Source organism: Brienomyrus brachyistius, chromosome 17, assembly GCF_023856365.1.
Source record: "Brienomyrus brachyistius isolate T26 chromosome 17, BBRACH_0.4, whole genome shotgun sequence".
In the NCBI taxonomy this organism is placed as follows: Eukaryota; Metazoa; Chordata; class Actinopteri; order Osteoglossiformes; family Mormyridae; genus Brienomyrus; species Brienomyrus brachyistius.
Genome location: NC_064549.1, coordinates 6,011,916 through 6,473,557, shown reverse-complemented (window position 1 = coordinate 6,473,557; position 461,642 = coordinate 6,011,916). Strand labels below are relative to the sequence as shown.

The 461,642-nt window shown below is 48.6% G+C and overlaps 8 protein-coding genes and 1 long non-coding RNA gene across 22 annotated transcripts; 5 read left to right on the top strand and 4 right to left on the bottom strand.

Moving 5' to 3' along the window:
• The first annotated feature begins 227 nt into the window (after positions 1-227).
• tenm4 (teneurin transmembrane protein 4) lies at positions 228-135,909 on the top strand. 7 transcript variants are annotated; one of them, XM_048982003.1, is made up of 33 exons: positions 228-565; positions 43,145-43,422; positions 45,051-45,323; positions 60,103-60,327; positions 72,353-72,593; positions 74,562-74,636; positions 74,896-74,994; positions 75,945-76,180; positions 82,205-82,369; positions 83,814-84,004; positions 85,009-85,219; positions 86,736-86,837; positions 87,312-87,506; positions 89,002-89,202; positions 92,033-92,218; positions 93,202-93,228; positions 94,784-94,930; positions 95,757-95,973; positions 99,072-99,191; positions 101,815-102,076; positions 103,335-103,602; positions 103,694-103,837; positions 104,489-104,738; positions 104,919-104,939; positions 108,849-109,081; positions 110,237-110,391; positions 114,500-115,377; positions 116,793-116,965; positions 119,787-120,022; positions 123,325-123,621; positions 125,476-127,090; positions 129,841-129,983; positions 134,127-135,909. In XM_048982003.1, exons 2-33 carry the CDS (start codon positions 43,200-43,202, stop codon positions 134,883-134,885), a joined length of 8,568 nt encoding a protein of 2,855 aa, XP_048837960.1. In that variant the 5' UTR covers positions 228-565; positions 43,145-43,199; the 3' UTR covers positions 134,886-135,909. The 7 variants fall into 7 exon arrangements, with proteins under 7 accessions (XP_048837960.1, XP_048837966.1, XP_048837965.1 ...); XM_048982004.1 differs by lacking the exon at positions 228-565 and adding an exon at positions 1,241-1,275; XM_048982009.1 differs by lacking the exon at positions 60,103-60,327.
• LOC125712222 (uncharacterized) lies at positions 64,117-64,744 on the top strand. 2 transcript variants are annotated; one of them, XR_007383215.1, is made up of 3 exons: positions 64,117-64,187; positions 64,223-64,292; positions 64,573-64,744. It is a non-coding gene; the product is annotated as an uncharacterized LOC125712222 (long non-coding RNA). The 2 variants fall into 2 exon arrangements; XR_007383216.1 differs by lacking the exon at positions 64,573-64,744 and adding an exon at positions 64,503-64,560.
• Positions 135,910-153,036: 17,127 nt separating the features above from the next.
• Positions 153,037-178,293, top strand: gab2 (GRB2-associated binding protein 2). Its single transcript, XM_048982012.1, is given in 11 exon segments — positions 153,037-153,802; positions 166,602-166,902; positions 171,299-171,539; positions 172,046-172,466; positions 172,468-172,600; positions 172,809-172,909; positions 173,317-173,605; positions 173,927-174,017; positions 174,092-174,182; positions 174,260-174,382; positions 174,832-178,293. Coding segments are annotated over 11 exon segments (2,007 nt in total). The 5' UTR covers positions 153,037-153,730; the 3' UTR covers positions 174,976-178,293.
• A 2,772-nt stretch (positions 178,294-181,065) lies between these two features.
• zmp:0000001236 (mastermind-like protein 2) lies at positions 181,066-201,982 on the top strand. Of its 2 annotated transcripts, none has more exons than XM_048982010.1 (4): positions 181,066-182,240; positions 193,014-194,141; positions 200,862-200,973; positions 201,081-201,982. In XM_048982010.1, exons 1-4 carry the CDS (start codon positions 181,902-181,904, stop codon positions 201,740-201,742), a joined length of 2,241 nt encoding a protein of 746 aa, XP_048837967.1. In that variant the 5' UTR covers positions 181,066-181,901; the 3' UTR covers positions 201,743-201,982. The 2 variants fall into 2 exon arrangements, with proteins under 2 accessions (XP_048837967.1, XP_048837968.1); XM_048982011.1 differs by lacking the exon at positions 181,066-182,240 and adding an exon at positions 190,012-190,442.
• Positions 201,983-202,589: 607 nt separating this feature from the next.
• yap1 (Yes1 associated transcriptional regulator) lies at positions 202,590-222,478 on the bottom strand. Of its 2 annotated transcripts, XM_048982014.1 has the most exons (8): positions 221,773-222,478; positions 220,546-220,781; positions 211,041-211,156; positions 209,944-210,057; positions 207,415-207,590; positions 206,339-206,469; positions 205,006-205,118; positions 202,590-204,909 (listed from the first exon to the last, which is right to left on the bottom strand). In XM_048982014.1, the coding sequence occupies exons 1-8, from the start codon at positions 221,971-221,973 to the stop codon at positions 204,671-204,673; spliced, it is 1,326 nt and encodes a 441-aa protein (XP_048837971.1). In that variant the 5' UTR covers positions 221,974-222,478; the 3' UTR covers positions 202,590-204,670. The 2 variants fall into 2 exon arrangements, with proteins under 2 accessions (XP_048837971.1, XP_048837972.1); XM_048982015.1 differs by lacking the exon at positions 209,944-210,057.
• A 13,194-nt stretch (positions 222,479-235,672) lies between these two features.
• On the top strand, positions 235,673-243,020 carry pgr (progesterone receptor). Its single transcript, XM_048980654.1, is given in 9 exon segments — positions 235,673-237,307; positions 238,165-238,274; positions 238,926-239,042; positions 239,637-239,942; positions 240,047-240,191; positions 240,294-240,424; positions 240,665-240,759; positions 240,762-240,824; positions 241,562-243,020. Coding segments are annotated over 9 exon segments (2,094 nt in total). The 5' UTR covers positions 235,673-236,336; the 3' UTR covers positions 241,718-243,020.
• Positions 243,021-244,086: 1,066 nt separating this feature from the next.
• LOC125711587 (rho GTPase-activating protein 42-like) lies at positions 244,087-267,837 on the bottom strand. Of its 2 annotated transcripts, none has more exons than XM_048980653.1 (21): positions 267,428-267,837; positions 263,321-263,416; positions 260,910-260,971; positions 257,784-257,855; positions 253,612-253,713; positions 253,386-253,496; positions 252,302-252,406; positions 251,510-251,639; positions 250,918-251,030; positions 250,355-250,464; positions 249,840-249,918; positions 249,115-249,154; positions 248,920-248,982; positions 248,499-248,573; positions 248,288-248,372; positions 247,528-247,586; positions 247,259-247,364; positions 246,984-247,143; positions 246,287-246,434; positions 245,838-246,134; positions 244,087-245,316 (listed from the first exon to the last, which is right to left on the bottom strand). In XM_048980653.1, the coding sequence occupies exons 1-21, from the start codon at positions 267,579-267,581 to the stop codon at positions 245,186-245,188; spliced, it is 2,298 nt and encodes a 765-aa protein (XP_048836610.1). In that variant the 5' UTR covers positions 267,582-267,837; the 3' UTR covers positions 244,087-245,185. The 2 variants fall into 2 exon arrangements, with proteins under 2 accessions (XP_048836610.1, XP_048836609.1); XM_048980652.1 differs by having other exon boundaries at positions 249,831-249,918; positions 267,428-267,836.
• Positions 267,838-286,628: 18,791 nt separating this feature from the next.
• On the bottom strand, positions 286,629-288,028 carry LOC125711742 (uncharacterized). 2 transcript variants are annotated; one of them, XM_048980974.1, is made up of 4 exons: positions 287,833-288,028; positions 287,377-287,775; positions 287,263-287,319; positions 286,629-287,034 (listed from the first exon to the last, which is right to left on the bottom strand). In XM_048980974.1, the coding sequence occupies exons 1-4, from the start codon at positions 287,986-287,988 to the stop codon at positions 286,684-286,686; spliced, it is 963 nt and encodes a 320-aa protein (XP_048836931.1). In that variant the 5' UTR covers positions 287,989-288,028; the 3' UTR covers positions 286,629-286,683. The 2 variants fall into 2 exon arrangements, with proteins under 2 accessions (XP_048836931.1, XP_048836933.1); XM_048980976.1 differs by lacking the exon at positions 287,263-287,319.
• Positions 288,029-288,349: 321 nt separating this feature from the next.
• On the bottom strand, positions 288,350-417,601 carry cntn5 (contactin 5). 3 transcript variants are annotated; one of them, XM_048980971.1, is made up of 24 exons: positions 417,450-417,601; positions 369,836-369,962; positions 354,932-355,138; positions 348,054-348,177; positions 346,571-346,746; positions 335,846-335,941; positions 331,234-331,437; positions 328,757-328,859; positions 323,820-324,001; positions 317,894-318,030; positions 317,249-317,378; positions 312,179-312,323; positions 306,538-306,665; positions 306,208-306,383; positions 304,450-304,570; positions 302,742-302,900; positions 301,295-301,444; positions 298,391-298,461; positions 292,408-292,642; positions 291,486-291,595; positions 291,120-291,309; positions 290,397-290,509; positions 289,814-289,982; positions 288,350-289,167 (listed from the first exon to the last, which is right to left on the bottom strand). In XM_048980971.1, the coding sequence occupies exons 2-24, from the start codon at positions 369,888-369,890 to the stop codon at positions 289,067-289,069; spliced, it is 3,282 nt and encodes a 1,093-aa protein (XP_048836928.1). In that variant the 5' UTR covers positions 369,891-369,962; positions 417,450-417,601; the 3' UTR covers positions 288,350-289,066. The 3 variants fall into 3 exon arrangements, with proteins under 3 accessions (XP_048836928.1, XP_048836927.1, XP_048836929.1); XM_048980970.1 differs by lacking the exon at positions 417,450-417,601 and adding an exon at positions 410,741-411,020; XM_048980972.1 differs by lacking the exon at positions 417,450-417,601 and adding an exon at positions 410,741-411,020 and having other exon boundaries at positions 291,537-291,595.
• Between the last annotated feature and the right edge of the window lie 44,041 nt (positions 417,602-461,642).

Here is a 461,642-nt window from a genome sequence, read left to right as displayed (position 1 = left end):
GTAATCCCATCAAGCGGCCCCTAACGCTGGCATTAAGGTCCCGCCCGCCTCCGCACGCCGTATCGGGTCGCTCCGGCAGCCCGTGTGTGATGTGCATGCTGTTTTCAGCCTCTCACACCCCCGCGGCCCGGTGGTACAGCCGGTGTGGGACGTAGCTGTCAGTCTAACCCATTCTCCGCCGCCCAGCACCGCCTCTCCGCCTCCCATCCTCATTTCATCCGTGTGCGGCTTGTGCGGCTCGTCGGATTCTCACGGCTTGGATGCTGCGCGCCGCATCGAGCTGATTATTAATATTACTATTATCGCTGTTAGCCTATTACAATCAGCATCATCATCATTATTATTATTACGGCGGACTGCGGCGTTTTGAAGACCCAGTACTAGTTGGGTTTTAAAGACATCTCTAAGGTCCGATTGCGTGCGAATGCTTCTCCTTTTTCCTGATGATACGGCGTTTCTTAACGGCTCTACGGCACAACACGGGAAAGAAAGTGAAAAGGCTGCCCGCGTTTTGCGTGCAAACGGAGGGGACCGACGGACAGGCGCTGGATGTGTCTGCAGAATGGTAAGACCGTATTCCTGTAGGGTGGGGGGGAATGCAATAGTTTGCAAAACGACCGCCAAGCCCCATGCAGGGGAGAGGGAAGGTTATACTCCGGCTGGGGCTGGGATGCATCCCCGCTTCTGCAGCTCTGAGCCGCGGGGCTGAAGTGGAGAAACGCGGCCAACTGCACCTCGGCTTCGGCTCGTTCAGGCGGACTGCGCCGAAATCCGGGGATGGGGAGTGTAATCGGAGTGTTAAAGGCTCGATGCACAACCTGTGGTTCCCACGGCATGTACTTTAGGTGCAGGCGCTTCTATCTCTCAGGGTAGGGAAACGGAGGTTAAGGATGGAGTCCGGTCCGTTAAATTATAGTAAAGGCAGCATCATGCTAAGGGATGGCTGCTTATTATGTGCAAGGGTGCTTTACACCGCTCGTAGGGCTAATTTACTACCATGTGTGGGGCTGCTTTGTTGCCGTGTGTAGGACCGCCTGATCACTGTACCCTAATTAAGTATGAACCAGGCAATGCGTCTCAGCCCTTTTTATTCGTAATCACTATTTATATTTTGCAAAAGAAACATTTGGGAAATGTTGCGATTAACACCTAGATTGTTTATTCTTGTCGTCGTTACTGCTTAGGCTGAGTTCTTAGGGAATGTATCCGGTTAGTTGCCGGGTCACTGCGTACTAGTAAAGGTGTTGTTTTCTCGCAGATTGGCAGTAGAGCGGGGTGAGTATGTTTCAGACGGGACCATTCACATATCCCTTCACTCGCGCATTTCAGCAGATCTATAAGCGTGCTTCCCCATAGATGCAGTCGCGTTGCAGTAAACAAGCGCATCAGTCAATAACTTCGCAGTTCGGGGCGAAAAATCTGCCTGAAAGCCGCGATAAGCCTTCGAGAAAGACAGAAATCACGACGCGCTGACTGTTTTGGAGCGCAGCTTCATCGTGCTGCCATCCGATGCCAAGATCGACCCATTAATCGCGCTGGGTTATGCTGCGCTCCTCAGCCCGATGGTCCGCCGTAGACGCACACGCATCGCGGTTACTGCTCTACAAGAAATAAAGACAGTGGCTAAAAGGCGGTGTTTACCAGCAAATATCGCTGACGTTCTAATAATAATAATAATAATAATAATAATAATAATAATAATAATAATAATGAGTGATTTGTAACACATGCACGGGGGGGGGGACACACCCACCACGGTGTGGGTACAGCGCAGCGCAAATGTAAACGTTGTGATTTGTCAAAATCCTGCTCCATTATAACATTTAATTTGCCTTCTGATTGCATAATGTCCTCGAAATGTTTCACCGTATTTAATGCTTTGTGTAGCAGGCTTTCGTAGCAGGCCCTAATAGCGCCCAAGCATGACTGGCTTCGGCTCTGCGTGTGTATTGTTATTCAGCATATTCACAGGCAGCCTGGCACAATGTAAATCGCACTTTGTCCTGTTATCCTGATAAAATGTTGTCGTACTTTTTAAATGCAAAGCGGCACCTCCCTGGGCTTTCATTGGCTGCGGCGTGGGGCACAGAGTCTGGATGAAATCCAAAGCAAAGCCCCCCCTGTCAGTGCAGAGGGCTGTGAAGTAGTTGGGGATTTGCCTGTCCTCATTGTGGGCGATCCTGCTGGGCGGTGTGGCACATTCAGAAACCAGTCGCAGGCAAAGTTCAGTTACCCACACAGTGTTTTTGTGGCTATGGGCGGCACATCGACTGTCTTGGGAGATTTGGGTGAGTCGTTTTAACTTGCATTGTGTTTGTTTAGCGGACCCTTTTATCTAAAGCAACGTACATTTTTGAGAGGAAGCAGGGTTAGACAATCCCTGGAGCAATTGCTGGTGGTTAAAGGCCTTGTTCAAGGGGCCCAACTGTGAAATTACTCTTCAGAGTTGGGGATTTGAACCGGTGACCTTTTGATCACAGGCATAGTGTCTTAACCTGCTCAGCCTCATGCTGCTTTTGTTTATAATAACTTTGTTAGAATGCCTTTGTCCTGTTACATACACAGTTGAGAGCAAAGCTTGGCTCAGGGTCAGCCGTTTATCCAGAGCCCCATGTAGCAGTTGGGGTTAAGGCCCTTGACCGGCGGAAATATGCTCACTGTGCCAGTCGGGGCATTTGAACTGGCAACCTTCTGATGATGGGCACAGAGTCCTCACCTGCAGGGCCGGACCCCACCTTATGAAAAGTACATTTATCAGGTGCCACTGAAGCGATATGATGAATTTACAGACAACAATAACTAGATAATTGTGTATGATGTTCCTTCTGTTACAATCTTTTTTTTTAGCTGATTGTATTGTTTTGTATTAGTGACTTGAGGCTAATACTTCACAAACAATAGTATTCATTGCATTTACTTTTTAAACTGGAGAAGTAAGTGGAGTGAATTTAAGTTAATGCAAAAATCGGACCTGGATGCCTCACTGGGGAGGTGTTCCGGGCATGTGTTCCTGGGAGGAGGCCCCAGGGAAGACCCAGGACATGCTGGAGGGACTATGTCTCTCGACTGGCCTGGGAACGCCTCGGGATTCCCCTGGAGGAGCTGGATGAAGTGGCCGGGGAGAGGGAAGTCTGGGTTTTCCTGTTGAGACTACTGCCCCCGCGACCCGACCTCGGATCTAGCGGGAGATGATGGGTGGGTGGATGGATGGATGGATGCAAAAATCGAAATGGTGAATTTGCTGCTATTCACTTTCAGACGAATGAATTGGTCAGTGTTATGTTTTGTATAGCTATGAAAATAAAAATCAAAGTATTGGTTAAATATAGACTTATAATGACCTGAGCTAAGGGTATCTAATTATCGGCAGCCTTTAAGAGTTATCTGCAGCCTCTCTCCCAGGACAATCGCTAAAGGAAGATAGAAGTCAAGTAGTACCTGACTTACCTTAAAAACCTTAAAAAGGCCTGGGAGATTAGCAGTGGCTAGGAAAATATCTGGGAATGAAAGGTAGGCGACCGGCCAATTTGTGGATGGTTAGAATGAGGATGGCCGGTGTAGGTGATGACATGGTCAGGATGGAAACGGAGGAGACCTCATAGGGGTATGAACAGGTGACTTCCGAGGCGCTTCTTGTTAAATAGGAGGGATTATGCAGTCTTGCGGGAAGGCCGAGGATGTATGTGAGAGCCTAGGCTGAAAACAGGCAAGATGTTGATTTCCCATCGGACCCCGGGGTAATCATGCGTCCCACAGCGGGGAACCGGCGTGAACTTGCTGGCTTTGCGAGCCTGGTGAGGCTTTAGCTCACATGGTGTGACTGACTGCAGTGTGAAATAATGCACCATTCCCCATTCCTCTTTCTAGTGCTGTAGTTTTACCACCAGTCTTCCATGGAAGGTCAACAGATATCTCTAGAGCCATCTGATTGTGAGAATACCTGGGTGACTAATCATGGCATAAATGCCAACAGCAGGAAGAATAACAACCGTTAAGGGCCTACGATGAGTGGGCTCAAGGCTGCGTCATCCCAGCTCAACGCCCGGATCCTGCTGGCTCACTCCTAGTCTTGAACAGGATTTTAACTGGAGTAAAGGCCCAACTGTGAAACCACTCTGCCAGCCACAGGATTTGAACCAGCAACCTTCCGGTTACAGACTCCTAACCTGCTGAGGACATATTGCCTCCAAAAAATGGATTCCAGTCAACCAGGACTCAAACCTGGAAACTTCTGATGCGTAGTCAGATTATCCGTTTTGCCACCAGAATTTAATGTACCTTATGGTACAAACGTTTCAGTCCTGTTCCACTTAGGATGCTGAAACGCAGGACCAGGAGAGAGCTAGATTCCTGATTCTCCAGCCTGCCCATGTGGTCCAGGTATATTCTGTAGAGCAGGGGATAGGCGACCCTGATCCTGAAGTGCCGGTATCCAGCAGGTTTTCCATCCTACCTGGTTTCTGATTAACCACACCTGATCTCAGGCAAATAGTAACTCATGAGGTAGGATGGAAAACCTGTTGGATTCTGGCACTCCGGGATCAGGGTCGCCGATCATTGCTGTAGAACAGTGGGTGCTTAAAGTGTTTAGGTGGAAAGGAAACCCACAGAAAGACTGATCAGGCAGAAGCCGTGTGTAACAGCAGCACACGGCCGCCGGCGCCTTTCGTCAGCTCACATTTCAAAGCAAACATCATTATCCAGCGAAATTCACAGAGACGCCGTGTGTATCGTGTTTGACTCGCAGGGGCTGCTGTGCTCTGAAACGCAAGATTATTAAAATTCCGGCTGCTTATTTCACGTTTGGTGTTCTGTTCTCGGTTGAAGTTAAAGAACCGAAGGGCTCGTCTGACAGAGAGCTGACACCTGCAAGCATGCACACACGTGCAGCGAAGGCGAGGGGCATCACACGCGTGTTAGAAACACGTAGCGTGATGGAGCGCGCACTGGCGTCTGTGGTGAAACGGCACTGTAAACGCATACGTCCCCATTCCCCTTTCAGCACCGTGCCGATACTGACGCAGCTCTGTCTGCGGTGACCCGGAATTCCTGGTTACGTTCTGTGTCCGTGTTTGTCTTGCAGCTCTGGGGACTGTTGGAGCGTTTACAGATTTTCAGAGACAAGTCTGGTCGGCCGTGACGTTTTGAATGAAGCCTGTCCGTTAACCCTTTCAATCTGCCCCTTTACGATGCAGTTTGTTTTCATTAGGTCTTTAAATGATGATTAATAAAATAATAATCAAATGTGAACAAATGATCAGTTAGTTAAATTTAAAAGTCTCCCTGTTTTTACTGTTATGAGAACATAGTTTGCCTCATTTTCCATTAATAAAGCACTAGTTGGTTTTGTCAGTTATAAACGGTGATTCAAATATAATGAAATAACTTCTGGCTTATCTTTCAATTATACATTTTAAGTCGTGCTTTTTCCCGTTTTCGTATAAAAAATGAGCAGTGATAGAATAAATGTATAATATATTATTGAAGTTATAACAAAAGTACTTCTGTCTATAAATGACATTAAAATGTATTAAACCTATTCTGTTAAAATGCTTTAATCATTGCACCATTCTGAATGTGTCGCAATGAAAGTAAAGGAGGTGGTTTCATCTATGATTGACTTTCCAAGCCATTCCAAATGCTGTTATTTCTCTATACTTTTCTGGGAATGATTTAAAGATTATCTGGCATGTATGCTTAAAAAATCTAAATAACTGAGCCAGTTGTTGCATAATTAAAGTGCAGGATTCTGTTTATTAGTATTTCTGGAATAATGCTGTTGAATGTAATGATTTTCTCACCACACCTGTCCACGTGAGATGTGATTTAATAATGCAGAACAGAATGGTACTTTTTTTAAATAGTGATCTGTATTCCACCTGATTGCTTTTGCCTGATTATTGGGAGGGGGGAAAAAACACTCAATAAATTGTCTTTGAATTGCTCGTCCTTAGGCTGAGATGCTGTGCGGCCAACGATCAATGCAAATACAAAGCAGGTCGGATGGTATATATACCGTCAGCTAAGAGCCAATGGGATGGATTCGGTCCATCAGAGACTAGAGTTTCTGAGCTGTCCATCGCAATTATAGACTTGTCATTGAATATATCTGGAGATAGGCCTCTGGCACCTGGCAACATGAGCAAGCGGTAAGATAGTAACACCAGCTACTCATAGGGTCCATCTGTTGTACCTTTGAGTACAGGCATTCAACCACTAGTCCACTAAAATATGCAAGTGGCTATGAATCTATATAAACAGCAATAAATTTGTCATTTTTCTGGTTCTACGTTATCACTTCTTTGTGGAATTTGGGTCTGTGTTTGTGCCTGCATATTATTTATGATATAGCTCTTGGGTACACAGTGCAAGGCATTTTCTCTTTTAAATTCCTAGGTACAGTTTTGCATATGTTTTCACCCTGAGAATGTGGCAGATATCATATTCAAATGTTTGCTTGGATTTTGATCTCGATGCTGATTATTAATCTCCTGACTGAATCTGTCTCTGGGTTCACGCCGTAAAAACAAACTTAAAAAGGGGTGGAGGATGGACGGTTTAGAATACTGCAGTAAACAAACATGAAACAGAGTTACCTCTCTCGCTTGGCCTCCGGCGTCTCCATGGAAACTTTGGGTGGCACCTGCCTTCCCGTGTGCCCAGATAAAGTGACATATTGGCCCTGACTCCAGACTGTTAGCGCATGAACCTACACCCCTACCGTGATGGTTCATGTGGGGGATGGTTCCCGACCGCAAAGCGTTTTGCCCTGTCAGAACCGCAGTGTGTCACTCGCAGATTCATCATGTGTCACCTGTGGGCTGTAACGCAGAGGCACATCAGACCTGCACGGAGATTCTGCTCCCTGTAATTTTCCCTCTGACCGCACATCGTCACGCCCATCGTCACATATTGATCCACGAGCGCGGCTGCTCTCGCCGATAACCCGTGGACCCAAAGGACCCATAGCTTTCGAACGTGATTGGAACTTCCTGCGCTTCCCTACATTTTCGAAACAATCCAAGTCGCAAAAACATAGATTCCCACTTGAGGAGTTGGGGGGGGAAGTGAGAAGCGCAGACGACTGACGTCAGGAGCACCGAGAGAGTGCCAGGCTGACCCTGCTGGTCTTCTGGTACTGCGCAGCGCTTAGCATGACCTGCTCCAGGTGCTGAGGGACGTGCTCCTGTTCAGCTCGGAGCTGAGACCAGCTGCATGAGTAGGACTGGCATTTGCACTTTTAATTATTGCTTTTTGACCCAGTTCCTTTGCTTCACCCAAACTCTAACAGGAGTTTCCCCCGAACCTAACAAAGGTTCTCCGTAACCATGACTAGGGTTTATCACAACTCTAACTAGAGTTCACCCTTATGCTAACTACAGTTTATCCTAACCCTAAGAATTCACTCTAACCATGACTAGAATGCACCCTAACCCTAAATAGAATTTACTATGACCTGAATAAGGATTCACCCTAAGCCTTAGGAGGGTTTACCCTAACCCTGACCCTAACCCTAACCCTGACCCTAACCCTGACCCTAACCCTGACCCTAACCCTGACCTTGTCCCTTCTCACGCTCTCGCCCCCGGGGAATGTGGCATTCCTCCCTCCAGCCCCCTCCCCATCTTGCTCCTGATCATCATGTTTCCTGCCTTGTCCCTGTGACCTCATAATCATCTCTGGATCATAGCCCAGTGCTGTCAGTAAAACAGACCATGTTAAGATTAGGCCGAAGGAAAAACAGCACAATGGAAACGGTGGCTGTTCTAGCAGGCCGAGCGGACGGAGAGCGATGGCGGTATGCGTGCCCTGCAGATCTGCGTCGTTAGACCTGTTATATGGTTCTGCTGTGCGGGCCCAGCGCACATTAAGGTCAGTAATGGAGCATCCGCGGTCACTCCGTCTTACTCTTTGGTAGTCGGAGGATTTGTGGAGGTGCTCCTTCCCTGCCTGTCCCTGGAAATGAATTCCTCCCACACCCTATATCACTTTCTGTGCTTGTTTTGTTTATCCTGCCCTCAGAATCATAGGCTGTTCTTCATATTTGACAGTTTGTATTATGCGGGGCTGAAATCTATTAACCCCCCCCCCCCCCCCCCCCCCCCAAAAAAAAAAATAAAAAAATTGCACAAGATTATATGGTGCTAGCTGGTTTATCTCTATGGTTTTGGTTTTGTGTACCAGTGATGCTCTTCTCCTTTTAGGGATGTAAGTAAACAGGAATACATATGTGATTATGTGTTTGAATGTATGTCTCTTTAAGTTTTATCTGTCGAATGCAGTTCAGTAACCATCACAAATACATGCAAAGCCTGAGACGGTAAGTGTCGGGCCTCCAGTTCACCTACAAACTGTCTGTCCGGCTGGGTTACCTTCTCATGACCAGCACAGGTCAGCCTGGGAACTTAATCTCTTCAGAGCAGAGTATAGGAAGAGCAGAATTCAAGCGAATGGCAGGAAGATAACGAGTTACCCTTAAGGCCTTACTATGCGTGACTGCGGGACGCCTCTCGTACATTAGTGCCTACAAAAGGCCTCGTGTTTTTTTTCCCCTGGAGATTGAGCCCCCTGCATGATCTCGTTCCCCCTGTGGCATTTCGTCATGCATTGGATGGTCTTATGCAAGACAATGAAATGGCAGTTAATTTGTAGGTAATTAGGACCCATGTGATTTAACGTTATTGAAGGGGACAGTGCGGAGTGCAGCCAGGTTTTAATGTCACGATGCACCGGGAGAATTAAGAAGAATCACCTCGAGAAGGATCTTTTGTCTGTCTCAGTCCAGACTCTGGGTACTGAAGGCTGTACAGCTGGTAACTGCGAGCGCAGTACTGAGTGCTCAGGTTTCAGTTTTAATGAGCACAAATCATCTCCTGGGCAGGGATAAATAAACAAATGCTTACAGGAGTTTATATAATTCCCCTAAATGTATTGGATTTGGTGATTTTTTTTTTTTAAACCCTGGAATCTGGCGTCTTTCAGCAGGTTACAATACCAAAATGCCTGCACGAGCTTGGGAACTAAGATTGGTTCCTGTTGTCGTGGTGACAGATGTGTACATAATTCCCATCAGATTTTTTTATTTTTTATTTTGGTAATTTGGCGACAGCTGTCACCCCCCCCCCCTTTTTTTTTTTAAAGGTTTATTATGTTATAGCTGTTCCTTGCAGACTCTGACACATGGTCTTTGTACTGCAGCCCGGTTCCCCAAACGCTGCTGTATGCAGAACCTCAGCAGCCGAAGATTCAGTCTGGTTCGCTTGATGTCAGCATGTAGAGGCTCCTATCAGCGGATCTGAGGTCTGGGGAAAATGCTCAGTAATTCAGCTCCGCGTTAAGTGATATGGATTTAAGCAATGACATTTCCTACAGCTGTCCCCAAGCAAATTAATAACATGGAGGACTGGCTGATCCGACAAAGTGGCCACATCTGACATTTATTTTAACAGCGGGAAGCAGCCGCGGGGCCTGGTCGGGGGCCTGCCGCATGCCGCCCCCCAGTTCCGGGGGTATGGGCTCGGCGCAAATCCGGTTCATTTGATTGAATTATAAATAGTAAGATTCCTTGTGTTACGTATGAGGTGTGATTCAGTTAGTAATAAGACTGGAAGCTGAAAGACTGCAATCGGCAGTAAGGAGCGGCCCGGTTCTGAGCTGGACCTGCCAGATAAACGCCAGGTGCCCATCAGCCCACGGATTAGCGCTGATGAGTTCACAGGAAGAGTCGTTTGCAGGATGTAGGCGTGTCTGTCCTGCCCGTGCCGGCTGGCTCTGCTCGATTCTGCCGTCCGACACTCCTTGGAGAGCTACTGCGAGGTAGCAGGTCCTCACTGCAGGCTCATTCGCTTCGTCTGCTCTGTCGGATTCCGCCTCGTTTGATGCCCATGAGCTAAGCAGGCGGTGGAAATGGTGTCAGTAGTTTCGGTTTGCATCCAGCGAACGATGCGGCCCGGGGGAGGGGGCTGCTGTGAGACTCGGAGCAGGAGAGCTGCTGGGTGTCTCCCCCCTCAGTTGTTTTTTTTTGACATTTTAGGGTGTAAACAAGCGTGATCTCTGCATAAAAATGCTTTCTCCTCATGAAAATTTTCTTAGAGATTTTATCTGTGGCTTTCATCCTCTTATTGGGGGAGGGATATCGTCCAAGGGAAGGCCCTCACTATGTGACAGGGAGGAATAGATATGCAGGTGCGACCTCAGTAACATCGAGGTACAAAACGTCCCGAGGGCAGAGGCGTATACAGGGGCGGGGTCACAGGGACACTGATTGGCCCCCAGAGTGGCCCCTTCTCTGTCATTCACTGATTCAAAGCATATTATTGGCTAGCGATGAGGTTGACCCCTCTGTATGGTCACGTCTTCTGAGGAAGCAGGGATAGGAGGTTTGTCTGATCCAGGTCTGCTCTGTGCCAGAGCCCTTCCCTGATCTGTGCTCGGGTTCTGTGGAAAGATTTCCCAAATAGACTTGAGTCACTAGTTACCTCTTTATCACCGGCTGCTCATCGACATCACTCTGACTTTCTAAAAGTGGCCTCCTTATCAAATTATGTACGATGTTCAGCTGAAGCGGAAAAGAGGTTAGCAATGATGGATGGATGGATGAAAGAGTGAACTGTGTTGGTTCATGGAGAAGACCTGCCAGCTTCTCACCTTCTCCAGGACCTGATATTCTCCGTAGTGATGATGTCATACGGGTGATGCTGGTATCACGTTGGTATTCACCATCTCCTCTCATATGTTGGTTTATAATTTCAGCTACTGGCTAAACCTGACAGCTGCCCACAGCCTAAAGGATAGCTCTTGTTGTACCTGCACCCCGTTCAAAACCAACATAAGCAACTGGATTGACATACGTCTTTTTTGTGAATAGCTTACCAGGGTAATAACAGCAATTCAAAGTGAAATTCGCTTGTAGCATCATGACTTTGCTGTGAGTTTGGGGGGGGGGGGGGGGTGGTAAACAGGAGAGCAGTGGTCATCTTGCCTTCAGCTAGTCCTGTGTATTATATGTTGTTCTGTCTGCTTCTACTGTGTGCATACACACACACACACACACACACACACACACACACACACACACAGACCTGTACTCATATCATTCATTTCTACGGGCATAAGCCAAATCCCAGCAATGACAATCATAACCTCTACCCAGCCATAACCTTGACCACAAGAAACCAAACAAAATACTTTTGGCATTTTTAGTTTTTTGATTACAGTCACAGATTTTAATAAAATGAAATCTCCCTAAAACCACAACGTCAAAATAACAAGCTTTATGACATTGGGGGGATCAGATATCCCCACAATGTATTGTATATCTGGACACACACACACACACACACACACACACACATCCTCATCTTGAAAAAAAATATCACTTTGATTTTCTGTCATATATCATATCATATCATATCATATCATATCATATAACCTTGCTCTTTGAACATACATATCATTATTAGAAACCTATTCATTGCTAGTTATGAAAATGCTGAATATGGCACTTAAGTTTATAATCCTTAAATCCAAGAGGTTGTTGCGTTTCATGGTGAATTTCCGACACTCAGAGGAGTTATTTGAGAGATCATTCACTTCACACACCTTCTCACAAAAGGCAGCTCTTTCTACTCGCTGATGGAAGAGAAGACATGGGCTTGTGAGCTGAGATGTGAGGATGGGGACGGCTCTGTCCCCGAGCAGGCGTGCAAGGCTTTCGCTCCAGGATCCACTGTTCACTCCAGATTCACAAAGGATGTGTGATTTTTTTTTTATGCAGGTTTCGGTTCTGAAACTAAAAAAAAAGACCAACACTTAAAAAGACCACAGATACAGAGTCATGCTGCAGCATTTAGCCATACCCATTACTCTGATTACACAGCACAGACACACAAACAATTACCCCAAGTCAATTGAACAATGTGTAAACACAGAATGCAATTAATGACACAAGCTGCAGCATTACATACGCTAACAGTAAATAGAATTAGACGTGCAGTGTGCCTGAACAGAGCTTAGAAATTTGTATTCTGCTGCTGTTGCTTTTCCATTCTGATGGCATTTATGTATTTATGATGACCCGTAAATTTCCTAATAAAATGGCATTCGTGTTTATGTTGTATCTGCACTTGTGAAGTAAAAGAATAGAATGAGGTGTAGCAACTAGCAGGAGCACGTGCCCCCAATATTTATCTTGGCTTCATTTCCTCCCCAAATAAATAGACGTTTGTATTATATTTTAATATTAATAAGTTGTGCCCCCCCCATAACAAATTGTCTCCTACACCACTGGAAACAATAATTATGGTACAATAGATTTTCTGTATTTGCATGTGCTCAATCATTTAGGACTTTGTACCTGTGAGCAAAGGGTTGCTGGTTCCAATCCCATGGTTGGTAGAGTGCTGTTGGGCCTTGATCAAGACCCTCAATCCCCGGTTCTTCTAGGGACTGACCACCACTGTTTCCTGAGCAGTGTATCTGAAAAATAAATAACTGTAAATATCAGAGACAGGTAAACATAGTTGAGCGCCAAGCTGTTTTTCATGCTTCCTATTATGCTGTCCATGGGATTCGAACCAGCATCCTAGCCCACGGAGCTACACACACGCTGCTGTGTGTTGCCCAAATGTGTGTATCCATAGCTAGTGTTGCTCTAAGAGCTCTCCGAGTGAAGGAGCTGTCCTGGGCCCTAGGACTGAATGGTGCAAAAGGTCAGACTCTGCTGCTGAATAGAATGTTCTTCACGGAATGAGGTAGGAAATGGTAAGAGGCTGACCCAAAAGCCGGGTGACATTTAAGTCATGGGCTTTGTCATCTTCGAGGATGCTAATTCTCTGCGGTTTTTAGCCCAGAGGGCTGAGAAATACAGACCCTTCTGTTTTTTAAGGTGTGAAAAAGTTGATTGTTAACGGCCAAGCCGGCGTTTTGACCTCATTTCTGTCGGGTGACTGTTTGCACATTGACGTACAGCCTCTGCGTATTATTTAATCAAACAATATCAGCTTCTGCCGTTCTGTAACCGAATAGTGTGGCATTGTAATGACTGACCTCTTTTGCTCACAGTGACAGCTCAATTCATGGTTGTTCTGGCCTGGTGATGATTGTGTGTAGGCATGATGTGTTTGGATAGGAGAGCCCACGCCGCACAGTGGTCGTGTGTAATAACAGCCCAGTGTCCTCGTACCTTAATGCAGCCAGAGCACAAATTATAGCTAATCAGTGGGTTTTTGATTAAGGATGTTGAAAAACAGATAGAATGCACATTGTGAGGTCATTGAGACCAAACAGCCATGCTGCTGTGTAATTTACTCGGCCTTGTTCACGTGTCTGAGCAAAGCATCTCTGGGTAGTTCATGTTATGTCTTGCATGAAATGGACAGTGTTCCAGATGGGGGGGCAGCGGTGCAGGGTGGGGTGCAGGGTATCATATATCAGGGCCTGAGGGCGTTTGCTGGGGTCAGGATGAAGCAAAACTCTTGATTACCTGGAAGATGGATGGAACAGGTGAACTGGTAAATGTAATGTCGTCGTCCCCCCACCCCCAGTTCGCAACACTCATGACCCACCCCACTCCTCAAAGGAAGCTGCCAGTGGCATGGGAGGGAGTTTGATATTGGGGGGGGGCACAACTTAATCGTGTAACGGCAGAGGTCTGCTTTTAAAGGGATACGAATCAAGCCAAATTAAATATCGGGGTGGGGGGGGGGGGTCTATCCCAGTTTCCACACCACAGTATACTGTCGGCTTATCTCGTTTATGCTCTGCATTTGTTTATCGTTAATTCTGTTGCTCGAAAATACATTTTAATGGACATAAATGCAGTTACAAATAATATTATTTAACTGAGAGTAAAAACTCTTCTTACTTCTTAAGAGGAATGAGAAAGGAGGAGCCAGTGAAAGGGGATTGAGTGATCTTTAGCTGCGGAATCGGGTATGATATAGGGGGTGGCTGTGTGCCTGCAGCTCACAAGGGCTTTTAGGGGCAGGGATGTTCTGAAAGGGGCTTTTTGGTAACTTTTAGAGAGTGCTGGTCGACAGGGTGAGCTGGTAGCGCTCCTCGGCTGGCCAAATGTAGGCTTCCAATGAGTGTGTATGGGAACCACGGTCCTGCTTGGAAGCTAGCTAATGAGAAGCGCTGTGTGCTGGCAGGACTCGAGTGCTGCGTGTTGTGAAGGGGATGGAAGCGGCCATCCTTCCTGCTTGTGTGCGTTTATTGAACCTGCCCCTGGAGCGGACCTGTAATTCTCCAGGTGGTCTGACAAGCGCATATGAAAAGTTTGCGGCCAAAGACATGAATATCGTCACTAGTTGGAGGCCATTGCTGGTGTACCAACAGATGTCGCTTCAAGTCTGGAGTTGGTCGAATCAGTTGTTGGGGTTTGTAACCCCGATTGCTCCAGGAAGTGTTTGGCCTTGCCCTCTGAACTGTATGTTGCTTTTGATAGAATTGTTTTTAATTAATAATGGTTTGACATGCACCTTCGACATCCGATGACCTGTTCCTTTTACCCTCTGTTTGATACAGCTGTCTTGTTGCTTTCTATGAGTGTTGAGCATGTTGAGTTTTTTAGTGTTTACCCAGCCTGGAGTGTTGAGCGTGTTGAGCTTTTTGGCGTCTGCTTGACCCGGAGTGTTTAGTGTGTTGAGCTTTTTGCCATTGGCCTGGCCTGGTATGATTTTCTGAGTTAGCTGTCCGTCACGTACAGGCTGTTCACGGTATTGCTTATTGGAGGTCGTCTCTCTTGAAAGGGTGCAGTTTTGCATTTCCGTGTGGTCCTCTTTTGCTAAATTAGGATTATTCTCTTAGTGAGCTTATTGATTACCTGACGAAGCTGGTGTGAATGCGATGATGCCAAACTCACGCTGGGTGTGTGTGAAAGCAGGCTATTTTAAGCACTTTATTGTTAATGCATAGAGTTCATATTTATGGGATGATGAAGCCTGGATTTAGAAGTAGGTCATTTCTCAATCTGCTGAATGATTTCTGAGGTGTACTTGGAAAAGATTAGAGTTTGGCTTAGGGTTAGGGTTTGGGATTGGGTTAAGGATGGGTGGGGTTAGGGTTAAGGTTTGGGATTGGGTTAAGGATAGGTGGGGTTAGGGTTTAGGATTGGGTTAAGGATAGGTGGGGTTAGGGTTTGGGATTGGATTAAGGATGGGTGGGGTTAGGGTTTGGGATTGGGTTAAGGATAGGTGGGGTTAGGGTTTGGGATTGGGTTAAGGATGGGTGGGGTTAGGGTTTGGGATTGGGTTAAGGATAGGTGGGGTTAGGGTTTGGGATTGGGTTAAGGATAGGTGGGGTTAGGGTTTGGGATTGGGTTAAGGATGGGTGGGGTTAGGGTTTGGGATTGGGTTAAGGATGGGTGGGGTTAGGGTTTGGGATTGGGTTAAGGATGGGTGGGGTTAGGGTTTGGGATTGGGTTAAGGATGGGTGGGGTTAGGGTTTGGGATTGGGTTAAGGATGGGTGGGGTTAGGGTTTGGGATTGGGTTAAGGATGGGTGGGGTTAGGGTTTGGGATTGGGTTAGGGATAGGTGGGGTTAGGGTTAGGGTTTGGGATAGACCTGCACACAGGATTCGCAGGGTACAGATGGTGGGAGGCCAAGACACAGCAGGAGGCAAACGTAATGCCGAGAGAACTCACCATAAACACGGAAGTATAACAGTGATACCAGAACCCCATGAACACAAGTGTGGTGTGACCTCATGACTCTGCTGCATGAACACAGGGAGATTGTGACCTCTTCATTCTGCGCCATATTTTAGTCCCCGCAATGTAATATAAATCTAATTCATAGACACACACACACACACACACACACACACACACACACACACACACACACACACACTATAGCCAAATTAAAGATGCTGTTTTATCTAGCTACATGTCTTTGGGCTACAGGAGTAAAGCGGAGCGCAAACTCAACACTGTGCCGCCTTTAATGTTTAAAGCCTAAATGTTGTCGTGTTCAGGCATGTCTTTGTGGTGCACAGCTCAGCAGATCGGCGCTCTGTGCCTGTCTCCAGAAGGTCGTGGGTTCAAATCCTGTGGCCAGCAGAGTAATTATATCGCCCTGCCCTTGAGTGAGACCCTTAAACCCCAGCTGCTCCGGGAACGCAGGCTGACCCTGTGCTCTGACCGCAAGCTTTCTTCACTTGTATGACAAAAGCATTGTTGTACAAAAGCATCTGCTAAACGAGAATAAACAATTTGCATTTTCCTTAAAGAATATAATGAAAACATTTATCCAAACATAGATCTGGTATAAATTATGCATGACAAGGTGTTCTGGCACCTTGGAATTTCGAGGACACTTCATGCTGAGGCAGATTGTGCAATTAAAGACGCTGCACCTACGGTCGTGTGAAAAAATTAGGACACCCCATTAAATATTTAGTTCTTTATTAAGAAATATCAACATATTCATTTAAGTTATCTGTAGATAATGGTGACGTGATTGCATAACATATGCAAAAACAAGAAACAAATTTCATTATTTAACAAAAGAAATGAGCTAAGATACCAGTTCCTACTGAGGAGAACGTTAGGACACCCTGTGCCCTAATAGCTAGTATTTCCCCATTGACTGAAATAACCTCAGTGATACGTTTCCTGTAACCATCTGTCAGTCTCTGACATCGACTGGCAGAAAGTTATCACCTGAACCTGATTCTAGGTATTGTAATTAGTAATGAATGTGGGGTGTCCTAACTTTCTCCTCAGTGGACATTTTCATCTTGGTTAATTTCTTTTGTTAAGTGAATTTGTTTCTTAGTTTTGCACCGGTGATGCAAGTACATCACCTTTATCTGCAGATATTATTTGTAAGAAATTTTTATATCGTTATGTAGATATTTCTTAATAAAGAACTGAATATTTAATGGGGTATCCTATTTTTTTCACATGACTGTACCTTCAGCAAATGACTCCATGTGTCAGGTGATGTATGAATGCCGCGACACACAGCAGGATCTGGATCTCACCGATTTAAAAACATGGCAGCCGACCATAACCGGTTCCTTTGGTTAGCTGCATGGTTCCATGTCTGTTCACTGAGCTGTCATTGCATCATGAACTGTGGATGCAGGGGGGATGGGTGCACTTGGGCCCATGACCCGGTGACGTTTGGATCATCATTGAGAAGACAGTGAACAGTGATGCGGTGAGCAGTAACGCAGTGAGCAGTAACGAAAAAATTACCGACAGAAAATTTCATCCAAACCGATAAAACTTTATTAACAAAAGCCTGAATTATATCCTTGTTTTCTTACACACAAGATGCCATGTAAATGGTATAGATTACTGACAGAGTGTTGCGATTTGATATCTACCAAGGGATTGTATCTGTAGGCTCTGTATTTAATGTTATGTCATCGACAGCGTTAGCTAAACCTCAACGTGCATCGTGAAGCAAAATGTGTATCGACACAAACATAATGAAGAGGCCGAAGTTTTTCAGGAGCACACGCCCAGGTGGACACGACTTAAAGTCCTGCCCTTATGGTAACCCTCTTGCTCAGATGCATTGCGTGGTCCATGCATTCTATGATTGCTGGCTGGGGAGTCGACCCTATGATCCCAGGTCCCCCGCATTGGCATCTTCTCACAGTCACCATCCCACTTCATCAAGAGCATCACTCTTTTTGCTGCCCTGGTCTTTCCAGCCATTTCTGTACTGGTTTGCTTCTCCTCGGACTGGTGCAGCTGGTTAGGTCATAAATCCGATATACGGAAGCACTGACTTCTTCACAGCTTCACGCAGCATGGAAATGAGGCATTATTTGCTGTTAAAAGTCTCACTTCGGGGCTAACAAGGTTGCCGGCGCTCTCTGCTTTAATAGACCATGTGCAAATGTGAGTGCTTGTGTAAAGACATAAAGGCATGGGCTCTGTGTGTGGTCCAGAGTCGCCTGCTGTCCTTTGACACTTTCCTCCCCATCTGCCAGGTCGGCCGTGGGCGTGTTTGTCTACATGGATGCGAATGTTTCGCTTAGAGGTTGTTTACGACAGGAGCTTTGCTCCACAGTCGGTGTCCTCGCCGCTGCTCTCCGGACTCAAAGTGCTGCATTAATCGGCACGTGGTCGAGGATGGGAGGCAGTGGGGGATAAGCTCCACTGGATGGTCTATAGCCAAGTACTTTTGGTTTAGTAATAATTACAGATAGAAAGAGGTGGAAAGTTCAGGTCCAGAAAGTAAAAATCCAGACCAAGATTTTGTTTCAACCAACCAGCTGAGTACTCTGTGACTGTGACTCTTTATGCTGAGCTGGTGGGTTGAAACAAAATCTTGGTCTGGATTTTTACTTTCTGGACCTGAACTTTACAGCTCTGCAAATAGTAGCCCAAGATCAAAATGTATTTATAGTGGACCAAACAGAGGTGGACCAAAGTGCTGCACAAACATGCAGTAAATGAAAACACAACAAACAAACAAACAAGATATATTGGAATTAGAAACAAAAACCGTAAAAGCTGAGAAAAAAAAACTGTTTTGTATTCTAGCAATCACCGTGTGCATGTAACAGTGAATCTCTGGTAAACAGCCCCTGTAAGATATATTTTATACCTGTGTGTGTTTGGGAATTAAGCTGGTGATGAAAGTCCGGTTGAGCTGGAAAGATAGATAACCTGCAAATCCCTGAACTGCACCAGTAATCAGACAGTCACAATGGGCTTTCTGCAAAACTTACAGCCGCATTGCTGTTAAGTGGTAACGGTAAATGAGCCTGTTATGGAATGTTTAATTACGAATCATATTTAATTAACTGATTTTATCATTAAAGTGCTTTTTATGTATTTCTTCCGGTGTGTTTATTCGGCTGTTCCCTGAAACCAAATTATGCCACGTGAGAATAATCTGTCTATATACACGGTGAAACAGGTAATTAGCGTTTTCCTTTCGTTTACCAAAAATAAGCATTGTTCTTGAAATATTCAAATGGTCTTACAGTAATGCTGAATCACGTATAAAATAAAAACCATCCGTGTGCGAGTAAGCAGGCGTGCGTAGGTGTGAAAATGCTCAATGAGGGAAAGTCGGAGGAAGGAGGGCGGCCATTTGCGGAGCAGCTCCTGTTCCTGGGCCTTCAGATTAATGCTGAGCCGGGAACCCCAGCCAAGGGATAAATATATATTATAAGGGATTTTAATAGATTAGAAGATTTGGGGGGGGGGCTTTTCTGTTTAGCTGGGGATGCCGGTGGTGGTGGGGGTTTAAGCCTTTTTTCCTTTGTGCATTTCAAGGCCCCCAGCCGACTGCAGCTGCAGTTATGTGGTAGTAGGAGGTGAGTTCATGGGGGGGGAGTGCAAGGGTTTGAATGGGTGATGGGGGCCGCCGCTGAGCACCAGTACCCCAGTGGCGGAGGTAAGACTTGGGTAGGTCAGTGAAGCTCATGTGCATGAAGACTAAAGGGGAGTGAATTTGGTCTGTGTTCCCGAAGGTGCCCTGTCATCCACGACCCAGCAGGCAGGACTCAGGCCCCCCTCCTTTTCCTCAGTTCATGAGCTGGAGCATTATGTACCACGAATCGGAGAGACCCGGAATCTCTCCAGCCCAGTCTGCCGGCTGTAAGGCGGTGAATTCCGCCCAGAAAGCGCTCCTGTGATGTGGCCGCCTTGACGGTTGCACAGTGCCGCCCGAAAAATTAGGTCCCCGCAAGAGGAACAGACATCACCAGTCGCTGTACGAGTACACTGATGAGCACCTCAAAGGTGACCGGCCAATCACATCTGCGGTGGGACGCAGATTCCTATCGTTTGATATGTCTGAGGCAATACAAGATTTTCCTTCAAGAACTGAAACCAAATGAAAAGTGCGTTTGATTCATAAGGAGTCACATAAGGCAGAGGCCAGGAATCCTGCTGCTGCTGCTGTTTTGAAGAGAGCATCTTAAATCCAGCTTATGGTTGCTTAACTCATGTGCCACTGGCTCACAGAGTCCTTATCAGTGGCCGCAGTCAGAGTCAGTGCACAGAGTCACTTCCGCAGTGTTCATAGCTAACACGCGATTTCATGGACACGATTAAAGCCAGAGAATTTTTTTAGATTGTATTTTTTATCAAAAACTAATCTTACGAATCTTATTTAGATTGTTTTAACTGTTCGTGACATTTTATAGTTATTTATTAAGCTTTTACCTTTTTGGTGATTCATTCTGTGTAATTATCTGTATACTCTTTCCATGAATATAGCCATAGCTGCTGGCATAGCAGTAAAAGTTAACATGACAGACTAACATCATCAAATCATCAGGCATGTTTAGAGTACAGCGTTCAGGCACAGGTTGATTGTGGTCTTTCGGAATTAATTTAGAAGGAGCTTTAAGAATCTGTTCTCGTGGTGAAAATCCTGCTCCTTTATACTTGGTTATGAAGTGCAACAGAGTACGAGGACTGAAAATCAGCTTGTGCATTAACCTGTGCTGAGTTTAACGAAGGCCACTGAAAATGCAGAGGTGTAGGAGGTGATCAGTAAGTTATGAGAAAATGGAGGAGTTGATGCTGACAGTGGCTTGATGAAGAAGTCTGTGCGATGCTGAAGGCTTAAGTTAAGCAGAAAGAAAGGGTCGGTAATGACCCTATTTGATGTGAATTTTGATGAATTCTTTTCGAGTATAATGTTGTTTCCCCTAATATCAGGGACAGCTGTACGGTTGCTGGTTTTAAAAAAATTCTGGTCATCTGTTGGCTGCTAGGGACCGGTGGGATTCGTCTCCGAGCCGATTTGGAAATGCAAAATTAATGAATGTTCAGATATGTCCTAAAATCAGACAGGTCCTATTAAGCAGTTTGAAATATCTGTCACATCTTTTAATAGACAAATTCACCAACGGAACTCGGCACGACAACAGCTTGTGGGCTGCAGGAGAAGCTCCGAGGATGGATTGAGACGGAGAAATGAGGAGATTAATGACGTGTCGTCTGTGGTGGGTGTCAGCGCTTTGAGAGTCCGGCGGATCATCCGCACCGTTATAAGTGATATCGCAGTGTGTAATTACAGTAACCATTAACTGGTAATGACCTTTACGTATTCTGCTGCCCGTGAGCTTTCTGAGGGGTAACGTACGTCTCTGATAGCTGCAGGAAATTGATTTAAACAATAATAGAAGGAAATCCATCTGTATTGCTGGCTTGGATTAACCACAGCCTGATTTATGGGCACTGGGCCTGAAGTGAATACAGGGCTTCGAGCCCCTTCCTCTTGCATTCTACCCAGATTCTACCCAATGCAAGTGCAGTTACCCGCTTCTCATTGGTTGGTTCATTGGTACAGTTGCCTGGTAAATTATTGGTTCAGTGGTGCAGTTGCATGCTTCTCATTGGTTGGTTTATTGGTGCCGTTAGTTGCTTCTCATTGGTTGGTTCATGGGTGCAGCTACCTGCTTCTTGTTGGTTGGTTCCCATCAGCTTAAACTGGACAGTGATTGACAGCTCACAGTAAATTCAACCTGGCGTGGGTTTTGAATTCTCATTTCTCCCATCGCTGGGCAGACTTGTGCAGGAATGACATGGAGGTAATATGTGCAAATCATCTCCTTTGCGCCTCACTGCCGGCGCTGGTATCACATATTTGTGGCATTAGATCCTGGCCTGAATTAACCTGCTACGTAATGTGGGAGTTGGGTAGCAGGACAGTGTGAAATAATTTGCCACACAGTGCAGCTTCTTCATTTGTGGAATGGCGTTCAGCTCGACTGTGAATATTCACAGCCTTTGTCTGGTTGTTGGCTTCGGGCTTTGTCGGTAATGCTGAGTAAAGGCCCCCTTCCCATCCGGAAGCGCCCTGCTCTCGCGGCCACTCTTTCCACGTGGGCGCAGGCGACGGACGAGGAAGCACAGGGCTTCCCCCTCTCTAAGATCCTCCTTGACCTCTGTTCATTCTCACCGAGGAAATTCGCTTTCATGCTCCAGTGGTAAGTGAAACAAAAGGGGGGCTGTATGTGTGAGGGAAGAAAGGGATTCTGGGCCGGGGCTGCTTGCGGGATCGTCATGTGAGCTCCGGTGCGGATCCAGTCACAGGTGACACTGTCACATTAATAATCCTGACTGAGGCCTGAGCTCCAGCTTTGTTTTCAGTGTTATTGTCTTTTGTTTTACATACGGAAGACGCGACCTTGTAGGTCCGGTCCATAGAGCACTTTCAGCAGTGTGAATTCACCACGAAACATTTACACACTCAGGGTAAATGTCATACGAGATATCAGTTATTAAGCTGGACTTCATCATTTTGGTATCGTAACTATTGCCGGGCAGAAATTTGGCTGCAGACTGTTTCCTGTTTGGTCTCTAACAGGGGTGTAATACAAGGGTGAAGTCACAGACGCGCTGGACCCAGCTGAAAGCTGATTGGTCCCAAGAATACCCCCTCCCCTGTCATTCACAGGTTCAAAATGTATTATTGGCCAATCGCATGGTTGGCCCCTCTGTATGAATTTTGGCCCCTCTTGTTCCCCTCCGCCTTAAAAAAGAATAGCCTTGACTGGGACACCATAGACAGTGTACCTGTGTTTTTATTACCGCCCAGCACTGAGGGTGAAGCAGGCACCATTTTGGAAAAGCCAGCACTCATCCCTATCGCTCATATTCCCTCCTCCGTTAGTCGGCCGTCAGCTCGCTGAGTCAGAGACACGCTGGCCCCCTGAGCGGCTCCCCCAGACGCACGCAGCGAGCCGTGTCGGGCGGATATGTGCACGGGGGCTATGCTGAGAACTGCATGCAGTTCACCGTGTACCCAGAGCGCGTGACACGCCGGCGTGCACCACGCAGACAGCGATTATAACAATGGGCTGCCCTCCATCAGGCTGGGAGCCGCTGTCCAAAGGATGCTGGGATATGCAGGTTGCTGTGGGACGGACGTCGAAGTGCCTGTCACATGACACTCGCGTGACCGCGTGATTGACGCCTGGGGGGGTGCAATGGAGGGAGGGAGCGCTTGGCGTGCGATGTTGTCCCCGTTTAATTATGCGTCTTCTCTAATTAATTAGTCATTGAAACTCCGCACGTGCACGAAGCAGCACGCTTTCCGCACCGGTGAACTTTCATATGCAGACCTTATCAGGCTGCCTCAAACCCACCCCCCCCCCCCAGACACCGCATTGAAATTCGCTGGAATCAGGCAGCGTGTTTCCTGTCTAGCTGAAGTTCTGAACCATGCATACGCGAAGCAACCTTCTGGATATAATATAGGTATTCCAGGTACGCGGAGTCCTGCTTTTGACATAATGACAGAAGCTACATTTTCTTCCCGTACAGCGACTGCACTGTTCTTTCACATCATTGCGCGGACGGCCTTGTGTTAATTAGCAGAGCTGTCCCGTGATTCAGCTTCTGTGTCGGTGTTTAGCACAGCTTACCTCGAGCTAAAATGACAGAAGGACTGATTTAGAAATACTTGCGCCCGGCCTGTACTGCATGTACATCTCGAAGTTCAGCAGCCAGTCTCGCCGTCTGGAAAACATCCTGCTTAAGCTTTAGCTATCAAAATATTTTTAAGATACCAAGTGACGTGTTAATGACCAGACTGATTGAATGTTGCATTCAGTTTTTGCAACGAGGAGAGTGTGGATTTAGTAAATTAAAGGAGAAGATTTCTGTCATAGCTGTTGTGATCACGTGTCAGTAGACTTCTTGCAGAGATCATTGTAGGGTGTGTCTGCTCTTTCCGGTGTTAGAGGTAGGTGGCGCAACCCGTATTGACAGAGTAGTGGCAATTCCCCGGGTCATACATACTTCGCTGTGCAGCCATGACACCATATGATGCTGAAAGCTGTAATGGTCCGGTGTGCTTAGTGCTGGATTTTAAACATCCATCCGGAATGAAATAGCTTGTTTTTGTTTGGATCATGTTTTTCCTGTTTACCTCTTACACCTGACATCTTCAAACATTTGTTTTGTGTTTGTAACCTGAGATCCTGACCTCTTTGTGCACGGTGTTGCTTGTATTAAGAGGCCTGGCCGTAACCTTTGAACCCCAGTTCTGGGCTCGCCGATTAGCAGGAGGGCTCCTCTGCTGTGCCGTGATCTCTCGGCAGAACTCTGCCTTCCCACATGCGTCCTGTGGGCTGTCCTGCCCCACCTTCGCCTCTCGGTCATTGTCGAGTCATCGAAGCTGTGTTTATGTCATGATATAATCCCACGTTCTGTGCTTAAATGACAAATGATTTTGATAGTCTGAATAGTTAGGGGGTGAACCGGCAGATGGTACCGAACATTACCGCTTTTCGAACCCTGTGAACCTCTCAGGCCGAAACAGGCAGCCACCAGCAGCCCAGTCATCAGAAAAGAAAACAACTGGATCAGCTAAAGGTAGCTAAATGGAGGGAAGCTCTAACTCTGTGCCACCGTTCTGCTGTTCAGCCACGTAATACAGAACCTCCCCAACGTCAGCGGGTTGGACAGATCCTGGATCAGCAGCTGTTGGCACCTGACCTGTATAACTTGTTTTGTGTAGAAGCCAAATGGAGGTCTACGTCTTGGGCAGCTCCAGATTAGGAGGAGAAACTTTAAATAAACAATGTTTCAGAAGATCAAGAAGGGGTACAATTTACCCGAGAAGATTACAGACTGAATACAGGTTTGCTGCTTGAGACCAAACAAACTGGTATAGTGGTAATTAATGGTTGGACGGCCATTTGCATTAGAGCAGTGCTGATTATGCCAGGCAGATCTGTGCGGAACCTTTCCCAAGCACACGGCCTTAACGTTCTTGCCGTCTCCAGGTCCTGGAGATTCAGGAGACAGAGGTGCTGTGTACCAACCGGTGTTCAGTCAGTCAAATTATAATGAAATGAAGCAGTTTTGGGGCACCATGGTGGCCTCACACCTCCAGGACCCGGGTTCGAGTCTCCGCCATGGCTGCGTGTGCATGGAGTTTGCATGTCCTCCCCATGTCTTCATGGGGTTTCCTTTGGGTATTCCAAATCCCCCCCCCCCCACAGTCCAAAAACACGCTGAGGTTAATTACTGTAGAGTTACTAAGTTGCCCATTGGTGTACCTGTGTGTGTGAATGGTGTGTGAGCCCTGTGAGGGGTTGGGGGCCCATCCTGGGTTGTTCCCTGCCTTGCACCCATAGCCTCTGGGATAGGCTCCAGACCCCCCATGATCCTGAACAGGACAAGTGTTATAGAAAACTGGTGAAATAGCTGTTTTTTCCCCAACACATTGTCACAATGTGCAGGTAATTTAAGATGGATTTATAAAACTACTGCCTGTTGCCAGAAGATTTGTCTTAACCTTTTCATGAATGTGATTGTCGCAGACATGGAATTCATGACATACTCCGGTGCGAAAATGCAACGGTGGGAGATGACGGAGGCAGGGGGGATCGATATTAATGGGCCGCTCCCAGAATGTGAAATGGGAGCCCCCCCAGGTTCTGTTCAAGGCAGAATTTTCTGTGTTCCCCTCGGTGTCAACATGTTAAACACGGTGTGAGCATTTAGCCCCACCTCCTCGGTAATGGCGCCTCCCTGGCCCTCCCCATGGCCGGGCTGGTGCATTGAGGATCAGATGGCAGGACCTTGTACACACATGCCCACCCCCCAGGATGCTCGGGTTACCTGCGCTGTGTCTCACTGCATTAAGAGGCCGCAGTGAAATAAAAGGCCGTCATCTGGATCTGCTCACACCGCCTTAGGTCTGCCTCCGCTGGCTGCCTCCGCTGGCTGCCTCCGCTGGCTGCCTCCGCTCGCTGCCTCTCCTGGCTGCCTCTCCTGGCTGCCTCTGCTCGCTGCCTCTGCTCGCTGCCTCCGCTCGCTGCCTCCGCTCGCTGCCTCCGCTCGCTGCCTCCGCTCGCTGCCTCTTCTCGCTGCCTCTGCTCGCTTATGTGCCTTTTTCTCAGGAATATTGGTCCTGCTTTCAGCTGCTGTTGGAGCCACCCTACTAATGCACGTCTTCAGCAAACTTATTTTGTCTCAGTGCATGTTTCATACTAAGTGTTCTTGACCAGACACTTGTTCTCATGTACCCATTTTATGTCAATTTCCATTGCTGAAGACCAGTTCCAACACTCAAGAACAGAAGTATGGAAGATGGTCAAAATCCCCCAGTGTTGATCTTGCCCTGCTCCAAATATCCAGGATACATCAGCATCCTCACCGAACAAGATCAATCACATGATTCATTGCACCCTAAGTTTGTTTTTCGGGAGGCAACTTAGCAAGACCACGAATACGATCTTTGCGTTCTTGGTATTGAGAATCATTCCCTGTTTTTTTCTGCTGTATGTCTGCCTCTACAGTCAGTTAGCATATGACATTAGCTTTGTAAATAATGGGTGTTTTTTCTAATTTTCTTTACTCTCTGTTTGATAGATGCTCTGCTAGGCCCTTATATGACAGTGAGGTCATGCTGATGTGGATCGCTACAGCATGGTAGCCCACCGATGCCTCATTGATTGCCCGTCGATCGTGCATTGACCTCATTGACCACAGGCAGTATGAGCTGCACCGGCTTCGGTCCTCATTTTTGCTGACCAGTGCAGAAACATTCCACCTTGGAGTCTCACTGCGCGTTTGCTGCATATTGAACAGCATGGGGAGCTGCACCAGACCTGTGTACCCAACAGCTCCACGCTGGGTACACTTACCGAAAGGTCACTACACATTTCAAGCTAAACTGAAGGGGAATCAACGTCGTTTTAGCAATACGATGTCATCTCAATGGTCATTATTGCAGTAATCACCGTTTCAGCGCACTACCTATGCAGGAGGTAAAACCTTTTCGTTTATTCTGACTCCATCCACTGTCTAAGATTGGCTACACGAGACATCCTGCATATTTCGTCACCAATGCCCTGCAATGTTCTGGAAGTAATAACAAAAGGCTTTACGATCATGAATGTCTTTGAAGGAAGACTCACCGTACCTGTGCAAAGTTATCCACATTTATGTGACAGGTCAGGTTGAGATTTTTAAGATTAAAGATTTAAAGATGAAAGATTTTAAAGACGTGCAGACGACCTCTCCCTCAGTTGTGTGTCCTTCACCAGTGCTGTGTTTGTTGATGGCTGACATGCATTTATTTCCGCTCTGTATGTGGGTCTGCTGTGTTGAAAACATTCTGCACCCTCTAGTTTTGTGGCACAAACAGGGCAGCATCGTATTAAGTATGCGACAGATTGTTTTCACCGACGTGTTCCATTTCTTTTTGTCTGGGCATTGTTTCAAGTGTGTGGCCACCTTAACACGGTGCAGAGAGACCCCAGGTAGAACATCCTGATTCTGCCGAGTTTGATTTGTCCCTGGAACGACAAGGGAGGAGCTCGCATTTCACTCCATCAACAATCATGGTTTTCATCACATGACATTGGTCTGTTTTTTTTTCTTTCTCATTTTCAAACTCAAGGCTTCCAGCCATCCAGCTAGCAGCAGTGTGTGGCTCGGTGGGCTAAACCCCTGTGCTTGTGATCAGAAGGTTGTTGGTTCGCACCTTGTTATTAACAAAAGCATACACAATAAAGCAGGCACTTTGCAAATCTGTGCACCTTGCTGCTTAACAGAAAACACCGCTTTTAATTAATCGCGGTGATGTCATATGATGAAGACTGTGATTGGTTAAAGAAGTGAAACACAAGCCCCTCCGTCAGTGATCCAGGCAGTGAAATTGGGACGTGCCCCTAGGCTCCTTTGCTCTCAGCAAGTGTATGTAGCAGGGACAAGGATGTCCAGTTGACTGCTCAATTCCTCTTCAGCATACATGTTGCGGGGTCATAATACAAGCATTCTGAGCCAGGGGGTATTAAAGACTAGTTTTTATCAAACAGGAATTCTGAAAGCCCCCCTCCCCCATGGTGCATGGTATAGCCTTTCCTGCTTTCCTTAATGAAATGGTATAAGCATTTGGACAATCTGCACCCAAGCCATGATGGACGGATCTCCACCTCTGAGGTCATGTGGGCGATCTGCACCCAAGCCATGATGGACGGATCTCCACCTCTGAGGTCATGTGGGCGATCTGCACCCAAGCCATGATGGACGGATCTCCACCTCTGAGGTCATGTGGGCGATCTGCACCCAAGCCATGATGGACGGATCTCCACGTCTGAGGTCATGTGGGCGATCTGCACCCAAGCCATGATGGACGGATCTCCACCTCTGAGGTCATGTGGGCGATCTGCACCCAAGCCATGATGGACGGATCTCCACGTCTGAGGTCATGTGGGCGATCTGCACCCAAGCCATGATGGACGGATCTCCACGTTTGGGGTAATGTGCATGACCTGCACCCAAGCCATGATAGATGGATCTCCACGTCTGAGGTCATGTGCATGATCTGCACCCAAGCAATGATGGACGGATCTCCACGTCTGAGGTCATGTGCATGATCTGCACCCAAGCCACGATGGACGGATCTCCACCTCTGAGGTCATGTGGGCGATCTGCACCCAAGCCATGATGGACGGATCTCCACCTCTGAGGTCATGTGGGCGATCTGCACCCAAGCCATGATGGACGGATCTCCACCTCTGAGGTCATGTGGGCGATCTGCACCCAAGCCATGATGGACGGATCTCCACCTCTGAGGTCATGTGGGCGATCTGCACCCAAGCCATGATGGACGGATCTCCACGTTTGGGGTCATGTGCATGACCTGCACCCAAGCCATGATGGACGGATCTCCACGTCTGAGGTCATGTGGGCGATCTGCACCCAAGCCATGATGGACGGATCTCCAGAACCTTATGAGTCAAACGTGACTAACACGAGTCTCAATGTATTTCTGATTTTTAGTTTCTTCAGTTTTCTTTCACATTCCCTAGTTTTCAGATGTTCTTTTTTCCAGGATAATTGTTACTTTTTGTTCCAGGGTATTTTTAGACATGATTCATTTTCCAGGTGTTTTAAACAGTGTGAAAAAGTCTTAGGTGTCAGGGATTAGATTTGATGATTTTTGGGAAGTGACAGAAATGTGTTTTAACAGCCCAGGGTTGTGTTAATTGAAGGGTGATTAAGGGGCTTCATCGATTGCCGGTATATCTGTGTAACTGATGTATTGTTTTTGCGTCATGTCTTGCATTTTTACAATTGCCACTTAGGTTACTTGTTTGCTTAGCATTAGGAAGTAAGCATGTGTGCCATTCACTGATAGAATGAGCTTGGATGAAAGGAATCCTGCCATTTGCTGAGAAGGTTAGGTTGGATCACTCAATGGAGGCGCTCAAGGAGCATTGTTTAGGAAGCACAGGTTTATCATGAAGGTGCCCGCTGGTCCTTTTGGGGGGGTGGGCATTCAGGGTCTGTGAGGATGCCCTCGCACCTCCTCTGAGGTACTGTGATGCACATTTATTAGCCTGGTTGAGGTCATTATTCAGAGTGACCTACAGACTTTACCCATTTAAACTGCTTTGTATTTTTACGGGAGCGATTCAGGTTAAGCACCCTGTTCTCGGGTTCCTCGTTCGTGTCCCTCCTGGGATGTCAGCTGCCAGCCGGTCCCGCTTGTGCGTCCTCGCCACCTCCTTGCCTGCTGCCTTACTCCCGGTTCATCGCTGGGACAGACCTCTGTGGAAACGGCACACATTTGGGGAGCTGCTTCCTGACCGTATAGACCAAGAGGCTGCCGAGGCTGTCCCTAATCCCCCAGAGCTGTCGAAGACAATGCTGCTTGCTTGACCTTCGCTCCCGATGGCTTATGGGCATTTTTATTTGCATGGCAAGGCACTGCACTGCTGATTCAACTGACTGTCAGCTGCTGGTTTCAGGTATATTCAGTAGGAAAAGTCCCTGCTGTCCAGCGTGGGTCACCCCGCTTTCTGACACTTGCACCTACCCTGACCACTTTGATTATATATTTGAGCCGCTGCTGTACTGTTTTCCGGCACGGGATGCAAACCGACAGACGCGAGGTCCTTTCCATTTCCTTTAAGCCGCAAGCTTTCTCCTCGCCCCCTTGCATGTGGCTGTTTGATCTGTCACACACAGCAGTAAGAGAGTGCAGCCGCTGCCTCATGTCTGGCCGCTTTAATGGCTGGATCAGGGAGCGTCTAAAAAGATTCGGTCTCCGGAGAGTGGGGAAGCACTCTCCCATGGGGCACCGTGTGGAATCGCTGGGCATGTGCTGACGCCACAACCCTGTAAACACGGATCATGGCTGCTGATGCAAGCGTGATGTAAACAAAAAAAAAACAGGGGGACCAAATCATATGGTTTATGCCTGAGTGCATGCCTCTTTCTGTTTGTGCAGCCTCTGTCAGCCTCTGTCCATGCAGCCTGTGTTAACATCTCCCTGTGCAGCCTGTGTCAGTCTCAGTCCTCGCAGCCTATGTCAACATCTCTCCGTGCAGCCGGTGTCACCCTCTGTCCATGTAGCTTCTATCTGTGCAGCCTGTGTCAGCCTTTGTCTGTGCAGCCTGTTTCAGTCTCTGTCGTCACAGCCTGTCACTCTCTGTCCACACAGCTTCTGTTAGCCACTGTCTTTGCAGCTTCTGTCAACCTCTGTCCGCACAGCCTGTGTCAACCTCTGTCCACGCAGCCTGTGTCAGCCTCTGTTTTCGCAACCTGTGTCAGCCTCTGTCCTCGCAGCCTGTGTCAGCCTCTGTCTACTCAACCTCTGTCCACGTAGCCTGTGTCAGCCTCTGTCCTCGCAGCCTGTGTCAGCCTCTGTCTACTCAACCTCTGTCCACGCAGCCTCTGTCGGTCTCTGTCCACGCAGCCTGTGTCAGCCTCTGTCCGCGCAGCCTGTGGAGGTGGAGAGCATCATCTCTCAATTACAGCATGCCAGTGCTCATATCTTTAAATATATATTTATGGAGGTAACCCTCCAACTGCTGTCTCAGTCCGATTAGATCCTGGAAGGCGCTTGTGGTTCAGGCCGGCGGTGATCAATCCTAATTTACCGAGGAAATTAGATTTATGTATAAAAGATGCAGGGAGCTGACCTGGGAGCTGGGAGGAATCTCCCCCGCTGCGCCGTCACTCTGGAGAGGAGCGAAAGGGCCGACAGGTTCGTTTATAAGCCCTGCGGCCCTGGCGGGACCCTCTGCCTGGCCCCCAATCCCCACTTTCCTGATTGATTGCGGGTCGCCTGAAAGGCAGCCTCAGTGCCTGTCTGTCCATTCGTTTGCGTGATGTCTTCCCTCAAGCCGAGGGACTCCTGCCAGGAGATTGCATGCATGTATCTGCACTGATCTGGGCACGGTGGGTCAAAAAAAACAAACACACCTTCACTTCAACAGGAAGTAAACTCATCTGAGTCAAAACCTTATTGAGATTATAGCGCAGCCTTTTGTGGGAATCCTTTCAAAATGCGAATAGGTAGACGAATTCGGGCGGGCAGCGAGTCGTCCAGGAAGCAGTTTCATTTCCGTCTTCATGATGGAACAGCGGAGCGCCGTGTCATGCCTGGGGATTCGCGGGGGTGGTACTGACACGAGCTCATGGCCGGGGGACGGTTCTGCTCAGCTTTGCTAACTCCCCTCCCCCCCCCACTGCCTCTGAACCTTCTGCCTCTGAAAGGCCTATTATGTTGACTGGAGTGTCTTTGACCTGTGGGGGCCCAGGGTAACTTTGGGGTTTTGGTTGCAGGTTGGTCTTTTTACTGTGTGTTTCATAGTATGGGCAGATGGCCTCGTCCATCTCGCTGGCCTCTTCCTGGCAAATAAAAGTTCAGGCTGAGAAATATGTGCTCTCTGCCTGATAGGCTGTCTGGACACAGGTTGGTTATGTGATGTGGCCCCTTTTTTAACCCATTACTGTCTGTACGCACATCGTGTAGCATCGTATGACTGAATAGGGCAGCTATAAACCCGCAGAGCATATGAAACGTTTCCCAAGCAGGAATGAGTGATACTGACATACAGTTAAGAATAACTAACCTGGAAATTATAATAAATGACAAATTTGGTACATTGTCATTTATTTTTAAAAAATGCACTTTTAGTGTAGTGTCTGCCAACTGCCAGTGTTTCTTCTGAGATGTCTTGATGTTTATTTTCAGACAAGGCACCGGTTATCCAAGCCTGGCTCTCCAGCGTGATTCATCAGTCTTGCCAGGGCTACTTCCAGCGCTAGTGTGGTAAAGGATTCCTGAAGCAAACAGATAACAATTAAAGATCATCAGAGCCTGTCCTCCTCCCTGGAATACCCTCAACCTCAGTTCGGTCCCGTGGACTCTCTCCTCGTTAATGTCATCGTTAATGAGAATCCTGCTCGAGCTGACAGTCTGGCGAGAGCGCAGAGCCGTCATGGTGACGCCGGGCTGCCCGCGCTGTGCGTTTGAACCGCTGTTGTGTCTGCCCAGAAGGATGCTAGGGTCAAAACCCTGCAGGGATGCAACCATTTTGTCTACTTTCAGCTGCGTTTGCCCAGAACAGAATTTGATGCTCTTTCCTAAAAGTCTAGAATCGTGGTTTGGAGTATTTCAGTCGCATCTTTTCATACTCGATTCATTTTTATTTTGGAATAAAATAATTAATGCTCCTCCCTTCTGCAAAATTTCTGTTTGGTGAAATAATTAGCAGAGTTCTGCTTTTTCCGGTTATGTGCTTACAAGCATCCAGGCGTTTCCGTAAATGTGTCGCCCTCAGCTATGGTTGGTTTAGATACATACTGTACTCTGGATGTTTATACAGCGGCTCTGAAACTGTTAATTGCCCTCAGCGTCATCTGGCTATAAAAAAGAATTTTGGATAATTGTGTTTTTATTTTGCATGTCAAGAGAATTCTGTTATTTATTCTGTCTAATCCAAGGTGCTCTCGTTTCCCATGAAACAGCTGTTTACACCAGAACTCCTGGTCCTTGGGTTTTGATCCTGCAGTATCTGAATGCTGTTAGTTTATTTCAGATTATTCCTCAGCTCAGGATCTGTTTTTGTCATTTTTTTTAAAGGGGCAGCTTTGATTTGCTGCATTCATGAGCAGAATCTTTTTTTAAGATGCACCGGAGCATGAAGCCTTTGTTCTGCCACAGCGAAGTGTCGCTTTTAACTAATGTTGTTGGAATGTCAGAATTTGGCATTGAAAGTGGGACGTCTTCAAGGATGGTGTTGCGCGGTCACTGGGGTCACGCTCACCACATTGGCGCAGCTAAATAAACCGCCGGCTAACAAGGACAGCAGGAAGGCGACAGGGCACTGGGTGGCATCCCTGCATGATTTACAAGAGTCTGTGTAATCTGCGGGGTCTTCATTAGCACCGGGAAGCACCCTGATGAAACTGTCTGAAAACGATTGCATATGCGACGCACGCCGCTCGTTAAAAACACATGATGCCACAGGGCTAACGAACAAACAGACCCGGGCTGGGGAATCGGCGGGCGGAGACGACGGCGGCATGGTGGACGGAACGGCAGCCGCAGCTCTTTCGGGTTCTGACTGGACTAGTGGGGCCTGCAAACGGAGTCCGGTCAAGTAAAAAGAAAAAAAGCTTCTTATCTCAGGCGTGTGGAAGTACAGAGTGAAACGAAAATATGTTCCTGTTGAAGCCTTGGTGCAGCACTGATGACAGGACAGACAGTGCAATGCTAAAGACTTATTTACATAGTGCAAACAATTCCTGTATAACAATATTTCCCAACTTGGTCCTTGGGGGTCCTCAGACAGCCCAGGTTTTTGCTCCCTCTTAGCTCCTGGTAAAAACGTGGACGGTCTGTGGATCTCCCTGAGGACCGGATTGGGAAACACTGCTGTACAATTATCAGTAATTTAAGGGAAGGGGAGACAGGGGCAGAGACAAACTCCTACCTGCATTTACTACCTGACACAAACGTAACAAACACCCCACATTTAGACAAATGATAAACATACACTGGGAAATTAGTGCATGGAAGTGGATGTCTCTGCTTAAAGTGGCAGTGCTGTCTCTGCTTGAAGAGGCTGTGCTGTCTCTGCTTAAAGGGACGGTGCTGTCTGCTTGTAGGGATGGTGCTGTCTCTGTTTTGGGGGGCAGTACTGTCTCTGCTTAAAGGGGCTGTGCTGTCTCTGCTTAAAGGGACGGTGCTGTCTGCTTGTAGGGATGGTGCTGTCTCTGTTTTGGGGGGCAGTACTGTCTCTGCTTAAAGGGACGGTGCTGTCTCTGCTTGAAGGGGCTGTGCTGTCTCTGCTTAAAGGGACGGTGCTACCTACTTGTAGGGATGGTGCTGTCTCTGTTTTGGGGGGCAGTACTGTCTCTGCTTAAAGGGGCTGTGCTGTCTCTGCTTAAAGGGACGGTGCTGTCTGCTTGTAGGGATGGTGCTGTCTCTGTTTTGGGGGGCAGTACTGTCTCTGCTTAAAGGGGCTGTGCTGTCTCTGCTTAAAGGGACGGTGCTGTCTGCTTGTAGGGATGGTGCTGTCTCTGTTTTGGGGGGCAGTACTGTCTCTGCTTAAAGGGGCTGTGCTGTCTCTGCTTAAAGGGACGGTGCTGTCTGCTTGTAGGGATGGTGCTGTCTATTTCGGGGGGCAGTACTGTCTCTGCTTAAAGGGGCGGTGCTGTCTCTGCTTAAAGGGACGGTGCTACAGATGTAAACAATATTTTGCAGTAATTTTGCAGATGTGGGCAGTACGAGCCTGACAGCCTGTGAGAAAGTGGAGTGTTTATCAGAGGGGGCCCTGCGTCGGTTTTGGGGGAGGGGGTAATCCTTCCCAGCAGAGCAGGTAGTGTCGGAAGTGAGTGACACTGCTCCAGACCACACAGCCGCTGCCGCCGGCGGGGTTACTGCCGCTTGATTACTCCTTAGCCGGTATTAGGGCCGGTTTGATCAGAGTCCGCCGTTTAAATCGCACGCGGCTTTGGCGGCGGGGTAATGACGCCGGAAGACGGCCTGATAGGGGTGTGTGGGGCCGCTCCCCGTCTGCTGGGGGCTTATGTGGGGGGAAACGTCTCCTCCAGCCCAGAGTATTTCTGAGGCATTAGAGCAATTTAATATAAATAATATAAGATTATAATATGAATATGGAGGTGGTGTGTGGCTCAGCGGGTTAGGCCTCTGTGTTTATGATCAGCAGGTTGTTGGTTTGAATCCTGTCCTAAACAGAATAATCCTGTGAGGGTTGGGTACTTGAGTGAGGCCCTTAGCTTTCTGAAATGGTCCAGGGGCCCCACAGAAGCAACTGACCCTGCGCTCACACCCTAGGCTTCGCTCTCATATGTGTGTGTGTGTATATATATAAATATATATATATATATATATATATATATATATATTTTTTTTTTTAATGCACACACACACACACACACACACACTCACCGTGAACGCCGACCTAAGGTAACTTGTCCGCGCTGGGAGATGAGTCACGCCGCACGTCTCTCAGCGGAAACAAAGGGTAACACTCCAGTCTCAGACTCGCATTCGCTGTGATGGCATCGTTTGTTGGTGATAGTGCTTTTTGTTTTTGAAAATACTGTATTCGGTAATACTGTACATCATTTTGGTAAACTGAAAAGTTCACTTTGCTCACTGAAAAGGTACACAATAATTGTGTACATTTTATTTTTACTTTACACATTGTTTGGATGCATTTATTTTCTTACTTTACAAATTACTGTTCTGATAAATGTGCTGAGATGTGTTTAGTATATGCTCTTCCTGTTTTATCCTGTTCATTTTGTGTTTAAATGCTAAAAAAACATATTTAAGTGTAATTTTTTGGGGGCCGGGAACCAATTTATTGCTTTTTCATTATTTCTTATGTGGAAAATTTGATCAGAACTCGAGTTCTGAACGGAGTTTGAGTTCTGAGGTACCACTGTGTGTGTTTTTGTGTGTATATATATATATATGTATGTATGTATGTGTGTGTGTATATGTATAAATGTGTGTGTGTGTGTGTGTGTGTGTAAGTAAGTTACAAATACATTTACATTGTTGGGACTAAATGACCCCACAATGTGATTACAAACCTGTTATTTTGACTTTGTGGGGACCATTTTTCAGTTCAATTTCATAAAAATCTGTGACTGCAATCAAAAAACTAAAAATGCCAAAAAATGCAATGTCTTATATTTTATTTGGTTACTGGGCTGGGTTAGGGGTTCATAGAAATAGTGAGTGTGTGTGTGTAAAAATGTGTGTATTTGTCTGAAAGGTGAGCATGATGTGATATTCCAATGTACCTGGACCTGGACACAAACCAGCCGGGGTGATGGAGGAGGATGCCTGTGACCCATTGCCGCCTTTTCTTCTGTTCTCTTTATCTGCAGCTCGGCTTCTAAGAGCCGCATTTAAAGCATGTTCCGGTATGTCCTTTATAAACCCGGATAGGGCCAGCTGTTCATGCCCCCCTCCCCTTCAGAGGCTGGGCAGACGGGCCATTCAGACAGCAGCCATTTGGCATCACCCTTTAGAGAAAACACCTTTCTTCTGGCCTCGCGGTCTGTCCTGGGGGGCAGGGAGTGATTTCGTTAAGGGGCGAGCGACTTTCAGTGGTGCTCAAAGATCCGTGCGGACACCATTCCGGCCAGTCGGGATTCCTTTATGTCCGTGTGTCTCAGATCCTTTGTGGGTCTCTGGGAGGGGGCAGGGGGGCGTGTCTGAGGAGGGCGGTACCCGGCAGCTCCAGCGAGCTGTGCCCGGGATTCAAGACAGGACCCCCCCCCTGCCGAGAACAGAGCTCTGCCGGCCTTTGTTCTGATGAAAAACTCATTCACCTTTAATTTGTGAAGTTTGCCGCTCCCCATATCCGGAGGCCGTCCGACTCCTGGAAAAAGGCGCCGTCGGCTGTGGGAAGGAGCCTTTGAGGGGAACGCAAAGAAAACGCAGAATTAAAGGGGAGCCGGCAGAGCAATGAGCAGAAGAGAATCACATCCCGGCTCTCTGGTGCCACAGCAGGCAGGATTTCTTCCCAATCCCACGACACGTTTTCCCAGGTGGAGAACTTCTCTGGATGCGGGGGCGTGATGAAGAGTTGCCGCAATCCCCAGAAGGTCTAGGCCTCCCCCTCCCCCGCCCAGAAATCGGCTCCATGTTACGCACCTCTGTCCTGTGCAGGAGCTTTTTCTGAACGTGTGAGGAAGCCACTTCTGACGTGGGATTTTGCTTGCTTAGTAGATTCTACCTGAAGCTGTGGACCCAGGAATTTTTTGGGGGAATACCTTATCTTTTGGGGGGCTTCCTCCAACGTGGTCCTGGAACGGTATATCCTGCTCTTCATATCTTCCTTTCAGAGCCAGGGGGGATGATCATCTGTGGAGCACAACCAGGTCCTGTATCCCGGGGATCTGCTCTGTGCCGGCATCTGATATGAGTCTTTAACTCTGCCATGGCAGCTCCAGTCAGCTTATCCCTGAGTTGCTTGTTTATTTTCAGTTCGTGTCCATGGAGAATGTTTTCCGCTGAGTGTACATGTACAGGTTGTCTGTCAGCTCTGCTGTCAGCTCATACTGGTTCTTTTACCGGCAGAGTGACTCCAGCCACCTTTGGGTTTTGTGTCTCTGGCGGTCAGCTTAATCCCCCACCGGTCCCAGAGGTACCATACTGGTGGAGCTGGCTTGTCCACGTCAGTCATTCTGCTAAATCTTTTGCTAATTGGTGAGTTAACACCCGTGCCACTGCTGCAGCGAGACGCGAGGGGAACCATCTGTCTCCAGCGCCTTGGATCAGTTCCGTAAAGTGGATCTCGGCGTATCCGGCTTGCGGGCCGGGGTGTTGGCTCTGCGGTGAATGTATGCGGCGGATGAACACCCCAGGCAAAGGGCAAAAGTACGAGGGCATAGTCGCAGGAAGCCGATGTAGGGCAGGACAAAACTGGGGAGGAGTCTCTGTGTTGAAATAGCTCCTTCCCTCAACAGCCACATGGTGGCGCTGAGCACAATTCGTTGATTTGCACTGAACTGGACCAAAGCGATTTACATATACATGGCTCCTTTCAGCCTGCTCTGGGAACCCTGTTCTTCAGAAATGGGCCGAGCTGCAGAGAACCAGTTCCATCCCCTACTGAGCCCCCCCCCACAGGGGCCCGTACAGTCTGTATCAAGTAAGCTAGGACCCCCAACAGGAACTCGAGCACTGTGACCTTTGTGGAGGGGAACTGTGTTGAGTGATCTCTATGGTGTGAGCTGTGTGGGGTGAGCTGTGTGGAGTGATCTCTATGGTATGAGCTGTGTGGGACGAGCTCTATGGTGTGTGCTGTCTGAGGTGAGCTGTGTGGGGTGAGCTCTATGGTGTGTGCTCTCTGGAGTGAGCTGTCTGGGGTGAGCTCTATGGTTTGTGCTGTGTGGGGTGAGCGGTGTGGAGTGATCTCTATGGTATGAGCTGTGTGGGATGAGCTCTATGGTGTGTGCTGTCTGAGGTGAGCTGTGTGGAGTGATCTCTATGGTGTGAGCTGTGTGGGGTGAGCTCTATGGTGTGTGCTGTGTGGGGTGAGCTGTGTGAAGTGGTCTCTATGTTGTGTGCTGTTTGGGGTGAGCTGTGTGGAGTGATCTCTATGGTGTGAGCTGTGTGGGGGTGAGCTCTCTGGTGTGTGGGGTGAGCTGTGTGGAGTGATCTCTATGGTGTGAGCTGTGTGGTGTGAGCTCTATGGTGTGTGCTGTTTGGGGTGAGCTGTGTGGAGTGATCTCTATGGTGTGAGCTGTGTGGTGTGAGCTCTATGGTGTGTGCTGTCTGAGGTGAGCTGTGTGGAGTGATCTCTATGGTGTGAGCTGTGTGGGGTGAGCTCTATGGTGTGTGCTGTGTGGGGTGAGCTGTGTGAAGTGGTCTCTATGTTGTGTGCTGTTTGGGGTGAGCTGTGTGGAGTGATCTCTATGGTGTGAGCTGTGTGGGGGTGAGCTCTCTGGTGTGTGGGGTGAGCTGTGTGGAGTGATCTCTATGGTGTGAGCTGTGTGGTGTGAGCTCTATGGTGTGTGCTGTTTGGGGTGAGCTGTGTGGAGTGATCTCTATGGTGTGAGCTGTGTGGGGGTGAGCTCTCTGGTGTGTGGGGTGAGCTGTGTGGAGTGATCTCTATGGTGTGAGCTGTGTGGAGTGATCTCTATGGTGTGAGCTTTGTGCAGTTTGTGTGTGGGGTGACCTGTGTGTGGTTTGCTGTGTGGGTGAGTTTTATGATGGGGTGATCTCTGTTTGCTCCGGTCTTTGACATTTATCCCAGTAATCAGCCTATAGCTGAACTGACTGCAAATCCCAAACTGAAGAAGGTAATTAATTTATCAGCACATTCTCTCTGATTCAATAGTCCCAGTTATTTTTTACTGGCTGCTGACAGCATATTACTTACATCACATGTTCGATTGTACAGGAGCGCCGGTGCAGAAATGATCAATGCCGAAGCGCCGCATATCTCCCTGTGACCTGCGATGTCTGTTTACATATTCTGCACTTTTAATAAACGGGAGCCAGGATTTGTGACTGAGTGGCGGGATTCATGCCGCGGTATCCAGAAGGTGTCACTGGGGTGGGAGTGTCACACCCTCCCAGCACTGCGTGTCACCTCACATCAGAATCTTGGTGCTTAACGATCCTGTGAATCTTCAGGAATAACCTGCTCCTGCTCAGGATCCTGATTTCAGGGGCACATCATTACTTCAGACCCCAGGAGGAAGAGAACCTTGGCAGGCAATGAACAGATAGCATGATCCCAAAGAAGAGAAGCACTTTGGCTTTTCACATCCGACGTTCTGCGGTGCCTCCGCACGCGATTATCCGTGCGCCGGGCCTGTCGCCCGTTTCTTTGCTGAAAACCTCGTCTGCAGTCCCCTCCGAGTCCCATGGCCCCTAGGGTGCAGCTCGTGGCGGGCTTGTCATTTAGAGCTGTTTGCAGTGTCTCTCTCACCAACTGCATTTTTTTAATGAAATACAATGCGGGTAAATCTTGGAGGGCTCTCCGATCAGACTAGCGAGGGACCCTGGGCAAGAGGTAGGGCAAGGTGGCGTGGAAGTGATCGGCCTCGATTCAGCTCAGGAGAAAGGCTCCTTTTGACGACGGCGAGCGTTCCCCCCTTTTGGGGTCCGCAAGTCATTAATCACTAGCATCTTTTCAGCCGTCAGCACCAACAAAGGATGACCCCGACGCCAACAAAGCCTTCAGCGATAATGAAGACCTTGTTTCGATACAAAGGAGCCAGATATACTTTTCAGAAGCCTGGCGAATTATACAGTATTATAAAACAAATTAATCTGAGGAAGGAGACGAAAGGATGGTAGCTAAGCGCCCCTTCATTCTGGAAACTTCCTATTCAGCTTCATTCAGTCTAGATATTACAATGAGGGTCAGTCTGTCTCTACTCCCAGAAATGTCGACCCATCTGCGTCGTTTACTCCTGGTAAGTTCAGCACTGCTGAAAGGATGTTGAAAGCCTGTTTTTTTTTTTTTTTTTTTTTTTTGAGAACGGCTTGTGATTTTTTTTCCTCCCCTTCTGAATGAAATGCCCGGGTGCCAGTCCAGGGTCCACTCCAGCCAATCCGGGCCCCCCATCCACAAGCCTCTGAGTCACATGTCACAGGCTTTTCCAAAGCCTGGGGTTTGAACTGCATCCCACGGAAACGCACTCGAGTCTGGAGAAAGACTCTCGTGTTTGTGAGCCTTGTCGAAAATGGGACCCCCCCCCGACCCACCCACCCACCCACCCCCTAAGCCTGCCTGAGGGTGTCCAAACAGTGGTCCAGCAGGCAGGCTGTATCTCCTGCTTCGGTGTCAACGGTACACAAGGAAACAGAGGAGCGGAACTCATTAGTATCCAGTTACACATGCATTTAAAGTCATTAGTGCAGTGGGGCGGGGGGAGGGGGCAGGGGAAGGTTGATTGTCGTTACAATAAGCTGGAGATTAAACTGGAAATGAGCCCTTTTCATTCGGCATTCGCCAGGTGTGATTAGACTTTGAGAACTGGCTGCATTTCTCTCTGGGTATGAGATGCTAAAGTGGATGGAAAATGGAAGGATTTGCAGCTGCGTACAAGACGGCGGCTCCTGCACACCCCCGGCGGCCAGGGCTGCAGTGAATCGCGCTAATCATCGGCCGTTACTGGGTTTTTAAACACGGGCATGATGGGAGGGTCACATGGTGCGGACTTCTCCCAAAGACCTTTGTGTGATTAATGGGGCATTTGCAGAACGCTTAAAGCTGAACAGGTTAATTTAGGTCTGGGTTATAATAATGATTCATACCACGGGCACCTGGCTGAAGTTTTAATGCGAAAGTTATTTCAGGATAGCAGCCGGTGGTGAATCATGAAATGATTAAAACGTGTCTGTAATTGAATAGCCAAAAATGTCTTCTTTATTTCACGGAAAAACGCCATCTATATTAGGTAAGACGGTGTAATCGCTGTTTGTGTCATGTTGTCCTGCTTTGTTAGGAATCCTCACCCCTGCTGCCCTTAAAAGGGCACTTAGCACCATGCAAATTCACGTTTGGATGGTTTAATTGGGGGCGGGACCACAGCCTAGTGTCATTCCTTGTCTGGCAAGACAAACTTGTGTGTGACCTTATACTGGAGGTTGCGGGATTAATCCTGATTGATCCTCGCATTTCCCAGATCCTTCCCGCTGAATATCTGCCTCTTTAACTGGGAATTAAGTAGGAGGAGAAATTATCGTTTGAAAATCACATTCAGATCCACTGTGTAACCGAGTGCGTAACATTATTACTGGACCAGATTCCGCATCCTTGCACATCCAGGGGAAAACGGGACCACGTGTGGTGGATTTTCAGTCAGGCTCGATACATATGCATCCCGTCCACTCGAGGCTTTCCATATGTGTGACAGGAAATTCCTTGTCTCCCCAGCTTGTCCGTCATTTTATCTTGCTGTACATTTCATTTAAAAAACGCGGCCAAGTGTAAATCGCCCGTGACACAGTGAGGCCTTGCCAACGCCTCTTCTGTAGCAGCAGAGCTCTTAAGCTCTCTGGAAGGTCTCGTCTGAACGGAGAGCCAGTGAAGGACAGTGGTTCTCTTTTGGATTCCCAGTCTTGATCTTCTTTGATCGACCCCCCTGTCCTTTCAGAATGGTTATTTTTATTCATGAGGGCTTAGTTCCAGACTCTCCCGCTTGGCTCTTGCCAGGCCATCTTCCCTCACGCTTTCTGGCTTATTTTGAGGTGTTATGTTGACTTGAGATGCATCTGCGTAGGATTGCTGGCTTCCTGTCCGTCACGTGACGGAGAGGAATGATCAGACATAAGTATAAGATATGGACGGCGTGAGCTGAATTTCTCTGTGCAATTAGCGGTGGCATGCATGTCATGCAGGGGGAAGGTTTCTGCGAGTGAGTATCTAGCTCAGGCTGAGTACGGATATCTCTGTGAGTGAGTATCCAGCACAGGCTGAGTACGTATATCTCTGTGTGTGAGTATCCAGCACAGTCTGCGTACGGATATCTCTGCGAGTGAGTATCCAGTACAGTCCGAGTACGGATATCTCTGCGAGTGAGTATCCAGTACAGGCCGAGTACGGATATCTCTGCGAGTGAGTATCCAGCTCAGGCTGAGTACGGATATCTCTTCGAGTGACTATCCAGTACAGGCTGAGTATGCATATCTCTGCGAGTGAGTATCTAGCTCAGGCTCAGTACGGATATCTCTGCGAGTGAGTATCTAGCTCAGGCTCAGTACGGATATCTCTGCGAGTGACTATCCAGTACAGGCTGAGTATGGATATCTCTGCGAGTGAGTATCCAGCTCAGGCTGAATATGAATATCTCTGCGAGTGAGTATCCAGCTCAGGGTGAGTACGGATATCTCTGCGAGTGAGTATCCAGTACAGGCCGAGTATGGATATCTCTGCGAGTGAGTATCCAGCTCAGGCTGAATATGAATATCTCTGCGAGTGAGTATCCAGCTCAGGCTGAGTACGGATATCTCTGCGAGTGAGTATCCAGTACAGGCCGAGTATGGATATCTCTGCGAGTGAGTATCCAGTACAGGCTGAGTACGGATATCTCTGAAGGGAACAGACAGGGTCAGCTGTACAATGGCTTCTCCCATTTAAATGGCCACATTCATAGATTGTTGAACAAACAGCAAAGAGGCATGTGCTTGTTTAGTCCCAAGAAGGCTGGATCCTGACTGCCTGCCATAATTCTCTCTCTCCTAGACTCAGACTGGTTGCTGTGACTCCCTCTTTCCTACACCCAGACTGGTTGCTGTGATTCCCTCTCTTCTAGACTCTGGTTGCTGTGACTCCCTCTCTCTTAGACTCTGGCTGCTGTGATTTTTTTTCTCTCATAGGCTCAAACTGGTCTCTGTGACTCCCTCTCTCCTAGACTGTGACTGGTTCCTGTAATTCCCTCTCTTCTAGACTTGCTGGGACTGATTCGCCAACCTTGGACGCTGAAGCGTGTGACGAGGAAACGATGGACCCAAACGAGCACAAACTCTTCCGCTCCCTGACGGCGCGCCGGGACCAGGAGCGCCGCTACGGTGACCCCCCGACCGATGGCGAGGGCTGCAGGCCGCAGCCCAAGTCCTATAGCTCCAGCGAGACGCTGAAGGCCTTTGACCAAGATGCCAGGCTGGCCTACGGGGGCCTCGTCAAAGACCTGGTGCACCGGGAGGCAGACGAATTCAGGAGACAGGGTGAGGCCCTTCGCTCTCCTTCTCGTTTAAGCGATATGGTGCCGGGACAATGAGAGCAAATGTCATTGTGGGTTATTATCCCCATCACTGTGGTTTTCAGTGTTATGACCTTTAACAAGCATGGAGGAGGGAGCGGAATCATTAACGTCCATCAGACACAGGTTCGATTCAGACTCCCCTGGCGAGAGGGTCTCCATTACCGCCCCCATTGCCTGTAGATCATGCTGTCCAGCCCACGAGAAAACAAACACGGAACTTTCCGGAAAAGTGGTACTAAAGGCTCTGCAGTTCCAAAGATGGGGCTTTAGGCCGCAGAATTTAATTAGCAGTAAATAAGAGGAACACAGTGTTTTTGCGGGAGTTAAATCCTGTTTAGACATTTAGTGCGGCTGAAGCCGAGCTTTATAAATCCACGGGGGGTGGTGAATGAGAGTTAGAGGGCGGGGACAGTGACGTCCATCAGCACCGGGATGGTCTGCGCCGGCGTGGACAGGGAAGGCAGGGCGAACAGAGCCCGGTGCCGCTGAAGCAGTCCAGTCCATCGAGGAGTTTTCTGGAAATATCAGGAAAATCAGGAAGTTATCCCCTGATTTCATACCTTAGAGGATGGAGCTTAAGGCAAATTTATCCGCTATCCATCTGTATATACCGTTAAAAACGGTTCACGGTGAGTATCCTTGCTGGTATTTGCGAAAGTATTCACCCTGTGTGAATTGTGAAGATGGTCCTCCTGCCACGTCTGAGAGTGAGCTAAGCTAGACACGCGGGCGGCCATGTCACTGCCTCAGCGGTGCATGTCTTCATCCTCCCTGCTCACTGAGGCGTTGCACACACCCTGCGCCACCCGGGCTGTTACCCATTACGTCTGAGCGGCCTCCCTGACCGCCGGTACCGTCGCGGAGAAGGATCTCCGTAAACGTGACCGCACCGGTCGTATGCCGTTCGCGATTTCGCACGTTGTTGGCGCCTGTTGCTTCAGTGGCCGGGTTTCACGGAACAGCTGTGCCATGAGAATTAGCATGGGGGGGGGGGGGGGCGTCCCGGTCTCTCTCTCTTTCGCTAGGGTACGGACCACGCGGAATGATGGAGGTCCAGCAGGTTATAAAACGTCTGCTGGCTCTGCGTTGAGAGCTCCTCTGCTCATCCCTCCCTTTGGCTGTTTCCCATGGTTACCCGGAGCATTCGCCGGGAATCATGGGCTGTCAGGCTGGGCAGGGGGTGGGGGAAGGGGGCCATTTCACCATACACACATCCTTCACGCTGTCACACACGGAGGCGGGAGGAGCCACCTGCACCACGTTCATGATCCTGCTCCCCTGGGGGTCTAGCCCCTGCCCCCCACCCCCACACCAATCTGAGACACTCCCTGGTCATACACATTTCAGTGCTTTCAGGCAAAATTCAGCATCTTTTTAGGGAGGGGGCAGCATACTCCCCTACATGAGCCCCAGGATCACTAGGCCTACAGCTTGATCAGGAACCAAGGTAAGGTTATATGTAAATACTGGTGCCAAAGACAGGGGGCGCTAGAGAGTAGAGCAGCTGCGCGGGGCTGTTTAATTAAAGAGCACCGATTGGGGCGTGACAGGAAGGCGGCGACTGAGCATGTCCCCGCTCTGTGCTCCTAGGGACGGACTTCTCCCTGCGGGACCTGGGCTTCACAGACGCCATGCCCCCCCGCGTGATGGCCTACCGGACGGAGGTGGGCCTGTCTCACCGCGGCTACGCGTTGGGCGCCGGGTCTGACGTCGACACGGAGACAGAGGGCATGGTGTCACCCGAGCACGCCGTGCGTCTCTGGGGAGGGAGGGGCTCCAAATCGGGCCGGAGCTCCTGCCTGTCCAGCCGGGCCAACTCCAACCTGACGCTGACGGACACGGAGCATGAGAACACGGAGAACGGTAAGCAGGCGCCTCACGCAGGTCATTCCTCAGTTTACATCTTCAGGACTCTGCTCCTGCTGCCTTGTTTGAGTTTGGGTGTGCCGGGTGCTGGGGGGCAGCTTTCTGTTTTGGTTTCATGGTATCGACCCCAGGACAGCACCCCCGCCAAGCCATCGCCCTTAAGGCATCCGCAAAGTGTGTGTGTGCGGGGGGGCATTCAGTCCTGTGAGAGATAACGGGCCTTTGTGAGTTCACATCCCCGGGCCACTATTTCTGACCGAGACTGCAGAGGGTCAGATCCCCACGGTCTTGAGTACAAACAGCCCCCCTCCATCTCAGTAAATTTTTTTACACAGTGCCTTTCACAACAAAGTGAGGTATTCCACCGCTAAGTCGTTTGTACAGGATGGTTCATGAAGCGGTGAAAGGGGGAAGAGGGAAAGAAAGGAACTGCAAGACAACGGAGGAGAGGAACCAAAAATCAGAGAGTTGGGATGGGGGAAAAAAGGCGAATTCAAAAAAAAAATCTGCCGTTGTATCAGCAGAGGGAGTGTGCCGTCACATGGCATTATCACGCACGTGTGTGTGTGTGTGTGTGTGTGTTTGTGTGTGTGTGTGGGCAGCCAGTCACACCTCACAGCAGCGCTGCCCTCCAGTACAGACAGGACCGTTCACACGTGGTCTGGGCAGAACCGCAGGACCCCACACTGGCCATCGTCTCCTGAGTCGAGACGCACATTTCAATCTGCTTATTACAAGTTAATTAAAAGTCTCTCAGAAGCTTAGCCTTCCAGGTCGAACCCGTTTTCCCCGACACGTCGTCTCTTCCTCACTGATGTGCTTTGCTTTGAGACGTTTTCTCTCTTTCTTTCTGCTTGTGTGACTTTTTTAATCAGCAGTGTAAAAGACATAATGAAAACTGACCATAAGACAATTACGGAGTCCCAGACTCTCGCCTAAAATCATTTAAAACGATGTTATGACTTAGTGGGCAGCAGTGTTTTAATTAACCAACCAATTAACAAACACTGTATTTTAATCTTTGGATTCATTGGCCATAGCGGCATTATATTGTAATGCTTAAGCTTTATTTGGCTTTAGATGTAACGCCTACTTAATGAATCTCGCGTCAGTAGTTGTGATACAGACACTGTTGCGTATCCTCGAGGGTGATGACATCACCACAATGGGCAGAACTTCTTGTGCTCTGTTCAGCCATCTCACAGACCTTCCTCATTACGGGGAGCACTACCATGATTGTACCCTTTGTACCCACAATGCACTTAAGGTTTTTTTTAAACTAACTTTGCACATTCATTGATTAAGTTCCCAGCCCTGGAAATTAACCCTGTGCGGTCATTCTAATGGAGCGTGGAGCAGAGGTCACTGGCCAGACCGCTCGTTATCACACAGAGACGGTTCTGACCCATATTAACCCAAAACGACGGCCTGGGTCACCAGTCCATTTAGATGGGACGTGCTGCTGGATATGACAGAAACAGCCGTCACTGGAAATGTCACTGAGCAAGCAGAAACCAGCGAAACAACAGCAGGGGCTGGTCTCAGATCAGATCATCCATCCCTTCTTTCTGTTATGCTTCATGGTAAACATTTTGCTCCAGTTCGGATCTATCCGTAAACGTCGCGGTCGTCAGCACTGTTTTGATGGGAAGGGAAAATCTGGCTGATTTTTAAACGACACCCTTTCACCCCAGCAAAGCGGAGCTGCAAATTAATTGCGAACGAGCCATCCAGTCCGTAGCGGATTTATTAAAGGCAGGTTTTCGTTTAGTGGTTCCCTTCTCCCGTACGATAATGCGGGGCCTCGCTCCTCTATCTGTGCGTCTGACACTGTCTGCAAGCAGCAATGCAAATTAAGCAATTTGTCTCGCGCAGACGAAAGGCATGCGGGGCGGTGGCTTGATGAGCCGCTCGGTATGGAGAGCGCGCGGACCGCGGCCAGACCGGATAATCAGCATGCGGCATGAGCGCCCGCCACGCTAAACTGTAAACAGTCATTACCAGGCACTAAGTGGGGGTGGGTTATTATAAACACCCTCCGCGGCGCGGCGCCCCCCATCTGACGCCCGCCCTGACGGGGCCTTCAAAGCCATGTCATGCAGCGTATCTGTCGAGGTGCCCGGGTCCCTCAGTTACAGTGACCTGTGACCTGGCCCAGTATCTGTCGACTGCGAGGAGGATCTATGTGACTTCTCATTAGCACTGCTGGACCTGGGCTCGTGTTTTCATGGGACTGACATAGAGGCCACCCCCTTTGGACCCCCCTGCCTCACCATGCCCCTAAATTGTTCTGCATAATTATCAATTGTCATTCACAGAAAGGTACACATACTGACCATATCTGGGGTACTGAACTGGGGGATTCTGGTCCCAAACACATTTTAATCTAAGCCACACGATCCCCACCTCCTCTCCCACTCGGCAGATTTTATCATCAGCAATCTGCTCAGCCAATTTTATAATCGGGAACCCCCCTACTACCCCCCTTGTAATATTTTTACTGCTCTGTCGCTGGCTGCGGTACCGGCTGGTGAGGCCCGAGCGTGACTCTCATCTTGTGGTTCTGCAGGCCTGCCTTAATCAGAGCTCATCTGGGACGTCGCCGTCCCGCTGCGGTTTGGCAGACCTGCCAACGGCCTGCGGAATATTTTCCTTTCTTTTAATTTCATTTGCTTTGCTAATGCGTGACCCATAGCGTAACCTGTGCTTCCTCTGAGTCCCAGTGATGGAATGGCTGTGTTTGTCTTGTCACTTTATCCTTAAGCCAACATCTGTCAGTGTTTACAGAGAGGACTCAGAGGGCTGACGACAAAGCAGGCCCATTTTTAAGCGGCCCAGACCTTTCTTCACAGTGCGTTCGATACTCATTGCAGCGTATTAATTAGATCTCCCGAAACGTGCCGTCATTTCGTGCTGAAAGTTATCATTGACGTTTTCTTTCACTCCTGGGCGGTGTGGGGGTCCTTAACTGGAGGCCCGTGTCTCACCCGGGTTTGAGCCTGGGAACCTGAGAGCCTGAGACTGTATCTGTAAAAATATGATTCAGTTCGAAGGGGAATACGTAAGTCACCTGAACACCTTTAGATAACATGACAATAGATGGCTGCACTGCCCATCGCTCAAGGGAGTATACAGGGGTGGGGCTACGGGGCACAGGCCTTAGCTGAATGCTGATTGGCCCCCGGAATGCCACCACCCTTGTCATGCACCATTTTGAAACATTTCATTGGTTAATGATGACTTTGGCCCCTCTGTATGAATTATGGCCCCTCTTATGCCCTGACCTGACCGTTAATACTCCAGGAATCGCCCCTGCTATGACTGATCTTCCGTCATGTCCGTTAAGCATTTCCCTGTTCCTGCATGTATCCTGAAGTCACCTAAAGTGTGAGTTTGGAAGTGATACATAACAGCTTGCGTGTAAGTTTGCTTCAGTTTAGCCACTTAATTTGCAGCCTTTTCACTTCATTAGTGTTTTTTTCTGCTCCTCCTGGGTTTTTGACGTACAGGATCCACTTGGCAGCCGTAAGGAGCCGTTTACATTGGTAGGAAATGGAGGGAAATGGAGGGTGGATAAATTCCCATGAAAATGGAATGGGGGGGGATCACAAATGATGGAAGGAGGCCTGAGCCCCCAGAGAGTCCTTGCGAGAGCCAATAGCGCGCTGTCAGTGTGTTAAGGGGGGGTACTGGGCAGGCAAAGAGTCCCTACGAGAGCCAATAGCGCGCTGTTAGTGTGTTAAGGGGGGGTACTGGGCAGGTGTGGAGTCCCTGCGAGAGCCAATAGCGTGCTGTCATTGTGTCATTGGGGGGTACTGGGCAGACAGAGAGTCCCTACGAGAGCCAATAGCGCGCTGTTAGTGTGTTAAGGGGGGGTACTGGGTAGGCGAAGTTTTATGGCCTGCATGTGATCTCCATTAGTGACCCTCATTCACGCTCTATGTTATCTGCAAGGCCTCAAGCACAATAAAACCACCCCTTTCACAAATACAAATGGGCATATTCTGCTCTTCTGGAAGAGAACTTCGCGTCCTGTGTCTGTAATTCTCCTTTTAGGTTCCCAGTGAGCCTCATGCGGTGACACTTGCAGCCCATCAGTCACCGTCAGTCAGCGATCAGCTGTGCCTGGTCACATGGGTTTATTTAGCTCTTTTGAGATCTGCTCATAGCTACACAGGGACAGGCCACACTGCACAGGGACGGACCGCACTGCACAGGAAGGGACCGTACTGCACAAAGACGGACCACACTGCAGAGGGATAGACCGCACTGCACAAGGACAAGCGAACATCTGCAAAAAATTCTGCTAAATCTAATCCATTGCCTCGCAGGCCTTGATAACCTGATAACTAGTTAATCCAGTTACCGCTGCTCAGATGGAGCACCGTACATGTGCGTGAGGCATGAACTAGCTGCCGGAGCAAGAATGGCAGGATCTCGGCGAGAGAGCCGGCCGACGGACGGCTGACAAATAGCTGACAGACGGCGGGTGGTGTGCCGCTGTAGCTGGGATGTGGTCCGGGAGACGACGCTGTGACATCACATCGCTCTCCAATCCGGTGCTTTCTCATATGCATTCCCTGCCTGTCGCGTTAAAACTCCCAATAAGAAACTTCTAGAAGAATTTGCCTGTCTTCATAATGGCTTATTTTACAGCCTTGTGGAGCCATAAATTTTGATTTCTCCACATTACCCAGTCCCCGGTAGATTGTGGACTATAGCATTACTGGAGAGCTAGGGAATCCTGCGGAATGGACTGTGCGCCCTGCTTCTGGTACTCCGCAGTGCATTTAGATGAAATACACCCCAGATCTCAGTGAGAGCTGTAATGAAGTGTGCCCCCTTCTTGCCTGGTTGAGCATCCCAGGGATGCCGTGAAGTGTTGCGTAATGTGTGTTTCACGTCGCCCCAGGCCATCCTTCACAGGGCTTGTGGTCTTACTCGTTTACATGTAAAATAAAACCGAAATTCAGTTAAGCAAATGTGCTGTCTGAGAAAATGAACTCTTAAATTGAGAGTTTTTAACAAAGTGGAAAATGCACATTTTGTCCAGGATATTAGGTAACAATCATTGTCTCTGTTAAACGCTTGTAAGTAATGTGGCACAATATTTGTCATTTGATCCTCTAGGTCTGTCTTTATTAATTAATGTGTTGGAATCGGATATTCCATGCAATATCTGTGTTCTTAATGTTAAGGGCTCACGTTGTTTGTTGGGGTCAAATTATCAAACGTTCTTGCAGTAAATTATCATATTTCTTTTTTATTTGTTATAGCATTTCTCCCTCTCTTCCCTGAAGCTAAATACAAATAAGTTTGCCAGAAACCTCCTCATGAGGATTAAAACAAAACCCAGTCAGATTATAAAATACCACTGGTGGAAGAGAGAGGGTCCTATAGCTGCATTTCCCATCTCTGAGGATCCCACGACAGTCCATGTTTTTGCTCCCTCCCAGTGGACTGTCGGCGGGTGGGTCTTGCAAACTAGGTTGGGAGACACTGCAATAGAGAAGCTCGGTACCAAAGGAGGGTGGTGAGGATTGTCAGGAGGACTGTCTGTATCGTCAGGGGATCCTGCAGTATTTGTCAGCAGAGCTCAGAGATCAGGAAATAGCATTAGCGCCTACAGATCTTCATGTTCCTTACTTTATTAGCCGTGTGATTGTAAAAAAATCAGGCAGAGTACTGCTGTATCTCTGCTGTCGTTCCATGTGGCTGGAAACGGATGGGACTGAAGACATCACAGTGGTCCCATTGGGTCACATTTGTTTTCCTCCAGTATGGAAACAGCTCTGGGTTTGAGCTGACAGTCAGACCAGTCTTAATTGCACTGGCTCGTTAAATACTGTTTTATTACCTGTGGGCGTCATTTGCATCCCCTCCCCCTCCCCGTTCCTGAAAAACCACTCCTGCCTTGGTAATTTGTGCCTAACCCTAACGTATATTACGCCCCCCGCTGATATTACTGTATCGATCCTTCACAGTTTATGGCTGTTGTCAGAGACAATTTATTCGTTTTCCGATGGAGATCCATTCCCAGGCTGCATTTCCAGCGTCTCCCCTGGATGCAGTTTCCGGCCCATATGCCGGCTCTGTGATATTGTCCCGGCCCGTATCCCAGCTCTGTCAGAGCGTCCTGGCCTGTATCCCACCTCCGTCAGAGTGTCCCGGCCTGTATCCCAGCTCCGTCAGAGTGTCCCGGCCCGTATCCCAGCTCCGTCAGAGCGTCCCGGTCCGTATCCCACCTCCGTCAGAGTGTCCCGGCCCGTATCCCACCTCCGTCAGAGTGTCCCGGCCCGTATCCCAGCTCCATCAGAGTGTCCCGGCCTGTATCCCACCTCCGTCAGAGTGTCCCGGCCCGTATCCCACCTCCGTCAGAGTGTCCCGGCCCGTATCCCAGCTCCGTCAGAGTGTCCCGGCCCGTATCCCAGCTCCGTCAGAGTGTCCCGGCCTGTATCCCACCTCCGTCAGAGTGTCCCGGCCCGTATCCCACCTCCGTCAGAGCGTCCCGGTCCGTATCCCACCTCCGTCAGAGTGTCCCGGCCCGTATCCCACCTCCGTCAGAGTGTCCCGGCCCGTATCCCAGCTCCATCAGAGTGTCCCGGCCTGTATCCCACCTCCGTCAGAGTGTCCCGGCCCGTATCCCACCTCCGTCAGAGTGTCCCGGCCCGTATCCCAGCTCCGTCAGAGTGTCCCGGCCCGTATCCCAGCTCCGTCAGAGTGTCCCGGCCTGTATCCCACCTCCGTCAGAGTGTCCCGGCCCGTATCCCACCTCCGTCAGAGTGTCCCGGCCCGTATCCCAGCTCCGTCAGAGTGTCCCGGCCCGTATCCCAGCTCCGTCAGAGCGTCCCGGCCCGTATCCCAGCTCCGTCAGAGCGTCCCGGTCCGTATCCCACCTCCGTCAGAGTGTCCCGGCCCGTATCCCACCTCCGTCAGAGTGTCCCGGCCCGTATCCCAGCTCCGTCAGAGTGTCCCGGCCCGTATCCCAGCTCCGTCAGAGTGTCCCGGCCCGTATCCCACCTCCGTCAGAGTGTCCCGGCCCGTATCCCAGCTCCGTCAGAGCGTCCCGGCCCGTATCCCAGCTCCGTCAGAGCGTCCCGGCCCGTATCCCAGCTCCGTCAGAGCGTCCCGGCCCGTCAGAGCTTCCCAGCTCCGTCAGAGCGTCCCGGCCCGTATCCCAGCTCCGTCAGAGCGTCCCGGCCCGTATCCCAGCTCCGTCAGAGCGTCCCGGTCCGTATCCTAGCTCCGTCAGAGCGTCCCGGCCCGTATCCTAGCTCCGTCAGAGCGTCCCGGCCTGTATCCCACCTCCGTCAAAGTGTCCCGGCCTGTATCCCAGCTCCGTCAGAGCATCCCGGCCCGTACCCCGGACCCGTCAGAGAGTCCCGGCCTGTATCCCGGCCCCTGAGCAAGGCCCTTTACCCCCAACTACATCTTAAAAAATGTGCATAACTTTGGATAAAAGGTTCTGCTAAATAAGTGAAACGAAACAAAGTGGCAGGAGATGTGTTATTTATGCAGCATGATAGTATCTCGAAAAGTGAGCCTTTGCAAAGTTGTCAGTGAACCTGTGAGCATTGCTGTGCTAAGAAAACTCCTATAATGCTGCTCTGAATCTGTAGTGATGAGAATGTCGGCATAGTTAATGTTTATTTATTTATTTGATTAGAGAAAGCAATTTTCCACTCGAATACTTTTCGGTAGAAACATCTATCAGATAAGTCCCACTTGATGAGGAATTGATTAATGGAAACCTTGGGAGATGAGGGGAGAGCTTAGCTAATTTCCATGAGGTTTGTTGAGTGCACAGTAAACATCTCATGGAGACGTTCGGAACAAGAAGGTTTAATATCAATTAAAGCTCATTGGAGTAAATTACAGCTTTCGGATGCAGGTCTTCGGTGACAGTATAACGACCCATTGATATGATGCAGGCTCAGCAGAATTGCACACAAAGCAGTGTGATTTTTATTGAGCCCATTCAAACCGAAGACGTAGACACAGATGCTCTCCATAGGGGGTGCCGACATAAAGGAGAGAGAGAATACTGTGATTTTGTGGGTTTCCACCCAGACCACTCAGCCAGGGCAGACATGCTGGTGTCTCTGATCTCCTGCTGACTTCTGGGTGATGCTGTAACAGACTCAGCCCATGACTGCCTGGCCAAACCTGTGGTGTCTAGTTGGATTTATGGGTGTGTCCAGGCCTGCCATGATTAGAAAGCAGGGAGTCGAATGGCTGGACAGCAAGACAGATGCCGATGTGTCCGCCTGTCACTGTCCTCAGGTGCAGGCAAGGTGTGTCGGAGTCACACTACAGGAGGCCAGGCTCTGTTTGTGTTGCAGTGTGGCCTAAATTGTTATAATCGTCATATCACCGTAAAATGCTTCCACATTCCCAATAAGGTATCTCAGTGTCAGCATCTTGTACAGTGTTTGCCATCTTCACAGATTCTGGGCACAGTGATGCTTGTGATTAGTAGGAACATGCAGTGCAGTGTGGTTAGTAGGAACACACGGTGCAGTGAGGTTAGTAGGAACATGTGGTGCATTGTGGTTAGTAGGAACACATGGTGCATTGTGGTTAGTAGGAACACATGGTGTAGTGAGGTTAATAGGAACACACGGTGCAGTGAGGTTAGTAGGGACATGGTGCAGTGAGGTTAGTAGGAACACCTGGTGCAATGAGGTTAGTAGGGACACACGGTGCAGTGAGGTTAGTAGGAACACACGTGCAGTGAGGTTAATAGGAACACATGGTGCAGTGAGGTTAGTAGGGACACGGTGCAGTGAGGTTAGTAGGAACACCTGGTGCAGTGAGGTTAGTAGGGACACACGGTGCAGTGAGGTTAGTAGGAACACACGTGCAGTGAGGTTAATAGGAACACATGGTGCAATGAGGTTAGTAGGAACACCTGGTGCAATGAGGTTAGTAGGAACACCTGGTGCAATGAAGTTAGTAGGAACACAGTGTGCAGTGAGGTTAGTGGGAACACTCGGTGCAGTGAGGTTAGTGGGAACACTTGGTGCAGTGAGGTTAGTAGGAACACTCGATGCAGTGGGACTGACCGAAGCTCTCCGGTAGGTCAGTGAGCAGATCTCAGTGGAAGGGAAGCACATGGCTATTGACATTTGAGGGCTGGCAGGTCCTGTCAAACAGAACAGAACAGCAGTGTATGCATACACCTTGGAGTGAGGGAGGGGGGCAACGAATTAACTCCCTCCTCACAGGTTCCAGCACAATTAACTGGAATGTATCACTGATAATTTTTTTTTACATTTCCCTTTGAAACATCTCTGTCAGTGTCAGCCTCACTGTCTCTGACGCTGGGGCACACGCACTTCAGTCTGTTCGAGAAGCTTTGGAGCAACGCCAAGCTGTTTAATAGGCAGACAGGTGGTTGGTGATGGTTTTGCCCCACCCCCAACCCCAACCCCCACATTAAGATATGCGCCCACTGCACTGCCAGGTGGGGGGCAGCGCACAGGGTGAGGGCTGATTGCTCGGCGAGCTCCCTCACTCTCTGCTAGTGGGGCTGCAGGACACAGGGAATAGCCACGGGAAAAAGATGGCCTGTGTTTTACTGTGACCTTCTCATGTCTGCGGACGGCCCTGGATAGACAGGGTTCCTGATCAGGCCGCGCAGTGGGGGGCGAGATTCACTCCTTCTGCATCTCTAAATGAACTCTGCTGATAGATCATAATCTTGGGGTTAATCTCCCCAACCTCCACTCCCCCCCCCCCATTGTCTATGAACCCGAGATATCCCTTTTTGAATAAGGAAGATGGCATTCCGTGCCGGATGCGTTCCTGCAGCCCCCCAGCTGGTGCCCCTTGTCCAAAGTGATGCCACTCGCAGTTTCAGCATCCTGTGTTTGTACGGCTGCACATTCTGTCGCGTCTTTGCGGGCCGAGTCACAGTGGCGACGCACTGCGTTTATTCTCGGGCCGGCTCGTGTTTACACTGCGTAACAATCGCCCATGAGGTCAGAGCAAACAGTGGCAGAGAGCATGTCAGCACAGGCAGACCAGTAAGTGCAGGGACCCTTAAGCTGAGATGAATGCTTTAAATGCTTTTTTACAAAAGCAGTAAATCATCCATCCATCTTTCTTAACCATATACCCAGTCATGTGGCGAGCCTTTCGCAGGCAGAATAGCGCATGAACCCTGGAGCTGTCCGGCCAGTATGTAGCCGAAATACTTTGTTGGATTCTTCCATTAGCAGGGTGGTGCTGATGCTTTCGGATTTACGCTAAAACCTTGCATCCCTTTGCTATAAATAAATGATGACGCTCCTCTTTCGACATGTCTGTTGCCTGACGGCGCGTTAATAGCGTAACGCGCATCTTGGGCGAGGCGGAGTGTTGGCTATATGACACCCAGCTAGTTCACACGGTACGACACACATCCGCTGATTTGCAGTGTGACTCAGTGGCGACGTTGGTGGCACCTGCTCGCTCACCCCCTGCCCCACCCCCCCAAATCCCCGCCCCCGTTGGCCTGGGGGTTAAAAAGCAGTACAGGACTTGTAATCTGTCAGGATGGCTGGAGCTGCGTCTGGCGGGAGAATTAAATGTGCCTGAGTTTTCCAGGTGAGGTATGACGGTCGGGTGGGTGGCTGTTATTGAGTCTTCATCGTCCTCAGATTACTGTTCAGTCCGGTGTTCCCTGTGTCTGTGGGGCTGGTTTGCATCCCCAAAGCTATGCTGGAACCGCATTCATGCCTTCTCCCTTTTGGCCATATCCAAAATCACGGGTTGTATATAATCTGTCTGACTTTCAGCATTTCCTCCAATAGCGAAGCTTCTTCTCTGGAAATTGCTGAATTGTATTTGCATTAAAATACACATTTTCAGCAGATACTTTTATCCAGAACAACATGCTTTGTGAGGAAGCAGCTCAGACGGAACCCAGAGCCGTGGATTAAGGGCCTAATGGTAATTGCACTGACCCTGGGATTCAAACCAGCAGCCTTCTGTTCTCAGGCACAGCATCTTAACCTGCAGAGCCACTTGCCTCCTGCTCGTCTCATTTCTGTCTCTGATGCACCTGAGCGAAAGCGACGCCAAGGAGGCAGTTTGACAAATGATCCTTATGTAAAAGCAGGTATCACATCTGATCTGACTGTGTGTCTGTATCCGGCCGGCCGTTCAGCTTAGATCTCAAGTGTCTTGCAGCCCCCATTGCCACATCCTGATCCAAAAGGTGTGCCCCCCCAGCAGAACATCCAGAGCGCTGGCTGGGCCTCACTGGCACTGTGTTCCGGCCACTTGACCCGCCTAAATCAAACTGGTTTATGAATCGCCGTCTAAAACTGGATGCAAAGGGAAGATCACTCAGGGTGATGGTCTTCCGGGACTCGTGTTTAACCCACAATGCCTCTGTTGTCTGCCAGCTGAATATATTTACATATATAAACGGCTTTCTGTGCTCCGGAGTATTCTTGCACCTATATAACAGTTTGAAAGTGGCTCCTTTGAGCACTGCCCACACAAAGGCTGAGCCATTACTCAGAGAGTAGCGCAGTTCTGCCGATGCAGGCCATGTCTCCATATTGAAAGCCATATTGCTACCATCATTGTTTATAATATTAGGAAATGATTCTGCACTGGCAGAGCGGCCATGTCCGCATGCTTGCCACGTCACTGATTAACTTTCACACAAATCTAGCCTTGCAGCTCATGCACCGTAGCCGACAGACATCTGCACCCCCCCCCCCTCCCGGGGGACTGGTCCACGGATAACCATGGAGACCACGCTCCTTGTTCCCCTCTATCTGCTAATCATGGCCGGGCCGCTCTGCCGGTAATTAGCTGTCTCCCAGGCGGATAGAGATGTGCGCTTCTGGCTGAGGGCTTCAGCTGGCCGCTCCTGGCTAGGTGTCCCTCACAGCGGCCTTAGGGGGGCGCCGCACATGCTCCGCTGACCCGGAACTGGGTGCCCATTGGTCGCTGTAACGTGAGGGAATGGAGGAAGAGGATCATAGCAGCTGGTAGGCTTTCTTCCAGCAGCCCTGCTGCTCTTTGGAATGTTATAAATCCATAGCAGTTCTGCAGGGTGAACACACTGGGTCACGTGGCAGTTCTGGGTGTACAACACACTCAGTGCTGCACGTAAAACACACTCAGTGCTGCGCGTAAAACACACTCAGTGCTGGGCGTAAAACACACTCAGTGCTGGGTGTAGAACACACTCACTGCTGGGTGTAAAACACACTCACTGCTGGGTGTAAAACACACTCACTGCTGGGTGTAGAACACACTCACTGCTGGGCGTAGAACACACTCACTGCTGGGCGTAAAACATATTCAGTGCTGGTATGTAAAACACATTCAGTGCTGGGTGTAACACACACTCACTACTGGACGTAAAACACAGTCTGTGCTGGGTGTAACACACACTGATTGCTGAGCGTAACACACAATCTGTGCTGAGCACAACACACACTCGATGATGACTGTAGCACTGATTGTAGCATTCACTTGATGCTGAGCGTAACACACACTCACTGCTGAGCATAACATGCAGGCTGTGCTGAGCGTAACATACTCAATGCTGAACATATCACAGCCTGTGCTGAGTGTGCCATACTCAATGTTGAACATATCACGGCCTGTGCTGAGCGTAACATACTCAATACTGAGCGTAACACACTCAATACTGAGCGTAACATACTCAATACTGAGCGTAACATACTCAATACCAAGCGTAACACACACTCAGTGCTGAGCATAACGTACTCAGTGCTAAGTGTTACCCTTGGCTGCTGCCTGCCGATCTCCCCTGTCATCTCCACCCCAACTAATGAGCCTCTCGATTGGCTGCACTGGACCGTGTTTCTCTGTTAAGTGTCCACTGGCTCCTGCGAAGTGACTCTCCACAGGCCCCCAGCTCTTTCTCGCTCACTCTCTCTCTCGCTCTCATGCTGCTCCTTCATCTCTGGCTCCTGTTGTCCTCGTGAGGAGAGAGGGCGTCGTTCAAACCGGCCAATCAGCAGGAGATCCAGCGCTGCACTGGCGATGACAGCTTGCGGCAGAAATCGCTAGAACTAGATAAGAACACTCTTGGCCTTTTCGAAGCCCGTGTATTCTGTCCAAGTCACAGGATGAGAAGAAACCTGAAATGCCAATTAACAGGGAAAGGCGATTAATGGAGGCAGAGCTCAGTGACGTGGACAGAGAGTCAAGAGAGCCTGTACTTCGCACTACAACACAGGAAGTTGTACTAAGCATGACTTTATATGCCAATTGATGTCACTTGTGAGCAGTTAGAACATTATCTGTATAACTCTGAGAGAACGCTGGCAAATGTACCTTAATGTCAAGGGCGACCTCATCAACTGAGGGAGGAGTGCTATCCGTGGGGCTGGGGGTGTCCTACTCTTTTGACAAACTGTGGCATTTCATGCTCATCGACTGTACACTCAGGCTACTGAATTTGGATCTGGTGGGACTCCATTTTGGAGTCCCCCGATAGAAATAGCTTGCTGAGGCACGCTGTCCAGCCGCTGGTTTTTATGAAGAGAAGCTATGGGCTGCTGTCACCTCCAGGGCAGCAAACACCCCTAACCCTCTTAAAAAGCGACGTACGTAGCACTTATGCTAATTTTGCTAATTGCGCACGCTCTGTATCTCCTTCAGAGTGACGTGACGAATGCTAATTCTGAATCTGTCGTCGTTTAATCTGGCCCGCTCATCTGCACAGCCCGCGCAGCAGGGGGCGACGTGGTGTCAGGAGCCAGGAGCTCCATGGCGTGTGTCGGTGTTTCCGGAGTGAGTCACGCTGCTGCGTGGATGGGATTATAGCAGGCCGTGTTTATGCGTGAGACAAGCGCAGCTGTGAGTTTTTATTTTTATTTCTTGGACCCGTGAGCAGCACAGACTGTGTGATGCGGTCTGGACTGCAAGACGCAACGCCAGTAATCTACAGATATGCTGTATGGCGCCCATGCAGCTCATGGAGTTGACTAATGCAGTGATAAGGAAGATGAACGAGGTCTTCCCCATGCACAGTGTACTTTCAGGGGTCCTTCCAGTCAGGGGGGTGGGGGGGGGAGAGAATGTTTTAATTTGTGAGAGGACCTAAATAGAAAAAAAAACATGAGCAGAGTGAATGGTGCCACACGACAACCACGCTGGCCACCAGCTATACTGTGTGACGCTGTAGCGCCTGTTCCCAGCGTAGAGTGCCGGCAGCAAGTGCGCCCCCTCCAGGCGTGGCCCAGCTTTGCGTCTAACCTAATGAATTACCCTCCGACGTCTACAGACGGCCGGGAGGGACGTGTGATAGCAGGTAGAAGGTTCCTCTGATTAGCTGTGTAATGCAGATACGCTGACCTCCCCACGCCCAGTACGTTTCTCCTCAAACGTAAATTAATCACGGCGATATTGCCATCTAAACGTATAGCGGAACCTTTAAAATCGAGGATGATTAATGGTTTCCCCTTGGATGATTAATTCTCTTAAGTAGCTCTCTCCGTGGTGTGCTTTCTGTTTATTTTATGCGCATGCCTGAATTGTATTTATATTCCCCGTGCGTGGCACATCTTCCAGCAAACAAATCTGTCTTTATTCCGAACTTGAGACAAACACGCCCAAGTCTTTGAAAACACTGGCGAACTTGGCCGGCGCCCCAGCGATCCCAGTCCAGCCACCAGCCCGATCTGTCTATTCTGTGATGCATGACTTCGTCCATCGTCTGAATGTCTGCTATGCTGTCGTCCTTCTTGTGTGACTCTGTGCCCCCCCTCCCCGTTTTGTCTTTATTTGTGGTCCACAGGTCCTCCTCTGCCTTGCTCATCCGCCTCGTCCTCCTCCCCAGTCGAACAGTTCCCCTCTCTCCCTCTCCCCCTCCCAGCCAATGAGAGCCAGAGAAGGTTGCTAGGTAGCCGTGTGGCTCAGCCAAGCCGGGACACTGACTCCGAAGATGAGTTTGGCCCCGATTCGTTCTTAGTTAAAGCGGGCTCAGGAAAGCGGGGCCCTCCTTCCACTGCCTCGGCTGACGGTGAGTTTGCGTTCAGACTCTTTGCCTGCTGGCGCCTCGTGGAGTTCCCCGTCGGTACTAATCCCACATCGCTCTTGATTCTGGCCAGGGGTGGACTCGCTCGCCGCTTCTTAGCGATGCAGATGGAAGTTAGAATGTCAGCTCTAAGTTTCACCCGGGGTAATCTGGCGGGGGGCTTCTGTGGGGGAGATGAAAGGCAGGGGAAACTTCAGCCAGAAATGTGATGTTTCTTCTTGAAGCGATTGGCTCCACACAGTGTCTGCGTGCCACCCGGGGCCAGACATGGACGTTGGGGGCATTACGCACCTCCCTGCTCCCTGTGAGCCGTGACCTTTTCAGTTCGGGGGGGTTGGATTTGCCCTTGCGGCCGTCTGTGGTGCCTCTGGCTTTCCGGTTCCTTTATGCCCGTCCAAATAGTCACGACAAGCTCGCCAGATGCAGGGCACGTTTTCCTCGTGTCGTGCCTTCGAGACGAGAGGAGCGGACTTGGCGGAACAAACAGAACGGCTGACGCTGTAGTCAGCGAATCAGCGTCCTTATGTTCTCTGGCTCTACGCTTGTTTTCTTACAGAGCTCTGCTCTTTGGTTTGGAAAAAAAAATCAATAAGTAATCTACCCCCCTTGTGTGCGCGAGCGATATTTTAATGAAATTAAAGCCTCCTCGGTTTCGTCGACTGTTTTACGGCTGGCGTTTTCGTCTGGCCATCTGGCTGCAGGGTTACCGCCGTGGCAACTTTTTCCATCCTGCCAGAATTTATTTGCTTTTTTACGTGTGTGTGTGTGAGGGGGGGGGGGGGGGGGTATTTGCTCTGTAGTTTGGGGCGGAAAGCGATTGTGGCTCCTAAATTTCTGTCTCGGTTTCTGTTTGGTCCGAGGTGGTTCTGTTATTTTTGCCTCAGGATAAATATGTAAAATCGTGTGTGAGGCATGAGTGAGGGATGAAGCCAGTGCTTCGAATCGGAGCTTTATGTACGAGCGTGTGCCTCGTTTCAGGTTCTGCTGCAGACAGGCTCCATTAATGACACGCTGATATTACTTCAAATAAGGAGATTCTCTCCCAGTAATTTGTGAATCACGGAAGCCTAGCACGAGCTGAAGGTTAGCCGTGAATTGCTTCTGTTTGTTTTCTGACATTCAGCTAAATCCTTTCAGCACCGGCTGAAGGTGCTGATCGGCTGATCGGCCCGTTTAAGGGTGAGTGGAACAGCAGCCGTTTGCCGTGCGGAACCTGCGGCGAGCTCTCGCCCCCCCTCCATCTGTGATGGGGGGGGGGTGGGGGGTGGACTTGGGGGTGCTACTGTGCTGTAATTCCAGACTACTGCCTGTGGGCCCACAGCCCAGTATCGTTAATGGGATCCTTGGACGATTATGATGCTGCAGAGGTCACTGGAAGCGTAAGAGGATGCCTGACTAGAGTGCCAAGCACACGTGTGTGTGTGTGTGTGTGTGTGTGTGTGTGTGTGTGTGTGTGTGAGTGTTTGTGCGTGTTTGTGCGTGCTTGCGCGTCTGTGTGCCTTTGTGGGTTATGTATATATTACCAAATGTCCCCACAATGTGATGAAAACCTGTTGTTTTGACATTGTGACCAAATCCGTGACTGAAATCAAAGAAACTAAAAATGCTAAATAGATTTTGCTTGGTTACTTATGGGTAATGTTAGGGTTGGGTAGGGGTTATGGTTGTCATAGTTGGGATTAGGGTTTAGTTTGTCAAAATGAATGGACGGTCCTCACAAATATAAGTACTGGTCTTTGTTTGTGTGTGTGTGTGTGTGTGTGTGTGTGTGTGTGGGGGGGGGGGGGCTGCAGTCATTACTCACTGAGCTTGGAGATGGGGGTCTTCTCACCCCCCACCCCCTCCAGAGTAATTGGAATCTGCACAGACTGCCTTTTGTCCTGAGTGCGTCTTACAGAGTGAGCGAGGTACGTAAATAATTCAGCGGCCTTGGCGGTCGAGCAAAGCGATTGCTGAAATCGGATCGAACTCTGGGGGGGGGGGGGGGGGCTATGGTCACGTGATCCCCAGCCATGCGGCGAGGGCGGGGGGCAGGACTAAGTGGATAGTGATTTGTTTTTGAAACAGTTGACGGCCACACGAGTGACGCGTGAGGATACGCCTGGAGCACCCTTCCAGAAAGTGGGGGGGGGGGGGTGCACTTCGAGCGGCCCGCCATGAGAACACCTCTTAAGCATGCACCCCCACTTCTGATTATATGTAAATAAGCAGGATTTATGCTAATAGCTGGTTCTGTGAGCCGCTGCTGTGTCACTCTGCGTTATTCCCCTACTTAACGGCATGACACCACCGTGTCCCTTTTTAAATAATAAAGAGACCTTGGTATTTATTCACATACGCACACAGATTACTTATTTTAATGAATTATGCCGCCTTGAAACGTGCTCTGTGACCCTGCTGCTCGCCCATGCATCTCCGTATTACCTCCACTTGTATAAATGACACGTTAAGTGCGGCTCTCTTCATTGGACGCCGTCGGAGGCGTGGCAGCGGGCCGACACTTCGCTTACGCCTGGCAAAATAACGACTCTGTCTGAGGAGATGAGGGCCCCTTTGTGGGCAGGAGGCGGTGCCCGCTCGCTCTTTCTCATCTCGGCTACCTGCCCGCCACGTCGCTCACATTAGAGGCTCCCGTGTGCAGAGGCCTGAGCTGTATGTCTGTGTCCATCCATCCATACAGCCATCTGTTATCTGTCAAAAGGTCACTGCGTTGCCTGAGCTTTACAGGACACACCGTATTATTATTAGGGATCTATGCACCAGCAGTGATGGATCCCTTTTGTTATTATTATTATTATTATTATTATTATTATTATTATTATTAGGCCTGTCACAATTATTACATATTTGCCCGATTGTGATTATTTGAGCGACTGCGATTATTTTGCATACTGTAATCACTAGAATCGTCATATTTTCACATTTTCCATCATTATTTCCATGTCTATCATGTAAGGTTTGACTGGCATTATTATTATTATTATTATTATTATTATTATTATTATTCAGAGTCCTCTACTGTGTGTTGGTGGCCTCTCTGTCCACAGAGCTGTTGCGAGATTAGATCGGGGTGATGGCTTAGCGGACGCTTTGATGAGTGCATGTCTCTGGCTGTCTGATAAGGGGCTTAGTGTGCCGGCCTTTTAAGAAGGGCTTGTTAACACACCCAGTCATCCCTTACACTCTGTGTGTGTGCGTTTCTATCTGTGTGTGTGTGTTTTTTGCCCCTCAGTTTTACAGGCTGTGTAGTAGAGAACCACATGTGCACCTAAGATTGGAGGAGTCTGAAACTAATGCAAATTACAGTTAGAAAATCCAGATACAATAATGCGGAATACAGGATGACACAGTACAGGTACGCAATGTAGGGTACAGGATGACACAGTACAGGTACGCAATGTAGGGTACAGGATGACACAGTACAGGTATACACTGCGGAGTACAGGATGACACAGTACAGGTACCCACTGCAGAGCACAGGATGACACAGTACACATACACACTGCAGAGTACAGGATGACACAGTACACGTACACACTGCAGAGTACAGGATGACACAGTACACGTACACACTGCGGAGTACAGGATGACACCGTACAGGTACACACTGCGGAGCACAGGATGACACAGTACAGGTACACACTGCAGAGTACAGGATGACACAGTACAGGTACCCACTGCAGAGCACAGGATGACACAGTACAGGTACACACTGCAGAGTACAGGATGACACAGTACAGGTACACACTGCAGAGTACAGGATGACGCAGTACAGGTACACACTGCAGAGTACAGGATGACGCAGTACAGGTACACACTGCAGAGTACAGGATGACGCAGTACAGGTACACACTGCAGAGTACAGGATGACACAGTACAGGTACACACTGCAGAGTACAGGATGACGCAGTACAGGTACACACTGCAGAGTACAGGATGACGCAGTACAGGTACACACTGCAGAATACAGGATGACACAGTACAGGTACGCAATGTAGGGTACAGGATGACACAGTACAGGTACCCACTGCAGAGCACGGGATGACGCAGTACAGGTACACACTGTAGATTACGGGATGACGCAGTACAGGTACACACTGCAGAGTACGGGATGACACAGTACAGGTACACACTGCGGAGTACAGGATGACACAGTACAGGTACACACTGCAGAGTACAGGATGACGCAGTACAGGTACACACTGCAGAGTACAGGATGACACAGTACAGGTACACACTGCAGAGTACAGGATGACGCAGTACAGGTACACACTGCAGAGTACAGGATGACGCAGTACAGGTACAAGTACATACTGCAAAGCGGAGCATTTTCCCTTTAAGCCTGCCCCCTAGATCATCCCCTTACTGTAGCCAGGGGCCCAGCAGGTGCCTCCCTGACACAGTGTGCCTTTAAGAGTATGAACACTGATGACAGCACGGGCCCCGCGCCTCCGGACGCCCCAGCACCGTGTGGTGGTGCTGGCTATCGCTCGCCACACGCTGTGTCCTCCCCGCTCTACTTTCCTCCGTTTTTCCATGGTGCAGAGATGCGGATCTCGAGTTATTCAAGCAAATTTCCAGATAATGTCGAATGAGGGCCTCCATCCATAGCGACAGTTACTGAGGAGCGTCCCGAATATTAAACGGATTCATGGAGGCAGTGTAAGCCACAGGTGCATTCTGGAAGGACAGCGCTGGGCCAGTGAGACAGAGACCTGCCAGTAACCAACCGCAGGCATCTCGTTGCATCAGAAATAATCGCTTTCTCTTTGTTTGAAGGGAATATCCATATATTAGTATGAGGAGAAGGAACATTTATTTAAAGTTATATCAGGAAAGACTCATTGGTTCAATGTGCAGGCCAGGACAAGATTTTGGAATTTATTTTAATATTTTATTTTTCTAAAGACAATTGTAAGGTAATTTTCTTCCCTAATATTGGTGGAGTATTTATGAATTTATTAACAAGTCACAATTATTTAAATTACTTTTTCATGAGCTAACTTCCTTGTGAATTACACTGCATTTTTGCAGTTGAAATTACACTGCATTTTTGTATTTAATGTTTCTGATTCCTCTGAACACTTTTGTTTTGCTGAAATTCATCCAGTCAGGACAGAGTGATCCTGGACGCTCTATACTGCCGTTCAGTTACTTAGGTCTTCGGGGACTTACCTATGTAGTCATGAACTCTTCAGTATTTCAGTAACAGTTTATAGTATAGCACTGTGCTATTAATTATGTATTAATTAACCACAAACTACGTCTTAGTTACATACTGGTCTCATGTTAATTCATCATTAATGAATCGTGACGCATGATTTATCTCAAGCAGATACTATACTTGTTACTATATCTGTTAATTCTGTAAGACTTCGTGAACTGCTAAGGAACTACTGAAGGAACAAGTCAAGAATAACAGAATTTAAATTCTGATCTCATGTGTGTTGATTAATGAACACTGACGCATGGCAAGCAGCAGCTATATTTGTACATGACTTGTAGTACATTTGTTTCATCAAGTAAATCACCAAGTAAAGTGTCAGTATTTCTTAACTGATTTAATATTTTGTTGTATTCTTCAATAGAGAAAGAGAAATATATATATATTTTTATATGCAGAGATCAGATCTGACTCTATCTGTCGCTGGTAGCGTTTGTGCTCACTCCAAATATGGAAAGCTGTTATATAGTATTTCATATCTCATTCCTATCGGATCGAATTGAATTGTTAGCTTGTGAATCGGAATCAAATCGAATCTGGGTATCTGTGCCAATACTCATCCCCAGCCTGTAAAGCACTTAACGCCAATCAGCTGGGTAGGCGGAATGGCCCTCCTACCTTCCTATTGCGTGCCGCCAAATGTTTTATCACTTGTGTGAAAGTCCTTTTTATGGAGTCTGTGAAAAGGCAGTGGCTGTTTTTCTCCCCTTTGCCCCGAGAGGGACGCTGACACAGTGCTGCTGGACACAGATAACAGGCGTATGTCTCGCCCCCGGCGAGTGAGACCAGACGGGCAGTAATGCAGCGCTGCTTCGCGGGGAATCTGTCACTTAAGTAGCGAGAGGATGCCGGAGGCTCACCTACCACGTGTGGTTTTCTGCAGATCTGCATCCTGAAATGGATGCTGTGAAGACAGCTTGAATTCCCACATGGAGCCTCTAATGGGGGTGAAGCATAAACACCCCGGTCAGCAGAACAGCTGGGCGTGGCCTGTGCCCCCCCCCCCCGTGCACAGAAAGCTCTTCACTCTCGCAGAGAAAACGGCGCCGGCGTTTCCGGCCGTTGGCCACCGGATGGGAGACTTAACGGTGCATTAATCCCTCCTCCGTGAGGGACGCTTAACAATGTATTAATGTATCATCATCAGCGTGGAACAATTAGTGATGCATGACCCCAGTAAGATCTTGACGAGTGCTTTGATCGTTTGTCTGCCGTGCGGCTTTAATCGCTTCCCTGCCCAGGCAGGCTAATTGACCAGTGATTCTGTGACCATGTGATCATGCTCCAGTTAGTGGGTAAATGCTGTTTTCCAGGTGCCCGTGTTACCGCGGTATTCCTATGACCATCCATCATCTCTTACGCGCACCATCTGTGTTGTGCGGTACGCTCGGGATGCGGAAGCGTGTCGTTATCGCAGAATAGCCATGGCCGCTAACGCCCCCCTCCGGACGTGTCTCGAGGAGAGCAGGCCAGCCGCCTGTGAAGTTTGATGGCGTGTCTAATCCGCCGAGCCCGATTGGCTCGCCTGCGTGACACCGTAACTCTGCTGAAGGACATTCGCGGCCGGCCGCGGGCACTGGCCTGAGTTAGTGACTTTTTTTATAGGGCTCATTAGATTGGGACGTGTTTGTCTCCCTGGAGCCCTCCTGTCCCTAGGGCGCCCCGACTGAAGAACGGGGTCAGGAGGTGGCTTTGGGGTCCGACGTTCGCTCTCTTCTCGAGGTCAGAGAGGAAGTCTTATCTCGCTTGCCATTTCTATGTCGCGAGATGACACTGGGGGGGGTTCAGTCAGCAGTGCCCGTGCGGAAGCTACTGCAAGGTGCCAGTGCTGGATCATTGAGCCTCTTCTTATGGGTTGAATATTTGCTTCAAGGACCTGCCTGGTACCATGACTGTTATGCCATCCAATAAAAATAAACCCTCGACCTTGAACTACATTTTACTGTGTCTATGAAGCTGCCTGGGAGAAAATGACTGAAGCCGTAAACCCAAGTGGCCGGGAAACGTGATTAGTGTCATTACTGAGGTTTCAGGCATGCAGCTTTTCTGAGTTTTAATTTTACAGAACCATAGATCTTTTAGTGAATTAGTCAGTGAATCAGCAAATACTCTCAGTCTATCAAAAACCAGGCTTGGTTTAATTATTAATCTGTTTTTAATTTCCCACTTATACACAAATAGAGTACTATAATAATGATTCAATAAGAGGCTTGACTGAACTAAATGCTGTATTGTGGCTGTGTGTATATCCTGTTTATGAAAAGACCCCAAGAATCCTTTCAGCTGTCTTGTAATCCCGTTAATTTATTTTGTGTCATCGCTTTTGAAAACAGCAGTTAATTAAGACACTCCTTTAATTTTAAATTCACAACATAAACAACAGTTACAGTGACACCAGGCAAGGTGTAATGGCCCACTGTGACTCCTTCCGGGCTGCAGGTTCGAATGTGTGCATCCACGGCATTTCCCCCTGAGGCTCTTCATGCTTCCACACCCTACATGCCTGGGGAATCGCTAGCGGGCCGACGGGAATGTGAGCGTTGTGCGCTGTTTAAAAGCATGTGCCATACCAGTCAACGGTCGGGAGACACCTACTGAAGATACTGTGTTTTTCAAAAGGATAAAACAACCCTAAGCACAGCTCGGGGTTACGTAGTATTATCCTGTGAAATAGGACAGAGGTGAAGGGCTGTGACAGATGACCCGGCCCCCACGATCCCCCCTGACCTAAACCCTATAGAGCTGGTTTGGGATGAGCTGGATTGAGCAGTAAGAGCACGGAAGTCAACTTGTGCCCAGAACTTGTGGAAACTCCTTCAGGACTGTTGGAGAAGCATTCCAGGTGGCTACATCTGGAAGCTGGTTGAAAGAATGCCAAGAGTCTGTATTGCTGGCATCAAAGAGCCTAAAATTTGATTACTGAGATGTTGAACTGTGGTCTTGGTCATTGCAATATTTGAGATGTATCACTCGCCTTGAGGTCTGTGACGATAAAGTTAATAGCATAGTCCAGACTTTTGACTGGTATTGTGTCATTTAGCTAATGGTGGACACACCCCTGGGTCTCGGCTTCCTGAAGGTTATCTGCAAATAAAGACTGTAAACACTGTCTCTTGTTCTGGGGTCATGAAGTAAGTTTTCTATGATCTCTAGGAGATCCACTGCAAAGGATCTGTTTCCCTGAACAGTATGTAAATTTGATTGATGCTTGGTAGCGACACAGTGCATTTGTATGTGTGTGGATTTAATACGGATCGCCTACCGGGGACCGAACAGCATAATCAAGTGCAATCATGGATAATTATCCAAGCCAGCACTTATTAGTGTCGCCTGTCTGTCTGCGGCGGTTTGTAAAATGTAAGCTTTGCCACCAGTAACACATTTGTGTTCCCTCTTCCTGCCTCTGTCTCTGAGAAGCTGTAATTCACAAACTGACTTTGATGTCCAGACTACCCAAAACTGCCAAACCAGGGATACAGTCTCTTCTGACAGACTGATCTATGGCCGGAACGAGCCAAAGGGCACTTCATGTAAATGAAATGTTTTAAACCCATTATTCATGTTTTTCCAGATCGCTGCCGATTACTTTATTTAAAATTGGTCTCCTTCCCTTTCAGTCTGACTTCTGTCATGCTTACTAGTCAGGCTGCTTCTCCTGATGCGTGTCCCTATTCCTCAGCTCGTCAGTCTCCTTTTGGAAGTGAGGAGCTAGTGATTGGTGTAATAAGAAAGCCTTCATTAGTGAAGGAGCTCATGGTGGGAGCTCAGGGTGGTCTAGCTACTCGTACGACACCTTTTTCTGGTAACGCCTTCTTCCAGTAGCAAATTTGTAGCTGGCGACTTGATTTCCCATCGTGCTTTTGCGAGCCAAAGTTTTCAACTGAAACTGTTTGGCCATTTTTTGTTTTTACAAAGCCTTAAGTTGCATATGATTGTAAACTGATCATTTAAATAGTTATTTTAACAATTGTAATGCCAATGGGGCGGGATGATGGTCAGCACTGTTGCCTCACACCTCTGGGACCCGGGTTCGAGTCTCCGCCTGGGTCACATGTGTGTGGAGTTTGCATATTCTCCTCATGTCGTCGTGGGGTGTCCTCCGGGAACTCCGGTTTCCCCCCACAGTCCAAAGACATGCTGAGGCTAATTGGAGTTGCTAAATTGCCCGTAGGTGTGCATGTGAGAGTGAATGGTGTGTGAGTGTGCCCTGCGATGGGCTGGCCCCCCATCCTGGGTTGTTCCCCGCCTCGTGTCCGTAGCTTCTGGGATAGGCTCCGGACCCCCCGCGACCCAGAAGGATAAGTGGGCTGGAAAATGGGTGGATGGATGTGATGGATTATCTGACAGTAGAGAGACAGTTTTTAATGTAGATCAGGGGTCTCCAACTCCGGTCCTGGAGAGCTGCCTTCCAGTCGGTTTTCAATCCTACCCGGCTTCTGATGAGTCACACCTGTTCTCAGGTACGTACCAGGGCCAGGTGAGGCTCATCGGAAGCCGGCTAGGATAGAAAACCTACTGGATAGTAGCTCTCCAGGTACCGGAGTCTGATGTAGATGTTCTCCCAGGGATTTGAACCCTCAACCATTGCATTGGCTTTATTTGTGAAGCTACTTTACCACCTGCTTCTGTTATTCTTACTGTTCAATCCTGCCTAACAGTTATCTTGTCACTACAGCCATCATTTTATTATGATTTGTTACATTTTCAGACGATACATGAGATTTATTTATTTTTTACTTTTATAGATTCATTAAAGAGTGATCCAGTACTAATGTACTGGATTTCAGGTGCTTTAGGATAATCCTGGTTGCTTATAACAGATAAAAGGAATGATGATACCTTCTGCATAGTGAAGATACAGCGGCCCATGCCGGTGAGGCACACACCTATGTGTGACCGTGAGGCCTAGGAAGACCTGAAGCTGAGTCACACCTCTGCGAGTTCCTGTGCATATTAAGAGCAGTGTACTGAATGTGTACCCCCCCCCCCCCCCGTGTTCAGTAGGTGCCTGGATCAGTTTGCGCTGGTGCCTGTGTGCACTCTTAGGGGCATTTCGTCTTGTGTGCCCATGCTAGCTGCCTCGCATGCTGATGTCTCTCTTCTGGTAGGGCTGTGCTGAAGCAGGCGGGGAAGGAGCCGACTCCATTAACGGGTGAAAGTGGTGTGAATTCCAATCTTCTTTAACGTTATCGTAGAGGAGTGCACCAAGGAATCTTGGGAGCCCCATCTTCTGATGCTCTCCTTAGCGTGCTGAGAGTGACCTTGAGTTATGTTTGGGGCTGACCTCGCTGGGGGGCATTTTGGGGCTGACCTCACTGGGGGGCATTTTGGGGCTGACCTCACTGGGGGGCATTTTGGGGCTGACCTCACTGGGGGGCATTTTGGGTCTGACCTCACTGGGGGGCATTTTGGGGCTGACCTCGCTGGGGGAATTTTGGGGCTGACCTCGCTGGGGGGCATTTTGGGGCTGACCTCACTGGGGGGCATTTTGGGTCTGACCTTGATTATGATTCTTTCTCTCTTCTGTTCCTTGGTTTGCTTCTGACAATCTCATAGTAGTGGTGAGTTCAGCTCTGAACACTGTGAACCAATCCCTAAACACGGAGAGGCCAACTCTGAACATTGTCAAGTCATGCAAGGATGTCACTCCTGAGTAGGTCGCAAAAAGAAAATAAAACTGTGCACTAGTGCCTGGTGAGCTGAAGCAGATATTATTAACTGGTTTGTCGTTCCGAAGCGAGTAAATCTTTTAAACCAGTATCCATCAAGTTAAAAATGTCAAAAACATGGACATTTTCTACTCACGACAAATCAGATGGGCATGAGATCAAATGGAATGGGGCAAGAAACATATAGGCATTTGCACAAAGCGATGTTCTCGTCCTGACCGTGCATGATTGCCTTAGGCGTTGACGTGGCCATCAATGGCCCTCATGGCCTGCAGGGGGTGAGCTAACGGTTCACAGGCAAAAGTGAGGTGGCGTTCAGCCCTGTGCTAGAGGACATAGACTCAAGGCCAGAGGAGCTCTGATGTACCATAAAGAATCCTAAGCTTTTTCAGGCCGATTTTGTTTATCTACATGATGGGGGCGTGGCCTGGGGGGGCGGTCTTCCTGATGCCTTGTGGTGAACAGCTTGTGGGGGGGGGGGGGGGGGGGGGGTTTGGTGCTAACATACCTCGAGCTCAGGGCTGCCATTAACCCCCCGCAACGCCCAGCACACCTGCTGCCTGAGCAGACCGAATCACGCAGAGAAGCGGCCAGCATGAGTCATGGTGCTGCGCGCTGGCGGTCGGGCCTGCTGCTCGCTAACGGCAAGCCCGCCGGGTCTCACCCTGATCCCGCTACTTCTGAACCATAGACGCCACGGATCTCTTAACATCCAAATGGACAGAAGTTAAATATATTGCATTGAGTATGAACTCAGTCATCCATTGGTGTGGATAAAAAAATGTGATTGCTAAGAGTTGATTGTAGTTTTGTCGCCACGCCCCCTGCAGTCCCGGAGGTGTTATGAACCCCAAGGAGAGCGGAGGAGGATTTCCCGTATACTCATTGTTTGAAAGACAGCAGGAGTTGTGAATAATAGGAAAGAAACCCTTTTCGTGTTTAACCATGGACATGTTTGGCAGTTTTTTTTAAATAATAGAAAACATTTTATTCTTTCATTTAAATATCTTATGCATACACAGTGAATTTAAATGGGGATATTCAGCATAGATTTAGGTAACATGAAGTGCAAAGGATAAAATGTGTTGTCCCCCCGCTCCCCTCCCCTATGTTCTAGATGGTACATTCCAGAGCCATCCACGACTCCGGAGCCCACCGCCCTCCCACTCCCACACGCCCAGTCAGCACCACGCAGCCTCTGCCAACTCCCTCAACAGGGGGAACTACACTCCACGGAGCAACCCCAGCCCTACCCCGACGGATGGCTCTGTTCCTGCCGAGGGCTCAGCCAGTGTCCAGGAGTCCGGCAGCACCCAGGACAACTGGCTGCTCAACAGCAACATACCCCTGGAGACTAGGTACCAAGGAAGACCCCCTCAATGAACTGTGTTAATCCTATGGTTTCAGAAGGTCTCTCCTGGAGACCAAACCTCTGTGTCCAAGTCATGGTTTCAGAAGGTCACCCCTGGAGACCAAAGCTCTGTGTCCATGTCATGGTTTCAGAAGGTCGCTCCTGGAGACCAAACCTCTGTGTCCATGTCATGATTTCAGAAGGTCACTCCTGGAGACCAAACCTCTGTGTCCATGTCATGGTTTCAGAAGGTCACTCCTGGAGACCAAACTTCTGTGTCCATGTCATGGTCTCAGAAGGTCACACCTGCTGACCAATTCTGTCGTTTTTTTCCTGTCTGATATGTGGATTTTCCTTTTCATTGTGATGCCACTTAAGAGGATGTTTTCCCAATATTGCAGAGGGCCTTCCTCCAGTCTGGGCACCATCCAGCCTGGTTTGCCATGCAACAGAAAAACACTGTTTTTCTTTCCTTTGGAAAGTTAGCACGCTAACAGCCTGGAAGGCAGTGAATTCCTTCAGCTGTGTAATTACAATCATGTTGCCGGCGAGGCTGCACCTCCCCCCCCCCTCATCAGGCATCTGGCTTTTATTTATTTGATATCAATCGACTTTCAGTTCCCCCACCATATTTCTCAACAGGAGGCTGTCATGTGAAGTAGATCAGTCGAGTGTTGTTCTAAGTGGAAAGGCGTCTGTACGATTAATTTGATTCTGAGGGGCTGTTCCCGAGTAAGAGGATGAGAATTTGGTGACGCAGGGCAAAGGTAAAAGGCTGCCCGCCCGCCCCACGAGAAGCAGGCTGGGTTTAGAGGGCATTTTCGCAGTCTAATTCAGACCCACACGGCTCGTTGGCACACTGTAGCCAAGCAGAGCAAATTAGACTCCTGTTGCCTGTCAGCACCAAAGTAGCAGGATGAGGCCACTTACGGATGAGCGATGGGGAGAAACCGCTGAGATCTTCACTGCGACCAGGCCATGGGATCCCGCTCACTCCCTTTCTCACGCTCGCCACCGTACAATAACTATTGGCCTCCAAAGAGACTTAAATTGACAAGAGAATTACGGAGTTAATTTAGCGGACGATTAATCCGGCCACAGGATTTCAGACTGTTCCCCTCACGCCAGCGGATATCTGAGATGGTCCAGTCAACAGGAAAATGAACATTAATGCTGGTTTTGGAGGGACAGTCAGTGGTGTAATGAACGATTAACTTGGAATAATATACAAGGCACAGGTATACCCAAAGGAGCAGAAGAAACAGATGCTGAGAGAGGAGTAGGGCGTCGCTGGGAAAAAATGCGTCTGAGTGATGTGAATTAACCGTTTTCACAGAATATCATCAATTATTAGGAGACCTCTGGAAAAAATGGGAGCCATTAGCAATGTCCACATGGACCCTGAAACATCTTCTGTCATTTCGGTGTCGTTAATGGCGTTATAATGACTCTGCTCTGCCGTTTTATAAAGGGAACAGACTGGTGCTGATAAATTCTGCGCTTCTGTGGCTAAACCTGGCCACCGGAGAAAGGCCCGGCACTAGACTCTCTCTACCCCCTGCCAAGATCCTTTCCTTCATTTAAGATCCGAATTCTCCCACCTCGGCCCGCAACAGAGGTAGCAGCCATCGCTCAAGCAGAGAACGGGGACAGGCGGAATGCAAACAAGCCTGAACCTGAAGAGTCTGTTCGCTGGTGTGACAGGAGCTCATTTCTGCAGCGTCATGGAGCGTGATTTCCCAGAAGGCACTGCATGACACGTGTGGCTCGCCTTGCCTCCTTTCTCCTGTGCTGTATGCCTGCTCCTGTCAGAAGCGTCACATGTGTGTCGTTTATAGCGTTTTGTATGCTTTGTGAAACCTGTGTTACACGCTCTGCTTTGTGCTGTTGAACTGTATGTGGGACAGAGAGCCCGTGACCCCTGACGCCTAATTGAAAGCGATGCCTTTTTTTCCTTCTGACCTCGACCACAAAGGAGCCAGAATACTCTATTGTTTATCAGAGAAGAGCAAGAGGCATTCAGAAAGGGGCAGGGATCGTTCAACGCAAGGTATGGGGCTTTACGGTGGGCTCGTGACCCCGCCCTTCGAGGCCGGCAACGCGGGGGCTCCATGTTAACCGTGCTAGTGACACACCGCCGCCGGCACAGCTGTCCACGCCGCGACGTCCTTCTCCATTTCACCGTCTTGTCTTGTGTGTCGACTAAGCAAGTGCTTCCTCTCGGTGGTCGTTTCCCATACCTGTGTGTCTCGTGCTTCCTGCATGCTTGTCTCATCCCAGCACCTTCCATCTTTCTCATCTCTGCATAGAAATATAGCAAAGCAGACATTGATAGAAACGTTGGCGGCCAGCGTTGTTGAGATGGACAGTCTGGCGGTCGGCCGCCGTGGCGTCGAGCGCAGCGATGGGTACGTGGCACAGCGCGCCCCCCCGGACCCGCCCCTGTGTGTGCTGTCCGCACGCTGCTCTAGTCTGCCCCCTGGTGATGTGGTTCCACATAAACATCACAAGCTGCTCTCGCCACACCTGCCTGTAATATCGTATCTGTGCCTTTATTTTTTTTTTTGCCATGGGTTGGTAACGGGATTGAAAAGCTCTTTATTAATGCCAGTGTATGAATTATTAAATACGATTCGTGTACCAAAGCTAATTGGATCTATTATCACAGTTACGGAAGAATTGGTGCTGTGAGTGGCTAATGCATGAAAAGCTCATCTTTTCATTTAGAATACATTTCAAATTAATTTATATTTGCAACACACTTTCCAAATTGCTGATTAGTGATTCTGTCTGTCAGACACAGACAGACAGACACACACACACAGACAGGCAGGCAGACAGACACTGTTAGATGGACAGACAGACAGTGTCAGACAGACAGACCGACAGGCATTACAGTCTCAGCTCGTTACGTAAAGCACCTTACATAAGTGACCTGTTTCGTAAACAGCAGTGCCATTCTGCTTTCTGGGGCCTCCTAATGTATCTTACAGGGACTGTCATCAGACCATGCCTGATAATCCACTCAATTCCAGCCCCCCCCACCCCCACCCCCCACAGCTGTCTGTGGGGTACCTGTGCTCCCTGTCAGCAAATATGCCTCCACGTGAAGCCCTGTGTCATACGCCCTGTATCTTTCAGAAGGAATGGGGTTGGTGACACTTTCCTTAGCATCCATATCCAGTCCATTAAAACAGTCTGTAAATGTCAGACGCAAGTGGGTTTGGGACCCCGGACCCTGTCGCTCTGGGCCAGGGGGCTGGAGGCAGGATTTCTGACACGGATTGTGCGGTGTGCCCCCCCCTCAATAGATCAGCTATCAGCCCTTAAGTTCAGCAGCGCTGTGTTCCGTTTGCAGACATTTCCTGTTCAAACCTGGGGGCGCCTCGCCCATGTACTGCACCACCAGCCCCGGCTACCCGCTGACCTCCAGCACGGTGTACTCCCCCCCGCCCCGCCCGCTGCCCCGCAGCACCTTCTCGCGGCCCACCTTCAGCCTGAAAAAGCCTTATCAGTACTGCACCTGGAAGTGTGCTGCTTTGGGCGCCATCCTCATCTCCGCCATGCTGGTGTTCCTGCTGGCCTACTTCATCGGTGAGTGTTTTTCCGCTCCCCCCTCGCTTCCCCCGAGGGCAGAGGCCCGGCCTGCCCCCCTCCCGTCCGCAGGGCTCAGCAAAACAGCCGCTCCTCGGCACAAACATGCGTCCGCCGCATGCTTCCAGAGCAGCCCGCAGTGACTCGGCTCCTACGTCTCGTTCCAGAGGTGCCGTGCCGCTACCCAGGTCTTAAAAAACGATGGTCAACGCCAAGACGATATGGAGTGAAACCAAATGAATCTGGGGGATATTGTATAGTTTTACTTTTCGCAGAAAAGTAGGAAATGTGCTTTGGGCTTCTACATGGACAGATTGTTGCAGGTATGCTTTGGGGCTCAAAGATAAGGAACCATCGAAAGTCCTCGTTATTCAGTCAGGATGCTATTACTGAAAGAAAGTAACATTAAACCGCGAAAGCCAAATGGAAACGCGTAGTTTATCCAACATGTGAGCACGACCTAATATCCTACTGGCTCTCCCACTGCGGCCCAGCTGACTCTTAAGCATAAACACAGCAGGTCCTCCAGTCTGGGTCGAACAGGCTTTGCTTCCTGAGGTTCTTGCAGATGCAGGATGCCCCAAATCCAGCTGCTACACTGCCTGTTGCCGTATGTGATGTGAGACGGACGGGCCGTCCCTGGAGAGTTAGCATACATTTTAAATACACTGTGCTCTATTCAGACTGGGGCGAGGGGGGGGGGGGGGGAGTTGAAATCCCAGGCATGCGTGGGGAGATTGAGCACACCTCCAGTTAGACGTTGAGCCCGCTCTGACCTGGCAGGGAGCCAGGGAAGCACAGTAGGTTAATGCAGCTATATTACGCAGTGTAATTACCCCCAAAAAGATGGAAATCTGAGACCGTCTCCCCCGTGCACCACAAGTAAACACTTTGGAAACCTGAAATCTGGGTTTAAAATCAGGAATAAGGAGCGTGTTTAATTAAACGGTGATGAGAAAAATATATTTAACTTCAAGTGCAATTAATTATCGAACCCCGTAATTGGTGACTCAGGCTGGGCTGCCTAATGAAGCCGCGTACTAAGGCTGTGACGGATGTTTTGACTAGGACTCTCCTGTGTTGCTCTGCGACTCGGCTTCTTGTTGTTGACTGCAGATGTAGACGCTTGCCATTTTGCACCATTAACTCCCGTCTTGGGATTCTGGGTAATAAGGACAGCTGGGTCTCGCTGGGGTCCGTCCATCTCATTGTTGCTGAGGGCTTGACAGAGGGTCAGAAGGATCTAACCGCTTCTTTTAAAAAAGACAAATAAATCTGAATTGGCTGGGTGTTCCCCATTAGTATGGGTGGGGGCTGATGACGTTAGGGCATCTTGGGGCTCGTTAATAAAAGGTTGCTGGTGTTTCTTTTTAATTGCCCCTGACTAATGAATGAACTGGTCAGCTCCCCTGCTCTTTGCTTCACAAATGGACCAGAAATTCAGTAGGTGGATCTGACGTAAAGGCGAAGGCGTCTGTCTTTCCCTGGACAGCTGGATGAATCCTTTATAAGCTGTCAATAGATTCATAATGAGTCAGATGAGGATGTCATGACAGGGCAGCTTGAGACAGCAACACTAAGGCTTACATTTTCAACTCGAGAGATCTTCACCAGCATTAGAGAAAGGCAGATTAATGCTGCAGATTCGCTGGCATGCTTTCCTGCTGAGAGTCTGCTTTTCTCTCATGTTTTTCAGATGTCAACCGTCAATAGTGCCCCTGCGAGATGAGGGTCTTTTTGGGTTTGCCCCAGTGAGTCTTGTTAGACAGACACACGTGATCTCGGAAGGTCTGAATTTCGAAAGGCTCCTGTTAATGGTTAATGACCCTAAAACCCGCGTTAAACTTGTTCATGTGATGCGGGGTCTGTAAATGCAGAACCGCCGCGGATGTTTACTTAAAGAGTATCACTGATAAATTGAAGAGCAAATTTCTAAATCTCGCTCAAGCCGTTTTTTTTTGTGTTTTTTTGTTTTTGTTCAGACTTCCAGTGACCTAAAGTCAGGCTTCTTCATCGTATGTTACAGAATTGGGAACCAAAACCCAGTCAGTCATCATTTAATCTAATAAAGAACGGAGATTTTCTCAAAAATGTATCCTGTAGACTGAGTGAGTGCTGTGAATTTGCTCTTCGGCTGGGTGGTGCTGTAGAGCCCATTGATACTCAGGAAAGAAGCCCGATTTGTTGTGGACTGCGACTACATCAATTTTCCATCTACTGCTGGGAAGTTTAAGGGGTCCGTAAGTCATTATCCCCACAGTGACATGTGCCCGGGTACATCAGTGTGTCGGAATGATGTTGGAGGTGGCTCTCTTTCAGGGATCTGATGAGTTTGCTTGCTTGCTCTTGCTGCTGTGAGTTACCGCGGTAGCCGTGCTCATCGCCGCTGTGCATGCTGATGACCCTGCTGGCGTGCCGGGCGGTCTGGGTATCAGAGCGTGGGCTGCCGTTCCCGGCTCCGTGCGACGGGAGCAGTTGGGCGCGCTGTCAGAGATGCAGCAGCCACTCATGCGAGGAAGTCAGATGAATTAATTAGCCATATGCTTGGATAACATGCGCAGTCCACGTTTGGGCCGATATCAGCAGGGCAAGGTGAAGGCCCATTTCGGCCGCTCTCCTGCCCCTTCCAGCAGCGAATGCGCCCACGGTTAATGGATGCTGGACTGTGACCAGCTTCAGAGCAGACAACTTGCAGGGGGTGTTTGATGTGCCCCCCGGCAAACAGGCTGTAGCAGTGTGTCGCATTCACGCCGGTCACCAGCCTCTGCATTTCACAGGCACTGTGTGTGCCGGCAGGGGTGCCCTGGGGGCCAGTGTGTGGTAAAATACGGTGTTTATGGTGGCACTGCATGTAATAAGGATCCCTGTGTGGCAAAATATGGTGTTTATGATGGCACTGCTTGTAATAAGGATCCCTGTGTGGTAAAACGCGGTGTTTATGGTGGTACTGCTTGTAATAAGGTTTGCCGTGTGGTAAAACGCGGTGTTTATGGTGGTACTGCTTGTAATAAGGTTTGCCGTGTGGTAAAACGCGGTGTTTATGGTGGTACTGCTTGTAATAAGGTTTGCCGTGTGGTAAAACGCGGTGTTTATGGTGGTACTGCTTGTAATAAGGTTTGCCGTGTGGTAAAACGCGGTGTTTATGGTGGTATTGCTTGTAATAAGGTTTGCCGTGTGGTAAAACGTGGTGTTTATGGTGGTACTGCTTGTAATAAGGATCCCTGTGTGGTAAAACGCGGTTTTTATGGTGGTACTCCTTGTAATAAGGATTGCCGTGTGGTAAAACGCGGTGTTTATGGTGGTACTGCTTGTAATAAGGTTTGCCGTGTGGTAAAACCCGGTGTTTATGGTGGTACTGCTTGTAATAAGGTTTGCCGTGTGGTAAAACGCGGTGTTTATGGTGGTACTGCTTGTAATAAGGTTTGCCGTGTGGTAAAACGCGGTGTTTATGGTGGTACTGCTGTGACAGCGTCCACAGAAACCTGGAGATGAAATCAAGAGACAAATGAATGGAGTGAGGTGTCGCAGAGGAGTGTGTAAATAGCATGACGGCAGAAATTTCTTTGGAGCCACTCATTTCACAGAAGAGTTGCTTCGTTTCCTATTTCCATTGGCAGAACAGACACTGGGGTGCGAGGCGTGTGGGGCTGATGTTTGGGATGCTGGACAGCTGGTACCATCTGCAGGACTCCACTTGAAGTGTGTGGTGAAGTTATGCTTCCGGGTAATGTGCGGTGGAGCAGATGGCAGGCTCCATAATGGCCCTCCAGAATAGCGGTTACCTGGACACCAGCTGGCAGCTGGCCTAGGGGAGGGGTGCCCCCCCGTAACCGTGGGTGATGTGAAGCCCCAAACCACCACCAAAGTCAAGGGAACAGGATGGTGCAGCAGGCCATCTGTCTCTCAGCAGGGTGTGTCAGGCTGACCTCTGCAGCTGACTCCAGAGTAACCGTTGGGGGCGGGGCCTTGCCTTACGATCACTCCCCCTTACCCATAATTCCCGGCTTTGCTTCCGTTTAGTTCGAGGCTGCAATTCCGCTCGTTAGGAAGATGCGAAACTTCTGAGTTTGAAATCTGATCAGGGAGCGGTTTGTAGCAGTCTGCAGAATGACTATTGATTTAGCCGACCTGAGGAAATTGCTTTTATCCTTTATTGCGGCGTTTATGACCGACCTAATAATTTCGGTCGGATTTTGAGCCGTGCGTAAACGAGGAGTGTAGCTTCCTGGCCTTTAATGGGGGGGGGGGAGATCTGTGCCTCCCTCCGAACCAGCGGCCTCCCCGCGTCTCTCCGGTTTCCGTCTCCTGGTTTGATCAGCGGCAGCGCAATCAAGGTCAAAATACTCGTATCGCTCACAGTTAAGAAAGGGAGGCCGCAGAGGGGTGCGTGTGCAGACTGGGCTAGCCAGTGTGAGAGGCTCCAGTGCAGCCATCAGCAGTAACCAGTGCACAGTGCCGACCGTCCAGAGGGATCATGAAGGTCCTGATCAGTGGCCATTATTTGGAGTCAAATCCCAGCGTCACCAAGTCAGCGGGGGCCATTTTTAATCACTCTTTAAGTCCCATGAAAGCTACAATAAGATATGTTAGATTTTACATTCCCCTCTTTTGCAAATACATTTGCAAATATAACCATTTTCCCACACGTGATGTGACTTACACTGTATATGTAATTTTAATTCAAAGAAACATTTGTGGCAGAAATGTGCTCATCTTTACGGAGTACATTTTTTAAATTAATTTTAATGATGGTATGAAGCAGTAAAAAAAAATATCAGTCTGTCTTTTGCCCAGTTCTGCATTAGACATATGGCTCCGTCTCCACATTAACAGCTTAAAATGCTGCTCAGTGGTTAATTACCCCGCTGCGGCCTGTCTCCTGTGTCGTTTCACACTCAAAAACACGTAATCGGGGAGGAGGGAGGGTGGGTCATATTCCACTACCAGCTGCTCTCCTCAGAGACAGAGTAAAGTTAAGGTAAACCAAGGTAAAACGCATAGTTAAGCAGTAAATCCGGGTTAGCGGCTGAATGGAGTTTATTCAGGGTATGCCTGATTAAAGCCAAGCGAAGGAATGAAACTATTTCAAAAGACAGTTTAATTAAATTCGGTCGCATTCATGTAAATCGTGACTCTTCAAGGTATGATTTCGGTCACAGCACTGAATGTACGGTATGCCTTTCTGCATTTTGATAAAAAAAAATAATAAAAAACCACTTCAGTTTTGACGAAGTAATTAGTGAAGATGTGGCTGGAAACGTTTGGGCGGCGCTAAGCAACGACGCAAACGGCAGCCCCTCTGCTTCCCCCACTCTTTTAAAGCGACTTCTTATTTTACCCGTAGCTCATTTGCCTGCCTGTCAGTTCAAGACCCCGAGACAATGAATGAAACATCAGCCCCCCACCCCCACCTCTCCCATCCTCACCCGCAGCTGTGTAGTGAGCCTCTGTTCACCCCTGCTTCACACGCTCGCTCTCTCTGGGGCAGCCCTCCCCGTCCGGGCCGCACTCCATCACCATGCCCCCAAAGAGTCCAGTGTAACGCCCTGCGCCGCCCCTCGCAGATCCGCCTTTGTTTCCTCCTGCTGACTTCACCGTTTCCTTGTACTCCTGCATTCAGGATGGGCCGGTGACTGCGCAGCATTTTGGCCGAATCAGCGAAACGCAGACACTGAACGCCTTAGGTCATTTATTACTTTGTCACTCCTCTCCAGTTCCCTTTCTTCTCTTGTTTGTCACTGGATCGTCAGCCCCCCCCTTCAAAGCTCTCTGCCCCGAATGTTTCCATCCGCCGTCTGTGTTTTTGCTCGGCACTCTGCGTTGTCTGCGGCGATTTTATGACGCTAATGTGGTTTTTAATCGTCCTCTTGTACAATTACGGGTTTTGAATAATGCAGAAGTTGTCTGCAAACATTTCACCGGCGTCTGAATTTGAGTTTGGGCATGGTCACCCTGGCGCGTGAGCAGGGCCTTTCAGACCCTCCCCCTGGATTCTGATTGGATGACTGTGGTCACCTGTTGCAGCCATGCACCTGTTCGGGCTGAACTGGCACCTGCAGCCTGTGCAAAGGCAGGTATTCCAGCTGGTGGAAGACGGCACAAGGGGCGCTTCTGCACCCACGGACCTGGGCCTGCCGCCTCTGGGGAACACCGCCCTGGAGCTGCCAGACCGGGGAGACAGAGAGGAGGGTATGTAGCTCCGTCATGTCTGCTCCATGTAGTTCCATCATGTCTGCTTTGCATCAGCTGACATATCCATGGGTCAAAGGGTACAGGTCACAGGGGTGCCCGTGGGGTCAAAGGGTAAAGGTCACCGGGCATAACAGTGCACTGGTGTGGGAGATCCATTCAGTCAGATGGGGTATTTCCTGTTACGTACTACCCTGTGCCTCAGTGTAAAACCTCGCACATAACATTTGCCAGGTCCTGAGCTTATAAAGTAGCATGGAGTCACATGTTTAAATATCTCCCAAAAGGCTCTTTTGTTTTTTATCTTTTAAAAATCCCAGTTGCATCCATAGAATAATCCAGAAAGCCGACGCGGGCGGAATATCGCTGTTTATTTTTGCTGGCAAATGAGGTGGCTCCGGTGACAGTGCGTCCAGGAGATGGAGCGCCGTTAGAAGTGCCGTTACCCTGAAGGGATGCGCTCCTTTCATCTCTTAAATTGGGCGCGTCTTCTGGCAGCAGAAGAAAGCGGCTAACGAACAAACGGCGTGGAATGATTTACGCTCGGAGAGCGAGCTCTACCCCGCAGCCTGACAAATGGGCCCCGTTTATGTAATTAATAAGCGACGCGCAACGGCGGGACGTCAGGCTGGTGCCGCTACGGACAACGCGGAAAGGTAGAAAAGTTTGAGTAAATAATGCTGAGGGCAGATTAAGGTCGCAGCGTGACTCCCAGCCGAAGAGGTAAGTAATCAATAGCCGTTTTATTCATTGTGATTCTTAAGTATTAGTCCGAGGGCTTTTAATCCTGCCTCGTGCTGTACGAGCGCCAGGGAAGGTGTGACAGTTCAGTTAGGGTTGCGTCGCTTTGCTAATCAATCCTTTCGTTCGACTGCCTTTGATCTCCGGAGCAAATGTCACGGATATTTTGCTTTTCCCCGAGCCCAGGTTTTGAGTACTTTAAGCTGTGAGGACGAAGGTCCGTAGGCAGACGGGGACCTGTGCATCACAGCCCGAGTGGCGAGATCGAGAGCGCCATCTGCCACCGTACGCAGGCGCGCGACCGCCGTCTGTAGCCGGGGCCCCGCTCGTTCTGTTACGAGCATGTCTGCTTTAATGGATATCACTGCTGCAACGAAGCCCTCTACATATGTAAGCAGATGGTCGACTCTCCATCAGGTCTTGTGAGGAAGGTGCCTCACGAAGAAGATGCAAGTTTCCACCTGGCCATATGCTTGCTTACACTTGTGGGAAACCCTTCCCATTTCCTACGGAATACGAAATTGCGTTTATGACTCACTGGGTCTTTGGGAGCCTTTCCTTCTCTGCATGGCTAATGAGATTAATTAGCAGGGTGGTCAGGCTGATTGCCTTCCCCGTAGACCCCTCGCTTTTGTATTTAGCCGTTACTCTTGTGGTCGATGGACCGAATGGGCTCACGGCCGATACGGCGCCTTGCTTGCAGATGACAGCTTCATTGACTCGGGCGAGATCGACGTGGGCCGCAGGATCACGCACAGCATCCCTCCCGGCGTCTTCTGGAGGTGCCAGATCTTCGTGGACCATCCCATGTACCTTAAGTTCAACGTGTCTCTGAGCAAAAACGCCCTGGTGGGGATCTACGGGCGGAGGGGTGTGGCCCCCTCCCACACACAGGTGAGGCGATACATGTGCTGGAGGTTGTTGGTTCGAATCCCAACCGACCCCCCTGCTGTAGTTGCTTTGAATGGGCTACATAACTGACCTGCTCCAGCTGCGTAGATGGGGCCACTGTCTGAGTGCAGCACAGCATCGTAAGACAGACAAGCAAAAAGCTAAAAGCTGCCTACCCCACATGGGTTCCCAGTCCAGGGAAATGTTATTTGGGTAATCTGTACTGAATTAATGAATTACTAATAATCTCATTATGTATGGTTAGTTAATTAATTGAACGATGAAGAATGGCTCGTCTGCTCTCCCCACCAAGCTCAGGCGTCTGTGAGTCACACCGATGATTTATGGTGTGTCGCGTCTGCTTCTCCATGGGTGTTTCGTGCCCCCTCCCCCGCCGTCAGCTCTCCTCGTGGGCTCCTCACGCCCTCCACGGCTGCACACTGCCCGCCCATGTCTCAGCAGGAATCATCCGTGCCGCGCGTTAACCTCATCGATCGTCTGGGAGCCAGGCACGGGTGCTCGTTATCACCGCGGATTTGGGACAATCTCTCAATTTCACGTATTCCGAACGGCCACGATCTACATTTATTCGGATGGAGGTGATCGATTACCTACGGTGTATGTGCGGGGACTGGCAGAGAGACGGGACCATTTTTCTGAAATAAATGCTCATGATGATCAGCAGCAAGCAGCGTTGGTTGATGCTAGGTAGCAATTAGCAGACCTTCCTGCTGATCTGGGATCTGTGGCATCTGTGGTCGGTCCTCTTACTGTGTGATAAATGTGATTTCTGCCACTGCCGGTTCTGCCCCAGAGGAGCTGCGTTCTCCTTCAGTAAACACCTTGTCTTATAACGCTGAGCAATTCTGCGTTTAATTCTTGGGGAGGCAGTCTCACCTTGGTACGATTAGCGCTGGCTGTGATTTAGCGCTGGCTGCGATTAGCGCTTGGCGTGATCCCCCCGGTCCAGTGCGTGAGCCTGTCTCCCTCGCTCTGCCTCTCCCCAGTTTGACTTTGTGGAGCTGCTGGACGGCCGCCGTCTCCTCGGGCAGGAGGCGCGCGCCCTGGAGGCCCCCCACACACAGCCTGCCAGCCTGACCCCCTGGGGGAGCCACGACACGGGATTCATCCAGTACATGGACTCAGGCATCTGGCACCTGGCCGTCTACAACGATGGCAAGGAGGCCGAGCAGGTCTCCTTCATCGCTACGCCTGTAGGTAAGCTCTTTGCGGGGCGGGGGGCCAGGATGATGCACGAGTTGGGGGGAGGGGAAGGGGCAGTTTGGGCCATGGGAGGGGTGGGGGCATTCAAAGCAGAAAAGGAGCAAGCAAATTTAGACGTCAGAGAAAGCAGAGAAAATGACAGACACACAGATAGATGATTGCAATAATTGACAAAATTGTTTAGAACTGAGGATTTTCACAAAAGCTTAAAAGCTGCTTTCACAGACTGTTCTGTGAAGGAAAAAAACTCTGATTTTGAATTTTCTTGTAGAAAGATGTGTAATATCATGTAGCATTTTATGCTATAATGCAAAACGGGTATGGGCTGCCACGCTATATATATATATATATATATATATATATACACAAGCAATGTTAATGAAGAGTGTATCTACATTGACCAGCACAGTAAATACACCAGTGTCGGCAAACTGACGATACATAAATACTTATGAAAGTTCCGGTGGTTTGAAAGCCTGACACCCGTCTTTCTGCTTGGGTAGGAGTTTGTCTGGGAGGACTATCGGGCCCCGGGAATATCACACGGGGCCCCACCTTGCCCCTGCCCCCGCTTCCTCTGCTCTCCCTCCCTTAAAGACTCTGCAGATTTGAGGAGCGATATGTTGCCTAGTTGCCCACACCTACAGGCTGCATCACTCCTGCCTCAGCTCAAAGCTAAATGCTGTTTCCGAAAAGCAGGCATCTCTGCAAATGGCCTCTAAATGCATGTAAATGCACATACTAATCGCTGTGGCTTCATCTGTAGCTCTCCTGCTTAAGTTTCTACTCAGTCATACTGATCGGATTGTGTCACGAAGTCAGTTGGCGTCACTCAGGATTTTAAGGTGGGGGAAATAAGAGGAGCCAGAATTCACACAGCGGCGCCAATCATTAGCCAATGATTTGTTTTGAATCTGTGAGTGACAGGTGAGGGGCACTCTAGGGACCAATCAGCTTTCAGCTGGGTCCTATGGCCCCGCCCCTGTACATGGGCACTGGCACTGCTCAGCGTTACAGCAGGTTTGCTTGTCCATGACACTGGTGCTGTTACCTCCATTTCCGCCATAATCAGCTAGCCTGCCCATTAAGCTGAAGCTTTCCGTTTCCTGCCTTCAGGAGCAGCTCAGGATAGCACCGGCGGGGCTTGGCTTTGCACTGCAGAGAGATAGTCAGTGATTAAAACACTCTTTGTGTGTGAGGCACGGTCTCCTGCGGAGGGCGCCTTAGCAGTCTAAGTGGAGTGACCTGCTGCTCTCGGGCTGTGTGGCTCGTGTCAGACCATGCCCCCCCCCCCCGCCTCGGCACTGTGCCTGAGGAGCTGTAAAGCCAGACACTCACTCAGACCTCGTGAGATCACGCCCACTTGCAAACTGCTACAATATTCTCTGTAACTGGAATGGGTCTTTTGGGGCTTTCGGCGATGTTTATGTCGAGGTGGAGCGGGAATCTGCCTTCCCGCCGCACGCCGTCTGCTTATAACGGCCCAGCATGCTTTGCTGTGTCCTTTCAGACTCTATAGACGACTGTCCCAATAACTGCTTCGGTAACGGGGACTGCGTGTCTGGGACCTGCCATTGTTTCTCCGGCTTCCGGGGCCCCGATTGCGGCCGAGGTGAGACTGATCTTCTGCCCCCCCCCACATACACACACAAACATGGCTCCCCCCTTAGGGGTATGTCTTTGTTACTGTTCATCCTCCCCCCGACATTGCCATCTTAGGTGGCCACCCATATCGCCCGGTGCCTCTGGCACTGTTCTCTGTATATGTCCATACTGTAATGTCTTTAGGCTGCCATCTTTAATCCAAAGCTGTGCTTAGACACCCCAGACCCCCCCCATCAGAGCCAATCAGGGACATCAGCGTGTTTTTCCTGCTGCCTTTTACAGCCCTGGTGGTCTTGTCTGTTGCCCGGGGCCCCTTTGGCTCTGCGCTCGCCGGCAGCCGTCGATAGAAAATGCAGGATCGCCGCACCTCATCGTCTGTTCTGCGTTAATCTGACTCTAAAGATGACGATGAAGATCAATGCCATTCCTTGTGTAACCATCTGCCCCCGTCTCTCTGCTGCTCCCGCTGTTCCCGCCTCAGCCTCCTGCCCGGTGCTCTGCAGTGGTAACGGACAGTACCTGAAAGGCCGCTGCGTGTGTCACAGCGGCTGGAAGTCGGCCGAGTGCGACGTGCCCACCAGTCAGTGCATCGACCTCTCCTGCAGTCACCATGGCACCTGCATCGCCGGAACCTGCATCTGTAACCCTGGTTACAAGGGCGAGAACTGCGAGCAAGGTAACCGCCTTCACACCGGAGTCTGGCGCGCCGGCTCCCAGGGGCCCGACGCCCTGCCAGCGATTTTAAGGCGTTTCTTCTCATATGTGAGCATGAATGTGTTTTGGTCATGGATAAATATGCAAAAAAAGATCCTATTCAACACAAGCGCTGAGCAGATACCTGAACTGTCACCCAGGCTGTTAGGGTGAGGCCACATAGCAGTGTGTCTAAATTACTTACCGTCTGTCGTGGGACAGAAGAAGGATTTCTTTCCCTTAAACGCGATGAGAAACGCGTCTTTTTCCCGAAGGTGGCCTCCTGTGCCTGTTGTGTGTTTAGCTTTTCTTGGACGAGCACGTCTGTTTTCTCAGGGCCTCCGTTAGTAATGCAAACGCCTCCTTTGTATACCGCGGAATCCCCTCAGCGCAGCCAGAGTCTGCCGCTAATCCCGTCACACGTCGGCTGCTGCTCGCTCGCTCCGGCCCGGAGATGGCGGTCATGTTGCTGTCGCCTTTGGCAGCTCCCCTTTCAACATGAAAAATGGGCCCTGGGATTATGATAAATAGGGGCCCCTGACATCGATGGCCCCCACTCCTTTTTGATGCTAAAGTTAGGCGTGGAGGGGGGTGGTGGTATGGATGGGATTCTCCTCTGGTATTCCTACCTTTCTTGTGCGCGACCTTCATCCGGAGTGATTAATGGCCAGTGAGGAGCCTTTTGTCAGTCAGCCTATGATCTCTGTGCCGTGAGCTCAGACCATCTGCCGTGGGATGGGCGTATTCCTGCTTTCTCGCGCCTCCTTCGCTCCCGTCCTTGTCGTCGCAGTGACGTGGTTTCCGGAACCCAACCGGAGTTAGCCCCAGCGAGACCTCTCCGTTGGGGGGGCTATGAGGCTGTCAGCCCTATTTCACAGAAAAACAGACACATGCACAAGTTTGTTCTTACTCGTGTTGTCGACTTCCTTCGGGACATCTATCTATCTATCTATCTATCTATCTATCTATCTATCTATCTATCTCTCTGTCTGGCTATCCGTCTATCCATCTATCTGTCTGACTGTCTCTCTGTCTGTCTATCTATCCATCTATCTGTCTGTCTGTCTCTCTGTCTGTCTGTCTATCCATCTATCTATCTATCTGTCTGTCTTTCTCTCTGTCTGTCGATCTGTCTACCTATATCTATCTATCTGTCTATCTCTATCTCTCTGTATATCTATCTGTCTGTCTATCCATCTATCTGTCTGTCTGTCTCTCTGTCTGTCGATCTGTCTACCTACAGTATATCAATATATCTATCTATCTATCTATCTATCTATCTATCTATCTATCTGTTCTAATTAGCACTGGGTATCATGAACATCTACCATGCTACACTGAGATGCTACTCTGACACTGTGATGGAGTTACGCCGTCACTCTCTCTCCTGGCCCAAGCTCGTCTCCCACCATGGCCCGTCCCCTCTGCAGACCACTTACAGGCAGCACCTGCCTCTCTCTCTTTCTCCCCCCCCCTAGTGGATTGCCTGGACCCGACATGCTCCGGGAGGGGGGTGTGCGTCAGGGGGCAGTGTCACTGCCTGGCGGGCTGGGGGGGCCCCGGCTGTGAGAGCGCCCGCACCTCCTGCTTGGACCAGTGCTCGGGACACGGCACGTTCCTGCCAGATACAGGCACCTGCAGCTGCCACCCGCACTGGACCGGCCAGGACTGCTCTACCGGTGAGAGGCGTCCTTGGGGGTCGCTGGAAACAGCATTCGCGTCCGTCATGGTGTCCGTCACGCCGTCCGTAGCCCATGTGTCTGTCTGTCGGTCTGTGTATCTGAGTGCCTGTGTGTTTTTGTGTCTGTCTGTGAGCCCATGTGTCTGTGAATCTTTGTCTGTGGTTCTTTGAGTCCATGTGTCTCTCCGTCCATCTGTCAAAATGTCTGAGCATCTTAGTGTCAGTTTGTCTGTCTGTGAGCCTGTGCGTCTCTCTGTCTGTCTGTCAGCCTGTGTGCCAGGCCATCAATCTGTGTTCCTGTGTCTTTATCTCTCTGTCTGTCTGTCAGTCTGTGTGTCTTTATATGTGTGTGTGAGCTCATGTGTCTCTGAGCTTGTATGTAAGTGTGTCCTCGTGTCCGTCTCTTGTCTGTTGTGATGTGGGCTGTTCTCCTATCCTGGCCCTGCCCCTGTGCTTTGTTTTATCGCCTCATTTCTGGTGTGAAACGTAAACAGGTTCTGTTCCTGAATACCCCGGTGCTCCGCGCCTGCTCTGTTAGTGTTAAATGCTTTTAAGTCATTATGTCTCGGAGACTTTTGAAGCGATTCTCAGCTTGATATCAGCAGGTCGGCAGTGTGTGGGAAAGTACCCTGGGAAAGGAGCGTGGAGAGGGGGGCGGTGAGGCCCGTCTTAAAGCGACGCCGAGCCCACAGGGCTGAACTCTCCCTGGGTCTGGTTCTCTCGCACGCCACGTCGGATCTCCCACTCCTGGCTCTCTGCATACTTGTGATGACGTCACACCGCAGATGTGCAGACGTGCCCTGTGAATTTGATGCGGGTCTTGTTCCTTGTTCACGGCCTTGTCCGACTGGAACCGGAGAAGAAAATGAAAAACAAGCTTTTTACCCATCCTCAGGACGGAGGAGAGAGAATCATGGCTTGTCCTGGTGTCCTGCTATAAATCCCTGCTGATGTCACAGTCTGACAGGGGACTCAAATGACAAAAGTGACTTATTTTCGGAGTTGCGACATGTGCTTTAATTTAATATCGTGCCGCTGCTGGATCTCGGTGCCTCCGCTGCTCCGTAACCACGGTGCAGCACCAACAAGCAGGGTTTGCTTTTCCAGGGACGTGCTCTCTGGAACTTTCCGGAAAGCAGCGGGAGCTTTCGGCCTCCCGCGGTGACGAGGGCCAGCCCTTGCCGTTTCACACTTACACGTCTCAGGGCATCTGCTATGTTGCATCATGCGCTTCTACTGCGAAGATTAAAACGCCTCCACGGCGGAGTCTCTGCTCTTCAGTACCTGTGTGGCTCTGCAGCTTAGGACTGTGCCTGTGATCAGAAGGTCATTGGTTCTAATCCTTGGGTCAGCAGAGTGCTCCTTGAGCATGACCCTTAACCGCAGCTGCTCCCAGGAATGTCTGAGCCTTGATTCCTCAATTGTCTGACGTTTTAGATAAAAGCATCTGTTGAATAAGTAAATGTAAATGTCTCCACCTGGGTCCGGCCACCGCAGTCAATTCCGTGCAGCAAGGCCCCAGCAGGCGGGCGCGTCCAGTGCTCACTGCAGGGGTGCCTTCGGTCATTCTCAGCCGCCCCGGAGTCCACGTCGTGACAGGGGCAGATCGAAGTTAATTTTGCAAAAAACGAGCGCCACATTTCACAGCTGCCTCGTGGCTTAAGGCTGCCATCAGCCAGCCCGCCTTTGCATTGCCGCAGTTTCATCATTGTTGAATAACCCCTTTTTTGAAACGGATCAGATTTCCGTCTCCGTTTTAATATAAAAATGCAGGCAGGAGACATGACATCCGTGGAGAAATCCCAGGCCGGCAGATAAAGGCAGCGGCTGCTCTGTGCCTCTTTAGCTCCGGCCGAGCCCCCGCTCCCTCTCACGTGGTAAATAATACAACGAGCACGGCCGCCGATTCTCCGTGGGTGCAGGCAGAGGCGTGCCCCCTGCCGCGTCCCCCGCTGACCCGCTTGCGGCTCATCCAGGCCGGCTTCTTCGAAAATGTTCCGGGACAGCTCGGCCTGAGTATCGGAGCTCGCGGTCCTGGTGCTTGCTTAGAAGTCAGGTCCGCCAGGGTTCGAGGGAGGGGTCAGCAACTCTACGAAGATCAGGAGGAATTGGAACATCAGTGCTGGGACAGGCCTGTCTTCTGGTCCATCTCCAAAGTACATTTGGAATTTCCGAATTACTAGTCAGAGATTTCAACTGGAACGCCGGCTGAAGTCGGCTGAACTTCAGAATTCAAGATGGCTGCACCCTTTATCAGCAGAAGTTAATGCTGTAGTTTTGTACTGTCTGTTAGCACTTACGACTTATTCGTGTCTCATTAAGTTGGTTGTACACACAGTCCTGTCCAACTGCTATCTGTGGACATCGTAATGGACAAAAGTGTTTTTATGGACAAAATATCACGCGACGTGTTATCAACTGATATTGCTAACATAGCTAACAGTTAACCGGGCTACAACTGGGGCCTGTGTCATAATGTATGATTTCTCACTTTGCCAGATAACTTGTCGGATTTAAAGGTAGTCTGGGCCTTCATGTAAGTGAATGAAGACAAAGGCATTTTTAAATGGGGTGTGTTAAATCTGGCTAAGCAAGGAATCATGCTTTTTAAACAGGTCTCTGGTATTGCTAAATAGCTGACATGGGGGGGGGGGGGTGAGAAAAAAGTGTGAACAGTGTGACACCCTCCATTTAGTGGGCCTGGATGTTGAGGAACCTCACAGAATTCTCCCCCAGGACCTCCTCCTCCTTTCAGACCTCCGGGGTGTGACTGCACCCCCTAAATAATCACTCCCGCCTTCCCTCCCACCCCCTCCATTCTTTCCCAGAGATCTGTGCAGCAGACTGCGGCGGTCATGGCGTCTGCGTGTCGGGGGCCTGCCGCTGCGATGACGGCTGGGCGGGTGCCTCCTGCGACCAGAGGGCATGCCACCCCCGCTGCGACGAGCACGGCACCTGCAAGGAGGGCCGCTGCGAGTGCAGCCCCGGCTGGAACGGCGAGCACTGCACCATCGGTAGGGGGTGGGGCCCGGGGGCGGGGCTTGGTGTGGGGGCGTGGCCAATGGCTGCATGCTCGGTGTGTGGCTCTGTGCGTGTGAGTCCTGCGCCGGTGCATGAGCGGCTTGGCTGAGCGCGTGCGGGACGCGGGGAATGCCTCCGGAAGCCTTGCCCTTGGTGTCCGTCCGCCCCACTCGGCCGCGGAGATGTTTCTGGAAGTCCTGTGAGGTGTCGTCTCACCTGCTGTGTTAATTCGTCTCTCCTCGGCGAGTCGGTTCGCCGAAACGCTTCCGCTGATGATCTCGTCCACCTGAACACACGGCGATGATGGCAGCTTTACCCAGAGCTGAAGGAGCGTGTGAGCACCCTCACACTGCGCAAAGGGGAGCTGCTTCCCTGAGCCGCTTGTATCCATCCTTCATCTGGGATTGCCAAGAGAGTTTTGATGGAGAGACAAGGCCGTCATGGGCGTTCATGCTGAAACTGTTCTCCTTTTTTTTTCAAGCTTACATTTAGTTTGCTCCAAAGCTGCATAACCAAACCAAATCCCCAAATCTGTTCGTAAGGGAGTCTCTGGAAATCTCCGCCCTCATGTCACCCCCTTCCCCACCCTCCAATCCCGTTCCTGGGTATCTCCCGGAGACACATTTTCAATCACTACCTGTTTACCAGAGACTGTGGCTCCGCCCCCCTTACACGGGAATGAGGTTAATATACCATTCTGGTACCCTGTGACATGGACAGATGCGTCAGATGCCAAGAACGTCACCCAGGAGACCAGAAACCAGATGTTTGCAGCTGCAGTTGCCGTGGCGAAACATTCCGTGTATGGTGGTTCTGGTGAACAGGCTCTGGTTGGCTAGCCCTCCCTCTGTGCCCCGCCCCTGGTGTCCGCATGGCCTCTGGCATGTGGAGCATGTGCTGTGTTTCTGTGTGTTGATCTCAGCCCTCGTTCCGGGTTCCAGCCTCCCTTATATGTCCTTGTCTTTTATCCCCTAAGCTCACTATCTGGATAAGGTAGTGAAAGGTATGGCATTCCTACTTCCTCTGTGTTTCGTTTGCTTGTCTGTCCGTTTCCTGCCGCAAATCATTGAGCTCACGGGCCGCAGTCCGAGCTCCTCGACCGAGCTTCTCCTGCACACACGCGCCACACGCGCCCCTCTTCCATCCGACACCTGCATCATGCTGCTGCGCTCCCGCTGTCTGGATGCCCTCCTCCGTTCCTGACAGAGCAGGACGTTATCGTCCTGCTACCACACCCTTGGGGCCCTTTGAGGGGTGGGTCCTTGCAGAGGAGCATGCGTTTTCCACGTCTTCATACTACCGCAGAGGCAGATAAATTGCAGTGACCCCTTCAGCCACTAGGGCGGCTGTGTTGGTTGGTTTGAATTCAGTCCTCCAGGGGCCTGCAATGTGTCTGTGTGTCTCCACTGTGGGCCGTTCGCATCCAGGGGGTGCTGATAGGGGGGTGAAGTAAAGCGACCATTCCAGGGGTATGTTCTTCAGCGCCAGTGTTTTGTCTGGCTCCCAGGGGGACATCGCTGTTGTAGTAACACACGCTTATCTGCTAGTGCAGTCAGGGCCTCTGAAAGCCACTACTGTGCGCCCCCCCCCCGAACAGGAGCTTAAGCTCTGAAATATCTCTGCGTCTAACCCTCATGCTTGCTTGCCTGGTGAACTTGAAAATGCGACATATTCCTGTCAGAGAAATAATCTGGCCGGCTGATGTGACAAGGCCACAGTGCCCAGCAGGGTAACCCCCCCGTCCTCGTCCCCCCCCCCCCCCCCCCATTGTGCGTGTTGCGTGTGAGTTTGTTCCTCAGAGAGGGCCGATCGCAAGTCCGCACCCCGTGCTCCAGTTTCGCCCTCATGGGGCTGGTCCTCCTCAGCAGCGTGTGATGTACACACCACGAGATCGCCGCTCCGAAGTAGGTCAGGAGACGCATCCATGCTATTCTAATGTGTACCGTGTCAGGGCTCTGTATTTCAAAGGCTGCTCTCTGCCCGCATTTACTGTGGGGGGTTGGGGGCGGGGGCTGGATCAAACGGGATCCGATGAGTGCCGTGGGTAGACGAAAGAGAATGAGTGATCACCCAGCAGTCCTGTTGTCACGGCGACGCAGGCTGGCCCGGGGCCTTCTGACGCCGAGCCTGGATTGGTCTCTGTGTGACTTTAAAGCGGTGCTTCTCAAGCCGGTCCTCGCGGACCTCAAGCCGGTCCACGTTTTTTCTCCCTCCCATCTCCTATCCAATCAAGAACACAGAATACCTGTCACAGGTGGGCTGGGACCTGGGAGGGACCAAAAGCGTGGACTGTCTGGGAGTCCCTGAGGACTGGGTCGGGAAACCCTGCCTTAAAGAATCCCGTCCCTTTGTCCCGTGAGGAGGGGCTCCCCTCCAGGCGGTCCCCCTGAGACATTGCACAGGGTCCGTGAAGAGGCAGCCGCCCCGCATCACCCCCATCAGGGCCATTGCGAGTGCAGCTAGTTGTCAGGGTGGAGGGGCTCCAGCAGAATGCAGCAACCTGCAGGCATCCCTCACCTCTCTCGTGGTGACACTTCCTCTTCTCCCTGTGTCTGCAGAGGGCTGTCCCGGCTTGTGTAACGGCAATGGCAGGTGCACTCTGGGTAACAGCGGCTGGTACTGTGTCTGCCAGCTGGGATGGAGGGGAACCGGCTGTGACATGTCCATGGAGACGGCCTGTAGCGACGGCAAGGATAACGATGGAGGTAGAGTCTGCTCAGCGCACTGCTTTACATGCATGCATACACACCTGGGGGCACACAATCTAAGTCCTACCGTCTGAGTCCTGAATCTCACAGTTTTGAGTCCTGTAGTCTGAGCTCTACAGTTTGAATCCTGCAATCTAAGTCCTACCGCCTGAGTCCCACAGTCAATGTCCTAGTATCTGATTCCCACAATCTGACTCCTACTATGTGAGTCCCAAAGTCTGTGTCCTTCTGTCTGAGTCATACCTTCTGTGTCCCACAGTTTCAATCCTACCATCTGAATCCCACAATCTGACTCCCACCATCTGAGTCCTGCAGTCTCAGTCCTGCCGTGCTCATCACAGTTCAGATCTGGTCTCTATCTCTGGATGCCTCCCTTGTTAGAGCATATTGGAGGAAGCATGCAGAGTCATCCCTCCTCCCATCCCACCTGTCATCCCTCCTCCCCTATCTCCTGTCATCCCTCCTTTCCTCTCTCCTGTCATCCCTCCTTCCCTCTCTCCTGTCATCCCTCCTCCCATCCCCCCTGTCATCCCTCCTTCCCTCTCTCCTGTCAATCCCTCCTTCCATCCCTCCTGTCATCCCTCTTTCCCTCTCTCCTATCATCCCTCCTTTCCTCTCTCCTGTCATCCCTCCTCCCCTATCTCCTGTCATCCCTCCTTCCCTCTCTCCTGTCAATCCCTCCTTCCATCCCTCCTGTCATCTCTCCTTCCCTCTCTCCTGTCATTCCTCCTCCCATCCCTCCTGTTGTCCCTCTTCCTGCTCTGAGCAGCTGCTCTGTCTGCAGCAGGTGTGTCTGACACACTGGCTTCGCTTTGCCGTGCAGATGGCCTGGCGGACTGCATGGATCCGGACTGCTGCCTCCAGACATCCTGCCACAGCACTTCCCTGTGTGTGGGCTCCCCCGACCCGCTGGACATCATCCAGGAGATTCAGGTCCACACCGCCCAGAGCCGCCTGCGTTCCTTCTACGACCGGGTCCAGTTCTTGGTGGGCAGGGACAGCACGCACGTCATCCCTGGGGCGAACCCCTTCAAGGGCAGGTCAGTGTGTCTGCCTGCCCACCTCTGCTCTGCTTTGTGGCACTGGTGGATTAGCAGATGACTTTGCTCATTTGATCACATAAGGCTAGATCTTCCTGTTGGGCTCCCTCTGCTCCCACGGCGCCTGGATAGTGCTGCTTCTCCCAGCTCCGATATGTTAAGCCAGTGTTTCCCAATCCGGTGCTCGGGGGACCCACAGACAGCCCACCTATGGGTCTCTGAGGACCGGACTGGTAAACACTACATTAAGCTTTACAGGACCACCTCTGTTTCTGAGCGTCTTCGTTGAGCTTCATTTAGCTTAGGCTTGCAGCTCTCACTAAGGTAGCCTGACAAGGACAAACAGAGATGGATGTCCTATCTGGGCAATAGCAGAGGGAGTCCTGGAAATTCACAGCAGGTTAAGATGGTTAAGAAGGTTAAGTACTGTCCTATGTTTTGCAGTTTTGTGAAACATTCCCCTTCTCACTTGCTGTGTGTAAGTTCACTGTGGTCCTGGGGAATGTTATTTCATGCCAATGTATACCTGCGTACGGATGGCACTGCATACCTGCGTACGGATGGCACTACATACCTGCGTACGGATGGCACTACATACCTGCGTACGGATGGCACTGTATACCTGCTTATGGATGGCACTGTATACCTGCTTATGGATGGCACTGTATACCTGCTTATGGATGGCACTGTATACCTGCGTATGGATGGCACTGTATACCTGCGTATGGATGGCACTGTATACCTGCTTATGGATGGCACTGTATACCTGCGTATGGATGGCACTGTATACCTGCGTACGGATGGCACTTCATACCTGCGTACGGATGGCACTGTATACCTGCGTACGGATGGCACTGTATACCTGCGTACGGATGGCACTGTATACCTGCTTATGGATGGCACTGTATACCTGCTTATGGATGGCACTGTATACCTGCTTATGGATGGCACTGGATACCTGCGTATGGATGGCACTGTATACCTGCTTATGGATGCACTGTATACCTGCATATGGATGCACTGTATACCTGCATATGGATGCACTGTATACCTGCTTATGGATGGCACTGTATACCTGCGTATGGATGGCACTGTATACCTGCGTATGGATGCACTGTATACCTGCTTATGGATGGCACAACAGAGAAGCCTAGTTGACCTGGCTTGAGTTGACTTGAGTTGATATGACTGGACTTGAAATGCACCTCATGACAGCTGGCAAAGGGGCCACCCTTTGTGATTAGCTCTCTCTAAACACTGATGAAAAGGGGCTGGTCATAGGAGGAGAAGGCAGACATACCCCTCTGGTGACAGATAGCTGTTGTGTCTTCATGCATTTCAAAGGTTTCTATAGTCCTGCATCATAAATGCCCAAGCACCTTCTCCTTTTGGCCGAAGGACAGAAGTGCAGTCACCATTTCATGAGCTTCCCCTTTTCGATCTCCGACAGTCACGGTCGAGCACCCGCCCTTGAAAAAGGCTCAGTCCCGGTTCCCAGCATCCCCAGTGCCTCGATCTGTCAGGTACTGGTTTGTTCGATTCAGAGCTTTATAACCGCAGCCGTAGTCAAGCCCCTCCTGAGTAGTGAGTGAAGACTGTCTGATGTGGACTCCAAGCTCCACCCACATTCCCGAGGACAGTCCCCAGTCGCAGTCCGTCACCGGCTGCGCTTTAGGTGAAGTCTGTTCCTCTCAGAGCAGCATCTGAGGTGACAGTGCATCCTGTCACCTGATCAGTCTGTCATCGATCTGTGACTGCTGGGCCCTTGCTGTAAAGCATGTCACCTCTGTCTGCCACCACAAGCACATGTGACTAGGTGTACAGTGTCAGCCCAACATCCTCCAGCGTGCGGCTGAGCCCCCCCCGTGGGCGTCAGGGACGTTCAGCCTATCTGACATATGTGTGGTGGTACCATCTCAATAGCGCTGTGACACCTGTGGGGATGTTAGTGCTGACAACTGTTGGGGGGGGGGGGGCGAATTACACAAGGTCATAAAGAACCCACCCCCTGCAACCCCCCCCCCCCAAATACCCTTTCATATGAGCAGACTCCCAGAATCAAATGGGCAATGTGGGTAATTAAAATTAAAAGCCAAAACGATGTTCGCTCTGGATGGAGGGGGCTCTCTGCCAACAGGCATGGCCGGCCCAGAGAAAGCGCCTCTCTGCTTGTTTACGGAGTACAAGGTTCCTGGATGGAGAGACAGCAAACTGAATTAGCATCGAGCCCCATTCTCGGTGGCCGCCACATCACTTCTAAATGTTATTGCCGTGAGAAAGGACAAGTGGAGAACACAAGGAGGATGTAGCCGAAAAGGAGTACAGAGGCGTGCAACCTAACACAGGCTAACACAGCTTAACACAGGCTAACACAGCTTAACACAGGCTAACACAGCTTAACACAGGCTAACACAGCTTAACACAACCTAAAATTATCGTGCCCAGCCCAACACAACCCTAATACAGGTTACCCCAACCTAACATACCGTTACACAACCTAACTAAGCGCAACACAACCTAACATAGCCCTTCACAATCTAATACAGCCCAGCGTAGACTGACACAGCCTCACTCGATCCAAGAGAACCAGCTCAGCATAGCTGTGTGGCATATAGCTGCTGTATGTCTGTGGTGTATTCCTGTTTACGCTGGACTTGCCAGGTTACGGTAAAGTTAGGTGACCGATGACTAACTGCATCTCATTGGCTCAGTTGTCAACCTTCAATTGAAATTTTTCTCTATGAATTTGACAGTTTTCCCTCAAATGATGTATTTTAAATGACATAGAGTTCACCCTAAGGCCCTTGCCCCATCCTCTGCAGGCTGGTTGCCCCCCCCCCCAATTTGTCCTCAGCAGGCTGCTACATTCCCCCCCCCAGCCCATTTTCTGCAGGCTGCTACAGCCCCACTGTTCCCACTGCGGCTGTAGGGCTGCTCTCTTCCAGTGCTTATCTCTTTGCTTTTGACCTTGGAGGGAGCAGTGAAAGATGATCCAGGACAGGACGCTTGCAATTGAAATCGCACTTTCTGTCCATCATGGGGTGTTTGGGGACGTGGCCCACCCTAACCTCTGACCCCTGTCTCCTTCTCCCTTCCAGCCATGTCTGCGTGATCCGAGGGCAGGTGCTGACCAGCGACGGCACGCCCCTGGTGGGTGTAAACATCAGCTTTGTTGGGTACCCAGCTTTCGGATACACTGTCACCAGGCAGGATGGCAGGTGAGCACCCCCCCGGCTTCCTCCTCTTCCTCCCCCCTCCTCCGTCTCCCTCCCATGCCAGCGGTCGCTCTCTGGAGCCCGAGCGCTAATGAGGCCCTGCGGCTCTCTCTGTGCCCGGCGCCGTCTGTGCCTGTGCCGGACGGGCTCCGCCGCCACCGACTTCACAGGCAGCACCCAGAAGCCTCCTGCTTTGATTCCACCTCTCTCTACTGCTGTCTGCTCTCCTCTGACTTCATTACGCCCGTCCTCTCCTCATCTCCTCATCTCCCATCTCTCCTCTCTCCTCTCTCCCGCCTCCTCGTCTCCCTCTTCCTCTATTGCGGCTCCCCGGTCCTGTTTTGCTGTTTCGCTGCCCCTTCTCCGTCATCCGCCTCTCCCTCCCAGCATACCTGTAAACACAGCTCCCCCTCCCCATAAATCCGCCACCCCCCCCCCCCCCCCCCCAATCACGGTAAACAGAATCAGCGCAGCATGAAATCAGGTCCGCACCTGCTCATCCAAGCAGAAGCCGGAAAGCACTCCTGCATTCTCCTGCTATTATGCAGCCCCCCCCTCCTTTGTAATTGTCCGGGGGGCTTAGCTCTGACTTAGACTGTCTCCCCATCAGCCGAAAGCCTTGCACGGGATCTTCTGACACAGCCTGGATTTTCTCCCAGTCTTTAGTGGGGTGAATGGGAAGCAGATTCATGGCTTTTTACTCTCCCTTGTGAGAGAGCGAACATGCTATCCGGCTGTCAGCGGGGGCGTCGCCACTGAGCCCCACTGCGGACTGATCTCGGGTTCGAGCCCCTGACCCTCTTTCCGGTGACAAGGACCGCTCTCTGGTAGAGATGGGGTGGTGCTGACAGTGAAATACAGACGGTGAAATGCAGAACGTGACTCATAGAATGTTACTTTTAGTCAGGGAACATCATGTATGATCAGCACACGTTACATATGGTCAGTGAACATGATATACAGTTAATGATCGTCACGCACGCTTATTGATTCGCTGTGTACATTCAGCAAACGTTACATATGTACATTGAAAGATGCGTAATGTCAGTGATTGATGGACACAGTCAATGAAAGATACTGTCAGTGAATCATACTTACAGTCAGTGTCCAGTCCTCACGCTCACTGAGCAGTCCTTACGGTCACTGAGCAGTCCTTACGGTCACTGAGCGTTCCTCTTGTTCAGTGAGCGGTCCTCTTGTTCAGTGAGCGTCCTCATGGTTAGTGAGTGGTTCTTATGATCAGTGAGCGGTCCTCGCGGTCAGTGAGTGGTTCTTATGGTCAGTGAACAGTCCTCATAGTCAGTTAATGGTCCTTGCGGTCAGTGAGTGGCCCTTGATCAGTCAGCAGTCCTCACGGTCAGGGAGCAGTTCTTACGGTCAGTGAACAGTCCTCATAGTCAGTTAATGGTCCTTGCGGTCAGTGAGTGGCCCTTGATCAGTCAGCAGTCCTCACGGTCAGGGAGCGCTCCTCACGGTCAGGGAGCGATCCTCACGGTCAGTGAGCGGCCCTTGGTCAGTGAGCAGTCCTCACGGTCAGTGAGCGATCCTCACAGTCAATCAGTGGTCCTTATGGTCAGTGAGTGGGCCTTGGTCAGTCAGCAGTCCTTATGGTCAGGGAGCGGTGATCAAGGTCAGTGAGCGGCCCTTGGTCAGTCAGCGGTCCTCGCAGTCAGTCCACCATCCTCACAGTCAGTCAGTGGTCCTTATGGTCAGTGAGTGGGCCTTGGTCAGTCAGCAGTCCTTATGGTCAGGGAGCGGTCATCACGGTCAGTCAGTGGTCCTTACGGTCAGTGAGCGGGTCGCCCTGCCAGTGAAGCACGTACAAGTGCAGCTGAGCTGAACGTCAGCATATACTGTAAGGCATGTGTGACGCTGACCCCCAAACACGAGGAGCCCCATGTTTACGCCGCCAGCCAATGAGGTGCCTTTTATTACCGCTGCATCTGGGAATCCCTCACAATTTGCACTGCCGGGCCCCCAGATTGGCTACTGCCGCGCCCCCTTTCTTCCCAGGCGTGGGTCTTCGTCGGGAGACCCGGCCGCTCCCCAGGGTGGCGTGGATATCCCGGCACTAATTGCCTCTTGAAAAGCAGCAGCATGCAAAGCAGGTGTGGCCTCCCAGTTATTAAATCGGCAGCGGAGCAGGTAAATGAATCACGCGGAAGGCTGGCTGCCGTGGGGGGGCTGGGGGAGGGGGGGGCTTCTTCAGCCGCCTCTCAGCAGAGCGGTTTAATTACATCATGGAGCTCTCACACTAATTGGAGGCCTGTCAGTGGTCGGCACCGGATGGATAACTGTCACTGCCTGCCCTTTGCCCTGCTCGGTACAGCTCTTCCCTGCTTTGGGAGCCAGCAGAGCTGTTACTAGACAAACCGTCTCCTTTCCTTGTTGTTTCTTGGTGCCGCCCTGGTGTTGAAAATGTGTTAACACAACAGCATCCTACAAACGGATCTATCACCACCCGTAAGTTTGTACACCAGTGAAAATGTTACATGGTATTTAAAAGCTGTGTGTTTATGCCGTGGAACTGGAATAGTTGATCTAAATGACAGTTACCCGGAAGTGGACTGGGAAAGTCCACACCCACATTTGAACTAAAGCATTATGGGTATTTTTTTTTTCCCAGCTTTGACTTGGTGACCAACGGCGGCATCGCCCTCACGCTGCGGTTTGAACGTGCCCCCTTCATCACACTGGAGCACACACTGTGGTTGCCATGGGGACGCTTTTTCGTCATGGACACCGTGGTAATGAGGCACGAGGAGAATGACATCCCCAGCTGCGACGTGAGCGGCTTCACGCGGCCCAGCCCCGTGGTGTCGCCTGCGCCACTCACTGCCTTCGCCGGCTCCTGCTCCGAGAGGGGCCCCACGGCCCCCGAGATCCAGGCGAGTGTCACATCACATGTGTTTCCCTCTGGTCTATCTTTGTCACCTGAGGGGCAGTGTGTCGCTTAGGCCTCTGCGCCTGTAATCAGAATGGCTTGGGTTCGAATCCCAATCTCTCCAGTATGGTCACGTTTCTTATGGATCTGTGGGTTAGACCTTTGTGTCTCTGACCAGAAGATCACTGGTTTAAATCCTGACCTCTTCAGAATAGTCACATCTCCTTTGGGCCCTTGAGCAAAGCCCTTAACCTCCAAAATGCTCCAGGGGCCCAAGATATATGGCCTGACCCTGTGCTCAGACTCTGCACTGTGTGTGTCTGTCTCAAAGGAGGGCATGATGGGATATGTGAAAAGAAGCATTCCAGATGAAACTCATTCTACAGCGGGACTCTGCTCACGCCTGGGCTGCTGAAAACAAGGGTCTCTCAGATCCATACCTGCAATTGGCCTGCAAATCGTAATTCAATTCTGCATCGTAGCAGACGCCGTATTGTATCTCCTAAAAGTAATTGACCCAAGCTGTACAGTCCAATTCACGATGAGGCTCCTTCTGGCGGGGCGCTGATTAGATTCCTCACAGGAAGAGAGTAGGAGCTGCAGGCGAGTGGAGTTCTCAGCACGCAGGAGCGCGAGTTAGCGGCCAGGCTGGGGCCCGGTCTTCAGGCGAGTCACATATGTCTCTTTGTCTGGCCGCTAAAGACGCGTCTCGCCTTGTTTTCGCGAGATTAATGACTCGCCGAGCGCCCGGAGTGTGGGGCGGCTCTCTTTCCTGGGAGGCTCCTTCAGATGAGGGTGGCGACTCAAACAGCCCGCACGCTTGAATCGCCTCCGGCTAATTGGTCCGTGCTGAATAGCCGCGAGGCGCTCCACCGGCATCCGTTAATGAACGCGGGCTCAGCCCGAGGAGCTGGCTGGCACCCATCCGGTAAAAGGTGCCTGCGCTGAGCTCTAAGTTCGACTCGTCTTCCTGCAGGAGTAAAACAATATCGCCCTTTTTTCAGGCTTCAAAGGCGGTGAGAATTAATCGCTATCGATTTGGGGTGGGGGGGTGGTGGAGAATGCAGCCGCAGTCACTCGCGCGATGTCATTCCATCCCCAAGAGGGGGTCGGCTGCTCCCCCGGCATGCTGGGAAACTTGACCCTCATGCCTACACCGGTGTTCTTAAATTCAGCCTGTTGTGGCTTGGAGCCGCGTGCGGTGGTGTAGAGCATGTCCCTGATGGTCCCCTGACGCCCCCCCCGCCCGCCGCCCCCCACAGGCCATCCAGGAAGAGATCCGTATCCCTGGCACAGACGTGAAGCTGAACTACCTCAGCAGCCGCACGTCAGGGTATAAGTCGGTCCTGCGCATCACGCTGAGTCACGCCATCATCCCCTTCAACCTGATGAAAGTGCACCTCACTGTGGCCGTAGAGGGCAGGCTGCTCCGCAAGTGGTTCCCCGCCTCGCCCGACCTCACCTACAGCTTCGTGTGGGATAAGGCCGACGTCTACAACCAGAAGGTGTACGGCTTGAGCGAAGCTTTTGGTGAGCTATCCACCATGCCTGGGGGGGGGGGGGGGGGTCACTCTCTGCCCCCTCCCCCCCCAGTTAATGTCCCGTTTGTTTCCCCCTGCAGTGTCGGTAGGTTATGAGTACGAGTCGTGCCCCGACCTGATCCTGTGGGAGAAGCGGACCGCCGTCTTGCAAGGCTATGAGAGCGATGCTTCTAACCTCGGCGGCTGGGCGCTGGACAAACATCAAGCCCTCAACATCCAGAGTGGTGAGCCTCCACCTCGCTGTCTCTCAAAGCAGCGCTTGCTGTGTTCAACTCAATCCATCTGTGTCTGAATGTTTGATACAGCGCCCCCTTCTGAACACAGTTGTAGTTACGGGATATTTCTTAGGCCCTGCCGGAATTATCCGTTGTTCTCTGAGCCTAAAGCTCCTTCACCTATCTACATTTTTATCTTTGTGCCAATTTGTCCGTCTGTCGAAAACCGACATAATTCCGGCAACTTCCGAAATAGTCTTCCGCCTAGCTAATTATGGTGTCATTTTCCATCCATGCTAGGTGAGAGGGCCCAATTTTATTATTGCTGGGGAATTGCACCTCAATGCTGGGGAGAGTCAGAGCTCTCTGCGCTCCTGTCAAGCGGAAGGGCCGGCCGCTGACTGTCAGCCGGCTCTTATCAGAAGAAATGAGCCGTAGTTGCATGAAATGCGCGCAGGCGATGCAGTCTGTCATCGGCGGCCCTGGCAGGGCAGGGAGGCCTCTTCCTCATCCTACATGGCCGCCAAATTTCCATCCAGGTGTCTACTAGCGCCTGTTTTTAAAATCCGTCTACAGCAGCATTAGCTCAGAGATCCACGTCTTCCGTGGGACAGTCCAGGGCTTTTGGGAACGCGCTGACTCACCTCTCACTCCCCGCAGGCGTCCTGCACAAGGGCAACGGTGAGAACGTCTTCATCTCCCAGCAGCCCCCGGTCATCGGCAGCATCATGGGCAACGGCCGTCGCCGCAGCATTTCCTGCCCCAGCTGCAACGGCCTTGCCGACGGCAACAAACTACTAGCCCCGGTTGCCCTGGCCTTTGGTTCTGATGGCAGCCTCTACGTGGGCGACTATAACTATGTGCGTCGCATCTTCCCCACGGGGAACGTCAGCAGCGTGCTGGAGCTAAGGTAGCAGCTTTGAGAGGCCCCGCCCCCTGGGTGGAGGCTCCGCCCCCTGCCCAGAGGCCCCGCCCTCGGTCAAAGGCCATTCGTGCAAAAGCAACTGTGCTGCCTCTCCTTCCGTTTCAACAACTTTTTCTCTCTCTGTCTCTCTCTCCTTTGTTTCCTGCTGCATCTGGCTTCTGTCAGAAATAAAGAATACAGGCATAGGTAAGGAGCTACGGATGTTCTTCCTCAAACACGAAACGGTGCAGCTCCCTGTACTGTGTATGTAAACATGTTCACGTGCTTTATAAGCCCCGTAAGAATTCCTGCCGTTTCTTTCCTCTAACAAGCGACTCGTCCCCATTTTGTTAAATCGAGCCCCAACGGAATACGTCTGAATTAATGTACTAGGGATGTTTACAGGTGCATTAATGCAACGAAAATTTGATCTTATTCTCCACTATAGCTAGAATTATTTACAGACTGTTGTTGGCTGTTGTTTGAAGCCGTTCTGTTCTTAATGGGCCTCGTTACTGCCTCATCAGGTATTTCCAAAATAACTGAACCTTCTTTGCCAAAACAGCATCCAGCTCTGCATTTGTCTGAGCCTTTGTCATATCGAATAATAACTGCATCTTAAAGTCCGATTCGATGAGAAAAATGTTAAAAGCCCCTGCGGCAGAATGACCGAGTGGAAGATAGAGAGTAAAGCAAATAGGATCATTTTAGGCTACTGCAGATGACAACACATTCAGGTCATGGGTCTGAGATGTGAGACAGACTCCCATTTCAAACCCTTTGGGTGAGACGGCCGCATTCAGACCCAGATTCTGTTAAACTGCTAGATGCTCGGTCTCCTCATCCGAGGTTTGCTTGTCTGACACGTGCACAGTGGCAGCTCTCATTCCTGATACGGCCCTCAGCTCAATGGGCGGTGTTCACTGGGAGCGGATCCGGGACATAACCTCGCATATTCTTCTTTAAATTTGGAAACATGCTTTTTTTTCATAAGAAGGCCAACAGCTGAAATCACAGGCAGCCCACAAGGAGAACAGTTTAAGATAATAATCTGGCTGGTAATAGACGGAGAGATCGAGATAATGGTGTTTTCACTTTGCATGTGTGTGTGTTTCTGCTTCTGTGTGTGTTCCACTGTCCTTTGTGTAAAAGTGGGCTATAGTGTTGATATAAGTGATATTGTGGGTTGAGCCGAAATGGGTGTTAAATACAGATCCTACCGGGGGATTAGATCCTTTTAAGAGGAAGATTGTGATCTCACAAAACGGTCGGGCTGTTCAAACTGAAGCTGCAGATAGTGGAAATGCATAGTCAAGTGCGTGCGAAGCAGGAGCAAGTGGAGAGATAACAGGAAGTCATCCCAGCCAGATGAATCATGCCAGAGGCTCCACGTGGGACCTGCCGGGGTTCGTAACATGAGACGGGGATGCGGAACACGAGTTCCTCTGATAAAGTGGGCGAGTCGTCCTGCCGAGGGGATCAGTCTGGCTGCTCGCAGCCCCCAGGGGGTCTCGCTGCTGCAGGGGAAAATGCGCCCTTCCCATGCAACTCGCATTTCATCCCAGTCGCTGCAGGTGTGGGTTCGTGAAGGTCAGCCTCAATCCACGGCTTTTTAATTTACCGTTTCGTTACTGGACATCAAGAAGTGTGTCACTTTGATGCCTTATTCTTTGATGTCTATGTATAAAATCACAAAGCGATGCCATGAGCTTTTGGGGGGTGTGGCTCAGCGGGCGAGGATGCTGTACTCATGATCGGAAGGTCATCAGTTCAAATCCCAGGGTCGGCAGAGTGATTTCACTGTAGAATGCCAGAGCAAGGCCTTTAATCCCCAATTGCTGCAGACCAGTCGAACCCAGCAGTGATTATAGGATGTGACCCTTTGGGTCCACTCCCCCAGTTGGGTTTCCACTTTCGAACTGAAAAAATACAGGACGCTGAGTGGGGATGGGTGATTCCCCAGCTATCAAAAATACAAGAGAAATCATTCGAAGATTTTTGGCAAAATTAATATTTCAGGTGGGTCAAGACATAATAATGAAGTGGTTGAAGCCCCGCTAAATAAGTCATGAAGCGCCTGCATGTCATTTGGATAAAAGTGTCTAAAATGTAATCGTCAGGTTTTCCTTCCTAGACAGTCGAAGGCACTGGAAGGTGAAGGCAGCACGCATTAAAGCACATTCTGCCCTCTACCTCACTGTCACGTGCAGTGAAGCACAGAGGCTCTGTGGGCAGTCCCACTGTACCCAGGCCCTTACCATACTCGGCAGCACAGCACACTCCATTGTGCAGTTAACATTCAATCACCCTCCGTGAGTCAGATTTTGCCAGTGCAGAGAATACAGATGGACCACAGCTTTCTTGATGAAGGTCACTGCACTCTTTCCTCACTCTTGTGCGTGCTGCTGCCCAATGCCCAGACGAGTGCCGAAACGTGCACGGGAGCGTGTCTGAGTCATTCCTTGGGTCCGGATCGTCCGCATCCACGCCATAACAACATGAATAACAATAGGAAATTGAAAAGAACTTTTACCGTACTTTACTTTTGCAACTTTTCTTTTGTTGGAAATGTTAACAGAGCTGCTGTGTGGAAAAGAGTGGTGCATGGCTAATTGGGTTTGGACACTGCGCCCGTGATCAGCAGGTCATTGGTTCAAATCCCAGGGTTGGCGGAATGATTTTGCCATTGGGCTTTTGAGCAAGACCTTTAGTCCCCAATTGCTCCAGGGACTGGGTGACCCTGCTCTCTGAAAAATGTGTGTCATTTTGGATAAAAGCATTTGCTAAATAAAGACTTTCACGCACACACAGACTCTCATTACCTAGCAGTGGAGCACCCAGCCCCTAAATGACACACTTTAAGCTTGTAAACCTAATGCAAAGGATGGTGTCCAGCGTGTTACGCCTTTCTTTCTTGTCTTTGTTGCTGGACTGAGATCGCCTAGAGAGGCACGGCCCAGACCTACTGTAGAAGGTCAGCTGAGGGGCGGTGCAGCGTCTGGCTGGCCCCCTGCTTGCTCTTCTGGAAGGTTCCGTCAGGTTATGGAGGCTGACACTGAGCAGCCCGGGGGCAAACGTCCAGAGAACTTGACAGAAATCTCCCGTTCTTATCCGGTTTGAATCACCGGCCGTCACTTGTCAAGACTTTTTATAATGATAATTGCATCTGGCAGGACTGTGTCAGAGTGATGTCTCAGATTCTAACAATGCAGATCGCTTTAAAGGTTGAACGGATCGCACATCCCATCTGTCACATCCACATTTCCTCCACATTTCTTTACTGTTTTAAGAATAATTGTGACTGAAGTTTTTTTCTAAATGTTCTCAAAGCCTAATACATTAACTTCTGCATAGATGATCAAGTTAATTAATCGAGATGATGATGTAGAACTGGTAGCTAAATTTGGTGCTTCGGTGGTTTGGAAGTTTTAAAGAGCAGACGTGTGCTTTTTAACCACCAGCAGACAGCAGATTGCCAGATTGTCTGCTTGAAGTACAGTGTTTACTGGTGAACACAAATGTGTTTCTGTGAGAGTGCCCCCTAGGGGAGATTCAGATTAACTACCGACATGGACATTTTTCAGTATGCTCACCTTGAGGCGAGATCAACAAAATCAAGAGGCAAAGAATGGGGAAAATGGCCTTCAAATCAGTATTTAAATACAGGCATCATTTATAGTTTCCTTGGCAAAAGTGAAAATTTCAGTTCCAGAAAGTAAAAATCCAGACCGAGATTTTGTTTCAAAACCAGTTTAGTATTAATTGACTGTGCTCAGTTGATTGGTTGAAACAAAATCTTGGTTTGGACCTGAACGATCCACCTCTGTTCCTTGGTAGAGAATTTGTACCATACTGTGATGTACGGAAACCTTGTGGTGACTGTTAACCATCTTCATCTTTATTTTGTATTTTCATTGTTGGTTTTTTTGTTTATATTTAACAGTATTTATAGGTATTCAATATCAGTAGAGTGAGCTTTTTGTCCTGAACCTGTTTGTGAGACCCAGGTGAAGTGTGCATAGCTGGCTAAACTGTATCCTGACCTGAAATCCACTTCTTTCATGATTTGCTCACAATTTTTGTCTGACTGACGGGCTGATTTGTCTTTTGTTTTAGCAACACTCCTGCACACAAGTATTACCTGGCCACCTGCCCCATGTTGGGCACTCTGTACCTCTCGGACACAAACAGTAGAAAGGTCTTCAAGATCAAGTCCTTGACTGCAGCGAAGGATGTGGCTAAAAACCTGGAGCTGGTTGCAGGAACTGGGGACCAGTGTCTCCCCTTCGATGAGACACGCTGTGGGGATGGGGGCAAGGCCGTGGAGGCCACACTCACCAACCCGAGAGGTAGGAAGAGCAGCCTCAATATGGAGACACAACTTGTTCTCAGAAGGTTGTTGGTTTGAATCCCATCTGGGAGCCACATTGACCCATTAAAAGTTTGGAATGTAAATCCAAGTTCCGCTGAACCATCCAAGTGAAGGCTTACACATGACTGCTCCCGTAACTGTCCATGGCTGAGAGTGACATATCTGAAGCAAGTGTGCTGTAGAATGTAATTATGGGATGTCAGGGGGTGTCAGCTGGGGCGAGTGACGGTGATGCGAGCCCCCGTGTGGAGAGTCCCTGAGGTGGCGTTCTCTGCTAACCTCGAACATCGTTTCCTGGCCTGCGGGCAAAATGATGTGAATCAAAAATGCATTAAAAATATTGTCTCTGTCCATGGCCGTCATTTTGGAGATATTTAGAGCAGCTCAGTTCCTCTGGGACGCTAAATCTCATTTGCTGTGGCCAGCGGGGGGGACTGGGCCAGGGTGGCCGGCCGGCCAGACAGACAAGGGTAGCTATTTGAGAGCTGTCATCGGAGAGATGTTGGCCTAGACACTCACCTGCATCAAGAGAATCGGTGTGGAAATAGCTGTACAAGAGAGCAGGCCTCTTCTTCATAACACGATCATCCGGAGCTTTCGTGCCCTTAAGAAGATAAATTAAGAAGGGAATTCAGCAGCTTCTGTTTCTGATTGTCGCCTGCAAATTAACACGGCGAAAGGCTTTCTGGGAGGGAGGTGACCACATGGCTTTCTTATTGGACAGGCAGTGGGCGTGTGGTGGCGAAGACTCCAGAGTATGACATCAGTGCATTTTGCCATATCCACTCTCTTTGGCCTCTGAAATGCTACTTCTCTGATTTCAGAGCAATAATGAAATGAAGATTCTCAGTTAAAGGATTGTCATCGTTGTTTTTGTTCAGCATTGTTAGGGTTATCGCTGTGTTTGGGATAAAATGATTATATTAGCTGATGTTAAATGCCCAGCATTAACTTGCACTGTAAGTGGTATGTGTCACTTCCTGGGAATATGAGAACAAAGCATGCGATGGTGCCAGTCTCTAAATGCAGTATTTAGCAGGGCGACCTTATTTAGAGGGTGACAGTGAGGGAAGCACCTGAACATCAGCTTCTGGCTTTCACCGTGGCCATCCTCTCCACCTCCCCACCACAGGCATCTCCGTAGACAAGTTCGGCTTGGTCTACTTCGTGGATGGCACCATGATCCGCCGGATTGACCAGAACGGGATCATCTCCACGTTCCTGGGTTCCAACGACCTGACCTCGGCCAGGCCCCTTAGCTGTGACTCTGTGATGGACATCTCCCAGGTACCCCTGAAGCACCTCTGGGTTTTATATTTGTCGTAGAGCTGGAACCAGCTTCAGCCTGGTTTTCGTGGTCTGTCCGTTCAATGGTTTCTCCTGTATATACAGATGAGCCCCAGGTTACCATGGGCCTGTGTTTCGACTTTATGATGGATATTCCAATTCCATTCTGTTTTTTTTGCACTTTCAGTACATTATTCAATAAAATACATGAGATATTCAACACTTTATTATAAAATAGCGTTTGTGTTAATGACTTTGATGTAGGCTATCGGACTGGCTCTTTTACGATACAGTAAGTGTTCTAAGCATGTTTAAGGTAGACTAGGCTATGATATTTGTTAGGTTAGGTGGACTGTATTAAAATGCATTACGATATTTTCACTTCACGATAGCTTTATCGGAACGCAACTCCATTGTAACCCAGGGAGCGTCTGAATTTAGATAAAAATCTTTATTTGTAGCTAATGATCCCTCGTTTGGTAGCTAACAATCACTAGATTGACAAGAGGCGGTCTGCATTCGATTGAATTTGACAGAGTCGTACAGAAACGTGCGGACAGAAACGTGCGGACAGAAACGTGCAGACAGGCCCGGCGGTCGGAATGGTTCTCCTCGAACCCGACTTCTGCAGCCGAGTCTCGAGGGCTGCCTTCCACCTCCCCTCTGTCCTGCTACAGAAGCGGCTTTTCTGCTTCACAAGGTTGTTTGTGGCCCCTGGCAAGTCGGTCCACAGGACCCCAGATGCTGCTTGAAAGCGGTTTTATTTTTGTGCAAATCTGCAGTGCGACACAGAGCGGGGGATTGCCTCCGGCTGCCTGCCCTGAATTCCCTCTAAAGGTCCCTCTGGGATCCTGTCAGGCGGCCCCCCTACGCCAAACCTTGGCCCGCAAGTGCAAGGTGCTGCAGTGGGTTTGCCATGGGTCTCCTTAAGGACGCATCACCCCAAAAGAGCTCTCCAATACCCCATCCTACTCCCACACACTGTCCTTAAACGGTTAATCACCATGAAGCCTCTTAAAAGTGACACTGTTGGGACAGAAGTGTGTTTGTCTTGATGAACTTGAAGTTTCACCAGTGGGTTTGGGATATTTGTGACCTCCTAGTGAGCTTGCAGTCAGAGATGAAAACCACACCATGAAACATGATTACTTGAAGCCCATCTTCACCCCAAGGACGCTCTGAGCTCCTCGAAGGCATGTTGAAGATGCTGTGAAGAGCGTCCAGTCTGAACCAGAGGGGAGCTCGATAAGCAAAGGCGCTTAAACCACGTCTCATGGACGATTCACCAGGCGTTTTGTGGCTGGTTAAATATGAGATTATTCTTTCCTTGTTTGCTTTTATAAATACCATCTCCTTTCTCGCTTCCTCTCAAAGTCTAAAAATCATCTGTACAGCACGAGCAGGACATGACACTTTCACCCTCATCAAATATTAAACTACCAGCATTGACAAGTAATGGATCTGAAAAAAAAAACTCGGATTCCTCTGTTATTCTGAGCGAATTCTTCTGCTTCGTTTCCTTTCTCGCCGACTGAGAAAGCAATTTTCGAACCAAGCTGCCACCAAAAATCAGCCCCCTTGACCACTGTGTCACTGTCACACTCCATACATGGACCCTGAACTTGGACGTCTTCGTGTCACATGAAGCTTGTCACGTAAGCGGTGACGATGACCCTTTGACATTCATGACCTTGTCGATTATAACAGGAGTGTGAGAGTAATGTGTAAAGTTAAGCATTAGCCATTGCACAGTGTGCTGAGTGCACACGAATGCTGCTGTTTTTCAGTAAGATTCTCCCGCAGTTGCTAATGGCACAGTGACATAATCAATGCCAAAAAGCAACAAAAAATAAAACAAAATTGCATGAAATTCCTCCTAGAATATTCAGAAAGTATGGAGATGGGAGGTGCTGATCCGGCTGGTGATGGAGTACACCAGGCTTGTGGTTGGAGTACACCCAGCTGGTGTTGGAGTACACCCGGCTGGTGATGGAGTACACCAGGCTTGTGGTTGGAGTACACCCAGCTGGTGTTGGAGTACACCGAGATTCCTGACAATGCCATGTTGAGAGGCAGGTGAGCCCTGGTGAGAGCTGAGAGGAGCTGGAATAGAACAGACACAGACGGCAAACCCTCGACCCCTTCGATGTTGGGACAGGGTCAGCCCTACCTCGCCCCTTTCCACTTGACGGAGAGGCCTACTTTCCATGGCAATGGGGGGCTCCTTCTGGGCTTTTTAAAAGGCTGATCTCCCCAATGCAGATCTTGGCAGGACCACAGGGCCACTATATATGAGGCACACCCATGTAAAGCACCTTGGAGTGACTCTGTTATTGAAGGCGCTATATAAAAATAAATTGAATTGAACTTGACATCCACACATACAAATGGGCCAGGTCTCTCTGCTCTTTACCTCCTGGAAGGTAGAGCTGGGGACCCCCCGCATTACTGTATTCCTGAATCAGTGTGTGAAGCTTGGATGTTCTTCAGATGTTCCTCTAGCTTCATCTGGCTGCCCTGGTTCCCTTTGGTGGCCCAGAGACGTGTCGTCCAGGTTTATTGATGAGTGTCACTCTTCCCTGTAGTGTGCACGTGTGATGGTGTGAAGGATCTATCGTGCTGGAGAAGCGTACCTCCACTATAAACTCGCTGCCTCAATGTCCGTGTAATAAACCACGAGTAACAGAAAAATGTTTCAGCCCCCAGTCTTTGGCTCGGAGGAGAAATTTAATTTTGTAACCTCACCTCTTTTTTATTCAGCATAGAGGCAGTTTCTGAGCCCTTTTTATTTCATAAGTCATGAATTTCATTTTATGCGGCTCTTCGCCAACACGCTGCTTAAGGGACGTGCTGAAGGCTGGTCCTTCTCGCTGGTCGCCCCCTTCCCCACGCGTTTTACCATCAAAGGTCAAATGTGCATTGCAACATTCAACCCGAAATGGATTCTTTAAATTGAAACAGTCAGTATTTTATCGTGAAACACAAAACTAGGCTTTTTCCTCGGGCTGCTGGCTCTTCATAAATAAATCTTCACCTCGTTAAGATGTCCCACTGAAACGCTCCAGTTCAGCCCTGTTAATGTGGCTTGACTCGTGTTCTGGTCTTGCGGCATTAATTGTAGTAATTATTCTTACTTGTTGTTTCTCTGTTCAGGCATTAGAATCTCCATGGACTGTGTTCCTTGGGCTTTGTGACTGTGTCCGAGGTTTTTCATGACTGCTCTCTTTTACCGTCCCAATTTTATGATAATGTGACACCTCCCACTTCCCCTGTTTCTCATAAATGAAGCAGAGCAGATGTTTGCTTCTTAAAGAATAACCAAATCTCACTGCAGCTTCCATACTCGGGTGTCGATAGTATTTTTCTATTAAGCAGAGGTGTGTTTTTAGTGATACATTCTCGTCTTGGATGCTGCTCGTTTTCACTGCGGAGTCGGGCTTGTCTCCGGTGTGGGATGAGGTCACGCCACAGAGCTGAAATCCGGGCTCAGTGTTCAGACGCTGGTAGGGCCTTAATGGAAAAAAGACGATGTAGAGAAGGAGGTTCACAGTTTAGCTGGAGTCCCAGTAACTGACAGCTGCTTTGCCTGTAACACCAGTTCAATGTAATGTGATTTTTGCGAATAGCTGAAGAAGGAGATGCTTTGTACTAATAAGCATTATCGTCTTCTGCATGAGGGCTCTGCTCACTCTGGATAAGAAAGGAATTACTCAAGAAAAACTAAAAAAGAACAGGCGGCCTCTGTGGGCTGATAAGGGTTGGCTTTCTTGGTTGCACAGGTTGTGTATGATCTATGGTGTGGTCCAGTTGGCTTCATCTGATACTGTGACTTGGCACTTTTCTCTTGACGTTATGGTGTTATCTACTATGATCTGGGTTCTTCAGGCATACTGCCATTATTCCACAGTTATCAGAAGCTCAGAACTTCCATAAGTTTCTCAAAGTCACAGGAAAATAACTGTTTCTACTTTTTACCCGCTGTAAAGTCAGTCTTGTGCAAATAGAGGAGCGTTTTCAGTTGCTCCTACACCTCCAAGAGTTTGTCTCTTTGATTTTGAGATTAGATAAGCATGAGAGATGGTGAAACACTGGTGCCTCTCGTTCTCAGGTTCGCCTGGAATGGCCCACCGACCTGGCCGTCAGCCCTATGGAAAATTCGCTCTACGTCCTCGATAATAACGTGGTCCTCCAGATAGCCGAGAATCATCAGGTGCGCATCGTAGCTGGCCGCCCCATGCACTGCCAGGTCCCAGGCATCGACCACTTCCTGCTCAGCAAGGTAGCCATCCACGCCACCCTGGAGTCCGCCACCGCGCTGGCCGTGTCCCACAGCGGCGTCCTCTACATCGCCGAATCGGACGAGAAGAAGATCAACCGCGTGCGACAGGTGTCCACAAGCGGCGAGATCTCATTGGTCGCCGGGGCACCCAGCGGCTGCGACTGCAAGAACGACGCCAACTGCGACTGCTATTCAGGCAGTGAGGCCTATGCCAAGGATGCCAAGCTCAACGTGCCCTCCTCGCTGGCCGTATCCCCTGACGGGCAGCTCTTCATCGCCGACCTGGCCAACGTGCGGATCCGCTACGTCCGCATCAACAAGCCCTACCTGAGCCCCTTGAACCTGTACGAAGTCGCCTCTCCCATCGACGACGAGCTCTACCTGTTCGACGCCAACGGCAGCCACATCTACACGCAGAGTCTGACCACGGGAGACTACCTGTACAACATCACCTACACCGGAGAGGGTCAGATCAGCAGCATCACTGACAAGAACAAGAATGTCGTGAACATCCGGAGAGACTCGGCAGGAATGCCGCTCTGGATACAGGCCTCCAACAGCCAGACCTTCTGGGTGACCCTCGGGACTAACAGTGCCCTCAAAAGCATAGCAGCCCAAGGCCAGGAGTTGGCTTCCATGACGTACCACGGAAGCTCGGGGCTGCTGGCCACAAAGACAGATGAAAACGGATGGACCACCTTCTACGAGTAAGTGCAGGGAACATCTTTGTCGTGTTTACTTTTAAGCTATTGGCAGTGTTGTCGCAGGACTCATGACACTTTATTTACTGAAAGTTTACCAGAATGCCCCTTATTCCCAGCCATTCATCATGCACATACCTCCGCCGCCCTCTAGAGGGCGTGGGCTGCCAAAAAGCTTTAGATGATCGACAGCAGCCTGCTGCTGAGCGCTTAAACGGCAAGAGGCTCCTAGTGAAGTGTTTCCCCCTCGGTATTAATGCTAAACTCTCTTCAGCTGTGTTATTATTTAATACTCGAGTGAGCCTGGTAGGAGATGTTATATTTTCGGAGAACTCGACAGCTTTCCATTATCCTCCGCGTAAAAAGTACCGTGAGCGGCCGTAATTAAAATTCTGTCCGTACTTCATTTAGTTCACACGTAGACTGACTTTTTCCGAACCGGATAACAGCTTTCAATAAGTAATGAAAATAAATCTTTACTTTCCTTTAATGGGTTTTCCTAATCGGGCCGCCCGTGTGCGACGCAGAGCTGCTAATCAAAAACGAAGCTGAATGATGTAGACTGGCCTGGGAAGAGCCCCTCCCTCACTCACTCTCTCTCTCTCTCTCTCTCACCTGTAATCCACTGTAAGACTTAGACTGTTTACTCAGAGAGTAAGAGACTTAAGCATGATATTTCCCTACAGCCAGGACTTAGACTTTCATGTATAATTTAACCCCAATAAGGACTTTACCTTGTTTTACCGTAATTAGCTCGGAAGGTCACATTGCCACCTGAGGGTCGGACCTGTAATTTCCTTGCTTCGGAGCTGTATGGGCCCCTCCATTAATCTCCAGATAATCAAGTGTTTAACAGTGTTTCCACTCAGTCAGACGTTTTATCATGCTCTCAGCCCAAAATTAATTAAGTCCTGTACCAGTCATTTAGCTTTTAGATACAATTTAATTTAGCAATTCTGTAGGGCCACTTCAAAAAGGGACGGGCAGACCTGCCATCACAGACATGTTTTTTTTTTGTCATGACCCCAGCTAGACTGGGGGGTGGTGCTTTTAGATTAGGTCAGCACTGGTGCCGGTAAATAACTTTGTTAATTCCTGTTGGGTGTCCCCGTCTGTCATTAAGGGGATCCTCTGTAACGTGGGTATGTAGGTACTGTCTGTAATGTGGGTGTGTAGGTGCGGTCTATAAGGTGGGTGTGTAGGTACAGTCTGTAATGTGAATATGTAGTTATGGTCTATAACATGGGTGTGGGGGTACGGTCTGTAACGCGAGTGTGTAGGTATAGTCTGTAAAGTGGGGGTGTGTAGGTGCGGTCTGTAATGCAGGTGCGTTGGTACGGTCTGTAACGTGGGTCTATGTGGAAGGGACCTGTCTTCCTCCATCATTTCCCCTGACCGCTTTTTCCATCTCGCCTGCTCAGGTATGACAGCTATGGTCGGCTCACCAACATCACCTACCCCACCGGGCAGGTCAGCAGCTTCCACACCCACCTGGACAACTCGGTCAGGGTGCAGACCGAGGGCTCCAGCAAGGAGGACATCGTCATCACCACCAACCTGTCTGCTTCCGGCACTTTCTACACCTTGACCCAGGGTAAGTAGCTGTCGCGCTTGACGGCAATGCTGTGGCACGAACGGAGCTAAACTTACGGCCATGATCTGCTTGAAATACCAGTCGGCCAGCTTGGGCCCGTCCTGTTTTCTGAAGGAAACAGATAGAAAACGAGGCCTTTCGTGCTTCATGGGAGGTCGTTTGCTGGCGCCAGGCCCACGAATTTCCTATATAGCATGAATTTTTGATACCCTGCTCCTGAGCCCCCACCATATTGATTAACTATTGAACCCTCCCGTCTCACTTTGTTGGAGGCCGTAAAGGTTTTTCCATGGTAACACTTTAATTTGATGAATGCCACCTCTCGGGCATCGATCCCCTCCCCCCCGATGGGGACCCGTCTGAAAGGCGAGATGATAACCCGTGGGGCTGGCGGTAATAGGCAGGCTGGCCCGGTGGCCTCGTAGCGGTGACCTTGCAGCGGGACACTCGTCTGGCGGGGAGCCCCCCCGTTAATTAATTCGCCATTGTCCGGTTCGCTCGCTGACACCTCAGTAATCACGCGGTGACAGGGGTCACCTTGTCCCTGCACGCCACTTCCGTGCCCGTGCATGCGGGTCCTTTCCTCTCGCCGGTGAGGGGACAGGGGAGGAGTCAGCAACTCGGACGTTATAATCTGAAAATAATTGCGTGTATTTTCAGCACGTAATCAATACGTGTAAGTGTAGCCAGGAGTTTAAACTTCAGTCGTGCTTGGCAGTTTCCCTACATTAAGATGGGCAACTCAAAACAGACATCAGTTACCCATAATAACTAATGATATTACTAAGTTATTTCTGAGAAACGTCCAAGAGCATTTTGACAGCTAAAAGTCCCAGATGAAAGAGCTCATATTCACTAAAAACAAGTGAGGGTGTTTTTTGGTTCAGCTGCATATTTCTGCTTCTGCGTCATTCTCTTACCGGACGTTAAGTAGGTCCTCTCCACGCTCAGAAAGCACCTTTTAAAAAGTTGCATCCGCACAGAAACCCACTTTGAGCAGATTCACTCTCCATCAAGCTTCTGTGTCTTGCAAATGTTTAGCAATCCAAGCATTCGCACAACGGAATGCAACTTGAGGTTTAAAATTCCGTCCTGCGTGTGTATATATCTAAAAGTGTATATATTTTTTTTTTTATATGTGCCGTGGTCTAATTAGTCTCTTCTCTGGCAATGAATGAAATCACAGCGGTCCTTAATGAACGAGGAATTCATCAAGGCTGCGCCGTCCTTCCGACGCGAGGCCAAGTGGGTCCCGGCGATGAATGTTGAAGGGGTTTTTAAAAGGCTACATTTTTCACCCATATCTACCTTGGGGGCTCAGTTCGCCCACCTGGGGACGGTGACGGCCAGTGACAGAATTATGCGCCGTCTCCCGTCTCCCGCTAATTGAGCCTTCGTAATTTCCTACTCATTTCTTGAGCTTCTGACACTTTCGTGGGGCGATGGAAGCAATTAAACTGACAAATTGCACTTTGTTGGCGTAGACTGGGTGGCCAGACGAGGATTGCTACCTTATCGGAGTTATGCTAATTCTGAGGATGGAAAAGGCTTCTTGTCAAATTAAACAGTCTTGAATCAAAACCAGCTTCTGCTGGGTCTTAAGTGGAGTTTATTTCTTCAGTCTCTGCGATTAAATGTCGTGGCAGCGATGTGTTGGTCCCTCATTCGCTCGTTCGGGACGTCGTACTAAATTGAGGGCCGCGTGCGTTTCTAAGCAGAATCGCTCCTGCCAAGCGTTAATGGATTTCCTCGGAGCTTTACGGTTTTTCGCGATGACAAACCTCACTAGGGTGAAATTTGCTCGCTCTCGCGGTTTGAAATCCTCCCTAAAACTCACCGTCCAGCCGCGTCTGTCGCTTTACCCAACGTCCCCTTGTTTGGCACGCTGTTACCACGCTGGCCGGAGAATTTGGTCACTTTACTAATCTCAAGGTTTCTTTATTTGTGTCCCCGTGATCCACTTGGGGGTTCGCTGGTATATAGAACAGCGTAAAATGATCAAGTACAGCACAATCGGCACGTAGCCTGCAGCCATGTTGGGGTCGTTAAGTGGGTTTTCTATAAATAAACTCCACCAGTCCTCTTTAGCTCTGCGGGAGACTGGGGTAAATGAAAAGACCCACGTGGTGCTTCTCATCATTTTCGAGTTTTTACATGTAAGCAAAGAGAAACAGGTACCTGAACTGTTGAGGCTGCACCAGGAACCTGCCACAGGAACCCTCCACAGGAACATCTCCACAGAGCACAGAGGAACTCTATCTTCCGCTTCATACCTACCCACGCAGGTCTTCAGTTCAACAGCTGACATGATTCTGCTGTCGCGAGCTACTCTGATGTGACGGAAGTCGCAGCAAGGGCATGATCGGGGGTCTTTGTGAGATACACATGTAGGACATTGATTGGGGGTGGGGGGATAGGTCCATGTCAGGGTTAACCCGAGTTAGTCGCAGTTTAGGTGAAGGTGGTGATTGAGAAGACAGGGAGCAGAATAGGTCAAGATGAGCGTGTTTGATATGGAAAGGAGTACCATAGACGACGGCAAATGTGCTCCAGGTGGGAGAAGCCCATGATTGGAGCAGTTACCTGAAGGAACCTTTGATGTTTCACTCATCATGAAGTTCTTGTCAAATGTCCTGTGCTTTGTGATTACTGCCCAGTGGTTCAGAGAGTGACTGATGATCTGACCCGTGGTACTGACACATTTATTCATTTACTCTTCGAACTGCCTGTTCCATTCTGGCTATGAGCTGAAAGGTCTGCATTAAGTACAATTCTGGGCTGCCTGGTGTAACCAGTAGGTCTTTGATTCACATCCTTCCAGACCAGGTACGGAACAGCTATTCTGTGGGTCTGGATGGCTCGCTGCAGCTGGTGTTGGCCAATGGCATGGAGGTGACCCTGCACACGGAGCCCCACCTGCTGGCGGGAACCGTCATCCCTACCGTCAGCCGCAGGAACGTCACCCTGCCCATCGACAACGGCCTCAACCTGGTGGAGTGGCGGCAGCGCAAGGAGCAGTCGCACGGTCAGGTGACCGTGTATGGGCGGAGACTGCGGGTGAGTATGCGGGAGCGGCGGAGGGCATGAAGCTCAGCGTGTTAGGCCTCTGTGCCTGGGATCAGAAGGTCACCGGTTCAAATCCCATCTTTGGCAAAATAGTCACATGTCCGTTGACCCTTCAGACCCCCCCCCCCCGAAAAAAAATGCTCTAGGGGTACCACATATATATTATTGTAGTATGTTTCAAAGCAGAGCATGATGGGATATGCAAAACAAAACATTTCAGTTTACCTGCAAATGGCAAAAAAAGCATAATTTTATACACATGCACAGAGAAGTGAGAAGGGTGGAATCTGTTGGGACTGAACATCTGTCGCTATGATGACCTTTTCCTCACATTGAGGCTGAGCTCTTTCTGATGGTCCTCCCTGTAGAGGAGTAAAGGTGGAGCCCAGATAAGAGGAGAAGCAAAAACACATATCTTAGTCCCCAGGACGCCGCCTGTGTAAAAAGGTCCTCTGCAAGGTCACATGGTCCTCTGTAAGCTTCAGGGTTTGCTGTCAGAAGCACATGTGACTCCAGGGGCAGTTCTGGGACTCATTAAAATGGGGGGGTGGGCTTAGAAAAGCTGTAATTCATACAGAGGGACCAGCATTTTTATTAGCCGATGTCATGTTTTGAATAAGTGAGTGACAGGGGCGGGGCATTCTGGGAGCCAATCAGCTTCCCGCCTGAGCCAATGCCCCTGTGGCGCGCACCCTTCTTCATGACTGGGACGTCAACATAGCTGTGAGTCAGCGAGAAAGGGATGGCGCTTGAATTTTCACAGGATAATCACTGGCTACCCCGGACGGGCTACAGACGGCCACGAAGCGCACAATCCGCGGGAGCCAGCTGACACACGGGCGATGGCTAACGATGACACACCGGAGCGCTACAGGCATGACGCGGTCTGCGAGACATACAGCTGCGATTTCCCCATCAGGGCACAGGGCCCCGGGTGGTGCTGGGCGACCATGTCCTCGCATGTGAGACAAACAGGTCAGCTCTGCGGCTGAGGGGCGAGACTTCTGCTATGCCAGCGAATTTGGCCTGCAGAAGGAACCGCCAACACACAGAAATCCGAGAGCGTGACAGATGAGTCGAGAGTTTTCTCCTCATGTCACTTTACGGGTCTCATTACGATGACACTCAGTGCCTCACATCCTGGCAGCAGGTTTTGCTCTGGCCGGTTGTGAAAATCCTTCCCAGACGCCCGTGTTTGTGATAAGATGCTCCTTGGGTGGTGTGTCTCAAACTGCAGGGTTCTAGTTGTGATCCGTACAGTAAAGTGAGACACATTATCCTTCTTGACTGTTCCCATCTTGGCTCCAGGGCCCTGCATCCTGCTCTCCTTCAGAATATCCTATTTAAGGAATTGTCCAAGTTAGAGAAGTTCCCACGAGACGGGATGTGCTCTCCAGGGCCCGGGCCCTGCAAGCCCAAGGAGCTTTTTCCGTCTTTGGCCCGAGCCTGACTCCTGGAAGCGTTTTGTCTCTCTCACCGCTGTGTCCTGGAAAATCTCACTCACCATTTATGGGGGAGGAAGGCAGCCGTTCGATGGTGATCTGTGCCGCATGACGGGGGCGTCTGAGGACATCTGTGCACATCAGAGTTTGAGGGTGACTAGCAACATTATCTGCCTTAGTGATGTTCATTCCTCTCTGTTATTGTAGCTGATGATTAACGATGAGTACAGACCAGCTGATCCTAGTCCTTGTTATAAGACCCCCTCCCCCCCAATTTCCGTTTACCTGACCTCTTAATTAATTTGTCTGAGCTTTTCAAAAGAGATGCAGATCTGGGTCTGCCTGCTAGTTAACAGCTAGTTCACCTTCGTGATAAATCTTGTGCAGGTGCGTCTGTGCTAATTAAAAAATCAAAGTTTTTTTTACAACAAATGAGAAGCATAAATCAGTGCTTAACGACGTGGGTGAGGCCACACTAGATATGGGCTTAATTACGTTATGGTAAACAATGCAGCCAGGCTGCAGACCTCACCACTGACGAAGGCGCCCCCCCCCTTCCCCGGCCCCCTCCTGCACACAACCTCTTCTCGCCTGACGGCGTAATTAGCTGTTTCTACCTCCAACTTCCTGTGCAAGCGTTTTCTCAGCCATGCTCTTCAGCTGAGTGTATGAACTCGATGCTAACAATCATTAGCGTGTGTGAGGCTCTCCGTGTCCCACCAGCACTTTGAAGGGTAAATGACTAACCCACCCTCCCCCCCATTTTTTCTGGCACACACCTTTAACACCCCCCGCTGGCTCTCTCCTTCTCGCTTCTGTCATCTCAAACCTTCACATCTCTTTGTGGTTCTTAGGCTGTCAGATCTGTCTCCATTCCTGCTTCAGGGCAAGCTTTTAAAAGAGTAAACAGACTAAGCACAGCTATGCTGGCAGCCAGGGCTTCCGTCTGGAGCATGTGACCCGCGCCATGACACATAGAGGATCATTGGAAGGGGGCTGTAGGTGTCACAACCCCTAGGTCTGTATCTCGAATCACGAGTGAACATGCCAACAGGGTTTTGCCCTAGTATAAAATAATGCCCTCAGTTGCCTATTAGTGACATATTTTCCGTGCTTGACACACATGTAAATTCGGTGTGGCCATCTAGCCGGGGCTGAGTACGCCGCTTTCCACCTCCAACTGTGCCAAATTCCCCATGGGTTCCTCTTACCTACATCAACTTGAAACATTGACCAAAGCAGGGCACCTGCTTCAGGAGTTCTTGGGCTCTTCTTGCATTGCCGGTGAAGTGTGAACAGGGGCCACCTGGCCATTTGAGTGACTCTCGGACAGGCTGACTGCCGACTGACCTGTCGGCGCCCTCCTCGAATTACCGCTCACGAAGAACGGCTCTCTATTCCAATCACAGCTGGGATGAAGGCCACGATACCGCATGCATTAAAAAGGAGCGAAACCGGAGTGATTCTCGGCAAAGTGTCATTCACACATCGTTCGGATTTGGGTCCCGCTCCACAGCGTGAGGAATGTCGTCTCCTCGTGATAATGCTTATCTGAAAGCTCAGCAAGGTTCAGTGGTCGCCGAGCTTTGGGTAGATTGGGCTACCGGCGTTTCGCTGAATAAACCGAGACACACGCTCATTCTTCTAATCACAGTGACGTTGCTTGAAGTTGAAGCTCTTGACACCTCTGTACCGTGCTTAGCTATGATGGCCGCGTATTACAGGCAGAAAGATCTCGCAAACAGCGACTCTGATGATGTATGAGTGTGTGGATTCCTTAAAAATGCCCCGAGACGTGAGCCGTTTGTTGACAAGCCGCCTTCGTCACAGAACCTTCTCTCTTTTCCACAGGTGCATAACAGGAACCTGCTCTCGTTGGACTTTGACCGCATCACCAGGACGGAGAAGGTGTATGACGACCACAGGAAGTTCATGCTGCGCATCCACTACGACCAGGCGGGCCGGCCGACTCTCTGGGCCCCCAGCAGCCGCCTCAATGGTGTCAACGTCACCTACTCCCCTGGGGGGCAGGTGGCGGGGATCCAGCGGGGCACCATGTCTGTGCGCATGGAGTACGACCGCAACGGACGCATCGTGTCGCAGACATTTGCCGATGGAAAGTCCTGGAGCTACACTTACCTGGAGAAGGTAGAGATCATTCTGCATTAAAGTAGTACATTGGGGTCACGTTCTCCAAAGAGACTTTAATAAAAGTAAGAACAAGCAAGACCTTCAACAAAGATCAGAAACTGGTTAAATATACCATGGGGCTGCCAAATGCTCCAATCTGATTGGTCAGAAGTCTGACCTATTCAGGGTCAGAGGGGGTCCAGAGCCTATATGAACTAGGCAGGGAACAACCCAAGGCAGAGCACCAACCCAGAGTACCAACGGGCCATTTGGTGACTCCAATTAGCCTCAGTGTGTATTTGAACTGCGGGGGGAAACCGGAGTACCCAGAGGAATCTCCATGACAACACGGGGAGAACATGGAAACTCCACACAGGGAATTCTGGTGGAGACTCAAACCTACATCCCAGAGGTGTGAGGCCACTGTGCTAACCACTGTGCTAACCACTGTGCTAACCACTGCGCCACCATGCCGTCCCTTGGTCGGAAGTGAGTCGATTAATTTTCTGTAACCGTACACATACAGCCAACAAGCCGAATCAGTAAAAAGTAAATCAATGTGCGATTATAATCCCTAATCCCGAGTACAGTCAAACCTCGGATTGCGAGTAACTAAGCTTGCGAGTGTTTTGCAAGATGAGCAAAAATTTTTTATAAATTTTAACTTGATAAACAAGCGAGGTCTTGCAATACGAGTATTACGTATATGCTTTGTCTGCCGAGCATCACGTGATCACAAACGAGGCAATGGTTCTTCTCTCTCTCTCTCTCTCGCTGCGGGATTGTGGGTAATCAGGGCATAGCAGTGCGAGCGATGAATCTGTTTAACGACAACGCAATGTCCACATTTCCGTGAAATCGAAAAGGAGGCAAAGGCAGCTGTCATCGGATAGGTTCCTTGTTAAAGTCGCACAAAAAGAAAAAGATTCCAGTGAGCCAACAGACAGCAGTGTTTCTGTTAGTTATAATGAAAGTCGTCCTACAAAATAACCCTCCTCTTCTCCTCTCTCTCGTCTCCCTCACACCATCCCCGATTCTTTTCAAAGGTAAAGTGCAGGTTAATTTGTTTTATTTATTTTTACTTTATATTTTGTATTGATAATTTTTTTTATGTATATTATTGGGTTGTGGAACGAATCGTCTGAGTTTCCATTATTTCTAATGGGAAAATTCGCTTTGACATACGAGTGCTTTGGATTATGAGCACGTTTCCGGAACAAATTATGCTCGGAGTCCGAGGTTTTACTGTAATGTCATGTAAAATTGCCAAACACAATATAAAAGTAACAAACTACATGAACCGTTATTTGGAAGTAGCTAGTAGTGGGGGCAACTGTCACTTGCTACTGGTTTATGAGGCTAAAGACTTTTTAGGAAAGAGGGGAGATTTGCACACAGATTTACCACAGTGAAGGCCCTTCCACATCTTAAACATGCCATTTACTTCCCAACAAGATGTTTTCATCACACTGCTACCAAACTGATGTGGCGTAACGCTGAGGGATTCTGGACTCAGATGAGTATCCCAAAATTTCACATCAAAAGAAATGGAGTCTCTCATTTGACACAGAAAATTACTTCAGATGATATTTTTCTAAATGTTCCTTCTGATCCATATAAATATTTTTCATCTGAAAATAGTTTTTTTAAGTGATAAATGGCCTTAGGTTGTGCGACATTTGAAAGTCATGAGACTAGCAGGAATTTTTGACATTCAGTGGGTTTGTGGGATTTAGGAAAGGAAAAAAGGACAGAAATATTTAATAAGAATTACTAATGAAGCAGTAATTCAAGCCTGCACTGTTGTCACAGAGGGCCTACACAACAGGCTGTTGATTTCCTTCACATGCCTCTTTCGTTCCTCCCCTACAGTCCATGGTTCTCCTGCTCTACAGCCAGAGACAGTACATCTTTGAGTTTGATAAGAATGACCGACTCTCTTCTGTGACCATGCCCAACGTTGCCCGCCAGACTCTGGAGACCACCCGCTCCATCGGTTACTATAGAAACACCTACCGAGCCCCCGAAGGTAACAGCTCAGTGCTGCAGGACTTCAGCGAGGATGGGGAGTTGCTGCAGACCACTTACCTGGCTACTGGGAGGCGCATCATCTACAAGTACGGCAAGCTGTCCAAGCTGCTCGAAGTTCTCTATGACACGTCGCGCGTGGCCTTCACGTACGATGAGGCCTCGGGCATGCTGAAGACCGTCAACTTGCAGAGTGAAGGCTTTACCTGCACCATACGCTACAGGCAGATGGGCCCACTTATCGACCGGCAGATCTTCCGCTTCAGCGAGGAAGGCATGGTCAATGCTCGCTTCGACTACAACTACGACAACAGCTTCCGGGTAACGAGCATGCAGGCCGTCATCAACGAGACACCGCTGCCCATCGACCTGTACCGTTATGACGACGTGTCCGGCAAGACCGAGCAGTTCGGCAAGTTCGGGGTCATCTACTATGACATCAACCAGATCATTACCACGGCCGTCATGACACACACCAAGCACTTCGACGCCTACGGGCGTGTGAAGGAGGTGCAGTATGAAATCTTTCGCTCACTCATGTTCTGGATGATGGTGCAGTACGATAACATGGGCCGGGTGGTTGGCAAGGAACTCAAGGTGGGACCATATGCCAACACCACCCGCTACACCTACGAGTACGACGCCGACGGCCAACTACAGGTGGTGTCCATCAACGACAAACCCCTCTGGAGATACAGCTATGACTTAAATGGGAACCTGCACCTGCTTAGCCCTGGCAACAGCGCTCGGCTCATCCCGCTCCGCTACGACCTGAGGGACCGCATAACCAGGCTGGGGGACATCCAGTACAGAATGGATGAAGATGGCTTCCTCCGGCAAAGGGGAAGCGAGTACTTCGAGTACAACTCTGCCGGACTGCTGGTGAAGGTTTACAGCAATGTGAACAGCTGGAGCATCCGGTATCGCTACGATGGCCTTGCCCGCAGGGTGTCCAGCAAGAGCAGCAATGGGCAGCACCTGCAGTTCTTCTACGCCGACCTCTCCAGCCCCACCAGGGTCACACACATGTACAACCACTCCAGCTCGGAGATCACCTCCCTCTACTATGACCTGCAAGGGCACCTCTTTGCTATGGAGCTGAGCAGCGGCGACGAGTTCTACGTGGCGTGTGACAACATCGGCACGCCGCTGGCCGTCTTCAGCGGCACAGGCCAGATGATCAAGCAGATCCTGCATACGGCCTACGGCGAGGTCTACATGGACTCCAACCCCAGCCTGCAGCTCATCGTCGGCTACCAGGGAGGTCTCTACGACCCCCTCACCAAGCTGGTCCACCTGGGCCGCAGGGATTACGACGTGCTGGCCGGCCGCTGGACCACGCCGGACCACGACGTGTGGAGGCGTCTCAACAGCGAGAACATCGCCCCTTTCAACCTGTACATGTTCAAGAACAACAACCCCATCAGCAACAGCCATGAGATCAGGTGCTACATGACAGGTGAGAGGCTGGCACGCCGCACAAAGCCGCACACGTGTCCGCCTCCCAAGGTGAGGGTTACCGTACAGGAGGTGCTGATGCTTTGTATTCTTTGCATCATTATCCTCCCCTGACTTATCGCTGAATGATTTTCATTTTCCAAACAGTCAGGAGGAACAGTGTGGCGCAGCACCCTCCCGTCCCTGAGAGATGACATTATTCCGCAGCGTCCGGGTGGGGGGGCCGGCAAGAAGACAGGTGGACACAATGGGGAACAGCAGAACAAAGGGAAACAAAGGAACACGCTTTGTAATGCAGAGCCCGTGACAGCTGGGAGGGGGATATCGGGCCGCCCTCCCCGGGGAATACTTCGCGGTGCACATTCAGGAAGCCGGCAAAAGCGTGATTATAGTTTCCGTAGCAACACCCTGAGATGGTCGGTTTGGATCATCTCTCTAAAATGCTGCCACAGGACGAGACAGAGGTCTGGTTAAGTCCGATTAGAGAAGTTGTGGCCCCCCTGTCTCCTTACCCACCTCCCTTGTACAGAGAATTTTATATGCAGTACTGTGCAAAAGTCTTAGGCAGCCAGGGAAAATGTTTTATTTCATGTTGATATGAAACTATGATATTATACCTGCTAAAGTGCGCTAGCTTCAATTTCAAAACCTCTGCTAAAATCACCCCAGAAACTGCAGCGACCATCCAATGCACCCAGGTGTTTTTTTTAAGTTGACCACTAACGCACCTCGTATAGCTAATCAGTATCTCATTGACTTTTCTAATTAAATTAATTAATTAAATGTGCTGGTGTTTAGATTTAATGGATGCAGGGAATGGCTGGGGTGCCCCTGAGGAGAGGTTTAGGAGCTGAAGCACTGTTCATCTAGCCATCCGACAAGATGTCAGGAACTTCTCAATGAATGGAAGACGTCTTTACTAGTCTTTGTTGCGTATTTCTTCTGCTCTAATGTTCTAATGCCAAATTGTGTTTTCTGTTCTGAGGAAAAGTGCACTTAATGCACCGACGAATGGCTTTAAACGTTTATCTTGACTGCCTAAGACTTTTGCACGATCCTGTATTTAGGGCTCTCTGTGAAACGCTGCCTCCCTGCGACTTTCAGGTTATCCATGGGGGCCCCTGCCGTAGGGTGACATAGCTGGCTTCTCCTTCGGCTCCGGCACACGGACACGCTGCGTGTGTCCTCCCGCGTACGGCCATGCCATCAAACACCCAGCTTAAGAGCGAGCAGCTCTGCCTTCGCCGTTAAGCTCTGCGCTGGAGGCTGAATGTTAAACAGTCTCCCGCATTTGGATATACGCAAGGCCCTCTCTCTGGTGACTAATAGTTCAGACATTTCTGTTCTATCTCTGCGGATTAAGGGGGTCTTTTTATTGTACTTAAACAAATCTCCAGTATAGGGAGCTTTGTCAGCCTCTGTGATACAGGGACAACAAAAAGCTTGTTTCGGGTTGATGGTGATCTCTTAACGTCAGCAAAAAGCGCGCTAAATGGAGAAAAAAATCCCCTTCATGTAATGGTGTTTAGGTCAAGTCGTTGCTCATTACAGAAACGTCATTTTTAAACTACTGACCTTTTCATGAAGGAAAAAAAAACGGGTTAGGAATTAAGGTACGAAGTCGTCCAAATTAACGACCTGTTGGAGTCTCTTTCGGAAATGGCCTTCGCCTCCGAAACATAGGAGTGAGGATCGTCGGTCCAGTACCTGCCCATAAAAAGCAGACTCTAAAGGTTATTGAGGCTGCGTCTATAGCGTGAATTATGTGGCGATGGTGAAGGCAGCTGGCCTTTGGCGTAGCAGTTACCTGAATGTGAGGCGATGTCCGTGCAGGGAATGGCGAAAGGGCACCGACACAGAGCTGGTAAAAGGCAGTGTGGCGTTCATGACATGGCCCCCTGCGGCTGTCTTCAGGCGGGAGGAGAAGCATAGTAAGAGAGGATTCCTAAGATCCGGGGGTTTGTGCTCTTTCATCTGTCTGTCACAGCAGATGGACTCAGTAACCTGGTGGCGGTTTTTCAGTGTCTTTGAATAGAATAACTTGGGCCGGTTTTACCATAAGGGTGCTGAATTGCCTTCAGCATAGTCTGATATCCACTAAAACCCGACTTAAGCAGTGTTCCCCAAAGCCAGTCCACGGGGACCCCCAGCCAGCCCATACTTTTGTTCCATCCCACCTCCCAGCCAATCAGGAACACCGATCACCTGGTACAGACGTGTTGGGAGCTGGGAAAGCAAATATGTGGACTGTCTGGGAGTCCCGCAAGGACTGGGATGGGAAATATTGATTTAAAGGAACCATTCAGCATGTTCACACATGATGTCGTCCTGCTGTCAGTCCGTTTTTTATTCCATCTTTGTTGTGAGGGTGTGGAACCTGCGGAGGCTGATCCTGGATCTCACCTTCTTAGGATTCAGTCTCCTTGTTACCGTAACAGTGCAGTTTACAATCTGCACGTAGATGTGTGTGTCCGTTGTACGGCATCTTAAAATCATATTGAATCAGTTGGGTGAGAACCATACAGACTGATGTCGTATTGGAAATGCTGCATGTCTTGCCGTGACCTAAGAAGATGGACGAGTCCATTCCCCAGAAAACCTGTAGGATCTGTTCAGCCCACGCTTTGCTGTGCTGGCCTTCACGCGTGTGCTGGCCTTCACGCGTGTGCTCGCCTTCACGCGCGTGCTCGCCTTCACGCGTGTGATCGCCTCCTCGTCCCCTCATTCGCTCTGTGTCTCGTCCTGCCGCAGATGTCAACAGCTGGCTGCTGACCTTTGGCTTCCAGCTGTACAACGTCATTCCTGGATACGCGAAGCCCAACACGGAGACCATGGAGCCCTCGTATGAGCTCGTCCGGACACAAATAAAAACCCAGGAGTGGGACAGCACTCGGGTAAGTTCCTCTAGAAGAGTCCACAACAGTCGCCTGCTTTCAGTAATATTCGTCAGGGCTTTAGCTCTTTAATTAGGGGGTGGGCGGGGGGCCTGTGTCGATTCTCCTGCCCTGAAAGGAGTTCCCTCCTCCCGTCCTCTACCCCAGACATCGATTTGAGACTCGCCTCTCAATTTCACACTCTACCAAATAGGAACCAGACGCCCTGAAATGCCGCATTTATCAGGCTCCTCAATCGCCTTCGAGTCCCTTGAATAATTGAGGAGTTTGCCGCTGTCTTCCTGGGCCTCCTTCCAGATGGACGGCTTGCAGACGCTGCACGCCCCGTGTGCTTTCAGCCGGTTTTACGATGCCGGCAAATGCAGGTGATCCTTTCTGCTGAGAAATGGAGCCCTGTAGGTTCTCCACAGATCCCCACGACCTCGCCGTTTCCATGCCGATGATTCTGAACACGATAAGGCCTGTTTCAGATCACTTCCGTACCTTATGTTACTCAGACCATGCTATCTATGAGCCAGGATGGTATCCGTCACACCAGCAGTGGGACTGAGACCTCAATATGGCTTTTGAAATGGATACACGGTATCATTAGGGTTATTTTTGAAGACGTGTGGTAGCACTGCAGCATTTTCGGCTTGGAGGTTGCCCAGAAGGTCTTCTCACAAGAAGGACTTCCTCACTGACACAATGAAATATCTGAAGAGGGTATTTGGAAGGCATTAGTCCATATGAAGTTAATATATAGCCGTGGAAAAAATGAAGGGACCACAGCACAGTTTTTTGTTTCACTCATTTCTCAATTTATGGCTCTGCGTCTGTGAAATACATATATATATATATATATATATATATATATATATATATATATATATATATATATATAATTTTTTTTTTCAAGCCGCAGCCTGGCTCTTCTCCGTTTCTCATTGACAAAGGGCTTCTTCCTTGCTTTATGGGACTTCAGTGCTGCTTCGTAGAGCCTGATACGAACTGTCCTAGCAGTGCACCTCACACCTGCACTTAATGTTTCCCATTCCTTTTGAAGGTCACTTGATGTCATTGTCTGATTCATGAGACGCTGTCAGATAAGTTGACGGTCATCTCTGGCATTAGAAAGTCACTTCTGCCCTTTACCTGGCTGGTTTCTCGTCGTTCCCAGTGTCTCCTGCTTCACCATATTCTTGTGTGCCGCTGTCTTCGAAATTTTGAACCTGGAAGTGCCCTGCTGCTCAACGTAGCCTTCTGCCCCCAGAACCACAATTAAATCAGAATTTTAAAATGCAGATTTGTTTAAAAATATAGAGTGGTCTCCTAATTTTTTCCACGGCTGTATATTCCTCAGTGGTGTGGACAGAAGCCAGGACATCTGTGATCTAGAAAGAAGTTTGTGTTGCAAATACCTTTCTGTTATTCACTCTGTTGTGAAAGGCCAACCCAGCTGTTAGCTACTGTTCTACCTTTGTATGACTGTGTCTTGCATCTTTTTCCTAATCTTCCCAGCTGCTGTGGTGACGTGACCTGGTTCAAATGATCAGGGTTCATTTGCGACACTGTGACATTCTACTTGTTGATAATCCTCCAAATACCGAACGATCAGTGAATATGGATGGAGGTGATGCGTTCCTTTCCATCTCTAAATCCCAAGTGTAGATACTAACGAGTTGGTCTGGCCTATGATGGCCTGGTCCAGAGGTACGATTTCAGCCGCTATTTACTGATGAACAAAGACAAGCGTAGACCAGCTGTGAATGATCAGCAGACATTGCTGAGGAAAAGATTAACGGCCGTGTGTAAGACAGACCAGATCTGGGCCGTGAATGATGATTTATGGCTGGTCCTGTCCTCTGTGAGGTCTCATCAGGACCTCCTGGAGACATCAATATGGCGTGAAAGACAGAAACACAAAAAAGGAAAATTCTCTCAGGAAGTGCGAGACCCTCCTACATTTGGGCTTCAGCCGTCGACCTTTCCAATAGCGTGCGCCTGTGAGCCCGTGCAGGACAATTGATTTTGAAAGTAATTCGGTATTTCCACATTGTCTGAGAGGCTACAGAAATTGAATGGAAACGATCCGTCATCCATTGAGAGAGACCATCAGAGGTGTCACCCGCATTGAGGAGCCGGGATTAAATCAACACTGCCAGCCTCCCCGCATCTGTCCCCGCAACACGACCGGCCTCCTCTATTAGGAGGACGGCGGCTTTATCTCGCCCATGTCAGATTGAGGTCACCCGCTGGCTCCCAAGGAGAAAGCAGGAAAAATCTGCTAATTTTGTGTTTAGCCTGAAGTAAAATTTTGTTGTCACCATTGGACCGAGCTTCGGATGAGTAATTTGAAAGGCTGGGGTGCGATCTGCGGGTTTGCTTTATTAGAGAGGCCATTTTCGGTAACTTCACAGCCACTAAGGCGATCAATTGGCCTCTCCTTTTTTCAAGAGTCTGGCTGGCTCTTATGTTTTGATGCTTGTTTATCTTGCCGAATGCCAGCGCTGGAAGGGAAAGACGCGTCCTTATCGAATCCAATTATGCATGCGCCGCTGGGCGCGGTGTCACGTAGATGGGCTGCGCGACGCAGCCGCCGCAGAGCCAGATCCTCGTCTGTGGTCAGTGATTCAGTCAGCCATTGCGGGCAGTGCTCTGGGCATGTCCTGCACCTATCAGCAGAGAGCTGAAGGTGAACCTTGGTCACTGAGGACTAAATTGGTGTTAAGGCAGGATGGACGGCCGGATGAAGAGGCACCACCCCCCCCACCCTGCTCCTAAACCCACTTCTCTCGCTTTTTCTCTTTTGGGACGGGTGCCTCAGATACCATGACTGCCCACTGCCTGCTGGGCCAACAGCGGGCATGCCAGCGTTGTTGGAAAGACAGATTTAGTAACAGTAGCTGCTATACCTTGACAGCTCGGGAACATCGCCCCCTGGAGGGCTGGAGGAGCAATGCGGCTCAGTTTGTTCCGCCACAGGCTGTGACTCCAGCTCACTACTTAAAGGACATTAGGGACGCCGATACGGCCAGTCTGTTTCTGTAGGCTGGGACTTGGCAGACACTTCATAAGGAACTGATTTTATGATTTTGGCTATAAACAGGTAGGGGGGTGCCTGTCAGGCAGCGGCACGTGGCGGGGGGTCACACGGCCACTGGCTTTACGCATCTCCGGAGAGCAAGTTGAGGGTTTCTGTCGAGTTCCAGCTCTAGTGTGCTTTAAAAGGTAATGTTTAGGGCCACAAATACAACTTTGGTCTTCGTTGTATATAATACAGGCATTTTGCCTGCCGACTTTAAAGGCTAACGTGAGATAGCGTTCCTCAGCCGCTCAGTGGGTCGCTGACAAGCAACGTGACCCTGATATGTCTGCATTTAACTGGGCCCAGCTAATGGCCTCTGCTGGCTGTATTTATATATGCTGGCTGCAGAGGGCACCCGTTTGACACGTCCCTAGGACATTTATTTGGATGGCTGGACCCAGAAGCCCCCCCGGCCTGCTTCTCTCCTGCTTCGCTGGGGTTTGGTGAGCCGCCAAACAAATGTTTGCTCAGCTTCTGCTTGGATTCTCGCGTCCGGTGGAGGAGGTGTGTAAATTCGCGATGGAAGGAGAGCGAGGGTCCGTATTAAGCACGTACGCGGCAGCTGTGTTCACGATGCAGGCCTTCTTCACTGCGGGCCTCCTTCACTGCGGGCCTCCTCATCGTGCCATGAGGGCCCCACGTGCCGTCAGCAGAGTCTCTGGGCCCCTGCCATCTTTTCTGATGAGAACGAGTTAGAATAATTCCCATTCCCATTGGGAGTCATTCCCGTTGGGGTTTGCCAACATGACACCAGTATGTGTAAGAGCCAGTGTGAAAAGACCCAGTGCGCCTCGCTGCTTTATCCGCACATGCCCATGGAAGGGTGTCACGCTCAGGATGGAACTAGTGAGCTGTCCAATGTGGGGGCCCCATGTTAAAAACAGGTTTCCTGTTTCCTCAACCAAAAAAAAATTGTCAAGTAGGTAGAATATTCAGGGGATGAGGTAAGACGTTTGGAAAGAGGGTGGAGATGACCAGAGCAGTGACGGATGCACTGGGGTGGAGGCATGGAAGGGATCTGCCCTGTGACTGTGCAGGCTTGATCTGGCATTGATTGAGACTGTCTTGTTTTGCAGTCGGTGCTGGGCGTGCAGTGCGAGGTTCAGAGGCAGCTGAAGGACTTCGTCAAGTTGGAGCAATTCGGAGCAGTCTACGGTATGAGCAGCGCTGGCTGCCCCGCCCCCCAGGGGTCGGTCTTCTTCGCCTCAACGGCTTCCATATTCGGCAAGGGCGTGAAGTTCGCCATCCGTGACGGCCAGGTGGCCACTGACATTATCAGCGTGGCCAGCGAGGATGGCCGTAGACTGGCAACCATCCTGAACAAAGCCCTGTACCTGCGAGAGCTGCACTTCACCATCGACGGCGTCGACACGCACTACTTCATCAAGCCGGGCTCCGTGGAGGCGGACCTGGCCCTGCTGGGCATGACGTCCGGACGGCGCACGCTGGAGACGGGCGTCAACGCCACCGTGTCGCAGGTCAATGCCGTGGTGGGCGGCCGGACTCGACGAACCACCGACATCCAGCTGCAGCACGGCGCGCTCTGCCTTAACGTGCGCTACGGCAGCAGCCTGGAAGAGGAGAGGGCCCGTGTGCTGGAGCTGGCCCGCCAGAGGGCCGTGGCCCAGGCCTGGGCCCAGGAGCGCCAGCGGCTGCAGGATGGCGAGGACAGTTCTCGCCCTTGGGCTGATGCAGAGCGGCAGCAGCTGCTCAGTTCCGGCCGGGTGCCGGGATACGACGGCTACCACGTGGTGTCAGTGGAGCAGTACCCAGAGCTGGCAGATAGCATCAGTAACATCCACTTCCTGAGACAGAGCGAGATGGGCCGCAGGTGACATGACCGCCCCCCATAGGCCGAGCGTTTGGGACTACTTGCCAAAGACAGCTGCACACGTTCCATTCCCGTTCACGGCCCGGTTCCTTTGACTGTGGTCGAAGTTCGTGCATTTTGAAGGCTACACGGGCGATTCCGCCCTATCTTGATCCCCCCAGGCTAAGATTCCTTTCTCTCTTTGTCCTCCTTGGGGGGGGGATCACCATTGTTGAAGGAATGTGGCGCCACCTGGAGGTGACCTGTGACTCGCTATTCGCTTCCCCGTACCCAGCCAAATCCCTTCTAAACCTCTGCTTTTTTATTGACGGTGTGACCAGCCGGAGCCTTAGTCTGCACCAATCAGACATGGCCCCACCCCTTCCCCCCCCACCAATCAGACATGGCCCCACCCCTTCCCCCCCAACGTCATCCAAAGCTTTGCTATGTCGCAATTCCACATGATCTTTCAAAAAAAAAAAAACAAAAAGACAGATGATCTGAACTGTGGCCTCTCTGCTCGCCAGCAGTGCGGAGAGGTTGACCATTAACCAATTTAGATGGCTGTCTTTGACCGGCTGTCTTTGACTGGCTGTCTTTGACCGGCTGTCTTTGACCGGCTGTCTTTAGGTTGCCATGTGATTGGGAGAGACCTCAACCTCCAGTCCTGTATCATTCTAAACAAAAGCATCCTGTTTTTCTTCTGAATTAAATGCAGTGTCGGATTTGCAAGGAAAGACTGTATCTTAGACGAGAGACAGTCAGAAGAGATTCCCGTGTTTCTCAAACTCCCTCAGTCAGTAGAGAGGTTGCGATGATTCCAGCAAGTCCTGTCAGTTTCGTGGGACATGCAATTCTGTGCGATACATCAGAAGGTATTTTCCCTGAATGTTTTTTTAATTTCGTTATTGAGTTTTTTATATATATACACATATATATAAAGATACAGTATAACAAATGTGACTTCAGAAATGTGAACTCTCGTCTCTTTTATTGCTATCTGTTGTACTTGAACAATTAAAAGGGTGTTTACACACTTAAAGTATGAACATGTTTGGGGAACTTTTTTGTTTACAAATATTTATTTGTAAAAGACATTCTCTCATTTTGCATCCATAAACAACATGATAAAAGGGATTTTGAGCATTATTAATACTTATAAGTGCTTTTATCGATATAATTTAACGAGCTGTATAATGTGTGAAAACGTTTAGTTTTGTACTGAAATGAGTACTCAGAGTGAAATGAGTACTCAGAGTGAAATGAGTACTCAGTACTCAGAGTCTCATGGCGCTTTTCCACTGTAATACAGGAACCGACCAGTAGTTCCAGCGGTTCCAGGTCAGTTCAGTAAAGGCGCTGCCGGGTTTGGAGACCGACCGTAACGTAAAACAGAAGAGACGCTCATTAGCTCATTAGCGGTTCACACTGTGTACATCATGATTTACTATGTGCAATTGTTATTATTTTCTTTTTACTTTGTGCTAATTTCTGCCAGCATGTCTGTGAGAACCGTCTTGTTTTGCAAATGTCAAGCGCTAGCGGTATTAGCATTCACTTGTGTAAATTTGCGTTACGTATCCATTGCGTTCATCTGTTCTGTAGTATTTTTTGGGGTAGGAAGTTGGAAATGGTCAAGGTTTGAGTTTTCGGGAATACATCTCAATGTGCGACATTACTAATAATGAATAATATGTAGAATATACCCTTTTCTTCATTCGGATAATCCATGAATATCGATGCAGATCAACCGGTATCTCCGCGCATTTCGACCAATCTGGTGATGCAAGCTCACTTTGGTCAGTCTTTCGGCCCTGCTAGTACGCAGGGCCATTTCAGCGAGGTTACGGCTTGGGTACATGTTGGACACGGCTTGCATACTTTGCAATGGAAAGCCGCCAGGTCACAGCGCAGGTTGGGCTCGGTTCTTGGTGCCTGTGGAAAAGCACTCTTTTAACTTGGAGAATGTGCTGTTGTATTTAAATTCTCCCCCTGTTTACATTGTAAAGGTTGTAATTCTTCCATATCCGTGTTGATGCTCAAAGAGTCTTTCTGTGGGACTTTGTTATGGATGATCTGCAGGGATCTTTGTCGCGTGTTTTCCAGCTCATCAGATGATGGGTTTCTCATGAGGAAACAGCACATCACTACCACATCTTCACAGACATCAGACCAGAGTTTCTGAGAGCTCGTGTGCAGAGCAGGCCTGGGAATCTCCCTTCATAGGCCTCCCCGGTGGGGCTCTCTGGGGGAGGGGGGAGGGGATGTCAGCATATGGGAGCTCTCATCCTGGAAAACCAGGCTCTACAGTGCCCCTTGTGGCCACAGCTGGGACAACATGCCCCACTGTTCATTGGACAGATTTGCCTTCCTGTGACGTAGTCGATGAGCGGACTGCCCCCCACTGACCCCGGGCTTGGGGGTGGAGGTGTTCCGGATTTACAAACGGGACAGTCAGCCTCATGTAGCTTCCTATAAGACCTTTTTATTTCGTTAGTATGATTTTACTTATTGATTCATTTGAATTCTTTTCCTTTAATTTCTGTTGTATTACTGTTGCCTTTTATGGGTGAAAGCTCAGTGTACCCCCCCCCCCCCCCCCCAAAGCCCTTCCTTGTAGTGAATTTGGTTTTTTTTGTTTGTTTGTTTTGCTTTTTGTTCTCAGTGTGACGTTCCGAGCGCCGTCCCCCCCCCCCCCCCCATGCCTGAAACGGCGGATATCTGTCAGTAACCTGTCAGTGTGTAAACTTCAGCTTCTCTGTGTAGTGTGCAGGTCCAAATAAAAGAAAAATATTTTTTTTACATCTGTTTTTCTTTTGTTTTGTGGTGCCAAGAGAGCGCAACGCGCGAGGGTGAAAGCCACCTCCCTCTGTCCGACGTTGGCCCCATAACTGAGTGACTGATGACTGACATGTCCTGTGGTCCAGAGAGAGGTTCGGGTTCAAGGGGAGGTAGAGCTGAAAGTGCTGTTGGGTTCTGTTGTCACATATGCTTCTGTGCAAGCCATCAGCTGTCATTGTGCGCTGAGCTGTGTGTTGTGCTGAGCCGCATGCTGTGCTGAGCTGTTCTGTGTGCTGTGCTGTGCTGAGCTGTGCTGAGCTGAACCACGCGCTGTGCTGAGCTGTGCTGAGCTGTGCTGAGCTGTGCTGTGCTGTGCTGAGCTGTGTACTGTGCTGAGACGCATGCTGTGCTGAGCTGTGTGCTGAGCTGAGCTGTGCTGTGCTGAGCTGTACTGTGTGCTGTGCTGAGCTCTGTGCTGTGCTGAGCCACGTGCTGTGCTGAGCTGTACTGTGTGCTGTGCTGAGCTCTGTGCAGTACTGAGACACGTGCTGTGCTGAGCTGTGTACTGTGCTGAGATGCATGCTGTGCTGAGCTGTGTGCTGAGCTGAGTTGTGCTGTGCTGAGCTGTACTGTGTGCTGTGCTGAGCCACGTGCTGTGCTGAGCTGTACTGTGTGCTGTGCTGAGCCACGTGCTGTGCTGAGCTGTGTACTGTGCTGAGACGCATGCTGTGCTGAGCTGTGTGCTGAGCTGAGCTGTGCTGTGCTGAGCTGTACTGTGTGCTGAGCTGTGCTGTCTTACAGCATCCATCATGTATAATTTGCAGGCATGACCTCATGAGGCAAGCACACATACCGCGTACGTGCTTAAGACCTTGGTATTATGTGTGTGCGTGTGTGTGTGTGTGTTGTGTCGGTTTGCATTGATCACATTTGAGGACCAAAATGTCCCCAAAGTGCGGTAAAACCTGAAACTTCCTTTCTTTTGGGGACACTTCTTCAGGTCCCCATTTGGATAACCTCAGTTTTATAAAAATCTGTGAATGTAACCAAAAAAGTAAAAGTGCCGAAAGTCTTGTGTTTTGGTTGGTTACTTATGGTTAAGGCTGGGTAGGGGTTGAGGGTGTCATGACTGGGATTAGGGTTTTTCCCAAAGAAATGAATGGATGTCCCCCATTTAGATAGGAAGACCAACTTGTGTGTGTGTGTGTGTGTGTGTGTGTGTGTGTGTGTGTGTGTGTGTGTGTGTGTGTGTGTGTATGTGACCAAGCCTGCGTGCCCCTGCCTTCTGCCCTGTCCTGCCCGGTCCCACGGCGGCAACACGAGTACAGAGCAAAGGTTACACTCTCTTTCCAGGTGAATATCTCCACACATTTCTTTACTCCCCGTATTTCTGCAAATGCTGATGTCAGGGAAGAACAAGTGAATCTGTGGGCTTTTTATGAACAGCAGGTGGCGCGGTGATTAAGGTGCCGCACTTCAAACAAAATGACTGCACTGCGGAGCGCGAGGAAAGCGTCTACATGCGAATTACTCCAAGAAATATCCTACTGTGAATCACTTGAGCTGGGTAATAGTGTTTAATAAGCAAATAAATGAAAATGAAGAATGTGTCTAATTAGTGGGGTTCTACAAGCTGCTGTAGCGTGGAGATTATCCTAGTGAGATTTGTGTAGACATAATGGATGGAGGTATGGGGTCTTGGGTATTACAGACAGCTCAGGGCGCTGTGGGCTGAACGGCTGTAGATGGACGCTTCACTGTGAGGAATCTCGCCATGCCAGACTTTTCATATTCCCCTTTTTTGCAGCGTGGTTGACAGGTGGTGCCGGCGACGCTGGTGAGCGTGTTCAAGTCCCTGCCACGTCTCTGGCATGGCTCGCACGCACCTCCTAATTAAAACTTGGCAATCGCCGTAATCCGAGTAGATTAATTTTAGCAAATGTCTGCCTGCTTGAGAACTCACCAGAGAGAGTTTCTTCGGGAAAGTTTCATTAGAAGTAATCCAATAGTTTAAACGTAAATGAGATCAGCGTTTTGCAGGCAGGAGGCTGAGGCCGCAGGACGCTCGTGGAAATTATATTCCCATCTTTGCGGACACATTTCTATAAACGATACGAATTGTGGTGATTGTTAATGAAATATGTAAGTATAATCGTGTGCGGTGTGCCTGAATCTCTTTGAGGAAGCTGGACTAAGGCTATAGCCGGAATGGCAGGCGCTCTAAAACAGGAAGGATGGCTTACCTCACCTCTACGAGAAGCTTCTGCGCTCAGTGCCAAGGATTCAGTTCCTTAACTACTAATTACTGTCTCTGTTTAGTAAGCGTTTGCTGTGACCCGCGTACAGCTCTGACCCGATTCTAGGCGATGCGTCTGACTCATTATGGCCGCTTGAGAGAGTCCCGCTTCGCTCCGCAGCTGCTCTTTGGAAACTTTCCGGAAAGTGCCACGGGTTACGGGGTGGCAGCGTCTTCCAAGGGGCGTCACACGGCGACCGGCTCAGCCTCTGCTCCCAATTATGCAAATCCACTGCTGGGCCATAGGGCATCTCCTTATTTTCAGCCAAGTGACTCCACACCGTGCCTCCGCTGCGTTTCCAGAAGGATGAATAGAGGACGTGAGTCCATTAACTGGCTGCGGCCCTGGACATCATCTGCACCGCTCCCTCTATCACATCAGTTCGATTTGAGTTCATTTAAGGGTGATTTCTGAAGGCTCTGCCGTCACAATAATCAAAATAATGACCCTCTTTTCCCCCATGACTCGTATGTTGTGTTGCTTTCAGTAATTCTTGGGCGAGGACATTTAAAGTGCTCCCTTCGAGCACGAATAACACGATTTCATGCCCCTGTTTTTGCTGGTTTTATCAAAAGCACCATTGATTTGGTTATTATGCTAGGATGTCTGCGAGTTACTAGGGCTGCAAGATAGGACATTAGCGGACGTCATGTAAGATTTATGTGCGAATATAAAGGTAAAGAGCATAACAGACATTTCATTATCATAACAGCATTTTAGGTAATAATATAAAATAATTATTTTTGCCAGAGCTGATATTTATTGGACGCCAACCCATAGCATAATCTGTTGAAGAAGGACTAGGTTTTCTCAGACCATTCATGTGGTAGGTGGCCAAACATAAACCATATTCCGAGGTTCCCTACACACTCGCTGCTCCAGAAAATCGTGACGGCAGCCTGTTGGTCTTTGGTTAGGGATCATTCCGGAAGATTCCATCTGCTTCCTCTTACACCGAGCGGCGTTGGGGCGGGGGAGAGCGTGTGCCAGGGATACACTAACCGGGGTGGGCTCGGAGACTTCTGACGTCTGCTTTTAATCTCACGGAGCAGCTGTGCCGGTCCGAAGAACTGCGAGCCGCCTGCTCCGTGACAGTCACGCACCGACAAAATTTAACGACAAACGCTCAGCCACTGAAGCCTGTTTAAATATTTACAGAGCCCTTCTGCTTGTCGTCCCGCTTATTCTTGCGTCCTTGGTTAGTTAAGCGTGGTTAGGTAGTAGCACTGAATATTTATCTTCCCTAGTCCTCGTCAGAGCCCTGCTGTTAGTGGTTGCTGAGCACCAAGAACAATATGACTACATTTCTCCGGCAGACACTCGTCCAGAATCATCATATGTCTTCCGAATGTGTCAGGGACTGTTCTGCTTGATCTACGTTCAGCTCTGCAGAAGGTCTCTCTCAGATCTGGAGCTCCGGTGCAAACAATGTTCTCCAGACAAATAGGGCCTGTAGGTGCCCATGGAGCAGAGAGTTACGGTGACAGGATTCCACTCGTTCTTGTCCTCTTGTCACGCTCTGACACAAAGCCGATGGGCACAGCCCTGCATTAACTAGGCCTTCTATCAGCATTAACGGCTCCCTGTTTGCTAGATGCCCAAGGTTGTCAGGGCGATGGCACTATATGCCCCCTGCTGGTGACCGGCCAACTAATCAGATTTTGGATGAGGTAGGCCCAACCAATCAGGTGTCGCCTCTAGTTGCTTGGACCCACCTAATCTACAATCTGATTTTCCCTTTGAATCAATCATTTTTATTTCTCCCCTCTGAACTTTTATGTGTAAGTAAAACTCCTACCAGCACCTTTTTTATTGACACACCACGGTAGTCCTCTATGTCATCTCACAGCAAGCTGCTCGCTGTCGTGTATAAACATGGCCACTTTCCCTGAGTCCTGTCTTCCTGCGCCCGCCCCATCGTCCTTTGGTCTCTGCCTCCTCCTTAGTGTTCAGGGGCACAGCTGCCGAGCCGCCAGTTCCAATTCGGCGAATCGCAGTGCCCGGATCCTGGGAGGAGCCAGCGATTGGTTGGGTAAGCGGCTCCGCCCTCAGCACGGCATGCAGCATTTCAAAGATGAAACAAATGACCTTCAGCACCCATTCCAAGTACACCAATGAGAGTGGGACAGTGTGCAGCTCAATGGGTCACAAGTTCGAATCCCATCCTTGGCAGAATCATTACAAGGTCCTGTGGAGGTTCTACGGTCACGCCATCGTGGTGGGGAGTGGCTCAGTGCCTTAGGCCTCTGTGATTGGAGGGTTGTTGGTTTGAATCCCATCCTTGGCAGAATCATTACAAGGTCCTGTGGAGGTTCTATGGTCACTCCATCGTTAGTTTGTAGAGGTGGGGAGTGGCTCAGTGCCTTAGGCCTCTGTGATTGGAGGGTTGTTGGTTTGAATCCTGTCATTGGCTGAATAGTCACCTCTCTGTCTCTTATCCCCCCACCCCCCCTAAATTCCCCAGAGGTGCTGGATAAGTTGCCTGACCCTGTGCTTTGAGCCCAAGTTTTATTCTCAGTTATGTGTCTAAATATATGCGTCTCACAGCTGAGCATGATGGGCCCTCCAGTGTATCAGTACTTGTACAAATGGTAAATAAAGCGTAATTTCCAACCTGCTGCTGTCATTCCATTTTCTGTTCAAGCACAGATTCATGCCAGATCCTTTATATAGCCCGACCTGAATGGCTCGATACTGTCTGAAAATGTCTCGCTTATCTTACGCCATGAGAACCGGAGCCCCTAACAAAGCTGGATGAGAAAGCAAGAGACGTGATAACCAGTGGCTCCCCATCCCCAGGATAAGAATGGAGAGAGGGGCAAGGTCATCTGAGCTAAATATGGGGGCCGTAGCCCAGATGCCCCCCCCCCAGGACACATCAGCACCCCGCCATGCCTGTGAGATCTGACAGGTGTGAACGGAGGAGGCGCTCTGCGGATGTGCCGGCATGACCCCAGGCGTGGCTCTGCGCGTGGTCGCATGCAGAGAGGACATCTTTATTAAGCCAATTATCCTTCATGTCAAGATATGTCAGTTCCAGAAGTGCGTGGGGTCCGCCGTGACCCCGGCAGGATGCGGGTTCGGAGCTGGTGGGCTGCTATTATGATGCCTAATATTCAGAATCATACGGAAACAGGAGCAGGTGATTTTTCGTCTAATGATATTAAGGATGAACACAACGTGACCCATTTTCCATCACTTCAGGTCTGGAGTGTTATTGTTTTTAATGGATTCTTAATAGTCCCCCCACCCCCCAGTTTGAGTAGGGAGGGGGGGTGCAGCCTATTCACGGCTCCCAGCTGTCTGCAGACATCTAGCCTCCCCACTAAGCAAGAAGGTTAATTCAGCCAATTAGGGGAATAATTAGTGTGATTGATTACTTAGATGCTCAGGAGGAATGAACCTGCAGGAAGCCCCCCCCCCCTCCCCCCCACAGGGAGCCACACTCACATGTCCCAGGAGGAGTCGCCAAAAACAACGCTCCCACAACAGCGGAAGAGTCCGGAACACCTCGGATTCAGGAGACGCCTGCGCCGGCCGAAGTGGGTCTTTCCAGATGTACAGAAGAGGCAGCAAAAAATCTGGGTCCTGCTTGACCTGATGGAGTGCTAACCTTCCCCTCCCTGCCCTGTCCTGTCCCACCGGGCCCCTCCGGCACCTTCTCCAGATGGCCTGGCCCCCACTCCATCCCAGGGTACACAGCAGCATCTGAAGACCCTTAATCATGTTTCCTAAGCTCATCCAGCAGCTCTGTGACTTCATACCTTGAGTGCGTGTGGTATAACGCAGTTCTCCATGAGTGCCTGCAGGGGGCGTGCGGCGTACTGCGTCCTCCTCAAAGGCTGTCACTAAAAACCAAAGCAGCAGGCGCCGTCCTTTCTTACCTGATTTGGTGTTCATTAGCCAAACCCGCAGACTGTGGTAATAACGCTACCTCCACAAACCCTCCAGCGAATCGTAACCGTCAGCCAATCAGATAGCCTGCTTTCTCAGCTGTGGTTTGAACACGGTGATCTGATGGAGATATCAGCTGTCTCCTGCACCCACAGCTGCCCGTGGCCTGATTATTCACATCCGTCTTCCTTAACAAGTGGAACGTCGGCGTGAAAATCCACAGCCAGCCGATATGGTGATGATTCCTTAACCTGCATTTTTTTTTTCTGCAGGTTCTTACTCTGTAAATCTCCCAATTAAAATAAAAAAGGTAGCCAAGCTGGTTCAGGTAAGCTGCTCATTAAAATCTCCCGAGGGGTTATTTCTGTTGGACCTTTAGGTGGGAATTTAAATGGATCGCTTGTGTAAATGTACAGTTCTGTAAATGAGGAACCGGGAAAATGTGAAGGCTTATGTAAGTCACTGTGCAGGAGGACCTCTGGATTAGATCATTATGCACTGCTGAAGGTTGCCTCCCTGACTCCATGTGGCCAAAAACATCCTGAATTGTACAAATAAACGTTTGCGGTTCATAATGACTTTGGCAGAAGAAGTTCAGTCTCCCGCTGAGAATACACCTTCAGCACCAGGAAGCTGCCAGAGACTCTGTGTTTCGTACATGTTTTTTCAGTCGGTCGGTGGATGAATTTCCAGTGGAGTCAAGCCTCAGAGATCGCAATCAGCTAATGAAGGTCAAATTGGTCTCTCGCGTAGCTGCTTGGCGGCTGGGCGAAAAGGTGCATTACGTCACCCGGGGGCAACCGCAGAGGACTGGGCGGCGAGCCAGGCCAGAACAGCACCCGGGCACCGCGGTACGCTTTAGTGCTTGAATTAATATTCACATTCATTATTCTGACTTTTCCTTTCAGGGACGCAGGTTTCACCTGCATTTTTCATGCCATCCAAGAGCAGATTATTCGGCGAGACCGGGCCGTGTAGGGTACACTGCGGTCCACAGCGGAGCTGAAGGTGGGCGAGTCACTGCGAAAAGCTGCATAGTATGAACGTCCACTGCAATGGTGTCTGAGCACAGTATCTGACACAGTGATAATTAATGGCAGGCCTAATTAAAGAGGAACCGATAAACTGAAACGCCATGATTGTTCAGGAAGTCAGCTGAGATGGCGGCAGATAGCAAACGTTTATCACAAAATACCTTCCTGTACGGATTACGGAGAAGCACGTCGGTTGGTCGCTGTGCAGAGGGGAGATGTTGCTTTAGCGAGACCTTTAGTAAGCGACACAGCAGCAGTGTGAAGTGTGCACAACGCGTCGCGCGTCATGTCTCGCACGCACCAAATCGAGGCACTGAGTGGTCCGTGACTCCTTCAGTGAGAGAAGGTCAGTGTTTTATAAATCATGGAGCCGCGACGGAGATCCTCAGTCTGAGCGTCACCTTAAAGCCAAAATGTCAGAATCGGGGAGTTTGTGTCTCTTTCTCTGTAATAATCCACCTGGAGACGTCGCACTTCTTCTATACACTTTCAAGTTGCCTTTTCATTTAATATTTTCCGTGTATCTGCCATCTCCAGTGTAAGTAATGATTGGATCCTTTAGTTCTACGAGTGAACTGGACAGCATCTTTTCACATATTCCATAATGCTCTCCTTTAAGAGCAAAGCTTGGTCTTCATCCATAGGCCCCCGGTCATTTTTTTAGCAGCTCTGGAGCATTTTGCTGGCTTAAGGGCCTCACTGAAGGGCTCAGCCCGAATGTGAGCATTCGGACAAGACTTGAACCGACAACCTCCCAGTCACAGGCACAAAGATATAACCCACTGACCCTCTCTGTAATTAGTTAATCAAACGCATGTTCAAAATCAGCTCTTCAAAGCCCCACCTTTTGGGGTTGAGTCACTACTGAATGCCGAAAAACATACAAAATAGATTTAACAGAAAAGAAGCATTTCCAATATATACAATCTTGGGGGGGTGACCATGTGGTTCAGGGGACTAACCCTCTATGTCTGTGATAAGCAGGTTGCTGCTTGAAGCTCAGCCTCTCCAGAATAGCCATGTGTCTGTGGGCCCTTGAGCTTGGCCCTTAAACCCCCCCCCCCCCCAGCTCCATGGGCACCACTGCAGGTGGCTGCCCTTCACTGCCAAGCTTGCTTTCACCTGTCTGTCTGTCATGGTGAGCAAGATGGGGGCAGGCAAAAAGAGAATTTATCCACAAGAAATCAATGAAGTGTTATTATTAAGAAATTATTGAATTTAAATTAGATAAAGTAACAACAAATGGCAGTGAATTACATCATTTAGCAATTCCCATTCCCTCTATAATTACATTCATCATCCTACATTCCTCGTGGAAGTCAGGTGTTCTGCCTTCGCTTGCCTGTATTAATTCTCTCTCGTTTTTATTCTCTGTTTATGGACAAAGGTGGGTGTTAGTCTGCGGCATTTACAGCATTATTTTAGTTGTGCTGCCGGCTATTTACATACATCTGACAGCTGCTGAGCGGGGTGGCTCTCGCACACACGGACAGTGAATTACGCACTTGTGATCTGGTGTGTAACGATAGACGGCGTGACGCTGGCGTGTCATGGCGCCCCACATATGATCAGCGCAGCCCCCCTTCCTTAAGAGCCTGACATGGGCTCGCTTTCTGCTTCGGTTCCGCGGCACGCAGAGAATGTGCATTGAAATTCACATCACACAATATGGACCTTGGGGGGGGGGGGGGGGGTGGCGGAGAGGTTCAGTAGAAGCACCAGCTGTCCTCTGCTGCTCCCCCTCGCTGCCTTCCTGCAGTTTTTATGTTTCGCAAGATTTTTCAGAGACGCAAAGCTCAAAGGAGCAGTTCTCTGGTTATTTCTTGAGTCAAAGTTTAATGTGTCGACACTGCAAGGGAAAAACTTTTCCACAAACAATTTAAGCAAGCAAAGTGCATTTTACAGCAGGTGGATTTTCCATGCACTTGCAATTAAGGCATCTTATTGTGACAGAAATGAAGTGTTAATATTTTCATCATACAATTACATCAGCGATCTGTAGATTGAATAAAAGGTGAAAATGATTTTCACATTCACATAAAATTCATCAGTGTGTGTGAAGTTTGCATCTCCCTGTTACCTGGGTTCCTCTGGGTTCTCTGGTTTCCTTCTGTGGTGCAGAGAGATACAGTTAGTCTCATGGGTGTCAGTAAATTGTTTGTCGAGTGTGAGGGTGGGTGTCTTGTAATAGACTGGCATCCCGTCCAGGGTGCCCCCCAGCCCCGTGCCCTGTGATGGACTGGCATCCCGTCCAGGGTGCCCCCCAGCCCCGTGCCCTGTGATGGACTGGCATCCCGTCCAGGGTGCCCCCCAGCCCCGTGCCCTGTGATGGACTGGCATCCCGTCCAGGGTGCCCCCCAGCCCCGTGCCCTGTGATGGACTGGCATCCCGTCCAGGGTGCCCCCCAGCCCCGTGCCCTGTGATGGACTGGCATCCCGTCCAGGGTGCCCCCCAGCCCCGTGCCCTGTGATGGACTGGCATCCCGTCCAGGGTGCCCCCCAGCCCCGTGCCCTGTGATGGACTGGCATCCCGTCCAGGGTGCCCCCCAGCCCCGTGCCCTGTGATGCTGCAGGTTCATCCCACCCCCCACCCCCCCCCTCGCAAACCTAAAGATGAATGGAGGACAGAAACCTGCCTCAGTTTTGAAAAGGCTGCTCCTCATCAGATTTGCACAAACCCTAGCATTCAGGAGGTATCTGTATCTGAGGAGGCCTTGCCCTCATGAAGCTCATGAAACATTAAGCAATGACGAGGATCAATATGGAGAACCCGGCCTGGGCCGCTTGCTGACCGCACCACCTCACGTGGGAGCGGAAGACCATGCAGTTCCCTTTAAAAATGTCCATTGTCCTTAATTCGTTTGGAGCTTTCAAGACATTCGCGATGGGGGACAAAGACAATAATGACACCGGCTGATGCTACAGAAGTGAGCTTTGAGTGTCAGAATGTGAAACAGTGAGATGGTCCAGTCGAGCCCGGGACACACGATGCCAAGCCAGGCTGCGCACCTGGCCCGCTACGAGCTTCTGGATGATGCAGTGGCGATTTCAGAACATTTCAGCTTGGGGGGGGCAGACTGGGGCCAGTTGTTCTCTTATGGAGGTGCAGATGCATTTGACCTGAATGTCCTACAAGTATTACTTACACAAGATTGCCAGCATTAAGAAGCAAAAGACGATTTTGTTATTTATGCAATGCTTTGCAGTTGCACTTTACAATTTTCACAAATATGTAACTCGCTCTGATTTCCTTAGACTGTCTTGTAATTTAATAATTATAATAATACATTATTTCCAGACCCAAGTAGCATACGTATTTAGTGGGGGCCATGATCCCGGGGGAAGTTCCAGGGGCAGGCCGAGGGGGGCAGTGTCCCTGTGGCAACATGCATGCAACCCCCCCCCCATCTCTAGAACCGCCCCTGGCATTATGCCATCTTCCACACTCTGATTCACCTTCCGCTACCCTTCTGTGCCCAGGAGCCTCTCTCTGTTCACATGCGACGAGCCACACCCAAGCAATCACATGACCCCAAGCAGACCACGCCCCTTAGAAAGCCGTCAATAGCCTTTCTTGTGAGGGATGTAAATATCCTGCCAGGCCAACCGTGGCTTAGAAAGGGGGGTGTCGATATGAGAAGAGGCACAGGCTAAAAGGCCCGATTAATCCCAAATAAGTGGCTGCAGCCTGAGTGGAACCTTAATGCCCTGCCCCTCCACTGAGCCCCAGGCTTTCGCAACAAGAACCTTTGCGCTTTGGAGCTAATCACATATCGACCCACCGAACAATGGCGGCAATGAGCGCGACCCACGCCCCACCAGGCTCAGCATTTGTGTGCTCGACATTGATCTTGCAGCACTGGAAGATTCACAGTGATGACTTTCTTAGAAAGAGATGCCCTGACCACATAGCAAGAATTACTGTAAAATAACACCAGCGGGATCCTGGATCGGGGCTGTAAGGAACACTCACTATACACTCAAAATAAACTGAGATGTCTTTAGTTTAGCAAAAGATAGGGCCAGCAATCATCTGTGCCAGCAATTTCAGTGCTTTTAACCTCCATATTGAAGGGCATTTCATTGCAGGTCGTTCGTTAATTCATGACAGGACGAAATAAAATATATATTTTTAAATGTCAATATGATATGTAGACTTACAGTTGTGTAATATTAAACAGAAAAACTAAATAACGACTGATTCACCGGAGAGAAACTGTGCACTCTATGTATATAAGTAATATCCATATGCAATTAGCCTTCCACGGTAGGTAATGTAGCTAGATCAGCAACGCAGCTCGATGCAATGCAATATGCAAAGGGTCCACGCTGAAGTTAGCGCTCCATCTGCTGGCCAAACCTGGCGTTGCATGATGACCTTGGATGCTTGAGGCATACGAATGATTCAGCTCATTGGCGTCGTATTTTCATCAGCTCATCAGTCGCAACAGGAGGAGATAAAACATGTAATGTCACTGAATGTGCATAATTACAGAAGAGTTCATTACAAAGCAAAGCAAGCAAAACCAACACAGGTCATTAATGAAATGGCATAAAATTAACGCCTATGCGCTCACCATCTGAGGTCCTTATTGTTGTTTATTTCTGTATGTTTATACCTAGGATATTTCCGTTTTACACATATATGGTCATAGTTACACTCGATCAGATGGCTTTAATTACAGTAGGGTTACTTGATGTTTGGATGTAAATACAAGTAGGTTGATAAATGGTGCTCTCGGGGGTGCAATCTTATTTACCGAACTCCTCCATGCATACACTCCCAAATGTCCCATATGGCTTGTCACGTCTCCGCGTGATGCTAAGTAGTAACTTCTATCCAGTGAGAAATTGGCCGAGTGTTTGCAGCGTACGCCGTAGGCGGTGGACAGGTCGCGTCACCGCGTGTGGTTGCCCCGGCCTGTAGGGGGCGTGGCTCCTGGAAAGACATGCGTGAGCGGTCCGTGCTCTTGCCAGAGGCGCCCAGTGGCATTTCCGCGGCGTGCACAGCTCGGTTTTTCATCCTCCTGCTGGCGGGGTACCACTGTTCTACCTGTGCGGACTGCGGAGGCGGACGCGGCTGACTGCCTTTCACACGTAGCCGAGGCCCCGGCTAACGACCCTGGCGGCTGGCTGCGTGGTGGAAACCATCCATCTAGTCATCAGCAAATGGATGGTCGTCAAAACACGCCTGTCAGCCCCCGCGGGTCTCACTAAAGCACTAAGGTCTTGCCGATGGTGTCTAATTCCAAGAAATTCATAGGTGAGGGTGGGCTCTGCTGTTTGCGCTCCTGTTCGGCTAATTGCACAATTCTATTCCCGTTTTTATCTGCAACACAGTTTAACTAACAGTTCCGCATAGCAGTATCGAAATGCCGTGGACTAAGCTTATGGAAAGGGAGACTTGCCGCGTCTGTTTGGCGAGCGCGTTTTCTGCAGTCTTATCCTATTATCTTTCTTACGTAACCGCTGCATACCAGCTTTACCAACCGCCACGGTTGTGTTTTTACATACCGATTGAAATGCAAATATTTATTTGCGAAAGTTGGGTCATTTTCCTTGCTGCCCCTTCTCATATTGAGCTGGATCACCTACACTCCGCCGGATTCATTTGCATGCATTTGCATGGTGGGTGAAACTGTCTGCAGAATCATTACGAGGGAGAGGCGGCTATATTAAGGCCGACATGACTGACTTGACCTATTAATTTAAAGTGTCAAAATGATGTATGGAAGCCGGTCTTACTCTGATTAATTATCCAGTTGGCTTTGTGGTGCTGCCAGAGCTCAGTGAGCTGCTGGAGCTGCGCTGCTGTGTTTGCTGTAAATGGCGCCCTTGCCTGCAGTTATTATGCTGTTAGGTACCAGGGTGTTTAAGTATTTAGAAGCTTAACTATTAACTATTCTTTGGCACACTAAGTATTAGCCATCCATCCAGTTTCTGAAACCGCTTAATCCCAACTGGGGTCGCAGGGGGGACCGGAGCTAAATAATAATAATAATAATATTATTATGGTGTGCATGTGTGAGTGAATGGTGTGTGAGTGTGCCCTGCGATGGGCTGGCCACCCATCCTGGGTTGTTCCTTGCCTCGTGCCCATTGCTTCCGGGATAGGCTCCGGACCCCCCGCGACCCAATAGGATAAGTTTGGAAAATGGATGGATGGATGGATATTATTATTATTATTATTATTGTTGTTATTATTATTATTATTATTATTAGGCATGGGGCAGCATGGTGGTTCAGTAGTTAGCACTGTTGCCTCACACCTCTGGGACCCGGGTTCGAGTCTCCGCCTGGGTCACATGTGTGTGGAGTTTGCATGTTCTCCTCATGTCGTCGTGGGGTTTCCTCCGGGTACTCCGGTTTCCCCCCACAGTCCAAAAACATGCAGAGGCTAATTGGAGTTGCTAAATTGCCCGTAGGTGTGCATGTGTGAGTGAATGGTGTGTGAGTGTGCCCTGCGATGGGCTGGCCCCCCATCCTGGGTTGTTCCCTGCCTCGTGCCCATTACTTCTGGGATAGGCTCCGGAGCCCCCGCAACCCAGTAGGATAAGCGGTTTGGAAAATGGATGGATGGATTATTAGGCATAATTCTAATTTATTGTTCTTTGTGTGTTTGTGTAAAGTCTCACAGCCGTGAGAGGCAAACGTCTCGGTGGTCGGCCAGTTGCACTTAGGTGAGGACCGCCCACCTTTTTTGTGGCAAATGTCATGTCATTTTTTATCATATATGTTATTGTTATAGCATATCTTCAAGAGAGAGATGCAGACCAAATTATCACAGATGAGGTTGCTGACCACGATAACTAAGATACTGATGGCTATTTCTCTAAAGGGTCTTAATAAGAAGATGTGGTAAATCTAATTAAACTCAGTATGTTCACGATGACACGGGGAGAACATGCAAACTCCACACACATGGAACCATGGCAGACACTTAGAAATGTGACACAAAAGTCTTGACCACTGCACCACCGCCCCCCCATACAAATTGTCCGGAGGAATCCCCCATATCAAAGCCTTTAAGTTGGCGAACTCAGTGCTGGGGTCTGGCTACAGGTAGAGGGCAGTTTGTACCGTTTTAATGCACGAAGTAGCTATACGTATTATTCCTGGCAAAAATCTAAGGAAGGTTGCGCTGTGAGGTGCTTTTCTGGGCGGGAGGCTTTTGTAATTGAATGTCGCTCCTGATCTTCCACCTGTGTCACCTTCAGAACCTGCTGCTCGCCGCAGCCAAACACAGATCCAAGGATTGCAGCAAATACCTCCATCAGAGGAAGGAGCTTATCGGTGAGCCACTACACGGCACGAAGCCCCCCCCCGACACGCAAATGCCGACAGCGTAGGACGGACCGCACGGGGGCGATGGCGGACCCTATTTTAACTTTACCAACACAAAGACGTGCTTTTTCCCATTCATCACTGTCACAGTTTACATATAGTTAATTCAAATTTAGTATTACAGAAAAAAGCGCCAAGTTTTTCCTGCGCTTGGAGTAGCATCGTTAATAGATATTTAGGTCTAGATTAGATTTATTTGTTTAGCAGTCGCTTTTGTTTTAAACGACATACAAGCGAGGTACCTAAGAATAGCCTAGACAAGCACAAATAAAAGGAAGCAGTTATTACTGTCTGTAAGCAACAATTACCGATACTTGATCTGATAAACATATTCGGTCTTGCAATATATAAATAACTAATAAATAAATATAACTATTTTCCTAAAAAAAAATTATGAACGTATGATACCGTATCAGTACATAAGTCATACAGCATTGCATTTCTAAAAGCTACATTTCCATATTGTTGAAAAAATAAAGGGCGAGCTCACACATTATGAAACTATATTATTAATTATGTTATTCCCGCTATTCCTTACTGGTTAAACAGTTGGGCGGATTATTGTCGTGTCTTCCACAAACATCTTTTTATCTTGATTTAGTTAATAGCTTGATATAAAATGTGACCTTTTTTTGGCCACAAGATGGCGTACTTCAACGCCTGACAGCGACTGTCTACTCTAAATGTGTAGATTGTATCATTCGGTTAGTTAATGCTAAACCAGCTATAAACTAACCGTGTTGTTACTGGTCTGTATTCAGTAATATTTAAATACTGAAGTTCTTAGGAAAGACAGAGCTGAAAACAAGCAGAACGTCTAGGCTGGTGTGAATGAGTGCAAACTGGGTTGCACGACTAACCAGCAGATGTAGCTGCTGGTCCAGTTGCAGCTTCTACCCCAGAGAGGAAAGTGAAGCTGTAGAATCCCATAGGGGGAGGCGTGCGGGATGCGCTTGGCTCGACTCGGCTCGGCTCGGCTCCGGCGCATCATCCGGCACTTTCGCTTTCTGCTCAGTTACGTGAAACCTGCGCGCTTCTACGCTGAGATGATCCCTCACGCCGGGCTGCTTTTGCACTTAAGCCAGTAAACACAGCGCCCGTCCCCAGGGCTCCGGAGGAAGCGTCCCGTTTACTGGCTTTTTCTTTGTGGGCGGTCTTTGATATTTTTTAACAAATCAAACATCCTTTGTGGAACTTTCATGGGGCAGAACTGTAGCCGCAGAGCAGTTTTTGCCCGTCGGCACCCGAACCTTTAGCTGGAGCGGCCGGACACCGTGGGCGGGGTCCGAACTGCGAAGCCAGCGGTCGGAATCCACCGCTACATCGCCTCCCGGCGGGAGGTAGGGAAAGGACGGGCGCGGTGAATGGCTGCCTGGATCGCAGCGGAGCGCGTCCGGCGGGGATCGAGCCGCCGGTTCCCGGTGTGAAGTCGCCGGGATTCGGCAGTGAGGCATTGGGCTATTCGAGCGTAGATCGCCGCTGTGGTTTTATTGCGGGGCTGCCGAGAAGCTCAGCCTCGTCATGAGCGGAGGAGAGATCGTCTGCCAAGGCTGGCTGAGGAAGTCACCGCCGGAGAAGAAACTCCGCAGATACGTGAGTATTTTGTTATAAAAGAAGCGCTCCGCTTTGCGCCCCTTTTCCATTCTTTGCCACTTTCTTGGGGTTGGCCACAGGAACCGGACCGGTGCGCACAGACGGCGTGGTGCGTTTGCGTTCAGGCTGACAAAGCGCGCGTTTGGGCAGGTGCTCGCTGGTTTGACCACAATAAAAACACCGGACACACAGGTAAAGTCTCACGCCGGACGCAGACATGGCCCGGTGTTTACCTTTGGGTGCATTCACACCAAACCTTATAAAGTAAATTACGGGAAATTAAATACGGGGGAAATCATGATAATTTTAGGATGCTGAGAATAGACGAAGTTGGTGCATTTAATGAGGATTTTGAAAGGGTGTGGTATGGGCTGATTGCAGACCTTAAATGACCAGTGATCAGCCAGTGCTTTTCTAGACGGTCAATCTATGGCCCCAGAGGAGGAGTTGAAGGAGGGGGTCAGGATTGCCGTGCGTAGGGTTCACACCAGCCTCCCTGCGTGCTGAGTTTATGACCAGGTGTGAAAAATCCTTCCCTACATCAATTATGAGGTATGACTCATTTAGGGGGCAAAATTGCGGCGCGTTGCTCTGTTTTCCTTTAGACTAACACGGGGGGGGCTTTATTCTCTCGGACTCCCACGGAAGCTGTATATCGACGTGTGAGAAAGTCCGGATCCGCCATGGCTGTGGCATCATTTCGCGAAACAGCTGCGCATAAAAACACGTCTAACTTTTGCATGATATCATTTCTATTCCTGTCCATGAAGCGATTAAAACAGTTTGTTTAACGAAATAGCATATGTCCCGGTTGGGCGAAAGGCCGGCATGTTAGCCTTATTTAAACCGGCTTTTTCCCGGCTGACATCTTAATTAACCCTGATATAAATGTTAATTTAAAGCGTCTCACGGTTTAAATCACGTGGCCAGGCTTCCTACATTGACTTTGGCTGTAAACGGTAATGGTTATTTTAAAATTAATGTTGTACTCTTTGAAGAGGCTGAACTAAATATTTGGAAACATCCATTTCGTTACAAGTATTTGTAGCAACATCTGCTATTCTCTCTGACATTTTTAAATGTTACTTTTTAGCAATTAAATGCGAACAACTCTTAAATACACCGGAATATCGATTATATAAATTTTAACTTTGCACACTTGACGGCATTTTTTTTCTTACTCATCATAGGAAATCAGCACAGACACGGCATCTCGTGATTGTACCGGGTAATAGATTATTATTTTTCTGCAGAATAAAGAAGTTGGGTTTCTATAGTCGGCATCGGGGAGAGCCTGTGTGGTGTGGGATGTAGACGTGTTGCAGGCCCTTGCTTTTGTAACCGAGGCCTTGTTATAGGAGAGAATCTGTGCTGCTGTCACGGCCCATTGCTGCTTAAACACATCAGGTTTCTCTGCTCTCTTGGCAGCGATCGCCCTGAAATGGCCGCCGGGGGCCGCATGCGGAAAGTCCCGCATGTGTTTGATTGTAATCAGAAGGCTGCCCTTTGATAAGTCACCTGCCCCCCCATTTGGCATTGAACGCTGCATGAACGGCTGCCTTTTCGTCCTCGTTTGCTCTTAAAAATCCTCCCTACCTATAGAGCAGCACATCTTGGAGTCATTCCCAGATTGGCCTGTGTTCGTGTCCACCGAGAATCCTGGAAAATGTAACGATAGTTTAACTATTGTAGCATAGTAGGGCGGGGATTGTTAAAATGGACAGTTTATGAAAATTTGCTTTCTGGAAAAATTTACAGAATCATCTCAATGTCTTGAATACCAATTTGATACCGTTCGATCAAAGCAAACAAACACTAAATAGACAAAATAAAATGTTAGTGAACATATGTTAACTGCAAGGTTTAACTCCCATTTTGCCAGGTGACCATTTTAACAATGTGTTTGAAGGTATTTATATCTACAGTCATTTGTTTTGTTGAATCATCTGAACAATGTTTCAACTAAATTGTCTCATTCTCACATCTGCCATCCATTCATCCATTAAAAAAAACCTCTTTCTCGAATTCTGTGCTCCCACACCAGTCTATGACCTAGACTGAATGTGCCAGCTGTGCACTGTGTAATCCTGTAGGTGGCGCCATTTTTTGGCAGGACGGTCATACATAGTGGCGTGGTTGCCATGCGGTGAGCAGGGCGAGCCGGGAATCGCACCCGCGGCCGGTGCCCTGCGAGGCGACGGTGCTACCAGCCAAGTGACCACGGCACCCATATGTCACGTCTAGCTGCTGCCAGGTTCTGCACGGTCCCGCCGGTCCCTGTCGTCGGAGCTCTGTGCTGGCTGTGCTGGAGACAGCTGGCCTGTATATTGTGTGAGCCGGTCGGTGCCAGGCACTGAGGTGTTAATGTCGGCTGATTTAGTCGGCGTGCACCTTCGTGTTCTGCTACCGGCGTATCCAGATGAGGGAGCAGGGGTTACTGACCCTGTGGGGGGGGCTGGAATGGCCCCCCTCTGTGAACGTGCCTGCTCCCCCAGGAGGCGTCCCATCATGTCCCACACGCTCTTCCTGCTGGGCTTCCTTGCGGCTAGCAGGACACCAGGGTGGCTGTCGTCTCTGAGGCGTGTGTGTGTGTGTGTGTGTGTGTGTGTGTATGTGTGTGTGTGTGTTTTGTCCTCGTTTTCATGTTCTCAGTTTTTGTCGTGACATTTTCTTGACCTGCTAAACAACGTTTAAAATGTGAGAAGATGAAAAGCAAGTTTAAAAAAAAGTGTTATGTCTGGCGTCAGCTAAATAAAAGTCGGGGTCAGCAGTCCATGCTGCCCCTGGTCCCCCCCCCCCCCCCCCCCCCCCCCGACTGCTTCTGTCGTTTCCTTTTCCGAGGCAGTCGCTGATCTGTCAGCCCAGCCTACGTCTCTCACGCCCGGCCACAGTTTTTGCCGCACCCCCGCCAGAATGCTGTCACGAAAGTCAAAAACAGAGTAATCCGACCTGCCTGGATTTCCCACCAGGGACTGAAACTACTAAGTGAAGCGAGGCTTGGGCGGTATTACAGTATACCGCGGTATTTTGGCTATGCCAAGGTATTTTGAAATCTTGGCGAATTTTATTTTGGAAACCCCATCTTCGAACTTCATCACATGTTTGTCACGAGGAATTCAAAATTCCGCAATGCTGTTGTTTTTGAAAACAGTCAAAATACCGTATACTATGGTATAATATCTGTACAGTATGACTGTATGATAAATAAGATACCGGCAAAACCCAAATGTGGCTAACAGAGGAATTCTTTTGTGGGGGGTGTCACCCCTGAGTCCCTTGCTCCCATCCTGATGTTAGATCCTCGGACAGACAGGAAGTCTTGCTATCCAGCCTCTTCACATGGCTAGTGGGGCTGTAGCGGAAGCCTTTATATTGGGGGTGGGCCGGCGGTGTTGTTTCCTCGGGGATCTTCGGGAAGGTCTTGCCCTGGGATGTGTCTGGCCTCCTAGTTCCTGCAGCACTTGTTCCGCCCCGCCCCCGGCTGGAAACGCACGGGGGGGGGGGTGCCGCCATATGTGGCCCCCAGGAGCTGGATGGGTTTCCCGTCAAAGGCAAGGCCGTGAATGAAAATTCCCGCAAAGCTAAAGGGCGGATCTCATTTAAATCATTAAAAATTTAAGCAATCAGAACTGTATCCATCTTTCGATCAACACAAGCACACGTGCTTTTTCTGGCCTCGTGGCGTCATCTGTGTCACGAAAGCATGACTTTAACATGAGCAGAACGTCATTAACGTGGCAGAACATGGTCCCTCTCGTCTCAAAGCCCCCTGCTGTGTTCTGCTACCTTCAGGGATCGATCTGGCCGCCCTGTAAGCTGTTCGGTGGTACCCTACGTCTCCACCAAATCTTTTCTATGAAGTACGAAGGAAGCTGCCGTCATGAACAGAACAGGGGGCTGATATCCCTGTCAGCCAGAGGAGGAGTGTAATCGGAATAAAGGTGTGTGGAGTCCCCCAGGCCGGTGACGTCACACGAACTCTGCGTTGTTTAAGTGCCGGTTTGGGTCTCGCTGGGATTTCGCTGCCACTTAAAAAGCCTCGCATGCTCTTAATCTTCCCACGTCATGGCAAACACATCGCAGTTCAATGTTTGCTGATGTTCTGAGTGTGTGTTCTCTCCACAGTGTGATGTCAGCGTCCCCTCCCGCCCCCACCCGTTTATCCTGTCATCCACTGACCGTGTTCTGTCGCTCTGTGCTGTGATCATGGATGTTATGTGACACACGCTTGACCACCCCCCCCCCCCACCTTAGTGAGCTCTCTCCTCTTTAATACGGGCACATCTGTGTCTTCTCCCCCACATGTGTCGAGTACCCTCGGGGGGGCTCTTAGAGCCAATCACCCAAATGGGCGTTATTACTGAGTAGTGTTAAGACTGGGGGGGAGGAGGAGTGGGGGGAGCGCAGTGTGATTTATGCTCAGATGGCTGACCGCACTCTTACTGATGATGTCATACATCTGGAACCAGCCTCCTCTGTCTTTGGCTTCCTGCTTCTTTCTGTTGGGAATATTTTAGTTGGGCTTCTACAGCGTTACCTGATGTAATGGTAACACGCCACCCGTCCAGCTGACATGCTTGGATAACAAGGCATTTAGCTTGGTGGTTCCTGTTATGCATGTAAAGGGACAGTTTCCCCGTCATAGTCGTTGAAATCTTAATGGTTGAAAATCAAGAGCGACTAACGTGTTTGATGAATTTTTGTGCATCTCCCTTGTTTGCATTTATTCAAAGCAGCCCGGCCTCCTGCCTTAAGCTAGCGTGCTGTTTACTGCGAACACTTTCGCCCCCAGGAAGCAATCGGCACGCAGAGGCGTCGAGCGGGAGGCCCGGCGGCACTCTGTAAGCCGCAGACCTCAGACCCTGACCCACTTCCCTTTTTCCATCGTCTCCAGAGCGTGAAGCCCATGACGGGTCTGAATGTTCTGTTCTGTGGAGGCCCGGTCACTGGCTCTCCAGGGAGAGGTCAAGGGTCACTGAAAATACCTCAGGTGCTGATTGAACCCGAATAGTGGCACATCTCTGCTGATCCCTTCAGGAAGCCTTTGAACTGCCAAAACACTCCAGCAGCACCAGATGGATGGTCTAACTCTGCAATCAGACCTCAAGCTTTGCTCTCAGCTGTATGCATATACGTGTCTGTCTGTCTCAAAGCAGAGCATGATGGGATATGCAAAAAGAACTATTCCAGTGTACCAGTACTTGTGCAAATGGCCAATAAACATTTTTTCCCGTTTCATTCCAGTAAAATATCCACATAAACATAAAGTGGTTAAACAATGCAGGTTATGTCTCTCATGTATACGGGTGGGGTGGGTCCAAGCATTTGCAGCCTGCTCCAGGCGGCGGACGGCCCCCTAGATGGGGCGACAGTGTGCGAGTCACTTATTTTGGCTAATTAAGTAAATGGTGGCGGGGCGGGACTATGGGGCCCTTTATGCTGTCTGTGAGATAGGAAATTACGAGCTCTTCAGGGAGCTTTAAATAGCCCGCAGAGCTGCATGTTAAGTAGCTGGTGCGATTCTCGTGGTGCTTGCACATCGGTATGCCCGCCGTCCTCAGACGCAGCCCGTCGACGTGGGGTTTGGATTCCCCGCGATCTCATCTGCGACCCTCCCGCAGAGTCACGGGAGGCCGGATCGTGCGTCAGAAAGCTTAAACCCTGGAGCAGCTGGAGTCCGGGGAAGTGTAAATGTCAGGACTGGGACATGTGATGCTGTCCCATTCATACGGCCGTCTGTGTCCCATTCAGGGTACTTTGTTTCTCCCCCCACAGAGCATCTATTCAGCTTCACACCCCCCTCATCGACAGGAGCGCTGGCGTGACGCGGAAGTGAACTCATGGCTTTGTGTGTGTGTCTGTGACACCAAACCAGATTAGTTTTTAAAAAAAAAAAAAGGGAGTGAGGAACACATACAGGTCATACACACAGCAGCTCCTGCCGTACGCACAAGCACAGCAGCCGCATGGCCATGTTGATTAACGCTTCTCTCGTGGAAGTGTTGACGTGTCCCTACAGGATGTGTGGCTTTCCAGTACCTGTTTACTATGCCACAGTCGATGATTGGTCGGATTGCCCGGTGGGTGTGGCCACTGCGGTACTACCCACGCAAATGCGGGACCCGCAGCGTTTTTGTACAGAGTGACGCCACTTGGGATTTGACGTGGAGTGGAAGAAAGCACGAGTCCCAGATCTCGTCTGTCTCCGTGTCCCTGGTGAATGTTTGGCACCGATGACGCTCCAGGTGTTTAAACATCCTCGTTTCTTACTGGGGGATGGTGGCTCAGTGGTTTAGAACACTGTGTGTGTGATCAGAAGGTTGCTGGTTCTGATCCCAGCGTCAGTTTTAGCCCTGCCTCCAAAAACTCTAGGGAATGTCTAACCCTGATTTCTCAAAAATATACTTTGCTTTAAATAAAGTTTATTTCTTACTGAAATCGTAACATGTGCTGCCCAGGTGTCCTGCCATAGGAGCACGAACCACGGGGTGAGGTGAACGCCGCAAATTCTTCCGATTATAGAAGCATTTTCTGCTTGTCCCATCGTTTGCTGGGGCGTTGAATTCATATGCCTGTGGGGGGAGAAGGTTAGGGATGATTCTGTTTTGTGAAAGGGTTCAGTCGAACTCGTATGTCTATCGCAGCCAATCACGTTGCACTCGATGTTCTGCTTGCGATTTTACCCTGAATAGGGGAATGAATTGGAAGGAAATGAATGGGCCTTGATTGTCACTTCCCCGGGTCCCTCGCGCCATCTCCCGCCCGCGCCTCTCTCAGCTCATTTGTTGCCGTTTTTTCTGAATGATCCTGCGAATGCGGGCCGTGATCTGACACATCTGCGTTTGAAATAGATGCAGATGTCTTTGATGCAGCACGGGCAAGAGCTGCTTCATGATTGCAGCTTGTCTGCGCGGTTTAGCTCTCTCTTACCGAAGTTCAGAATGGCATCAGCTGGTCTGCCTCGCCGGCGAAGCCCTATTGCCCTTCAGTGTCCTCATCGTGGAGCGTCTTGTGGCCCAGGTATTCATGACAAAAGGAGTGGGAGAGTTTCCATTGGTGCTCCATGACTTTCTCCCATCTGCTGGAGGCTTTCTGAAGTCTGTCTGAACAATTCAGAGACCCTAGATCTGTTTCGTTGGCATGACAGCAGGTGAGGGGGCGTCTTCCACAGAACTCCTTGGCCCTATCTTTTACTCCCTCCCTGTCCATGACTGACTCTGATGTAAGTTCAGTCTGTGCGACTACATTCAGGAATAGCCGGATTTGGCGATCATGTGGTCTTGTTTGTTTTTGGGAATATTTCTTCGAAGTTCCCAGCTACCTGCATGAAAGGCCTCAAGACCCATTGGTTTCAGGGATACCTCTGCAACTATTCGTCATGTTCCCCGAATGTTCATCATTCTGGTCATGAAATAGTAGTCTTATTCGGTTCCAGCTTTGTTGGAAGATGTAAATAGAATGTTTGGACGTGGATTGCATGTTTCGTGTGCTTGACGTTAACGAGCAGCTGTCCATCTCAAGTTGCGCAGCGGAATGGGATTCCCATATGCGGGCAGTCTCGGGATTATTTATAGGACGGGTGACTGACGGCAGCATCGCGGGCCCTTTGGCCGGCCCATGTGCGGAGACAGATGAGATGGCGGCCATGTCTTTACAGCCTGTTCCAAACCTGGGAGCCTCGATTGACCCCAGGCGGCTCCTGACCTTCTGTCCCCGAGCTGCTCCCTTCCAGGATGTCAGCCATCGCGCTGGGATTCATCAGAGCCGCGTTTCTCTGGTTACAGCAGCCGATTGTCATCCGATGCTGCCAGCCCCCCCCCCCGATTCTGGGAACGGGTGGTCAGTGTTACACGCTGCTGCACCTATCCAGAGTCACCTTGGAAATGAAAGAAAAATGTGGGTCCTTTGTATGCTCTATAAATACTGTTTATGGGAAATGAATCCACCTCTGTGTGTATCGCCAGACTGCTGTGGCATGTAGCGTGTGTGTTTGGAGATGGCTGGTTGGCAATAGCAGCAGAAACATTCTCAAGGAAGCGCGGCATTTAGCATGTCCCTAAGAAACCTGCTTATTTACCTTATGTTTAATTGGTTCTCGGACTGCATTGGCCCAAACGGTGGTTCGTTAACACTTGTTTTGATTGATATTCTACTCTTTGCCCATCTTAGCTTCCACCCCGGTGTGGCTTCCACATCCTTTCAAAATGCGTTTGAGATGTAGATGAAATTGGATAAGGGACCTTCCATTTGCATGCTAGATTGATGGAGGCTTAAAGCTACAGCGTCTTGTTTTCTTCCCGTGGCCCCCAGCGTGCATTAGCAAGCCACGCTATCTACAGGTGCTTTGGGAGACACTCCATCGTTCTTCAAATATTTACTCTGGCCTTGTTTTGAGCTGTAGGTCTCAGGAGGCTCAGCTTATTGTCAGACCCTGCACACGTGTCAGGGAATCCTGTACGTCAGGGCACCCCTTTGCTGACTTTCTGCAGTAATCCACATGAGTCATTACATCGTCATCACAAGATATGCAGTGTCAACGTGAGTAATTGCGAAACGGTGTCATTGTTTTGTTGTTGCTGTTAACGGCTACTATAATAGTAGTAATAATAATAATAATAATTTCTATTATATCAATCTGAAGGTTTGGCATGGTGGTGCTGTGGTTAGCACTGTTGCCTCACACCTCTGGGACCCGGGTTCGAGTCGCCGCTTGGGTCATATCTGGATGGATGGATGGATGGATATAAATCACCCATAATAAATCACCTATAATATTTGCATGCTATCTAGGGATGTCCCAATCTACTTTTTTGGTATCCCGATCTAATCTTGTAATAAACATGTAAACATATATACTCAGACAGCAGGCATCAGTGCATTCCTCACCTCAAGTTGCAGAATTACGCGGTATTCTTCCTTGTTTTCGCAAGTGCCTAATTAGATTGATTTCATTAAATGACACTGTTGCAGCCTCTTCTCGGAAAGATGCCATTGCAGATGTTTTAGGTAGCTGTTAAGTGACTGAGTTTCCAGTTTAAGGAATTTCCACACGACTGACGTCTGTAGTTTCAAGCCGCGTGTTTCAGGTTTACTGCCGCGTGTAACAGAACTGTACGATCTTCGCGACTGATGTAAAGTGGGTGGATGTGGGACATGAATGAGACGGAGCTTTGGACTGGGCCGTGGTAGCCAATAATGATTGATTTAAAAATAAATAAATAAATAAATGCTTGGATAGACCCCAGTCGGACTCTTTGGTATGGGCTTGGTCCTTTTTATTTGTAGTAAACAGGCTGTGCGTTTTGAGGCGTTTAACGGTACATTGCTGCACCATGTGTGCATCCATCCCTGCTGAGCCAAGCTGTAACTGAAGACGTCTCCATCGGCCGACCGTTCACACCGCGGCAAGCTGGCAGGGAGGGAGGGCGTAGCCATGAGGCTGGAGATGAGCCTATTGGCTCATGGACCATGTGTGTACATCCAATTGTAGCTCTTTGTGCTCAGCTTGCTGGAGTTCTCCATGCGGTAATGGGCTCTAATTCTGCCGCCCGCCCCCCCCTTTTCCCAGAGTGAACATTTTGCACGGGAAATACTAGTGAAGAAGATCCGTGTTTGAACCACTGAATGGAGGTCGGGCTGCATCTGGCAGGCAGGCAGGCAGATGGACAGGCCCTGCAGGACAGGCACCGTCCGGATGTCCCTGCGGAAAGTGGGCGGCCCCTGTTTGCGTAGCGTGTTTGCTCACCTGTATGTAAACACACCCTTCTGCGGGGGGGGTGTCTCTTACTGACAGTGTGCCCTGCTATGCTCTGTCTATGTGGCTGATGGGGGGGTGTCCCATCCTAGAGCAGAACCTGAGCATTTCACGAGAGGTGGGACCATTCTAAGGGCCTCAAAGTGACAGGAGCCCTAAAAAATTTGGAACGTAATTGGATTAGCCCGGGTTGGGGGTCCGATATGAGATACTTCCAGGGCCCCAGAATCTGTAGCGGTGCCCTTAACTATGGGTACATCACAGTGTCTGTGCTCCCTACCCCCGCCTCATTTTTTCATCAAGTAAGTAAGGCGTCTCATCTCATGCCTCCATTCACTCCGGAGTCCCTGGCTCAGAGGAGGTTGACCCCCCTGCCCCCCCCACCCCCCCCAGCTTGTTATTCTCGCTGCTCCTGGCTCTTGTTTACTCACTTGACAGTCTTTGGTTTTTGCCTCAGAGAACAAGTTTGTTGGAGGGCTGTGTTGACTCGTCGGCGTCTTGTGTCGCTTTCACAGGAAAAGCTGTTCAGATGCTGCCTGGCCGGGCCCCCGGCCCTCACAGGCGCCCCCCCCCCCCCCCCTTCAGCGACGAGACGTGGGCTGCTGTTATGGCAACAGCCCTGCACCTGTGCTTCTGTTGTGCCCGACGCCCATGCCCCCGCGCTCAGCCCTTATCGGTGCTATCTGCGTGTGACGCTCACCACAGAGTTTGTGCACGCCGGCTCCTGACTTCGCAGGAATTTTCAGCGTCCTGCGCGTGTGGGGGCAGCGGACGTGCTGCAGAGAACGTGGACGCCGGTGCAGTCTGAGCTCGCCTGATTCCGAGTGTGTGGTGTCTGAGTGGCTAAATGCGCGGTAATAGGGGTGGGAGACCCCGAGAGGCGGACACCACCTGCGCTTTTGTTACGACTCGCGACGGCTAACGCCAGGCCACTGTCACGGTGTGTGTTTTGGTCACAGGTGCCTCGTTATGTAACCTCAGCCGGCATTAGCCGGGGGGCTCCGTTTCGCTTCCCCCAACTGGCTCAGCAGTGGGTGAAACTGAAGCGCAGTGGAGCGGGCAGGGGGTGGCAGCTGTGCAGTTCTGCCGCCGCACCTGCAGGCCGCTGCTGGGGTCACTGGGCCAAAAACAGAGTGGGAGGTGGCCAAGGCCCCAGGGCTGGTCCGGCAGCCCCCCAACCCTCAATTCTGTAGTATTTTTTTCCCTCTCTTGCTCTTTACCCCACCTGACATTTCAGCCGTGACGTCACTCTGCAGCACAGATCACATAAACAAACTGCTTCCCAGCCGCGGAGTTTTGAGATGGCAGATACCTCCCCCCTCTCTCACAAACAGCTGTTCCATCGCCAGTCCTGCTCGGTCTGTGTCGCCCTTATCTGCCTGTCACTGCTGCAAAAATGAGCCCTGCATGTTATCAGATGGCTCTCCTTTTATACTCTTGTTGTTATCCTGTGTAATTTCCTCTCGGTGTCTCTCTGGTATGATGAAATATCAGCCCCCCCGTCCAGCAGGATGACGGCACGAATCCTTGGGTTTTTCCCCAGAGCCAACGCTGACACAGGGTCTGCTGTGTGAAGCCGGCCGTGACCCACAACCCCATGGCGGTGTGCAGCCCCCGCCTCCATCTATCCCACAATGCGTACTGCTGTCAGTACCACCCCCATCAAGCTGGCCGAGTGCTTAATTTGGGAGCGCCGTCCCGTTGTCGAGCAGACCTCCGAAACTTCCGAGCCTCTTCACCGTCCTGCTTGATCGTTCTATCAAAGTCAGTCGTCTGCATCATGATTTACCGGCCAGTCTGTCCCACCACACGGCGGCCTACCCTGCGGATATGCAGCACAGCGCCCCCTAGCTCCACCTGCCATGATTCTTGCATGTGCTGCAGACGGTCCAGCTAACCTGAAAGAAAAACCCTGGCTTGTGTTCAGAGGAGAGTTCGGTTTGGGTCTCGTTTAAAAATGACTGTGAGGGGAGGGTAAGCAGAAGCCGCCCTACAGTGTCACTCGAAACGTCACCGTGCTTCTATTGATGACGACCTACATAGCAACTGCTTGTTTATTATTACTGAGGCCAGCAAAGGTCGCGTCACCTACCCCTAACCAACTCCAGTGGTACGACCGATCCCGAGGCAGCTGACCAATCGGAGCTAGGGGCCAGCATCAGGATTACTAATCGGGTGCGTCGTCTGTTCCTTTGCCAGTGGAGACAGAATGAACGGGTTAATAAATGAGGAGGAACATCTCTGCTAAGCTTAGACTGGGGGCAGAAGGATGTGGGCCAGCCGGCCAGCTGGGTGGCATGTGGCCGCTGGCTTCCTGCCGCCTAGTCACCCCCCACCTCGATGCATGCACAAAGGGCGCCGGCCACTCAGCCGCCGCGAGGCCGGAAGAGTTTAGCTGGCCACGTTCCAGAGCCCCCCCCCCCCGCGGCCGTGTGTATCTGCTGGGAAGACCTGGATCCTGCTCAGCCCCCCCAGGGTGTGTGGGGCCGCCTTCAAAACAGCCCCTTGCTTTATGCTGAGTTTGACTCCTGTGACAAAGCCTCCCAGCTCCCGAAATGGGGGGCTTTGTCACATGATCCCCCCTCCCAGCTGATTGCTGGGGTGCTGCTGCCTGTCTGGAGTATAGCATGGGCTGACTGCTGCATTTGCCTGTTATTTTCAGCTCTGCCCTCCTCAGTAGGGGGCGTCGTTCTCCGCTCAGGCGGGAGGTTGGGTGTTTGTGTCTGTGCTGCTCGGCTTCAGTCTCCCGCCAAAGGCAGGGGTGTTGTGGCCCCACGCACCTGCCTCAACTGATCTCTTTAACTTCCTGCTCCAGTTCCTGCCCCCCCCCCCCCCCCCCCCCTCGCTCTGCCATACATGACGCAATGGCGAGGTAATGAGTGACAGTCTGGCACGGTCTACCCACCCGTCCTGCCCTTGGGGCTCCCACTTTGCATCCTCTTGCTCACGCTTTGACTACGGTTAACGCCAGTATGATGGCGCCGTGCGTCTGTCCACATCCCGGCCTCACCTCTCTCTCCCTCTCTCTCCGTCCTTCACGCTCAGGCCTGGAAGAAGCGCTGGTTCGTCCTGCGCAGCGGCCGCATGAGCGGCGACCTGAATGCCCTGGAGTATTACAAGAACGACCACTCGAAGAAGCCCATCCGCGTCATCGACCTGGACTGCTGCGAGCAGGTGGACGCCGGGCTCACCTTCAAGCGCAAGGACTTCCAGGACAGCTTCGTCTTCGACATCAGGACCTCGGACCGCACCTTCTACCTGGTGGCTGAGTCTGAGGAGGAGATGAACAAGTGGGTTAAGGCCATCTGCCAGCTCTGTGGCTTCAACCAAGCCGAGGAGAACTATGGTACGGGTCGACCCCCCCCGTCCGTGAGTGACGGACGTGCTTGTTTACTGTGCTGTGTGTGACGCCCTATGGACGCCCTCTGTCTGCCCCGGATATTGGAGTCACACGCAACTCTTAACAAACATTATCTGTCTCTGCTGTTTATCGTACTGGGGGCCTCCTGTCTTAAAAATGTCCGTGACATGCAGGATAAGATGAGGTTTGATTGAGATTTGGGCCCCCCGCCCTCTGTTTAGCCTTTGCTCTGGGGGTGTCACCGCTGCGTATTTCACCTAGGAGGGGCAATACAGTGAGCCCTGCCTGCCGCCCCCCCCATGGGTATGGAGGGTGAATTCTCTAGCCCTATCTTGCCTCTTCTCGCATGAGCCCTGAGGAGTCTGAGCAGGGGGGGTGGGGGAGGCACTTGGCGTCAGTTGGGTCCGAGGGAGTGTAGAAACTCTTTATTTATACAGATTCCTGGAAAAGAAAGCATTCTCCCTGCCAACGTAAACATACACAAGTACGGCCTCTCCATGGCTGGGTGGTGTACTGAGGAGTGACGCGCTCTGTTTGATAAAACTCTCCTGTTTGTTTTGGAAGTTAAAAATCATGTATAAAAGATGCCAGTGAGGGCCTCAGTTCAGCACTTCAGACAACAAGCGTTAAATCCTCCATAACTTCATTTCATTCTTCCTCCAGTGTCTTTGAATGGAAAAATTAGTGTGGCAACCCCCCCCCCCCCCCCCCCCCACAAACCCCCTCGCCTCAGACACTGCAATAAAGAAGCTCATCGCAAGATGCAAAAGGGCAGGCCGTGTCAGCCATGTCTGTGCCAGTCCACTTCGGCCCGAAGTAACTGGAAATAGTAAGCGGTCCAGTTGCATCCCCCTTCGGCGCCCATGTCCCGTCACATCTGGGCCCATCCTGTGTGCGGTGAAACAGCGCTTCAGGTTCCCGCTCACGCCGGCGCTGGCCACAACCCGCCCCCAGCTCTCAGCGGCGTGTCTGGAGGGGTCATGCGGCAACCCTAACCCACCCCCTCATTGCAGTCACGCCTCCTGAAAGCAGGAGGTTCTGCGGTGCTGGTACTGGCGAGCAGCCAGGGTGCGTGCTGCGAGCGGCATACGGGGAAGGGGGTGTCCGTCTGGCTCACTTCGCCACCTGCAGACTGCCCCCCCCGCCAGCTCCTAACGCATCTCCTCGCGCCCCGCCTGGCAAGGCCCTGGCAGTCTCGTAAGCTCCCGGATCTTTCCAGAATCCTCGTCGGGCGCTCACAGTCTCCCAGGGCTCTTTTCCATAGTGAGCATGTGCAGGATCCTCCAGTCAGAAGGTAATAAACCTTTATGAGCCCAACTGTGAACGACTGACCAGCCTGTAGAGTCTTGGTTCGAAGTTAAGTTGCTGTGCTCCCCCAATTCACAGGCAGGTTAGCCTTTTCCACAGGGTGGGGGCTCTGTGGGCTAAGCTCGGCCTGCCGTATGGGATCCTAGCTTGGGGCGGCCTACCAGAACAAACTAAAAACCCCATCAGATGTCCCCCCCCCCCCCCCCAACGTCCCGACACGCTGTGTAGCACAGACCTCGCTGTATGGTCCCCATTGCTAATTATTAGAGTGTAAATCTGTCTGCACCCCCCACCCACCAAAGGCCCCTCCCATAATCCACCCTCCATCCAATCAACGTGGGCGCGACCTGGCACCATGGACCCCGGGGGCCGCGTGCATGTGAGGTCAGCCAAAGCCCATCGGCGTGAGAGCACACCGTGGCCCCGCCCCCACCGTGGCCCCGCCCCCAACATGGCCCCGCCCGCACCAAGCATCCTTCACACTCATTGATTCCCGTCGTAATGGCGCGATGCAGCAGAGCTCTCCAGGTCGGGTGGCCGGTGCCGCGATGCTGTCTGACTGGGTAGCCCAGCACTGCGAGCTCCACCCCCTCCCCATGTCACCATGGCAGCGGCAAGGGATGGGGGCAATGTGCTTTCCATCAGCGATCTCCTGACAGCAGTGGGGAATGAGAGGCCCCTTCTGCAGGCCTCTCGATGGCGCTACGCACACACACAGAGACACACACACACAGAGACACACACACACACACACAGAGACACACACACACACACACAGAGACACACACACACAGAGACACACACACACACACACAGAGACACACACACAGACAGAGACACTCTTTTTACTGCCCGGAAAATGGCGTTGTGTTGTTTCCTTACTTTGACTCGAAGCATCTCCCTCCCTTTTGAGGGGTTGCCTTGCCTCTGAGGGTTTAGGGGTGGCAGGCCCCGAAAGTCCGTGGGCTCCATTTCGGCCATGCGCAGAGCGCCCCCCGTCTGAAGCTATCCGCAACCCTCGCTTTTACCGCCTGCCACAGCAAGCCGCAATGATTCAGCCATTTCCCAGAGTTGTCCCTCCAAGCGAAATCTCAGTGTTTTTATTGACCGGGAGTACGGGGGGGGGCTGAGAGGTGTGTTTCGCCGCCCCCCCCGGCCAGTGCAGCTGACTGCGTTCACCTCCATGCATGATGCGGGGTGTATGCGCAGCGTGTGCCGCTTGTTCTGTCCAGCTGGCCACTAACAGTGAGGGATTGATACAGATTCCCCCAGCAGACCGCTTTGTGTCTCTGGGGTGAGGGTGGGGGGTCACAAAGCCTCATTGTGGGGGGGGGGGGGGGGGCGATTCCCGTATGTTGCGCCTCCTGCATCCAATAAATGACTCTGTCACTGTTCATAATTCCCCCCTAGCACTGAGAAAGATGCTTACAGGGGGACAGGCGCTGCGTCCCCATGACATGGGTGCTGCTTTGTGTGAGGAAGAGAGAGACAGTTCCTGAACCGTGTGCTTTTCCACTAGTCCCGGACTAGTCTGGTTTTTCAGACGCCACGATCGATCGCACATAACCAGCTGTGGGGTTACGTGATTATCTGTTTCGAATGTGTGCCACACTGCTTTTAGGCTAATGAACAGGGCGGGGCCATTTCCCAGAGCGCAGTGCTGCACCGTGGCCAGATTGATCATTTATTCCATTAGCGTCTGTGATGTGACATGATAGCCCTCCCTCCCAAATGCAGGATCACTGCAGCCTACGCAGTAATGAAACCTCCCCCCCCCCAGCACACACACACACACACACACACACACACACACACACACACACACACACACACACACACACTCACACGCACCCACCCACCCACCATCTCCCTGGCCGCGTGACCGTGCCTATTCCAGGGACAGGCGAGTGGAGAGGATCGGATCAGTTTCAATAGGGCCGTTCCCACTGCTCCTCTCGGGAAGGGGGGGTGGGGCCTCATTCTCGCTCCGGATCGATACGTCGGAGTCTGTCAGTGCCGGCTGAAGCTCAGAGAGATGGAAGCTTTTATGGGCTTTTTGGGCCGCAGCAGAGGCAGCTCTTAGTACCACTGACCTCACATAGCAATACAATAATCGAGGCTCAGCCCAAGCTCCCCTCCCTGCTTATGGGGCCAGGAAGTCCTAGCTCATGGTGCCCCCGGCGTGCTTGTAACCCAGTTTATCTGGGGCTGCACCCCCACGCCGCCGAGACGACGTCCTGTCGACATGCCGCTGTTATCACGTTAGCGCTTCGCGTGCCCGGGTCATGCTCAGTAACAAAAGTATGTATGTGTGTGAGGTTGCCGGGGCGACGGGCTTCACTCGGACCAGCTGAAGATGGGGTGAAGCCCTGCTTGTTTCCCCAGAGAGGTGCAAGGCTGTAGAAATAGACTGGGTTAATGCAGTGCGCCCGCTCTGGGCGGGGCGGTAATGTAATCATTAGCATGGCGAGATCACAGTGGAAAGCACCTGGGGGGTGGGGGTGGGGGTGCGGGGGGGGGGGGGGTGGCGCTGGACTGAGTCCTGTTCTATTTCCAGTCACCAGCTCCTACATCTTTGTTTACGCCGTCGATCCAGAGAGCAGAGCTCACGTGACGTGCCAGGCTGCCCCTGGCTGGAAAGTGGGCGGAGCCATTGTTCATCTGCCCGGCCTCCCTCCAGGGAGGGGGGGGGGCTCCCCCCATGGTGCGGATGGCACGGCACGCTGATTGAGTTACGAGGGCATGCAGAGAGGCATTAAATGAAAGGCTGCAGTGTTCCTCCTGCAGGACCTGATTTAATTTCCCCGCCTTTGACTCCATCGATCCGGTCAGGAGAGGACGGTCTGCAGGCCCGGAAACCCACACAGCAGCCCGGTCTCTCGGAGGCTTGGAAGGATAGTTTCGCATTCCTGGTGCTCCCTACTGCTTCTGATTTGGCTTCTTCTGATTGGATAGCTAGAAATGGTGCGATTCATCTTTCTGGGTGTCTGTTATTATCATAAGTGCTCTTCTCATTCCCCCCCCGAAATCTCTCTCTCTCTCTCTCTCTCTCTCTCTCTCTCGATGGAGGCAGACGGCGGCAGGACCGTGACCGGCGCATCCCACACGCCGCGTTCGCTGGCCGCTGAACTAGGCGCCCCGTTCAGCTCTCTGATTGGTGACCGCAAGTCCACGCTGGCCGCTCACTCCAGCCAGCCTGTCCTCTTCACCTTTGACATCCCCGCACTGCACGTCCAGGGCCCCCTGTCCAACAGTGTCCCTCAGGACTACCTGTTCCTGCACCAGTGCATGAGCAGGAAGTCTGAGAGCGCTCGGTAGGTGCTGACCACCCCTGACTGCCTCGACCGTATTAACCTTAGTATTTGCTCAGCAGGATAGAGCGGAGTGGAGCGTGTCCTGGAATGGTGATGACAGCGGACATGCTTGTTGTTTTCTGCTTTTGAGTTAAAACTGAAACTGAAAAAAAACAGATGTATGAGCTTCATGCCTGTAGGGATAACCTTCACGTGACTGCCCAGGCTGGTTTTCGTGTTTCGGTTCCTGGCCAGGGGCATGTAGTGTAATTTGTTGCTGGCCAGAGGGCATCTGAAAGGTGTCAGGCTTAGCGCCAGTGTGGTAGGTACCATTTGTGATTAACATCGTGAACATGACTACCCCTAGTGGTGGTGGGTTGAACTGCATATGTCTGTTAGATTTTCTGGGAATGGATGTGTGAGTGCTGTGTGCAGAGTTGGGCTGTGCTTTCTGTGAGTGGCCCCTGGCGTTGGCCGTGTCCTCACTTGCCGGTGGTGCTCCTGACAGGTGTCTGTCTTCCCTGCAGGAGTGCCAGCTTCTCCCAGGCCACACGGAGCAGCCTCCTATCGGGCAGTGACTCTCCGTCACAGAGGGTCTCTCGTGGTTTCCCCCACTGCCTGAATGGCACCGGCGGCCAGACTCACGGCTTTTACAGCCTGCCTAAACCGGGCCGCCACCCCAGCCGGGCCTCGACGACGCAGCCTGAGAGCCCGCGGGACTCCTGCTGCGACATGGCCAAAGGCCCCAGCTGGGACTGGGGGGGCTCGGAGGTGTACACCTTTAAGACTCCCAACAACGCGCTGGCCGCATCTCTCTGTGCTGATGGGGACCATCCCCCTGATAACCGACACCCCCCCACCCCTCCCAGCTCCTTCTACCAGACCCCCCGCACCTTCGACAAGAATCACAACGCTGTGGCAGCCTCTGAGGGCCCGGCAGCCCCCCCTCCCCCGGCCCCCCAAGCCTGGCCAGCGGTCCGAACAGTGCCGGTCCGGCACCGGAGCTCCCGCCGTTGAGGCCTCGACCGTCGGCCCTCGTCGAAACACGCTTCCAGCCGTGGAGAACATCAGGCTTCACAGAGGTACTGGCTGGGACTGGACGGGTCGCCGGTGGGTCGCCTCGGTGCTTTGCCATGCCCCCTCCCTCCTCCCCCCCCCCCCCCGGTCAGCTGAGAGCAGCCACAATGGCTCTTCTGTCTTCCAGCTCGCTCACGGGCCCAGCATCATTCCCGGTGTATTCCGGATGCAGCCGCGTTCCTCCTTCACCTCTACGACTCTCCCCCCTCTCAGGCTCCTCCTTCGAGAACAGCGAGCACCCGCAGCGGCAAATCTACTTTGCCAGCGCCGGTCAGTCGGCCGAGTCCGTCAACGACATCATCTGCCCGTACCTGGTAAGTGTGTCCAACAGCCAGAGCCGACCAGCAGGGGGCCTCGCCTTGCGGGAGGGGGGTGCTGCTTACGGTTCTACCTGAGCCCTTACTGAATCGACCTCCAGCACAACGTACACAGATAAAAAGCCAAGGTAGATGGGACAAGTACAAAAACAGCAAGCGATTAACTATTTTAACATATGCTGTAAAAGTAAACAATGAAGGAGTGTTTAGTATGGTGGAAGCTTAATTAAACCTTAATTCTGGGCTGAGTGAGTCCAGTCTAAGCTAAACAGACCCGTTCGCTGAGGACCAGTCATGCACCTGTTTGCTTTTCCCCCGCTGAGCTGAGTTTGGGTGCCCCCACCAAAGCGAGCGGCTCCCCCGGCCTGTGAGACGTGGAGTTGCTCACTGATGTGCTCCCCTAGCAGCGGCCTGGGGTGCCCCTCAAGCGCTCCGACAGCAGTGATTCGGATGATAACTACGTGCCCATGAACCCGGGCTCAGGGGCGTCGCCCTCCTTCGGCGCCCTGCCTGACAGCCCGCAGAACGTCTACATCCCCATGAGTCCCGGGCCGCACCACTTCGACTTCCCGAGCTTTTCTGCCACACTACCGGCACGGAAGGGCAGCTCAGCCTCGCTGTGCCAGCGGCCAGGCCGCCTCAGCGACGTCACCCCGCCCCCCATCAACCGCAACCTCAAGCCTGACAGGAGAGGTACGGCCCGCCGGCCCCCAACCTGCCCGTCCGCGAATTTTCCTTTTACAAGGTGGTTTGGGAAAACTCATTTATATTCATGGGAGAAGCTTCCAGATTGGCCGGTGTACATGCTTCCATCAACATGTGCTACCTGTTTTTGCAGAGTGCTTCGAGATACTCGGTATTCATGAGAAATGCCACCTGATTGGCCAGTGAACTCTGTCTAAGGCATTCACGGGCCAATCAGGTTAGCGCTTCTCTCAAGACAATGAATGAGTTTTATCATACCACCCTGTAAAATGAAAATTTGTACCTCTGACCTCTGCCCTCTGTGCTTAGCGCGCCCTGTCCCGCTCGATCTGCGCGGCAGCAGCATTATCGACGAGCTGCCCTTTAAGAGCCCCGTCACCCTGTCCTGGACCCGGCCTGTGTGAGTGACCGCCATGTCCCCTCAGCCAGCACATGTCTCTGCCGCAGCTAACCGCGCGCCCCCCTCCCTCACAGGCCCGTCGGCAGCACGGTGTGCCGACCCTCATCCACCCAGAGCGTCACCAGCACCGACTCCGCCGACAGTGAGGAGAACTATGTGGCGATGGTGAGCCCCCCATGCCAGCAGCGCGGGGCCGCGTGCCACTGGCTATCGCTCGTATGACCCGGCTGTCCCTCTGTCAGCAGAACCCGACGTCTGCATCCCCGGCGGCCAGTGGCACCGGCAGTCCAGCCCCCAGGAAGAGCGGCACTGTGGACTACCTGGCTCTGGACTTCCAGGCCGGCTCCCCGAACCCACACAGGAAGGTAGTGTCCGGAAGTCTCACTGCCGTTTTTCTCTCGCTGTCGTGAACCCTGACTGGCTACTGTGTTGGAGAGTGGAATGTATTCTGATCGGTTAATGTATTGAATGAACTTTGATTGGCTGCTGTATTGCGGAGTGGAATGAATTCTGATTGGGTAATGTATTGAATGAACTTTGATTGGCTGCTGTATTGCAGAGTGGAAATTCTGATTGACTGGGGCAGTGTGGGTTGGAATCTATGATCATAAGGTTGCCAGTCCGAATCCCAGGGTCATGAGTGACTTAACCAGTGGGCCCCTGTGTGAGGCCCTTAACCCCAGTCTGACTCTGCCTATTCATGTACATATTGCACATTGCGCATGTAGATGTATTGAATGAATTCCGATTACTGTGTGGGAATTCTGATTGCTTGATGTTTGGGTCAAACCGCGTCATCTTCCCTGTCTGCCAGCCGTCCACATCCTCTGTGACCCTGGACGAGAAGGTGGACTACGTACAGGTGGACAAAGAGAAGACGCAGGCCCTCCAGAACACCATGCAGGAGTGGACGGATGTCCGGCAGTCCGCCGAGCCCGCAAAGGGCCTGAAGTCCTGACAGGGGCTGTCTGTGATGGCGTGAAGCGCCGCTGTCCCCTGCGCATGCCCCCTATCGGCGGGGGCTCGTAGGACTGAGACTGCCAGTGGCAGCCGGCCGCATACCCCTCTGCCATCTGCCCGCCTCGCACCCAGGCTGCACCAGTGAGCTTCACCTGCCTTATGCAAATATAAGGGATCGTAACCCGAGGTAACGGGCCGTACACCCTGCGTGCCTCCTAATCTGTATGTATGTATATCTCTTTAACGGCGCTTAGGTAATTAGACTACAAAGGGTCTCTTACCCATCTTCTTCCTCACTCTGGGTTCAGTCTCTCAGTGCACCAATGTTCAAAGAACCCACAGCTGGTTTACTGAGTAATCCATTTCGTTTCAGGATATTGTCCAGACTGAGGTTCCCTGTCCATGTCTAGTTGGAAAACTCAACGTTTGAGTTTCTGGAAGTCTGCGCAATCATTTCTGATTCATTCACTGTAAAACCCCCCCCCCCCCCATTCACATGGTACGCAGGTTCTAAGATTTCCAGGGAGATGGTCTCTCTGAGCAGCAGCGTAGGAAGATACAGGGATATTCCTAAACACACACTGGAAGTGTGAATTGAAATCACTTCATCCCCTGCAGGATGGTCCTGCGAGCCGCTGAAGATTCCTGTCACACGCTTTCTCTCGGAGCAGCCTCATTAAGATCTGCTCGCTCTTAGTTGCAAGGGTCATCCCGCTGATAATTGCAATCTAAGTGCTGTTTTGGTATGAAAGGAAGTGACCGTTATTAACACATCTGCCCTGGGTCTGCCCTGTAGTGGCCCACCAATGCCCAGAGCTACTGCATTTTCCAGATGCAGCTAACTGAGCCGCGTTTATCCATGGCGGGGAGGCGAAAACGCTGCGGACGCAGAACGTCGAGCCTTTTGAGATGGCGGCCGAACCCGACGGCCTGTGCGGCGAATATAATACCCCAATACCTGATACCTGTCCACCGCCCACATAACCGAGCCTGGCATTTGTTTACTGATGGGTATATCAGCAAGGTGACGCCACTAGTGCATCAGGATTAATTACCAGCCTTCTATTCTACCCTTGCCCCCCCCCCAATTCATCACACTTATGGAGCCATAAAAATTTGCCCTGAAAAATATGGAGGCATTCTGGGCTGACTGACAGCCTGTCCGTGACCGGGCTGTATTTATGGTTTATTTCTGGCTTCGTAATCAAGTCTGCCGGTCTGTGGATGAGATTCCTAAAATGTCGATGAAGCTAGAAGCGGTTCACGTTGACCCTACCTTAACTAGCATAGGTTACTATGTTGGTAAACATGTTGGTAAACATGTTGAGTGACAGGATTTATTATTGGTCTGGCTCGCTAATGAATACAGAAGCTTGTAGGATCTCATATGCACGATATCCAAAATAAAAGGGGAGTTCACAAATGACCTTCAGGTCCCAGGGGTTCAGTCCGGCCAGCCGCCCGCCTTTCTCCATGCACCAGCGGGTCATTTTGTGGAAACGATCCAAGCTGCAGATTGTGAAGAGCACGAGGCTGGCAAGCTAATTCCTCAGCAGATGTGAAGTGTGCCGTTGTCAGCCGGGTGGATCTGCTGGGGCGTGCGGATGTCGAGCGGACAGCCCGCTCGCGACAGACCATCGCAGTTTGCCCGGGCGGTTTCCGTACGTCTGCCCCGACGGAGAGAGGTCGGGACAAAGCGGCTCGCTCAGGGTGGTCGCGTGTCAGCGGAATGCGCTGAATTTTTCCCGACAGGTGACGTTCGCTGAGCTCGCTAACAAGAGGCAGTTGTGTTGAAAGTGGCATATAAAGGAAACCCTGCAGTCACCCTGGCAACAGCGTCACGCCGAATGACACTGCAGAAACGGCCCTGTCCTGCCCTCTCTCCTCAAAGGGATTCGATTTCACTTCCGCTACCATCCATCCATCTTCTAACTGCTTATCTCGGTCAGGATCGAGCCCGTCCTTTACTTCTATCCAGAAAAATAGCCAACCATGTAACACTTCATATTAATCCACGGTAACACCGCCTTAGTCCAGGTCGGACTGCCATGTTTTAGCTAAGTGGTTATACGTTTAACCTTACGATAAAACGAAGTGACGAGCATGCTCTTTCCTTCGTTTCCATGTCTTCTGCACTGATATTTATCCAAATCAGGTTTTAGTGTGACGTGTATCATGTACTACTAATAATATGCGGTTATAATAATAAACTGTTACCTTTTGTAATTAAATTACAGGGTGTGAAACCAGACGTTTTAATTTATGGTATGTTACATTTTTTAAACTGTATATGGAGTATATCTGTGTAAAGTTCTAGTCTCAGACTGGTGTCAGGATGAATGAAATGTGTAGTATGTTTACTTTTGTCGTTCTTGGAGAGAAGCCATTTTCTTTTTTGATGCCTTATTACTACGCAATGTTTTGGTGGTTTCTTGGGTTGGGGTTCGTCTTGCTGTCGTGTATGCACCACGCCGGCTTGCTAATCGCCGGCTGTCCTGGATGAACAGTGCTCCCTGTCTTCCTGATCTGGTTGCTAATATGCTTCACTTGGGTCCCATCGTTCCCGAGGCAATGGGTCGCTCATGAGGGAGGGCTGACGTAATCCAGTTGAACTGGGTTCTGGTTTTAATAATTGAAATATGATATTCCGTGTCTTTTCTGTGCAGGGGAAAAGCAGAGACCTCTTTTGTTTTCTCCCCCAAAGAAAATGTGTATGTGAAGAATACAAAATATAGTGGTGTGTCTGATATGTGCCGTCACTGTGCCCTCTGTGGCCCGGTACTGTGTCCGGGGAAACCCTCCGTGGCCCGGTACTGTGTACGGGGAAGCCCTCCGTGGCCCGGTACTGTGTCCGGGGAAGCCCTCCGTGGCCCGGTACTGTGTCCGGGGAAGCCCTCCGTGGCCCGGTACTGTGCCCGGGGACGCCCTCCGTGGCCCGGTACTGTGCCCGGGGACGCCCTCCGTGGCCCGGTACTGTGCCCGGGGACGCCCTCCGTGGCCCGGTACTGTGTCCGGGGACGCCCTCCGTGGCCCGGTACTGTGTTTAGTTCTTTACTAGGCTGTCATTTCCAGTGGCGTATGACTTGTTTGTTACTGCTCTGCAGCATTCCTATCCTTTTGTGAAAAGCTAGTGATTAATTTATGCATTTCTGTATGTTGCCATTATTAAAATGGGAGTGACGAGTTCAGGTCTGCTAACGTCGCTCAATGTGCTGTGTCTTGGTTTGTGGTGCGTTTGTAGCCGGGGATGTCTGGGCTGATAGCGAGACTCCTTGTTCCTGTACTATCTGAGAAAATAAACAATGCACTATACATATTTCTCGAGTCCAGAGCTGCTGTTGGTTATCCTGGTTGAAGTGGGTGTGATCTCTTCCTCCCTCTCTCTGTCTCACCCACTCACACTCTTTCTCTCTCATACACACTCCTCTCTCTTTCTGATATGGGTGTGGCTTGAGTGATTGTTGCCTGGAAGGGTATTAATTCCACTTCCTACTTCCAATATGGATGAAAATCTGAGAGGAGAGCTGGACTGGACAAATCACACTGGACAAATCATTGTTGCTGAAATTCAACACCATATTTTTAAAAACTTTTTGTCCTGATAAAAATGGTGCCCTTTAGCGTATATATATATATATATATATATATATATAATATGTGTGTGTGTGTGTGTGTATATATGTATATATGTATATATATATAATATGTGTGTGTGTGTGTGTATATATGTATATATGTATATATATATATAGATTCAATCATGGTTTTGTGACAATTTATAAATGAAATGGTCCAAATGTGCAATTCGGCATGAACTACTAGTATGGACGGAATTTTATGTTCAGAATTGGTCTTCATGTACACTTATCAGGTCCTCTATCATTTGTATATATCTCAATATACTGCAGGGGTGACCAATCTTATCCAGAAAGGCTGGCTGTGTGTGCAGATTTTTGCTGCAGTTCCCTAATTACATTACTATTTAGAAGACTGATTGGCTGAAGAGTCCTCACACCTGGATATGAACAGATGACCTAAAGGTTACCCCTAAACCTGCGTACACACCGGCCCTTTGCGGATAAGACTAACCACCCCTGAGCTACGGGATTCTCATTGGATACTCACTGGCAGTTAAAAATCATCTAAACAGTTCAACTGCCATAGTTCTCTCACTACTAGTGTAATTTGTGCTGCAGTGGGATTGTCATTCAAGTTCAGTCAGTGCTAACACATTTGTGCTAGGTTTACAGTTTCCATCATAAAACCACGAGTAACTAACTAATGGGTCCGAGCAACACAGGCTTTTTAAGTTCGCAGCTGGCCTTAGCAGAAGGCTCTTTTTGCAACCCAAAGAGTATCTTAATTTTGACCAAAATGGGTTAAGTATGTAATAAGCTGTCAGTGGGGGCTTGCTCAGCCCCCCTCCCACTCACATACTGGTTTGTTTCCAACAGGCGGTTTCATGCATGATGGAAATCTCTTGGCCAAAGTGGTCCTTTTTTAGGTGTTTTGGTGGTTACTAGGAACACGGTGATGATGCACCTCAAAGGCCTGGTTGCAGCTGCAGAAGTTCAGCGTGAGGCTCTGTTTGTCCTTTGTAAAGAGTCATGGTTTTTACTTTTTTTAAAAAAAAAACAAAAAACTTTTGTGTTTACACAATCTCTTCTACTTTTGGTTCGATCCCATACTGGGCATATGCAGGTTGAACTGAGTGCAGGACGTGTCCCAGGATACTGCCGTGTTCTGGACGTTTCTGGACCGTAATGAATGTGTTTGCTACGTTCGGTTCATTCTTTTAAAACGTACACGTACTGAAGAAGGCGGTGTTTCTCACTCCGATTTCAGTTTTAATAGCACGTCAGCGTACAAATACATTAAGCCTCGTATTTTAATCCTTAAGAAGGGGTTATAAAAGAGCCTGATAGTGATATATAGCTCCAGCCGGCATTCGCATAACTGTAATTTGATTAATTGGGACGAGATGGACAAGCTCAAATCACAATATCCCTCATCACCGTGCTTCTGAAGTAGATGGGACTTTCCGATTCCAGGGCTGTGCTGTGATTCATGCCAACGGAAGAACGCTGTCGCCCCCTACTGGCCGCCAGGTAATTTTCCAGTCTTGGGATGACATCTAACTCTTTCCGCCGTAAAACAAAACAATACAGGTTTAACATTTGCCAAAAAAGCATGGACTTTATACATTGATTAATATATCTGAGCTCCAGATTTTAAATGTTGTTCAAATGTTGTACTATCCAGCTAAACTTTAAAGTAATCTGTCGAATGCACTAGTGACTGAAACCAAAATAAACCCAAACACTTTTGAAAAGTTTTGAAAATTTTTACATGCTGAATATTTTCCTGTGATTTTGTCAGTTTAAAGGCATGCAAATCTCTATTACTTAGAAGTTAGACTGATTTAGAATGTGTTAACGTATTAATGTTGTAAGGATTTAATTTCCTTAATGTTCCTTAAAGCATTTTATTGCACTTCGTTTGTTTTTTTACTTTCCACTTTTCTGTTAACTTCACGCGTTTCCTTTCAATTGAGAAGAAGACCGTGCGAAGGATATTGTTCTTACCGGACAGAATGTGACCTGTAAATGACCATAGATTAAACCGTAACCCGAACCCAGCTGAGCTATTTGAGTTTTATTTATATATTTCATTTGAGCCTTTGATCACATTATTTTTTTTCTTTTCTTTCTTTCTAATGAATTACCACTCATTCATATCAGGTGCCATACTGGGTGACAAAAAATCCTATGTTTATTATTATTATTATTTATTTTACTGTATTTGTCTTGCCCTGCCTTATCTTTTACCGCACCGTTGTTGTGTCCTTCATTTGCACCGCTGCTGATTTTTTTGCCCCCTAATCCATCTGTTCTCGACCCTGTAGCTGTGCCACAACAATTTCACTGCGTTCCTCGGAAAATGTGACAGTAAATCTTGAAACGTTTTACACGTGTTTTCTACAGAAACACTTCTATATTGTTAAACACTATGCAATAAACTATTTGCAACCATAAGTACCCCCCGCCCCTTTTACGCTAAGCAGGCGTAAAGCTTGAGTAGAGCACTGTGGCCCCGCAGCGGTGCGCGGACTGCCGAGCGCCGCGCCCGGTGAAGCGCAAGGCGGCGCCCTGCTCGCAGTCTGGCCGCCTTTTCCTTTCCGTTTAAATGAGTTAAGTTTAGAAATGAAAGTCCGCTTCGCTTTCAGTCTGCCGATGCGGAGCCCTATTATTCGGAGCGCAGAAAGAGTAGCAGCAGCACGGACTCGGCTCCTGCGCCTCGCCATGCTCCGGGCTGCCGCGGACTGCATGGGACCGGCACGGTCACAGCCCTGCGCTGCTCTCATCCAGCCGGCTTTTGTGTGACTATGGGCGAGTGGTAGGGAGTTTGGGGTCCCCTTATGGGATCCATGCTCATACAGATTGTTTTTTTCCCCTTCACTGCAAAATGCTACCTATAATAATGCAATTTAATTCCTTTATGATATTCATGAATTTCGATTCATTAATTTAGATTTGTTCGGTTACGCTTTAACGTTTTGTTGCTGGTTTAGTAAATCTAGTTAATGTAAACCTGGTTGCGTATCTTTTGAGCTCAGACCTTTTTCCCCACATATATTTTTTTAATCGGAGTAATTTTCCATCTATCTTCTATCCGGGTGGCGGAGAGGGGTTGTTGTATTTTGTATTTTTCTCTTGATCAGATCTCTTGTAATTATCTCTTGATCAGAGCCGATTTGGTTCCCATGCGAGTGACTGGACATTATGTTTCGTTATTCAGTTTACTTTAGTTCTGTCATATTAAGGACTGCTCATATATTGTCATTATTTAAGGCAAAAGCTGCCGCTTTAATTCGCGTTCAGTATTTTCACCGCGCACCGTAGTAGAGCTGCGCCCCCCGGCAGCATGGGGGATGCCGCCCCTCCGCAGCCGCCGGCCAGCGCCTTCGTCCCGCGGTTGCACGGAGCCATCGTGGAGCGCCTCCGCGCCCGGATCGCCCTGTGCAGGAGGCACCACTCCAGCTGCGAGAGCCGCTACCAGCGTGGCCAGGCTGAGACTTCGGACCGGGAGCACGAAAGCACGCTGCACCTCCTGAGCATCGTGCAGCAGGGCTCGGGCAGCCGCAAGGTGAAGGGAAGCCGCGCATCTGCCCAGCAGCAGGCGGAGAACAGCGGCCGGCTGAACGGGGAGCAGAAGACGCAAAGCGGCGCAGGCGGGGAGCCCCGGAGCAGCACGCGGATCGCCGTGAGTGCCCCTTCATATGCATGGAGGCTGCCAAAGCGCCTTATATCAGTGCGGTGATCATTACTATGCTTTGGATAAAAAAACTTTTAAAGCAGAACAAATGACCCGCAGTGGTTAGCAATGTTGCCTCACACTCTGGGACCCTCTGGGCTCCATCTATACAGCTGTGAGTTTACCTGCCTTGTAAATTCCCCTGCCTCCCTCACAAGAGAAAATGTCATTTTTAATAGTTACATCTTCATAGATAGTACAGGTTTTAGTAAAGCTCTCTGGACTTGCCATTAACTTTAAAACTTTGTGCTGCATGCTGGTATTGCATCTGCAGCTGTTGGGAGGGTGACGCCTGTTATACCTTAAAGCCCGAATCTGTTTGACGCCTAAACAGATGGTTCATTTACAGAATCCGTACATGCGGGTCCTCACAGCCTCAGGAACATTATTTCACTGTTTTGGGGGGTGGGGGGCATCCTTACTGGCACCCAGGGTGCCATTTGCTCTCCAAAGGTCAGCCACCTCTGCCACTTGCTTAGACTGAGCAGTGTCACATGCGATGTCCCTGTACAGACACACTGTGCTCTGTTTGGCCTAGGAGTGGGTGGAACTAAAGCCTCACACCAAGCAGCCTCGGTCCCGCCCAACGAGGGTCACCCGCAGGTACTCTGGCAGAGAGAGCGAGTATTTTGGCCTGGAATGTGCAGCTGCCCACCTTAAGCGGCCCGTGAATGCTGTTGCCATGGTGTTGCCAGGAAACTCTGAACATCTCCTATCCTGGGAGATAGAATTAAACAAAACGAGTCCCCAGTGTTCAGAAAATGTGTGATGCTGTGTTTGCCAATGGATTCCAACATGGAGCACGTCTGTGCGCACTGTTCCATGCAGTAACTGTGGTTTACCATTTCATTCTTGCTGTGGAATTGTTTGGATTTTTTAAAGCTTAATGCCTGAAATGCTTTGTGTTTCTACAGTTTTGGTCGATAGTGTAGATACTCACTCTTCTTTGCACTTGCTTTCGTCTGATAGCTAACTTTACCTATGATTATGAACACGTGTATCCCCCGATGTCCAGTTCCCTCAAAAATCATTTTTAGACACAAATTTCTTATATAAGCATGGATCTCAGAGTAACTCTCTGGGGGACTTAAAAAGTCAAGTTACAACCTCCGTAGAATCCAGCTGCTGTGTAGTTTTATTGTGTAGTAGGGTGAAAAGTTTATGCTTGTCACACTGCAAACAAAGGTCTTTGAATGTTACTGAAAGATTTACATATTTGAGTAAGTAAGTGCACAGAGGGTTGAGGAAGGACTATTTTTCAGGCTTGGTGTGTTTTCTCAGGGGTTGTCAGATGGTTTGTCAGGTTTTTCCTGGCAGACGGGGAGAGTGCGCCTGTGTGTGCGTGAGAGAGCCAGGGGGTGGAGGTGGGGGAGGTGACCTAGCGTGCATCTGAAGCGTTTTTTGCCAAGCGCTGTGGTTTGTCCTCTCGGCCTGAAACGAGAGCTCCGTGGGAACTCGAGTCGACAGGTAATGTAAGTTCACGTCATTCTGCGTCCAAGCAGAAGTCGAGTGAAACACCCTGTGCTGCCTTTTCCCACCACGCCAGCATGGGATTTTGAACCCTACGGCAAAATTAAATGTTCCTCCAGAAACTGGCTTTTCTAGTTGTTGCTGTGCTCCTGTAGCGGAACAGAATGACCCCCTGGTCCTGGTCCTGGGCTTGGCCTCCTGGTCCTGGGGTCGGGCTATCGCTCGGAATGTGAGGTTGAAGCAGTGTCACAGGCGGGTCAGAGTTCAAACACTGTTTACATTAGAGCTCAGGGTGTTTTCTCCTCGCTGGGCCGAGATCGCCTCGTTCCCATGCCCCAGTTTCACACCACCTCTCTGAATGCCTACAATTCTTCTTCCTCAGCCCCGCGGTCTGTTCGCCGCGGTGTCTATGCTGTGATCCTGTCCGTTGACCCCTGTCTGTTTACTAAGTGTCTGGATAAATTCGTCTTACATCCCAGAACCTTCTGAAGAAGCACTCGATTCCCGAAGCTCCTTGTGTTATATGCTTCATTAAATCTGCAGGAACTAAAGTGAGCTATCGCTATTAACTTGCACATACCCGAAGTGTAATTCACCACCAGAACACCATGTGGCGCTGTGGAGCAGTATTTGCATGTTTGACCCCCCTGCTCCCTATGGCCTGTATGTTGCTCATCTGCTCAACTTTTTGTTCAAGCTTATGCTAGGTGACTTCAGAGATGCAAACACCATCTTCTCTCTCACCGCAGAAACCGATTCGTTGTCAGAGAGGCAATACAACAGCGTGCCGTTAGGTGAAACACACGCTACCCTCATTCATCTTCTGCTAGAGGAGATGGTGTTTGACAAGCCTAATGAATAGCCGTCCGTCTGTCTGGGCAGAGACGTGAGAGTGGGAGGACTCCTTCTCCTCGTGGAGCAGAGCCTGGGTCCGGCAGCCAGCTTTCTCCTTAAGGAGCCTTCAGTCCTGTTGGTAACACAGTGGTGAGCAAGCTAGCATTGCCCTCGGTGACGGCGTGTCGTTGGCCTTTCAGGAAGGCCTTCTGTCTGCGTACGGCCTGTAGCAGTACAATCCGCTCGTCTTCAGCATTATCGGGTCTGGTACCTGGGCTGGGCCAGTGGAAGGTGACGACTGAGCACCACATTAGCTGAATGACTGTAATACGCATGCAGCAGTTAGATAATGTTACATACTGAAATTCCCACGTTCTGTTCCTGGCAGCAGGAAATGACACGCGTCCCTCTGGGCCTGCTGTCCCCCGACGCAGCCCACAGCTTCAGCTGCTGTGAATTAAGGCTCTGCTGTGGGAATGTATGTGGAGTGAGAGCAAGCAGCAGGCTGACCGGTGATCCGGGGAAGAGGGGCGGGCTCATGCCCAAGTTTGTCTGGGAGTCCGAGGAGAGGAGAGGAGAGGAGAGGAGAGGAGAGGAGAGGAGAGGAGAGGAGAGGGCAGGATGTTCCCTTGCTTAGACTTGGGGAGAGCATCTGAATCCCTGAAGGTCAGTGTGCTCTCCCATCCCACTACTCCTCGTCCTAGGGCAGCATGGCTGCTCTTGCACCTCCTCTTTCTCCTCTTTTCTCCTCTCCCCTTTCCCATGCTTTCTTCTCTCAGGCGAAGTGCGGTTCGAGCCTCGAAGCCGCTCGCCTTCCTGTCCAGCTGGGACCGTGACGTACCGACAGAGGGAGGGTACCAGAGGGAGATAGAATTCCCATGTCACTCCCACCCTCCCTGCCTCCCCCCCCCCAATCCACCCCCACCTTCCTTCCTGTTCTGTTTTTAGGCTCGGCTGCATATATTTTCCACCTCCGGCTAAGAAGTCCGCCTGTGGACGGTGTTACCATTCCCAGGAACATTTCACCCGGAACATCAGATATTCAGCATCCTTCTCTTCACACCCGTGTTTAATTTGATGGCCCTGTGCGCTGGAAGGCAGCTGCCTCCCAGGAAAGCCCGCGGGTCTGTCTGAGTGTCGCCGCCCTGCTGTCTGGTGACTGTTTTGCTCTGGCACCATGCCACTCTGCCACTGCACTTCTGTCTGATCAGAGGTTTATGGGAATCCGCACACTTTTCCCTGAAGCTCTTTGGGTCTATTGCGTTTTCCCCATTTTAGATGACAGGTCGTCGCGGTGCCTTTGGTGCCTGTTGAGGTGGGTCTGGGCTCTGGAGATGAAAGGCTCAGTTCAGGCCTACGTACGTCTTACGACCTGGTTTCTTGTGCTGTTTTGACTTGCTTGTTGATATTACTGGGATCTCTATCGCGCCGTGTTATGTCTCAGGCAGATAGCAAGAGAGCCTTTCCCGCAGAGTCTGAGAAAGAGCTGGTCATGTGATACCCTCCCCCAACTCTCCAGTCGTTCAACACGGAGCCACAGGCAGGATCTCGCAGGCGGAGTCGATGAGCAAGGACATGTTTCCAACACTTAATGGGACCGTGCAGTCTGTAGCACCCCTGAGGGGAGCTGAGCTGAGGTCGTTCTGCTCTGACATGTTCTCGCAACTCTGTGCCATCATGAAGTGCTCAGTTCAGGCCACGCCACCATCTTGATAGTGCTTGATGCAGCTACAAGTCATGATCTCCCCTGCAGCGGAATATGACTGCTGCACTTTGGGTGAACTGTCCTAATTCAGGGAGTCACTTCAGATTATACAGGGAATGCCTCTAGGGGGCATAGGTTAGCCCATGCCCAGCTGCCCCTCCCTGCCCCGCCCCACGCTGCCCTCCCTGATGTCCATTGGGGTTCTGCCTGGTGGGGTATAGGTATGATGGCTCCTCAGGAACAGTGGATGTTCACTACAAGCCAGAAGCTCCTTAGATGGGCTGCCCTAGACCTAAGCACTGCAGCTACCGTGCCGGCAATAACACATCCTATATGGTGATGTCATTGCGGCCGTATGCATGTGACCACACCCATATGACCATACCCACGTAACTGCACCCATAGCTTAATACAGAAGGCCCTCACAGAGGATGGTGTATACCATGCAGGGTCAAGCAGTAGTGGGTTCACAGTGTCCTTCACCACAGTATTTACTAACTGTTCAGCAGATTTGATCTCTGTACCTGTGATCGGAAGGTTGCCAGTTCGAATCCCATCCTTGGACGATTAGTCACATCTTCATTGGGCCCTTGACTAAGGTCTTTAAGCTTCTTTCTTCTCAGCTGTGCAAAAACGCAAATATAGTTTCATTTTCCTCCTCCATGCCAGTCTGCTGAAGCACACTCCTGCAGGTGATGTGCTGTGTATCATCTTGCTTTCCACCCTTTGATGGGCTGCTGCTGTTTATCCTGCCACAGCTCTTTTGCGCTTCTAGACTTCAGGGAAGTTTATGGAACCCGATTCTCTGCACCCATTCCACTGCTGCTGTCTGGAGCACATGAATTTGGCTTAAAAAATATGTATTTTATGAGGAGGGTAACTGTCTCATGTTTGAAATGGATAATGCCCCCTAGTGCGGGGGAGGAGTCTTTGACTTCTAAAGGATGGCTGCTATTAGTAATTTGCTGCGAGCTCGCCCACGCAGAATTACACTCAGATACGAGTGACGTTTAAACAAACCCACTCATTCAAGCCAGCTCCAAAAATGAGAATCTCTTCGTTTGTGATTAAAGGTGTAAAAGTTTATCCTCATTGCAGATTTGCGCTGCAGGAATCTGACTGCTGCCGTTTTTCCACGAAATCTGAGCTTTTCATCTGAAGTGGGATCCGTGTCATTGTGAGGGCGTGTGTCCTCGCCCCCGGACTGCTCAGTGGTGGGGGTGGGGGGGGCTCTCTGCCCATTCTCCCACTGCAGGGAGGGAAGGGGGAGGCAGCCTCACCTTAGAAAATGCTTGGTCTGAGCTAACAATGCCATTAAATGCCAGACCGGAGTGTAAAAGCAGACCCAGGAAGTGAAGGCCGAGCCTGGAAACAGTGCACTTCTGTGAGACTCAATACGCCGAGGGCTTGTTTCATGGCCAAAAGAATGAGGCCCGGCTTGCCGGCCGGGGGGGTGGGGGGCACTCTCTGCGGATCCAGGCTTCCCGTTCACACGCAGAACCCGTGAAGACCACGCAGCTCTCCACATATTCCTACAGTTTATCCAAATGGATTTCAGCACTGAGGCGTTCGAGGAACTCCACTTAAATCACTTTTGCTGAGATCCTTGTAAGCACAACCAGGCCAAAGCGGAATAGGCAAGCAGCCGTCCCGCTCTCACTTTGGGTGAAGCTGGCTATGCTATCACGCATTTTCTTTTTAATATTTTCTTCTTTTTCTTTGTGGCAGTTAATAAAGCTACTGTGCCCTTATAGATGTGATTGAGTGGTTAACATGAAATGCACAAAGTGCTTTTACTGGAATAAAGTGAGGATGCAACATTCACCAAATAAGTTAAGCTCTATCTAATGTTTTCCAAGAAAAGTTCTCAGACATTTAAAGTAATCGGCTGACGGCACCATCCTTGCTCACCTCCAGCTTTGGTGAAGTTCATTAGCTCTTTAACGTGCAGCTGTTTATAAAGTCTTGTCACTTTTCATAGGAGCCCGCTACAGTGCCCAGAATTAGGGCGCACATGTGTTGGAAACCAACCACAGAAATCTCCTTTGCCTTGCCAAATTTCCTTTGGTCAGACCATTTCGAGAATTTACTGGATAGCACCACTGTGTTTATAGCAGTTTGTGGAATGTGTGGTTTCAACAGAGTCTAAAACATGTGTTGGTGTCCATCCATGTTCATGGCCCCGTGCTTATTGAGTACAGGGTCTTGCTGGGTTCGGAGTCTATCCCAGGCAGCATCACCAGGCACAAGGCCGGGGTCACCATGGATGGAATGCCAGTCCTTCACAGGGCACTGGGCTGGGGGACACCCTAAACGGGATGCCAGTCCTTCACAGGGCACTGGGCTGGGGGACACCCTAAACGGGATGCCAGTCCTTCACAGGGCACTGGGTTGGGGGACACCCTAAATGGGATGCCAGTCCATCACAGGGCACTGGGTTGGGGGACACCCTAAACGGGATGCCAGTCCTTCACAGGGCACTGGGTTGGGGGACACCCTAAATGGGATGCCAGTCCTTCACAGGGCACTGGGCTGGGGGACACCCTAAACGGGATGCCAGTCCTTCACAGGGCACTGGGCTGGGGGACACCCTAAATGGGATGCCAGTCCATCACAGGGCACTGGGTTGGGGGACACCCTAAACGGGATGCCAGTCCTTCACAGGGCACTGGGCTGGGGGACACCCTAAACGGGATGCCAGTCCTTCACAGGGCACTGGGCTGGGGGACACCCTAAACGGGATGCCAGTCCTTCACAGGGCACTGGGCTGGGGGACACCCTAAACGGGATGCCAGTCCTTCACAGGGCACTGGGCTGGGGGACACCCTAAACGGGATACCAATCAAATGTCACATACAAAGTACAGTGACGGACTTCGGGGAATCCAGTGTGGCCAGACTAGCCGACTGCATGTCATTGGTATGGGACAGTAAATGCATGCAAAGTCCTTATGCTCGGGGGGGGGCTTACATGTTCGCACATTAGCCACATTGCTGAGTGAAGAGAGGCCCTTATTTACATAGTGGCTTGCCTGAAATGGGGAGGGCCTGGCCTTTCCAGAACAACTCAGGTGTAGCTTGGGTCTGTTCCGGTTTTACCATCCCTCTCAGAATCCTCTCCTCTGTTGGGCACATTATTTCACAGGCTGATTATATCTGTGAGGCATCCCAGTGAATCCCCTTTCAGACTCTCTCTGGCACCGCCTGGCCACACTCACATCAAAGATGTCTTGCAGCAAACTGTTTTCCCTGTGAATACCCCCCCCCCCACATGATTAAGATTGATTAAGATTAAGAGTCTTCACTGTGCCAGTGGGTAATTTACTTTAGACATCGCAGTGACTGCAGTATGAAATCACAACAAAAAATGTCACAGGAGAGCAGAAGGAGGGCAGCTCGCTTGGTTTCCACTGAAGATCACACACCCACTACGAGTGTATAAATATGTATATATGGACAACCAGAGGTGAACGAATGGTTCAGGGAGTCAGTAAGAAGCTCTCGTCTCCCCCTCATTACCACCTTCACTTCACTGATTTGTGAAACTTCGACTTGATCACATGAATCTGTGACTTAGGCTGTTTCTCCATTTGAGAATGTGGTGAGTTTGGAGTGTGGGGGCCTGTTTTTCCTGTCCAACAATAGGGGGGGGGGAGTTCTTGCTTAATTGGGGGACAGGAATGGGGGGGCGGGATGTGTTGTCTTACATAATTCTGACATGGACTCGTTTTTATTAAGGTCTTTAGCCGGCGATTCACACTTAATCCTCCTCTTCCAGGAAGGTCTTTTGTGCTGGAGTCTCCAAGGACCAACCATTGTGCGAGAGAGGAATAATTAGGAACTGTCACTATTCCGGAAGCCAGTAGCGTAAATCCTGGGTCAGTAGTCAGCTTTGAGGACGTGTCACCTAGATACTCGGCGAGAAGGTAAAGTGCCAAAGCATCCCTGGATGGAAGGGGGGAGGGATGGCTGGCAATCCGAGCAGCATATCAATCAGGGCTTTCCAGGAGCTGCCCTGTAAACAGCCTGCACACCCTCCCACCACCACCACTACCATGAAGCAGGTCACCTGATCGTCTCACTTTCACGTGAACGATTCCTGCCAACGCGCCGTCAAACCTCCTGCTCGCTGTCCCTCTTACTGTAAGAATCCTAACAAACTCTCACTATTCATCCCACTTTTATAAACCATGTTTGATCGTCAGCGGGAGGTATACCTTGCCGATAACATTTGCTGGGTGTAGGGGCGATACGTTTCATAAATATTGGAATAGTGATGCTTTTAGAAATGCCGTCAAAATGTGGTTTGCCACAGAATAATGTCTGGGAGGTTATATGTTATATATGCCACCTAGGGAACGGTTTTCATCCCTTCTGCAGATGAGGTGAAACTCTTTGCAAATGTGAAATGTTAAATGTGAGCAGAACGTCTGACACAGTGTGTCAACGCTGCCGGGCATTCCAGGATGGATGGCAATCCCAGCCCGCATGGTTATCTTTCTCCCCCCATCCAGGAGCCGGTCTATGGCCAGTCGCTGTTTTATGTTAATTAAAATGACTTGCCAGGATTTATCCCCAATGTGTGATATTCCTCCTGATGAATCTCAAGGAAAATGGTAGACAGATCTCTTGTTTTCTGCTCTTTTTGTTTCGTGGATGGAAATGACACATTACCCTGGTACTGCCTTTGCGTCTCCTGGAAGGTGGATCTGCATCGCTATGTCCCCACTGTCAGGGACGCTGTACGATCTCAGCAGGTCCAGCAGGAACATCTCTGCATCGTTACCGTTTAATCCTATTTCCTCTGATAGGACAAATAATTCGGGCAACCGAACACTTCAGCCCTGAGAATTGAAACTGGTTTTCAATGAGACTGTGTTAACAAACCTCCAAGGATTCTGCACAGTTTGCTTTCAAGAGAAGTGAATTTTAGCCGTAGGCAAATGAGGAGAGCCGCAGACTGCTGAAAGGAGGTCCAAACAAGGAAGAAAGACTCACGAACGTGCACGGCATCTGAGCTCATTAGGTGTTAATCAGAAAATCTATTTTCAGTCGCTGATCTATTCGAGATCTGTCCTGAGGATTTGTGGGTAAATGAGTGATGTGTGTGTATCTAGGGTATCTTGCAGTGCTGACTGTGCACCCTTCCCTTACCCTCTGGGTATAAGCTCTGGCCCAGGATGACCCAGCTGTGCACAAGATGCATCACTTGGGCATCCCTACTCAGCAGCTCCCGGGGGATCACCAGCATGTTCTCTCTGAAGGTCAGCGAATGGGGGGGTGTCATCAGCAATGTTGAGGAAAATAATCCATTACAGGCAGCGGTGGAAAGTTCAGGTCCAGGAAGTACAAATCCAGAGCAAAATTTTGTTTCAACCAACCAGTTGATTATAAAAGGTTACATTCACATAGTACGCAACTGGATGGTTGAAACAAAACCTTGGTCTGGATTTCTACTTTTTGGACCTGAACTCTCCACCTCTGTCTGTAATGGATTACTTTTGTGAGTACCTTCTCCATCACTGGCCATCAGGGGTTGTGTGAGAAGCCTCCCTGGAACAATTTTCAGGGTTTCATGTATCCATTGCCCTTTGAATTAGCCTACCATAGTCTTTACCCTGTTTCTCCTGCCAAGTCAGTCTCCTCTCAAAGCTTTCCCGCTTGTCCAGCTGCCTGGTCCCCAAAACCTCCCGGCTCTGATCAGCACCGATTGCTGGGTAACTCGATAGTGGTGTTATTCCTTGGCCTGGCCGTCTTCAGAGAGGGTAAGCTGGAAGCTGAGCTGCATGATGGCGATTAGCATAAAACCAACTGAAAGAACAGAGGCGCTGAAATGTCACTGAAAAAAGCCGGATAGCGCAGAGGAGAGCCGCACTGCTGCAGTGCACTGCAACACTGATGAAAAAAGCTGAATATAAATGAAGGTGCCTGATGGTAATTCAGGACTCCAGGTCCCCTCATGAACCTGCGGGTAATATGCAGACAGAGCTATGTACAGGGGCGGGGCCACAGGAGCAGTGGCCCCAACTGAAAGCTGATTGGCCTGTGGAGTGTCTCCTCCTCTGTCATTCGCTGACTCTAAACATATCATTGGTTAATGATAAGGTTGCCCCCCCTGTATAAATTACACCCAATCTTTAAAAATCCTACAATCTTTCTTCTTTCAGTGGTAATATATTCCTGTCTGTGAGAGCTTCGCATAATCACATGATCCACGTGTGAATATTTAATGCTCACCTTGCAGGCTCAGTGCCCCAGTAAACACGAGGTGCACCAGTACTGCCCAGTAAACACCACTGCTGCTTTTTATCCAAGCACTTTGGTTATATCCCAGTGACAGGGTACAGCCGCGGTTACTCCTGTCCACCGCCTTAATCATATCTGAGCCCTGCTGTGTTTTTGTGTGAGAGTTCAGTGTTTTACCAAGTCATGTGGGCAGTGGTGGTCTAATGGTTAGGGAAATGCACTTATAAGTGCAAGATTGCTGGTTCAAATCCCCACCTGGCAAGGTGTCACTGATGTGCTCCGAGCAAGGTACTGCTCCCGGGAGCTGAATTAGCTGCCCCCTGCTATGTCACACACTGGTTAAACGCAGAGGACACATTTTCTTGTGGTGTGTCAAAAATGACCACTGATATTCTAAATTCCTGTATTTTGCTTGTTTGCTTTTGATTTTCTCTAGCCTGTATGTCTTACTCAGACTCATTTTTGCAGCTTCATGGGACCTTGAGGAGAAAGATAGAAGGACATCCTCCAGAATACAACCCCAAACTGAACAGGCTCTCTGGCGAGGTTCTAAACTCCGTCTACAAGCGTCTCTGCATGGATGGAAATGCTCTGGGGGACAGCGGGTATGTCTTTGGCAATGAGCAGGCCACGTCCGGAAACCACGTGATGGGTCACTCTATGAGCAGGAAGGACAGCGACGGGACCTCCCAGGGTGTCGGGGAGTGCCGGGACCTCTTCAGCTTGACCCTCAAGGAGATGAAGAAGGAGCCGGAAGAAGTTCACTCATGCGGGAAAGCCATTGGCGGAGGAGGGGGTATGGTCTTTGGCTTCAAGGAAGAATGCGGTGGTCAGATCGACCCCGACCTGCAGGAACTCTTTGATGAGCTCACCAAATCCGTGCCCCCGTTGAGTGACCCAGACTTTGAGAAGATTCTCAAGCAGGATGACTCCTTCAGCCTGGATCTGGATGGAGCAGGTTCCCTGGCCATGGGTGAGCCGTGTCCTCCCATGCAGAAGGTCATTAAGGTTGAGTACTCGCCGGGCTATGTGCAGGACCCCGGGGGCTCTCCTGGGCCAGATTTCCCCATGGCGGCTAGATCCTCAACACCTCGCGGTGTCCCAATAACCGCCGGCTCCAGCCAGGACAGCCAAGGCTCCTCAGGAGCATCCAGGAGCCTGGCAGCCTGGCTGCAGGTGTCCCATGCGGAGCAGCTGAAGCAGATGGCGGCCAACCAGGTGCCCGCTATGCCGCATGTCCGCCAGCAGGGGGCGCTCTGTTGGCCACCTGAGCTGTCGACAACACTGGGCCCGGCTGCCGGGTGCCAGTCGGGGAGCAGAACCCAGGGCCCACCCTTGGCACCTCTGAATGAGAGCCTGGTTGAGCTCAGCAGACATGGAGCTCTGAGCTTTAAGGACTGTAATAGGTCAGACTCTGCCAGCCTGCGGGGCTCCATGATGGCTGCCCCCCAGAGGAAGCAGCAGCATGCTATGGCCACCCAGAGCCAGAACCCTCCAGGACACTTCCGGAACCCGCACTTACCCATCCCGGTGTCGCCGTGCCTGGCTCAGAAGAGGACCACAGGGCTCCATCTTCAGCCGGACCAGCAGAAACAGGTAGGAAGAGGCCTCACATTCTCCGCCCTAACGATAATCCTACGGCTACCTTATCCCTAGCTCCATGTGTTAGAACACTGTGTCTGTGATAAGAAGGTCACTAGTTCAAATCCCATTGTCAAAAGTCTGATATTGCCCCAAATTGCCGCAGGAACTGTCTGACCGTGCTTTGTTAAAGAAAATGTATATTTCTTACATAAATGTCAGGGCAGTTTACTTTACAACCTCAGGAGGCGGCGTTACAATGAAATCATTGAAGTTTAATTTACCAAGCGGGTTCTGATTAACAACTTTGTCACTATTATATTTAGCAACATTTTCATTAATCATTTTATCCAAAATGTGACGTGATTAGCTGGCATCCCGGAAGCAGTGTCCGCGCAGCTGCCTGGACTCCGGTTTCATCCAGACAAGAGGCCCCTTTAATATGTATTTCCTCTGGAAGCTTTCCGGAGCTCCTGCAAGATGGGTTCTCACAGCAGAGCTTGCTAATTGAGGGCCCTCAGCTAGCAGGGAGCAGGCCATGGAAAAGCCCCGTTATCGCCTCGCGGTCACTGCTTTGCCCTCAGAGGCAGGATGTTCCGCCTCATTTGGGTGCATTTCCTCTCCTATGACGTAGGGGTTTTGGCCGCCGATACTGATCCGAGTCATTTAATATGAAGTGTCTGCCAAAACCGAGTCATTATCCGATACTTATACAGGGAGCCACAGTTCTTGAATGTCTCACATATCGCACAATTCAGTCCTCAACCATATTGTTTAGTTAAAAAAATGTCTCTGTTGTTGAACGTATCGGTTTCGGTTCTCGGCCAACCATCTCTTTCTCACTAAAACCTGTCTGGCTCCGTCCTAAGAAGGTTAGTGAGAGTAGCAAACCAAAAAAGTTAAGTCGTGAGAAGCACGCTAGAGCTTAAACGGGCTGTAATTGTACCTCATTAGCTCGTCACGGTACAGGAAATTTCAATTTTCATTTATTTCATGTATTTACGGGTTATAAAGTTTATGGTTTTAGCATCAGGCACATATTTATAAAGCAGCATTTATATAGGCAGTTTAAATAGTCCTTTGGTGGTCTGGGACGGATTAATACAATTTACAATATTTTGTATCTTTTATTTTTTCGGTTTTCGAACCAAATACGTTGTCGAAGAGCCTTCTGGAGCAGATTAAGTTCAAGATCCGAGGTTTCGCTGTATAATGCAGTCCCACGGTGCAATCTTATACGTACACTGCAATTAATAACATCGATTCAATGTACATGCATACGAACTGTCCCTTAATGGGTTATTTATGCATACATATATACACACACTAAGTGCACTAAATAGGTACACTTAGTGCAGCATTATAGCAAAACAACAAATACAACATGCAGAGCAAAGCAATCTCAAGTGGTGTAGCAGCGTAATTTAAGCATGAAAAGTATTTTTTAAAGTACCCTCCTGTGTGTGTGCAGCCGTTTCCTGTTAGCTGAGCGAACTCACGGTATTCCGCAGAGTGTTTGTCTTTTAGGTGCCGTATCAAATTGGCAGGATCGATCGCAGCGCTTACTGCTGCCTTGCGAAATGCTCGCCTTGAAGGTGGCAGTTTAACTGCTTTCATTTTTGTTCAATTCAAAGTGTATCCACACTGCAGACATTTCAGCCACAGCTGCATAACAAAGAATCGGGTTTGTACTCAAAACCAATTACGGTCATATAAAAAAAAATGCAGGGATCGGCTCGGAGTGGGACATCCCTAATTTGTGGCTTTATTAAAGGCGTAGAGCCACGTTGGTGCTTGGTTCATGTTGGCAAAATGCCCCGGATGATGACTGCAGAAAGATGCATGTCAGCACCCCTACGTGGAAGGCAGGCCAGAAGGAGGATCGAGATTGACAGCATGGATGTATCTCCAACACCACACCAGATCTTTGGTGCCCTCACTCAGCAAAACAAAGTAGAATAAAGTTAAAACATAGTACTACAATCCCAGTGGAACAGGAAGGGGGGCCTTGTTCAGTTTGAGACCGTCAGGTTCTGAGTGCCCCACAGCTATGGTGAAAGCTTAGGTAATAATAAACTGTGTTGTTTTAGCAAGAGACAAGAGGGCTGAAGTGTTCTACAGTTTTGACATCTGGTCAGGCTACAAATCCTTGAACAAACAGAGGATCTTCCCATTAGGTCAGTGAGTCAGCATCCCCCTTTTTCCACTGGTGTCTGGCTCAGTGGGTTTGGATGCTGAACCTGTGATCAGAAGGTTGCCAGTTCAAATCCTGGGGTTAGCAGAGTGATGTCACTATTGGGCCCTTAACACCTATGGCTCAAGGGACCTGCTGACCCTCAATTATACATCGCTTTGGTTCTGCTAAGTAACGTCTAAGTGCAAAATAGCTATAAATGCAATGACATTGAATCAGTCCTTTGAACATGTATGAATTTTAAAACAGTGACCCCGCCTGCTTGAGAGTGACCGCCTGAGCCCCCCTCTCTCTGACGGTCTCCTTACAGCCCCCGCACCATGAGGTGAGGGTGGTAAGTTGTTCCTCGCCACTGTGAACACAGCGCTCCTTTCCTGGGAAAGGAACCCTCTTGCCAAGTCGGAATGCCAGAGCCTTCCCTTGGGACAATGTCCCGGCTGCCGATTGGACGAGCCGCGGTGTGAGAATCTAGCGCGAGGCCTCAGTACCCTTCGCTAGAGGCGCTCATTCTAGGGAGTGGGGGTTGGGGGGGGGGGGGGGTTGGGGGGGGGGGTGCACCACACATGGTGGCAGTTAAAGCAGCCAGCAGCGGACGGGTAGAGCTAAAGGCCATCGTGATTAATCGCAGTGTGTGTGACTCAGCACTGGCTGCTGTGGGCAGGTAATGGAGCAATCGGCATGGACTCTCTCTCTCTCTCTGTTCTCTGATTAGGATTTATGAGATCAGAGTAAGGCTCAATGACCTAGTTAGAGTGCAACAGCCTCTTGGAGGCCTCTAAGGGTTACTCTGCAGGGTTGGCTGATGGTACACTCCTCTATATGCACCACTGTTTCTCACATGTGCTTTATACGCTGCTCAGCACCACCGGTGCGGCGATCCTCAGTGCCTCCCATCTCCCGATCGCTCTTTGTTAAAGTGTTGCATTCCTTGAGATACAGCTTTTTGGCTTTTCCAGCCCCGGCGGTTCTGTGTATCTATGGGAGGCACAAAAGAGGCTCTCGAACCTTAGGGGTCACAATGCAGACATTCAGGGTCAGAATGAGTGCGCTGCATGTGATAGCATGCACCTTATTTGGGGTTTTAGGGTATGCACTCAGAAGAGCCGTGTTTCCTGTAGAGGGAGAAAATGCTGTGTTAATCGCTAAGTCTATAACAGCCAGTGGATAGCTGGTAGGGGTTTGATGGCAACTGGTTATGTTCAAGCTTTCGTGATACCTGCAGACACGATATAAAATGTAAACAGCACTCTGTGTCATAAAGCATTCCCTTCATGTTGGATTTGAACAAATTGACCTTTACATCCAAATTTGGGCTGAGGTTTAAATCAGACCCAGAGAATATTAGTTAGTGTGACGGGACTGTGTTGTATACATAACTCAACTGTATGCAGTGTAATATGAATGAATGGTAGTTGCATTTATACATCACTTTTCAAGACACCCAAAGCACTTTACAGAGCCAATGGGGAGCCACTTCAACCAGCACCACTGTGTAGCCCCCACCTGGGTGATGCAACAGCAGCCATTCTGCACCAATACACTCACTACACAGTGGCTAAGGTGGTGAAGGGGCAGGAGAGAATTCACCAGTTAGATAGAGGGGATGATTAGGAGGCCGGATTTGATAGGGTCACATTGGGCAATTTTAGCCGGGACTTCAGGCTACCACCCCTACGACTTGGAAAGATGCCCAGAGATCTGAGTCAGGACCTCGGTTTCACGTCTCATCCGAAGGACGGCATCATTTTTACACGGCAGTGTCCCCGTCACTGCACTGGGGCATTGAGATCTTCTTAGACCACAGGACAGGCTCACCTGTTAGCCACACCAACACCAGCAGCAACCCAGGTTTCCTAGTTGGTCTCCCATCCAAGTACTGGCCAAGCCTTCCCTTGGGACAATGTCCCGGCTGCCGATTGGACGAGCCCAAACCTGCTTAGCTTCAGATGGATCACCTAGTCTGAACTGCAGGTGGTACAGCTGCTGACATGGCGGAAGTTTACATGTCAGTTCTTCATTAATGATGGACAGAACCTTGGTCTGCTTTTAGCAGCTGTAGAACTCTCCCTCTGAGCGTGGACCCAGTCCAGCTGCCTTGGGCTTAGGGCTCCAGTGTGATGCAGAGCTGCAGTCTGTTCCCAGAAGGGCCACGCGTTTAGGCACTCCTCTGCTGCGGGAGGAACATTTTCCCAGCAGATACGTTTAACTGAGAAGCCGTTTGTCTGTAAGCTAGAAAATGCATCCTCTTCCCCTCGGCCTGGTCCACCCCCCCCCCCCCGTGGGAAACGCACCCCTCATCCATATTCACATTCTAGAGCTCTGATGTCATCAAGTCCTGTGTGAAGCTTCGAATTCGTTTTTGCACTGCTGAATGCTGCCCTCTTCTGGGCAAATATCTAAATTGCATTGATGTATTCCATCTATCGATTTTCTAACAACACTTATCCTGTTCAGGGTTAAGGGGGTCTGGAGCCTATGGGCGCAAGACAAGGAACAAACCAGTATGGGGCACCGACACATCGCAGGGCACACACACACACACACACATGGGTATCTTGGTAACTCCAATTAGCCTCAGCATATTTTTTGGAGTGGGTGGGTACAGAGGAAACCCCACAATGATGCAGGGAGGACATGCAAACTACATGCACACACACGCACATAGTGGAGACTCGAACCCTTCATTCCATTACCTAAATGATGATTATGCACCTAAAGCCCTATTTGGACGGGATAAAATACGTGTATAATTTCCCCAAATCAGCAGACATGAAACCAATTCCGTACACTGATGTTAACGTTAGAGTTAGCGCGTCTAGAAAGCGAAAGTTAACAGAATTTTCCTTTTTTGGATTACCTATCCCTTTCATATACTAATGAAACCGAATAAAACAGAACCTTTTCCCCCCCCAACCATATCCTTAGCGAAAAGTAGTATACTTGAAGTTCATGTTATTAAGTATGCTTGAGTATAAGTATAGCAAGTATACTACAGACCATGTACTTGTAATGTACTAGAAAGTATACCAATTTAATACTTCTTTGGACTAAATTGGAACATTTTTAAGGTTATAAAAGTATACATTGTGTACTTTATAAGGTCATTTTAATTTTTCACAAGTATACTTTCAACTATACAAGTACACTCATCTATATACTACTAGTGTACTACGTATATACTTCTAGTCCACATTTTAGTTTATTGAAGTGCACTTGAAGTATACTTGCTAAAACTAAAAAAATAAAATTTGCTATTTTACTAGTTTACTTGTTATACTTTATTTCACATGCCACAAGTAACACTAAGTATTAGTATTTTGTGGCAGAAAGAATAAAGAATACTAAAGTATAAGCTTTAGTTTTAGAGTATAAGTATTAATGCACTTAGTCTAAGACTTTTCTTTATACTTTTCAGTATGTCAAGTCTGCTTCACTAAACTACTAAGTATATAAAATATAGTATATAAAAAGTAAACTTCAAGTATACTAAAACTAATCAAACTAAACTATCGGCAATGGAGTGAATTACCCGGGTATGCGGAAGGTTTGGAGCAATAGCCGGTCCCACTTCCGCTGACGTTACGGGAACTATTTTTTTTGCGGAGGCCCGTAAATGCCTGTAAACCGCTGGTGGCCTAGTGCCTAAGACCGAATCACAGCCGTGATATTTTGGAATACAACCTCACACATATGTTATCGCTTAATTATTACTTTCCGTCTCTCATTCAAGCTACCCTGTCCGCAAAGGACTTACGACAGGCTTTGTATGCACACAGGATCGTGAACCTGTCAATACGGGGACAAATACTGCATTTTGACCACAATGATTAGCAGAATTTGCCATGGCGTTGATGGCAGTATGTAAATACAGTTGAAACCGCCTATAGTGATCAACCGCTTACACAGATAAAAAAGCTTGGGAAAGAATAATTCTGGCACAAATACTGTTTAAAGAATTCGCATTATAGGAATCAAGTAGTCTGCTTACAGTATTCATTTTGGGAGTTTTTAAACATGACATACAGAAACATGACATACGGTAGCCCGTCTGCTTCTAACTAGCTACCTGAGGCCAATGCTGCCTGCACAGAAAACATGTCGGGAAAACAAATTCATTTTCTCTCAACGACAAATACAGACTTATCAAAGCGAAACTGCAGTAAGTGTTTTGAGATTATAACATTGTGAAAATGTGCTGTATAAATATAGCTGATTATGCATAAGTGTACTGTATTACAGTATATTTGAATTATACACAGTTCAGTAATACTTTGTACAGTACTGTCATTTGAAATCAATAAAATTAAGCGTTGCTGTCTGATTTACCTTATATTCATTTATAATATATATACACATCAGCTAGACGAAGAAAATCTGTTATAATGATCATCCATTTATAGTGATAAATTTCACCCAGACAGACGGCATCACTATAAGTGGTTTCCACTATAGTTAAAATGGCAGTTACTCTGGCAGTCCAGACAAAGGTTTGACAGCAAGTGCTGGCTGCACTAAAACCAGTTCATTTGTTTACTTCTCAGGAGAAGATGAACGTCCCAGACCACCTGGCCTGTCACTTATCGAACCCTCCTCCTGATTACAAGCAGCCAAGGCCAAACCTGGCAGAAGTGGTGCAATCGAACCCTTACTCAGGTGCCCGCCCTCTCCTCACTGCCAGTGTTCTGAAGGAGACACTGTGTGCAGTGTCACATCCAGCTTATGCCACTGTATGTTTTGTTTTGTTTTTTTTTTTAATCCAGGTGACATTTCTACAAGCTCCCCGCAGACACCCTTGAGCACTGTGTCCACTCTCAGTGGTTTCTATGGAAACCATCTCCTGGCCTGTCAGGATGCCAAGGTGACACCATCATCTAGCAGCAAACGATACAGCAGTGGACCGGAGTACCACCAGGGGGCCTATGGGCGTCCCACCAACATGAACCGGCTGGAGCAGCAAGGAGATCCCCTGCGGCCGGTGACCCGAGAGGGTCCCATGGGGCACAGAGGGGACACCATGGCGACCAACAGCGTGGCAGCTTCCCCTGCTGGCTGGGACCTGCCCCCCGTGCCCAGGGGCTTTCCGGACATGCGTCACAGCAATTTCGAGAGCCATCCGTTCTCCCACATCGCCATGGCCATGCTGCCTGTGAACGGGCCGGCTGTGGGTGTGACCAGGGAGCCTGTGCCCAGAGTGAGTCATGTACACGCTCTCACCACAGGGGGGCGCTTTTCAGGCCCAGGCAACACACACAGTCGCCATAGTGGAAGCCAGAGCCTCAATTTTCTGCCCGACGGCGATGGAGTAGGGCCCGGTGGCTCTGCCGAGTCGGACTTTATCGACTCACTGCTCAAGTCTGGTTCCGGGAACGACGACTGGATGAAAGACATCAACCTGGACGAGATCCTGGGTGGGCAGACTTAGCCCAAAGGACGTGCGGCAGCCCTTGAACCCGAAATCATAACTAAGTCGGCATGAACATGCTATTATACTTCAGCTGAACTATTTTTTTTTTTAACTCTAATCAGACTCGTATCCCTATGTATATCTATAATGCAAGGCAGTTATTCCAGAGGTAATCGCATTTATTTTTTAGCCTGTGTAGAGTGAAAGGGCCTTTTTGCCCCATGCGAATTGCTTTGTAAATTATACCTCTTCAAAGTATTTCAGGTGTGTGGGCTGGTCAGTGTTTCTGGGGACAAGTATGACTGAAAAATTAGGCTGGTAGTTTGGCTTTGGTCAGGTGACGTACACAGGTGATGGCCAAATGAAATTCATGAACCATTTTATGTATTTTTTGAACCCACTAGATGGCGCTGTTTGCTTGGGGGCATGAAATGAGCTATTTTTTTTAATGGAGAGCACCACCTAGTGGTGTCAGAAAATACAGAAACTGGTTCATGAAGCTTCATTTGGCCATCACCAGCTTATATGTCAGGCCAGAGGCGGGGCCTGGTGAGCCTGATAAGCGTATACTAGTGATGGACAAAATGACACTTCATGACCAACTAGATGGTGCTCTGTTCAAAAATGGGCACAAAGCACACCCCAAATTAAACCAAGAGCACCATCTAGTGGGGGCAAAAAATAAATGCAGCAAATGCTTTATGAACTGCCATTTTATCCATCACTAGCATATACACCTGGCCTGGGATGTTCCAACAAGCCCACCGTGGATATAGACAAGGCCAGGAGTGTTCCTTTAAGGGGGGGGGGGGACTATATACTGGTTTCTTAAGCAGAACTGGATTTAGGGAGGAAGAAAAGCCAGTTACCACAAAGTATATACTTTATTCCGGAGCAATTAAAAAAAGAATATAAAGAAACGTAACAAATCATGGTTCATACACATGCACATACATCTAAGATGAACAGATCATTGTTACTAGATATAACTTTCTTGTGCATTTAGAAATAGCTCAATACCAAACCATTAAATTGTGTGATTAGTACTATCACTACATAGGAATAGTATGCCTTTTACTATATAGTCTGACAATAACACACTACTATACTTTAAAAAAAAAAAAAGATAAAAACAGCAATTAGGTCTGCAGAGGTGTGCAAAGTAGGCACTGTTGTACCACTGGCTTAGAAAAGATGAACTTGCATTGTTTGCCTTCAACCTGCCTTACCTTCAACCGCCTCGACTCACATCGCAGACCTTCTGAAAGGAGAAATGATGGCAGGCAGGCTGCAGCGCATCCAACTCGGGCTCGATGCGACCACGCGCACCGGAAAGGCGTTACCGGCGTGCGCCAAACGCGCTTATTGCTCATCACAAGGATAAGCGGGCACTGCGACTGTCACTCAAAGCAAAATGTACTGTTCGATTGCTCTAGAAAAGTGATAGCATGTTTGATTGCACACTTCCTGTATCCAAACCAAACATCGGCATTAAAACACTTGCAGGAAAATCTCTCCTCAGACATAGTCATAAAAATGAACACATCCACAAGCTTATCCCATCCGGACTGCTCAAACACATCCTCAAATACACCAAAAAAAAAAACATACCATCTCATCAATGAATACTCTATAGCATGAGGTCCAGGCCCTAGTTCATTCTATTCCTAATTTCTTTAAAAAATAAAAAAAATCTACCTTTAAATGTAAAGGGATATTTACAGAGACATTTCATGAACTTGCTGAATGACACGGTGCGATCCACACCCAGACCCTTCTGTAACCTACTGGCCTGCCCTAAACCGGGACAGGAAGCAGGATAACACTCTTTGGAAGCTGCGACAGGTTCAAAGCTCGCCAGAAACGCTTTACCCCCCCCCCCCCACGAAAAGGTCCCACTGTTCAGCTATGGTTGCTGGAAGTCAATCCTCTCCCGCGAAATCGACCATCTGAAATGTGTCCTGACCATCGACTGGCAGCTTTCATTACGGCCCCGTGAGCGCGGGAGGGCTGGGGTGGGCACCTGGGCAGCCCCCACTGCTGGGTTCCTGGGAAATGACAGCCTTTCGGGAAGCAAAGTGCCTTGGCCACAGGAAGAAGTGATTGCGACTTCCAAGAAGACTGCATGGTGTAAACGGGAGGTAAGTCGGAATGGGGAGGGAGAGGGACTACAAAAAAAAAAAATACACTAACATATCAGGCTTAAATAAGACTGAAATATAAAGAACAAAAAAAAAAACCCAAATCCCCATTAATACATAAAAACAAAAAACATTAAAAACATACTTGAGATTAAAATGAGAGTGGGTACAAGAGTTAAGCTGATTTTGTTCGACGAAACATTCCATTTTACGAAGCTGCACACACACCCTGCACGTCCCTCTCGGTAGGACTGAGGAGTGTTTACTTGTGAGCGCGGCCGGGCAGCAGCACTGACTGATTTCGCCAGCAGAGGGCAGCATTCCAAGCCAGTACACAGTCAAGCTCACTTTTGGTTACTCGGGCTCATTAAAAACACACTACAGAAAACAGGAGTGAATAACAAGCTATGGAGGAGAAAGTTCTCTGCGTTTCGCCACGTCTTGCATGTCACCGCGGTGACAGCAGCAGTCTGACCACAGTCCCCACCAGAAGTTCAGCACTGCTCCTCCTGGGTAACAACTTGAGGGGACCTCAGATCAGGGTCCTGGGGAGCTCGGAACAGCGTCAACTCTTGGGCCAAGCATAAAAATACGTCAACAGTCGGTCGCGCGGTAAGACCACACACGACAGACTACTTCGTCTCATCTCTTCACCCACACGCAGGGTTAAAAAGTTTCAAAAACAAAATAAAAATAAAAAAAAAAACGCCAGGAATCGCAGAGTGAAATTGGCAGCAGTTCATGGGTGGAAGACTCTTGGCAGGGCAGGATTGGGGGATGGGGGGCAGGACCAGGCCACACCCCTCTACAACCACGTCAGGAAGCTCTCCTTGTCGATTTTGGTGGCCGCAAGCACGGATTCCATGTCGTTCAGGATGTCAGAGCTGAGGGCCTCCTGCAGGCTGGGCATCAGCTCCTCGCCCTCCACGGCCATGCTCTCACCCTCCAGCGTGCCCAGGTCCACGTTGGTGCCCGGAATGGTGTCCAGGTAGTCGGGGAAGCGGCTGGGCTGTGTCGCCATGGAAGCGGGACCTAGGGCGTCCCCTGGGGGCCACCAACACAGGATAGGGCATTAATATGACTTTGTCTCTGATGTTACCAACACAAACATAATCGGGGGGTACAGAGTCCAAACTATACCAGTGTCCATCTCGTCCACGCTGTTCAAGAAGTCATCGGGGGTGCGCGGCACGCTGTAGCTGCTCATGCTGAGACCACTGTCCGTGCTCTCATCCCGCGAGTGGTAGGTGCCGCTGGGGGGAGGTGGGTGAAGGTCACATTACACACGTGCATGATTACTAGGCTAAGCCCAACCAGAATGGCCGGGAGCACACTGAAGCAGAACGTCAGGGGGAGCCATTAAATGGGAGACATACTGGAGGGTTTCCCACAATGCAATGCAGACCCCCCCCCCAGCAGAACAGCACACCTTTTAATACAAAGGAAGGGAGTTCTCAAGGCATTTCTAAGGAGAATGGGAAGGTTAGCAGCCCCTGCTAGTTAAATTAGTCTAAGGATTCTGCACGACTTTACATTAGGGCTGGGCGATATTAAATCGCGGTAGTGCAATAATCACCAGGCCTTCAGACGATGAGCGAAACGTTTGGCCGGACACCAGCTTTTCGGTACCATATGAACGTTTATTTAAACCCACAATTTTTTAAGCAGATTAGAAGTACGGCTAAAATAGAGGTATTTTATGACGCCAAAAAGTTAGAAATCAGTATAAATTCTGCATATCCTTATATTTAATGAACGTGTTGGACTTTAAACTGCAAAAAGTACAAAAGTACTCCGCCGACTTTTCACCTTCTTTAGCCATAGAATCTCTTCTTTTAAGATGGCGTGGCTGCCGAGCTGAAGCACCGAAGTATACCAAACCATAGTATACCAAACCATAGTATACCGAAAGAGTACCGTGATGGGCTCTGCTTTACCGAATGTAAATAAAAAGGTTTATTAAGCATAAGGATATGCCGTATTCATAGTGATTACTTTTCGGCGTCACAAGACATCTCATTAATATTTATGTCATACTACAAATCTGCTCACCAAATTGTGGGGGTAAATAAACGTTGGTACCATAAAGCTGGTACCCGGCCAAATGGTGATCGTTACCCCCATATTCCATTCGGCCCAGATTTTAATTTTACCCTTTTGTCTAGACTGCCAGCAGAGGGCGACAGTGTGCAGGTCAGGCCACTGGCAGTTAAACCCTATCTACTCTACGGTTTCCATTTTGGCCGCAATAAGACCTCCATTTAAAGAAAAGTCCAAACTGTTTTGGGGGACTGAACAAGGATTCATACAGTGTTAGCTACGCGGGTTGTTCCATGCGTCACACCAGAACCATAACAACGCGGGATTTCAGCTGAGTTCGTTACCCACTCAGCAACATCACAGCTGAAAAGACCCCTTTTAGATAAACACCCCCCCACACACACACACACACACACGGCACGGCCCTGCTCACCTATTCAGGAAGGGATCAGAGCTGTTGGTCGTCATGGTCCTGCCATCCTGAGCCATGCTGGGAGAGACGCTGCTTTGGGTGCCCCCTTCCTGCTCCAGGCTGTTCGGCAGCTGCGTACGCAGAGTCAGTTCCTGAAACCCAGAGTCATACTAAACCTTCAGAGTGGAATGAGGCTGGCTGAGGGCTCCCTCTAGTGGTGAGGGTATGCAAGGAAAATGCAGGCAGGTTACATCACCTATACCCCCTCCCCCCTTGGCCCCAAAGACCAGGGGTAGCATACCACACTGAGCCCGATATCAGGCCAACTCCCACCAGGAACCAATCACACTGCCAAAAACAACCTCTTAAAATGTCAGGTTCCCTCTGATTTTCTTCCAGCTAAGGGCATGATCAAGGTTTCTCCTCGAGGATTATAAATTGAAAGCAAGACGTGCAGATGGTGCATAAAAGCAGTCGCTGGTGGAGATCAGCACCGTTACCTCCTATGCTTCACAGCAGCCCCGTAAACGGCAGGCGGTATTTTATGGGCACAGCAGGCGGAGCGCCCCCTGGCGGACATCCCGCGCATTACATCACGAGGCACTCACTCTAAAGTGGTTACAGACGGCGTTTCCACGACAGAGGTTCAGGACAGAGCCCTGCCATCACTGGACATACAGGGCAAGGTGCTGCTACTCCAGAAATTTGATAAACTGATAGTATGTTATTAGATCAGAGAGGACAACTACAGGCTCTTAAGATATGCCTTTGTAAAGCACTTTGGCTTCCTGCACAAATCAGACGTAGCTGGGTTGCAAAACAGCAACTACACCCATCCGATCAAACACACGCTCATCCAGCGAGAAAGCCGTCCAACCATTAGCGTCCAGCTCTTTTCAGACGTCACGGTCCGGCCTCAGTTATGATCGCCGTTCCAATAATCCTGATAAAACCGACAGATCGCTGGGGTCCCACATCACCCCAGACAGGGAGATCATGCAGATTTAACGCATCTCAAAATCCATCCAGTCCAGCGGCCAATGAGCCGATTACGCTAAACTTCATCAGTAGGAAGCCCTGAGGGGTCCAACCCTTACCTGGGGCCTCTGGCGGAGAAGCTCCTGCTGCTTCAGCCGCAGCCGCTCCTTCTCCATCTGCAGCTGCTGGAGCCTCAGCTGGCCGCCGCTGCCCAGGCCCCCACCCTGGGGACTGGCCGGCATGGCCTGGGCCGGCTTGCCGGGGGCGCTCTGGCTCATCCGCTGCTGGTTCAGGCCTGGGGGTTGAGGGAGAGGGTTAGAGTCCGGGGCAGCGGGACAGGAAACGTGACAGGAGCCGGCGACGGAGGCGTGCGCCTCCTCTGACGGCGTCCAGCAGAGGGCGCTCTGGTCTTTATGCCTGAATTACCAGCAGGGATTTTAAATAAAGCTCATGACACTGACATGGGCAAGCCTGAAGGGGGCGCAAGCCAGCAAGCACCCCTGCTACTGCAGGCATTTCAATATATTTTTTAGAAGATAAGAAGGCACTTGTGGGGAGAAAAGGAGAAGAGAATGAGGGAGGCCCCAGGCACAGCTAACAGCCCACAAACATGCATGTCTGCAGGTTCCACCCCCCACCACTGCCCCTCTCCCCGCCCGCTTACACCATCTCCAGCATGAATGGGAACCGGCCTGAGGCAGTACTGGGAGCGGTGGGGCTTCACTCAGGCCACCGCCCCCTGCTGGGGGGATCAGGTTACCACACCCCAGCCATGTCCCCTCACAGCTCGGCCCAAGGTTTCATTATGTGAGCGGTTTTCTCAGGGGATTGTGGGTGAAGCCCGGCTTCAGACTGAGGCTGGGAGGGTGTCAGATAGTGCTGAGCCGACCGACCACCCCCTTCTCCCGAGAACAGCCCACTGGGGGGGGGGAGAGACAGAGGTGGTGCCGAAGGCCAGGGAAGATAAGGGACAGCCAACTGCTATCTGCCTTTTGTCTCCACGATCCCCTTTGACACAACCTGGGGGGGGGGGGGGGGGCTATCAGCAGCACAGCCATGGAGGGGGGGGGAGGGAGAATATTCACCTGGGTCTCTGTAAACAGGGACGCGGCGAGACTGCTTCAAGGCGGCAGCAGAAGCCGGCGGCCTTGCCGGCCCACGCCAGGCCTCCCCCACGCCAGGCCTCCCCAACGCCAGGCCTCCCCCACGCCAGGCCTCCCCCACGCCAGGCCTCCCCCACGCCCTCACAGCGGCAGGGGCTGAAATTACATCCCGCAGTGATTTTTAAATTTAGGCGACGGCGAGGCCTTCACCTCGTGACAGAGTGGGATCTCCGCCGGCCCGAGAGAGAAGATGGCCGCCGCCGAGGGAGCCGGGCGAGGGGCAGGAGCAGCTCCTCCTCCCCACCGCTCCTTCGCTCCTCGGGGGGAAAGCGGCATGCTTTTTCCATCTGCCTTTTCTTTTCATCCCTTTCTCTTTCTTCCTCTTTCACATTCCCCTCTCCCTGCCCCCCCCCCCACACACACACACACACACACACACACTGAGGCTTTTTCACTGAAAAGGTCTGGAACAGATTAAGAGCCGGACCACGGAGAGGGGAGGGGGGGGGGGGGGCGCTGGCAAGGGTTCAAGCCCGTCTGAATCGGCAGCAGAGTGGGACTCTCCCTGCGGTGGGCCTCACGGGGGGAGGGGGGTTCAGACGCTGACAGACCTCCGTTAAAGGCGCTCTGCCTCTTTTCCACACAGAGCCCAGGCTGAGGACTGAGCCTCAGCACAGCCTGACAAGCAGGGACAGGCTCATGGGGAGGGGGGGTTAAATAATGGTGTAGGTGGTACGATATGAAACCTACAATCACCTTTCTGTTTCGGAGCGATACGAAACACCAAGAGTTTTGGGAAATCCATTGACTGCGCTTAGCGGCGCTCTAAACCAAGAGCCACACCGAGAAAAAAAATAATAATAAAATTGTGAAACCAACCTGTCTGAAGGTACAACAAGCAAGTGGTACGGTCGCCACACACTCGGACAAAAGCCGCGAAGTGAAACAGCAGCTCGCCCAGCCCAAGAGCCGGTAAACCACAAGGCTTCAAAGGCGGCCTGTACACAGAGAAGTGAGCCATCCCTGCTTTCATAACCACAGCATGATTAAGAGCGGTGAGTCAGGGCACCAGCGACAGGCAGGCACCAGCGACACGCAGGCTCCACGATGCTTCCACAACAGCCCGGACACCTAGGGGCTCTCAGGTCAGGCTGACTCATGATGAGCCAGACAAGCACCAAATCAGGAGGGCGTACACAACCACCAACTCCATTCCCAATACCTCGCACCAGTCAGTCCCATATAGATGCAAGAGACACATACACTACCCTGCCGGTGCTGCAGAGGCAAGAGACTGTGATGTAACTGTGCAAACATCTGCACGGCACATGCTGTTCAAAGCCACTCGGCTGAAACAACCTAATGCACTTTTCTGCAACTAATTTTTAAAGAGTTGATTACTGGTTTCAGGTACACTTGCACATCCTGGCACCCCGCATAACTTTAGAATGCAGCACCAGAGACTTGATCCATGGGACGAAAAGCAGGATTAAGGAGGAATTGATTTACAGGGTCACAGGTAACTAGGGACAGGACGGCGCTTACTGTAGCGTGAGTCGAGTCGGGGGTCCAGCCATGAGGTGGTCTTGTTCTTGTGATTAATGTAGTAAATTTCTCCCTCTGGGGTGATGGCCTGCTCCCAGCCTTCAGGAAGGGTACCTGAGCAGATGGCATTGGTGAATCCTCACAGTGAAAATCTACAAAACCGGCCCCATCATGGTAAGTACTGGGAGATCAAGAATCATCCAGCAAAGGTTTCACTTGCCGAAAAAAGGCATCCCTAAAGATTCAGGGCGGCCAAATGCCATCTTGGTGTGGAGCAGGTCTGGAACTCGCCCGACCTGGCCTCGCCTGACCGACTCTCGATAATCACCACCAAGAATGTGACCGACCACAAGATGACCGTGCGGTCCCCGGTGCGGGGCAGCACTGACCTTCACACGCGGTCACACATCGCCCTGACGGACGGCGGCCATGGAAACGTGACGCAGAATGACCTCAGTCTAATCCAGACGAGAAGAAAGATCTGAGAACAATTGAGAGGCCACTAGCTTTGAAAAGCGGAGGCCCGTTTGGGGCGGCCACCTTCTCGTCCCAAACACCATGCACACAGCGACCATTTAACAACAACAGACACTGTGTGGCGCCCTAACTCACCGAGGACAAAGTTAGCTGTTAGCCATTCTGGCAAGCAAGGCCCATTAAGCTGCTTCAGATCAATTATCACCACAAGTCATTGAAAAATGGACCAGGTCAAGATGCTGGTTATGGAAACAAAGCTGTCAAGATGCCTTAAATCGCCTCCGGTCTACCCCCTTAAAAAAGCACAACGGCTACGCGGTGGGGCTGCTCTCAAAGCCTAAGATCTAAGCTCTTCTGTAAAAAAACACCTTGAGAATTCTTTTAATGCCCTACATAGTGCGACTCTGATCGGGCAAAACGTGACACTTAAAGAAAGACGTCCCTTGTAAGTGGAAGAAAGAGCCAGGCAAGTATGGACCGACTAAACCTGAAGACAATAACGCAGGAGACAGAGTGCTTCAACGTTCGAATGTGCCCAGACCTGAGGGCGACGTCGGAGCAGAGTCCACAGCAGGGCTCAACCGCTGAAGAAAATAAGCGGAGATGCAAGCGGGCCTTACCAGAGCTGGAGGCCATGATGTTCTGCTGCACAGACACCGGACTGTTGGGGGAGGTCTGGTTCATCTGCATCATGGCCTTGCGTGGGTCCTGCCAGGTGGTGGACTGGTCAATATGGCTGCAGAGAAGAAAACAAATGTCAACGGCGGTCAGATAATCAAAACGTGTCAAGGAAAGACAAACAATACTCAATTTTAAGGCAACAAGTATCAGCTCTGACTTGAATACTTGAGGTTGGCGGTTGAGTCTCTGACCAAACCTCTCCCACCCAAACCCCCCCCCCCCCCCCCACCGTGTCCCTAAACTCCCAAGGTTCCCGAGTTTGAGGAGCTGAGATCTTCCTGGCACGCATATAGCGGGCCGTTTGGAAAGAACTCTAAGTGGGATGACAGAAGACTGAATATCCGCCGTCGTCCAGTCAAGTTTCCAAAATACTGATTTATGGCACTTAAACTGTTTTGCCTGCATGGCTAAATATAGAAGTAAAACACCAGGAGTCTTTGTTTTTCAATAATCTCACGGCCGCGGCCTGCGGACCCCGTGAAACGGCCCGGAGAGACACATTTAAAACTTTCGCTGTGAATTAACTTTGCTCTTAATTCGCAGGCAAAATACAAATGATGGAATCCAGAAGGAGGTCTGTTTATGACCATGAGAGGACAGCCTTCTCATCAGTGCTGCCACAGACCACACACGGTCAGCACCCCCCCCCCCCAGCAGTCCCCTCCGCTGAGCAAGCCCTGAGTCACCCCCCATTACACCTTCTGCATTTGCATTTTCTGTGGTTTTGCAGCCTATTCCATCCACCCCCACCCTCCACAGCACCCAGCACCCCCCTGTAATTTGTTACACTTGGTGGGAAGCAATCAGTCACGTTTTTAGCTTGAGAGAGAGACTGCAGAATGGCTGGCTAATAGTCTGCGTTACACAAACACACCCTTTTGGATTTCCAGTCAGTCGTATCTTTGGTTAACGGTTTCGCAACTGCTACAGGACCTTAAACGGCGGGCCGACGGCTGTGCGATTTCTGTGTTTGGGTGTGTGTGCTTAGAGGGGGAATCTTCACAAAAAAAAGGGAGGAAGAGGAGGAACAGACTGGGGTGCCGTGGGGGCTGGGCGGATGGGGGGGCTGGCTCTGAAGGCGCTCTATTGAAGGAGGGTCAGTCCCAGGTTAGGGGCAGGGGGCCTGTTTGCCGGGAAACCTCCTGAACACAGAGGAGAGTCGGGGTCTTTAACAGGCTGGCGCCATACAGACAAAGACTCAGACTGAGCTGGAACAAGAGGCCACTACCCAAGTGGCACTTTAACACCTCAAGGAAGCAATGCGTGCATACAGGGGCCCCGGGGAGCTCGGGGGCCCGCCGGGCCCCGGGGAAACCAAGGACTGTCTCCGTGGGCCACCATGGATCTTGGTATCCCCCCACCCAGCATGCGAGCTGCGGGCCGTGACGTCTAACGGCTGCCGCGGATCGGGTTACAGTGCGACAGCAAACACACGCTGGCAGAGGAGCGAAATCAGCCCAGCTGATTGTTTTGGTGCAGGAGCACAGCGGCAGGAGCACAGCGGCAGGAGCACAGCGGCAGGAGCAGGCGGAGCGCGAAGGAACACGCCGACTGCGCTGAGGCCGGCCCGCCTGCCCTCCATCGCGGTGGAGCCCTGAGTCAGCACTTCTACTCACACAAAGACCCCCATTTTCAATCCCCCACCCACCTCCGCCCTCTCTGCTTTACTGATCAAAGGAGCGGCCAAGATCTGCCCCACCCCCCAATACCAGCAGGAGCTCAGGGGAAGGAGGTAGGGGAGAAGAGAGACCAGCCCGGGCGAGAGAGGGGCCCCTTAGAGCGGGGGGAGGGAGGACGACAATATAACAAAAAATAAAGGGGGGGGCCCACACAGACACCCAGAACGGAAGCAATCCCTCTGAACACTGCTGGTCAGTAGAGCTGCTCTGATCCGGTTTCAGACCCAACCCCCCACACTCCAGCCTGGAAACTGACACGCACGAGAGGATTGGGGACAGGGACAGACCGGCTGGGGGGGAGGGGGGGCTAGGACATTGGGACACTACCTTTGATGGGGAGCAAGACGCAGAGCAAGGAAATCTTAGCTTAGCTTCCAACATGACTGACTTCTACAACTTATTTTCAGTTCGGCACCCTAACACCAGCATTCACAGCAAACAGTCGGCTGTGGGGGAGGGGGGGCAACTCCCCTGATTCCACAGTGATAAACACTGACATCACAGGCATATTACAACACCGGACTCGGTCAGTGGGAGGAGGCGACCCTCTGTTCACTGCCACGGGAGCCATGACTGTTTTGCCTTCGGAAATTTTTTTTTTTTTTTTTCCATGGAAAATGCCAGAACGAATCCGAAGGAAGGCTCTGTCCAAACATGCAGCACAGGATGTTAAAAATACCGACTCGGATGTGTGACGGAGGCAGAGTTGAAAGCCTGTGCGATGTTGGTCATGCGCCGGCGCGACGACGTCAGGCACCGAGCGGGGGGGGGGGGGGGGAATCCACAACACGGAGGACCCCGCACTGCTCCTCCCCCTTTCAAACCATCACCGGCGCTACGCGAGATCTGCTCGAGGACGGCGAGTTGATGCAACAACCAACATCATTTCCAACCGCTAAAGAAACTCAGTGACCTCATCTGGGTCACGCATGAGGTCTACTACTACAAACTGTACCCTCATGTTGTTTTGGGTCAGTTGGGTTAACCCATCGATGTCCAGACAGCACTCTTAAGCCAGTGTTTAACCAAGTTAAACAGTTTAGTCGATGGAGTACTGGCAAACCTACGAGGAGCTCAAACTGGGTACTATCGCGGCTCCAACCCGATTAGCCACATAGAGTTACCATTCAACAAACGAAGAGCACCGGAGGCACTCAAGCCGTCCGAGGCACTGCGGGGATTACGGAACATCCCTGTGATCCCACATTTACATCTCATTAGTGAAGTAACCCCTCCCTCCTCCACCCATCCTGCCAGGGCGTGGGAAAAATTGCAGCCACTCCCATACCACCTCCAAGCAGCGCCACCCCCACCAAGACAGCAGCATTACACATAGTCCCGAGCGTCTTCTCAAATCCGCTAAATGCTAAAACAAGGCTTTAGGAAACACAACGTCAATGGGAAGCAGAAAATCTTCCTCTAGGTCTCCAACTCCCAAGTTGCGTCGTCATCATGGAGGTCGTTAAGGGTTTTTAAGAGGCAAACCCAGATGGTCTTGTGCCATTCGAAGTCCCAAGAAAACATCATTGATCAAATTAATCTAGTTTAACTTGATCAAGCTCTACCAGACCAACATGCCCCAACATCAACATCACTGCACCTTCAGGATGGTGTTTCTACTGACGCGTGGCTGAGAAACATTCATGGCAAGAGTCCAGCTGCTGTGTCACTTTTTACAGTGACATTATAACCCTCAGGCTACCCTCTGGAACCCTACTGCGAAGGTCCAGCACAAGGAGGAAAGGGTAATTCCCAGGGCTGGTAAATAAGCTACCACATTCAGTCATTCATCAACCAGCTTGGACAATCAGGACCATTGACACACACACACACACACACACACACACACACACACACACACACACACACACACACACACACACACACACACACACACGGGTCTATCTGCGAATTACCTGAAGAGAAACACCGACGACTTTAATTGAATTAAATGAAATGTTCTTTTATTAGCTTTTCTGCACGATTTAAGGTACATTGGAATTCGTCTCATTGCCAAACACATCTGGCTCTTTATATCTTGGTGGTCACAGCGCAAGGTCAGCTAATGTGCGCACAGGAAGAGGGGTTTAACCCGCTGAGCCACACGGCCACAGCAGGTGTCCGCAAATGAGTCTTTAACAGCAGCCCCCCCACTCCCCCCAAGTGGATACAGGGCTGGTGTGAGACGTGCACACTAACCATCGCTAACCACCGATAACCATGTCTGTGTACGGAACAGACATGACAATAATGATGGGATGGACACACACATGCACACGTGTACATTACACCTGAACCGAACCTGGAAGGAACAGACCCAGTAGGCTGCACAGATTGAGTCATTTCTTCTGCCTTCTTCCGTTCATCTGCTTAATAAGCATAACAAAAAACATCCCATGCAGTGCATTATGTTTGATTATTTATCTGCCTAAAACACAGCGTAGCGTAAATAGCCTGCAGATGCTAGTTTGATTATGCCAACGTAGCCTGATGGCTATAACATTTTGCTATATTACAAGATCACCTATATAAGTCACTGACTTGAAGCTAGGGAGATCATATTTAACCAGCTGACATTTTTGTGTTCTATACAGCATGATACCCTATGTCGGAATTCATGGCATCACTGAGTTTTGCCAGTGGTTCATGCATAAATGAGTCCACGGCTCAGATGTTATGGTTAGCGTTAGCGATGTCTGTAAGTGTAAATCGAACCAGTACTAAAGAAATGTAATACCGAACACCTTTCGAAAACGTGCAACCAGAGGGCCTTTCCAGTACCAGTGTCCCGTGCAACACTAGCCTGCACTGCTAAACTCAGATATTCGGTAAAACGCGAATGCTTCTTATACGCGCAGCATACATAATTTATAAATAAAGATAAATAAAAATCACTACATTGCATACATGACAAATCTGTGTGTGTCACTGTACCCAAACTGACTCCTAATAAGGCACAAAATTGGGACGATAATCATGAATTCCATCCCGCTTCCCTTCCTACGTCTTCAAGACAGAAAACTCACAGAGTGATGCCGAATGTGTGCTTAGGCCAGGATAGTTAAGTGCAATGTGAGCGCAGGCCAGCTGGGGAGTGGTGAGGGGGGCAATCGTGCTTGGGCAACCAGGCCAAGTGTAAGAACGCCCTCAGAGCTGTGAGCGACGCTCGGGGTCGGAGTAGCTGTCATATAGACAAAGGGGGACCTGCTATGGGTTCATTACCCAACCAGACCATCTGAAGCTACGCTTCATAAGGGGTGCTTTTCCCAGTAAAGAACTTGGATTTTTGCACTGGGACCATTTCAGCCTCGCACGGCGGCATGGCCAGCAGCACAGAGGTTCTCCAGCGGCCCAGCTGGTTCATGCCAGGGGGTCTTTTCACTCATGGACTCATGGTATAGGAGCATTTTGGTGGCTCACCTTCCATTACAGGTAAAGGCTCAACTCCCTACAAACCCATGGTGTAGCTACATTCAAGAGAAAAAAATCTTACAAACCAATTAAGTAGATCCGAACCCCCCCCCCCCCCTCTCTCACACTCTCACACACACACACACACACACACACACACACACACACACACACACACACTCACACACACACACTCTCACACACACACACTCACTCGTTGTCCATTATTAAATCAATTTACAGACTGGTATTTACTAAAGTACATTTACTTTTATGAATAGCCGAAAACCACTGGCCTGCCATCGACAGTGGGCACAAGCCACGCTACCGATTTCCTGCCAATACGACGATCAGTCCAAAATAGTGATTATCGCAGCACACTCGGTTATTTTCAAACGCTTTTACCGCACAGATAAACCCCACGACACCAAATAACGAGCCCTGAAATAAGGGTCAGGTTTTGGGCTGGAATTCTGGTGCAGGGACGTCCATGCCTGGCCCGGGATAAACAGAATCTGCTCTGTCAGCAGGACATCATCAAGGGAGATTATTAGCCAGGCCTTTTTGACCCCATTGTGGATTTAAGTTTCACTTTGGAGGAAAACTCACATCAGCCAGGTTTCCTGACAAAACATCATATTCAGCGTCTGTCTGCAGCGAGCCGAGGCCCCGAATCGCCTCAGTGCTTTTCTGGGTGAAGGTCCCACTAATTCGTAAAACTAGACAGCGTCCAGGCGCAAAGTTCCACACTTCTTTGTTTATTTTGTTTATTAGGCACAACATTAGCTGCTTTGCAACTGGCTCATAAAAATATATTTTTAAAAATAAAAATGTAGAACCACTCCAAGGTCGGAAAGGCAGATTACAAAGTCAGGAGTTGCTTCAGTAACACACACACACACACACACACACACACACACACTTCGCAGGCTGCTTTAATTAGGGAATACAAGTCTCCATTTATCAAGAAGCAAACATCCATACAAGCCCAAATCATTCTCTGTTCTTGAGAGAAACAGCTTTAAGATAAAGAAATACATTAACTACCACCAGCTGGGCCAAGGATTGTTACCAAAAGCCCGATATCCTTCAACATGCCCAAATAATACTGGAATACAAGCACAAACACAGCAAAATGCAAGGACTGAACACTGCAGTGCACAGTAGAGCTCACTGACGACAGTAGGGGTATTGACGTCGAGCGCAGCTTCTGCATCCATACTTCAGTAAACAGAAGGTCGTGCCTAACCCTACTCTCTCAGTGTGTACCAAGCTGACAGGCGCAATTTCAACAGGAAGAGGCTTGTCTGAGCAAAGGCTGCACACACACACACACACACACACACACACACACACACACACACACACACACACACAAATGTTTAACTAACACATGCAAGCCCATAGCAGTGCCCCATACAGTCCTACAGTGCCCAAGTTACAAAACCAGCCCCTAAATGTGGGCAAACAGTTACTCAGGACTGCAGGACAGTGTCTGCAAGGACCCGCCCCTCCTTCTGGGGAAGCCGTCAGAGTCCACATAACCACTATCATTGCTTGGTGAACTTCCAGGAGGGGTGTGGGTGGTCTCAGGGACACTCCAAACTAGCATGAACTTTACTACATTTGCAGGGCAGTTTGACCTTAAGCCACTCTTAAGCAGTGTAGAGCCACTGTGACGTTTAATGGAAACCAATAAGCGGAGACCACCTGAGTGCTCATGAACCACGGAAAAGCAGTGGCAAAGTCGCTTCTTGTCTGGTGTCTTGGCAGATGCTGGTGATGTTACCTCAGAAGTCTATTCATATGGATGTTTCAAGACATTTCAGCAGAGATCTAGTCCAAAGGACGTTGACGGTAAAATTGGGAGCAACAATACTAGATGTCCCATGTTTAAATGCTTAGGGGTCATGCAACTACGCTAAGCGGCACCCCGAACCAGCCCCTAGTGTGTGTCCCGGATACATAGGTAGACGACTACCATCAGCAGACTTGAGATTAACTGGCAGGCAACGGAAACGTACTTTGGTCGACGGAGTAGAAGCAGTAAGACGAGAACAAACACCCAGGATATCGCAACAGCACAAGCAAGTTTAATTCAGCCCAAGAACACAGAGGAAGTCATCCAGAGTCCCAAACAAAGAATCAGGAAGCTGTTGATGAATGAGAAGGTTACCCTGTGGGAAAGTTGACCACAGGCATGACTCAGGTCAGCAAGAAGAAAGAGAAACATCCCCCCCCCCTCCACAAACAAAGAGCAAATGGGGGAGGGAACTGGCTACAGGGCGACGGATGGACTCCCCACCCTGGTCTGTGCATTTGACCACTTAAGGCAGAGCAGACGAAGATCAAACGCTACTCAAGCAAGGCACAGGGGAGGATACCCAAACGGGAGAGCGGGGGTATGCCTGGACTACACCGTTTACTGAAGGCAACCCCACCCAAGAATCCATAGCCAAAGGGAAGACTGGAAGATGAGACTGATCGCAACAAGACCTGCACTTTTTCCCCGCTCCATTTTTTACTTAACTGCAGGAATTTAATTTAGTTTGATTTAACTTCAAAATCTTCTGCTAAGATCTTGCATGTGGAGCTTCCAAGGTTAAGCTGCCTCATTATGCAGGACTGCACACAGCTGCAGACCCTGCAAACGTTTGCGGTGGTCTTCTCAGCGGCCGAGCTCGCGCTTGTTTACTCCACCCTCGCCCCTCCCCCACCCTACCAATTCAGCAGGGCCAACCCCCCGAAAGCAACAGATGTTCTGCAGATGTTGCGTTTCAAACACATCTGCGTTTCGGGACGTTTTTTTTTTTTTTTTTTGCAAGGGTAATCATATCTATCTTCATCCAATTGCAGACTGGTGGCCCAAATTGGTGGGAGAATCACCGATTTCAGAACAGGCCGGCTTTCCTTCCCCGCCTCTCTGAGGAGAACATTGTGTTTTTTGGAGCAGCAGCCAGAACTACCGAGTGACGTAGTCACTCCTGCAGACGTCTCGCTTCCTGCCACAAGTCCTGACTGCTCCAGAACTTTTCCGTTTCGGTAAACAGACGGCGTTTGCGTAGCCACGTGGTTAACAACAAACGAGGACGGTCAAATTGCTGATATTCCAACGGACGCCCACTAAGAAACCTAAAAATAACACTGGACAAAAGGGGTACGAATAGGATTCATCAGGAAGGTTGAGTTGGTCTATGGTGAAGTCATTCCTTCCCGGAAGGCCATATCACTGCACGGAACCATGACAGAGTCCCACTTCAGCACGCCGCCCACCTCCAAGGCTATCTCCCGAGCTGATTTTGGAGTTGCAGTGAGGAGGAGAGTAGCCGATTGCTCATCCAGTGGACAGATGAGTTTGCCAGACGCTAATGTTCACGGCAGCCTCCAGCTCCCTACAGAAGACCATTGTTTGGGCCGAAACCTGAGCCCAAGATTAAGACACCAAGCACACCAACCTGCTGTCTGTGTGTGTGTCTCAGAGTGATAGAGGTGGGGGTTTGGGGGGGGGGGGCACAAACAAACAAGGTTGCTGCAGCCTGTCTATAAATTCAAAGCATGAATATTTCCAGTATGTCGGTCACGTTCCAGTCCAAGTGGCAGAACCCAAAACGATGCAGGAGACTTCAGTGCCACCTACTTATTTATTCCCACAGACGCAAGCAAAGGAACTTGACAGAGAGGAACGATCCCTTCTGAAACCAACAACTCGGGTCTGTGCAGCAGATGGGATGGCAGAAGTAGCAGAGTAGAGACTGGCACTAAAAATACTGGATTTAGTGTAATCCAGTTAGCAAGAGAACTCTTCTGGTTGGGTTCTCCATTTGCGCTGGATTTGCACAGCAGGATGTCAGTTCCAGTCTGAATAAATAAATTGGTAAATAAAGCAGGAATGAAGCAGATTGTTCAGCCCTGTCTCAGTGCCTTCAGACATTCCAGCATCTCCACAAGCCTCAAGGTGGCAAGTAGCTAAGCAGCAGCCTACAGGTACCCAGCGCCTGCAGAGATTCTACAGCAAGCTGCCAGCAGCCCTTCAAAGGGCGTCTCTGCACAGAGTGGCCTTACAGGAAGCAGCCATTTTAAACACGGACAAGCAGCAGCATTTCCCACTAACGACTAATGTTACATCATCAAGGCAATTAGTCAAATGCAGTTTTACAGATACAAATTACATACAGTGGCTCAGGATCTTATTCTGACTGACAGGGGAGAAGAATTTTAGCCCCTAAAAACATAGCGAGCGACTGATTTTCATCTCGGGGAAGCACCACACAGAACGGAGGCACGTGGGGAATCGAACGTGAACAGCGCTCCTTGGGAGAGCGATGGAGCCGAGAGGAGCGGGCCCGCTGCTTACTTGAGAAAGTATCTCTGTCCGGAGGAGGTCTTGGCCATCTCCCAGCCTGGGGGGAGGGGCACGTCATCGGGGATCTCGAAGGACGATTGGCGGAGATGCTGCGGAGAGGCCCCCGGTGGAGCCAGGCCCACCAATGAGCCGGGAGAGACTGTGCCGAGCTGGAGGGAGGCTGGTGAGGAGTGAGCCCTGACATGCTGGGGAGTGAGCGAGCCAGCAGTGCCTGCATCTGTACTTGCCTGGGGGGGGGGCAGACGCCGGGGGAAGGGGAGAGGGGTGACGCAGAGGTCTGTTACCAGCATTTAACACACAGTCATGCTTTCATCCAGAGCAATAAACAAACATTAACCCTTCAAAAGAAGAGCCCGGGTTGGCATTTAATGATGAAACTGCACTCAAAGAAATAAAAAAAAACTCAGAACTACTCCACAACTGACACGACTACAGGTTACCTGATAACATGACTGGCAAGCCACTTGAGGGCAAGGCAATCCCACTCTAATCCTTAAAAAACAGGCACCACGGGGAAACCCCAGCATTTACTTTAAATCACCGACGAGGAAGATCCTGTTCCACTACAAAATCTGTTTTGGTCACACCTCCGGCAGAACCCTGGTGGCCAGACTTTATTCACAAACCGTACCCGACGAACAGTGCCAATGGTCCTGTTTGAACTGGCTGCTCGCCAGTAAGGAAGGTGTATTTGCAAAGTAAACAGCGAAAAGCGCCCCGGCTTGGAGACTCTGCCATCCCCGGCCATTCCTGCAGCTTCCTCAGCCAGCATGGTCTGCTGCAGCCAGAAGAGCGTCCCACAATATCCCAGGACGGGGTATCTTTAGGTTTTAGCGGAAGGAAAATCTCGGCAGAAATGGGAGGATGTGTGTGAAGCTTTTTACACATGCAAGACCGTGACCTTTACCGCAAATAACAGGGCAGAAAGAGCACGGAGCCCCGCGATCGGGCCCGCAGTCTGTCGGCGTGACGGACAGCAGCCGATGGGCTTCCTGCACCAATCCTAACCCCCTCTGCTCCCCACGGAGTCCATGCGCCTCCTCAGCCCTGGAAAAGTTACTCCCAACACCCCCCCCCCCCATTCGGCGTTTCCTGTGGCGTCTAGAAATCCTCCTTGTACTTTCCATGGAAAAGCACAATATTCCCCAAATATGCAAATACTGAGCGGCTTTTTATTACTTTAAGAAACGAGACGCGGGGTCAGTGAAACGATCGTACCTGTCTGGAGTGCGACTTGGGCTCGGGAGGCTTGAAGAAGGAGTCGGGGAGTTTCCTCATCCTCATGGGCACAGACTGCGGCACCACGGCGTTCTTCGGGTTCATCACGGCGTTAAAAAGCGCCTCCAGGTCCGTCTCGGAGTCGCCCCGGACGTGCACGATTTGGTGGCCCGCCGGAGGGTTGTGCTGGCTCGGATCCATACTTACACAGGGAGCGCAAGTAAGCTTACAAATAACTAGAACCACTCTGGGGAAAAGTGCGAAAAACAAGCAAAAGGAAAAAAAACTTCGGAGGGTCCCCAGCTATTGGATTAAATCACAGAAAAAGTTTTAATGGCGACGCCAAGATGTGAGAAATTTCTCCGAAGGGGCTCCTCCTGCTCCGGATCCTGGAGAAAAGTGATTAAAAGTTTGGTGGAGCGTCTTCCCAGGCTACGGTCCGGCCCCGCCGTATAGTATGTCCCCCTCTCGATTAATCTGAAACTTCTCCCCCAGTGAAGAAACAAACACTGCAAGCTGTATGCGAGCTTTTATTATTATTATTATTATTATTTTTTATCATTTAGTACTTTAGCTTTTGGGGGCAGAGAGAGCTCCTCAGCCGGGAAAAATCACCGCAGCGCACATTGCAAATCACAGCGCCCTGCACCAAGCTGCGCTCCGCCTGGGTAACTTCGTCCTCAACTTTGACTGGGACACCAAACTTTATTACTCATGTGATCCTTGACTCAGAGAAAGGAGGAGTTTGCATGGGGGGGTGAGGGTGGGGGCCAGTTAAAGTCATATCATTGCTTTTGTGTGCGTTTTTTTTTTTTTTACTTTCCAATTGGAGGGATGTTGTCAACGTGAGCAACATATCACAGAAGCGTCCTTATGCTAATCTCTTTAGATTGGAGCTTTACGCTTTTTTATTGCAACCATCAGATGACTTAAAATGTACTCCATCTCTTTAGGCCTATATCATTATGAAGTGATTATATTACGAGCATTGCGTATTTATAATAACAACGATACACAATTCGATATATTCAAACAAATAAAATGTTGTTTAATTTATTTAAATTACTGGATAAATAAATACATGGTTTACACTTTGGATTTGATGTCCCAGATTCTAAAGGACTCAAACAGCGAAGACAAAATGTGTTTCTTCATTATGACGCTTCTGAAAATGACTCCCATGCAGGTTCCCATAATTGTTATGTAAATTCCGCTCTTCCTTCCATTGAAAAATCATTTTGTGAAGAACCAGCCTTTCTGGATGTAGGCTAGGGGCTGTGTGTCGGCCCCTTAAACCCGCGTTTCACTTTCTCTCTCTCTCTCTCTCTCTCTCTCTCTCTCTCTCTCTCTCTCTCTCTCTCTCTATCTGTATCTGTCCTTTCCAGCTAAATCCTAAAATGCAGCAACCCTCATTCATTTGTCACCGCAATGAAATATTTATAAATGCTTTAATTATATCGAGACACACAGCAGGCCACCTTAGTAAAATGAAAAACCCATGGAGGAAGGCCCACCCAGACACGCCTACGACAAAACAACTGCTTCTTAAAACTACACAAAACCACACATACCAGCCATCTCTGATAACGCAAACACACACCAGTGGTAGCTTTAGACAGGGAACGTTTCTGGGCTGTTACTGCACACATAGGCCTATACTGTGTGAGTAAGTTGGTCAGCATACATTATCTTGCGAGTTGCAGCTGTATCTAGTTCTCACCTGCCTTTGGGATTTCGCAAAAACCCTTCAATGGGTAAATCAGAGTTAGTGTCGCGAGTGTCTGATATTTATGGCAGACAATACGATGAGCTGGGAATCTTTGCACTAGAGGCACAAATATTTAATTCAGATGAATGCTATGTGCTGCCCTATATTATTCAGTTATAAAGCACCGTCAGGCCTTCTATGTCCTTGCCAGGTTCCTTTCTAGCTCACGTCACCATTAACAGCTGCAACTGGCTGTGTGTCACAAGCATATTGGGGAATTTTATCAGTCAAAAACACAGGAAGTGTAATATGCATTTAATTCAGTATGAAATGAGAACATTTGTATATCTGTTATCCACATAAAACAAATACTTCATTCTAAATTTCATGCCATCATGATGTCAACAGAGGTAGAGGTATTGACACGTTAATCGCGATTCTCTGTGCTTATCAATCGATTGTGCACAGAGCAGGAAGCCTCTATTAAACGAGTTTCAGATATGAATGAAGACAAAGGAAGGTGCTGCTGACGAGGCCGTACTGAGAACCTGTTTTCCTGGTGTGTTCTCAGCCAGGTGCCAGATTCCTAAGACACACTTTGGCCTCCTCTGCCTTCCAGCGCAAGTCAGGGCACGCAGATGTAAGACAGGCTCCCTGGAAGGACAGTAGACGCGCGGCTCGGAAAATGCCTGAACTGGGGAATCGTTAACCACGGCGTTAGCCGCAGAGACCTGAGGAACTGTGTTTCCTGTAGCTTGCTGAGTAGCTACACTTCTGCTAGCAATGTGAAGGTTGTGGGTTTCAATCCCAAACTGAACCTGAGTTGAGCTCAGGGTGCTGAATGATTCAACCAAAGCATTATCAATGATAGTCTTTTGGAGAAATTATCTTAAAATTTCCAAAGCAAGAGGCTGAATAACCCCCCCCCCCAAGACCCCTGACCTCAAGGAGCAGATATAAACATTGTAACACTTCTGTCTGCTGTAAGTCACTTTGAATAAAAGCATAAGGCAGATAAATAAGCCAGCCCTCACCACTTCTCCTGCTAAATAAGTCCCCCGTGGATAATTCTGCCCATTTGAAATAAGAGAAAAATCCCACTGGCAGTTAAAACCTACAGGAAGTGAAAATACAGTGTGTGAGTCGCAGACTAGGAGCTGACATATCTCTCGGCGTGAGCAGCAAAGCCCGACCACAAAACCACTACTGCAGGTTTCTGTCGGAAGCCTAACGACGGAAGCCTCCGGCAACATGCCAAAGGAAGTCCCGTCAGGCTTTAATGAGGTGGTGCCACACGTCCCTGACATGAGATGACTGTGACCAGTGCTCAGCATGATAGTGACAGATCTAGTAGGTACCAGTATATCTTGTAGATCAAGTTGACAAACTCGTAGGTAAAACAAAGTGGAGCAGTGGTGGCTGCAGACTCCCACGCTCATTGGCCGCCGCCTGGGCTTGCTTTGCCTCGGCCAATGAGAGTCGAGCTTACAGATTCGACCGGAGTCCTCTGTGTCTTTGAAACATCTCAGTTAGTCATTGTTCAACTGCAGCAACGTAGCTCACTGAGTAGCCGCTGAATACAGTGTTTTATTATTATGCAGCATCAATAATGAGCAGAATTAGCATTTGCATGCGTTTCTTTCTGGTCCAATTAACATCTGAATGAATAACCATTGATCCGTTATGAATTACTCTGGTATTCCACCCGTAAATGAACAAATGCGTGCATTTGACCCATTTAAGGAAAAAGCAAATATAGATATCCTATGTAATTAAGCATGATGACAGTAGCTGCATAATATTCATTTATCCATTTTCCTCCAGGACTGGACCGTATCCCAAGGAATATAGGGCAGAGGCAGGGGTGACCTGGATGGGAAGCCAGTCACACTCTGCAGATTGTATAAAGATGCACATGCCCACATAGACCAGTGTTTCCCAACCCGGTCCTTGGGGACCCACAGCCAGTCCATGTTTTTGCTCCCTTCTAGAGAGTCCATGTTTTTGCTTCTAAGAGGGAGCAAAAACGTGGACCGTCTGCAGGTCCCCAAGGTTCGGGCTGTAACACATTAAGACATACCACAAAATGTGACATACTAGAAACTTGAAAAATATGGCTTGGGGCATGATTAGAATTGATATCCACCCACCACAACACCCACACCCATGCACCCCCCGCCCCGTGGAAGTTCAAGTAGGACATGATGAACCACTGCTTCTGCCTCAGGCCAAGGTGCAATCAAACAGAACAGCTGCTACAGCGCTCCAGCCTGGGAGAAAGGAAAGAGCCAGTTGGACCAGCCCCACACCGTGGGGGGGGCACAGAACCAGCCTCTCCCAGGCAGGATACCATTGCATGATGACCGGCACGTGGAACTCCATGCATATTGGAAGCACACGGTGACTTTGCTTCAGATATGCTTTGTTAACGTAGTAGATTTTCACGGTAATAATATCATCAAGTCAAGTCAGGTAGGTTTATTTGGTGTTTTAGGCATGTACACAGTATACAGTGAAACAAAACATTATTCCTCCAGGACCAAGGTGCACAAACAAAGGACACAAACAACATAGGACTACACATGTGCAATTTACAAGAGAAGACAGCATATAGTGCAGTCGACAGTATTAACCGTGTTGCTCTGAAATTAATATTTGAATAAATGGTGTTATTGCAGATACAGTATTTATGACTTATATTGTATTTTAGCAGCAAGACGTCAATAAATAGTAAATAAAAGCACAAAAGTGCAAACAATAGTAGCAGTAGGACAGAGAGTGTGCAGTATATGATAAATCTAAGACCACAGACGGGGTGCTGTGTGGTTCTGGTGGGCTAAGGATCTGGAAGGTTGCTGGTTTGAATCCCATGGCCAAAAGACTGATCATATCACCACTGGGTTCTTATCTCCTGTGTTCTTTGCTATATACACTCATATAGAAGCACTCAGCCGAAAACAGAGAAGACATTCTCTGGAAGGGAAGCCAAGCGTTTACCTTACATGAGACATGAGCAAGCAATGTGCCGAGAAGCGGGACCTGGTCAGTTGTTTGTGTTGCATGATACACTGGACCAAGCAGCCGTAACACAGCAGACAAGGAGAGGGCCGTGCTGGGTGCCCCCTCTCGGAACATACTTTACAGTAAATGCCTGATTTGTGTAGATAAGGGAAGGGCTTCCACACAGCCTGGACAGTGTCACTTAAAGAACTGGAGCTTGGTGGGCATGCTTGGGGTGCAGGTCTCGCTGTCTGCTGCGGATTCACGGCCGTGTCAGTTACAATTCCACGTACGTCTTTCCTCTGAAAACGAAACCGTGCATAAATAATTATATCCCGTGTTTGTCGAGGCATGTGAACTCAGTAGTGAACGAACGCCTTCCGCTGCACAGGACACATGTTCAGTGGGTATTATGGTATTTTTAGCCAGCCAAGTGGAGTAACACTCCAGGGCAAAGTGGGGAGTGGTGGCGAGCGGGGGGGGAGACGACCTCCAAATGGCTTCCAGCTTGGTGCCTGGGACGCACTTGCAAGCTGCGACACGCGCAAGAGTGTAGCTGGCAGACTGATTCTTCTCATATTCGCAGACGTTGTAAGAATACCCACTGCCGTCTCTGAACAGCATCCAGGTGGACCTCTGTTACCCGGAGACATTGTCTCGGAGAAAGACGAAGGTAGCAGGCCGTCGAATACGAATGCCAAGGAGACTTTATTTCCATCATTTCAGATTTAAGTCAATTTGCGCTTATTTATTTTGCAGAGATTTTTATTTGAGGAACAAGGCGAGACAGTCCCAGACTGTGGGTTAAGAGTCGTACTCAGGGGCCAAACATTACAATCACTCTGGCGACCTTGGGATCTGAACCATTGACCTTCCGATCGCAGGCACAGCCTCCGCCCCCCTAAGCCGCGCACCTCCCCTCATTTGGCAATAAAGCAATGAAAAATAAATGACCTCGTGAAGGTCACCAATCCATTCCACCTTCTCCAGCTACCTGCAGGAAGGCTCTCTGAATGCTCATTTTCACCTGCTTCATCTTTACCCAGGAATCTGTCAGCAAAACTCCAAGAAGCAGAGGCGGAAAGTTCAGCTCCAGAGAGTAAAAATCCAGACCAAGATTTGTTTTTAACCAACCAATAGAGCATTAAAGAGTCACAGTCACAGAGTACTCATCTGGTTGGTTGAAACAAAATCTTGGTCTGGATTTTTACTTTCTGGACCTGAACTATCCGCTTTTCCCTCTTCCATTTCTGTGCAAGTGTTGCCTAAGCTGGAAAATAAAGCAAGTGGCCATTTTTATGCAAAACAAGCTTCGCTGTGAAGAAATGCAGCTGAAGAATTCACCCATGGCCAGGAGCTGATGGCCGTTTCACATGTGAGTGTAACACGGCTCACTTTGTGTCACCCAAGTGAAACGCAGCTAAACCCAGCCATGTGTGGCTATCTCAGATGTGAAATACCCTTCTGAATTCAGCAATTTAACAGTACATTGACCAGTCTCCCTTTCTGGTATGTCTTTAGTATGTTCTGTTTAAATAGACATCAGGGAGGATTCAGCCCAGCCCAGAAAACAGCTGTTGTGCTGTCAGCCTTCTAAACAATCTGCGCCCCCTAGTGACAAGTAAGAGACACGCAGGTTTATATCGGGCTTCACTGGGCTCTGTGCCGGTGTTTTCCTTTGCGTGTAAAGAGTGCAAAATGGCTATCGGAATTCCGGAGAGGTGGCTGCTGCCGCACTGCTTCGCGCTGCTGACAGAGGGCGCCCCTGACCCACTACTCCATCCTTGCCAAAACACCTCAGGTCTCCAAGCCACCAGTCTGCTCACTGAGCCCTGCACTGTCTGTGACAGGTGATGCAATTTGTTTGGGAAAAATTAAAAGTCTAGCAGCAAGATCTGACACATTTACATTATTTTAAAACATTCCCTTCACAATTTATTTTTTCCCCGTTATATTAAGGGAATGTAAAATGAGCTTGCTCCTCTCTGTCTGATGTGGATAAACCTGATTGTTCTGATGAGAGAATCAAGGTGAGTCATTTATCCAGAAAAATAAATTTGTTAAAAAATAATAAATACAGCACTTTGAAAATGTCTTAGGGAGTAACAGAAAATTCTTTACATGATTTTCGCGTTGATGTAAAACTATGATATTATGTCTGTCAAAGTGTGTTAGTCTTTAATCATGTAAAAATCTCTCCTAATGTCACCCCCGTATCTGCAGCAACCCATGTGCCCATATGCCCATATGTCCAATATGCCCATGTAGCTTTTGATTTGACCACGAGCACACCTCATATGGCGAGTCAATACCTCGGCGACGTTTTAAAACTAGTTCCATTAATGAATTTAGTGAGCCGGTGGTGAAATTTAACAAATATCTGAAATGACTGAGGTGTTCCCGAGGAGAGGTTTGGGAACTGAATAGGTGTCCGTCTAGCCGCCCAACAAGGTACCAGTGACTATTTTGGAGAAGAAATTCCTCTTAGTTTTTATTGTTCTACTCATTATTTGCATATATTCTACCATTAAATGGTGTTTTTCATTCTGAGAAAATATACACTTACTACCCAGATAAATAGCTTTAAAAAATTTCCAATGACGGCTTACTCCTTTTGCACAAGACTGTACATTTATAGTAAATTATTCATACACGTTGATATGATTAAGCCAAGCCACCCTCGAGTTAGGACTGGCCTGACATACGAACAACGTGGGTTACGACCAAAATTTTAGTTTTGACTTACGACCAAAGTCTTGAGTTACGACCCTAACGGTTGAGGCCATAACGTGTGTCTGCTTGTGTGGCTGTGAAGAGCCGAGATGCCCGACAGGCGCCTGTAAGCGTCAGTCTGAGCCCAGATATGCCTGCTTGTAAGTGCAATTTCGGTCACTGCAGTGCTTTATATAATTTCGCTAATTGCTATGAAAATACCCCCAAATAAAGCTGGAAACGAAGCTAAGGAAGGAGGAGAAGGTAAAGAAAGCAATCATAATCAAAAAGAAGGAAATTGTGCAGAAATATGAGAGTGGCGTTCGTGTGACCGACTCGCTAATATGTACAGCATGTCGAAATCCACCATCTCCACAATCTATACAAATCCATCCATCCACTTCATCCTCCCCGTCCTCCCTTCCTGCAAGCCTAAAGATGTCAACTTGAATGATAAGTACAGTATGAAATTGTTCTTTCTGGTAGGTTAGGCACATTTTATAACTTTTTGGTAAGTACACTAGTAAAATTATTGGTGTTTCTGGTATTTTGCGCACTTCATATAACCGTGTTTTACTATGAAAAGGTTAGGTAAGGGGTGCTTTGGGAGGTTCGGAACGCATTATGGGTATGCTATTTCCATTATTTTTTACGGGAAAAACAATCTTGACTTACGACCAACTTGAGTTACAGCCCTCGCAAACCAATTGAATTCGTAAGTCAAGGGTCCACCGTATAACTTTAATTGAACTTAATATGTTCAAATCGCATTTTTAATTTGACCAGTAGGAGGTGCAATTGCATCACGGTAAAACCGTCGATGCTGGCCGCTGTGCATCGTCTGTTTCACTGCATTTGCTAAGCAGTCAGGACTTCAGGATCTACAGCTTGGAACAAACTTGTCTTGTTCGAGCTTGTAAGCACTTCTCGAGCCGACAGCTATTTGGACGCAGTGTGTGATATCTATATTTGCCCTGTCCTGCGCGTTCTGTCTTGGTGTGCGGCGTGCTGAATGCTCTGTCCGAGGACATCCGTGCTTTGGTTACACGTCTTATGGCTACTCTTAGGGCATCGGGAAGTCGTCCCTAAGTGCTGCGAGCTGATGTGCGTTGGGAAGGGAGGTGCTCTGCCTTGCTCTGCACCAGTGTGTGTCATGTCCTGCCCCCGTGCAACTGGCTTTTCTCCTGCTGCCAAGTAGTATGGGGGGGGGGGGGGGGGGGTATGGGTGGGAAAATACACACACACACACACATAAATATGTATAAACTGGTGTACAGTAGTTTGGGGTCGCTTAGAAATTTCCTTGTTTTTGAAAAAAAGTTTGTTAAAATAACATCAGATTGATCAGAAATACTGTGTAGACATTGCTAATGTTGTAAATGACTATCACTGCTGGGAACGGCTGTATCTACATCGGTGTACAGAGGCCCATTATCAGTAATGATTAGCCCTGTGTTCCAGTGGAACATTGTGTTTGCTAAAACAAGTTTATCATTTAAAAGGTTAATTGATCAATTATGTGACCACAGATGAAAGCTGCTGTGCTGATGGCTGAAGTTCAGCATCTGGAGCATCAGCAATTGTGGCTTCGATCACAAGCTCAAAATGGTCAGAAACGAAGCCCTTTCTTCTGAACCTCACCAGTCCGTTCTTGTTCTGAAATATGAAGGCAATTCCATGCAAGATATTACCAGGAAACCGAAGATCATACAGTGTTGTGTACTGCTCCCTTCGCAGAGCAGCACAAACGGTCTCTAACCACAACAGAAAGTGGAGAGGGAGGCCCCGGTATTCAACTGAGCGAGAAGATAAATATATTAGAGTGTGCGGTCTGAGGAACAGACGCCTCGTAGGTCTTCAACTGGCAGCTTCATTAAATAGTAACTGCAGAAGACCAGTCCCAACGTCAACAGTGGAGCAGCAACTCTAGGATGCTGGTCTTCTAGGTAGAATTGCAAAGAAAAAGCCGTATTTCAGAATGGCCAGTAAAAAGCAAAGACTGAGATGGGTGAATGAACACAGACACTGGTGCTATGGATAGATGAATCTCAGTTTGAGGCGTTTATGAAAAGACGCCGGCGGAGTGACTGCTGACATCTGTCAAGCGTGGTGGAGGCAGTGTGATGGTCTGGGGCTGCTTTGGTGACGGCGAACTGGGAGATTTGTACTGGGTGAAGGGATCTTGGAGAAGGAAGGCGATCACGTCATTCTGCAGTGCCGTGCCATACCCTGTGGATGGGGCTTAATTGGAGGCATTTTCGTCCTACAACAGGACAGTGACCCCAACATAGCTCTTAACCATGCGAGAACTATTTAGGGAAGAAGCAGTCAGCCTCTATTCTGTGTATAATGGAGCGACCAGCACAGTCACCTGATCCCATCTCTGTTATGGGATCAGCTTGACCGAATGATACGTAAGAAGTTTCCATCAAGTCAATCCAATCTGGGGGAGATGCTTCCGGAAGCATGGGCTGAAATCTCATCTGATCTAGGGTGTACCCCAGTCTTCTTTCCTGTGCTGTTTGGTGTTTGGGTCCAGGTCCCTCACACCATAACCAAGATAAGCAGTTGGAAAGCAGAATATTTTGTGGAAAAAAGGATAATCCTGAACTGCTCTTCCTCTAGGGGGTGCTATTTCCCATACAAAGCACCATATTGTTGTACAGTGATAACCCGCTAAAGGGCAGATTTACAGACACATGCACCTTGCTACTGGTCCAATTGTTTTACGGTGGCTTCCAAGCGTCTTGCATCTTCTAAGCCTTCTGGTAGGTAGTAGTGAGTCTAAGCGCCAGAGGAAGACCTTGACGATTCAGGAGAAGGTAAAACTCCTGGATGTGCTTCGGGAAGGAAAGCGTTACGCGGACGTCGCTCGCCATTATGGCTTGAATGAATCGACGGTACGATACGATTATTATTATTATGTTACTCATATCCTTAGCACGACATCCACATATCATATGTGTTGTTTTAATAAGTTTACATGTGTTTAAAGTGTGTGTAAGGGGTATTTTAAGGCTTAAACTATTTAAAATATATACGGTCTTTCTATATCGCGGATTTTCACCTACTCGCTGATGGGTGTGGAACTCATCTTCCACTGTACAGGCCTCCTCGGCATTTCCAGTACCTGCTTCTCCTCTCTGCTCTCCGCTATCAGCACGTCCTGAGGCAGGAAGCTGTCTCTCGCGGCATTAAATCTCCGGGTACAACCACAGTGCTGGGGACGTGTAACAAAGAGGCAAAGTAACCGGATGCTCTTCCTCCATGGGAAGACATTAGCATTGTCTATTCTTTGCTTGGGGTTGGAGTGTATAAAGGTTAAAAATCAGAAACATGCAGGCTGAAATCCATGAGTTTTTTGTGTAGATCACACAATGTGTAAACAAAGCAAACTCATTAGCACACTGCACATATATTTTTATAGATATTATTAAATTTTTTACAGTGATTTTGTAATAAACAACCATTTGTTTTTGTTAACTTTATATGATATATTTTTATTATTGACATTAATAAGTAATATTGGAATGTCTATTTGTTCAAAGCAATGAGTTTTAAATTAACAAATCTGAAATTTAAGATTTGAAAAGATGTCTTTCACCTACTGGTAAAAAGAATTATTCATTTTATTATTATAAATATTTTAAATGTTGCCTACAGGTACAACCGAGCTTCTGTTCATAAGGGGAGACCTTCTGAAGCACTGATCTGTGATCCAGCTGACTAGAGAGAGCTCTGAGCGTGCTCAGTCTGCATCTGGGAGGAGAAGAGCCCCTCCCACCCTGTGTGTTGGCCTAGAGACTCTTTCCTGTCAGCGGGAGAGCGGCTGGAGATGGACAGAGGATGGCCAGGGCACCTCCAGTCTCCCGTCTCACGTGCACTCATTCTCAGTAATCTTGGTAAAATGGTAACTGGAAATAAAATTTAAAAACATAAATGTAAATAAACCTAGTTAATATGGCACAATAAGAGTTGTAAATGTCATCATAGCTTTCAGACAGCATATGGATCTTCTTCCTTGTGGAATGAGTTTGTTGTGATCTTTGCTGTTTGGTTGTCCTGACACGCCTGTAAGCATCGCTATTCCAGATGGAAACAGCTTCGGGAAACAGAGGAAAGCAGCTTCTGCCATATGTACTGGAACACTAGATTTGTGAACTTTCATAATGATGAGTGAGGCCTACATTGTTTGTTTGTTTAGCAACATGTGATGCCAGAAATTGAATTTGGTCAAATCAAAAGCTACATGGGCACATTGGATGGTTGCTGCAGATACAGGGGTGACGTTAGGAGTGATTTTTACATGATTAAAGACTAACACACTTTGACAAACATAATATCATAGTTTTACATAAACGCAAAAATCATTTCAAGAATTTTCTGTGACATTTGCGTAGTACTTTATATGTAAGATGTCATATTAATTATTTAGAGGTAGGCCTAGGTTTCATGCCATTCCATCTAGGTTCACCATATAAAGTCTCTGCCCTTAACAGATGTTCTCCAGCTGATGACGGGCCAATGTAATTACATCTGGCAGTCAAGTTCTCAAGAAAACACAGTTCAACAAACTTCCGCACGGTGGCACTATTGAGTCCAGCAATTTTTTCAAACGTTCCCCATAACCCATAAAACCACATTATCGCGAAGAGGCACTTACCCAGTTTGAGGCATGGCGTCATACAACACTGAAGTGAAATGCTTCATACTGGTACCTTTCAGTTATTTCATGCAACTTGAACACTTATTATATTAACTTGTATGTTATCATAAGTCACAAGCACACACATACAGTAAACCAAAACACCCCAGTCCCCAAATACGCAGTTTCCAAAGCTGGAGTGTCATATGGCATACCGCTGTGCGTCACTCAGTAACCTGTGCAAGGCCGCGTTGATACTGTTGTGACATTGAGCGTCACTTGTTGCGAGGTTCAGTTATCACCACAACGAGGAACAGGGAAGCACGACATGTGTGTTAAAGCGTTTAACTCGCATAAAACCAACGGAAGCACGTGCGTGTGACCGTGCGCAAACAATGACATCACATAGATACGAACACGCAATACTGAGCAGGAACGTGAACGCGGGTGCGTTTACTTTAATGTGTGTTCTATCACACGCATGTTTATGGGAAGCCATGTTGCCAAGGAAACAAAATTAGAAGTCGGGGATGTCAGACATGAAAAGAAGAGTAATATCTTTGGTCACTGTGACATTCTTAATGTGATTTCCATCTATCGCCCTATTCTAGAGTAGTTAAGGGGGAAAAAACGCGGCATCTCTTTTGAAAGACATTTTCTGAGCATCGGTAGAATGGGCTCATGGAGAGATCAAAAACAGATGTCGTTTAGTGGGAAAGCACAGGCGACGAATAGGTGATGCAGGCTACAGGTATAGGAAAGATTGTTTTGTCCTCTGTTCTCATTATCTGTTTGCCTTGCGCTGCTCGTCACACTAACGAGTCATCGGATTGGCTTATTTATGTATCCAAAAAAATTGCCCGATTGGCACCGAGCGTAACAAGTTAAAATCAGAGAAGATGTTTCTGTCTGTCTTCTAAATCGACCGTCTTCAATCGGGTCTCTGCGACCGGCTTCACGAGACAGGTTAAAGCGTCCGAGGAAGCGAAAGACCCTGGTGCCCTAAAATGTCAGGATGACTCCTGATGTCTGAGGGCCCTTCACAGTCCAGAAAACAGACTAATGGCTGCCATCAGCAGCGAGACGCTGCCTGGGGGTGTTTGGTAGAAGCGCTGCAGTTTTTCAGATAGAATTTAATTTCGAGCGCCGGAATCAGATCTGAAAAGCTATGCATTTGCATTTCCAGACGGAGGGAAAAAAATCTCTGCTCAGTTCAATTTGTGAGATTATATTTAGGCTATATAATTGACCCCTTTTACACAGATCCTGGGTGATGGAATATAGGTAACATCAACATGCATGGTTTTTAATGCACGAACTGTTTGGAAGTGATACGGCGGGTAAGCAGTATCAGCACTGATTTCATTCCTATAATGAGAAGACATTATTTACGGCTGGCCGCTTTAGTGCGTGTCCCAATATTCCTGCCCGCGGTGCTTCAGTTTGACGTTTCTGACTAAGTTTCATTCGATGATAGTAATTGTATTTTCTTTTATCAAACGTTAGTATGTGAGGACCATACAAAGTTTTAAACGGGGAGAGATATTAACCTGAAAGGCAGTTTTCATACCCACCCCGGTGAACAACTTTAGTGGCCACCTATGCCGATGCATAACTACACCACCGTTAAAGGCAGAAGGTGAGGGGGTCCTCTTACAGCTGCTTCTGACCATGGTAAAGGGCCTCTGCGTAAATCTGATACACGGGGGGGGGGGGGGGCGGGGGGGCCCTAGTCTTCAGCCTGTTACTTAGTTACTAGCAGTGATCAACAGTCTAATATGGGTGTCTGTTATATTTATCCCAATTGGTGTATTTCAACTTCTCCCCGCAGAAAACATTCTTGGCAACATTAGAAGGTCAAGCCCGACATTGTTCTCAGTCCGGTTACAAACAATCTTCAAATAGAGCGGAACGGAAAGTGCAAAAAGACAAGTGATCTGAAGTGGCTCGTCCCCTCTAGTTTTCAGCCTATTACCTAGTTACTAGCAGCGATCAACAGTAGATCATCTGAAGAGGAGTAAGCAGGCACTGATAGCAAACAGGGACACTGCCGGGCTACGACCGAAAAAGTATTCTAATCAGGTACTGTGGCATTATGGTGATCACACAATATGTGATCATCATTATTAGGATCCCAGATAATGATTAAAATCTAAATATTAAAGGCAGCACGCAATTCTGCGCCTCGAAACATGAGAGGCGTATGAGGTAGTCTCGATTTTGGGTAGATTATACCAGAAATGGTGTTGAAACTATATAAAAATGTGGCCAGTGTTTTCATGTTTATATGCTTATCGCTAAAAGAACAGTTACACACCACATGGGTAAAACTATACCATGAAAATGATTGTTTGTGGTATTTACAATGCCCGCAACAGTGCAGAGCTGAAATAAAAAAATCAGTGTGACTTTACGCGTTTAAGTCCAAACCAGAGGATTAAGTTTTTGAAAGGGATTTATATACCAAGGCTGGAAAGGAAAGAGAGGACTTCCTCGAGTATGAGCAGAACAGGGTGCGTGCTGCTCTCAAGTGGGAGACACTCTTCTGCAGATTCAAAGGCAAATCAGATAAGCATGGCAGACGGAGCCAAAGTCGAGAGAGAATCCGTCTCCAAGGCGAGTCACGGACGGTCCGCCGCCGATCCCAGCCAAGTAACAAGAAACTTCATTCCAGTCAAGATCGACAGTTTTGACAGTTATATGGACGAACTGTTTTGTCAGGGAGCGGGTTCAAGTGGTAAAGCCATGGTCGGTAGCCTGTCGTCTCCCGTGCGTAATGTGGACGCACTGTCTCTTACACCTTGCTGCTCCAGGAGTGAGCAGGCGATCTGGCAAGCGAACACAGAAATGACCGGACTTCGGGGCAAACATGCGGGGAAAAACCCCAAAGCTGAACCCCAGCCCTGGACATCTCCAGAAAGGCTGCACCAGACGGGGGAACAACCTGTGTTAATAGACAGGGAGCAAAAAGAAACTTTGGAAACTCTGATCGAAGAAGTCAGCTCGGCAGTTCATTTGGAAAAGTTTATGACAGACAAGCAAACGTTCGGGTTGGAAGCGCAATCTTCTCAGTTCGACTTTTCCACAAATTTACTGCATCTGAACACAGCAAATGGCACCGCAGCGCCTCAACAAGTCGACTTTCCGGGAAGCCTTTCGGCGCTTCGCCCCTGTCCGGCTAACGAACAGACGCTTTTCGGTGAGAGCAGCACCTTAGGGATCGCACTGCCGCTTGTCCCCCAGATCAAGGCAGATCCCGGCGACCTGCCGCCTCGTACCGATGACAGAGCCGCGAACGTTGACGTGATGGGTTACGCACAAAGCCTGGCTATGCTGGGCGATCCGTGCAGGATGGTAGCGGCGTCTGCGCTTTGGCGACAGGCAGGTCTGCCGGAAGATCAGCATCAGGACGCGGCTCTGTCCCCGCGCAGGACCGCCGGCGGTCCGGACACCTACAGCGCATACATCGGGTAAGATATCTGGTACACCGAAAACAATAAACTTTGAAATGTTGGATCAGCTTAAAATACTTGAAATATTTGAAGTTCCCTCGGTAAATAATTGATCCAGTTTAACGTGTAAGAAAAAGGTTCAGCCATAAACATAAATAAGAAAGTTATTTTTAATGAGCAAACGAATACTTTGGAACTATTGAAATGAGAAGAAACACACTGAACGAACAACAACTTTTGTTTTATTTCCTTAGTGTTGGATGTAATTTACGCGCAATTTTCTGGGTAATAATTTAGGTTACACCGGCAATTTTGATGAAATAATTTCTAGTACAGCAAAGCAGTGCTTGAGAACTTCTCTTCCACTTACAAGGGCTTATTGTTTAATTAAACCCTATTAAATAAATACGCCGTTACTTACAAGTAAGTCTTATACGGTGAATGGTAATTCGTCACCGGTCATCCCAATAAGTAATTATATTAACGGTATCGTTTAGATGGCAGAGTTATTTAGCGTGGCGGAAAAATATTTAATGTTTATCCCTAAACGTTAAACATCGACACAGCGAATTAAGTATGCTTACATTAACCTAAGAGGGATCATTTGAGTGAATTGTGAATTGAGTGAAAGGGATCTTTTTAGAAGTTTTAGGACATTTTTAACCCCCCCCCCGCCCCCAAATCACACACACGCACACAATTTCAGTTGATGCCTGATCGTTATTTTCTGCGACCAAGCATGTTCTCCCTTCACATCAAAGTCTAATATCAGGTACAGCAGGATGTCAGAGGCGGCTCGCACTGCCCCCTGACTCCGTGAGACTTGTTGGCGACAGCGTCATTGCACAGAAACAGAGCTGCCGTCTTCCTTGCAGCGTATTACCCCAGCGGGTGTGTTTCATCTGTGGGGACGAAGCTTCTGGGTGTCATTACGGCGTCCTGACCTGCGGGAGCTGCAAGGTGTTCTTCAAGAGGGCTGTAGAGGGTGAGAGGCCGCCATATCGCAGAGAGTCCTTCGTTACACGCGGAGGGCTCCCTCTAGTGACCTTTGAAAGCTTTACCATGACGGATAGAAGTGTCGTGTTGCGATATGATGTCCCAAAACTTGCTACGGAAAGAGTTCTCTGTAGGACGGGTGCTTTAAACAACGATCACAATTTAAACTGGAGGTTCGGAAATATTTCTGATCAGTGACAACCTGGCTGTGATTAATGACACACCGGTGCAGACAGTAATCAGCATTACAAGAATATCCCTCATCCACAGTGAAAACCAAAAAAACATACGTTGCGATCTGGTGAATAACCGGGTTCCTTGTCACTATCAGCAGCTGTCTGATTTAGTTCTGTTCCTGAAGGCCCTTCATCCTGGACTGGGTGTTATCTGCCAGGGCTGATACCAGTGTCCCTCGCTGTCCGTGATTATGTCACCATGTCCTCTCAGCCTTGCCTGAGGCTGTGAGTAATATAACACCCTTGATTAAAAAGTCCCCCCCCCCCCCCACCACCACCACCACCACCACCACCACCTCGGGTGCCCTCTTCCCCACTCAGCCTGAGAGGTGGTTACGAGGTAGCTGCCCGTTAATAGCTCAGCAGATGGATTTTGATAACATCCCCTCTCCCTTTTTGTGCAGGCCACCAGAAATATTTGTGCGCTGGACGAAATGATTGCATCGTGGATAAGATTCGCAGGAAAAACTGCCCGGCGTGCCGACTGAGGAAGTGCTACCAGGCGGGAATGATGCTGGGAGGTACCATGTGAAGACTGTCTGGCTCCGATTGGATAAGAACCTAAAAATGCCACACCCACTTCAGTGTGGCTCCGCCCACCAAGACAGCCCCTCTGATCACAGAACCACCACATAGCCCCACTCTCAATGGGTTTGAACTCACATTTCTCCTATTCAGCAGGGCCAGCTTTAACTATAGGCAGACTAGGCAGTTGCCTATTGCCCCCAAATTACCTGTGTGGTGGAGGAGTGAAATAATTATTAGGTTTCTTGGTAGGGGGGTCCCCAAAATAAAGCTTTGCCTTCGGCTCCTGAAACCATAGACCCGCCCCTGCTATGTGGTCCTCAAAAAACCTCTTTAAAACAGGCTTTCTGGAAGGCAATTGATCTATAATGTCAATTTTAGTGTTCAACCGCTCAGTACTGAAAATTGTAAGTCACTCTTTAGGACACCATCATCTGCAACACTAGAGGTCTGTAGACAGACTAAACTTTGCTCATCCCCAAAGGAGGAATTCTACTTGAAAATGCGGCTGTAACTATAAGATTTCATCATAGATTCCAGATGAACAACAGCGGCAATTGTTACCTGTGACCCAAGCATGTCCTCCGCAGGTCGGAAGCTAAAGAAGTTCGGCACGCTGAAAGCCGTGGGTCTGACTCAGGCTCTGGCAGTTCCATCCCCGTCGGGCCGCTCCTGCGATGGCCAGGCTCTGCAGTCTTGGTCCTGCTTCCCCACCTTACAGGAGCTTAGATTTTCCCCACAGATCATTAGCATCCTGGAGAACATCGAGCCTGAGATGGTGTATTCTGGCTATGATAACAGCCAGCCGGATCTTCCCCATCTCCTGCTCAGCAGCCTGAACAGGCTGTGTGAGAGGCAGCTGCTCTGGATTGTGAGATGGTCTAAGTCATTGCCAGGTAAGCGGATCCGGCCACGAGAAGCCAGACAAACCCTTTAAACTAATTGAATTCTGAGAAGGGCTTGACTGAGACTGACACATTTGATCTTTCTTTTTTCAAAGGCTTTCGCAGTTTGCACATCAATGATCAAATGTCCCTCATCCAGTACTCCTGGATGAGTTTGATGTTGTTCTCTCTTGGTTGGAGATCATTTCAGAACGTCACCAAAGAGTATCTGTACTTCGCTCCCGATCTTGTTCTACATGAGTGAGTTTTACCCTGAGTGTTCCACCCCCTCGTCCCGCAGTCAGGACTTTATCCCGCAGACCCTCGGAGTAACACTTCATTTTGCATCCCACATGCTTCCAGGGACAGAATGCGACGATCCCCCATATCTGAGCTGTGTATGGCCATGCAGTTCATCCCTCAGGAGTTTGCTAACCTGCAAGTGTCAAAGGAAGAGTTCCTCTGCATGAAGGCTCTGATATTGCTCAACACAGGTAGGTCAGGCCAACTTGATTAGTTTCTTTCTCGCCTGAAGATGCTTGACCCCACCCTTGTTCCTCTGTGAGTAGTAATTCCCCATGTGCCAGACCCTCACTGCTGTCTGTCAGAAGAAAGCAGGAAGTTAATCTATCAGCTGTGAGATGGTACTTAGGAACTCACACTCACCATACAGCTTATCATGAATGAACCAGGGAACGTGGCCTTTGTCTAATTACCTGCCCGTCCACCTCCAGTGCCGCTGGAGGGCCTGAGGAGCCAGGAACACTTTGACTCCATGCGACAGAGCTACATCCGAGAGCTCCGCAGGGCCGTCCAGCTGAAGGAGGAGGAGGGGGTGCTGGTTACTCCCAGCGCTTCTACCAGCTGACTAAACTGATGGACGCCATGCATGAGGTACGACCTCCATCCGATGCTCACCTGAGAGTTCCCGCAGCGGTTTGGGTCTTTTACTGGGCTGGCTGGACCGATTCTGCAAAACTCACCAGGTTCCTGTGCCTTTTTTCTTTATGATGGTCCCACCCTCAGAGCATTGCATTCTGGGCAAGGTCATGCCATTTGACAATATTATATCGCGAGTGGTTACAATGTCTCCACGATCTGTCTTTACGGAGAGATCGTTAGTATCGCGCTACCGCGCACATTTCATCAGTTGCAGTTCTATGGCTCCTCCCACATCTTTTGTCAGCCAAATGTGTTTCAACACACTAATAAACTATAATAGCGAATAGCGGGTCGGGATCTCTTCCTCACTCTCTTTGGCTCCCTGGTCCCAACTTGCAACACGTTCTCTATTTGGCAAGATAGCATCATGGACGACATGGAGGAATGGGTCTCTACAGAGAATTTGACATAGATTTTTTTTTTTAGGTTTTGCTACCTTATATGGCTATATTTTTTAAAATATGGGAATTAGTTTGGTTGCGCGGGTCAGTAACTTTTAAAATAGTATGAAAAATGAAGAAAAAGAATCGCAGCAGGATCGTTCATTGTGATCTCTCCTGAAAAGAATTGTGATATATTTTTGCCACATCGGCCAGCCCTAATTTAGAGCTCCTTTCATGTACTGTTCATAGATGTGTCTATGCTGTAGCTCATCCCGACATTGACAGAATTTTTCCCGGCTTGAACAGATAGTGAAGAAGGTGAATTTGTACTGCCTGAGCACCTTCATCCAGGCGGACACCCTCCAGGTGGAATTTCCCGAGATGATGTCAGAGGTCATCTCCTCCCAGTTGCCCAAGATATTAGCGGGCATGGTGAAACCCCTCCTTTTCCATGGAAAGTGACGTCACAGCCCCAGAAGGTCAGGAGCCATTCGGTGGTGGATCAAGGGAAAGACCGTTATCTCTCGTCCTGAAGCGGATGCAGAAACCTTGTAGGGAGTCATTTCCACTGTAGACATACAACGAATATCACTCAGAAATGAGTATCTGTTATTTTCCGATATGATATCTTATGTTTTACACGTCATTCTGCCTCGTGGGTCTCATACGTGTTCTCAGTGTAACACAAGTTTCAGAAATAGCAGGGTGAGTTTGGACAGCGTCAGAATTTAATAAAGGACCCACATTCTATAGAATAGATGAAGTGAAGGAAAAGAGTTTGTACTTGGATGTGTATATAGTGTTTTCCTGTGAAGTAGTGAGTGTGTGGGAGTGAAAATGTGACTTTTACGGTGACCCCCCCCCCCCCCCCCCCCCATGCTTATCTGGTCTCACACAAAACAAACAGTGACGCTTACGCCAGTCAATATAAGAACCTTATGGCCTGTTGTCTTTTCGCTAAAATGCAACATTTTGCTCCAAAATCATATTATAAACAGCTGTTGTAACATTACTGTGATGTTTCTCAGCTCTTAAAAGTGTCCTGTAAATCACGTTTGTGGACTGTTTTGGATTAAGATGTTTTCTACAGTTTTAATATATTCCTAAAAGGATTGTGCTTTGACTCCTTAATGAAAACGATCATGGTGTTGGCTGACTATTATCTGTACCTCTCGTATATTTATTTACTACAGAATGGGTTAAATAAAACTCTATTTCCGCTCATTATTTTCCTGCGATGTGCATTATTCCAGTTTTGGGTGGATTTACTAGGGAGTATTCTTCTGGAATCGGCAGTCAAGGTCACTCCACATTCTCATACTCCAATCGCAGAATACATTGCTGATTTTGGCCAGCCTTCCAGTTGTTTTGTTCTGTTAATTTTCACATTTCACATTCCATTCACATAAGTCGATTCCCTAAATATGGATTACGTAACACTCGTTTAAGATAAAACACTAAAGAATACGTAAACGTTTCTAATCGGCAAAATTATCGATTTCATGCCATTTCCCTGTTTTGTCCGGAATTTTTCCACCTTATTTCGGTCCGTGTTCCGCATTTAATTGGTGAATTTCCGTGTCACAGCAGCATTTATAACAGAGGCTGGTAAGAAATAGCCCTCAGAATTTCATGGCACAAACCTCGCATCATTCATGGATTTTTGCTCAATTTATTCTCTAAACGGGCCCTTGATGAAGTGAGCGTTGATCCAGCGTCTTCACGGCCATCAAAACAAAACTGGGGAGCCCAGAGCCGCTGTGTTTGGGAAGAGATACAGGAATAAAAAGCGTGTTTGATAAGCAGTGACCGTACACGTCATCTGTGCTGTGTAATTAGCAACACGCGTTGGAGAAACGGAACACCGTTACCATGGCGACCACAACGCCTAGAACTTGAGGTCCTACGGCGTGCTAGAGGAAGGCCGTCGGACAGTGTGGGGGCTTGGCCATCATGTGGCGCCACAGCCGCCCCGGACCCCTTGACGGATACAATACGAGCAGTAATGTGTGTGAACACATCTCCGAAGGTCAGCATGTTCCATGCAGATATAGAGCGATAGCGAGTCGCCGAGTAACAAGAAAGGAACGTCAGGGGCCGGCCCGACCCGCGCCGTTCTCCAAAGGATGTTAAGCGCGCTGGAGCGAGCCGGCGGCTTCGGGGGATTACCCACCCCCATCTCCGTGGATGCCTTTGCGCTGGAACAGAGAGCGGGAATTGGAACCTCCCAATTGGGAGGTCACCGTGACCGGGAGCATGTCCTGGTGGAGGACCAGCTCGTCTATTTGATGGTAATGATTCAGGGAAGAACATTCCAGGGATGAATGTCTTAAAGGAACAGCCAAACCAGAAAGACGACGCGGCGATCTGGCGCTGGGATGCTGTGTAGGTTGAAGCTGACAGAACCTTCTGTCTGTTTAGTTTAGGTCACTTGTGCTTTTAAGCGTTTTTCCGTAGAAATCGCGCTCCGCTACTGAATGTGAGGATGGGGGCCACAAGCCGGAGAGACGCTCGGATCTTTAGGGGCATTACGCTCAGCCACCCAGGGGTGTCTGTCAGAAGCCCATAGTGGAACACAATTTCAGGGATATCACAGAAACAGACCCCCCCAAATCACCTACTTAAAGGTCCTGATCAGTTTGATTAGTTACAGAAAGACAAACAATATAATTAGCGTATAACAGTTTAGGGAAGTAAGGGTCTGGAGCCTATGGCAGCCTATAGCAGGGCAGTCACATTTTCAGCAGTGGTAGATCCTATTCACCATTGCATGTTTTTGGACTGGGGGGGGGGGAGAAGAAAAAATAAATCAAGTTATATGTACACATAAGTGATTGAAGAACAACGAATTAGCTTTTAATGGGGACTGATCAGTCAAAAAAGGGAATTATACAATGTCACAAAATGATGCCCCCTGCTGACCAGGGGAGAAAGCACAGTGATTCAGGGCCAGCGTGCTTTGGGGGCACGACTTTCCTGAAATGGCCTTCAGAAAGTAAGAACAGTTCAGAGGTGTACAGTTCAGGGAAAATTTGCACTAACAAGGGTGCCTTCGAATAAAAATCAGCAAATAAAGCGACCCTTTGTCCGTCGCGTCGGCCGTAAGGCGAAGGAGCTGCCTTTCCCCAGATCGGGGGTAAATATTTCACAGACGCCAGACCCGTCTCCGTCGTAAAATGTGGGCTTTTTGATTCTGGCACACGGGATGAGGCACAAATCCCGATCCTTCTGCTAAAACCAACATCCAGCTATTTCCTTCACTGAGGTAGCCAAGGAAACCGTTCAGCTTTCCGGCGACAGGTATCACAGGGGCCAACAAAAGTTTGTGGGTTTATGCAGATGCAGGAGTTCGGTGTCACGCCCGTGACAGGGGAGATTTGGGCCAGCACACAGCTCTGCTCAGGGGTAAAATTATTCCTTGTGAGTCAGGTGAACAAATAAAACAAGTTACTTGGGATGTCTGTGTCAAATATAAAAAGTTAAATAGAAAACAGAGCTTTACTGTGCCGGGGGGGTGGGAGGACCATAAGGGAAATGTTATCTGCTGCATAAGCCACGCCTCCTGGGTCACATCAACCCCGTCGCCGTTACTGACTAACTGCGCCTGACGGAGACACAGTAAATCAGAAGTGCACTTTGGGAGCGGCTTTAAATCGGGACAGTCTGTGATCGCTAACAGCTGTCCCATGGATCGCGAGGGCCACAGACGTACCCCCAAAGCATCCCCCCGCCAAGGAGGAGCAGTTATGGCAGGAGCTGCGTCCTTTTTCTGATGTGAAAATAACAACATTGGATGCCGGGTATGAATGCTAATGCTAACTGCTATCAGAGTCCTGGTTCTGGTGTCTCACACCGTTAATTTCGGACCTTCGTACGGCCAGCCGGAACACAGAGGGTGAGGCGGGGGGATGATGCACACCGTGTTCCCTACTATGGGTCCAAAAGCTGGGGGCCATCTTCCACAGAGTCCAGCTGCCCGTGGGATGTCCGTTTGGGATGAAGATCTTGGTGGGCTTGCATCTCTGTGCTGTCCCACTGGGTAAAGCTGGATATCTCATGTCCTGAAACACAGCAGACACACATCAAATGAATCACACGGTGCTTGAAAGAGGAAATTCAAACACAAGGCCCTGAATCAGCGATAGACAACCCTGATCCCGGAGTGCCACAATCCAGCAGGTTTTCCATTCTACCTGATGAGTCACTATCTGATGAGCCTGAGGTCAGGCGTGGTTCATCAGACACCGGGTGGGATAGAAAACCTGCAGGATCCCGGCACTCCAGGATCAGGGCTGCCTACCTCAGTTCCAAATCCTCGTAAATTCTCCAGTCGTCATCAGCAGTCTCAATCAGTGTGAATCTTCATTAGCTGCGTTATTAACTGACAGCCAGTCACACCAGATGTTTACATGCGTCTCCCGCAGGTTCGGCCATTAATGGCACGGGTTTGATTCTTAAGGGATTTCCAGAAGCATCCAGTTACAGTGATGAAGATCTAGCACGTTATTTTAGATAAAAAGCACTGATCTCCATGGCTAGCAATTGCAGCGCTTGTATAATTAAAGGTAAATGCTAATTATACCTTTGGCATCAGGCCCTGGTTTCTGGTCCAGGAAGAGCAGGTCGCCTAGACCCACGTATTCGAGTTCCTCCAGACTTTGCGACATTATTATGGGTTGGGGTTTTGGGGACAAATTTTCAAACCCTAGTGCATCCGCTGAGCTGCCGAGATCACAGTTTTGGCCACAGCTCTTAGGATCCTTGTGGCTGTTCTGGTGGAACATCTCAGCAGTGGAGTGTCGAAAGGATGGATAGCAATGCTCCAGAGGATACGTGGAGAGTCTGCGCGTGCAGTTCAGAGGGCTGCCACTGGAATCACCTTGGGGCCAAAAAACACAGAAGCAGGGAGATGGGGGTCAGCGGACAAACGGACACCGCGATGACGACGGCGGTGAGATGACGGTCAAGACGCCGGCAGCATGATCCAGGCAGAGGGACAGGCCACCGGGAAGGGCACGTCGGTGAGCTCACTCTCGGTACTGGCCTGCCACGACGCCAGGCTGCTACTCCTGTGTCTCTTGGTGCCTGTAGAGAGCCGAATGCCCCGACTCCGCAGTAAACTGGGCCGAGGCTGGAGCAGGACACTGGCCTCTTCCTGGTCTTGAGCCTTTAGGAAAATCTGGGGTGGGAAACGAGGAAGACGAGCTTTTAGCCAGTCGTCATCCATTACCGTCGCCGAGAGCTTTCAGGAAGTACAAATGAAAAGCTACATCTGAGAGACCCATCTCCACTCTGGGCTACCATTTCATGTCACAAACGGCCGTTTCCGTTATCTGACCACTTGCCATAAATGATTTGAAACAAAACACCTGCGTGCTGTGTAGCTCGTGCTGAATGAGCTGCGATCGCCAGTGGGATTTCATAAAGACTAGCGAGCCATAAAATCGGCACAAACTGCTATCGCTAATGCTTTTGGAGTGTTTTTCCCTCTCAGTTTAACACAAAAGAAAACACATTCAATTCAGCCTGTGTGACGAATTCAATCAAGGCTTAGAAATTAAAAGCTCAGCGGGAACATAAACACACTTGGTGTGGGACTGTCACATTGGGCTGGCATTCGCTGATGCTTCATTATGAAACAGCACATGTTATCGGTCAAGTGTAGAAGGTCATTCACCACCCACTGCTAAAGCATGTCAAGTAAGGAGAAATGGAGCTTCAGACTTGCCTTCTCATAGTTTTCAATCAGAATTTCCACCACAAGGTTCTGGAACTTGATGTTCATTGTGGCCGCCACCGTCTCCTCATGTGAACGCAGTAGCGTTGGCCCAAAGACCACACCCAGGTTGGGTACGGTCATCAGGTTCACCCGGCTCTGAGCAGAGACCCTGAAAACGGGTGAGAGACGGCTCACAATGCAGCCACAGCTTATCTCAGTTCTTACAAACTGTGACTGTTCTCGTCTTCTGGAGAAGATCAGGATGACTGCTGGAGGTGGCGTACCTGACCAGGTGTCCAATCAGAAGACCCAGCATCTCCAAGTTTTTCTCTGGCAGCTTTTGAACCAGGGCTTGCACTGTGGTGACCCTGTAGTCCAACTCGTCTGACTCTGGAAAATGTCACATATACCCATTTAAATCAAGGGGCCAAATGTTTGGAAGCGTCAAGAAAAGCTGAGCCAAGGACTCCAGAAGTAATAATGGCCAAAATGGCAGAGTGCAAATCACGGCACAGCTGATGTACGCTATGGCTGAAAGGATCAGATCACTTACTGACAGCCAAGATGAAATCCTTGTGTAGCTTGTAAGTCATGAGGGGCTCACTGAGACATCTGGAGAAAGACAGTCAAACAGGGACACTGGGATGGGAACAGGCCTCTAACTCACACGGGAGCAAACCTCTCACTTGGTTTAAGTGCAGGCCTCTCACTTGGTTTAAGCGCAGGCCTTTCATTTGGTTTAAGCGCAGGCCTCTCATTTGGTTTAAGCGCAGGCCTCTCATTTGGTTTAAGTGCAGGCCTCTCACTTGGTTTAAGTGCAGGCCTCTCACTTGGTTTAAGTGCAGGCCTCTCACTTGGTTTAAGTGCAGGCCTCTCATTTGGTTTAAGTGCAGGCCTCTCATTTGGTTCAATAGCAGGGTTCTCACTTGCTTCAGGAGTAGATCTCTCACTCAGACGGAGGCAGGCTTCTGACTCACTCCAGGTATAGGCCTCTGACTTACACGGGGCAAGCCTCTCACTCTCACGGGGGGGCAGGCCTGTAACTCTTATGGGGGCAGGCCTCTGACTCACACGGGGGCAAGCCTCTCACTCGCTTTGGGAGCAGGTCTCGCACTCGCACAGAGGCAAGCCTCTCACTGACATGGGGGCAAGCCTCTCACTTGCTTCGGAAGCAGGCCTCTCACTCACACAAGGGCAGATCTCTCACTCACACGGGAGCAGGCCTCTCAATCACACGACTCAGCTGGTATACCACTTACAGTTTCAGAAACATGGACAGTCACACAGGACATAACCGGGCGTTGGTGGCCTACCTGAGGTAGCGCTTCAGACCACTAGAGATGGTCTTGTTGTCCCAAACACATGGATCCAAATCCAAGTCTGGGGAAGCTTTAGGAGCTGCAAGCAAACATGCAGGTTACAATGTTTATGGCAGTGAGACCTCATGGCGGGTTATACATTCAGAATGTGATGTGACGTAGGACAATCCTCCAGGGCAGTAAGGCAGCAGCCCGCATCTCTTACCAAACACTGTCGACATCAGCCGCTGGACTCTGGAGCTGACGCCTTCGGTTCTATAGAGCCCCACCGCGTTAAGGCCTAGGCGTGGAACGGAAACAATTGATTTTATTGCTTTTCAGTACCAAACACAGTTTCTGGAGAAGAAATGTATAAGGAACGTGCAAGGAACGTACAAGGAACGTACATTTCACCATGGTTGGTTTTGGGCGGTGGATCGTAATAGTGAGACAGCAAACAACGGTGAAAGTTTCAGCGAACGGTAACCCAAAAGAAGCATGGAGAGCGACCCGTGCTTCACAGAGCTCAGACTAGACCACCTTTCGTAACACAGGCTTCACTGTTCACATTTAACGGACGGAGTTTCTTTGAAACTTAATCTCATGTAGCACTTGGAAAGTGAGATGGCACATTTTCAAAGACTCACCCCTCTCCTCGACCAAAGCGATGCTCTTTTTTACAAAGTTAAAGCCGGTCTCGTTTAACAGCGCTGCAGAGAACGGGGGCAGCAGTGTCATTAAAGCACACACAGGGGGTGTCGGTCACATCTCATGCAGCTGAAGGTCACCCCTCCCAGGGCTACGGGGGTCATTAAACTAAAACATTACCCAATGAAACTCACTTTCCTCGTTATTACTGAGCAGGGCTGGAAGGGTGTATATCTAAAAAGAAAAAATATATTATTAGACCTTGGTCTGTACCTCATACCTGTTAAACACCAATTAAGCAGGGGGTGGGAGCAGGTGGGTGCAGTTAGACACTCATTTGGGGGGGGGGGGGGGTACAGCCTTCTAACCCTTACCAAAATACCTGTTTTCTTTCCTTTGTTTTTTTTCGTCCCTCCCCTCCACTCTCCAAATAAAATCCCAGAAAGGTTAATACGAACACCGTCGTGTGAAGAGCCTTTTAGGGATGGCGCTCCCAGAAATGCAATTTTGTTAGCAGGGTGTTAGCTACAAAAATGTGTCCTTTCATGCATTATGATGCCTTCACACCATTACAGTTGTTGTCATGACAATGAGCTGCACTTACTCCAATATCAATCTGCAACACATAACGTATACAGTTTTCTATCCATAGTTCACAGGCTGACAGATTCAAAATACAAACGTAATTAAACCTTGAAGTTACCCTGTGCGTGTAAAACATAATAATCAACCAAATAATAATCCAGCAATAATATGACATAAAAAATGTCTTATTTAAAAATCTATGCATCAAATTATTATTAAATATGAAATATTTTCCGTCCTTCTAAAATGTGCACTCCAGAGATTGGCCACCAGGGGGCAGAAAAGATGCACAAATAAATAAAGTGGCCTGAAAACTATACAGTACCGTCCTTACTGGCTCCTTGCCATCCATGGCCTCCATCCACAGCCTTCTGTTTGACTCTGACAGGGCCTGAAGGGTGATGGATGAGTGCCTGGAAGTAGACGGGAGAGTGAGAGACGGCGCGCGGTCCAGAAAGAGACTGAATTTCATACAGAAATGCAATAATAATAATAATAATAATAATTATTATTATTATTATAGACTGATTAGCTGATATTATATATAATATACAATTATTATAATTTTTATTATTTCATTCATCATCATTATTATAGACTTGTTGGTTGACGATTTATCCAAAGTGACTTTTACCCATAAAGCTCAGTTTTTTAAAAATTTTTGGGCAAGAGAGAATTTTAGTTGTCCAGTGTCATTTGCAGAAGACAACAGAAACAGAGGAAAACTGATCTTAAAAGTAAGGAGCCCTGAGCTTTTGGCACGAGACCCACGGCCATGTGAGCGCCCCCTATCTGCAGGCATGTGGAAAAGCCGCTTCCTTTATGTCATTATCACAAACCACCACAGACCTCTCTACCACCTCGATGTCGAAGCAGAAGCGCTTGTCGATGGAATCTGCTCTCCGCCGGATGCAAGACTTCAGCTTGAATATCTCAGGTGTAGCTGTGGTTGGGAAATTCTAAAGAGCGAAAACAGGAACTCAACAAAAACACGTTGGAAGACAGTTACGCCCAGCGGGATGCGGAGCACAATAGCAGCTGAACAAGCTTCGCCGAATTTAGTTAATATGATCAATCTTTTAATTAATACTGTCATATGTGATAAATGAGGGACACATTCCTTAAAATCAGTAGTTATGTATTCAGATCATTTTCATACTTAAAATTCTTGTTCTTTTTTGTTTATTTATTCATCATAATCTAGTTTCTCTTCTTTCCCTTAATATTCAAATATACTTCAAAGCATCTTCATTGAATCACATACATTGTTACAACTTGTTGCAATGACAATAAAGGCTCTCTGTTCTATTCCAAAGCTCGATCCTTTCTACTGGCATGCGGACTATAAAAACTATAACGTAATGAGCCATCTGAGAGATCTCGGTTCTCAGATTCTCCTGTATCCCCTTCACCTGCCAAACGGGGGACCTGCTCTCTGAGGCTCTCTGCTCTCTGGCCACGGTGAATGTCTTGCTCTCCTTCTCGTAGGTGCAATAGTACCGGCTCCAGGTGCATCCCCAGGGACCTGCAGGGCGGGCAGACACTGAGCTCGGAAGGACACCCTGTCCCTCACACAGCATGACAGCGGGCTGCAGGAGATCAGCAGCGGCCAGCCGGGAGAAGGCCGCCTGGAATCTTCCCAGGAGAAAAGCTACTACTCAATAGGACATGGATTCAGGAAAAATATGGAACCGCCGCCAAGAGGGGCCAGACTCACAGAACATCTAGACCAGTTTTGCCCAACCTGGTCCGCACTTTTGCTCCCTCCCAGCTCCCTGCCATACAATCCTGCTTGACAGGCCACATTTCTGCTCCCTCTCAGCTCTCAGTAGGGAGCAAAAACGTGGACTGTCTGGGGGTCCCCGAGGACCAGGTTGGGAAACACTTATCTAGACGTTTTGATAGCTGCTTGAGGGCTTCACTCCTGAGCAGGACAGATCAGGACAGAGCCGGGTCCTTGTACTTTAATGCAGAAGGTGAAATGAAGCCACATAAGACACTCACGTTTTTCCTGCAAGTACAGGAAGCCCTCCATGCTGTACTGCCCCGGAGGTTTGTATTCATGGTCGACGCTCCTCATCCTCCTCATCAGCTTCTCCATCTCCTCTTTCGTGGTCTCAAAGTTATTCCTCGTCTTCAGCACACAAAGACCAGCGAGCAGATTAGGAGGCGTGCCGAGCGGAAATGCACACATCGCTCACCGGAGAAATGCAAACGGCGTTTGGCTCCCGCAGAGGGGCACGTCACGGCAGGGGGCGTCTGATCACCGTGCCAAGGTGAGCGGGCTGTGGCCGCCACACTCCCTGCACGTTTCAGAGCACAGGACGACGGCAAACAGCATGCTCCATCATCCGCTATCCCGTTAGCACACTGCGGGAGGCGCTCTCTCTCATTCCATGGGACGTCCCCTGGCTAACGCACAAACGGACTCGGACTCCTCTCCAGACTAGGACTGCGGCAGCCCACAAAAGCGTGTTTAACACCCAATAGTGTGTTTAATGCCCACTCCCCCCCCCCCCCCCATTGCATTTTGCGGAACTGCACAGGTAGAAAAAAACCTAATGAATTATGTAACACGAAACCGGAGGTCAAAGGTCAAATAGTAAAAGCTGGCGTGAGTCCACGTGCAGGTCGTCAAACTGAGCCGTGACCTTTTCCCTCGCACGCTGGTGTAGAACACGTGTCACCTTATAGGACCTTTCCCCGTCTCACGTTCCTCTACGCAAGATGGCCTCTGGTGCAGCCCCACCCCTCTCCCCCTCCCCCGACCCACGAGGCTGCGAAGGAAATTCTTACGTTCTGTAAGTTAAACAGCAGCTGTTGCTTGTAGGGCTCAAACTCGTGCATCAGCTCATAGCCTTCATGGTAGAAGTTAAAGAGACCCTGGTGGAAGGCCAGTAACTGCAGGGGGAGAAAGGAGGGAGACAGCAAGGTGAGCACGCTTGGATCTTACGAAGCGCCGATTAGGAGGAGGGGAGTCCAGTATGAGCAGCGGACAGCATTAGCTGAGCTGATTCGGGGGCGTCAGGGTCGGGGACTCGAGCAGAGTCACGTTACGGAGGAGAGGGAAATGAAAGTTTCTTAGCTTTTAAGTAACAAAAACATCAGGAGATTTCAAATCCTCAGAGACCTGCGTGCGCACACACACACACACACACACACACACACACACACACACACACACACACACACACTTCACACATTCCTATCATTATGAGGACTCTCCACTCTCTTGTATGAGCATAACTCTAACCCTCACTATGAGAACCTTAGCCCCCACCCAGCCCTAACCTTAACCATAAGTAGCCAAACAAAATACAAGATTTCTGGCATTTTTAGTTTTTTGATTGCAGTCACAGATTTTTCTAAAATTGAGGTTATCCTTGTGGGGACCCAAAATCCACATTTTTTTTGTATAAATTAGCATGCCCCATAAGGTAAAAAGTAACAGGTTTTTATCACATTTTAATCTGGTCCCCGCAATGTAAGAATTACAAAAACACAAAGACACACAGACACAGAAACACTAGCGAAAGCATTGCTGAAATAAAGAATTTTGGAGCCGGTCCTCCGGACATCAAAGAACACAACACTTCCTGTAACTACTCCCCTTTAAGATGAGTCCTTTCAGTTACATGAAGTATTTCATCTTGTTTTAGCCAGACACATACAAGTATTTCACTTCCTTTGTGCGTGACGGGGATGAGGCCTGTTTGACAGCTGCGAATTAACAGCATAGGGATTTGTGAAAGAAGCACAATGAAGTCCTGCTGTGTTCCTAAGCTGGGCTGAGGAATTTCCGTGCGATGCCAGCGGCTGACCGCACATTGGCAGTGAAGGCATCCCTACGTAAATTTGCCGGTGAACGTGGAGAACTTACCGGCTCCACAAACTCAAATTTCTTTTTCTCCTGAACTTCTTGGATTTTGAAGATGTATTCGAGAGATGCATCATAAAATGCCTGTCTCTCCTTATCAATCTGTACGTCTGCCTAGTAAGAAGAGAAAGCTGGTCAGGGGAACAGCAAACACATGGTCCAATGTCCCTCATATTATCCACTTCGTCTTAAACGCGCCGTTTATGCTAACTGCAGCAAACAGGCTCACCTCCTCTAAAAATGTATCTTTCTTTTTTATCGACAAATTGAGGTGCTTGTCTAATGCACAGTAGTATTTCTCAGTCTCCCGGTCAAACTTCTTCTTTCCTTCCTGAGGGAAGAGAAAAAAACAAAGTGTTCAACAACTGAAACCCAACATCTGAGCTTTCACAAGCAATCTGACGTCTAGGGGACAGTCTAACCTCACGACCCTCATTCCTATTGTTTGACACACGGCAGGAGATTCGAATAAACTATTATGAGTAATTCGAGAAGAAATGACAGTAATTTTCTTTGGAGGTAAATGTTTTCGTTAATTATCCTAATTGGCATTTTTGTTTGTGTCCCTTTTCCCGTTAATTACACAGAACAGGCCCCATTGTTCCTTTCATTGAAGCACCACTCTTTCCGCCGTATGGTTATGAAATGCATCTCCAAAGCCTGCTGACTCACACAGAGCTGGCCAGGGGCTGGGAAAACTGAGGACGGTACAACTACGGAACCCGAACTACTGCTGTCAGCAAACGGAGAAATGTCATCTTACTGGGAACACAGAGATGGTCTGTGATGAAAAGCAGCCTTCGGAGGCAGTTAGCAATTAGCAGCAAAGAGCAGAATGCAGCTGGATGTCTTAAGCTGCCTCACTTAACTCCTACCTTCTCGTTTGGAAACAAAGGTTCTTACCACAAGACGGGCGGCAAACTTTAATGCTGATGCTGAAGACACAGACATTAGAGGCTGCCTTTGCCTCCTAGGAATGATTATCGGCAACAAAGGATCCAGCAGTTAAGAGAGGTGTCACAGACTGGCACTTGGCAGAGGTGCGACAAAGGGCCTGCAAAAAATGCCCTGAAGTACTAACTGATCTCTACGAACGAAGTTCTGTTCAGAATACGGCACTTTCTCTGACTCCTGACAGATGCAAAAGCAGGACCGTGGAGGACAGGAAGAGTATTGATGCTTTTGAACTTTGGTGCTGATGAAGATTTTGAAGAATACTGTGGAATTTAATGACATACGAGAGGATTCGTCATCAAGTGAAACCTGAACTTTCAATTGAAGCCCAGATGACCAGACTGAAGCGGTCTTACTCATGAGAAGACCTGCTGCACTGGTGAAGATGGCAGGGTTTGGAAAAGCTGAAGAGGAAAGAGGATGATCAACGAGGTGGACGGACACAATCATCTCAACAATGAACCTTTGGGAAATCTGAAGACTCAGATAGGAGACAGGACATGCTGTGGGAACACCATCTGCACGGTCTCTGTATGGTCGACATCACTTTGACGGGACAAAATATGATGATGACGATCATTATCCCTGTTAATAATTTAGGTTCCTATTTTGGCTACTGCGGTTTTCCCTGAAATACAGGAAAAGCCTCTAAGAAAGGAGGAAGGCAGAGAAGTATAAAGTCTCATTTGTCCAGACACTCGCTTCCTCTCAATTCCTGCATCTCATCCAATGTCTGGCCATAAAAAGGACAAAGAGAAGTATAGGCCCATGTGAGATAAGAAGACACTGAATTATGAAAGAGGCTCGGGGGCCTTCAGAAGTGAATAAACTGCAAAAATTCCCGTTTTGGCCATGGCGTGATGAAAGGGGACGTTGTGACAATTTAAACTTGGACAATGCCTTTGCTTCCCCCCGTCCCGCAGTCATCAAACGGACGCCGCGCTCACATGAATTAGCCTGTACGGTGTTACAACAGGATCGCAATGGCAGCCAGGGCTGTGCCAGTGGTACAGGCAGAACAATGTCACAGTGGGCCTTTCGGTGTGTTTTTACGATGCGTATTTGTGACGACCAAATGAAGCGTCACGAACCGCTTGCGGTATTTTCTGACACCACTGGATACAAAAAATACAGCAAATGGTTTATGAGGCTTCATTTGGCGATTACTAGCTCATATATCTTCCTATACGGAATACTGAATGCAGGAGACACTCATTCCTCTTTCACACAAAGCCCTGGCTGGAGCCGGAGCTGATGCTGGAGCACCTGCTTCCAACTCTGGTCCAGCAGTCTTATGGGGCTGGGAAAAAAGGCCTGGATATATCGGCCCCTCGCCTGCTGTTATTTGTGGTGCGAATGCAACTACCGGGCCAGAATTTAGGCTCAGCACGGGCACCGGGCCTGGTGTGAAAGCGCCATCACAGGGCAGCACCGAGAACACAGGCAGACTAGCCAGCACAGGAGGCTAAGGAGGGAATTCTTAGGGGCGTGGTCTCCGACTGCTGCTAAACGCTAACTGCTAACCGCAACCAGGAGCCAGATAGGGAAACAGAAACGCTGCTGTTGGTTTCGCTTTTCTCCAGCTCCACGTGTTGAACCTTCTCCAGATGATCGGCATCACCCTCGGGGACCGAGAGCTTCAAACATCTGTTACGGGGGAACCTGAAGTTTCATGACACCTGTACTATTAACACTGACTAATTAGTGAGCAGAAACGGAGACATCTGTTTAGAAATAGCAATGGTAATATCATTTTATATATAGACATTGTAAATAAGCCCTTCAACTATTTTTGGTAATATCATTTTAAAAATATTGTAAATAAGCACTTGATGCTTTTATATTACTAGAATTTTATTTAAGAAGGCCATGTCTCACAGAGGTAAGATTAAAAGTAAAATTAAGCTCTGGTGCCACAGATAAATGTCAACTGACAGGCAATGCCATTAAAAACTGGTGTAGAAGAATTTATCAAGTAAAACTACACCAGCTTAGGGAGCTATTGCCCTACAATTTCACAGATAAGAAATACAAGGCGGATACAAGACAGGCAATTTCTTATATTGACCTGAGGACTGACGCCTCAAGTCAGAGAGAGGAGGGAGCACAAAAGAAAACCTTCCTTTTAGCCACTGGAAAAGCCAGATTCCTTTTGTGATTTAGTGCCAATGGTGTGGTCAAGGGGTTTTCCGCTTGGAATAATGCTTAGCATCCTCAGAGGAACATTGTTAGGAAAAGCTGTTTAACGTGAGAGCGAATGTGAGATGTACACGAGTGGGCGGGGCGAGCGCAGCACGGATCCAGCTAAAGTGCAGGGCGCCTCCCAGTGGTGGGAGATCTCCAGTGCACAGTGCAAAGATTACCCGGCATGGTGAGGCAACCTCTGCATGCAAGTTCTGAGTCGTGGGTCCATGGTGCCATGAGAGAGGAGCACATGGCAACTGACCAAACGATGCTTTTACAAGCAGAGCTGGTCAAGCGAGCTGAAGGGTGTGTGTGGTTGTGTTTAAATAGAAAGCCAGCCCATCCATCCATCCTACTGGGTCGCGGGGGGTCCGGAGCCGATCCCAGAAGCAATGGGCACGAGGCAGGGAACAACTCAGGATAGGGGGCCAGCCCATCGCAGGGCACACTCACACACCAGTCACTCACACATGTACACCTATGGGCAATTTAGCAAGTCCAATTAGCCTCAGCATGTTTTTGGACTGTGGGGGGAAACCGGAGTACCCGGAGGAAACCCCACGACGACATGGGGAGAACATGCAAACTCCGCACACATGTGACCCAGGCGGAGACTCGAACCCGGGTCCCAGAGGTGTGAGGCAACAGTGCTAACCACTGCACCACCATGCCACATAGAAAGGCAGCACAGGTGATATTTTGCTTAAAATATCAATGACAAACCATGGCCCTACTCAGGGAAAGTGGTTGAAAGACTGATGAATGGATGGATGGATGGATGATTAACAATGGCTCCACTTTCAGTTTATTGCGCTCTTCTTCAGAGACTCACTGCTGACATGATGAAGTATGACAGGGAAAAATACCCCTAAATAGATTTCCACAACCCCCAAAATGGACTAAAAAAAAAAAACACCCGCTTAGAAGATGGGCAAACCTTTTAAGTGAATCCTGAAAAGAGAAGGTGGATTGAAGCAGTAAAATGCCACTATGGCTCCTTTCAGATTCTCATCAGTGAGTTTTATACTGAATATTGGCCTCGATTTATTTACTATGGAAATTAAATTCACCTAAAATCCTCCCTGCAAATTAGGAAAGCAATGGCATTACTGTTTTTTGTGATAAAGTAATTTGCTGATGTTAATGACAATTTCAGAACCCGAAACAACAGTCCCATTTCAGCTTTAAATTCAATGAGGCTTGGCTACTTTTAAAAACTAAGACACGTGCTTTTCACCGACAGAGACAAAAGCATGGACCTACCTTGGCAGCATCAATCTGCTCTTTACGGAACTTCTCCAGGGGTGTGATCAAAACGTCACCGGCATTCTGTATCTGAAATCGATGTTTGACAGGACATTTGAAAGCTGCTATATCGGACAAAACATTCGCACAGGAGTCGCGCAGTAGCAGATAATGACAGCAAATCGAAGAAAAAGGCCCCACTTGTCTTACAATAGTGGAAGGCCCATCTGGTGAAACACAGCAGAGAAATATGCTGTAAGAATGGAGCACTTAACACAGCAGATTGCACACCAGTATCACTGCCTGTACCAGCACTTGTATAACATGTCAGCATTCATCACCGCCAGATTGGGAGTGAGACGTATTTGCTCAGTGTGTCTCGGGGGTTCAGGCAAGGACAGCAACTGTTGTTTAGTTACTTTGCTGCATCACATCTAACGGCAGCATGGCGTGTGGTCAGGTAATAGTGAATCATCATAATAACCAAATGAATCCCTCATAAAACACTTAAGCCACCACCCTGCCTCCTGTCACCACTTCCCCCCCCAAGCTTGTGTCCATTGTTTTGTTTAAATCTCACTTCCTCTCCTTCAGACAGGAGGGTGTGTCCCGAATGATGACCAAAAAAAAGCGACGTTTCCTTAAAAATTTCCTTTTCTCTCCGGAACACTAGGGGGCGCCGTGTGCACTTCCAGTAACATGGACTGCAGTAACATGCAGGGAAGACGCATGCTGCTCGCCTTCGTTATACCTAACTGCTGTGCAAAATGTCCATAATAAACCAAACACTCAGATATGCACATAAAATACATTATTAAGAAAGTGGAGTTAAAAATACAAGTTGATTGTATTGATTTTAACTTGCACCTTAATTGGATTCGAATTTTAAATCTATAATTTAGAGCGTGGATAAAAGCAGATTCTAAAAGATATTTTAACACACCTTAATACACACTGATTTTAGTCAGCGACAAAAAAACGAATAAAAGAATGTGCCAACCGGGCCTGGAAGTCACTTCTGATATTTCTGATCTGTTTCTCAGCCAGTATAAATTTATGGCACAAAAATTCCCAAGAATCTTATTTAGAGCTGACCTTGGATTCACAGGCACTGAAAATCACTGCAGAAGACTTGAGGCTCTCAGATAAAGGGGCAGAGGAATGCAGGAGTATAAGAAAACCGTGTTTAAAAAGACACCCACGCTCATTCATAACCCGTCTGCACTCGCCGCCTTACGTTCCTGTTATTCCTGCAGTTACCTGACAAATGCTAGCATGATTTATGGGGTGTAAAGGCCGTGTCAATTGCAGTTAGCCCGAAACACCGAGTGGGGCTCCCCCCGAGACACAGAAAATGGAACGCTCCAAAGCGTGGTCACCTGCCCGCTGACTCACCGCGGCCATGCGGCCTGTACGTGTGCTTGGAAGGCCAGCCTTACGTGTCCTCTGGAGGAGGAGGGTGATGGTACATAAATTAAAAACAGCAGCCCTTTATCGACGAATAAATGAGAATCCAGATTCCCCCCCACCATCCCAAAAAAATGCAGATGTAGCCCACACAGTGCATGCTTCATATTCCGTTCACACTACCGATGCGTTAGACTGGCTCTACCCCAGATGTTCTTGTTGCTGGAGAGTGACCTTACACCGGATGCTCTCACAAAGATCACATGACCCCCTAGCGTGTTTTTAGCAAATGTGTGAGGACAGGATGGCTGAGGTCATCGCCCATCTCGAGGTGAGATTCAGGTGACGGGGATTATCAAAGCTCAGCCCTTTATGTGTCCCGCTCGGTCCGAGGAGGGCTGGTATTTAATACGAATGCTCATGCAGTGACATATCCCCTGCTCAGGAATCCCATCTGAGCCCAGACGGGGCATCCACTGCTGACAGAGGAACCTGTCCTGGCTCATGCCTCACAGGGTGGGTGGCCCCCCCCGCACCGATCCCTAATTACACGTTCTATTTAACGCTCCCCTCCATCGTCACCAGGGCAGGACACGCTCTTAAGACATTAAGTAAATCTGTGCAATTATGGGCTCCTTTAATTGGGATCCTAGGGTTAATGTTATCAAAATTATGGGCTGCACAGCACTACCATTATAAACTGCAGTAATTTTCATTAACTCCCCACGTCGTTGTAATCGCACCCAACTGGAGGCCGGTCCAGAAAAATAAACAAACTGACTCGGTTTACGTGGTGGGATTAAGTCAACCCGCCGTGCGAACCCACAGAGGCCCGGAGGCACGGGGGAGGCCTGATCTCTGGCGGTTAAAAGGCCTGAGTCTAATGGCTGATCTACTCTCATCCATCCTGCTGTCGTCTCCTAACGGGATAATGGAGAAGACCAATGAGAGCTTCAGGGCTAAAGCCTGGAAGACAGGCCAATATAAGTGAGAATTATGTTGTCTGGGAGGTGATCGAAAACAGCAAGCGTCCAAGGGCATCTTTATGTATACCCGAGCAACTGAGAAATAAACGATGTCCGTATTTTTTAGGTCAGACCAAAGCCAAAGTGGAAGCTCGGCAGTGGTCTTCGAGGGTGCCCACTGGAGCCACAGTCCAGCACCCCGTTTGTGCGAAGAATCCAGTCTGTTGTTTACATGGGTCTTGGAAGAAGGAGGTGGATGTACTGGTTTGGGCCATGTGGTCACAGAGCTATGGTATACCCATGGCCAAGCTCCCTCAAGGGACTAGTAAGGGCAGAGTCTGTAGCAACTGGGGGTCAGGACAGCCCCAAAAATCTCTGCTAACTAATAACAATAGCAGCGGTATTAAAGACAATATTAACGTTCTTCAGATCATTCAGAATTATTTCAGCCCTTTCTCAGTTTCAATGTTCATTTGAAATCTCAGCCAAAGAGATCTTCCCCAGAGCAGACAACAGCTAAATCATCCAAGAACAAGCTCATCAGAACCCTCAATGGGACTGACAGAGCCGAGAATGAAGCGAGCGTCTGGGAGACGTAGCAAGGCGAGCCAGAGCTGTCCACCATGGCAGCAGGCAGTCCCTCACTCCGGCTGTGGGGACCTCGCCTGTGGCAGATGTGGGACCACACAGTGCCCCTGGCTTTTGGGGCGAGGAACCGACACGTCAAACTGGGCAGCACGTTAAAAGCCAAAAGGAGGGAATGTCTGCTTACCAGCCGTCTTCTCTCCTCTTCTAAGGTGTCTAACAGCTGGGAGAATTCTTTGAAGGACTGGGCTGAAAGGAGATATACGAGAAGCGTTCAAATTCACGACACGCTGCAGCACGGAAAATATGGCCCCTTTCCCTCTACGCCTTGCCCTAGTTGCATGTTAATGAAGTCGTCTAGAGTGCGTCCTAGAGGTAGGGGGTTTATGTCCTGGAAGGAACTGTGGCGCGGGCCGGCCACGTGCAGCATAGCGGTTACCCCCAAACAGCCCGAGTGCCCATCAGAGCGGATGACACGGTGAGCGATGAGGTGCCGACCACGGATACCGTCTGGGATAACGGGCCAGCGGCTCGGCGATAAGAGATGGTCCGGCGGCAGTTTGAGGACACATGCCTTCGCTGAGGTGCTACCAGCTGCTGATTATATCAGGGATCACAGGAAAGGTGAGTGTCCCCAGCCAGGATGCTATCATCTTGAGCAACGCATCGAAAAAGCCACCAGCCATTAACATCTCAGTGTGACCAAGGCGGGGGGGGTTGCGGGGCAGCTGATGAATTATCTGTTGCAGTGCTTTCCAATCCGGTCCTCGAGAACTTAAAGCAGTCCATGTTTTTGCTGAAAAATGTGGATCCACGGTCAGTCCACATTTTTGCTCCCTCCCAGCTCACCGCCAGACACTGGCCGGAAGCTGGGAGGGAGCAAAAATGTGGACTGACCGTGGGTCCCTGAGGATCAGATTGGGAAACACAGATCTATTGTTGTCCCTTTTAATGGCTTCCAAGGAAACTGCTGCTAAGGCAACCAGTGATCATAAACGAAACCATGTATGGTTTCACTATGTAGCGGTACATGGCAGGACCTCGGTTACGATACACCATGCTGACGCCATGAGGAACAAACATCACACGGGCTGTGAAAGCGGCTCTCACGCGGCCTGCCTCCTCCCGAAAGCAAGTCGCCACTACAAAGAATGACCTTTGAAACTCAAACTTTCCTTCCTTCTATTGTTGTGCAATTAATGGTTTCTATGCCCGTATCAATCTGGCGTGGGGATTGATTTCCAGATAACTCCCGTGGCTTCTGAATGTCACCGGAGGAAGTTCCAGAAAAATCGATAGGGGGTCAGGTGACCTCGTCTGGCAGGGACGTGGGCGGGATGGCAGTTTTTCGTGGGTAACTCTAGGCATCAAAGTACACCCATGGCCCGTTTCAGGATACCAGCCAAGGTCCGAGCAAGTCATCAAGTCGAAATTCGGCACAATATTACTGCTCCGTATGTGATCCAGGCCTTTAGCACAGGATATCAAAGGGGAACACTGCACACAAAATTTAATTTCCCTCATCACAGAGTCTCTACACCTTCTGAAACTGTCCAAACGGTGTCCGCACCGAGCCAAATTTAACAGCACGCCAATGTCAAAAATGTGTCACGTGGAATTATGCGAGTCACTAACCAGCAACGTCAAGCATAAAAAGAGGTAGAACTGAGACTCGTTCCTACATCGTGCAGGGGTATCATCTTCCTCTGGCCCACAGCTCACACACCTAAACACACCACAAATCCGCATAATCATGGCGTCGGCTACCTGGCTGATAGGAATGACGTCTGCTGGACCGAGGCGGTCAGCGAGACCTGAGGTGTTTCTCAATACCAAGAACGTAACATGGGTTGTGCTAACTTGCCTCCCCAGAACAAACTTGGGGCGTAATGAATCATGGGATTGGTCTCATTTGGTGAGAATGCAACTTACGCATCTTTAATATTTCGGGACGGGGCAAGAACAACATTCGGGGTTTTTTACTGTCCTCTGTACTTCTGTTCTTGAGTATTGGAACTGGTCTTGGCTGATGGAACATGATGTAAAATGGGTATGTGAGACCACAGGTACGGTCAAGTACGCATATTGAGAAATCCTCCCACTCACTAGATGTGAGTTCGGTTTGAATCGTCAATGAATTCATCACTAAAATCTTCAGACTACAAGCCTTAGTCTTTGGAGGAAAAAAGAACAATAAAATGGTGTACAAAGACATGGAGGGTGTGGCTTGCATGGGGTGATATTGGGGCGAGTGATGTTGGGGGTGTTATGTGGGAATGTGAGACACCCTGAGATCCTTCCTGAGAGATGGATATGGTATGTCCACATGGTGGCAACACTCTTCAGAACGTCCGAATCACACGTCCCCGGGTGACGATGCACGTGCCCAGTACATGTATCTCTGACTCCTGCACTCTGAGATGAGCCATTTCAAAAGCCCAGTAGCCGGAGAATAACTACTAAGCCATAATAAATAAGTGAGAGCTTCGCCATTGTCAGCGAGGCTCCCCGACTCTCCCGCACGGAAATGCCAAGAAAAGGTCATAATTCCGCAAGCGGCCCAGGCGTGACGGTGACCTTCTGGAGAAGACGACTCACCCACGTTAACCTCGTCGTCCGTCTCCGTGTCACCGATGCACTCAAATTGGAACTCCTGCAGCGATTTGGAGAACTTCTGTACGGCGACGGAGAGATCTGGGGGCAGAGGGAAAGATGTGGATACAGGTGAGGGCCAAAGCGGCGCACGGGGCCTCGGACCTGATCTCAGGGCTTTGAAGCTGTCAGACGGTTTAAATGTTTTTGTTCTTCTTCTTCTGTTATACTTGGGGCAACCAAAACCGGGGGAACACCTAGCATGTTTGGAATTACGTTTTAAAAATAAAATGAAGATTAAAAATCGCTACACGAATACAGATGGTAATGTTTATGAACAAAGAATGTTAACAAATATCACGCACTGGACGATAAATTAAGTAACTGCAATAAAACTCTGGAAATTGGAAGTGTTCGCACAATTTTGGGCACTGGTGTAATTTTTAATCAGTAGCGTCGAAGACCGGATGCCGCGGAAAGAGAAACCTGAATGTGGTGATGTCCCATGATTCTGGTGAAATCCATCTGACTATTTTGTAGTAATTGATGGCCAAGTAGGACTGAGCAGGAGAAGCTGTTAACTGCAGTCTAGCCTCTGCTGCAATTTATTTCACTTCCCAAAAGCTAACAGAAATAAGAAACTTTTTTTTTTTTTTAAATTTGATTATTTGACTACGCAGTTCAGTATAAGAATAAACATGCACTATGGCCGTCCAGTTTGGTTTCCAGTGTCACTGTATCAGTGAGTATTCATTCTCATGTACATTCCAAGTGCATTAATGCTGCCCTGTTATAGTAACTAAAGCCTGAGACAGTTATATCAAGATAGACGAGAAACGATCAGTTCCTTAGTAAAACACAGCTGCCTTTGAGAGGAACCCAGTGCGGGGCGAGGTGGAACACAGTGGGCGTGGCCAGTAAGACCGGCTGAATCCTGGGATTCTCTAGATATCTTTTGGGTTTTGAAACTCAACATGGGGCCATGCAACGCTGTCAGAAGTGCACGCTAAGGTTAACGCCTGAGAAGGTCTGCAAAGGCCTGCATACATCTGCTGTCACAAGCTATATCCAAAATGCCACCATAAACCGGGTAATTACCCCCCGTCCTGACTGAGCCATGATTTTAACGGTGAGACACCAGATGGTGGAACTGAGAGGCTCATCAAGCTAAAGGGAAGTGAATCTCAGCACAGCCCTAAATATAAGGATTCGAGAGTCATGCTTTTGCCTGTGTATCATGTGAGTGAGTATCCTCAGGAGGGTTAAAGGTCAACCAGTTTCTGTCTGAAGGAGCCTGTTGTGGGCTATCCACAGACTTGCTGTGTGGTGGGGGAGGGCATTTACGCGATATTACTTCAGTTAATCGTCGCTGTTACTCAAACCACTCAGATAACTCAACTTAACACTTCAGACCCAAAGGGAAAAGCACCAGCACTTATACACCCCCCCCCCCCCCCCCACCGCAAAATGCTGCTCCAGGGACACCAAACCTAAGGGGCCTTCAAGCTCAAGATGAAGTCCCTCATATACCGATCATAAGGCCTGGACAGAAATCCAACATTAGACGGCCGGGTCCTAGGAGGAAATGGACCCATCGATCCAGCAGGACCCTCTGGGACCCTCCCCATACGGCGCATAGAGCTCAGCAACTCAGGCGAGATCTCAATGTGGTGTCACTTGGGAAGACGGATCTTCAACACTGCGGTGGGGGTCAAGGCAATCCACAGCTCCAGACCAGCGCCTCATCTTCCATGGTCACTTGGTGTGTGTGCGTGGGAGGTAAATTCATGGAACATCTCCTTAGAAACAACACGGGCTAATCTAAAACTCCAGAGTTAATAGATGGACATGCAGGTCTCACCTGCAGCCCTCCTCCACCAAATATCCCATTCAGATCTCATCCAAATTAATTTTGCCGTACGACGTACAAGAAAACTAAATAACTATTCCACATTTCATATTCACCCTGAGGGCACTGTGCCGGGTACTATTCGACGCAGGTTGGCAAATCTCCACATCTTCACACAGAACTTAAACGTGACCGACACACGGTGAGCGTGGAAATGCGTCTGAACCTAAACTGCAGCTTCCCCACCAAGTAAGTCAGATTATTCATGGATATGCAGTCCATCTTCTTAGGGCTGAGACGAAACACCCTGTGTGTTCCTGAGCCAAGTGGCCATGTCTGTGATGGTGTTGTACCAAGAAGCAACCTTCCTTTTAGTGTCCCTGTACCCAGAGAGTGTCATGGCCCACTTTGCTCAGGAACATGCAGGGTGTTTCGTCGTAAACGAGAGAGCACAGGTGCTGCGTGAGAATGCCACTACCCCTCCCGCCCCCACCCCCTGCCATATTACTCCTCTACAGACATCTTTTCTGAAGCCCTGGGACATTTATGGCTTCTGGCAAAAACCTCCAAAGGATTTTTTTCACCCTCCCAGACTTAATAAGAATAAAGCAGCGAGCTGACACGTCGAGAGTGTGCTCAGGTGTCCGATTCGGAGGAATGGGGGGGGGGGGGGGGGGGGGGGAACACCAGACATCCTCAAAGTGCTCTCCTTCCCGGGAAGTTTAACTCCCTCATTGCTGACCAAAAAAATAACCCTGTGTTTTTACGTGTTTCACCATTTCCATATCTAAAGTCCTTTCCAAAATTCACAATTTATCTGCTTTCTTAGCATTATAAATATTGTGTATTTTCTGTACGTCATAATGCACACAAGATGCAAACATGGCACTGTACGCCATACGTTCAAAGTGCATTTTACTCAGAGCAGGGGTAGTGAAACCGTGCCGATCCAAAGTGCCGCCCTGTACTAATTCTGCTTTAATGGAGGCCTGGGGGTCACAAGTCACAGGGCCAGGCCACCGTGGTACAGACAAGGAGAAATGGTGGGAAAATTAATTGATGTTCAATTATTCACAGGATACATAAATGAAGACATCTCCCTTCTATGATTTAGAAACGACCGAGAAAAGGATGCAGAAACGACTCCAAAGGGCATGTGGCTCCTGTAATGGCTGAATGACAGCATATCACAGGGTCTGTGGAGGCATCCGGTAACTGCCAGTCACAGGGGAAGGGCCACACGGGTCGATGCACAGAGGCCCCGAGCTCACTGACCCTGCCAGACTCTCTGTGTGAGAGGGGCAATTCCTTTCCAAACTGGGGAAGTGCTATTACCTACCGAAATTGAACCAGCGGACTTGTAACCTAGCAACCAGTAAGGGTGAGGAGACCGCGATTCGGGGCAGGAGTCCTTGCTGCCGGCTCCTGCATCGGGAATACCCTTTGACCGCATGTGACCTCACGTGACCGCACCCTGCACATTAACCCATACGGCAGATAGGGGGCGCCACTCCGACCGTATATCATAACAGCGCCCACTACGACTACAATAAGTTTAGTTACAACTCCCACTAATAAACTCACTGTAGAATGAGGCACACTATTTTCCGTCACATCGTAAGATTTTTAAGTTTTAGGTTAGAGGCATTTTCAGCCAGATTCGTGTCCCCCAGTCTTCTCATCTATCAGGGTCGCGCTCCCGTCACATCCAGTCGCTCCTATAATAAATCACCTACGTTTAAACCGACTAAGTATTTTGTGATTAAAAGGCTCTGGGGAACCGCCAAAATAATCCTTCATGAATAACCTTTAATGGTGTATTTTTCTGATCCGCTTAACGATCTCTCAGAAATTACGGCCGCGTGATTCCATACGTCTTCATGTTTTCATATACTATTCAGTGGGCAACAAGCCGCATTCACATGATTGAATGTAAAAGTTAATCAGCATATATTCTGCCCAGATAGTAATTGATACATAGTGAATGCAAACAGGAAGATGATATAGATATCTGTTAAATCACTGTAACATCTGGAGCAAGTAAAAATTACTGAATGGGATTATTAAGTAACACTGTGCTTTCACATATTGCTTTCACATATGCAACAGGTGTGAGCTCCAATAAGCTAGCAGCAGCCTGGGGGCCGGGAGCACCCTGAAACACCCCGAAACACCCACTCAGTGAGACGCCCAGAAACACCAGACTGGCGCAGGAGCAGAGTATGCCACCGAGTCCCGGAGAAGCTCGGATGGCGATCACTTACGTTTCAGCGCGTTTATTAGCATGTTCCCGTCCTTGATGAGTTCCTTTATGAACTTGTTCGTTCGCTTCAGCTCCGTTTCGTGACATCTGAGCCGCTCCCGGAAAGCCGGGTTGTCCAGGAGCGAGTCGCTGAACTCGAGCGCGGGCAGCCCCATGTCCTCCAAGACGCGCCCGGAAGACCCGATGTCAGCGTGGTGCAGCTCGAAACGAGTTCTGTCGCAGGAATGCAGTCTGTCCCCTCAGGATGACGCATGCTTGTTACTTGTTTTTCTGCCTTGACATATATGGCAGGCCATAGACTTTCTGTTCCTTCTCTTAAGCTCACCCATTTCGCAAGGACTTGCTGGTGTGAAACCCCCAGAGTCGATGCAGCCCTGCCATCCTGCCGGTGCCGGTGCCGGTAACACGGGACACCACCCCCGAAAAAATCCTTAATACGAAGATACATTACAAATCGCTAAATCTTTCTAGACAAAATATGTTTCAGTGGGGCTAGACAAAACATGTACAGGGGGGTCGCTGAAATATTGTCTAGAAACGCACAAACTCAGTTTTTATCCGGATTTAATACACTTTGTAAAAATGGTTACTCTAAGAATAAAGAGCATTTCAAGCATAGGGGAACTACATCACTAGTATGGGCATGCAAGAACTAATTACAGGAACCGTGCAACAGAGCAGCTGTGGTTTCCAGCACTGTTTCTGCAGGGCTTTCACACGTAGGTATCTCCCTTAGCATTAGTGACTGTAAAGAAGCGTGAGATGGTGAGAGGCCTCGCACACACATACTACTGCCGCTAAACACATACCAACTGATCTCTGCATTGTAGCAAAAAATTCTGCGACCTCTATTAAGAGGATTCATCAAAGTGTTCCTGTGTTAAAATGGAGGCAAAAGCAGTCTGTTTCTGACACAGAGTGTCATTGACCCAGCTGAACGTACATTGCCCAAGTCTTCCACGCACGGGCCGCTGCTTTTTGCATGGGGAGGCTAGAAATCAGCAGGAGTGTATAAACAGGGGCCTGTACTACGAAGTGGGGTTACTGGCTTATCGGGGTAATTTGTCGGATTTAAGGTACCCCAGTTTAAATGGACTTCATATTCGGTCATTTACATTTTGCCCAGGCTACCTTAAATCTGCCAAGTTAACCTGATGAGCCAGTAACCCCGCTTCCTAGTACAGGCCACTGGTCTTCATTAAACAGCAGCGTGGACGGGTTTCATATGCACATACCAATAATCCCCCAGTAATCCCAGCGACTCGCATGTAGTCCACAGTAGGCAATTACTGGGTCCTTTGTTGCTGGGGGATTTAATTAGCAGGATGCTGCTGGTGTCTGGGCGTCTACCGGCTCATGTCACATAACAGGCACTGGTGTCACACAGCAAGCCAGGGAGAAAACATATTGATTAGCTGGTCACCTCAGTCGGCAAATTAGATTTCTTCAGATAAAGGCAAAGAGTATTAACTTTGGATCAGTGCCACCCTTATGAGGAGAGCAGGAGCTGTACAGTGCACTGGTGCACCCATATGTCCCGACCTTCCCCTCAAAGCGGCGGGGGTGCAGTTTGTGTTATCGATATAATGAGCAGTATGGTGTGATATATTACAGCCAGTGCTCTTCCACTGAGCTAATGACAAGAATGGGGCCATGGAGCCGAATCAGAAAAAGTCACGCTGACTCAGGGTGCGAGGCTACAAGAGCGGTTTTCCTTCTAACGACTGTCACAAAGAGGTTGTTCAGCTGTCAGAACAGCCCCCAACTGGCCAGTCAGCACAACCAATTTTACTGCAGACTTGAAGAACAAAGGGTTCAATCGAAATCACAAACTTATACAGTACATACTACTACTTCACCGTTTATGTAGTACATATAAAATAGTATGCATGCACTTGGACACACTGCGGTTGCCATGTAATATATTCCCTGACATGGATGTTTATGAATGACATATCTGGACTCCAGCGGAAGTCAAAAACTGTTAAAACACTATCAATGAAAAAATATATACTAATGCATACTCGAGTCAACTAATGTAACTGGGTATTGTTATTTATTTAAATTTCAAGCCCGGAGTGCAGTTTGCTTAACCTGTGCATTGTGAACACAAATCACTCCAGCTTCACTTTGGGTTTTGAAATTGCGTTTCAGCCGTCTAGGCTTGCCGTAGACAGATTACTTGCTATTGCACTGGCATTCTACTCATGATGCCCGACAATTACGGTCAGAGAGCACCAGATGAACTTCGGTGTGAACAGAATGAGGACTGAGGTCCCATGACAGCTCAAAAAGGATGAGAAAGAGAGCCGAGTCCTCCCGCACATGAACAATGGGAATGCACAAAGATCCGAGTCCCTTTTCCATTCGTCCACTTCTAGGTCCACTTTAGGGGGACTGAATTGGTTAATTTACAAAGGGCCGTGTGTGAAGACACTCTTACTGACTTAAGCTCATTTGTACAGACCCCAGACTGTTGGCACCACACCTTCGGTTAACCAACTTTATTCATGTCAAGATGTTGATTTATTTTTTGCGCGTTTATTTCTATTTGACTTTTGTTCTATTTTCTTAACTTGTGTTTTGACTATACGTTTAATTGCATGTCCGTTTGTTTACATCAAGCCACCACCTACATTCAGCGAAAGTCTTTATACTTTTTTATACCCGGCAAATACAGATTCTGATTCTGACCCCTGGACGACTGTGCTCCCCGACCCCATCCGCGATAGCCACAACAGCGCCACCTGCAGGCCAGGGATGGGGCACTGCACTGATACTGCAGCAAATTATTGCCAGTCAAGCCAGAGGAGGGGAGTCACGACGGTGGGTGGCTATTAAGGTATTGTTCCCATTAACATCTAAGATTAAAACGACAAGCCCGACTCTGCTTTCTGCGTCATGACACCCGGTAATTTCCGGCAGCCGGTGGAGCCGCCGGCGAGGGCTCCGGAGCACTTAGCCTGTCAGGGGCCTGCTTAGCGCTGACTGATGACCTCAGCAGAGACGCCTTGAATGTGAATCAGAACGTGGCATTTGCACTAAAGCAAGCACATGGCCATCCTGGCATATTTGCATCTCCACACAAAATAACCAGGCGGGTCGCAGAGACATAAATGCCACGTTCTGACATTCAATTAGCTGAGCGTGTCTCGAGGACGGCGTAATCTCGACTCCCATCTTGAGAGCCGAAACCTCCCCACATCCGCCCACACACTTCTTTCACCACAAGTCAAGCAAGTAAGGGGGAGGGGTCTGCGTGGGGGGTGCGCTTACATCCCCATTGCACATGATTCCTGAAAAGGGAGAGTTTCGCACGTCCGCTCTGCCCGCAAGCACAGTAACACAGCGTCTCCATCCAAGTGGAGCACAGGACACCGTTTTGCCATATAAATGTAAAATGAGGAGTTTCTGGTGAATTCCAGACTGAATTTTAATTGGTTGGTGACAGCGTGTGGTGACACTGAGTGCCGCAGAGAGCTCTGGCTTTCACTTTCGGCGTGAACAGTGAACCCTGGTCTTTGTTATTTCATGTTTGCTCTAATTTCAGTTTCCAGACATTCTGGTGGAGGAGGGTCCACTCAGTTGTGCCTGGCATAGTGTGGGTCGCTGACACGCTCCCCAGTGACTCCCCCTCCCCCAAGTCTGAAAAATGGGTCACTATTGTGACATGTCCGGCATAATTACACAGGTGGGAGCGTCTGAAAGCTTGCTTAGCGAGGCCTCTGTCTGCCGCTCGGGTTCTCACCTGGAGCAAGTGGTACAGAAGCTCATCCTGGAATGTTCCACTGGGGCTCCGGCAGTGTAATGCTCTCGGCACGTCTGCGGTAATGAAAATACATAAAAATACCCCAAGCACGACCCCTGTTATGTGATCAGAGGCCACTCTTTACTCCCATCTCCTGCTCTGTTTTATCTCCAAGCTGGAACAGCAAGCAGAGCAGAGTGAGAATCATATTTCACAGGCTTCCAGAATCTTTCAACAGCAGGAAATAAAACTACAGGGATGAAAGCTCAGGAGTGGAAAGTGAATCGGCACCTGGTGCCGCTAAGAATAACGTAGCGCTCTGCCATGGCTGGGGAGGGAGCAGGGCTTTGCCTTTTCCTCTGTCGTTACCGGTGGGGGATTTTTCACCTAAATGAGGTCGCTTTGAGGCCGCATGTCGCAAACGCTCAGCTCTCTTCCCCATTTCGTATCGACACCAGCGGCGGCATACAGATAAAACAAAAACCTCAAAGCTGTCGGCACTGTCTCAGAGAAATATCTGTCAGAAAGTTTGCCGTCAGAGAAACAAGGGATGAAAAATGAACACATTCTGCCCATGTTGCAGTGTTAGGGACCCGCCTCAAGGGGGCAATGTTGCTTCTCACCTAAGGGCTTGTTTAAACCCTGCAGAAAATTGAAAGTACAAGTTTTTTTTTCTTCTTTTTAACTGAAGAGTTTCTAAATCTGGCTACTGCATTTAATCAACCTGTTTTGCACGGTATGCTTTATAATATTTTTGCTCTTCCTTGAAGATGATAAAAAATAAGCATATAGATACAGTATAATCTCAGTAAGTATGTATTCTGGTAGGGGGAGCTTCAATGAAAGTTTCATCCATCTGTTGGCTACCCGCTTTTCCTGATCAGGGTCTTTGGGCAATTTATAGACACCAATTAACCTAATGATAAGTCTCTGAACTGTGGGCGGAATCCCACACAGCACTGGGAGAGCATGCAAACTCCACGGACGCTGCAGTGGAGGCCGATTCATAGCTGCACTCAGACAGCAGAGGTTCCCCCTGAGCCACTCAGAGTGAATCATACTACTCTCCAGGTGACCCGAACATTCCAAGGAAACTATTTATTCCTACCTAATAGCATTATTTGTGCGGCCTTTTCAGAAAATTCCGTCTAATGTTCTCCTGGTCTGGGAACAGTCCCACGTAGAATGAGATCTACTTAGTGCCTTTTATGGCTAAAGAGAGTGGAATCCACCCCCCCCCCCCCCACCCCAGAGGAAAAATGGGAAAATTGCAAAGTTACACTGGAAACTCTATAAAATTGCCACTGTACATGAACAGTACACTGAACATGTAAACGTGAATTTTATTATTTAGGACAGTGAATGTAGCAGCGTTTGGAGAGTATCTCTACTGCAACTACGAAGTGATTAAAATAACGGAATGATGGAATTTCAGGGGAATTCCACTTAACGACCACAGAGCGCTTGCATAGAGCAGAATTATGCTGTCAGCATACAGCTGGTACATGTGCTGTTCTCAGATCTACCAGTTAGTCAGCTGAGACTCTTAAATTGTTTTTTGGTTCCTTTGTTTGTTTTCAAAAGTGCCCAGCATATTATTATGAAGGCTGACCTGTTCTTGTGATGTCAGCCTAAACAAGCATACAGAACATCGGAAGACAGACTCCTCTTAATGTGTGCAATACCCATTCCTACTGATTGCCAAAACGAGGCCTCATGAACCATTTGCTGTATTTTTTCACCCCACTAGATGGCTTGCTCTGGGGCATGCTTTGTGCCCTTTTTTTAATAGAGAGCACCATCTAGTGGTGTAAAAAAAAACAGCAAATGGTTCATGAAACATCAATTTGTCCATCACTACCTATATTCCTATGCTGACCAAAAGTTTACTGTTCTTCACTGGGTTTTTCTAACTATCCCATCTTAAGGAATGCATCTGGAATAGAAAGATTAAAAATATAGCAGACAGACATTTTTCAGAATTTAGGCAGCATGCCTAATTTTTATCTAGTAAGGGCAATCTCTCATGGACAGTGTGTGGGAATATCTTGAGTCAGATGACCACCGTCATGGCAAACCTGTTTTTTCATCTGTTCTGACCTTAGAGAGCCTGTTTCTCATTATACTGCTCCATGAGCTGCTCGTGTGTCTGAAAAGCGTGGAATATATTATAAAGAAGGATGATGTAAGGCTATGGCCCAACAGGACACTGTGGCCCTAGACAGTTTGGGGAAGGTCCTTTACTGTTCCAGCAAGCCTATGCACCAGTGCTCAAAGCAAGGTCCATAAAGACATGGTTCGGTGAGTGTGGTGATCCACGCAGAGCCCTGACCTCAACTCCATCGGACACCTTTGGGATGAATTAGAACGGAGATTGCGAGCATCCTTTCATCTTCAACATCAGTGCCTGACCTCATAATTGCTCTTCTGGATGAATGGGCAAAATTCCCACAGACACACTCAAATCCTATGGAAAACCTCCCCAGAGGAGTGGCAGCTGTTATAGCTGCAAAGGGGAACCAGCTTCATATTAATGCCTATGGATTTAGAATGAGATGCCATGGCCAGGTGTCCCAATACTTTCATCCATATAGTGTGTATGTTGTTTTTTTTTACCCAATGAATAAACTATGCTTATGACTTCTTGGTTGTCTGAACTTGCTAACTCTGGTAAATTCCTAGATGCAATAGGACAGCACCTACCTACCCTGCTCATGGCCGTCACCCAAAATGAAACGATGCTTTATTTATAAGTACAGGAACCTCGTAATGCTTCTTTTCCTATATCCCATCTTGCTCTTCCTTGAGACGTACACACACATATAGGTGACAGTGAGGTTCGGGGTCTGAACTCTGGGTTAGGCCATTTATCGCGCAACCCAGAAGCGTTTCTGGTAGCTAAGAGCCTTGCAACCAGTGACCTTCTGATTACAAGCACCGAGCCACAGCCCCCCCCCCCCCAGATGGCAGGGGGCTTTCAGCCTCCTCTTTTCATGCGGCCACCCAAATGAATCTCGTGGCCAATAGGGAGGCAGAGGGTGGAGCTGTTAAAGGGATTTAAAATGCCCTTGAGGTACCACTTACACTCCGCCTCAGGGGGGTAAATCCAATAAATTAAAAGTCTGTGAAAATTAATTAGCGTAAAATTATATAAAGGGTTTTACACAGAGGTACCTGGTGAGGACACAAATAATTAAATCAACAGCAACTAGAGTCGACTTAGTTGTAAACGTCCTGTGGCATTCTGGGAAGCGTAGTGCTTATATTAACATAATGAAGCTCCAGGCAAAGATGGAGGTTTTTTTTTTTTCCCAGCAGCGTCCTGTTTTTCATCACACTGACATCCTGCTGCTTCATGCGGCACACGATTAGTATTCAGGGAGCTCAGGGGCACGCCGAGGAGGAGACCTTGGCGAGATTGAAAGACATTAAGAGTCGATCTGAATTACAGCTGCCCTCCTTGCTTGGGACTCCCCCTCGGGACATATTTAAAAATGTGAACTTCTTGCTTATTTCAGAACTTTTTTAATCATTGCTTTTCTCATGGTCAGATTTATAGACCATTAGTTTTACGCCTTGGTGACAGTGCGGGCTGAATGAGCATCTACCCCTGGTCATGAGCAGAAAAGCACAAAGGGGGAGTAATTAGGGGCTCCTGAAGGGCACCCCTACCTTCCAAAGAGTCCCTATTACAGCAGAACCCCTATGAGCCCTTTTACCTGAATGACTTTATTTTTATGTGCAGAAGGGGTCTCTCTGGGCGTATTGTACCCGGGAGTGGACGGTAGGTCTCTCCTACAAAGTAGCCTTGCAAGAACGTGCTTGTTTGTGAGGGTGGGTTTCTCTGTCTCGGTCATTTCCGAAGGTTTATGTCCTCTGGGTTTCAGTGCGGAGTTATTTTGCTGAAGTCGGGCTGCCAGGCCGTCATCTGCTTATTGCTCATGGAAAGTGGCAGCACATACATTTACACAAAAGGCAGCCATATTCACGACTGAAAGCGTGCACGTGCGCTGCGGTCTTTCCTGCACATATAGCACAAGAAGCCCCTGAATAAAACTGAGAGGAATCCGTCTGCCGTGTCTCCAAGACGCCAGTGTGGACCAATAGTGGAAGAACTACTCAATTTTCATACTTAAGTAAAAGTACAGATACCATTTTCCAGTAAACTGACTTTAAAAGCACTTAAGTATCAAAAGTAAAAAGTACTATACATTCAAACCTTTTGATCTCACAAAAAGCAACCTGTCCTTTTAAATTCACTCATGACACATTTGAATATAACATTTCAAGTGACAGGGCATAACAATAAGGAAAGCTGAGCCCCAAGAGGATAAGTAGAGATTTTCATTTTATTCAGAAAAAAAAGCGGTAGAACTTGCCGAGCTGCTATGACTTTTTAGTTTTATGGGAAACAAAAGCTACCGGTCAGATTTAATAATGAATTACAAACATTTCGCAGCACAGGCCTATAGCCTGCCTTCACACCTCTTATACTGTAAGTGATGACAGATCTGACCAAAACCCTCGTCCTCCACTGTGGAATACAGCTGACTGTCCAATGCATTCATCATTATTTCATAGCAGCTCTTGTGCTGTACAGCCGCGGCCAAAAGTTTTGAGAATAACATAAATAATTATTAATTTATTGTGTTAAAAGTCTGCCGCCTGCTGCTTTTTATGATGGCAATTTGCATAGACTCCAGAATGTTCTGTAGAGTGAGCAGATGAATGGCAATTAATTGCAAAGTCCCTCTTTGCCATGAAAATGAACTTAATCCCAAAAAAATCCACTTCCACTGCATTTCAGCGCTGCCACAAAAGGACCCGCTGACATCATTTCAGTGATTCTCTCATTAACACAGGAGTGTTTACGAGGACAATGCCGGAGGTCACACTGTCATGCTGATTGAGTTAGAATAAAAGACTGGATGCTTTAAAAGGAGGGTGGTACTTGAAATCATTGTTCTTCCTCTATTAACCATGCTTGCTTCACAAGCAAGGATATTGCTGCTAGTAAGATTGCATCTAAATCCAACATTTATCGGATCATCAAGAACTTCAAGGAGAGAGGTTCAAACATCGTGAAGAAGGTTTCAGGGCGCCCAAGAAAGTCCAGCAAGCGCCAGGACCATCTCCTAAAGTTGATTCAGCTGTGGGATAGGGGCACTACCAGTGCAGAGCTTCCTCAAGAAGGGCAGCAGGCAGGTCTGAGTGTATCTGCTTGCACAGTGAGGTGAAGAGGATGGCCTGGTGTCAAGAAGGGCAGCAAAGAAGCCACTTATCTCCAAGAAAAGCATCAGGGACAGACTGATATTCTGCAAAAGGTACAGGGATTGGACTGCAGAGGACTGGGGTAAAATCATTTTCTCAGATGAATCCCCTTTCGGGGTGTTTGGGACATCTGGGAAAAAGATTTTCTGAAGAAAAAAGGAGAGCGCTACCATCAGTCCTGTCATGCCAACAGTAAAGCATCCTGAGATCATTCATGTGTGGGGTGGGGTTGCTTCTCAGCCAAGGGAGTGGACTCACTTACAATTTTACCTAAGAACACAGTCATGAAGAAAAAATGGTACCAAAACATCCTCAGAGAGGAACTTCCTCCAACCATCCAAGAACAGTTTGGTAACAAACAAAACATCGACATGTTGGTTTGGCCAGGAGACTGCATTGATTATGCAAGAATGGCTGCCATCAATCAGGATTTGGCCCAGAAGTTGATTGACAGCATGTCAAGGCGAATTTCAGAGGTCTTGAAAAAGAAGGACCAACACTGCAAGTATTGACTCTTTGCATAAACTTAATGTAATTGTCAATAAAAGCCTTTGACACTTATGAAATGCTTGTTAGGTTAAATATCAGATTTTTTCAGTGCTAACTGATATATCATGCATCTCAATGTATTGCGTGTCCCATCTTCATACAGAAAGTCCATGCATCCATTTCCTGCAGCCACTTGTCTTATTCAGGGTCCTGGGGGGGATTGGAGCCTCTGCCAGAGGCTATGGGTGCAAGGCTAGGGGACAACCCAGGATGGGCCCCCAACCCCTCACAGGGCTCACACACTCACACACCATTCACCCACACAGGCACACCAGTGTCCATGTGTGTGTGTGTGTGTGTGTGTGTGTGTGTGTGTGTGTGTGTGTGTGTGTGTGTGTAGGGTGGGGGGGGGGGGTTGGAGTACCTGAAGGAAACCCCACAATGACACAGGGAGGACATACAAACTCCACACACACGCAACAGTGCTAACCACTGCAGGCCTGTCCCACCCTGTAAAAAGCGTATGTAATGCATAGCAATAATAATAATAATAATAATAATAATAATAATAATAATAATAAAGAAAGCTACAGCTCAACAATCATGAGGGGAAATTGCAATCTGCATTCTGACAAAAAAATTGCGATTCATAATTGTGCAGCCGTACTCAGGTGCCCCGCGTGCAATGTGTGTGTGTGAATATATATTATTAATTATATTTATGTATGCAATTAATGCATGATATATAAAATATATAATATAAAATATCATTTTTTGAGTGTATGCTCAGATAATTTTTTTTTTAATTGGGTGAGTTATAATGGTTATATAGCATATATCAGAGTAAAAAGTTGTTACTTGGCTCAGAAATGTGATGAAGTGAAAGTAAAAGTTTTAGCAAAATACTGAAATAAAGTACAAATCCAGCACCAAAGCATGTGTGTTCCATTAGGTTACAGCTCTGGTGCGGAGCAGCCCAGACGAGCATCGGCACCCATCCCGGTCCACGGACTCACGTGCCTCATCTGCTGATCGATTTCTCCTTCAGGGCATCTCGGACGCCCGGTGAGACACGGTGACTGAGGCCAGCTGCTTAGAGATTTATGTTAGTTCACAGCCGTCGGCGGCAGCCGGCAGCTGCGATTCGTGACCTTTGGCTGCTTGGCGGTGATATGAAAGCCGACGTATCACAGCGGGAATTACTCAAACTGCCACGGCTGCTACTGCCATAGGTACGTTTTTCTTGGGAAGGGCGTTACTCTTGCTAAAAGATTACTCATGAAAATGAGAAACGTTTCATTAAGACATCATGCCACAGTAATAAGAAATTGTCTCCAGGACACACCATGTTAGTATATGAAGGGTTCAAAAGGTCACCTTTACTCGTTACATCGTGGGTGAAATATTTCCCTCCCTAGTTTCTATTTTATTTTAAAAAAATTGCATGACATTTACACAACGTTTAAACTGGTTTTGCCTCTTAAGGAGAAACAGTCATTGAGCATGTGTTTCAAACCTTCCCTGGGAATTGTGCGTGGTCCCCTAAGCCATGCTCCACCATTGACACGTTTAAGAGGGATCATGAGGAGGATCATGAGGGGTGGGCAGCAGGTCCTGCGCCAGGAGAAGACCAAGCTCGTCCACTTCAGTGGGGGCACTACAGCTCAGTGAAAACACGGTTACTCCCTTTAACCCTGGACCTAGAGATGCACCAGTGCTATCCATCTGTGACACCCATGGGTGCTGAATTCATCTTGGAACACTACAGCGTTGCCACATGGGTCTGTGTTTCAAAACTCCACAAAGCAGGTCTTGACTCCGGAGCTCCAGAATGCCAAGCAGCCGGGCGGCAGAACATGATTAATCGGACAGAGACCAAAGAGAAGGTCTGAGCCCATTGTCAGGGGTGTTTTCACAGCCCGTCAGATCCATTCGCATGGCTTTACCTGGCTGTCCCCTCCGGAGCTGCATGCAGCAGTATCTACAGATCAGGTGCTTAAAAAGTCACCCGCCCTGACAGGATTATGCACTGCATCTGAACAGGCGCGGAAGGACCCTTAGAGGACTTTGAGATTGAGTGTCTTTTGTCAGACCATATCGTGGCTGGCAGAGATGAGCATGGCAGATGAAATGAAGGCATTCATGGCCAAAGTGCTGGAGGTTTTCCAGACGTATCAGCAAACCGATGAGCGGAAGTGAAAATGGCTGTGAGTGCAGGAGCAGAAACAGGGAGAGCTGTGCATCCCTGTTTGCTGAAACATCCCAGGGCTGAATCCATATCGTCCAGGTCACTTCAGAGACTGTCTTCATCATATGAATTTCCCCATTGGGTGGAAACGAGTGACTGCTAAACCATGATATGGAGAATTGGATATGGTGCCTGTCATGAATTTGCATGAACTTGTCAAGGGGTACAAGAGACAGCTCTGAGTAGGGTTCATTAACCTTGAGATATAGCTCTCTATTTGTATGAGTCAAAGATGGTGTGTGGAAGATTTTTGGAACATTCGGGAGCCGGTATACCTTCTTACCCATTATATTTTGGGCTCACAGTAAGGCACGGTACAGTGAGACACAGTGAGGCATGGCACAGTGAGGCATGGTCAGACACAGTGAGATATGGCGAGGTACGGCACAGTGAGGCAAAGCACAGTGAGAAGTGGCACAGTGAGACACAGTGAGGCATGGCACAGTGAGGCATGATCAGACACAGTGAGACACGGCGAGGCACGGTACAGTGAGGCATGCTGGGGCACAGTGAGACACAGTGAGGCATGGCACAGTGAGGCATGATCAGACACAGTGAGACACGGCGAGGTACGGCACAGTGAGGCAAGGCACAGTAGGGCACAGCACAGCACATAAGCAGTTCTACCTGTAAGCCTGGCTATATCCCTGCGGCTATTTGAAACTGATGGGATATTTAGGCGAGCTGGAAAACTGTACCAGACTTAGCCTCACATGGCTGATTCACATGTCATTCTGTAAGGCCCTAAGTGACAAGCATTGCAGTGGGGCTTACAGAGCCTAAGGTGAGCTGATATTAAAGGCGTTTACTTGTGCCACGGCAATCACTAAAGATTTAGGCTCATGAGAGTGCCGGATGGAGTTCGGGCTGTAGCATATTAAGGTCCAAATGGATTTATTCAGCTGACAAAGGTTCTCCATTCATCTGTGGGCAATATCAGTCAGATCAGCTCCATCACTACCATTCACTTTCTGTTGACACACTAATATATCCTTATCACTTGCAGGCGGCTTGTAAGTGATACTTTTGACAAACAGAGATGTGTTCGGGGCCGGGTGCTCGCTGAATTTAAACCGGGGAACTGAGAAAATGTTTAGCTCATTCATTACGTCGGTGTTCAGCTGTGTCCTGGCTGGCAGCTACAGCATCATCTCGCTGTATAAAATGTCACAGTGACCCCTGTGACATTCCTCACTGGTTTATACAGCTTAAATATGCTATCAGCGGTACAGCAGGCTAGAACCTGATCTGACTCTGGCTTTGAGTCTTTCACTATTATGCCACCTGCTGGCCTCATTCAGAATCGAAATCCTCCTGCTTCCCTTTGGCATGAATCCCTTTGCATTGCATTTCGTCACAGTTTGTTTGTGAAGATCTGAGTCTGTCATGACCTTTTCGTGACCCGAAGTTGCGAGCTCATGCAGACCATGTTCTCTTATTTCCTAGGGCTGGATCTAACATTGTTTGTGAGTTGAAACCCACAGAAGTGTCTTGTTCTTTGGGGTAGCGAGTGGCTTCGTGGGTTAAGTCTCTGCCGGTGGTCAAAAGATCGCCTTGGGAGAACAGTTATGTCTGTGAGCCCTTGAGCAAAGTCCTTAAGCTTCACCCCCCAGCTCCAGGGCTGCCACACCTTGGCTGACCCAGCACTGCAACTTCCAAGCCTTGGAGAGCAAGATGGGGTGGGCGAAGAGTAGAATTCTAGCGTACAGTACTTCTTACTCGGGAACAGATGCCACGTATGAGATGAAAATAATGCATTACATTTATTTATAGGAACTGCTACATACTTCTGTGTTGTTAAATCCGTCTTAATCTTTGTTTTGTTTTGACTACTAAATCCAGGCTTATGAAGTAGAATACATAATTAAGCAGGATCTTTGATACCATCAGAGAATCATTAATTTCCATGTTGTTTTGTAAAGTTGGGATAAAAAAAAAATGTAGTAGCAAATTAATGCTGTGAATGTGTGATTCACACGTTACAGGACGCACTCTGGGAACGGTAAAGGTAGAGGGCGTAGGGTGAAATGCAAGGGCCAGCGATACAGTTTAATTTGTAAACCTGTGCAAATAAGCACAATTCCCAAGCGGCAGTGTAATGTTTAGCTACCAGGAAGAAAATGAAACAGAGAGACTCTTAAGCAGCAAAGGAACTCAGGCCGGCTTCTAGAAAGGGGACCCTTGGTTTGAAGGGTAATCGTGGCTCCTGCAGAGTTTTGCTGTTAATAAATAAAAGCAGGACGATCCTTCATCCCGGACGTGGAGCAGACACAGTGTGAGGACTTCGGGAAGATGAATGGAGATTTTGGGGATGACACAGCTACCTCAGCCGCTCCCTCGGGGTCCGTGTACAGCAAAAGCAATCTGATAGCTTTAATTTTGAACTTTATGGCATAGGGGGTGGGTGGTGGGGAGAGGGGGGCACCTTTAATTCCACACCTCTGAGATGTGGATGACGGAGGATCACAGAATCAAACAGAGATGATCAGAAAAATACGGTGATTTAAGACTCGTGAAGTCTAGGGCTATGGGGCTATTGATGATTGCAGAGTATCTTACATTTTATCCATGTACAAATTTGAATGTTGACAGAAGTGATTAAAAGAGATTTAAAGACACATTCATAGCTTAACACTGTTACCTCAGGGTTGCCAGTTCTCATGCATGTGGCTCATGCAAGAAATCACGCAGATCTATATTATTTTATTGTAAACCTAAAATTAGCTACATTGAAAGTGTTGGGGTAGTTTGCAAAACCTACAGGGGATTCACAATGTAATACAACCGTTACATACATGTACATGCGTGTGCATGTGTGTGTAGACTTGTCCTGAATTGAAAGTCTCACTCCATACCAAAATTTTCAGCCCTGAATCATGATGTGTTTGCTGTGTAAGTGTTTTTGCAGTGAAGCCACCAGGCAGCCCAGGATGGGCAGGACATCGGCTCAGGACCCTCAGGAGGCACTGAGGCCTTGGGAGAAGATGGCGAAGCTCCCATCAGGACTGTCACACTCGCTGTTCCCACTCCTAATCAAAGGGCACAGACAGCCAGCTGCTCCTAGCGCTACAAACGGTGAGCTTCATCTATTTCATTGATCTTTAAAGTGCAGCCAACTGAAGGACAAACGTCACAGATCCCCATTCTGTTGGGTGCCGCCCAAATGTGGTCGTCCTCAGCAGATGTACAACACATTCTGTAATAAGGTGCCAAAACAGACTTAAAAGAGCTGAAATGATAAATCCAGCGTGATCTACAGGGAAATGACACAAAAAGAAGTGTTGGACAGCCTCGTTTGGGTACATGGGTTAAATGTGCTGTCACAAAAAGGATGGTGCCTATATTTCAGAGAATATGGTCGGAGGACATCCATTTTGTATGACCTAAGTTAGGCACATCAAACAAGTACAGGTAGGCTTAGACGCAGGGAGTTACGTAAGGCCTGCAATGGTGTGGATATCACAGCAGACAGTAAAACCCGGAGCCGCTACTTCTGCTGAAAAAGACTCCAGCTGTGAGCAGTGCGGAGAATCTGAACACAAACATTTGCCCCACGACTCTTACTGTCAGAACATTTCAGACATTCGAGAAAAAAAAATGGTGTCTACTCCTGGCTGGTGGGAGGGAAAGGGCACTGGCTGGTGGGGATGTTCAGAGAGGTCTGGAGTATCTACTAAAGGTCAGACAGCATATTCAGTCAGCACATTTTAGGGCGGAGGAGATGCACGCCTCAGATTGGGATGAATCTTAGCGTGAACTTCCGCTCCTTCAGCACATGAGGTGCCGCAGAGATGGAGGTGCCTTCACACGAATGCTGTGAGCGCAACCAAACCCTCAAACTCTCCATGATCAACTAGGCGTTCGGATGTCTCCCTGGGCTGTAAGTTAGCAGCATAAGAATGAGCCCTTGAAAGTCGGGCGGCAGACAGAGTTTATTGTGGATTTTCTGCACATCTCGGTCTTGGTATGAGTTCTGTGGCTTTATCGTAATCCATCCAATTTGTTCAATCCGAGATGCGGGCACGAAAAGGGCTGCAGACACGGGGCCCCTCCCTCTTTCCGAGTCACGCTGGCGCCGCAAGGCTGCTCTCCCCCTCCTCATTGATCCTGGGTTTTACTACAGCCAGACACCCGGGGAAGCCACAAATCCAGCAATATGTCAACCGGACGAAAATCCCACCTTTCTGGGATTTACTCTAAAAAAGCAAGAAGGCCGTAAAAAGGCCAGTCGGCGAGCTTGTGGCTGTGCGTACGAGCGAGACTCCCGGCCCGAACAGCAATCTGCCGTTTACCTTCCTCACTAATCTCCCAGAGCGGGGGGGAGGGGGGGGGGGCAGCATGCATTGGGGTGGGTATTAGGGAGAATGAACACTGGCAAGCCAGCTGTGTCCCACTGTGTTTATCACACTACCATGTGATAAAGAGAAAGCGTACAGGGAACAAGGTACAGGGGAAAGAAAGCCCATTTGGTCAGACAGCGGAATGTCAGCAAAGACCGCAGCGCCGCTATTGGCTATAATGTCATGGTAAAGGTCGAAGGTCAAAAAAAGGATCCAGATTCAGCATACAGAGACAGAACAGCATCGATGATATGCAGAGCGCGAGCAGCGTGTGAGTAAACGAGAGCTCAATAAACAGCATATCCAAAGACGCCGGAAATAATCAGAGCAGTAAATCAGATTTTAAATCACAAATTCAGATTCAGCACAGGATAGGCCAATAAGATCCCACATGACTGGCTGTGTATGAACATGAGGCTATAAAAATGTTTATGGAATGATAAGCAGAGAACAGACAGGCAAACAAACGTAATATATCTGGACAGCGGCGACCTTGAGATCCAACCTACGATCAACACAAGTGTCTCAGAAATTACCTTCCTGATCCCTGCTCCTGGCTATTTCAGTCATTTTTTTGTGTCAAGAGCAAACACTCCACAAGCTAAACTAAAATAATACAGCCACTCTCCATTCCAAGAACAAAAGAAAAGAACATTGTCTGCCTTCCACATGAGGATTCAGTCCAAGGATTAGACACTGTGTGACACATTTAACTGCAAAGCAATTATAATGACTACATGCCTAATTTGTTTGTTTTAGAAATGTCAAATTTACCAATGGATCAAATCTAATTATAGTGTCAGCATTTTATTTGTGCTGGCTGACATTTATCAAACGTGCTGTGCTGAGATGAACTTCACGGGGGTGGTGTGTGATCGGTGCCTGTGTTCAGAAGGTCATGGGATTGAACGCCGTTGCCTGACCCCAACATTTGAGCGATGCCCTTTTCCCTAAGTGTTCCAGGGACGCTGGATGCTGGTCCATCCTGCTCTCTGACCTATCGCTCTGGACAGAAGCATATGCTAAATAAATGGATGTGACGTGAATTTCCTTGCAAAACACTTGCCGGGGCCTTGTGCCGGGACCTCCAGACTCATTTTTAGATTTATCTGTGCGGAGCACGATGTGGGACACAGTTATCCATCAGCGGCTACTGCTCCCCACTTCAGAGCCACAGAAATGGGAGTCAGCATTGCGCAGATGGACCTTCTCTGGCCTGGGATGGAGCTCCAGATATATTAGAGATATTTCCTGCACAGCCTGAACTGCTGTTTCATTTGCATGTGAAATATACATAAAGTGTCCCTGCTGGGATTCGGCATCAGAGAGCGTATATAAATCTTAGAGGGAAAAGACAGATCATCCTGTTAGTGCTGGGACCCCATGTGGCTTCGATTTTTGTTATCTATTTCAAAAGCCGAACATGCGGAAAAGGACATTATGTAAATGCAAGAGGACAGACGGACTCGCGGACACCAGGCTGAGCCTTAAGCTGGACCACATGACCTTGTGAGTGATGCAGCCAGCATCCAACAGCGCCACCACCCCCGTTCCTACCATATTTATAGACTTTGTGGGGATTTCTGCTAGTGGTCAGACTGAATTAACAATTATAAGTGACAAGAGACTGCGATTTCCCATGTTGATCATAAGTGTGAAGAGCACCTCGAGATTTAATAAGAGGACACAGAGGTAGCGGTAAAGAGCACCCTTAGGCACCCGCTGGGCCTAGCAACAGTGTTAAACCTGGACGGATAGTGTCCGCGGGAAGGAGGACGAGAGAGAGAGAGAGAGGGAGAGAGACATTATGTAAATGTAGGGGGACAGGGGGAACAGGAAACCCCTAGAGGTTGCCGTGTGCCATTTCCAAAACACGTTTCCTCACATTTACCGTGACACAGAGTGACAGCGGACCTTGGGTAATGATCACAGCACTTTCACAAGTTTCGCTTGTACACAGTTTACGGTGCCCGTAAAGACCAGCCAACAGTCAAAGTGTCACGGACGAGAAACGATTTAAAATTACGAGCATGCAGACGATGAGCCCCCCTCTCTCCCCCCCCGGCTTTCTGCTAGCCCACCAGCTCTCAGAAGCCTGGCCTCTGTAGCACTAACTCGCCCTACAGAGCGAGAGGGTAATTTAACGGGAGAAAGCGAGAAACGCTCTATGTTTTGGCCTCCTGTACTCACTGAACCCTCACCCAGTGCCAGTGATACCAGATATACTGAGAACAGCTGGAAGGAAGCTAATTGAGAAATATTACAAATGTAATTTAATTATAACTACAACTGGAATTAGATTTGAGCTTGTGAGGTCAACAGCAGAATTCTTATTTCAAGTACATTTAATTCTTTATTATGTGACTCTCTCTCACACACACACACACACACACCAATTGTGGTTCTCAGTGAGTAGTCTACATTGCTCCATCAATTTACCCATCTAAATGTCTCAGACCAAATCCAAGTGATCACTGTCCCACTACAAAAGCCACGTACAAACAAACATATGTACTGTTTCCCACGCTACAGACTGCACTGCTAATCCTCAGAGCACTTTCATAAAATACCAGAAATGTTTTGTTGTGCCAAAATTAGGCCTTTGTTTGTAGAAAAAAGGATAAAACTTACAAGACTGCCCACGGCTATAGACAGAATGAAGTGATGGATTTATATATAAATCAGCCTTAGCAGGACTGTGCAAATCTGTCTAATCTACGAAATGTTCCCCGGCACCTGGGGCTACTCGCCCAGACGGACGCCTGAGATGTAATAATGCCGAGGAGGTGGTGTTTAGCTCTCAAAGCCCCAAACCTGCAGATCTCCTCTCCTCCCTGGAAGTCCATCAGCAACATGAACCTCTGAATTTCCAGCCTGCTCTGGACAGAGCCCAGACTTACCCATAGGGCCTGATGGGCACTGAGTCGCGGTATGAAGCCAAAAGAAGTGCACCATGTTGCTGCTGATGTGTGTCACTCTCCGAGTTCAGCTGGTTGTAGGGTCACGACTCGTCTGCGGCAGGTCATAGGGTCGCAACTCATCTGCAGATAGTGTTCCACATACATCCCTATTAAACAGTTTAAGACGTCGAGTTAGACGTATGTAGACTGGTATCTGGAGTAACACAGACCACGACCAGCATTGCACATCTTAGGTTATCGTCACAGTACCTTCATAAGTACACTGGTAACAGTCCCCGGTACTAACTGCATGGAATCACATAATACCTTCTTAAGTACACTGGTAACAGTCCCCGGTACTAACTGCATGGAATCACATAATACCTTCTTAAGTACACTGGTAACAGTCCCCGGTACTAACTGCATGGAAGCACATAATACCTTCTTAAGAACACTGGTAACAGTCCCCGGTACTAACTGCATGGAATCACATAATACCTTCATAACTACACTGGTAACAGTCCCCGGGACTAACTGCACGGAAGCACATAATACCTTCTTAAGAACACTGGTAACAGTCCCCGGTACTAACTGCATGGAATCACATAATACCTTCATAACTACACTGGTAACAGTCCCCGGGACTAACTGCATGGAAGCACATAATACCTTCGTAAGTTCACTGGTAACAGTCCCCAGTACTAACTGCATGGAAGCACATAATACCTTCATAACTACACTGGTAACAGTCCCCGGTACTAACTGCATGGAAGCACATAATACCTTCATAAGTTCACTGGTAACAGTCCCCAGTACTAACTGCATGGAAGCACATAATACCTTCATAAGTACACTGGTAACAGTCCCCGGTACTAACTGCATGGAATCACATAATACCTTCATAAGTACACTGGTAACAGTACCCGGTACTAACTGCATGGAATCACATAATACCTTCTTAAGTACACTGGTAACAGTCCCCGGTACTAACTGCATGGAATCACATAATACCTTCTTAAGTACACTGGTAACAGTCCCCGGTACTAACTGCATGGAATCACATAATACCTTCATAAGTACACTGGTAACAGTCCCCGGTACTAACTGCATGGAAGCACATAATACCTTCATAAGTACACTGGTAACAGTCCCCGGTACTAACTGCATGGAATCACATAATACCTTCTTAAGTACACTGGTAACAGTCCCCGGTACTAACTGCATGGAATCACATAATACCTTCATAAGTACACTGGTAACAGTCCCCGGTACTAACTGCATGGAAGCACATAATACCTTCATAAGTACACTGGTAACAGTCCCCGGTACTAACTGCATGGAATCACATAATACCTTCTTAAGTACACTGGCAACAGTCCCCGGTACTAACTGCATGGAATCACATAAAACCTTCTTAAGTACACTGGTAACAGTCCCCGGTACTAACTGCATGGAATCACATAATACCTTCTTAAGTACACTGGTAACAGTCCCCGGTACTAACTGCATGGAAGCACATAATACCTTCTTAAGAACACTGGTAACAGTCCCCGGTACTAACTGCATGGAATCACATAATACCTTCTTAAGTACACTGGTAACAGTCCCCGGTACTAACTGCATGAAATCACATAATACCTTATTTTCTGAAAACACTGTGGACCGGACACTTCAACCGAACCCAGACGGCGTGGTGGGTCAGACCCCTTGCAGACACCCGGGTGTCTCAGGTTAAAGGCATTAGGCCTATTGAAAACCCAACTTGACGACCTTGGCTATAGGCATTAGCATTAGCCAGATCGGCGATCCCACTCGTCATCACAGACAGGTGTAGCGCTGCTAACAGGTAGTAGGAAAAAGCGGCGAGATCGATGTGAACAGAGTCCTGGGACCAGCGCGGACAAATGAGCAAACAGACCCAGATCCATTAAAAAATATACATCACATTTATTGTGACACCACCAAGAGACCTTCCACAAAGTAGTTTTGGGAACCATAGTTGAGAGCCCCCCCAAGCCATCGTCTCGCCCTTCGCCTGCTTCTTCGAACGCTGCCCCAGAGCGAGACCCTGACAGGTGCCAGACAAAGCCGTCACACGTCACTTTCTTCTAAAGGTAACACGATGTACAAAAAGTTCGACTCTTGATACTATAAAAAAAGAAAAACAAAACTAAACAAAAAAAGTTTTTTTTAATGACACAAAGCAGTTACCGGCACCTCGCCGCTGACGGAGTCGCGTGCTGGGCAGCCCTGGTTTATCTGATATGAAGGGACTCCCTAAAAGAAGTGACCTGGACAAACGTCCGCCGTCCGCGGGCCTCGAGAAGATGGGAGGCCGCCTAAGGGACGCTCAGGTCTCTGTGCCTGTATCTCATCTAGCCTCTGAACAAGACGAGGAAACTCTGCCTTCACAATGTACAGTACAATACGGCACTACGACGTCATGGGCGGGCTTGCCGGGGTGGGTGGGGCTCAAAAAACGGATGGAGATGCATATTCTTAACCCTCTTTCTCTGAAAAAGCAGTTCCCCTTCAGTGGGCCCCACGCCATGCCGACTCGATAAGGCCAAGCAAGCAGGCGGTTGGAGTGACTGGAGTCCTCCAGTCCATGGGGTGGCGCTATCCCTCGGGCCTCATGGGTCTTTTAAGGCACCAGGGCAGCCAGGAGCAGCAGCAGCAGCAGAGTCCATGCGGTGCCCCACAGTGGGCTGCGTAAAGGCAGCTGGCCACTTTTCGCCCGGACTCCTGTGATAGGGAGCACGGAAAATGTGGGGCATGTCAGTGTGGAACAGCATCTTTCATACAGTTACTATAATATGAGTGATTAGGGAAACAACAAGCCCGACAATGCCAGTAATGACCATAATCATGCCTCGACTGAGTATCATACTCAAGGCAATGGAAATAAATACTGTCAGTCCTCTCCACTAAGCAGTAAAATAAGGAAAATAACTGAAATGCCAGAATGACCGATCTATAGGTATGAGAAGGATGGGGACGAAATTGGGGGGGGGGGGGGGGGGAGAGGGGGGGCACGATAGCACAACATTTCAACAGGAATCACTCTACAGAAGACTCTTGTGAAAAGACCAGTAACGTAGATGTTCTTCAAGCTAAATAGCTGGCAGGTTCTGCTGTCCGCCGTGATTTGTCTTGTTGGAAGGATAACCCTAATTGGCCATGAAACAAAGAACATCGAAGGATGTTTATAAAGGTGAAAAAAATAAAACGGAATTAAGTGAAGGCAACAGAACAGCCACGAAGGAGATTTCACCATCTTCGTCTACCACAAGGTGGCGCTGGCGCGCAAGAGTGACCTCAGACTCTAAACGAACACCAAGCGGGTCAGAGACATGGACATGGTACAGAGGCGGAGCACGGAGCCCCCTACCTGACGAGGTGAGCAGTCTGACCTGCGCACCGACGGCACCCTCTCCCCCTTTGCTGACTGCTCGCACCTCAATGATGTAGGCGCCCCCTTCAGGCAGGGCGAGCACTACGGATGGACCCCGGCTTTGAATGACCTGGCTGTGGTTCCGGCTCTCCTGATGCAGCCGGACCTGTGACGGCACATGGATGCGGGGAGGGGGGGCTTTAGCGCCGAATGTCTGCGGGAGGGCTAACCTCTCCTAGGAAGTGTGGCATGCCTCCATTATGCATTGGGCCTGTTTCACGGTCAGTCTATTTGCAATCCATCACAATTACATTCAGTCTAACTTCAAAGCTAAACACAGTCCCAAGGTAAGTGTGCCTGCAACAGATGAAAGTTGGGCGACTCTCAGAGGCCACTTGTGCTCCGCTGAATAGGAAATACCGAGATAACTAATAACCTCATTAAAGGGCCTGACACAATCGATTGAGCACAACACAAATCACAGGGATAAATGCAGGAAGAACAAAGGCCCTTTTCATCCACACCCTGGAGGTTCGTAACATCAAGGCGTTCTTGAGTGACAGGGCAGGGGGGCGCTCACCTTGTACCCAATGACTTCAGATTCATTGTCCATCGCTTTCACCGGCTCCCACCCCAAAGACACGTTGTCGCCCTCCTGAATCCACATGAGGTTGCTAGGAGGCCGATCTGGGGCTGTGGGGAAGGTGTCAACCAACAGGAGAATCAAAAGTGAAAGCAAACAGGAAACAAAATGTTCATTTACGAAGACTGATGACCATGAGTAAGTAATAATAAGCACTGATTCAGGGTTCCCCCAGGTCCGGTCCTGGATGGCCAGTCTGCAACACAGTTTAGACACACCTACTAAACCCGGTAATTAGCTGAGTTAGATGTGCCTGAACAGGGAAATCTGCAAACTGTGTTGCAGACTGGCCATCCAGGACTGGACTGGGGGAACCCTGTACTAAATCATGACAGCAGGCTGTGATCCTTAAGTCACACATCAGAGATGGAGGTGTTAGCAGAACACAGGGGTCGTCTTAAGCTAATATCCCTCGAGCCTTTCATCTCAAGAGTCTTACAGTCACCTCTTGGGTGGCAGCATGGTAAATATGGGATTCGCGATGATGAAAATGCCACTATGATATCGTGTTCTGCAGTATGACGTCTAGCTGATATAACGGAACACTAGATATGAAACACTAGATGTGGCCCAAGCCCGCTTCCCGCCTCAGAATTCTCTCGAGATGGACCTCCCCTCCCTGCCCACTCCTGCCACCGGCCTTGGCAGGACGCCACTCACGGGGCTTCATGGTGGTGGCCTGGACGGCGACACTGGCAGGGCCCTGGCCGATGCTGTTGTAGCCTTTGACGGTGACCAGGTAGCGGGTGTTACCCTCCAGACCCATCAGCACAATGGAGGTCTGGTTGCCCTGAGTCTTCAGCTTCCCCACAGACTGCTCCTGCTCTACGCTGTCCTTCCAGTAGCTCACCTGTCACGGGAAACGGGGACGTGAACTTGGGAGACCCCAGAGTAGTGTGCTGGGTCCTACTGGACAGGCTTCAGAGTCCGGAACCATCATTCAAACAGTCTGTTATGACACACACACACACACACACACACACACACACACACACACACACACACACCAGCTTGCCCTCCCCTAACCTCATATCCATAGGGTTTTCCAGGACCAGGCTCAGGGGATCTCCAGGCTACCTGGATCTCGGAGGAGGAAACAACAGCAGCCTTTACTCCAGTGGGTGCCTCCCGTGGCTCTGTGTTAAAGAGTGATGGAGCATATAAATCACATAACCAGAAGGGAGCGCTGTGCCCATCCCCTCACCCCAATACCTCTGCTGTTATGAGGAGACACCGTTCTGGGCATCGACATAAAAGCTCAGGCATCAGTTAATAAACCGCGAAAGTGATGCCTGCAGTTACAGCCAACAGTCAAGCCAAAGAGGCGTCTGGGACCCTCGGCGCAGTGCGTCTAACGTTATTTTCCGTGTTCGTTCTACGTCCTACATGCTCTGTCCTCTTGGGCCAGTTGGCCAATTTAATTAAAGCCAGGCTGCAGAATCCCGATAAGTGTGGTTCACAGCAGGAACACAACCCAGCTTCCTGCATCAGGGTGCGGCAGACGGGTCACGATTCAGGCCACAGCATCCTTGTTTTTCTCAGACCCTCTGAGATGCACAAATGGCTTGAGTATAAATAACTACCCAGAAAATAAATAAACAAGTGATGGAAACTGGACACTTAGTTGATTTCCAGTTTAGCAAACGCTAACTAAGGCAAGGACATTGGGGGGGAGGGCGGGGGGGGTGAGGTCTCTACCTATCTAAGGGGGTCCAGGGAGTTATATTGGCTGGTTTTGATTAATGGTGGGGGGGATTACGGCCCCCTATCCTCCACATAATTTACGCCCATGCTTACAGGCCACTAGAATCTGTAGAGCAGCAAAAATACTGACCAACTTCATTGTATCTTTCAATTAAAAACTACAGACCAAAACATAAATTAAGCAGAGCATTCATCCATTTCTGTACATGCGACAGCAAATTGTGTGAGAGTGTGGGATCTTCACCTCCTTCTGCAGAATAGATGGTCACCACATGGCTGAAAGGACCATCTCCCTTGTTGTTGTAGACCCCAACCTTCACCTCAAAGGGGGTCAGAGGAGGGAAGGTCTCGTCTCGGTACTTGAAGGTGGTGGAGTCAGCGGAGGTCACCATCTTTTCCTTCCAACCTCGTGTCCCGTTGGCTCTGAATGCTACGATGTATCCGAAGCCTTTCCCATTTTGGAACTCCTCAGATACAGGCTGAAAGGAAGGGCAGGGACTGTTTGACTAGACTTCCTCAAAACAAAGGAGCGACTTCACACAGCGGTCAGGTTTAATCCGCAGGCTACCAGGTTCAACCCAATAGGAACTGTTAATGTGAAAGATGGGGGGGGGGGATGACTGGATTGCTAGCTAGTAATCAAACCCTTCATAGGTATCAGTGACTCATATCTCTCACTTCTGGATCACCGGCTGTTGACTTGACATGACCGTAACCTTAGCCTTCAATACAGACTAAAATCTGGAAAGTTTTGGAAAATGCGCACCATAAAAAAATTACAGTTGTGACAGTGCATCTAAACAACATCCGTAGATAAGTGGAAATAAGGAGATTCCTACAGGACCGTTCAAACGGATGGCTTCAGATAGTATGAGGCAGATAGACCGGGATGATTTCGTTAAAACAGGATCGATGTGGCGTAATGCGATCCTGCCTGACTGCAGTGAAACACGGCATGAAAAATAACCACTGTGAAAAGGATACAGCCGGACGAAACAGCAGAGATGTGTGACTGGAGCAAAAAGGCGTTAATGGGAGTTATACTTACTCAAAAAATGTTGTGAGGGCAAAATGAAAAATGATTCGTTAAGAGAGATAACCAATCATATTGTACAGGAGGTCAGTCCCAGCAACTAGAGGAGGCTGAACCGACCAATCGGATGTCTTGGTCCCTCCTCCTCTAGTTGCTTGGAACCACCTCATCTACAATCTGATTGGCTATCTCTCTGAACCAATCAACATTTTTTTTGTTCTGCCCTCAGAACATTTTTATGTAACCAAAACTCCCATGAGTCACCAAAGCAGCTGAACAAAAGCCTGTGCTACTTCTTCCTGACTGAGCATGACTGACCCAGCAACTCAGGTCCTTCAGGAATCAGACGGCTCAGGACAACGCAGCGTCGCCCTTTAGCTCACAGGCTGGGGCCTGGCCTCTTTTGTATCCATGTATGCATGCATTCATCTTCACAGGAAAATAACACATGGGGGATGAGAACGAAAAGTCGGCGGCGGAGCTTGGTTCACGCGGTCCACGGAACCATCTGGTGTTCTCGGTCACATGGTCAGGACCATTCGCCGAGTGTACAGTAACTCCATGATTCTTCCAGAGAGCACTGAACAGTCCCTGTGTCGTGCATCATTAGAGTGATAGCGTAACACCAGTGTTGGAAGGCGCCGTAGAATTTAGTTAAACGACAAATCTGAGTGATTCACGGCGACGTTTGAGAGATCTGTTCTACGCAGGAAATCAGCTCCGGGCAATACTCAGTAATGAAGGAGATGCAGGTCACCATAGGAACTCAGGTCACCATAGGAACAGCGGTGCAGTGCGGTGCCACGTGAGCACACTGACTAACCAGAGCTTTAGTTAAGTCAACTCTTTAATTAAATTCATCAGCACTGCGAGGGCTGGTTAACGATGCGATGACAGCTGCACTTTAATTAAGTGTGAGCGAGGAAACGACGGCCGATCCTGTTTCTGCGGATGACACTTTGGATAAAATCTCAGCCTGTAGAATCTCTTACTTGGAGTGGCTCCCCTCACTGGTCAGTCCTGACCATTACAAAAATATACCATATTTTTAATAGCTGTCACAACTATACAAACACATGTTTTAATAGACACCACAATTTTAGCTTCTGCAGTACAATACATTAAAGGATTTTTAATCATTAATTTATTCTCTGTACTGGTTGTCCTACGCTGAGTCATGGGGGTTCGGTTCCTGTCCTGGAAACAACAGACGCAAAGCAGGAAATAACCCAGGATCAGAGGTGGGTAGTTCAGGTCCAGAAAGTACAAATCCAGTCCATGATTTTGATTCAGCCAACCAGTCACAGTCACAGAGAACTCAACTGGTTGGTCGAGACAAAATCTCAGACTGGATTTTTACGTTCTGGACCTGAACTTTCCACCTCTGCCCAGGATGAGATGCCTAAAGAGACCAAAGAATCTGCTACACCATATCTAAAGGTTTCCTTATGACTGACATATCCAAGCTACAAACTGGACATGGTGGCTGTGGTCGTCCATACTTTGGAAGTAGCGCAGGTGCTGCTTTGGTGTTTGCTAAGGGGGTGAAACTGGGGACAATCTCCAGCACCTGGTTCAACGGCAACAGATTCAAACGCAATTAATTTGGGAGAAGTATAATTAAAATGTGATCTGGCAGAATGAAGTCTTGGGACAGGGTAATAAATGGAGGAACACCTGTACACTCCTCTCCTTTTGGCAGCACCCATCCGTCACGGTGTAATCCAAGCACCTCCTGGGCCTTTGAAAGCTACTGCTCCCTAAAGGGGCACTCAAATTAACAGGCCTTCTGTGAGAATGTTGGGGGGAGGGGTGGGGGGATGATGGTGCTATACTAGGATTCTCGAACTGGGAGGAATGGAGTTTGACTAATTAGCATGTGTGGATGGACCCACGAAACGAATGCGCTTCTGTTCCGGCCTTATTATTGGGGCTGGCGGACTGTAGAGCAGGCTGCGAAAGCGGGCAGATCATGCAGAGACGTGTGAGGGCAGTGAGAACGGCAGGGGAGTCGCAAGGAGCCCCACCTCCCTGGGAAGAAGAAAAGCAACACAAAGAGCAGCGGGTACGGAAACAAAGACCTGGAAGTCACCGGGATGGACTGAACGCCATAACGAGGATGTAGCTGTGAGGAGGAGAGCAGGCTGCGCACTGCGAATGACGGAGCCTGATTCCCAAATCAGGCTTCCCCATCCCTAATGAGCACAGGCATACCTGCAGGAGGCCCACTGTGGAAGCCCTCCTATGAGGAGCAGAGAGGAGATGCAGAGACACCTCCCTGCAGCTGGTTTTAATCCTTATTTTTCCTGGTGACCAGAGCTCTGCCTCACGGTACCTTGCCAAAACAAATGCTCCCTGGCCCCAGATAGCAGAACATGCTAGAACACGGTCCTCCTGTTCCAGCAGAGCGTGTCGTCCTCGCCGTCTCCCTGGCAGTGTGATCTCAGCACGGCATCGCTGACAAGTGGGGAGCCAAGTGTCGACAGCACAGGGTGCAGCCAGAACAGCAGACCAGCGAGTACCTTCGGATCAAGTGACCGGGGCACCAGCACGGCCCCCCGGCGTCCCCTGGGGCACCAGCACGGCCCCCCGGCGTCCCCTGGGGCACCAGCACGGCCCCTCGGCATCCCCTGGGGCACCAGCACAGCCCCCCAGCGTCCCCTGGGGCATCAGCATGGCCCCTCGGCATCCCCTGGGGCACCAGCACAGCCCCCCGGCGTCCCCTGGGGCACCAGCACGGCCCCCCGGCGTCCCCTGGGGCATCAGCATGGCCCCTCGGCATCCCCTGGGGCACCAGCACAGCCCCCCAGCGTCCCCTGGGGCATCAGCATGGCCCCTCGGCATCCCCTGGGGCACCAGCACGGCCCCCCGGCGTCCCCTGGGGCACCAGCACGGCCCCCCGGCGTCCCCTGGGGCACCAGCACGGCCCCCCGGCGTCCCCTGGGGCACCAGCACGGCCCCCCGGCGTCCCCTGGGGCATCAGCATGGCCCCTCGGCATCCCCTGGGGCACCAGCACAGCCCCCCAGCGTCCCCTGGGGCACCAGCACGGCCCCCCGGCGTCCCCTGGGGCATCAGCACGGCCCCCCGGCATCCCCTGGGGCACCAGCACGGCCCCTCGCCGTCCCCTGAGGCGCAAGTGCGACTTATCACCCCCATGTTCGCTGTATCACTACTTGCGGATCAGCGTCATTACAGGTCTTCATAACTGGACTGTCACCACGGATGCAGAGACCATTCAAATGATGGTGATGCCATACTTATAAGTTGCTCCTGTTGAACTGAGCAACAATGGCACAATCGCAGATCCTTCTGGACCACCCCCCCCACCCCCCATGCGCAAAATACATCATGTGAAGGTTATTTCCTCGGTGACACATGGGCCCCTGTGCCTAATAGCCCCCAGAAGAGCCGTTAAATACCTCCACATCTGCTCCAGGCTCCCGGACTAACAGTACCCTTAACTGCCCTAATTCAAAACCCTCTTCCAATTTCATCAATTAACAGGTGATGTGCTGCTGTTCCCCCACGGGGTAAGTGAAGACAGCAATACTCTCTCAGCGCACAAACACCGCTCACAAATATCTGGGAGAGTTCACCCCGGCAATGCGCTGCCAGGGGTAAGATCAGTAACGCACGTTTTCTGCATGATCGACTGTGCTTTCCAGCTGCTTTTCACACAGAAGTAGAAGGCAGTCAGAGGTGAAAATTCAGAAAAGGCAGAAAGTAAAAATCCAGACCAATATTTGATTCAACCAGCCAGTTGAGCATAAGGAGTCACAGTCACGCAATACTCAGCTGGCTGGTTAAATTAAAATCTTGGTCTGGATTTTTACTTTACGGATCTGAACTCTTCACCTCTGTTTACACACGTCTGCCTTCTTATCTTTACTACATTGATTAACTCGTTTTTACAGCTTTTTCTGTAATTTCTGAGATGTGTATGATATATGTGCCTGGAGACGGCGAGAGCGTCGATCCTGATGGACGAAACGTCTTTTGCCGTGAGCTATGCTTGGATTCGTGCTGGTCTGCATGCTTCATGTCCTCCGTTGGAGACGCTCTCTGTAACTAACGCTGAACCCCGTGCTGCGTTTTCCTCCAAAGGTTTGGGCAGCATCTCCTCCTCTTTTTAGGCCAGGAGTGATGGATTACATGGAAGGGAGCCAGAGTACACTGACCACGCTTCTCCTTTAACCGTTTAAACACTCACAGTCGATACTCCGTGCTGCCATGTTTAGGCTGACCTACGACGAGAACGAAACGGACTAACTGAAACGTGCAAGATTAACCAGTAACAGTCATTAACCAGTAAACCTCAAACGCTGGTAATGCTGGGGTGCTACAAATGGATTCAGCATTTAAAAAGAGTGAAGTTAAACCAAGACGAATAAACAAATATGTGCAAATAATATTACACACATCAGTGCAATCTGAAGAAAAAGAGGAAACTCAATTCCTTAATCGCTCTGTGTTCAGGTGTATTGCTCTTCTCTCTGGGATTCCTACAGTTGCAATTGACTGTTTTATCTAGCTTAAGTAATTTGTGTGACTGGGATAGCAGAGTGTGGTCACTATTGTACAAATGTGATGCAGTTCGTTACCCGTACAGGAGATGCTGGAATGGAATATGATACCAGTAGGAAATGGGAATCTGGATGAGCCCTTTCCGAGCGGAGAAGTGATGTCCTGATCTCTGATAAAGTGTCGGAAAACACGAACTGGGGAATGTTCATTTTCCTTCATTATTCTGCCACCGGCATCCAACAATTTATTCATCATGCTGCTACCGTCAGGTTCTGTAAAAGAATAAAGCATCGGGGGATGACCTTAATCTTTAAACTACCCTGAGCATCTTTTCTCTGTCACTTTTAGAAGAGGCATTACTAGGTGTGATGATAGGAAAACAGAGTCTCTTTCCTGCAAACTGTCCAATGAGGACCGAATGACCCCAAAACAGGCCCTTTGACAGCACTTAAACCACAGCCGGTAGTTCTGCAGCCTGTGATGTTCTTGAGGTAGGGGGCTCATCTCTACAGCCTGTGAGGTTCTTGCGCTAGGGGGCTCATCGCAACCTGTGAGCTTCTCTGGGGTAGGGGGGCCCATCTCTGCAGCCTATGAATTTTTTGGAATAGGGGGCTCATATCTGCAGCCTGTGAGGTTCTTAGGGGTAGGGGGGTTATATGCTCTTCTTACCTCCCAGGAGATCACCAGTTCGTATCTGTGTCCGTTTCCTCCTCTGACATTGGTTGGGGCCACGGAGGGGACTGCATGAGGAGAGAAACGTGGTCACCATCGCACACGCTTAGCATTCCCCTCGTCAAGCCAATTTCTGAAATCTGCGCGTTAACTAAGGGCCTGAACCCACGGAGCACAAGGCTGGACTGTGAGGGACACAACAAATTAATTAACACTCATTAAACAAGCACAGCGCTTGAATTAAGTCAACGAGGAGTCCAAAACAATCGCAGGTGGATTTGTAAGGAGCTGATAAAGGGTCCTGGTCAGACATGCTGCTTTTTCACGGCGGCCCGTGTTGGGCAGCTGCCTGCAGGCGCGCTCACGCTTAATTGGAGCCACAGCGAGGTGAGACCTGTTCCTCATGAATAGATAATGCCCAGGCTTTAGCCCCAGGGGGCCGGCGGCCCGGGTCTTTCAGCACGGGCGCCAGGCATGTTTAAATTCATGTAAGAAGCTTACTGCCATCATCTTGGCCAATTAAAAATGCAGTCCCGACGCACTGGGAAAGCCGGCTGTCGATAGCGGGCTGGGGGGGGGGGGGGTGATAAAAACAGCTGCGCCGCGCGGTTCCTGAGATGGGTGGGGGGGAAGCGATCGCAAAGCATTCTGATAAAGGTGACCCTGAAACCGTCAAGAAGGGGCCAGCGACGCTCTGTCAGCCTGAAAGGAGGCCGACCTCATTCAAAGGAAGGAGCGCAGAGTCACAGCACAAAGCAGGCGCTCACGGCTCAGCCGTTCGTTAAGGGAATAAAACATTCCAGGAACAGGTACGGTGGGGGTCTGACTTAAAGGGCCGAACGTGCCGTTCGTTCCTTACGGGATATTTATGGAGTCATAACGCGGAGGGAGGCAGCCGCTTGCTGACTCCAGGGGGCTCATTGAGGAAACGTTTGCTCAGCCGGCTCCTCGGCTTTAAATGGCGTGTGGAAAAGCTGCGGTCGGCAGGAACGCGGCCGCCGTGCCGCGGACAACAGCTACGCCGCACCCTGCTGAATGCGCCGACTGGCCGACATGTCATTCATCAGGGGGAATGAATGAATCGATCAGCCGATCAGCTGTGTCTATCTACCGTGGTTCTCCAGTTAATTCATAATAGGTGCAGGATTCCTTTACCACAGTTTACAAACACATACGCTGTTTTCTCTTCCATTTATATATATATATATATTTCTGAGTATTTTATATCTGGAGATATTCACTCTGCATTTGCTCATACAATTCACAAAAGACAAAGCTTAAACAGAGATAATCCATGCTTCGTTTACAATAATTTCAAAACAATTTATGTATTAAAATATGATAATTCAACGGCACTAATGATCCTTCCACCCAGTTATCCTGGACATGGTCATGGGGGGTTATGGGGGGTTAGCATGTCCCAAGGCCCTCAGACAGAATAAGGCACAACGTTGAGGACACCCTGGACGAGCTTCCAGTCCAACCCACATACACAGACTCACATGCACAAAACCCATAAACCGACTCTTCGGCAAATTAGTCAAACCAGTTAGAACAACTGCAAGTCTTTGGACGATGGGATAGGACCAGTACAGCTGCATACCTCAGAGAATCAGGCCAAATCAGAGTAAAAACACCTATAAGTGATCTGGCAAAACCTTCATATCAATTTCCAGTAAAAAAAAAACAAAAAACATCCTCAACCACTTTCTAACTTTTATGGTGATATTGTTATTGTTACGTAGTGCACAAGGACAAATGAGAATTAATCATATAGAGCTTAAAATGGTTTTAAAGGGTTACAGGAAATGTGCAGTATTGATTTGTCTTTGAAACAGAATGAAGATGCACTGGCTGAGTGGAAGGACGTCGCAGGTTAAAGGTGAGGGACTCCTGCGCGTCTCACAGCTCAGAGCCACGAGTGCAGCATGAAATGGCCGACAGGAGAGAGCCACCCATCTCCAAATACGGGGGAAGCTGGCCTTTCTGAGGACAACCATCGCACACTATTTCTGGAATGGATTCTAATTTGTTGAACCATTTTTAAATGGATTACGGTAAAATCCGATTTGACATGTCTATTTGCTACGATGTGCATACTGAATAGCAGTAACTGTAAGCGAATCAAGCCAGCATTTGTACAGAAATGAGGTCTTGTTCCCCCCCCCCCTCCCCCCAAGGTACCATCCCGCTGTCTTTTGCTTAAACCCACACTCCCCAAGCCTAAGTTTTACTTGTAATTAAAAGTCTTTAAGATGTATTCTTCTCCCGACCGTTTCTAAGGGCTGACTTCACACATTGGACTATGGTAAATGGAGGTAATTTTCCACACCATGGTTTTAGCTGCCATGTAATTACCTTTGACATACAAGAAATCTAACCTCTACCTTTAGCCAGGACGTGGACACACAGCACACTCCGCACACGTCGCACACTCCGCACACGTTGCACACGCGGCACACTCCGCACACGTTGCACACGCGGCACACTCCGCACACGTCGCACACTCCGCACACGTTGCACACGCAGCACATACTGCACACGCCGCACACTCTGCACACGCCGCACATACTGCACACGCCGCACACTCCGCACATACTGCACACGCCGCACACTCTGCACACGCCGCACATACCGCACACGTCGCACACTCCGCAAACGCCGCACATACCGCACACTCCACACATGCCACACACTCTGCGCACCCCACACACTGCGCGCACCACACACGCGGCAAACTCCGCACACGTTGCACACGCCGCACTCTGCGCACCCCACACACTGTGCGCACCACGCACACTCCGCACACTCCACACACGCCGCACACTCTGCGCACCCCACACACTGCGCGCACCACACACACAGCACACTCTGTGCACTCCGCACACACTGCCACCATACCCGCCTCCTGGGTTTGGACCACGCTGGAAGGCGCACTGGGATCCCCTGTACCAATGGCGTTGGTGGCCACGACGCGAAACTCGTACTCTACCCAGGGGTTGAGGTCGACGGCGATGGCGGACTCCATGTCCCCAGTGATGTGTGACGGGTCTGCAGGAGAAACACACATGCTGCTCTGTGCTGCGATCTGAAATCCACGATTGTTAGATGCTACTATATGTGATGAGATTCTCCGATCTGGCCAGATTCAGGGATGCCATGGAATGCCAGCAGATTATTGTTAGGTTACTGGTTAGCTTTGGCGAATGCTCAGATAAAAATATTCCTTTCCTCTCTGTGAAGAGGGCTGCTGTGGGAATCCCGGCTCAACTGAGCTAAAACTCTTCACTTCCTCCTTAACATCCCCCTTCACCTCCCCCTTAATATGTCGCTTAACATTCTCCTTAGCATCTGCCTTAACATCTACCCTCACTTCCCCTTTAACATCCTAACATCCCCTTCAAATGCCCCTTAACACCTCTCCTCACTTCCCCTTAACATCCCCTAACACCTGCCTTCACTTCCTCTTACCATCCCCCTCCACCTCCCCCTTCAGGTTTAATGCACTAATGTTTTTATGATCACCCCAGCTCTCATGACGAAGGCCTAAATTGTGTTTTACTGTGTTTGGTGTCACTTAACAGAGCAGTGCTAAGTGGGAAAATGAGCAAGGTGAGTCATGCAGGCATAGACATTAATAATGACTGAGTGCTAAACTTATTATTACTGTTATCTGGCTGGATGCATGTGGGCAGATAACACACACTTAGCAAGACGCCGTGCCTTGATATTAAAGCCTGAGACACGGATGGAGCTGCTTTCAGCCACACGGGTGAAGTTTCCGGGCTTCTGACAGCCCCATAAAAGCGGCGGAGGAAACACGGTGACCTGCTTCTCATTCTGAAGCACAGAAAGCAGCACTGACCTCTGGAGCTAAAAAAAAAAAATCGACATTTTCAGTGTGGATATGATTGGATTCCTCTCTCGTCAAATGCATGCTAAAAAGGACGACTTACAGGACTTTTGATTAGCAAAGAAGCATGGACTAATTAAAGTAAAATTAAGCCAGAAATTCTCATCATATTTTGTACTGAGAGATTAGCTCAGACCTTTGTAAATCTCTGCTATAGCACACAAAAGTCTGTGACATTACAGAACTTATATATAAGAGTACAAAGTTAGCAAGCTGGTTGGGGGGTCCTCCTCTCACCTTAATGCTATTGTTATTGCCCCAGCGGCACCTGCAAGGCCTCCTGCAGGTTCAGATCGACCTATTATCCCCTCCAGCCAAAAACGACGCCTGTCTGGTGACCTGCTAACTCCTGTGCATTTGTGTGCGTTAGTAACCGTTTGGCTCCGCCCCTTGGCCCGAACCACGTGACCAGAGTAGGCTGCTGTTACGGTGTACCTGTTCTCACAGCCTGCCAGCCCAGGGAGTAGGGGCTCCGGGCCTGCAGGTTGTAGGCCACAATAGGGCTGTGGTTGTCCACTCCACGAGTCCAGGACAGGGTCGCCGTGGTGTCTGTGATCTCCTCCACGATGACGATCCCCGGTGGCCCTGGGGGACCTGGAGACCGGAGTGAGGGCCATTCATCAAGACGGAACAAAAACCCGAAACATCCTCCCCGCTTCAAAGACTTCCTGTTTATACTTTATTATCATATGACCAGGCAGAAAGCCCTTGTGGCAGAATCTGGTCCAGTAAATCTGCACGTCTAACAAATGCTCACCACTGGCTGCATGCGCACAACAGTCACGCCCGAAAGTGATCTTAAAGAAACTCCCCAGTTCGACACGTCGGAAGAAAGTAGCCAGAAGAACCTGATTCCAGAACGGTTTCACAGGAAGATCTCAAAGCAGCTTAGGTCTGTAGCGTCACAGCGACATCAGTCATTGCTAACAAGTGCCTGTTTTAGTTATAACCGAATTGACCTCACGGGCCTCACAGTTGGCCAAGCTAACTGAGCCAGAACATATCTGAGCCAGAACATATCTGAGCCAGAAAGTCAATCCCTCAGATGTGCAGTATCTTCTTTATTCCATCAGCTAATAAAACATGCCCCCTGAAGAGGTTAAAATGGATGGATGCTGGTTGTTATTGATTAATTTTTTCTTTATCTGAGGGGGCACATCAGCGACGCTGCACACCCAAATCATTAAGGATGTTTAATTCTGCGTTTTCATTTTCTGAATCGGTGGATGTTTAAGTTCTCTCGAGGGAACTGATGTCAAGGGGAATCTACCAGCTGCTGTAGTTAATGACAACCAGTGGAAAGACGGTAAACACTGGCATTAATATTCATTAATATCTATCAAATGTTGCTATAGTAACAAAACCGAAAGCCCTCTAAATTCCGCAGTGGAACTCACGTCTGTCTGTCTCTCTGACTGGCCAAGCATACATCCACTTTCTGTAACTGCTTGTCCTATTCAGGGTCACAGAGCATCTGGAGTCTATGGGCGCAAGGCAGGGAACGAGCCAGGATGGGGCTCCAGCCCATCACAGGGCACACTGACATATCTATGGGCAATTTGGTAACTATAATCTCACCGTGTTTCTGGACTGTGGGGGGGAAACTGGACACGGGGAGAACATGCAGACTCCACACATATGGAACCATGGTGGGGAATCAAACCCTGGTCCCTGAAGTGTGAGACGACAATGCTACCCACTGCGCCACCATGCCGCCTCCCATCTGCCTGGTCATAAATTTTCACAGTGTAGTATGGTACACACCGAACCCTCGTAAAACAGTTTTACAACAAACCCATAGAATCAGAAAATGAATGACTGATACTACTGTGTTGATTTCCTGTCTTAGCAATTCAGCACTAAAAAATGGACAGGACCATAACTTTCTGTTTGTAATAAAAGCAAAGCCATCATTCAGTAAAACAGTATGAACCTGCAGACTGGCAGAGCCAGATCCACCGTTCAGAGGGATTTATCTCATTCTTAAAATTGCAGTTTCAATCTTATCTGTTCGGTCAGGCATTTAAGCCACGCGGCTCCCAAGTGGGGGCGCCGGAAGGAAGCCATGAAGGAGCTGCCGCGTGCAAGGCGGGGGCTCCTAAGGAGATTTCCTAGAGCTGCTAGCGTCAGATAACAGGCTCACCTCGAACAAGAAGTTCAGCCTCCACGAAGACCGTGTCTCCACTGGTATGGGCGCGGCAGCCATATTTCCCAGCATGCTTCAGAAGGACGTTCCTAATCATCAGATCAGCTGAAGAAGATTGCTGCGTTTGAGCGGTGTGGGGGGGGGGAAAAACAAACAAACAAAAACAATAAAAACAGAAAACGGAAATGATCAGAAGACAGCAACACGGAGATTAAACCGTCTTTGAAAAACCGCCATTCATTAGATTTTTAACGGCCTTTCTATGGCTCTTGCTACTACAGCCGAAGTTTCTGTTCTGTCCTTGTCGTCTTGTCCTGCTTCTCGCGAGCTGACAAGCTCCGTCGGCTATGCAGAGAAAAACGGAAGATTTACAGGCAGCCAGCGAGGGTGCTGGCTGATTAGAATTACAAAGGCAGTATCTTTGGCTCGCCGCTCATGTCTGTCTCATGTCCCCAGCGTCCCCGGCATCCCTGGCGTCCCCGCTGAGGCAGTCATGGGCGGGAAGAGCTAAACTGGCAGCGGCGGGTGAATTAACACGAAAGCCTGGCATTTTGCACCTGGATTCAGAACATGCTTTTTATTCGATATCTGAGCAATCCCCATCTACGAGGTTAAGCACTACAGCCTGTATCCCCAAAGCCTCAGAGCAGGCAAGGCTTCAATCTAGACTCATTAAAATCTTCAAGTTCAGTTACCCACTAATCTCCAGGAATTTATACATCACTTTTTGCTGTCCAAACGTGACCTTCTTGCATCCGAAGCATCGTTAGATCTTTAACCACACTTCTGTAAACACGATCCACCCATTGTCCTAAATTCCAACCATTTATGCTGCTCATAGGAAGCCTATAGCCCCTCTGGAGCTCTTTTACTAAGAACCAGAGCTATTTCAGGCCTGCGTTTTGATCATTTATCACTGACGAGCATGTTAAATTCTGGAATATTCCAGCCTTAATAAAACGCTTAACACCCCCCCCCCCTCCCCGTTGATGTCAGCCAGTCGAAAATCTCCCACCAAGGGGGGATCATTTGTCCAACGCCACCTTTATCAGAGCCTTGTACAATCGCTGTGAATTGCAGAAGCCAGCAGAAGACGAGCACATTGTCACGGCAGGTGAAATGTATGTCAAATGTATGTCATTTTCTCAGCAAGATTCTAGATCAATGTTTTAATCCCTGTCAACAGTGTATCTCTCCACATGAGGCAAGTGGAAAGCTGTCAAATGTGTTTTTCCTTTTAAAAGGGAGCACTTACTGTAAAAAAGGTTATCGTAAACAGTTTAAGCTTCTGAAATGGTAAGAATGGTTACTGCTTTATTATGACATAGCCTCACTTGAAAAAACTACGACTGTGGTGAATGTAGCTATAGCAGCTACAATCTGTGTGTGGAACATCACTGTACTGGTCACCTTTCAATGATGTCTTTGTCCTATATGTATGTCTGATTTCATGTCTTTATATGTTCAAAGGTGGAAAGTTCAGGTTCAGAAAATACAAATCCAGACCAAAAATTTCATTTCAACCAACCAGTTGAGTATAAAGAGTCACAGTCACAGAGTGACTCAGCTGGTTGGTTGGAACTGGTTTGTATTTTACTGAATCCTTTAAAACACTTTCAAAATGAGTTCGGTGCCTATGACGGATAATTCAAGTATGGTTTGGACTTATCTACGATTTGGATTCTTACTGGATGATTATCACCCAAGTTCAACTTTCAGGTATTGCAGGCTGCATCTTGACGTTCAAACACTTACCGTCTGGATGAATTCAAAGTGCCCCCCCTGCTGGTGGAAGGTGAGGGGCTGGCGGTTGCGCATCCAGAGGATGCTGACATCCAAGGAGGGGTCATGGATGGCCTTGCAGGAGAGGACCACGCTCTCCCCGACCGTCACCTCCACCCGGGCCGGACTCACCTCCACGCGCATAGCCTCTGGGTGGCGGGGGGGCAGCAAGAGCCTTTTAACACTCCTCGTGTAACAGCAGTGGCATAAAGACACACGTCAGTCACATGTGACGTAACCCAGCTGAAGTGGCCGCTGTGACACGGGTCCCAGACGCCTTGGAGGGTGGGCAGACATGCGTACCTTTGACCCAGAGGATCGTCGTCATCTCGGCCAATCCGAATTGATTCTCAGCGCGGCACACGTAACTGCCCTCGTCGGCGCGGCTGGAGTTGATGATCCGCAGCGTGTTGTTCCGAAGCAGCAGAGTCCTGCGGACAGAGCCGTGGGTGCGGATTCAGACGCAAGGGCCTCTTCACAGAGGAGGCGGTATGAAAACACGGCTTTCACTCAACTCAACGCTTCCGCTATACATGCTCTTTGTTGGAAATTTATGCCCATTTTAACTTTATCTTTCCAAACTGTGAGTTGAACATGGTCTTGAATCTAATCCAAGTTAAATGTTATTAGCAGTCTTAGCATGAAAGACCGATGATGGAACAATACCACCCTCTTCCGCCTGCAGTTCATGAATCATCCCTCCCTGAGATATTAGTGTATCAGCTGCCTTATTTAGAGAATTTATTATTAATACATGAAATGGAAACTCACTGCATGGCAGAGTAACTTAATGTTCATGTTTGGTCTGCAGGCTTCCGGATAAGCAAACGTCTGACATTATGCTACTGTTTCATTATGCGTAGATACTTGTGGGGTAACCAGTGTCCTGATCACTAATTTATTAGAAGCTTATTAAACCCTATTACTCACAACAAATGGCTATGAAACGTCAGAGGTAGCTACAGTGGGCTGTTTAAGGGTGTAGTGCTAATGGTGTCTGGTAGTTATGGGTGTAGTTGCCATAGTTAACCATTCATAGTTAACCATTCACAGCTTTCATACAAAAAACTAGGACAACTAGTTAAGTCATTAAGCAAATAAGCAAAATTAACTGACACTGAGCATCATTTGCTGTTCACAGTGCAGAAAGTTTTAGGTATGTTATAAAGTAGGAGGAAATTCCACACTTGTCGTAAAGATCTGGAAGCAGTGCCAGCGACAGGTAGGCTACAGGGCACTGCACACGCAAACACAAGGACCAAAGTCAACGTTTCATCTGAAGGGCGCGTATGGAAAATGGGGTGGGGGCATTTTGGGGAGACATGTCACCATGGACGGCAAATGCGCAAAGAGAGGCCCAGAGATGCTTTTGGACCTGCTATGTTGTAGGTATCTCCTAAGATGGTTATGCATCCCATAATGCCCAGAGGCATGTGTAAAAACACTTATTTTGAGTACCCTGGCTAGAAGAAAAGGTGGCGGAACAAGGTGCTTAGCAAAGTGTGTCCCCTTCAAACCTCACTAGAGAGGGACACTAAAGGCATCAAAACCTTGTTACACTGAACACTGGAGTGGGAAAAAGGAAGGAGGCTGAGAGCTAGGAATCCTGAGCTCACAGAACTTTGCTCTGAACAAGACGATAGCTTGGAACGGCTGGGAATGGTTGAGGAACTGCTGGGGAACAGCTGGGAATGGTTGAGGAACTGCTGGGGAACAGCTGGGAATGATTGGAAATGGCTGGGGAATGACTGGGAATGGTTGGAAATGGCTGGGGAATGACTGGGAATGGTTGGGAATGGCTGGGGAATGACTGGGGAATGACTGGGAATGGTTGGAAATGGCTGGGGAATGACTGGGAATGGTTCTCTTTCACACTAAACAGATCAGCGACATACTCGGGCCGACTTTCAACATTCAGTTCTTCAAATATTTGTTTGTGATATTTCTAATATGTAAATATTGATAAATTGTGAGTGAATAAAACGCAAATAGCACAAATTTAATTATATTACATGGAAACATAAACAGAGCACATTCATTTTTGTTGATTTTCCTGCACAGCAATTTTGAGCTTTTTTTGCTAAAAATATTGACCAGCATCTTCTTATGTTGTTGAATATCTCTGGAATTTCAGAGAATGAGACTGAATGTCTGATTGTAAAATACTTCCAGCTCTAAACACTGGCGATAGCAGGAATTTTAAATAGTCCTTTGTGACAACGTAAAATTAATCTGAATAACTAGCTATAGCGATTTAAGCCAGTACAGTACAGATCGAAGATGATCAGATTACAATCAGCTCAGAAAGTACAACACGAAAGATGAACCTCAGCTTCAGCTCTGACACTGATTAGATGAGTAAAATACTACAAGATGGGAATATTAAATATAACAGGAATCTGCTTTACACTAGCATGCCGTAAAAGTTACACTCTGCTTTGAAGCTGAACTGAGCCACTCCAGATCCGTAACAGAAGAGACCAAAGTTATACACAGATCATGCTTCGAGAAGTTCACCAGTGTACATCTGTTTAATCACAGAGAAAAACAAGCAGTGCTCCCTCCAAGAAGAGTCCCTCTGAAGATTTAGTCTCTTAAAGATGGCAGGATGATGAAAACAAATCAAATCAAACGGGAGAACAAGAAAGTGTGTCTTCTGTCAGCTTCCCTGAAATGTTGCTGAATATTTCATTGGGGCTCTTGTAGTGCCTTCTGAACGCCCGGTGTCCTGAGCATGAGACTTGCATGCACTGTGTGTCCGGAAGCTTATCAGACATGTTTAGCCAGCAGAGATCATTATGAAAAGGTAGAACAAGCTGGTAAGGTATGTAATCCTCAATAAATGTGACGTATAGAACAAAAAGCACAAAAAGCAAGTCAATCCTTCCACAGACCCCCCCATTATCTGGAAAAACTACAGAAAAGTTATTGCTCCCCTTGGTGTGCGACGTGAGCATGTGAGCCGAATGAAAAGATACAAGAAACGCAAGATACAAAGATCACTGCGAGATCACTGCTGTAAACATGCTTGGCGTCCTCCACATCAGCACTGTACGTATATTTTATGCATTTATGAGTTACTAAGTTTTTGCATAGTCTGCCGGCATTCGCATGTCATCTGCAGCTTTCGCAAAACTCTGGAAAAAATTCCCATTTCATTTCTTACACCGACCCTGTGATGCGTCGAAACCGCGACGGAGAAAGTCACGATGCAGAAGGGTAAACTGTAAAACACTCAAAAGTGAACAGGAACAAAACTATTTATTTTAACACAGAGCAAACCCTTTTTTTTAGTAACTATGGAGGAGAAGAATCAGGTTTCAAAGGAGGCCAAGTAATGAAATTAATACTTTCCATTTAGAAAACAAAAATTCCCAAACATCAGTGTAAAATTATGTCGACTACACAGCCTGATGGAATCAGCCAGGCTGCTGATAGCAGTCTGCAGGACGCTCTCGCTATCACGTTTCCTGCCTTCTCGCATGACGTCGTGCGATGGCAAAAAATCTTTGGTATGTGGGATACTCGATTTCTCCTTAAAAATAGAGTTTTTAGTATCTCACAAATCATCAAACAAATATCTTCACAAAACGTTTCTCAACGAACAGCTGCAGTTTAGCAAGAAAGGCCACTCTTTCTATAAAGTTAGCATGGTTGACCTCTGACCCCCCAGAGGTTACCTTTCTGCATTGAAGGTTTCTGTTCCTCTGCTCCATTGCCTGCATTCATTCATTTATTCTTTATATTTCTGTATTACTCTATCTTAGTGATGTGATTTTTCTGCCCCACACCCATGTACAGAACCTTGGGGTGCCACTGTTATAAAAGACACTACAAAAATCAAATTGACTTGCATTGAATAGTAGATTAAATATAGGGATGGAATTTCAATTTATTCTTTAAGAAAGCGAAATCATCTTTCTTTATTGCTTATGATATGATTTCACAGACCAGCTTAATTGATATTTACACAGCCTGTAATACATGTTCGCAGAAATCAAACAGACTACATTCTCAGTGCCGGATCATGGAACAGTTGAGCTCGAGTAGCAAAGACTCGGCCTGGAGGACATTGTGGAACTGATGGTGAACTATGTACATGCAAGGCTCCAGGAGAAGATGAAAGGGAAGAGGGAGACCATCCAGCTTAGAAGAGATGACCTAGAGACTGTACCCGGTGCCTTGGAGGGAAACTCCAGAAAGCAATTTGAGATGCTGGCCAGGCCTGAACCAGAGGAACCACGGAAACATTTCAAGGCAATCATACAAGAGGAGTCTGAGAAACCTGACGGGAATGAAAATGGCGAAGAAATCAAAGTGGATGAGAGGTAGCACAGTGGAAAGAGTAAAGGGAAGAGACCAGAATCAGGAAAGATAAATTACTGAGCCCAGAAAGCTACCGAGGAAGGCAGCATGACGACAACATCTATACAGTAACCGATTAAGGGAATTAAGATGGAAAATGGGCTGTTTTCGAGAAGATCCAGGAAATTAGAAAGAATCTCCAACCTTGGCAGGGAAACGCTGAAAAAAAAACAGTAACAGACAAATAAAAAAATAGCGAAGAGAGACGGGAAGGAAACGCTCCACAGTAACGACACGAACAACCGAGCGCTTTCTGGAAAGGTCTCCACGCAAAGAGGAACTCCAGATTCTGCTGACCACTGAGGTATCTCCAGCAGGTAGGTCAGCAGAAGCTGCTGATTCATGACTCCACAGCCACTCAATCATTTAAAAACCATAATGTTCTGCAACAATTAATGACCCTCTCACTGACCAACAAATGTCTCTAATTATATTCCAAAGGCAGCAGCCATAATCCTCTTAGACAATGTAGTATGTTTTATTCAAAAACCGAACAAGAATTGATAGATTTAAAGTTTATGTGCCTTTCTAAGAGTTCAACAGTTCAAAGCTCATTAGGTGTACCTGCCAGTTACAGTATAATTATGTGCCACCTACAGATAAATGGTCTCACATGGTTTTAGGTAATGAAAATTTGCACCATTTTTTGCAGCGTCCAAGCGAATCCCTGCTACAATGTCACTCGAATCTGTAATTCTGGCAATAAATTCTCATAAGATACCAATTTTCACAATTGCTCTAATATTCCTTTTTATTATCTCCCATTACACGTCATATAATCTCACTTTATCACTATAAAGAATATCTTCACCCTCCTGCTCTCATAATGAGAGAAGAAAAAAATGCAGCAACAATTTTATTATTTATTTATTCTTATATAATTGCAAAATTAGATTCTGGGAACAAGGACAAATTCCAAACATGCGCATGTTTAGTGAAAGGGTGTGATTTCACAGTTTCTCGCAGTTCTCAGGCTGGATGTGCTTCACTGCACCAGCACTGGGGACCGTGCGGACTGCACTGCGCACAACGGCACTGATCAAAGCCACAACCCTAGTGCATTGTGGGAATCGGAGCACGATGCTTTTGGGACTTAAATGGCGGAATTTAGGAATAGGAGGGTTTTGGAAATGTAAAATAAGATACATTTCTGAGCACCTTGTTCTCCAACAGAATCAGAGGCTACCGACCTTTGTCACCCATAAAAGAGGGTCTCTGAGGTCTTTTCTGAAATTGGTCACGCGTTACATTAACTTCACCTTCATAATGCATTCATAATGCTTCGTAACATTCATAAGACGTAAGCACACCATACCATCCTAACATACCACATTATATGATTATAATATTTGCTATTATTGTATAATGTTTCTTATATAATAAAACATACTGAGACATTAACTTTGATTCTTATTTCTTTGAATCACTTGAATGACACAAACATCAAAATTTGACCTCCATGGAAAGTTCCAGAATTCCACACATCTGGCCCATTAGCGCAGACATACTGACAGAAACGTGTTTGGTATGAGGGAACATTCAGGGGTGTCATGCGAGCAGAGCCGAGGCCCCGGCCTACCTCTTGCTGGGTTGGATTCGACGGTCTCCTTTCCTCCAGGTTATTACGGGTTTGGGAGATGCTCTGGGCTTGCAGTTCAGGGACACGTCCTTGCCGAGGGTGGCCACCAGCTGGACCGGGCTCTGCCGGAACGTGGGCGCTGATGCTGTTAGAAGGACAGGACTGAGCTAAGCAGGCCGTCAGCAGCCAGCGGCAAGACGCGGATCACACGCTACATGCACACAGGGTCAGGGGAAGCGTGATCCACTTTGTCCCCATGAAATGGACACTGTAACAGCCTGATATGACTGGAAAGGTCACGTTCCCATCACCAAGTCAGGTGTAAATTTATTTGGGAGGGTAGGAATCAGAGCGTGCAGTTTGCCTAAATTCTGAGCCAAAAGTTCAGCCTCATCCTGCACTGAAACATAAAGGATTTTCAGAGATTACCAAGTACATTTACTACGCCACCTGTGCTGGGTTGTTGGTACTCATCGTCATGGAGAACACCTCTGTGTTACAGGGGCTCCCAGGGATTTGAACCCATAACCCTTCAGTTAGCAACACAGTACGCGACTTGCTAAGCGTCGTGAGCGACAGCCACTGTATATTCATCAGAAACATAATTATGTGAAATAATACAGTAACAGCGAAGCGAAGCTTGAGGCTTAAGTGAAGGTGTTATGGGCTCTTTGGGAGCTGATTAAATACAAGCACCCTCATGTTTGTACATCGTTCAAAGTTAAGAGCATAGAGACATTTCCGTTTATGTTTGCTCCAGTAAATAAATGCTTCTGTTCTTAATGAGGAGACTTGCAAATATGTACGTAGTATTATACTGAAAAAGAGGTTTCGACAGACAGGGCAGTTTAAAGGCTGGTTAGTGGATGCCTGTGTGATCAGCTCGCTTCCACAGGTCACCACACTGGGACAGGGAATGGAGGGCGCCACCTAAATGTATGGAGGCACAAAGCTGAAACCACTGCGGACACTGTGTGTAGCGAACATGGTAAGGCGTGCGGGATCTGACGGCAAGCAAAGACGGGATCTCCTCTGTGACACAGTGTGTAGCGAACATGGCAAGGCGTGCGGGATCTGACGGCAAGCAAAGACGGGATCTCCTCGGTGACACTGTGTGTAGCGAACATGGTAAGGCGGGTGGGATCTGACGGCAAGCAAAGACGGGATCTCCTCGGTGACACAGTGTGTAGCGAACATGGCAAGGCGTGCGGGATCTGACGGCAAGCAAAGACAGGATCTTCTCAGTGACGCGGTGTGTAGCGAACATGGCAAGGCGTGCGGGATCTGACGGCAAGCAAAGACGGGATCTTCTCAGTGACGCGGTGTGTAGCGAACATGGTAAGGCGGGTGGGATCTGACGGCAGGCAAAGACGGGATCTCCTCGGTGACACAGTGTGTAGCGAACATGGTAAGGCGGGTGGGATCTGACGGCAAGCAAAGACGGGATCTTCTCAGTGACGCGGTGTGTAGCGAACATGGCAAGGCGTGCGGGATCTGACGGCAAGCAAAGACAGGATCTTCTCAGTGACACTGTGTAGCGAACATGGTAAGGCGGGTGGGATCTGACGGCAGGCAAAGACGGGATCTCCTCGGTGACACTGTGTGTAGCGAACATGGCAAGGCGTGCGGGATCTGACGGCAAGCAAAGACGGGATCTTCTCAGTGACGCGGTGTGTAGCGAACATGGCAAGGTGTGCGGGATCTGACGGCAGGCAAAGACGGGATCAACTCAGTGACACTGTGTAGCGAACATGGCAAGGCGTGTGGGATCTGACGGCAAGCAAAGACGGGATCTCCTCAGTGACGCTGTGTGCTACGAACATGGCAAGGTGTGCGGGATCTGACGGCAAGCAAAGACGGGATCTCCTCAGTGACGCTGTGTGCTACGAACATGGCAAGGTGTGCGGGATCTGACGGCAGGCAAAGACGGGATCAACTCAGTGACACTGTGTAGCGAACATGGCAAGGCGTGTGGGATCTGACGGCAAGCAAAGACGGGATCTCCTCAGTGACGCTGTGTGCTACGAACATGGCAAGGTGTGCGGGATCTGACGGCAAGCAAAGACGGGATCTCCTCAGTGACGCTGTGTGCTACGAACATGGCAAGGTGTGCGGGATCTGACGGCAAGCAAAGACGGGATCTTCTCAGTGACACGGTGACTTCTCCTGTGTGAGATTCCCGCGGCTACCCGCTTTCCCACCGAAAAGGAACATCCCATAATAAGCGACGTTGCCCGGGTGACGGTGAATCACAGCTGAAGCGTCTGAATTGTTATTTCCTGGCTGCTTAGGTGAGAGAGCTGAACACCAGCATCTTCCAAAAATAGAAACAAGCAAATTATACATTTATGTTCGCATTCTCCGGGGAAATTCACTGTTCTTTTGGAAATATATCCACTTATGTCAGTTGAGTTATATATATAAAAAAACACCAATGCAGGAAATGTGTTATGAAAATAGGGCACATGGTTTTTATGATGCTGACAGTATTGCATGAACATGCCTAACTATAGCATATAGGTGTCATATTCAGCATATAATACAAATACTACTATTAATGTCCGTAATAATAACAATAATAATCTGACCCCAGAGCAGAATGCTGAACAATAAAACAGCTGTACCGTGTTCTCACCAGCAACACAAAGCATTAAAAATATAGCAGCATTAAAAAATTAACCCCGTAATCAGTGGTGAACACTGGAGCTGTCACCTAAACCCATTCAGTCAGTTGTTATCCATCCAAAGGTGTGAATATGACAGTCTGCAGGGCCCCGAGGACGCGGCTTTCGAACAGCCGACTCTGAAATAATTACGATGTGTTAACAGCACATGTGCGCCCATCAGAAACGCTTATAAAAGCACCGGAAGCGGAGGGGGGGGGGGGGGTGGGGCTGCCTGACGACGTGACCTGGGGCTTTGCCGTGAGACGTGAGGGTTTGAGCATTAGCTGTTTAAAACCAGGAATGGATGGTGAACGCGCTAATCACACCCCCCTCCGAGACTCTGCACTCGGCATGGCCTGTGGGCACATAAATGCGATGCAGCTTCACGGCTGTAACAAGCTGCACGTTATTAGGGGGAACCGCTCTGGTTGGTTGTGATGTGAGGCGCTCAGATCTCCTGCTTTCTGGAAAGCCGGCAGTGACGGGCACGGAGCCCCACACAGCCGCACGCCACCGACCCCCGCTGCGAGAACATGGCTGCTTTTTAAGCACAGACGTGCCTCTCAGCCGTCGCCGGGACGAGGGGCGTTGACGCCATCCGAGGATGTAAGCGCTGTGATGAAATTCCAGGAGGGAGAAGATCGCAGGCAGACAAAAGGGTCTGGAAACAGTGGGTCAGCGGGGGGCCGGCGAGGCAGCGGGGGCCCTCACATCGTGTTAGTCAGGCGCCGACTGATGTCTCGGTGGTGTCATGTAGGATTATGGCCATTCGCCCTTGTCTGCCCACCCACACCCCCCCCTTCACACCAAGGCCTTGCCCTGACTTCCCAGAGTCTGTCTGGACACATTCAGCTGCTCCCCCCAGACCAAAGTGGCGTCAGGGTCCCCGGAATCCCCCTCCCCAGAGCCCCCCCACCACATATTAAATATGTCTGGTGTCATGATAGTACAGCACTGAAGAATCAGAATCAGGTTTATTGGGTAAGTATGTTCTCAGTGGGAATTCCTCACCGCTCATCAGTGGGTCTCAAACATACAGAATGGCACCAGCGAATAGTCTGGACACACCTGTTTTTAAAGCACTTGTCTCTAGCTTACCTGGATTATTTACTTTGTAGTAAAAGGCTTTGAGGCAATGAAGTAACACATAACAACTAATGCAATGACCAAGAGAAGCATTCATCTCGAAATTTTCTCAAACTGTACACTCCACAAAATCTCCCCTATTTGCTTCAATGACAGCAATACAGACTCTTTGCATTCTTTCAACCAGCTTCCAGATGTAGCCCTCTGGAATGCTTCTCCAACAGTCCGGAAGGAGTTTACACAAAGTCTGGGTACCCATTAGCTACTCTTCAACCCAACTCATCACAAATCAGCTGGATAGAGTTTAGGTTGGGGGATCGTGGGGGCCAGGTCATCTGTCACAGTACTTCGTCTCTTACCATGACCACAAGAATACAGTACATACCCTCAAGGAGTGCTTAGGGTCATTATCTTATTGAAAAACAAATGATTTTCAGTAGGTGTCTCCAGACTGTTGGCTGGTACCATATATACATACACAATTAAATCAAGACTAGACAATAGTCTTGTATCTCCTGCAGGGAAGATAAGCTCTCAGGCTTTGAGGTTCAGAGTAAAAATCTGTTTCCATGTATGATACGTGTGCGGCATTATACGGCCAAGAATGTATCCTGAGTCATTGTTGGGGTCCGGGCTGCAGCCAGGCCACGCCTGAGGGACCAAACAGCCGAAGAGCGGAGCTGATAAAAGGCTCTGCTGTGTCCAGCACGGCCGAAGGCATTCAGCTCCTCAAGGGTCGCTCTCCTCGGGCACTGACATGTGCATAAGACCTTCTGTAGGCCAACTCTAACCACCTTCCTCACAAATCAGCCTCCTTCCCTTTCACGATGATGACCTCGCAGGGCTACACAGGGATGGGAGAGGGAAGCGGCCACTTTTCCATCAAAACATCTAAAGGCTTTATTCTGTCCTCTTGAACTGCCCGCATTTTGTTTGCTCATCATGGAAGAGGCTTCATTGCAAGGAGTGATATTTAACGGGCACACTTTTAGCCAGTGTGAGCCACTGTCGGTACAAATCACAAACACGGAAGGGCTAATATTTGGTTATAATTTGTTTACAGTTTTGCTCAATGTCAGTCATCAATCAAACTACTAAAGCTTGAGGCTTGTACCTCCGAAAGACCTTTTGAAAATCTTGCAGTTGAAATGCTTAGCGTTTGCTTTCAAGCTAATGGTAAAAGCCGTTACACTAACTGAATGCCATCTATACACATAGTGGTGAAAGAGCACAGCAGAGGGGCCTCTTCTCATGCAGAAGCATCCGGGAGAGACCCAGAGGAGAAGCGATCCAGCAAGGCGAGGAAGGCTGATCATACCTAGGATCTTGAGTTCGGCTGCGGAGTAGATGGTCCCATACTTGTTCTCGGCGACACACTGGTACATCCCCGAGTCGGCGGGGCGTACCCCCCGGATGATGAGCTCGCTGCTCGTGGTCTCCACTCTGTCCTGCAGAGGTAGGACACACCTCCCCTGCTGAGCAATGTCTCACTCATGACAGCTGTAGGACATGACATGACCTGATATCTCAATACCTCTAATGCAGCGTTTTCCCAGTCCGTTCCTCAGGGACCTGCAGACAGTCCACATTTCTGCTCAGAAGCTGGGAGGGAGCAAAAACGTGGACCGTCTGTGCGTCCCCAAGGATCGGGTTGAGAAACACTGGTCTAATGGACGACCGACGAATGAGGATAAGATAAATAACTCATATTCAACAGACCATGTTATTTTAGCAATGCATGTAATACCTTCAATAACATTAATATTTATTCATGTTATACAGTCCAAATATTATGTACCTGCATGTCCTTTACTTAAATCTTTAAACTTTAATTAACAAAGTAAGGAAAAAAGCTGCACAACAAGCTCTTGTTTAGGAAGGATATTCCCAGGCCTGGTTCCTCCATATCTACTCGAGAGCCTCCATGCTTTTTCCTTATTTACTTGTTCACACGGCTCTGTACCTGTGGCAGCAAGGGGGCGCCGTTGCGCAGCCAGCGGTAGGTGGGCCTGGGTCTCCCAGTGGCCTTGCACTCCCACTGCAGCACGTCGCCACTGTCCAGCTGGGTATCGTTAATCACGGTGAGCCATTGTGGGTAGGCTGGGGGGGGCAGTGAGGGGGCACATGGTGCTGTTAGTGGGACACTTCCAGGGTCAGGCAGACACACAGAGAGGGAAACACAGCGGGAACAGATACACACACACACACGCACACACACACACAGACACTCACACATGCACACACGCAGACACAGACACACGCAGACACACACACCTACAGACAGACACACACACACACACACACACACACTTACATACACACAAACACACACACACACAGACAGACACACACACATGCACACACGCAGACACAGACACACGTAGACACACACACCTGCAGACACACAGACACACACACACTTACATACACACAAATACACACAAACATGCACACACACAAAGAGAGAGAGACACACAAACGCACACAGACAGACATACAAGGACACACACACACACAGCTGGGATCCTAAACACATTGGCACACAGATTTCTACACAGTAATAATAACCATTTATACATCGTAATATCCACTGAAAATTGTCCTGCATTCATTTCAACAGGCCTGGCCAGCAGAATAAGAACATCAAAGCACAAAGCTCATCTGCACAGAGAGAAGGCCGCTATCTGCTCCCATTTAGGTGTTTTAGCAAACCTCCAGCTGGCCAGTCCTTCTTTTTTCAGAGGGTAAACATTCTACAAAGTCGTCTGAAGCATGATTTGCATCACCCCTTCTTGTGCCACTCAGATCTCGAAAGAATGTGCCGTTATGTCCAGATCTTGCCGTTTATATCTCTCCAAGGAAATTAAGCTCAGTCTGTGTGCCAGACAAATCAGTCTGCATCTCAGCGTTTTGTGTTTTCCGTCCATAAGAAAACTAGCTCGTGAGAACACTGACTACCTTACTAGCCGTGTGTCCTGTGAGCCTTTTTACGGGACGCAGCCCGATATCGTCAACCTGCAATCTTCCACAAGACATCTGAGGGGAAAAAGACAAGATGGCCGCCGGTGTGATCCTGTGCCAGTAATGAGGTTTTGTGATAAAGGGCTTTCGACATTGACGCACTCTATTCGGTTGGCAAAGATATACTTGATCTGACGAGAGCAGCAAATATACAAGCCTGTTCCCAGCAGTATTCAAACAGGCTTCACATTTCCTAAATTGGATTTGAAATAAAATGGAGCAGGATAGAGGATCTGGCCCCAAACCAGAAGACTTCAGGCAGGGGGGTCTTTAGGCCTATTTTAGGGGGGGGGTTTAGTTTGTTGGTTTTGCACTTGGACATGTCTGAGGCCCCCGCGGTGCTGCAGGGGTGGCGCGCTGAACGTGGGCTTGCTGTGTCTACAGTGTAACTGCGTTCTCCTCACAGCATAACCAGCCTCCAAGTGACAGGCCTCTGCTTCTCCCAGGCTTACTTTTTAAATAATTCCCCCTAAAGGGATGTGACGCTAAAATAATAACAGATCTGTCGCCAGAAGAGGGACGTGTCGGGGCACGGCGCATGAAGGCACACACACACATGCACACACGCACAACTAGAAACACACCGACACACACACACAGTTGGGTAAACATATCTTTATGGGGACCGCTCATTTATTTCTATGGGAAAAATGCTAATGCTAACTATGACAACCTTAACCCCCACCCTGCCCTAACCATAACCATAAGTAACCAAGCAAAATACATTTTTGCATTTTTAGTTTTTTTCATTGCAGTCACAGATTTTGATTAAATTGAGTTTTGCTTTATGGGAAAAGGGTATTCATTAGCTTGTGGGGACATTGTGTCCCCATAAGGTAAGTTATACCTGCTCACACAAACACACATACACACACAGAGGCACATATGCTCACTGTTCCGTCTGCCTTTTGTTTGAATGTCTTGCCCTGGAGATTGTGAGGCAGGTGGGTCGGGTCGAGTCGGGTCGGGTCGGGGTCAGGGCTGCTTTAGTGCTAATGCCAGAAATTGGTACTTAATCTCTAAACCGCCTATGGCTCCCTGCTCTGATGTACAATTAGTATAAGACACTGCACTGAACGTCCCCTGCATGCGCAGGCTGGCCGTGAGATGGCAAAGAGGACGGCTGGGCTGGGTGGGTGAGTCACAAAGCTGTAGAAGGCCTTTCTGCAGCTCCGATGTCCTCAGGTCACGGAGGATTCTTACTTCGGCAAGAAAGAGAGGGTCGGCACACATGGGAGCAAATGTATACAGCGGAGATTTCAGCCAATTAAACGTACATCTTAAGCAAAGCGTAAGCGAATGCACAGGCAGGTCCTTTCTGCCCCCCCCAACAAAGCCGGCGTCCAGGGATGCAGCAGCCCCCCCCCGGAGATGGGTGGTAGGGTAACCAGAACCTGCATAGCTGTTCAGAGAAGCAAATAAGCTGCAGAGGTAAAGTCAAGTTAGCCAGGAAGGAGAAGCCATTTCTCAAAAAAACCGGCACTAACCGTCTGCTGCATCACCAGCCTGGGCCGGAGTGCGGACCCCTCCCCCGATGCAGGCTTGCGGCCGCACCCCTGGAAGGAGCCGCAGAAAGCTCATTAGCCTGAATATGGCAAACGGCGTGAGCAGAGAGGAGCAGGTCACACACTCGAAGGGTGGAGGCCTCAGCTCACTCAGCAGCGCCCTCCGCAGGCAGGCGGCAGAGCACCTCCCCGACGCCCGGTTATGATTACCATTATTATTTTATCTTCTGCCCACAGCCGCTCCTTCCCTGCCGTATCTCCGGCATGTTAAACACGTTCCCCGCAGTCGATTTCACGCCATGTGTTCTACAGGAGGCCCAGTGGAGAATGTTGTTTATCCGTGTTGGGCAGGAACACGGAGAGTGCGACTGATGCACTGTGCCGACGAGAGGAGAAAACATCTGATATGTCGTATCTACAGGGTGCAGCCCACGCCGGCGGCCAGGCGGGGCGCTGTCTCTCTGACGTAAACCATGACGTCCTCTGTGTGCCTTTATCTTGGTGGTATCCGCACTCTGCATTCTCTCACCTCCTCCCCGACACCTCAACTTTCTGCTGGCCCGATACAACCATCCGATCTCTCTCTTATTCGGATCCATTCCGTATAATTACTGCCCCATGAATTCTCCGAACGAGTCCAGTCAAACGTGGATATGGCAGATCAATGACGACCTATTTGCAGTTTGTTACGGTGGCTAAGAAGCTGGAACCACTTTGTCAGAATCCCTCGCATGGAGAGTACAGCAGTGGTCAGTGTCCATTCATTCCATTGTTCATTGCTGGGACACAAAATGCACTTAATGGTCACATTGTTTTCAAAAAACATGTACAAAAACCCATTTAGTGCATTCTCAATTGAAGGATATAAATTTGCTGCAGATCTACATTCATGCTATTGAAATATATTGAAAAAGCATATATATATATATGCTTACATATATACATACATATATATATATATATATATATATATATATATATATATATATATATATATATATATATATATATATATACATATAAAAATAAAAAATGTATTTATAAAAATAAAAATGTGTGTGGAGTTTGCATGTTCTCCCCATGTCATCGTGGGGTTTCCCCCCACAGTCCAAAAACATGCTGAGGCTAATTGGAGTTATTAAATTGCCCGTAGGTGTGCATGTAAGAGTGAATGGTGTGTGAGTGTGCCCTGCGATGGCCTGGCCCCCCATCCTGGGTTGTTCCCTGCCTCATGCCCATTGCTTCTGGGATAGGCTCCGGATGGATAAATAAAAATATAAGAAATAGTTATATAAATAATAGTTAGTATTAAATATAGTTAAGACAATTAAATAAATTGAAGAAAGTATGTGCATATAATATAATATAACATAATAATAAAATGACAGAAAATGAGAGCAATCAGAGTAAATTCAGCTGACCCAGGAAACTCTGCAAGATGCAGAAAGGCCACTGGATGTGAAGTGCAAGGGAACTCGTGGCCAAACCAAGAAGAGATGGTGGACTGGCACTGCCTATTCTTACTCCTAAAACAGTGGATTCACTGCAGTTTCATTTTTGGATTTCTTTATTTCAGAATGACTGTAAAGTACATAAAAATAAAGATGAAGGTCACTAAAGCGTGCTGCAGCATTCTCATTCATTCCGCCAGTGTGTACTTTAGAACATTCTACAGAGCAAAAAGGTGTTACTCTCCAACAGAACATTGATTTATGTGAAAAATCAAACATACTTCAACGACAAAATGATACATCTTTTGCAGCTCCCTGTCGTTAGCGTTTCTAGGTCAGTGTGTTACGTTCAGTATGCTCATCCGGGGAGAACGTTTGCCAGTGTTTGCCGACAGGTTTTTGTATGAAGTGTTTTGGTGGCCTTAGTGCATTTAGAGGAGAGATTAGCGTCGGGCCAAGCTGCGTGTTGATAATGCAAACTTTGTGAACACAGATTTTGCTAAATTGACTTCAGCCTGGAGAAATGCTTGTTAGCGATTGTAGAAAAAGTGCAATAAAGGTTTACGTAAGTTGGCCACCCGGTTACACGGTGATGTGATTATGATACAAGATACTGCAAAGAGGGCCAAGACAGGTGCATGCTGGGTAGGTTATCTTCCGATAAGACAGGATCGGTCCAACACAGCAGTTAAAAGTTCTGCATTCCAGCTATAGATTGAAATAAATAAATCCATAAGACTGGGGATAGTCAGTCGAGGTGACTAACAACACAGTCACATCTCTATAATGCAAAGCTGAACATCAAGCAAAATCAGGCCTAATTCGATCTTCCAGACGAACGACATTGATCCAGTTCAAAACCCCACGCGCTCTCTTTCATTTCAGCAAGTGATACTTTGTGTTTTTGTGCCTAACGAATCCTATTAGTGTCACCATAAAAGACCTCAGAATGCAGTTTAAGTAACAAAGAAATAACAGTTCTTAGTTACAATTGAAAGACTGAATCAGACCCTTGTTGGCACAAGATTAAATTCATAAATCCATGCAGAGAGCAAAGCCATTTGAGCAAGAGGCAGATAAGGCCAGTTTGTGGATCAAAGAGGGTAATAAACTCTGGTGGTAATCTGCCATGCTTGAACGTAAAGGATTTAAGAAGCAAACGTAGCTTCTAAAACTGTGAAACATGCTGGAAAAACAGCAACAACAAAGACATCAAACATCTAAACAGGACAGCAGCTAATAAGAACACTATTCGAATGAGGCTGTTCTCCTCTGCGTTCTGTTCAGAAGGCAAAGCTTCGGAGCAGCTCGGCACCCAGGCGGCACGAGAGGCAGCACAAACATGGGAAGGGAAATATTTCACGCTGCCGTCTTCGCAATGCACATAGGATTCGAGTGAAGAGCATGACAAATACCACGCCGGAGAGGTGGGAGATCTGGAGCCTGCCTAGTGAGAAAGCATGGAGGCTAAGTAGCTAATTCTACAGACGAATAAACAAACAAACAAGCGAAATGAGGAGACAGACAGCTGCAGTGCAGCTCGCTAACGAAATCAGCGAGAAATCACTGAAACTGCAGGTCGGGAAAGCATGGAGAGAATTACCAGGAGTCGCCGCATTTCCTGAGAAACGTGTAATTTAATTATTGCCGGTGTCACGGGCCAGTATGGATCCGTACTTTATAAAAGGGCCAGTTTATGACCAGTATGCAAAACCAAAGGAACATCATCATGTTATTTGTTTCGGAGCCAAGCCTTTCGATAACACAGTTCTACGGCACAGAAAGGTAACAATGGATGAGTCAAATCGCAGTGGACGCCACAGCAGACAGGATGATGGAATCACCACCACCAGAAACCACACGCAGCTAAACACGGCGGCGGGTGACCAAAGGGGCATCCCGAAAGACTCACTGTAGACCTGCAGCTGTCCCCGGAAGGCGTTACTCCCGCGGTAGTTTTCGGCTTTGCACTCGTAGGTCCCGGAGTCCTCCAGCTGCACGTTGGGGATCTCCAGCACCGCCTGGGACTTGCGCAGCCGCGACTTTTTGGGAATGTTGCCGTTCAGTTTCCTCCAGGTGATGGTGGGGACCGGACTGAAGCAGAAACATATGGTGGAGAAAGCCAGGGGTCACACAATAGTGAGGCAGCATCGAGGCAGTATTAAGGTAGCTTTGAGGCAGTATCGAGGTAGCTTAGAGGCAGTATCGAGGTAGCTTAGAGGCAGTATCGAGGTAGCTTAGAGGCAGTATCGAGGTAGCTTAGAGGCAGTATCGAGGTAGCTTACAGGCAGTATCGAGGTAGCTTTGAGGCAGTATCGAGGTAGCTTAGAGGCAGTATCGAGGTAGCTTAGAGGCAGTATCGAGGAAGCTTTGAGGCAGTATCGAGGTAGCTTAGAGGCAGTATCGAGGTAGCTTAGAGGCAGTATCGAGGTAGCTTAGAGGCAGTATCGAGGTAGCTTTGAGGCAGTGAGCGAAACTCACTGCTGCTGGTATCTACAAGTCACCACAGCTTCAAAACGTGAGGCAGCCAGTGATGAAAAACGGTACTTAATGTCACCTTGACAGGATAACGAAATGAGATCAGAGCTGGTGAGCTGGTGGACCCGGGCCCCCCAGGGGAATATCGTGATTAAGAGTTTCTACCGCCTCCGACAGGAATAAAAGGAACCCCGACCGTGCGGCTCAGCATGGCGTGTGTTCAGGTGATGGGGACGACTTCTGTGATTATGGATTTCACGAGTATTTGCATAATAGGAGAAAGCGTGGAGGGAATTGGCGATCTAATGCCTCTGCGTGGTAGCCTGATGCTCTCCTGCCGTGATCCCTGCGGGAATTTGACTGCCTGGGGAAGATCCTCGTTGAAAGAACCATTTTAGGTACGGATCCTCGTTAGGGTGATGGTCTGGCAAGTTTTTAGACTTGAAGACAGACCCCCCCCACCCCGATCCCTATCCACCCGGAAATATTATATAGGTGCACCCTCAGTGCCCCATCGCTGGATAATTACCAAGCGGCTAGTGGGCTGGCAGGTAACCCTGCTGTGATCTCAGTGCCCAGCCCGCATGTGTGCTCATAAGAAGGATGGATGGCATCATTTGCAGTGGGGACTGGCGTGTCTCCTAACCCCTGACCTTTCTGCATCAGCCCATCAATGCACTGGTCACAAATCAGCTGCTCACGGCAGCAGGGCGTCCACAGACTGGGAAGGTTCTAGAACTCTTAAGTAAGGGACGAACCACGACAAGGTTTTCGGTTGCATGAAAACACAAGGCAGAGGGCCGCTGACCAAACTGGCGTTGAGTATTTTCATATAACCACACACCTCAAAGGGGTTTGCCCCACTTATACCATAAATGAAATAATAGAATAAAGGACTCAGAGTTAATTTTTCATAAGTAATTTATTTCAATTAGCATATAATAAAGTTCCAATGTGCTCTTAAAAATATAGTCCCTATAATGATAGAACATCTGCTCAGGCTGTTTGCTGGAAGCAGAAATCCCTTTATGTTACCATAGAAACCATCAACAGAATAGCGCTTGTGTTTCGAAACCCAAGGAATCTCATGCTAATAAGAATTGCTGCTTATTTACGAGCAGAAAGTCACACAGGATTTCATATTAATGTGTTTAATAAAACATTAAAACACATTAACATAGAACTGTTATTAGACTGTTGGAACTACATGTGCAGCAGCATGAAAATAATCAACAGCCATGTGACCTCTCTGGACCAATAAGAAAACAGTATCTACCAGAGCCGTGGTGTAATACCTCACATGTGACACTATCTACAATAACAGGTTATTTACTGTAAGGAAAGAGCATTAAAAACTGCGCAAAAATATGTAGGCAGCGCACTTTGAGAAAGAAACACGCTTCCCATGCTAAGCACCGTCACAACTCACTGGGGCCTGCAAGGCAATGATAGCAAGTTATGATGAAAGTCTTTGGTGGCCTAATTCAATAGGAAAGGAGAAAGCGCTGAGACAGGAGATCTGACCACATTTTGTTATCTTTCCACCTACTGAGTATGGTAATATGCCATTGTTTGGGTAAACCCTGGAGGTAATTAGTCACAATAATTAATAATAAACATCAAAATGATTGTAATCTATGAAACGTCATCCACAGAAGTTAATCGCATAACATGACACTAATTGCAATATTGCCTGGAACAGCAACAGCAAAAATCATTAAAAGTGCTACATGAAGAAGTACTGACTGAAATGCTCGTCGAAGGAACAGATCCTGTCATCATCCCTAGTACAAAAAGAAATGGGATTTTTTAGCATTACATCTTCTGCTTCTCCGCCAGAGAAGGTCACTCCGGCGAGGCTGTCCCCGTGCCGTAACTCACACTCCCTATCAGGCTCTGCAGCCTATTAGCTACGTCCTGCTGTTCATGGCCACCGAGAGCAGAATAGGGCTGTTTCGGGCCTAGGTGACGAGGAGTGTAATAAGCGTGTCAGAGTAACGCGATGCTGGAAGGAAGCTTCCGGCATACGGCGTTACTCCGCAGGCAGAGCCCATCGTGTTTCATCCCTCCGCTCATGCTGACCGGCGGGCAGGCTGAGGAAAAGGTCTTAACGGGAGTTCCGACTTCATTCTCAGCATCCAAATCACACCGGACTAGGCGTGATATCAGGCGTGACTGCATTCATTTGTATGCAGGGAGGGAGATCGTGAGCAATCTCACAGACACGAAGGCCATTACACCCAAATTTATTTAGAAAAGAAGAACAAGGCGAGGGTCAGAGTGGATCGTCTGTTCGGCGAGCGAGTGATACTGTCCTGGCTGGTTGGGTTTAATGAAGGCAGGACAGAGTGACATTGTGTGGGAAAGGGGCTAGTCAGATGCGGATAATGGCGTCGAGATTATATTTCCCATTTTTAAATCAGTGTAAACAATCCAAAGATTTTTTACCAATATTTATCTCTTCCATAGATTATCTGTTATTAGCCCCAAGGGTTTACTGCTGAATAATTCACGTGGTCAGTTTGGCAAAATAAACGGGTAGAATAAGTGGGTGCATCAATGCGATCTTTTTGAATTATAATTGCAAAACAAGCAAGAAGAAAAGCTCGAGGCAGAGAATAAACTAACAAACGGAATATTTTAATTTTATGACAGAGAAGGCAGACCAAAGCTAATTACCTGGTCATAGAAACGACTGGAGAAATAAAAAAAAAATCCCTAAGGTTATGTAAACAATGTCATCGATCTCTTACAGCACAAATGATTCTTAACCTTCCGTTTTACTCAGTTATTGCACTTTGTATCCCACAGGCTATGCTCAACAATCAATAGTTAAAAAAATAAAACACTCTGATTAGTTTTAATCAACCAAAGCATTTGTTTACTACTCCGTTTTCATTTATATTTCACGGCAAAACAGCTTCTTAAAGAAAATGGACTGTGTCAAACACTAAATATACCTGCCGGATGAATTTCTAACTCGGCTAATGCTGAGTCTGAACTGTAATGATCTGTGGCTCCTGTCAGCCTCATTGAGGAACCAGAAATGAGTCAGCATGAGTTTTCCAGCTCTACTGGCCTGCTGGAGATGGCCATGTAAATTCTGCTTTGAAGCACCAGATGGCCTTGACTGAACCAGAACTGAAATCATCAGGCAAGCCCTCAGCCAGCTGAAATCCCCTCCTCAAGTCTGATTGCCTTCACCTCTTCCCTCCATCGGAGATGGAAAGAGAGTTGGCTGGCTGCAAAGCCCGGCTCGCTTGGTGCATTAACAGGGGGCGAAACGAACACACAGACCATGTGAAGCCAGTGCTGTTTCCAGAGACTCCTTTGGCCAGCAGGAAACATGGGGCAGAGTTATGGAAACAGAGGCGGCAGCAGGGAAATGGGGGCGGAGTTAGATAAACTGAAGCGGAATTAAGGAAATGGACTTGGTGTAGTAGGAAAGGCAGCAGAGATCAGGAAATGTGGTTGGCATTAGAAAAACAAGGCAAAGTTAGAGAAACTGGGTGGAGTTTGGCAAATAGGGAGGAGTTAGAAAAACAAGGCAAAGTTAGAGAAATTGGGTGGAGTTAGGGAAACAGGGTGGAGTTAGGGAAAAGGGGAGGAGTTAGGGAAATGGGGAGGAGTTAGAAAAACAAGGCAAAGTTAGAGAAATTGGGTGGAGTTAGGGAAACAGGGTGGAGTTAGGGAAAAGGGGAGGAGTTAGGGAAATGGGGAGGAGTTAGAAAAACAAGGCAAAGTTAGAGAAATTGGGTGGAGTTAGGGAAACAGGGTGGAGTTAGGGAAATGGGGAGGAGTTAGAAAAACAAGGCAAAGTTAGAGAAACGGTGGAGTTAGAGAAACTGGGTGGAGTTAGGGAAACAGGGTGGAGTTAGGGAAATGGGGAGGAGTTAGAAAAACAAGGCAAAGTTAGAGAAATTGGGTGGAGTTAGGGAAACAGGGTGGAGTTAGGGAAATGGGGAGGAGTTAGGGAAATGGGGAGGAGTTAGAAAAACAAGGCAAAGTTAGAGTAATTGGGTGGAGTTAGGGAAACAGGGTGGAGTTAGGGAAATGGGGAGGAGTTAGAAAAACAAGGCAAAGTTAGAGAAACGGTGGAGTTAGAGAAACTGGGTGGAGTTAGGGAAACAGGGTGGAGTTAGGGAAATGGGGAGGAGTTAGAAAAACAAGGCAAAGTTAGAGAAACTGGGTGGAGTTAGGGAAACGGGGTGCAGAGTTATGGAAACAGAGGCAGCATTAGGGTAATGGGGCGGACTTAGAAAAATATGGACAAGAGGTGAAGGTAAAATGGGGGCAGAATGAGGGAAATGCAGGGCAGGGTTAGGGAATCAGGAGCGAGAAGCCCATTCCATGCTTTGCCTTCTTACTTACTTTCCCAGGGCAAAGCACTCTAGCCGCACAGTCATTCCTCTAGCTGCCAGCACGCTCTGGGGAAAATGCACCTCAATTTTGGGCTCATATTCCCCCATTACTCCTGAAAAGAAAAAACACACAAGGCACAATAAAAACACCCGGCCTGCCGTCTGAGGAGGCCTGTACCCTGTAAAAGCTTTGGCGATGATATCCTACTGAATTAGAGAAAAGGAACTGCCAAATGCATTTTTTCCCGCCTTTATTGTCCCTTAAACAGAAAATCTTAAAGTGGTCCCTCCACTGAGATCAATAGTACTGATGGATGATCTAGGAACACCAAAGCACACACTTAGATTTGTGGTGTCTTTCATCCCACTTAAAACTTCCCCTGCCTGTCTGGTGTGCACGCTTTTCCTACAGGATGTAAATATACATGTTTTATCCCTTATTTTAACTCAGAAGGGGTCAGACTGCAGTTAATATTGGGGAGAATGATTCCATATTTTGAGGTTCCCAACAGAAATACACTAATCCAGATGTAGACGCTGCGCAGATCAGTTCGGATGGGAGACTCTTCTCACCTGATACTTTAGCTGATATTTCCCAAATGTCATTCTGCAAACAGTCCTACGCAGCTCTGTTCAGCCTCGAGATAAAGCTTGACATTTTGCTCCACTTGCATCATCGCTGTGTTTTGTGTGTTTGGGTACTTCATGCAGTTGCCACTTCTCTTCTCATGGCTGATAGACACGTGATTCCAGAATATCATGCACGTTTCATACTTATTCTCCCTGGACTAACATACTGCTGTACATGTTCTGTTCAGAATGCTGAGGTAGGCAACTCATCCAGAGCCGTCAAAATCACGCATGCGACCATAAAAACATCTCTGTCTGTCAATCTGCTTCCATGGATCCGAGAGACACTTGCATTAAAATGACTTTGCCAGGTTTTGCAGTTTCATACGGTGGTGTATTTGAATCATAGATCAGATTTAGTGTACTCCAAGTTTGGCAGTGATAACGAATAAAAATGGAGTATTTTGTGAGCTTGAACAAACGGCACACATTCGCCTCCACTGGCAATGTGACAATTTCACATCAATTCAGCTGCTTGATTCCGTTTCGGTGAAATAGATTGTGATGGTTGCACAATGTCTTGTTGCACTTATTTCATTTATATTCATTAACTTTTTTCCCCTCTCAAAACTCCTGTCTGGAGAGGGAAGTACAAAGTGCACCATTCATCCATGGATTTAAGGGGGTCTCTCTCTCTCTCTATCTCACCCTCTCTCTCCGTCTCTCTCCCTCTCAATCTCGCCCACTCACTCTCCATCTCTCTCTGTCACTCTGTCTGTCTGTCTGTCTCTCTCTCTCTCTCTCTCTCTCTCTCTCTGTGTCTCTCTCTCTAGGCACACACCTGCTAAGATCTCCTTACGTTCTGCCCCCCAATGAGCACTGATTTGGGTGGCGGTCTCTCTGCTCTGGAGAGTCAAAGGGCCATCGGTCCTAACCATTCCTATATGTGACAGAAACCACATTTCACAGCTACATTCCAAGCCCTCAATGATCAAGGATTTTAATTCTAAAATAGGGTTAAAAAAAAATAATCCAGGACCGACTGCCATAAGGCTGCATGTCCTTCACTCTGAATGAGTTATACAGGTAAATAGTAATATCATGCTCTTCAGTAGTCATCCTCTGTTTCCTTGGGCCACATCCACAGCACAAAAAGTCACACTGACGTCTCAGCCTAGTGACAGACAGGAGCAGCTGTGAGCCCTGGTCGTGCTCCGTCAGTCAGTAGCCATGTGTCCGTTACAGCTTTCAGGGACATCCTGCTTTTGCTGAGTTCACAGTGTTCCTGGGTTCACAAGGGAGGTGCTATTTTCTTTAACCAATCACAGCCTTCGGACATCACGTCATTGGTCCGGTGTCTCCTAATTTTCAAACTCAAGGCTTCCAGCCATCCAGCTAGCAACAGTGTGTGGCTCGGTGAGCTAAACCCCTGTGCTTGTGATCAGAAGGTTGTTGGTTTGCGCCTTATTATTATTAATATTATTATTATTATCATCATGAAATAAAGACACACCCATACATTGATCTGTATGATTTGCAGGCAAGCATATTCCTGTGTTTTGTATAATGTTTTGTTTAACAGATATTTTGTCTATGTCCCAAAAATGCAAAACCCTCCCTTGTTGACCCATGGACATGTTGAACTTGTCAAAATCAGGACATGTTGCCTTTCAGCACCTACACAGCTGACTGAACAATCCTTTTTTTTAGGGAGGGGTGGAGGTGTTTTTGTCACAGATGTAATCCTGAGTAAGTGAGCAGTCAAGCTGCATGGATTCCAGTAAATTCCCCGGAGGCGTACTGCCATACAGATCTCCCGTTAGTAATGTTGAATGCAGCGGCAGACGAGGGCCAAGCTCCTGAGCCGTTCCGCCCGCCCCAGCCCCGCAGGCCCCAGCCCCAGGGACCCCCCCTCACCGTCTGTCTTGAGCGTCAGTGGCGTGGGCGGGCTGAGCACCCGGGCGCTGGTCACTGTATTCTTCACCAGGCAGATGTAGCTTCCCACATCGGAGGGCTGCACCTTGGAGATGTACAGGTTCCCCGTCTCCTGGGAGATGAAGCGCCGGCTGTCCTCCGCCACGAACGAGGGGAACTCGTTAAACACCCAGCTGTAGGAGATCTCTGTGGGGGGGGGTGAAGGATGACCGGGGGGGGGGGGGATACAGAATTGAAATAAGAAGAAATCTCAGGCCCAAACTCATCCAAATCATAGTTTATCAAAACTGGATATAATCGGCACACACTATGGAATATCTGGTTCAGCACCACACCCAACCTGGAAAACAATGCTTTGCGGCAAACCTTATAATCACGGCTCCCATCCTCAATGCTGACATTCACCACGTCCAGCAGGTCCTGCCCTAACAGCGACCGGAAAGTTTTTATCAAACTCCACTGGCAGCCCATCAATCCCAGCCGCTTCCCCGGGTCCCCATGTGTGCTAGAGCCGCATGAAGCTCGTCCAGTGACAAGTCCTTATCAATCTGCGGAAGACCCTCCAGAGAGACCCCACCCCCCGGGGCGCTACGCACTCACTGTTCAAGAGCTGAGAATAAAAAAAGATGTTTGTATACTTTCTAATATCTGATGGCTCAGTCAGAAGCAGAAATAATCCATTCTGTCCATTGTTCTGTTCCAAGTTAAAGATAACGTTGGTAGAACGTTGACACATTCTGAACACAGCATCCTGAACCTTCTACCGCAACAATCTAGCTAAGGGCTTCTTTGTAGACACATCTAACAGACCCTAACGCCGTAATACTGAAGGTCATCTTCACAAGTCGGTATAAGTCCATGTATGTGTGGCGTGACCATGACAGGATAATCCTGACAGAAGTGTTTAACCTGCATTGCTGTAATGATGAGAAAGTGGAATTCATTATTCTAAGAAGATTCCAAAAGAATGCAAAAGCCTGTCAGAAATTAACATCAGCCATTAAATTGCCAGTGAACACCCAAAAAAACTAACTGGACTGACAAAAGATGACCTGAAAGCGCTGGAATGACATCTAAAACCACAGAACCAGTCTAACCTTGTTATGGACACAGTGTCTTTCTCCTGAATCCAGCTATATTGTCTCAGGTCTTAATGCTGACATCTCCATAAATCATGTGTTGCTAGAAGTTCAAGCCTCCGAGCAGAAGCATGAGGTTCCAAACGATCCCAATCTGATTAGCCTCAGTACAGTTAAAATCCCCACCAAGATCAAAAACTCGCTATTGTCAAGATCCCCAAGCACTGTGCTCAAAGCATCTAAAAACAGCAGCCTGCTGCTCTGCTGGGTCGGCGCACAGACACAGACAAAAACAAAGATCATTCTCAGTGTGTGACGTCACTTCCCAAAGTCTACCTGGCGTCATTTACTCAGCCCTGAAAGCCCACGGAACAAAAGATTTCTAGATCAAAATAGCCCCGCCCCCACTGAAGGACAGACTATAACAATTTCCTCACCCACAACCACAGACACGGTCCCCGACCCATTCCAACCGAGCCATCACCCCCAACAACACCCGGCCACTCCACACCCTCCAGGGAATGTCCCTCCCCAGGCCCACCGACGGCCCGCACGGTCTCAGTCCACGTAGCCCCGGTCAGCTCAGAACAGTCAACACACTCATGACAAAAAAAGTGCAAGACCAAGTTTGAAAAAGATAGAAAAGTTAGTAACCCTCAAATTCGCCGTGGCCACTCATTTCCGAGAGAGAGAGAGAGAGAGAGAGAGAGAGAGAGAGAGAGAGAGAGAGAGAGAGAGAGAGAGAGAGCCAGAGAAAGAGATCACAAGGTGAAAGTTAAAGGACAGAGGATGACAGATTATTTTTTAGGGCCTGTGCCGTGAAGCACGCTGCCGTATCAGGGCTGTGACAGATGAAAGTTGCTGTTTATTTTCAGTTTTGGGATTAGCATTGTCAGAACAAGGCGGCACCTTCTCAGATCATGTTAGAACGTCCTTGTCTGAGCAGAAGTCTTACAGCCCCTCAGTTTCTCACAATCCAGCCACTAATCCTGCAATTATTTAAAGAACTTGATAAATATCAAAATGACACGCTGCTATGAAATTGTCTGCAGCCGACATCGGTGTGAGTTATAACAGTGGGGGATCTGCGGGGGCGGGGGGGGGGGGGGGGGGAGGGGGCATGAATCCTCATGAATACAAAACCCAGACAAAGACCAATTAAGCACACATTTGGAATATGAGCCATCTCGCCTCACGCACTTCCACGGTCCTGTTTATCCCAAACACTCGCGCCCACGCACCGATTGTTCCGAGAAGCCCAGTGGCTTCTACCCCCATGTTCCAGAAGAAGCAACAAGCTCTCTGAGGGAAACCATGAATATTTATGACGAAAAACAAACTACTGTTGTTACTGTTCATATGGGGTGTCTCTAATGGACCCCTGCTCTGTGTTAACCGCAAGGCTCCGCCCCCGTGTGACCCCCTCCTTTGCTTACTTAAAGAGAAGCCCCCCCCCAGCACCTGATTCATCACAGTATGTGTGTCTCCATGCACACGTTCTGCTGATTAGAAGCCCAGAAAGCGCTTTTCACGCCATGTTAGCAGTAGCCTATTGCACAGGCCCTGAACCAATCACGGCCTCCAGGTACCCTCTGCGGGGCCCGGGGCCCGCATCCCAGGGGTCACTCTGCCTCCCAAGAGGACCGCCCACATTTCGGGAAGAACGGTCGGCTCAGCGATCGGGGAGAAGATCACCTGCATGCTAACCAAAAGTCGCAGTGACCGAGTCCTAGCAAAAACCACAGGGAAGCGACAGGAAGGAGAAGATTTATTCAGCTTATTAGAACCCCAAATATCCACGTCTAATGATAGCAAAACATTCCTCATACGCTAGGAGCCGTGATGCAGTAAATTGAGAAATAATGTTCTGTTTACATCTCAATGCTTCTAAAAAGATGCGGCATCTGCAAACTGGGCGATCTTGCAAAACATCTGTTTTAAGTATCACTTGCTATTCATCCAGGCTTTTTATTAGGCAACCTTATCATAGAGAAGCTTATAATCTGAGATTTCGGTTAAATACTAGATGTTGGAGGGGCCGGAGTCGTTCCGAGATGAGGGTTTGATGAGATCTGCCCTGGAGGCAGGCGATCTGACGGTGTGGAGTAACTGAAATGGCCACGGGCCTTTTTAGCACCAATGCTGCACGCCGCCCTGCACTCTTACTAAAAGGCTCGGACATCCATAAAAAGGCTCATCGTGGACGACACGCTCAGGCCAGGACAGATGTCACGCATGTGGCAGGCGTGATGTGCGGGCAGAAGGTCGTGCACACTCCTCCGCAGACGGTCACAAGCTCTCTGTAAAGTCAGAGTCTCCCTGACAGACACGTTCACTTTTATTTACGTTTCAGTCCGCGTCTGTCTGCCGCGCTGCTGTCGGCTGAGTGACTGAGAAGGCGCCGTTTATCAACGCTATGCAGGGCCACCGTTCTGGGACTCTTAGCCCCGCCCCCTCAATTGTATGTCGATCATTTCTCTTTAGCCTAAAATGTCGTGTGAAATGTCATCCAATTCTCGTGTCGCCTAAGAGTTTTTTTTTTAATTAATGAAATTTAATGCAGATCTCATTTGACTTCCATCTCTCCCTCAGCCTCTCCCGGGCTGAAGGCTCCATCGAGACCTATTCGGAAACTGATTTATGGATGAAGGACTGATTTCTCCGTGAACATGCTCCTGAATTTCTGAGCAGCTGCGTGGCCAGAACAATCTGCCCCCCGCTGACGGGTGACATGGCAACCCGGAGGGGGGAGCGGCTGTAGGATCCAGCTGGGGAGCCCAGGCTGATTACTACTGAGCTCTCTGCTTCTGGAACACAGCTGACATAACCAAAGACAAGGTGACTCAGAGAGAATGTGCATTTGACCGTAGCTACGCTGGGTCTTGAAAGCTGGTGGTGCGCGACCCCAACACCTACTGGTACCGCAGTAAATAACTAACTGTACCAATCAGAGCAGCAGCTGTATGCCACCTCTATGGACACCAGGCCAAAGCCCAGACTCACACAACATGAAGAACATGGACTTGCGGGCCAAGGCACCCATAACACTAGTATCCTGTACTAGTCACCAATACCCTGCTGTTGTGAACATGGTTTCACAGAGTCCCCGTGCCTCTCTCAATTAGACCAGTGTGAAACAGGCCAAACGCAATAAACACGCATTTAGAGGCCTGATTCCTGCAGGGAACAGAAAAATCAATCAAGCTTTACTGGGCAGAGGGATGGTGCCATAACCCAAAGAATTACGATGATTAGATGGTGTGACACAGCACTGTCCAGCAGTCAAGAGGACCGCTCTCTTTGCTGTCTCTGAAATCTGAAATTAACCTTGGCATTGGGAAACGTACAATAGAAGCACTGGCCAAGCAGACACTAGGGGAGAGAGCTGTGGGAAAGACCAGAGGGGAGGCAGCACTGAGCCATGGAGGATAAGACTCCTAGGCGGTAGGATTTGTCGCTGACAGTATTTTCGCACTGGGATCACAGTGTCGGGGACAATGGGGGGGGGACATTACCTGGAGAATGAGGAGGCGGAGCACAGAGGAGGACCACGCCCTGGCCCTCCCGCACGGACACACCCCCTCTTGGGCGACCGCTGAAGTTGGCCAGATCTGCGGGGACACGAGGAACACAAGCAGTTTAGGGTTAAGGTTAGGTTTAGGGTTAGTATTAGGGTTAGTTAATGACATCGCCTTCTGTTCGGAGAGGCGTCCAATCAAAAACGCAGTGATGCGATTATAGCTGCTACTGAATTGCCTTGTAATTTCAAATGCGACTTCACGGAGAGTCATGATAAAAGTGTATTAGATTAAATTAATTAAAAATCCCCCTCTCTCCCCATGTATAGAATGTAGAGGATTTAAACTCGCAAGCGGGGGTGGATGAAAGTCTATCCTCACTGTTCCTTATCCACCATATACAATCAGTCCTGCTACAAGGCAGCCAAGGCGTTCCTGAAAAACCTGCTTTTCACAAAAACCATGGACTAAAAATACACATAATCAATGGGAAAAAACAGGGTTGGGGGATGTGAATGTGACTCACAAGCTTAGTGACTTACACCAAACGAAATGAATTAAATAATGAAAACAAACAGTGCTGCTAGTGCAATTATATGTATTAGAAATAAGAAATAATAATAATGCATTAATAAATTATATCATAAACATCTCCTATTCGCAAAATACAGTACTACAGGTTGGAAGTCAAGCTTGAACGTTATGCACAACGACAACGAAATAAAAATTAAAACAGTGATAACAGGGAGCAATAATAAATGTCATAATAATAATAATAATAATAATAATAATAATAATAATAATGGCTGTGTGGATGTGCTCAAAGTAGCTCTTGTAGATTTGAAATCCGGTTCGACCTATTCACTGTAAACTGAGAACTGATTTGTTCACGAATGGGACATCACTGTTGTTCACGTGGGCAGCTGTTTCTGCGTGCAGGTAGGCTTAGTGTTTCTCATGTGGCCTTGCGGTTCGCGCAGTGCTTTTCCCACTGACTGAAAATGGCGCAAAGACAAATGCGATTCCACATCGTATTGAGCATTGGTACTAATATATCAGTCGCTTTAGAAAAGATTTGCGGTGTGATGTCAGCTGTCATAGCAGGAATGACAGTAACGACTTTCTTATTTTTTATAAGAAAAGAAACATGGGACACAGCTTTGATTATGGGCTGAAGCCAGGGGGCGCCGTGGGCACTGAGGCCAGTATGGGACCTTCCAGGGTCGGCAGCTTCTGGCCCGGCAGGTTAGATCGAGGGCCCGACTTGCCACACCACTGCCACACTCATCCATCATTCCGCGTTCCATGCCGCTGTGGGTGGGGGGGGGTTGCTAATTAACATGGTTAACCTTGCCCAAGGCCCCACGTCTCCCCCCTGAGCTGGATGGCAGCACAGGTCCTGGAATGTTGGCAGCCGGGCCTAATGATTCTTCCTAGCCCCATGTGTATTTGGGGTGTTTTGCCGAGCGCCTAATTTCTGACGCACGAGGCGTTTCCACTCAGTCTGAAGCTGAAGGAAAAATGGTCGGTAATTATCACCAAACGCAGTCACTCCAAAGTCTATAGCCCAAGGCTTATGTGGAGAACAGCCTTATTTAACTGTTCTCCGGGGTTTAACGGTTGCCTTTTTGAGAGGAAGTGTTAACCTGATATTTGAAAGTGATTTATGAGTTTTTGGGAGACCCGGGACACTGTGACTAAGCAGAAATCCACGCAACCTACTCACTGCTCGCCACAGAGCTGTGCGATCGACGGGCTATAGCGGCTTCCGGAAACTTCTAGCGGTTTCTGGATCATGAAAAAAACAGGCAGACAGGATGTTCACTTCAATCACCATCTGTCACACTCTTGAGAAAAGTCTCAAAAATCATTAAACACCTAAGATTGTTAGACAGATCACATAACCTGGGACTGGGAATAAACAAATAATCTATTACTATCATCGTTACTATAATCATCATCATTATCACCATCATTATACACTGTGATCATTACCATCATCATTGTCATTATTAAATGATCATTGCCTTCCTGATCATAGTGAAAGCACAGCATTTCTCTGAGCCCAGTAAGGGCTGCTCTACTTTCATTTGTAAAAGCAGCCCGTAAAACGACTGCTGACATTGAACTAACAGAAGAGCACTTTTCTGCCACATACATACAGTACAGGCCACACACATGTGCATGTGCACGTGCGCAGATGTGGGGTATACCTGTCTTTATCGGGCCCGCTCATTCATTTCTATGGGGAAAATGCTAATGCTAACTATGACAACCTTAACCCCCACCCTGCCCTAACTATAACCATAAGTAACCAAGCAAAATACAAGAGTTTTTGCATTTTTCATGATTTTTATAAAATAGAGTTTTCCCTTATATCCATTGGCACACACAGACACACACAGACACACACACACACACACACACACACACACACACACACACACCTGTACTCATATCTTCATAGCAACCGTCCATTAATTTCTATGGGCAAAACCCTAATCCCAACAATGACAACCTTAACACCTACCCAGCTCTGAACGGAAAAAAAAATGGTCCCCACAATGTCAACATACAGGTTTTCATCACATTGTGGGGACATTGTGCATGCGTGTGTGTAGAGGAACACCCTGGCGGCATGCGGCTGCAGAGTTAACGCTGTACCTCCTGTGTAGTGACAGAAGATCCCCATTTCCGTCTCAATTACCCAACGCCTCACTTATCTGTGCCGTTACAGGCCGTGCAAACGGTCCGTCTCCGGTCCCATCAAAGGCAGAGTCTCAAACGCTGTATAAATAACTGCGGAGCCCAGTGCCGCGTGGCAGCCAGGCTCCGCTATGCATGAGGACTTTTAATCGTCGCCGGTGAGTCTCGGGAGAACAGTAGCCTCATTCCTTTGATTCTTAAGGGTCTTCCGGGAATGGCGAACAGAGAAAGACCTGAATCAGGACAAATACCTGCACATATTAACATGAATTTCCCTGTGTGATTGCGTACTCGAGTAATCAGAAGGCCACACGCTCCTTTGTCAGGAGCCACCCTCCTGCCTGCCTCCCCGCAGCGGGGGCCCTGCCTCAGCTCCCTGATTGCACGCCTCTCTTGGGCCTCCAGGCTGCATACTCAGGAGGCAGCTACGCGTATAACACATCGCTAATTACACTCGGTAATTAGTTCCCACTCTGGTCTCAATCAACGGGCACGCTCGCTGACTGATGTCCAGGAAAAGCACCAGCTTGCAACTTTCAGATCCATCTCCAGTAAGTTTGTTTAGTAGAAACTCTTTAAGAGAGTCCAGCTGCTACCGATTAGCCAGCTCCGGAATAATGCTAATTTAATCTGAGGCAGAAGCAGCGTGTCTGAGAGGAGAGCAGAAGGTTGAGCAGTGATCCGGAGCGGCAGCTTCAGACCAACCCTCGTAGGGCTCTGCAGATTCTCAGGCCCAGAGCTACATCACCATGTCTGGGTCATTCGGTCTACTAAAGGATCAGAGCCCTCAGTCACCTGAATATGTCCACGTTAACCCAACAACGTGGAATGTGTACGAGGTAATATTTACAGGCACGGCTGCAGGAACGCGTCTGTGGCGATCGACATGACCCTCACATATCTCCACCTTAACAGAGTCACGAAAGAGATCTGAGATGACATCGTGATGCTCTTGTTTCTTCACTCCCAGGAGCTGTGTGATGACGTGCACGTTTCCATGTTCACCCTCTCACGTTTTCTTTAAATTCGAACAATTTCAACACATCCAATAATATAGCGAGACCCTATGCAGGAACCCATGCTTTCTGTTGAGCATATTCCGCATGGAGTGAAGGCAGATGGTGCCCACAAGTTGTTATGAAAGATGCTACAATGTAACCCGTCAGATAAAGGATATAACCACAAAGAGCATCAGGCTCCTACCACTAGAGGTGAAGGAACACCACAGAAGGTCAGGAGAACACATCACCATACAGCCGAGGTGTAAGCAGTGAGGTTTGTCCGCTGGGCAAATGGGCCATCATACAGAACCAAATCTGATGAGGGAAGATGCATTTCTCTGGGTCACAAAGACCCAGGACAATCTATCAAAGACCTAGATGGGGCGTACGATGAGGAATGTAACTTTGCTATTAACCAACCAGGGTAGTTCTGTAAAAAATGTATCCCGGCATGCAATTTTCTTTTTAGACACTTATTAGACGCTAGTCTTCAATTTTTTGAACTCGCCTTTTGTCTAAATTATCGCCCCAGGCCTGCATCACCTGAAGTGGCGGGCCATCTCCACCAGAACGTTAACTGGGGTATCGCCAGGCTTCTCACCGCCATAGTGTCACCCTACGGGAGGCCAAAGTGTGATTCCTGCCCTGCGAGAAGAAGGCAGAGCTTTCATCCAGCTGAGACCACGGAAAAGAAGCAGCGAGGGGTAATGGACGTCTGGCTGTTAGCCTCCAGGAAGCCATGGGCACATTTCTGCCGCTCTTTCTGATAGGCGAGTCAATCAGTGCCAGGGGAAAACACAAAGCAGGCCATTTAATGTGTCGCGAGGTGGAAGATGTGCTCTAAAGGCCTGTCAGACGGAAGCAGACGAACATCCCAAAATGGGGTCGCTATGGCAGCTACTCATTTACCAATCTCTGACTCCGCCCCTGTGCCTCCCTAGTCATCACCTCAGCCCTGCTCTTCGTCAGCCCGTGTGACATCAGAATTATGGCTAATCAATGCCCTCTCCTGCGGCCTAAATGGGAAAATTGATTTGTGACTGTGTGCCGCACGCCACGACTGATAAATAAATAAAGAAACACTAGAGATCGGATTCTCCAAATAACGGCACATGGGTGGAGGGGCCATTTATTACTTCTTTAAGACAAAGCTGTAAATTGCAGAGTCGGGTGGGACCAGTAAAAATCCAGATAATTTATGAGAATGTCTGGGCAGTGAACACTTATGAGGGGTCTGGCTGTAAACCAGCGACAGAGATGCAGCCTGGTGACGGATGTCGTCGCCCGGAGACCTGGCCAGTAGATGGTGGCCTGTTGGACTTCACCCCTTGGAGGTCAGACACGAGTGTGCGGATCGGTATCCTGGTACGGGAAACGGCTCACGTACATTTAAAAAAGACAGGGACCAATACCACCAAAACCGACCCACCCACATCTGCATCCGCAACAAACAGCCCTCGGGAGACATTCAGAGGGTCTCTTTGCGGGATTCGTGCGTCAGTCACAGCTTAAAATCCGAAGGCGAGAGATCGTACAAACTACCGGGAAACGCGTTCGTAAATAAGCCAAATCCCGTCGGTTTATGACTTGTAAACTGTCAGAAAGACAGAAAAAAACTCTTGGCACATATACCCACATATACACACACACACACACACTTTTCAGTCAGTCGAAAAGTAAGGAATTGATGGCTTTACATAACGACTAACACAATGAAACAGGCAGATTACAAACAACAAACCGCATCCGGCCGACGTCTCAGAGGCCAGAATGATCACAGAATGATCACAGCTGATACACGTACAGCACTGCTAATCCAAGCACTGCAAAGGCTTCCCTTGTGCAGAGGGATTGACACGACAGGTCTGCGCACTGGGATAAATGCCTTAGCTCACTCACCATGTGAAAGCTGCATGTCACGGACACAAACACAGCGTGCAACAATTTTAAGAAATAACAGCAGAAATGAGTAATTCAGCTTGTAGTAATTATATAAGGGCCCTTTTCTGACTTTACAGTGCATGTGAGTTTGAGTCTAGTCAGGAATTGTAACTGGTACCAGAGTCAGAGTGGTGATGTGTGAGTCAGCCGTATTTAAATAGTGTCTATTATATTATTGTTGCGGGTTGTCAAAAGGGAATATTTCATACCAATATTCTGCAGTGGCTTGTATTTCATTTTTTCAAAAAAAAAGTCCCCACAGGATCATAAATGAATTCCTATTGGTCATTATCAGCCACCACACAAATTACGGGGGGAGTAACAGACGAAGATTTAGTGCTACTGGGGACCACAGCAGAAACGCAGAGGTCTGCATTTCGCACCAGCGTTTTTTCATTGATTATTCAAGGGACCAGAGGAAAAGTAATGAGTACAGAGGCCATAGCGTTCACGTCACTCTCGCCTGGGTTTCCGTCTCAGCCCTCAGTGAGCTTTGAATAACAGCCTGCGGCCGTGACAGCGATACCCCAGCCAGGTCCGGACAGCAGCTCCACCTGAGCTCCACTTCTCCTTAGTGACTACACCAGACGGTCTTCCCACCCAGACATCTAAAGTACCACCTTCCTGATTCTGCTACCAGACTTCATGGAGCTGTCCCCACATGTTAATGCCGTCATCCTTGGCGTTTACGCTGAACGTTCGGAAAAATTCGAGCACCCACACGGAAAGAGGAGCATTTGGCCTGGAATCGCCATCGCTCCAATCCCACAAGCGACGCCTGTTTGTTATGCAAATGAATATGCCGATTGGTAACCAATGGTATTCAGCCTCACCGTGTCAGAGAACAGCAGAGGCTAAGGGGTATGATCAAGTTATTCATGCTGTGGATAAAAAAGCTTCATCTCATTTTACTGTTTGTAAATTTGTGCTTCTGAATCGTATCCTAAAGGCTCCAAACGGCAAGGAAGATGTAACAGCAAAACACACACACACACAATGCAAGGCTTTTACGGCGTCAAAGGGCAAGTAATAACCACGGGACACTGTGCTGACACAGGGTTAGACTCAGTGTTAAGATGAGAGACAGTTTCTGGTGCTTATCGGCTCCCATCTCCAGGAGAGTGGACCATGCAGGAGAAGAACTTCGCAGGAAATCCATCAGAGCAATGTCTTCAAAGGGCAGGCTGAAAATAGTGCAGCCTTTGCCAGTGTCTCGAGATCCGTGGATTTCAGGAACCCATCCTTTCGGGGCAGCTTGGGGGCCAACTTACACAATCTGTGAGCACCACGGCAAAAGCACGCGGCTCTCGTGTTATTTTTTTCGTTTTTTTTCAAAGGAACAACAGAAGGCCGTCAGATCCGTGCGGCAGCTCGTCTCCGTGGGAGTCGAGGTCCAGGCCGCGCGCTGACGAAGAGCCAGCCTGCCGTTTGAGCTCGCTGCCGGCTTTGTGGGGCTTGCCGTACACTTCTTCTTAAGAGCGATGGATTATTTTAAAAACATCAAGCAAAATCTGTACAGTCATGCCTGGAAAAATAAGCGCCATTGTGTGGATTTTGAATGACCGGCAGCATCAGCGGCCCACTTTGTGGAGTCAACAGGGGGCACCCTATCCCTCCTTCAGATCCTTATGCTGTGTGTAACGGTGACATAATTTAGAAAAAAAAAGGTTATTCAAATATGTGCTGGCGAGCTGACAACTGGACAGAGTTCTGACATAAAGGCACGGCTGCATGAAGGACTTTGGCAAGGGGAACGCAGGTATAACTGTGAGAGAAACCTTCAGATGTTATATAGCGAATGACCTGCCTTCTCATGAACTCAGCCTTGATTATTTTAGAGAAATATGCAGTGATCTGTTTAATAAATCCATGTGACAGCTCTGTCATTTCCATGGACGACCACTCCGTAGAAATTACAGCTGGTGTTGTCTTCTGAAACAGGAAGATTATTCTGTATTATTTTCCTATGACACCAATAAGCACCCGGAGAGCACAATGCATCTATTTTTATTATGTGTACTGCTCCCTTATTCCCTTTGTTTTCATTTATTTAATTTCTAGTATTTATTTGATTATATGGAGTGTTGTATAGATTTTCACATGCACAATGCACAATGGTATGTAATAATATTATTAATGGCCCATTTCTACCAACCACACTACCCTACAGACACATTCATTTCTATGCATTTTAACAAAGAACAGGACTCTGGGTAACATGTGCCTGAATAGGATAAACAAAATAACCAACAATAATATCACAAATACTATAAAGAGTATAAATAAAATGCACAACAAACTCTGGGAGCGAATGATGGTGAATGGACCTGAAGAACCGAGGCCTTGCTGCGGATTAAACGTTCAGCATGAAAAATTTTCAGTCAAGTGATAAATAGAAAAGTATGTTATGCTGTGACAGAGACAGGGACACGGACAGAGAGAGAGGGACAAAGGTGGAGAAAGGGAGAACGATGAAGGGGGGCAAAGATGGAGAGAGGGACAAAGACAGAGAGGGACAAAGACAGAGAGAGAGGGAGAAAGCAGGAAAGAGAGGGACAAAGGTGGAGAGAGGAACAAAGATGAAGGGGGGCAAAGATGGAGAGAGGGACAAAGACAGAGAGAGAGGGAGAAAGCAGGAAAGAGAGGGACAAAGGTGGAGAAAGGGACAAAGTAGGAGAGAGGGGGACAAAGATGGAGAGAGGGAGAAAGAAGGAGAGAGGGGGACAAAGATGGAGAGAGGGAGAAAGACAGAGACAGCGACAGAGAGAGGGACAAGGATGGAGACAATGACAAAGGCAGAGAGGGACAAAGGTGGAGAGAGGGAAAAAGACAGATAGTGACAAAGGCAGAGAGGGGACAAAGACGGAGAGGGTACATGGTTCTCTGTGTGCTGTTGCAGACACCATTTTGTGTACAGCTGTGTACAGAGTCCCCTACGTACAGAATTTGAGAAAGTTTTTATAAAAACAAGTTAAACAACAAGATTTTCTCAAGATCTTGAGAAAATGATAGCAGCTTTTTTTCGTAATAATGGCAACATTCAGCAGTGTGGTGGCGACACGCTTTAATAAGGTCTGGAGCTTCTACACAGTTCAATTTACCTTGAAGAAGTAAAGTTAGCATTTCATACTTTAATATCATCTCCATTATTTCATATCAGATCCAGTTCACTGGGGTACAGAGTATAAACAAGTGTTTTTCTGTATGTCTGCCATTGTGTAGCCGGAGCACAGTTTTTCTTACTGGAATTCCGACACTTTGCTTACGTGTGATTATGGGTGTGAAGGTTTCTTTATATCAAATTTAGGTGGATTTTATTGTCATATGATCTACACATGCTGCGGATGATAAGATGTGGCGTTTCCCAGGACCATTGTGCAACATAAACAGGAGGCATTGCTCATAATGCAAATGTCCTCTACAGCTTGGAACAAATCTATTATAGCCGGTGTAAAGCCCAGACTAAACATGTGACATAGTGATCAATACATTACTGCTCTTCTGCCATTTCAAACTTCACCAATGACAGGCTATGGCTGTAATACGCTAAACCTTAGGCTATATTTTTATCCTTGTATAATGGGTATATTCCATTATTGCGAGGAGAGAATGTTTATTTTCTCAAGGTATCGAGAAAATTATTCCGTTATCGCAAGAAAATGGTTTAAAACATAACGATGCTTCACAGCTTTTCTCAGCTTCTGTACTTACGACTCCAGACCCACACACACACACACACACACACACACACACACACACACACACACACACACACACACGAGAACTCCCAGCTGAGTCTATCTGAGGCTCCCTTCCACATCAGATGCAGAAGAGGGTGCTGGCGATGCCCCTTGCAACCTCTCCCGTCCTCTGCCATCTCATCCAGCACTTTGTGCCAGATAGCTTCACAACCAACACAAAAGCTTGTGCCCCGAACTCTGGTGAGACTGGAACATATGATCCAAACTAACAATGAACTCGGCGCTGACAACGACCAGGCCAAGATTATCATCCCACGGAAAAATACAAACAGGCTGACATTTCCTTTGATAAAAATTCATCACAGATGTATCTCACATGTAGCGTAAGAAATGGTTCTGCTGAAGAAGTTACAAATATTGTATGAGTAAGTAAAATCAAGTGAAAAGACACACCAAGTCCTCATGGGTAAGCTTGGTTCGGGGGTCCTGGGTGAAGACGCATTCAAGTTGCAACTGAAGAATGTTCCGCAGGCCATGTGTGGGTTAAGATGCTTAATATAAACATGAATGCCTTTAGAGAGACATGCATTACTGCGAACGTCATTCTTACAGCCCTGGAGCACATGGCCAGCTCAACCACAGCATCAGGCACCTAACCTGTACACTCTGGGTCCAAGCTGGCTTTGCTGGAGACATCGGCAGCCATGCATTCCTCGGGCTGTTAGGGTCAACATTGCTGGGAGACTGTGAGCAGAATGCATGGGCTCATCACATTTTTGTTTCTCAAAGTGGAGGATTTCTCTGCACGCTTCTCTGGATTGGGGCACGGATACGGTTGGGAATTAGTGCAGGGGACCAGCTTAAGGAAAAACGTCACACATGCTCTCACAAACTCATACATAAGTAGGTAGCACTGCTGCCCGGTCCAAAAGGGAATATTCCACTTGGCAAAGGGCTCCCTGTCAGATGGAGTGATAGATAGCGTTGATGAATGATGACATCATAATGAAGGCGCCCGTTTATCAGGTCGATACAAACAAAGCCTGGTTTCATAGAAATAGCCCTCTTGGAGAACAAATGTCTTGGTTGGTGGTGAGTGGCTTGTTTGACAAGGACTCAGAGCTTGAAGGTTACCTGAAGGCTCAAATATTGACAGAGTTCCTGCTGTTATAGAGTAGTCTATGTGCATTGCCGAAATGGATGAAATTCGAAGGCCACTTTCGCTAAAAATGTGGTCAACAGAACAAAGAAAACAACATGCGATCGGCAGCTCAGCTGAAGTTCAGGAGAGGCACCTTCTCAGGGGTACGGGAGCAAGGCTGCTTCCGTCACAGTAAAGAATGTCCGTAATAACTAGGAAGGGGTGCACTCACGGGCAAACTGTAGCTGGGCGTCTCTGCTCAGGACAGTGCCGATGCTGTTATGGGCCTGGCACTGGTACCTCCCCAAGTCCCTGGCCTGGCTGGGCTCAGAGATAACCAGGTTGCCATCGATCAGGCTGTAAGGCCAGTTGGTGCTGAGATCCAGTTCAGTCCCATTGATCATCCATCTATAATCAATAGAAGGGGCACACATCAGCCATGACCGGGAGGATGCGCAGAAAGGACAGGTGGAGAGGATTTGCTGAGAGGACAGGCAGAAAGGACATACAGATAGGATAAGCGGAGAGGACAGGCGGAGAAGATGCAGAGAAAAGACAAACAGAGAGGACAGGCACATAGGATGTGTGTAAAGGACAGGCAGAGAGGATGTGCAGAAAGTTCAAACAGAGAGGACAGGCAGAGAGGATGTGCTGAGAGGACAGGCAGATAGGATAAGCGGAGAGGACAGGCAGAGAGAATGTGTGTAGAGGACAGGCAGAGAAGACAGGCAGAGAGGATGTGTGTAGAGGACAGGCAGAGAAGACAGGCAGAGAGGATGTGCTGAGAGGACAGGCAGAGAAGACAGGCAGAGAGGATGTGTGTAGAGGACAGGCAGAGAAGACAAGCAGAGAAGATGTGTGTAGAGGACAGGCAGAGAAGACAGGCAGAGAGGATGTGTGTAGAGGACAGGCAGAGAAGACAAGCAGAGAAGATGTGTGTAGAGGACAGGCAGAGAAGACAGGCAGAGAGGATGTGCAGAAAGTACATATAGAGAGGACAGGCATAGATGATGTGCAGATAGGATATGTGGAGGGTACAGGGAGAATGGTTGGTGACACACATCTGTTCATAAAATCTCAATGCTCATGAATTGGTCCTGCTATGAATCCTAACAGTCTCTCCTCAAAACATCTCATTCATTCTAGCTTACAAAATGCAGCTGAAGTCCAGCAGAGTCTTCCTGGACTACTTTATCTGGACTACATTTAAGGTCATTATAGACATGAAGCACCCTTCTGGCATTCCTGGTGAGTGTCTTTCAGTTCCCAGCTGAGCCCCGCTGTGGTTTGAACACACACACACACACACACTAATGTAGGGTATACCTATCCTTATGGGGCCCGCTCATTCACTTCGATGGGAAAAATACTAACGCTAACTATGACAACCTTAACCCCCACCCTGCCCTAACCAAAACCATAAGTAACCAAGTAAAATACAAGAGTTTTTGCATTTTTCATGACTTTTATAAAATAGAGTTTTCCCTTATGGGGGCCAGGAAACTGGTCCCCATAAGGGAAAAAAAAAACGGATATTTATTATGTTGTGGGGACATTGTGTCCCCATAAGGATAGGTATACCCGCTCACACACACACACACACACACACACACACACACACACACACACACACACACACACACGCACAGACACACACACACACACACACACACACACACACACACACACACACACACACACACACACACACACACCTGTATGTGGGCGCAGGGTGGCTTCTTGCTTCACAGGTCAGCGTCACCTTCTTCTCCTCGGACTCCAAGGCGATAATGGTGTCGTCGGGCTCTTGGACAAACACAGGCCCAAACTCCTCTCTCTCTGGGGAGCAAAGATGGTTCGCAAATTTTAATACAAGGAATCATACCTTCGCCACTTGCACTACTTAATTTTGGGCAAATAAAATGATCAGAAAGCTAATTAGCGGGTGGAGGCAGTGGCAGTGGATGAGGGTAAATATGTGTTACCCTTTATTACACCTATTACAGAAAATGAGAATTTGCCCGTGTTAGAGGGTCCCAGGAAAATCACTCTGGACACACTCACTGCCGCCTGCTGTATCTGCAGGAAGTCGCTGTACCGCTGAGACACTATATAGAGATGACGCGGAGTCTGTAAAGACTCCAGGGACGGCAACTTCGCTGCTGGCTTCCTGCTTTGTGTATGCTCGGAGACTGCAGCCCAGGCACGCATCAGCTTATCGCATTAGAAATGCGCCGCACAGATCCTACCTTCAGATCCCACCTTTGCTGCTGTTAGCTCACCCCCCCCCCCCCAAACCGACAGGTAATGACCACAAAAAATATTTTTGGGACTTATTCATTATGGAGGCACCTCCGGTAGAGGTATACAAGTGACACAATCACCACCATTTGTGCATTTTACACTGGCGACGCAGAGCAGTTACTGACACAGGGGCCGGCAGCCTCCATCCCTGGCCCTGCAGCAGATGCAGGGGCTGAGACATGAGCCCCCAGAGGAGGGCTAGGGGGGGTGACTCCGCAGCCCCCACAGCGATAAGCGGCAGGCACGCCGTAAGGCAGCCAGGTGTAGCCGATGGGGACGCGTATTTCCAAATTCAAATTCCAGCAAAGTGGTTTTGGACTGGCCCTCCCCTGGATCACAAAGGCAAGTGGAGGTTTCTGCCTGATTCCGGTGCACTGCAGCAGAACTGAGCTCGCTGCACGAGAACAGTGCACGCTGTCGTTATTTTTGCTGTCATGGATCCTTGGACATCTACAAAGAAAATGTGATTAACTGGTCGGCTAATGACTTGCCAGATACTCCGCGCAGGTGTTGAGTGAGGTGCTCTGGGTGTTAGACAAACAGGGAACCCTCAGGGTGAGAGGCGGTCCCACCAACCAGACGGGTCGGCAGAGAGTAGGCGGAGTAACCGTGGGACACCAAAACGCGCCTCTCTGGATCTGCAGGTCGTCAGAGATGAAAAGCTTCATTCTCCAAAGAAACCCCTAAACGCCCAAACACTTGGGTCTCTGTCGCCGTCTCCCTCTTACACGTACAGCAACTTCCCTTCTTCTGTAAATAATTCACACCCTGCAAGCTACTGGAGAAGCTTTCACATCTAATCAAATGCCAAGCTTTTGGCCGTCCTCTGAGGACGTATGCTCCAGACCACTCGCTAATGCTTTCTGCATGAGATGTAACCGACCAAACAGCATGACTGAGCCGGTGACGGTCTGCTTCCCTGCAATATCTGCGACGCGCTGTACCGCATCTGACCATTAACGGCTGCATTCACAAACTGAATGGTGATTTTCTCTGAAAATCAGATTCAAGGACCCTTTTAGTGGTGTTTTGGCTGGTCAGTATTGTAAGTTAACTAAAATGAAATACACAGGCATTTGTAATTGGTCACCACACTCCCCGGAAGTCCAAGCTGAAGGCCTTTTTCTAAAAATAAATCCAATTATGTGGACTAATTATTTAAACAAAAGACCTCTGACAATGATACTATGCTTTAAAAATGTCTGTTTCAAAGACACAGAATGGCTTTAAATGGCTTCCATCGCAAACAGTATGTAGGACAAGCCCAGTGTGGCAATCCGAATCTAAAATAGAAACGGCTAATAAAGTTCTAGGTGTGCCTGGTACCTCCATGGCAATCCTGTCAGACTCTCAGCATGATATTAATCTTGTGGGAACCAGGAGGTAAATGCTGGCATTTAAAAATGGTCTGGTGACACCAGGAGCTACACACCAGGAACTACACACCCAGGGCCCTGGTCACACCAGGAACTATACACCTAGGGCCCTGGTCACACCAGGAACTACACACCCAGGGCCCTGGTCACACCAGGAACTACACACCCAGGGCCCTGGCGACACCAGGAGCTACACACCAGGAACTACAAACCCAGGGCCCTGGTCACACCAGGAACTACACACCCAGGGCCTTGGTCACACCAGGAACTACACACCCAGGGCCCTGGCGACACCAGGAGCTACACACCCAGGGCCCAGGTAATACCAGGAACTACACACCCAAGTCCCTGGTCACACCAGAAACTACACTACTAGGGCCCTGGTCACACCAGGAGCTACACATCCAGTGCCCTTGTCACATTAGGAACTACACTCCCAGGGCCCTGGTCACACCAGGAGCTACACATCCAGTGCCCTTGAGAAATTAGGAACTACACACCCAGGGCCCTGGTTACACCACAACATAAACAGCACAACTGGATGATACAAGAATCATGTTAAAACAAGATCATTTAGATAATAGCATCTACTGGATAGATAGGTTGGATAAAGGTTTCTTTTTAAAATATATGAACAACATGGCCTATAAAAAATTATCATAAAATACATGCAACTCCTGGACTGCTGAGCGCTGACCAAAAGCGAGAGAGGAGGCCATGAGATCTGGCCGGCTGGCTGATCCCCAGCAGCAGCCTGATGGGATTTAACACACACCTGAGCCCCACTGCACAAGGTGGTCCGACTCGCCGTCCAAATAATCCATCTGCTCATCCGTCCGTTTGCAGAGGCTGTTTATTAAATTAGGGATGCAGAGCGCCAGATGCAATGCGGTGTACCGTGAAAGGTGGTGTAACTGGGGTCTGTCACAGGGCACGTCTTTAGAATAGTGTTTCCCAACCCGGTCCTCGGGGACCCCCAGACAGTCCACGTTTTTGCTCCCTGCCAAACAGTCCACATTTTTGCTCCCTCCCAGCTCCAAGAGAGCAAAACCGTGGACTGTCTGGCAGGGAGCTAGCAGAGAGCAAAAACGTGGACCGTCTGGCAGAGAGCTGGCAGGGAGCAAAAACGTGGACCGTCTGGCAGAGAGCTGGCAGGGAGCAAAAACGTGGACCGTCTGGCAGAGAGCTGGCAGGGAGCAAAAACGTGGACTGTTTGGCAGGGAGCAAAAACGTGGACTGTCTGGGGGTCCCCAAGGACCAGATTGGGAAACGCTGCTTTAGAAGGTAGGAGAAAGCCAGAGATGTGGAAAATGTGTCCTCCATACAGGCCAAGTCTGAAGCCATACCAGGAGGCGTCCCAGCAGAGTAATGAGGTGCTCAGGCGGAAGGCTTGTGGTTCAGTGACGGCCAACGATCCTACCGGACAGCACTGTACCTCAGAAGCATCCAGACCAGCACCTAATCTTAACATGCGGGTCTGGCTCTTTATAAAAGTACATTTACTGAAGCCGACCTGGACATCACAAGAAGTCATCTTCACAAACAGCAGAAATAACATCGGAGGCGTCGCGACATGACAGCCAGCTCCACAGATCAACTGGCTGAGAAATATGAATGCAGCCAACGATGACGGATGCGATTTCATTATTTGGTTCCAAATGCAAAATTTAACGTGACGCTTTACATCTACTTCACATTAAATGCATTAATCTCTGCTGGTGCAATTCATGCGATTTACGCTGACATGTTTGGGAACATTTCTGTGGTACTGGGGGGGGGGGGGGGGGGGGTGATAAAGGGACTTGAGGAAATAGAGAAAGCAGCACTGCAGGGCCCCCACCCTCCCAGCACACCACTCTAATGTTCCTCCCCGTCTTTAATTTACTTTTCCAGCAAATCGAACCCCCTCTAATCAATCATTGTCTATGGGTCCTGCCATCTCGCACCTTCATCACGGAAAAGAGCAGGACTATCAGACTTGGGTCTGTCGATAGGCCATCAGCCCCTGACTCATCCTATCCGAGAGGCCTGATATGACTCCCTCCCTGTTCTCATGCCTGCATTCGGGGGGGGGGGGGGGGGGGGGGGGGCACGGGGGACTAGGTCTCCTGGGGGACCACAGCTGCATCCACATACTATCAAGTTTCATCGTATTAAAGCAATAAATCTCAGCATCTCGTTGGCATGTAAGGGGTGGTGCAGCCAAACAAACATGGCGTCGCATATTTACATGTGATATTCTGAAGCTTCTTCAGCCATAAGGCTTCACAGCCCAAATGATGCTTTCTTTGCATCGTACATCCTGTCTTACAGAGTATTTCATGGGGCTGAGGCCCTTGCTCGATAGCCCAGTGGACATGTGACAATTCTCCCAAGGATGGGATTCCAACCACCAACTTCTGATCACGGGCAGAGAGGCCAAACCCGCTGAGCCACACAGCACCCAATTCACTGAAGCGAATAATCTCTTCTTCTGAGGTCCAATAACAGTCTGAAGAATACCTCCATGTCAGTCCTCCACCCAGTACCGAGGGCAGGTCTGCAGACGACCAGGAAGAAGGATCTCCGTCTTCTTCCTCTGAGGGCCTCCCATTCATCACGTCCAGGGCATTACCATGCAGGAGGTGGGTGCTCCTCACCTTCTTATGACACGTGGTTATGGCGGCAAGCCGTCGGGCGAGATGGGTGTAATAAGGTGGAAGCGACTCGGCGGGTATGTGGAGCGGCACTCGGCTCTCCGTGGTAACGGCTCTCCATACTGCCACAGCGTTATGAATAATGCAGCCCATTCAAATCAATGGCTGAGCAGCTAAAGCGCTGTTTATCCTGCGGGAGCGTGATGGGGAACCTGCGCAGCGAATCTCTATTACAGGCACACCGCAATGGAGAGCCCTTGGAAAGACAAACATTTCAGGGCTCTCGCTTTCCGGGCCAGGCTGACTTCAAACACATTCAGGTAAAGCACACACATGCACATGCTCACACACAAACACACACACACACACACGCTACATTTCCCGAGGACACAAAGCCTCGTCCACACGTACTGTCATGTCAAAAAGTCTCCACCACAGTCGCTGGCTAATATCGTTTAATCGAGAGGAAATAAAAGCTTTTTTCAGGAGAGCACCTGTCAACTGAGAGTGTGGGAGGCCCTGGGCAAAACGCCAGCAGGGGGCGTCGGGGAGCCACCGGCTGCTCCATGTGTTGGCCAGCATCCAGACTCCATTTTCTGGCCCCGTGATCGATCGGTGGGGTTCTGACTGGGCCAGGATCGGACCTGTCACTCGGAGCACCGGTGCTGTGTGCCGATGAGGGGCCACAAAGTCTGCGCGGCTCTCACTCATGCCACTGTTGGCCTGGGTAATTAAAGCAAGACAGGTGACAGACGCGCCCCCTCAGGAACAAACGGGAGGGAAAAACAAATCTAAAACAAGTCTCCATTTGGAAGGGATCGAGGCTAAATTATGTATAACGCTACAAAGAAAGCGATGCTAAAACGAGACCGAAGTCCTTTAACTGCTCTCAAAACGCACCACAGATGCAACAGAATTCCCCTCCATATCCAATATGTCCATAACTATAAAATTACTACAAAAATGCATTCATCTACCCATCCATCCATCTTCTACACCCACGTGTCTTTATCACTCAGGGTGGTAGGGGGTCCAGAGCCTATCTTGGAAGCTACGGCTGCAATGCAGAATAACTCAGGATGGGGCACCAACCCCTAACAGGGCACACTCACACACCTATGGGCAATTTGGTAAGATTGGTAAGACCACAAGTGCGATCTTTGCATTCTGGGTACTAAGAAACACCTCAGGTTAAAATGTGAGACCTGGGCTCAGACACGGCAGATCTGCTTCGTTACAGAGATACTTGGGGCTATTTAGAGCCAATGAGCTACACCTTAACCAGCGGGGCTGGGCATTCTGCCCCCTGCCATTCCTACTGCTGTGAAGACCTGGATAGGGGGGCGAAGAGAGGCGTTATAAAGAGCCAGCTGATACCATCAAAAGATGGCGATTAATTAAAGTAAGACGTACAAACATATTAAACATTATGTTTTAGTAATAAGATTTACGACAGTGACTGAAATGGCGATTTTGCTGCAGAGTTACAGAAGCAAGGTTGATTTAGGGCGAGAAGCGTGACAGATTCGGGGACTGGATGACATCACGCTGCTTGATTATTATTTTTTTTTATGTGAACATGAAGAACAGCCTCAGCTGGCATTAAAGTATGGGGGGGTGGGGGGAGGAGGAGCAATGAGGAATGATGAGAACATGCAGACAATTACTGACCACTTCTGAAATATTAGGGCGATATTGGTTATTTATTTCAGCAAGGAATAATCTCTGCTAGAATCATTAACCAATAACCTACACTATAACGATTAACCAATAATCTCCAATGAAATGTTTAACCAATAACCTTGGCTGAAATGTTTATCGCATAATCTGCCAAAATGTGTAACCAATATCCTCCACTGGGATGTTTAACCGATAATCTCTGCTGCAGCGCCCAGCCTCTAATCTCTTTTGACATGGGTAACCCATCGCTGACACAGGCCCACCACACACCCCTACTGGGGCAAGGAATCGCCTTGATTGTTTTTTTTTTTTTTTTTTGACAAATTCATCCACCGAGAAAGATATGTTTGCAGTGACAAAAGCCAATATTTGCTTGTTCCTTCCAAGATCCCACAGGAATGCCAGAAATGACAAGATGTGAATTATTGGATTCTGCACTCAGAACAACATCAATGTTTCATGTGTGAGATCCCAGACGAGCGCTGAGCTCCATCCACATGCATCTCCCCCAGCATCGGACAGGACGTGCTGCAAAGCAATCACATCTACAGCATGACTGATGAGCAGGAAAGGCAGAGATCGGTCGATGCCACCCACCTTCGCTCCCCAGGTCCTCTTGGGAGCCTTGAGTACCGAGGCCTGAGGGGGGGTGCCGTGAGTGACCGGGCCAGTCGGAATCGGCCAGCGACCCGGCCCGGCGGTCCTGCCGGGGCCGGCCCCTGTATCCAAGCGATGAGGAATCCTGCTTCATCCTCAGCACAGTAGCGTAGTAGGCGGGGCGCCCAGCCACCGCTGTGGAGAATTCTGGAAAGAGTGTGACATCCGTTAGACGCTGTATGATGCATGAGCCCTCATTACGATCACAGTGAAGAGGGATCCAAAGGGCTGAGCGTGATTTTTAATTCGAGACCAATCTGACACATGTCAGTGCAGATACATGCACACACACTTACATGTATGTAACAGTTTTAATGCCTTGCAAAGAATCTCTATGGTTTGCAAACCACCCTAATGCGTTCAATGTAGCTAATTTCAGGTTTATAATAGAAGAATATATATTTGCTGTAAGACTTCTTACATGAGCGTCAGAGTCTGAAAAGCGTCACACAGATGTGTGAGGGCTGGCCGCCCTGTGTCCAGGCATGCAGTAGATTCCTGGAAAGCCAGTAGATTCCTGAGAACGCAGTAGATTCCATGTGGGCGCAGGCTTCACCATACCAGTAAGCCCAGTATAACCATTTCCCGCTGCTCTCTCTCTCCTGGTTCTGTCCCCACTGCAGTAACCGCGTATCAGTCCTTACCCTGAGATACTGAGTTTCAGAAGACCATGATCTTAATCATCTCACCGCCAGCCAGCCTCTCACTTTGTCTGCATCCCAGCAAATTTACCAGGCGGTGGTTACATCTTTAGCTTTTCTCTGATCACTGTCAAACAAATTGGACTTTAATTAGTGACTTAACCTGGAGAAACACAGTAAATTATGCCGATACCGTTTCCCGATTAAAGTCGAGCGGCTTAATTACCTTTTGAGCAGACTCTGCTGCCTAACGCAGTGCCTGGTGTGCTCTACAGTGAGAGGCATGACTCATACATTTTAATACACACTGCGTATTCTCAACATACCGGTGAAATTCATTGTTTAATATTCAAGTCCTCATTTGCAGCAATCCCGCTTTTTTCATTTCCGGGTGATGGATTCAGTGTCTCCAGTTCTCTGTAAGATGTTACATGCGCCTCTTACTGATGTACTTTATGATGTACGCCTACCTGCCGACGTCAGGCAAAGTGACCTCCGGTGACATGTGGACCACAGTGTCTAGTAATTAAATTTATCATGATAAATGAGCAGTAGGGGGCCTGGAACTTCTGTGAGCTCAACTTGGATTGCCTTGGGGAATTATACACATGTGCATGTCTGTGACTAAAAGGTGTCAGCTCCGTATATGACAACATTTGCTAAATAAACGGAAAAACATGCAGCGCACGTTTAGCACTGAGCCAGGCGGCACGAGCTCCGCATGGCGAGATTCCGCCCATCTGCAGCTGAAACGACGCGGAACGTAAAATACTCCAAAGCAGACCTTGGCGCCAGTTAAACGACGAAACCTCCATCCACAACTGCAGCGTGAGCACAAGTTCACTAAGGGTGCAGCAGCGTCTGTCTGTTGGACAGGAATCCCAGATGTATTATGGGATAGATCTCAGGTCCGATGCACACTGGCTCTTCCATGGCGCCGGCAACATGGGTGTCTGCCTGTTTTATGTCTATTTTGCAGGCCGGACTCGACTCGCAAGAAAAGCTACATTGACATTTATGAGATCCCAATTAAAGATACTCATAATACTTGCTAATGTGACCTTCGCTGGTTAGCTTTTCCGAGGTCGTGATTCACGGACGTCCCCGTTCTCGCTGCATTCATTCCGGAGTGGCCGCCAGTCATGAGTCGAAGGCAATCACAGGCACGGAGATCTGAGATACGGGCACACACGAGTGGCCAATGCTAGCACATAAAAACGCAAATGTGGCTTATTATCACTGGAGGTGATTAAGGTGAATGGCAGTCACATGATCCTGTCACATGACACCATCACATGACCCACCCCCTTGCCCAGTCTCCTACACAGTAATGGCACAGCAGGGTCTGCCCCCCGCCTCACACGCAATGCCACTGGGGAGACGCGTCCACTGGCGGCCATCTGCACTCTGTAAATGCAGTGGAATATTCTGGATGGAGAGGGACCTGCTTATAAGCATCAAGTTAAAAGCGGCAAAGCCTTTCTGAACTGTCTTTATGTGGCACTCAAACAAACGCGGTCGGCTGGGACGCACCAAAGGAGGAGATCGATGTGTCACATTGACTCGGAAACCGCAAGCGTCGGGGTCCTTTCCTATCTGATGCGGGGGGAGGGCTGACGAGGCCTCTCCCCTGCAGGCGCACATGGGAAGTGACAGGAATCACTTTGCCCCTGTTTCTCCGGCATCTTGGAGCCAGGACCTGGTGCCGGGGACATGGGTCTCGTCTCTGACAGAGATGATTAGATGCTCTGGTTATTACCCCCCCCCCCGGACTTTTGGGTGTCTCTCTACACCTCCCGTTTCTCATTTCATTGTGCACCCCCCCCCCCCCCCCCCCCCCCCCGTCTCGCTCGTCTTGTACGTTTTCAGTACTAATATTTTCAAAAAAATGGAAAGATACTGTGGTAGAAAAAAATTATTTGTCAGATGTATTTTAGGTAAAAATTTCAGCACAATGCGATTCAGCTGGTTTGGCGGGGGGGTGGGGGGGGGTCGGGGTGGGGGGGGGGTCGGGGTGGGGGGATGCAGTTTGTATAGATCAGAGATGGATAGTTCAGGTCCGGAAAGTAATAATCCAGACTGAGACTATGTTTCAACTAACCAGTTGAGTATAAAGAGTCACCTGCCTTTTTGTCGCAGTAATAACTGAATGCATTTAAATTACAGCAAATAAAAAGGTCACGATGATGTTATTTTTAGTTAAAAAAGGCAAAACCTTCCAAGGCTTGAAACGTACAAGTTTAAATGATGCAAGCTAGACGCAGCTATGTGTATGTGCTGCGATCGCTCTGTGTGTGGGATCAGGGTGCCAAACGCAGGGCACCTTATCGGCTTACTGATCCCAGTAGGTTCCTCTTGTCCCGACAAGATGTACATCCGAGAAAACCCGAGAGGACCATCGCATCACATCACGTCACGCTTCTCACAGCACCATCCACCTTCACGGCAAGGTCAGCCTCACGACAGGTACGAGCCATTACATGAAAAAAGTACTTCTGTGGGTGGCACAGATCAAGCTGACAGCTGCGGGCTTCTTTCAGCTGTCAGCTTTGTCTGTTGGAAGCAGTGACCCCTACTGGTCTCTGCGTCTCGGGTTCTTGTCTTGCTCCTCTTCTTTCACCTTTCGGTCAGGTGAAAATCAAGGTCATAAAGCGATGCCGCTTCGCAATCACGTGGGAAGGCCTGCCGTCCTGAGCAGGCCTGCCGTCCTGAGCAGGCCTCGGTAATGTTGGATGCCGGCAGCGCTTCATGTAAAGAGAGCTTATGGCGAATCTATATTATTCCATTATAGCCACATCAAAAACACTGGGGTAGTTTGCAAACCCTACAGAGTATTTACAAGGAAATGTGTGCATGTGTGTGCAGACTTGCCTCAAATTGAAAATCTCACGCCAGCCAGCTGACCAAAGTTGGCAACTCTGGGCTGAATTAGGAGGGGGGGGGGGACTCTGTTTGAGGGATGGGCTGTCAGCGAGTAGCGGAGATGATCAAAACCCAGTCAATACTGTCAGAGTCTTGCAATGCCAAGATCATCAGGAGATGTGGGGCCTTTGCAGCCCATCACCAGCACTGAGTTCTGATAAATAGCATAGCCCCCCACCCCACTGGCTGACAGAAGACCCATAATGGCTGACGGATAATCGCCCAGGACACCTCCTCCAGTCTCCTGGCACCTACAGGCTGGTTCCCCTGCATGACGCCTGAAAGCTCTCCAGATCATCTAGAATGCTCCTGCAGCTCACTCTCCAATCTGACCAAGCCTGCCCTTGCCTCATTTCTCCTTACCTGCCTCTGATATTTATTGGCTGGCAGCTCTATCCATTTTAAACCCCACTGTGATAGCATCATCCTCAATCAGGGTGATCCCCCCCCTCATTAAAAACCGCCTACCTGACTGCCGTCACCACCTTGGCATGACCTACGTACCTCACCCGCCCCCTACGGCCCATCTCTGTTTATCCAGAAACTGTAAGGCAGAATTTTACACCGCATCGTTCTACATTTACATGGGTAGGCTGCTTTGCATTATGGGATGTTAACTGGCCATGTCAAAGCTTCCTAAAATTTCCCACGATAAAGACGCCAGATCACAGAATAAAAAACTGCATCATAAAGTAAATAAAGGACACAACAGGTAGGCAGGTACAGGTTTCATATCTTTATATCTTTTTTTATACATTTCTATGGGCATAATCCAAATACAAACTAAGAAAAACCTTAACTCCTACCCAGCCTGAACCTTAACCATAAGCTTAACCTTAACCAAACAAAATATGAGACTTTTGGCATTTGACTACATTCACAGACTTTAAATTAATTGAAGTTCCCCTTGTGGCAACTGAAAAAATGGTCCCCAGAATGTCAAGATAACAGGTATTCATCACCTTGTGGGGACATTCGGTATCGTATACCAGGACCACACACACACACACACACACACACACACACACACACACACACACACACACACACACCAGGCATGTGCACTTAGGAAACAGGGGAGCCTCAGCCACGAGACACCAAACCACATCAGACTGAGACCGTTACGGGTTTCTCGCTGTCTGAGTTCTCGTCCAAGTGATCAGACTGTGGTTAGATGTGCTAAATTATTTAGGCCATTAAGAGGGAGCTACCGATCTTACCAGCATAAAAAATCACCCATTAAACACATAAAACATCCCGCGTGCAGGATGCACACAGGCTACAGGCACAGCTCGCATAATGCAGCGCGTTATATATACGAGCAGGCGCCTCACTTCAAGCAATAAGCAGGCACTCTTCCGGCAGTTATTCATTACAAACAATTGTATGTGTTTGTGAGCCTCAGGACTAATCACTGTATTATGCCACAGCAGAACAGGCTATATAAAAGGGGGGGTGGAGGGGGGGGTCATGTCTCATCGGTATGAAAGTTGTACTGCAGAAATTTCAATTTGACCCCCAACAAAGCTGGAGTCACTTTGAATAATCCCCATACTGTCACTGTCCACACTAACAGTCAGGAACTAAGACGTCTCCTAACATTTTGATCTTGTTGCTGCGATGAGGACGACAGCCTAAGCCCCCCTCGCCTCCCATCGCTGCAGTACTGCATGCGCTGGGGTCACATGCACCCTACGATACTGCTGGTTTAAGCTGACCAGGCGCTTTTACTACTCAGGAGTGTCCGACAGCCAGGGCTCCTCCCGGAGACGAAAAACCAGCTCTGCTTTGATAGTCTTCCACGGCTCCTGCTGAGCCGCCCATAAAGTCGCCGATGCGCAATATCAACCCATCGATATCATGACAGGCAAAGCAAAGGTGCTAAAATATGGAACAATTACACAGGAACCTAGAACTACGGGAAGCACAGCATCGTAAAGTCAGCAGATTGCATGACCGTGGGGAGAATCGCACTGATTCAGGTCCGTGTCCCAGTCTAGGAGAGTCTGAGCCAAAGACACGCTGATGTAAGATAGATAAGGAGTCGCCTCCTGTTGGTTAGTTGTGTGAATTGCACTAATGAGAGCCGATTGGTGATATGACAACAGGTTTTACGCAGTAAAAACAGAGCGAGAGAAATACTACGGTAACCTAGAGGTTATCACCGCTAATCTGCATCACGCTGATCTGCAGCCCCTGAAAGTCTTACCATATCTAAACGCTTCAGCCCAGTGTTATAGTACGAAACGATCATGGAGGGATTCCCCGAAACGAAATGGAAAATAACACTTGATAAATGGAGAGAGCATTATTGCTCCTTGCTCGTTTAATGGCATATCTTCAGCCAATCTGGCGGGGATAGAGCTGTCCTGACACCCTTCTGCAGCCTCTGCTTCACGGGTCAAGAGACGTTCAATGATGCATGATGCTTTCAGTGAATTCCAAGCTCCCAGAGACAAGTCCTATTCCAGCTATGTGACAAACCCATTAAAAAGCAGTGCGGACAGGCAGCCAGCTGCAAGTTAAATTTGACATTTAATTTTGCCCCCCCCCCCCCCCCCTCCACACCCTCTCCCCCTATGCCGATAGAGTGGTGTGAGGTCGTAGATGGGAGAGTGATGGCTGGAACTGGAGAGGCGTCCCACGGACCATTCTGAGCTGTGTGTTTCTAGAACGATCTGACAGGGCCTGTTCTGTGATATTCCTTCCCAGGTCTCAGAGCGAATCGAGGTCAGACGCGGAGACGTAGCGGCTGGCGCTACCCGCAAAATTACTAGCATTAATCTGTTTGGGGACAACATCCTTCAGTCTGTATCAGCATGCAACGTATAATAAAGCTCTTCGCCAAATTAATACGATATTGGGAAGAAAATCAGCAGCAAACAATAAACACGAGGGAGCGATTGATCGATTACGTGCTTCGCTTGCCTGAAAAACAGAACATCATGGGAAAGGAAGCAAGTTACCACGTTTTATGTAATAATTATGCAATAACTCAGCAAAATGTAACAAATTTTCATCACATAATGCGATGTGACTACATATTCTGTTGTCACACACTGTAACAACACATGTAATAACACCGCATTACTCAACAAAATATTACAAATTTATATAGTATACTATAATCTTATATTGCAACATTACCCAATTCTTATCATCATCATTATCATGTTCATTCATCATGTTATTATCTTCATTCAATTCGTAACATTCCGTCCAGTTATTACACAATGTAACATTCTTACAAAACGTCATGTGTGATGTGTGAGGGAGTGCCGCTGATTGAGAGCTCAGCCCCACCAATCGGGAGGCCCTGTATTTAGGGTGCCCCCTATCCAGCTGGCGTAGGCACTAACCTGCACTCCCCAGCTGTAGACGGGGCGCGTTAGCCAGCGTGTAAACGACAGTGTTTTTCACACGTCTGGGGTGTGACGGCGCCCAGCACCGCGTCGCGGACCCGTGTCATCAGGCAGACCCGCTAATCGCTACAGTCGTTTATAAGCAAACGGAGATGGGTCCCATCTGGCCGCCAGTCTCCCCGTGCGCCGCCTCTGCCCGCGTATGTGTCGTGCTATTGGCCCCCGACAGGTCGCCGTCCATCTGCCGGGGGATCTCCATGGCATCAGAGCGGCTGCTCGGCCTGCGGGACCCTTAGGGCAGATGAGGAAGGCAGCGAAAGTGACCTTCTCCTAAGGGATTAGGGGATCAACGCTCACAGAGCCAGGACATGATCAGTACGGTCACTCTCACTGAGGCTTCCGAAAAGATTCACTGAATGTACTAGCTGACTGGTCCAGATCCTGCACTGGGCTCCAATCTGTGAGCCAGTTAGCCCACCTGGAACAGAAGATCCCCGGCACCCACAAATGATGCGTAATGTCTGGGAAATCTGTCATCCTGCTATTCGGCTGGCAAGAAGCTTGGCAAATTTACCGCTGGCGCACCTCCGCCCTCAGGTAGAAAGATTCCCACTTCCTGAAATCCATACAGCTAAGGAGGGAGGCCTGGTGATCAGAAAGACAAGGCGCCTGACACGACACTGCGGTTTGACTTACGGGTGTCAGCGGGGAGTCTTTCTGAGATGAGAGCAAAAAAAAAAAACAGCCCCTTTAAAGGTCCCGCGGTGTCTCGTCAGGGAAGGAGACAAAAGGAAATGCAGCCGTTTTAAATTACAAAAGTGTTTGCTATAGTGTTTGCTACGGGGACCCGAACATAAACAGAGATATGAACTGAAATAAACACATCTGCTTTGTTTGAGCGAATTCCGATAAAGTTAATTTCTCTGGAGACGACTTTAAAGATTACCTCGCTTTCTGAATTTGCCGCGAATTCAGCTGAGGCTCCCGTAGCAAGCGACGTGCCCCACGACTCCTGAAACGACAGCCGCGGCGTAGTGCTGTGCCACAGGCGTCCTGTCAGGTACCTTACGGCTGGACGTGTGGCCCGTTATTAAAAGCGAGGTTGTACTATGCTGGGCTCAGCCAGCGGCCTCTGCGGGGGAGGCATGGTGCCGTGAGGTGGGGGGGCGCCGGCAGGTGGAGGGGGAATGGCTGAATAAAACTGAACAGTCTCTTGACGTACCAGCTCAATGCCTTATGGGTCAAACAGAGAGAGAGTAGAACAAAAAGCTTTTCATTCACTGCCATACAAAAGCAAATGCAGGTGTAACACTTACTGCTACGAAGACGGCCTGCTAGAGCCAGGTGTAGATTTCAACCAAATGGAGAATGCAGGTTACATACACCATCACACCATCAGCACCTGTGCCACTGCAAATGCTGTTTCCATCAGCCAAACGAATCAGGTGCACATCGCTTTTGGAGATCGAACGCACCAAACACCAGCTATCAGGCCAACCCCAACTCCAACCACTGCCGGCTAAATACACCGACAGAGGGAACTGGGGGTGTTAGACCCACGCAAGCTTTGTCACGGTACCATTCAATTTTGCAAAGCAGCGATTTAATATATGGAGATATCTGATATGTTACTGGGATACGGTTCGATTCGACTCAGTAATATGTGATCACTATTTTCAATAAAGTTAAACATAAGCCGATTTAGTGGAAATTATTTGAATTCAAAAATACTTAAAAATAAACGGTTGAATTTTTATTTTGCCAACAGAGTATGTTGAAAAAAACTATACATGTCTCAAAAACGCAAAAAATATCTGAAGAAGAAAAAGTACAAATGCAAAAGGGAATCTAACAACAAAAAACTATTTCTGGATATGTACAGCTTTCTCTCTGAAAACACAGGAACACAGGGGTACCAAACTACATAAAATGTACTGTAATGCATTAGTCTCTACTTTGTGCTACGCTGAGTCTCTAGATCACTTTGTGTTCACAGATTTATTTTTTTTGACAGAGTTTTGGCGAATCATCATGGTTAAATGACATGAAACGATATCTGTTAACTGTTGAGTTGATTAAACTTTAACAATCGTTATATTGATTGGAATCGATGAATTGTCACACCCCTAGAGGAAAATATCAGCCCCCACCCTAAACGCTTGATTTGGAAGCTGCATGGACTGTAACATCTGCTGTCCACCTGCAGTAGACCAGGCAAACTGCAGCCATCACTTCGCTATGCCACTTAGTCAACACTCATATCCAATTTTCTCCACCCGCAACTTTCGCCGTTACTCCGCTTGGCGCGCGCTGCAGCCGCTCGGGTCACGCGACGTGAACGGGGCACGTCCGAAAGCATAACCGCCACGCGCTGCCCAACCTTAACAGGTGGAGTGGGCCGTACAAAGGCATGTGTTACGCAACCACCACGCTACCCGTGATCTTCACTTTTCAAGCCCAGACACATTATTACAGACATTTCAAAGGTCATTTGATTCCATGTTTCCATTCTTTCCAATGAATGCCGTGTTATTTGGAATGAGTTGTTTAGCAACACACTGTCCCGAGGATCATCCTTGGCCTGAAGTGTTTATGCCGGTTCCACTGCTTTACACCCTCATGCTTACTGTATGTGGGGCAGAGAGCAGAATAGTAACGAAGCTGTAAGGAATGGATTCCCCACATTCCTACTAATAAAACGTATATGACGTCAGGACTGGGATGCAGGAATCAGAATGCATCAGCTCTATCGGACCATTAAACAGAAGGGGATTTTATCCAGGATATGCATTGATACATCAAATATGGCATTCAGTTCCTGTCTCTAGGAATCACAAACTGCTCTAAAATATTGCCACAGAACAACTATTCGCTGAAACGCACACCTTCATATATACATCAAAAACATTTTTTTTCCCCAGGATAGTGTCTCTCCTGCACCCAACAAAAACGGCGTGATTAATGGATTCATTAAATGTTTGAGTCGCCACATCATTTTGCAGCACTCATCAAACTAAGGAGCCAACAGTAATCAAATTCAGGCACGTTCACGTCCAACTCGGAAGGAAATCAAAGCTCCGGCACCCCCCCCCCCCCCCACCCCCACAGAATGGTGGGGGCTCTGTCTTTGCTCGACCAGGGTCTTCATCCTGTTCATGGCTTCTACGGGAATATCGAGGACCTTTATTATTAATGAGAAAGGAAAGGAGATGTGAGGATCCAATCGGAAGGCAGATAACTTCCTGCCTCCGAATTCCCAGGGTGGAGAGGCATCTGGCACTCGTTCCCCCGCAGGTACGGGCTGCAGGCTACACAAGCAGTGATTAGCGGATGTATTGCTGCAGCTGGACTGATAACCTTGGCAAACCACCGGCATGCCGCAGATAAAAATGATGTTTGATTCACAGCATGCAGCCATAGCTCCTCGCTTTCAAGTTGTGCTGTTGTGTTTTCCCGTCAGAAGCAGCGATAAAGCTCTGATATATCTTTCTCAGTGTACCTGGCTCTTCGCTCACACATCCTCCATTTAGTCCACCTTAAAAAGAAAAAAGCAATAATCACAATGCAGATATAGGTGAATACCTTACTAAGAGTATCGGCGGTACCAAAGGGTGGGATACTATGCCGACATCACTCGAGGTACCCGAAGTCTGGTCTTGAAACTTTCCATTCTCGTCTAGCTGCCCTCGTTTCCCCGCCATCCTGTCTCCTCACCCTCGATCTACAAGCACTGCAGTTTTCATTGTTCCAACAAAAGTATTGTAAGGGAATAATGGAAGGCGTATAAAAATACACACCTGGCGAAAAAGAAAAAGAATAGAAAACAGCGTGGGAGCTTCGAGATTCTGCCTCTGAGGGGGAACAGACGAAACGAAGAGAAGGTTCTGGAACTGCAGCGTTCACAGGCTCCACAGCGGCCTGTCATCCTGCGTCTCGCCTCCGAAGCGGGAAATGACAGAAAGTTCGGCCTGACGTTTCCTTCAAGTTCGGCGTGGGAAAAGTACAAGACAACAAATGCGAGACTTGAACAAGCACACATACTTACAAATGAGGGGCGGGGCTCGTAAAGACATTTGTAAGTTATTATAACAAAGACCATAAAGAGAATCATGTGACCTGCCAATAGACCATAACGAGTCCCAGCCATGTTAAGAAGCTGTTAAAGACAAACTGCGCGGTATTGTCTATCAGCAGGACCTTCACATCGCGTGGTATCTATCAGCAGGACCTTCACATCGCGTGGTATCTATCAGCGGGACCTTCACATCGCGTGGAATCTACAGTATCAGCAGGACCTTCACATCGCGTGGTATCTATCCGCAGGACCTTCACATCGCGTGGAATCTACAGTATCAGCAGGACCTTCACATCGCGTGGTATCTATCAGCAGGACCTTCACATCGCGTGGTATCTATCAGCAGGACCTTCACATCGCGTGGTATATATCAGCAGGACCTTCACACTGTGCGGTATTATCTATCCGCAGGACCTTCACATCGCGTGGAATCTACAGTATCAGCAGGACTTCACATCACATGGTATCTATCAGCAGGACCTTCACACTGTGCGGTATTATCTATCCGCAAGACCTTCACATCGCGTGGAATCTACAGTATCAGCAGGACCTTCACATCGCGTGGTATCTATCAGCAGGACCTTCACATCCCGTCGTATCTATCAGCAGGACCTTCACACCGTGCGGTATTATCTATCCACAGGACCTTCACATCGCGTGGAATCTACAGTATCAGCAGGACCTTCACATCGCGTGGTATCTATCAGCAGGACCTTCACACCGTGCGGTATTATCTATCAGCAGGACCTTCACACCACCTGGTATTATCTAGCAGCAGGACCTTCACACCACCTGGTATTATCTAGCAGCAGGACCTTCACACCACGGTGTTGCAAATGAATCAAGCATGACCATCACCTCCAAACTCAGCATGCACTGCATGCATCAATATGCTTGGGGATGAGTTAAATGTTTTGTAGTAGACAGTTTAATATGTTATTTATGCTGGGGAGCAGATGGCATTGTGTAGCTCCGTGTTTACAGATCTACCGACAACATTTGCTTTTAAGTGGCTAAAACTGAAGCCAAGTCCTGACAACTATATTTATTCAATAATGTTTAGTGGCTTTCCACAGAAGGGTTAGTGAAGCGGGAAGCCATTTCTGCATGTGGGTTAGTGAAGCAGGAAGCCATTTCTGAGTGTGGGTTAGTGAAGCAGGAAGCCATTTCTACATGTGGGTTAGTGAAGCAGGAAGTCACTTCTGGGTGTGGGTTAGTGAAGCAGGAAGCCACTTCTGGGTGTGGGTTAGTGAAGCAGGAAGCCATTTCTGCATGTGGGTTAGTGAAGCAGGAAGCCACTTCTGGGTGTGGGTTAATGAAGCAGGAAGCCACTTCTGGGTGTGGGTTAGTGAAGCGGGAAGCCATTTCTGAGTGTGGGTTAGTGAAGCGGGAAGCCACTTCTGGGTGTGGGTTAGTGAAGCGGGAAGCCATTTCTGGGTGTGGGTTAGTGAAGCAGGAAGTCATTTCTGAGTCTGGGTTAGTGAAGCGGGAAGCCATTTCTGCATGTGGGTTAGTGAAGCAGGAAGCCATTTCTGAGTGTGGGTTAGTGAAGCAGGAAGTCATTTCTGAGTGTGGGTTAGTGAAGCAGGAAGCCATGATACAGAAATGTAAAAAGGCAGCAACCACAACAGAAAACAGCACATTCAGAAAATGGAAATAAAATGCAAAAAAACACAATGCAGATGTCTGAAAACACATTTCAGGGAGACTTAAATAAGGGCAAACCCAGGGGTGAAATCTGTTAGGACAAGTAACAAGGAGACAGGTAACGGTCCATTAGGTCATAGGCACAACCTCCATCACAGGCAATAACATGGCAGTCGAACCGTGTTCATACCCAACAAGCAGATGAATGACTGCTGGGACGACAAGGCTGACTTAATCCTTGGATAACAACACAGACTTAAATTGATTTAGCTGACTTAACGCTAAATATGCTTAATGTACGAGTTATAATTTTTTTTCCGTAAGGTAAACACTCAGAATTTCATTGTTAACATTAACATTGTAATGTCACCTGTGTTTTAACGAACGGACCTTAAAGAGTTGTTTTAATGTGCCTAGATTAACAATTAAAGCAAAGGAAGCTGAACATTTATGCTCAATCTACTCCCTGTCTAGTCCTGCACACAGATACAAAGTGTGGTCGTCCATTTGAATGGAATGGCAGTACAGTAATAAAACACGTAATGAATAGATAAGTGGTGGCAGCAGCCCAGTGCACCATGCTCCACCATCAGTCTCTCCTCAGCAGCAGGAAGCAATCGAAACATCTCTGTCATTTGCTGCTGCTCTGAAGCACATTTATTCAAAGTTATGGCCCGACAGGACAAACCCGGATGACAATTCTTCACTTAGTTTATTGTTGCGGCTGCTGTATTTTAAAGCATAGTGTTTAATGACAGGGAAAATTTCATCTGCTGTTATTCGTGAGAGTAAACAAGCAGCACCAAGGTCACTGGGAGCAGGTGCGTCCCCCACACTGTTCACGCGGCACTACCCTGCCGCAGTGACCCGACGGCGGCTCGGCGCGACACGGACACCGGCGTCTTCAGGACGTGAGGTTTCAGCATTAGCTCCTTACCGACCCATGTGGCCTCGGCGCTTCATAGAGCAAAATGCACTACCTGCCTCACATTAAATATTCCTCTACCCGTCTGTCTGTTGACCCCTTGTTCCGTGACACGAGCTACTAAAAGGACACTGAGCTGAAGGTCGCTTAAATTCAATTTTGAATAATGAGGATGTTAGTCGGGGAAGCGCAAAGGGACTGACCCCCACGCCAGCGGCTTGCCCAAGAAAAAGCAGCTTTCGGTCCTTTCCATGCTTGACCTGTTACTTTGAACTGCTGTTTTTGAATAAAGGGCTGGGCTGACTTCCACTCCATGGCCACACGCTCAAACGTGACGTTACCGACAACCTTTCCAGCTATATGGTGGATTCTACTCAGCTGCTAATATAAGGAAACAAAATGTCATGAGAGCAAAGAGCAGATAAGATAAGATGGGGATGGAGCCACCGACGAGAGGGGGGAGCGGACAGCTGCGGCAACCGGCAGGATGCAGCCTCTGTCGCGAAACGCCGCCATGTATTATACATCAAAGAGCAGCCGCCATATCATGGGAGACTTACGCATTCGTATTTCTGTGGGCGGCAAAGCGGGGATGTGAGTATTAAAATCCTACCCAGGATTTCTCAGAAATCAGACAAATGATTTGCCAGGGAAAGATGGAGAAGGTTCTGAAAGAGGGCAGCCGGCGAGCTCAGATGTGGTGGATGTTATTCCGGAGAATCACTGCTAATCAAAAACAGAGGGGCTGAATCCCGGTATATCCAGCCGTCCAGGCTATAATAAGGCATCTTACCGCATCCAGGCAGTTAAAGTCCCAGGCGGGGGGGGGGGGGAAGCACTCGCAAGGTTCTCTGCCCGAATCGCTCCAAAATAAACATACAGGCATTCATTCATTTTCCATACCCGCCTGTCCTAAGCAGGGTTGTGGGGGTCAAGATCCTGTACAGGAAACAATGGGTATGAGGCAGGGAATTAACCCAGGATGGGGCACAAACCCATCACAGGGCACACACAACATGCACATCTATGGACAATTTGGTAACTCCACTTAACATGTTTTTGGACGATGGGGGGAAATCGGAGCAGCCAGAGGAAACCCCCCGACGACACGGGGAGAACACGCAAACTCCACACACTAAATCGAATGCAAGCTGAAACACAGCTCAGTGAATGCAGTCTCTGTGGTGTATATGAGGCACTTATTTTTGTCCCATGTGTCATAAAAAGGACACCAGGAGCTACTCCTGAAACACCTTAAGGACAAGGCCTTACCTGAAAGGCTACTGATGACTGACAGGAGAAGAAGTGGTTTCCATGGTGACCCCATGCTTTTTCTGGAGGGTTCTGTGTCCCCTTCAGCAAGAATGTTAGAAGTTCTCTTTCTTCATTAAAGCAGCGCCTAGGAGACACAAGAGCAGAGTGAGTGGATCTCCTGCCTTTCATCTGAAGGCCACTTTGTGGTCCCAGAAGCCATTGAAGAGAACGGCGCCGACACCTTGAACACTGAGAAGCTTCCGGAACAATTAGAAGACAGAAAAGCTTTGAACCCAATTTTATTCCGTGCCGCGAGTCGTCGGTTGTCATGGTGCTAAGCGCCGGCCTGATTCTGACAGCACCCAGCATGCATGGGCACTGGAACACAAGGAGCACATCAGAAGCAACACGTGAGGAATGCAAAAGGCCGTGGTTTGAATGGATGTTCTCACCAGTTGCATTGTTTTACTGCTTATAGCCTGACCTAACCTGGTGACCTAACCTGGTGACCATTCGGACTTCACTACAGCAGCTGAAGGCGACAGCAGCTTCCGAATGCAAACCAAACTGCACAGGCGTCTGCTAGCAAAACGTTAAGGCTACACGTGTCGCAGTTTTCCAAAACCCTACATGTCTATAACAACAGAAGGACTCAAGGGGTGCAATGCATTTTTGTGGCATGCAGTCTGGTGCAAGTTGAAACAGATAAGCGACACTTGAAGGACACATTCTGAAATTAATAAAAAAATCCTGCATGTATTTTTAATTTGGTTCCATTACGGACTGTCCATGAGCATTATCCAGACAAGGGGTACTTAAGCTCATGAAGCTCACGGGATTGGCTTTCATGGGGGGGGTGTGGCTGCTCTCAGCCAATCATCTGCCGGGATTGGAGAGGTGGCCGGGTGCAGCGGATCAGACAGCTTTTAAAGGCCTTTAAACCTCAGGTTACAGTGGGATTCCACCTCCATGAATGCCTTCCTCAATCAGCCTTTTCATTGTTCTTATATTCAGTAAGAAAAGGGATACTGCTTGTTTACTGCTTGAGTTGTTTTTTTTGGACCAGTTACAAAAGGCGAGTTAATCCCAAAATCGGCCTCTCTCTCTCAAAGCACCAAGCCCATGCCAGCTTGTGCGGGTGGGGGCAGAGGGGGGCACACACTTTCACCAATGTGAATACCGCCAAACCGGTCTCTTTCCACTCCACAAGCCGCAAGCTTCACCGACTGATGTACAATACTCAGAGGAAGAGGCTACTCTTCAGTATATGCCGACGGCACTGGGGACGTCATTGTGGACAGAGGAGTGGGACAGGAACTGCGGAGGAAGCCAGCGGTGTAATCCTTATGACAGAACGTGTGGGAGGAGACAGGGTACCCCCTGGGGTGTCTTAGCACCAAAGGGGGCTTTCTCACTAAACGCAGAGCGTAATGCCGCAGAATGCTCTGTAGGAAGACACGAGATTGACAGCAGGAGCTGATCTGGGGTGATTCTCAATACCAAGAAGACAAAGATCGTACTTGTGGTCTTGGCAAGAGAGGTCTTGCTAACTTGCCTTCCAAGAACAAACTTGGAGTGCAGTGAATCGTGGGATTGGCCTTGCTTGGCATGAATGCAACCAATGTATTCTTGATATTTGGGGTGAGGTAAGGATTACATCTGGGGACTTCTGTATTTGTTGAATATTAAAATGGGTTTTTGTCAATGGAAGATGACGTAAAATGGGTACGTGACAAAACAATTTGCATTGAGAAACACCCCAGGACTGACTGCTACAGTAGGAAATGCTGTGCTCTCATGCTACATGTGTCACACAGAATATTTTTTAAGTTATTGTATTCCAAGAAATGCAGACTTGCGTTTCATGCAATGGCCTCTGCTTTTTCTGCGGTCTTGCCAGACAAGGGCATATTAACGAACGTGTTGTCGTGTTATTTCGTCACTGGAAGGAAGACGGGGTGAGACTTGTCTGGTGGGTTAACTGGTCAGATGTATCATCCTGTTGACAGCTTCCTGTATTTACTGACTGCTGATCTACACACCTGGGTAAGGGAATCCATGTCAGTGTTTCGACTGTGTGCCAGACATGAGCGGCATATCGATAAGGAAGGCCTTCCACCAGGCCGCATTGGGTTAAAAATATACCGAGCAATTGGACGACTAAGGAAAAGAGCTGAGCCTGGGGTCAGAAGCCAATTCAGGAGTCCTACAGCATCACTAACACTGTGGTGCCTTGAAGTCAGTAGACAGGAAACCACCAAAAACACTCAAGAAAACATCATGTTTAAACTACAGCAATGGAAGTGAAACGAACAAGCCAACAGATGCAATTTAAATGCGCGTTAATTCCCGACTCGGTTAATTCACACCATCTGACCTTCTGAGCCCAGAGAACGTGCTAAATTGGTCTGGCTTTCACCCTTTCACACTCAGAAAGCATACAGTCATTGGAAGGATTTCCAATTTAAAGTTAATTATGAAATCGTTCAGTAATTCCTTTCGACTTCCTCCATGCTCATATTTGTATTTCAGACGTATTTTTACCCTCCAATCTCAGTCTCATACTTGTGTGTATGACTTGTGGAGGTGTTCGGCAGCTGTGATAAATGTGATATATCACAGAAATCTCCAAAATCACCAAGCGTAGATGTGGCTCGTATCCTTCTGCTGAACACTCTCGGCCATTCTGCCCGTGTGAGAGATTCTGGTGTCACCCCTGATGCCCTATTAAGACTGAAGGCGGGAGATAAGGCCGAGGAGTTTTCCTGGGCTTTGAGAAGGAGATAACAGCTTAAATCCTCCACCACTTCTGAGCCATACTGGTTGACTGAGCCCAACCCACCTTGTGCGGCAGACCCTTCTGACATAACAAGCTGGTCCCTGATGGTACCAAACAGTTCTGTGCCGGGTATTTATTTACAGCTGGTGCCAGTTCATCTCTCTCTCTCTCTCTCTCTCTCACACACACACACACACACACACACACACACACACACACACACACACCTCTAATCATATCTTTGTGGGGACCGTCCATTCATTTCTATGGGCAAAACCCTAATCCCAACCACGATGACTTTGACCCCTACCCAGCCCTAACCTTAACCATAAGTAAACAAAGAATATACAACACTTTTGGCAGATTTTTATAAAACTGAATTTCCCCTGGTGGAGACCGAAAAATGGTCCCCACAACGTCAAAATAATAAGTTATCATCACATTCTGGGGGCACATACTGTATGACTGTCAGCACAGTAGGCTTTACACCAGCTCCACCACAGACATGTGCCCATTGTGTTGTGCTATGACATTACAACAGCTACAATGTAACTAGGCGAAAGGGATTTTTCAGCTCCATTATAGCAGTAATCTGTAATCGTATAGGACCACCGTTATATATGCCCCTGTTGACCGAAACGTCATTATGTGACACATAAGTGTATGTTACTTTCAAGACTTGACGAAAAGAGCTGTGCAAGAATTCTTATGTATTTGTGCTTCTATACTGCTGCAAATGACAAATACATTTTGGATTCAACTCCGCATTTCGTACACATGTTCTGACATATTTGCAGGTTTCACACTGGACCTTCAGACGGCAGTGTCTCTATGCAGTGTCCCTGTTTGCTGCCATGATTCATCCTCCTCGTTTTTAACCACTGGGCCTCACTGCACGTTTCCTTCCAGAGTCCCAAAATGGACCAGGGAGGAGAGTCCTGAAACTGGAACAGAACCAAGCTCGGATACGGATACTCTGGTGCGGACCTGCCGTCACACGGCCTGCCCCTGTGGGCCGCCCCACGCTCTCATGCCAGATTCTCCATCCACAGCCTGAAAAGGACACTGCCTTGCTCATTATCAAAACGGAGGTGGATTGGCGCCCTGAGGGAGTGGGGGCCGTGTGACCGAGAGATGACTAATCTGTACGCCTCCGTGTCCAAGCCTGCCTGCTCCACATCCGCTCAGGAGGGAGAATCGCACACCAGTCTGTCTCTATTAACTGCCCAACCGGGACTCACCGCAAGATTCTCCCCTGCTGGGGGGCGGGGATTTGAATGCATCCAGTGGCATTAACAAAATCCACACTGCGCTCCTGACTTGAGCTGATCCGACAATGTTAAATTAACAGCGCCGCGCCTGTTTCGTTTCCACTCAAGGGGTCATTCTGTGGCCTTCGAAAAACAAACAGCACAATTAGCGCTGATGTCATTTTCCTTTGAAAAACCATATTGCATTAGTGCGATTCTCTTCTTGTTAGAGAGCAGGCGGCAATTGGCTGATTTAAGGTAATGGACGACTGCAGTGCATGCTGGGTTAGTGTATGGCGCTGGAATCCAGCAAAAATCATCCAGTGGGTCTGAATGGCACAGGTTCACAGTGCTACATCAATAACAGGCAATGGGGAAGGGAAATGAGGGATGGCAGACCCTCGTTCTGATTAAAGCATGGTAATCAAGCCAGCTTCTGATTTACAGAGACCGATTCTGGAGTCTGTGACTGACAGAGTTGCTGACATGAGAGTGACTGGTGACAAGACAAAAAACAAAAAAGGGCAGAAGTATAGTGGAGCAAACAGGTCAAGTAAAGAATACAGAGGAAAATTGAGCAGTGGACAGCAGGGGGCGCTGTGGAGGGATGATAGAGAGACAGCCAGGGACAGGTGGACAGCTGGCAGCAGATATTCCGCTGAAGCCTGAAAGCCTTGGGAGACCCAGCAGAAGGTTGTCGCCAGCAATGTGACATCATCACAGAAGCTGTCCCACGGTCAGGGTAGGTATGTAGCAATAAGCGACGGGTTCCTCACCATCTGCCTGCATTGTCTTGAGGGAACAAAAGCCCAGATGCAGATGCATGAAGAAGAAAATGGAAGGAGACAAATAAAAACTGAGCAGGAGAAATGGCACTGCGTGCCAGTGGCTCTCAGCGCCGAGACAGTGGGCTGCAGCACTGCTCCTGCCAGTGGGAGGGGACCATTGAGGAGTGGGTGGTGTCCTAGGGGTGGAGAGATGGCCCTCACTGTCAGGGTGGCAGGTGAAGCCCAGGGGTCTGAGACGGCTTCTTTAAGCTTAACACCCCAGACATATTCGAAGATGGGTTGGTGCCCCATCCTGGGTTGTTCCCTGCCTTTGCTCGTAGCCTGTGGGATAGGCTCCAGACCCACCACAACCCTGAATAGGACAAACAGTTACAGAAGATGGATGGATGGATGGATCCAGATATTCAAAGAGATCCTGAATATACCTGTCAGGCAGGGAAAAACTACAGCTGTAAACGTGGGTAAAACTGTCACCTAAACAAATAAATGTACATTTAATGGCGTGTGCCAGAATTATTTATAGATTCCAGAACAAAACGTCTCATGAGCCTGATCAATCTTCCGCATATATTGACAGAAGAAGCACGGAAGCATGGACTCATTAAGAGAGCTGGCTGCAGTGCAGGGTGAAAAGGGATGGGGAGAGCTCTGCTACGGAGAGCAGACGTGCAGACGGAACGCGCAGCGGCACGCGACCCCACAGCCACGGCAGCATCTGCTCCCTTCTCAGGAGGGAGTGGAGCCAAGCCATGCCTGTCCCCAGGAAAAAAAACCAGAGGAAAACCCCTCCTGAAGACATCGCGCTCCCTGCAACGTCAGAGGGAGCTTCTAACTGGCGGACCTCCAAGGCCCACGTCCTCCAGCAATGAGAGGACATCGGCTCTTCATATTTACTCTGCGATTCCATCTCAGATGGTCCAAAGGAAGAATACAAGGGACAGCAGATGACTACACAGTCCTGTCACATGATCACTGTCAACCCCCCCCCCCCCACACACACACTCAGCACTGGCATCATGTAGCAAATATATCAGAGGTGGACATTTCAGGTCCAGAGAGTAAAAATCCAGACCGAGGTTTTGTTTCAACCAATCAGCTGAGCACTCAGTGACTCTTTGTACTCAACTAGTTGACTGAAACAAAACCCTGGCCTGGATTTTTACTTTCTGGACCAGAAATGTCCACCTTTGGGAACAATGCTACCACCCACTGAGCCTCCCAGCATCCAGTGGTTGCTGTTATCTTCCATGATATAGATGGAAAATGATGGATAATTTAATATAATTATCACAAAGAAAGCCGTCCAAATAAAAAGTGAACATAAAGGGAAGGGTGTAGGTACAGGTCAGGCAGAGACTGCGGTGGCTCGGGTTGTGAATCAGCATTGGCATGAGCTTCGATGCTGAAATTCATGCCGTCAACCACATCTCTCTGGTGAACGATGGAGGAGTGGACAGCACGGTCTTTGCGGATGTCTGCTAGCGCGACTCCAGGCTGCTGCGTTAGTGTGCCGGTGACCCCGGGTAACGTCCGCAGCAGTGCCAAACCAGGGAGCAGCACCCCCCTGGAGGGACACGTTTATAGGGTGCGTGCTTCACCGTTGCGCCCGGTAGGGACACACAGAGGTGGCGGCGTGGGCCACAGGGTGCGGAGCGGTCGCTCTCTGACATCACACCACTCATTCTTGGTCCTGCTGTGAGAAGATTCCCCGTGTAAAATGGGCACAGCTGTGCTCCTGGACCTGATGTACCACAGATCAGGATGAGCTGTTTCACGCCGCCGTCGGGCGAACAGCGGGGCGCTCCTCACATTACCGAATCCCATTTCCATGAGTAAATCTGGCATCACGGTCCTAATGAAGCCGATCTCACTTTCGTTCTTCTCCAATCTGCTGCGCGACAAGTGTCCTAAACAAGGCCGGGGATGGTCACTTAGCCAAACGAGTCACGTCTCGGGTCGTGATCTCACACTATACCGTGGTGTTATGACGTACCACGAGAAGCACAAACACTCTCCCCACAAAGTCACAGTGAAGGACAAGCATGGCGGCGGTTTGACTGAATCAGGGTCATTGATTTAATGGACAAATACGCTGTACACAGATAAACAGGAAAGGTAGATAAATTATCATTATTGATGGCCTGTTAGTCTGCATCAGTGTGATTTATGACCCCACAGATTGCATAAGGACAGATAATTACCAAGTACAAATATTCTAATTCTAATTTATGGAGCACCATTAATGTGCTTTTTGCTGATACATAGCAAAAAAGGTCATTTTCCATTAATTTGTTGACATTTCAGTTTTGTTTTCTCTCACAGTCCAAGGAAGTGCACACGATTGTAACCTGTGTTATTATTGCATACATGTTATGGTCCATGATAAAGCTAATGAGATTTTTCAGTTTTTAAATGCAAATGTTTTTTTTTTTTTTCCACATCCAACATGACGCATTGAACTCAAGCTACACACACCAGGCGAAAAAGGCATCATTTTCCAGTGGTGAAACATACGCATCCGTGGAGGTTTTCGTTGGAAACGTGTCTGCAGGGAATCACAGAAGGAACAGAACTCCATCGTTCAACATGGCAGTACAGTCTGCTTTTTTGCTGCAAATGCCGCTGCGAGTCAGATATTCTCCCAAATGGCTGTCAGGTAAAAACCTCTGGAGTCTCCCTGGAGAACATGCCTGGCAGCAAGAGAGTGAGCAAGAGGGAGAGAGAGAACAGAGACAGAGAGCGTGAGAGAGACAGAAAGAGAGAGATAGACAGAGCATGGAAGAGACAGAAACAGAGGGAGAGAGAAGAGACAGAGCACAAGAGAGACAAACAGAGAGAGACAGACAGAGTGCGAGAGAGACAGAAAGAGACAGAGAGAAGAGACAGAGAGAAGAAACAGAGAGCGTGAGACGGAAACAGAGAGAGATAGACAGAGAGAGACAGACAGAGCACAAGAGAGACAGAAAGAGAGAGAGAGATAGACAGAGAGCGTGAGAGAGACAGAAACAGAGAGAGATAGACAGACAGAGAGCGCGAGAGAGACGGAAACAGAGAGAGACAGACAGAGAGCGTGAGAGACAGAAACAGAGAGAGACAGACAGAGAGCGCGAGAGAGACGGAAACAGAGAGAGACAGACAGAGCGCGAGAGAGACGGAAACAGAGAGAGACAGAGAGTGCAAGAGAGACGGAAACAGATATAGACAGACAGAGAGCGCGAGAGAGACAGAAACAGAGAGAGACAGACAGAGCGCGAGAGAGACGGAAACAGAGAGAGACAGACAGAGTGCGAGAGAGACGGAAACAGAGATAGACAGAGAGCGCGAGAGAGACGGAAACAAAGAGACAGAGACAAAGCGAGAAAGAGAGAAACAGAGAGCGAGAGGGAGACAGACGGAAAAGCAGACTGACAGACAGACCGGCAGACCGACCATGACTTCGGTATTTGCCCTGTCAGGGTGTCATGTTCGGCTCCCTCAGTCCTTACTGGGGAATTTTTCACTCGTGTTATTCTCAGTACTGGGCTGGAAAGCCAGACTCACCAGTGGCACTTTTACTCTGCAGGACTAGCAGGGCTGGCGGCTCGCTCTCTGAGAAGTACCTGCAGTCAGCCAGAAAATGTCGTGTGATTACATTACACAGCTGGCTCCGTGCCCTCTTTCAGCGCATCCCACCCCTGATGGGGTGAGGGCCTCCCATTTCATAGCACTCAGCCCCTGAAATGTCCTTTCTATACTGATACATTTTGTGCAGAAGACATTTGAAAGCCACAATCTAAAGGGCTACTTTGCAGAATATCTGGATGATCTCTAAGAACAAAGTTCTGTTCAGAATATGGTACGTTCTGAGGCTCCTAATAGATGTGAAAGCAGGACCATGTAGAATCAGGACAGGAAGTGTACTGATGCCTTTGAACTTTGGTGCTGATGAAGATTTCGAGGAATACTGTGGAATTTAATATCAACGAGAGGATCCCTCATCTACTGACACCCGAACTTTCTCTTGAAGCCCAGATGACCTGACTGAAGCGGTCTTACTTTGGTACATTATGAGAAGACCTGCTACACTGGTGAAGATGGCAGGGCTTGGAAAAGCTGAAGGTACAGAAGGAAGAGGATTATCAACAAGGTGGGTGGACTCAATCATGTCACCAATGAACCTTTGGGAAACCTGAAGAATCAGATAGAAGACCGGACACTCTGGCTGTAAGTGTGGTCAGCAGATGTCCAAGCCAACCTCAGGGCACATAATATTAATGATTATGAAATAAAATGAAGGTTAACTGTGGTGTAACCTTAACTCAGTGGGTCGCGGACTTAAAGACACCTAGGACACATTCAGAGGTACAGAGTAAAACAAAGGTGTTAATCAATAAGGCGATAAAAAGTATACCAAAGCAGGTACACCGTCAAGATGCATCTGTCCATCACTGCGGCACTTCATCCAACAATAACAATCTGCCCACAGAACCGCTCTTTGAGGTGAATGGCCTGCGGTATCACTGGCTTCTTTAAGGAAGAAAAGTAGAATTTTGATATAAAACACTTCTAATCAATTTGAAATTATTCTCCTACATTTTTGAAGAGCCTTGTAGACCGTTAAGCTCTTTATGATAATTCGGGTTACACAAAATGGGAAAATTAATCCAAGTGCGGCAAAGGATAATCTTAAATACGTGATAAAAACGTATTACAAGCGCTAGCTCTTATCTCTGATGTGACCGGAAGAGAAGAGAAATGAAAGGGCAGTGAGCCTCTATTTTTGGGGTATTTCTGAGCTCAGTCAACAGCCATCTAATCCTGCAGAAACCCAGTAAAAAAGAAAAGCAACAAATGCGATGGAGAAGTGAGCCGAAGGTGTGGTGTTTTTCAAAGCACGTACTTGACCGTACTTGTGTTCTCATGAATGCTTTTTTTATGTCATCTTCCATTGCCGAAGACCAGTTCCAGTACTCATGAACAGAAGTACAGAGGACGACAGAGGATCGCAAGCACCATCTTTGCCTTCTTGGTATTGAGAAACACCCCCACTTGTCCAGGCCTGGGCTGCCATCAAGAGCTGTGAGCTCCCCTTTAAGCTGTAGGACTGAAGATCCTCACGTAGATATAAAGGGCAGGTGTTAAAATCAGTCCTTACAGTGCGTCCATGTTTTCTGTCACCCCTGTCACAAGACCGGCCCAGTCTGGCTTTCTGTGGACAAACCCTTTGTTCAGTCAACATCAGCAATGCAGCTCAACCCCCCCCGCTGAGACGTGTCTCAATTACGAAGCCCGCAGGCTCCAAGGACTCCCCCAGGGCTGAGTGCGAGGGCAAATTTACAGGAACATTCTGCTTCTCCAGCTTCTCACCACAGCCAGCCTCATGGGAAGGCTTACTAGGGAACAGGCCACTGCCAGGCGGACAAACGCTCGTATTTACAGGTACAGCACAGTGTTCGGCAGTGGGAGAAGAAATGACATTTTCTGCTGGAGGTTCACCTCCAATGGAAGTTATGCTGCATCTCTGAAGAAGGCACAGCAGAGTAATTACCTGTAATTGTCATTATCTAACCACATTAATAGGGTAAAACCATGTGCTTTGGAGGTTCCTCAGACAGTCTAAGCTGTTTCAAAATAAAGGGCTGTTATGTGTAATGTAATAAAGAGAAATAGTGTCTCAGACATAAAGTAGACACTGAGACGTTTGACGGGCCAGGCATTCTTCCCGGGCTGGGCTCTGCAGCTGTGGCCCTGCCAAATCTGTCACAGCAAGTGTCACCAGTGAGGACAAAGCCGGAGAGGATGACAGAGGGGCAGACAGACTGACACACCCACAGACACAGACAGAGGGGCAGACAGACAGAGAGGCAGACAGACCGGCACACCCACAGACACAGACAGAGGGGCAGACAGACAGAGAGGCAGACAGACCGGCACACCCACAGACACAGACAGAGGGGCAGAAAGACTGACACACCCACAGACAGACAGACAGAGAGGCAGACAGACCGACACACCCACAGACACAGACAGAGAGGCAGACAGACAGAGAGGCAGACAGACCGACACACCCACAGACACAGACAGAGGGGAAGACAGACAGACAGACAGAGAGGCAGAAAGACTGACACACCCACAGACAGAGAGGCAGACAGACTGACACACCCACAGACACAGACAGAGGGGCAGACTGACACACCCACAGACAGACAGAAAGAGAGGCAGACAGAGAGAGGCAGACAGACTGACACACCCACAGACACAGACAGAGGGGCAGACAGACCGAAACACCCACAGACAGACAAAAAGAGAGGCAGACAGACCGACACAGACAGAGGCAGACAGACAGAGAGGCAGACAGACTGACACACCCACAGACACAGACAGAGAGGCAGACAGACAGAGAGGCAGACAGACTGACACACCCACAGACACAGACAGAGGGGCAGACAGACTGACACACCCACAGACAGACAGAAAGAGAGGCAGACAGACTGACACACCCACAGACAGACAGAAAGAGAGGCAGACAGACCGAAACACCCACAGACAGACAGAGAGGCAGACAGACCGACACACCCACAGACAGAGGGGCAGACAGACTGACACACCCACAGACAGACAGAAAGAGAGGCACACAGACAGACAGATAGACAGAGAGGCAGATAGACAGACACGCAAACAGAGGTAGACAGGCACTCTCACAAACAAACAGACATGACCGCAGACACAAATGCAGAGACATGCAGACCCACAGACAGATACAGGAGCACACATACAGACAGACATACAGGGGCACACAGTCCCACATATATAGATAGACAGAGACCCACACAGACCCACAGAGGCAGTAAGCACCTCCTACAGCCCTGTACTTCTCCTCTCCTAGCCTCTGCCTGCCCACTCTCCCCCATGTCTGCCAGCCCTACCTTGATTGTTCTGATGACCTCAATCAGGAGACAATTACCCAGGTCGGGACTGCAGGCAATTATCTCTGTCACGGTGAGACAGAGCCCACCTGAACGGAGCACGGCACCTTTCATCACAGTGAAATTATGCATGCAGCCGGAAACACGCGTCTCACACGCTTAGAGGGGGCCAGCTCCGGCTGCCACATGACGGAGAACCTTGTGCAGAGGATCGGGGAGGGGAGAGCCGCCATCTGCTCTTACCCCTGGGCTGCTGATGTCACTGCGTGTGGGTCCGGTGTGCCCAGCCTCACCTTCTTCATTTAAAAGGGCATCTACAGATATTTTAACATATTCCAACACTCCGTAATACTCACTTTGTGCCACCTCGATATAAACCACTGACATACAATAAAGTACATTTACATATTTGATGGCTTTAAAGTAAAATAAGGAACGCAATTGCTTTTGGACAATCTAAATACAGCTTCCTTTACATAACACTGCGATGTCGTTAACCACGGACATGCATTCTGAAAAAGTCACCCGGAGTCTGGCAGCAAATGCCATTTTAATTATGCAGGCCATACGTTAAAATTTCTGCACGATTAACAGAATAAAAAATAATGATGTGTTTCGGAGCAGCCTCCCGTTAAACGCCCTGACATGACAGGTCCAGTTAGGTGGTACATTGAATGTAAAGCAGAGTAAAAATTAAGCGGGAAGACTGCAGCAGGCAGGTGGCAGTTGTACCACTGCCGCAGCACCACCAGAGGGTGGCGACCTGCCCTCAGGCCCCGCCCTACACAGCTGCGCGAGTCCGATGTAGATTCTTTCAGAAATTGCTCCCCGTGTCCGAGTGATTGTGGGCGACACTGTGAGTGTATGTACACACGCTGTAATGGAAAAAAGAGTGACATTCAGTGTGCACTCTATCTCTCGCACCTGGGAAAGGCACGTTCCCCGGGGTAGCTGGGCGGTTCGACTACGTGTTCAGTGATTCTAAGAATGAGAAGGAAGCTGGTCTATAGAGAGTCAGAACAGGGACTGAAATCGCTTCAGTCTATGGCAAATTGAGAAGAAGCTCCAGTGTGTGCAGTGTGATCCAGGGGGGGTGCTATCTGCAGCTCGCACTGCGCCCCCCCCGTGTACAGGTGCGCACCCCCTGCACCCAAGTGGGATGGAGGAGGGGACAAGAAAGGGAAATAGCTCACTGATGGTTCTCCTGCCCGCCTGCATGCATCTTTGCAGACTTTCAACTACAGATACATAAGTGTACACACATAGAAACACGCACACACACACACACACACACACACGTTTGTAACTATATCTTTGTATGGGCCGTCCATTCATTTCACATAAGCCTCCTCAGTAGGTCCACACTTCAGCAAACATCTGAGAAGGTTATGATCCAAAAGGTGGATCCCAGATCCTCTTTTCCTTCCATAATTTGTCACACAGATGTTAATCTGAACAGCATACAGTGCTGCCGTCAGTTTCCTTTTCAAGCTGAATAGCATTCAAGATCCAGAACTGGTGTATAGGGTGTGTGTGTGTGTGTGTGTGTGTGTGTGTGTGTGTGTACACTCTGCCGGGCATATGATCAGCTTGGTTCGGGTTTGAATTTTCCTGCTGCTCGTGCACAGCTGGTTCTTATGGACAGGGACCTCGCAACAGGAATGGACACCCACGCAGATTCTGAGGACCCAGCACAAATAGCCATGTAAAAGGAATCTGCCTATCAAAGAAATGCAGAAACCAGCAAAGAAGGTCATACTACCACTGTTAGCACTGATACTGCACCTTATGATATAACCTGCCTATCGGAGGAGAGCAGCACCTCAAACAACCTGAAATCTTTCGAGTGTCGGAGGTTATTCTGTGGCAAATCGGTGCTGCTGTCAGATAAAAGGCAGACCCGCCTCTCTGCGAGCCTGCAGCAGCCCGCGGGCTGCAAAACGGGACCGGTACCACTCTGCTGCTCTTATCGGGAGCCGACCCTCCGACCGGCGAGAAGAAAGGCAGGAGGAGGCGCGTCATCGCTCCCCAAACGAGCTTTTAATTACATGCATTTCCGTGAGCCCCGGCCGCTCATCCGTGTCCCTCGGCGTTTCGCTCTCGTCGTGCGACTCCCTGGAGACGGCGGCAGTGTCAAGTCGCTCGGATCGGCACGCGGTGGCAGCGGCGGGAATTACAATGACCCGGACTGGCATGGGGGGGGGGGGGGGGGGCGCTTCAGGGCCGGGCCGCATTTGAAAGGTAACATTAAAAATGATTAATGCGCCTGCTTTTCTTCGCTCGCCCCGAGCTCACCCAGCCGGCCTGACGTCCCGCGTTCACCGGCCAGGGCTTCAGACGTCTGACTCCGCCGTGCACGGGGCATGCAAATGAGAACCCCTTATTAGTCAAGTGTGAGATTCTGCAAACGAGCCTTTAAAAATGGATGAGGCTGGATGAGAAACAAGCGAGCGAGCGAGGATCTGCTCGTGTTTACACAAGCCGGGGTGGATCCCTCAAACGCTGAGGGACCGTGCAGCCGGCGAAAACAAAACACCGAGCAAAGCGATGACACTCACCACGTTCTCCAGAACGAATGACGTTAAAAAGGTCCGCAGCGCATTACCGGCCTGCCCCACCCATCCATCTCTCCGTGCGACACGAACGTGTGCTATTCGGAAGATAATGCCACAATGCGTGCGCAGGGGGACACATTGTTCTGGATCGCTGGGCAACAATTAAACATTCTGGTCTTTTTTCAAGCAGTCCCTGGGTGATATTGTAGACCTCCCCTGCTGCCTTCTACCGCAGGCTAAAAATAGGCACATTAAAGTTTCAGAGATCCGACAGAACGATGTACCGGCGTCTCACAACGTGATGGATGCTCTTTATCATGCACGGAGCGACGGAGCCGCGCACACCTTGAGTTGGGCTGGAAAAGAAAGAGACGCGACATTAATTACATCTCCCACTTCGCTTATAGTAATAGACGTCGCCTTGTCTTGCATGACGTCCGGAAGCATTGAGGAATTTATCACAATTAGTAATGCAATTTCAGCTACACTAATTGCATCCTGTAATCACAGCCATCATCACAGACATTATGTGGGTCAATAATCGTCCCCCCCCCCCCGACATCCCAGTGTGCTGCAGTGTCACTTCCCCGAGCCTTGCGGCTTTAGGATAAGGGGGCTTCGGGGGTCTGAGGACCTTGGGAGGTCAGTGTAGCTGTTTGTCCCTGGTGTCGTTCACTGGGCCTTGTGGTGACACTGTGTTATGCCACACACGCATTCACAGGTCACTTCTAAAGGCCCGGTGTGGTCATTTTACTTTAGCTCTTTGCTTTTTTGGGACATCCTCGTGAAACACTACTGCGTCAAAGGAGGGTCAAAGGAGGTTCCTCTTTGTTCGAATCCAAATCTGGATTCCTCACAATGAATAAGCGCAGCCTGAAACGCAGTCATCCATCTGTTCATCCACATTCCAGCTGCACGTCCAGTAGAATCACAGTCAAACACCATCCCGCTGTTGGAAAATAAAAAAAACATAAAAGCACTTAAACACATAAAGCCTTCGTCCAGTCAAGTTCAAGGAGGTGCTAGCTGATGCCAGGGGAGAAGAGTGTCTCATCTGAGAAGGACCACGCAGCTCTTCAGAAACATCGCCCATCAGGAATCGGAGGCAGAATCTTCTCGTGACCATCACTAAAGCATATACGCAGTTCGCAGACCATATGTAAAGACAATCATCAGGGACACTAATTGAGGAAGCAATTAAAAAACACCAATAGGATGTTGGGTTACATCTCTAGGCGTGTGGAGTTTAAGTTAAGATAGGTGATGCTAAGATTATACAATTCCTTGGTTCAATTCCTTGTGTAGGTTTGGTCACTATACCTTAAAAAGGATTGTTGTCTTGGGAAGGGTTCAACGTAGGGCTACGAGAATGATTCCTGGTGTTAGAGGAATGTCTTATGAGGAGAGGTTAGCTGAGCTGAATCTGTTTAGCCTCAAGCAAAGGAGACTAAGGGGGGACATGATCCAGGTGTATAAGATTCTAACAGGTCTGGATGCTGTTCAGCCAAATGGCTACTGTAATATTAGTTTAAATACTAGAACTCGTGGCTATAGGCGGAAATTAGCAGGAGATCATTTTAAAATGGATTGGAGAAAGCCCTTTACACAGCGTGTAGTTAGAGTATGGAATAGTCTTCCTGCTTGTGTAGCGCAAGCTAAAACACTGGGTTCCTTTAAATCTGAGCATCAGATAAGATTTTTACAACTTTGAGCTATTAGTTAAGTTCTTCCTAAACGAGCTTGACGGGGCTTGACCTCCTCTCATTTTTTTGTTGCTAAAGATGCACACAGTTTCTTTCACACAATGCTGTAAATACTGTAGTAACACTAACTGCAATGTTCTGTGAGGCGCCATAAGAGGCCTGATATCAGGCGAGCTCTAAGTGTTTTTCTGCGTTTGGCCGGGTTACCGAGGAGAAAGGAATTTAATGTGAAAGGCGCCTATTAACTAATGTTCAAATGCGTCAACAACAGCAAACTGTGAAAATGAAACATCGTGGCAGATACAAATAACCCTGGAGACAAATGTCAGAGAGCAAGCGGGGGCAACAGGAGGCAGGGGGTCCCTGCTCCCAGCAGCCAGGTACTTCCAGAACATTCGCGGAAAAGGGTGCATTTTTTTAGCAAACCCAGTCAGGAGAATTTGACCTTCAAAGAGCAGATCTTGCTGACTGCTGGAAGGCGGCACATGGGTGAGGCCATTTATCAAGCGGGCTGATTTTTCTCCTCGCAGTAACCCTTTCCTCAGAAGGCCGATCCCCCGAGCAGCACGTAGGCTTCAATTTTTCTGCATGATGACAGCCTTCCATCTATCGACGGTTTTGCCATTAATGCCCCCCCCCAATACCCACCCCATTAGCTGTACTGTCCCTAAAAGTCCCGCCCCCTTGTTAAAACATCATACTTTTTCATCTGCATCTGTCGGTGCCTTTTTATCCCGGCGCTCCTGCTGAGAGCGGCATCTAATGGGCTGCTCCGACTCCACAGGGTCCCGCTGGTCTCAGAGAGCCCAGAAATGACCGATTATTGCATAGCAAGTGCCTCACCCAGATGGGGCCCGACGACCAGATCAGCAGGAGCCATTGATTGGGCGCGGAAGGCAATTCGGCCGCGAGCTTATTGCAAACCGACAGTGTTTCCAATCCAGTCTAGTGAGAAGACACAAAAAAGAGATGCAAAATACACGTTCAGGAGTTTCTGAGAGCTATTTAACAGCTTTGGTGCACAGGGCCCGGGCTCATGGCACAAAGAGGTGACAAGTTCCTTCAGTTAAACTGGAAGAGGGTCTGAAACAGGGGTCTCCGGTTACTACCAAAATTACATCAGCAACAGAAATCCACGGTCCAAGGTGTCCAAAATCTGGAGTCCACCAGTTGGTGACCAAAGGTCTAAGGTAGGGGTGGCCAATCTTATTCGCAAAGGGCCGGTGTCTATGTGGCTTTTTGGGGTAACCTGTAGGTCAGCTGTTCACACACAGGTATGAGGACTCTTCAGCCAATCAGTCCTCTAATTAGTGAGTTGCAGCGAAAATCTGCATCCACACCGGCCCTTTGCGGATAAGATTGGCTACCCCTGGTCTAAGGTTTACGAAACTCCATGTTTAATTATACTGGGATGTCAGAGCAGAAACTGTCCTTTTGTAAAGACTCAGTGATGTGATATTAAAGAAGCTAGCTCCTCTGAAGGGCTAATCACTCATTAAATTTCCTAAAACAGGACTCTTCAAATCTGAACCCTGATTCCAAATCCATGCCTTGTTTTCAGTTCTCCCACCTAGTTTGTTTAATAATTACTGATTCCGATTGGGTACAAAGGCTTCAAAACTGGTTCCTAGGTAAAGGAAGGATGGAAAATAAATAGTGCTCGGCCCATTAGGACCATGATTTTGCCCTGTTCCTAAAGATCCCCAGTTTGTACTTCATCCACGATTTTGCCCCCCAACACTTTACAGACCCAAACGTCGACCTATAAATCAGAGGGCGAAGGAGAGCCTCCTCTTTGGAGGTGATCTTGAGGTCGTGGTGTGCAGCTCCTCCCAGAGTTGAGGAACATCTGCACAGCAGCCAACGTGACAGCAGGTGTCTCCAGCAGGAGGTGACGGGCACGGCAGATGGCGGGAGGAAATAGATACCTGGCAACGCTTAACCCCCAGGTCGCGGCGAGAAGGGGCTCCGCCACGTCTTCCTGCAGATAGACGGAAGACTCTCTTGGCTGACTGACAGGCCGGAGAAGCGGAGTGAACCGTGAGCCCTCAGTGTCGTGGCGTGAAGATGGCGGTCTTAAAAGGGTCATCACACAGCAGCAAGATACTCTCAGGCGAAACCAAAAGTCCATTATTCAAATGAGTGGGAAATCGATCTGCTGGGGACAGCAAAAATCTCTTAAGCTCTTATATATGTCCTCGGGGCACAAGCCGGCGGGATCATATATCGCAGCTCAACTGACGAGGGTCACCTGCCAATCATACAGATAGCCAACGGCAACTGGGATTAACGAGAATTTGAGGTAACACTTCACTTGACGAAGCGCAAATACTTCGCGATAATTCAGCAACTACAGAAGCACAAATCATGAACGAATCATGAACAAATATAGTCAGCACTTGTGATGAAAGATACATCATGATTCATTAATAATGAACAAGCATGAGATGGGTATTTAACTTGTGTTATGACTTGCTCCTTCAGTAGTTCCTTCAATTGTTCAAAATGGTTTACAGAATTAACAGATATAGAGTATCTGTATGAGATAAAACATGCATCATGATTCATTAATGATGAATTACATGAGATCAGTATTTAACTTGTCTTATTCATGACTTGTTCCTTCAGTAGTTCCTTCAGTAGTTCACAAAGGTTCACAGAATTTGATACAGTGATAAATATAGTAAATGCTTGAGATAAAATGTGTCACAATTCATTAATGGTGAATTAAGATGAGGTCAGTATGTTTTTTGGTTAATTAATACACGAGTAATAGCTTAATACTACATTATTTGTGCCCCATCAAGTAAAGTGTTACTGAATTCCATCCTGCGTTTACTGTGGACTGGATGCATTTCTGGAGCCATAAAAAAGTACAGAAGAGAATAACCTAATTAGTGGGGAGTAAATGACAGCAGTCAGGGAAGTGGTCACTCGGCCGCAGCTACCGGGTCACATTTAATGTGACCTTTAATGTGTCTTAAGAAGGGCAGGCTTGGCGTTTAATGAATATGTGATTAAAACGAGGAACATAATTCTTTCATTATTTAAAAAGGCTCTGACATCTGTTTACGGTCAAGCAGGAAGAGGCAGCCGAGGCTTGGGGACCGTAATCAGCAGGACTTTCACACACATGATTTGAGGGGCCATCCACTTCAAGGCAAAGCTGTTTGTCTCTGGGAAAAAGAAGCTTCTGGAGACCTGCTATTGGTTTGAGCTGCCATCTGACAGGGCCTTGGTTTTAATCATAGATATGTGCTCTCAGTCCCCATCTAAACGATCGACTCAGATGAGCCTTACCACGTTCTGGAAGCACGTTTCAAGTGCCCTGTGACCGATGACGAACTGTACATCCCCTAAGTCATATCGAGTGTCTTCAGCTGACACTGAAGCGTATTGACACGTGAGCTTTTCTTGCTGAAAAGATCGTTCCGGTTGATTCCATTATTTTCAAAACTTCAAAAGGGTAAGAGAGCTCATTACTTCTCGCGTAATTTGGACCCTCATTAAAAATTCTTCACAGACTTCATCAAAATGTGCACGAAGGTCATCGCTTGATGGTTTGATGAGATTAGAAAAGGTGCTTAAAATATTTATCGCGGTGAAGGGCTATATCCAACTCACAGATGTGTGAAATATGTACGTGAAAGATGCAAAGAGAAGTGCACCTGATATAAACATGACAGGCTGATCCCACGAAGAGCAGGCGGTGTTCCAATGATGGATGGGTGGTGTTGCGATGAGGGGCGGGTGCTGATGCTATGAAGGATGGGTGGTGTTTCAGTGAGAGGTGGGGACTGATCCCATGAAGGACAGGTGTTCTGATAATGGACATGTGGTGTTCCGATGAAGTGCGGGTGTTGATCCCGTGATGGATGGGTGGTGTTCCGATGACGGATGGGTGGTGTTCTGATGAAGAGCAGGTCATGTTCCGATGAAGGGCGGGTGGTGATTCAACGAAGGATGGATGGCGTTCCGAAGAACAACACTTACTAGCTTATTTAACCAAAACGATCCGTTAAAGGAAAAAAAAGTAAATACTTTGAACTAATCACTCTGAAAAAAAATGGATTCCCATCTGCCTCAGACGTCACCCACCCTGCCCACCTTCTGGTGTGATCGCAGCTGATGCCACTACGGACACAATGGTGTCACCTACTGAGAAACAACACTTTCTGGAGTTAATTAGCTGAACTTCTCCAGAACGGAAGCATGTAAATGAGAATCGAATGGCGAAACGTTTGTCCGAATAATGACGAAAAGAACAGGATGAGATCACTGGAGAGTTCTGGCAAACGAGTCCACATGACAAAAGGGAACGTTTGCAGGATCCTGTGGTGCTTTTGACACTAGAGGATCTCCAGCTGCATTTAAAGTTGTGGGGCTGATGAAAAGCCCCCAGGGGTGGAGCCAGCTAAATTTACACTAACTGATGTCACAAGATCGGACACATGTGCTCTTTCCCAGCAGTGATTAATGGCACAAGTTGACATTGCCTGTGTGGTCTGGAAACATACTGCAGCCTCTTATTAACAAGATCATTTGAAACTCCAAAAATAAGAGCGGGCGTGTGTTGCTGCCGTGTGCCAGGCAAATGGGGGCTCTGGTTTAATTGTGCTGTCCTATTTATTGGCTGACTGCATTTATTTCACAGGGCCAAACCCAAGTCCCATTACATAAAGTCCTACTTCACCATTAGGGCTGCAATTACTCTAGCCAATGTCATTCAAACAAGTCACCCGTTACACTTGGCAGTGTTAGAGATGAAGGATATGCAATGATAAGACATACTGCACTGAACAATCATTATTTATGTTTGAGGACTTGAATATTTCAGATAACCTGTTTTCTGAAGAGAGAGATTGTTCTGGAAATGCTCTGCAACGCTCCTGATTTTCACATACCGGTGTTATGCTCACGGTACACTTTAATACCCTCCATCCCGCCATCTACCCCTTATAACTTCACCACGCTGCTGTTAGTAGCCTCTTACAATCTTGGGATGTTTACAAACAAGCGAGGAAAGTCAACAGCCAGATCAAACAGATTAATCACCATAACGAAAGTCCTCCGGCGGGCTCTCCCCATGATGCAGGTGTGCTAAACAAAGCGCTGACGTTTTTGGGTCAGGAGGAGAGGTAGAGCCTCCCCAGCGCAGGTCTCTCGCACATCTGGCCTGTCAGTTTTTCGGAGAAGTACGCGGACCACTGGCGCATTCAGGTAAAACGCCTCTTTACTTAGCGAGACACAAAACAAGTCATTCAAGGGAAACTATAGTGGGATTATTTTGGTTTCCTCATGCATGTCTAATAACTGTACAGTAATATAAACAAATTAGAAGAACTGCTTAAAACAAGAACATCGATTGAAAACCATAATTCTTAGTCCCTCTGGAAAATTAATGATAAAACAATGTTAGACTTTTTAAATCAACCGAGGAGGAAAGCAAAGCAGAGAACTGGGAGATTAAAGTGTGTTTGTAACGGCAATCCAGCTACAGAGGGCATTAAACGCAGAATGATCATTTTATGTGCCAAGGAGATGTAGTGATTAACTGCTCATTTGGTAACAACTGTTTGAATACATGCTTCCCAGCGGAATAAAAGGAGGGGATGAGAAAGGAAACAGCAGTGAATGTGGGTTACGCTTTGACGTAACATCTAGGCATACTGACAAGAAGCTCGTACAGATTCAGGAAAAGAGACATAAACATATCTGGTCATTTTTTAAAGCTTTAAAGCTAAGTCTCATACACAACCTTTGGCCTTTTTACATTACGACACTGGATAACACGCATCACATTTTCTGATCCGACAAAGAGCACATAAAGGCATTGATTGCAACAGAAGATTATTACCAGAGACTATTAGTGACAGATCACCTGGGGCATGGTGGGCGTGCCTTAGGGCACAGAACATCCCATAATATGTCAGTAGGCAATTAGGAGCTTCAGAACTGATTACCGGCCTCTTGACCTTACCGGCTATAAACAGACACAGAATTCCAGATTTCGCTTTAAAAAAAAAAAAAAAAGCATTTAATGTTAAAGTCGTCTATAGGGAATAGTCTGCAGCATATTAACACTCAGCAAACATTGATAGGCAACAACAAAGGGAACTCAGGAAAGAAAATCAGAGATATAAACCCAATAAAAATATAAAAAAGACTCCTGTTCTCAAGGTTAGAATAAAAAAAGTAAATGTTTTTCTTGATCAAGGACCAAAAGGCGTTTTCAAATCTCTGAAGTCCTTATTATTCCGCTCACGATCACTGGCTTCTGGGAAAACAAACCAAGATTCAGCATCCATCCTGACGTCCGAGTCCAGGGTCCCAGGCTGCGGTGGGACGTCAGGGGGCTGGGTGCCTGCTTGCCGTCCGAGCAGAGTTAGACCAAGAGTAACGCAGCAACTTACAAACTGGTTCACGCGTACATGTGACACAATGTGCCATGAGCAAATGCTCCCAGCTGGCAGAACAAACTCCACAGGCTGAGTGCTGTCACACTTACAGGACACCGTGTCATCAGCAGTGATCCGAACTGGGAGAAGTGCCTGCCTGCCGATCCTGGCCTCAGCCTGACACCGGCAATAATCCATGCAAGATACAGAAAGTGCTTCCATTAGAGGAGATTAGACCTTGGCTCACTTACAAAAAATCAGATCTCTAAATTATATTACATCTGGTGAATATTTTATTTCAGCACAGACGGAAGCCAGGGTCTTTAATATGAGAGTATCTCATTTCCTTCCTTGAAAATGTCTTGGTTGTAGTCTGTGAAGGTGGGCCGACCTCTTAAAGCGACAGGCCTTTTAACTGTGGGTAAAGTTTGACGCAGCTGAACACCCATTAAAAAGGAAAGCCCCAAAAAAATAATATACATTAAAAGTAGTCCTTATTGTCTGTTACTACTGTGAAATCGCAAAGCTATGTGGTTTAGCTGAATATCACATTTCAGACGTCTATGAGATACCAATCTGAGGGAGTCTTTCACTAATAGCAGTCACTTTGATGGCCAGGCAGCGGTTCAGAAGGCAGGCCAGGTGCCCCCACTGCCTTCACCCCACCCTCACGACAACAATCAGCCTGTCAGCTTATCATTTTCCGTGCAAGGACTGCGGCTTTTAACACCCTTTGAACCAAACTGCTTAAAAGCACGTAGAAGCCTTGATTTGTAGGGATGGGACGTGAATGATGCTTCACGAGCATCACTACCTTGATCTGGAAGGGCTTTGCTATAAATACTGTCAGAAAAAGCAAACCTTGATTTAATTTGTAGACTTGGTAAGAATATTCTGGCAGGAACACTGCACCTTGATTTGGAAGGATTTGGCGAATAATCCCTTAACACGCTGACGTTTACGAAGATCATAGTGCCAGATTACACACCGGATCCCTGTTTCTCCAAACTGCAGGAAAACCAGCCAAACCCTAAGTAGCTTTGACCTTAACTGGCCTTTTCTTGTCCTGTAAATTATTTCTGAACATTTTGGAAACGGCCCAGGGGGTGCAGGACAGTACGACTTTCCCACAACTTCGATTTGCTGCAAAGAAATATCTTTGCTGTAACCCAGGAACGCGATGCTGTATCGCCTGTACTGAATATTCATGAGTGATGAAAAGTAAAATGTCTAGGGCCTGAAATAAGGGGTGTTGCCCTCGTTCCGGGAAGGTCCTGCAGGCAGCCCTCTCTGTCTGCGCTATAAGCAGGGGCCCAGATGCCTGCGACCTGCTCACGTTTCATCTCTGAGTCCCAGAAACAGCCTCCTCAAAACCCAGCCAGGCTTCAGAAGACTCAGAGATACAGAGCAGCACAGGGCCTCAATCTGCCTCTTCTACACTTCCTGTGTCCATAGAAATCAGCTCTATCAGTTTATAGGGTAAATCCCACAAACATAAACCTCAAACACAGACTGGAAAATGCATCTGGCATGTGCAGTAGGCAGCAGCAAAGGGGGCTCGGCTGAAGTCGACTCTCATTTTCATCACTGCAGACTTTTTATTTTTATCAAAACACCATTTGTAATTAAGCTGCTGCTTTCCTTTAATGAAACATTTTCAATTAGCAGAAGAAACTACTGAAGCGAAGCTCAATAATATGAATCTTTCTGATGTTAGAAAAGTTTAAATAAATCCCAAAATGGAAAAGCACTATTAAAAGATATTAAAAGAGCAATTTTCAAGTTTGTAACATTATTTTATTTCAAGTACAATTCTCGGGATAATAATATTTTAGATAATATTTTTAATTGGAACATAATGCATTTGTTTATATGAAACATACCCTTCTAGTTGGTAGATATAAGTTATTCATAATATTATAGTCTGAGCACTGATGATAACAACATATTAAATTTCATTTTTTGAAAATGTACGATAAACACAGAGGCAGTGGCTGTTTCTGTGGAGAAACTTCGCAGGATGAGTCGCACATATATAAGTACTGCGTAGCACAGACCTTGAAAGATACAGGAGGAAATATGGGAGCAGATTAAACAGAAAACGCTTCTGATAAAACCAGATCTACTCCCACAGCGTCTACGAACGACACGACGCTGTAGCAGCGTGCAAACATTCAAGTGATTCCACAGTAACACGACAAACGCAAACAATTAGCACGCCAGCAACCACAAATAAATACAACGCAAATGTAATTTTGTTTTTGTCTCAAAGAACCAAGAGGACCCAAACAAGAAGAACCAACAAGATGAAAGAGATGCTGCAGAGCAGAGCGAAGATGAGAGAGACAGATGGCAATGAAAAATTATACATGATCCAAGCTCTTTAAATAACGAATCAATGCAGGTCTCCAAAGGCTATCAGTTGTGATTGGGTTTTCCTGCCAAAGCACTAATTGAAACCCCAGACATAAATATGATTGTCTTACAAATGTTGAGGGACAAATTTATTTAGGTTTCACTGCAGCAAAGCTTCAGTTATGCTGAGTAATACTAACAATAATGCAAATAACCGGGATGTTCTGGAAAAGCACATAGATATATGCTCAGGTAACGCATTCATCAATCGATGGGACGAGCTGTAAAACACGACAGGGACAGCGGGACGAACCGCAGCCGGTGAGCATCGCCGCGAGTGACCAGGGCTGCCTTATCTCCGAGATCCCATCAATTTACAAGACGCTACGAGATGAGATCCGCTGCAATACAGGTGCATGATAAGATGCTCCCTACAGGCAAAGGGACCTGGAACAGTTTTCGTAAATGCTGTGCAAATAATTTGAAAGGAGCCCTTTAAAGGAAACAGACCAATTACAGGAGGATAAATCTGCAAATGATACCCTTTCAGAAATGATGGGTAACCTGTACAATACTTAATATCCATATGCGTTTAAGATATTTCATACATTAAATAGTTACCACAGAAAATTAAAGAAGGCAGGATGCCTGACAGTACTAGCTACAGAAATCAAATTTATAGATCGGGAAACATTTCGCCGATTTAATGGATATCAATGGACATCGTTGATATACTTGTAGAGAAACCTTCCGGATATTTACACCATTTAGTGAAAAAATTACCCCCTCCAGGCACTTTGGTAGTTAGCTAACTGAAATCAAATTAACTTAACTGGATTAAACTTCATTAAATTGGTGTTAAACTGCTTTGCCCCTTGGTGTAATTGTCATTAATGTAAACATTTTCTTTTCTAATGATTGTAATTAGTTTCACGGACCATAAAAGCGGTTGGTTTAGGTAAGCTGGTTGTTTTCTATAAATAGCGGCAACGATAACGTTAAGATTGTGGGGCACATGCTGGGCCCGATGAAGCGACCAAGATCGTTGTGAGAGCGTCGTCACGTAGCTTAGCCCGGATTCTCTTAACATTTCACTGGGCTGGGAGGCGAGGAGGATGGCTTTCTTAGAGCACCAGAGATCACCGAGAATTCCCAGGGGCCTATGGTGTTTGGCGCCCTGCACATGCACCCCTCTAGGGCCCCAGAGAATGGTATCTGTGAAAAGCTCATCCACCAGGACCGCCACGCCCGGTCCACCCGGCTACATAGCGCCTGGCACAGGGGTGATCTGTTGCCATGGTGACACAGGATGCGAGCAGTCTAGCCGTCGTCAGAAACAATAGCACAACGCCGATCATCCGGCCATCAGACGCCCAGCGGGCGCCAGTCTGAGTGGGAGTGGGCTTTCTGAAGCACACTGCCACCCCAAAGGTTCGAGCCACACTGTCACACATGACCAATGAGCTCCTCCTGCTTACGTCATTCAAATACTTCATTACTCTTCGCACAACGTGGAACACCTGCCTAAAAGAATCCCTCTAATTACATCCAAATAAATTATATTATATTGGATTTAGCGCTGATCACAAGAATAAACATATTCCACCCCGATTTATACATTGCCACTGTAGTGACATGGTGAGTGAACGATTTTATTCTATTAAAAACGTGTTTTTGTCCAGAAACAACAGGCACCAATTTCTGCTCCCACAGATCATACAGCATCCTCTCAGAGCTTCATCAGCCCCTCCTTCTTCTCTGAACACGCTACATGACACAGCGCGGATAACTTGTTCAGGCAAGACCATCCCCGGACAAAGCAAATAAACCTTCGCCAATCATCTGTGACGTGCCCATCAAGAGTGGTATTTCGGGAAAACGGCCCCCTGACAGAACGGCACACCCCGTAGGGACAATAACAAGGACATCAAAATCAGCCTTTCAGCAGTGAATAGCTGGCTGCATCCCAGATCTCCATAATGCCATCTTACAAAACTGCCATCCTTCTTAGGATTTGACATCTGAAATAAGACTAGACCGCCTCTCCATCACTCCTGTGCTGCTGTACGGTTCTGACAGCTTTCAAAACCTGGCAACGTAAGCCTCTGTCTGATGCCGTGCAGACACGATTTGGGTAATCAGGGAATGAGCCTTTTTTCCCCCCCATCAGTGCATTTAAGGTTTGGCGTTATTCAAAATATTGGAAAGGTGGAGAATTCTGGCAGCAAAGCCCATTCAGCATGGGGAGTTTCAGTGTGACGTGTGCATGCAGGCATCGTGCGCCAAACGTGGGGATTCCGCTCTAATACAGTGTCATCGTCATGTGTGAGGTCCCACGCAGGGGGTGACTTGTATTGTGGCGGAACACTATCTCGCTGCCTAAGGAAGGTGACAAGTCACAGGTGAACTTGCACGCTGGTGACTTCCCGGGGATCCCCCTGAACGGCGGCAGTGCGCTAATCAGATCGAGAGGGAAAGCCTTTGTCGAGGGGGTACATCTGCATGAACTGTATGAGTGGAGTGGAGAGCTTTCAGGTGACGTCCGTGCACGCTGACGGTCCCCCACTCCTCAGGCTCCCGGGCTGGTCGGCTCGCGGAGAGATGTCTACTCTCGCACATTAATCTTAAGAAATGCTTTTTTTTAATTTAAAACCTTTCTGAGATGTTTTTCATTGCACGATGGTACTTTGCATTCTGCTCTCCAGTTTATAATTTGTCAAGGTAAGTGGTCAGGAGACGGATGGATGGACAAGATGGCAAATCTCTCACTTTGCACATCACATCCATGAAATCATCTACAAGTAGCAATGGAGGACTATGCAGAGCAGAGAGAGAGCCTCGCCGAGCCCAATGCCATCCTACATAGGGAGCACCTCTGAAGCGACACCTTCACCATGTTGGATGGCTGAGAGTTTGGCCTCCTGTAAGTGTCACCCATACACCCTCCCTGGCTGTGTTACATTTATGAGTCCAGCGCTTTTACGCTCAGTTTTGGACACATATTCCTTTTTTTTCCAGGCGAAATGAGATCCTGTATTAACAAAGAACTTATGCAAAGCGAAGATCCCTCCTTGATTAAAGGCTTGATCCCAAGAAACTTTCCTAATTAATAATGTGCCCTGTTCTACCTCATTTGTCGTCCTATCTGAATACAGCACATATATACATTTCTCTCAGATGAAAAGTAATAATTATACCCTGGCTTTCCCGACTGCACAGTCATTCTGAAGAAACAGCTCTCCTGGATCCTGCTATTAGTCCAATGAGTTTGTCAATAGGCCTGATATCATATATATACAAATATCAAATATCACATACGATATTCCCCAACAGCACAGACTAGAGTATGCTGGTAAAGCAAACATATTGAGACAAAGGGCTCTGACAAATTTGCAAATAAACATGAAATTGGACCATAGGAAGGGAATTATCACGCTTACGGTAAAGGACAGCCCACTCTAGGGACAGAAGCAGATCCCTCTCTCACGGACTCGCTTTTTCTCCACGGACAGCTCCATCCGGGAAGCACCAAATGTCTGCCGAGACGGCCAAATCGCCATCGCCATCCTGCAGGCGCCCGGCAGATTCTCTCAAGGATGGAGATGAAGAGACAGGGTGACGAAGTGGCCGCGACATGACACATGGTGGCCCTGGCTCTGTGAAATCTGCAAGCCGGAATAATGGCGGCAGTAAACATGAAATCCGTATCCTGACAGTGGCTGACAGACCGGCTGTGGGCATTTACAGTACATTGCTTTAGTCCCCTGTGCCCAAAGTCGCCTATCGGTTTACACCTGACAGGTTGGCAGTGCTCAGTCTCAAACTCACATCACAGCCTCTCCTGAGATCGCCGGGAGACCCAGAGCCATTTGGCGGTGAATGATCGCATCAGAGACTCTTCGGCACCTTCTCCACCTCACCCATTTGCTGTTGAGTCATCCCGCTTGCGATCCTGCGGTATTCCCCCCCGTACCGCGGTGCCACGTGCGGACGGGTAGGCGTGGTCACAGTTGGCCGCGACCTGCCGCACTGCAGGAGCGACGTCTTTTAGGTGGAGGCATCTCGTCTGAGAATTTAATTAAGATGCGGAATGGAAAGGGCGACGTGCTCCGTCCCAGGCATACGTGCATCTGACGGGGCGATTTAACGACAGCCACGCGATTAAACCGCAGTACCACGTCGGCCATAAATTTAACGGGCACATTTAAAAGGAAATGAGAAAGAGGATCAGACACACAGGGTCGGTCCTGATTCTGAATACACACAGGTATTATGGTCACTTACGGGTCCAGCAGAACCACAAATGCCCGGGGGGGCGAGACCTGTACCCATATCGGGGGTGCTGTAGGGGTGCCACCTCAGTCCCGGAAAATTCCTGGACACCCAGTCATTGACCAAGAATGCTGCACGTAGCGACACCATTGCAGCGGTTTGTTCAGGTCTGTTTGATAGGGGAACTGAGATGGGTATTCCGTGTTCTGGAATGGAATTTGTATATTTCAGGTCAGGCAACCAAAATGTGGTTCCGGAAAATCCACAATGGACCACAATGAGGTGTGCACACATATGTATACTGAGGTATGTATGGTGCACGCACACATGCACACACACATGCACACTTATTGGTTTATATATGGCACACACATGCTGAGTGGGGGGCTATTCTTTGAAGGAAAGGTGCGGAGTGGTTAATTTAGCAGAAGCCGGAGAACAAGGAGCAGGGCAGCTGCAGGGCCAGAGATAATTACAGAGCTGTGGCGCTGACGAGGGTGCGGCTGCCAGGCTGTCAGCTGGGGCCAGTCGCCGCATCACTCTGACAAAGGCCCACTCCTCTCAGGCCCAGATGGTAACGGCATCACTCGGTACCCCCACGCGGGCGCTAGCGATGCTAAAGCTTACAAGCCTGGCAAGTGACAACAGCCCGCGGACAGAAAGCCGCCAGAGTGCGTGAGCGGCGTACCGAGCTACACACCCACCCCTCCCCAGCGAGCCCTGCGGCCTCCCTTTCCCTGCCGTGGCCGGGGGTCTACTGTTGGGCTCAGGGTACCCGCCACATGACTGTCTTCTGTATTCAGGACACAGTCAACATGACAACAGTCTGGGAGGGGGGCACAGACAACAAAAGACAGGCAAAAACAGAAAACCCTTTGCATGAATGAGCTGTCACAAGTTCAGGTTTCAGGCTATTGCCATTGCATGGTGACATGAATCATGATGTCCCCTCACAACAGGGTAAGCAAGAGACATGGTTAGGAGTGACCCCACACAAGGAGACTCCACCCTGGGAGACCACGCCTAGGGAGACCCCACGCCTAGGGAGACCCCTCCCTGGCAGACTCCACCTAGGAAGACTCCACCCTGGGAGACCCTGCCTAGGGAGACCCCACGTCTAGGGAGATCCCACCCTGGGATACCACCCCCAGTTACTCTGTCTAGCCATACCCCTCCCAAGAAGACCCCACCCGAGGAGATGCTGGAGACCTCGCTTGGGGAGACCCGGGTGAGACCACGCCCACAAGGACCTTGCTTGGGGAGACCCAGGTCAGCACTGCCACACCTCTGCACTTCACCAGAGTGTTTTCAGGGGGCACTAAGACGCTGGGAGACAATCAGCTGATCTCCCTCTAAGCCAATTGCCCTGGTTTCTAAGATATATCATCCATGTCGTCCATGATTTTGGCACAAACTTTACTGTACATGTGCAGACAAATTGCCTTTGTTATCCATTAATTTATTATTACTATCCCACTTTAATGTTTTAACTCATACCAGCTACCCAGGGCTGATGAATACTGACCAGGAATTCTGGGAAATTTCTGCCAAGAAGCAACAGTGACACCATGGCGGGACGTACATGTGGACAGGCAGAGGAGACTGTACTAAAGGCTGACTGCATTCATGGCCAGGAATGGAAAACCAGGCACGTATAAATCCAGGTCTGAGGCTCTTAGCTTTTTAGTTTGACCCTAACCAGCTGTCGGATTCTCTCCCCCAACACCTCACTACACTACACTCCTATGAATCCATCCATAACCTGCTCCGCAGCCACCGGCTGGCTACCTGCCTGCTGTCCCGCCTGCCCAGAAACACAGCTAACATTCGGCCAAACAGGTGATGGAGCAGAAGGGCTCCATGCGTTGGGGGTCACGTTGACGACCTTAACAATTCCCTGTGATGGCCCTAGTCGGTCTCTTTCCTTGCATCTGGTGTCTGCCGCACTGGGAGCGCCGGACACCCAGCCACGGACCATTAGCCTGAGCACGGCTAATCGATCATGGCTGAACTCGCTTACATGGCCGGCCTGCTAAGGCAAAGCTCAGCCCAAGCAGAAACTTTGTGAAGATTACCAGCACTCCCTAAATAAGCTTTTAATGTAACTCTGAAGCAAATCAGCCACACTTGGAAGAAACTGCTGATCTGGGACTTTAATTTTCATCCATTTATACAACTGGACATTTTACTGGCACCACTGCGTGGAAATTCCTGACTCAGCTATAATGCATGTGGTCCAATCCCCTGGCACTTGAATGAAGCTAACCCATAACCTTAACCACTGCACCCCCTGCTGCTTGGGTCATGCATTTACTACACCTATGTGCAGTTTTCTGCTACCACATGCTTTATTGATTGTCTACAGTGGGCATTCTTCTTACACTCCAAGGGAATCCAGCAAGCCCTCGTTTCAGAGGGAAGGCCAAATCTGGGCAGATGTGTCGGCAGCCCACATGTGGGAGGGGTTTGTTTCCAAGAGTACAGTTGTCCTAAAATTGGAGCAGTCAAATTGGACTGAGCTGGGGTCTCGTTTAATTTAAAACCTCCTAACTTTCTGTTTCAAGGTGTGATGAAGTGCCTCTTTTTGAGCTGTGCGATTTATCTTGCCCTTTATGACTTTGCACCACTGAAGAGGGATACAATTTAATCCCGAGTATCCAATGAATATTTTTCCCCCCCACACCGGCAAGTCAGATGAGGGAAGAGGGCGCCGCTGGCTATCTGGAGACGACATGAATAAACTCAACGCTGTAGTGACAGAGAATCACAATCAATCTTGTGGGCAAAACAAGTGTGCACATTACCACGGCGTCCTTGCAATCCACAGTGTGCACATCACCGTGGAGTCCTTGCAATCCACAGTGTGCACATCACCGTGGGGCCCTTGCAATCTACAGTGTGCACATTACCACGGGGTCCTTGCAATCTACAGTGAGCACATCACCGTGGGGCACTTGCAATCTACAGTGTGCACATCACCACGTGGCACTTGCAATCTACAGTGTGCACATCACCGTGGGGCACTTGCAATCTACAGTGTGCACATCACCGTGGGGCACTTGCAATCTACAGTGTGCACATCACCGTGGGGCACTTGCAATCTACAGTGTGCACATCACCGTGGGGCACTTGCAATCTACAGTGTGTACATTACCATGAGGTCCTTGCAATCTACAGTGTGCACATTACCACGAGGTCCTTGCAATCTACAGTGTGCACATTACCACGAGGTCCTTGCAATCTACAGTGAGCACATCACCACGAGGTCCTTGCAATCTACAGTGTGCACATCACCATGGGGTCCTTGCAATCTACAGTGTGCACATCACCGAGGGGTCCTTGCAGTCTACAGTGTGCACATCACCAAGAGGTCCTTGTAATCTACAGCGTGCACATCACCACGGGGTCCTTGTAATTTACAATGTGCACATTACCATGAGGTCCTTGTAATCTACAGTAGCCGAGATCGTTTCACTGCCCCCAGATAAATGTGCATTTCCTTCTGAAAAGCACCTGTCATGTGATGTAATATACTGGGGGTTATCTGTAAATGTACATCGGATATTTGACCAAAAAAATCTAAATTTTTTTAAGATTTAAATGGGTGCTTCTCTTGTTCCATCACCTTCTTTAAAATATTAATCATTAAAAAGATGATGCAAATATGTGAGTCCATATTTCAGACCTGTTTACTTAAACCACATCAATCATTTATCATCTGAGGTTTGTTTCACCCTAAAAGCATCATGAAATCTCCCTTTATCTCCTGGTCAATAAATTACATTATAGAAGTACTTAGAGCAGAGACCCAAAAAGCCGCGACAGCTTTTCCGTCAAATATTACAGCGTGCAAGAAAAGGAAAAAAAAAAACTATGGAATGGTCCTGAATGTCAGAGAAAGCATCAGACCGACAGTCCACTGGGAGGATGGAGCCTCTTTGTGGCTCCCTCAGGGAAAAATCTCAGCTATCAGGTCAAAATGGCAAATTTTCAGCTGATGTTTCCTATCTCAGCCAGTACCAGTTACACCCCTCATACCAAAAATTACCCGACATTCAGGCTGCGTGCTCCGTGTAACCGCCCAAAAAAGGTGGCAAAAGGAATGTGTAAATTAGCAGGTTATCGTGCAGGGTGATGGATCTGGGACTGAGGATTATTTCAATAGATTTAGCAATATAAAAAGCTGTAAGAGGGCAACGCGTTGCATTTCACAGTGAGAACGGCAGGTCTGTGCAGGCCCCTCCCCTTTCAAACTACATCACACCTTTCAGTTCAGCTCCGCCCCCTTCACCCTTCGTGCTTCTCCAGCAGTGCGGCTCCGCTGCGTTATTTTAATCCCTCTGCGTTTACCAGGGAATGTTCTGGAAACGGTAACAGATTAAACCAACAGGCCGTGTTCCTTTTGTTCAGCTGCAGATTTCCCAGTCGCCCAAGCAAGCAGGAGCACATTGGGAAGAGCGGCTCTCGTGCGGCAGAGAGCAGAGCGGGGCTCTGCCCGGGTGGGGCCGGGCTCGGGCTTCTCGCCCGCTGTGGATGTGCAGACACCGGAAATTCACAGCGAATCCCGTAACGACCTGTGGTGTCTGCGGCGGCCTTGGAATATGAGAGACCCAACGGAGCATGGTAATATTTCACATGAACTGATAACTGGTGCACCTGGTGTCAGAGCAGCAACCGAATCCCATTATTAATGCAGAAAAATCCCAGAGACGATACCGATAATCCCCAGCCGGGAATGGCTGTGAAAAATTCGGAATGATTTTAAAGTCCAGCATATCTGTGCAGAGGTGTAGCAACCAGGGTTGAGGTGGGCAGGGGGCACACATACCTCCTATATATTTATGCATAATTGCACCCCCCCCCAAAAGAAAAGTAGACCATTGTCATTAAATTATTAATTTATGCCCCCCCCATAACAAACTCTCCTACGCCCTTGCATCCATCTCTTAAGAGAGTTTTACAAATGATTCTGATGGCTTCACTGTAGCCAATAACAAATGACCAATCTACCTAAATCCGAGAGCTCGTAATTATCTCCGCGATGCTTAACCAGTCATTACACCTTCCAACGTTTTCCTGCCTCAATTTTCTCAAACTAAAGAGGACCATTTATTCAGATATCTTTGGAACATTTGACTTAATAGCACGCCACAATGGAGTACTTCAATATGATTTTAATAGCCTCTTAGTTCTATTTTAGCCTGTAAGTGCGTCGGAGAGTTTGCTCATAGCATAATATCTATTTTTCTTCTTATTATTATTTCTGCGGGGAAGCATTCATAACTTTACACCGTTTTCAATTATAGTCAAAGTGATGGCAGAAGTACCTTTCAAAAAATGACCGCCACATAAATTGGCTTCAGTTTGAAAAGCCTTAGAGGGACAGCAGCACAACATTTTTATACAGGCACAATTACGGACAGCTCAGGACTTAAGGGCATGTTAACTAGCTGCCAGGATACAAGGGCAGCATCCTTTGAAGGTTCACGCAATGAGTCTTGGTATATGTTCTTCGAAATGGGACAGACCTGTCGCGTCACTGTGACGCATTTGGTCATCGAATGAAGCCTCTGATGGATGAAATTGTCCCTGAATTCAAACAAAGCCAAGGACTAAAACACAGAAACATATAACATGAACTTGCATGTTAAGGCTGCAATGCCTTAAACTACACCGTCAAGGCAAAGAAATGTTGTATAGCTTCCATCAATCATTTTAATATTAAAATTCATTAACATTAAGGTACAAAATATTAGGCGTTGTCTGGAATGAATCGGTTATGGAGATTTTTTAATTGTTGTAAATGAACAGATTTCAACATAAATTAAAACTTGAAAACCACGGCATGTTCCAAAAGGGACTGTGAAAGACAGCGTTTAATATGCAAGCCTTTGTTTATTCTAAGTAGGAAACACTCCAGTGGAAAGTCAATATCCAATTCAAGAAAAAAACACTCAAACAGATTCCTGCTAATCTCTGAGTTGACTGCTAGAACAATTACAGTACATTCTGTCAGTACTGCTCAATGACCTTTGATAAAAATTAAAATAGACCATTGAAAAATCATTTAATTATTCTGATGTAGTTGTGAGAAAAGGTCCTTTTTTTTACCATAGTGGAAATATGCATTCTTTTGTCTTCTGTCCACGGTTGCTGATTTAAGTAAATTGAAGTTTGGTCTCACGCTAGTAAAGGCTAGAAAAAGGCCTGAATACAAATATAAACACGGAAACACTGCCTCAGCGCTGAGGCATTTTACCCTACAAGTCTGTTGCTGTTTGTATTATTCAGCGATCCATCTTCCAACCGCTTATCTTGGCTTAACCTAACTGAATGTCTTTGGACTGTAGGGGAGAACATGAGAAGGGGAAGGTGCCAGACACAGTCACGGGCAGCAGAGGCAGGATTCGAACCCGCGCCTAATGATACGTGCTGAAGCAATACATACTGAGAGTTTCCACTTGTGTGTCTGATTGCCGGCGGGACAGACAACACAATGCATTACTCTCTCAGTACAGAAGCTCAAAAAGAGAAATGATCTGCAAATGAACTTGGCGGAGGAACCTGTCAACAAGACAGACTTAAGGCACGCGTTATCTTTTGTGCAAGCCAACAAAGGCACACGTGCTCGGCTGAGTGATACCCTGGGCCCCGGACAGCCACGCAGTACGTCCACTGGGCAGGTGGGAGCGCCTCCGCCTGGCCATTGGAGATAAGGCCGGCTGATGAGCCTGCCGGCCGCGACGGCCATCCGTCATACTCAGCTCAGCATTCAGCCGCAATTAACACAGGATCACCTTTTGGAAAGCCGCAATATATTATTCTTATTCTTCGCATTTTCCATCATCATAAAGGAGTCATTTTTAATTTAAAGCACACATCCATAAAATATCAGACACCTTCTCAGTAGATGTTAACTGGCATGCACAATGCAAATTTAATTATGAAAAAATGAATGGTTTTCCTTGAAATTTGGAGAAATGATTGCTGCATAATATTACAGTATGCGACGTTCCCAAGCATGTCGGCTGTACACTGTATGTTACTGACGCCACACACCATGCGCCACACACCAGGAGTTCTCAAAGGTCCGCATCAGATTTTCAATAACAAAATAGCATTTCGTTAACTCTAACGAATTAAGAATAACTTTCGGTACTGACATTAATATATATCAATAATGGGAACTCTGCAATGCTCACTGATTGTTTTGACACTGTCATTTGGGTGAGGGGGGGGAGGGGGGTGCGGTAAATTTTGGGCAAAATTTGGTGGCTCCACATTGTATTTCTGTACTTCACACCACGTTCAGCCTTTTTACATTTAACCATATCGATTCGTAAGGTGCATTATCGGCTGGGTCCAGATTAGCTTGCGGTTCGGTACTCATCCGGGCTCTGAGAACCACTGGCTCCGGACATTTGTCTATGCGTTCCTGCAGGGGGGCGGGGGGCAGATCGATGCTCTAGGGACTTACGGACCTTCATGACCACTTTATTACAGCTCCCTGTGCTACCACCGCTGCCCCCCCACACCCTTTACCTTTCTCTTAGCTACCGCTCTGCAGATCGCCAGCCTGGTCAGGCTCCCCGGGGCCGACCTCAGATGAATTTGTCCGTTTAAATTAGGCCTAATGTAATGTTGTCATCTGGTCCAAATCAATAACCTTTAAATTGGGAAGGATTTCGGATGTCATAATGCTGAAATGAAGCTCATGCACCCTGTTTAAACACAAGCTCACTTTAAACCTTTACGCTTTTGTTTCAGGCTGTTTTAGAAAAATAATGATGGATTATGCATTATGAATGCTACACTCAGTTACAAATTAATATTAAACTGCATTTTTCTGATCCTAATTATTTCATTGTTATTTATTCAATATCGGTTACATTAATAAAATTTTACTGGAAATACTTACAAAACATATATTTATATATATATATATATATATATATATATATATATATATATATATATATATATATATATATATAAAAAAAAGCTTTTGGGTTTTAAAATCAAATCAGCACAAATTCTATGTATGACCACTTCTGAATTTACTTTGCAGCGCCTGAAGTTTGGCAGCGAAAATAAACATCCGCTGTGTGTCTCTTGTTCATCATGCTTCAGTTTAAGAAATGCGGAAAAGCTCCAGGGGTCCTGACGGGTTACCCTGATGTATATGGGGTCCTGACGGGTTACCCTGATGTATATGGGGTCCTGAAGGGTTACCCTGATGTATATGGGGTCCTGACAGGTTACCCTGACGTATATGGGGTCCTGACGGGTTACCCTGACGTATATGGGGTCCTGACAGGTTACCCTGACGTATATGGGGTCCTGACGGGTTACCCTGACGTATATGGGGTCCTGACAGGTTACCCTGACGTATATGGGGTCCTGACGGGTTACCCTGATGTATATGGGGTCCTGACAGGTTACCCTGACGTATATGGGGTCCTGACGGGTTACCCTGACGTATATGGGGTCCTGACAGGTTACCCTGATGTATATGGGGTCCTGACGGGTTACCCTGAGGCACACGGGGTCCTGACGGGTCACCCTGACGTATATGGGGTCCTGACAGGTTACCCTGACGTATATGGGGTCCTGACAGGTTACCCTGACGTATATGGGGTCCTGATGGGTCACCCTGACGTATATGGGGTCCTGACGGGTTACCCTGACGTATATGGGGTCCTGACGGGTCACCCTGACGTATATGGGGTCCTGACGGGTCACCCTGACGTATATGGGGTCCTGACAGGTTACCCTGAGGCACACGGGTCCCTGCACTAAGTAATATGAATATGTTCTTGCATCAGTGTATACCAGGGAGCACATTAAGCACAGAGAAAATTTACCCTGAAAAATCATCTAAAAAATTCACCAGAAATACTGTTTAGTACACAATAGTGCTGCCCTGGATAGTGCAAAATAAAGTCACTAAATTCCAGGGAATTTGGCTCCTGGAGGCCCTGCCCTGTTGGCCTATCGTCTGTCCACAAAGCCCCCAAACTCCAGATAAAGGGAGATAAAGACCTGAGACAGGGTCGGCGTGGGTGAGGTTAACTTAAGTCCGCTCCTGTGTGCCCCCAGCGAGATGGGACGTCCTCATTGCACCATTGCTGGGGGCTGCGGCCGATTAAGGCTCTGCTGGTGTCCAGAGCGGCAGGCAGACGTGCTGAAAAGTGCCCGAAACCACAACGCCCTGTAGAGATCACGGTCAAAGAGTGTCAAAAACCCTGGGACAATACCAACGAATATTTTATGTAAACGGGATCCTGTGAAACGTGACAAAACGTGGTGCTTTTTTTGGACTCCTAAGATTTAATTAACCAACGTGTGAAGACACCGAAGCTTCCGCTGAATGGGTTTGGTCACATCCTCAGCTCAGCACGATCATTCTCAGAGTCAGTGCAGCGTCACCGCGGACAAGGGCAGATCGCTCCACTGGCAGGGAACTTCCGTCGAAATCCTTTTCATTCTCAATGGCCAAAAATGGTTAGCGTTGCGTTAAACATGTTGTCCTGACACATGCACTCGGAGCCTCAGACAATCCCATCTAAATTTTTCTGAGGTTGGCATCTCCTTAGTGTAAAAGCAAACCCCACTTCTTTAATTGGAAGAAGCAGTTTGGAAACACTGAATATGTCGTTAAACAAGACTGACCACATTCACAGACTATACCACTGAAAAAGACTTGATTTGACCACATGCATAAAGCATATCAGCTAATAAGACTGATTCTACATTCTGGAGCATGCAAACATGTATATTTCTGTCTGACCCTTAATGAGCTTTATGCGCTGCATTCAAAATTCCAGGATCCAGCTTGACCTAGTTATTTATGGAGTTCCTTGGTAACTACCCTTGCGGGTCACAGCCAGATACCGTCATATATAAACGCGTGTCATATATATGCAGATGTGTGTGAATTCATAGCGCTGGTAAGAAATGCAGATTGCAGACCTGCAGCCAGATAATAAGGTCCTGTTATCGGCAAGACAGATGGTGGTGCTGCAGCCCTCGCCAGGATATAGACCACTCCCTTTGCACGCGACACGCCCTGCGACCGCACTGAAACAGGCACCGTCAACGGGCACCAGCACCATTACCGAAAACGCGCCTTTTTAATGGAGGGCTATTCTCAGGGGTGCCATGGAATACTGATATGGACACTCGTCTGGAAAATAGGACCAGGAGGCTGCAGACAGTAGCCTGTTTGACAACACGATGGAGGAGTTCACAGAACCACTGACCTGGAGACCTACAGCCTGCAATGAAGAAGGACTCGATATGTTGACATTCACCTCATGGAAGAAAACGGAAACTTACATAAAACTAAATTACTCCACCGCAGTGTAACACACATAAATCTTATTTCTCATTCTTTGGTGTAACTTATGTTATTCTAGTAATGTGAACAGAGGTGGGAAATTCAGGTCCAGAGAGTAAAAGTCCAGACCAAGATTTTGTTTCAACCAACCGGTTGAGTATAAAGAGTCACAGTGAATGAGCACTCAACTGGTTGGTTGGAACAAAATCTTGATCCGGATTTAACTACCCACCTTTGAGTGTGACCACATCGAAAGTGCACGCATATGATCCAAGATACAAGGTCATTAAACATTAAAGTGATGTTTCATTAGCATGCATTATGTAATCTCATAGTACCAGAGAGCCCATTAATCTGCGGAGATCCCGTCAAGGTAGACCGGAATGATAGACACCATTACAGAAGAGGCTGAACAAACATGAATGAAAGTCCAAAGCATCCGCTCCTCGCAGGAAGGAGACATTAAGCTAAGCAGAGTTCATCGGTCCTATGGGACATCAAGGCACAAACAGTGAGCTTTCTGCAGCTCCGTTATGTCTGTGGGTAAAACCTCAGGCACCGAAAGCGTAATGTGATAACGTCTCCTGGAACGGTAATGTAACGTGGAAGACCCATAACAAGCAAGCAGGGCCAGCCGGGATGCCAAACGGCAGCTAGAGCACCCGCGGAGATAAAGCGACTTACGGGGCTACTCATCAGAGGGCAAAAAATCAATCAAACAAGCCGGATGACTGAAGCTTTAATCTGATGTTTAGTACCCCCTAACCCCGCACCAGAAGCGTTACCTCCATACGTACGCAGTTCACAAAGTCCGTACAATAACAGTCGTCATTTAATGTATAATATAGGCCCACGGTATTGCATGAGACTTTTTGTGTAAATTACAAAGATTGACTAAATTTTTAAAAACTAGGGTTACTATTGTTTTTTTCTACATTCATCAGCAGTAATAGTACACGGATTACCGAGTCATTAAGTATTTTTCTACTAGTACTTTGTAGTGCAAGTCATCTTAACTAATTTTTAAATCCTCAGCTAAATAATTCAGCATTTACATTATGATGGGAAATCTCTTGACGAGAAAGAACCCCAAAAGTAAGAACTGCATCATTCCGTATTACAGCTACGCTGAAGAAATGAGTAAGGCAGCGCGATTAGAGAGCGCACAACACAGGCGGCTGGTTAGCGCTGCACCCCGTATAAGACGCGCGGCTCAAAGCGGCTTAAAAACCGATGCACTGGTTACACTTAGCGCTCTAAAATGCAAAGTAAAACTGCAAATGCAAAGAAATAGCCAAGTTAAAAATAAAAACTTGTACCGTAACAACCTGTTAAATACCGTGTGAGCTTTACAAATGCGGTTTACAAAACGCAAACTCTCCTGGTAATAATAACAGTAATAAGAGAAAGAAAAGGACGAAGCAGAGACGGCTTTAGTTGGCTAGAGTGCGATTGCTTCTTCGCGTTCGCTTTTAATGCGCACTTTCAGTAAACTTGCCCTCCTGGCAAAGGATCCTGAACCTTCAGCACGTCTCTCCTCCTCCTCCTAATTCCACCCGCAAAGAGCCCCGCTACTCACGGTATATGCGGAGCGATGCACCCAGTGTCATCAGTGCCGTCCCGATTCCGGCTTACTATCTGGTGGGCTCCACGCCTGCCGGGCTACGATCTGATGGGCTCCACGCCTGGCGGGCTGCGATCGGGTGCGAGCACGCAGTGGCACGGGAGCCCGTAGTGTATCCAGAGGAGCCGCTATCCGCTGCGCGTTTAACGGGGCTGCCGACGCATCCTGCGATCCTCCCCAGCGCCGCTTTCCTGCTGCTCTCCGTTGCGCTGTCAGTCCCTTTCTTCCTCTCCGTAAACTCCCCCAGCCCAGCCCCCTCCCGTTCGCCGCGGATCTCGTTAAATGGAAATGAAATGAATGGTGACAGAGCAGTTAATTCCGCGGCTGGTCGGCCCACTTCTGCAGCGCATCGCCTGCGCTCCAGCGATGCGCTCCGGGCTGCTCCCTCCTCACTCAGCGGCACAGCAGTCTCATGCACTGCCACTCCGCTCTATTGCAGCTTCCCTGTCTACTCTTACTGTTTTATTTATTACATTTCTCTTTGTATGGGATACGAGGGCATTTGTGGACGTGTTAATTGTCCGTCATATTACTAAAAACCTGTTGTTCTACACGTCTGTGCGATGTATCGCACCCTTAATAATAATACAGGTGCTAGAGCGAAATAATTAAGTTTATTTTCCAGGATTTCTCCTTTTTAAAACGTCGTATAGGCCTTTTTGCCAACCTTGGATAAAACGGCGATACTTCTTCCATAAAAATAGAATATTTCCAGATTCAGCGACGCCCAACCAATACGTGTTATAATACAGCTAAAAGTGAAGGACCGGGTAACAGATCTATATCAGTTTCTTCGTAACGACTTGTCCTAATGTTATTGGCATGTTTTGCCCCAGCGTCAAATTAAAATACAATTCGCCTCGCTGTTAGGTGAAGTTGCAGTATTGGGTATCAATACTTATCTGTTTCTGTAATTTGCCCAGCCCAAGATTTGCTAAGTTATCAGAAGGATAACTCCCACTATAGAGAGGAGTTAATTCAGTATTTTTCGCGAATTCTCACTTACACGGTGACCTCCGTAGGCCTATTAAGTTATCATCGGGACAATTTCCCCAGCAGCTCCACAAAAAAAATCTCGCAACACATACAGTAAAAGCCTTTTGGCCATACAGAAGATTTCATATCGTGGCTGCAGGTCCCAGTGGCCCCCAGCTCCTGACCTATTACTGGGTGTCTATACCTGCTAAGGAACAGTGCTTTCCCACAATGCACAACACCGTCAGGCATGGAATCGTCATGCACCGTCATGGAAACAGGCATGTCTGAGGCAAATTCTCATGAATGCAATAACATTTGTGCATATTACCGCAAAAAGCATGTGTCTCAATCTTAGATGGGTTTTTATTTTGTCTTGTACGCTGCATGAATTTCGAGGCAGAAGTGAAATACGGAGATGTAATTACAGTATGTGGTAGAAAACTGCAAGCTTCTGTGAGATATAATGAGAGGCTGTGGAATGTTCTTCAGCATATCAAAGGTTATGGACTGATGCTCTGCACGGCCCTGGTCTCATGGTGTCAACGCTGATACCTTACGACCAGGATTCGCCTACTTTGCAAAGCGACGGAACTTCAAAAGCCCATTTATTTACTGTTGCCTTTCACGAAGATGCCATTCGCCACCGGCGAACACACTGCCAGTCGTGACAGGGCCGTACAGGAGACACACACGCTAGCTAGGAAATGTGCGTCTCATCGCGCTCAGAATCTTACCGCCAAATCGTGCACAATTAATTCCAAACATTTTTGTTCATACACTCATGTTGCTACTGCATGGTCTGCAGGTCAGTGTAATACACGTAAATGTCCACTGGGAGTGCTGTAACACCTGAAAAAAAAAACTGATTATGCAGCAGTTCCACTCATATATTACCATGTTAAATTGTGGCTGCAATGGCCAAAGCTTTAAACAGGAAGTAAATCACATCTAAGAGACTTTCCAGGTGCCCTTCATCAGTGAACATTCCTCATTAACCTAAAAAGTACATAGTGTGACATCTGAGCACTGATGTGCTGCTGCCAAAGCAGGTCACACACTTTATGAACCAAATGAGTAAATTACATCATCGGGCCTAAGTAGATGACATCACTAAGAGCTGAACAAATGACATCACTGGGGGGCTTCAATAGAATTTCTGTCTTTTCTGCTACTTTATCAGCCGCTTAGATGTAGCGTCTGTAGTGTCTGCCTCCTGTGTCACTGGCTTCGTAACAGAGCCTGTGCCTTCCTGCTTGCTCAGATGTTTCCCTTTAGTAAACATACATTTTGCAGACTTTATTGTTTCTTTGCTGTCTGGAGATCTCCTGCCATCTTTCAGTTACTGTTCGCTCTGTATAGCGACAATCTGGAGGCACAACAGCACTCCTGGGCTCCAATTTCTTCTTTCAGAAGCATTTTCAAAGAACTGAAATTGAAACTGAAAGCAGGCCCTCTTTCCCAATACCCTATCCGTGACTTTAATTTTGCCCCTCTGTTTTTACATTCTAGACTGCTTCAAGCTCTTCTGCGTTACACATCAAGTAATACTAGGAGGCAGCGGGTGATTATTCATGTGCTAAGGAATGATCTGAGAATCTCAGCACACTTTTTTTCCCCAGAACAGCAAGTCTCTGCCCACCTTTACTTCTATGTTTAACTGACACAATAAGCCCCATATCACATGAAAATGGCAAAGAACATGCTAAGAAATCCACTTTAAATGCCAGCATTCATGGGAGTGGAAAAAAAAGCTCTAATCTAAGGTTATTTGATAAAGAAAACCTTACTTCTTTCAAAAGCAATGAGGAACGGTGAGTATTAGCCATGAGAAAACATGTCTTTCACTCAGTCTATCTGGTGTGAGAAGGATAATTCCCCTGGTACCCTCACCAGTGTCGGCACAGGGCGGGCTGAACTGGGACGCAGGCTTGCTTTGCTCCCTCAGAAGAAGCCTTCACTGCAGAGACAGCAGGATACCAGGCCCCCATTTCAAGCCAAAGCCGGGTCGCTGCGCTCTTACACATGCGGCGTGTGGCGATCTGGTACAGTATACTTGGTGGCACACCACCCACAAAATGCATCTTGGACACAGCCTGCTTCACGAAACATGTTGCTCATGGGACTTTTACTTACACAAAAATGTTCTGAGGGCAGAAAGAAAAATGACTGGTTCAGAGAGATAACCAACCAGATTGCAGAGGACGTGGGTCCAAGCAACTGTAGGATTCAGGACCTGCCAATCAGACGTCTTGGACCCACCTCCTCTACAATATGGTTGGTTCTCTCTCTGAACCAATAATTTTTCATTCTGTCCTCAGAAGAGTTTTGTGTGAGTAAAACTCCTACAGGCAACCATTTTGTACAGATTAAACTTCTATATTAGTATACTGTAAGGAGAGAAGGAGGGTTTCCAGTACCCCCAAGGAGAGATCTTGAAACAGAGGAAAACAAGGTTTGTAGAACCTGTCAAGTGCCGTCAGATAACCTTTATTTTCAAAGCTGCTAAAATGAATAATAATTTTAATAAGACTGTTTTAACACATTAACTATATATAAATTGGATGGATGTTATTTATGAATAATTGATGAACTGATTTTCCTAATGTGTGAGAAACGGAACTTATTTCCATGCTTTATTCATTATTACTTATTACTTGGAATTTATCAGCACAACACCACTGTAATGCAGCGATCAAACAATACTAATAGCAAAATATTTCTGCTCGTATCGAGTGCTTGTTTAAAAGCGTAACATGGGCCGTCCAGGTTAGTTTTGATTAAACCCGCCGAACCTCTGCAAATATGACGCAAATACGATGCAGATTGACGGGGCGGCAGGGAAACACCTTTGATTGATAATGAAAGCAAAGAGCAACCTGAATGAACCAGAAATATAACAATCATTATCATTTTTTTTGGATGGAACAGGGCCTTGGTGTACCCAGCATGGGATACTGGCACTCCTCTAATACCCGTCCTCATAAACCAGGCCATTTATCATGCTTCACACGCTGCCAGATAACTACTGATAGCTATTATCTATGGGGAGGCCCTGATAAACCCATATGGCACCATGATGAGTAACCTGCAAAAGGGATTTGTCATTTTCAGTAGCTAATCTCTCATTACTACAAAACTTCCCAGGTTTGTTCGTGTAACGTCTGAGATGTTACAATGACAAATGTTGGCTACCAGTGACACTCCCATATGGCAAAATGCATTTGATTAATTAGCATAATCTACTCAGAGGGCCAGGAGTGAGGTCCTAAGCGGTTCATTCAAGGTAATCTCAACACGGAGATATATTTATTTATATGTGGAAAATTCCCCTACCATTTGTCATCCTTTTAAAAAAAAAGTCTTTTTTCATTAGTATGACTGTACTGTCAGCTGTCTTTGTCCTTTTTTCTCTGAGGTATTGTTATTTAACCCTGTTGATTTTGTTTGAACATGTCAATGTGTGTGTGCATGTTAACGTTTGTTTCTTGGGCTGTAGAATTTCCGGATGTTAAATCAACGGGGCTCCAATTTTAAACATAATTAGACATGATAAATGAGAAATAATTACTCCGGTCCATTAATGATGGGTATGCATTATGCATAATTGGATTGCATCAGGATACGATTGCGTAATATATCCGGTGATGCAAACAGATGCGATACAATGGTATTACAAAGGCTCAAGTTAATTTGCCGTTTTAGTATAATGAATACTGTTCTAATGGAAATTTCCTCCGGGGAAAAAATAACAATAAATATTGAAGAGGAAGTTGGGGAAGCAGTGTGTTCGTTACCTAGTGAAAGGCAGAATGTAAAAGGGCATCCATCTGCCCCACCCGACAATTGTTCTGTCAGTTTGATGCACCTTATAAAATCAGCGAATAATTAGGGAGCCTGGGCTGCTTAATCCTCATCTTTAGGCTGTACGCTGCCGGAAAGGTGTCGGCTTTGTGTTTCACGTCCTGGCGGCCTCCATGCTTACAGGCAGGAGCCAGTAAATGGGATTTTCTGTTTTAATTTCCACTTGAAATTTAACCTAAGTTGCAGAAGGATGCTCTGTGGAGGCACGAGGGGGACAAAATAAGAAATCTGCCTGTCACTGGTGCACAAATCAGAGTTAGTCTGATGTTTAATCAACCTACCATCTGGTTTATTACACAGCACATGATCTCCCCCTGAAAGACGTCTTCGGAGAGATAAGTGAACAAAATTATTTAAGGATGTCAAGAGACGTTTGGGAAACCAGTCATGAGAAATTTGACTTCACTTACTTTATGCTCGGATGTACATCAATCTCGCTGTCGCACGTTCCAGACCATACCTAGGAACCTTGGGATTATTTCAGCTGCAGCTGGGATATCGGCGAGCTGATTATAAATGTTTCTTTTTCAAGCTCCAGTCCAGTCTGAATTTACTGATGTGAGAAATTCGATAAAACGTTAGGACGGACCAGCAGGGTAAACTGCTCACCTTCAGAAATCATTTCTCAAAACATTTCTCACTATTCCATCTTTCCACGACAAAATCCACCTGTCCATATTCTAACTGTTTATCCCAAAACTGAGGCGGGGTGCACAGTAAGCATGGCTGAGCTATACGAAGCCCTGTTTAACTTGCTTTGGTGGGAAACACGGCCACTCCAAGTGAACTATACCAACGGTAACGCCTTTTTAAGTGCACGATACGGAGCTGAGCCAAATTCAATTTACAGGCCATTCCCAGTATTTGATAGAAGGGTCTGCCTATATAGACGTGCACACAAGTGCTTGATTGTAATTACTTCAGGTCCGGCCCTTGGCATCCAGAAGACGAAAGGTCGTTTCCCTTCAGAAGCACTTCACTGGTAATTCTAATCAGTCAGAAATATGTCATTGTAAATTTGAACTACCAACCGAGGCCCTTTCACAGAGACCCCTCGTCCTTTGATCAACCAGCATTATTGTGCCAATATTCTTACGCAGAATGTTATTTCTTCTCAATACAAAGAGGGCCAGGTGTTAATGTCCAAGTTCAAAGGTTAGTCAGGGCAATAAATTACACTGCGTGACTTTTACTGATGAATCACTCATACTCCCATATTCTCAGCAAAACACACATTCGTCCATCTTACAACCGCTTATCCCAGGTGGGGTTGGGGGGAGGGGAGCCCTGGAGGCGATCCTAGGTAGTATGAGGTACCCAGGACAAGATGCCAGTCCACTGTAGGGCACACACACATAATTTAGAGATGCCAATTAGCCTAATTACATGGCTTAGGAATGCAGGAGGAAACCATAATGCGCGACACCTGCGCGACCTGGGGAGAAAACGCAAATTTCATACACAGAGTGCTACCCAGCAAGAGACCACGGGGCCACAGCGACCGCATAATTATCATTCCAGAGTGGCGAGAAGCAACCGGATAATGAGAGAAACCCACGGCGGCACGTGTGGCAATCCCAGCACATACCAGGCTGGGATCAGTAAACACGATAACGCAGTTGCACTCGGAATTGATTGGACGGACGTGTGTTACATGAATCAATCATATTGACTGTAGCAAGCAGAATGTGCAGGGCAAGAGCAGAAGAGGACACAATCTCAATAAAGCGGAAATAGTTAATTCCCTGAAGTGTTTGTATCATTCTCATTAAGGACAAATATAGCAAGCACTTGTACAAATATTAATAAAGAAACAATTACTCGCCTGTTACAAGAGAATAACATTTAGGTTTAGAGTACTAGCAGGACGGCCCACGCCCCAGGTCTTCATCTCCAACATCTCCCTGTCCATGAGCGGCTGATTATCTCCAAACCCTACATTCTGGACCTGGCTTCTCCGTCACACCATGCAGGTTCTGTTTACAGACTGATCTCCCCTCGTTACCTCCTGCACGGTCAGCTGACCACCACCCCCCGTGCGGCATGAATGCCTTAGACCAACACACTTAAACCGGCACCCAATTACCAAACACAAACAATCAAAGTCAACAATCGGAAGGCGCTCGGTTCCGCTGAATAGGCTGCATGAGGAGGTCAGCTGCTGTTTTTCACTGAATAGTTATTTGCACAGTAAAAGTGGGGCCTCGTGTTTTTGGGACCGGCAATGCCACGGTTCCCACCCCAGTGCTTTTATTTCATGGCCACTTGAACACACAATTAAATATCTGGGAAATATGACTCCCAGTCCCGTAAACAGACCCTGGCATGGGAAAATACCACGCAAGCAGCTGAATATATAAATATTAATAATATACATATATATGAATGAAAATCCATTTAATGGAATTCTGCCTAAGGGACACATTTTTGTTTCACATCAGAGAGTGAATGATGGCTCGTTAGGGGAGCGGATTTCTCATTCTCCCCTCGCTCAGACTTGTGATGCGCCCAGACAGACGTTACTGTTAGACATGCTGTGGTTCTGTGTCACACTCAATATTAGTCCTGATTTTTTAATTATTATTGGTTTTATCATACACTTGTATTTATATTTGGTTGTATTACTTATATGAGTATTTGACACTCATAATTTCAAACAGAATCTCTGGCAGCATAGATCGGATGTAAAAAAAAAACACATAAAAAGATAAAAGTTGATTGTTCCTATGACGGGGCAGTATTTCTTCAAGTATTTCACTGGAATTAGATTATCCCAGGTTCCTAAAAGGATAAAATGCGGCCGGTTGTGGAAGCGAGTCCAAGTCAAATCCCCGGCTGCGCGTTACTGGAGGAAATCGTGTGCTGTTAATGGCAGAGGAGACAGGGGAGGGAAAAAACGGGTCACTTACTTTTGAAGGACCTTAAGGACGTTAATTAACCATCCAAGAGGGAATATATTAACCAATAGGGGCTGAGGGGTGACTCTACAATAACAGAGAAGTCACACAGCAGTGGGGGTTGGGTTTATTCGTGATTACTTCAAGCTAACTTTCCAAGGGCACATTGCCACCACTTTACACTGCTAAATACAGACATTACTGAGGCCCAGCCTCTTGTCATTGAGGTGGAGGCTTACTTAATATGTTCTCATTGCTCACTGTTTATAATCTACTGCTTTTCTCTAAAGTCCGGCCGCAAAACAGAAGCAGAATACTGTAAGCAACAGCAAAGAGCATAAACATCACACTACAGTATAGTAAAATATGACTGTATAACAGGGCAGTGTGTCAACACAGTACAAAACAGAGCACCAGCATAAGACTAAATAAATGACCCTTGGGACTCAGGATGCAAAATTAGATATGAGAAAAGCCTTGTAATATAGCCTGAAGCAAAAGCTAGACTCGCAAATCCATGTAGATAGGATAGTAGTAGATAGCAGCTTCACCAATACAATTAGGAAGCAGTCAGGAGTTTGCACTAAAAAAAATATCTTTCAGTCCCTTATTACAGAGAAAGAACAGATCTACTGTCCCAAGACCCCATGTCTGAAAATGTGGAGCTGAAAATCCTGGCCCACCTTGACTCCTGTGTGGTAGAAACAGCTTCCCCTCTGTCTTGGAATAGTAGGTCTGTTTCTTCCTCTTTAAATGGTGAAGCTCTTTTTCCCTGGACAAACAAGTCCAGGAACTCGATACAAGCTCCATCTGGGTAGCCAAACAAGTCCAGGAACTCGATACAAGCTCCATCTGGGTAGCCAAACAAGTCCAGGAACTCGATACAAGCTCCATCTGGGTAGCCAAACAAGTCCAGGAACTCGATACATGCTCCATCTGGGTAGCCAAACAAGTCCAGGAACTCAGTACAAACTCCATCTGAGTAGCCAAACAAGTCCAGGAACTCGATACAAGCTCCATCTGGATAGCCAGAGGACAGAAACAAAGGGGGGACTGACATGTGTGAGGGATGAACACAACCCACGTAGTCAGGTACACTGTGCAAAACAAATTTGTGGGTACACACCATTTCAAACTGCAAAGGAAACATAAAAATATACATATACAGATATTAATGTTCTTGAAACTTTATATAACTATTCATACATTTAATCATTTCTGGTTAACCTCGTTTACTGCTGCTGTAATGTGAGTGACACCTCAATGATATAGAGACTTATTGATAGCAGACAGGAATGATGAGGGATGGAGGAGAGAATTAAGAGATGTGATCTGACGGAGGAAACTCGCTCACTGGCCAGATTTCCCTGCCTGCATGTCACTTTAACTTTAAAGATGCGTTATTCACAGACAATGCAGGCACGTTGACCGAATAATTTATATCTCACATTTTTACAAAATATTGGGTAGGTGCATGCCTCCCTAAATTAACTGGCACACCAATAATGCAAGAAAAAAGGGAAGGCTGAAGGGGACCCAACACTGAGCCTTGCAGGACACCTGAGGCACCGAGCCTGGAAGAACTTCACTGAGCAGAAGGATCCAGTCTGGGACACTTCCTTTCAATTCGATCTTAGCTAATGACATAAGAGGAATATGATGATTTATGACAGGGTTCCGCAATTCTGGTCCTGGAGGGTCAGTCTGCACCGCAGTTTGCAGGTTTCCTTGCTCAAACACACTTTACGCAGCCCAACAGCTACTTCCCAGGTTTACCAGGCGAGTTTAAGCGGGGAAACCTCAAACTGTGTTGCAGACTGGCCATTCAGGACTGGAACTGGAGAACCCTGATTTATCGTATTAAATGTTGCCTTTAAAGGGGAGGATGAATCCTCTAGCTGAGTCTTACAAAAAGCAAAGAGGGCAGCTTTGGAGCATCGGGGCGAGCAAAGCATTATGGCACGTTCATTACACAGCGAAATTTCATAATGGTTTTGTGTCACACATCTTCCAAACACAGCTGCAACTATCAAACAACTGGTCAGCTGACCCTCCTGATGGCCTGCTCACCGCTCCTCTGTCAGTACAGCCTGCTTCTGGGCCGGAGAATGGATTTGAAGGGCTCATCTCACTGCCTATGGAATCACAGCTCGTTAGCAAACAGACATAGCACCGAGAAGTATTTTCATTTTTTACCCGAGCTTGCTGCTCCCCATTCACCCATCACACAGTCCCTAATGGACATTTACAATTAGTTGTACCAAACAAAAATAACAAAATCCATGTCTGGGAGCACGGGCATGACGTCATAGCGGGTGCTGTGTCACGTTTATATGCTTTGCTGCAGATCAAAGCAAACAAAGGCCGAGTGATGGATGAGTGCCGTGCTTTCACAGCATGAGACAGCTCCTCAACTGGCAATAAAGCTGCAGAAAATACACACTTGGGTCGCAGAAGCACACAGTGCCTATTCCTGCTGTTTCATATTTACCTCCCCATGTGCTTCCACACACTCATTTTTCTTCTCAAAAGACTGAAATCTATAGACTGGTATAGAGAAGTGACAGCAAGTGTAGACACTAACCTGTTATGTATTCTTCTATATATATTATAATCTATAACCCACTGACAGAGACAAATTTAACATTAATATTTACATTGACTTAAAAGCTACAATCTTCACTTTAATCATATACTAATATTTTACTCTTTAATTGAACCCTTTTACCCATCTGTCTTTCCTAACCACTTACTCAAGGCAGGGCTGTAAAGAGGGTGAAGTCGATTCCAGGCAGCACTGGGCATGATGCAGGGGACTCGCTGGGCATGATCATATTTTGCTTGATTCTGTAATTCTTTAAATATTTACATATGTTTCTTATTTCCCTGAACCAGATAAATGGGGGCCAGTATGGGTATTAATTATGCTAAACAGATTCAGGACTGTGGCTTTGACGCGGGCTCCAGCTGTGTGCATCTCTGCGTGTGTGTGTGTGTGTGTGTGTGTGTGTGTGTGTGTGAAGCGAGGTTTTCTGACACAGAATAGAAACCCAGATCTCAGGTGTGGTTCCTGTATTTCCCAAGACGTTTTGTTTGGACCCTGCAAAGCAAAGGGAGCCTCCATGCCCCGATCACTCGGCCCCAAAAGCAGTTAGGCAGTGAAAGAGAGCAGATGGATGATAAACTCAAGAATAATTATCGCAATCCTTTGAAGAAACCACAGACCAATGGTACTGAGCAGCTCCTTGCAGGAAGACAGGTGCGGTTGCACCAGGCACTGCCAGTAAACGTGCCTGACACTGCTAACAAAAGCTCCTCTATATTTGGTATGGCATCGCAGAGCAAACTGAGGCATATGCCAGGCAATTTGTTAACAATTCCTGCCGACGTGCTTCCCTGATCTCCTTCAGGCGGGCCCTATTATCGCCTATCCTACACGCTGTGCGGCAATGTGATCGAGAATCAATTCGGCTGATATTTTTGGGATGCTGGCAACTTTCAGAGCATGTGGCCCCACCGTGAGGCCACAATATGCCATCTCGTTTGGCTCTCAACGGAGGCGGTCGCACTTCTTACCCTCTCCCTCCCCTTATCTTCCCTGCTTCGCTCCTCTCGTCTCGTCTAGTCTACTGTCTTATACTGTGTCTCTCCCCCAATCCCAAGGACTTACCCTCCCCCCATCCCACGCCTTCGCCGCTTCATACCCCCAGCGTGAACAGGCGGGTCTGTGACCAGCGCCTCTATGGCAGCAGGACCGGATGGCTGTCTGTCTCTGCTGGGTCACCTCCACACCCCCTTTCCGCTACCCGTTGCAAGTCGTGTCATTTTTATGTAAGGTGTAGTGCCCATGTGCTTATGTTGCTGAGGTGTTTTTTTCGGTTCCCACAATGTACTCCCTACTGGAGTGCAATCTGGGGGGTGTTTTTTTTATTCTCCTCCTCTCCCACCATGTTATCCTGTTTCTATTCTTCTCACTTCCCCTGTCTCCCGACCGGTCTTCCCCCTACTGTGATGTCTGTGTATATGTAAGGTCGGTTGATGGCCTGCTCTTCACCGGTACTTGTGACTGGTGCCATGGTATATTGCATCAGCAATAAAGGGCTTTTCCAATCCAATCCAATCCAATCCAATTAACATGCACCTGCAGACATTGGAGAACTGAAGAAGCATCTGGAATGTGTGTGTGTGTGTGTGTGTGTGTGTGTTTTTTTTTTTTTTCTCCCTCCGATGTATACGTGTCCATGTGTGTTTCTGGGGTCCCGGTGACGGGTAACTGGCGAAACCTCAGCGAAACCCGTACCCTCATCTGGCCATTTTCATCTGCGGACTATTTCACAGATGGATTCAGAAGGCAATGACTGGCACTACGCTCCGCTTTCAACGTCCAAATTGATCCTCGTCTGGTTATCTGGCTTGTATTGATATCCAAGGTGTTAAACTAAGGGCTGACTCAGGCACTGTGCAGCAATCTCATCGTTAATGGAGTCATTCTGCTGTGACTCGAACCTCAGCAATCAAGCCTCATTCTGCAGGAAATCTGCTTGATCTCGCCCTGCCGCCACTATAAATCTCCATAGGTCTCTAAAAATCGGAGGTGACAGACTCTGGCTCACATCTCCTTGTCGAGCGCAGACTGACCGCCAAGCTCTCTAAATCCAAAGGACTTGGCGTGTTTATGAAAAATATGAATGAAAGAGGATATGATAAATAGTTTACATCTGAAAGATTTTACTTGTGTGTATGCTGGTATAAACAGAGTGGGAAAGCCATTTCCTTCATTTCCATTCTGTTAGTAATGCTGACCCTGTCATATCCAAGGTTACAGTTACCCTGGGGGCTGCAAACAATCCACCACGCTCAGCAGACTTAGCATCAGCATGCTAACTACCTGAATAAATTGTTAATCATCTGACCCTCACCTCCGCCTCAGGACTGAACGGCGACGCCTTTCGCTAACTGCACCAGGCTCACTCTGGCAGTTCTGGCTCCTCATGCCAATCTTTGTTTAACATTTCAAACGGTTAAACTGCATTTCTGAAACACTGGTTAAAACGACAATTCTCTTCATTAAGTTACTACATAAAACTGCCTCATACTCTGCCTCAAAAGACAGCACTAACGCACATGCGGATAACGAAAAAGACTAATTGTGTTAAGTTGGTACTGCTAAGCAGGTAAACACTCACCCAAACACATCTGGACCATATTTACTGGTGAAAACATCTGTACCCAAATAAAGAGTAATTCCTTTGTTGAAGACCCACAGTACGGCAAGTTTAGACCACCTCTCCCATGGTAGAGTATCAAATGAAAACCATGTTTTGAGTATATCATTACAGCTATTTAAATGGATTGCAAAATTTTTAAACCTACTCGCCACTGTTGACAGGAAAATTGTGAAGAAGCGGGGAGGGGGGGGGGGGGGGGGTAGGGTGGATATCACAAGTAGGTTCCCTCAGGGTCTGGCTAAAAGTTTGCAATTTGTTTCTGCCCAGCTGGTATGGTAAATACAAATCCCCAGGGATATCACAGAGATTATTCTTGCAGCAAATGCGCACCCTCCAAGTCGGCGGCTCGCCTCCTTTCCCTGAACGCCCCTAACCCTCGGATAGCGGCGCGCCAGATGGATCTGAGCGCACGCCACGCGGCCGCCTCCTCGGCGACTCGCTGAGAACTCCTGGAAGATCGGCGGCTCTGGAAATAGATCTCCCAGGTGGCACAGAAGCCTACATACCAAGCGGAGTCAACGCAGATCCACCGAAAGAAATAATGTTGGGTTTCTGTGTAGAAGGAGCCTACGCTGATAGGGTGGTTTGCATGAGACCACGATTCGAGCAGCGGATTGGTTGGTTAAGGATCGCAGCAGCAGTCTGATTGGCCAGAGAGCCTTTATTCCTTAATCCATTCCCAGAGAAGTGATAACCATAGTGATCCATCTCCACTCCTTTTCAAATTTATACACACATACATAGAATTTTATATACACTTGCATTCCATCAAATGATTTTATTAGACAAAAAGTATATTTATTTAGTAATTAATATATCATTGCTGGTTCAGAGTAAAGCAGGAGTTTGAAGGTAATTGTTTCATTCCCTTATAAGGGAATCCCACCATGGGACACTCAGCTAAAATAACACTGTGAATGTCACCGAAAGCCAGCAGCCTAATTACTGTGGAACACTAACGGGTTTGCCGAGGTTGTTCACATCAACACCTACGGTGACGCTGACACGCGCATTACACACACGCCATCATGTTTCCTGACAGCTCTTTTAACGCAGAAAGGGCCTTAGCGCTTGGCATTAATGACTTCCTCGCTGTCTGGCCTGCCCATTCTCCTCCAACCCTCAGGCCTGACATCCAGCAAGCAACATCTGGTCACAATTACCTTCCGAGTTTAATTTTTTTTATTATCCCTCAATTCGTGGTTTAGAGTTATAGCTAATAAATTGCATTTGTGCCACTGGGAAGAAAAATATTGGAAATGGGCACTGTTATAAGATAAATAATGCAAATATAGAAAATGGGCACTATTATATTTTAACCCTCTATGCCAGTTTTTCCCTACCCAGTCTTCGGGAGCCCACAGACAGTCCACATTTTTGCTCCCTCCCAGCTCCCTGCCAGACAGACCACATTTTTGCTCCCTCCCAGCTCCCTGCCAGACATTCCACATTTATGCTCCCTCCCAGCTCCCTCCTGTGACGCCCGCTCCGTCCGCTCCTCGTGTGTGCCACGCCCCCTAATTACCCACGTGTGATTTCCTGATCGTGCCCAGTCGTGTCTTGTTTCCTGCTGCCTTGTTTCTTGTATTTAAGTTCCTGTTGTGTACTAATCCAGTGTCTGTCATTGATGTTAGTTGGCGTCTTCTGTTCCCTGCCCCGTTATTGGTAATAAACCCCTTGTTTGCCCTGATTACGGCTTTCTGCCCGTTTCTGCCTGTTCGCCCGCGCGATCGCCGCTCTGCCCGCGATCGAGCGTGACAGAATGACAGACCAACTCAACAAGGCACAGCAGCAGACCGAGAGCCAACGTCTCGGTCTGCTGCAAGAGGTACACTACTGGCTGAACCAGCCCGACGTCCAGGAGGACCCCGTCGCGCTGCAATTGGCCACCGACAGCTGCGATCTCCTGCTGGCGATGTCCCCATCGGAGGGCGGGCATCGTCTAGGAGAGGTGCGCTCCCACCTCAACCAGCTGGTTCAGCGCCTAACAGCGCGGAGGTTGGGGCTGGACGCACGGTGCGTCCCGGAGGTTGTTCCCCAGCCGTCCGTCCTGTCGGACGTGGAGCAGCCTCCCGCGGACACCGTGACAAAGAGGAAGAAGAAGAAGAAGAAGCACGCGATCGCCCCTGCAATCGTTTTGGGAGCGTGCGCGCTCATCCCCGCTTCTCTCCTAACCGGGGAATTGGAGGACTCCCCGGCTGACCTCGACGTCATCACCGCAGCTAAGCTGCCTGCGCTGGCAGCTTCCCCAGTCCGGGGAGAGCACCCAGCCGCCGCTGAGCTGCTACCGCCCCTCGAGCGGTACTACTTCCGGCCGGAGCGGCTGGCCAACAAGGGGGCCCGCGCGGTGCGGGACGCTATCCCGCGTGTGCCCCGGGCACTTAAAGGGACCACGTCCGTCTTGCCCGCACGGGACCTACCGGTCCCGCCGCCTGCAGCCCCTGCTCAGCCCGAGTAGCCGCCTCCTGTGCCTGCAGCCCCTGCTCAGCCCGAGCAGCCGCCTCCTGTGCCTGCAGCCCCTGCTCAGCCCGAGCAGCCGCCTCCTGTGCCTGCAGCCCCTGCTCAGCCCGAGCAGCCGCCTCCTGTGCCGGCAGCCCCTGCTCAGCCCGAGCAGCCGCCGCCATTGCCGGCGGACCCCGCTCCCGTGCAGCCGCCATTGCCGGCGGACCCCGCTCCCGTGCAGCCGCCTGCGCAGCCGCCTTCGCTGCCTGCACAGCTCCCTCCACCTGCTGCAGCTCCCGGGCAGGCGCCCCCACTGCAGCAACCTGCTGCAGCTCCCGGGCAGGCGCCCCCACTGCAGCAAGCTCCTGTTCCTGACCGTGCTCCTGTTCCTGCAGAGGCGCCCCCTCTGCAGCCGCCTGCTGCAGCTCCCGGGCAGGCGCCCCCACTGCAGCCACCTGCTGCAGCTCCCGGGCAGGCGCCCCCACTGCAGCCAGCTCCTGTTCCTGACCGTGCTCCTGTTCCTGCAGAGGCGCCCCCTCTGCAGCCGCCTGCTGCAGCTCCCGGGCAGGCGCCCCCACTGCAGCCACCTGCTGCAGCTCCCGGGCAGGCGCCCCCACTGCAGCCAGCTCCTGTTCCTGACCGTGCTCCTGTTCCTGCAGAGGCGCCCCCTCTGCAGCCGCCTGCTGCAGCTCCCGGGCAGGCGCCCCCACTGCAGCCACCTGCTGCAGCTCCCGGGCAGGCGCCCCCACTGCAGCCAGCTCCTGTTCCTGACCATGCTCCTGTTCCTGCAGAGGCGCCCCCTCTGCAGCCGCCTGCTGCAGCTCCCGGGCAGGCGCCCCCTCTGCAGCCGCCTGCTGCAGCTCCCGGGCAGGCGCCCCCTCTGCAGCCGCCTGCTGCAGCTCCCGGGCAGGCGCCCCCACTGCAGCCGCCTGCTGCAGCTCCCGGGCAGGCGCCCCCACTGCAGCCGCCTGCTGCAGCTCCCGGGCAGGCGCCCCCACTGCAGCCAGCTCCTGTTCCTGACCGCGCTCCTGTTCCTGCAGAGGCGCCCCCTCTGCAGCCGCCTGCTGCAGCTCCCGGGCAGGTGCCCCCACTGCAGCCGCCTGCTGCAGCTCCCGGGCAGGCGCCCCCACTGCAGCCAGCTCCTGTTCCTGACCGCGCTGCAGCAGCTCCCGAGGCGCCCCCTGACCGCGCTGCAGCAGCTCCCGAGGCGCCCCCTGACCGCGCTGCAGCAGCTCCCGAGGCGCCCCCTGACCGCGCTGCAGCAGCTCCTGTCCCTGGCCCCGCTCCTGTCCCTGGCCCCGCTCCTGTGACTCCTTCACCCTCACCCCGGCGACATCGACCCCGACCGGGGGTCGGTATGTCTGTGTCCCGCAGAGGGAGGGGACACAGACGTCGGACTGGGGTCCCTCCCGCCCTGCCCCCTGGCTCGCCCTCCCTCGCCTGCGCTCTGGCTCGGTTGGCGCCTGCAGGTCCTGGCCCTCCGGGTCGGCTGTCGCCTACGGGTCCCCCTCCGATGCCTCGTCACCCTGCCTCGCTCCCCCCTCCGGTGCCTGGTCGGTCGCCTGCGGGCTCCCCGACGGCGGCTCCTCGGTTGCCTGCGGGGCCCCTACCTCCGGCCCTCCACCGGACGTCGCCGCCTGCTGCGGCTCCCCCCTCCTCCGGGCCTTCGCCGTGGGCCCCTCCTGCTCCCTCGTCCCCTTCCCCGGTGCTCCCTCCTGCTTCCTCCCTGGCCCCTCCGCGGGTCCCTCGCCCTGCCTCCTCGGCCCCTCCGAGGTCCCCTCCGGCTCCGGCCTCCCGGCCGCCTGCGGCCCCTCCGGCTGCCTCCCGTCGCCCGCTGGGGCTCCCTCGGGCTCCCCTTCCTTCCTCCTCCTTCTCTCCCTTCTTTCCTGTCCCTGTCCCGCCTGTCTTTGTTCCTCCTCCTGCCTTTGTCCCGCTGTCCTCTGTTCCTGGTCCCTTTGTTCCGCCCCGCTCTGTTCCTGGTTTCCCGTCGTTCCCTCCCGTCACTCCCGCTCCTTTTGTTCCGCCTGTTCCCTCTGTTTCTCCCTTCCTGGTCTGTCTGTCGGCTTTTCCTGTCTTGTGTAGTGTCCTGTCCTGGCTCCTGCCTCTTTGTCAGTTTTGCCTGTCTGTCTTGTTCCCTGTTCCCCGTTGATTTTTTTTTGCCCTTGTCTTTCAGGTTCTGGTTTCCCGGTCTCGTCCCGTCCTTCGCCTCCTCCCGGGCGCGCCCGGTGTAGCGCGCCTTTGGGGGGGGGTTCTGTGACGCCCGCTCCGTCCGCTCCTCGTGTGTGCCACGCCCCCTAATTACCCACGTGTGATTTCCTGATCGTGCCCAGTCGTGTCTTGTTTCCTGCTGCCTTGTTTCTTGTATTTAAGTTCCTGTTGTGTACTAATCCAGTGTCTGTCATTGATGTTAGTTGGCGTCTTCTGTTCCCTGCCCCGTTATTGGTAATAAACCCCTTGTTTGCCCTGATTACGGCTTTCTGCCCGTTTCTGCCTGTTCGCCCGCGCGATCGCCGCTCTGCCCGCGATCGAGCGTGACACCTCCCAGACAGTCCACATTTTTGCTCCCTCCCAGCTCCCTGCTAGACAGTCCACATTTATTCTCCCTCCCAGCTCCCTGCCAGACAGTCCACATTTATGCTCCCTCCCAGCTCCCTGCCAGACAGTCCACATTTATGCTCCCTCCCAGCTCCCTGCCAGACATTCCACATTTATGCTCCCTCCCAGCTCCCTGCCAGACAGTCCACATTTTTACTCCCACCAAGCTCCCTGCTAGACAGTCCACATTTTTGCTCCCTCCAAACTCCCTGCCAGACATTCCACATTTATGCTCCCTCCAAGCTCCCTGCCAGACAGTCCACATTTTTGCTCCCTCCATGCTCCCTGCCAGACATTCCACATTTATGCTCCCTCCCAGCTCCCTGCCAGACAGTCCACATTTTTGCTCCCTCCAAGCTCCCTGCCAGACAGTCCACATTTTTGCTCCCTCCCAGCTCCCTGCCAGACAGTCCACATTTTTGCTCCCTCCCAGCTCCCTGCCAGACCGTCCACATTTATGCTCCCTTCCAGCTCCCTGCCAGACAGTCCACATTTTTGCTGGAAGGGAGCAAAAACATGGACGGTTTGCGGGTAGCCGAGGTGAGGACTGGGAAGCACCGCTCTATACGACATCCCCATTTATACATAACCTTTAATGGCTTATATAATTACAAGGCTACTGTCAATATCTGCACAGATACGCCGAGAAAATTCTAATCATCACCTTCCCCCATGATTTGAGCTCCATAAAAGTCAGTTTTTTTTTATTTTTTATAAATCAGACACTGCCAAATATCACTGTCCAGTGTGGATGGACTTTCGCTGGTTACTATCTTTATCTGTCTCATTATGATCTGGAATAATTCCAGCTCGGAAGCTCCCATGGCCTTTGTTTATGAGACGTTCGCCAGGATGCGCAGCAGCAGACATGCTGTAATATGTTAATAAAACGCATGTTCTCAAAACATTACGGAATGGAATCCTGTCCAGGGCGTCCCCTGTGCATCCTGGGACCGGATCCATGAACTGGAGTGGTTAGAAGATGGATAGATACACAATATATATATATATATAGTGTAGGGATTAAATTCCCTGTTCATCTAGCTTATGAATTTCCTCCACAGCAAATAAAGAGACATACGGCCTGCATTTAAATGCCAGCTTTTGGCAAGCAAGTCAGCTCCAGGTAGGAACACAGACAGCCATTAAGGTGTCTGGAGGTAGAACACTATTCCTTTTTACACAATGAGACTCTGAAAAGGCAGAGACTCTGGATGAGAGGCAGGAAAGCACTACACAGCTAGGGGGCGACGTAGCGGGTTAGGTTGTGCTTAAAGATGCCCCTGTGGGAAGCATCCTGCTCCCTGCCCTGATCCCCGAACCCCTGGTGCCCCTTCCTGCCACAGTTCAGGCGTCAGAGTGCCATCTGAGCAACCTGCTGGTACCACAGAGCGCCAGCATGCAAACACATATCCATACATAAAATTACACTGCAGGGACAGCAGGCTTTACTGCAGTCCTGTGATTCAGGATCATGACTTATGCATAGAAATGGTGTCGCTGAGATTCTCCCCCCCCACCAAACTGCCAGGGTCAATTTGAGAGCTCATGGGAATTTTACTTACAGAAAAATATTCTGAGGGCAGACGGAAAAAAAAGACTGAGAGTGATAACCAGTCAGATTGTAGAGGAGGCGGGACTAAGACATCTGATTGGTTGGTTCAGTCACCCCTCGTTGCTTGGACCCACCTCTTCTATAATCGGATTGGTTCTCTCTCTGAACCAACATTTTTCCTTCTGCCCTCAGAACATTTTTGTGTAACTAAACTCCCATAGCAATTTGGGAGAACATCTCAAGAAAGCAGATGACTGCTGCCATGGCCTTTTTGTGCTATTGGGCGTGTAGAGAAGTGGAAGGTTTTTGTGGTGCTGGGATACCCTGCGAACGGTCGCTGCTGATCCTTACCCTGGCAGAAGACGAAGTCAGATAGCCGTCCGATTCTGACATTTACCGCGTTTAACTGTCACTGCGCTAATTTACGCCAGAGCCCTGAGTAAGGTGGCTAAATCTTTTATAAGGTGAGCTTAATTGCTGTTATGTCCGGGACCACTCCTGCACTGGAATTTATCATCTAGTCAGCAGCTTAATGGCCTCTTTCTGCAAGCCGTACAAATTTATTACATTTTTACTGCAGCATAATTCCATTCTACAAAGCATGCATATGTTGTTTTCAATAATGAATGCGAGGAATCAGCTCTGCAACAGGCGGGAAGGAGGCACTACTCGCAAGACTGATGAATTTACAGGCAAACCAAGGCTACAGCACGCCTGCCCTTTACCTCCCTGTGCAGACAATTCCTCACATATATCACTTGCAATACACATTAATTTTCAAGATGTAACGGCATATTTAGGGAGGTTTAACAGGCTTTGGAATTTAATTAATTAAGGGATTAATTTCAACATCTAGTTTGCTATTTTATGTTATGATAATAAATTGGTTCAGTTATGATTTGTATGCTTAAGATTCTTAACCACAGATGACTCAGTATGTCTCTGAACCACCGAGATGTGGAAAGTGCTCAAATGTCACCATGTTTCCGACCTTTCGCGTTAGAACTCGCTGGCCATTCATGATGATATGATGAATTATTCATTGAGATAATCTGGTACATGTCAAACACACCTAGCTGGACCACTACCTGCGTAGCACAGCCATGACCTTACGCATCTCCTTACTCCTTACATCCTTGGTGCCTTCTGAACATGAAGATTTGACAATCTAATGTAGCATCTTAATTCAGGCAGAGTTTTCTCAGGTGTCGGCTTGAACAAGGCTGAGAATGAAGTATGAATTTTTGTCTGCCCTAACCCTAATCCCTGCAGACAATCCACGTTCTCTTTAATCCAGCGTAATCTCCACCTGCTTTCCGTCTGTGGTCTGCTGTTTATAAGAACATTAATGCAGTCCTTGGGTTGGCCTTGTCTGTTCTCCACAGGATTTTATATATTTGGATCATTTCCCCCCCATAGGATTACAGAGTCATCCTGCCCGGAGCCCGTCTTTGTACGGGGGCTTTGTAAGAGTGGAAAACCATTCCATCTCCACCTCATACAACTTTAATGTCCTCCCAAATCTGTAATTCTGTAAATGATGCTAATGTCTTGGAGGTTGGTTGCAACTTCGCTGCTTCTATTGTGAAGACACCTGGGATAGGCGTAAAAAATAATAAAACTGAACGAAAGCATGAGGTCTCTTTGAAAGAGAAGGAAAATGACACTAAGAGAATAACAGACGAATCTACGGCAATCACGGATATCCTTCGAGCGAGGAAGTCTAAAGGAAAATGCATACCTACTGCAGACAAAAATGCCAGCCTTTTGTTCCCCATCTTCTGCTTTGTTCTCAAGGTTAATCCAGCAAAGTCAGGCCACTCTGGACTTTAGCATGACAGCTCGTGGCAAAAGATCACAAAAGACGGATGGGCTTCACAGTATCAACCCCCCGCCCAAATAAGGAAAAGCAGCAAAGAGACACACGGGCAAAATAAACCCCTCACTTTAAACAGTCTGGCCCGCTCACCGGGGTCATGTCAGGCAGTAGTTCACGGACAGAGTGTCAATCACTTGCTGGAACATGAAGATTTAATTCCCTTCTTCAGACAGACAGTGTCACATATAGAGAACATTCACTTCATGCACCGAACAAAAAAAAATAAAACATTCAGTTGGTCTGGGAAAATGGCTGCCGTAATTTTAATAGCGGCTGCATTATATTATACGACAGGTCGAAACATCAAGTATCTGATGGTGCCAAGTGGCACTCGGACTGGGAGGGAATAAAAGTCGATAAATTCATTAATGTTAAATAGCGTGTTATGGCTGTCATGAGGAAATTCAGCATGACCAATACAAAGAGAGTAGGGAGTCAAAAAAAAGAACTCAACATTTCCCAAGTTCGCAGATTTTTTTTGTAATTAGCCATATGCTGGCAGGTTTTAATAAATATATAAATCATTCCCAAAAGCACTAAGAATTAGGTGACTCATCCATCACATCTAACAGCTATGAAAATGCAGTGTGTTCATCATCACTCGTTACTGTTCATCAAATGATGAAGGAGACAGCCACACACACACCTTAACAAATTTATGTGCCCGGGCCCCATAAGGGGGAAGAAAAGGGAAGACTTACAGAGGCCCAGACACCAGGGCGGGGGCACGAGTGTGAGCGTGGATAATGGTAGCTTTGGTTTGGGAAAGGGGGGCAGAGCATTCAGCAGAAGGTTTCAGTGGTAACCTTCTGATTTTTGCCTTTACCATATGCACTACAGTTAAATACCGAAGCACAGTGTTTCCCAGTCTGGTTCTTGGGGACCCACAGTCAGTCCACGTTTTTGCTCCCTCCGAGCTCCAGGCAGGGAGCAAAAATATGGACTGTTGCCAGGGAGCTGGGAGAGAGCAAAAACATGGACCGACTGATTAGGAAATTAATCACGCATCATATGGTCACTGTTTATAAAGTAGATGGAAATACAAAACTTTATATTTAAGCTACGTCGTTAGAAAATTACGGCAAGCTTTGCAGAAGTTTTTTATGAGCTGTTATTCAAGGGGCCTCTGAGCTGATGTTCCCTCCCTTTGGCACGACATACGGCCGGAAACACGTCACGGCAGCTAAACTCCACGGATACCCTGCAAGTTTGCTCAGCCAGCTGCACCTGGGTACAGCAACAGTGTGGAAGGAAGGCTAGCAGCCACATGAAAGCGACAGAGATCTGAAAAGGGCCTCATCCCCTGCACCGACCCCTATCAACGCTGTACGGTCGGGAGAATTAGTCAAATTAAACACACACCTGTTTAAGCACGAGCCAGCCAATCAGATCCCAGCACAGAGAAGGCTCCGCCCACCGACACACGCTGTGTCCCTCTAACTCTTTTAGGCAACAGAAAGACTTCACTGAAAGATCCTAAGAGAATGGCGCCATGTTTCGAAGCTTCCTCCCGCCAGCTCCGATGTGCCTGCCTGGGGGTAAATCCCGCCCTCCGTGCCTGCGTGTGCCAAGCTGGCCTCCTGCCTCCCGTACGCCGCGGCCTTTAATCTGCATTTCACATCTGCTTCATCTCCAGGACCTGCCTCACGATTTAACTGCTATTGACCACCCTGTCACTGCAGAACTATTATTGCTATTATTACTATTGCTATTATTTTTATCCGCCAAAAATATGACATCTAACACATTCCAAGAACAACAGGGGTGATAGGATATATAGAGCAAACACTGAGAGGCTGTGTTCAGGCCCTTGGGTGACACTGACATATGGCTCATATACTCAGGCCTTCATATAACAGGCTGGGGTACTTTAATGCATGGGGTCACCCAGGCGGAAGCTCAAGGGCTGCCGCTATAAAAGGGCCTCAACTCACTTCATTTAACAGAATTTTAAACCCAAATTTTATGGAACTGGCGCACATTGAAAAACAAAATGCTGTGCCCTGTTTTGTATCATTACGCAACATGGGGCATGATTTATTCTATATTTTCTTGTCCCCCTCCCACCTTCCCTCCTCAAAAACTTGCAGCTCGGCACGACTAGAAGGGAAGGTTGTCATGTAGGTTAATCAGGAAGCTCAGTTTCACCAACTGGTTTCCAAACCGATTCCACACGTTAAATCGGCAAAAACAGCACCGATGGGGAGTGATCATGGACGTTCGTGCCGCAATGCCAGCCTGACTGGCGGCCACCGAATCCCACCGACAGCCACACAGCTCCCAACGTCGGCCTGCTGTGCTCCACACAAACACAACACCATAGAACACAGTAGTGAGCCTGCTGACACCTAAAGTACCCCAGGGGCCTCTTACCACATTAATGTGCCATGATGGGTCACTGAGAAAGGGGTGTCCCCCTTGCAATGAACATTTTCTTTTAATTCCTCCATTTTCACAGTCATAGAGCGGCCGCACCGCGGTAACCTCTAGGAAAGGAAACTACATTCACTGATGATGTCATGACTTCAGCCCAAGCAGGGGTGCCCAAACGGTCGATCGCGATCGACGGAGTAATTCCCAATCGATCACGAAGTGCGTCACAAGCGTCCGTGCGCTTGCACGAGCGCATCCATTTTTCAGTCTGCAACTAATCGTGTACCGTAAACATCTAGCACGCAAACATGTCAGGAGCCACAAGAGCAAAAATATACCATTTTCACTTGGGAAGTGGGACGAGGATGATTATTTGTTTTGTTTACTCAAAAGTCCGTATGTCTTATATGCAAAGCGAGCGTGGCTTTACCGAAGGAGGGCGATTTGGAGCAGCATTTCAAAACGATGCACACAAGCTACGAGACCCCTGCTGAAACAGCCACACGCAGCCGAAAGGTGCGAGACCTGAAAAGTCAGTTAGCAGCACGGCAGTCAGTTTTTACCCAGCTGCATCTTCCCAGTGCCAGCGGTCCCACTAAGGCAGAGAAATACATTTATTTACACTTTTTCAATTTGGAGAATTATCTGGATTTGTCTGGATTTGCTGTGTGCATGTTAACTATGTAGAAAGGCAATAGCTAAGAGTAATAACAGAGTAACTACTATGGCTCCCTATTTGAACTGGTAGATCTCGGCACACTGGCCACTTCAAAAGTAGATCTTGAGTTAGAGGTTGGGCACCCCTGAGCTAAAGCCAATGGATCATTATCTCTACAAGTTAACAGACAACACAGGCCTGCAGACCAAAACCAAACTTGAAATTATTAATAAAACATAGATACTTGACATGTTTTAAGCACTGGGGCTGTACAAAGATAAAATGTAACATAAAAACGATATTTATTGGAATTCAAACTGAGATGGACGCATGGGAGTGGGCTGAACTGAGCGGTCCGTACCATTCAAGAAGCGTCTCGCAATATTTCGCAGCCGCCCAAGGCTTGCAATTCAAAGAAGAAGATTTCAAACACACACTCAGCCTCTCCCAGCCGAGCACATGCGGAGTTTTCACTGGGGACCAGAAAGACCATCAATAGGGGTTAGCGTCGCGGGAGCTGCTGTCGATTCTCCGTAATTTGCTGTCTCTCGCTGCCCTTCTCCTTCCCTCATTTGTCACGTTCAAGCCACACCGGAGCGATAATGAAGCCAGAGGACCCTGACCGCCAGCCGACAGCGCAGCAGGCCGAGAGACTGCCTGCCTGATGCAGAGACAGCTTGTGTCGTGACATGATGTGAAGAGCTGATGATGATGATGATAATAATAACCTGAAAGCCTGAAAAGAGACAAAGTACGGATAATCAACCATTGGGAGTGGGGAGGCATAGGCTGTAGGACAGAACACCCAATCATAAATCAATCTGGGGGAGCCTTCTTCCCCGACAAAGGCGATGATCGTTCTTGAGTCACTGTCAGAACCCTGACACCATGGTACTCGTCTTATATTGTTGATTATCAATAACATCGATTTTGCACAAGCTTAATACAACCATTTTGTTGGCAAAATTTAGAAAGTTACAAAACATAGTGAGACTCACGCTTGGAAGGAACTATTTATTCATAATAATTATCTCCACTGTTAAATTCAAATACATGGCTCCTAACTTTCAAAAACACTGTCGGCGCTCTTCAAACCTGGCACTCGATTCCAAATCCAGGGCTTGATTTCAGTTTTCCCCACATACTTAGTTGAACAATTACTGGTTCTGATTGGCAACAGATGCTTCACACCTGGCTCACGGGTAAAAGAAGGCTGGCAAATCAGCAGGACTCAGACCTTGAGGACCGTAATTTGAACAGCTCCGGATTACGTAAAGAATATTTCCGTAGAAGATCCTGCAATACAATTTTATAAAATAAAATATAAAATAGACGGCTCAAACCAAAAGCGAAAAATGTCTCCAACGTATTCAGAAGGAGCCAAAATCCAACATCATCACTGACCGACAAAAGCCTGAGTATCAAGAACAATACACTGGGTACCTTCTGTTATTTTCACTGCACAAGGATTATCGTTTGACATTTTCTCTCTCTGTACTAGACTTTGCTACACAGTGGGTGGTGGGAGAGTGCTGCTTCTTTCAGCTCCATAGTCTCGTATCTTACATTCACTTCTTAGTTCACTTGTGTTGCGTTAACTTGTCTTTGTACCTCCTCTGGATATTTTAGCCCAGAAGTTTGCAGTCTGCTCTGCTTAGTCTTTTTTCTCGTTTTGAGTGTATTTACAGACTGCAGACATTGTGTACGGCCATTCATTTAGTTTGTTAACGATTTTGCTGATACGTCATCACAGAGCATTAGTTATAGGCATCAACGCATTGTTACACGGATGAGTACGTACCACGCTGTTAATAATGACCAATGAGCTGGGCTTGGCTCAGCACGTAGAGCAGCCTGACCACCCCAGGCACCCTCGAGCCCCCCCCCCCCCCCCGTGCCCTCCCTCACTACCCTTTCCACACCTTCTGCTTAACCTAGTCAGACACTGGAGGTGGGTGTTCACCTCCTCACCCCAGACAGAGCAGGAGGAGAACAGGAGGAGAGACGGCGAGGCAGGCTGGCAGGAGATCGATGTGTGCAGGAGGTCAGCAGCATGCAGAGGAGGTTTGGGAGGCAGGAGAGAAGCGGGAACAGAGCTGCTCCTGCAGGGACGTGCAGGGAATACTTTCTAATTAGCTCGAGTTTACTGCAGCTGATAGGAGCTTCCATCTGAATAATTACTTCAATAAGAAGCTTAGAAGCTGAAATGTATTACAGTTGAAGATACATAGTAACAGCATGTCCATGAGGCCCTGAGGAATCGAGACGCGGGCAGCTGGAGGAACTCACAGCCGTATCTGGTCAGGAAACGGATGGTTCCTGCATGCTGTAGATGCTATAGCAGTGAGTAGGACAGAGGCTCGCGGGCATCGGGGAGGAGAGGGGCCCCGATTGTCCTCACTGCACCACCCCGGCGATGAGGAAGCCATACATTATCCTATGACAGCCGTGCCCTCGCAGATAATCCTTCTGTCAGTGCAGATGGTTCCCCCTACACAACACAATTAACTGGGGCCACATTTTTTCCTGAGGTTATTATTTTGCGGTTTAGGTTAAGGAAGGTTACAGCCCCCGTCTCCTTCAAGATGCCACATGTGGCGTAAACATGGACGTCGACTCGGAGACATAGCAATGCCTTTGATTGGTGGGGGACATGGATGCTCGCTGGTTAATTTTTGCGCCAGCAGGAGACATTTCAGAAGATTAGAGCAGGCCTTTATTAAACCAATATATCCTTCCTGAGCAGCAAGTGTAATTTTATGGACCAGAAGCTACATTTTCGGATCTGTATGATTTCATATCTTTGTGCTATTTTCAACTGCACATTGATATCAGGCATTTCAGGGTAACACCCGTCCTGATGGGACCCAATATCACGCCCCTGCCCAGCCCTGCTCGACCCAGGACAGGCTGATCCATAGGAGCCACCTGCCACACGCACCGTCTTCCCCAGACGAGGACAGAACCCCCAGGACCCCCCCCTCCAAAGCGGTAAACAGGGAGGATAATCTGCTTACATTTGCGTGTGATGTGTAGTGTGGGAAGTGAAGTTCATTCAAAGTCACCCTCAATCAGCAATGGGACTAGAGTACCCACATCTGTGTAATTAAAGTGCTTAGAGTCACCACAGAGGGATGTTGTGTGTGGACAGGGGACGGTGTTGCTGAGTAATGTACCCGCAAGCAGACTGTGCTGTGTGCAGAGAGACGAGCACAGGGGGCTTTAAATATGGACAGGGAACGGTGTCGCTGATTAATGTACCTGCAAACAGACTATACTGTGTGCAGAGAGAACCACACAAGCCCATACTGGAGACTATGCGAGGCAGAACGATTCTGAGATCACAACCACGGAAGGTGCCTGTTGTGAATCTGCTTTAAAGCCACAAGAAACAAACTGCAGGGCTATGCTGTTAATGCATAATCACGTTAGCGCCCTGGCTAATTGTGCGCTAGCCTGCCCCCCAGTGCGTCGTCTAGGATCACTAACACAGCTTCAGAGCTCCTCAAGCACAAGGTGCAGTAAACTAATCAGCATAAGCAAACATCGGAAAAAGTCTGCCGCCTTTCCCTTGGACCGCAGCCTGGGTTCATAAGGGCCCCCAGATAAGCAAACACTTAATGGGAATAGCATCACCATTATCCCTCAGCTGACAGCCTATCGCATCACGGCACCACACAGATAATGCAGGACAGGAAGAGGAACTAGGAAACGCATTAGGTTAATATAAAGCCGGAAGCATTAGTGCCACAGATTGGAGCTTCGCTGCATTAGATTCTAATTTGATACAATATTTATCTGAGATATAAACAACAGAAATACGGCGGATATAACTTCGCATTTCATGCTTCGGCATTAAGTCGCGAGTGATGAGTTGAGCCGATGCAGAAGCAAAGCTTTTTGTACAGCTTGTTGAATATGAAGCAGGAAACAGACAGAAATACAAACAGCAGATTATAATAACAATAATAATGAGAATGATAATAATGATGATTAAATTCTAAAAGCAGGACCAGCATGGCAGAGTAACAGTGAGGCACGGTAAATGTGAGCCTTAGCTCATCACCGTTCCGGCTCCCTGATGCTGGGCCCCGTGCTGCGATTCCTTGGGGGATAAAGGTGCAGCGTCTACAGTATATATAGTGACGATGCTAACTGTGTCGGGCAGAGGACTGTCTCTTCCCCAAGTGCCCGGGATCTTAGCTTTCTTTAATGGAGCGGCAGCCACAACGGTGTGGAAATTCCTTAATCATTAGTGATTTGTGGCCCAGAGCCTGCCGGGGGGTCAACAGGGGGCCTGATGGGGGGGCCAACAGGGGCCCTGCCGGGGGGCCACCTGTGGATTTTGGTGGGAGTCTGTCAAGCTGGCTTCATGTCGGAGCCGAATGGGAGGCTGGACTTCTGACACAGCCTTTACTCCACGTCTGTGTACGGGGGTGAAGTTACATTTCACGATTTTCAAAACAGCAAAAAAAAAAAAAAAAAAACTAACAGCAAGTCAGTTTCAACATTTTCTTTGTGAATTTTGTATGTGCCCACTGAAGAAGATAACAACATACAGCATTTCCATGCGGTTCATTGTATACACCCCCTGAAAATTTCATTGGGCGTTTTATAGCTCGCAAACGTAGCTTGTCAACGCTGCACTTGAGCAGCAGACTCGCGGGTAGCCCCATCTGCCAGGTGCCTGCTACTGCCTGGCATCGATTCCACATTCGCCGTCACCCTGCTCTCGATAAATGGGTAGAAGATGGATGAATGAACACATGGATGGTCACTAAGTAAAGCAACATTCCACAAAATTCGCAAATAGCTACAACATTATTGTGAAAATGGAAAGAAAAATAAAACATCACAATAAATTGAAGGTAATGAAAAATTGTGCATATAAATAATAGATAAAAATTGTGCATATAAATAATATATTTATTATTATTTATTATACACATATTACTATTAGATCCAAACTAGTCATTTAAAAAAAAAAAAACAAACATATTTGAGATATTTAACATAACATTTCAAAGACTGAATATTGAGCTCCTATTCTAATAATATACGTCTTTAAAAGAAAAGACTTGTAATTGAATAATGTTTAATTTATTTTTCATTAATTAAAAATGTGCTGCTTTGCTGGACTTAGGGCTAAATGCTTTTAAGAAATCGAGGTTAATTTAATTAAATCATTCTGTTCTATACAATGGTTAAGAATGTCCGGATTAGCGGGATCCTGACGAGTGTGTGAAGCTGCACGTGTTCGCGGCCAGATTGATCTCCCGTCCCGCCTTAATGGGAATTAAAGCGTGTAATAGCCTCAGCAGGCATCCTGCAGGATTCTTGGAGAGAACTCAGCCACTGAGACTAATGAAGACTGATGACAAGCCCCGAGTTGGTAAATCCCTAATTGAATCCATCGGACCTTGGAAAACAAGTCAATCGGTGCTCCTGCTTGGCGGACTCTACCTCCAGATGCCGTACGGCGACCGGTCCCTAGAGTCGTCCCAGGCTGGAGTTCTGCCTCTTTTGTTACGAGCTCAACGGCAGGTCGTAACAAAAAGTTAGGGGAAGGGGCATGGATTAGAAAGATCAAACGTTCCCAATTTTCACACTAAATGGGAATTTCCATTCACCCATTTTCTGTAACCGCTTGTCCTATTCAGGGTTGCAGGGGGTCCAGAGCCTATGGGCACGAGGAAGGGAACAACCCAGGATGGGGCGCCAACCCATCGCAGGGCACATTCACACACCATTCACTCTCACAGGCACACCTGCGGGCAATTTAGGAACTCCAATTAACCTGTGGGGGGGAAACCAGAGTACCTGGTGGAAACCCCACGACGACACGAGGAGAAAATGCAAACTCCACACACATAGAACCCTGACGGGGACTAGAACGCCAGCTCCAGGGGTGCAAGGCAACAGTGCAAACCACTGCACCACCGTGACACACCTTACATGAAGATTTACAGTGTCTAAACAAAGAACATTAAGCATAAGTTAATCCTCACATCGCCCTCTAACCTCTGTAGCATTTGTCATTCCTAAACGCTGTATGTAATATGTGAATTAACCTTGGTGTCTTTTGGCATGTTCATTAACTGAAATACAAGGTGGGAGTGCTGCAATAAACGACAATAATTAACGAGAGGAATGACAGAGTGGCTGAAGGCACAGGGCTGTGTCGGGTGTGGAGAATGGCACGGAGCTGGTTGTTTCAGGAGGGCAGTGTCGGGTGTGGAGAATGGCACGGAGCTGGCTGTTTCAGGAGGGCAGTGTCGGGTGTGGAGAATGGCACGGAGCTGCCTGTTTCAGGAGGGCAGTGTCGGGTGTGGAGAATGGCACGGAGCTGGTTATTTCAGGAGGGCAGTGTCGGGTGTGGAGAATGGCACGGAGCTGGTTATTTCAGGAGGGCAGTGTCGGGTGTGGAGAATGGCACGGAGCTGGCTGTTTCAGGAGGGCAGTGTCGGGTGTGGAGAATGGCACGGAGCTGCCTGTTTCAGGAGGGCAGTGTTGGGTGTGGAGAATGGCACGGAGCTGGCTGTTTCAGGAGGGCAGTGTTGGGTGTGGAGAATGGCACGGAGCTGGTTATTTCAGGAGGGCAGTGTCGGGTGTGGAGAATGGCACGGAGCTGGCTGTTTCAGGAGGGCAGCGTCGGGTGTGGAGAATGGCACGGAGCTGGTTATTTCAGGAGGGCAGCGTCGGGTGTGGAGAATGGCACGGAGCTGGTTATTTCAGGAGGGCAGCGTCGGGTGTGGAGAATGGCACGGAGCTGGTTATTTCAGGAGGGCAGCGTCGGGTGTGGAGAATGGCACGGAGCTGGTTATTTCAGGAGGGCAGCGTCGGGTGTGGAGAATGGCACGGAGCTGGTTGTTTCAGGAGGGCAGCGTCGGGTGTGGAGAATGGCACGGAGCTGGTTATTTCAGGAGGGCAGCGTCGGGTGTGGAGAATGGCACGGAGCTGGTTATTTCAGGAGGGCAGCGTCGGGTGTGGAGAATGGCACGGAGCTGGTTATTTCAGGAGGGCAGCGTCGGGTGTGGAGAATGGCACGGAGCTGGTTGTTTCAGGAGGGCAGCGTCGGGTGTGGAGAATGGCACGGAGCTGGCTGTTTCAGGAGGGCAGCGTCGGGTGTGGAGAATGGCACGGAGCTGGCTGTTTCAGGAGGGCAGCGTCGGGTGTGGAGAATGGCACGGAGCTGGCCGTTTCAGGAGGGCTGTGTCGGGTGTGGAGAATGGCACGGAGCTGGCCGTTTCAGGAGGGCTGTGTCGGGTGTGGAGAATGGCACGGAGATGGTTATTTCAGGAGGGCAGTGTCGGGTGTGGAGAATGGCACGGAGCTGGTTATTTCAGGAGGGCAGCGTCGGGTGTGGAGAATGGCACGGAGCTGGCCGTTTCAGGAGGGCAGTGTCGGGTGTGGAGAATGGCACGGAGCTGGTTATTTCAGGAGGGCAGCGTCGGGTGTGGAGAATGGCACGGAGATGGTTATTTCAGGAGGGCAACGTCGGGTGTGGAGAATGGCACGGAGCTGGCCGTTTCAGGAGGGCAGTGTCGGGTGTGGAGAATGGCACGGAGCTGGTTATTTCAGGAGGGCAGCGTCGGGTGTGGAGAATGGCACGGAGCTGGCTGTTTCAGGAGGGCAGTGTTGGGTTTGGAGAATGGCACGGAGATGGTTATTTCAGGAGGGCAGTGTCGGGCGTGGAGAATGGCACGGAGCTGGCTGTTTCAGGAGGGCAGTGTCGGGTGTGGAGAATGGCACGGAGCTGGCTGTTTCAGGAGGGCAGTGTCGGGTGTGGAGAATGGCACGGAGCTGGCTGTTTCAGGAGGGCAGTGTCGGGTGTGGAGAATGGCACGGAGCTGCCTGTTTCAGGAGGGCAGTGTCGGGTGTGGAGAATGGCACGGAGCTGGCTGTTTCAGGAGGGCAGTGTCGGGTGTGGAGAATGGCACGGAGCTGGTTATTTCAGGAGGGCAGTGTCGGGTGTGGAGAATGGCACGGAGCTGGCTGTTTCAGGAGGGCAGTGTCGGGTGTGGAGAATGGCACGGAGCTGGTTATTTCAGGAGGGCAGTGTCGGGTGTGGAGAATGGCACGGAGCTGGCTGTTTCAGGAGGGCAGTGTCGGGTGTGGAGAATGGCACGGAGCTGGTTATTTCAGGAGGGCAGTGTCGGGTGTGGAGAATGGCACGGAGCTGGTTATTTCAGGAGGGCAGTGTCGGGTGTGGAGAATGGCACGGAGCTGGTTATTTCAGGAGGGCAGCGTCGGGTGTGGAGAATGGCACGGAGCTGGTTATTTCAGGAGGGCAGCGTCGGGTGTGGAGAATGGCACGGAGCTGGCTGTTTCAGGAGGGCAGTGTTGGGTTTGGAGAATGGCACGGAGATGGTTATTTCAGGAGGGCAGTGTCGGGCGTGGAGAATGGCACGGAGCTGGCTGTTTCAGGAGGGCAGTGTCGGGTGTGGAGAATGGCACGGAGCTGGTTATTTCAGGAGGGCAGTGTCGGGTGTGGAGAATGGCACAGAGCTGGCTGTTTCAGGAGGGCAGTGTCGGGTGTGGAGAATGGCACGGAGCTGGCTGTTTCAGGAGGGCAGTGTCGGGTGTGGAGAATGGCACGGAGCTGGCTGTTTCAGGAGGGCAGTGTCGGGTGTGGAGAATGGCACGGAGATGGTTATTTCAGGAGGGCAGTGTCGGGTGTGGAGAATGGCACGGAGATGGTTATTTCAGGAGGGCAGTGTCGGGCGTGGAGAATGGCACGGAGCTGGCTGTTTCAGGAGGGCAGTGTCGGGTGTGGAGAATGGCACGGAGCTGGTTATTTCAGGAGGGCAGTGTCGGGTGTGGAGAATGGCACAGAGCTGGCTGTTTCAGGAGGGCAGTGTCGGGTGTGGAGAATGGCACGGAGCTGGCTGTTTCAGGAGGGCAGTGTCGGGTGTGGAGAATGGCACGGAGATGGTTATTTCAGGAGGGCAGTGTCGGGTGTGGAGAATGGCACGGAGATGGTTATTTCAGGAGGGCAGTGTCGGGTGTGGAGAATGGCACGGAGATGGTTATTTCAGGAGGGCAGTGTCGGGTGTGGAGAATGGCACGGAGCTGGCTGTTTCAGGAGGGCAGCGTCGGGTGTGGAGAATGGCACGGAGATGGTTATTTCAGGAGGGCAGCGTCGGGTGTGGAGAATGGCACGGAGTTGGCTGTTTCAGGAGGGCAGTGTCGGGTGTGGAGAATGGCACCCAGCTGTTTGCCCATTCACACCTGTCATACACAATATACAGTGTTTCGCCAATTCATTAAAAGATGCTGCAGGTTGGCGTCGACATCATGGCACAGATGTCAATATGGCTCTTCATTAATGAGCCGATTTGAATGTGCACCTTCAGGCTGGCAAACGCTGCCGGGTTGAGATCTTATATAATTACTGTAGAAGGCAGCCTTAATTAACGACACGGCTTGGCAAAAACAGAGAAGTGACCCGCAGACGTGCTCAGAAACACCCCTCCCTCATCCAAATCGTAGCGGCTGATATCTTGGACGCGCCGAGCACAATGTGGGTGTCATAAGACTCCTCTGTTTATCGCAGACGACCACGGCTCTGTCTGCTTTTAAGGATACCGGCAGAATAGCAACTAGGATGAGATTAAAATCTATGCAAAGTGCCTGAACAGCAAGCAAATCGAGTGGAATTCAGACACGCTTTCATGGAGATCCGGCTACCGGCGGAACACGCCGCATTATAAAGAGGCAGCGCATGGCCACAGCACAGTGATTGCAAACACTTACAATCATAACTGTATGTGGACACATGTGGTCGATTGGCTGATTCACGCTAAATTAAAACCCCTAATAGTACAAGTGAAGGGGGGGGGGGGGGGGGGGGCACACGCCAGAATAATAAGTGAAATGAAAGGATTGAAAAGGTAATACTGTTTGCCAGACTGCATTACTTTAATACTTGATCCTCGCAGTGAGGGTTGTGATGACACAGAATGCACACAAAGAAGCAGAAGATAGGAAGCAGGACGCAGCCCTGATGACACCACAGTCCGTCTTTGGCCACAAACGCAGAGATAAGGCAATTAAGAGCCACCTGAGAAATACGGCATTAAAATCAGGACATGCAGTTCGAGTGCCGGCTGGACGCAGACGCGTGGCGCAGTCGTGCAGCTGGCCTCCGTGCAGCACACGTTAGGGCAGCTCAATGCATCATCATTCTGAGACGAGCGCAAATGCATTTCATTATTATGGATGGATGGCACACACACAGTGCTGTTACTTGTGCTTAATTCACATTTGCGAATGAATTTTCATTCAGCCCTCTCTCTGGAACAAAATGTTTATTTCATTTGGAAAAGTAAGACATTTGCTAGAAGTCTTTCTACTCGCAGATCATTACCCATGAAGTCCCAAGTCATAAATGCACCCATCCATCCATTTTTCAGAACCAATCATCCACCGACTCCATCATACACCCTAAAGAAAACCTGAGTAAGGCTGTTTACTTGGTTTTTTACCCTTGGGCCTCCTCAGGCTCCATCATAGCATTTTGATGCATCTTTAATATCTGAATGACAAAAATGAAAGAAAAAAAAAAATATTTTGGAAATTAGATAAGAAAACACTCTTTCTTCTTTTGGCATTATGAAAGACCCCATGAGAATATAAATCATGATTTTCAGGTAAGGATAACATTAATGAACATGGCTATCAGATGGGCTGAGATCTGTTCGTGATGTTGCCTTCCTGCTTGCCTTTCCACCGTCACTTATACATTCTGATATACTTCTTAGCGAATACAGTATTGAGTTGAAAGAAGATACGTGTTAGGAAGCAATGGGATGAGCGTACCTTAGGGCCCGAAAAGGGGGAGTTTGTGGGAATCGATAAGATGCTTTTCATTGTGTGTGTTTCATTTCGGTTTGACGGGGTGTCCTGCCGTGATCCAGAGCAGCTTCAGAGCGCGCCTTCTCTCCCCTCCCACGGCGCAGACGGCACACGGGGCCGTATCATCTGTCCGGCTGTCAGAGGGAGCCAGCGTGTCCTAAACCGAAACTCGGAGATGAGATAGCGACTGTCGGGGAGACCGCGGGGGGCGAGCCGTCGGCAGCCGACGTCCTGGAGGCCGGTGCCTGATGTAGACCGCAGGGGAATTCGCTGCCGTCATGAAACATTATGGATGAGTTGTGGGAAAAAAAGGTGAAGCAGCGGTTTGCCCGTCTTCTGCTTCATGCAGCCCGGATTCTTTACACCATAGATACCTCATAAAGTAAGAACTCGGAGAAAGCGGCACACTTTCCGAGATCCCTCTCCCTCTCTCTACTCTCCTGCTAGCTCGCCATTAGCACGCCAAGTCCCACGATGGTGGCACTTAACGGCAGAGGTGGAAATTTCAGGTCCAGAAAGTAAAAATCCAGTCCAAGATTTTGATTCAACCAACCAGCTGAGTATTCTGTGACTGCAACGCTTTATACTCAACTGGTTGGTTGAATCAAAATCTTGGACTGGATTTTTACTTTCTGGACCTGAAATTTCCACCTCTGCTTAGCGATCTGCTCGCGTTTGCACTTTGAAAAGCTCACGGTGCACCGTGCGACGTCCAGCACGGCCTCGGGGACCCAGAGGTCAGGCTTCGACCTCCGCACAAAAAGATGGATGCCTCGGAGTTAAACCGCGGACCGAAGGAGCACCGTTATTATACCCTGTCAGGGCAGCAGGGTGGAGCCGCACCCAGCCGTCCTGCCTGGACCGGGGATGAGGAATTAACTACTGCCCATAGCCAGCTCTCCTATTTAAAGTTTTATCAGAAGTGGAGGAGCCCATTTTTCTACAGACTCTTTTAACTGATGGGGAGTTGTGCAGGATTTTCACACAAGGAGGAAGCAAAATGCTCCACAAAAGACAAGCGGACGCTGATAATTAAGGCGGCGAATTGCACCGCCCCACGTCCAAGTGCTCAGGCAGCAGGTCTTGCAGATACCTGCTTCTCTGCAATCAAGGAATGAGACTTTGGCGAGATCCAAAGTTCTCTTTAAATGGGCATAAAAAACACCATGAAAAGAAATAAATAATAAATGGATTTCGGTTATTAAAGTTTTCAATTCCCAGCACAATGACTGTACATGTGTGTCTTAAAATCAGTTCAAAGATGGTCATGTGCTTGTGAGAGTCCTCGTGCGTGTGAGCTCCTGCCCTGTGCATGTGTGTTCACGCATGTGCAGACTCCTGCACCATGGATTCATCCTGTTCTGTAAGATGATTAGCATGATAGAATATAAGGGAAAAAATTAATTTAGCAATAAATATCTCGTCTCCTAAAAAAAAAAAAAAAAAATGCTGCGAGTTATTTCAGCGGATGTGGAGACACAGGATTAAATAATAATTGGATCAGTCAGGCCAGGCTAATGGATGGGGAGGCGGACGGGCCACAGCCCTGCGTATAGGTCCCAAGAGCCTGTGAGTGCTTACTGGCTTCTCACGGCGGGACAGGAAGAGGCTCATCTAAAGCAGCAGTCTTGTGATCACACACACACACACACACACACACACACTTGGGATGCAAGACTGTGGAAGGTGAGCCAATCCATCTCCACACACACACAGTATAAAGGCATTCTGACAAAGGGGTAAGAACGCAATTTCTCCACTGCCTTGAATCCTCATAAATGGAACCAAGTCCACCTCACGAAAACTCTCCATCTCATCTCCAACAGACGGCAGAGAACAGGATGGGACTGGATCTCCCACTGACACACAGAGACAGGTACGGCTGGCTGGTCGCTGGCGATTTACAGTGAACCACAGGTGGCGAAACGCACAGGGGACGCCGGGCGCTCGTCGGGGTGTCCTGACTCCATGCGAATGAAGCCCAGAGAGCTACGGATGAGAAAAGAAGGTAAAGATCTACTGGAGAAGCCGTCCTTATTTGGTTGAAGGGTAGCTGTGTCCCCCAGGGCCTTGGTAGCAGATGGAGTAGAGATGTTATAGTTACAAGGTAGACAGGTAATTAATTATTTCAGTATAAATGGGTTCAGCCAGCTGGGAAACAGTGATTTCTCACATAAACGGGGGCTTGGGGTAGTCAGATAGGAGCCACCAGAGCTTCTCATTGAATCTGGTCGAAATCCAGAATCCTCAACTGCACATTAGTATCTCCGAATCATTAGCTACTAAGTGTCTACAATTATTCTGAAAGCATTGGAATGCAGCATTAAAATTTAGCTACAGCTTTCAAATGTGACAGGTGACAGAAACAGGGCATCGAAGTCAAAGTTCGATGGCACTTAACGTGCATCATCAATCACTTTTTGGTTTCGCCCAAAGGGAAATGGTAAAAGTAACCAACGTGAAGCCTGGATCCAGGGAAAGCAGAATTGTGGGAAGAGTAACACTGATTGGAGGAGCAAACGACGTATCCGAATCAGAATGAACTTCAGTTCTGTCATAAATGTGTATGCGACTGAGTAAGTGTGTCACACTGAGATTAAGGGGAGAACAACAATCTTAGAAGCCAAATGGCAGCCCTTTAAATAACGTGGATTTGAGAAGGGACTGACCTTTGTGCCAACACAACTGAGCGATGTTAAAAATGGCACAGCACCAGCCAAGTCAAGGTTAGGAAGCAGCCTGACAACAGAAAAGGGATGAAAATTCACAACTTTCGGTAGCAGAGAGAGACACTTGTGGTCTGACTGACTGCCAGATTGAGATTTTATCTAAGGGCCTGAACTTTGCTCTCATCACTAATATTTAACGCTATTAATCACATTCATAGTTTTCCAGGAGAAGGAGGTGCAGCATCATGGCTGCTTCGTTACCTTTTATGATAAATACATTAAGCCAGAGGTAGGAAACATGGTGTTTTAAAAGTGAGGGGAATGAAACACCCACATAAAGTCCTTTTTAAAATGGATCACAAGAGCTAAGTCAGTCTCACGGGTTTGGACTGCTAGTACATAAAAGGTGCCAAGACACATTGGCACATCTCAAAGATATTTAAGAATCTTTTCACCATCCATACGCATCATGTGTATATGGCAGCTTGTAGCAGCATCAGCAGAAAGTTCTTCCAACACAGCTTGAAATGTCAGAGTTGCCATGTTCCTGGGAAGATCTGCAGCAGGTCACAGCCCAGCTGCTGGATCAGGGACATATCAGGTCACTCCAAGGCTGCGAATATGACAAGGTCATACGGACGTGAGCAGAACTGAAATCCGTTCGTGCCGACTGGCGATTCCGCTTTAAGGCTTCTCTCCTTACTATCCTCCGCTAAACGTCACACATCATCCACCTTTTTCTTATTCAGCTTGCAGCTCAACCTTTTCCTAGAGGGGTCTGAAAAGGTTATGCAAATTGGCTGCTTACAAACACAGGCTTTTAGACCACTCGTCAGGTTTTATACGCATGTAAATCAGCAAAGCGCAGACCGGCGGCCAAAAGCACTAAAACTCCGGCTAATTAAAATGAACTGAACAGACATAAACAGATGTAAAATATACATATTTTACATATTACATACAAGGACCACTGGTTTCTTGCACACTTTATTTATATGCATCTTTTTCTCCAGTTTTTCTGTCATATTATGCAAGACCCACTCTCTCACGGAAGACAAAGGGATGTTAAGGGGAGATCACTTTGCAGTGCCGCTCTCAGGCCTGATCGAGAAGGGACATGATGTCTGCCTGATGCAACTCTCAGCAGAGCAGGGTGGGTAATATACTTGCGTTTTATATTACAAAAGTAAAGCAGATCAATAGTCTCCATTCTTACTTCAGGCGAGGTTACAGCGTGTGCGTATGAAAGTAATGGCCGCCAACACAAAGTCATAACAAGGAACGGCCCGATCCTATCTTCATTTTGTCTTGGCGTGCGTTGGGTGTGCCCTTCCATGACTACAGGCGACGGTTTCTCCCCCAGCGCAACTACAGAGTCATCTGGTTCAGTGGCCCTTACCCTTAAATTGCTCCAGCGATTGTCTGACCCTGCTTCCTCAGAAAACAATGTGCGACGCTTTGGATAAAAGCATTTGCTAGATGGATCAGATGTAATTGTAAAATGCAAATGGCCAGCGGGTTCAGCGCATCTGAAATATCATTCGTTGTAGTGCCAACATATCTGCAGAGGAAACGTTCCGAGACCGACCGCTGAAATGCGAAACTGCGGATAGTAGCTTCTTTGTCATGTATATACAAACCTGTGATCAAGTTTCATTTATAAATTACACACAAAAATACATCCACAAAAATAACTAATAACAAAATAAAACTTTTATAACAATGGGGTCTCTCTGAATGAATGGTATTCTGATGTCGGAAAGGTTGCTCCGAATTGCACGGAATGTAAAAATTGTGATCCATTTATTTTTTTTAATTTTCCACTTAATATTTTCAGGCTGTGATAAATCGAGGGTAACAGGAGCTGCAGTTACCGAATCTGCAGACATGCGAGTTCCACGATATCTGCAGGGCTACGTTTTTAGCACACGCAGACGCAGGCATAGATGGATGGATTTCAATTTGGGAATAAGTTGACGTTCAATATTGGAAATCACAACAGCTCCCTGCAGGGTCACCCATACAGTTACTCAATTTGACACTGCAACAACATATAAAATAAAGTAAAAGTCAGTCTTCCTATCCTGCAGACATGAGACCTGTGAGCTTAACATATTTCAGCTCTCCCAGCAGCCATCCCATAGAAACAGAGACCAGCCCTGAGTTGCACTCTACCTGAGTTTCTTGCAGCTGTACAGTTGGTGGATTTTTTCCATGGTTGAGTCAACAGTCTTGTGGGAAGAAGTGCTGGGTTCAGTCAGGTCAGCAGTGGCTAAAAGCTCTCCCCCTAAGGCCCCCTGCAGGTGGAAAGAGGAAAGGCATCATTCAGACACGGTAACAGCATTCAGGACATTTTAGTCTTCAACATACCATTAGGCACCTAAGAAAGCCTGGTCACACGTACCCTCAGAAAGGCATCACGGGAAATGAAAGAGAGAGAGGTGATAGAGCTTTTTCTGCAGTGTGAGACCCTCAAACTGACAAGCTCTATGTTCTCATGGCTGCCATATAAAAACTACGATTTAACAATTAAAGGTGCCACAGAATGCATTTTTTCTTAAATCGTTCCCTGCTGTCTACTCAGAAGGCATGTAAACTTGATTTGGTTGAATAACGTCTAGAAGTGGTTTTACAAGCCTATTGACAACCGACAATTTGGCCCTAGAATGAAATGTTTTCCCTCTCTTGGTGGACTCATTAATATGTTCATAAGCTTCATTAGCTCTGCTCTGATTGGCTATTTTACAGGAAGGCACTGCAATGGCTCACGCAGAAGCAACATAGATCACTACCGGTGAGGTGAGACATGGAGCATTTAAGCATCCAACCATATGCGTCTGACCTGTATCAGAGGAGGAATCGGAGTTTGAGGAACAGCCAGTTGCTTGCAGATCGCAAATGAATGCTTTTGTGTGGAAAGTTGTGTCATTTAATGTTACTTGGAACAATTTTCTGCATGCAACTGTAATAGTCCCGCTTCAGACTAGACACATTAGCATCGTCCTAACTTTGTTTTCAGTATTGTAACTGAAAATATTTTTCATGTCACACAACAAATGATTTTACGATACAAGCTTCGTCATGCAAGCATTATCAAGACCTCCAAACAGCAAGAGCTGAGCAGCTTATAAATGTGTCTAATGAATTTGGAATTCTGCTTTCAAGCTTCCATTTAAAAAAGAGCTATATTTGTTTATCTAACCAAAATCAGGCCATGGGATGTTCAGCACAGAAGCCTCTTCAATGTCAGCATCACAGACCTCGTAACGTTGACTACTCCCCTGCCAAACTGGGCTACGTTTTCTCAAAAGCATAGTTGCTAGCAATGTCAGCGACATCCCCATCACAGCCTCGAAAGGCACGCTTACAGTTTACATGCTGTGCAGCCTGCCGCTTCTGCAGTTGTCCTCGGCTTCATCCCTCGCAATACCTGGACAACTGCTGAAGTCCTAATGTGCGTGTCAGTAAGCTTGAAAGTGCCTTGGAATACTGTATGTTAAGTTTGTGGGCGTGGTTAAGACTGGAATTTTTGAAACGGTCAATTTCACCTCCTTTTCCATATTCAGGAATTATATTTGAGAAAGAGGGAATATCAGTGTTTGAGAACAAAGTAGCTTTTTTATCAGCAATGCTGAGTAAAGTCAGATTTTCTTTCTATGGCATCTTTAATGTCAATAAAAGATTATTCTTCAGTATGTGTGAGGTAAATATTATCAAGTATATTTTAAGTAAATGTATTCACACATCCCTGAGTAAATGCACATTTCTTGTGAACATGCATAGCCATCTGCCTGCATGCCATAAGGATCGCCAACCAGTGTCGTCACTCAGGAGATCAGCCTGCACACACTGTCCCCAAATCGATGGTGTTAGTGTCATTATATCCCGATCACTCTGGGTGGTGGCAGGATGCCGGTTTCCCATACTGACAGACACAGTGCCCCCCCCAACAGGGGAAGCTGCAGTCCCTGCACGCAGCAGGGCCGCTTTTAATGCGCCGCTTCAGAGATGCTAGTGACTTCTCAGGCGTGAACATGACTGTGACCCCCAGGGACACTTCAAGTCATATCCCATTTGTGCCGGAGATATTTCCGCGCGGGTAAACAAATGCGCCGGCGGTAAGAGGCAGAGCGCCGGACGAGGGAAGCGCATCAGTAAGCGGCACGCAGTCACGCGCGATCACGCTCACGTCTGACACGCGTCACAGGGGAGGGAGCCGGAGCTCAGATTTTCGGCTGATTGTGCTGTGATGGGGCCTTTTAGAAGGACCTGGTTCTGCTCCTGGCCCCGGAATGAGGAAATCTCAAGGGCACCGGCACCCCCCCCCCACCACCACCCAGCCCACCAATCGTTGTAAAGGACTACAAATGATTTTCCTGCTTGGATCATGAAAACATTCTAATATGTATATACAAATTGGTGCTACTGTAAAAAAAAAATAATCGCAGTGTTCTGTTATTAATCACGATTAATTGCACCAATAATGTAGAATTAACACAAAGGAGAGTATACAGATCACTGTCACAAACTCATTATCATAAACATTTTCTCTAATTTATACAACTGGTTTGAAAACAGTCTCAAATTATACAACTTCATTGTATAAACGTCAATGTCAATGTCGGCCTATGGGGTAGGTAATCAGTTTTGTTATGTTACCATTTATTTCTGCATTTTATAAAAGAATTTCAACAAATCCAGGGCAAGAGTAACTGAGATGAAGTAAAAAATGAAAAAATGAAACTAAGCAAACATACATATTGTCATTAAAATGGATTATTTATTGATGGATTGTATTTAAAATCAGGAAATCAACAAATCTTAATATACCTAAAAAGTTAACGTTAATTTCTCTGCACATAAACATTTTTTTTTTTTTTAAATTCTCAAGTTTCTGTCAATAACAGATATTTCAACATTTGTTCAATGGATTAACTTAATCTGTAAATCACAAATTTATTTCCAACATAATTACAACTTGCACACCAAAGTACACACCAAAAAAGTGGTCCCCACGTTAAAATGACTGAATAGTCCCTACGATGTAATATATACAACGTAGATCGCTCTCTCCCTTTCACACACACACCCAGAGTACATGGTCATTAAGGTAACATCCATCCATCATCCAGGTCAGGTTTGCAGGGGCCCCATCGTCTCTCATGCAAAGCAGGAGACATCCTGGATGGATGGCATGCAGACACAACCATACACTACAGCCAATTGAGAGACACCAATCAGTGTAGCAGCATGTCTCTGGGCTGTGGAGGACAGGCTCGCTAAGCCACCACACCGGCCCACTAACACTCCCAATTCCTTAAGAGGCACTCCTGCCAGTAAACGTGTGAAACAGAACATTTGATGTTTTTACCACTTTGGAGAGGAAGTAAACCTGGGCAAAGGTGGGCATCCCACAAGGCACAGGGCGCGTTAAACGTGCGTTTTTAGAGGCTGTCCAGATGCTAGCAAGTTGTGAACCAAAGTTTGAGTTGGTCTCTCACAATACAGCTGGGGTCTATTGAAACAGATCGACTGTGTTGTATGTATGAATGCTCAGTTTAGACATATTCACAAGAAGAAATGTTAGTTAAAATACAAATCCTGTTGGTATGCAAGAATGTGGGCATTGTTTCAATTCCTTCTTTCTGAATTTGGCCTAGAACCAGCCTTGACATCATACTCAGACACTCAGCATCTTCACACTCAACGTGGCCATGGACGGAAGTCAAAGGAGTCATCCAGGAAGTGCTGTAATGTACAAACACACCCTCTCCTCATCAGGGAGACCCGCTCGCTTAAGCTCGAGACTCCCTGAAGAAAAAAACAGAGCGGATGGACACCACAGCCGGTTGGAGTTTGCAGCAAAACAGGACGAGCAGAGAGTCACAGTCACGCTTAAATGTCACGCGGACTTCCGCTTTCAAAGGCATCGGTGGGATTAACATGCCTTTCAATCTCGAGGGAGTGAGGCTCCGGAGCCCAGGCGACAACCATCAAGAAAAGGTGACAGACACCATCTGCACTGATCCGTACACCTTCTTGCTCCTTGCAGAGCCTGGGTATCTCCTGGGTGGATTCAGCAGAAGTTACGCTTTTTTGAAGGATTGATCCTCACAAGGGGAGAGGCCGGTTACGACTTAATTAAAAATGTAATGACATCACCTAGGCCAGAAGTGGAACCGTTGTGTACGGTCATGTAGCATTTATAAGGTCACCAAAGCTGAGGCAAAGGAAATGCTGTTTGCTGTCAGTATTATCATAGGCTGCTTGTGGATAAGTCCCGATTCCAAACGTTGCAGCTCAGTGAATTTCATTTCTAACCAGGCCAACTGCACATATTATATGTATGTGAGCTCTGACAAGGCAGCCGGCTAATACAACTTAAATTATGACTTTAGAAAAGGCGTAATTAAGGGTTCATTTGTCAGAGAGAACAAGGAGCCCACGCTTACCTGCTAAATGTGTTCACGCTGATGAAAATATCATGAACCAGCACATGCTGTGGGATATTTATAAAAGCGCAAGTGTGTCCGCGAAGGTCAGAGGGTAATTAACGACGAAGACGGCCGGGTGTGAGATCGACGCCCCTCTCAGGGCGGGACCCGCTGTTAAATTCACATTAACGCTCATATTTGAAAGGAGCGTAATTGAATTTGGAACCGTGATACGGTGCTACAGTCTTATCAGTGTCCCTCCAAAGCGCGTTGCCTCGCTCCCCACAGTAATGATCCTTTAAAAGACACTTTTATGTAAGAGCCGTGAGGAGCCCTGCTGTCCTTTAAAATCTCACCGCGTGTCCGCGTAGCGGCGTCCAGCCTGCGGATCGGCCGCTCGCTCTGCGTTCGCCGAACCAGCAGCCACGCCGGGGGCAGGAACGACCCCCACAGCACCTGTGCTCTCTGTTACCTGCAGCAGTTATGTTACTGGCCACTTGGATTATATTAACTTCGATTAGATTAGATGCACTTTATTGATCCCAGGGAGAAATTCTTGAGCATGCAGCAGCAAGGTACGTCGAGCACAGATGAATATAGATTTAGTGCAAAATAGACAAATCTGTACATAGTGCAGACAAGTAAAAGTGGTGCAATCGAAAAAGTACACGGTAAACAAATAGAATCCTGATTTTTTGTTTGTTTTAATATTAATGAAATAAATAACATATATATGATCGATAATAATAAATTAGATGCTAACATGAAATTAACAGATGGCACCGGACATTATTGCAAAGATGGGATGCTTCCTGATGTGTTATGGCTGGGGGTGGCGGTGTCTTTTAATAGCTTAAATTTGAAAATGTTCGTTTTTCAAAGTTCACTTTGAAAGCGTCCAAGCTGAAATCCTGTTTAATTTGCAGTCATGGGCTGTGAGCAGCCAGGCAGCCTGTGTTGTTACTGCACCACCCTGGGAGACTCATTCTTCCTTTCCATCATTCACAATAGACACGGTTAAGGACAGAATCTGCGGTCCTCGCTGTGATAATCAATGTAGGACGTTAGGAGCTGCATTCCTGAACAGCATCAATGATGTTTCAGCACTGACCATTAAATTAGATCTGTGTTAATGAATCACCCCTCAAAGCCTCTGCCGGCCACAGACTCATTAAAAAGTCTCACTCAGAACAAGCGCACAGGTGTATGTCAGGTGCACAGGGTTAAATGCAGGAGGGGATCTGCTTTGTAATAACCTGGCTCTCATTAGCAGCCCTGGGAGCGACGGCGCGCTATCGCTGGGGGCTGCCGGATACGGGCGTCAGGGAATGAACACGCCTTCTCTAACCAGCCGATATTTTTTCTTTTCCCGTTCTTAATTTTTTTTTCTTTATCTTCACACTTTTAAACGCTCCAAACAAATGTGTGAATCGCACCGCCTTAAAAAGTACGGGGGCTGCTAGACGTGCAGTCGTGGTAATGGCCAAACTGTGTTACCAGACAGTAGACCCCCGACTCACCTACTTCATGTCCCTATCCCCCCCACTAAGTCGCACACACATATATACAGACGCATAACATACATTAGATATCTATATCTTTGCAGAGACTCTCCATTCATTTCTACTGGCATAACACAAATACCAACAATGATAATTTTAACCCTTAACTAGCCCTAACCTAGCTTAACCATAAGTAACCAAACAAAACACAAGACTTTTGACATTTTTAGTTTTTTGATTGCTTTCACAGATTTTTGTAAAATTGAGCTTCCCCTTTTGGCGACAGAAATAATATCCCTACAAGGTCAAAATAACAGGTTTTTACCGTAATGTGGTACATCTGGTCCCCACAATGTAATATATACATATCCACACACACACACCGGCATCTGCGTGCGACACACGCGTCACCACAAGCGACAGCTGGTTCCTCAAACCGCTGCTGTCCTCGTAAATCACAGGAGGCCAAATTGGCCCCAGGAGTGGGTGTGGACACCAGGGCCTCTAACAACCCCCAGTAAGCACGGCAGCGATTTATCCAGACAGAGAAGGCATATTAATAAAGTCTGCCGAGCAGTTTAAGAAGCCGTCTGTCATTCTAATGTCCAAACTGCTGTTAGGACACGGAGTATCGTTAAAGTGAGCGATGACACAGATGACATGGGAAAACACCGGCGTCCGTGGAGCAGTGAGGCACGGAAAGATGGCCGTTCATGTACAGCCTGCAGTCCAAATGAAACTATTTGGTGCTCAGTGACACTGTTCCACAGTTCGAATAAGCATTACCGTGGCTATAAAGCCTGATGTAAGTGATTTTAAGCATGGTCTGACTGTTGTTCCAAAGCATGGTCGTTTCAGCATCTTAGAAACAGCCAACCCTCTTGGAAATTTCACATGCTAGTGTCTGGGGTTTGATAATAAGAATAATAATAAAACAACATCCACTTGGCTTCAGTTATGTTACCGGAAAAAAAATCTCGTTACCTAGAGAGGTCAGGTGAGAGCGGCGAGATTCATTAATCACAATAATTCCTGCTAATAAATGCTGGCCATACTGTACAGCTCAACAACGTATGGCATGAGTTGTCACGACTTAGATTGCGGAAGCAGGAAGGTAGACGAGGAATCAGAAAACGAGGGGTTTATTAGGAATCAGTCCTACACAGGACATTGAAACACGCGACGTCAATGACAGGACAGGGGAAAAATACTCGAACACGGGCTGAAATACACAGGACCAATGGCAGGAAACAAGGAACAGCTGGTAAACAAAGGGATTCCACACGAGGTTAACAAGGGGGCGTGGCATACAGGAGGATCGGACGAGCCGGGCGTGACAGTACTTTTCATACTTTTATACACACTAATTTTATTGAGTATATATTTATGCACATATAACTATGTCTCGTTTTTTATACTTTATGTCTGTTTCATATTTCAAGTATTTACTTTTATATATGTCACGTCCGCTGCCCGAGCGGGGAAGCAAAACCGGGAGACAGGAATCAGAAAAGCGGGGTTTTATTGACGAAGCGAGGAGCAGCACTGGACAAACGTTAATGACAGACCTGGGGAAACAGATTTAAACGTGGACTTCAATACAGGACATGACATCAGAATGCACGCAGGACAGCTGGTACGTTGGGAGTACACACGAGGGGGACGAGGTGGGCGTGGCACATGAGAGGGCTGGACGGAGGAACGTGACAATATATATACATGAAATTAAATTATTACTAAGGGTGGCATGGTGGTGCAGTGGTTAGCACTGTTGCCTCACATCTCTGGGACCCAGGTTTGAGTCTCCGCCTTGGCTACCTGTGTGTGGAGTTTGCATGTTCTCCCCATGTAGCCGTGGGGTTTCCTCCAGGTACTCCGGTTTCCCCCCACAGTCCAAAAACATGCTGAGGCTACTTGGACTTGCTAAATTGCCCATAGGTGTGCATGTGAGAGTGAATGGTGTGTGAGTGTGCCCTGCGATGGGCTGGCCCCCCATCCTGGGTTGTTCCCTGCCTCGTGCCCATTGCTTCCGGGATAGGCTCCGGACCCCCCACGACCCAGTAGGATAAGCGGTTTGGAAAACGAATGGATGGATGGAAATTATTACTATATATATATAGCTTTTATGTACTCTTTTGTCTTAAAGTATATGGGTTATATATTTATATATAAAAAATGTATGGTAGCAGCAATTATTGTCTGTGTACATAGTCACTTTGAGCTGTACAGCTCCTTTACGCTCTACATCTGTATGTTCTATTCTATTACCATGAATAAAGTGTCTATCTATCCATCTATCTATCTATTGCTAACATGAAGGCCACAAAAATACAGGTCAGTCTGACAACGGTGTGCAGAATAGCGAGTCTGAGCACACAGCTCGTCAGCCCTTGGAGTCGGACTGGTTCTGTAAAGTGAACCGGGTCGTATCCAGGAATAGCTGGGTCTCCCTAATGAAGTGATTTTGGCTTCAGCGATACTGAAGTCAATAATAAACAAATCCCATGATTCCCAGCCTGCTGCTGCTAGGCAGGGACTGAGGCAGCCAGAGTGGGACAGTGACAGGGGGTTAAGGGGTGCAGGTGGGAAAGCAGCCAGCAACATGGCCTGGCCCCTGGGGGATTGGGCGGGTGGCCCCGCATGATGGATGCCCCGCAGACCTGGGCTCCTGATTGGGCCCATGAATCAAAATAATAAGAAAGAGGGGGGGCAACTGGAGACGCCCAGCGTCACAGGACTATCCTGCAGGCTGAAGCCGATCTATTGCCAGCAGATCACAGCCCATCACCGTTGTCCTCGGTGCACCTTCACACTGAAGCTGATGTCACCCGCCTCCCATAAGCTGCCCGAGCGTCACATGCACACGTGGGGCTGACACTGTGACTTCTCTCTGATCTCAGTTCCCAGGCGTATGCTTGTACCTGCAGCACCTGCGCATTGATGGCTGCTTTCCTTTAACGTGCTACGGTAATTTTCGCAGTAACATGGGTTTGAGCCGTCAGACTGCACTCTGTCTGCTGTGAGATTCAAAACAGAGCTTGGGGTGCGAATTAAGGTAAAGCAAAGAGAAAGTCATTTTTGTTGAATAAACAGGAATTACTAAAAGGATGGAGGACTGCTCCTAAACTAGCTGAAGGTACTGATTACTTGGGGTGCTCTGTGCTTCTGCGGGCTAGGACTGCTTAGGATCAGGAGGTTGCTGGTTCCAATCCCATGGTCAGCAGGGTGATGCCACCGTTGACCCCTTGAGTAAGACTCTGGACGCTGGCTGTCCCTGCACTGTGACCCCTGAACTTGATCTCAACCCTTATCTATGTCCATGTGTCTCACAGACAGCAAGATGAGATGGGCGAAAGGACAATTTCCCTGTGGGGAACAATAAAGCATCACTATGGTATTCTGCTGCATCCAGATGACAGTGGATGCTGGTCAGCCCTTCCTCCCTGTGTGAATGAGACCACCCCACCAAGGGCCACAGCATCGCTCTCGACCCGCCCCCGACTCGCATCGCTCACCGCCACCCTCCGGAGTATTACCGCCAAACAAACGTGACGGCTGTTGCACCAAGTCGGCCTGCCTTGCAGTGCTGATCGATATCACTGCAGAGGCCCGGCCCTCCTGCTGTGTGGTCAGTCGGCCTGGAGCACATGGCATTGCGTGTGTCTTCTGCAATCGTGTGAATCGTAGAGCACGGACCCCCCCCCCCCCCAGGGAGTGTTCTGAGACACCCAGAAACCTGCCCCCATCACCACAGGTGGACCTGACTGCAAAGTGCTGCACATCCTAGGTGATGCAGTCCACAGAAGCTATTAAAAATCACTAATAGCATCTTCCACATGGGGAACAGGTGGGGAAAAAGGTCGAATGTATTTAGTCTGTCTTGAACGTAGGTCAGTAGGGCTTCATTTTCTGAGATACCGGATAAAAACAGACACAAGCATGATTAATCTGAGATTTATGGCGGTGCGTTTCAAATCAAAGGGCCTGCCAGGAGGAGATCTGCAAGCGAAAGGGTAAACGATCCCAAACGGACAATCTGAGAGAGGAGGCAGTGAAGCGGCAGATGGGACGGAGATCAAATCTTCCTCTCTGAATGATAACGAAGGCAAACTTAACAGCCTGACCTGGAGCTGGCCTGGGAGATGTGGGTGCAGGGCTGACTGCACTGGAGGGGGTCATTTAAGAAAATTATTAATATAATTCAGAGAGAAATAACAAGTTTTACATATTCACAAGATAATATTTATCCTTTTATATCCATCCATCCATTCATCCATCCATCCATCCATCCATCTTCTCCTCCTAATCAGGGTCACCAATCCTGCTATGGGCAATTTAGAAATACCAATTAGCTGAACTGCATGTCTTTGGCCTGTGAGAGGAAATCAGATGCCAGAAGAAAGTGGCATGACAACATGCAAACACCACACACACACACACACACACACACACCTGTACTAATATTGTACATTCATTTCTATGCACAAGACCCTAATCTCAACAATGACACCCTTAACCGCTATCCAGCCCTGACATTAACCATACATAACTAAAAAAACACAAGCATTTTGGCTTTCTGATTGCAGTCTCTAAAAAAATGGTCCCCACAATCGGAAAGTAACAGGATTTTATCTCAATGTGGTGACATTTGGTCCCCGCAATGTAATGTATACCTGGACCGCACACACGTGTACTGAGAGACACAGACACAAACCCTCCCTCTCCTTTGACAGCCGTACCAATTTATCAAACTGCCACCCGTAACACTGAGCGAATTTAGGACGACTATAACAAGGAGAAAAAAAATAAAGCTAGTTACTCCCTAGTTAAACCCACCAACCCACTAACACAGAACCGTCACTACAATGCCAGCTGCCTGCCTGTTCATTAAGCTGGCCAATAGCATCACAAATGTAGCTTCAGTGATGT

Excerpts from the sequence above, each read along its gene's own strand:
- tenm4 (XM_048982003.1), top strand. The coding sequence starts at position 43,200 with ATGGACCCAAACGAGCACAAACTCTTCCGCTCCCTGACGGCGCGCCGG. Across the intron at positions 60,328-72,352 it reads TTCCACTGCCTCGGCTGACG|ATGGTACATTCCAGAGCCAT; the intron begins GTGAGTTTGCGT and ends CCTATGTTCTAG. Across the intron at positions 99,192-101,814 it reads GTCACCAGGCAGGATGGCAG|CTTTGACTTGGTGACCAACG; the intron begins GTGAGCACCCCC and ends TTTTTTTCCCAG.
- zmp:0000001236 (XM_048982010.1), top strand. The coding sequence starts at position 181,902 with ATGGGGGATGCCGCCCCTCCGCAGCCGCCGGCCAGCGCCTTCGTCCCG. Across the intron at positions 194,142-200,861 it reads AGCCGGACCAGCAGAAACAG|GAGAAGATGAACGTCCCAGA; the intron begins GTAGGAAGAGGC and ends TTTACTTCTCAG. Across the intron at positions 200,974-201,080 it reads GCAATCGAACCCTTACTCAG|GTGACATTTCTACAAGCTCC; the intron begins GTGCCCGCCCTC and ends TTTTTAATCCAG.
- yap1 (XM_048982014.1), bottom strand. The coding sequence starts at position 221,973 with ATGGATCCGAGCCAGCACAACCCTCCGGCGGGCCACCAAATCGTGCAC. Across the intron at positions 207,591-209,943 it reads CCGACTCGACTCACGCTACA|GCCTGAACCAGCAGCGGATG; the intron begins GTAAGCGCCGTC and ends CTCAACCCCCAG. Across the intron at positions 205,119-206,338 it reads TCTGATCCCTTCCTGAATAG|CGGCACCTACCACTCGCGGG; the intron begins GTGAGCAGGGCC and ends ACCTCCCCCCAG.
- LOC125711587 (XM_048980652.1), bottom strand. The coding sequence starts at position 267,581 with ATGGGGCTGCCCGCGCTCGAGTTCAGCGACTCGCTCCTGGACAACCCG. Across the intron at positions 253,714-257,783 it reads AGCAGATTGATGCTGCCAAG|GAAGGAAAGAAGAAGTTTGA; the intron begins GTAGGTCCATGC and ends CTCTTCCCTCAG. Across the intron at positions 249,919-250,354 it reads GACATCGAGGTGGTAGAGAG|GCACTCATCCATCACCCTTC; the intron begins GTCTGTGGTGGT and ends GTCTACTTCCAG.
- LOC125711742 (XM_048980974.1), bottom strand. The coding sequence starts at position 287,988 with ATGCAGTTAGTACCGGGGACTGTTACCAGTGTTCTTAAGAAGGTATTA. Across the intron at positions 287,320-287,376 it reads TTACCAGTGTACTTAAGAAG|GTATTATGTGATTCCATGCA; the intron begins GTATTATGTGAT and ends GTACTTATGAAG. Across the intron at positions 287,035-287,262 it reads TTACCAGTGTACTTATGAAG|GTATTATGTGATTCCATGCA; the intron begins GTATTATGTGCT and ends GTAGTTATGAAG.
- cntn5 (XM_048980971.1), bottom strand. The coding sequence starts at position 369,890 with ATGGGGTCACCATGGAAACCACTTCTTCTCCTGTCAGTCATCAGTAGC. Across the intron at positions 346,747-348,053 it reads CACCCTGCGCCCACATACAG|ATGGATGATCAATGGGACTG; the intron begins GTGTGTGTGTGT and ends TATTGATTATAG. Across the intron at positions 291,596-292,407 it reads CATCTATTCTGCAGAAGGAG|AGCCACGGGAGGCACCCACT; the intron begins GTGAAGATCCCA and ends TCTTTAACACAG.